Source organism: Staurois parvus, unplaced genomic scaffold (genome assembly GCF_062004578.1).
Source record: "Staurois parvus isolate SC_StPar_1 unplaced genomic scaffold, SC_StPar_1.0 ptg000758l, whole genome shotgun sequence".
Taxonomy (NCBI): Eukaryota; Metazoa; Chordata; class Amphibia; order Anura; family Ranidae; genus Staurois; species Staurois parvus.
The window spans coordinates 2,908-579,623 of NW_028318554.1; the positions used below are offsets into that span (position 1 = coordinate 2,908).

The 576,716-nt window shown below is 44.0% G+C and overlaps 5 protein-coding genes across 10 annotated transcripts in view; 4 read left to right on the forward strand and 1 right to left on the reverse strand.

Annotated features, from left to right (window-relative positions):
• Nucleotides 1-11,021: 11,021 nt before the first annotated feature.
• Nucleotides 11,022-19,812, forward strand: LOC149444942 (uncharacterized). The gene is made up of 3 exons (XM_089654353.1): nucleotides 11,022-11,083; nucleotides 16,046-16,150; nucleotides 19,211-19,812. The coding sequence occupies exons 1-3, from the start codon at nucleotides 11,035-11,037 to the stop codon at nucleotides 19,402-19,404; spliced, it is 348 nt and encodes a 115-aa protein (XP_089510479.1). The 5' UTR covers nucleotides 11,022-11,034; the 3' UTR covers nucleotides 19,405-19,812.
• Nucleotides 19,813-38,542: 18,730 nt separating this feature from the next.
• Nucleotides 38,543-60,894, forward strand: NOBOX (NOBOX oogenesis homeobox). Its single transcript, XM_089654346.1, has 9 exons — nucleotides 38,543-38,594; nucleotides 42,501-42,998; nucleotides 44,040-44,146; nucleotides 44,757-44,971; nucleotides 47,297-47,391; nucleotides 50,542-50,761; nucleotides 53,630-53,892; nucleotides 56,622-56,828; nucleotides 60,628-60,894. Exons 1-9 carry the CDS (start codon nucleotides 38,543-38,545, stop codon nucleotides 60,657-60,659), a joined length of 1,689 nt encoding a protein of 562 aa, XP_089510472.1. The 3' UTR covers nucleotides 60,660-60,894.
• Nucleotides 60,895-67,751: 6,857 nt separating this feature from the next.
• On the forward strand, nucleotides 67,752-158,029 carry CASP2 (caspase 2). Of its 2 annotated transcripts, none has more exons than XM_089654355.1 (11): nucleotides 67,752-68,001; nucleotides 104,643-104,787; nucleotides 106,143-106,301; nucleotides 111,245-111,305; nucleotides 116,187-116,275; nucleotides 119,718-119,891; nucleotides 123,531-123,659; nucleotides 130,795-130,885; nucleotides 142,685-142,831; nucleotides 145,337-145,446; nucleotides 147,765-158,029. In XM_089654355.1, exons 2-11 carry the CDS (start codon nucleotides 104,644-104,646, stop codon nucleotides 147,897-147,899), a joined length of 1,239 nt encoding a protein of 412 aa, XP_089510481.1. In that variant the 5' UTR covers nucleotides 67,752-68,001; nucleotide 104,643; the 3' UTR covers nucleotides 147,900-158,029. The 2 variants fall into 2 exon arrangements, with proteins under 2 accessions (XP_089510481.1, XP_089510480.1); XM_089654354.1 differs by lacking the exon at nucleotides 67,752-68,001 and adding an exon at nucleotides 97,193-97,349.
• A 36,600-nt stretch (nucleotides 158,030-194,629) lies between these two features.
• CLCN1 (chloride voltage-gated channel 1) lies at nucleotides 194,630-439,621 on the forward strand. Of its 2 annotated transcripts, none has more exons than XM_089654357.1 (23): nucleotides 194,630-194,741; nucleotides 304,309-304,441; nucleotides 309,643-309,774; nucleotides 315,073-315,204; nucleotides 323,234-323,367; nucleotides 330,703-330,780; nucleotides 336,781-336,859; nucleotides 337,921-338,046; nucleotides 340,947-341,031; nucleotides 346,828-346,929; nucleotides 361,558-361,642; nucleotides 363,909-364,058; nucleotides 367,144-367,213; nucleotides 368,171-368,281; nucleotides 382,823-383,036; nucleotides 396,383-396,516; nucleotides 402,384-402,583; nucleotides 412,733-412,805; nucleotides 415,125-415,213; nucleotides 417,664-417,699; nucleotides 425,133-425,237; nucleotides 427,995-428,081; nucleotides 434,056-439,621. In XM_089654357.1, the coding sequence occupies exons 1-23, from the start codon at nucleotides 194,691-194,693 to the stop codon at nucleotides 434,353-434,355; spliced, it is 2,706 nt and encodes a 901-aa protein (XP_089510483.1). In that variant the 5' UTR covers nucleotides 194,630-194,690; the 3' UTR covers nucleotides 434,356-439,621. The 2 variants fall into 2 exon arrangements, with proteins under 2 accessions (XP_089510483.1, XP_089510482.1); XM_089654356.1 differs by lacking the exon at nucleotides 194,630-194,741 and adding an exon at nucleotides 266,712-267,293.
• A 59,947-nt stretch (nucleotides 439,622-499,568) lies between these two features.
• The window catches only part of FAM131B (family with sequence similarity 131 member B), a 135,819-nt gene continuing 58,671 nt past the window's right edge, over nucleotides 499,569-576,716 (reverse strand). For 2 of the 4 annotated variants that reach the window (XM_089654360.1, XM_089654358.1), the window contains 6 exons: nucleotides 537,591-537,623; nucleotides 527,813-527,906; nucleotides 527,539-527,724; nucleotides 512,711-512,842; nucleotides 506,680-507,105; nucleotides 499,569-502,027 (listed from right to left, as the gene is read on the reverse strand). In XM_089654360.1, coding sequence (XP_089510486.1) covers nucleotides 506,720-507,105; nucleotides 512,711-512,842; nucleotides 527,539-527,724; nucleotides 527,813-527,906; nucleotides 537,591-537,623 — 831 coding nt within the window. In that variant the 3' untranslated portion in view covers nucleotides 499,569-502,027; nucleotides 506,680-506,719. The remainder of the gene's footprint in view (nucleotides 502,028-506,679; nucleotides 507,106-512,710; nucleotides 512,843-527,538; nucleotides 527,725-527,812; nucleotides 527,907-537,590; nucleotides 537,624-576,716) is intronic. The other 2 variants (XM_089654361.1, XM_089654359.1) reach the window with 1 other exon arrangement.

Sequence of the window (576,716 nt, forward strand, 5' to 3'; positions counted from 1 at the left end):
CAGCTTCTCATTCATGCCAGAGGGGGGCAGAATAGAAAATGCAAACCAGCAGACATAGCAAAATTACAGACGTGACCCCATTTCCTGATCATATACTTACAGGTTCCATGGCGTATGGTGGACTTATTCTCCCAGCTTCCAGGTCATCCCAGTTTATCGTTGAGAAGAATGCGTGGTGTCGCAGATTTGCGAACGAAGACCTGGGATTAGGAAAGGTTGAAATCTATATAGATAAAAAAAAATAATCATTAACATCCCAAAAGCAATAACTAAACAATTTAGCCAATTTTATAGAACAAATAAACTTTTTCTATCTCTGGCTAAAGTAGGGCATTTACTTACCTCTCCTATGAAGTCCCGGAGCTGGAACTTGTCGCCAATGCATCTATCTACATTGTCGATGAGCAGACAGCCAAAGTTGAGGTAGTCGCTGGCAAAGTTTCTCGGTGTTCTCTGATCGACCTGGAATAGTTAAAAAATATTTTTATAGCCCAAAGCATGTTAAAATAAATACAAAAATACAATACTTTTATTTCAATTCCTAAAGCAATTAAAGCGGAATTCAACCCATTACGTTAATTGTTTCCAAAAACCGTTACATTCAAGACATGCCATGATTGATAACTGTCACAGTTGCTTTTGCTCTCAAGTGAACTGTCAATCCATCAAATGGTTGGTGTCATAACTGATCAGATGTGCAGCACCATGGCAGCAACAGATCAAACAGAGGCTAAGATGGCAGCTTCCTTGGCTGTAAAGGATAGGAGGGTTTAGTTCCCCTTTAATATATATACATCATAATAATAGTTGAATGTGTCATAATTCTGCAATACCAAGCAAAGGTCCAACCCCAATCTGTGGGTCTAGGCAAAGTTTAATTCTTTTGTCACTTTTTGTTTCATTATTAATCTATTCAGCCTTTTTGGAAGTATCTGGTACATCCAAAATCTGAAGAAGTTAAACAAGTTCAAGGCTGTTTCTGTTTTTACCAGCCAGTTTCTGACTTTACTATAAGAGTGATCTGGGTGGCTGTAGACCTGCCTGATCACTGTTATGTGGCTCACAGGTGATTTCCCTTCCCCACCAGCTCACTCTCTCAGTGGTTCCCTTCCTCTCCCACACCTCTTGAGACCCCTGATTTCTCATTAGGAGTATCCATCACCTGCCCAATGCTATCACAAGGGGGACTTAATAGCTCTCTTGTGATAACAATAAAGCTAAATATAAAAAATATATAAATAATAACAGTGAAATAAGTGTAGATCTAGAAAAAATGTTCTAGCATACAAACACATGTGAAGGGTGCACACATGTGCGTAAATATCATTTGCACAACCCAAATTGGGTCTCATTGTGCACACCACAGACCAGTAATTCTAGGTGCCTCATTTCCATTTAACTCTACACTGATGAGCTGTCTGCACATGATCATGTCGGGCACCCTACTTCTTCACACTTTCAGGGGCACACACAGTTTTTTGGTTCGACATGTTTGATGTCTATTTGCTCAACAGAACCTCATTTTTTTTCTTTACAAAATAATGAGCATTATATAGTATTTGTGTGCATTAAAGTTCATTTTAGTGTATTTTTTCATGAAAATATAGATTTTATAACATTTGTGCAGAAAATGAAAAAAAAAAGTTGCTCTAGAATGGAAGAGGTTAAGCACCTCTCGGTGGCCAGAAAAATACTACAGCATAGTCAATTGATGGACAGCGTGATTCTTACCTTTGAGGGCATCAACGTTCCTGGGCAGGGTGCCATTTGTACTATAGTTGCCAATCCACAGTCGATAATCTTGATGTGTCCGGTGCTATCCATGAGGACGTTGCCAAAATGTAAGTCACTGTAAAGAAGAAGAAAAAAAAAGTAAGCTGTCTGCTCCAAACCTTTTTATGAGCTAGAATATGGGTATCCAAACTTTCAAAACACGGGGCCAGATTACTGTCCTTCACATGCAGGAGGGTGAACCGTGGCTGTGAGAGTAAACAATGCCTCAGGCTACGTGGTCATTGGGAATAAGAATATTACATAGCATCTGTGGTCAGTAGGAGAAGGAATAGGGTCCCATCATTGGTATTACCAGGAGGAAAAGTACCCTATTGTTGGTATCAATGGAGAGAATAGTGACCCATTGTATGTGTCAGTGAGAGGAGTAGTGCCCCATCGTTGGTGTTAGTGAGAGGAATAGTGCCCCATCGCTGGTGTTATAGGGAGTAATAGTGTCCCATCATTTTTGTTAGTGGGAGGAAAAGTGTTCTATTGGTGGTGTCAGTGGGAGGAATAGTGCCCCATCATTGGTGTCAGTGGGAGGAATAGTGCCCCATCATTGATGTCAGTGGGAGGAATAGTGCCCCATCATTGATGTCAGTGGGAGGAATAGTGCTCCATCATTGATGTCAGTGGGAGGAATAGTGCCCCATCATTGGTATCAGAGGGAGGAATAGTGCCCCATCATTGGTATCAGTGGAAGGAATAGTGCCCCATCATTGAAGTCAGTGGGAGGAATAGTGTCCCATCATTGGTATCAGTGGGAGGAATAGTGCCCCGTCATTGGTGTCAGTGGGAGGAATAGTGCCCATCATTGGTATCAGTGGGAGGAATAGCGCCCCATCATTGGTATCAGTGAGAGGAATAATGTCCTAAAGTTGGTGTCAGTGGGAGGAACAGTGCCCCATAATTGGTGTCAGTGGGAGGAATAATTCCCAATTGTTGGTGTCAGTGGAGGAATAGTGCCCCAGGGCCTTTATAAAGGCAAGCAAAGGACCGCATCTGACCTGCAGGCCGCAGTTTGGAGAACATTGAGTTAAAACTATAAAATATAATGGATAATAACTTACTTGTGTGCAAAGCCTCTGGAATGAAGAAATTGAAGGCCACACAGGAGCTCCGCCGCAATAAATCTGATGGAAAAAGAAAATATTTATTAGTGATAAACTTACAGTAACTAGATCCCTGATTAATGTTACCTCATCCTAATTCTAGTAGAAATAGGTATATTTTTGAAGACATCTTGTATATTGTTAAATCATTTTAACAAAACATTGCCATAGGGGGGTCTTTATTTTTTTTATATGCATAATGCTTTTTTATTTGGCTATAAGCAAACCCCGATGGGTTTTCATTAAGGTGTTATTGCCGGTTTTAAAGTACTAATGAAACGAATGTTGTCCAGCTAAGGACACAACCAGGAATGTATTCATTATACCAATCTCTTATTAGTTAGATCTTCCCAAATCCTATCCCATAGGTAATGTTAGTCTAATGCTACCCATGGATATTCGAGTATATTGTTGGTAAGAGTGAACTACGATCTCAGGTGTATGAGTCCCTCCCATTACTTTTGGCAGACTACTATTGTCAGTATGAATTCTGGCCCAGTATCTAACGTTGCTTCCCCCTATAAGAGATATAGGAAATGTTTGGCATCTTAGATATCCTCCTTTCCTATTCCTTCTGCATTTTCTAATTAAAAATGTTGAATCAATCCAAACATGGCATTTAAAAGCAAGGCACCTGACAAGTGTACCTGGGGGTGGTTAGGTAAAGCAGGCGCATCCAATCATCCCTTTTAATATGGAGGCCTCATAGCTTAAAGGTGATCTGTCTACAATTGGCATTGATTCTGCCTCCCTCCCCAATCCTAGTGAGCTCCATTATAATACTTACCTTATGGTGTCAATATACAGTCGATCCTTCTCTTTGATGAATTCTTCCAGGCTGCCACCATTCACCAACTCCATGACATAGAAAAAGAAATCCTAGAAGATAAAACAGAGAAAAATTATAATGCATTCATTATTCATTATGAGAGTCCATAGTCAACCCTTCACCTTTGTCTTCTCTCCTCTGGAGACTTTCAGTGAAAAATTTAGCAACATGTCTGTGAAGAGTCTCATTTATTCGGGTTATTTTATAGCTAAAAATAATCACATTTACTGGGCTTGTTCTGTGATGATGAAGATGTTATGCTCCTTTTACAAGCAGCAAGAACTAAAGAACCTGCTTGGAGGACCATCAAAAACTCTTCAAGGTTACAGAACCAGTCCGGTTAACTAACATTTACCAACACAAGTGATTAGAGAGCTATAAGGGGTCAGAAAATGTCATATTCTAATTGAGTCGGACTCTTCTAAAATTCCACCAAATAAGTAAAAGTTAAAGATACTTACCCTTGTCTGGAAAGTAGCAAATAATTGCGGGAAGAACCTGCAACCCTCCATCGCTACCATGGCTTGGCACTCTATCAAAAGTCTATCGGGAGGCCACAAAAGTTTTTTGGCCATTTTTATTGCCAGCAGCTGATCAACAGCAGGATGTGATGCCAAAAATACCTGAAGGAGAAAGAAGAATAAGATATTAGTATTGTCAATTCAAGGTCAGCTCTGTATATGTAATCCTAGGCAGATGCGCCCACCTGCAGGTCCGTGATGTGCTCAGCAAGGAAGAACGATCACATGACCTGCAGATTAGACCAGTGGAAAAGGTATAATATTTTTCTTTTTACAAATACATATGTGCAGTACCTATTTACCTATTTAAATTTGAATTCTGACTAGCTTGCTATATCAACTACTTTAAGTCAGCCCTTTTTTTTTAATGGGCTGCATAACGCACCATGTGCAACCGGAAATGGTGCATGCATTATATTTGGTAACACAGAGGTAGCGCCGTACCGTGAGCTGTGATGTGCTGGAGCTCACATGCATTGAGGTGCCATTTAGAATGAATGGCACCGCAATGCCCAAATGCAAATACAGTGTAACCCAACCTTTAAAAAAGATACTTTATCTTCATAAAGAATCCGCTTTTCAGCTATTTGCTTGAACTCAGTTGCACACTGTTGCGCCGAGCCAACTTCAATGTGCAAATACACGTTATATGCATTTGTGAGCCGCAGTTCATTCTTAATGTAGAACTCCAGCTTAACCCTAACTGGCCTTAAAAATGCTCCCTCCCCCTCCTAACACCTATGCTGTTTATCCTGTGTAGAAAAGATGGGTATGCTTCCCTTTTTTTTAGCCCACTCTGGTCTGGTCATGTGATCCGACTCCTCTGAGTCAGCCAATAGGTAAGTATATACTTCTTTCTTACACAGCTTAGTCAGCATAGGTGTTAGGAGGGGCGAGGGGACATTATTAAGGGTACTGAGAATTAAGCTGGAGTTCTACTTTAATGGCACCCAACACACCCTACTAATGCACCTATTATGGGGAATCTTGGAGAATTAGGCTGCCTATTTACATGAATGGGCTGCCTCAACATGATGCACTTCATGGCACAACTATAACTGGTGGTAAAACACTACAACTGTGTGAATCCAGCCTTGAGTTATCACGCCTCCCTTCTATACAGGATCCCTATCTATTATATGGGTATGAACAAAAACATTTGTGAATCTGATCACTTACTTTTCCAAACGCTCCCTTTCCAATAAGTTTATGATATTTGAAGCTTTCTACTGTCAAAGGGACATCAGGCAGGATCTGGCTGACTTCTAAAGAGGAAAGAAAAAAAGAGGGTTAGTTTATCTCCACCTACGTTTGTTTCAATGATATTTCTTGAGTTTTTCCAAATATACAATATAAAGTTAACTGAACAAGTGTATGTTGTGAAGTGACTACATACTACCCAATTTTTCCGATGGGGAATTTTTCACTAAGGAACAATGAAAAGTCACCTTAGTTAGAAGGGACTCATATTAGGGGATACCAGACACCCATCAGCAGTGCTGGGTTATAGTAGATACTATATATGGTGACCATTAAGACAGTATATTATAAGTCCCCACTGGCAATAAAGGCTATAATTAGCGATATGCTATATTAACTGCTTTTCAGCCCCTAGTGGGGGGCTGGGGGGAGGAGCCTCCATCAAAAATTTCCTTTGGGTTCCTGTGTCATCTATTTAGATGTGTAATAAGTTCCCGCCAATATAAAACATCTCTAAATATTGGATCTTGTTCAGCTAACTTACATTGTTCATATTATTTACAATCCTTACGTTTTGAAGTAGTTTCTTCTTTCTCTCTGTCTTGCTCTTCATTTTCTTCCTCTCTCTCTTCAGCCTCTTCGGTATCTTTTAGCTCAACCACAGTCTCTACAGCTGTGCTAAACTGTTGATCTGCAGAACCATAGGTACTGTCTGAGCTTGGATCCCTCTCTGTAGTGGTTGTGGATTCAGTGCCATCTGTTGGGATGGGCACAGTCTCCACAATGTCTTTTGCGTTGGTGGATTGGATCTCACTTCTTTGGTCCAACTCATGGTCCATAGTAGCACTGATCTCAATCCTGCTTTCTGGGATAGATTCAGTCTCTGTAGGGATGATGATCTCTATCCTAGCTTTTAGCTCAGTCTCCACAATGTGTGCAGGTTCGGTGTATTGGGTTGTGTCTTCTGAGTCAGTTTCCTTGCTTGTAGAAGAAAAGATCTCAATCACCGTATCTGGTACATAGGTACCATTTGAGCAGGATTCCCTCGTTGTTGTGGTTGTGGATTCAGTCCCATCTGGCGGGATGGGCACAGTCTCCACAATGTCTTTTGCGTCGGTGGATTGGATCTCGCTTCTTCGGTCTGACTCATTGTCCGTAGTAGTGGTGATGTCAATCCCACTTCCTGGGATGATCACAGCCCCTGTATGGACACCCATATATATCGTATATATTAGCTTAGCCACAATCTGTGCAGCCCTGGGGAAGACCCGTTCACCTGCTGGTACATAGGTAGTGTCTGAGCTGGGATCCCTCTCTGTAGTGGTTGTGGATTCAGTCCCATCTGCCGGGATGGGCACAGTCTCCACAATGTCTTTTGCGTTGGTGGAAGGGATCACATTTATTTCTGTAGAAAAAGAAAATAGATTAGCTTCTATTCATGGATTTGTTTTCCTAGACCATCAGCCCAAAAGTAGAGTAGGAAAGGGTTAAAACCAATATCAGGCTATCTTTTTCCATCTGTGTCCTGCTGAGGAAATTCCACTTCTCTTCCTGTCCTGGCCATGCAACAAGAAGTGAGAGTAAATCCCTCCAAAGTGAGAAAAAATTCCCATCTTGTGCATTTATAACATTGTACTACTCTGGGGAGATGTTCAGGTGTTTTTTTTCTTGCACATTATGATTGCTTATACCAGTGAATTGCACGGGTAAAAGCAACCATAATTACTGAATGAAATTGATTCATTCAGTGTTTACTATTATGGTTATCTGTGATTGGCCACAGCTAATCATATAGTACAGATGGGCCGTTATTGACCCTGTATGTACCATGTGATCACTGTGACCAATCACAATAGTATACAATGGATGGCATGGATGAACGCAATCCATTGTATACAATTGTTATGTGATCTGCTGTGATTGGTCACAGCGATCATATGATACTGGCAGTGGTTGGTACACTAATCGGCCAGATACAGAGGGCAACAAATCTCACTGGCGTGTTCCAGAAGGACATCATATGAATTTAATACTGAATGGTGAAAGTCCCACCTGGCCGATTGTCAGGTGACAGCCAGGCAGGACCTTCACCATTCCAGGTGGATGTCATAGGATGTCCTCCCAGGATGCTCCTCTGGGTTGGCGAGATCTGATACCCACTGTGTCCGACCAATCAGTATGTCGGCTGTTAAAGACCTACCCTGACCCCTAGTTCTGGTGGCAAATACAAAAAAAATATATATGGATGAAATCCCCAGAAATAATATTTTGACGGCTACTTACAGTATACAGATTTTGGATTTTTTTCTTATAATGTGAATGCAAAACAAGCTATTTCAAAGGTAAATGTACTTCCGACTGTCACTTCCGCTGTGCAGGTTTTAAATGTATAGGAAGGCTGTGATTGGTTGCTGCTAGAAGGTGTGGTCTCAGCTCTGGCACCTGCCCCCACCTCCCCCAACCCCATATGGAACAGAGTAACTCCTCCTGCACACTTGGCGTTTTTTACAGCGGCTGTTTTTGGCATTTGACGTTTTTTTTTCTACAGCCAGTAAACCTCCCAGCATGTTATCCTATGTGTCCGTACACACATGGACTGCAATCCGCGTTTTTTGGCAGGGATGATTTTTGGCTTGAAAAAAAACTCAAAACTAGTGGGTTTCTAGAGTTTTTCAGCTGTAAAAATGCTCTAACATTGAAAAATGCAGGAAAACGCCGCAAAGTGGCGTTTTTGGACTTTTTTGACCAAAAAAAGTATTTTTTTTTTGCTCAAAAAAACCCAAAAAACTATATATAAAACAAACACAGGAAAACGCCGCTAATGCAAAAAGACAAATCTGAAAAACTTGTTTGTAACGTGACTTTACACAGCTAGATTTTGGATTTTTTTCTTATAATGTGAATGCAAAACAAGCTATTTGAAAGGCAGATGTACTTCCAACTGTCACTTCCCCTGTGCAGGTTTTAAATGTATAGGAAGGCTGTGATTGGTTGCTGTTGGAAGGTGTGGTCTCAGCTCTTGCACCTGCACCCCTCCCCCACCTTTCTTATGGAACAGATTAATTGTAACACTTCTGCTAGTTTGGATGACACCTCACTTTCTATATCTGGGGTAATGGCCTCCAGGACACATACAGGGGTCGGGCAATAAAGATACCACAGGGCTTCTAACCCCTCAACATGCTTTCTTAACCTACAAAATACATTTGGGCTTTAGATGCACTTTAACCGCTTGAGTATGAGCCAAAAAATCTCCAGTTTGACTGACAATTACTCTGCCATTCAACACTGAGCACAAATTAATGTTATATATTTTTTAGAGAGATATGCCTCATTTGCACAGGTGGCATGGGGGTTGGTAAAAATCGGCAATTGAGCCACGATCCCCCCCCCCAACTACCAAGCTGCAAGTTAACATGGCTAACTGGCAGGAAATAATTATAGTTGCATTTGGCAGATGGTGCCATTGCCAAACACAACCCATTAAATGGCACCAGGTGGGGGAGGTCAGATAGAAGAGATCACCAGCCCTGGACTGATGGGTTATAGGGTGTCTGATACTTGTGGTGCCCTGGAGAAGATGGGAGCGCTGGGGAGTTGGGTACAATGCCGCGGCCCCTAAACTCCTGCCTTTGTCTCTGATAAAGAGAATAACTTGCAGAGTATAGTCAGTGATCAGTGATTGGGTGTAATATAAGCCACTGGCCACCAATAGGAATAGGGAGCTATAATTAGGGGTGTGGTCTGTAATCTACTTTTCATTAATAGGAAGATACAATGTAACAAAAATAAAATGGATCAGCCAGCTTGTATGTTGTACCGATCATAAATCTTACCTTCTGGATCCCTAACTGCTCTCTTCTTCTTCTTACGACGGAATAGACGACGGAAAAAAGCCCCAACCCGGCCAATAAATGGCCGACGCTTGCCCTCAGGGGTGGGATTCTGATGGGCAGGCTGGGCAGAATCTCTGCTGGGGTCGGGCCTAATTTCCATATCCTGTCTGTTCTCTGTAGGTTCGTCTCTGTTCTCTGTAGGTTCGTCTCTGGTCTCTGTAGGTTCCGCTCTGATGATAAATGGAGAAACAAACGTATTCCTGGTAACCATGCGGTTTATCATGCGGTTCATCATGGGATTCATTTTCAAAAATATGAAGTTCTCTCTGGACACACAAGACGCACAACCTCCTCCTTCCTCCGTAGTCTATAGACTGACTGACCAGTTCAATCAATTGTTTACTCCCCTGTGCACTGTGATGTCATCACCTTTCTGGGCATGCTCAGTAGATTTGCACTGTGATGTCATCACCTGGCCAGGCTGGCTAGTTGCACACTTTTCCGCAGCAAGGATTTGAACTGTCTAGGAGAGTGCTGATTGGCTGATCGGTTGCTCTGGATCGTTTGCTCAGGTCTGCCAACTGCCTGTGATCCCTGATGGACAGGAGAAAGCCTCACACTGAACTGACATCAGCCTATTGATTTGGTCATCATTTCGGTATTATATAAGATAACAAAACGATTTCTTGTGGTGATATTGTCATAGGATGTTTTTCTAAATGATTTTTATGTAATTTACAGACAAAAATAAAACAAAATCCTATAATGATTGATAATTCTGTATTTATTTATGTTTATAAACATCACATTCCCCACAAAGAAGGGGATTTGGATGTCATTCTGTCTATGGATGTCTCTGTGGGGGATATGATTCTCCTATATATGTATTGTACATTCAGTCTGCTGTGTACTATGGGAATGACTTGTGTTGTTGCTAGGAGCTGGGAGCGGTTGCTATGGGCTCTCCATGGTGGGTTTCTAGTATTGGGTCGGTGTCTCTGTAACTTCATATATATTCAGCACCGGGCCAATGTTCTCCATATGTGTGTGTATACTTCTGTATGATACATGATTGGATTCACACTGGATCTAAGGACTGTCAATGGTTGCTATGGGGTGTGCATTGTTATTATGGGATGTGTAGAGGTGGCTTTCTAGTAATGGGTTGATGTCTATGTAACTGTATATATTGTACAATAACAACTCAGCACTGTTACTATGGAGATATATATATATTATTATTATTATTTTTATTATTTTTTTTTTATGTTCTTATATTTCTGTATTTATAGGCTGTGTATTGTGTGTATATATATATTACACTGTAGACTTATATATACAGTATATTCATCACTGGGGCAATGTTGTTGTTTGTATGTGTGTGTATATATATATATATATATTACACTGTGGACTGCACCCTGTTGCTATGGACAATGAGCGGTTGCTATAGGCTCTCCATGGAAGTGTAAAGGTAGGTTTCCTAGTAATGGGTTGGGATCTCTGTGACTATATATGATGTACATTGGGGTTATGTGGTATATACTGTATGTTGTACACCGGGGGCCAGGCGGGCGCCATGTTTATGGGGGACTCTGCTGATGTAGAGGTTGGGGCCTCCTCACTGACAGGACTGATTACAGCTGAACAGAAGATTTGGCGTTGTCATCCCTCCAGCCAGCAGGGGGAGATAGAGAGCCTGTGCTGTGGAGTGAGGGCAGACGCCCTTCTTCCTGTTTCCTTTTCCCATTGTCAACTGTCAGATGACAGAGAAGAAACTGAAGCTGCCTGCACAGGACAGGGGTGTTATCTGTGAGTACATGGGGGAAGGTGGGGACAACTCAGCCCCCCCCCCCCCCCCCCCCAGAGTTCTGCTAACCCCCCCTCTCCTCCTCAGACCACCATCTCTCATCTTCAGCCCCTCCAGTTCGCCCCTCTTTTCCTCTGCCCCCCCATCTCCTCTTCAGTCCCACCGGATTCTTGTCTCCTCTCTCTCCCCCTAGGTTCTATTTGTGTGTTGCAGCAATTTGCACAAAATCACTTGCGTTCCTACAACGCTCTCAAACGCATGGCGCTTATGCAGGTGCGCAGTGGTGCCTTTAATTCCTCAACACACACACACACACTCTCTCTTCTCTCTCTCTCTCCTCCCCCCTCCCCCCCTGTCTCCCCCCTCTCTCCTCTCTACCCCCCTCTCTCTTCCCTCTCTCTCCCTCCATTTCTCTCTCTCTCTCCCTCCATTTCTCTCCCTCCGTTTCTCTCTCTCCCCCCTCCATCTCTCTCTCTCCCCCCTCCATCTCTCTCCCCCTCCATCTCTCTCCCCCTCCCTCCATTTCTCTCCCTCCCTCCCTCCCCCCCCCTCTCCCTCCCCCCCCCCCCTCTCCCTCCCCCCCCCTCTCCCTCCCCCCCCCTCTCCCTCCCCCCCCCCTCTCCCCCCCCCTCCCCCCCCCCTCTCCCCCCCTCCCCCCCCCCCCCCTCTCCCTCTCCCCCCCTCTCCCCCCCCCTCTCCCCCCCTCTCCCCCCCCTCTCCCCCCCTCTCCCCCCCCCTCTCCCCCCCTCTCCCTCCCCCCCCTCTCCCCCCCTCTCCCTCCCCCCCCTTTCCCTCTCCCCCCCCTTTCTCTCTCCCTCCCCCCCCTTTCTCTCTCCCTCCCCCCCCTTTCTCTCTCCCTCCCCCCCCTTTCTCTCTCCCTCCCCCCCCTTTCTCTCTCCTTTCACACTCATTTGCCTGCACTAAAATACATGGTAGCAAAGCACAATCCGCCCACGCGATTGCATCACTCATTCACAGAGTTCTGTGAATGAGAGCCTACAAGTCCCAGCAGCCTTAGCAGCTTTCAGCTTGTAGTTTTTAATGAACTTTCCTGTGAGTATATCTGCTTGACCGTACATCCCGTATGGCAAGCAGATATTCTGACAGGTCTGCAGGAGACCTGCATGGCATCAGTGATCTACTGATCTCTGGTGCAATGCTTTCCAGGCTCCTTTGGACAAAAATAATAAATGCACATTTTTCACCTGCATTGATTGTTTTTGTGTAAAAGGTGAACTTATCCTTTAACCGTTTCAATACCGGGCAATTTTACACCTTCCTGCCCAGGCCATTTTTCAGGTTTCAGCGCTCTCACACTTTGAATGACAATTGCGCGGTCATACAACATTGTACCCAAACTAAAATTTTATCATTTTCTTCACACAACTAGAGCTTTCTTTTGGTGGTATTTAATCACCTCCGGGGTTTTTATTTTTTGCTAAATTAACAAAAAAAGACCAAAAATTTTGAAAAAAAAACATTTTTCTTTGTTTCTGTTATAAAAGTTTAGAAATAAATAATTGTTCTTCATAAATTTAGGCCGAGATGTATTCTGCTACATGTCTTTGGTGAAAATAACCCAAATTAGGATGTATTTTTTAGTTTGTAGGAAAGTTATAGAGTTCACAAACTATGGTATAGATCTGAATATTGATCAATCCTGAAGTACTGACGGCCAATCTAATTTCTTGAGGTCCAAGAATGTCAGAATAGTACAGATATCCCCCAAATTACCCCTTTTTGCAGAGTAGACAGTCCGACGTACTTCATAAGAGGCATGGCGAGTTTTTTGAAGTTGTATTTTTTTGTCATAATTTTTCGGAAAATGAAAAAATTAAAAAAATTATTTTCACTATTTTTTTTTTTTACATACTGTCACCAGTGCAGTACAGCGTCATCATATAACTGGCATGGCGGTGAACAGGGACACTGACTGGTGACAGTATGAAAAAAAAAAATATATATATATTTTTTAATTTTTTTTATTTTTTTATTATGTTTCATTTTTATTACATTTTTTTAAAAAATTTTTAAGATTTTTTTTTCATATTTTACTATGACCAAAGTAGTACAATGTTACCATAGTAACATTGTACTACTTTGGGGAAGTGATCAGTATTTTTTTTTTCTTTTTTTTTTACACAATTTGCTTATAGCAAAGAATTACTTTGCTATAAGCAAGCATTTACCTGAATGAAATCGATTCATTCAGCTTTTTTTTTTTTTTTTGTGCTTAGCTGTGATTTGGTCACAGCTGATCACATGACATGTGCATGTGATTAGCTGTGACCATTCACAGCTAGGCACTAGTATACAATGGATGACATGAATGAAGCCATCCATTGTATACAACTGTCATGTGACCTGCTGCGATTGGTCACAGCAGGTCAGATGGTACCAGCAACGGGAGCCAGTACTCAGATCTGTCATCGGCCGTGTCCGAGGTGCACGGCCGGTGACAGATCGCACTGCTGCGCCGCTCTGCATTAGCGCAAACTGCGCATGTGCGGGAGCACGCCAAATGGCGTGCACCCGGAGTGCAGAGACACTTTTGAAGCCGCCAAACGGCCATTGGCCGGGCGGCTAATGGTTAATTGAACAAACTGAGGTTAGAAGCTGATTGGTTTCTATGCAGAAGTGAGCTTCACTTTGCACTCTCCAGCTTTAGTAAATCTCCCCATAATGTCTTTTCCTCACTGCCTGTTTTAACCCACTGCACCAAAACTGCATGCATTGCATTCTGTGGCAGCTCAGCCCTATTCACTTACATGGGTCATGTTCAGGGAGCGGTACTGCCTCTCAAACAGGATGGGGGATCATTTCTGCTGCGCACGTGTATACCCCATATGGCCACCTTTGCAGCTCGGGAAGGGAGCTGGGGGCAGTTGTGAACCAGTAAAAAACACAGTTTATCCTTTAGTTTTTACCACCCCACCCCTCCAAACCGCAAGTGTAAACAAGGACTTAGTGTTAATTCTCATAGGCAGATGGAGGGCGGTAAAAGTAAGCAATTGAGACCCATTTTCCGCCCCCTGACCACCCACCTGTACAAGGAGATGCAGCTGCCCAGTGCTGTACATCCGCCATGGCCTAATACTTTGCTTCACAGCCACGGCAATAATGAATTCATACGGGGCCACCCTGTCACTGTGCAACACATACAGCTGCAGCACAGTGCTCAATTGGGTTAGTAGTATCTCCTCCCCACTGCCTACCAAACACCCTCTGAAAAGAGATCTGCGCCATATACACACAGCGGTTAAAGTGGATGTTTAGTATGTCTGTCATGGGGCCGTACTGTACAGATTTCTCCAGGACTTTGTTTGGTTTTGTGAATCTGGAGATCCTGCCAGTAATAGCACTTCCTGCTTAAGGCTGACACCGCCAAGCCACTGCCTCATAATTAACAGCAGAGTTTTGTTGTGTTGTCAGTCCATTAAATGAAGGAGCCACCTCAATACAACACATGTCCATGACGGATCAGTGTCCTGTATGCCGGGTGTAATTCTCAGTGTCTGTTCTTATTCGGCATGTATGGTCTCTGCACAGTCCCACTTCTCCTGTGACCTCCACATTCCCCGTATCTGTTCTTATTTGCTCAGAGCTCTGCACTCCTTCCTGTATCTCAATACTTCCTTTTCTTTGCTGTGCTCAATCTGGTGTCCACTTTACATATCTGCATGGAGTTCTCCAGGGATCTGTAATGCTCTGTTGGCTAAATGGAGGAGGTCAGTGGTGGTATTGCAATGTTATGCAGGCCATACATGGTTCGAATTCCGAACGATTGTTTGTCCGAAAATCGGAAACGTCGTTCGCTCAATGATCCGATGGTGCCATCATTGATTTAGAAAATCGGCCGACCAAGTTATAATGTTCACCTCATATAACAGGCAAAACTTCTGTTCCTTCCAGGTCACAGCTCATGTGCACATTCTTTTCAGAAAAAGATCGTACGATTTTACCATCGAGTCGAAAATCGGTCGTTTTTCACAAATATTCCAACATGCCCAATCAACGAAAAGGGGAGGAACCATGAAAATCGGCTGGTGCCATTGACCCACTAACATTGGCTAATGCCATTGACCCACTAACATTGGCCAATGCCATTGACCCACTAACATTGGCCAATGCCATTGACCCACTAACATTGGCCAATGCCATTGACCCACTAACATCGGCCGATTATTCTTAGGTCCGATCTTCGGACGAAAAATTGGTCGATTTTCGACCCATGTATGACTGGCCTTACACTTCCTCCTCCTATATGCAGTCTCTATAGTGCTACAGTCGCTCATCCCCATCTATGTAGTTTGTGAAGGGAGAGGCGCTGCCATTTGGATATGGGAAACAGGAAGCCTGCTGCGCATGCGTGAGTTTGTGTGGTGCTTTGCCTCCTGCGACTTGTCACGTGGTGTGATGATTGGAGAAGAGAGCAGAGATGGACCTTGGAAGTTCCTTCACTGTTCATTTGGCAGGCTGGGGGGGGGGGGGTGAAGAGAGGACTCCACTATATTCCTTAAAGCTGAAGTTCTTATTTTGCCTGACCTGATTCCTCCTTTCCCCGCTCATCAACATGCTATTGGAATTAAAAAAAAAAAAAACATACTTGTTTTCATTTCATATATTATTTTAGGCCCAGTGATGTCATCACTGGGTCTATGTGCTTCTTTATGCAATGCAGCTGAAGTTTAATCTGCTATATTTTGTCTTACCTGGTTCCTCCTTTCACCGCTCATCAACATGCTATTGGAACTAAAAAGAACTTACATATCTTCTTATTATTATGTCATCACTGGGTCTATGTGCTTCTTTATGCAATGCAGGCAGATCATGGCTGGTGGGAGCCATAGCTCAAAAAAGTTCACACAATTCTGCATGCTGATTTGGGGGGGGGGGGGTTTGTTAAAGCTGAAAAAAATCTCTTTATTTCTAATTCCTAATATTTCTACATTCATTCTTTTTAGGCCTTATACAGGTGCATCGTGTAGAGTTGTACAAAGCGCAGGAGAAGAACGAACTGTCACTGGAGAAAGCCGACTCCCTCATAGTGACACAGAACAGCGATGACGGTAATTGACGCTGACACACGCAGGGACTGGATCTCCATAGGGCACAGCTAGGGGTCCCTCTGTTCAAAATCTGTGCTGCTGATTTTCCTTCTTGGGGAAAATTGTCCCCACGTGACTGGTTAGCTTCTTGCCTGATATTGGCTATTAGCAGACATTTGATTATAACAATAGAGAATTTATAGACAGATAGTAACCCCCTTGTTTATATAATCTATGTAACCAAAAAGTCATTTTGTTTAATGGATCTTTTTTTATATAGGGAGATCCTTATCCATGTTTTTTTCAATCTAAGTATCCCAATAAATATTATTGTTAACACTATATGCATAGACAACCAAGTTTCTTCACACATAAACTTTTCGAGTTCAATATTTCACAAGAGACATGTAGGAGTTTATTAGAAACATAGAAAAAAATCAAGAGGTCTGCCACATATTTTGTATTTATATATTGTTAATATTTTGTTTAATATTATTCATCCTTTATTTATGTTAACCTCTACCCTTTTCTAGTTGTATACATATTTTTTTTTAAAAATACATAAATAAATAAAATTTAAAAAAAATGTTATATATAATAAATATATATATATATATATTCAGTATATTTACATTAAATAGGAGTTTTTTAAAAAAAGTTGTTTGTTTTTATTATTCCTTTATTTTGACTTTTTTTTTTTTTACTTCTTTCTTTCAAATAGTTAAAAAATACATACATAAATAAATAAAATAAAAAGATATATATATATATGCAAAATATATAATTACATTATCAAATGGGTTATAAAAAGTTAAACAATACTTTTCTCCCACCCCACCTTCCAACAGAGTCATCTGCATTCAACACTTCATGGAGTGTGGGATTTCTTTGACCCCACTGCATGCTCTGGTTCCATCCTCTGACCCCTATGTCATGGCTGTGCTGTAGTGGTACTGAGTGAGGGTGTCAGGAAATACAGGAGTGTACCTGAGACTCTAGACAAGGAACACTTTAGTCCCGGATGACACAGGATGTTCTGGGGTCACTAAATGATACAGGAGTTCAAGGGTCACTGGAGATGCTAGGGGTGGCTGGAGACAAAGGACTCAGTTTAAATTCTGGGTTTACTGGAGACACAGGAGTGCAGGGGTGACTGGAGACACGTGTCTGTAGAGACCCAGACTTCAGTGAAGACACAGGAGTGCATGGGGTGAGTGAGCCCCAGAAGCGAAGAGATAACTGGAGACACTGGGGCCACCAGAGAAACAGGAGTCAGTGAAGGCACAGGAGCACATAGGGTCTCTTGAGACACTGGAGCGCAGGTTGGCTGGAGTTGTCAGGGTCACTAGAGATATAGGAGTACATAGGGTCACTGGAGACACTGGGGTCACCAAAGACATAAGGGTCGCTTGAGACACAGGAGGGATGGTGGTCACTAGAGACCCAAGAGTCAGTGAAGACACAGGAGCGCATGGGGTCACCGGAGACGTTGGTATCACAGAAATTAAAGGAGTCACTTGAGACACAGCAGAGAACAGGTGACTGGAGACAATGGGGTCACTAGAGACACAGGAGTCAGTGAAGGCACAGGGATACAAGAGGTCACTTGAGACACAGGAGCACAGGGGTGACTAGAGACACTGGGGCTACTAAAGACACAGGAGTCTCTGAAGACAAAGGAATGCAGGAGACACTGGAGATGCTGGTGTCAGTGGAGAAACTGAGGTCATTGGAGATGTTGAGGACACTGGAGAGTACCAGGAGTGGTCGGAGACACAGGGTTTGCTGGAGTTACAGGGGGCCCCTGGAGACACATGAGTCACTTCAGAGACAGGAACAAAGGGGCGACTGGGATCAACAGAGAAACAGGAATCAGTGAAGACACAAGAGCACATGGGGGTCACTGGAAACACTGGGGTCACCGAAGAAACAAGTCACTTGAGGCACAGCAGAGAAGTGGTGACTAAAGATGCTGGGGTCAGTAGAGACACAGGAGTCACTGAAGACAAGGGAGTACAGAAGTCACTGGAGATAATGGGATACTGCATTCAATGGAGGTGCTGGGGTTGTTGTTGACCCCAGAAGACCAGGAGTGTCTGGAAACACAGAGATCACTGGAGACACAGGTTGCTGGTGTCGCAGAGGTCACAGAAGACATAGGTGTCGCTGGAGGCACAAGGGGCACTGGAGACACAGGCAGGCATGGAAGAGTACAGGAGGGGGGCTCAGCTTAGGTTGACAGTTTTGTAACTGCCAATCAATGCGTAGCCTAGTCCTTTAAGACAGCACCTGTTGATTGGCCGTAGTGATGACACAGAGACCCAATGCTAGATTGGGGAGGAGAGGAGACACAATCCACCAGGGAGGGGAGTATAGCTCTTCAACTGCAGGAAACTTTCAAATGGATTTTTTTCAGTGACTTACAGTGTCACTTTAAATTGTATCCAAATCCAATAATAAAATGTTAAATATAACAGCTTTAGTTTGTAATTGTTTCAGGATTTTTCACATTTAATCTGGTGATCCTGCCAACAAGGAACTTCCTGTCCTAGGATCCTAGGTATCACTCTAGAACAGTGTTTCCCAACTCCAGTCCTCATGGACCCCCAACAGGTCATGTTTTCAGGATTTCCATTATTTTGCACAGGTGATTTTATCAGTTTCACTGCCTTAGTAATTACCACAGCTGTTTCATCTGAGGGAAATCCTGAAAACATGACCTGTTGGGGGTCCATGAGGACTGGAGTTGAGAAACACTGCTCTAGAATGACTACAGAACATCTTCCCACTTGCCTCATCTCAAGAATGTATGGGACGTGTTCTGAGAACAGGGAGGGGTTTATAGGAACCTTTGGGATCTCGGTGCAGAAGAGGCTTTGTGATGTCAGCTTACTAAGTTATGATCTCACTGGATTTCTGGCAGGATCAATAGTTTTGTGTTTCTTGTATATGTAACAAAACACTTTCAATTGTATATTTTGCAGAACAAAGGGGAGCAAACAGGAGAAGTTCACTGATAGGGCCTTCAGTTTGATATGTTTGTGTCTATGTTCCTGGCTAATGTCTCATTTTCTACTCCAGGCTGGTTATCTGGAATCCGCCTTTCCGATCCGGAGGGTTCCTGCAGTGCCACGTCCAGTTTTTCAGCCAAAATGCCTGTCTACACAACCTGCAAGAAGAGCAGCGACTACGGAACGGCTGGTCCGAGATTCATCCTGCAAAGTGATCTCTATGCCTCCGCTAAGGGGTCGGCCCATGGTGCCCCCACTGCTTAATCTACCCAATTTGCTTCCTGCAGCCTGACCTGCTGATTTTCCTATTGGTTATCATGTCTGTTCCATCTGACCCCGCCCGTAGTACAGGCTCCTCCTTCCTCCTCTTAGGTAATGCCTTAAAGTGGATGTTATTTAAGGAACTGTTTAGAGCCGTGTAAATGTTCTTTTGAGCTGATATAGTGATTTGAGTGTTGGCGATTTTCTCTTTCTAGAAAAAAAAGATGTATTTATATTTTTAATACAATATCAAACATTGTAGCATTTGGCTATGTTTTAATTTTGCAGGAAGTTCCCCCCCCCCCCCCCCCCCCCATTGTTTTCTTTTTCTTTTTTTTGAGAGACTGGGGAATGATTATAACCCCTGTAGGTTTATTGAAATAAATGGTAAAGCACTGCCCTTTAATTCCAGTCTGGTGAAAGTGTAATATGTGCAATAAATGTCCTAAAGAAATGTACATAAACAAGTGGGTACTATAATACACCTCCCCCCTGGTGCATCAATATCTCTCCACTTATGTAGCAGTGTAATCACTAAATATATGTATTCTCTGTTGTAGGAAGGTTCAATACCATGTTGCAGCAGCCCATCCCCAGCTACCATTACGCGGATCCTTCCACCAATTTCTCCTCTTCCCTGTAGGTTTATATTGCTGTTTCTGTACCATTGTGAATGTCTTCTTCCCACTGCTGTGTGGTCACTGAGACAGGAAGTAAGCAAAATATCTTTAATGAGGACACAGATAGTAAAAAATAAAAATGCTATATTCGCAAAAGGAAAAAAATATATATAATATTTTTTTAAGATAAGAGCATGAACCCATGTCAGGTATTTAAAGTCCAGTTAGAGCAACAAACAAGTTGAAAGGCCCCTTTCTAGCAGGTGTCATCTGGTCCATTAAGCAGAGAGTCCACACTCTGCTCCAATCAACTGGGGATCTGTGAATGGATCCCCTTCTGATTAAGTCTACATTCACAGGGATGTTTTTCCAAGGTGAGAATGGCAGCATCAGGGGCATCCTTAGGGTTGGTGTCACCCGGTGCGGTAAAACTTGGTGTCACCCCTCCCACGATCCCCGCAGGATGGATGGGATCTGCGGATTGGGGAGCATAATGGATCAGACTCCGATCCATTATGCTCAATCCGCAGATCCGATCCATCCAGCGGGGATCGTCGGCTTGCTTTAAAACTTACCTTTTTGTGAAGCGGGTCCGGTGTCACCTGGTGTGGCGCACACCCCCCCGCACCTGCCTAGGGATGCCACTGGGCAGCATCAGGAGTCTACTGTTTCCTGCAGCTGTTTTTGACAGGTGAGAGCAGCTAGCTGCGGCCGCTGAGCCCGTACACTTCAATGACACCGTGTACCCAGCAGCAATTTTCGCAGGTAATCATTGACTGTGTGAACAGCCACATATAGTTGCAGCCTCCGACAACCTGTCATTGAAGTGTGCGGGCTCGGTGACCGCATCTATCCACTCACACCTGTCAGAATCAGCAGTACTCTGCCTCTACAATTTGCACCATGGCAGAACACCCGTGTGAATACATCCTAAGTCTGTTGTGAATGTAGGGCATCACAGTGTCCTTAATTCTTTATGGTACAAGGAACAGTGCTGATGTCATCATGCCAACTCCTCCCACTGCGTCAGTAAGGACTGCTCAGCCCGCAGAAGAGACAATGAAGAAGAGGACTCTGCAGAGTCATGTCACCAACCTAAAGATTTCAGTGAAGTGAAATAGAAATAAAAAATTGCAGAAAAAAAAAATGCCGAAGGCCTTCAGTGGAAGGGGGTGACCAGAGGGGAAAAGTAGAACCTGGAGTTGGGTTTTGAGTGGCCAAGCATATAGGTCATGGTCTCCAAACTAAGGCCCAGGGGCCACATCCAGCTCACTACTAGATTTTATCTGTCCCACAGTTAGGTCCTGTGGTGTGTCCTTAAAGCGGAACTGCACTGCATCTGAGTGCCACAAACCAAAAACACAATTTCATTTTATTTATTATTCAAAGAAAACTCCCCATGTCCCCATGCTTTATTTTGCTGAGAAATAACACCCCCTAGCATTTCTAGCCATGGCCATCCTGAGTAAGGGCAGATGAAACATGTAGCATTTACTTCCTGGAATCTATCTGCCTTTAGCTAAGGCATGAAAGCAGGAGGGTGTGCTCAGCTGAGAAAACTCCCTCCTCCCCTTCTGAAGACACCTTGGATCTATGACATAATTTGCCCAGGCAAGGAAACCAGGAAGTAACTGAAGAAATATAAAAAAAAGTTTAAAACAAGTAAGTATAGTATACCTTCCTATCTATTACTAATGCTAGCAGCATAAGGATTAAAATAGTCAATGTTGATTGAGAGAGTGAAGTTCCCCTTTAATGTGTACAGATTGAGGTCAGCAGACACTGCCTATGGCCTCCAGTTCAACACTCCCCCCCCCTCCCCCATATAACAGGAGACTCTGATGTAAGGGAGGACTCCAATGATGACCCTGATGTAATGAGGACTATTTGTAAAACATACAACGTGATCTTTGTACTGAAAAGTCTAGAGATCCCTGATTTAGGCTTTTGGCTTCGTAAGCAGTACTGAAGGGGGAATGGGGCAGCATTTTTGCTAGGAAAGGTTAGCACAGAGACCCAGTGATGACTTTCATAAAAGAATGTATGTAATGATATGAACAGGTTTCATTAGAAAAAAAAACATTTACATTTTGATAAAAAGGGAAAAGGAAAGCCATAAATATAAGTAAACAAAAAATTAAAAATTAAAGCTTAAATTTAAAAAATTGAAAATGTTTAAATTATTTAAATAAAAAGGAAGCCAAAAAAATTAAACTTCAGCTTTCAGTTTTCAGAGTTGGATATTGGTTACATTTATGACAATTGAGAAGCGTAACACGAAGCAAATAACTGAACTTTAGCCTCAATACAAATACCTTTGCCCCACCTGTAATCTGTCTTAGTTATGAAACTGATTTGGCAGAAAGTTAACCACTTGCCTACAGGGCACTTATACCCCCTTCCTTACCAGGCCAATTTTCAGCTTTCAGCACTGCCGCACTTTGATTGACAATTGCGCGGTCATGCAACATTGTACCCATATGAAATTTTGATCATTTTTTTCTCACAAATAGAGCTTTCTTTTGGTGGTATTTAATCACCACTGGGCGCTTTACTTTTTGCGCTATAAATACAAAAATTGCAAAAAATTTGAAAAAAAAAAGTTTCTTTGTTTCTATTATAAAATTTTTCAAACAGGTAATTTTTCTCCTTCACTGATGTGCGTTGATGAGGCAGCACTGATGGGCACTGATAGGCAGTACTAAAGGGCACTGATAGGCAGTACTAATGAGGTGTCACGGATAGGCGGCACTAATATGCAGCACTGATAGGTGGCACTGATAGGTGACACTGATGATGGGTACTGATAGACGGCACTGACTGGCATCACTGCTGGGCACTGACTGGCTGCACTGACTGGCACAACCCCTGGGCACTGACTGGTGGCACTGACTGGCAGCACTGGTGGGTGGGCACAGGTGGGTGGGCACAGGTGGGTGGCACTGCTGGGCACAGGTGGGTGGCACTTCTGGGCACAGGTGTGTGACAGTGCAGAGTGGCACAGGTGGGTGCACTGCTGGGCACAGGTGGGTGATCTGCTGGGCACGGGTGGGCGGAGCTAGTGGGAGCACTGCTGGGCACAGGTGGGCGGAGCTTGCGGGTGGCACTGCTGGGCACCGATCATCAGGGCACTGATCATCAGTGCCCTGATGATCGGTGCCGATCCCCGCTCTGACAACTGCCGGTTCTCGGCAGTACTTTCCTCACGATCTGACAGCGTGAGGAAAGTGCAGCCGAGAACCGGCACTTGCATTTTCCTCTGATCAGCGTGTCATTGGACACCGCTGATCACGTGGTAAAAGGCCGCTGTGATTGGCCTTTTACCACATCACGTGATCAGCTGTGTCCGTAGGACACAACGATCACGGAGATCGCCGGGTGCGCGCCCCCTGGGGCGCGTAGGAGAGCGTGTTCTGGGAGGACGTCATATGACGTCCACCCAGAACTGGCCGGCCGCAGTGTAGCCATCATTCGGCTATCTGTGGTCGGCAGGTAGTTAAAGTGGTTGTAAACCTCAGACATGATATATGAACAAAGCATATCCCTCTATAGTGTGTATTTGTCTCAATTAAGAGCACTAAAGTGTCATTTCTGTCTGCTGCTTCCTTCCTTTGCTATCGGCATAAATCACTTCTGACACGTTTTCCTAACACCAAGAGAAAAATGGAGACAGGAAAGGGACCTACTGCAGATTGACAGCCGCAGCTCTGTTCCTGTAAGCTGTGTGGAGGGGGGGTGTCCCTTTCCTCCAATCAACATTCAGTGCTCTCCTCACTGAGCTCTGCAGTGTGTGATTTCAGCTTTCTGCCCCATTTTTTCGGAACTCTCAGACAGCTTTATAAATTCTGGACTTTGAACTGACGTAGGGAAAAGAAGACGGTAGATAAACAGGTACAACTTATGTAGGAGGATATATTTCATCTCTGTATATCACCTGATGCCAGTCACTTCAAGTTTACAGCCACTATAATGTTCAGCTCTTTTTATAAATTCAATAGCAATACTTCTAATGAAATGGTAAATGCAGCCAATTAGGGGTTAAAGTTAGGGGGCAGGTTAAGGCTAAAATTTAAATGTTATATTAACCCCCCTGGCGGTATTCCCGAGTGTAGTTCGGGGTAAAGTTTCAGTACCAAAAGCGGTAACCCCGAGCTACACTCGGGCTTACCATGCGGCGTTGCTCAGGGAGTCCCTGCAGAGCTTACCTTGTCCTGCACTCCCGCGATGTGTCCCCTGCAGCGTCCCCGGCCATCTCCTCTGGCCGATGCCGGCTTCTGTGTTCTGGTCCCCGTGACGTCGGGACGTACGGGCGCCGCAAATTTGAAAGTTTTAAAAAAATGTCATTTTTTAAAAATGATTATTACATAGTAAAACATTGCTGTTTCAAACCATTTCACATACATTTTGTCCCGAGTGCTTTGTCCGGAGCCCTGCCTGCATTTTGACTGTTCTTTCTGCCTGGAAACTGAGAAACGTACATGGCGTCCAAAAAGCGTCCCTTTAGGTCAAAAGCGGTTTTAGACCGGCTAGAGAACAGCGATAGTAAATCAGAACCACTTGCAGAATTGAGTGATGATTCGTGGGGGAAATTCCTCATCAGACACTGAAAACGATTCTGCGACTTTGCTCAGTGATGTGCGAACTTGGCGCTATATTTCAAATTTCAGTGTTTTTGGTTTGATTATATTATTTAATTAAATTTATTATTATATTATTATTTTTTATGATTATTTATTAAATTATAATTTATGATTTTGTGTTTCAAATTTTATCATACCCGGGATGTTTACTAGACTCTTGTTCGGACAGATTTCAGTGCGTTATTCCTAAAAATTACAGGCCTACAATATAAAAAAAATATATATTTCCATGCAAAAAAATGGTACCGCTTTCAGCTCCAAAAATGTGAAATAATCAGACCGCCTGGGAGGTTAAAGGAGAATTGTCATTTTGGACACATTCTTTGCTATCTGTGTCCCATGGTGAAGATTTAATTTCCCGTCTCATATCTAAAAAGTGAGAGGAATTTCCTGGTTGTCCCCAGAACTAGTTTCCCCATTTGAAGATTCCCCCTCTATTCCTGTTCTGGAGACAACCCAGAATTTGGGATTTTCTTTCACTTTCAATGATAACAATAGACAGGACAAATAGAGAGGGTGAATCTCCCTAATGGGGACCTGACAAGTATTCTAATCCCTCTCCACTCTATATAAAACCAAAAATAAAGTTTCAAAAGTATCAACGTATACCGCACGTGACCCCTATGTAACTGTCTGTTGGAGTCTGTCTAGTTGCAGTAAATAGGTTCAGAGCTGGCAGGCTTTGGGTTTGGCAGGATGAGTCCGTAAAGGAGCGATATTGTTTGAGAGTTCCCAGCAGTTTTATATCCAGTGCCCACCCAGTGGACCCTGCTGCCTATCCAGTGGACCCTGCTGGAGGCCAGTTCCTGCAACAAGCCCGCAGACAATTTATTTGAGTTAGAGACCGCAGATCCAAACAAGGGCACCTATAGAGGGGACTGGCTGTACACCCATACCAGACCCAGGTCCAATCAGGCCAGTAGGGGTTCCTAGATCTGCTTTGGTCTAGCGGCAAGGTGCAAGCATGCTATGAGATAGTGACGCTAGCTGTCAGAAGGGTGGCTGCAGAGCCCTACCCTGCCAGCACCAACACCAATATCGCCAACCATAGCTATAATGCCCCTGCGGTCACCACCAAGACGAACGCCCTTGAGGTCCAGAAGAGAGCCCCACCATCATCGCAACACCAGAACCTGCACAATAACAACACTGAGAGTACTAACTGGCAGTCCTTCTACTGGAACTAGCAGGAGAGGTGAGCACACAGCGACACCTGCAGAGGATACCCGGGAGTGGGGGGCTGTCAGGTAGGCTTTATGAGACCCCATGATTTCTAATAGTGGCCATGAGTCCAGAGTAATGTGGAGCATCACATTTTTCCCCAGATGATGCTTTGGGGCTTCTATAACAAGCATTGTTTTTCTATGTTTATCATGCAGTCCTCCATTTACCTAAATGATGCGGAGAGGATGGACCGGTATAAGGCCGCAATGAGTTCTAGGAGATCCTTTTGTATTGCAGGCAAAGCGGGTCAAAAGAAACCTTTGACCCGTGCATGGTTTTGAGTAGCATTTAATTTGAATTTATAAGGGCTGTCCAGGAGTGTCATTGGAAATCATGGGGCTCCGTAAAGTCTACCTGAAAGCCCCCCCATCCCTCTGTACCCCCTATTGGCAGCCCTGCCCACTTCCCCATACTCTGCGCCCCAAATTACCCCCCATTTCGTACCCCCTCCAATCCCCTTACCCAGCACTCTGCACCAGCTGCATCTCCCATTACTTTAGCTGTGCCTGCATTACACTACACTGGTATCTATACCCCCCACCCTGCACCCCGTGCATCCCCCATAACCCCACACTTTGCATTCCCCTATTATCCTACACTCTGCACCCCCTGTATCTCCTTTACATCTCATTCTGTACTTCCTGCATATCCCTAATACACTTCATTCTGAAACTATGCATTCCCCTCACTTTGTACCTTTTGCATTCCCTATTACATCTCACTCTGTACTCCCAAATTCTCTATTACACTTCACTCTGCACCCCCAAATTCTCTATTACATCTCACTCTGTACTCCCAAATTCTCTATTACACTTCACTCTGCACCCCCAAATTCTCTATTACACCTCACTCTTTACCCCCAAATTCTCTATTACACCTCACTCTTTACCCCCAAATTCTCTATTACACCTCACTCTTCACCCCTTGCATTCCCCTAATAGACCTCACTATGCACCCTTGTATTTTCTACTACACCTCACTCTGCACCCCTGCATCCTCCAGTATGACTCACTCCACACCCTTTGCATTTTCTATTACACATCATTTTGCACGCCCTATTACTCTTCCCTCTGCATCCCCCATTACTCTGCTCTCTGCACCCCCTATTACCCTGCTGTGCACCCTCTGCATCCCCTATTACTCTGCTCTCTGCACCCCCTATTACCCTGCTCTGCACTGTCTGCAACCCCCATTACCCTGCTCTCTGCATCCCCCATTACCCTGCTCTCTGCATCCCCCATTACTCTGTTCTCTGCATCCCTCATTACTCTGCTCTCTGCATCCCCCATTACTCTGTTCTCTGCATCCCCCATTACCCTGTTCTGCACCCTCTGCATCCCCCATTACTCTTTCTTCTGCATCCTCTATTACCCTGCTCTGCACCGTCTGCACCCACTGCATCCCCCATTACCCTGCTCTCTGCACCCATTGCATCCCCCATTACCCTGCTCTCTGCACCTTCTGCATCCCCCATTGCCCTGCTGTCTGCATCCCCCATTACCCTGCTCTCTGCACCCACTGCATCCCCCATTACCCTGCTCTCTGCACCCACTGCATCCCCCATTACCCTGCTCTCTGCACCCACTGCATCCCCCATTACCCTGCTCTCTGCACCCACTGCATCCCCTATTACCCTGCTGTCTGCACCCACTGCATCCCCCATTACCCTGCTGTCTGCACCCACTGCATCCCCCATTACCCTGCTCTCTGCACCCACTGCATCCTCCATTACCCTGCTCTCTGTACCCACTGCATCCCCCATTACCCTGCTCTCTGCACCCACTGCATCCCCCATTACCCTGCTCTCTGCACCCACTGCATCCTCCATTACTCTGCTCTGCACCCACTGCATCACCCATTATCCTGCTCTCTGCACCCCACATTAATCCTCAACCTGTGTCTTCATTACCCTGCGTCCTCTAATATGCCTTAATCTGCACCAATTTGACACAAAGCACTCCCTGACATATTTTTTGGACTCTTCCCATCTTCAGGAGTTACAATAAAGCTTCATCCAGAGAGTGTGTGCCCGCTGGCCCTCTGGGCCCTTTCTGTAGCATTGTCATTGTGCTCCCTACACAGCTCACAGCAGATCCTCTAAAGCAGGGGTCTCCAAACTTTCTAACAAAGGGCCATTTTACTGTTCAGCAGACTTTAGGGGGGCCAGATTGTGGCCATTGGGAGTAGAAATGGTCCTGACATCAGTAGGAAAAAAATGCCCCATTGTTTGTTTCAACAAGAGTAATTGTACCCCATTATTAGTGTAAGTGGGAGGAATTGTTCTCCATCGTTGGTGTCATTACGAGGAATTGTGCCTCATCATTGACATCATTTGGCCCCATTGTTGGTGTCAGTGGGAGGAATTGTGCCCCATCGTTAGTATCATTGGGAGGAATTGTGCACCATTATTGGTGTCATTGGCAGGAATTATGCCCCCTTCATTAGTGTCAGTGGTGGGGGGGATTATGCCCCATTGTTGTTATCAGTGGATGAAATAGTGCCCCAAGGGCCAGATAAATGCATGCAAAGAACCACATCTGGCCCCTGGGCCGTAGTTTGGAGACCACTGCTCTAAAGTTTCCACGCAGTGAGCTTTGCCTGGCTACACTGCCTTCCTCCTAGGTGCGGGGGGATTCTGGGTGTTGTAGTCAAGGATGAGGAGCAGAGAAAGGAGGGACCCAGGGTTAGGAAGTTGATGGACTATGAGATGCCAACAGGCAGCCTCTACCGGGCCCCATGCTGACCTGATGGGGGCCAGACCCTGTACAGGAAGGCTGCCTGTACCCCCTATCTGTAGCCCTGGGAACAATGCTTGTCCACATAAAAAATTAAGGCATTGTTGAATAAAGAGAATTGACACCCAATACATTGAACCAGGGATGTCCAACCTTTTGACTGACAGTACTTGGGGCCACATTGGATAAAAAAAGGAATTGTCTTGGGCCGCACATAAAATACACTAACAATGAGGATAACTGATGAGTAAAAAAAAAGTCAGGCAGATCACAAGTTACCAACCACTGATATAGATGATGTACCTATCTGAGTAATGAAACTTCTTTTTTTTTTTATATTTTTGTTAATAAAAATAAAACTCGTACGATATTTGACATGGCTTTTGATAAACTAACACGACAATATCTGGTTGGATTTGTGAAATAACAATTCTCAAGTTGTCATCAGATATTTTGGTTCAATTTTTCCCTTTGTGTGTTTCTTCCTTGAAAATAGTTGCTCACAATTATAGGTGCTGCTGGAAATTGATGACATGAATAGGATGTGATTGTGAAAAGTGTGAGATTTTTCTCTGAGAAAATAAAACTTATAAAAGTCCAGCAAAGAGACACTGTCAAATTTTACTTCGGCCGCATGTGTTTGCTAAATAAACGCATTTTTACAAAACAATTTCCAGAGAAATCAAAATTTTTAAGTAAGCTTACAATTTTGTGTTGGGCCGCATTCATATTCATGTGGCCCTTGGGCCCCTGGTTGGACCCCCCTGCATTGAACCTTGTGTGTTTTGCCTATACATCACATTGCCATCCATCAGTACTATAGCGGCATCTGCTGGCTGATAGTAAGTGTTACACAATGCCAATACCAACACAGCCAAACAGGCTTGCAGCTCCAAGCACTGGTCATATTTAAAGGATAAGTTCACCTTTTTGACAAAAATAATAAATACACATTTTTTTTGTAGGTAAAAAATGTGCACTTAATATTTATGTCTGCAGGAGCCTGGAAAGCATTGCACCAGCAATCAGTAGATCACTGATACTATGCAGGTCTCCTGCAAACCTGTCAGAATATTATTATTATTATTATTATACAGGATTTCTATCGTGCCAACAGTTTGCTCAGCGCTTTACAATATAATGGGAGACAATACAGCAACAATACAGTTCAATACAAGAGGGATAGGAGGGCCTGATCCTTGGAGCTTACAATCTAGGAGGGAGGGGCAGAATATCTGCTTGATGTATGGGATGTATGGCCAAGCAAATATTCTGACAGCGCCGTGGTAGTTCATTGAAAACTGAAAGCTAAGGCTGCCGGGGCTTGTAGGGACTCATTCACAGAACTCTGATGTTTTCAGATCTGACAGATAGTACAGGGAGAAATCTCGCCGTACTATCTGTCAGAGGGAGGGGGAGGGCAGTGGGCACGGCTGCAGCTATAGGCACATGTTACATGTTCCACCCTAAAAACAGGTGGAGCATGTAACATGTTCACAAAGGTGAACTTATCCTTTAAGCCCTGTTTACATATTTGTGCTGCGTTAACGCACATTGGGGTTGATTTACCAGAACTGGAGAGTGCAAAATCTGGTGCAGCTGTGCATGGTAGCCAATCGGCTTCTAGCTTCAGAATATTCAGTTAAGCTTTGACAAAAAAAAAAACCTGGAAGCGGATTGGTTTCTTTGCAGAGCTGCACAAGTTTCTGCACTCTCTAGTCTTAGTAAATCAGCTCCATTATGTTGCCGTTAACATGCATCATGGTAAGGAGGTCTATTGAATATAATAGGCTGCCAACACCCCCCAAACTGTGTAAAAAAAAAAAGAAAAAAATGACGCTTTTTTTTTTAAGGCATTGCGGGTTTGTTGCCTTAGTGCAGTGATGGCGAACCTTTTAGAGACTGAAATGCAATCCAAAACCCACTTACTGTATTTATTGCAAAGTGCCAACACTGCAATCAAACCTGAATACTGAGGTTTTAGTTCAGAAAAAACAACTCATACATTAACACTTTTTGTCTTGAAGAAAAATCACAATAACAGAGCTTCCACTGACCACCATCACAAGGGGGCAAAGTTCCACTGATCACCAGCACAAGGGGACAAAGTTCCACTGACCGCCATCACAAGGGGCAAAGTTCCACTGACCACCAGCACAAGGGGACAAAGTTCCACTGACCGCCAACACAAGGGGACAAAGTTCCACTGACCGCCAACACAAGGTGACAAAGTTCCAGTGACCGCCATCACAAGGGGGCAAAGTTCCAGTGACCGCCATCACAAGGGGGCAAAGTTCCACTGACCGCCATCACAAGGGGGCAAAGTTCCACTGACCCCCAGCACAAGGGGACAAAGTTCCACTGACCGCCAGCACAAGGGGACAAAGTTCCACTGACCGCCAACACAAGGGGGCAAAGTTCCACTGACCAACAGCACAAGGGGACAAAGTTCCACTGACCGCCATCACAAGGGGCAAAGTTCCACTGACCAACAGCACAAGGGGACAAAGTTCCACTGACCACCAGCACCTGGGGGTAAAGTTCCACAGACCACCAGGAACCGGGGGCAAAGTTCTACTGACCACCAGCTCCCAGGGGCAAAGTTCCACTGACCACCAGCACCCAGGGGCAAAGTTCTAATGACCACCAGCACAAGGAGGAAAAGTTCCAGTGACCACCAGCACCCGGGGGCAAAGTTCTAATGACCACCAGCACAGGGGGGCAAAGTTCCACTGACCACCAGCACCCGGGGGCAAAGTTCCACTGACTAACAGCACAAGGGGGCAACATTCCACTGACCCCTAGCACAAGAGGGCAAAGTTCCACTGACCACCAGCACAAGAGTGCAAAGTTCCATTGACCACCTGCACCCGGGGGCAAAATTCCATTGACCAACAACACAAGAGGACAAAGTTCCATTGACCACCTGCACAAGGGGGCAAAGTTCCACTGACCACCAGCACAAGGGGACAAAGTTCCACTGACCAACAGCACAAGGGGGCAAAGTTCCACTGACCCCTAGCACAAGGGGGCAAAGTTCCACTGACCACCAGCACAAGGGAAAAAGTTCCACTGACCACCTGCACAAGGGGGCAAAGTTCCACTGATCACCAGCAAAAGCTAAAATCTTGTGTTAATAAAAGCGAATGTATTAAAACTCATAGCTAGTCCAATATACATATCCTTGGCAGCGTACTGACTGAACATGCGAAAGCAAGTCGCGGCTCGTGATGTCATCATCTGGCACCGCTACACCTTTCTAAGCATACGCATGGCCCCTATGTGCAACTCTGCGTTATCATGTGTTATCATGCGCCTGCTGCGGCACGTATGCCACCACTGCCTTAGTGCATTCTAGTGGGATTTAAAATGAATGCCACAGCGAGGCATGATACCACTCAGTGTGGGACCTAGCAGCTAGTGGAGATCACTGGAGTAGTAGCGATGTCTATTACAGTGATTTCCAATATCTCGAGCGATCCTACAGTTGCACTGTATATACATAGACGTATGACTGTAACTATGTAAAGAATGCCATATCTGGAATTCATCTCTAAGCTCTGTAATGTTCAGGTTTCTCTTATTGGGAATACCTCCATGATTGCTGTGCCATTCTATGGGCAGTCCACCTGGTAGACAATCCTTTTCAGAAGATATCTGGCCCCTAGACTCTCCAGATTCTTTTCAAACTCTGTTTTGGTTCTCCCTGCAGGGGTGCAGCCTTTTCTGGAGCCTATCTATCCCTAAATATAATGCCTGTCTGGCCCTAACTCTGTCTACACTTCCTCAATCCAGAACCAAAGTGAATGGGACTGCAGCTATAACTGATGTGGCAATATACATCCTCCTGAATCAGGGCTGGATATAATCTGGGGGTGCAGAAAACAAATCAGGGGGCCTAGTGTCAGTAGTGTGACGGATGCATGGAGCCAATATTCCCTGTTCACTCAGCACACTTCTGTACCACGGAATCATAACCTGGAAGTATCTTCTGACAGGTAGTGCAGAGGTGGTGGAGGAGTGAACTGGGAATGCTGTTAGGGTGTTTAAACAGAATCTGTGGCCCCTTATATCAGGTGTCCCTAACAGAGTCCCTCCTTATATCAGGAGTTTGCAAAGTTCCTCCTTATATCAAGGCTCCTTTAAGAATGCCTCCTTACACCAGTTGTCCTCACCAGAGTGCCCCATACAAAAAATGTCCACATCAGCGTGCCCCCTTACATCAGTTGCCTCAGAGTGTCCCCATACATAAATTGCCTCTTAGTCCCCCCTTACATCAACTGCCTCATCCGGGTGTCCCCTTCATCAACTGCCTCATCCGGGTGTCCCCTTACATCAACTGCCTCATCAGAGTGCCCCCTTACATTAAATGCCTCATAAGAGTGTCCCCATACATCAATTGCCTCTTCTGAATGCCCCCTTACATCAATTGCCTCATTAGAGTGCCCCCTTACACCAATTGCCTCATCAGTGTCCACTTACATTAATTGCCTCATCAGAGTATTCCAACATCAATTGCCTCTTCGGAGTGCCCCCTTACATCAATTGCCTCATCAGAGTGCCCCCTTACATTCATTGCCTCATCAGAGTGTTCCCATACATCAATTGCCTCTTCTGATTGCCCCCTTACATCAATTGCCTCTTCTGATTGCCCCTTACATCAATTGCCTCATCAGAGTGCCCCCTTACACCTATTGCCTCATCAGAGTGCCCCCTTACATTAATTGCCTCATCAGAGTGTTCCCATACATCAGTTGCCTCTTCTGATTGCCCCCTTACATCAATTGCCTCATCAGAGTGCCCCCTTACACCAATTGCCTCATCAGTGTCCACTTATATTAATTGCCTCATCAGAGTGCCCCCTTACATTAATTGCCTCATCAGAGTGCCCCCTTACATCAATTACCTCATCAGATTGCTCCCTTATATTAATTGCCTCATCAGAGTGCCCCCTTACACCAATTGCCTCTTCTGAGTGCCCCCTTACATCAATTGCCCCCCCCCCCCCCCTCAGAGTGCCCCCTTACATCAACTGTCCCCAGCAGGTCTCATGGATTTGTGGATGCACTCTCAGAGGTCTAGGGAGGAACAACTAAAATTTGGGGGGGGGGATCATGGCCCACCCCAGCACCACCCTAGATCCGGGCCTGACCTCAATGCCTGTTTTTCGGGAGGAAATCCTAGTGCACCACTTGAACAGAGCATACTTGTCAGCAGCACTGCCTGCCAAAAGTGACATGCAATATAAGGCTAGGTTTACACTTCAGCGGGTTTACGGCTCACATCTTCGCAGGCATAGCGGCCCATCCATTTGAATGGGCTGCTGTGCCTGCGTTTCCCACAAAAAAAGGTGCCTGCACCATTTGAAAAATGCAGCCGCATGGAAATTGCATTCGCTGTGGTTCAGTACCTTTTATAGGCTTTTTTTGAGTGTGGGCAAGGACATAGGGGCCCCATGATCCCCTATTGCCCGGGGGCCCCATGAGTTGTCAGTCCGCATGGCTGGGGGGCAATTACTGGAACCGATCCCCTGTATGGCTGTCTGTGGAGCAGCTGAGCGCCGGCTTCTTCTCCTCCTCACATTTTTGGTGCGGGTGCCATACAAAATGTACGGCTCCAATCGCATCGCACATAAATCGCATGTGATTTGTACAGGAATGCGGTGCGGGTCCTGTGCGAATCACATGTGATATACAGAGCCCCACGTATGTGAACCCAGGCTAAGGGACGATTTACACTTCTGTGCAAATGTGTTTTTTGTGAGTTGTGTTGTAGTCACATTACCATTGAACTCTGGAGAAAATACTTTTTAATGGCAGACTTTTTTTTCACACAACGCACCTAAGATGAACATGAATATCACAGGTGTGTATGGGGACGTAATGATTCATGCAGCTCACGTTTGAATGGAGCTCCTATAAATGACTTATACATCTCAAGCGTTAATGGGCCCCTAGAAATAATTCAGACGTCTCAAGCTTGAATGGGTCCCTAGAGATGACTCAAAAACCTCAAGTGTGAACTACTCATTCTGCTCAAATGTGAATGGGGCCCCAAGAAATGATTCATGCATCTCAAGTGTGAATGGGGCCCCTTATAAATCATTCATGTAGCTTAAGTGTGAATGGGGCCCCTAGTTGATTCATGCAGCTCAGGTGTGAAAGAGGTCCCTATAAAGAACTCATACTGCTTAAGTGTGAATGGGGTCCCTATAAATGGCTAATGATGCCCAAGTGTGAATTACGCATGCAGCGTAAATGTGAATGGGGCCCCTAGAAATGACTCATGCAGCTCAAGCGTAAATGGACCCCTAGAAATGACTCATGAAGCCCAAATGTGAATTACTCATGTAGCTCAAATGTGAATGGGGCCCCTAGAAATGACTCATGCAGCTCATGTGTGAATGGGGCCCCTATAAATGACTCATGTAGCTCAAGTGTGAATGGGGCCCCTATAAATTACTCATGTAGCTCAAGTGTGAAATAGGTCCCTATAAAGGACTCATGCTGCGCAAGTGTGAATGGGGCCCCTATAAATGACTCATGAAACTCAGGTGTGAAAGGGGTCCCTAGACAGGACTCAAGCTGTCCAAGTGTGAATGGGGCTCTTATAAATGACTCATGAAGCTCAAGTGTGAATGGGGCCCCTATAAAGAACTCATGCTGCTCTAATGTGAATGGGCCACTACAAATGACTCATGCTGCTCAAGTGTGAATGGGGCTCCTATAAATGACTCAAGCTGCCCCAGTGTGAATGGGCCCCTATAAAGCACTCATGCTGCTCAAGTGTAAATGGGGCCCCTATAAATGACTCATGAAGTTCAAGTGTGAATGGGGCCCCTATAAAGGACTCATGAAGCTCAAGTGTAAATGCGGTCCCCTATAAATGACTCAAGCTGCCCCAGTGTGAATGGGCCCCTATAAAGCACTCATGCTGCTCAAGTGTAAATGGGGCCCCTATAAATGACTCATGAAGTTCAAGTGTGAATGGGGCCCCTATAAAGGACTCATGAAGCTCAAGTGTGAAAGAGGTCCCTATAAAGGACTCATGATGCTCAGGTGTAAATGCGGTCCCCTATAAATGACTCAAGCTGCCCAAGTGTGAATGGGCCCCTATAAAGGACTTGCTGCTCAAGTGTAAATGGGGGCCCCTATAAATGACTCATGAAGCTCAGGTGTGATTCGGGCTCCTATAAAGGGCTCATGAAGCTCAAGTGTGAATGGGGCCCCTATAAAGGACTCATGAAGCTCAAGTGTGAATAGGGCCCCTATAAATGACTCATGAAACTCAAGTGTGAATGGGGCCCCTATAAATGACTCATGTAGCTCAAGTGTGAATGGGGCCCCTATAAATTACTCATGTAGCTCAAGTGTGAAATTGGTCCCTATAAAGGACTCATGCTGCGCAAGTGTGAATGGGGCCCCTATAAATGACTCATGAAACTTAGGTGTGAAAGGGGTCCCTAGACAGGACTCAAGCTGTCCAAGTGTGAATGGGGCTCCTATAAATGACTCATGAAGCTCAAGTGTGAATGGGGCCCCTATAAAGAACTCATGCTGCTCTAATGTGAATGGGCCCCTACAAATGACTCATGCTGCTCAAGTGTGAATGGGGCTCCTATAAATGACTAATGCTGCTCAAGTGTAAATGGGGGCCCCTAGAAATGACTCATGAAGCTCAGGTGTGAAAGAGGTCTCACAGCTGCCCAAGGACTCAAGCTGCCCAAGTGTGAATGGGCCCCTCATAAATGATTCATGCAGCTTAAGTGTGAAAGGGGTCCCTAGAAATGAATTATATAGCTCAAGTGTGAATGCCCCCCCTTATATGACTTCTACATCCTAAGTGTGAATGGGTTCCCTATAAAAGACTTAAGCTGCACAGGTGTGCATGGGGCCCCTAGAAATGATGCATGTAGCCAGGGGCAATAGGGGATCATGGGGCCCCTGTGTCCTTGCCCAAACTCAAAAAAGCCTATGAAAAAGGTACCAGTGGCATCTCATGGGGCCCCCTCCTGACCCCGGGCCCTCGGGCATTGCCCGAGTTTCCAAATGGTCAGTCCGCTCCTGCATGTAGCTCAAGTGTAAATATGGCTCCTAGAAATGATTCACACAGCTATAGTGTGCATGGGGCCCCTAGAAATGACACATGTAGCTCAAGTCTAAATGTGGCTCCTAGAAATGATTCACACAGCTATAGTGTTCATGGGGCCCCTAGAAATGACACATGTAGCTCAAGTGGCCCCTAGAAATGATTCACACAGCTATAGTGTGCATGGGGCCCCTAGAAATGACACATGTAGCTCAAGTGTAAATATGGCCCCTAGAAATGATTCACACAGCTATAGTGTGCATGGGGCCCCTAGAAATGACACATGTAGCTCACGTGTAAATGTGGCCCCTAGAAATGATTCACACAGCTATAGTGTGCATGGGGCCCCTAGAAATGACACATGTAGCTCAAGTCTAAATGTGGCCCCTAGAAATGATTCACACAGCTATAGTGTGCATGGGGCCCCTAGAAATGACACATGTAGCTCAAGTGTGTATATGGCCCCTAGAAATGACACATGTAGCTCAAGTCTAAATGTGGCCCCTAGAAATGATTCACACAGCTATAGTGTGCATGGGGCCCCTAGAAATGACACATGTAGCTCAAGTGTGTATATGGCCCCTAGAAATGACACATGTAGCTCAAGTCTAAATGTGGCTCCTAGAAATGATTCACACAGCTATAGTGTTCATGGGGCCCCTAGAAATGACACATGTAGCTCAAGTGGCCCCTAGAAATGATTCACACAGCTATAGTGTGCATGGGGCCCCTAGAAATGACACATGTAGCTCAAGTGTAAATATGGCCCCTAGAAATGATTCACACAGCTATAGTGTGCATGGGGCCCCTAGAAATGACACATGTAGCTCACGTGTAAATGTGGCCCCTAGAAATGATTCACACAGCTATAGTGTGCATGGGGCCCCTAGAAATGACACATGTAGCTCAAGTCTAAATGTGGCCCCTAGAAATGATTCACACAGCTATAGTGTGCATGGGGCCCCTAGAAATGACACATGTAGCTCAAGTGTGTATATGGCCCCTAGAAATGACACATGTAGCTCAAGTCTAAATGTGGCTCCTAGAAATGATTCACACAGCTATAGTGTGCATGGGGCCCCTAGAAATGACACATGTAGCTCAAGTGTGAATGAGGCCTCTAGAAATGAATTATACAGTTCAAGTGTTTATGCCCCCCCCCTTATATGACTTATACATCCTAAGTGTGCATGGGGCCCGTAGAAATGACGCATGTAGCTCAGGTGTGAACAGGGCCCCTAGAAATGACGCATGTAGCTCAGGTGTGAACAGGGCCCTTAGAAATGACGCATGTAGCTCAGGTGTGAACAGGGCCCCTAGAAATGACGCATGTAGCTCAGGTGTGAACAGGGCCCCTAGAAATGACGCATGTAGCTCAGGTGTGAACAGGGCCCCTAGAAATGACGCATGTAGCTCAGGCGTGAACAAGGCCCCTAGAAATGACTCATGCCGCTTTTTTCCAACATTGTATCTCTTTCCCCAGGACTCGTTATTGTTTCCTCCACCTGATTTCCTCATTTTAGGTTCCTCCAGCCACCTGTGATTCACCTCCAGCTAACTGGGTCAAACCACTGCAGACACAGTGGGGGGGGGATTCAACCCTACCATCCTTCATATGATCCTATCACTGTTTCCACTAACATATGATTCCTATAAACAAACATTGAATAGTTTTACAAATAAAAAAATATTGATCAAATGACTGAAGGAAGGAGTTGATCTCCCCCAGGAGAGAATGGACCAGTCCATTAGAACCTCAGCAGAAAAAAAAAAAAGACAAGAAACTGAAGAAAAAAGTGGAGAGAAAAGAGAAGAGAGCTAGAGAAGGAGAGGAATGGAGGCGGAAGGAGGAGTGCATGTGGAGGAAGGCAAGCCGTGTCCATTGGGTAATCAATGAAATGTCTAATTATCTGCTTCATTAACCTGACTCATTGGAGGCACAAAGAGGAATATTCATTTAATAAGAGTCCAATGAGGACTAGCCCATCCAACCTCATTGATCCAATATTGATCAATATGCTGATATCCCTTCACTGATCGTGTGTGCTAATTACAAATCAGAGCAATGAGGGTTATGGGGGCCATCCTACAAATCCTGGTAATTGGCCTGCGCTTGTCCACCAACATCTGGGACCCCTGGGGGGGGGGGGGGCGTTAGAAATGGTTACAAAATTAATGAATTGCAGATTCCTTTTACTAGTTGCATGTTTTCAAAGCAAACTCCATTGCTGGGACCAGGGGTGGACTGACAACTCATGGGGCCCCTGGGCGATAGGGGATCATGGGGCCCCTGTGTCCTTGCCCAAACTCAAAAAAGCCTATGAAAAAGGTACCAGGAGCATCTCATGGGGCCCCCTATTGACCCCGTCCCTCGGGCAGTGCCTGAGTGCTCCAATGGTCAGTCCGCCCCTGGCTGGGACCATGATACATGCTACACCCATGTTTTGTACTTCATGGCCCTCCAAACACACCAGCCAATGCTCAGGCATTAAGGTTCCATGCACACTGGCTTCAAAGTCGCTTTGTGTTTTGCCTGTAGAAGCAGCTCAGTGTTACCCTATGTGTCTATGTACATTAGGACATTTAGAGGCATATCCAGGGGCGGACTGACCATTTGGAAACTCGGGCACTGCCCGAGGGCCCGGGGTCAGTAGGGGGCCCCATGAGATGCCCCTGGTACCTTTCTCATAGGCTTTTTTGAGTTTGGGCAAGGACACAGGGGCCCCATGATCCCCTATTGCCCTGGGGCCCCATGAGTTGTCAGTCCGCCCCTGGGCATAGTTTAGGCTCAACGTTTAGAGGCAGAAAAAAAAAAACCTTTCTGGTTTACATTTTTGTTTGGCGCTCTCTGGCAGAAAAAAAACGCTAAACACTACTAAATGCACGTACAAAATGTACGACAATTTTTTTCTGCCAAGGGAACTGGCGTTTTTTTTTTTTTTTTTTTTTTAAAGCTCAGTATGCATGGAGCCTTAATCTCAGCAAACTGCATGGTACTTTATTGCTGTGTGTTGGGCTACGTTCACACTAGTTCTGTTAGCAGGCGTCAGACAGGCGTTTGGGAAGCGTTTTTAACACTTCTCAAAAGTCTCTGAAAATCCTGCACATGGCAGTACACAGTGCTGTTCACACAGAAGCGTTAGCGTTACGGCAATACAGACGCCTCTGGATGAGTCAGGAGGAGTTGAAGCCTCCCATTCAAGTCTATGGTGCCGCTCTGCAAACGCCAGGCGTTTGCGGTGCGTTTGCGGAGCGTTAATACCATTTAAACTTCATCATAGGCGTTTGTGGTGCAGTTTTAATGTTGGCAAACGCCTATCAAACGCCACGCATAGGGCGTTTTTGGAGCGTTAAAAACGCTTCACAAATGCCTGTCAAACGCTATAGGGGCGTTTGGCAAGAGTTAGAAATACGTCGTGTGAATGAGCCCTTGTAGGGGGTGCAATTTAAAATAAATAAATAAGAGGTGCTTGTGTGATTTTTGGACATGGGGTAGACGATGGATATAAATGGGATGTCCTAAACATGGTGCAACAAGGCCGGTTGCAGAGGTGAGAGCAGAACCCGACATCATTTGTGCTGACCCTATGCGTCTTTCATCGTTTTTTCAGTTTTTTGTTTTTTTTTGTAATTTTATTTTTTTAGGAGCTTTTGTAAAAACGTTTTGTAAACCTTTTTTTTTTGCGGGCGCAGGTTAGAGCCTATTGGGGTCAAAACACAGGACTCTGCCCCAAAAGAAGTGCGTGTAGTTCTATGAGCAACGCTACAAACAGTTGTGAATAGGAAACATAACATCTAATGCAATCCTAGTGTTGAGCTTTGAAGAGCTTTTAATGATACTTCCAATACCTGTGGTGTGATGTGAAATATGGTCCTAGATCACAGCCTTCCCCCCAAACCAATTCCTATGTTAACACCTGCTGTTCCCATTATGAGGGGTCCCCACCATCCCTGTGCTCAGTTCCTAGGTCTGTACACCTGCTGTGCCTGTTATGAGGGGTTCCCACCATCCCTGTGCTGAGTTCCTGGGTCTGTACACCCACTGTACCCATTGAGGGGTCTCACCATCCCTGTGCTTAGTTCCCGGGTCTGTACACCCACTGTGCCTGTTATGAGGGGTCCCCACCATCCCTCCATCCCTCTACTGAGTTCCCAGGTCTGTACATCTGCTGTACCCATTATGAGGGGTCCCCACCATCCCTGTGCTGAGTTCCCGGGTCTGAACACTTGCTGTGCCCATTATGAGGGGTTCCCACCATCCCTGTGCTGAGTTCCTGGGTCTGCACACCTGCTGTATCCATTATGAGGGGTCCCCACCATCCCTGTGCTGAGTTCCCAGGTCTGTACACCTGCTGTGTCCATTATGAGGGGTTCCCACCATCCCTGTACTGATTTTCCAGGTCTGTACACCTGTGCCCATTATGAGGGGTCCCCACCATCCCTGTGCTGATTTTCCGGGTCTGTACACCTCTTGTACCCATTATGAGGGGTCCTCACCATCCCTGTGCTGTTTTTCCAGATCTGTACACCTGCTGTACCCATATGAGGGGTTCCCACCATCCCTGTGCTTAGTTCCTGGGTCTGTACACCCGCTGTACCCATTATGAGGGGCTCCCACCATCCCTGTGCTGAGTTGGAAAGGAGGGCCAGAGAAAATAGTAGCAGATTAAACATAAGCTTTAAACCTAAGTCAGTTTTTTTGTCTGTCCAAGTGGGAGGACGTCCCCTAAAGTAAATGTAAACCCAATCAGTCCAATCTTACACCATTTGGTATGTCAGTGTCATGTTCAAGCTTTTTAAAGCTCCAACTTTAGGTATAATATGTGGCTATCCTGCCATGAAGTTCCTTGTTCAGGCCCTTTTATGTTAGATCGCCCCAATTCCTGCACCTCCACACCTCAGATCGCCCCAATTCCTGCACCTCCACACCTCAGATCGCCCCAATTCCTGCACCTCCACACCTCAGATCGCCCCAATTCCTGCACCTCCACACCTCAGATCGCCCCAAATCCTGCACCTCCACACCTCAGATCAGCCCCAATTCCTGCACCTCCACACCTCAGATCGCCCCAATTCCTGCACCTCCACACCTCAGATCGCCCCAATTCCTGCACCTCCACACCTCAGATCGCCCCAATTCCTGCACCTCCACACCTCAGATCGCCCCAAATCCTGCACCTCCACACCTCAGATTGCCCCAAATCCTGCACCTCCACACCTCAGATTGCGCCAATTCTTGCACCTCCACACCTCAGATTGCCCCAATTCTTGCACCTCCACACCTCAGATTGCCCCAATTCTTGCACCTCCACACCTCAGATCGCCCCAATTCTTGCGCCTCCACACCTCAGATCGCCCCAATTCTTGCGCCTCCACACCTCAGATCGCCCCAATTCTTGCGCCTCCACACCTCAGATCGCCCCAATTCTTGCGCCTCCACACCTCAGATCGCCCCAATTCCTGCGCCTCCACACCTCAGATTGCCCCAATTCCTGCACCTCTGCCCCAATTCCTGCACCTCTGCCCCAATTCCTGCACCTCTACACCTCAGATTGCCCCAATTCCCACATTTTGCCACTTTAGATCAGCCCATGTTGCATACAGGCCCCAGTGCATGAGCCTTCAGACCTCAGATCAGCCCCAAGCACCTTCACAATGGAGGTGCAACCTGCTGCAAGTTGAGGAGTGTCGGCATGCACGTAAGTTTCTTCTACACACTGATTTCAATTCAAAATCAAACAAATCATTTTGTCTGGGGTCGAACTTAGTAACCCTTTCACATTGTTTTCCAGTTTCCAAGGAGGAACCCTCTCTATTGTGTACAGAGCAGGAAGGTGAAGAAGAGACTCCAGAATATAACACAGTGATTGTGTCTGGACCGAACGATGAACTGGAGACCCCGGACCCGACTGAGTTCATTATTAATCCTTCAGAGAACCCGGTACCCAATTCTGGACCATGCCAGCTGAATTTAGTGGCTGTTTGTGGGCCCATGCCTGATCCATCGGGGGGATGTTACAGCACCTACAGTGCAGAGCCTGCCCAGGGCCCCGGGTTCTTCACTACAGGGGGACAGTTTCAGCCTGTAAACCTAAAAATGGTGGGCTCCTTCCCGCAAGCTGTGCCTCTACCACGACGCTCTGCCCGCTGTGCCACCTCCTGCCGCCTGCCAGCCTTTATATATGACATGGGACCGGAAGGAGGGAGTCAGAGGGTGAAGAGCCAGGCTGAAAACATGGAGGAAATGGTGGCTCCTAGCCGGAAAAAGAGCCGGACCCTTTACAACATTGGTGAGCACCTACCTTTTATCATTTTCACATCCCAATACTTTCAGGAATAACAGCCTAAGCTCAAACATCATAAAGTTGTGCTAAAGGGCTTGCTGGGTTGGATAATATACAGAACAGAATTGTGAAAGTCTTGCCTTTCCTGGGGAGAATGCTGCTGTAGGTTTCCATCAGTTGCTCACCTGCCTAGTTATTTGGGCATATCATATCTGCTAAAGTAGAGGATGAGGCAGTCTAAGCTCTGAATTTCTATGTCAGTTTCAATCCCATGATCAAATGCTTAGGCCTTCAGACAGGCGAGCAGTATTTAAAGTGGACCTTCCATCCACAGAGTCACTGTTCCTCCTTACATTCCTACCTCCACCGCAATATAGGGGCGGACTGACAACTCATGGGGCCCCCGGGCAATAGGGGATCATGGGGCCCCTGTGTCCTTGCCCAAACTCAAAAAAGCCTATGAAAAAGGTACCAGGGGCATCTCATGGGGCCCCCTACTGACCTCATGCCCTCGGGCAGTGCCCGAGTTTCCAAATGGTCAGTCCGCCCCTGTTTGTGTGACCTCTGCGTCCCAGTTGATATGAATGGGACTGTCTCTGCGGAGATGTATGGAGCACCTGTGTGTCCTTATGCAAGCACACACGGCCCTCACACAGCTGTATGCTGTAGTGCACCCCGTGTGAACAAGGCCTTAAATGTTCACACATCTGGGCAAGGACACAGGGGCCCCATGATCCCCTATTGCTGGGGGGCCCCATAAGTTGTCAGTCCATCCCTGGACACAGCCACTGCTCCCTATCTGACATCTGTGTGGGTGTGTGGCCCCAAGCTGATAAACTGTGAACAATGGCTATGTCCGTGTTCTTGCTGTGTCCCATTTGTTATCAATGGGACTGTCTCCACGGGAAATCAGAGAACACGGCTCTTGCGCGGGTCTACACTGTAGTACACCCCGTGTGAAGGAATACGGTGAATATTATTCTGTGAATGTGCAGTGAATGCTCCATCGAATCCTTTATAAACGTACTCTCTTGTCTATTGTTCCAGACCAGCTACAAGAATTGGAAAGATTGTTTACGGAAGATCATTATCCGGACAGCGATAAGAGGAAAGAGATTGCAGAGGTTATCGGAGTGACACCACAAAGGATTATGGTATCTCCTTTTTAAAGTCTGTGAGGTGGAAGGGGTCCCCGACTGCAGAGGAACAAACTATTTGAGTTTTAGATGGTGGAGGTTGGCTGCTCTAGGTCCATGGGGATGGAGGGGAGAACCTGAGTGGCCTATAGCTGCATATCAGGAATATGTCTGCAACAACTGGAGATAATTGGAAAGAACGTCGTAGGACAGGCTGTGATGGTTTACCAAATGTATCTTCCTGCAGGATAAACATAATGGCCATTGACTTGAATATATTCATCTCTATGGCACTTTTCTCCTTGAGAACATAAGATGCTTAGGAAGTGAGGCAGCCATCTTGAGCGCTCTTAGTTGAGCCAGTTAACCCACTGGCATGAGAGTGGAAGAAAACTGGAGTAACCCATGCAAGCACAGGGATAATATACAATTTCCATGCAGGTAGTGTCCTGGTCCGAATTCAAACCCATGCTGTGATGCCTGAGATGTGAACACTGTGATGCCCCCTTAGGCAGGAATTATGGGAAAAATCCAATGGTAGAAGCCATAATGTTTTACAGCTTTGTCTAGCAGTCCGTTTATGATCAACCTTTGCTTCTTCTAACTTCTATGTTGTCTTTGGTTCCAGGTTTGGTTCCAGAACCGGCGTGCCAAATGGCGCAAAGTGGAGAAAACGTCTGTTAAGGATCCCAAAAAGGTGACCTCTTCCATGGCTACATTGGCCCGCTCTGAGAATGTAGGCCTTGGTTCTACCACATCAATGCAAGTGCAGCCAGAAGCCGTTTCATACGCGGTGCCTTCAATCCACCATCAATACGGGCCATTACCGGTTGTGAGAAATGGGTGAGTGGGCTTGCTGGTCCAATACATCTTCTAGTTTGACTTCAATGTTATATGGCCAGTAAAGAGTGATCCCCCATCTGCAATCATTTACATAACATGTCATACCAAGTATGTGTTGGGGCCACATGACTGAAATGTGAGGCTGTTAAATGCCCAATGTAAGCCTTTTGTGACCAGAGTTCATTGATGCCTAGATGTCCAAGTTTAGCAACGTCAGTGGGGAACTCCGGTTTCCTCCCACACTCCAAAGACATGCTGGTAGGTCTGATGCCTAGATGTCCAAGCCAAATTTAGCAACATCAGTGGGGATCCACTAACTTGACCATAGTGCTAGAAAATTTGGTTTGGACATTTCCCCAAATCTCTTGCCTCAATATAGTTTATGTACTCTAGATTCTGTTGCGCCACCACCAAGATACTTCACAATTTTTTCATAAGTATAGCCACCTTGCCAATATTGTCATCGGCACTTCTTCCTGCTTCACAGTTATACCCTCACACTTCACAAACATGTCATTTCCCACAAGATAATGCTCCTTGACATACTGCCAAGGCTGTAGAGGACTGTTTTCATTTTGTCATATTCATGTTATTGACTGGCCAGGAAACAGCCCAGACTTAAAGCCCATTGAAAAGCCATAAGAAAGATTAAAGTGTGGTGTTGGAAAAGGTCTGGAAAACAAACTAAAATTCCCAGAAACTGGTATCTTCCTATTACACCACAACAACCGAGAAATATAATGCATGTCAAAGCTATTGTTGCCTTTAAAGGCTATCCAACATTATACAGGCAGCACGGTGTCTGAATAGTTAGCACTTCCACCTGGCAGTACTAGGGTCGCTGGTTCGAATCCCAACCACGGCACCACCTGCCTGGAGTTTGCATGTTCTTCCTGTGCCTGTGGGGTTTCCTCCCACACTCCAAAGACATGCTGGTGTGTTAAATGGGCCCTGTCTAGATTGGCCCTAGTATGTGTATGTATGAATGTAAGTTGGGGAACTTAGATTTTTCGCCCCTTGAGGGTTTAGGGACTGATGTGAATGTACAATATATATGTAAGAGCGCTGCGGAAATTGACGGAACTATATAAGTACCTGAAATAAATAAATATTGACGTTTTTGTATATAAAAGAATTAATCATTCCTGTCTAAATAGATATTAAATAGTATAACCTCATCTCAGGATTACATTTGGGGAAAAAATGATATATAACATGAGTTCCAACACTTTTTTGAATTAAATATATCACTCCAAACTTGACCAATTCTACAAAATTTAGAAAACTGGCCACAATTATGGCCTTTTGATGTATATTTCTTGAAGGCTTTTATTTAGTATACTGTTTTATTAAAAAAAAACATTTTATTTTACATTCTATTTACATATACATAAATATAGGTTGACAAATGTGCAAAAAAAGTTATATATATATATATATAGTAATTGTATCAGACAACTACAATATTATACTTTGACTTTTGTCAGAGTCTCTAGCCTGAATGTGATCACTAATATGTCTGATTATACCCGACATTGTGATCACATGACTGGGAACCATGCAGATTGGTTCCAGATCATCATTGTGGACCAGAGCTGTCAGTGACTGTCAGCTGGGATTGAGAGCCACCAATCACACAAGGTGTCGGTTGCTGGCTTTCAAAGGAGGGATGTTTATTAATATATTCCCAGCACGGGTTGTCAGTGTGGGTGTTAAAGCCTAACTTCGGATAAGATTTTTTTTTTTTTAATTTTCGTTTTGGATCAAATAATTGGAACCTATGGATTTGTATTGTTGAAACTTTATGTGGCTCATGGTATGCTTTTATTAAATACCCAAGAGGGGTTTCCATGTTGGCTTTTTAATATATGTTATAGTATGGAACATTTTAGCAGTTGGCTGGGGAAACTCGACACCCCACACTGGGCAGGAGGAGAGGTGGGAACTATGGCAGGAGGAGAGGTGGGAACTATGGCAGGAGGAGGGATAGCCCCCTGCCATAGTTCATATCACCAAGAGGGTTCTCTCTGTTAGAGATATTAGAACCCAGCAGCGTAGCCCACCAAGCTCCACCTATGGCAAAATACACTATATGATCAAAAGTTTGACCATCACACCTATATGAGCTTGTTGGACATCTCCTTCCAAAATGAATTAACATTGAGTTGGCTCAGTCTCTGTGGCTATAACAGCCTCCACTCTTCCAGTACTGATGATGAGGTGTCCAAAACATGTTTTGCTTTAGTGTATCTGTATTGTGACTGAACTTACATCCATGAGTATTAACAATATTTTCTCTCTCCTTCCATCTTCTGTCACCTGTAGGATGTCCATTCTGCAGGGAAGTCTTCTTCACAGATCTCACTCTATGGATATGTCTCAACACAGCGCCCCCTGTGGTTCAACCAGCAGCGGTTCAGGTCAGTGCAGGGACCAGTAGGGCGCTCCACTGCTGAAATTCTTTATATGGGATGGTGGATTGGTGGTTAACGTTGTTTATCATGAAGTAGTGGAAGCATGGGTTTGGTTCAGTCCAAAGCTTTATGCTTGGCGTGTGCATCTTAATTACAAATTACACATTTTTTTTTTCTAGATGCATGGAAACCTGATACCCAATCTGTGGCCTTAGGGCAGCACACGACCCTTTTGTATGTATTGTGCAGCCCTCAGGCCCAAAAGGATGTCGACAGTATATTCCTTTCCTAGGTATTTCTCATTAAACATTTTTCTAGATGTATGGAGTCCTGGTGTCCAACCTCTACCCTGAGGGCCACATGTGTCCTTGGGCCCCACCAGGCAGTAGACTGTGTATTCCTTGCTTAGGTGCTTACTGCTTACATATTTTTAAGAAGTTATGACTGTAATAAAGAGCAGATTCTAGTAATAAATCCATGTAACCTGTCTACAGTCTCCTACAGCATGTCTCCAGTCATGTCTATAGCATGTCTGCAATCTTTGATAGTCTTCTATAGCATACCTTTTCGTCCCTGACCATCTTCTATAATATCCAGTCTCTGACCATATTCTGTAATATGTCCAGTCTCTGACCATCTACTACAGTATGTCCAGTCTCTGACCATCTACTACAGTATGTCCAGTCTCTGACCATCTACTACAGTATGCCCAGTCTCTGACCATCTACTATATCATGCCCAGCCTCTGACCATATTCTGTAATATGTCCAGTCTCTGACCATCTACTACAGTATGCCCAGTCTCTGACCATCTACTACAGTATGCCCAGTCTCTGACCATCTACTACAGTATGTCCAGTCTCTGACCATATTCTGTAATATGTCCAGTCCCTGACCATCTACTATGGCGCTTCCTAATCACCAATAATAATAAATGTGATCACAAAAATCTCAATAGTATAAGCCAATTGTCTAAATACAAACCATAAGATCAAGAAAAATCAGGAAATTCCACATATATATGTGCAAAGTCCCAAATGCTGTGTGAAATATAAATATCAACCTAAAATAATCAGTCCATAAATTGTACTGTATTGTATGAAAAGTACTTGTATCCACTGTTCCCACTGCTGAGTGATCCACCACCAAAAGTTAAAAACACTCACCACTCAACAAGGAGCTCAATAGTATCTGAGTGAGGAGTGTTTCTAACTTTTGGTGGTGGATCACTCGGCAGTGGAAACAGTGGATACAAGTACTTTTCAGTACAATTTATGGACTTTCTGATTTATTTTAGGTTGATATTTATTTATCACACAGGGTTTGGTACTTTGCACATACTGTATATGTAGAATTTCTTGATTTTTCTTGATCTTATGGTTTGTATTTAGACACTTGGTTTAAACTATTGAGATCTTTGTGATATTATTTATTATTATTATTATTAGTGATTTAGCAAGCGCCATCGTTGGCTTATAAAAAAAAAAATGTATATCCTATGGGATAAGAGGTGGCAGCTGCTATTAAGAAAATATCTTTATTTGTTTTGGTGTGGGGGTTATTTTATATTCTATTCTGTAATATGTCCAATCTCTGACCATCTACTACAGTATGCCCAGTCTCTGACCGTATTCTGTAATATGTCCAGTCAGTGACCATCTACTACAGTATGCCCAGCCTCTGACCATCTACTACAGTATGCCCAGCCTCTGACCATATTCTGTAATATGCCCAGTCTCTGACCATATTGTGTAATATGCCCAGTCTCTGACCATGTTCTGTAATATGTCCAGTCTCTGACCATCTACTATAGTATGCCCAGTCTCTGACCATATTCTGTAATATGTCCAGTCAGTGACCATCTACTACAGTATGCCCAGCCTCTGACCATATTCTGTAATATGTCCAGTCTCTGACCATCTACTATAGTATGCCCAGTCTCTGACCATATTCTGTAATATGTCCAGTCTCTGACCATCTACTACAGTATGCCCAGTCTCTGACCATATTATGTAATATGTCCAGTCTCTGACCATCTACTACAGTATGCCCAGCCTCTGACCATATTCTGTAATATGTCCAGTCTCTGACCATCTACTATAGTATGCCCAGTCTCTGACCATATTCTGTAATATGTCCAGTCTCTGACCATCTACTACAGTATGCCCAGTCTCTGACCATATTATGTAATATGTCCAGTCAGTGACCATCTACTACAGTATGCCCAGTCTCTGACCATATTCTGTAATATGTCCAGTCTCTGACCATCTACTACAGTATGCCCAGTCTCTGACCATATTCTGTAATATGTCCAGTCTCTGACCATATTCTGTAATATGTCCAGTCTCTGACCATCTACTACAGTATGCCCACTCTCTGACCATATTCTGTAATATGTCCAGTCTCTGACCATCTACTACAGTATGCCCAGCCTCTGACTATTATCTGTAATATGTACAATCTTTGACCATTTTCTGTTGGACTAAATATATTGACTGTCAGTTACCACTCTGTTCTGCCCCTCCAGCGCTCTCTTGAGCTCTGGGCTGTACAGGGGGTAGGAGCGGTTGGCTCAGGCTCTCAGCAGCATGCTGAGAGGTTGAGCCAGCTGCTGTTCAGGCATCTGGGTAGATCCCGACATTAAAGTCGGGATCCCTCCAGAGTCTGGATGACTAATTTTAGCTCACTGTTGGCTGGATATGGGTCACAGGAGTGCAGATCTAAGAACACTTCTGTGACTTAAAGGTGAAGTAGGGCCAAAACAGCTTTGGCCCTACTTCTCCTTTTTGAGATTCAGATGAATGAATAATATTCGTGGCAATAGTGCTGCCCACATTTCATAGCGCTGTAAATCATTTAGGGGTGAGAAATGGAAGTGATGATCTGTTATTCATTCCTGGCACACACAGCCGTGTCTTAGCTATGACCTGGTCACATGACCATTTGGAAACAACTAGATAAAAACAAGAATGCGTTATACAGTCTATAAACAGACAAGGATCATTAACGTTTTTTTGTATTTTTTATTTTTTGGGGGTATAAAGGAAACACTGACCCCCTTCTCTGCAGATACATTATATAAATGGAACCTGGCATTGCCTTGAAAAATACATGAAAAAGTTGACGTTTGACTTGATGTCATTTTTTTTTTTTCCAGTGTCTAGTTTGGGGTCACCTGGAGCGATCTGTTTGCCGCCATCCCCGGAGTATCCTCCCACGTTCCATAGCCCTCCACCACTGCGGCGCGTTGGCCTGCCTATGTCCATGACCTTTAACTCCAGCAGTCACATGGTTCCGCTTATGCTGGATACGCCGGAGAGCTCCTGTACCCCATCTCCGTCTACTGATGGCGATATGTTCTCTTATAATATTCAGGAGTATGTATGTCTTTTTGTCATTTCTTTATTAGTACAGAACACTGAGATCACTTTTACTGATTAGGAAGCTGAAATCTTATTGGCTCTTTGACCTGCAGTATTAAAGCCTAGGTTTAGTTAAACATTTGATTTTAAAATAGAAATCGACAACAGGGGCAGACTGACCGTTTGGAAACTCAGGCACTACCCGAGGGCCCGGGGTCAGTAGGGGGCCCCATGAGATGCCCCTGGTACCTTTTTCATAGGCTTTTTTGAGTTTGGGCAAGGACACAGGGGCCCCATGATCCCCTATTGCCCAGAGGCCCCATGAGTTGTCAGTCCGCCCCTGATCGGCACAATTGTGATATGAACCTATCCTGTCCTAGGTGAAATCTTTCATTTTTTGTCCCCCCCACACCCCTGCAGCGGTAATATTGCAGTCCTGCGGGGATTAATACAGCAACTGGACCTGCCATAGGCACTCACTAGAGTCACAACTATGCCCGCCCTTTCTGCTCCCCTTCTCCATTCATATAAGCTGTACTGTAGCTTCCATCAGGGAAAAGCTTTCCGTGAACGGACGGGGGATGGATGAAAGGTTAACTTCCTCCACTGATACAGTGTTTCTCATTGCTGGAAGCTTTAGTACAGCTGCTGTGAATGGAGGAGGGGAATGGAAAGGGCGGACCAGGGGCGGACTGACCATTTGGAAACCCGGACACTGCCCGTGGGCCCGGGGTCAGTAGTGGGCCGCATGAGATGCCCCGGTACCTTTTTTCATAGGCCTTTTTGAGTTTGGGCAAGGACACAGGGGCCCTATGATTTCCTATTGCCTGGGGGCCCCATGAGTTGTCAGTCCGCCCCTGGGGCGGACACTCTTGACAAAGGACTGCGACAAGTCAAGCGGCTGCATTAACCCCCGCAGCACTGGAAGATTACCGCTGCTGTGGTGGGGGAAGGTTGGAGGACTGACTATTTCAGCTAGGACGGCTGGCACTAGCACAAGAAGCACTTCTTTTAAATCTGAGTACTAACGTTTTGTGCTGCGGTTGAATAAAAAAAAAAAACTAAAGTGGCTTGTAAATTGAAATATGTTATTGGAATTTCAAAAGTTATTTTCAATATTTTTAAATCTGCAACTTCCATTGATAATCCTTGGTGATCCTGCCACGGAGATTCTTGTTTAGGCAACTTTTGTTATTGGGTGACAACACTCTTGTTTCTATCTCCCAGCTGTTCAGCTCTGTTGTCACTAGTGATGACCCGGGTTTGAATCTGAGTGGGTTCAGCAAACTTTACTGACATTTGGGTGCTGAATCCAAACCTTATTGAAATGAAGGGAAGACGAATATTAGAAAGCAGTTCTGCCCATTTTCTAGGTGTCTAGGCAAGGGATTGTAAATCAAACGGCATTAGGGGCTGGGCATTGCCCTGGGGAACATGTATCAATCAAAAAAAAAATTGATGTTTGGGAGGGAGCAACAAATTTAATCATGCTTAAAATAAAACATTGAAAATGCAAAACTCCTCTAAATAACATGCCTGGGGGATGCCCTGACCCTGCCTGTGAAGTGCACATCTATTCAATGTATATACAACCTATTAGAACAGCACAGACCTTTGCAAAAAATGCTGATAATTGACATTTCCTTGCCAGCTTGCTTTTTTTTTTTTTTTTTTTTAATCTAAAATGGCATTGGGACCCCCCGAAATACATATGAGCGTTTTAAATGACTCTCTTGTGGTTCAAGTCAATGTGCTTGAAAGGCAAGCTCCAGTCTTACCTTCCATCTTGCGCATTTGTACCGGCTCCTCTCCTGTACTGAAATGACCTACTATAATTTCACTGCACACTGTGAGCTTCTCCGCTCCCAATACAGTACCTGACTTCATATATGCTCTTTTTTTAGCTGAATGGGCATACTTTCCCAAAGACACCCTCCAAATTTTTGTGGGAACCCTTACAAGAAGAATGAAGGATGGTATAGGTACAACTCCATAATAATTCCCATTGCTTTGGAATGAATGTCCAAGAAGCTTATATAGGTGTGATGGCAAACTTTTGATTATATAGTGTATTTTGCCATAGGTGAAGCTTGGTGGGCTACCCTGCTGACTTCTTATGTCTCTTGTAGAGAGAGCTGTCCTGGTGATAGCCCCCTGCCATTGTTCCGATCTCTCATAGATCCACCATGGAGAGAGGAAACCCAACACAAGTATCCATTATGAGGTATAACATGACTCACATAAAGAGCCAGCAGTAAAAACCAAACATAGGATCCAATCCTGCTTCACTCCAGCCAATACTATAAAAAGAAGATTGAGCTGTATTTGGGTATCAACTCTTTCCTACGTACAATTTGTAAATGAATGTTCCACAACATGACGTCCAGTGCTAGGAATACATTTAAAGGAACTGTAGACCATTGCCCACTTCCAACCTTATGGCAGTAATTTGGGGAAGGCCCTTTCGCTGTTCCGTAAAAACATGGTTTGACCAGAATGGTGAGGAGCAACTCAAGTGGCCTGCACAGAGCTCTGACCTCAACCCTACTGAACACCTTTGGTATGGCTAGGAATGCCAGTTGCAAGCCATGTCTTCTCATCCAATATCAGTATCTGACCTCATAAATGTTCCTTTGGCTGAATGGACACCACTCCTGCAGACACATCTTGTGGAAACCTTCCCAGAAGGGTTGAGGCTGTTATAGCCATAAAGGGGCCAGCTCTATATTGATGCCAATGGTTTTGAAATGGAATGGCCAACAAGCTGATATAGGTGTGATGGTCAGGTGTTTACAAACATTTAGCTATCTAATGTATCAATATAGTGATTGAGTTTAGGTATTTCATACTTGATAAAGTTCTTATCACTACTTTTCTCTGCAGATCCCCAATGGCAGAGACGATGGGGCCACCTATGAGATATGGGCCGCACTACTATCACCAGAATAACCAAATGGGACACTACCAAATGCTCCAGTATACGCAGTACCAGAGAGTCCCAGTACACAACCTTACTCCGACTTCCCCGGAGGACACCGCCTTCCTCGCCATGCCGGCCAATAACACTGGAGTTATAGCCTATGGAACCTCAGGAACTTTCTTGCAGGGCCGACCTGGGGGGCATATTGTGCTTCAACAAGGCACAGGTATGGTCAGAGGGCTGTAAATGAAGTTCTTCCTATGGTATGCAGTAGAAGGTTTCCATTTTCTACCACCATTCAAATAAAAGAATAATTAAATGGAACAGGGCTTGATAAATTTGCTTTCAATCTAGGAGCAAGCTAAAAAGTTAGGAGCCAGTTTTTTGTTTTTTTTTTAAATTAGCGTAGCGAGGGTTGTTAGCGCCCAGGGCAAGGCAACTTTTGTGTGACAAGCTTCAACCGATACGATCTGAAATGTGACAATCACGGCAAAACCGCCCCACGTTTTAGGTGCCATTGAAAATAATGGCACTTGAACCTGCGTTTTTTTTTATTACAGCGATTCTGTCGCAATCCCAAAATGCACAGGTGTGAATGCAGCCACCCTCATTCACACATATGCGATTCTGGATGTGCTTTCAAATTCACAGATTTGCATGAGAGGCTAGATATTATGTGTTCCTATTGAGCTGGTTCACATAGATGTGATCTAAGCGCATTGTGTTTTGAGTGCCATTACGAAAGGGTCGTGTGCGAGTTTGTAGTGCTGCATTACAGAATCGCAATTGATAGAGTAGAGTGGCATGCAGAGATAAATGTTCACATAGGATTGCTATTGACAGGCGTATTTGCATTGGGGTCTGCGGGACGCGCCTTTGCATTGGGGTCTGCGGGACGCGCCTTTGCATTGGGGTCTGCGGGACGCGCCTTTGCATTGGGGTCTGCGGGACGCGCCTGTGCATTGGGGTCTGCGGGACGCGCCTGTGCATTGGGGTCTGCGGGACGCGCCTGTGCATTGGGGTCTGCGGGACGCGCCTCTGCATTGGGGTCTGCGGGACGCGCCTGTGCATTGGGGTCTGCGGGACGCGCCTCTGCATTGGGGTCTGCGGGACGCGCCTCTGCATTGGGGTCTGCGGGACGCGCCTCTGCATTGGGGTCTGCGGGACGCGCCTCTGCATTGGGGTCTGCGGGACGCGCCTCTGCATTGGGGTCTGCGGGACGCGCCTCTGCATTGAGGTCTGCGGGACGCGCCTCTGCATTGAGGTCTGCGGGACGCGCCTCTGCATTGAGGTCTGCGGGACGCGCCTCTGCATTGAGGTCTGCGGGACGCGCCTCTGCATTGAGGTCTGCGGGACGCGCCTCTGCATTCGCAGCTATGGGACGTGCCTTTGCATTCGCGGCTATGGGACGCGCTTTTGCATTGAAGTCTATGGGAGGCAGTGTGTGAACCCAGGCTCCAGGACACAATTTCTAGTTGCCATGGCGACCTGGCGCCTAGGATTTGTCGAGCCCTGAAATAAAAGCTAAAATTGCTGGTTAGATTTTTAGGAATATGTGCAGGCCTTTGGTGGCATAAAGTGGTGTTAAACCCTCAGTGGTTTTTAGTGTAACACATTGAGCATGTTAAAATAAATATTCCCCAGTAAACTATTTTGTTACAATTCTGACTCATTATGAGCATTTTCGGAAATGCATGAATGAGTTGAACTCACGTAATCTGTGTATGGTGGGGGCTTGCACGTACAAGTTGGCTCCGCTGGAAGTGGATTGGCCAGCGGACCGGCAGATCCTAGATCTAGCACATTGTCCTGACAGAGGATCTTATTTCTGCTATTGGGACTCTTGTAGATACTCCTTACAAGATTATTACCATAAAAGACCAAGAACCATGAGTTGCATTACACTCAGTAGGTTGGATGGAACAGGGATGCAGGACTTATCTGTCCAAAGTGGTCACCAGAGATCGGAAAACTGCTAAAAGGTTCAATGAACCATAAAGTGCTCTCTATGATGCACTTAAAGAATAAAGGGGCTATCGTTTGTTTTTTTATATTACAGGTCAGTGATCTCCAAATTGCGGCCTGCAGGCCAGAATCGGGTCTTTGCTTGTCCTTATCCGGCCCTACGGGGTATTATTTCTCATGCTGACACCAACACTGAGGCATCATTCCTTCCACTGACAGTGAGGCATAAATCCTCTCACTGACACCAATTATGGGGCACCATTCCTTCCACTGACACCAACTGTAGGACATAAATCCTCCAATTGACAGTGAAAATCCCAGTAGATCAGCAGGTTTTTAACTACTCAGACCAGCCCATCTGGCACCAACAACCACGCCATATTCAAAGTCATGTAAATTCCCTTTCTTCTCCATTCTGAGGCTCATTTTGTACTTTGGCATGTTGTCTTCACCATGTCTACATGCCTAAATGCATTGAGTTGCTGCCATGTGATTGATGATTAGCAATTTTTGTTACCAAGCAATTAAACAGGGGTACCTAATGAAGTGGCTGGTGAGTGTATAGCCTGGAGCCTTAGTGCCATCCATGGGAGCGGAGTTGGAGACTGGTCCTACAGATTTAGGAGAATTGGAAAGCAAAGTGTCCTGGTATTTAGTATAGGCTCAGAAGCCATCAAATGCCCATGCCAAGGGTTCTTTTGCTTACATGGGTGACCTAGGGGTAGCAAAAACAGTCGGGGGTGGTAGTTTTACCACCCCCTGACCACCTACCTGCAAGTTAACATGGCCAGTGGCCATGATCTTACACATCACTGTGGTTTCAGCACGGTGTGGTGAAAACTATTCCACCTCTTGTGCCTGGCAGTCAGAGGGACACATACAAGTCTCTAATTGGTATAACAATTTATTTTAGAGAATGCAATGCATGAAATGACCACCTGAGATAAAGAGCCTCTTTTCACATTTCCACAGGTGGTCCCATTTCCACAGGCGGTCCAGTCTACCAGTCTTCTCCATGGAATGACATGTACGTACAAGGTGCTCCATTCCAGTGCTCTCGCCCCCAGGTGGGTGGAACACGTGGTATTCCTGAGCTGCCCCATTGCCCGCAGCCTGCACCCCACATATCGCAGCATCATCAGGAACCTGCACCAACCGCTCAGCCCTCCACCTGTGAAACGGCTGAGAACACTGACCGTGAGTTACATTCTCATTTTCTGAAGAGTGTAGAATTGTCTGCTTTTGGCCTGAAAATAAGTGTTGTTAAAAATGATACCTCCCATTGAGCCACATCTGTTTCCCAATTACAGCCTTGCAATTTTGCAGTGCATCACTGCTGGTCGCCACCATCTTGCTTTTTGTGGTGCACTGTCGCATGACTAAGAAAGTGATGTCGCTACTCCTCCTAGTGTCCAACAATGGGGACTGCAATGGAGGAAGAAGCTGTAGGGCAGATGGAAGGTCAGCTTTTTTTTTTTTGTCCTTTGTGCTTTCGGGAGGCACTGGTGATGTCACCCACTAGAACTGAGAGCTTGAAATCCCCTGACCATGCACTATTGAAATGGACTGGAGTGTATTAATGCAGGATCTTGTGCTTCCAGCTCATCCAGGAGGCACGGTGATGCTACCCCAGAGGCGATGGAGGCCGGGACTGAAGCAGGGGTGGACTGACCATTTGGAAACTTGGGCACTGCCCGAGGGCCTGGGGTCAGTAGGGGGCCCCATGAGATGCCCCTGGTACCTTTTTCATAGGCTTTTTTGAATTTGGGCAAGGACACAGGGGCCCCATGATCCCCCTATTGCCTGGGGGCCCCATGACTTGTCAGTCCGCCCCTGGACTGAAGTAGATTTATTTTTTGGGGGTGCAAATGGTTTACTTACAAATCAATTCTTAAAGCCGCTTAAGGTAAGGTGGCAGGGAGCTGGCAAAAATGTGGATCTTCTGTTTTCCATGGAAGATGGGAGTAGCAGAGGGTGCAAACTAAGTGTAGTAGATATATTAAAGTATAACTAAAGGCAAAACTTTTTTTTTTTTTTTAATTTTGGATAGAATAGAGAGAGATTAGAACCCCTGTCAGTTTGTATTGCTTTCTGTGCCCGTTAGGGAGATTCTGTTTGTCCTGTTTACCATTATTGAAAGTCAAAGTAAAGAAAATCCCACATTTTGGGTTGTCCCCAGAAAAGTAATAGAGGGGAAATCTTCCAATGGGGACACTAGTTCTGGTGACCTGGGGATCCCATGGGATTTCCTTAATTTGCAGGGATTTTCTATCACTTCCTGTTTGGCTATGAGACAGGAAGTGAAGCAAAATCTCCAAAAATGGGGCACAGATGACAAAAAAAAAAAAAAAAATTGACGGGTTATGACCCTTCCTTTCTCTATCCAAAAATGAAGGAAAAGTTTTGCCTATAGTTCTGCTTTAAACATTTATTGTGGAGAATAAAAATTGGCAACTCGCATAGAAACAGGTAAAATTCACTTATCAAAGTCCAGCCTGGTAGATGGAGATCTCAGCAAGGCAAGGCACCAGGGTCCAGTCCAGGGAGGTCTGCAGGGTTGGTTGCGGATTTCCGACATGGATGAGGCTATGAAGCAGACCTACCACTATTGATGCCTCATGCTTTTTTATTTCTTCTCATGTGAGTTGCCAGTATTATGTGCTGTTCATTTCACTTCCAATACTGCACTTACGTTGGGGCCCTCTGGTCTTCTCTCAGCTTTTCCACATATGGACTGGACCTGGTGCCTCACCTTGCTGAGACTTCCATCTACCAGGCTGGATTTTGATGATAAGCAAATGTTAACTGTTTCTATATGAGTTGCTAAAGGTTATTCTCCACAATAAAAGTTTAATATCTACTACACTTAGATGGCAACCTCTGCTCTTTTTATCTGCCATATGTAGAGCTTTCTTCAGTCTTCTGGAGGTGCTGGATAAAGGTATTTTGGAGTCCAATAGTTAATCCCTACTGTACCACTAGGACTTATTTTAATGAACTTTTGCTGAGTTTTCATATATAGTATATAAAATAGGCACATAAGAGCCCATGCTTTGTGCTATATTATCCTTTTCTGCAGTTTGCCATGGAAGGTCTGCTTTAGAGCGTATTTGAACGGAAGAGCAAATGTTTTATATGTTGCCGCTTACCAGTCCTAGACCCAGTATATGCAAATCGCACCAAAAGTAGTGCATGCGCTGCTTTAGAAATTGGTGTAGCTCCGACCAAGTTGGAACCGCACCGACGTGACCGATGTAATTGTGGACAATAGGGTGCGACTTGGCATGCAATTTGCATTTTTTTCCAAGTTAAGAACATTTTTCTGCAACATTTTCTGATCCTGTTAAAAATCTGGTATACTTTTTTTATACTTTTTGTGCAGTGAAATCTCAAACAATGTTATCGCCCTTCCCGGTTCTTTTCTGTGAACCACAAAACTCCTCCATTCTATGCTGCAAAGATGAAGAGAGGGAAAGGTGTTCTGTAGTCCTGACCAGTGGCATCCCAAGGCAGATGCGGGGGGTGTGGTCTGCATCGGGTGACACCGGACCCACTCCACAAAAAGGTAAGTTGTACAGCAAGCCGACGATCCCCGCAGGATGGATCGGATCCATCCTGCGGGGATCGTTGGCTTTCTTTACAACTTACCTATTCTTGGAGCGGGTCCGGTGTCACCCCGGATGCGGATGATTCTGCGGGCTGACACCGGTGTATCGGCAAGATGTGTCTCCCATGTAGATATGTCCCCCTGAAGCAACTGCGCATGTCCCGGTTTCAGGCACGATCAATCGATGATAGAACTACTGCTATCATCAATTGATCATGCCTGAAACTGGGACATGCGTAGTTGTCCCAGACCCGCTCCAAGAAAAGGTAAGTAGTAAAGAAAGCCGACGATCCCCGCAGAATGGATCGGATCTGCGGATTGCGCATTATGGATCGGAGTCCGATCCATTATGCTCAATCCGCAGATCTGATCCATTCTGCAGGGATCATCGGAGGGGGTGTCACCAAGTGTTACCACACCGGGTGACACCAACCCTTGGAACGCCTCTGGTCCTGACAGTTACGATTGGGTGACAACACTGCTCCTCTATAGGTTTAGTAAAGTGAGTGAGTTGTCACCCTAAGGCAGGATCACCAGGTAAAAATAAAAGGAAAGTAAACCAATGCAGCCAGGGGGCCCCAGGACTGGTAAACTGCAGTATTTTACATTTTTTGTTCCTGGGTTTAGATCTGCTTAATCAGTTTGCCTTCAGACTCTCTCCTTCTCATTGAAATTCTATACACCCTGTCTAAACAGATAAGGTAGGGAATGAGTTTCTCTTGTCACATCTATAGGTTAACTTGGGCTTGAGTTATTGAGCTTTGTAAACAGCCTTAGATCAGCAAAGCAGCTAAGCATCACTTGGAAAACGTGGAGCCTGGAGCTTTACCTGCTTGTTGTAAATGTATACGTGAATTATGCAGTATTTCATATTTTTTGACCAAATACTGTCCTTTATTTTCTTCCAAAAGACTTCCCTATTTTTATAAGTCCTCATGCACACGGGACGTTTTTACAGTTGCTATTTTTGGCTTTTGACATTTTTTTCTACAGCCAGTAAACCCCCCAGCATGTTATCCTATGTGTCCATACACACACAGACTGGAATCAACGTTTTCTGGCCGGGATGTTTTTGCTGGGAAAAAAAACACAGGACTAGTGGGTTTCTAGAGGAGTTTTTTAGCTGTAAAAATGTGGTAAAATGCTGCAAACCGGCGTTTTTGGACTTTTTTGACAAACAAAAAGCTAATAACCGCAAATGTGGGAAAACGCCGCTAAACGCTAAAAAAAGCTGAAAAACTCTGTTTTTTAATGTGGCTTTACACAGCTAACGTTACCAGCGGTCTCAAAACACCCCGTGTGCGTGGAGCCTAAGTGTTTTTTTGTATTGCATTTATTTGAAGTACAACAAAGAGAATTGATGTATTTTATTGAAATTCCTTTTATCAGCTGACCCAGAAGATGTTACAAGCTCCATTTAAAGCTATCCATCGGACCAGAGGGAATGGTTTCCTTCAGTATAACAGAAGCATGCTGGGAAAACAGGCCAATAGCCCATTGTCGACACAGAGAGGAATCTATATTTTTGATGTTTATTTTGTACTATGACTTATTTGTTTACTTTGTTGGAAGTGGGATATGACAGATATAACATACAGAAAATTATACCATTTTCATGCAAGCTAGCTCAATAAAGTCCCAATTTAATTTAGTAAATCCGCATTTTTTTTTTTTTGTTGTTTTTTTTTTGCGTCTTTTCATTTTGTGTTAGAAAAGGTTATGTCTTGAAAGCTGCACAAGCTTTTGTACTAAAAAAAAAAAAAAATTCCTAAAGTCTATGGGAACCCTAACATTCAACTTCTCTTATAAGCTCTCTTTTGGTCAATATACTATAGAAAGCGGTTTGTTATATCTGTTCAATAAGTGCAGGATAGTACCTGTTGATCCTGCCAGAAATCTTGTCACTACTGTGTTGCTCACTGTTCTTCTCGCTGGAGGCTTTGACAAAAGAGCATAAAGCTCTGCCTCTGCCAAGATGGCCGGCTCCACACAGGGAAACGGGGGGATATTTACTAAAATTGGTGCACAGAATCTGGTGCAGCTATGCATAGTAGTCAATCGGCTTCTAACGTCAACTTGTTTAATTTCAGCTTTGGCAATGAAAGCTGATTGGTTTCTATGTAGAGCTGCGCCAGGTTTTGCACGCTCCAGTTTTAGTAAATAACCCCCTAATGTAGAACAAGGTTAGTCAACTTCAACTGGACTTGTTGGATTACACCCCGGTCACATCGATCCTGACTTTGAAATCGTGCGACCAGGGGCAGACTGACAACTCATGGGGCCCCCGGGCAATAGGGGATCATGGGGCCCCTGTGTCCTTGCCCAAACTCGAAAAAGGTACCGGGGGCATCTCATGGGGCCCCCTAATGACCCCCCGGCCCTCGGGCAGTGCCCGAGTTTCTAAATGGTCAGTCCGCCCCTGCGTGCGACTTCCCTGTAAATAGTACGATTTCAAAGGATGTCATTGCGATTTTGAGGTGCGATTTGCAAGACATCTGACACGGATGTCTATGCAAATCGCACAAAAGTAGTGCATGCACTACTTTAGAAATCAGTGCGGCTCCGACCAAGTTGGAAATGCACCGATATGACCACTGTAATTGCGGACAATAGGGTGCGACTTGGCATGCAATTTTGCAAGCGGAAGCTTAAAGTGGAATTTCAGCCAATAAAGTAACTTTCCTTCTCCGGGCCCCTCCCTCTCCACAATTAATTAAAAATTCCCCATTTTTAATAGAGGTTTTGACCTTTTTCGGTGCTGCACTACCTTGTTTTCCTGTCTGTATGGGGTACAGAAAAAAAAAAAAAAAGGCTTCACTACTGACGCTGGCCCCAGGCCATCTGCTCAGAAGCTGGTTTGACAGTTCTTAAATATGTAATGGGCGGGGCCACCCAGTGACATCACCCATGTGACCCCACCCCCGTGTGACATCAACCGGGGCATGCTGGTCACTGACATCGCGCGGGAGCAGGATCACATAAGTGATGGCCCCGCCCCTTACATATTTAGGAACTGTCAAAGCAGCTTCTGAGCAGATGGCCTGGGGCCAGCGTCGGTATGGAGCGTTTTTTTTTTTTTTTCGGCACGGCGGTGGACATTGTGATTGATGTTGGATCTACTTCGGGGGACATTCTTTTATTAAAGGACTTGTTAAAGAATGACTCCTGTCTTTTTTCCACGCTACAGCTTTTTTTTGTGAATGGGTAGCGGTACCATGTACCCCATACTCATTCACGTGGGGGGGGCCGGGATCTGGTTCCAGAATCTGCTTCCAGATTACGATAAGCCCCCTGCCCACAGACCCCCACAACCACCAGCCAGGGTTGTGGGGAAGAGGCCCTTGTCCCCATCAACATGGGGACAAGGGGCTTTGGGGGGGTTCCCCCTACTCCAAAGCACCCCCCCATGTTGAGGGCATGTGACCTGGTTTGGTTCGGGGGGGGGGCGCTTGCTCGCCGCCCCCCCCCCTCTTCTGACCTGCCGGGCTGCATACTCGGATAAGGGTCTGGTATAGATTTTGGGCATGGGGCTTCCCCTCAAAATCCATACCAGACCAGAAGAGCTTGGTATGGATGGGAGGGGGGAACCCCACACTGGTTTTTAAATTATTTTTTAATTGCTGGCAAGCTTATCTTTTACATTCAGCTGTCAGTGGGAACCCCGCTGACGGCTGAAACATGATGCATGCTTTTCACTACTAAAATTCCGCATGACTTGAAAAAAATCATGCGGTATTTTAGTAGCCTTTTTTAGTGGATTTAAATGTTTGTTTTTTTTAAATGCTATGTGGGATCCTTCCGAATACTCGGATACGGTAGGATATCGCTTAGTGAATTGTGCCCTGGATATGGAACAGTCAAAAAATGCTTCTAAACGCAAATTCTTATAAACACAGTTAGCCGTGTTTTCAAGCATTTGGAGTTTGAAACGCTGATAAAATCTACTCCTGAACGCAAGTTTTGGTGTGTTCAAAAAAATGACTTTAAACTCAACTGCCTGTAAATGACTGTAAACGGCGATCTGTACATGGACACATAGGAAAACATTGGGGAGAGTTCAGGGGCTGCTGAAAAAAATGCAGAAAAGCTCCTGAATGTGAGTTTATCAGCTGCAGTGTACATGGAGCCTTAATCCTTTTACATGAGTTGGACAAAATTCTTTATTGCTAAGGGGACTTCTGGATTCCAATAAGCTCCCTGCCCAGATACCATACAACCACTGAGCCAGGGCCGTAGAGAAGAAGCCCTTGTTCTCATCAACATGGGGGCAAGAAGCTTTTCCAGGGGTCCTGCTTGCACCCACTGGCATCCTGAAAGTGGAACTTTAGGCTCCATAACCCCCATTTTTTTTGTACCTCCCCCACACTTACTGTACATGGTTGCAGGTCCTGCACATTGAAGGTTCTCATCCGCCCAGTGGATCCAGTGTTGCACTGCTGAGATCCACTTCTTCTCTGCACCCACCTTGGTCCTCCACCTCCATCTTTTTATTGTGACATAATATGACGGCTTTTCTGGGTTAAGCTGACAGCATCATTCATGACGCACCACCTGGCCTCGCCTCCTCCTCTTTTCTCAATGAAGGACTATGCCTCCTGGGATATGAGACATACATATTCCAGGAGGCAATGTGGGTAAAGTGCCCAACATTCAGACGCTCAACAGTCTAGATCAGTGGTTCTCAACCTTCCTAAGGCCGTGACCCTTTAATACAGTTCCTCATGTTGTGGTGACCCCCAACCATAAAATTATTTACCCAGTAATTATAATTCATGAGTGTTGTTTTACCTCCAATACTGCTGCTTTCAACACAGTAGCTGCTTTTAACAGAGTAGCTGCTTTCTACACAGTAGCTGCTCTTTACACATCGAAAATATGTGTTTTCTGATGGTCTTAGGGGACCCCTGTGAAAGGGTCGTTCGACCCCCAGGTTGAGAACCACTGGTCTAGATGAATGACTTGCATGGAGGGGCAGGCTAGGCCTTTTTTTACCAAAGAAAAAATAAATGACAAAAAGAAAAGTCCTAATTTCTGCAGAGAGGAAGAGAAAGGTTTGATAGGAAGCAACATGTCCTGAAGGGTGAAGTTCCACTGTAACTATCGACTTGCTGTCCTGTATAATAGCAGAATCACGTCCACTATTATACATGATGTTCAGCTCCTGTAGGACAAGTAAATGTTTGGGCATTTGTTCGAACCCCTGAACAGCCAAGGATCTTCAGATCAAACCTTTAAGCTCATCCCTATACCCATATTTTCATTCTTCATTACGCCAGATCTTTATGATCTTAATAGCAACCCAATGGAGTTCTCCATTTCTGAGTGGCACTCGTGTTTGAAAAGCAACACATTGAACTTGAATCCTCTGCCTCTAAATATACAGAGTTGGGTAAAACACTTGAAGGTCGCTGTCTTCTATGCTGGACTGCACTACCCAAAACCCCTTGGCTATGCTATCTGCATTTGGATCTACCTATACTGTATATGTGAGCAAGTATTCTCATGCATGAAGAGAATATTAACTCAATTTCACACTTACATGACCTCTGATCACTCAGAAAACTGAGTAAAACTGAAACTGACAATACATTCCTAACAATGAAAATCCCACAAATGAAATAAAAGATCAAGGTTCACATTGAGAGTCTGCTATAAGGCTGACAGCGAAGACCTCAACTTTATTTTCAGCTTCTAACTTTTGCAGAAGTCCTTGGCTGCCATAATAACTTGAACCTCCCCTGTACTTTCCTCTCAGTATACAAGGGTAAGTTATCATTTACTTTACCGCTTAGATTTTGTAGGCTGTTGGCCAGGGGCAGACTGACAACTCATGGGGCCCCCGGGCAATAGGGGATCATGGGGCCCCTGTGTCCTTGCCCAAACTCAAAAAAGCCTATGAAAAAGGTACCAGGGGCATCTCATGGGGCCCCCTACTGACCCCAGGCCTTCGGGCAGTGCCCGAGTTTCCAAATGGTCAGTCCGCCTCTGCTGTTGGCTTTAAAGTGGAGTTCCACTCACGCTGTCACAAAATAAAAGTCAGCAGCTACAAAAACTGTAGCTGCTGACTTTTAAAAAACAGCCACTTACCTGTCCCTGGGTCCCGTGGTGTGTCCCCCACAGCCCGTTTCACCGGCCGTCCTGTATTCCAGGAGGCCGGCATCTTCAGTGTGGGCACCCGGCTGTGACAGCTTGCGGCTTCACAGCCGGGTACCCACTGAGCATGTGCGAGTAGCGCTGCGCTTCATGAATGGTCCTGTAGTCTTCTGGGACCTGTCACCTGTCCCAAAAGACTACAGGGAGGGAGGACACCTTCCACTTCTGATCGCCTAGGCCAGTGATGGCGAACCTTTTTGAGCCCGAGTGCCCAAACTGCAACCCAAAACCAACTTATTTCTTTCAAAGTGCCAACACTGCAATGAAACCTGAATATCGAGCTTTTGGTTTAGAAAAAACAACTCGTACAGTAGTGCAAACTAATTAACAGTACAGGGATGACCAGAGACTGCGGACACAGTACAGGGATGACCAGAGACTGCGGACAGTACAGGGATGACCAGAGACTGCGGACAGTACAGGGATGACCAGAGACTGCGGACACAGTACAGGGATGACCAGAGACTGCGGACAGTACAGGAGATGACCAGAGACTGCAGACACAGTACAGGGATGACCAGAGACTGCGGACACAGTACAGGAGATGACCAGAGACTGCGGACACAGTACAGGGATGACCAGTGACTGCGGACAGTACAGGGATGACCAGAGACTGCGGACAGTACAGGGATGACCAGAGACTGCGGACACAGTACAGGAGATGACCAGAGACTGCGGACACAGTACAGGGATGACCAGAGACTGCGGACAGCACAGGGATGACCAGAGACTGCAGACACAGTACAGGGATGACAAGAGACTGCGGACAGCACAGGGATGACCAGAGACTGCGGACAGTACAGGAGATGACCAGAGACTGCGGACAGTACAGGAGATGACCAGAGACTGCGGACAGCACAGGGAAGACCAGAGACTGCGGACAGCACAGGGATGACCAGAGACTGCGGACAGTACAGGAGATGACCAGAGACTGCGGACAGCACAGGGATGACCAGAGACTGCGGACAGCACAGGGATGACCAGAGACTGCGGACACAGTACAGGAGATGACCAGAGACTGCGGACAGCACAGGGATGACCAGAGACTGCGGACAGTACAGAGATGACTGCTGACCTTTGGGGAGGGAGGGGGAGCGGGTACCTGAATTTGACAGGTACCCGCTCTTACTTCCGCAGAGTTTTTTTTTTATCTTACCTGTTCCTCGATCCAGCCGCGCGCTGTCTTCCCGGCTTCTGTAGTGTGGGCGCTCGTCGGACAGCCGGATGCCCAGTGCGCATGCGCGAGAAGCGCTGCGCTTTGTGATTGGTCCGGCGGCTTCTGGGATCTGTCATGTGTCCCAGGTACCGCGTTACCATTCACAAAGAGCACTGCTTCTTGTGCATGCGCACTTGGGACCCGGCTGTCACGCACACTACAGCCGGGAAGACAGCGCGCCGCTGGATTCTCCTGGCGTGCCCACAGATAAGTCTCGGCGTGCCGTCTGTGGCACGCGTGCCACGGGTTCGCCATCACTGGCCTAGGCGATCGGACTGGAAGTGTGGGAACGAGTACCTGTCAAATTCGGGTACCCGCTCTCCAAAGGTGCCAATCCTTAATGGGGAGCAGTCTTTAAAATAGTCCTTTTGGGTGGAGCTCCACTTTAAGTCAAACTTAACAGAAGAACCTTGCTGTTCATTTATGACTATTATTCTATTTTATAGCACCACGGTGTACTTATCACGGTGTACTTATCACGGTGTACTTATCGTGTACTTATTATACAGTGTACTTATCACGGTGTACTTATCACGTAATTATTATACAGTGTACTTATCACAGTGTACTTATTTTAAAACAGGGGTACCAGGAGGATTCACCTGCAGTGAATGTCAGGTTCACTGCTTTATTATGTTATGCCCAAATGGTGACATTTCAGTGAAGTAGCCCACTTTCTGCAGACGTTTATGGGAAATGAAGGCTTATAATAGGAATATCGGGCCTCTGTGAGCTGCGATGGTGTCAGGAATCTCCGTTGATTGTCCCCTCACACCACACTTCTTACATCATACAGTTGTGTGACGTGACAGGTTCTCTTTGTTTGCTATGAGGCTCGTGGTTTGGTGACATAATGATGTTTATTGATCACATTTATTATGCTGTTGTACATTGGTAGTATTGCCCAGCAGAGGGAACTGCAGCAACCCCCCTGGGTCACCCCACCCTGACACCTCATATATCCCCAGTCTATGCATTGAGGAGGACAACTCGCCATGACACTCGGCAAACTTCCTCCTTCACCTCAGTGCGAAAAGCGCGGGAAAAACGAGTAGGGGCCAATCAGCGCCAAGCCCGCGAATCTCCCGCCTGACGTCACCCCTTTGTTGTCCGGCGGGTGGGTGGGACTCAGGCGGAGTGCGCAGGCGCTTCTGAGGGCAGCGCGGCTCGCGCACCGAGGGAGCCCAGCGGGTCTTTTGTGCACCGTGCGCGCCCGCACGAAGGTGGAGCCAAAGGTTTCCCGGGGGCACCTAGAACGTGGGCGCCATCTACAGCCCGGGGGGAGTACGTCTTCCTGCGGCGCCCCAGGACAGCCCGTCGGAAATTATTTTGTTTAATGACACCACGTGACCGTTGTGGGCCGGGCTTCATCACTGCCTTCACTAGCTCGCCAGGTGAGCGTGTGAATGGGACGGATGGACCGCGCATGCGCGAGTTGATGAATGGTTGCTGCAGCCAGGATGTGTTGTGTTGCCCTTGGCAACGGCTGACAGCAGTGCTTTGTCGGAATGGCTGTGATTGGTTGTGCTGGTTTTGGTGTACTGAGGATGGCATCCCATAATATGCAGGAAGCTGAGCCACACGCTGCAATCTGATTGTACAATCTGCTTTCCATTCTGGAGGTGGTGCCTGCCATATTGGGTATACAGGGGGCGCTGTGTTCATCATCAGTGATGCCCCCCACCCCGAGTGCACCTGCATCGCAATAGACCACCATGCCTGCATGTGTTGGCAGCAGGGGCGGACTGACAACTAATGGGGCCCCCGGGCAATAGGGGATCATGGGGCCCCTGTGTCCTTACCTACACTCAAAGAATACCCAAAAAAGCCCATAAAAGGTACCAGGGGCATCTCATGGGGCCCCCTACTGTCCCCGGGCCCTCGGGCAGTGCTCGCATGGTCAGTCCGCCCCTGGTTGGCAGTCCCATTACCTCCAATGGGTTACATATCAATGGGCACCCAGGGCCGGGTCACACTGCAACCTGCATTCTGGTTTTCACAGCCTGTTGGGCAGCCAAACGCATGGAATCTGCAAACATTACTGCATGGTGCTGCGTCACTGCGCGCCTTGGCCGCTGCGTTTGCAAGATGCAGTTAAAGTAGAAGTACAGGCAAAACTTTATTACATTTTGGACAGACTAAGTCTAGATTCACACCTATGCAAGTTGCGTTTGATGCGTTTTTGATGCATTTTGCGTTTTTTTTCTTATTGTTGCTAGGCAGATTTTAAACGCAGCAAAAACGCACTACATGCTTTTCTGCAGCATTCCCATTATAGAACCAAAAACGCAATGTTTTGCGTAAAAAAAAAAAAAAAAAAGTCTGACGCTTTCCAAAAAATGCACCGGGTGAAAACATGGAAATGTGAACCTGTCCCATAGGAAATCATGGTAAATGGACTGTACTGCGTTGCTGCGAAAAACGCTTCGGTGTGAACCTGGGGTAAGGGAACGTTATAACTGGGGTTGCACCGATACCAAATATTTCATGAGTACTCGTGGAAATACTCCCGGGACCTTAACCAGTACTTTTTGGTGCGATCTGCGTTAATGGATGCCAATTGCAGCGCAAAGATTAGCACGCGATTTGAACAGGAATGCGATTCCTGTCCAAATCGCATGCGGTTTCCCCACTGCTCCTGTGTGAACCCCCCAGGCTTGTCATATATATATATATAAACAGCGCTAAATACCAGCACAGCGGCAAAATGGTTAGCACTTCCGCCTGGCAGTACTCGGGTCATTGGTTCGTATCCCAACCACGGCACCACCTGCCTGGAGCTTGCATGTTCTCCCTGTGCCTGTGTGGGTTTCCTCCAGGTACTCCGGTTTCCTCCCACACTCCAAAGACATGCTGGTAGGTCACTTGGCTCCTGTCTAGGGGCTCATATACACTGCAGCTGCTAAACTGACGTTCAGGAGCTGTTCAGCATTTTTTTTTTTCAGCAGCCCCTGATCTTTCCTTTATGTTTTCCTATGTGTCTGTGTACTCAGTCGTTTACAGGCAGTTGAGTTTACTGTAGTTTTTTTGAACGCACTAAACTTGCGTTCAGGAGTAGATTTTACCGGCATTTCAAAAGCCAAATGCTTGTAAACGCAGCTAACCGCGTTTAAAAGCGTTTTTTAACTGTTCCATGTTCAGAGCCTTTTTTCATCATCAGAAATGCATGCAAAGCATTTTCCATGTATTCAAACGGACCCGGTACACCAGCGCAGTCAGTTCCAGGATTCGAGTGAAGGAATTAATGGTAGAACGCGCCGCATTATGCTCACGATGGGATCCATAGTGAATACAACCAGAAAAGACCGGTCATCTCACCACATACTACACTCTCTGCTTCTGCTCTCTCTATTCCTCTCAAAATGTCTGAAATAGTTATTTGTTTACTATTTTTCAGTGCATTCTGGGCATTTGGGAAGGTCTCCTGAGGTTATCTTTTAAAAACACTAATAAACGCAAATGCACATAAACGCGGTATGCAAACGCAGCTAAACTGACGTTTTTTAACCCTTTGAGGACCGTAAGGTTTTGGAACGCCGAAAGAATCATTTTTTTTGTTTTTAAAGTTCGTACACTTCAGTTGCTGTAACTAAGCCATTTCATGAAATAATTGGCAAAAAGCTAGACCCATTTGTTGTTTGTTGATAAGAACTAATATTTTGACTCAAACCAAAAAAAAAAAAGAGTTTCAAGTTCTTAATCAGATGATACACGCAATTAAAAACATGGGACAAATACGTCCCTTGGTCCCCAAAGGGTTAACCTATGTTTTCCAGCAGTCAGTTTCCATCGTTCAGAAGAGTTTTCCAAACACCCCGTGTACATGAGCCCTGAATTGTCCCTAGTATGTGTATGTATGAATGTGAGTTAGCGATTATTATTATACAGGATTTATATAGCGCCAACAGTTTGCGCCGCACTTTACAATATAAGGGAGACAATACAATTACAATATATTTCAGTACAGAAGGAGTGTGAGGGATCTTAGATTGTACGCCTCTTGAGGGTTAGGGACTGATGTGAATGTACAATATATACAGTTGTGTTCAAAATAATAGCAGTGTGTTGAAAAAAGTGAATAAAGCTGAAAATCCTTCTAATAGCTTTTATTTCCATCCACACAAATGCATTGGGAACACGACACATTCTATTCCAAATCACAACATGAAGAAAAATAGATCAAATTTGTGTTGTTCCTCTAAAAAAAAAAAATTGAAGAAAAGTGAATATTGGACGGTTTGTATTCTTCTTTACAAACTCAAACATTCACTATATAAACTGAGAAATGTTTGAAGATTTTGCTTTCCTTTGAATGACTTCATGAATATTTGGTTGTAGTCGCACTGTTTCTGAGAACTGCTGTACATCTGTGTTGCATGGAGTCACCCAACTTCTGGCCCCTGTGATCAGGTATTCCAGCCCAGGATGATTGGACCACATTCCACAGTTCTTCTCTATTTCTTGGTTTGGCCTCAGAGTGGCCACAAGTTTTCTATTGGATTAAGATCCGGGGATTGGGCTGGCCACTCCATAACGTCAATCTTGTTGGTCTGGAACCAAGATGTTGCACGTTTACTGGTGTGTTTGGGGTCGTTGTCTTGTTGGAACACCCATTTCAAGGGCATTTCCTCTTCAGCATAAGGTAGCATGACCTCTTCAAGTATTCTGATGTATTCAAACTGATCCATGATCCCTGGTATGCGATAAATAGGCCCAACACCGTAGTATGAGAAACATCCCCATATCATGATGCTTGCACCACCATGCTTCACTGTCTTCACAGTGTACTGTGGCTTGAATTCAGTGTTTGGGGGTCGTCTGACAAACTGTCTCCGCCCACTAGACCCAAAAAGAACAATCTTACTTTCATCAGTCCACAAAATGTTGCGCCATTTCTCTTTAGGCCAGTCAATGTGCTCTTTGGCAGATTGTAACCTCTTCAGCACATGTCTTTTTCCCAACAGTGGGACTTTGCGGGGACTTCTTGCAGATAGCTTGGCTTTACATAGGCGTCTTCTAATTGTAACAGTCCTCACAGGGAACGTCACACCTTCTTTGCTCTTCCTGGAGCTGATTGTTGGCTGAGTCCTTGCCATTTTGGCTATTCTTCTATCCATTCCAATGGTAGTTTTTCGCTTTCTTCCACGTCTTTCAGGTTTTGGTTGCCATTTTAAAGCATTTGCGATCATTTTAGCTGAGCAGCCTATCATTTTCTGCACTTCTTTATGTTTTCCCCTCTCCAATCAACTTTTTAATCAAGGCACACTGTTCTTCTGAACAATGTCTGGAACGACCCATTTTCCTCAGAATTTCAGAGAGAAATGCACTGTAACCAGCATGTCCAACATTTGCTGCCTTCCTTCCTTAAACAAGGGCAATAATTGCCACCTGTTTTTCAAAGAATGAATGACCTCACTAATAGAACTCCACACTGCTATTATTATGAACATGCCCCTTTCAATGAGTGATTCAATGACACAGAATCAGCAGCATGCATGTCATGACTGTTGGGTCTGTTGGATTTCTATTCTAAATCGCACCACAAAGTATCAGTATCAGCATCGGCCAGTACTTGACCAAAAGTATTGGTACTCGTACTCACCGATAAAACAAAACAGTATCGGTGCATCCCTAGTTATAACCACTTGAAAACCAGGCCTTCTCTAGCAATTCTTGTTTACAAGTAAAAATCTGTATCTTTTGCTAGAAAACTACTTAGAACTCCCAAACATTATATATATAATTTATGACTTTTATTCCTATTACAAGGAATGTAAAGCTCCCTTGTAATTGAAATAAGTGATAGCAACAGGTCCTCTTTATGGAGAGATCTAGGGTCTATAAAACTCCAAATCTCATCTCTACCTTTAAGGCTACGTTCACACTAGCCTTGTGTGCAGGAGGCAGAGAGGCGTTTGGGAAGCGCTTTTACCGGACGCCTCTGGTCGAGTCAGAAGGCTTTGAAGCCTCCTATTCTCGTCTATGGTGCCGCTCCGCAAACGCCTGGCCGGCGTTTGCGACGCGGTTGCGGGGCGTTTGCGGAGCGGTAACACCACTCAAACTGTATTATAGGCGTTTGTGGGGCGTTATTAACGCTCGGCAAACGCCTAGCAACCGCCACTAAACCGCGCATGCGGCGTTTGCGGAGCGTTTGCCGAGCCTTAACAACGCCCCACAAACGCCGGACCAACGCTTGCCAAACGCTATAGGGGCGTTTGGCAAGCGTTGGTAAAACAGCCAAGTGTGAACGAGCCCTAAAAGCAAAGGATCGTAAAAACATTTTTGATCTTTTGCTTTAAAAAATAAAAAAATGTTTGCTTCCGCTCTAGATCAGAAGTGACATCATAATGTTGCTCTGGTCCTCCAAGATCATAGAGGTGATCAGAATCAAACTGGTCTCTGGTCACCTCTATGGCCAAGTGTGTGAACCGTCAGACCATTTCTCGGGCTCACCCGTAAAAGTGGTAAGCTAGAGAAACACAGAAAACAGAGGGGGTGGCCCCTCCCACCGGGTTTTTTATAGCTGTCTGTGTTCTCGTTAGGGAGATTTCCTCCTCTCTATTTGTTCTGTTTATCATTGAAAGTAAAAGAAAATCGCACATTTTGGGTTGTCCCCAGAATAGGAATAGAGGGGAAATCTTCCAATGGGGACACTAGTTCTGGTGACAACTTGGGATTCCCTCACTTTGAAGGGACTTCATGTTTTGACTATGGGACAGGAAGTGAAGGTAAATCTCCCCCACATTACACAGGTATGGTCTACTGTTGTCACCATCAGGAGAATCACCCAAAGACATGCTAAGCAGCCATTGTTGAAGTGCTTGTACAGCAAGAAATTGCTGTCAAGAGGCTGCAGGAGATCAGAAGCACTCAGATGCAACAAAGAATTAAAAAACAGTAATGATACATTTCTTTATGTTAAACAAACATCAACTGCTTAGGCTAGGTTCACACCTGAGTGGGTTTGTGGTCCATGTTTGTGTGGGGAAAGGCAGCTTATTCATTTGAATGGGCTGCTGTGCCTGCATTGCAAAAAAGGTAGCTGCAGCATTTTAACCTGTTGACACTGACAGTACGCAAATATGCGGTCTCTCGGCGGCTGGGCCGTGACGCCGAACAGCGGCTACATATTTGCATACCAACAGTAAACAAATGTGTCAAGTGCGCGCACCTTGTACACTCCCAGCACATTTTCCAGCGCCTCACGGAAAGGTCCCGATCACTACTTGTGATCGGGACCTTTCCAATCATGTGACAGCCAATCATGGCAGCATCTCCATTAAAGTCTATTGAACCAAAAATGCAACATTTTGCAATTAAGAGTCCCTGACCCTTTCCAAAAAAACGCAGCAGCTCAAAAAAGCATAGCTGTGACCGTGTCCCATAGGAAACCAAGTTAAATGGACTGTAGTTCGTTTCTGCAAAAAGCCCTAAAAAACGCATTGGTGTGAACCAGGCCTTAATGGGGGGGTACGTTTTTTTTTTTTTTCTTTTTTTACTCGCTAAATATGCACCAAAAATGTGGCAAGCTGGATTTTTAACATCGCAAGGGAAGCACAACAGACCAGTGTGAACGCATACATTGAATTTAAAGGGATGCATTTTTCTTTTTCTTTTTTTAAACACAGAAGCACTGCAAAAACTGCTCAGTGTGAAAGCAGCCTATTGGCCGAAAGGTGCTGAAAATAAATTTGTATTCATTTAAATGCATGATCTTAACCCCTTCCCGACCGTATATAAACGGCCGGATGGTGGCAGTGCAGGGTCGGGTGGCCGTTTATAAACGGCCTCCCCGCACCCTGCTTGTGCGTGTTCCCTGGGAGTGCGCAGCACCGCGATCCAGTGCCCGCTGTGAAACACCGTTTGTCGGACGGGACCTCTGTACGAGGTCCCCATCATGTGATCACTGATTGGCCAATCAGTGATCACATGCAAAGTAGCAAGCAAGATGTCACTTGTGACATCATTGCTTACTACGTGTGAATTCCGTGAATGATCACAGAGATCACATGGTACAGGGCTATTCACAACAGCCTTGTACCATGTGACAAGCTGTGACCAATCACAGCTCACTCAGTATTTCACAATGACTGCAAGAATGCAGACAGAGAGAAAGAGAAATGATTGCTTTTACATCCTATATGGGTGTAAAAGCAATCAGTGTAAAAAAAAAAAATCTTCATCACCCCCCACAAGTAGTACAGTGTCACCATGGTGACACTGTACTGCTAGGGTGACAGTATGTAGAAAAAAAAATAAAAATAAATAATAATAATATAAAAAAATAAAATAAAAATGTAAAAAAAAAAATTTAAAAATTATAATTTTTGGTTATAAACTAATTTGGATTTTTTTTTTTTACTAAAAATATAATGGAATACATTTTGGCCAAGATTTACGATGAAATATTATTTATTTGCAAAATTTAAAAAAAAAACACTTTTTTTCAAAAATTTTGGACTTTATCATTTACATAGCAAAAAAAATAAAAATCCCAGCAGTGAATAAATACCACCAAAATAAAGCTTTATCTGTCTCAAAAAAATGGTAAAAAATTAATTTGGGTACAGTGTGGCATGACCGCGCAATTGTCATTCAAAGTGTGATAGCGCTGAAAGCTGAAAATTGCCCTGGTCAGGAAGGGGGTGAAAGTGTCCGGACTGGAAGTGGTTAATAAAAAAAAAGTTGAATATAATACAATTGTATACAAAAAATATATATTTTTAAAAAAACTGTCCATTTCAGTTTGTTTTGTTTTTTTGTTTTTTTTTGCCAAATGTATCCTGAATTTTCGTTTTCGGTCCAAGAATATTCATTTGGGCGCACCACTCATAATGATTGTGACATAATGTAAGGGATGAGAGCGGTAATGTTGCTGTACGCAGGCAGATGTTCTAGTAATGAGTCAGATGTGAACGCGCTGAAAGTCTATGAGCGTTTTCTACAACAAAGGAGATGTTCGGCCAGCTGGAGCTCGGCCTGGGGATGAGCACGCCTGTGTTGTGTTTAGAGGCGATTTTGCACATGTTTGCAGTTTTCTGCCTTAAAGGGGAAAAGGAAAAAAATGTAGATTTTTATTTTTAAACCTGCACTCGGGTCCTCCTCACATGACAATCGTCTGGGCTTTGGAATCTTATCTTGTAGATATTACTTATGTTTGTGTGCAGCATTTACTTCTGGTTTGTAGATCGCAAGAAACAGGAGAGAGGACGTCGTATACAGCAGAGGTCTCCAAACTGCGGCCCAGGGGCCGGATGTGGCCCTTTGCTTGCCTTTATCAGGGTTGCATGTTGCGCACCACACTTTAAAGCCTCTGTTGTGATCTTTAACCATTTCAATACCTGACACTTTCACCCCCTTCCTGCCCAGGCCATTTTTCAGGTTTCAGCACTCTCACACTTTGAATGACAATTGCGCGGTCATACAACATTGTACCCAAACTAAAATTTTATCATTTTCTTCACACAACTAGAGCTTTCTTTTGGTGGTATTTAATCACCGCTGGGGTTTTTATTTTTTGCTAAATTATCAAAAAAAGACCAAATATTTTGAAAACAAACACGTTTTTCTTTGTTTCTGTTATAAAGTTTGCAAATTAATAATTGTTCTTCATAAATTTAGGCCGAGATGTATTCTGCTACATGTCTTTGGTGAAAATAACCCAAATTAGGATGTATTATTTAGTTTGTAGGAAAGTTATAGAGTTCACAAACTATGGGATAGATCTGAATATTGATCAATCCTGAAGTACTGACAGCCAATCTAATTTCTTGAGGTCCAAGAATGTCAGAATAGTACAGATATCCCCCAAATGTCAGAACAGGACAGATATCCCCCAAATGTCAGAACAGTACAGATATCCCCCAAATGTCAGAACGGTACAGATATCCCCCAAATGTCAGAACAGTACAGATATCCCCCAAATGTCAGAACAGGACAGATATCCCCCAAATGTCAGAACAGGACAGATATCCCCCAAATGTCAGAACAGGACAGATATCCCCCAAATGTCAGAACAGGACAGATATCCCCCAAATGTCAGAACGGTACAGATATCCCCCAAATGTCAGGACAGTACAGATATCCCCCAAATGTCAGGACGGTACAGATATCCCCCAAATGTCAGGACGGTACAGCAGATATCCCCCAAATGTCAGAACAGTACAGATATCCCCCAAATGTCAGAACAGTACAGATATCCCCCAAATGTCAGGACAGTACAGATATCCCCCAAATGTCAGAACAGTACAGATATCCCCCAAATGTCAGAACAGTACAGATATCCCCCAAATGTCAGGACAGTACAGATATCCCCCAAATGTCAGGACAGTACAGATATCCCCCAAATGTCAGGACAGTACAGATATCCCCCAAATGTCAGGACGGTACAGATATCCCCCAAATGTCAGGACGGTACAGATATCCCCCAAATGTCAGGACGGTACAGATATCCCCCAAATGTCAGGACAGTACAGATATCCCCCAAATGTCAGAACAGTACAGATATCCCCCAAATGTCAGAACAGTACAGATATCCCCCAAATGTCAGGACAGTACAGATATCCCCCAAATGTCAGGACAGTACAGATATCCCCCAAATGTCAGGACAGTACAGATATCCCCCTAATGACCCCTTTTTGCAGAGTAGACAGTCCGACGTACGTCATAAGAGGAATGGCGAGTTTTTTGAAGTTGTATTTTCTTTGTCATAATTTTTCAGAAAATCAAAAAATGAAAAAAATTATTTTCACTATTTTTTTTTTTTTTACATACTGTCACCAGTGCAGTACAGCGTCATCATATAACTGGCATGGTGGTGATCAGGGACACTGACTGGTGACAGTATGAAAAAAAAAATATATATATATTTTTAATTTTTTTATTATTTTTATTTTATTATTACATTTTTTTTCTTTTCTTTAACATTTTTTTTTCATATTTAACTATGACCAAAGTAGTACAATGTTACCATAGTAACATTGTACTACTTTGGGGGAAGTGATCAGTATTTTTTTTTTTACACAATTTGCTTATAGCAAAGAATTACTTTGCTATAAGCAAGCATTTACCTGAATGACATCGATTCATTCAGGGTTTTTTTTTTTTTTTTTTTTGTACTTAGCTGTGATTTGGCCACAGCTAATCACATGACATGTGCATGTGATCGCTGTGACCATTCACAGCTAGGCACTAGTATACAATGGATGGCATGAATGAAGCCATCCATTGTATACAACTGTCATGTGACCTGCTGTGATTGGTCACAGCAGGTCACATGGTACCGGCAACGGGGACCAATACTCAGATCTGTCATCGGCCGTGTCCAAGGTACACGGCCGGTGACAGATCGTGCCGCTGCGCGGCTCTGCAAGTGTGAAAAGTGCGCATGTGCTGGAGGACGCCATTTGGCATCCAACCTGGAAATGCAGTACATTTTGCCGGCCGCCTTTTGGTTATTGGCCGAGTGTGTTTTGGTTAAGGCTCCGTGTACACGGGACACTTCTGACCGATGGAAACTGACTGCTGGAAAACGTAGGTTAACCACTTCTCGTCCGGCCCATGTATATAAACAGGCGGACGGGAGCAGTGCAGGGTCAGGTGGCCGTTTATAAACGGCATCCCCGCCCCCTGCTTCTGCGCTCTCCCTGGGAGCGCGCAGCACTGCGATCCGGTGCCTGCTGTGTCCTCCGGACACAGTGGAACACCGATCGTTGTATGGGACCTCTGTGCGAGGTTCTGATCATGTGATCACTGATTGGCCAATCAGTGATCACATGAAGAGTAGTAAGCAATGATGTCACTTCTGACATCATTGCTTACTATATGTGAAATCTGTGAATGATCACAGAGGTCACATGGTACAAGGCTATTCACAACAGCCTTGTACCATGTGACAAGCTGTGACCAATCACAGCTCACACAGTAGTTCTCAATGGCTGCAAGAATGCAGACAGAGAGAAAGAGAAATGATTGCTTTTACAACTTTTATGGGTGTAAAAGCAATCAGTGTAAAAAAAAATCTTCATCACCCCCCACAAGTAGTGCAGTGTCACCATGGTGACACGGTACTACTAGGGTGACAGTATGTAAAAAAAATAAATAAAAAAATAATATAAAATAAAAATGTAAAAAAAATTTTTTAACAATTATAATTTTGAGTTATAAACTCATTTTTGTTATTTATTTTCACTAAAAAGATAACTGAATACATTTTGGCCAAGATTTATGATGAAATATTATTTATTTGCAAAACTTCATACGAAAAACACTTTTTTTTTCAAAATTTTTGGACTTTTTCATTCATATACCAAAATAAAATAAAAATCCCAGCGGTGCATAAGTATGTAAAAAAAAACAAAACATAAATAGTAAAATAAAAAAATAAAATAAAAATGTAAAAAAAAATGTTTTAAATTATAATTTTTGGTTATAAACTAATTTGGGTTATTTTTGTTTTTTTACTAAAAAGAACTGAATACATTTTGGTCAAGATTTATGAAGAAAGATTATTTGTTTGCAAAATTGTATAAGAAAAACACTTTTTTTAAAATTTTTTGACTTTTTCATTTAGATAGCAAAAAATAACATTAAATAAAGCTTTATCTATCTCAAAAAAATGGTAAAAAATTCATATGGGTACAGTGTTGCATGACCGCGCAATTGTCATTCAAAGTGTGATAGCGCTGAAAGTTGGCCTGGGCAGGAAGGGGGGTGAAAGTGTCCGGACTGGAAGTGGTAAGAAACGTCAGTTTAGCCGCGTTTACATACTACGTTTATATGCGTTTGTGTTTAGAAGCGTTTTTTAAAGATAACCTCAGGAGACCTTCCCAAATTCCCAGAATGCACTGAAAAATAGTAAAAAATTTACTATTTCAGACATTTTGAGAGGAATAGAGAGAGCAGAAGCAGAGAGAATCATGAAGTCTGATGAAGAAGGGATCCCCCTTCGAAATGCGTCAGTGTCCCTCTGGGAATCTCCCCTTCTGATGGGATGCGCACGTGTCTCCTTCTCGTGTGCTTCTTTTACATTCTTGTTTTACTACTATGTTTGTGAGTATATCTCCTAAATCAATAAATCCATGAACTGTTTACTGAGGTAATGCGCAAGGCTGGTGCACTCTGTCTTTTTGTTCTTCACTACAGTTTGCTGGCTGGATCACCAGATGAACTAGAAGAAAAAAAAAAGCCTAAGGCTCCATGCACACTAGCATTTTTTTTTTTTTTTAACCACTTGCCTACCAGGCACTTATACCCCCTTCCTTACCAGGCCAATTTTCAGCTTTCAGCGCTGCTGCACTTTGATTGACAATTGCGCGGTCATGCAACATTGTACCCATATGAAATTTTGATCATTTTTTTCTCACAAATAGAGCTTTCTTTTGGTGGTATTTAATTGCCACTGGGCGCTTTACTTTTTGCGCTATAAATAAAAAAGTGCAAAAAATTTGAAAAAAACAAAACTTTTTCTTTGTTTCTATTATAAAATTTTTCAAACAGGTATTTTTTCTCCTTCACTGATGTGCGTTGATGAGGCAGCACTGATGGGCACTGATAGGCGGCACTAAAGGGCACTGATAGGCAGTACTAATGAGGTGGCACGGATAGGCGGCACTGATAGACAGCACTAATGAGGTGTCACGGATAGGCGGCACTAATATGCAGCACTGATAGGCGGCACTGATAGGTGACACTGATGATGGGTACTGATAGATGGCACTGACTGGCATCACTGCTGGGCACTGACTGGTGGCACTGACTGGCAGCACTGCTGGGCTACACTGGTGGGTGGCACTGGTGGGCAGCACTGGTGGGTGGGCACAGGTGGGTGGCACTGGTGGGCACAGGTAGGTGGCACTTCTGGGCACAGGTGTGTGACACTGCAGAGTGGCACAGGTGGGTGATCTGCTGGGCACAGGTGGGCGGAGCTAGTGGGCGCACTGCTGGGCACAGGTGGGCGGAACTTGCGGGTGGCATTGCTGGGCACCGATCATCAGGGCACTGATCATCAGTGTCCTGATGATCGGTGCCGATCCCCGCTGTGACAACTGCTGGTTCTCGGCAGTACTTTCCTCATGATCTGACAGCGTGAGGAAAGTGCAGCCGAGAACCGGCACTTGCATTTCCCTGTGATCAGCGTGTCATTGGACACCGCTGATCACGTGGTAAAAGGCCGCTGGGATCGGCCTTTTACCGCATCACGTGATCAGCTGTGTCCGTAGGACACAGCAATCACGGAGATCGCCGGGTGCGCGCCCCCTGGGGCGTGCAGGAGAGCGCGTTCTGGGGGGACGTCATATGACGTCCACCCAGAACTGGCCGGCCGCAGTGAAGCCGTCATTCGGCTATCTGCGGTCGGCAACTAGTTAAAGCTCAAAAATCGCTGGATAAAAAATACTGGTAATAGCATTTTTTAGAAGCGATTAGGAGCACTTGCGTTTTATTAGCGTTTTTACAGCACATGTAGGAAATAACACAGCTAGAAAAAAGCTGTTAGGAGCGTTTTAGTAGCATTGTGACGGTGCTGACCAATCAGAAGCCATCTAGCCCGCTACGAGGAGAGGAGACAAAGCTGAGGGGATTCAAATCTTTTTGTGGTGAGATAGTATGGGATCGGTGCAAGGTTCCCCGCACTACTTCTGTGTGAACGTAGGCTGTGACAAGCCCGGGTTCACACAGGAGCGCCGGGAAAACCGCATGCGATGTGGAGAGAAATCGCATCGCTTTCCTGTTCAAGTCACATGCTATTCTGTAGGGATGCACCCAAATTTTGGTGTCCGAAACGTTTTAGCCGAAAATACCCCTATGGGTCTTTGGCCGATGTGAAAATAAGCGCCGATACAGGTGCCGAAAATAGCTCCGCCCGCCGCCTTCTGGTGGTTCTCAGACTTAGGCTGGCCATATATTATACAATTTTCTTGAGATTTGTGGTTTGGATTTACCAAAAACCATATAATATGAGGTCAAACCTAACAACACTTTCAGTTGTATCCAATTAGGCGGCCCTTGTACTACAGAGATGAAGGTAAATCTAAAGGAAATTGGGCAGAAAATTGTATAGTGTATGGCCAGCCTTACCTGAGAACCCATTCTAATGATCCCGGTGGCTGGGTATAGAGATCAGAGAAGGAAAGTTGGCCTCCAATCATCTCTATGCCCTTTGAGGACCGGAGCGACATCGTTACATTGCTTCCAGTTTCGGCACAATGTAAACAAGGCCTTTTTTTTTTTTTTTGAGCAATAAATCAGTGCTGGTTTTTTTTTTAAATGCTTTACATTGTAGAGGAGAGATATGGGGTCTTCTTGACCCCAGATCTCTCCATAAAGAGGACCTGTCACTGTTTTTTCTATCACAAGGGATGTTTGCATTCCTTGTGATGGGAATGAAAGGGATAACGAAAACATTTTTTAAAGGGACAGTGTAAAAAAAAAAATATTTTTTTCTTATTTAAGTGTCCCCGTTTCCCCCCGTGCTCGCGCGCAGTAGTGAACACATTCGTAGGCCACACCCACATATGTTTGAACACCACATGTGGCCACGAACGTCAGAGCGAACGCAATAAGATCATCTTTCATATTTTACAAAAAAAATTGGGGTATATATGTATTTTTGTTTTTTTGTTTTTTGTTTTTTTATTCATTAACCTCCCTAGCGATATTCCCGAGTGTAGCTCGGGGTAAAGTTTCTGTACCAAAAGTGGTAACCCCCCCCCCCCCCGAGCTACACTCGGGCTTACCATGCAGCACTGTATAGGGAGTCCCTGCAGCACTTACCTTGTCCTTCGCTCCCGCGATGTGTCCCCTCCAGAGTCCCCGGCCATCTCCTCCGGCCGATGCCGGCATCCGGCTTCTGTGTTCCGGTCCCTGTGACGTACGGGCGCCACCGGCAGTGGGAAATTTGAAAATTTTAAAAAATGTCATTTTTTTTCCAAACAAATTTTACATAGTATAACATTGCTGTTTCAACCCATTTCACATACATTTTGTCCCGGGTGCTTTGTCCGGCGCTCTGCCTGCATTTTTGTCTGTTCTTTCTGCCTGGAAACAGAGAAATGGCGTCCAAAAAGTGTCCCTTTAGGTCAAAAGCGGGTTTAGATCAGCTAGAGAACAGCGATAGTAAATCAGAACCACTTGCAGAATTGAGTGATAATGATTCGTGGGGGAAATTCCTCATCAGACACTGAAAACGATTTTCCGACTTTGCTCAGCGATGTGCGAACTTGGCGCTATATTTCAAATTTCAGTGTTTTTGGTTTGATTATATTATTGAATTAAATGTATTATATTATTATTTTTTATGATTATTTATTAAATTACAATTTATGATTTTGTTTTTCAAATTTTATCATCCCCGGGATGTTTACTAGACTCTTGTTCGGACAGATTTCAGTGAGTTATTCCTAAATATTACAGGCCTACAATAAAAAAAACTACATATTTCCATGCAAAATAATGGTACCGCTTTCAGCACCAAAAATCTGAAATAATCATACCGCCAGGGAGGTTAAAATGTATTTTCTTCCAAAAAAATTGTGCTTGAAAAATATATACATTTTTAAAAAACTGTCCATTTCAGTCAAATGCATCCTGAATTTTTGGTTTCGGCACCAGACTTTTTCATTTCGGTGCACCAATACTATTCTTTACAGTGTGATTTGCACCATTCATTTTATATGGATGCAAATCGCACCACAAAGTACCAGTTTTGGGTATCGGGAGTACTCGTGAAAATACTCGGTATTGGCATTGGTGTCCCCCTAAGCAGTATCATAACTTTTGGTGCAGTGTGATATTAAAAACCGCTCTTTTTTTTTGTGTTTCTAGCACATATTGCTATTGATGGGCCGTCCTAAAAAGCAACGTGTGGGAACATACAGAACAGTGCTTGCAAGCGCACCTCCTAGTGTGAACGAACCCTAAAACTTTCATGTGTTGTGGTTTTTTTGGGTTCTTTCTGTATTTAGCACTTTCGGTGCACCATTAATTAGTGGTGCACCGAAATGAAAATTCTGTTGCCGAAAACGAAAATTCAAAATGTACTTGGCCGAAAACCGAACTGCGCAGATTTAAAAAATGAATATATATTTTTTTGGAAAAAAATACACTTCGATTAAAAAAACAATATATACCCCAATATTTTTGTAAAAAATGAAAGAGGATGTTAACAGCGAGTAAATAGATACCCAACATGTCACGCTTTACAATTGCGCATGCTCGTAGAATGGCGTGAAACTTCGGTACTTAAAAATCTGCATGGGTGATGCTTTAAAAATTTCTACAGGTCAGCAATGTAAAGTTACAGAGGAGGTCTAGTGTGAGAATTATTGCTCTTGCTCCGACGATCGTGGCGATACCTCACATGTGCGGTTTGAACATAATCAGGGGCGGACTGACAACTGATGGGGCCCCCGGGCAATAGGGGATCATGGGGCCCCGTGTCCTTGCCCACACTCAAAAAAAGCCCATAAAAGGTACCAGGGACATTTCATGGGGCCCCCTACTGACCTCGGGCCCTCGGGCAGAGCCTGAGAGCTCGAATGGTCAGTCCGCCCCTGAACATAATTTACATATGTGGGCATGCGTTCACCACTACGTGTGAGCATGGGGGGACGGGGGCACTTTAAACTCTTTTTCAAACAAATGTATTTTTAATGTTTTGTTTTTTTTTTTTGCACTGTCTATTTAAAAAAATGTTTAATCACTTTTATTCCTATCACAAGGAATGCATGCATCCCTTGTGATAGAAATAATTAGTGACAGGTCCTCTTTATGGAGAGATATGGGGTCAATAAGACCCCACATCTCTCCTCTGCAATGTAAAGCATTGGATCAAATAAAAAGCATTGACCTAGTGCTTTAACCTCCCTAGCGGTCTGATTATGTCCATATTTCTGTGCTCAAAGCGGTACATTTTTTTGCATGGAAATATGTTTTTTTTTTATTGTAGGCTGTAATTTTTAAGAATAACTCACCGAAATCTGTCCGAACAAGAGTCTAGTAAACATCCCGGGGATGATAAAATTTGAAACATGAAATCATAAATTATAATATAATAATCATAAATAATAATATGATAATAATACATTTAATTCAATAATATATTCAAACCAAAAACATTGAAATGTGAAATAGAGCGCCAAGTTCGCACATCGCTGAGCAAAATCATAGAATCGTTTTCAGTGTCTGATGAGGAATTTCCCCCACGAATCATTATCACTCAATTCTGCAAGTGGTTCTGATTTACTATCGCTGTTCTCTAGCCGGTCTAAAACCGCTTTTGACCTAGAGGGACTCTTTTTGGACGCCATGGACGTTTCTCAGTTTCCAGGCATAAAGAACAGTAAAAATGCAGGCAGGGCACAGGACAAAGCACTCGGGACAAAATGTATGTGAAATGGTTTGATACAGGAATGTTATACTATGTGATTTTAGTGGATTTAGTGAATGTCACTTTTTGTCATTTTGAAACTCCTGCCGGTTCTGAATACAGATGCCGGCATCGGCCAGAGGAGATGGCCGGGGACGCTGCAGGGGGAACATGGCGGGAGCGCAGGACAAGGTAAGTGCTGGAGGGATCCCGGACCAATGCTGCTGGGTATTCCCGAGTGTAGCTCGGGGTTACCGCTTCTGGTACTGAAACTAAACCCTGAGCTACACTCAGGAATACCGCCAGGGAGGGTTAAAAAAAAAATGGAACTAGAAGTGACATCGCTCCGGTCCTCCAAGGGCATAGAGATGAGTGGAGGGATCTTTCCTTCATTCATCTCTATGCCCAGCGCCGAGATCACTCGATGGTTTCTCAGGTAAGGCTGAGAACTACCGGTTGCAGCGAGGAGCAGGTTTTTTGGGCACCTGTATCAGTGGTTTTTTTCATATTGGCCAGCGGTCGAAAGGGGTGTTTTCGGCCGATATATTTCGCCCACCGAAATTTCACTGCATAGGACACAGCCGGCACCGTATCGCGGTGCTGCGTGCTCCCAGGGAGCGCGCACAAGCAGGGTGCGGGGAGGCCATTTATAAACGGCCACCCGACCCTGCACTGCCACCGTCCGGTCGTTTATATACAACGGCCGGACGGGAGGTGGTTAAAGTGGTTCTAAAGGCAGAAGCTGCAAGCAGCACTCTTCCCCGAACCCTCACTACTTATAATTACCTGAGCCGGGTCTTGATCCAGTGATGTGCATGAGAGCAGAGGCTCTCTCATTACTCATTGGCTCCTGCTACTGTCAATCACAGTCAGTGAGGAGGGGGTTGGGGCCGAGCCCTGCTCTGTGTGTTGTATGGACACAGCTGCCTCAGGAGCGAGCATACAGAAGTGCCCCAATAGCAAACAGCTTTGGGGGGAGAAGCTAGGAGCGCCAGCGGAGGACCCGGGAGGAGGAGGATCAGAGTTGCTCTGTGCAAAACCATTACACAGAGCAGGTAAGTATAACATGCTTGTTATTTAAAAAAAAATATGCCGTTACAATCACTTTAAAAAATGTATATAGCATTTAATTTTTTTTTGTATTTCAATGGTTTTTATTAATTTTAAACAGTATAAAACAGAGGCAACAAAACACACCCACGCAGGGGCTATCAATTGCACCAATAAAAAAGGCATAATAGAGCAGACAATGCTCTAATTCCAATAAGGCAAAAGGTATGCCCACGCAGGGGCTATCAATGGCACATAGGTTACAATAACATCAGTAAGACTCTGACTATCGCAACTAAAGACAGTTGTCCACTGTCACATCAAAACAAACAGAAAAGGAGAGAAGAAGAGCAGAGAAGAAAGGGAAAAAAAACAAAAAACAAAAAAAACCAAAGAGCAGGGGTCCACGAGCGCCAATACCAAACTCCATTACCTCCCCACACTGGCCGGGGGGAGCGTGGGAAAGGCGTATTGCAACCACGGCTCCCATACTTTCAAAAATTTATGTTGAGAGTCGTTGCATATACTCGACATCTGTTCGTTGAGCATCATAGTAGTCATACGATCCCGCACCCCCTGGAAATGTACAAACGGACTCTTCCAGGCCTGAGCAATTGTCCTAGTAGCCGATAAAAACAAATAGGAAGCCAACCGCTGCTGACGAGCCAAGAGGCCCGGTATGGGGCAATGAAGCAAAGCATACCGAGCATCCAGGCGTATGGAGAGATGGAACAAAGTGAAAAGGAGGCCAAACACACGAGACCAAAAACGAACCAACCTCGGGCATGACCACCAGATATGCAGTACATCGCCACGATGGCCACAACCCCGAAAACATCGATCACTACAGGCAGGGTTAGCCTGGGCCAGACGAGCCGGAACCCAGTACCAACGGAACAATACCTTGTAGGCTGCTTCCAGCGTGGTCGTATTAAATGAACATTTAGCTATGAGTGACCAGGCCCTACTCCAGTCCTCCGGATCCACAGCCACTCCCAGGTCACGTTCCCACTGAACAACATATGAAAGAGAAGTGTGAGACGAGCGTCTGTTCAAAGCTGCGTAAAGAAGGGAGATAAGGCCCGGGGCGCCCGGGTGCTGCTGGCAAAGCCGTTCAAAGGCAGATTTCTGATATGGGAAAGCAGAAGTGGCTCTCAGCGAAAGTAGCCAGTGCCGCAATTGAAGGTACCGAAAAAATTCCGCTGGGGGAACATCCCGAGACTCCCGAAGGACATTCCAGGCGGGAAAGGACTGAAAAATCAAAAAGTGTGGCACCTGTGAGAAACCATGAGCCACCCACCAAGAAAATGCCCTCGGGCAATCTAGACCCGGTGGGAAAAGAGGGTTGTTAACGATTGGAAGCAAGGGCAAAAAGGGTGACATCAGGCCACTGGAGTAACGTACCGAGTCCCAGACTTGTAGGCCATGGAGCAACATCGGACTCAGCGCCATAGGGCGCAGGGCAGGGGGAAGCCATAGGAGTGTCGACAGTGCAATAGGGGCACAATTAGGTAGTTCCAGCAGGACCCAGAGAGGAACATCGGAGGAAGCGTGCAACATAGACAGCGGGGCAATCTGGCTCGCCTGATAATACTTAGCTACATTGGGTACCCCAAGACCACCCTGGAGTCTATGAGCAAAGAGCGTATTTCTAGAGACTCTGGGGTGTTTATCGGCCCAGATAAAACGCATAAACTTCGCCTGAAGCAACCGAAGAAAGTGAGGGGGAACCCGCGCCGGGAGGGTGCGAAAATAATATAACAATTTCGGCAAGATGGTCATTTTCACTGAATGAACCCGTCCTATCCAAGACAGGTGCGGAAATTGCCAGGAATGCATAAGAGAAGATAAAGAGCTAAGCAAAGGATAATAATTTGCAGCAAAAAGGGAGTCATAGGTGGGGGTCAAGCGAATGCCCAAGTATTCCAGAAAAGAGGAAGCCCACCGGTAAGGGAAGTGGGATTGTAGGCGCGAAACCAAATCTGAAGCCAAAGTAATATTGAGAGCGACGGTTTTATCCAAGTTGATACATAGACCCGAAATCAAGGAGAAGCGCTCAAGAACTCGTTGCAAGTTAGGAAGCGTCGTCAGAGGATTAGTAAGGGTCAAGAGGGCATCGTCCGCAAAGAGGCTCAGCTTAAACTCCTGTCCCGCGTATGGAACCCCCGATATATTGCAATTGGTCCGGAGCGCTAAAGCCAGTGGCTCGAGCGCCAGGACAAAGAGCGCTGGGGACAGCGGGCAACCCTGCCTCGTCCCTCGCCCAACAGGAAAGGGATCCGAGAAATACCCAGCGTATTTAACGGAGGCCGAAGGAAAGGAATACAAGGCCTGAATCCAAGAGAGAATAGAATCCCCGAAACCCCAACGAGACAGCACAAACCGCAGATATTCCCAAGATAGAGAAGCATTTAATTTTTTTATGTAGATGTAAAAGAGATTCCTTTTTAATATATGGTTCACCATTCTATAGAGAGAAAACAGGTGGCGCACACACCTAGTGCATTATCCAAGGTTTATTGTAGGAATTAAATCATAAAAACATACTCACAGACGAAGCATGTATCTAAAAAGCATAGAAAAATGACAATGGCCACAACGGTGGGCAAGGTGTTCTCACTGTCAGTGCGGTCAAATGGCTGACGCGTTTCGGGGACGAATCCCTTTCCTCAGAGCTGATGACCAACCTCTGATGCTGATGTATGATGAATGGAAAGTGAAGTAAGAGCCTCGCTGTTGATGCCTTTTGGCTGTGCATATCCTGAGGCGCTGGAGAGTACATACGCTATCCGGTTCACCATTCTATATGTAAATATGAGCAGCCCTATGAGCTCATTACATAAACATACTCTGTGTTTCATTTTGCTGTGCTACACAAAGGTTGTATTGTACTGATGATTATCCTGCTGCAAGTGTGTGGGATGTGATCCGCTGAACGCCAGGTACTCCCTATGTGACTGATAGCTCCACAGTTGTTCAACGGGAAGCCTGGAATATTCTATTGTTGGATCTGTCTTCACTCTGGTGGCTAAATTACATATTTATTGCAACAAAAAATGATGGAAAAGATTAAACTGACATAAAATAATTTAAAGGACACCTCCCTCCCCTGAACTAACCTGCGCTGACAACCTCCACCCCAGCCCCCGACATACCCTATAGCAGTGTTTCTCAACTCCAGTCCTCATGGACCCCCAACAGGTCATGTTTTCAGGATTTCCCTCAGATGAAACAGCTGTGGTAATTACTAAGGCAGTGAAACTGATCAAATCACTTGTGCAAAATAATGGAAATCCTGAAAACATGACCTGTTGGGGGTCCATGAGGACTGGAATTGAGAAACACTGCCCTATAGTAACACTTACTTCAATAGCCACACCTGTAAAGTGAGCCCTCATAGACTTGTATGGAGCTGTAATGGACACTGAAGTTGCTCATGGCCCCAGGGTGGGATAAACATTGCACAGAACGCAGCTCTGTGGTGTGGGGTTGCTAGTGCGATGTAATTGAAGAGGGATGGAGGTGGAATAGAGAAGTTTATTTTGCGCCCCATTCACACCTCAGTAATTTGAGGCTTCACCAGAAATGTTTCAGTGCTCCAAACCGGGACTTTCAAGTTCAGTATTGCCCGTTCACACCTGAGCATAGTGTCGCTTCTCAGTTGATCAAGTACACGGAGTTCTATTAGGGCAGAGTCATGTGATTTGACCCCAATAGACTATGATGGGAGCACTAGCTCCTAGTAACTAGCTTTCCATTGACTTAAAAATAGCACAAAAAATGCTTAATCCTGAAACGTGTAAAAAAACTAAAAAAGGATCCAAGCAAAATGACCAAAGATGCGTAGCTCAAGTGTGAATGGAGTCCTAAAGCCCGAACCCCGTCAGGGATGTTGAATTTTTATCGCCCGACGATGCCTGGGACATGTCGTTTATCCTTCAGCCCTGCTGCGGGTAAGGGCTCACCTGTCAGGTGGAATCATTCAGCGCTGCCGCCAATTGCTTCCACACAGTGCCAGACTCCGCTCCCCCACGTGAACCACCCACTGTCTCCTGGGCTCCGCTGGCCCATCTGCGGGCTTGGGACCGGCTCACAGCCATCAGCTAGAGGGGAGGGAGGAGACGGACACATCCACTCTCCTACCCTTCTTGTCCTGACCCGGAAGTGACGTGTAAGGCTGGGAAAGAATGTAATGCGGTGCGATGTGCACTGCATTACATTCAGGGGAGGCATCCAGGGTGTTTTAGACCCTGGATGTCTCAGTAAAGAAAAACTGACACCAAAAATCATTACATAGGGGACTTTGTCCCCTAAGTGATGAAAAAAACAAAAATTAAGTAAAAAAAAAAAAAATTTTTTTTTTTAATGGTAAAACATCAAAGTTACACCCAAGCACATAACATTCCCCAGCCCCCCCCCCCCCCCCAAATTGAGACCCCTCCACATATACGCACGTACAAACGTAAAAGCACACGTTGGGGAGCCTACACATGAAACCGTTGATTGCGATACGCGTTACATATCGCCGCACACGCCAGAATGAGCCCAATAGTTCTAGCATGAGACCTCCTCCGTACAATATACTGATTATTATTATACAGTATTTATAAAGTGCCAATAGTTCGCTCAGCGCTGTACATTACAAAGGGGGACAGAACATGTGACAGAACAATACCAATACAATGCAAAACATGAGGGGATCGAGGGCCCTGCTCTTTCGAGCTTACAATCTAGGAGGGAGGGGATGGTGGCACAGGAGGAGATAGCTGTGGGGGATGGAGTGGTAGGAAGAGTGGAGGAGGTCGGCAAGTTAGCAGGGGGTGGGGTAGGCTTCCCTGAAGAGATGGGTTTTCAGGGTGCGCCTAAAGGAGAGGAGAGTAGGTGATAATCTGATGGGTTGGGGCAGGGAGTTCCAGAGGATGGGTGACACCCTGGAGAAGTCCTGGAGGTGGGTATGGGAGGAGGAGACCAGGGAACTAGAGAGAAGGAGGTCTTGTGAGGAGCGGAGTGTGCGTGTTGGGTGGTACTTGGATATTAGGTTAGTGATGTAGTTCGGGGCAGTATGGTGGACAGCTTTGTACGTCATTGTTAGGATTTTAAATTTGATCCGTTGCGCAATCGGAAGCCAGTGGAGGGATTGGCAGAGGGGGGTGGCGGAGATGGAGCGGTTGGAAAGGTGAATGAGTCTGGCAGCCATATTCAGGATGGACTGAAGCGGGGATAGCCAGCGGTGAGGCAGGCCAGTGAGGAGGGAGTTGCAGTAGTCGAGTCGTGATGTGATGAGGGAGTGGATGAGCTGTTTAGTGGTTTCTGGGGTTAGGAACGTGTGGATTTTGGCGATGTTGCGGAGGTGGAGTCGGCACGAGCTTGTTAAAGATTGGACTTGGGGCTGGAAGGATAGGTTGGAGTCCAGAATGACACCAAGTACTCTGGCCTGCGGGGCGGGTTTGATGGTGGCGTTGTTGGATGTGATGGAGAAGTCAATGGGGGGTGGGGTCCAGGCTGGGGGGAAGACAAGAAACTCGGTTTTGGAGAGGTTCAGTTTAAGGAAGTGGAGCGACATCCAGTCTGATATGTCGCTCAGTAGGTGTGTGATTCGGGCGGAGACCGAGGGGGTGAGGTGGGGGGTTGAGAGATAGATTTGTGTGTCGTCGGCATAGAGGTGGTAGTTGAAGCCGTGAGAGTGTATGAGTTGGCCAAGGGAGGAGGTGTAAATGGAGAAGAGAAGGGGCCCGAGGACAGAGCCTTGAGGGACCCCAACAGAGAGGGGGAGTGAGAGGGAGGTGGTAGCATTATAGGTACTGATGACCTATAAGGGGTTTTAAAAGTGTCGCCTATAGAAAATATAGGGTACTGAAGTTCGTCACTATTTCACAAGCGCACGCAAATGTAAGGTTTGACACGTTGGATATCTATTTACTCGCTGCAACCTCGTCTTTTATATTTTACAAAAAAATAGGGTAATGTATTGCTTTTTTTTGTGCCCTAAAATTAACTTGCTTGTATTTTTTACTGAAAATTTGCGGTATTATCATGCGACATAAAAAATTGGAACTACCAGTATTTGATTCTCTAGGCTCTCTGCTTTCAGAAAATATATCACGTTTGGGTTTTTTTTTGTAATATTCAGGCCTTAAATGATTTTTTAAACATGTGCAAAACACGCAAAAAGGCTCTTGCAGCGAAAGGGATAAAGGATAAGCCGGGCACTCCCCTTTCCTGATGAGCAGCCAATCGGTGCTCACTACACTGCAAGGTCTCTCTCCTCCCTGCTAGTCCCCGGGTGCGGTGCTGAAGACAGGCAGGGAGGGGAGGAGGAGATAAACAGCGCAATGTTACCATTATTACACATTTAAGTCACCATAAAGCCCCTTTTGATTTTCAAAGCCCGGGCATTCCTTAAATCACCTCGGATTTAAATACTGTTTTAGTTCAAATTTATTTTTTTTTATCTGGACAAGTAGATTATCATGAGGGACAAGTAGATTGGGGCAGTGGCATCCCCAGGGGGGTGCGGGACGCACCAGGTGACACCATCACAGGGGGTGCAGGAGCAGGATGCCGGCAAAGTGACAGCTGCCCCCACCCCGGTGTAGCAGTAAAATGAGTATCCCTTAAAGATATGTATCCCCTGAAGCATCTGCGCATGTGCCGGTTTCAGGCCGAAGAAGCCAATCGCTGGCTCTGTGCTAAAGTCGGAGATTGGCTTCTTTGGCCTGAAACCAACACATGCGCAGTTGCTTCAGGGGATACATATCTTCAAGGGATACTCATTTTACCGCTACACCGGCACCGCTCCTTCCTCTCTGGAGGGGGGACACCACGTCTTACCGCACTGGGTGACACCAATCCTAGGGACGCCTCTGGATTGGGACCCCGATTTAGTTCCTGGACAAGTAGTTTTTTCAAAAATTTCCACATCCCTGAGGTTTACCGCTCATTTTACCGTTACACCAGCACCGCTCCTTCCTCTCTGGAGGGGGGACACCACGTCTTACCGCACTGGGTGACACCAACCCTAGGGACGCCTCTGGATTGGGACCCCAATTTAGTCCCTGGACAAGTAGTTTTTTCAAAAATTTCCACATCCAGGTGTGGTTCAGGAATATGTGCAAAATGGTGAGATTTCCCGCACCACACAAAAACATGCTGGCTTTTAATTGTTAATGGCGCCCCCATATATCTAGCAAATGTTTGCAACCGCCAGAACGCATGGTACCGCAGCACCATGCAGTTTGGCGTGGCATAATTTTAAAAAATCACCTTTTTTGTGCACTTTACATGCATTGGGCAGCCCGTTGAAGTTAAAATATTTGTGAACCCTCACCTTGTAAAAAAAAAAACCCATTTAGTTAATAGAAATTATAACAATACATAGAAATGAAAGGCAGAACATTTCTGTATAGATATAAAAAAACATTACAAATATCTTCTTATCATTTTTTTTTTTGCAAGTGTTCACATACCCTCTGTTCTCGGCTTCATAAGGAACTCAAGCTGGGGGTTGAGAAACAGCTGGTCTTCCCAGTGAATGGCTGTCGAGGGTGGGGGGGCTATCAGACTCAGGACAAGTCTGATTATTCTAAGAGAAGAGGACAGTCAGGGAACTGACCATGCTGTGCCCTCATTCCTAGTATGGCCAGTTTTTAATAGGAAAGCAGAGGGTGTGTCGGGAACACCAGGGATTTCACACCAAGGAAGCTATACAAAGAGAACAGGATGCGTTTTCATACTAGTACATGGTCCAGCAGGCACGGATCAGGAATAGGACATTTTCGGTTGACAAATTCTTTAATGGGTTGCCCTAAAATGCAGTTTATGAGAACGCACAAAAAAACTTGGGGCGATCGGTCTTACATCCTGGTGTGAATGTGCTCTAAATTAGGTGAACATATTATTTCTTCATGAAGAACTTGTCGAGTCCTGCAAATCCATTTGTATGTATAGCAGAGGAAGTCCAGCTCCTGCACAACTTGCGGGCCGCTCCGGCTATAGGTACTGCAGGTCTCTTGGACCCCAGTGTTATGGTCACATCATCACCCTCCTCTCCTCCAGGCCATTCACAAAATGCGTGTGTTTGGTGAACGGTGAGGAGGAGAAGTAGGCGGAGATGTGACCATAACACTGGGGTCTATGAGACCTGCAGCACTTTCAGCTGGAGTGGTGCAAAAATACAGCGGGATCTGGACTTCCTCCATCATAAAAAACAATTTGCAGGGCCTACTAAGGAAGCGGAATGTTTGGTTTAAACCTGTAATCCTGCCCGGAGTTGGGCTTTAACCCCCGGTTCACATATATGCGGCCGTGTGGGCACGGGAGCCCATTTATTTGAAGGAGGGTGAGAGCTCGGGGCTGAGGAGAGCGGGGGAGGACGAAGGTCGACTGCATGGGACAGAGATGAACAGATCCGAGCTGTGAAGGAAACCTTACTGGGGACCCTGGGGAGCTACGAACCGCTTGTCATCTACCTGCAGGCCATACTGGTTTGGGAGAGACCTCGACACAGCGCATTGCTCCATCTCAGTCTCAATGCTGCCTTCTGGAAACGCGTCAAGGGAAGTGACGTCAAGGCGCACACGGGAACCGGCGGCCATTTTGGAAAAGGGAAAGGATCACCTGTGAGAGCCTGGACGTTTCATGGATGCCAGAATGGTTACTTTTATTGTATAGAAAGCGGTTTTAAAGGCTGGAATAATGTCAGCAGTTTGATTAAAGTTTATTATTGCATTTATCTCGGCGGTATTACGCTATTATTGTCCCTCATATATGTACATCTGCATGGAGTAAGGTGTATGGGGACACATGGAGTACTATGGCTGATGAATCCAGGTAGTGCCGTGGAGACTGTATACACCTTGTGGAGATCTACAGGAGGGCCATTTCTCACCAGTTATTGGATTATATTATAGGTGTAATTATTTGGGATTATCAGTACCGTATTTTCCGGCGTATAAGGCGACTGGGTGTATAAGACGACCCCCTAATTTCCCAGTTAAAACAGGTTTTGGGCTATACTCGCCGTATAAGACTACCCCCCTTCCGAGGCAACACCATTTAAAAACATCAGATTTTTTAATTGAAATGGTTATGACTTACCGGTACTTAAAATCCTTCAAAATCCTCATGTTCATCCTCTGACATCATAAGTTCATGAATGACATCTTGTGATGCATTTGTAAGACATTCATCATATGGATCAAATTCCAAATCAGATGATTACCGCTGGATGTGCGGTAATACGGCAGCTTCGGCTACATACAGTATACAATATATATACAGCCCGCTGGATGTGCGGTAATACGGCAGCTTCGGCTACATACAGTATACAGTATATATACAGCCCGCTGGATGTGCAGTAATGTACATACAATATACCGCGCTGAGCCAAGCTGGCTCAAAACAAATGTCCCTATGAGAGATTAATCTGTCAGCCCGCTGGATGTGCGGTATATACAGTATACTGAGCCAAGCAGTTTCAAAACGTACCGGTACGTCCCTACGGTAATCAGCCCGCTGGATGTGTGTATGTACGGTAGCTGCGGCTACATACAGTATACACTGGGCCAATCATGGCGAGGGATGTATTCTACTAATGAATACAAAGCCTGCTCGGATTAGCTGAGTCAGAGAGGTGGGTTGATGATGTCACAACTTCAGCCAATCCGAGCAGGCTCTGTATTCATTAGTAGAGTACATCGCTCGCTGTGATTGGCCCAGTGTATACTGTATTTAGCTGCAGCTACCGTACATACACGGATCCAGCGGGCTGATTACAGTAGGGACGTACCGGTACGTTTTAAAACCGCTTGGCTCAGCGCAGTATACTGTATATACCGCACATCCAGCGGGCTGACAGATTAATCTCTCATAGGGACATTTGTTTTGAGCCAGCTTGGCTCAGCGCGGTATACTGTATGTACATTACTGCACATCCAGCCAGCTTGACCCAAACAAACTCAAGGTTCACATTTTATACCCCGCGTATAAGACGACCCCCAATTTTTGGGGTATATTTTAAAGTATAAAAAGTAGTCTTATACGCCAGAAAATACTGTAAGGGGACCCACTCCTTTCTATAATTAGAAGTGTACACTGTGTTGGCTTGTGTTTGGGCACTGAAGAGTGATTCACACACACAGTGTTGTTTCCCCGTTTGATGCACAGTTCTTTTTCACAATTTTTTCACAATTTTTCACTGCAAAGTTTTGATGGGATTCTCACTTGAGTGATGTCACACGTTTATATGTAGATTATAAAAGATAATGCACTATGTGATGTTTTTCTTTTTTTTGAGGGGACATTTATCGTGGAAATCGTTGGAAGGATTTATATTTCCTTTGGACACAATGTTTCACCGTGATTACACAGGAAGGCTATGGTTTATATTTTGTGGACTTGTTAGGGATTGGACTTCACTTGTAGTGTGTTATTGAGGAGTTTTCAACTATTTAGTAGCATTTTCTGTATTATATTATTTTACACATCTTCAGAGGTGAAGGTGTTGATTGTGCTGTGGGGGAGTTGAATTTGTATATTTATTTAGGAAGTGGTTTTATTTAAATAAACATTTATTTGAATGGAGTCCTGTGCACAAGAAGTCCCTGCACTACTTCCGAAAACGCAGCCGAGGTTCCCAGTACGGTTGCGTTTTCTAGTGCGGACGGCGTGCCGTTAGAAATAATAGCACCCGCCTGCGGATCCCCATTCCTTTGTGCGGGTGGTGTCGCTGCGGATCCGTATGAAAATCTGTTCAACCGCACCACCCGCACAGAGGAATGAGGATCCGCACAGATGTGAGCCTAAAGGTACATACTGTATTCCCTGCAATTGTTACTCAGAACTTGTGCTTACTGAACATACATATTTATTATTTTAGACGCTGCCTCGTCTGTGCAAATGTTGTGTTACCTTCCCAACACGTGAAACTATATGAAACAACAATCCCAATTCAATGCATCACTCCCAATCCCTTATTAGAGCTGACGCCAGTAATATAGATAGAATCATACGCATATATTTATTTTTTATTACATTTTTTATTTAATTTTTAAATGTATTGGTCCCAAGCGCAGGTAAATTACTGAAAATACTCTATACTGTCCCTTTAAGTACTCAGCAACACAGCCCACACACACTTCCCCTCCCTCATTGTTTTGCTTTCTTCTTGCTTGTCTGCTTTTACTCGCTGTCTTGCTCTTCGCTTCCTGTTCTGCTTTCGCTGTTGCTCGTCGGGTTGCTTTGTCCTGGAAGGTTTTCCTTCTCTGAAGGTTTTGTTCGGTTATAATGTTTTTTTCGCGTTTAAAGGCAGATCATGAAGAACCGTCCTAGGTATGCGTCTTTTCCAATATTTTCTCTCCTTTTTTCTTTTCTCTTCTCTCCTCTTTTCTCTTCTCTTCTCTCCTCTTCTCTTTTCTCTTCTCTCCTCTTCTCTTTTCTCTTCTCTTCTCTTTTCTTCTCTTTTCTCTTCTCTTCTCTTTTCTCCTCTTCTCTTTTCTCTTCTCTTCTCGTTCTTTAACATGTACAAGTGGAATCTTGCTGCAAGTTTGAACAGTTTCCCTGTGTTGTGTTGCCTGGCTTTCAGATGTGGTGGAAATATTTAAAGGGGACCTTAACTCACTGGGGGTTATTTACTAAACCTGGAGAGCACAAAATCTGGTGCAGCTCTGTATAGAAACCAATCAGCTTCCAGGTTTTATTGTCAATACTGAAAAGAACAAGCTGAAGTTAGGAGCTGATTGGTTACCATGCGTGGCTGCACCAGATTCTGAGTTCTCCAAGTTTAGTAAATCTCCCCCCCCCCGTTGTGTATTTTCAGTTGGCATCCATTATGGTTTATTGTTGCAAAGTATTTCTCAAAGTAAGTCCCGCCATACACGGGTCGAAATTCGACCGATTTTTCATCCGAAAATCAGACCCAAGAATAATCAGTTTATTTGCAGTTTAATCAATCGCTCTGTTAGTGGGCCAATGGAACCGGCCGATTTTCGTGGTTCCTCCCCTTTTCGGTGTTTGGGCATGTTGGAAAATTCGATTTTCGACTCAGTGATGATCAAATCGTACGATCGTTTTTCCGCAAAGAATATGCGCATGAGCCGTGACCTGGAAGAAACAGAAGTTTTGCCTGTTATATGGGGTGAACTTTATGACTTGGTCGGCCGATTGTCGAAATCATTTATGGCGCCATCGGATTACCGAGCGAACGACTTTTTTGATTTACGGACTAAAATTCAATCAGGATTCAAACCATGTATGGCCTGCATAAGTGTAACAGGACATGTAATCCTTTAGGCTGGGGAGCCTTTGGCACTCCAGATGTTGTGGAACTACAAGCCCAACAGGCATTGCAAGACTGACATCCACAGGAATAACTCCCGGAGACACAGGCATGATGGGATTTGAAGTTGCACCACAGCTGGAGTTGCAATCATCGCCGACCCCAGATTTCGGGTGTCTATAGTCATTATATACTGTACTAGTTGTGAGATCTGACTATTCCTGGGCAGACGGGGCACTCTGATAATGTTTGTGGGACATCAGGAGGCACCTTCACCTGTCAGCTATGGTTAGGAGGCTGTGATTAGGTAGCACAGTGGATAAATGGTTAGCCTAAATAAAGGGGGGTGGAGTCATGCGCTGCCAAAGATATAAAAACGAAGAAGCTGCTGACACCTAACTAGGCTAGAATGGATGAAACGTAAGTAGATTAGGTGGCGTAGCGCTACACCACCTAATCTACTTATGATAAATGGTTAGCACTTCCGCCTGGCAGCACTGGGGTCATTGGTTCGTATCCCAACCACGGTACCACCTGCCCGTGCATGGAGTTTGCATATTCTCTCTGTGCCAGTGTGGGTTTCCTCCCACACCCCGAAGACATGCTGGTATGGGTGTGTATGAATGTGAGTTAAGGACCTTAGATTGTACACCCCTTGAGGGTTAGGGAATGATGTGAATGTACAATATATGTGTAAAGCGCTGTGTAAATTGACTACATAGGGCAGCACAGTGGCTAAATGGTTAGCACTTCCACCTGGCAGTACTAGGGTCGTTGGTTCAAACCCCAGCCACAGCACCACCTGCCTGGAGTTTGCATGTCCTCCCTGTGCCTGCGTGGGCTTCCTCCGGGTACTTCGGTTTCCTCCCACACTCCAGAGACATGCTGGTAGGTGAATTGGCTCCGGTCTAAATTGTCCCTAGTATGTGTATGTATGAATGTGAGTTAGGGACCTTAGATTGTACACCCCTTGAGGGTTAGGGACCTTAGATTGTACACCCCTTGAGGGTTAGGGACCTTAGATTGTACGCCCCTTGAGGGTTAGGGACCTTAGATTGTACACCCCTTGAGGGTTAGGGACCTTAGATTGTACACCCCTTGAGGGTTAGGGACTGATGTGAATGTACAATATATATGTAAAGCACTGCGAAATTAATGGCGCTATATAAGTACCTGAAATAAATAAATAAAACAAATAAATATTTAAGTACCTGAAATAATAGATTGGAAAACCTTACCTGATCCTTGTTGTTTCCACCTAACAAGCAGAGGTGTCTGCAATGTGCTCCTTTTGACGGGCCATAAACATTGGATGTATAGAGGAACATAGCATTGGTTTGCAAAACTCCTCCGCACCCTAGATATTCCATGGATTTGTTAGATTTCATCACCTGCTCACAGAAGACCGAAAACCGTACATACGTGTACATTTACTTGCAAATTGAAAGGCAAAGTGCACCTTTTACTAAAAAATAATACATGCACATCTTTTGCAAGTAAAAAATGTACATTTATAATTTATAATTTGAGATCAGCAGATTGCGGGTGCAATGCCTGGATCCTGCAGACACTAGAAAGCTGTCTGGCCCATACCTTGTATGGGAAGAATCAATGGACTACTAGAGCGCTCACCAGCACCCTTGCAGTTCTTTAAGAACTACAAGCTGGTACTTGCAGGCAATCATTCACAGGAAGTTGTGCCCGCAGGTGCTGGGAGAAAATCCCCTGTTCGCGTTCAGGGGGGGAGGGGGGGTGCGGAAGCACATGAGAGTTCTTTAAATGGTAAGTTAACCTTTGAGAATATATTACATGTTCCACCTGTTTTTAGGGTGGAACATGTGACATGTTCCCAATGCTGCAGCCGCTGCCAGATCTGGTCAAAAGGTGAACTTATACGTTAAGACTTGTAGTTCATGTAGTTCATAGATGAACAGTTGGCGAGGGGTTCGTTGATATGAAGTATGATTATGGTCTGAACAGATGTTTAACAAAAGCTCAGATAGACCTCGTTAAGTTTGATAGAGAATATTAAGAAATACACGTCTCAAATAAATTAAAGGAACACTTTGTAATCCGAATCTAGCATCAAGTCACTTAAACTCCTGGGATATTGATCTGGTCAGGTAAGTAGCAGAGGGGGTTGTTAATCAGTTTCAGCTGCTTTGGTGTTAATGAACAACAACAGGTGCACTAGATGGGCAACAATGAGACGACCCCCAAAACAGGAATGCTTTTACAGGTGGAGGCAACTGACATTTTTTCCATACACATCTTTTCTGACAGTTTTTCACTAGTTTTGCATTTGGCTAGGGTCAGTGTCATTACTGGTAGCATGAGGCCATACCTGGACCCTACAGAGGTTGCACAGGCAATCCAACTCCTCCAGCATGGCACATCAATACCTGCCATTGCCAGAAGGTTTGCTGTGTCTCCCAGCACAGTGTCAATTGCATGGAGGAGATTCCAGGAGACAGGCAGTTACTCTAGGAGAGCTGGACAGGGCCGTAGAAGGTCCTTAACCCATCAGCAGGACCGGTATCTGCTCCTTTGTGCAAGGAGGAACAGGATGAGCACTGCCAGAGCTCTACAGAATGACCTCCATCAGGCCACTGGTGTTAATGTCTCTGACCAAACAATCAGAAACAGACTTCATGAGGGTGGCCTGAGGGCCCGACGTCCTCTAGTGGGCGCTGTACTCACTGCCCGGCACCATAGAGCTGGATTGGCATTTGCCATTGAACACCAGAATTGGCAGGTCCGCCACTGGCACCCTGTGCTTTTCACAGATGAGAGCAGGTTCACCCTGAGCACATGTGACAGACATGAAAGGGTCTGGAGAAGCCGTGGAGAACGTTCTGCTGCCTGTAACATGGTTCAGCATGACCTTTTTGGTGGTGGGTCAGTGATGGTCTGGGGAGGCATATCCATGGAGGAACACACACAGACCTCTACAGGCTAGACAATGCCACCCTGACTGCCATTAGGTGTCGGGATGAAATCTTTGGACCCATTGTCAGACCCTACGCTGGTGCAGTGGGTCCTGGGTTCATCCTGGTGCATGACAATGCCCGGCCTCATGTGGTGAGAGTATGCAGGCACTTCCTGGATGATGAAGGAATTGATAGCACTGAATGACCCCCACGCTCGCCTGACCTAAATCCAATAGAACATCTCTGGGATGTCATGTTTTGGTCCATCCGATACCGCCAGGTTGCACATCAGACTGTCCAGGAGCTCAGTGATGCCCTGGTCCAGATCTGGGAGGAAATCCCCCAGGACACCATCTGTCGTCTCATTAGGAGCCTCCCCCGACGTTGTCAGGCATGCATACAAGCACATGGGGGCCATACAAACTACTGAGGACCATTCTGAGTTGCTGCAATGACATTTCAGCAAAATGGACTCGCCTTCTGGATCATTTTTTCACTTTGATTTTTGGGGTGTCTTTGAATTCAGTCCTCTGTAGGTCGATCATTTTCATTTCCATCGAACGATGGGGCATCCTTACATTCCTAACATATTACCCCGTCCATATCGGTATAGAGATCCAGCAGGAGGTTATTCCCCATTGAGATCTGATGGGTTTTCAAAGTGTTCCTTTCATTTGTTTGAGCCATGTGTATACAGTTGTATTCAAAATAATAGCAGTGTGTTAAAAAAAGTGAATAAAGCTGAAAATCCTTCTAATAGCTTTTATTTCCATCCACACAAATGCATTGGGAACACGACACATTCTATTCCAAATCAAAACATGAAGAAAAATATATCAAATTTGTGTTGTTCCTCTAAAAAAAAAAAATGGAAGAAAAGTGAATATTAGACGGTTCAACAATATCGCAGTATTTGTATTCTTCTTTACAAACTCAAACATTCACTATATAAACTGAGAAATGTTTGAAGATTTTGCTTTCCTTTGAATGACTTCATGAATATTTGGTTGTAGTCGCACTGTTTCTGAGAACTGCTGTACATCTGTGTTGCATGGAGTCACCCAACTTCTGGCCCCTGTGATCAGGTATTCCAGCCCAGGATGATTGGACTACATTCCACAGTTCTTCTCTATTTCTTGGTTTTGCCTCAGAAACTGCATTTTTGATGTCACCCCACAAGTTTTCTATTGGATTAAGATCCGGGGATTGGGCTGGCCACTCCATAACGTCCATCTTGTTGGTCTGGAACCAAGATGTTGCACGTTTACTGGTGTGTTTGGGGTCGTTGTCTTGTTGGAACACCCATTTCAAGGGCATTTCCTCTTCAGCATAAGGCAGCATGACCTCTTCAAGTATTCTGATGTATTCAGACTGATCCATGATCCCTGGTATGCGATAAATAGGCCCAACACCGTAGTATGAGAAACATCCCCATATCATGATGCTTGCACCACCATGCTGCACTGTCTTCACAGTGTACTGTGGCTTGAATTCAGTGTTTGGGGGTCGTCTGACAAACTGTCTCCGCCCACTAGACCCAAAAAGAACAATCTTACTTTCATCAGTCCACAAAATGTTGCGCCATTTCTCTTTAGGCCAGTCAATGTGCTCTTTGGCAAATTGTAACCTCTTCAGCGCGTCTTTTTTCCAACAGTGGGACTTTGCGGGGACTTCTTGCAGATAGCTTGGCTTCACATAGGCGTCTTCTAATTGTAACAGTCCTCACAGGGAACGTCACACCTTCTTTCATCTTCCTGGAGCTGATTGTTGGCTGAGTCCGCGCCATTTTGGCTATTCTTCTATCCATTCCAATGGTAGTTTTTCGCTTTCTTCCACGTCTTTCAGGTTTTGGTTGCCATTTTAAAGCATTTGCGATCATTTTAGCTGAGCAGCCGATCATTTTCTGCACTTCTTTATATGTTTTCCCCTCTCCAATCAACTTTTTAATCAAGGTACGCTGTTCTTCTGAACAATGTCTGGAACGACCCATTTTCCTCAGAATTTCAGAGAGAAATGCACTGTAACCAGCATGTCCAACATTTGCTGCCTTCCTTCCTTAAATAAGGGCAATAATTGCCACCTGTTTTTCAAAGAATGAATGACCTCACTAATAGAACTCCACACGGCTATTATTTTGAACATGCCCCTTTCAATGAGTGATTCAATGACACAGAATCAGCAGCATGCATGTCATGACTGTTGGGTCTGGTGGATTTCTATTACTCTACTACACCTGCTAGGAATGTATTTGCCATGTAGAAATATCATTTCTACCAAAAACAGCGATTGATCCGGTTAGTGATGTCTGACTGCTATTATTTTGAACACAACTGTATATATTTAGATTAATTGTGTTGTAATTTCAAGAAACGTCTGATTGGTAAAAGCTTCATTTTTAATGTAAGCGCTGAGCCCAGTCTTTGTGGGAAGACAGGAGAACAGAAATCAGCCAAAATCATAATAACAGCTGTGGTAAGTCCTGTGGAAATCTTGGAAGAGCTTACCACACTATCATATGAAAGAAATTATACAGACGTTTAAAAATGCAAAATGCAGCTTGTAGTTTTGGCTGCTCATAACATTCGTTGCTAATGTTAGTATATTTTGCTGAGCTTGCTGCCCAGATAAATGGCTTTAAAGCTGAACTGCAGCTAATCCCTGATTTTTAACAGACTTTCTGAGGGACTGTTTCTGTCGTGTTTGTAAAGCCTAAATAAAAATCGACATAATTTCCAACATCCAGACTTACAGCCTTTTTTAAACAAGGAAAGCTCAGGGAAGAAACACGTCTTTGGAAACCGTAGCCCGCACGGGAATCCCGGTTCCCAGTGCGGTTGTAATGTCCAGTGCGGGCTGTGTGCCATTAGAATTAATGACACCCGCCAGCGGATCCGCATTCTTTTGTGCTGGTGGTGCGGCTGCACGGATTTTTTTCCGGATCCGCAGTGGCACCACCCACACATGTGAACCTAGCCTTAGTCAGTTCATTAACATGTTTCCTGTGAGGCTCATCAGATTTCAGTACAGGTTGACCACACCTGTTGAATTGTTGGGAAGTACATATGGAACTGTTTTAGAGGAGATATGGGAAGAGGGAATTAAAGAAAGAAGTAAATGTCTTGAACAGGTGGATTTTCATGGTGATTTGTCCTGTCCCTTCTGTATGGCATTTTCCTGCATATTTTTAGGATACAACTGCATTAGGTCCTTTGGTTTTTCGAGCAGAAAGTAAAGCTGAATCTCTTAGTAGCTTTTGGACTGAGAACATTTCATGGAAATCAGATTTAGTGAGTAAAGTGTCTCATTTCTAATCCCCGTACTTCCCTATTTATTAGCGTCTCGTGTATGTGCTGACCAATTACTGGATGGAAATCAATTTCTTACGTGTTATTTTATCCTTCTTGCTTTGTCTCCTAGGATGTTGGGTGGAATGAAAGAGTGTCACAAAGATGCCCTCACCAAGTTGAGGGTGTCACTGGCTAAAGAACTGGTGCCCGATGAGTTATTGGAACACTTACTGGCTGACGGAGTCGTAACGCCGATAATGAAGGAGAGCATTGAGGTAAGGAGCCAGGAACTGCATTTCATTAGGGGTGTTAAAAGAGACACCGTCACCTTGTCCGTTCCAGAGAATGTGATAGTGTCTGGATGGGAAAGGTGGCAGCGTCTCTTTAATTAATTTTAAATGGAATTTTGTGTGTATATATATATATATATATATATATATATATATACATATATATACAGTTAGGTCCATATATATTTGGACAACTGCACAATTTTCATACTTTTGACTTTGTGTGCCACCAGAATAAATTTAAATGGATCAATCCAAATGAATTTGAAGTGCCGACTTTCAGATTTAATTCAAGGAGTTGAACATAAATATCAAGTACAAATTTTAGGAACTGCAACCATTTTTATACACAGTCCCACCATTTTCAGGGGCTCATATGTAATTGGACAAATGAATATAATCATAAATAAAATGTTCATTTGTAATATTTTGTTGGGAATCCTTTACTGGTAATGACTGCCTGAAGTCTGGAACCCATGGACATGACCAAAGACTGGGTTTCCTCCTTTCTGATGCTTTGCCTGAAGTCTGGAACCCATGGACATGACCAAAGACTGGGTTTCCTCCTTTCTGATGCTTTGCCTGAAGTCTGGAACCCATGGACATGACCAAAGACTGGGTTTCCTCCGTTCTGATGCTTTGCCAGGCTCTGACTACAGCTGTCTTCAATTGTTCTTTGTTGGTCTTTCTGCCCTTAGTTTTGCCTTCAGCAAGTGAAATGCATGCTCAATTGGGTTGAGATCAGGTGATTGACTCGGCCATTGCAGAATATTCCACTTCTTTTCCTTCAAAAGCTCCTGGGTTGCTTTTGCAATGTGTTTTGGATCATTGTCCATCTGTACTGTGAAGCGCCGTCCAATCAACTTTGCTGCATTTGGCTGAATCTGGGCTGACAGTATATCTCTAAACACTGCAGAATTAATCTGTCTGCTTCTGTCACATCATCAATAAACACCAATGACCCAGCCACTGGAAGCCATGCATTCCCATGCCATCACACTGCCTCCACCATGTTTTACAGATGACGTTGTGTGCTTTGGATCATGAGCTGTTCCAAGCCTTCTCCACACTTTTTCTTCCCCTCATTCTAGTACAGATTAATTTTAGTATCATCCGACCAAAGAATGCTTTTCCAGAACTGGTCTGGCACTCTAATACAAAAAGTGTGGTACTGGGCATATCACAGGGGAAAAAAAAGAGAACTAATGCAGCAACCACATCTAATGATTGCTAAGCTGAAATATATTATATTTACATGATTTCTCTTCTAGCAGATGGAATTTCTTGAACTAACTCCTTAACTTTTCTCTTCTCTGCTTTCATTTATGATCTCCAAACAGTCCAACAACCGGCGCTTTAAACAGAACACCTCATTGCTGGACTTACTTCCAAGCAGAGGTCCGCATGCCTTCTCTTTCTTCTGTACTGCTCTGCAGAACACCGGACAACAGCACTTAGCTCGGCAGCTGGAGGCCTTAGTGAATAATGTGCAATCAAAAGTAAGTGTTACTCTATTTTACATCACAGGAAGATCCATAAAGGGACTGTGAAACCGGATACAAATATGTCTATGACCACAGCGTATGGCAGCCTTTTTCAACCTTTTCAACACAGAGGAACCTTTGATAAACCTTTCTGGTCATAGGGAAACCCTGCTGAAAATAACTATATCTACAACTCATGATAGTCAGTGGGAAGCACATTCCTTACACTTGTGGTCATTAGGAGGAATTCCCCCCTTACAAATAGCTAAAAAGATCAGTGGTGTCAGTGGGAAATTATATGAGAGGCAGAAATTGCTCATGGAACCCCTAGCAACCTCTGGAGGAACCCTGGAGTTCCATGGAACCCTGGCATATGGTAACTTGGAAAATACTGAGGATGATTTGTACAGGTCCCACCTTAAAGTGCACCTATACCCAGACTAAGGACGCTAAAGTTTTTGCATATTCTTCATAATCAGTAAGAGAGCTAAAGTTAACCCCTTGGCGCCGGCGCCTCCCGGCCCTTTAAGGGTTTCAGAGGCGGGGCGGAGTTTTAAGGTCATGTGATCGATGTGATTCGCTGTCACGGTGGTCACATGATCGGAAAAGGTCCCGATCGAAAGAGGAGATCGGGACCTTTTCGTGAGTACCAGACATGTGTGCTGGGAGCGCACAGGGCAGGCACTCTCAGCACATATGTTTTTCCTAACACAAATGTGCGGCCGCTCAGCGTCAAGGCCCAGGTGCCGGTCTGAGGTTAAACAAAAGCTCTCAATGACCTCTGTAGCTGCTTGCACATGAAGTGATTCATCCTCAGAATCACAACAAAGATTCTAAGTTCAGTTCTTCCTAATATTATATTTTTAAGGTGATTGGTTAGGCAAGTCTGTTAGGGGTAGTGAAGAAAAAGAATGAAAGAACTTCTGTTTGGCTGCAGCTGCTGATCGGCAAACATTTTCCAACTTGTCCATTTGAAAGAAGTCGATCTACAGTTGAATTCTGTCAAACAGGACGGCCACATGCTTACTGAAATTTGGCTGATCCTTGCTGAACCTGACAAATTTTGATCCATTTATTGCAACCTTTTTTTTTTTTTTTCTTTTTACAAATCATGAGTGCTTTATTAGAAACAAGGACGGTACAGAGTAAGCAATCGCATACACAGTACCATACATATCTGACAGATTAAAACAGACTATGGCCACCTTTAAACACAAAGCATTCCATATGCCAAACATTTGTGTTTCGGGATCTGACAGATCTGAAACATGTCTACATATATGTCCTGACCCACCTAGGAAGACATTTATTAGGCAGGACCTGTGAGCTTTCTGAAAGTGAAAATCTATTTTAAAACTGTTCTATATTGACAGTCAGTAGACCGGAATAGGAAGTGAATTGTTTCCAGCTGTATATCTCCTGCAGTGTTTCTGCTTTCTGTTTGATGTTGGTTATGAATGTCACAGCCTGTTGCTATGTAGTACATTTTGATAGCAGTTGTTTCTTTGTGTAAAGAAGGGCTTGTTCCTGGCACTCACCTCCAGGTTACACCCAGACCTCAGTCCAGGATTTACACCACAAAGAGAGCAGTATAAATATTTAGTAAATAATACATTGCAGCTCATTGTATACAGTACGCCTGTCACAGACCTCAGCAGTTCAGACTGAGTGTATGATGAAAAAATGGAAAAGCGGGTTACCTTCAGTAAAATCACCATCCTTTTTCAGTCTTATGTTCAGATTAAACTGATTCATTTTAGAGCCGACCTTTCATTCACTCCACATTCCTGGCATATCACAATATACAGTAAGTGTCATTTATCATCACAGTAGTATATTTAAAGTGTTACTAATCCCACAACAGTAAAATCAGTCTGTATATGCAGTAAAGCATACTTGTTATACTCACTGTGGAAATGACTGGTCTGGCACTATAAGCTGAGCTGCGCATGTGCAGCTCGGTTTTCAGTGCCCAGAGGAGACGGCGAGCAGGCATCTAGGGGCATTTTATTGCAGAAGAGACAGTGCATTTCTCTTTAATAAAAGTTTGCCTGCACGCAGTTTTTTTACAGCAGAACTTCAGTTTTGCTTTAACCTCCCTGGCGGTATTCCCGAGTGTAGCTCGGGGTAAAGTTTCAGTACCACAAGCAGTAACCCCCCCGAGCTACACTCGGGCTTACCATGCAGCGCTTCTCTGGGATCTGTTCTTCACTTACCTTGTCCTGCGCTCCCGCGATGTCCCCCCTGCAGTGTCCCCTGTAATGTCCTCCGGCGGATGCCGGCATCTGTCTTCCGGGTTCTGTTCCCTGCGACGTCGGGACGGACGGGGGACGGAACGGCAGGAAATTGGAAAATGACAAAAAGTGACATTCACTAAATTCACTAAAATAACATAATAAAACATTCCTGTATCAAACCATTTCACATACATTTTGTCCCGAGTGCTTTGTCCTGCGCCCTGCCTGCATTTTTGCTGTTCTTTCTGCCTGGAAACTGAGAAACGTCCATGGCGTCCAAAAAGTGTCCCTTTAGGTCAAAAGCGGTTTTAGACCGGCTAGAGAACAGCGATAGTAAATCAGAACCACTTGCAGAATTGAGTGATAATGATTCGTGGGGGAAATTCCTCAACAGACACTGAAAACGATTCTGCGACTGAGCTCAGCGATGTGCAAACTTGGCGCTATATTTCAAATTTCAGTGTTTTTGGTTTGATTATATTATTGAATTACATTTATTATTATATTATTATTTTATATGATTATTTATTAAATTATAATTTATGATTTCGTGTTTCAAATTTTATCATATCCGGGATGTTTACTAGACTCTTGTTCGGACAGATTTCAGTGAGTTATTCCTAAAAATTATAGGCCTACAATAAAAAAAAATACATATTTCCATGCAAAAAATGTACCGCTTTGAGCACAGAAATACTGACATAATCAGACCGCTAGGGAGGTTAAGGGATAAGTTCACCTTTAAAAAATAAATAAATAAATGCACATCTATTTGTAGGTAAAAAAAAATGTGCGTTTATAATTTTTTTTTAACTAGGAGCATAGAAAGCATTGCACCTACGATCAGCAGATCAGGGGTGCCCCACAGGACTCCTGCAGCCTGTCAGTGTCTCTGTCTACTCGTACCTTGTACAGGCAAGCAGATACCCACTGACAGGAAGAGGGATTGAACTACCAAAACGCCGTGGTAGTTCAATGAAATTACAACCTGACATCCGCAAAGGCTGTTGGAACTTGTAGTTTTACATTCACAGAATTCTGTGAATAAATGATGTGGCTAGGCGGGCGGAGAAGATCCCCCGATAGCTGTCACTTTACGCAGTGGAATGAGCAGCGGCTCCGGCAGTGGGAACGTTACATGCTCCACCCAAAAAATGGATGGAACCAGGGTGGATTTGATTTAACTCACGATTTAAATCACTAGTCAGTAAGCCTTGATTTAAATCCTAGTTTTCTACATAAAGACTCATTCTTGCTGGTATAACTTTAATATACAAGTAGATGAAGATTTTTAGAATAACAACTTTTCATATTAGTTTTTTTATCCCCAGTTTAATAGGTTAATCATTCATATTTGGACAACTTTTCTGTTGTACTTAGGAAGGAGAAAAATAATCATTACCTTAATAATAACAATTTAAATAGATTTATTCATCTGAAACAATAACATTCCAGCATATGTGATTTGCTTAAACATCCATGTTTGGTAACTAATTTGGCTACACAAAATATATATATTTTAAGAAACGTAGACTGTCAGCCCCTCCCCTTCACACTTAGTTTCACTTTCTTCTTGTGCAGATCTATTCCACTCCAAACAATCAGAAAAATATTGTTTCTATTCTATTCACTGAACTTCTTGAAACTTAGCACTGAAGGGGTTGATTCTGTATTCATAGGTTTGTAGAATTTAGGATGAAGGTCTTTTTCTTAACTCTGTTCATGTTATAACATTTTTGCTGTGAAGAAGAGGCATGTGATCTTCGCCGAGTCAAATTCAGTTTTGAGAACTGCAAAAGTAAACCAATCATCTGTGATAATATCTTGTAGGCAGAGAAACTGCCCAATAATCATACAAAAACCTCTAGAAGAGCATGACATTGTGAATGGATTCATGGAATTTATTTACCAAAAAAATTAAACATATACAGCCTTATTCTACATAATTAAAAAAACTAATCTTTATTTCATGATGGAATAACCTTTGGATGGTAATATATTTTCCTCAAAAAGCATTTTATTTAAAAAATACGATTTAAATAAAAAAAATCCGATTTAAATAAAAAAATACGATTTAAATAAAAAAAAATCTGATTTAAATAAAAAAAATCCGATTTAAATAAAAAAATTCCGATTAAAAAAAAAAAATCTGATTTTTTTAATTTTTTTAAAAAAAAATCATTGATTTTTATCCACCCTGGATGGAACATGTAACATGTTCCCAAAGGTGAACTTATCCTTCCAGATATACTGGGCTGAAGAAGTAAGATCAATTGATTCCATCCATACTAAAGCACATGCATGGAGGAATCTCCCTCTGTCTGCTCTTGTGTAATGACAGAAGCTGCTCTTGCTGCTGTCACATTACTCGAACAGTGACTGCATCTGATTGGATACAGTCGTTGGTTGGCCAAGAATTTTGCCCCGTCGTCTTTGATTTTCAGATCCAAGTTTGTAGAGCTGGTTGGTGCCAACAGGGCTAAAATTTTGCCTATTCTAGCAGGAAATGGATAAAATTCAATTGGCCAGCATTAGTGTCATTTTACACCAGGGCAAGTTAGAATGAGTATGACCGCCAGCTGTGAGCAGCACAGTCCGCTAACCTTCCTATATCAGCCCCAGTTAGTTCACTTCTAATACTACATTTATTTAATAACCTATTTAATCATTTTCTTGTTGGCTTTGTGTTAAGTACTTAGTCTCTGTTCTCTCTGGTTACAGGAAACACAGCTTCCATTGTCTGTGCAAGAAACCGTTTCAAGAGGAAGACCTTTCCCACTAGGTGAGGCTGTGGCAGCTGTTCAGGCCGAGCAATTTACAGCACTTACTCAGCATTACAGACTGAGCACATTAAAGGAAACCTACACTGAGAAAAGTATGGAGACCACCATTGCTGACCCTTTTCCTCAAATGCTAGTTGCTTGGCTGGCTCTAAATTCAACACTTTTGAAATCACTGACCTGGAACAAGCTCACAGCAAGTGTAACTATAACTAAAAGGCAAAATGTTTTTTTTTTGTTTAGTTTGGATAGAGTGGAGAGGGATTAGAACCCCTGTCAGCTTTTTTTTGTTGTCTGTGGCCCCCTTAGGGAGATTCACCCTCTCTATTTGTCCTGTGTACCATTAAAAGTGAAAGTAAAGAAAATCCCAAATTTTTTGTTCACATCAGACTATTTATTTATTTATTTCAGGTACTTATATAGCGCTGTCAATTTACGCAGCACTTTACATATATATTGTACATTCACATCAGTCCCTAACCCTCAAGGGGTGTAAAATCTAAGGTCCCTAACTCACATTCATACATACACATATTAGGGACAATTTAGACAGGATCCAATTCACCTACCAGCATGTCTTTGGAGTGTGGGAGGAAACTGGAGTACCCACACAGGCACAGGGAGAGCATGCAAACTCCAGGCAGAGACTAGTAATAAAGGGGAATTCTACCTATGGAGACACTAGTTTTGGTAACACCCTAGGATCCCATCACTTTGGAGGGATTTCCTCTCACTTCCTGTTTTGGTAGGGGACAGGAAGTGATGAGAAATCTCCCTAGTGCCAAAAAAAACCTTACAGGGGTTATAACTCTTCCTCATTCTATCTAAAATGAGAAAAAAGTTTTGCCTTTGGTCAAACTTTATAGTGATACTAAGCCCTGGTTCACACTGAATACAACTTTAAAATCGCGCTACTTAACTTGACATAGCATGATTTTAAAGCCGCAGAGCAGTGCGATTTGTACCTCCCGATTTCACTGCAGCTAGCAACTTCATTTAACAGAAGTCAATGCAAGTCGCAATGAAATCGGAAAAAAGTGGTGCAGGAGATATTAAGACAGTGCCATAGAAATACATTAGATGCAGCTTCATGTGCGATTTGTAAATCTCATGTCGCACCTGAAGTCACACTGGTGTGAACCAGGGCTCAGGGTTCAATTTTTTTTTTGACAGCCTGTCCACTCCCTCTTCTAAAATGAATGTCTTGAATATCTTCTGAGTGGTTGACCTGCAACTGGAATGTGGAAAAGGATTTCTGACTTAAAGTGGTTCTAAAGGCTGAAGGATTTTTACCTTTCTACATTCTATGCATGAAAGTGAAAAACCTTCAGTATGCGTCTCCCCTCTCAGCCCCCCTAATACTTACCTGAGCCCGAGCTCTATCCAGCGATGTACACGAGAGCAGTGTCTCTCTCGTGTCTCTTTCTTCTCATTGGCTGAAACACAGCCATTGGCTACCACTGCTGTCAATCACAGCCAGTGAGGAGAGAGCGAGTGGCAGGGCCGAGCCCCATTCATTGTGTCTTATGGACACACAGAGCGGGGCTCGGGAGCGAGCTTGTATGAGTGCCCCCATAGTGAGCAGATTGCTATGGGGGCGCTCAGCAGGGGGGGAGGAGCCAGGAGTGACAGCGGGGTACCCGAGAAGAAGAGGATAAGGGTTGCTTTATGCAAAAACCAATGCACAGAGCAGATAAATATGATCATGTTTGTTATCATTTTTATTTTTAATCTTTCTTTAACTGCTTCCCGATTGCCCTATAGCAGAAATACTGCTACAGGGAGGTACGGGTGCGCAAAATCATGTGTATATATAGGTGATTTTGCATTTCTGGGTAGGGAGTGTGAGCTGCGCGCGGGCCTTACCCGTGCCGCCATTCGCGGCCACAGCTGTCAATCACCGGGTCCCACTCGCTGATTACCCGCTGGCGCCCGGTGATTATCGAGCATCTCCGACAGGGAGGAGGACTGTATTGTTTACTAACAGTTCTCCCTGTCAGCTTGGGCTCACTTCTCTGGATGGCTATGCACAGCTATCCAGAGCAGTGTGCTTACAGTGAAACAGCAGCACACCACCCCCAAGTAAAACACTCCCTGCACACAGTTAACCTTTTGTTCGCCCCTCATGTTAACCCCTTCCTGCCCAGTACCATTAGTACAGTGTCAGTGCTTTTTTTTAGCACTGATCACTGTATTGGTGTCACTGGGGATGACAGTGACACCAAGTCAGTCCCCCCCCCCCCCCCCCCCCAGCGTCAGAATGCCCGCTGCAGTCCCGCTATTACTAGTAGGAAAAAAAAAATCCAGTATCTATACCGCCATTTTGTAAACACTATAACTTTTATGTAAACCAATTCATTTACACGAATTGGGATTTTTTTTTAGCAAAGACATGGAGCAGAATAAATTTTGGCCTAAATTTATGACGAAATTAGATTTTTAAAATTTGTTTTACTGGACATGTTTAATAGCAAAAAGTCAAAAATATTGTTTTTTCTCAAAATTTTCGGTCTTTTTTTATAGTGCAATAAATAAAAAACGCACAATCAAAAACCACCGAAAGAAAGTTCAATTAGTGGGAAAAAGGACGTCAATTTCATTTGGGTGCAGCGTTGCATGACTGCGAAATTCTCAGTTAAAGTAACGCAGCGATGGAACACCAAAAACGGCCTGGTCAGGAAGGGGGGGTAAATCCTCTGGAGGGCAATATCACTTTAAGGGACATTAAATGTGGGCTTTAAAGGGAAAGAACTATGTCTGTGGGAGAAGTGAGTTTTAGAGCTAGGCCAGGCTTCCAGTCTGTGTGTCTGTCTTCGCCTACTAGGGGAGGATTCTGTTCTTGGGAAACACTGAGAAGTGAGGAATGTGGGTGGGGCTACCAAGGAAAATGGAGGGGGGGGGGGGCCTGCATGACCATACCTTGTGTTGAGGCTTTTGGGGATAACATCAATGTGCTAATTCTTTGCAATTTTTCCATGTCTTCGGTGTGTACATTGGATGAGGAGAGAATAGAGTTTTGCTTCACATTTTGTGTTGTCTGCTGTTGTTTAAAACACTCCACAGTGTATGAGAGTAGTGCAGGTACAAATTCACGTATTCATATCAAGGATCCCAGTTCTATAACACCTAGAGCAGTGGTTCTCAACCTTCCTAATGCCGCAACCCTTTAATACAGTTCCTCATGTTGTGGTGACCCCCAACCATAGAATAATTTTTGTTGCTACTTCATAACTGTAATTTTGCAGTGAGAGGAGTAGTGTCCCATCATTGGTGTCAGTGGGAGGAATAGTGCCCCATCATTGGTGTCACTGGGAGGAATAGTGCCCATCATTGGTATCACTGGGAGGAATAGTGCCCCATCATTGGTGTCAGTGAGAGGAATAGTGCCCCATCATTGATGTCAGTGAGAGAAATAGTGTCCCATCATTGGTATCACTGGGAGGAATAGTGCCCCATCATTGGTGTCAGTGGGAGGAATAGTGCCCCATCATTGGTGTCAGTGGGAGGAATAGTGCCCATCATTGGTATCACTGGGAGGAATAGTGCCCCATCATTGGTGTCAGTGGGAGGAATAGTGCCCATCATTGGTATCACTGGGAGGAATAGTGCCCCATCATTGGTGTCAGTGAGAGGAATAGTGCCCCATCATTGGTGTCAGTGAGAGGAATAGTGTCCCATCATTGGTATCACTGGGAGGAATAGTGCCCCATCATTGGTGTCACTGGGAGGAATAGTGCCCATCATTGGTATCACTGGGAGGAATAGTGCCCATCATTGGTGTCAGTGAGAGGAATAGTGCCACATCATTGATGTCAGTGAGAGAAATAGTGTCCCATCATTGGTATCACTGGGAGGAATAGTGCCCCATCATTGGTGTCACTGGGAGGAATAGTGCCCCATCATTGGTGTCAGTGGGAGGAATAGTGCCCTATCATTGGTATCACTGGGAGGAATAGTGCCCCATCATTAGTGTCAGTGAGAGGAATAGTGTCCCATCATTGGTGTCAGTGGGAGGAATAGTGCCCCATCATTGGTGTCAGTGGGAGGAATAGTGCCCCATCATTAGTGTCAGTGGGAGGAATAGTGCCACATCACTGATGTCAGTGGGAGGAATAGTGTCCCATTGTTGGTATCAGTGGGAGGAATAGTGCCCCATCATTGGTGTCAGTGGGGGGGGAATAGTGCCCCATCATTGGTGTCAGTGGGGGGGGGAATAGTGCCCCATCATTGATACTAGTGTGAGGGGGAATTGTGCCCCATCATTGGTGTCAGTGGGGAATTGTGCCCCATCATTGGTGTCAGTGGGAGGGGATAGTGCCCCATTGTTGGTGTCAGTGGGGGGAGGAATAGTGCCCCATCGTTGGTGTCAGTGGGGGGAGGAATAGTGCCCCATCGTTGGTGTCAGTGGGGGGAGAAATAGTTCCCCATCGTTGGTGTCAGTGGGGGGGGGGGGAATAGTATCTGCATGTGGGCAGACCGCCTGGAGACTGATAGAAGAGCGTTGTCTCGGTTCCTATGACCATCGGAAATATGTGTTTTCCGATGGTCTTAGGAGACCCCTGTGAAAGGGTTGTTTGACCCCCAAAGGGGTCGCGACCCACAGGTTGAGAACCGCTGACCTAGAGTGAGAAATGGCTGTGATAGATTCAACCATTGTTCCTCACTAATTTCAGGGCTGTAAAACTAAACCGTTATACGAATCATTGTCCTGAAAGTAGTATGCATGGGTTAGGGAATGACTGCTTCCATCAGAGCCTGATCACATCATTGTTTTGCTTCACGACAGTATCCCTTGAAATGTATCTAAGATTTATGCATTCTGTTAACCCGCTCTTGTTAAATAAATTGTTCCCCTGACCATGGCCTACTTTGATATTTCCCAGAATCTTTTGAGATGAGCATAGATGATGGAGATGGTCCAGTAAGCGTGAGTCACACCAGCGTAGATTTCTTCCTTTCTCACCATAAACAGGTTAGTACATCCTTGTCTTTATGGGTTCCTGCAAAAAATAAAGAACGTTGGGGGAGATTTACTAAAAACTGGTACACACAGACTCTGCAGCTTTGCATAGTAACCAATCAACTTCTCACTTCAGCTTTAAAGCAGAAATCTGGGCTATGTCCTTGATGCTGATTTCCTACCTTCACTGAATATGTCATCCATCTTCTGGTTCACTCAGTAGTTGCTCTGTAATAGCCTATTAATTTTTAAATCAAACCGTTAATTCTCTTTGGTTTTCTGTTTGTAAGACCAGTGGCTGCTATGTCTCCTATTCCCCCAGCCACCGGTCTTGGCACATCCCTTCTGTAGTTCTTTCTCCAGGAAGCAGTGATGTCATTCAGCCCCACTTGCAGTGGTGGGCAGTCCGAGACTCTCAGACACACTCACCTAGTGTACCCGCCCACATTCACTACAATTCCCTTTGTTTGATGGGTACTGTAGTTTCCTTTTACAGCAGAGAGAGGAAAGGATATGATATAATCTCTGCTGTTATCAAGGGAAGAGAGAACAAGTGACATCTGGGTGTAGTGTTAAAATAAATGTTTTAATAATCTCAAAAGTAATATATTCACAAAAGGAGATGTAAAATGGGCATATAGCGCTGAGTAAGTGGCTGCCATCAATCCCAGTCCTGGTTCGCCAGATGGCCAAGGCTGTGGTCACGCTGGTGGGCTGATCTGGTGGCTCCCAGGGCTTCCCAATTTGCATGGAACGCAGCTGGCAGGTGGAAGTAACGTTACGACCAGATGTGATGAGCAAAAATGACCATTTTTTTTTTCCTTTTGTGAGTGTGTTACTTTTGAGATAATTAAAACATTGATTTTTTATACTATACCCAGATGGCGCTTGTTCTCTTTTCCCTTGGTTCTATAGGTCTATAGGTATAGATGAGGTTGTGAAAATTCAATCAAACTTTTCTCCTCGATAGTAAGAATTTTCAAAATGTTATTAACTGTTTAGTGTTTTGTGTAGAAGGGTGTACTAATGGGTGTTTGTTTTTCCTATCCTGGAGTTCTTCTTTAAATATGTTGTGACATTAAAACCTGGAAGCTGATTGGTTGCTATGCAGAGCTGCCTCAAATTCTCTGTGCACCTGTTTTAGTAAATCTCCCCCATTCTGCATTTTATAGTTTAAGGTGATTATAGCCCAATTAGTGTACTTGCAACAACACAATTGAGTGCTGTCTGTAATGCTCTTTTATTTGCACTAACAGTTAGGATTTGTTCACAATGATTCGATTTCAGATGGGACTTAAAGCGGAGCTCCACCCAAAAGGGAAAGTTCCGCCTTAAGGACTGCTCCCCCGCTCCCCATTAAGGATTGGGGCGGGTACATGAATTTGACAGGTACCCGTTCCCACTTCCGGTCCGATCGCCTAGGCGATCGGAAGGTGTCCTCCCTCCCTGTAGTCTTTTGGGACAGGTGACAGGTCCCAGAAGACTACAGGACCATTCATGAAGCGCAGAGCTACTCGCACATGCTCAGTGGGTACCTGGCTGTGAAGCCGCAAGTTATCACAGCCGGGTGCCCACACTGAAGATGCCGGCCTCCTGGAATACAGGACGGCCGGTGAAACGGGCTGCGGGGGACACACCACGGGACCGAGGGACAGGTAAGTGGCTGTTTTTTAAAAGTCAGCAGCTACAGTTTTTATAGCTGCTGACTTTTATTTTTTGACAGGGTGAGTGGAACTCCACTTTAAGTCACACAGAATTGCATGAAAATGGAAATCACATTGTTTTCATTGGTACCCATTCACATCGATACAACTAGGCACAGTGCGATTTTGGAAAAGGTTCCTGTATTTGGAGCGATTTTGTCTCCATTAAATATTTAAACCACATCCTAGTTGCATCCAAGTAGCACTACATAATCACACTGAAAGTCAGATCACAATCTGTGAACTTAGCCTTAAATTAGAATTTTGAGTTTTTTCTTTTTTTTTTTTTGTTCTTTTCCAAGATTATTATTCTCAACATTTTCTTACTGCCTAGTATATCAGTACTGCTTGAACCTCAGAAAAAGAGGGTACACCCCGGAACCCCGTCCTGAAAAGTGCAAATTAAAAAGAAGTATCACATATGGTACACTGTGCAATTTATAGCTTTTCTGTAGCTTCACTTCTGATGTGGACCACAAAACACAACCACAGCCACATTCATTCCTATACCAAGCCATACGCATAGCAGCCTTCAGCGTTCCTGCAGAGTGCAGGGCTTCCTATAGGCGTGAATGGGGTTGTGAGATGCATGCACAAGGTATAAAAGAACCTGCAGGAACACTGTTGGAAATAAAGGTTGAGGGGCGTGAATGCATGCCTTAAAGGACAACTTGTATCAAAGGTAAAGTTGTCCTTTAATAAATATGTAAAAAAATGAAATAAATACACAGATGAAATTCCTAAGATATGTGTGCCAAAGCATTATGTAATCGTGGGATTAACACAACTCTGCCAATAACACTTGTAGGTCTTGAATTCCCCTACCATGTGACTGGATAATAAAAGGAGAGGTAGCAGACTGCTGAACTCATCTCTATCACTTTGTTTCTCCTCCTAAGAGCATGTCTTTTTTAGCACCAAAGCTCTGCAGCACAACTGATTGGCTCATCTTGCTGCTCCTTCCTCTTCCAGTCTAGAGGACTGATATCAGGTCAATCTTTGGTACAGTTAGTCCGCTACATGTGAACTTTCAAGTTGCAAACTTTCAAAGATACGAACATGCGTTTGCATGTCCAGTTGTGTGAGTTGGTTCACATTTGCAGCGTACATTCTCTAGCGTTCATTCTTTTACAGATGTTGGTGCTTCTGTGTACTTTACCGCATGCAGTACTGTATCTTTACGTCAACCTTATTCCATGTAATATTTGTGTGAAATGTGTTTTTAAACCTATTACAGTAATTTAATAGGTCGATTGTGTTAGTTGGGTACCTAGGCTAACTGGGGAATTGCAAACAAATTGGACTTACGAATGTGCTTTGGGAACTGAACTCATTCGTATGTAGAGGACTTCCTGTACTTTAACCCCTTGATGCTGAGCGCATGCAAATATGCAGCCTCTCGGCGTCTGGGCCTTGACGCATATTTGCATACAATTAGAAAATACGTATGTGCTGAGAGCACGTGCCCTGCGCGCTCCCTGCACATATGTCCGTGACTCACAGAAAGGTCCTGATCTTCCCTTTCGATCAGGACCTTTTCCGATCATATGAACGCCATGACGGCAAATCACGGCGATCACATGACCCTAAAACCCCACCCGCCTCCCGGCTTCTGAAACTCTTAAAGGGCCAGGAGGCGCAAAGGGGTAATCACAGTATGTAGTTTGATTTTAATTGCAGCCTGCAGCCCGGGTAGTTTGTTAGCTGCAGAGTATGTGAAAGTTTGAATCCTTCTATGTGTCTCCCTCCAGGCCTATAAGATGAGCACTCTCCCTCGTGGCTTAGCCCTAGTTATCAGCAATATCCAGTTTTCCGATCCTGAACTGGGTCATCGCTATGGAGGAGAAGTGGATGAGGTTTCCCTGAAACACTTGTTTTTTAAATTCAACTATAAGGTTATCTTCCGGAGTGATTTAACTGCTCAGGTATGTAACGATTTTTTTTTTCTTCATCTGTAACTTAGAGATATTACTATTTTGTACATCTGCTATTAAATATCTGCTATTAATATGCAGTATTGGAAGAGTATTGCAGCCAGAACTATTGATTTTTCAAACTGTCAGGAAGACATTACAAAAAATTCAGGCTGGGGTTGGGCTTTAATAATTGATCCAAGGAGGCAGATGTGTATGGGGAACTTAATGAGTAATTTATTAGCTGACATCATTATCTTATAAAAGATTCAGCTTGATCATATGACCATTGTCCAGGCGGATCTGCTGGAGTATCTTTTTACAATGATCCTCCCATTGTTGAGACCAAGTAACCTGCTATTATCTCGATCCCAGCATAAGTTTTTTTTCAAAGTATTATTTTAAGCTGTTTCAATAAATTGGTTTTGTTTCATTAAAGCCCTGGAGCTAACCATTAAAACAAGGATGTTTTCTTTTTTTGTCCACTTAAGAGACATAAGAATTCAGAAACAGTCACGTTATACTGCTGGTTACAGGAGGTTTGGATAGTGACAAACAGAAAAACAGCAAGTCAGCCCATGCGTAGTCCCTCCTCTCGGTTTTTGCTAGTGTCCTAGGAGGTTTGTTGGTTTTCAAAAGTCTAGCCAGCATTGTACTAGCTTTTTTCATGGATTTCTTCTTAAGTTAAGATCCCTTAACCTTTTCCCCACATGGCAGCTATTGGGATCAGTCTTCCTCCAGCCTAGCTTTGAAGTACTGGATCCCGTTGGACTGGACATTGCGGGACTAGCCTAGAACTGACCTTCGGGCACTGGGCTCCGCTACTGTCACATTCCAGACCCAACACTGGTATAAGTAAGTCGCAGAGTACTTTCTAGGTCTAGAGGTATTGGCAGTGCCTCAGCACTTGCCCTAACTTTGAAGGCTCACTCTATTGATGAGCCAAACAAACTGACCTTCAGTAACTACCTTGTTATTCGCACTGTTGGGTGCCTTTTCCATTTCCCACTACTGCTGGTTTCACTGTGGAGGGGATTAACCCTGAGGGACTTGGCACTGATGTCATCCACTAGGTAGAGTATTGCGCCTGCTTACTTACATGTTCTGTTCTCTTTCTTGGCTTAGAGCAGGGGTAGGCAACCTGTGGCTCTCTAGTTGTTGTGGGACTGCATTTCCCATGAGGCATTGCAAAGATTACAAAACTGAAAGTTACAGCTATGACTTGCAGAGGCATGATGGAACTTGTAGTCCTGCGGCTCTCAGGTTGCCTACCCCTGGCTTAGAGGAAGCATTGCCCCACTGCTGCTCCTGTGAGAGAACTATGAGGAACTGCAGTCTCCCAATTCATTCCTACTGCCCGCCTACAGTAGTTCTGGTCAAGTCTGGTCAAACCAACACTCATCAGCTGCCTGAGTTTTTGAGTACATGAAGCCTGGTTATGTGCTTAGAGGCTAGTTGTATTAATGGCATGTATGGCCGCAACATGTCTATATCTCAATATAGTGGACAGCCACTGGGTGACCCCAGCACACATATTCCTAATGGCCCTGGGGATGTTTACTTTCTTGCCATTAGAGGACCAAGACTTCTGCAATCCATTAACCCTGTAGTTATAGGGTCTACCTCTATTGGATGAGACCAAGTTTCCTACATTGTTGTCACATCCCTCCACTGCAGTCACTCAAGTCTTTGTGGGCACATTTACCCCATTCCTTACAGATACTGACCATCAAGGCTCTAAGCACACTTCCAAGCCTTCCCCTGCAGTGTTATTTTCTGATCTACCCAAAAGCCTCAGTACAGATCAATTACAATAACCATCTCTGACTCACTGCAGCCTCCTGCCATTACCTCAGGCTAGCAAGAGACCTCTTCAGCTTTTTTTAATGCAGTACACACTACTTTGCTTTTGGAGGTTCAGCTTGCAGTCTCCCAACCTTGGGTGTTTCAGAGCCCCTACAGCTGCAAAGACCTTTTCACTACACCCACTGTTCTAAGTCATTCCTTGCATGCATCTGAGCACCAGCAGCAAGATTGCCTTGCAATTGATGACTATATATCCCTGCGCTGGAATTCGGAAAATCCTTTATCACCATTGTGTGGAAGGTACTGATGACAGATGCCAACATGTGGGGCTGGGGAGGTGTCCTGGAATGGGTCCCTCCATACCGCCTGGACCTTCTTTCACAAGGTCCTGTGTTCCATCCTGGTGGTGATATTTCTGACACTGCTAGCATTCCATTCCTTGGTCAGAGCCTTTGTACAAGAGGTGGCTCACATCGTACCACCAGTACACTCTACAATGACTCCATGGGGTTTATTTACTAAAGCTGGAGAGTCCAAAATCAGACTCCCTTCTGCATAGAAACCAATCAGCTTCTAACTTCAGCTTGTTCAATGAAGCTTTGGCAATGAAACCTGGAAGCTGATTGGTTTCTATGCAGAAGGGAGTCTGATTTTGGACTCTCCAGCTTTAGTAAATAAACCCCTATGTGTCACTATCTGGGCCTAGTCATGACATTTCTAACTCTTCTTTCCTGCAAGGTTAATAAACAAAAAAGTGCAGCGCTATACATTCACTACTAACCATAAAAAATAGTACATAAAAAATTATAATGTCCAATAATGTGCAAAAAAAACTTAAATAAACAAAAGTCTTTAGTGAAAAATTAAAGTTTAAATAATTTCAGGAAAAATTGTGATTCCAAAAAAAATATATATGCAAAAAAATATAAATAAAAATAGACTTTCTTGAGGATCCACCATCAACAGCACCTCAAAAAATACTTCTGCTTACCAGACATATATGACCCCACAATTAAGTGACGGTCAAGAAAAGCATAGTACATATACCAAATTAGGATGACGAACTCCGTTATTGCTGACTTTGAGGAAATATGGTGCACTCCATACACTGGATGTAAATAGACGCCAATAGGATCACTCTCACTGGATTCCCAAATCAAGGCATAAGCTCCCAAACTGATACTTCAGATAAATTGCCAAATACAGACCTAAAATAATGAATTATCATCAAAGAGGACAAAATCATCTAAAAAGCAAAAGAATCGTCATGGTATGGTATAATTAGCAGGATTTATTGCCTTACAACGTAGTATTATACGTACATCAAGATGTACTTAAAACAGCATGTCGCCATATAACCGAATGGTAAGTTTCTAACCAACAAGATGGCCGCCGCGCTCCGGTGCGTGCTGACATCACGCGTTCTGACTCCTGCCAGCGCGTTCCTGCAAGGTTGCCTTTCTTGTGGCAATCGGTACTCTCAGGAGAGTGTGTGAACTTGCAGCCTTCTTCTGTAAGGAACCGTTTCTTGTTCTTTACAAGGACAAAGTTGTTTTGGGACATTGAGACTTCAAGTTAGTCTTGGTATTTAATTTAAACCATCACATACTGTAGTGTTGCCTTCCTTTAGTCTTTATGACTTGTCATGCCCAAAGAAAATACTTTTATGGCAAATACAAAAATATGATTATCCTCCAGTTAATGCTGAAATATTAGATTGTGTACTATTGATTTGTGGTTTGCTGTTACCGCAGGTCCCATTTTTCATATCACTATGTAAGTGCTGTATAATGTTGTTATGTCATACGTAACCTTTGATCTACGGTTGTCATTCTCCTGTTACAGAAAATGATGTCCGAACTGGTCCATTTCTCCTCACTGCCTGAACACTCCCATCTGGACTCCGCCATTGTAGCCATATTATCTCACGGAGTCGACGGTGCTATATATGGAACTGACAGCCAATTGGTCAAGGTAGGAAGAATGATTTATGGGCTCTGCATATTCTTTATACACAATTCCCTGCTTTGTTTATTCAGAGCAGAACTCTGGTCTAAGTAAAAAAAAACATTTTCTGTAGAGTATGATAGGGCTGCTTAGTTCTCTAAATATAACATATTTACACTTTTATTGCTGGGAGGTTTTATATGCAGAATGTCTTTTCTTAAACCGAAAATAATTTGGTCTGTTCCCTGCCATGAAGGGATTCCGAAGTATAGAACTGTTGCAGCGGGCATAGCTGTATTGGTTTTAAAGGACAAAGTGATGGGTCTTTTTGCTTAGGGCACCCACAGATAATTATCTTGTCTGCACTCCCCCACTGCACTGTTTATCTGTAGGTACCGAGTCTAATGCCTGCCTGACCTGAGTCTAGCTTCAATTTGGTCTCTGTCAGAGCTTATCTAAAGATAAGAGCTCTGATGAAGAAGGGTCTCCCTTCGAAACGCGTCAGCCTCACTTTGAAAGTCAACCCTCGTGACCTGACTGTCAGGAATGGACTTGCCAATAATGGTGGGACTCACCTGCCTTGTGGGCTGCAGTACCAGGGCTGGCCAGCGGGTGCTCTCAGCAATCAGAGACTCACCCCTGCAATCAGCCAAACACCTGAAGCTGATTGCAGGGGTTGTATTTAAGGAATGGCCAGACTCACAGTCAGGGCCTTGGTGTGTTTTTCCATGGGCCCCTGTACCGTGTATCCTGTATTCCTGTTCCTGTCTGACTTGTTGCCGACCTTGCCTGATCCTGACCTCTGCTGACTTCTCCTGCTTGATCCCTGGCTTGTGACCCTGACCATTCTCTGCCCGACCCTCTGTACCGCGCTGCCCGTGAGTTACTGAACCCAGCTTGTGACCTCGACCACTCTCCCTCCTGTTCCTGGTACTCCGTTTGCCCGTTTGCTACTGACCCGGCCTGCCTGACTACTCTTTGTATTGTATGTATTGTTATTGGTGGGTGGTTTGGTTTGGTTTGTTTGCACTGTGTTTATGTTTAGTTTTGCAATGCGTTTTGTATTGTTAGTCTTAATAAATTATATTGTTTATACCATATCTGAAGCCTGCGTTTCCCTGTGTCAGTCCACACACACCTCTGGTCATACCCGGAGCCCTGACACTGACTTACATTGGCTCTACACTCCCCAGTTTCTTTAAGGATCTGTAATGCTTGTTTTACATCCTTGTTTGTGAGTATATATATTTTATGAAATAAAATCACTGAATTACTGAGGTAATGCGCAAGGTTGGTGCGCTCTTTCATTTTGCTTCACTTCGCAGTATCTGTCAGAGCTTATGCAGGGTTGATAACCTTCTCCCATCCCATAAATAACAGATCAGGCTCCTGGGTGTCCTCAGCAAAACCCCTAATCTGCAAATTATTGTGCCTACTCTTGTTTACTAATTCCTCCAACTGCAAGTAGGTAGAAGTAACACACTGATCACTGACAGAATGAGAAAAGTCATTCATACAGAAACTCACCACCTCACTGGACTTTTCAATGGCTGTCACATGTTCTTCCAGACCTGTCATGTCTGACTGAAGGGTAGAAAGTTCTTTGTGCAGTGTCCCCTCAATCCATTTCACCATGTTGTCCAGGCAAGAGGGGAGGTAGCGTGGAACAGTGTTTCTCAACCGTTTTTCAGTCAAGGAACCCATTAAAATTATGGATAGTCCCGAGGAACCCTTCAAAATTATGGACAGTCTTGAGGCACTCCTACTAAAATGGGGTGCATCAAGACTGCCCATAATTTTAAAAGGGCACCCAATTCTAAAATGTGAAGAACTATTCTAATAGTTTTACATAACGCAGCAACATCCACACACGTAGGACATCCAATATTAGAGATGATTTATTCTTCCAAAGCAAATACACTTTTGCACACCTGTACTGACTAGTATACCAGTGTTTCTCCTCTCCCTCAGTTTTTCTCCATCACTGAACTAATGTGAACCCAGCACTGATGGAGAGGGGCGGGGGAGGGTCAAACTAGGGTGCTGTGCAGGCAGCTGACATCCTCCTTATCAACTGATGATGTCATTGGTTGTCAGGACGCCAGCAGCTAGAAGGTCGTAGTGGCGCACAATGAAAACCTGTGGATTTGTGTAACTAAAAGGCAGGCTTGTTCCACCTGCTGGCTTGTATACAAATTTTGGGCAATTTTTAGACATTTTGCGAAGGCACCCCTGAAGAAACCTCAATGCATCCTGGTTGATAAAGGCTGGCGTAGAATATCACAGAGTTTCCCATCATCAGTCCAGATACTAGGGAGCGAGGCTATGGAGACTCTGAAGATCGCCCTGGGAGTTCAAGAGTGGGGATCGGAGAGGAGCCACCATCCTTCCGTTCTTCTGTGGTGTCCATGGAGTGAGACGTTGAAGCGGCTCGCAGTGTCTGCCTCGATGAGCTGGCAAGTGGGATGGCGCCATTTTGGACACTCAGTAGACTGATGGCAGTGGGTCCTAGCAGATATTGATGAATTTTGATGCCCCCCCCCCCCACCTTGCCAGGAGGTGTTTGACAACTTCTTGCCCTTGGGCATCTGGGTGAGAAGGCAGTTAGTGGTGTTGGTCCTGCACGTAGGACCCCGGGTGGTGTGGAGCTCAGGTATCTAGCAGCCACCTCCTGCCATCTTCATGCCCCTCCCATGTATCTAGCAGCCATCTTCGTGCCCCTCCCATAAATAATGTTCGGACTTGTCAGTTGGGCACTCAGATCAAACACAGCATCTTAGAGGGGGAAAAAAGTTATATGCAAGGTACTGGCTCTAATAGATGAGTACATTGTGCATAGGCAGGGGCGGACTGACCATTTGGAAACTTGGGCACTGCCCGAGGGCCCGGGGTCAGTAGGGGGCCCCATAAGATGCCCCTGGTACCTTTTTCATAGACTTTTTTGAGTTTGGGGAAGGACACAGGGGCCCCATAATCCCCTATTGCCCGGGGGCCCCATGAGTTGTCAGTCCGCCCCTGTGCATAGGTATGAGTGGCTTGAGGGGTGCTCTGACAAGATGGCCTGTTACTTTGTTTCAAGTGGCAAACTAACTGATTGTCTTTAAAGGGTCAGTGCCTCTGCAGTGATTAAACCTACTAGGAATGCAAATCAGCATATGCAAAGTCATATTCCTGAAAGTGTCACTTACCCCTCCATTTTGACATACGGCAATTGAGTCCTGATTTCAAAAGATGCTGTTTTTACAGCTGTAGACATGTCAGTCACTGTAGTTCAGTTCCTGGGATGAAAGTTCATATCCCTTAGGCCTAGTTCACACAGGCTTGGAAAACAGGCATTTGAGGGGCATTTTTAACTCTCCTCAAATGCCTATGGAAATCCTACTATACAGTGCTGTTCACATTATCAAATCATGAAGCGTTAGTGTTTACATTGCTTCAAAATTGAAGCCCCATGTCGAGTCAGGAGGAGCCGAAGCCTTTCAACGCCTCCCATTCAAGTCTATGGTGACGCTCCTCAAACGCCCTGGCAGGCATTTACTTGGCATTTGTGGGGCGTTTTCAGTGCGATGGTGGCGCGTTAATAACATAAGGGTTTGTTATAGGAGTTTGTGGGGCAGTTTTAACACTTGGAAAACGCTTATAAAACACCTCAAAACCACTCATAGGGCGTTTGGGGAGAGCTTTTAATGCTTGTAAAACTGTAGTCTGTTGAATGCTGAGACCAGGGGAGGCAGAGACGAGGGGGGTGCTTCAGCTGCACAGAGAAGCGCAGGATCTGGCAGGGGAATTTTGTCCTCCTCTGCTGCAGACTGCTGAGACAAGGTAGGAGGGAGACGAGGGGGGAGCTGCAGCTGCAGGAGAGGTGCAAAGACCACATGAAGTGGCCTGGTGGGCCGGATTCAGCCCGTGGGCCTTGTGTTTGACACATGCATTAATGCAATATCTAATGCTTGCCTGCACAGGAGGAGAAGAGAAGCATGTAAACAAGCTTCTCACTCCGGACTCTTCTGTATGTACAGTTGTGTTCAAAATAATATCTGTCAGACATCACAAACCGGATCAATCACTGTTTTTGGTAGAAATGATATTTCTACCTGGCAAATAATTTCCTAGCAGGTGTAGTAGAGTAATAGAAATCCAACGGACCCAACAGTCATGACATGCATGCTGCTGATTCTGTGTCATTGAATCACTCATTGAAAGGGGCGTGTTCAAAATAATAGCAGTGTGGAGTTCTATTAGTGAGGTCATTCATTCTTTGAAAAACAGGTGGCAATTATTGCCCTTATTTAAGGAAGGAAGGCAGCAAATGTTGTACATGCTGGTTACAGTGCATTTCTCTCTGAAATTCTGAGGAAAATGGGTCGTTCCAGACATTGTTCAGAAGAACAGCGTACCTCAATTAACCCCCCTGGCGGTATTCCCGAGTGTAGCTCGGGGTAAAGTTTCAGTACCAAAAGCGGTAACTCCGAGCTACACTCGGGCTTACCATGCGGCGCTGCTCCGGCATCTGTTCTTCACTTACCTTGTCCTGCACTCCCGCGATGTCCCTCATGCAGTGTCCCCGGCAATGTAATCCGGCGGATGTCGGAACCTGTCATCTGGGTTCCGTCCCCTGCGAGCGTCGGGACGTACGGGGGACGGAACGGCGGGAAATTTGAAAATGGTAAAAAATGTCATTCACTAAATACACTAAAATCACATAGTATAACATTCCTGTATCAAACCATTTCACATACATTTTGTCCCGAGTGCTTTGTCCTGCGCCCTGCCTGCATTTTTACTGTTCTTTCTGCCTGGAAACTGAGAAACGTCCATGGCGTCCAAAAAGCGTCCCTTTAGGTCAAAAGCGGTTTTAGACCGGCTAGAGAACAGCGATAGTAAATCAGAACCACTTGCAGAATTGAGTGATAATGATTTGTGGGGAAATTCCTCATCAGACACTGAAAACGATTTTGCGACTTTGCTCAGCGATGTGTGAACTTGGCGCTATATTTCAAATTTAAGTGTTTTTGGTTTGATTATATTGAATTAAATTTATTATTATAATATTATTATTTTTTATGATTATTTATTAAATTATAATTTATGATTTCGTGTTTCAAATTTTATCCTACCCGGGATGTTTACTAGACTCTTGTTCAGACAGATTTCAGTGAGTTATTCCTAAAAATTACAGCCTACAATAAAAAAAATACATATTTCCATGCAAAAAAATGTACCGCTTTGAGCACAGAAATATGGACATAATCAGACCGCTAGGGAGGTTAAAAAGTTGATTGGAGAGGGGAAAACATATAAAGGAGTGCAGAGAATGATCGGCTGCTCAGCTAAAATGATCACAAATGCTTTAAAATGGCAACCAAAACCTGAAAGACGTTGAAGAAACCGAAAAACTACCATTGGAATGGATAGAAGAATAGCCAAAATGGCGCGGACTCAGCCAACAATCAGCTCCAGGAAGATGAAAGAAGGTGTGACGTTCCCTCTGAGGACTGTTACAATTAGAAGACGCCTATGTGAAGCCAAGCTATCTGCAAGAAGCCCCCGCAAAGTCCCACTGTTGGAAAAAAGTCATGTGCTGAAGAGGTTACAATTTGCCAAAGAGCACATTGACTGGCCTAAAGAGAAATGGCGCAACATTTTGTGGACTGATGAAAGTAAGATTGTTCTTTTTGGGTCTAGTGGCCGGAGACAGTTTTTCAGACGACCCCCAAACACTGAATTCAAGCCACAGTACACTGTGAAGACCGTGAAGCATGGTGGTGCAAGCATCATGATATGGGGATGTTTCTCATACTACGGTGTTGGGCCTATTTATCACATACCAGGGATCATGGATCAGTTTGAATACATCAGAATACTTGAAGAGGTCATGCTGCCTTATGCTGAAGAGGAAATGCCCTTGAAATGGGTGTTCCAACAAGACAACCACCCCAAACACACCAGTAAACGTGCAACATCTTGGTTCCAGACCAACAAGATGGACGTTATGGAGTGGCCAGCCCAATCCCCGGATCTTCGTCCAATAGAAAACTTGTGGGGTGACCTCAAAAATGCCGTTTCTGAGGCAAAACCAAGAAATAGAGAAGAACTGTGGAATGTGGTCCAATCATCCTGGGCTGGAATACCTGATCACAGGGGCCAGAAGTTGGGTGACTCCATGCAACACAGATGTACAGCAGTTCTCAGAAACAGTGCGACTACAACCAAATATTCATGAAGTCATTCAAAGGAAAGCAAAATCTTCAAACATTTCTCAGTTTATATAGTGAATGTTTGAGTTTGTAAAGAAGAATACAAACACTGCGATTTTTTTTGAACCGTCTAATATTCACTTTTCTTTAATTTTTTTAGAGGAACAACACAAATTTGATGTATTTTTCTTCATGTTTTGATTTGGAATAGAATGTGTCGTGTTCCCAATGCATTTGTGTGGATGGAAATAAAAGCTTTTAGAAGGATTTTGAGCTTTATTCACTTTTTTCAACACACTGCTATTATTTTGAACACAACTGTATACACACGGCTCAAACAAATGAAAGGAACACTTTGAAAACACATCCAATCTCAATGGGGAAAAATCTCCTGCTGGATCTCTATACTGATATGGACGGGGTAATGTGTTAGGAAAGTAAGGATGCCCCATCGTTCGATGAAAATGATTGACCTACAGAGGCCTGAATACAAAGATACCCCGAAAATCAAAGTGAAAAAATGATGCAGCAGGCGAGTCCATTTTGAGCTTAATTCACTTTTTTCAACACACTGCTATTATTTTGAACACAACTGTATATATAAATTTTCCACCTGAGCTCTGCGCTTCTGACAGGGAGGTAAAAAATTGTGACTTGTGTACTTCATTTCTTTGATCAGAATAGGGGTGCTTAGACTGACTGGACGTCCTATTGCCAGGCATTGCCCTAAAGGTATACAATTTCAGAGGAAAAATGTATCTGCACTGCGCTATGTACTGGGGTCCCTGGGATGCACTAGAAAGTTTACAATAAAAGTGAAGTAAACCTGACTCACATACGTATTTGTAATTAGTACAATTTATAAATAGCGAATACAGGGAACACAGCCTCTGACAGCATTTTGTGTTGTGCAGATTGTGAGCCGTGTGTTTATGTGAGTGTGGTAACACTTCTTTTCATGACAGTTGCAGGACATCTTCGTGATACTGGATAACGCTCACTGCCCGCAGCTACAGAACAAACCTAAAATGTTCTTTATCCAGGCCTGCCGGGGAGGTGAGTGCCACAGATGATTCAACATTTCCTCACTGGATACAGGAGAGTCTCCACTCGCCACTGTTTGTATTCTTTTTTTTTTTTTTTTTAATTTATGGTCTGTTTTCCTTTATATAATAACAAATAAAAACCCCCAGTGGTTATCAAATACCACCAAAAGAATGCTCTTTTTGTGTTAACAAAAAAAATATCAACTTCATTTTGGTACAGTGTCACATAACTGTGCAATTTCCAATACAAGTAGCAGAGTGCTGAATAGCAAACAAATGCCCTGGTCATGAGTCATGAAGGGGTAAAATCTTCCAGAGGGCAAATGGCTAAGTAAACCCCTGTTAGCCATAAACCTTATAAATGAGCACTTAGAGAACAGAGGGAGTCATGAGGTGCCAGGGCATAAGGATTGCATGCAGACCCCCAGCAATCTTCTGAATTCGTCTGTGCAAATATTGCTTTCCTGAGAGTGATCAGTGCCCACTCAACTCACGGATAGGCTGGGATTTTACTCTATTAAATCAGATAAACCTTGTGGGATGGATTTTGCAATTTACAAGTCGGTAGATTTCTAAGCTAAATGGAAGCGGCCAATTTATTGTTTGGATAAATATCGCAGAGGATGTACAGCTGTTCACAGCGGGCTTGTTTCTGCCAAACACTTATATGAACATATGGGCCACTGATTGACCCACAAACTGTCGCAACCTACTCTGTTCTCGTGACAGGTTCACTTTATTTATTTTACCAAATGAGAGTATAGTACCTCTGATTATTACACTGTTCTCTTGTGCATCTATCTATCTATCTATCTATTATCTATCTCTATATCTCTCTATTATCTATCTATCTATCTATCTATCTATTATCTATCTATCTATCTATCATCTATCTATCTATCTATTATCTATCCATCTATCTATCTATCTATCTATCTCTATATCTCTCTATTATCTATCTATCTATCTATCTATCTATCTATCATCTATCATCTATCATCTATCTATCTATCTATCTATCTGGTGACAGGTTCACTTTATTTATTTTACCAAATGAGAGTATAGTACCTCTGATTATTACACTGTTCTCTTGTGCATCTATCTATCTATCTATCTATCTATCTATCTATCTATCTATCTATATATCTATCATCTATCTATCTATCATCTATCTATCTATCTATTATCTATCTATCTATCTATCTATCTATCTATCTCTATATCTCTCTATTATCTATCTATCTATCTATCTATCATCTATCTATCTATCTATCTATCTATCTATATATCTATCTATCATCTATCTATCTATCTATCTATTATCTATCTATCTATCTATCTATCTCTATATCTCTCTATTATCTATCTATCTATCTATCTATCTCTATATCTCTCTATTATCTATCTATCTATCTATCTATATATCTATCTATCATCTATCTATCTATCTATTATCTATCTATCTATCTCTATATCTCTCTATTATCTATCTATCTATCTATCTATCTATCTATCTATCTATCTATCTATCTATCTATCTATTATCTATCTATCTATTATCTATCTATCTATCTATCTATCTATCTATCTATCTATCTATCTATTATCTATCTATCTATCTATCTATTATCTATCTATCTATCTATCTATCTATCTATCTATCTATCTATCCATCTGTCCATCTATCTATATATCTATCTATCTATCTATCTATCTATCTATCTATTATCTATCTATCCATCTATCCATCCATCCATCCATCTATCTATCTATTATCTATCTATCTATCTATCCATCTATCCATCTATCTATCTATCTATTATCTATCTATCTATCTATCTATCTATCTATCTATTATCTATCTATCTATCTATCTATTATCTATCTATCTATCTATTATCTATCTATCTATTATCTATCTATCTATCTATTATCTATCTATCTATCTATCTATCTATCTATCTATCTCTCTATTATCTATCTATCTATCTATCTATCTCTATGTATCTATCTATGTATCTCCCCCCCCCCCCCTCTCTCTCTCTCTCTCTCTCTCTCTCTCTCTCGGCCTTTATTGCTCTCTCCTCTTTTTTAACAAAGTGTTTGTAAACCTACCTCAGACATGAAATATGTACATGTACCTGAACCTCAGACAAGAAATGAATAGGCTCCCGTGCCCGAGCAAAATGCGGCCCGCATGGCTGCATATATGTGAACCAGGGCTTAGTAAATCAGCCCCAAAATCTGTACTTGTTGTTTCTTGGTCCCTTCTTTATTCTCTCTTCGATTTCTTTCTTCTCTCTCTCTCTCTTTGATCGATCTCTCTCTCTCTGTCTGTCTGTCTATATATCTCTCTATATCTATCTATCTATCTATCTATCTATCTATCTATCTATCTATCTAGGCCTTTATTGCTCTCTCCTCTTCTTTAACAAAGTGTTTGTAAACCTCAGACATGAAATATGTACAAAGCATAACCCTCTATAATGTGTATTTGTCTCACTCCAGAGCACTAAGTGTAATTTCTGTCTGCTGCCTTGTTCCTCTGCTGTCAGCATTAGCCACTTCTGACCAGTTTTTCGGACATCAAGAGAAAAATAGTGACAGGGAAAGGGCCTCCAGCACAGAGCCTGTGTCTGACAGTCTGTTCCTGTTTGCATTGTGAAGGGGGGGGTGTCCCTTTTCTTCAATCAGCTCTCAGAGCTCTCCTCACTGAGCTCTGCAGTGTGTAATTTCATCTCTCTTGTTTCTGAAAGCACAGACAGGCTGTATAAATTTGAACAGATGTAGAGAAGAGAAGACTGCAGATAAGCAGGTACAACTTATGTAGGAGGATTTGTATCATCTTTGTGTATCTATCACCTGAGGCCAGTCACTGCACTGAGTACATGTAAGGGTTTACAACCACTTTACAACACCCCCCCCCCCCCCTTGCTTTATCTCCCTTTCCTTTTCTCCTCTCTCTCTCTCTCTGTATGGGGTTGTTTACTAAAACTAGAAAGTACAAAATCTGGTGCAGCTGTCCATGGCAGCCAATCAGCTTCTAGCTTCAGCTTGTTCACTTAAGCTTTAAAAAAAAACTGCAAGCTGATTGGCTAGCATGGACAGCAGCACCAGATTTTGTACTTTCTAGTTTTAGACTAGGTTCACATCTGTGTGGGTGGTGCCGCTGCGGATCTACACAAAAATCCGTGCAGAAGAATGCGGACCCGCGGGCAGGTGCCATTAATTCTAATGGCATGTCGCCCGCACTGGAAATCACAACTGTACTGGGAACTGAGGTTCTCGTGTGGGCTGCGGTTTCCAAAGAAGTGCAGGGACTTCTTCCCTGCGTGTCCCGGAGCATGGGAGTCCATTCAAATGAATAGGCTCTCGTACCCGTGCAAAATGCGGCCCGCATGGCTGTATATATGTGAACCGGGGCTTAGTAAATCAGCCCCAAAGTCTCTACTCGTTGTTTCTCGGTCCCATCTTTCTTCTCTCTATCTCTCTCTTCGATCTCTTTCTTCTCCCCTCTATCTCTCTATTTCTCTTTCTCTCTCTTCGATCTCTTTCTTCTCTTACTCTCTCTCTCTCTCTTTGATCTCTTCTCTCTCTCTCCGATCTCTTTCTCTCTCTTCGATCTCTTTCTTCTCTATCTCTATTTGACCCCCCCCCCCTCTCTCTCTGATCTCTTTCTTCTCTCCTCTCCTCTCCTCTCTCTCTCTGATCTCTTTCTTCTCTCCTCTCTCTATTTATCTCTCTATTTATCTCTCCCTCTCTCTCTCTCTCTCTCTCTCTCTCTCTCTCTCTCTCTCTCTCTGATCTCTCTCTCTCTCTCTGATCTCTTTCTTCTCTCCTCTCTCTATTTATCTCTCTATTTATCTCTCTCTCCCTCTCTCTCCCTCTCCCCCCTCTCCCCCCCTCTCTCTCTCTGATCTCTTTCTTCTTTTCTCTCTCTCTCTCTCTCTCTCTCTCTCTCTCTGATCTCTTTCTTCTCTCCTCTCTCCATTTATCTCTCTATTTATCTCTCTCTCTCTCTCTCCCCCCCTCTCTCTCTCTGATCTCTTTCTTCTCTATCTCTCTTTGACCCCCCCCCCTCTCTCTGATCTCTTTCTTCTCTCCTCTCTCTCTCTCTCTCTCTCTCTCTCTCTCTCTCTGATCTCTTTCTTCTCTCCTCTCTCTATTTATCTCTCTCTGTCTCTCTCTCTTTGATCTCTTTCTTCTCTCCTCTCTCTTTCTCTCTCTTTGATCTCTTTCTTCTCTCTCTCCCCCCCCCTCTCTCTTTCTCTCTCTGATCTCTTTCCTTCTCTCCTCTCTCTTTCTCTCTTTGATCTCTTTCTTCTCTCCCCTCTCTCTCTCTCTTTCTTTCTTCCTCTCTCTCCTTCGATCTCTTTCTTCTCTCCCCTCTCTCTCTCTTTCTCTCTCTCCTTCAATCTCTTCCCCCCCCCCCTCTCTCTCTCTCTTTCTTCACTCTTTCTCTCTCTCTCCCCCTCCCTGTGCCCCCCCACCTCTTTTCTGTCTATCACTTTTATGCCTCTGATGTGCTAGTTTTATAATGAATCCATAATTATTCCAGTTTATCTCTATAGGGCTTTCTTCCTAGTGATTTTACACCATTTTAATTATTTGCTGTGTGCTCCTGGGTATAGTCTTAAAGACCTGTTTCAGGACTGAGATGTGAACCAGATGGTGACAAAATATGATAAAAAGAAAGAGGAGAGGAAGATTTTTTTGATATAAATGTAAAGCATTCTTCCATCAAGCCAGCTTGTTGCAGTATACAGATATTTCCTTTGTTAAATATATGCATGCAAAGCAGTACAGAATCTGCGGCTTCAAACTGCGCATAAAGAATTTGAATGTATCTCATTAATGCATTGTCATAGCATGGCTGAATCATTGGAAGAAAAGGGTTTAGTCTGTTTGAAAAGCAGACATTTATATCACAGCACTTGTAGTGTATTGTGTCTTTGTAACAGGCTTAGTTGTATTACATTCTTTGAAAGTCCACACAAAACTGTTTGTCTGATTAATTAGAGTTACATATTAGAAATCAAATCTCAGAAACTGTGGTCTCAGTTTTTCTGATGTCCCAGCTGCACCCATTTGCTTTAGCAATCACAAGGCAGTTTACATTTCCCTGCTTTTTCCATATTGGGGTTAGAGTATTCCCAGGCCAGGGGTCCGCAAAGTTTCTAAACAAAGGGCCCGTTTACTGTCGTTCAGACTTTAGGGGGTCCAGACTGTGGCCATTGGGAGTCGAAATTGTACTGGCGTCAGTGGGAGTAAACGGTGCACTATCCTTCCCCCTAATGCAAAATATTCACTATCGTTGGGGTCAATGGGAGAAATAGTGCCCCATTGTCAGTAACAGGAATTATGCCACTTTGTTGGTGTCAGTGGGAGGAATTGTGTCCTGCATCAGTGGGAGGAAAAGTGTTCCAAGGGCCGGATAAAAGCAAGCAAAAGGCCACATCTGGCCACCAGGGCCACAGTTTGGAGGCCACTGCCCTAGGTCTAAAAGCAAGCAAAAGGCCACATCTGGCCTCCAGGGCCACAGTTTGGAAACCACTGCCCTAGGCCTAAAAGCAAGCAAAAGGCCACATCTGGCCTCCGGGGCCACAGTTTGGAGACCACTACCCTAGGTCTAAAAGCAAGCAAAAGGCCACATCTGGCCTCCGGGGCCAGTTTGGAGACCACTGCCCTAGACCTAAAAGCAAGCAAAAGGCCACATCTGGCCTCCAGGGCCACAGTTTGGAGACCACTACCCTAGGTCTAAAAGCAAGCAAAAGGCCACATCTGGCCTCCAGGGCCACAGTTTGGAGACCACTGCCCTAGGTCTAAAAGAAAGCAAAAGGCCACATCTGGCCTCCGGGGCCACAGTTTGGAAACCACTGCCCTAGGCCTAAAAGCAAGCAAAAGGCCACATCTGGCCTCCGGGGCCACAGTTTGGAGACCAATGCCCTAGGTCTTAGCCAGAGCAGAGAAATAGAGCGCTTGCTACCCTCATGGCCGGGGGCTTGAACAGCAAATAATTAAGTAACGTAAACTTTTTAACCCTTTCGCAGCCAGAGCCGGTTTTTGCACACACGTTTACAAATTCATTTTAGCCTGAGGATTACACAAAACCCCCAAAACATTATCTAAAAGCAGACACCTAGAGCAGTGATGGCGAACCTATGGCACGCGTGCCGCAATGGGTACGCAGAGCCCTCTCTGTTGGCATGCAAACCAAGTCGCTCCAGCAGCCGAGCATTGGATAGCAGTGCACATGGAGGCCATGTGCATGCTTGGAAAGGAGTAGCGGTGCCAGGCCATGACGTCACAAGCCACGACTCATTAGCCGTGACTTGTCCGAGCTTTTGCATGGCCGGTCAGTGCGCTGCCAAAGGATATGTATATTGGACTGGCTGTGAGTTTTGTTACATTCATTTTTATTAACACAAGATTTTAGCTTGTGCTTGCGATCAGTGGAACTTTGCCCCTTGTGCTGGTGGTCAGTGGAACTTTGGCCCCTTGTGCTGGTGGTCAATGGAACTTTGCCCCCTTGTGCTGGTGGTCAGTGGAACTTTGGCCCCTTGTGCTGGTGGTCAATGGAACTTTGCCCCCTTGTGCTGGTGGTCAGTGGAACTTTGCCCCTTTGTGCTGGTGGTCAGTGGAACTTTGCCCCTTTGTGCTGGGGGTCAGTGGAACTTTGCTCCCTTGTGCTGGTGGTCAGTGGAACTTTGCCCCTTTGTGCTGGGGGTCAGTGGAACATTGCCCCTCTGTGCTGGTGGTCAGTGGAACTTTGCTCCCTTCTGCTGGTGGTCAGTGGAACTTTGCCCCCTTGTGCTGGTGGTCAGTGGAACTTTGCTCCCTTGTGCTGGTGGTCAGTGGAACTTTGCCCCCTTGTGCTGGTGGTCAGTGGAACTTTGCCCCCTTGTGCTGGTGGTCAGTGGAACTTTGCTCCCTTGTGCTGGTGGTCAGTGGAACTTTGCCCCCTTGTGCTGGTGGTCAGTGGAAGCTCTGTTATTGTGTTTTTCTTTTAGGACAAAAGATGTTAATGTACAGTTGTGACCAAAATTATTCAACCCCCAATGCTGTAAAGGGGTTTAGGGACTATAGTGTACATTTGGAATTGTATTCAGAATCAAATCCTACAAGGACGTTGTAACTACCCAAATGCAACTAAAATGACATCAATTGTTTATGTAATACAGTAGTAAATGGTTCTTATGTGGTTTCTTCATTGCCACAATTATTCAACCCCTTAAAGACTACCACTCTGAAGAACAGAGGTTCATACAGGTGCTTTCCATCAGGTATTGAAAACACCTGTGGATGTCACCGAGCAGCAATCAAGCATAATAAGCACCAATTAGGCAGCTTTAAAATGACTGTGATACTCAGCTCCTTCTAGACATTTACTGGTGTGGTTACAAACATGGTGAAGGCAAGAGAATGGTCCAGGAAGACAAGAGAAGAGGTGATTTCTCTTCACAGGAAGGGCAATGGCTATAAGAAGATTGCAAAGATGTTAAACATACCAAGAGACACCTTAGGAAGCATCATTCGCAAATTCAAGGCAAAGGGCACTGTTGAAACGCTACCTGGTCGTGGCAGAAAGAAGATGCTGACTTCGACTGCTGTGCGCTACCTGAAGCGTAGAGTGGAGAGAAGTCCCCGTGTGACTGCTGAGGAACTGAGAAAAGATTTGTCAGATGTGGGTACAGAAGTTTCAGCCCAGACAATAAGACGCACACTGCGTAATGAAGGCCTCCGTGCCAGAACTCCCAGGCGTACCCCCTTGCTGTCTCCAAAGAATAAGAAGAGTCGACTGCAGTATGCCAAAAGCCATGTGGACAAACCACAAAAGTTGTGGGATAGTGTTCTGTGGACTGATGAAACAAAATTAGAACTGTTTGGGCCCATGGATCAACGCTATGTTTGGAGGAGGAAGAACAAGGCCTATGATGAAAAGAACACCTTGCCTACTGTGAAGCATGGTGGAGGGTCAATCATGCTTTGGGGCTGTTTTGCTTCTGCAGGTACAGGGAAGCTTCAGCGTGTGCAAGGTACCATGAATTCTCTTCAGTACCAGGAGATATTGGATGGAAACGTGATGCAGTCCGTCACACACCTGAGGCTTGGGAGACGTTGGACCTTTCAACAGGACAATGATCCCAAGCATACCTCCAAGTCCACTAGAGCATGGTTGCAGAGGAAAGGCTGGAACATTTTGGAGTGGCCATCGCAGTCACCAGACTTAAATCCGATTGAGAACCTCTGGTGGGACTTAAAGAAAGCAGTTGCAGTGCGCAAGCCTAAGAATGTGACTGAACTGGAGGCCTTTGCCCATGAAGAATGGGCGAAGATACCCGTAGATCGCTGCAAGACACTTGTGTCAAGCTATGCTTCACGTTTAAAAGCTGTTATAACTGTAAAAGGATGCTGTACTAAGTACTAAGATTGAATGTCACTTGGGGGTTGAATAAAACTGATAATGCTGTGAGCACAGAAAAGACATTTGTGGTTATTTCATTATAACTGTTATGTTATATTTGTCTGACCTACAAGTGCCTCTTTAATGTAAATGTAAGCAAGATGACTGAATGATCAAAAGCAATGTCAAACTGGCCAAAACACTCAATTTCAGTGGGGGTTGAATAATTTTGGTCACAACTGTATGAGTTGTTTTTTCTAAACTACAACCTCAGTATTCAGGTTTAATTGCACTTGTGATAAATAAGTGGGTTTTGGGTCGCAGTTTGGGCACTCGGTGTCTAAGAGGTTCTCCATCACTGCCGTAGGGAATAAAATAGTGGTAGGTCCAATTGTTTTATGTCACACGATATTACTGCAAAGGTCTAGGAAATGCAAAATTTCAGTAAAAAACACGCTAAAGTGAATTTTAGGGCAAACCAACGCAATAAATTACCCACATTTTTGGTAAAATATAAAAGACGAGGTTGCGCTGAGTAAAAAAATACTCAACATGCCAAACCATAAATTTGTGTGCAGCTATGAAATGGCAGCAAACTTCAGTGCCCTATATTTTCTATAGGTGACGCTGCAAAAGCCCCTTATAGGTCATCAGTTCAGCGTTACGGAGGAGCGGTGTGCGCGGCGATATGTAATATGTGTATCACACTCGATGTTTTCACGCATTGGCGCCCTGATGTGTGTGTTTACGTTCGTATTTGCGTATACTTTTTTTTGGGCGGGGGAGGGGGTGTTATGTGCTTGGGTGTAACTTTTATTTTTTTGCAGTAAAAAAAATATATTTTTTTTACCTAACTTTTTTTCTCATCACAAATGGGACACTAAGTTCCCTATGTGATGATTTTTAGGTGGCAGGTTCTCTCTTTTGAGACATGCAGGGACTAAAAGACCCACTTCTGTGCTATCTCATTCTTTCCCAGAATCATTTCTGTACAAGTCTTGGCTGATAAATACCCAGATACCAAGTATGCTACAGGCTCTGTCCATATCAATGATTGCAAATAGATGGAGATCCCCTGTCTTTTCAGTAGAAACTGCAAAAATCTAGTGTCATGGTGGTCTGTGAGATAAATAAAACTGTTTTTAGAGAATATGTAAACCCAACATTTCATATTCCTGATCCGTGCCTGCTGTACCCTGTACTTGTGTGAAAAAATATCCTGTTTTATTTGCATTACTTCCTTTGTGTGAAATCCCTGGTGTACCTACCAGTCCCTCTGCTTTCCTTTTAAAAACTGACCATGGTAGGCATGAGAGCACAGCATGGTCAGTTTTCTAGCTGTGCTTAGAACTCAGCCTGCTCTCCTCCAATGATCAGACTTCTAATGGCAGGTCACCCCCTCCCACCTCTGTATGCAGCTGATAACACAGGGTATGTGATCACTTGCAAAAAAGGGGGAAAAAAAGGTTTTTATAATGTTTTTATTTGTATACACAAATGTTTTGCCTTTGATTTCTATTTTAAACTGAATGGGTTGTTTTACAAGGTGGGGGCCCACGTGTACTTTAATGATTCTAGAAAAACATTCTACAAATGATGATAACCATGGATTAGTTGCTGTGATATGCCAGGTTTGACAGTGAAGCAGTGTTGACTGTAAAGGTGGTAAACAAGCACCCCCCTCCTTTCCTGTACCCACTTCCTCTCTCTTCTTCCTCTCCCCTTTCACATCTCTTCCGTCTTCCCGCTTCGCTCTTTCCTTTCAACTTTCCTCCTCTGCCTTCTTTCTCCATTTTCCTAATCATTTCTCTCTTCTTCTCCTTCCTCTCCCCCTCTCAGCATCTCCTCCTGCTCTCTTCTCACATCCCTTTCTCCATGTCTATCTCCTACCTCTCTCACCTATTCTCATCTCCCATTCTTGCTTCTTCCCTCTTTTTTTATCCTTTCTTCTTTACTACTTAATTTCTCATCTCAACTCCCTAATCCAGGGGTGCATAACCGATGGCCCTCAGGCCACATGTGGCCCGCAAAGCCCTCTGATTTGGCTCCAGGGGCGGACTGACCATTCGAGCACTCGGGCACTGCCTGAGGGCCCGGGGTCAGTAAGGGGCCCCATGAGATGCCCCTGGTACCTTTCATTGGCTTTTTCATAGGCTTTTTTGGGTGTGGGCGAGGACATCGGGGCCCCATGATCCTCTATTGCCCGGGGGCCCCGTGAGTTGTCATTCCGCCCGTTTGGCTCACAACCTCAGATCAGGGAATCGCATACCCTGGGTCGGCAACCCCTTGGTCACGTTATGGTCTTGCCAACCTGCCATCCTAGAGCATCAGAGTGCATCGAGCTAGCACCAGCAGCTGAGGAAGCAGGCGACCGTGGAGGGAGCAGGAACCGTATAAGCCGATGCTTCCTCTGTAGCGCCAGCTCCTGTCCCAGGCGGAGTGATACCAAGTGCACTTGCGCCTTTCTAGCAGCCTGGAGAGTGATGCCAGCAGAAGCTGAAAGAGGAAAAGAAGGTCAGTGTATTGCACATCACTGCGCTTTTGCAACGGGCATATTAGCACCTATAAAAGTAATGACTGTTAGGCTGCTTCCACACTGACCTGCGGGTTAGCTGCACTGTGCCATAGACTTCTGTTATATCCTGAAAGTGTACCACACCCACAAGACATAATAGAAGTGTATGGCAAAGTGCAGCTAACCTGCAGAAAGCCGCAGGTGCTCTGCTTTGCACCCGCAATGTGGACAAACCGCAGTGCATCAATGTGAAAGCAGCATAATAGGGGGCTCAGGGCAGTAAGGGCTCGTTTACAATCCTGGTTTGGGGGAAGCCATAGTTGAGATGTGTTTACTACACACCCCAACCACTGGTGTAGCATCAGGGGTCGCAATGGCGATCCCACCCCATGCTCCAGAGGGCCCGTGCGGCCTCCCTGTCACATCCTGTTTTACACTTGGACAGGAGGGGGCGGTAAATACAGGAGCTGATCCTCTCCGTTTTCCCCCTGCAACTGCTGAAAGTCATCTTTTCTCCCTCCCACTGCAGGAGGAAAATGTTCATTATGCTATTCAAAATAAAAAAAACTAAGTTTGGAACCATTTCATTTTATTGTGGCCCGTCACCAAACCACGTAAGTGGCCTTCGGCCTTCGGTATAGCACCCCTGACTTAATTCCTCTCCTCTACTCTTACCTCCTCTTCTACCACTCTACTCTTCTTTCTTTCCTTTCTCAATCCCTTCTTTTGTTTCCTTTATTTTTCTTCCATGAGTTTCTTGGTTCTTAAACCCTTTAGGGGTATTGAATTGTTCTAGTCAAATATCTTGTCAAAAAACAACTTTGGACCTAAAGCTCGGGTTCCTTTCACAGCCGTTTGCAACCCTTTTTTTTTTCTTCTTTGTCCTGCAGTTGAGGCAGACCGAGGAGTTGACCAGAGAGATGGGAGAGACCAGACTGCTTCTCCAAGCTGTGAACAGAGCGATGCAGGAAGGGAAACTGGCAAAGTCCGCCTGCCCACCCAGTCTGATATGATCTGTGCCTATGCCTGTCTGAAGGGTGGGTGTGAAATGCAGAAGTCTGTATAAAGTGTATCTCTAGCTTTGTCACAACTGAGACACTCTACAATGGGGAAGGAAAGAACAGAGTTCATATATGATACATTCCGTAAAGTCCATTCATTCCAAAAGTCAAATGTTAAAAGCAAACAAAATCTTTTGAACGATATTTGAATGTTTTGAGAATTTTTGTACAAATTTTCCAATAATTGTTGCCTGAAATTCTATCCATCTGTGGCCAGCTTAAAAGGTTGCTGTAGTGAGTGACATTGCTTGTGAATAGCAGGTTCTATGTGAGCAGCCTTAGGCTGATCAACATTCGTCCCCTTGAGCAGGAACCAGACAAAGTTAGATCCATGTATGGCCATTCCTGTTCATGAGAAGTTGATCTATCGATTGCCTTTTCATGAACAAGCTTGTTGGAAAATTTCTGCTCAATCAGAGTTTGCAGCCAATGGGCAGCAGCGCTGATCAGGGTATTCTGATGCCCGAATACAATGAAGCAGCAGGGAGGACTTCCCCATCCACCTCAAATGTGTGGATGGGGAAATCAGCTCAGTTTTTTTTTTGTGTTCAGCCGGCCAATTGAAAAAACTGAGTAATGTATGGGCAGCTTTAGAAGTCTGAGAACCAGCAAACACAAATGCTCCTGCACTTGGGGATGGACTCGATGGACATAAGGAATGTCCTGGAACATGCACACCTTTCTGCCCTCAAATGGACCGGGGAAATCCAAATATACTGAATGAGGAAAGAAAAAACAGAGGGCGCACAGGCCTAGTGCATTACCATAAAAAATGTTTAATAAAAAATAAAGTATGTGTTGTGCTCACAAACAACGATATAGTCAAGACACATCATAAAGAACAGCTGGGTCAACACCGCGCTGAGTAACAGTCCGTAATAGGGAGTATAGACATCCAAAAGGCTGACGCGTTTCGAGGACTTGCCTCTTCCTCAGAGCCCGCCAATTGAAAAAAACTAAGTAATGTATGGGCAGCTTTAGAAGTCTACCTGTGGTTTGTGACAACTAACAAATAGAGCTGTGTTGTTTAAACCTTCTGAGTTGTATGTTGTCCGAGGCATTCACCACAATTACATTGAAAACAAATCTTAACCTAGAACAGGGATAGGCAGCCTAAGTCACATGTGCCAGGATGGGCGCGCAATGTCATTTTCAGTGGCAACTGGAAGATGGATATACGCAGGCTCAGATTGGCCGACTGAAAGACCCAAGGATCCTCTGGTGGCCCCTGCTTCCTGCAAACACAGCTTCACTGCCATAGGCTGCAATTAATAACTCATTAGGCCATCAATTAAAACCCAGGCATGCTCCTCTTCACCTTCAGCCTATCCACCTCCATGACATTTCAGAAAGGGTGCCAGTGATGTTCAGCGGTTCCTTTCCACCTCCAATTACCAGCATGGGCCCGTCTGTGGTCCCATACAATATGTGAAGACACCCACCTCTTCCCTTTACTGAAACCTTCAGCTGTGGCAAGTATGAATGTAAAACCCCTTTTTCCATGATGGTGCTTGAATTGGGGTTGATTTGAGGTCTGAAGGTGCAGGAATTGGGGCTGACCTGTGGTTTTGCTCACTGGCACACCAGTTGCTTGTAAATTGACACTTAGGGGTTTATTTACTAAAGCTGGAGAGTGCAAAATCAGACTCACTTCTGCATAGAAACCAATCAGCTTCCAGGTTTCATTGCCAAAGCTTCATTGAACAAGCTGAGGTTAGAAGCTGATTGGTTTCTATGCAGAAGGGAGTCTGATTTTGGACTCTCCAGCTTTAGTAAATAAACCCCTTAATGTGAAAAATGTTGGTGATCCCTGCTCTAGAGGTACCCGGAGGCAGTCATTGCCAGTCCCCTTCTTATGTTGCCAGTCGTCTGGTTAGTACACTGACCAGCTGGGATCAGTAGGGTTTGTCACTGACCTGGAACACGTATGCATAGTTGTAAAATTAGACATCCTATTTATTTATTTATTTCAGGTACTTGTATAGCACCATCAATAGCACTTTACATATATATTGTACAATCACATCAGTCCCTAACCCTCAAGGGGCGTACAATCTAAGGTCCCTAACCCTCAAGGGGCGTACAATCTAAGGTCCCTAACCCTCAAGGGGCGTACAATCTAAGGTCCCTAACCCTCAAGGGGTGTACAATCTAAGGTCCCTAACTCACATTCATACATACACATACTAGGGCCAATTTAGACAGGATTCAATTAACCTACCAGCATGTCTTTTGAGTGTGGGAAGAAACCGGAGTACCCGGAGGAAAACCACGCAGGCACAATTTTGTATGTTTATTCCAGGTAAGGGACATAAACTATTGAAGCAAGGGGGTGAACATGACATCCCGGAAACGTTCAGGATTAGAAATCGCAATAGCAGCTTCCATGCCTGTCTCAGGAAAGGTTTCCTTTACCTGTGGATAAGTAGTTGTAGTTCATGTCTATAAGTAGTTCACATCTTTTCCTTCGATCTATTTCAGGTACTGTATCGCTTCGTAACACAAAACGTGGCTCATGGTTCATACAGGATCTCACTGAGGTGTTTTCCAAGCACGCTAAGGACACACATGTAGCTGACATGCTTGTAAAGGTAAGCCTAGATGTGACTACATTATGAATTCCATATCATTTCCTGAAATCTATATGAGGGTCCAAGCACACTGGGCTTAAAAAAAGCTGCTTCTACAGGCGTTTTGTGTTTTGCCCATAGATTGTTCTCCTGTGTGTGCCCATGCACATTAGGACGTTTAAATGCATATTTTAGGCTCAGCGTTTAGAGGCAGAAAAAAAAAAAACTTTCTGGTTGGCGTTTTTGAGAGGAGTTTTCTGGCAGAAAAAATTGCTAAACACTCCTAGATGCATGTACTGTACAAAAACGCTCTATATGGGCATTTGTTTCTGCCAAGGGAACTGGTGTCTTTTTAAGCCCAGTGTGCATGGAGCCTTAATATGAAATTCCAACAATCTTCTCATCTGTATTTGAGCTAAAAGTAGGAGTGCCAGTGCTGTCAAGATTTTTCTTCTACATTGCATAGTGGTGCCATGCTAACATGTTTCAGGCTCTGGTGGCTGCATGGGAGGTATTTAGGCAAACCTCCATGAAAAGGCAGGCATAAGAAACTCCTTCCCAGTGGTACATGGCTTAACCTCCCTGGCGGTATTCCCGAGTGTAGCTCGGGGTAAAGTTTCAGTACCAAAAGCGGTAACACCGAGCTACACTCGGGCTTACCATGCGGCGCTGCATAGGGAGTCCCTGCAGCACTTACCTTGTCCTTCGCTCCCGCGTTGTGTCCCCTGCAGCATCCCCGGCCATCTCCTCCGGCCGATGCCGGCATCCGGCTCCTGTGTTCCGGTCCCTGTGACGTCGGGACATACGGGCGCCCCCGCCGCCGGCGGGAAATTTTAAAATTTAACAAAAATCTCATTTTTTTCAAAACGATTTTACATAGTAAAACATTGCTGTTTCAACCCATTTCACATACATTTTGTCCCGAGTGCTTTGTCCTGTCCCCTGTCTGCATTTTGTCTGTTCTTTCTGCCTAGAAACTTAGAAAAATCCATGGCGTCCAAAAAGTGTCCCTTTAGGTCAAAATCAGTTTTAGATCAGCTAGAGGACAGCGATAGTAAATCAGAACCACTTGCAGAATTGAGTGATAATGATTTGTGGGGGAAATTCCTCATCAGACACTGAAAACGATTTTGCGACTGAGCTCAGCGATGTGCGAACTTGGCGCTATATTTCAAATTTCAGTGTTTTTGGTTTGATTATATTATTGAATTAAATGTATTATTATTATATTATTATTTTTTATGATTATTTATTAAATTATAATTTATGATTTTGTGTTTCAAATTTTATCCTACCCGGGATGTTTACTAGACTCTTGTTCGGACAGATTTCAGTGAGTTATTCCTAAATATTACAGCCTACAATAAAAAAAACTACATTTTTCCATGCAAAATAATGGTACCGCTTTCAGCACCACAAATCTGAAATAATCATACCGCCAGGGAGGTTAATTGAAGTTAAAATTAGGAGTGGGGGCTTAGATGATATACAGTGAAGGAAATGTGTATTCGCTCCCCTGCTGATTTTGAATGTTTGCCCACTCACAAAGAAATGATCGGTCTAAAAATTGAATGTTCTTTGTATTGTAACACTGAGAGACAGAATAGAAACAAAAAATTCAGCAGAAATGCATGTCTAACAAATGATGACTGATTTGCATGTTCATGAGGGTAATAAGTATTTGATCCCCTATCATTCAGCAGGATTTCTGGCTACCAGGTGTCTTTCATACAGGTAACAAGCTGAGATTGGAAGCAGTCTCTTAAAGGGAGTGCTGCTAATCTCATTTTGTTACCTGTATAAAACACACCTGTCCACAGGAGTGATCAAACAATCAGATTCCAAACTCTCCACCATGGCAAAGACCAAAGAGCTGTCCAAGGATGTCAGGGACAAGATTGTAGACCTACACAAGGCTGGACTGGACTGGGCTGCATCATTTGTTAGAAATGCATTTCTTTTGAATTGTTTGTTGCTATTCTGTCTCTCAGTGGTACAATACACCGAACATTCGATTTTTAGACTGATCATTTCTTTGTGAGTGGGCGAATATTCACAATCAGCAGGGGATCAAATACTTATTTCCTTCACTGTAGGAAGCTGCAGAGCAGAAATTTGTAAATCCTGGCGCCATCCTTTGGTTAATAAGTGCAGCGGGGGTGCGAATCGTTAGTGTAGCTGAATAGAGTTGCAAACATTTTGGATTTAAAACAATTCAAGCTGTAACTTCAAGTTCAGTTATTTTAGCTGCCTATTTAGCTCTCAGCTGTTTGGCTTGAGTTCCGCTTCGAATCGAGTGTCATGTACTCTAATAGGATCGTACCATTTTTCTCCCACAGGTCAATGCGTGCATTAAGAAACGGGAGGGCCACGCTCCAGGGACCGAGTTTGACCGCTGCAAAGAGATGTCAGAGTATTGCAGCACGCTGTGCAAGGACCTCTACCTGTTCCCGGGTGTCTCAGACCGACTCTAGCCAGCACTTAGTTTTCCATTTGGAAAGGAAGAAGCTTTATTTTATTATTGACTCTTTCCAAGTCTTCCAACTTTGTACTGTCCATGCACCACTTTTGCACGCTTTTCTTGCTACTATGGTATTATTGAGATGAAACGGGAGGTGCCGTCCTCAGAGACTTTGTTCTACTACAGCTGTCCGGTAGATACAGCGATGCTTTGCTTCAGAGCCAAGTAGGCCATGCACCTGAGCCTGCTGACAGCTCACTTCCCAGGCTCTGTTTTGTTTCTTAATTTTGTACAGATAAAGTTTATTTATAAAGGTAAGGAACACGCTGCTCCCAAGCCCCAGATCTAGGCCCATCCCATGTGCCACAGACTGCACAAATCCAAAGGAAAAAAAATCAGCTACACTCCGAAAAAAAAAATTCAAACGCTGTCAAATGATGTTTTATATCAGCTGATGCTGATGGTTATTCATCCATCTGGGACCTCCTTCCCTGTCAAGGTTAGGCGTAATCATAGGTTTACCCTGGTTTCACATACATGTAGTGCGGTATATCGCATGTAATTCGCACAGGAACCGCACCGCATTCCTGTGCAAATCACATGCGATTTGTGTGCGATTTGTATGGCTCTATTCGCACCAAAAAGGTGCAGGACCCTTTTTTTTGGTCTGCACTAGAATCGGATCGCATGGGCATTCACACCCGGGGCGGACTGACCATTTGGAAACTCGGGCACTGCCCGAGGGCCCGGGGTCAGTAGGGGGCCCCATGAGATGCTCTGGTACCTTTTTTGAGTTTGGGCAAGGACACGGGCCCCATGATCCCCTATTGCCCGGGGGCCCCATGAGTTGTCAGTCCGCCCCTGTTCACACCTATGCAATCCGATTGTGCACATCGCACCGCGTTTTGCGAACTGATTTCAGGGTGTTATTAACTTAACATACACGCCCGCAGCGGTTCGCATGAACTTGGTGCGATTCTGATGCGGTGTGGAATTCGCACTGAAAACGCTGCAAATTCCGCGCCGGTGTGAACCAGGGCTAAATATGAAGCCGCAGCTGTTTATCTGAGTGATGATCTGTTTATCTGAGGAATTGATGCTCTTTAAGCCTCCGTTCACATCTGGGCGTTTTGTATCGTTTCTGCCCACGATCCCAAAACCATGTGCAAAAATGACATCGCACCACATATGTTCAGGTGCCATTCATTTTCAGTGCCACCTAAAATGTGCTTCAGTTGTGCCGTGATTGTCACACGATAAATCGCATCGCGCAAAGGCTGTCGACCGAAAAAGGAGCAGGATCTTTGCTTGATGCAGTTTGCACGATTTATCATGATAGAATCGTACCACGTTTTAGATGCCATTGAAAGTGAATGGCACCTGAGCACATGTGGTGTTGTTTGTCAGATTGCACAGTGTTTTGAGTATGTGTGAACGGAGATGCGAACGGAGCCCAAAGCTGTTGCTAAAAAAAAAGCTTTTAGGTGAACATGTGAGTAAGAAAATAGCGGTTCCCCTCGCTGACTTTTCATATTGATGTTTTGGATGATGTAGGCTTCAGGCTATCATCCTAATACTGCCTATTAAGGTAGAACTATAGGCAAAACCTTTTTTTTCCATTTTGGATAGAATAAGGAAGGGTTATATCCTCTGTCAAATTTTTTTATGCCGTCTGTGGTCCATTGGGGAGATTTCACTTCCTGTCCCATAGCCAAATATGGAAGCGAGCGGAAATCTGTGTAAATTAAAGGAATCCCTTGCCTGACCCCCCCCCCCCCCCCCTTCCCCAGGTCACCAGAACTAGTGTTCCCATTGGAAGATCTATTCCTGTTCTGGGGACACCCCAAAATTTAGGATTTTCTTTCAGTTTCAGTAAAAATGATAAACAAGACAAATTGAGAGGATGAATCCCCACAACGGGGCACAGGCAGCAGTAAAAACATGAAAGGGGTTCTATCCCCTCTCCACTTTGCCTTTGGTTGTACTTTAAGTCTCTGCTTAAACACAAGTATGCAGGACTGGAATGTTGATTTCTCTGTATAACTTGTTCCAGGTCAGCGACTCACTATAGAGTAATGCAAGAGAACAGCCATGGAGCCTTCTCCTTCACAAATTAGCAGGAGGATCTCTGACATTTCTGACCTAACAGATTGATATAATCGATATAATTTATTTTAAATTAGCTTTATTTTATACTTTTAACTTATTTTATGTTCAAATCCACATCTATCAAAGACACCACATATGGAAACCCCCGATGTAATGATGAGCAGCCTTCCTCAAGGGTTGGATGGTATTTAATTTATACACAGAAAAGGTCAGGTTTGTAGGATTGTTATTGGAAGTGCGGTTGATTGTGTGAGCGCAGGTATGTTTCTATAGCGATAGCTGGGAAACAGTTTTTGACATGTTGGTGGCTATAACAGACATTGGGGGAGATTTACTAAAACTGAGGCCCTCTGGTGCAGCTGTGCATGGCAGCCAATCAGCTTCTAACTTCTTGTTCAATTAAGTTTTGACAGTAAAAGCTGATTGGTTTCTATACAGAGCTGCCCCAGATTTTGCACCTTGCAGTTTTAGTAAATAATCCCTATTACTGGTTGGATTTGTTTGATAAGTTCAAAGGGCAACTTCACCTTTAGTGAATTTTATCTTTTAATAAACCCTCCCACCCCCTGATTGCAGCCTTCCAGGGACAATAAAAAGCTGAACTGCAAGATTTTTGTAAACAAAATACCCTTACCCCCGGTTCACATATCCGCGTTCCTGCGGGCCGCGTTTTGCATGGGCAGGAGAGCCCATTCATTTGAATGGACTCCCGTGCCCGGACACGTAGGGAAGAAGTCCCTGCACTCCCTCTGAATACGCAGCCCGCACGGGAACCTCGGTTCCCAGTACGGTTGCGATGTTCTGCGCGGGCGGCGTGCCGTTAGAATTAAGGGCACCCACGGGTCTGCATTCTTCTGTGTGGGTGGTGCGGCTGCACGGATTTTTGTGGCACCACCCGCACATGTGTGAACCTAGCCTTACAGTGAACACCCCATCCACAGTGCAAAGGTTAATTACTCGTTAAGTCGAGGGGTAGAGGAATAGGCTATGAAACCTTATTCGTCGCTTCACCATGCCGTGCAGCCGTTCCTCACAAAGCCTCTTCTCTTCGGCGCTCCAACTGGTGGTCGCACTGTGACATCATGGCATAAAATGCGGGGCCAATAGGGCCAACCCAGTGCGGGGGAATTTACTGAAACGGGTGAGTGCAAAATCTGGTGCAGCTCTGCATATAAACCAATCGGCTTCCAGGTTTTATTGCCAAAGCCTAATTGAACAAGTTGAAGTCAGAAGCTGATTGGCTCCCATGCACAGCTGCAGCAGATTCTGAAAGCTACAGTTTTGGTAAATCTTCCCCCGAGTTTGGAGAGAGGAGGAGAGTGCCGGCTGCTGTGGAGTGAAGAACAATAGTATTTTTCTTTATGAAAGAAAATCTCGGAGTTAACCTTGCTGTCAAATCCTGCAATCTTGGCTCTGGCATGGTGCCAACCCCTCTTTATACCGCACGTGCACACTCAGCCCTATTTATTCCAATGGGTAAGCCATTCTCCTAGGGACCACTAACTACAGTTTACTCGTAGAAATGATTGGGGCCTCACCAGGGATGCACAGTATGAAGAGAAACTGCCTGGGACCTGGAGAGATCAATGCATCGGGCTAAAGGTAAATGTAACCCCAAGTAAACTCGGGGGGGGGGGGGGGGGGATTGAGGGATTTATTAAAGGGCAACTTCGATAAAGGTAGACATTTTTTACCTTCGTTTAATTGATTAATGCTATCAGTTGGCTTATACATACCCTCATGTTGTGTAGATTTCTTTATGCGTTTTATACCTGCAGCTCCCTGTCCCCAGGTTGTATTATTTCTGGTATCCCAGCATACCACCCCTCTGTTCTTGGGGTCTTGTGGTATGGATGGAGCCATCACTATATATACAAGGTGAGATAATTTAATTCCCAGAATGGACGGTAAAAAATATTTTCTTACCTATACACTAGCGGCTGTTGCCACCTTCAAAACAGTCCCCTTGTGAAGTGATGCACTTTTCTAGACGACTGTGCCACTGCCGGGAACATCCCTGTATTCACTTTCCGGAGTGCTAAGCGGTATCTTTGTTGCGGTGCGCTGGATGTCGGAAATGGCGAAAACTAAAGGGGTGGTAAGTCAGGGGAATAAGGTGGTTGGAATGATTTTTGGGCCAGAAACTTGTGAATACATAACGCATTCAGTGCAGGAGCATTGTCATGTGGAGAATCCACTTGTCAGGTCATAGTTCTGGTCTTTTCCTTTAAGACAGATTCCCGTAAATACATTTGCATCTGTCCTTTGCACTTTTGGCTGCCCAATTCTTGCGTCATCATGGACTTTAACTGCCTACACCATTCATGAACACTTGTATTCTTCAGGGCTGTGGAGTCGGTAGATAAATGTTCCGACTCCTCAGTTTTTTGTACTTCTGACTCCTCTGTATTAATATGCGAATGTATTTTATACATTCCTTGAAGGAAAGAAAGGCAACATACATGTCATTACCACAGGACTACTGGCTGGGAAGCCAACAGTCTGCTGTATTGAACATTTTAAGCAAAAGACAAACACAATGAAAACAACAAAGTTTTATTAATTTTTTTTTATTAATTAATCAAGTGGCTGGATAGTAGCAGCAGGCATAAACATCAGGAACAGGAACTTTACCAGTCCAAAAATACAAACCACATTATTTGGTTGTTTTAGAACAAAAACAAAGCTTATCTATATGAACCAAAAACAAAATCTGTAAAACCTAGAAATGGTTTATATTAATCTTGAAATGTAGTTATAGGCTTAGCAAATGCAAATCAATTCAATGTAGAGTTCTAAGGAAGAGAAGCTTCTTCACGGTCACTTAACGTGTTCGTTTTGCGGTTACGTGAGGCACTGCATGCATTGGTCTTTATTCTTACAGTAGAGAAGTCATTAATTATAACTTTTTGTGAATTGGGACATTTAAACTTGCTTTTTTTAAAATTCCAATCTAAATTTAATCGGAGTCGGAGCATTGTTTGCCGACTCCGACTCCAGGTACCCAAAATTTCCTCCGACTCCACAGCCCTGGTATTCTTCATGGGATGTTCCCCATAAGCATGTTGAAACAGAACTTTTGTTTCACTCGCACTTTTGCCAATTTTCACACCAAATTTTGGGGTTAATCCGCTGCTCCAGATCCGGGTCACTCGTTTTCTGTCAACAGCACAACGCACACACGTGTTATTTCTCTTACTACTCTGTAAAGACCGAGTCCACTGGTCCGTGACCCAGACGAGTGCAAGCTAGAACCTGTCAGAACACGCATGAGTGTGAACGGCTGTGGGACTCACCATCATTCTGGGAATTTAATAGTCACACCTCGTAAAATAGGAATTTGATGTCTCTTCCCTATCCCCTCCTATTAATAGTTCACATAGTAGCCGAAAGTTCATTTATAGTTGAGAATGATTGCTGGTAGATTTTACAATTTATTATTTTTATGTTTAGAAGGAAGGACATGCTTTTCTGATGTCTTCCTTACTGAGGTCTAAAGCGGGGTACCCACAGGTATTTTTCTAGTGGTTGCAAAATGCCTCCAGTGTTTTCCAGGCATTCAGAAGGTTTCATTAGCACTTACATGTTCCCTAAATGCTTTACAAATGTTCTTGAACCTGTTAAATGTTGCATTGTTACACTACTAGTTTCAGTGGGAATATGATCGTGGGTGAAGGGAATTTCTCTGACTTGTTCTGAAACCCAGGGAGAACTAAAATGAAAGAATTTGAGCCACACAGTGAAAGGAGTCCAGCGAGCAGTAATGCTGATCTTTGTTCTCTTGAGTCCTCATGCACACGGGACGTTTTTACAGCGGCTGTTTTTGGCTTTTGATGTTTTTTTTCTACAGCTAGTAAACCCCCCAGCATGTTATCCTGTGTACATACACACATAGACTGGAATCAATGTTTTTAGGCAGGGATATTTTCTGGCTGGAAAAAAAACAAAACTACTGGGTTTCTAGAGGAGTTTTTTTAGCTGTAAAAACGCTCTAACGCTGAAAAACGCAGCAAAATGCAGTAAAACGCCGCAAACCGGAATTTTTGGACGTTTTTTTTTTACCAGTTTTTGTAGCTGCTGGCTTTTATTTTTTTTTAGGTGGAACTCCGCTTTAACCTCTTGGCGCCGGCCGAATGCAAATGTGCAGCCTCCCGGTGTCTGGGCCTAGACGCCGATCGGCCGCACATTTGTGTTCTATTAAAAGAAAACATATGTGCTGAGAGCGCGCGCTCCCAGCACACATGTCCGATACTCACGGAAAGGTCCCGATCTCCTCTTTCAATCAGGACCTTTCCCGATCATGTGACGACCTGTCACGGCGGTCACATGACTCTAAACCCCGCCCCGCCTCCCGGCTTCTGAAACCCTTAAAGGGCCGTGAGGCGCTGGTGCCAAGGGGTTAAGCTTTGGCAATAAAACCTGGAAGCTGATTGGTTCCTATGCAGAGCTGCACCAGATTTTGCACTCTCCAGTTTTAGTAAATACCCCTCATAGTATAACTACTGTCAATGGTTTAGATGGCTTATGCTTTTGCTTATTTGAATGGACTGACTTACCTTTTGTATTAATCTGTTTTCTACATTTACTGTATGAGATGTCCTTGATCCTGCTGCAATCATCAGAGGAGATGATATCAGACATCTACATTCCATTTCCAGTCCAGAAATACACCCAACAGGTCATGTTTTCAGGATTTTTTTTTAAAGCGTCTTCATAACTGGTTGAGCATCTTTTTTTAAAAAGCCCAACTGATATAGAAAAGAATGAATCCCTGTCATACTGCCTGTGCTGACTCGCTTTATGTGTACGGTCTAATAAATCTGAACCTTACACCTGTCTAGATTGTTGGCTGTCTGGTCCCCCCAGCCTGCGGTGGCTCTGGACTCTACATTGCTGCTTTCAAAACTCTATACACCTCTCCAGGTTGGTCCACTTCTCTCTAACCCCAAAACACAGGTGCTGGTCCGGATCGTACTGTAGAACATTAACAGATAGCAGGTGGATGACCACACTGTTATTGCTAAGATCCATTCGTTTATTAAAAAAAAAAAAAAAAAAAAAAAGGCCAAATAGCATAACACAGTATTGACGTGTTTCGTGGCAAGGGGCATGAAAGTGCATCAGAACTTGTTTTTGCTGTGTGTTATGCTATTTGGACTTTTTTTTTATTTTTTTCAATAAACTTAATTGCTATTTTGTCTTGTATTGGCCAGCAGGTAGAGGGGACCAGACACCCAAAACTCCTAGAAGTGTGACTGATACAAAGTTTTATCAGGCTGTATTGCTTATTAGGACATCGAAAATCAATGGCAGGACAAGTACTACCGTATTTTTCGCCGTATAAGACGCACTTTTTCTTCCCCAAAACTGGGGGGGAAATGTCAGTGCGTCTTATAAGGCGAATATGGAGCGGCCGGTCCGGTATTTCCACCGCGGCCGTGTCAGAATACCGGGCCGGCCACTCAGCTCTGCAGCGGGACCTTACCTGTTCCTCTATCCAGCGGTGCGCTGTCTTCCCGGCTTCTGTAGTGTGGGCACTGGGCATGACAGCCGGGTGCCCAGTGCGCATGCGCGAGAAGCGGTGCGCTTTGTGAATGGTAAGGCGATACCTGGGACACATGACAGATCCCAGAAGCCGCCGGACCAATCACAAGGCGCAAGTGCTTCTCGCTCATGCACACTGGGCGCCCGGCTGTCATGTCGAGCGCCATTACAGAAGCCGGGAAGACAGCGCGCGGCTGGATCGAGGAACAGGTAAGATCGGGTACCTGTCAAATTCAGGTACCCGCTCCCCACCTCCCCAAAGGTCAGCAGTCATCCCTGTGCTGCCCGCAGTCTCTGGTCATCCCTGTGCTGCCCGCAGTCTCTGGTCATCCCTGTGCTGCCCGCAGTCTCTGGTCATCCCTGTGCTGTCCGCAGTCTCTGGTCATCCCTGTACTGTCCGCAGTCTCTGGTCATCCCTGTGCTGTCCGCAGTCTCTGGTCATCTCCTGTACTGTGTCTGCAGTCCATTAGTAAAGAATTTTTTTTTTCCTGTTTTCTGCCTCTAAAACCTAGGTGCGTCTTATGGGCAGGTGCGTCTTATATGGCGAAAAATACGGTAACCCTTTTCTTTATAGGCTGGGATTATTAAAAAAACAAAAAATAGCAACAGTCACTTTAAATGAAGCCTTCACTTTTGTAAATAATGTATATAATACATGTATTCATGTAACTCAGGTTCCACTCATACCATTTTATAAATTAATATTCTTAGAAATTCCTTTTCATTTCCGTCTGCAGCCAGCCATGTATAATTTCTATGACTGTCAGCAGATACCTATTTCTCATCCTTGCTACAGCAGAACTCGGTTTATAAATGGGGTTATTAGAATCCTCATCCCCCTGCTCCTGCAATTAGCCCGCTGCCTCTCCCTGATATTAGCATCAAGCCTTGTAGAAACCTCCTGGACGAATAGTAGGTTCACACCTATGCGGGTTGTGTTTGAGACGTTTCTGCACTGTGTTTTTGACGCGTAGATTTAAAATGAAAAACGCGGCAAAAGCGCAATACATGCTTTTCTGCAGCGTTTCCATTGAAGTCTATAGAAACAAAAACTCAACTTTTTGTGTTCAAAAAAGTCCCTGAACCTTTCCAAAAAATGCACCGGGTGGGTTAAAACGCGGAGATGTGAATCTGTGTCATAGAAAATGTTAAATGGACTGTACTGCGTTTTTGCAAAATACAAAACGCTGCAGAAAACACTTAGGTGTGAACCTAGGGTGAGATGGGAACATCTGGCCCTGATCAAGCAGCACTTAGGACATCCCAAAGCGTGCTTAACCCCTTGGCGCCGGCACCTCCCGGCCCTGATCCTGCTCTTCTCCTCTGGCTGCATGGAGAAGAGCAGGATCTGGCGGAGGAGATCTATCCTCCTCTCTCTAATGTTGTCTGCTGAGACAAGGTGGAGTCAAGGGAGTGTGACAGCTGCAGGAGAGGTCTGAGGGTCAGATAAAATGGCCTGGAGGGCTGGATTTGGCCCTCGGGCCTTGTGTTTGACACCTGTGCTTTAAGGCATGCTAAAGTAGCATCTCTGCCAATATGTGGGTCCTTTATAAAGGGTCCAGCATTGCCAGCTCCAGTATTTCTGTCTGCTGCACACAATGGAGAAGATTTACAAAAACTGGAGAGGGCAAAAGCTGTGCATGGTAACCAATCGGCTTCTAACGTCAGCTTGTTCAGTTAAGCTTTGGCAATAAAACCTGATTGGTTTCTATGCAGAGCTTCACCAGATTTTGCACTCTCCGGCTTTAGTAAATCAACCCCCCATACGTCACCCCTACCTTGCTGCCCTAGGTGTCTCATCTGCAGTTAGGTACTTGTAGAACTGAATGCAGAGAGTTTGCAGTGCTTTTATTAATTTCAGTAAAGGCAGATTTTCTCGTTTAATACTTTCCTTTAGAAAGACTTCTGCAGATGAAAGTTCTGTAGGAAAGTTTTTTTTCTGTTTCCTTAACAACCTTGGAGTCTGACATGAACCACAGGAGTCAGCAATTACCACCCCGGGGGATTTCTTTATAAATTGACCTGTTGGGTGTATTTCAGACCTGTAGATGAGAAGATCCAGAGACGTTTCACAGGCAAGTCCTATGAGCCAGCTTCCTGTGCATCAAAGCTGTATTCCTGCATAGTGTTCGCAAATTCTACAGCCGTTCATTGTGCAGCAACCCATCTGAAGAGCACCTGTCACATTCCTTTAAAGAGCCCTAAGAACTGATCTTTCAGTGTTTAATGGAGTGATTTTCTTCTGGATGGCCACATTTCAGAGACAATGGCCTAATAAACACCTCGATGTTTCCTGAACATTCCAAACTGCCAGTGCTTCGGGTATCTTGTGTGGCCCTTTCCATATGTCTATCTCAGGTCTTTCTCGCTTTAGTCACTGCCGCATTCCGTATTGTTTTATACTATGCCAAAAGACTAAAATGAATATCTTTCCGTTGTTAAAAAAAAAAAAAAGCAATATGTTCTTTGAATAAAAGCTTTTGTATGGAACTACTGTGTTGTTAAAATTATTTTTTTTCTCTAATAATTTCTAATTTGAACTTTGCTGTCTTTAGAACACATCAGAGCAAGGATCTAGACCTGAACATAAGCCAGAAGAGTCACGCTTTTCTTACTTCATCCTTTTTAATGTAAAGTAAAGGAAAAGGTAAAATCGTAGTGTAAAATGTCACCATAATGCCTGCAGGTGTGGGCGGAGTTGGGAACCTTGTGCAGGAGTTTAGTATTGGAGTTATTGTAAAGCTGGCGATACACTAGTATAATGTTTCTCAAACTTTTTTTCAGTCAAGGCACCCTTTAACATCTCCACAATTTCAGGCACCCCATTTCTCAAATGTAAAAAAATGTATTTGTTTTACATAATGCAGCAATCCACATATGTATGGGCAGCACAGTGACTATGGGCAGCACAGTGGCTAAATGGTTAGCACTTCCGCCTGGCAGTACTAGGGTCGTTGTTTCAAATTCCAGCCACGGCACCACCTGCCTGGAGTTTGCATGTTCTCCCTGTGCCTGCGTGGGTTTCCTCCAGGTACTCCGGTTTCCTCCCACACTCCAAAGACATGCTGGTAGGTTAATTGGATCCTGTCTAAATTGTCCCTAGTATGTGTATGTATGAATGTGAGTTAGGGACCTTAGATTGTACGCCCCTTGAGGGTTAGGCACTGATGTGAATGTACAATATATATATGTAAAGCGCTGCGTAAATTGACGGCGCTATAAAAGTACCTATGATAAATAATAAATAAATGTAGAAATCCCGACATTAGTGTGTTTATCCACTTGCTGACTCGCCACAATATATTTACTGTGGCAGGGTGGTACCTACAGGCATAATCACGTATATGTTCGTGATTGTGCCTGCATGGACCTAGGAAGGCTCGCAGAGCTCCTGCCCCCTGTGACCAGTTTCCCTCCCCCGCCCCCCAAGATACAGAGAATTGCAACTCATTGTACAGGGCCTACTTGTGAGCTGTGATTGGCCCACAGCTATCACATGGTACCCCCAGGCCAATCACAGCACCCTGTACCATGTGATTAGCTGTAGCCAATCACAGATCACTAGTAATCACAGCTGTCATGAATGAAACCCATTCATAACAGTTCAGAGCATTGCTGGTAAAATTATCTTCATTGTATCAGCAAAATATACAGAAAAAAAAAATCCCTGACCACCCCCCAGAGTAGTACAGTGTTACTTTGGTAACACTGAACTATTCTGATGAAACTAAAAATTGGAAAACTTTTTTTACAAAAATATTTAAAAAATTTAATTTAAAAAAATACATTTTTTTTAACATGCTGTCACCAGTCATCAGTCATATGATGACACTGCACTGCACTATTGACAATATGTAAAAAATATATATATATATAATGTCATTTTCCAATAAAATGTGACAAAAAATTACAACTTTAAAAAACTTGCCAATGCTCTTTCTAAATACCATAGACTGTCTACTTTCAAAAGGGGAATATTTGGAGGGTATTTGTACTGTCTTGACATTTTAAGGGCCTAAAAAAATTAGATAGGCTGTCATTACTTCAGAACTGATCAATTTTCAAATTAACACGGCTCAAAAAAATGAAAGGAACACTTTGAAAACACATCAGATCTCAAAGGGGAAAAAATCTCCTGCTGGATCTCTATACTGATATGGATGGGGTAATGTGCTAGGAACGTAAGGATGCCCCATCGTTTGATGGAAATGAAAATTATCGACCTACAGAGGACTGAATTCAAAGATACCCCGAAAATCAAAGTGAAAAAATGATGCAGCAGGCGAGTCCATTTTGCTGAAATGTCATTGCAGCAACTCAGAATGGTCCTCAGTAGTTTGTATGGCCCCCACGTGCTTGTATGTATGCCTGACAACGTCGGGGGAGGCTCCTAATGAGATGACGGATGGTGTCCTGGGGGATTTCCTCCCAGATCTGGACCAGAGTATCACTGAGCTCCTGGACAGTCTGAAGTGCAACCTGGTGGCGTCGGATGGACCGAAACGTGATATCCCAGAGGTGTTCTATTGGATTTAGGTCAGGTGAGCGTGGGGGCCATTCAATGGTATCAATTCCTTCATCCTCCAGGAACTGCCTGCATACTCTCGCCACATGAGGCTGGGTATTGCCGTGCAACAGGAGGAACCCAGGACCCACTGCACCAGGAGGAACCCAGGACCCACTGCACCAGGAGGAACCCAGGACCCACTGCACCAGGAGGAACCCAGGACCCACTGCACCAGTGTAGGGTCTGACAATGGGTCCAAGGATTTCATCCCGATACCTAATGGCAGTCAGGGTGCCATTGCCTAGCCTGTAGAGGTCTGTGCGCCCTCCATGGATATGCCTCCCCAGACCATCACTGACCCACCTCCTAAACGGTCATGTTGAACCATGTTACAGGCAGCAGAACGTTCTCCACGGCTTCTCCAGACCCTTTCACATCTTTCACATGTGCTCAGGGTGAACCTGCTCTCATCTGTGAAAAGCACAGGGTGTCAGTGGTGGACCTGCCAATTCTGGTGTTCAATGGAAAATGCCAATCCAGCTCTATGGTGCCGGGCAGTGAGCACAGAGCCCACTAGAGCAGCCTTCCTCAACCAGGGCGCCTTGAGGTTTCTTCAGGAGTGCCTTGGCAAAATGTCTAAAAACTGCCTAAAACTTGTATAAAAGTCAGTGGGTGGAACAAGCCGGCCTTTTAGTTACACAAAGCCACATTGTGCACCATTAAGACTTTCTAGCCGCCAGCATCCTGACAACCAATGACATCATCAGTTGATAAGGTGGATGTCAGCTGCCTGCACAGCATCCTAGTTCAACCCTCCCCTGCCCTTCTCCATCAGTGCTGGGGTCACATTAGCTCAGTGATGAAGAAAAACTGAGGGAGAAGAGAAACATTAGAATACTAGTCAGTACGCGAAAGTGTATTTGCTTTGGAAGAATAAATCACCTCTAATGTTGGGTGTCCTACATTATGGATGTTGGTGTGTTATATAAAGCTATTAGAATAGTTTTCACATTTTAGAATGGGGTGCCTCAAGACTGTCCATAATTTTAAAGGGTGCTTTGATTGAAAAAAGGTTGAGAAACACTGCACTAGAGGATGTCAGGCCCTCAGGCCACCCTCATGAAGTCTGTTTCTGATTGGTCAGAGACATTCACACCAGTGGCCTGTTGGAGGTCATTTGTAGGGCTCTGGCAGGGCTCGTTCTGTTCCTCCTTGCACAAAGGAGTAGATACCGGTCCTGCTGATTGGTTAAGGACCTTCTACGGCTCTGTCCAGCTCTCCTAGAGTAACTGCCTGTCTCCTGGAATCTCCTCCATGCTCTTGAGACTGTGCTGGGAGACAAAGGAAACCTCTGGCAATGGCACGTGTTTATGTGCCATCCTGGAGGACTTGGACTGTCTGTGCCACCTCTGTAGGGTCCAGGTATGGCCTCATACTACCAGTAGTGACACTGACCCTAGCCAAATGCAAAACTAGTGAAAAACAGAAAGGATGAGTAGGGAAAAAAATGTAATTGGCCTTCACCTGTAAAACCATTCCTGTTTTGGGGGTCATCTCATTGTTGCCCATCTAGTGCACCTGTTATTAATTTCATTAACACCAAAGCAGCTGAAACTGATGAACAACCCCCTCTGCTACTTACCTGACCAGATCAATATCCCAGGAGTTTCACTGACTTGATGCTAGACTCTGATTAAACTGAGTTCCTTTAATTTTTTGAGCAGTGTATATCCCATAGTTTGTGGACTCTATAACTTTCATGCAAACCAATCAGAGCAGAATACATACCTACATTTATGAAGGAATTAGATTTTTTTTGTTTATGTTTTATAACAGAAAATTTATTTTTTTAAAATGTCATACTTTTTTCGTTTATATAATTAAAAACCCAGTGGTGATCAAATACCACCTAAAGAAAGCTCTATTTTTGTGAAAAAAATTATAAAAATGTTATTTGAGTGCAGTATCGCATGACCGCGCAATAACCAGTAGCACAGTACCGAATAGCAAAAAATGGCCTGGTCATGAAGGGGGTAAAACCTTCCAGAACTGAAGTGGTTGATCTTTGTACACTGGTACTGACTAGTATTCCAATGTTTCTCTCCCTCACCCAGCTAAAGTGACCTCAGTGCTGATGGAGAGAGGGAGGGAAAGGGCAAACAAGGATAAAGAATCCCACTCTCCTCCTTATCGACCAATGACAGCATCAGTTGTTGGGATGCCAGCGGCTGGCCTATATGGTGCCCAAAGTTGCATTCCAACCCACAAAAAAAAACTTTTTGTGTAAGAAAAAGGCAGGTTTGATCCACTTGCTGGCTTTTTGACAATTTTTGGCCAAATTGATACAATTTTTAGGCATTTTGCCAAAGGACCCCTGAAGAACCCAGAAGGCACCCTAATAAAAAAAAGGACGAACTAGTAGAATATAGAAATCATTCATTCATTTTTGAGCTTCATAACAAGAAAATTCAAACGAGCAGGATCGAGATTCTGTCTCAAACAAATGAATTTCTAGGGGTGCTCAACCTGTTGAAGAGCGAGGGCCACTTAAGTGATTTGGTAACCTGTTGCAGGCCACAATGAAATGAAATGGTTCAGAATTTAATTTTTTTTTTTTTTTTTTTAATACTATAATGAACATTTGTTTCTTGGATACACAGAAAATAACTGGATATAACATTTATAGGTAAAGTTGATCCAGGGAATATCCGATTGCCTCTCGGGGGATCAGGAGAGAATTTTTTTTTATAAAAAGGTAAGTATTATACTCACAAAGTCATAAAAAGTGCAAATACATCTCATTGGTACGGCACAAACAGTCCGCACAGCATCAAGGTGTACAGAAACGATAAGACATCTAGAGGCTGACGCGTTTCGAGGACTTATCCTCTTCCTCAGATGAGGTGTATTTGCACTTTTTATGACTTTGTGAGTATAATACTTACCTTTTTACAATGAATCCACTATTTTAAAGGTTGATTCACTGGGCCGGTGCGCCCTTTGTTCATCATTACTGCAGAGTTCCTAGACCTCCCCAGTCTTGTGAGGGCAGCAAGGCAAGTGCACCCCATGAAGGCCAAGTGTTTGACTATAGCCTCTAATGCCATTGGGCCCACTCCCCAAGCTCAGGAAGATTGAAGTATCCTATTTCTTTGTACAAAGTATATTCTTATGAATATTCATACGAACATTTGTTCAAAAAATCCACTAGTGTATGGCCAGCTTAAAGAGGAGCTCCACCCAAAAGGAGAAGGTCCGCTTTAATGCTTTGTCCCCCGCTGCCCATTAAGGATTGGGTCCTTTGGGGAGAGGGTACCCAAATTTGACAGGTACCCGCTCCCACTTCCGCTGCGATTGCCTAGGCCAGGGGTAGGCAACCTGGGAGCCGCAGGACTACAAGTTCCATCATGCCTCTGCAAGTCATAGCTGTAACTGTCAGTTTTGTAATCTTTGTAATGCCTCATGGGAAATGTAATTCCACAACAGCTAGAGAGCCACAGGTTGCCTACCCTTGGCCTAGACGATCAGAAGCGGAAGTTGTCCTTCCTCCCAGCAGTCTGATGGGACACGTGACCGGTCCCAGAAGACACGGAGCCATTCACAAAGCGCAGCACTTCCCGCGCATGCGCAGTGGGTACCCGGCTGTAAAGCCACAATCTGCCACAGCCGGGTGCCCACACTGAAGATGCCGGCACCAGGGACAGAAGACAGCCGATGGAAGCAGCCGTGGTGAGGACAGCCGTGGTGAGGACACCGTTAGACCGAGAGACAGGTAAGTGGCTGTATTTTAAAAGTCAGCAGCTACAGCTGACCACATTCACAACAGAGATCTAAAGACTTCAAAAAGATTTTAGTCATCTGCATTTTGTTAAGAAAGGGTTAACTTGTGGGCATCAGGCAATAAAAAGCAACTGAGGAATACAATTACATATTAGTCACAGAAAAGATTAAAATGGTAATATATGTGTCAGGCAACTGGGATGCGTTTGTTAAACGCCCGCTAGCCCCCTACGCGTTATTCTTTATGCATGCCGGTGAGCCATGCATGTAATTACTGGTTGCAGTCCCGCACCAGTTCCAGAAGAGGGCGACAACACCCACTGTGTGATTCTATAGAACTGAGGGGTGAAAGCGTAGCTACAAATGAACATAGTAAATATTAAAAAGATAATTTATTTATTACAGGTACTTATATAGCGCTGTCAATTTATGCAGTACTTTACATTTATATTGTACAGTTGCAAGAAAAAGTATGTGAACCCCTTGGGATTACATGGAGTTTTGCATGAATTGGGCATAAAATGTGCTCTGAACGTCATCTAAGTCACAACAATAGAAGAACACAGTCTGCTGAACATAATACTAAACAAACATTAGATGTTGCCATGGTTTAATTGCACATAACATGTAAACATTCACAGTGCAGGGAGGAAAAAGTATGTGAGGCCCTAGCTTAATGACTTCTCCCAGAGCTAATTGGAGCCAGGAGTGAGCCAACCTTGACTCCAATCAGTGTGATGATATTGGATGTGTTGCTGACAGCTGTCCTGCTCTTAAAAAACACACACCTGTTTTGGGTTTACTGGTTTCAAGAAGCACTGTCTAATGTGAACCATGCCTCGCAGAAAAGAGCTCTCAGAAGACCTACGATCAAGAATTGTTGACTTGCATGAAGCTGGAAAGGGTTACAAAAGTATCTCCAAAAGCCTTGATGTTCATGTGTCCACGGTAAGACAGACTGTCTACAAATGGAGAAAGTTTAGCACTGTTGCTACTCTCCCTAGGCGTGGTCGTCCTGTAAAAATGACTGCAAGAGCACAGCACAGAATGCTGCATGAGGTAAAGAAGAATCCCAGAGTGTCAGCTAAAGACCTACAGAAATCTCTGGCACATGCTAACATTTTTGTTGACACATCTACAATAAAAAAAACATTAAACAAGAATGGAGTACATGGGAGGACACCACGGAGGAAGCCATTGCTGTCCAAAAGGAAGATTGCAGCACGTTTGAAGTTTGCAAAAGAGCACCTGGATGTTCCACAGCACTACTGGCAAAATATACTGTGGACAGATGGAACCAAGATTGAGTTGTTTGGGAAGAACACACAACACTATGTGTGGAGAAAAAAAGGCACAGCACACCAACATCAAAACCTCATCCCCACTGTAAAACATGGCGGAGGGAGCATCATGGTTTGGGGCTGCTTTGCTGCCTCAGGGCCTGGACGGATTGTTGTCATTGATGGGAAAATGAATTCCAGAGTTTATCAAGACATTTTGCAGGAAAACGTACGACCATCTGTCCGCCAACTGAAGCTCCGCAGAGGATGGGTGATGCAACAGGACAATGACCCAAAGCATACAAGTAATTCAACAAAACAATGGCTGCAACAGCACAGAATACACCTTCTGGAGTGGCCCAGTCAGAGTCCTGACCTCAACCCGATTGAAATGCTGTGGCATGACCTTAAGAGAGCGATTCACACCAGACATCCCAAGAATATTGCTACACTGAAACAGTTTTGTGAAGAGGAGTGGTCCAAAATGACTCCAGATCGTTGTGCAGGTCTGATCTGCAACTACAGGAAACGTTTGGCTGAGGTTATTGCTGCCAAAGGAGGGTCAACCAGTTATTAAGTCCAAAGGTTCATATACTTTTTCCTCCCTGCACTGTGAATGTTTACATGTTATGTGCAATTAAACCATGGCAACATCTAATGTTTGTGTAGTATTATGTTCAGCAGACTGTGTTCTTCTATTGTTGTGAATTAGATGACGTTCAGAACACATTTTATGCCCAATTCATGCAAAACTCCACGTAATCCCAAGGGGTTCACATACTTTTTCTTGCAACTGTACATTCACATCAGTCCCTAACTCTCAAGGGGTGTACAATCTAAGGTCCCTAACTCACATTCATTCATACACATACTAACGCCAACTTAGACAGGATCCAATTAACCTATTAGCATGTCTTTTGAGCGTGGGAGGAAACTGGAGTACCTGAAGGAAACCCACGCAGTCACAGGGAGAACATGCAAACTCCAGGCAGGTGGTGCCACGGTTGGGATTCAAACTAACGACCATGGTACTGCCAGTTGAAAGTTCTAACCATTTAGCCACTGTGCTGCGCTGATCATGCGTTGCTGTGTCCTTTACTGTTTCTAGTTTGCTTTGGATATGACCGAGGAGTAAAACAAGGTATTCTTTGTTGCGGTCTATACAGCAGAAAATTTTTTGTAGGACAATTCTGTGGTGCTATAGAAATGCCTTTATGTATATATTTACCTGTATATACAGTATGTCTGAAAGTTTTTTCTCCCTTGTGGCTGTGTGCCATCGGGGAGATCTCCCTTCACTTCCTGTCCTGGAAATGAGAGGAAATTTAAAGGGATCTCCTCTAAGACCAGTATCAGCTTAAAGTGATGATGCACAGCCATCCCGAGCAGTGTGCTCGAGCTGACAGGGAGGAAGATTGTCAATAAAACAATCTTCCTCTCCATCAGAGATGCTCAGCAATCGCCGGGCGCCGGTGGGTAATTACCGGCCGGGACCCGGTGATTGACATCCGCGGCTCTACCTCCTACCCGGAAATGCAAAATCACGTGTATATATATATATATATATATATATATACATATATATATATATATGTACGTGATTCTGCGCACAGGTGCCGCCCTGTAGCAGTATATCTGCTGTTAATGTGCTCACAATTCCAGTAACATTGGTTAATGTTTTATCCCAACTCTCCCCTGTGGAGTTTATTATGGTGGGAAACCATGTGATGATGTCAGCTGTCACCTCTAAACACCCCGGTGACATCATCGCTTGTTTTTCCTACAGCTCTCCCCTGTATTATTATTATTATACAGTATTTATATAGCGCCAATGGGTATGCTCAGCACTGTACAGTAGCAAGGGGGACAGAACATGAGACAAGACAGTAACAATACACTACACGAGGGGTTCGAGGGCCCTGCTCTTTCGAGTTTACAATCTAGGAGGGGGGGGGGGAAGGTGTGACAGGAGGAGATGGCTGTGGGGGATGGAGTGGTGGGTGGAGTGGAGGAGGTTAGTTGTTAGGTGAGGTCGGGTGTTAGGTGAGGTTGGGGTAGGCTTCCCTGAAGAGGAGGGTTTTCAGGGAGCGCCTGAAGGTGAGGAGGGTAGGTGACAGTCTGATGGATTGGGGTAGGGAGTTCCAGAGGATGGGGGAAGTCCTGGAGAAGTCCTGCAATCGGGCGTGGGAGGAGGAGACCAGGGAGCTAGAGAGTAGGAGGTCCTGTGAGGAGCGGAGGGCACGGGTAAGGTAGTATTTGGGTATCAGGTCAGTTATGTAGTTTGGGGCGGCATTGTGAATGGCTTTGTAGGTCAGAGTTAGCAATTTGAATTTGATGCGTTGGGCAATCGGGAGCCAGTGAAGGGATTGGCAGAGGGGGGAGGCAGATGTGGAGCGCTTGGTGAGATGGATGAGTCTGGCCGCTGAGTTTAGGATCGACTGGAGTGGAGATAGCGATCGTTTGGGTAGGCCAGTGAGAAGGGAGTTGCAATAGTCCAGGCGTGAGATGATGAGGGAGTGTACGAGTTGTTTGGTGGTGTCTGGGGTGAGGAATGTGCATATCTTGGAGATGTTGCGGAGGTGGAGCCTGCAAGATCTAGATAGCAGCTGGATGTGGGGTAGGAAGGAGAGGTGGGAGTCCAGGGTGACACCCAGGACTTTGGTGTGTGGGGTGGGAGAGATGGTGGCGTTGTTAGTAGTGATGGAGAGGATGGGGGGAGCACGGGGAGACGATAGCCTGACCATTGTGTGATTGAGACGGGTTCGGTGAGATCTGGAAATATCACCAGTCATCCCATTATGGAGGAATTTAAAGTCAATGTAAACCCAAAGGCTGCATTCACACTACAGAAGTGTGTGAACGTGATCAGGATTGCAGGATCTTAGACAGCTTGTGTTTGCAGTGCCATTCACTGTAATGGTTAAAAAAGGTGCATGAGTTTCTTTGCCATGCGTAGGCCATCCAATTGAAATGAATGACCTTCCCAATGCACAAAGCATGTATGTGCGTCAAAGATGTGCACACAAGTGACTCACCACATAGCATGAATGGGTAACTAAACGAGATTCGCTTTGGTAAAGCAACCTTTATAATTAGCAAATGCCTTTTTTTATTTTTTTTAGAGCTCCTTCAAAGTAATGCTTATTGCCCTCTGAAAAGCAATTCAGTGTATTGCTTTTCAGAGAGCAGTATAGCAGTGGCTGGCAGCTGTTCGGGGGGTACTACTGTCACCTTCTGTTGTGTTTTTTTTTTAAATTCTGTTCCTATCCAACAATTTTACATTGTGGGACCGTGCTGCAACTGTGAGCCAAGTGTTTAGCTCCCAGTTGTGGTGCAGCCCCATTGATGTCATATGCTGACAAAGAGTATGCAACCCAAAATTAACCGATTCCCGACCGCCCTATAGCAGAACTACTTCTACAGGGAGGCACGGCTGCGTAAAATCACATATACAGTGGGGATCGAAAGTTTGGGCACCCCAGCTAAAAATTTGTATTAATGTGCATAAAGAAGCCAAGGAAAGATGGAAAAATCTCCAAAAGGCATCAAATGACAGATTAGACATTCTTATAATATGTCAACAAAAGTTAGATTTTATTTCCATCATTTACACTTTCAAAATAACAGAAAACAAAAAAATGACGTCAGCAAAAGTTTGGGCACCCTGCAGAATTTATAGCATGCACTGCTCCCTTTGCCAAGCTGAGACCTGCCAGTGTCATGGATTGTTCTCAATCATCGTCTGGGAAGACCAGGTGATGTCAATCTCAAAGGTTTTAAATGCCCAGACTCATCTGACCTTGCCCCAACAATCAGCAACATGGGTTCTTCTAAGCAGTTGTCTAGAAAACTGAAACTGAAAATAGTTGACACTCACAAAGCTGGAGAAGGCTATAAGAAGATAGCAAAGCGTTTTCAGATGTCAATATCCTCTGTTCGGAATGTAATTAAGAAATGGCAGTCATCAGGAACAGTGGAAGTTAAAGCAAGATCTGGAAGACCAAGAAAAATATCAGACAGAACAGCTCGCAGGATTGTGAGAAAAACAATTCAAAACCCACGTTTGACTGCACGATCCCTCCAGAAAGATCTGGCAGACACTGGAGTTGTGGTACACTATTCCACTATAAAGAGATACTTGTACAAATATGGTCTTCATGGAAGAGTCATCAGAAGAAAACCTCTTCTACGTTCTCACCACAAAAATCATCGTTTGAACTTTGCAAATGAACATATAGACAAGCCTGATGCATTTTGGAAACAAGTTCTGTGGACCGATGAGGTTAAAATTGAACTTTTTGGCCGGAATGAGCAAAGGTACGTTTGGAGAAGAAGGGGCACAGAATTTAATGAAAAGAACCTCTGTCCAACTGTTAAGCATGGGGTTGGATCAATCATGCTTTGGGGTTGTGTTGCAGCCAGTGGCACAGGGAACATCTCATGAGTAGAAGGAAAAATGGATTCAATAACATTTCAGCAAATTTTGGATGGTAACTTGATGCCATCTGTGAAAAAGCTGAAGTTAAAGAGAGGATGGCTTCTACAAATGGATAATGATCCTAAACACACCTCGAAATCCACGGGGGAATACATCAAGAGGCGTAAACTGAAGGTTTTGCCATGGCCTTCACAATCTCCTGACCTCAACATAATTGAAAATCTATGGATAGACCTTAAAAGAGCCGTGCGTGACAGACAGCCCAGAAATCTCAAAGAACTGGAAGACTTTTGTAAGGAAGAATGGGCAAAGATACCTCAAACAAGAATTGAAAGACTCTTGGCTGGCTACAAAAAGCGTTTACAACCTGTGATACTTGCCAAAGGGGGCAGTACAAGATATTAACTCTGCAGGGTGCCCAAACGTTTGCAGACGCCATTTTTTTGTTTTCTGTTATTTTGAAAGTGTAAATGATGGAAATAAAATCTAACTTTTGTTGACATATTATAAGAATGTCTAATCTGTAATTTGATGCCTTTTGGAGATTTTTCCATCTTTCCTTGGCTTCTTTATGCACATTAATACAATTTTTTAGCTGGGGTGCCCAAACTTTCGATCCCCACTGCATATATATCCCCTAGATTGTAAGCTCCCAGGAGCCGGGCCCTCTGTTTCCTCTTGTACCAAATTGTATTGTAACTGTAATGTCTGCCTTCATTTCGTAAAGAGCTGCGCAAACTATTGGCGCTATATAAATCCTGTATAATAATATATACATTGTGGGAACTTGCTACAAAGTGGTAGAGTTTTTGTAACGCACACAGCAACTCGCTTCTTTATTTTTCAGGGCTGTTTCAGCCCACTTTTATTTAAATGACAGTTCAATAACATAAGAGGTTTCCCACACCGGGGTATCCAACATCAATATAAACAAAAAGATTCAGCCTCCTGGCTCTCTGATATAAACAATCTTCCTCTGGCCTTTTTCTTCAGGCTTACGTCTGTCTCCTGAAGACTTTTTCCAAATTATGGCTCTTGCACACAGCTACTCCCGAGCAGCCCCTTGCTGTTTTTGGCTTCCACCTCTCCTAGGTGAAGCCCACCTGACTTCAAGGCAGTGACCACCAGCCTGCCGGGTTGGAGCCCTCCTGACTCCTGTCTGCTGAGGTGGAGCCCAGAACCCTGGTCCTGACTCTATGAAAAGGCCCGCACACACCTGTGCAATCAGTATCCTGGCCATTTCCAAAACCTGGTCCCAGGATTGGAGATTTCATCCCTCCCAGATCTCTTTGAAATCTCCAGGCTCCAGATCCCAAAATGGACCTTATAAACAAAGGAGGAAAGTGAAAAGCTACTTTCCTCCGTATCAAACACTTACCCTGGAGCTCCTCAACCTGCCTTGTTGAGAACCCTGGGTGACAGATCGCCACACTGGCACTATATATATATATATATATATATATATATATATATGTATATGTGATTTTGTATTTCCTGGTAGGGGGTGCATACACACCACCTGCACCGCCATTGGCAGCTACAGCTGACGATCATTGGTTCCCGGCCGGAGATTCCCCGCCAGCACCTGGCGACCGCCGAGAAACACTGATGGGGGAGAGAACTGTATGTAAACAATACAGATCTCTCCCCTGTCAGCTCCTGCATGCTGCTTTGTATGGCTCTGCATAGCACAGCCATACAAAGCAGCATGTCTCCCTAGTAAACCACACACAGTTAACCCTTCGATCAACACAGATGTTAACCCCTTCCTGCCCAGTGTCATTAGTACAGTGTCAGTGCTTTTTATTGGCACTGGTCACTGTATTAGTATCACTGGGGATGTCAGTGGCAGTTAGTCAGTTCCCCCCAATGTCAGAATGCCCGCCGCAGTCCTGCAATAAGTCGCTGATCGTCACCGTTATTAGTATTGAAAAAAGAAAAAAAAAAATCCCAGTATAGATGCCGCCATTTGTAGAGGCTATAACTTTCACGGAAACCAATTAATTTACACGTATTGGGATTTTTAGCAAAGACATGGAGCAGAATACATTTTGGCCTAAATTTATGACAAAATGTGATTTTTTTAAATTGTTTTAGTGGATATCTTTTATAGCAAAATGTCAAAAATATAGTTTTTGGTTTTTTTTCAAAATTATCAGTCTTTTTTTGTTTATAGCGCAAAAAAATAAAAAATGCAAAGGGCACCAAATGCCAACAAAAGAAAGCTCCATTTGTGGGAAAAAAAGGACTTAAATTTTCTTTGGGTTCAGCGTTGCATGACCGCGCAATTGTCAGCTAAAGTAACGCAGCGCCGTATCGCAAAGAATGGCCTGGTCAGGAAGGGGGGTAAATCCTCTGGAGGACGAGGGGTTAAAATTGCTGTTTCAGACAGGCAGTGATGCTTATCACCCTATGACAAGTGATTTATGATGGACTTCTGCCACCTCCTGATGTCTGTACTTGTTTTTGTTTTTTTTCTTTCATAGGCGACAATTGCAGGACTGTAGCGCATTTGTGATCCATGCTCTCATACTGTATGTTAACCTCCCTGGCGGTATTCCCGAGTGTAGCTCGGGGTAAAATGTCAGTGCCAAAAGCGGTAACCCCGAGCTACACTCGGGCTTACCATGCGGCGTTGCATAGGGAGTCCCTGCAGAGCTTACCTTGTCCTTCACTCCTGCGATGTGTCCCCTGTAGCATCCCCGGCCGATGCCGGCATCCGGCTTCTGTGTTCCGGTCCCTGTGACGTCGGGACGTACGGGCGCCGCCGCCGCCGGCGGGAAATTTGAAAATTTAAAAAAATGTCATTTTTTTAAAAACACATTTTTCATAGTAAAACATTGCTGTTTCAACCCATTTCACATACATTTTGTCCCGAGTGCTTTGTCCGGCGCCCTGCCTGCATTTTGTCTGTTCCTTCTGCCTGGAAACTGAGAAACGTCCATGGCGTCCAAAAAGCGTCCCTTTAGGTCAAAAGCGGTTTTAGACCGGCTAGAGAACAGCGATAGTAAATCAGAACCACTTGCAGAATTGAGTGATAATGATTCGTGGGGGAAATTCCTCATCAGACACTGAAAACGATTCTGCGACTTTGCTCAGCGATGTGCAAACTTGGCGCTCTATTTCAAATTTCAGTGTTTTTGGTTTGATTATATTATTGAATCACATTTATTATTATTATATTATTATTTTTTATGATTATTTATTATATTATAATTTATGATTTCGTGTTTCAAATTTTATCATCCCCGGGATGTTTACTAGACTCTTGTTCGGACAGATTTCAGTGAGTTATTCCTAAAAATGACAGCCTACAATAAAAAAAACTACATTTTTCCATGCAAAAAAATGGTACCGCTTTCAGCACCAAAAATCTGAAATAATCATACCGCCAAGGAGGTTAACAAAGATTATGTAACCTGATTTGAAACTGCTGCAAAGCATCGTGGCAACAGCGCAGTTCTGGTGGGCAGCCAGGAGACAGTAAAACCACGGCTCAGTTACCTGTCCTTAGCCTCCCCCCTTCTGCTACCATTGTGAAAGAGCCCTTAAAATATATTTTTTCTTTGTTTTTATGCTTTTGTCTTTGCATCTCTTGCTGCTGATCTCCTGCATCCTCTTTCAGCCACTTGCACTCCAGGAGCTGCTTCACATTAATTACCAATATTTTGGTCCTGGATTCCAAAACACTGTTTGCTCCTCCCACAGTCTGCATTTTATGCCCTTACTTTCCAGTAGGGTGCATCCAAATCACTTTCAATTTTTGGGTCAGTCCCCTTCTCTTAATACACAGGGACCGCCTATCATAACCCCCTTTACGGATTGGTCCCACTTTTACATTGCAGAGACTGCTCACCTGCAGCCCCAATGCCTTTTCGAATTTCAGAATGTGTGCAATTATTGTTTACCTAAGTGTGAATAAGCCCTAAACAGTCCATTCAAATTTTGTATCCAGTTTGGTAGACTCTTAAGGGGTCTATTTATAAAACATTTGAAGGACGAATGTCACACATTTGTGACGATGGATACCTTTTGGCCTTAAAGTGTTACTAAACCCACATCAGTACAATCAGTCTGTAGATGCAGTAAAGCCGGCTTGTTATACTCACTGTGGAACCTATGGGGTTAATCCTCTCCATTGTGTAAAAAGGCCATTTGATCCTGTCTTCTCTGCTCCTCCTCTTGTTCAAATGTCCATGTCTTATCTCCTGATAAGACAGACTGAACATGTATTCATTCTGCACATGCTCAGTTTAGTGTGTATTGCTAGAGAGGTTTTTTTTTGGGGGGGGAGAGTGCATGTGATCAGCACTGGACCAATCAGCACTGTCCAGACAGAGGTCAGGGGTTTTGCATGCTCCTAGAGCAGAAAGAAAACTCCTCCTACAAGCTTTAAGCAATGCTTTGCTGGACACTGATAGAAGTCACAGGACTGCTATATACTGCTGATGAAAAAAGGTATTTAGCAGTTTATATTTACTAAAATAATTGCATTTCCATGTTCTGTGTACTGTGGGAGACCAGATATAGTGAATGCAGGGTCCGGGGAGACCGGATATAGTGAATGCAGGGTCCTGGGAGACCAGATATAGTGAATGCGGGGTCCTGGGAGACCAGATATAGTGAATGCAGGGTCCGGGGAGACCAGATATAGTGAATGCAGGATCCAGGGAGACCAGATATAGTGAATGCGGGGTCCGGGGAGACCAGATATAGTGAATGCAGGGTCCGGGGAGACCAGATATAGTGAATGCAGGATCCGGGGAGACCACATATAGTGAATGCAGGGTCCTGGGAGACCAGATATAGTGAATGCAGGGTCCGGGGAGACCAGATATAGTGAATGCAGGGTCCGAGGAGAGCAGATATAGTGAATGCGGGGTCCGGGGAGACCAGATATAGTGAATGCGGGGTCCTGGGAGACCAGATATAGTGAATGCGGGGTCCGGGGAGACCAGATATAGTGAATGCAGGGTCCGGGGAGACCAGATATAGTGAATGCGGGGTCCTGGGAGACCAGATATAGTGAATGCAGGGTCCGGGGAGACCAGATATAGTGAATGCGGGGTCCGGGGAGACCAGATCTAGTGAATGCAGGGTCCGGGAAGTCCAGATATAGTGAATGCGGGGTCCGGGGAGACCAGATATAGTGAATGCAGGGTCCGGGGAGACCAGATATAGTGAATGCAGGGTCCAGGGAGACCAGAAATAGTGAATGCAGGGTCCGAGGAGAGCAGATATAGTGAATGCAGGGTCCGGGGAGAGCGGATATAATGAATGCGGGGTCCGGGGAGAGCGGATATAGTGAATGCGGGGTCCGGGGAGAGCGGATATGGTGAATGCAGGGTCCGGGGAGACCAGATATAGTGAATGCAGGGTCCGGGGAGACCGGATATAGTGAATGTGGGGTCCGGGGAGACCAGATATAGTGAATGCAGGGTCTGGGGAGACCGGATATAGTGAATGCAGGGTCCGGGGTTTAGTAGCACTTTAATTTCTATAATAGTTTATTTCCTAAGAGTGTCAGCTCTCTCTAGTGGTCAAAACTTGGTATAGTTTACCACATTTTGGCTGCTAGATGGAGTTGACAAGTTTAGGATTTAATCTATTAGAGAAAATAAAGGGAAAATGCATCAAGTCTGCTTAGATGTGTGTGACCTTGTCCAATGAATATTTTATAACTAGACCCCTTCGACTCCTCCACTTGTTGGCTATTGATATCTACCATACATATCTAGACGTGCACAATACAACTACCCACTCCCTTCCCCCTCAAAGTATGGTAAGGGTATTCACTCAACTGATAGCTGACTACAGGAGAAAATTGGTGCCAAAATTCTGCTTCCTTAGTCACCTCTTCTCCCCCTAGTCTGCTGCTTGGACAGTAAAGGAGCAGAAGGTCAGTGATAAGGTCATCCTGGTACCCTCCCCTCCTGCATGCATTTTTACAGTGTTAGATTGAATAATAGCTAATTTTCTCTAGTTGCCTGCCTTTTTACAGGATTATTGATTTAGGCCGATGACCATGGAGCCAGTATGAGAAGGTCATTGACAGGGTTTTATTTATTTATTTCAGGTACTTATATAGCTCTGTCAATTTACACAGCACTTTACATATATATATTGTACATTCACATCAGTCCCTAACACTCAGGGGGTGTACAATCTAAGGTCCCTAACTCACATACACATACTAGGGACATTTAACCTTCCAGCATGTCTTTGGAGTGTGGGAGGAAACCCACGCAGGCACAGGGAGAACATGCAAACTGCAAGCAGGTGGTGCCGCGGTTGGGATTTGAACCAACGACCCTAGTGCTTGCAGGCGGAAGTGCTAACCATTTAGCCACTGTGCTGCCCGGGTTTTTCCTGTACATCTCCTCCTGTAAGCATATTTACAGTGATAGACTGAATAATTAATACCCAATTTGCTCTAGTTGTCTTGCTTTCTCTAGGTTTCTTGATTTAATCCGATGACCATGCAACCAGCAAAGTCAGAGTGCACTCAGGAAAACCCTGATTCACAGACTTGTTTCAGTTTAGCGAGTCAGAAATTCCTGGGCAGGGAACTCATAGCTAGAAGGCATCGCAGCACGCTTTGTCTCCCTGTACAGGCCTTCCTCTAAGAAATGAGTATAGATAGGAATACCATTACATATTCATCACAGAAAAGATTAAAATGGTAATATATATGACGGGCACCTGGGACGCGTTAGGCGTTTGGTAAATGCCTGTTGCCTCCCTGTACACTTAGTTCTTTTCCATGCCGATGTGTGCTGCATGTAATTACTGCCTGCAGTACTTAGCAATGTCCAGCAGGGGACGGCAAAGCCCAGCAGCTGACTCTGTAACAGAGCTGAGTGGTGAAAGCTCAGCTACAAATTGTTAACATAGCAACTCATAAAATAATCATGTGCTGGAGTGGCAGTGTGCTGCCTCGGCCTTTCCGGCGTTAAACTCTTAATATGCTGCTGGGCGCAAGCCCACAACTGCTAAGTGGTGCTGTTTATAGGCCTGATTGGGTCTTTTGGAACCTCAGATGCCAACGTTTACTTTGGTCTATAAATAATAGGACTTAGGTATGTATATGTGAGTGTGAGCTCCGGGGATCTCGCTCCTGTAAATATGTTACAAAATCTGTATTTATATTCACGTAGGAATAACGTCCTTACAGGATGTCTCCAACTTACAAGCCGACCTCAATGCTCTGTGTAATTGGGGGACTATGTGGCAAATGAGGTTTAATGTTGATAAATGTAAGGTTCTGCACTTGGGGGCTAAGAATATGCATGCATCATACATACTAGGGGGGGTACAACTGGGGGGGTCAATGGTGGAGAAGGATCTGGGGGGGTCAATGGTGGAGAAGGATCTGGGGGGGTCAATGGTGGAGAAGCATCTGGGGGAATCAATGGTGAAGAAGGATCTGGGGGAATCAATGGTGGAGAAGGATCTGGGGGGGTCAATGGTGGAGAAGGATCTGGGGTGTCAATGGTGGAGAAGGATCTGGGGGGTCAATGGTGAAGAAGGATCTGGGGGTTCTGGTAGATCACAAGCTTAATAATGGCAGCAATGCCAAGCTGCGGGTTCTAAAGTGAGTAAAATCCTCTCTTGTATTAAAAGAGGTATAGACTCCAGAGAGAGAGATATAATTTCCCCGATACAAATCATTAGTAAGACCTCATCTGGAATATGCAGTTCAGTTTTGGGCACCAATTCACAAATAGAACATTGGGGAACTGGAGAAAGTACAGAGAAGGGCAACCAAACTGATAAGAGGCATGGAGGAGATCAGCTATGAGGAAAGATTAGAGGAACTGAATGTATTCTCTCTTGAGAAGAGGAGATTAAGGGGGGATATGATCTCCATGTATAATACATAAGGGGAGATATGATCTCCATGTATAATACATAAGGGGGGATATGATCACCATGTATAATACATAAGGGGGGATATGATCTCCATGTATAATACATAAGGGGGATATGATCACCATGTATAATACATAAGGGGGGATATGATCTCCATGTATAATACATAAGGGGGGATATGATCTCCATGTATAATACATAAGGGGGGATATGATCACCATGTATAATACATAAGGGGGGATATGATCTCCATGTATAATACATAAGGGGGGATATGATCTCCATGTATAATACATAAGGGGGGATATGATCTCCATGTATAATACATAAGGGGGGGATATGATCTCCATGTATAATACATAAGGGGGGGATATGATCTCCATGTATAATACATAAGGGGGGGATATGATCTCCATGTATAATACATAAGGGGGGATATGATCTCCATGTATAATACATAAGGGGGGATATGATCACCATGTGTAATACATAAGGGTGATATGATCTCCATGTGTAATACATGAGGGGGGGGGGGGATATAATCTCCATGTATCACCAAATACAATGGAATGGTCATTTCTGGAAAACGGGCCGCCGGCCGACATGAGACCCTCCCCAGAATAAACCTGGAGAAGAACGCTCGCCTTAAGTCTGAATCTGAGGAATAGTCTGCAGGGGAGAACGCAGAATAGTCCATCCTCCTAGAATGTGTACATAAAGTGGTTCATATAGTGAACTCGGTGTAGTTATTCCCCCTGAGGTCATCACAGAGGACAAGGGGGCGCTCTTTACGTCTGGAGGAAAATAAATTTAATCTCCAAACACAGTAAGAGTTGTGAGAATGTGGAATAGACTCCCTAAAGAGTTGGTTGTGGCCAGCTCAGTGGATTGCTTTAAAAAAGTCTTGGATTCTTTCTTGGATACACAGAATATAACTGGATACTAACATTTATAGGTAAAGTTGATCCAGGGAATATACGATTGCTTCTCGGGGGATCAGGAAGGATTTTTTTCCCTGCAGGAGCAAATTGGATTATGGTTTGCTGGATTTTTGCCCTCCTCCGTCTTCAAAGGGGAACTCCGACTAAAATGGCAACCTCCTGCTCCATTACAGTGGTAATGGGTCAAGAGTATTTGACTTTTTTTTTGTTTTGAATTGTTAAGCTAGCCATAGATGGATCATAATCTGGTTCAGCAAGGACCGGACGAATTTCAATCCATTATTCCCTCGTGTTCTTTTTTTTGCCTTGTCCTTCTCTGTTTCATACCAACTTCTCCACTCATCTTCTTTTTCATATATATTTATCTATCTTAACCCCCCACAACACCCCTACTCCCTCTCTTCCTTTTTTCCCTTCCTCTTTTCCTATCTATCTATCTACACCCCCTCCCTTTCCTTTTTCCCTCTCTCTTTTCTCTATCTATTTTCCTTCAATTCAGACATTTCCCTCATAATGCTTTTTTCTGCCACCTGATGTCCTCAGGCTGAGCCTAGACCAGCAATGGGCAAAATACGGCCCGGCGGACCTTTTAATCCGGCCCGCGGAGCGTGGCAAACATCGGCTGTCAGAATGTGTGTAGGCGGGGCAGCGTGAGGAACGTGAGGGGAGCTAGGCTCCTCTCACAGTCCGCCCTGAAGACCGGAACGGCGCGGGAACACGGCGAGAGGAACGCGCGGAGCAAAGGTAAGTGAATTGACACAGGGGGGACTTGGGGACTTAATATGGGGGATGAATTAATATGGGGAATTAATTACTATAGGGGGGATGAATTACTATATGGGGGATGAATTACTATGGGGGATGAATTACTATATGGGGGATGAATTACTATATGGGGGATGAATTACTATATGGGGGATGAATTACTATGGGGGATGAATTACTATATGGGGGATGAATTACTATGGGGGATGAATTACTATATGGGGGATGAATTACTATATGGGGGATGAATTACTATAGGGGGGATGAATTACTATATGGGGGATGAATTACTATGGGGGATGAATTACTATATGGGGGATGAATTACTATATGGGGGGTGAATTACTATGGGGGATGAATTACTATGGGGGATGAATTACTATATGGGGGATGAATTACTATATGGGGGATGAATTACTATAGGGGGGATGAATTACTATATGGGGGATGAATTACTATAAGGGGGATGAATTACTATGGGGGATGAATTACTATATGGGGGATTAATTACTATGGGGGAATATTACTATACTTACTATGGATGACACATACACATCATTCATCTACTCTTGGTCCGGGTCCAATATATGAACCCATTGCGGCCCTCAAGTCAAAAAGTTTGCCCACCCCTTGCCTAGACCATCCTGGACCAGCCCCCAACCTGTGACTGGACAGTGAAAGGAGAAGCAGCACAGTGATAAGCTCATCTCTCTGTCACTCTGCTCTCTTCTCCTATTCGTATGCTCTTTATTATCATATGAGCACTGAAGCATAGCTTATTAGCTCCTTCTGCTTCTTCTCCCTCACCTGTAAGGGGAACAGGAACTGCAAGAGGCTGATACCAGGTCATTTCCAAGTGCCTACACTGTCTCACTCTCTCTCCATTCTGTCCCTTCTTTTTTTCTTTCTCTCTTTCCTCCCTTAGCTCTTTTTCTCCCTCTTCTTTCTCTTGCTCTCTCTTTTCAAAATCAAAAAAGCTTTTTTTATTGGCAGGGCCTATACATTTGAGCATTGCCAAAGCAATTGAGGAGTTATGGGTTGAATTGGGAAGGAGGAAGGGGTGGGTGGGGGTTATTGAAAGGAATAACTTCTAGAACATTATTAGGGGTAAATGATAATATAAAGGGAATAGGTGGTGAGTCGAGGGACTTTATCATGGTAAAGGATAATATAGAGAGGGATATTGGGGTGGATCCAGGGACATTATCAGGGGTAAGGGATAATATAAAAGGAGATAGGGTGGTGAGTTCGGAGGTAAAGGATAATATAATGGGAAATGTGGGGTGTATCAAGGACTATTATCAGGGTAAATAATATAGGTGATAGGGGGTGAGTCCAGGAACACTATCAGGGTAAAGGATAATGTAAAGAGGGTAGGGGGTGAGTCCAGGGACATTTATCAGGATAAAAAAAATAATATAAAGGAGGTAGGAGAGTGATTCTGGGGATATTATAAGGGTAAAGGGGGTAGGGGGTGAGTCTACGGACATTATCAGGGTAAAGGGGGTAGGGGGTGAGTCTACGGACATTATCAGGGTAAAGGGGGTAGGGGGTGAGTCTACGGACATTATCAGGGTAAAGGTTAATATAATGGGGGAAGGGGAGCAAATCCAGGGACATTATCAATGCATATAATATAGGTGATAAAGGGTTAGTCCAGGGATATTATCAAGGTAGGAGTAGAGACAGGAAGTTTGATAGGTCAAAAAAGCTAGAAATGTGCTTTAAAGCTGAGACACATGGATAAATACTTTCATGAAGGTGAAAGCAAGCAGTGGACTCACGCAGGTTATGGGTGCATAGTCAGAGTCAGCCGGTGTTTAGCTGGGAACCCCTCGTGGAGGTTTGCACTTATCCAACTGCTGATCCCAAGTTGTGACCCCTAGGTTCACCCTGCTCTGGTTGGGTACAGGAGCTTAGTAATGTTAGTGGAGTGAACAGGAGCCATACCAAAGAGAGGAACTCAAGTCAGGAGCACGCTAGATGAACAGCAGACCAGACCAGGCAGCAGTACTACGGACCAAACCAAGACAGGTGAGACCAGGGGTCAGAGGGTTGCAAACAAACAATGGGTTGTATCAAGCAGAAGGACTATGGTCCATACCAACCTAGGGGAGAACATGGGTCAGAAGGTTGTGAGCAAAAAGAAGACTGAGCTAAGCAGCAGGATTATGGAAAGCACCAACAGGGGTGAAAACATGGGTCAGAGAGTTGTGAGCAAACAGTGGACTGGACCAAGGATTACAGTCCACACTAACATGAGTGTGAACATGGGTAGGAGGACTGTGGACAAACAGCAGACTGGACCAAGCAGCAGGATTGTAGACTGCACCAACACGGACAAGAACACGAGTCACCAGGTCACGGACCAACGGATTTATTTACTAAAGCTGATTCACTCAGAATCTCATGCAGCTCCGCATGGAAACCAATCAGCTTACAGGTTTTATTGCTAAAGTTTAATTGAACATGCTGAGGTTAGAATTAGAAGCTGATTGGCTACCATGCACAGGTGCACGAGATTCTGAGTGAACCACCTTTAGGAAATCTCCCCACAGTGTACTGGACAATGCAGTAGGATTATGGACCACACCAACCCAGGGGAGAAAATGGGCCGTAGGGTGACAGATAAACAAATGACTGGACCGAGGAGGTTTATGGACCACACCAGGACAGGTGAAGACACCGCTGAGTCAAAGAAGAAGTAGAAAACCATCCAAGGGTCAGAGCAGTTAGCAGATATTGGAATCCAAAAGGTCCCAGAGGTCGGTGTCACGGGAAGTCAGTCCAAGGCCAGACTGAAAACAAAACAAACAAGGGACCGACAGATAAACAAATGACTGGACCAAGGAGGTTTAAGGACCACACCAGGACAGGTGGAGACAGCGCTGAGTCAAAGAAGAAGCAGAAAACCATCCAGAGGTCAGAGCAGTTAGCAGATATTGGAATCCAAAAGGTCCCAGAGGTCGGTGTCACAGGAAATCAGTTGAAGGCCAGACTGAAAACAACTCAACAAACAAGGGGCCGAAAGCAGGCAACAGCATTGCTTGGATGCCAGCTTGTATGTGGGTGTAAGACCTCTAAATCCTTGAAAGCTGGTAACGTCGACGTCACAATGTGTCCACAACATCTCAGAAGGATCTCAGAAGCATTGGCAGCTGTGCGACAGAGGAAGCCGGGTGGCACAGGAGTGAGGAAGGTAAGTGACAAGTACATTGTTAAATACCTATATCAAACTCCAGTACTCACAAACTCAAATCCTTGAACTTGATTTTTTGCAAATCTGCTGTATTGTATATGTGACAAATACACGACAGTCTCTTTTACCCCAGGACGGCAGTATTTTCCAATACAGGTGACAGTTGGTGACAGCGAAGGCAGAGAAGAGGACCTGTCAGAGTTTTGCTCAGATCTGGCCTCAGATGTTCCCGGTACAGACACGCTAACACCTGTTGGATGGCGGCTCTGCAGGGGGGGGCAATGTTAAATATAAAAAGCGCAGGCATATCCTTCCCCTCACTTTCATGTTTGTGACAACAACAGACTGCAGAGCGCAGGAAGAAAATCCCGGCTGTGTATGACACCAGAAGATCTGCCAGGAGCGGGAGCGAGCCTGGCGGAACGCCTTGAATGTTCAGATGCGGCCTCAGGAAACCAGAATAGAGTTGTCTGCATAATGTACATTTAAAACTGAACTCCTGAATTATATAAAAGATACAAATGAATGCGCTCGCCGCTCTGTATTTATTAATGTAACAATTAATGTATTTTTTATTACAAGCACTATAAGTAGCTGCATTAGACTTGGAAGCAGTCTCTGTACAGCAGAGCGCAGACTGGGGGAGGGAGAAGCAGCACAAGGCCCCCAAATGAACACACTGATAGTAAAGGAAAGCAGAGATGAACTCATCAGTCTACTGCTGCTCATTTCACTATCCAATCACAGGTTGGAAAAGGGACAGGACCTGTAATTGTGTTACCGAACTACAGTAGATAAAAATCAGGTTTCCTGCCCTGTATGACTTTGCTACACTGAGTGGCAGAGCTGTTTAAATCTCAGGACTGGATAGCCAGGAATACACTGTTTATGTGCTATCAAGAAGCATTCTGATAGGAGTAGTCTACTGAACAGCAGACCTCAAACTGGGAAAAGAAGCAGCACAAGGGGCCAATGTGTTGTGTTACAGTGCAAAGAGCTTGCTGACACAAGGAGAGAGCAGAGTGACTGAGAGAAGAACTTGGCAGTCTGCTGCTTCTCCTTTCTCTGTCCAATCACAGGCCGGGGGAGGGACAAGACTTGTAAGTGTTACTGAACCGCTGCAGATAAAAATCAGGTCTCCTACCCTGACAGACTTGCTGTGCTGTGTGGCAGAGCTGTGTAAATCTTAGGACTTGGTAGACAGGTATACAAACACTGGTAGGTAAAAAACGTGCCTATAACTTGGTTAAGAAACTATGAATTTCATCTGTGTATTTAGTCGCTTGCCTGGAGCTCAGCTTTTAGTAGTGAAGCAAGGATGAACATGACAGCTGATAAACTTGCACCTTTAGCCCTGGTTCACACCGATGCGACTTCTCATGTGATTTTACAGTTTCAAATCGCATAACAAGTCGCACTTTATTGTCCGCAATGGAACCGGTCAAATTGGTGCGACTCCTACTCAGTTCGGGAGTTGCACCAATTTTGAAAGTAATTTTTGCGATTTCAGGTGCGAATTGCATAGATATCTGTGCATGAACTCACACAGATGTCTTCCTAGTCACACCTGAAGTCGCACTGACATGCAACTTTGAAACTGTACGACTTCAAGTGAAAACGCACAATTTAAAAGTCGAATCTGGGGTGAATCAGGGCTTAAAGATGAACTTCGGGATTAACAAATAAAAAAAATACCCTCCCCCTACTTCCTGCACTGCAAGGGTTATACGCTCATTAGGTCTAGAAGAGTAAGCTGTAATCAGGTCCGGACCGGGACAAAAAATAGGCCTGGGCATTTTGGACTGAGCAGTCTCAAGCCTGGGGATCCTTTCCTCAGTGTCCGGTAGTGGCATGCCAGGGCCTGGCCGTGAGAGGAAGAATGGAAAGGAAGGAAAGAAAGAGAAGACAGAGAGAAATAGAGAAAGAAGGAAGGGAGGAAATTAAGAGAGAAAGAGAAGACAGTAAAAGAGAAGGAAAGAGAGAAAGAAGGGAAGGAGGAAATGAAGAGAGAAAGAAGGAAAGAGAGAGAAAGAAGGGAAGGAGGAAATGAAGAGAGAAAGAAGGGAAGGAGGAAATGAAGAGAGAGAAAGAAGGGAAGGAGGAAATACAGAGAGAAAGAAAGAGATAGAGAAAGAAGGAGACAGAAAGAAAAGAGAGAGAAAGGAAAGAAGGAGGAAATGAAGAGCGAACGAAAGAAAACACAGAAAGAGAAATAAAGAAAAAAGGAGAGTGAAAGAAGGAAAAAGAGAAAGAAGAGAGAAAGAAAGAGAGAAAAAGAAGGAAAGAGAGAGAGAAAATGAGGAAAGAAAGAGAGAACGAGAAGCCAGAAAGAGAGAGAAATAGAGAAAGAAGGGAGGGAGAGAGAAAAGGAGAGGGAAAGAAGCAAAGAAAGAGGAGAGAAAGAAAGAAAGGAGAGAAGGAGAGGGAAAGAAAGAAAGGAGGGGGGTGGGAAGAAAGAGAGAAAAAGGAGACCGAGAGAAGGAAAGAAAGAGGAGACAGAGCGAGAAAGAAAGAGAAATATGAAAGAAAACATAAGACTGCTGGGGAGTGTGGATGGGGCAGGCACAGGAGGAGAGGGCAAGAGGAGGGGCAGAACCAGCTTTTCTCTCTCATCTCCTGACTGTGGTTGGGGGGGACTGTCAGCAATAGGGACAGTCTATCCTGACAGATTCCCTGCAGTAGCCACAGGGAGCGGGGAACACGGCTGTAGGGCTGCGGGAGATGAGGGGGGGCCGGCAGCAGGGGGAGTATATAGGAGCCCAATGCAGCAGGAGATAGCTAGGAGGGGCAGGAAGGCGGCCCATAGAGGGACCGGTCCGTACATTTCTCACCTGCCGACACTGAATACCTACAGGAGGGAGGGGAGGAGAAGTCGGCATTCAGTGCGGCAGGTGAGAAATGCACGGACCGGCCCCTCTGTGGGCCGCCCCTCCTATCCAGGTGGCCCCGGCCCGCCAATCAAATTTTGTAGCGTTTTTTAGCTTTTTTTTTTTTTGTAAAAAAAAAAAAGTCCAAAAATGCCAGTTTGCGGCGTTTTGCCGTGATTTTCAGCGTTAGAGCGTTTTTACAGCTTCTCTAGAAACCCACTAGTCCTGCTTTTTTTTTCCAACCAAAAAACGTTGATTCCAGTCTATGTGTGTATGGACACATAGGATAACATGCTTGGAGGTTTACTGGCTGTAGAAAAAAACCATCAAAAGCCAAAAACAGCCGCTGTAAAAACGTCCCGTGGGCGTGAGGACTAAAAGTAAGTATACAAACAGTTAAACTGAAAAATCTTCAGAACATGAAGCAGTTGTACCGTATACCTCAATAGTGATGTCACAGGGAGACACGACGTCATCTTTCTTCCTCTTTTCTCCAGCACATCGCTGAGTTAGGCTGGGGTAGTAATTCACTCTGTCTCTGCGTGTGAAGTGCGTCTGATTTATTGCCGTCATTGGTACCCTATAGATCCTGTAAATCACAGCTCTCACCCAGCATGCAGCCCGGTAAACACTTAAAAATTAATTGGAGTTTGAATTGTAGAACTCAGATTATCAGCACCTTCTTCTTAACTCATTCATCTCCAGAGAAGCAATGATTGCATCAGCCAGGTACACGTCACCATTTGTGCTTAAAGGATCACTCCACCCAAATGTTATTTTAGTTTTTGGTTGAAGCTAAAAAAAAATGTAAATACTACCGCTAAAATCTAGCATAATAAATGAAAAAGTAATTTTTATAATTTTTCTATCTGCATCTCTTTCCTTACATGTCATACATCTTTCCTTGTCCTGTCATGAAGGCACTTCCTGTTATAAGGTGACAACATCAAAGTGGTTGTTTCATTGCAAATTGTACAGGAATGGTCTACTGTTGTCATCATCAGGAAACTCGCCCTGAGAAACGCTTTGCAGCCATCGCTAGAATTCATGTGCACAGGAACTGGCTGCAAAGAATCTGCAGGCGAGCAGCACCCACCAGACACACATCACGTGTCATTGGACCCCCATATTCCAAAGGGCCCTTGTGCAGTTGCACAGTCTGCCCCAATGTCACTGTCCTGCTGTCCCTTCTCTTCTCCTTCACACACAATCCCTTCCTACAACCTATATCAATGATACAGGATATACTCGGGGGATCAGGAAGGAATTTTTTTCCCAGCAGGAGCAAATTGGATCATGCTTTGCTGGGTTTTTTTGCCTTCCTCTGGACCAACTGTGGATATAGGATTATAACTTTTTTTTTTTTTCTATGGTTGAACTGGATGGACTTTTGCCTTTTTTCAGCCAGACTAACTATGTAATTATACAGGTAGCCAGCAACTTGGAAAGCTTAACCCCTTGCCCTCCAGAGGATTTACCCCCCTTCCTGACCAGGTCATTTTTTGTGTTACAGCGCTGCGTTACTTTAACTGACAATTGCACGGTCATGCAACACCGCCCAAATGAATTTTACGTCTTTTTTTTTCCCTCAAATAGAGCTTTATTTTGGTGATATTTGATTGACTCTGCGTTTTAAATTTTTTGCACTATAAAAAAAAAAAAGACCTACAATTTTGAGAAAAAAACAATATTTTTGATTTTTGCTATTAAACATGTCCAGTAAAAAAATTTAAAAAATCGAATTTCATCATAAATTTATGCCAAAATGTATTCTGCTCCATGTCTTTGCTAAAAACAAATCCCAATACGTGTAAATGAAATGGTTTACGTGAAAGTTATAGCGTTTACAAATGGCGGTATACTGGGATTTTTTTTTTACTAGTAATGGCAGCGATCAGTGACTTATAGCGGGACTGCAGTGGGCATTCTGACACTGGAGGGAACTTACTTGGTGTCACTGACATCCCCAGTGACACCCATATAGTGATCAGTGCTAATAAAAAGCACTGACACTGTACTAATGGCACTGGGCAGGAAGGAGTTAACGTGGGGTGATCAAAGGGTTAACTGTGTGCTGTTTCACTATGTTGGCTGTGTGTGTGCTTTACACTGTAAGCACACTGCTTTGTATGGCTGTGCTATGCAGAGCCATAGAAAAGCAGTGTGCAGGAGCTGACAGAGAAGAGATCAGTGTTTTTTATACACAGATCTCTCCCCCGTCGGCGATACTTGGTGGTTGACAGCCGAGGCCGCAAATGGGGGCATGGGTAGGGCGCACGTGCACCCTCTACCCGGAACTGCAAAATTACGTATGTATATGTGATTTTGCGCACCCGTGCCACCCTGTAGCAGTATTTCTGCTATAGGGTAGTGCAGAACCAGTTAATGTAAATCTTTATTGGTTACATGAATTCAGGATACGCAAACCGACGTGTTTTGGCTTTACAAAGCCTTCCTCATAGAATGCTATGAGGAAGGCTTTGTGAAGCCGAAACACGTCAGTTTGTGTATCCATGTAACCAATAAAGATTTACATTAAGAAGCTTTCCGAGTTGCCGGCTACCTGTATTGTGGATATATACTGTGAGGAATGAATGCCCTAGCCAGTGCACTGGTCTCCAGCCTACATATGGTGAACAGAGCAGTTGAGCTTGGGTAAGATCTGTTTCCACTTTCCTACAACTGTCCCGTGATTGCAATATCATTTCTATTTCATACCATCCAAGGGGAACAACGTTATTAATGGACTCCGAATTCCTGTAACATCGGTTAATATTTGATTCCGTCTCTCCCCCCTGGAGTTTGTTATGTTGGGAATGTGTGATGATGTCAGGTGTCACCTCTAAACACTCTGGTGTGACACCATCGCTTCATTTTCCCACAGCTGAACCCCCTATAAAACATTAACCTGCCATAGCCTGGCCATTGTGTGATCCAGACATTTTCTGTAAGATCTGGAATTTCAGCTGTGACCCCACCATGGGAAAATGTAAAGTGTATCTAAATTGATTTTAGAACTGTAGGTGGCAAGGGCTTGGTACAAACACTGCAATATATTCCACTTGTAGGACCATGTTGCTGTGTGCGACCACCGCTGAACTCGGTGAGCAGAGTCAGCAATTAAGGGGTGGTAGAAAAAAGATTGAGGCAGCAATCTGCAGATTGCCCAGTAACTTCCACATTAGCGAAACACAGCGATCACTGCTGCCATCAGGGGGATTGTTCTCTGCACTGTGCTTTCATCTGCCATTTTGGGTGAGCCTGTGTCTGGACACAGAGCTCTACTGAGATTTGGACAGCCATATTGGACCCAGAACGGCTATATATAGCCCCTGCTGAGCCAATCCGGCATGCCCTGCAGTGTGGGGAGTACCTAGATAGGGAGAGGTACATGCTGATTAGGAAGAAATAGGCTTAGTGCAAGGAAAGATTCCAGAGCAACGAGGACAGAATAGGGACAGTCCAGAGTTCTCAGGGCTGTCACATTCATCTCTTCTGGGATCCAGGGTCAGTAACTGAAGTGCAGCTGCCAGGATTTATCCAGTGGCCAATCAGGAGACAACAAACAAGACATACCTGTAAAACAAACTTTCCAATAAACATTAGGGATATTTAGTTCACACACATCGCAATAACTCATTGCAATCAGGAGACGGCTCTACTCATTTGATTTTTTGCTTAAATGGCCAGGTGAAACGGTGTTAGAACATGTCAAAATTCTGAGCCCCTTGTTCCCCTGTCACCCCCATACCAAGCACCCTCTCTCATACCCTTCTCGTGTTTCTTTGGCTCCTTTTCCCCTTGTCTGCTACTGTGCACAGTGAGCCCTGCATCTCTAACCTCCAAGTTCACACCTCTGTGCCACACGTTTTTAAGTGCGCCCTATGCAAATCAGACCTCCAAGGGCATCCCTGGGCAACCTATGTATCCAAGTGTGCGCCTATATGTTCCATGTCTCATAACGTGCCCGTGTGCTCCATGTCTGTAAGTGTGCTTCTGTGTGCTCCATGTCTGTAAGTGTGCTTCTGTGTGCTCCACATCTGGAAGTGTGCCTCTTTGAGCTCCATGTTTCTAAGTGTGCTCCTGTGCAACTCAGATCTCCAAGGGTACACCTGGGTGTTCTATGTATCCAAATGTACCCCTGTGTGCTCCGTGTCTCTAGGTGTGCCCCTGTGTGCTCTATGTATTTAAGTGTGCCCCTGTGTGCTCCACATCTGGAAGTGTGCCTCTTTGAGCTCCATGTTTCTAACTGTGCTCCTGTGCAACTCAGATCTCCAAGGGTACTCCTGGGCATTCTATTTATCCAAATGTGCCCCTGTGTGCTTCATGTCTCTAAGTGTGCCCCTGTGTACTCTGTGTCGCTAAGCGTGCCCCTGTGTGCTCTGTGTCTCTAAACGTGCCCCTGTGTGCTCCGTGTGTCTAAGCATGCCCCTGTGTGCTCCGTGTCTCTAAGCGTGCCCCTGTGTGCTTTATGTCTCTAAGCGTGTTCCTGTGTGCTCTGTGTCTCTAAGCGTGCCCCTGTGTGCTCCGTGTCTCTAAGCATGCCCCTGTGTGCTCCGTGTCTCTAAGCGTGCCCGTGTGCTCGATGTCTCTAAGCGTGTTCCTGTGTGCTCTGTGTCTCTAAGCGTGCCCCTGTGTGCTCCGTGTCTCTAAGCATGCCCGTGTGCTCTATGTCTCTAAGCGTGTTCCTGTGTGCTCTGTGTCTCTAAGCATGCCCCTGTGTGCTCCATATCTGTTAACATGCCCCTGTGTGCTTTGTGTCTGTAAGTGTGCATGTACTGTATGTTCTCTGTGTCGGTTATTGTGCCTCTTTTTGCTCTGTGTCTCTAAGTGTGCCCCTGTGTGCTCCGTGTCTCTAAGCGTGCCCCTGTGTGCTCCGTGTCTCTAAGCGTGCCCCTGTGTGCTCTGTGTCTCTAAGCGTGCCCCTGTGTGCTCTGTGTCTCTAAGCGTGCCCCTGTGTGCTCTTTTGTCTCTAAGCGTGCCCCTGTGTGCTCTGTGTCTCTAAGCGTGCCCCTGTGTGCTCTGTGTCTCTAAGCGTGCCCCTGTGTGCTCTTTTGTCTCTAAGCGTGCCCCTGTGTGCTCCGTGTCTCTAAGCGTGCCCCTGTGTGCTCTGTGTCTCTAAGCGTGCCCCTGTGTGCTCTGTGTCTCTAAGCGTGCCCCTGTGTGCTCTTTTGTCTCTAAGCGTGCCCCTGTGTGCTCTGTGTCTCTAAGCATGCCCCTGTGTGGTCCATATCTGTTAACCTGCCCCTGTGTGCTCTGTGTCTCTAAGCGTGCCCCTGTGTGCTCTTTTGTCTCTAAGCGTGCCCCTGTGTGCTCTTTTGTCTCTAAGCGTGCCCCTGTGTGCTCTTTTGTCTCTAAGCGTGCCCCTGTGTGCTCTTTTGTCTCTAAGCGTGCCCCTGTGTGCTCTTTTGTCTCTAAGCATGCCCCTGTGTGGTCCATATCTGTTAACCTGCCCCTGTGTGCTCTGTGTCTCTAAGTGTGCCCTTGTGTGCTCTGTGTCTCTAAGTGTGCCCTTGTGTGCTCTGTGGGACATGAAGCGTACAATAGGGTTACCATGCTTCACAATTAATAGTGGAATGATATGCCTAAATCCATATGATAATAACTAAATGATAATACATAAATAAGTGAATAGCAACAAATTAATAGTCTCTAGTGAGTAAATACATATAAAAGATAAAAAAGTTCATCAAAAAAGTCCTCTGGTGAATAAATATATAAAGTGCAATAAATTGCTGAAAACTCAATACATATGACAGTTCATCAAAGAAAGTTAATCATCACATGAAAAACATTTATAAAATCTGTCTATGAAATCAATCTTCTGCCACGGTGTCTTTATAAAAACGGGGATATGAGCTATATAAATTCCTTTAGTACCCAGCACCCGGTGTCCTCCACCTTTCAGGGAAACTGGGCACTCATCCCAAAAAAACGCTGCAAAGTAATAAAAATGATTATGGCAACATAAACAATCCAATATCAATCCAATGAAATTGTGTCTGATCTGCATTCAAATGGTCTGACATGGATCTTAACATTAGGCAGGAATAGTCTCCGGGATCAAATCAAATACTTGCCAGTGCTCACCATGGAAGAGAGAGAGAGGAGCCATATTGCGTAAAATCATGAATATTTATTAGGGAAACAGAAGAAATAAATGTACAATGTTTAGTGCCATGCACGACACTAGGGATTGCTGCGTTTGTTACTTATTAGAGCATCGCCGGCTCCAATTGTGACCTGTAAACGGGACAGGCTTCTGCGGGATGACGTCACTCAGTGGCAGTTGAGCCGCACTCATTTCTTCTATTAAGTCTGCAGTTTCTAACAGTCTTCTCAAGGATTATATATATATAATGAACATTATATGCAGCCCTTAGGTGATGTCAGGGGCTGCATTTGAGCCCTGTCTATAGCTCATAAGCAGGAGCGGACTGACCATTTGGAAACTCGGGCACTGCCTGAGGACCTGGGGTCAGTAGGGGGCCCCATGAGATGCCCCTGGTACCTTTTTCATAGGCTTTTTTGAGTTTGGGCAAGGACACGGGCCCCATGATCCCCTATTGCCCGGGGGCCCCATGAGTTGTCAGTCCGCCCCTGCTCATAAGTTGACAACCACTGGTCTAAGAGGGTATTTTCCTCATTTAAGAGAGATTTCCTCTTTTTGTTGTCTGGAGCAGGGGTCTCCAAACTATGACTTGTGGGCCAAATCTGCTGCACTGCAAGATTATGGGGGAGATTTACTAAAACCGGTGCACTCAGAATCTGGTGTAGCTGTACATGGGAGCCAATCAGCTTCTGACTTCAGCTTGTTCAATTAAGCTTGGACAATAAAACCTGGAAGCTGATTGGTTACTCTGCAGATCTGGACCAGATTTTGCACCATTAAGTTAATATCCCCTTTTTGCTGACCCATTGATGTAAAATGGACTCTAATGGTGACTCTGATGTAAGGAGGGACTCTAATGGGCTCAAGTTTATTTGGAATGTATTTGCTTTCTTTTAACCCTTGCCCTTGCCCTCCAGAGGATTTACCCCCCTTCCTGACCAGGCCATTTCTTGCGTTACGGCGCGGCGACCCTGCGGGCACGTGCGAGGCGAGATCTGGGAAGGGCATCATATGACGCCAACCCGGATTGATGAGAGTTCCGCTCGGCCGTCATTTTGCTATTGCCCAAGAACAGGTTAATGGAGCCGAGCATTGTCAGAGGTTCTAATCCTTCCCCTCTCTGCTGAAAATGTGTTTGTTCCTGTCTGTGTCCCTGTTGGAGAGATTTTCCATCACTTCCTGTACAGACAGAAAATAAAGAATGTCTGGAATGGGGATATACCTGGCAATAAAACCTGACAGAGGTTCCTACCCTTTCTAGCTCTATACCAAGTGTTCACTGCTCTGCATCCAATAATACATCATTAACCCCTTGCCCTCCAGAGGATTTACCCCCCCCCCCCCTCCTGACCAGGCCATTTTTTGCAATACGGCGCTCTTTTATTTTAACTGACAATTGCGCGGTCATGCAACGCTGCACCCAAATCAAATTTACATCCTTTTTTCCTACAAATAGATCACCTCTGTTTTTTTATTTTCTGTGTTTAAACAAAAAAAAATTACAATTGAGAAAAAAAACTATATTTCTGACTTTTTGCTATTAAACATGTCCAATAAAAAAAACTAATTTCTTCATAAATTTAGGCCAAAATGTATTCGGCTCCATATCTTTGGTAAAAAAAATATCCCAATACATGTAAATTAATTGGTTTACGTGAAAGTTATAGCTTCTACAAATGGCGTATAGATACTGCAATTTTTTTTTGTTTTACTAGTAATGGCAGCGATCTGAGACTTATAGCGGGACTGCAGCGGACATTCTGACACTGGGGAGGGGGGGAACTTATTTGGTGTCACTGACATTCCCAGTGACACCAATACAGTGATCAGTACACTGACACTGTACAAATGACATAAAAATAATAATAAAAAGCACTGACACTGTACTAATGGCACTGGGGAGGAAGGGGTTAACATGAGGGGCAATCAAAGGGTTAACTGTGTGTTGTTTTAGTACGTGTGCTGTGTGTGTGTCTCACTGTCAGCACACTGCTATGCAGAGCCATACAAAGCAGTGTGCTGGAGCTGACAGGGGAGAGATCTGTATTGTTTACATACAGGTCTCTCCCTTGTCGGAGATGCTCGCCGATCACCAGGTGCCGGCCGGGACCCGGTGATTGATAGCCGAGGCCGCGAACGCCGGCACGGCCAGAACTACAAAATCACATATATACAGGGGCGCACTGACCATTTGGAAACGTGGGCACTGCCCGAGTGCCCGGGGTCAGTAGGGGCCCCATGAGATGCCCCTGGTACCTTTTTCATAGGCTTTTTTTCCATGTATTCAAATGGACCCGGTACACCAGCGCAGTCAGTTCCAGGTTTCACGTGAAGGAAACAATGGTAGAACGCGCCGCATTATGCTCATGATGGGATCCATAGTGAATACAACCAGAAAAGACAGGTCATCTCAACACATACTGCTCTCTCTATTCCTCTCAAAATGTCTGAAATAGGTAATTTTTTTAAATTTTTCAGTGCATTCTGGGCATTTGGGAAGGTCTCCTGGGGTTATCTTTTAAAAACACTTCTAAATGCAAACGTGCATAAATGCGGTATGCAAACGCAGCTAAACTGACGTTTTTTAACCTACGTATTCCAGCAGTCAGTTTCCATGGTTCATATGAGTTTTTTCCAAACTCATACATACATAGAGCCCTAACCAGGGGTGGACTGACAACTCATGGGGCCCCCGGGCAATAGGGGATCATGGGGCCTCTGTGTCCTTGCCCAGACTCAAAAAAGCCTATGAAAAAGGTACCAGGGGCATCTCATGGGGCCCCCTACTGACCCCGGGCCCTCGGGCAGTGCCGAGTTTCCAAATGGTCAGTCCGCCCCCTGCTTAGGTGTGAACCTGGGGTAAGGTTTGATTCACACCTATGCGGGTTGCGTTTTAGCTGTTTCTGCATTGCATTTTGTGTTGCATTTTGCACCTGCGTTTTTGATGCGTTTTGCTTTGCATGTATGTTGAGCTTTTTTTCCTTTTTTTTTTTTTTTACTAAGGGGTCTATTCATCAGTATTTTCACCCAAGATTCACCCGACTGCTTCTACCTGGAATTCTGGAAGACGCGGCCTGTTTTGGGAAAAGCTTAGTTCTGTCTCGCGGCATTGCAGCAAGAGGGAGATGGACTGGGACACATGGATATTCCTGGGGATGCATGTGACAAGACGGATGTCTCCAATGACAGGTGATGTCTTCAGCAGCAGGTCACGTCTCGTGTGACAACCGGATGTTTCCCTGTCCTAGCAGCCTTATCCCCCCTGTCTCCAGCTGACAGGCTCCTAACCAGATATCTGTACGCAGGGTCCAGGCAGAGGGGGGGGGTGGGCTGATCTAAACAGAGCAGAGACAGCGCTGGTCCCCATCTACCTTCTGCCTGGATCTGGTTATGTCTGCTGTAGATCTACCCAGAAGGACTCTAACTTACCAACATACTCTGGTAGGTGTCCGGGGGGCTGTGTGCTGGCGGGAATTGTGGAAACTGCTTGTGCTGTTCATACATACTACAGGCGGTGCCTGGACAAGGCTCTCCGGCATCCAAGGCAAGGATACCAATTGCAACCGTCTTTTTTAATTTTGTGCTGCAAAAACTACCTATATGATAAAAACAAAAAAAAACAAAAAAAAAATTGAGAAGTTACAGAAAGGGAATGAAGGAGTTAATAAAAAAAAAAAGAAAAAAGGGTTAACTAAAATTTTAACTACAAATTTTAGGAAATTAATTAAAAAAGAAGAAAAAAAAAGCTAAGGAAAAGGAATGAAGGAGTTAATAAAAAATAATAACAAATAATAATGGTTGTCTAAAATCTTAATTATACATTTTAGGAACAATAAAAGCAATTAGGATTAACTCCAAATTTATGCCCGATATTTGTCCCTTTTTGTAAAGGCTGTAGAATAATGTTTCTGGTACAAAGCTTTTGTTGTTTTTATTCATTGGCAACATAAAACATGAGCAAAGACAAATGTAAAAAGTTTATGAACGTCAAAGAAAAAAAAAAAAAAAAGCTAAGAAAAAGGAATGAAGGAGTTAAAAAAATAACAAATAATAAGGGTTGTCTAAAATCTTAATTACAAATTTTAGGAACAATAAAAACAATTAGGATTAACGCCAAATTTATGCCAAATTTAAGCATAAACAAATGCAAAAAGTTTACATACGTTGAAGAAAAAAAAAGCTAAGGAAAAGGAATGAAGGAGTTAATAAATAATAATAACAAATAATAAGGGTTATCTAAAATCTTAATTACAAATTGTAGGGTTAATAGAAATAATTTGATTTTACTACGTAGAAAAGGAAGGGAAAGAAGGAGTTAATAAAAAACAACAAGGGTTCATTAAAATATTAACTACACATTTTTGGGTTAATAAAAGTAAAAAGGATTTACTACAAATTTTATTCTGAGATTTGTCCCTTTTTATAAAGGCAGATGAATCATATTTCTGGTACAAAGTTTTTTTTTGTAATTATTTATTTATTGGCAATATAAACATGAGCAAACACAAATGTAAAAAGTTTCTGTGCGTTGAAGAAGAAAAAAAAAGCTAAGGAAAAGGAATGAAGGAGTTAATTATTATACAGAATTGTTATACAGGATTTATATAGCGCCAACAGTTTGCTCAGCGCTTTACAATATAAAGGGAGACAATACAGCAACAATACAGTTCAATACAAAAGGGTTAGGAGGGCCCTGATCCTTGGAGCTTACAATCTAAGAGATATTAAAAAATAATAACATATAATAAGGATTGTCTAAAATCTTAATTACAAATTTTAGGAACAATAAAAGCAATTAGGATTAACGCCAAATTGATGCTGTTTGTCCCTTTTGTAAAGGCAGTAGAATAATGTTTCCGGTACAAATTTTTGTTGTTTTTATTTATTGGCACCATAAACATGAGCAAACACAAATGTAAAAAGTTTACGTACGTCGAAGAGAGAAAAAAAAGCTAAGGAAAAGGAATGAAGGAGTTAATAAAAAATAATAAGGTTACCTAAAAATCGTAATTACAAATTGTAAGGTTAATAAAACAATTTGATTTTACTACAAAAAAAAGGAAGGGAAAGAAGGAGTTAATAAAAAACAATAAGGGTTCATTAAAATTTTAACTACACATTTTTGGGTTAATAAAAGTAATTAGGATTTACTAAAAATTTTATTCTCAGATTTGTCCCTTTTATAAAGGCAGATGAATCATATTTCTGGTACAAAGTTTTTTTTTTAATTATTTATTTATTGCCTATAAAAACATGAGCAAACACAGACTTAAAAGGTTTACGTGCAAAATACTTAAAAGAAAAAAAAAATCTAATAGAAGGGAATTAAGGAGTTAATGAAAAAAATGATAGGGGTTAAGGGCAGCACAATGGCTAAGTGGTTAGCACTTCCACCTGGCAGTACTAGAGTCGTTGGTTCGAATCCCAACCACGGCACCACCTGCCTGGAGTTTGCATGTTCTCCCTGTGCCTGCGTGGGCTTCCTCTGGGTAATCCGGTTTCCTCCCACACTCCAAAGACATGCTGGTAGGTGAATTGGCTCCGGTCTAAATTGTCCCTAGTATGTGTATGTATGAATGTGAGTTAGGGACCTTAGATTGTACGCCCCTTGAGGGTTAGGGACTGATGTGAATGTACAATATATATGTAAAGCGCTGCGTAAATTGACTGCGCTATATAAGTACCTGAAATAATAACTAAAATCTTAATTACAAATGTTAGCAATAATAAAAGTAATTAGGATTAACTGCAAAAAAGGAAAGGAATGAAGTAGTTAATAAAAAATAATAACAGTTCATTAAAATTTTAACTACAAATTTTAAGATTAATAAAAGTAATTAGGATTTGCTACAAATTTTGTCCCAAGATTTGTCCCTTTTATAAATCATGTTTCTGGTAAAAAAAAATTTTGTTTTTATCTTTTAATTATTTATTGGCGATATAAACATGAGCAAACACAAATTTAAAAAGTTTATGTACCGAGTGCTTAAAAGATTAAAAAAAAAAGCTAAAGGAAGGGAATGAAGGAGCAAATAAAAAATAATAACTGCAAATTTTGGCTGAGATTTGTTCCTTCTATCAAAACAGAATGATGTTCTTGGCGCAAAGCATTTTGTTTAATGGTGCTACAGACATAAATGAAGGAGTATGTAAAAAGTTTACCTACAAACAGAAAAAAAGAAAATTTAAGAAAAGCTATAGACAGAAACAATTGAGTACTGTCCGTGATACTTTTTTTATTTGCACTAACATACAATTTTGAGGACAAGCTTTCGGAGAGTGTCTCCTTCTTCAAGGTCCAAACAGTACTGTTACAAAGTTTTAGCAGAATGTTAGAAGAGATGTGGAGGATGAGAAAAAAAAAAAGAAGAAAGAAACACAAGCCTAAGGTTAGCCCAGAGATAAGACACCGCAAAGCAAAAGCAAAGACTGGGGGGGGTGGGAAGAACAACACTCGCAGAGGGAGTCCTACACATGTTGGATAATGATTGAGGAATCCCATGTCCAAATTAAGGCCGCTATCTCTTGTGTCCAATAGAATTATCATTCTTAGTTCAAATGTTTTTCTTTCCTGAATGGATTTGAAATTTCCTTTAAGAACTAAAACATTGAGGTCTTCCATAGTGTGGTCTGGTTGTGTGAAATGGTGTCCTACAGGTGTGCAGAGGTCATCTTCTTTATGTTCCTTGATAGTATGTCTGTGCAAATTCATCCTTGTTTGCAACTTCTGTCCTGTTTCTCCAACATAAGATCCTTTGCTACACTTTCTGCACTGGATAAGGTACACAACATTACTGGAGGTAGGCCAGTAGATACCACCGAATATGTTCTGACCCAAGAGACAGAGATAAACATCTCGGGACACTAGCAGACTCCTTCCATAAGAAAGGTTACAAGGACAAAACTATCAACACCGGCATAAACACAGCCTTGAGAACCCGAAGGGAAAATCTGCTTCAGTGCAAACAGAAAAAAAACAAACAACCGTGTACCTCTAGTAACCACATACGACCCAGCACTAGAAGGGATAAGAAAATAATCAAAGATTTACAACCCATCATAACAGAGGATGGAACTCTGAAAAAAATATATTCCAGCAACCACCAATACTGGCCTTCAGACAACCCCCAATACTGGCCTTCAGACAACCCCCCAACCTCAGAAATAAACTAATCAGTAGGAAACTTCCTTCTGATCAAAATGTCACAAATAATGGAAGCAAACCCTGCAATAGAAAATGCTGCAAACTGTGCAACCAAATCAATCCATCAAAAAATGTCAGACACTCAAAAGAGATCTTCAATATTTCCGGATCATATAGCTGCACCTCCAGTAATGTTGTGTACCTTATCCAGTGCAGAAAATGCAGCAAAGGATCTTATGTTGGCGAAACAGGACAGAAGTTGCAAACAAGGATGAATCTGCACAGACATACCATCAAGGAACATAAAGAAGATGACTTTTGCACACCTGTAGGACACCATTTCACACAACCAGACCACACTATGGAAGACCTCAATGTTTTAGTTCTTAAAGGAAATTTCAAATACATCCAGGAAAGAAAAACTTTTGAACTAAGAATGATAATTCTATTGGACACAAGAGATAACGGCCTGAATTTGGGTATGGGATTCCTCAATCATTATCCAACATGTGTATGACTCCCTCTGCGAGTGTGACACCCCCCCCCCCCCAGTCTTTGCTTTTGCTTTGCTGTGTCTTATCTCTAGGCTAACCTTAGGCTTGTGTTTCTTTCTTTCTTCTTTTTTTTTTTTCTCATCCTCCACATCTCTTCTAACATTCTGCTAAAACTTTGTAACAGTACTGCTTGGACCTTGGAGAAGGGGACACTCCCCGAAAGCTTGTCCGCAAAATTGTATGTTAGTGCAAATAAAAAAAGTATCACGGACAGTACTCAATTGTTTCTGTCGCAAGTGCACTAATACGGCTACAATCACCTCAAGAAAAGCTATAGAAAACTGAAGAAGTTAATAAAAAGTATAGGGGTTAGCTAAATATGTAGTCACAAAAATATGTATTTCAGATGTGTATTTAGCCTTTTGCCTGGAGTTCAGCTTTAACCACTTCAAGTCTGGACACTTTCACCCCCTTCCAGTCTGGACACTTTCCCCCCCTTCCAGTCCGGACACTTTCACCCCCTTCCTGTCCGGACACTTTCACCCCCTTCCTGTCCAGGCCAATTTTCAACTTTCAGCGCTATCACACTTTGAATGACAACTGCGCGGTCATGCAACACTGTACCCATATTAATTTTTTAGCATTTTTTGAGACAGATAAAACTTTATTTTGGTGGTATTTATTCACCACTGGGATTTTAATGTTTTGCTATATAAAAGAAAAAGTAAAAAAATTGAAAAAAAAAGTGTTTTTCTTATAAAATTGTGCAAATAAATAATCTTTCTTCATAAATCTTGGCCAAATTGTATTCAGCTATCTTTTTAGTACAAAAAAAAATAACCCAGATGAGTTTATAACCAAAATTATAATTTTTCAAAAATTGTTTTTACATTTTTTTTTTTTTAATACTGTCACCATAGCAGTACAGTGTCACCATAGTGACACTACTACTCGTAGGGGGGTGATGAAGATTTTTTGTTTTCTTTTTTTTACACTGGTTGCTTTTACACCCATAAAGGCTGTAAAAGCAATCATTTCTCCTTCTCTCTGGCTGCATTTTTGCAGCCATTGAGAAATACCATGAGAGCTGTGATTGGTCACAGCTTGTCACATGGTACAGGGTTGTTGTGAACAGCCCTGTACCATGTGATCTCTGTGATTTCACAAGTAGTTAGCAATGATGTCAGGAAGTGAAATCTTGTTTACTACTGTTCATGTGATCACTGATTGGCCAATCAGTGATCACATGATTGGGACCTCACACAGAGGTCCCATACAGCAATCGGACAAGGACACGGCGGGCACCGGATCGTGGTGCCACACGCTCCCAGGGAGTGCGCACAGGCAGTGGACTCGGGTGACATTTAGAAACATCAACCCGCTTCGGCAGCGGTCCCTTCCTGTCATTTCTCTACATGGGCCGGATGGGAAGTGGTTAAAGTAAGGATGATGCAAATCAGAAATTCTCATGGTCAGTAGCCCAAAGTATAACTAAAGGCAAATTTTTTTTTTTTTTAGTTTTGGATAGAGTGGAGAGGGATTAGACCCCCTTGGAAATCTTCCATTAGGACATTAGTTCTGGTAACCTGGGGGTCCCCAAAGAATTCTCTTTATTTGCAGGGATTTCCTCTCACTTCCTGTTTGGCTGTGGGACCGGAAGTAAAGGTAAATCTCCACAGTGGGACACAGATGGCTATAAAAAAAAATCTGACAAGGGTTATAATGCTTGGATAGAGCTTGGTGGTCCTTACTGTATCCAAAACAAAGAAAAACATTTTTGCCTATAGCTCTGCTTTAAGGCAGTTGTGGAAAGAGACAGCAAAGGCCCCCCAAGTCCAGGCCATGGGACCATCATCCTCTGACCTTGACTAAGCATGCAGGATGGAAGCTCAGGCATTCCAGACTTCACTGACTGGTCAGGTTTAGTATGACACGCCGCCAGCAAATTCAAGTTTTATGTCTTTTTTTATATATTTCTGTACTAACAAGTTAATTTTAAATGGCATGTGACTAATAGAGAGGAGGGCAGGAGCAGAGCAATTTGTGACTTTAGGAAGATGCCATGGTAGAGGGTCCGGGCCTCTGATCCATCTGTGGCCATCCTGTGATTGTGGAGGAACGATAAATCCCAGAATGACAATTTTGGGATGCCAAGAATTTGTAACCTTTTCAAATGTCGAGAAATTCTTTTCTGAACCAACTGTGGGGAACTTGCTGTTGACCAGTAGCTGAGGGCCTATAGCAGTACGTTGTTGAGGAGCTCTCTGCTTCGTGTGGTTGTGTGGCCAATCACTAAGCACAGGGGAGGTAATGACACACGTTTCCTATTCCTGGAAGTATGGGTTTTTCTCTTCGCTCTTAGTGGCCCAATGAGTAAAAAAGGTTTGTGCTGCTGGTGGAGCGCCCAAAGTGGAAAAGCCAAAAGTTCCATTGTGAACTCAAGTTAACCACGGACATCTTTTAGGATCGCCCAGTCCCTGAAAACACCATGAGCTTTTTTATGTTGGGGGACTACAGGATTCAGCATGGTTTGGAAGTCCACTGCAGGAATCTTGCAGCTATCTGGCTGCAGATGAACATAGAAAGACCCAAAGACAATTATGGGCAACTTGCAGCTCTCCAAGAGCAAATGAACTGAGAGCATCAATGTGTTTAAGTTGTCAGCTAAAAACCATTTGGAATCCTCTAACTTTTGGGGAACAAGTCTTAGCATGGCTCCTGAGCTAACTGTGAGTGACATGCAACTCTCCCGATGTGGAAGAACTATGAGTACCAGAATGAGATCAGACCCAAGCCAGTTCCTACTAATCAGAGACCGCTAGGAGCTTCAACAGCCAGTGACTCGAGCTAGTTCTGCAGAGGACCTCCCAAGTCATAAATTGCTGTCAAAGCCAGCTGTGAAGAACGTACAGCTAGCTAGCTTTGCTGGAACCACAAATCCTAGCATGGCCTATGGCCATCTTCCAGCTGTTTCAGGAGCTACAGTTACCAGCATGCAACTTTAAGCACTACATATTCCAGCATCCCAACTGGACCAGACATTGGCCAAATTACCTGAATCTGACTACATAACGGACCCCAGACACCCACGACTGGGTGTCTCTGTCAAGAAGCTGCTTCTCAGGCTCTGGAACACAAGACCAGTGAAGCTGGCTATTGTTACCCCAAGATCCAGACGACACCAGATTGGAAGTAATCCAGAAGGTAGACTAGTTTAGTTGAACACAGATACAAGATATATACACTCAGGGGATAATCCTCCCTCCATGCATAATGACACAGGGTGGGGCAATGTACATTTAGTCACAAGAGACACACAGGTTGTTCAAACTTCACTCCAGCAGACAGTCACATCAGGAGGGAGGGCTGCTGGAGACACCCCCCCCCCACTAGGCTAATACACATAAACACATACATCCCATAATAGTTTGCTCAAAAGCCAGACAAACAATAGAACAATGGGATGCAACCACACAACACCAAACAATCCACAACCCCCACCCCACCTATCTCTTAGACATGTCTACACAATATTAGGACAGATCACCCTGTACCCCTAACAGGCACAGGGTGACTTACATATAAGAGGGATATGGAGAGCTGAGACAGGGGTCTCCCCACCTCTCCAAAGTGAACTGTGTTCCATGGGCCCCCCACCCACAGTGACTCCCGTCACAAACTATCTGTAGCAATCCATTCTTTTTCCTGCATGTTAAATCATAACGTTCCTCTAATAATCCGCAACCTTCAGGGATGGAAAGGTGAGACCTTCTCTAACACTAGGCTACCCATTATGACTTCTTACCGGAACTCCTGGGACTTGTAGTTCCACCACAGCTGATAAAAATGCTTATTTCTAAAACATCAAACTTCTAAGAGGGAAAAAAAAACATTTCTAAAACAAAAATTTATAGGCAAGACTCACCCTTGCCACGTCCCCCCCCATCATTCTTCCACCATTGATCACCATGTGCAAATTATACTGTTGTAATTGTAAGCTAAGTGTCCGAGATGATTTACAAGTGATTGCTCCTGGTGGTCTGGAGGGCTTGAAAACGTTGAAATAGAACTGATATAGACGCACGTCCGTCCCCCACACGTACAGAGCATGGTCCTCTTGGATGACACGCAGTTTAATTGCCCCTCGTTTGAAGAATTCAGCCACTTTTGACATGATATCACGCCGTCCATCACCGTGGACTGTTTAGAATACCTCATTAGAAGCTTGTCAGCATGTTTGAAGACATAGAATCTGGTTAGCCAGGACAAGAGGAGACACTGGAAATGTGTCGTGATGATAACTAATACATTTCACCACAGTGATTAACCCCTTCAATACCGGGCACTTTTACCCCCCCCCCCCCTTCCTGCCCAGGCCAATTTTCAGCTTTCGGCGTTCTCACACTTTGAATGGCAATTGCGTGGTCATGCAACACTGTACCCATATGAATTTTTTTAGCTTTTTTTGAGACAGATAAAACTTTATTTTGGTGGTATTTATTCACCACTGGGATTTTTATTTTTTTGCTATACAAATGAAAAATTAAAAAAAGTTTTTCTCATAAAATTTTGCAAATAAATAAGCTTTCTTCATAAATCTTGAATCAGAATATATTCAGCTATCTTTTTAGTACAAAAAAAAAAATAACCCAAATTAGTTTATAACCAAAAATGATAATTTTTCAAAAAAATATTTTACTTTTTTATTTTATTTTTTTATATTATTATTTATTTTTTTTGTTTTTATTTCACCATACTGTACCCAAAGCGTATTTTTATCATTTTGTTCACACAACTAGAGCTTTATTTTAATGGTATTTAATCACCACTGGGGTTTTTTATTTTTTGCTAACTTAATGAAAAAAAAAGACCAAAAATTGTGAAAAAAACATGTTTTTGTTGGTTTCTGTTATAACATTTTGCAAACAATAGTTGTTCTTCATAAACGTAGGCCAAGACGTATTCTGCTACATTTCTTTGGTGAAAATAACCCAAATCAGTGTTTATTATTTAGTCTGTAGGAAAGGTATAGAGTCCACAAACTATGGGATAAATAGTGGATATAAAAAGTCTTCACACCTCTGTTAAAATGTCAGGTTTCTGTGATTTGAAAAAATTAGACAAAGCTAAATCATTTCAGAACTTTTTCTACCTTTAATGTGACCTATAAACTGTACAACTTGAAAAACAAACTGAAATCTTTTATGGGGGTGGGGGGAGTAAACATAAAAAAACGAAAATAATGTGATTGCATAAGTGTGCACACCCTCTTATAACTGGGGATGTAGCTGTGTTCACAATTCAGCAATCACATTCAAAATCATGTTAAATAGGAGTCAGTACACACCTGCCATCATTTTAAAGTGCCTCTGATTAACCCCAAACAAAGTTCAGCTGTTCTAGAAGGTCTTTCCTGACATTTTCTTAGTCGCATCCTACAGCAAAAGGCAGGTTCCGCAGAGAGCTTCCAAAGCATCAGAGGGATCTCATTGTTAAAAGGTATCAGTCAGGAGAAGGGGACAAAATAATTCCCAAGGCATTAGATATACCATAGAACACAGTGAAGACCGTCATCATCAAGTGGAGAAAATATGGCATAACAGTGACATCACCAAGAACTGGACGTCCCTCCAAAATGGATGAAAAGACGAGAAGAAAACTGGTCTGGGAGGCTGCCAAGAGGCTCACACTGAGACGATGTGGAATTTGCATCGGTTTCTGTGTGATTTCCATACCACATCATAATTTCACCCCATTCACGTGAACCGCTGCGGGTGTGTATGTTAACACCCTGAAATCATTTAACCCACTGTTGGCAGATTCTGGGTCACAGGAGAGAACAAATAAGGGCACTCCTGTAACTGACAAGAGAAATATTGTTAAAGGCTATAGCTTTGGACATAATTTTCTATTAAATTACATTTTTAATGCAAACACTGCAAGTACTTACATTTTTCAGCCTCTTGCAGCCCCTGTACAGAAAAGCTCAGACTGAGAGAGGGAAAAGCAGCAAAAAAAAGCCGTAATGATGTGCTACAGTGCTAACAAGGAGTATGCTGATAGGAAGTGTATGCTGTACAGCAGATCTTAGACTGGGTGAGGGAGAAGCAGTAAAATGAGCCAATTAATGATGCAAATTGCAAAGATCATGTTGATAGGAGGAGAGAGCAGAGATGAGCTCATTAGTCTGTTGTTTCTCCTTTCAGTGTCCAGTCACAGGCTGGGGGAAGGATAAGACCTGTAAATGGTACTTAAAGTGATTCTAAAGGTTCTTTTTTTTAAAATAACAAGCATGTTATACTTACCTGCTCTTTGCCAAAGTTTGGCACAGAGCAGCCCCGATCCTCTTCTTCTCGGGTGCACCTGGCTCCTCCCCTTTGACCAGTGCCCCCAATGGAAGCCGCTTGCTCTGGGGGCACTGGTGCGTGCTCACTCCCAAGCCCAGCTCTATGCATCCATAAGACAAAGAGAGCCCCGCCACCCCCCCCCCCCTCATTGGCTGACTAGCTGTGATTGCCCCCCTCATTGGCTCACTGGCTGTGATTGACAGAAAGAGACCTGGTACAGCCGAGGCTCCCATACACATCACTGGATCGCAGGGGTGGACTGACCATTTAGAAACTCGGGCACTGCCCAAGGGCCCGGGGTCAGTAGGGGGCCTGATGAGATGCTCCTGGTACCTTTTTCATAGGCTTTTTTGAGTTTAGGTAAGGACACATGGGCCCCATGATCCCCTATTGCCCGGGCCCCATGAGTTGTTAGTCTGCCCCTGCTGGATCGTGAGGGGGCTCAGGTAAATATAAGGGAGGGGCCGCACACAGAAGGTTTTGTACCTTTATGCAGGACGATACAAAACCATCAGCCCTCACAACCACTTTAACTGCAGCAGAGAAAAATGAGGTCTCTTGCTCTGCCGGACAGGGCTGTGCGCAGGACTGGATGGACAGACATTCAAATCCCTCGGTATGTAAAAGAGTTCCCATATATATTTAGCATCTGTATATTTAGCTGTTTGCCTGGAGCTCAGCGAATCAAAAACCTAAAGCTGAACACCGGGAAAGTGAAAAGTCCTCTCTTGTATTGGAGATGAGCTGCAAGGGCCGTCTGCAGTACTTTTTTATGTCTTGGGGACCAGGTAAAGCAGTTTTACTTACCTGATCCTCCTTTCCCACAGGCTCCTCCATGCTGCTGGACTGGTCCCTGCAGCCTCTTTTCTTCTGCACTCTTTTGGTCTAAAGTCCTCTGATGTCAAGATCGATGCAGGGTCCACAGCCCTGCATTTGATGTGAGGACACCAAGGGACAGTACACTGCTGAAACATAGAGGAGCCCCATCTGCTGTGGAAGCAGAGGATCAGGTAAGTAAAAATGCTTTTCCTGACCCCTAGACCAGTGGTCTCCAAACTGTGGCCCTTTGCCTGCTTTAATGCGGACTTTGGGGTACTATTTTATCCACTGATACCAGCAATGGGGCAAAATTCCACAACCACTGACACAAATGAAAATACACAATTCCTACCAATGAAACAAACAATGGGGCACAATACCTCCCACTGACACCAACCATAGAGCACAATTCCTCCCAATGACACCAACAATGGGGCACAATTCCTCCCAGTGATACCAACGATAGGGCACAATTCCTTCCAATGACATCAGTGATGGGGCACAATTCCTCCCAATGACACCAACAATGGGGCACAATTCCTCCCAGGGACACAAACAATTGAGCAAATGACACCAACAATGGGGCACAATACCTCCCACTGACATCAACTATAGGGCACAATTCTTTCCAATGACGGCAGTGATGGGGTACAATTCCTCCCAAAGACACCAACAAGGGGGCACAATTCCTCCCAATAACACCGACCATAGGGTGCAGTTCCTCACAATGACACCAACAACGGGGGCACAATTCCTCCCAATGACACCAACCATAGGGCGCAGTTCCTCACAATGATACCAACATCGGGGGCACATTTTCTCCCAATGACACCAACAATAGGGTACAATTCCTCCCAGTGACACAAACAATTGAGCGAATGACACCAACAGTGGGGCACAATACCTCCCACTGACATCAACGATAAGGCACAATTCCTTCTAATGACGTCAGTGATGGGGCACAATTCCTCCCAATGACACCAACAATGGGGAGCAATTCCTCCCAGTGACATAAACAATTGAGCGAATGACACCAACAATGGGGCACAATACCTCCCTCTGACACCAACGATAAGGCACAATTCCTTCTAATGACGTCAGTGATGGGGCACAATTCCTCCCAATGATACCAACAATGGGGCACAATTCCTCCCAATAACACCGACCATTGGGTGCAGTTCCTCACAATGAAACCAACAATTGGGCACAATACTTCACAATGACACCAACCATAGGTCGCAGTTCCTCACAATGACACCAACAACGGGGGGCACAATTCCTCCCAATGACACAAACAATGGAGCACAATTCCTCCCAATGACATCAACAATGGGGCACAATTCCTCCCAATGACACCAACCATAGGGCGCAGTTCCTTACAATAACACCAACAACGGGGGCACAATTCCTCCCAATGACACCAACGATAGGGCACAATTCCTCCTGTTGACACCGATGGGGCACAATTCCGCCCAATGACACCAACAATTGGGCCGATTGACACCAATGATGGTGTACAATTTTTACCAATGATGGAGCACAATTCCTCCCAATGACACCAACAATGGGGCAGGATTCCTCCCACTTACAGCAAAGATGGGGAATTGTTTCTTCAGACTGTCATCTGAACCTTTTCTGCTCTCAATGGCTGCAGTCCAGCCCCCTAAAGTCAGATGGACAGTAAACTGGCCCTTAGTTTAGAAAGTTTGGAGACCTCTGCCCCAGACTCAACAAAATCTTACAGTGAGGATGCAGCCCCACTACAAGGGAGGACTTTTACTTTTCTCTGAGTTGGGTTTTAATGATGATCCAAACTATCAAGCCAGTTCTGAAGCCCACTCCAGCTCCTACCACATCTTGCACCCGAGGTCTTGCCATCACGGCTCTGAAGAAGGCTCTTCTTTTACATGTACAACGATGAATAATGTTTCTGGGGGAACAAAGGACAGAAGGTGTTGGGACCAGGCAGGCCATTGGGGTTTATGAAGCAGAGAATAATTATGAATGTTGACAATTATTATGCCAACGCTCCCTCCTTTCCATTCATCCTAGGAGCGCCTTTGTGCCAGGTTGACATATAGTGATCACCCTTTGCCCACAAAGCAATTAGAACAATGGATGTGTAGGAATCAAGCAGATGTTCCAGAGGTTACAGGAGAGATTTATGAAATTATTCTAGACAGGAGAGAGGAGTTATTTCCTCAGCAGCGGGTTTATGGCGTAACGAGGGGACATTATAATTAGGATGAACATATGTTTCAGTCACCTGCCATGCTACTGAGGATTCATTTGTATGATTAAAAGGAAAGAGTTTATTATAACATTTTCTCAGATGATTTCTGATCATTATTATAAGAGGTGCCAGTAAATCTGAAAATAGCTGAAGGGGTCAGTTGATATGATATTTTGGCTGTGGAGGTACATTAGTCACATTTAAGGGTGGTGGTGGTGGCGGCGGCATACTCTATATTGCAACTATGAATTTTTTATGGATAGCAACCAACAATAGAATATTGCAAACTTTAGTGCCCAGGAATCACGGCGATGCCCGTCATTGAAGATCCAAACGACCCTCCCCAGAATATTGCAAACTTGACACTTTAGTGCCCAGGAATCATGGCGATGCCCGTCATTGAAGATCCAAACGACCCTCCTCAGAATATTGGAAACTTGACACTTTAGTGCCCAGGAATCACGGCGATGCCTGTCATTGAAGATCCAAACGACCCTTATCAGAATATTGCAGACTTGACACTTTAGTGCCCAGGAATCATGACGATGGCCGTCATTGAAGATCCAAAGAAGCCTCCCCAGAATATTGCAAACTTGACACTTTAGTGCCCAGGAATCACGGTGATGCCCATCATTAAAGATACAAATGACCCTCTTCAGAATATTGCAAACTTGACACTTTAGTGCCCAGGAATCACGGCGATGCCCATCATTGAAGATCCAAATGACCCTCATCAGAATATTGGAAACTTGACACTTTCGTGCCCAGGAATCACGGCGATGCCCCTCATTGAAGATCCAAATGACCCTCCTCAGAATATTGCAAACTTGACTCTTTAGTGCCCAGGAATCACGGTGACACCCGTCATTGAAGATCCAAATGACCCTCCTCAGAATATTGCAAACTTGACTCTTTAGTGCCCAGGAATCACGGTGACACCCGTCATTGAAGATCCAAATGACCCTCCTCAGAATATTGCAAACTTGAATCTTTAGTGCCCAGGAATCACGGCGATGCCTGTCATTGAAGATCCAAAGGAGCCTCCCCAGAATATTGCAAACTTGACACTTTAGTGCCCAGGAATCACAGTGATGCCCGTCATTAAACATACAAATGACCCTCCTCAGAATATTGCAAACTTGACACTTTAGTGCCCAGGAATCACGGCGATGCCCGTCATTGAAGATCCAAATGACTCTCTCCAGAATATTGCAAACTTGACACTTTAGTGCCCAGGAATCACGGTGATGCCCGTCATTGAAAATCCAAATGACCCTCCTCAGAATATTGGAAACTTGACACTTTAGTGCCCAGGAATCACGGTGATGCCCGTCATTGAAAATCCAAATGACCCTCCTCAGAATATTGGAAACTTGACACTTTAGTGCCCAGGAATCCCGGCGATGCCCATCATTGAAGATCCAAATGACCCTCCTCAGAATACTGCAAACTTAACACTTTAGTGCTCAGGAATCACGGAGATTGAAGATCCAATCGCCCCTCCCCAGATGGGGAACTCAGCACTGCACAAACAACAAAAATAAAGAGGGCACTTTAATAAGGGATAAAAGAATACATTTTTTACTCACAAACCAAAAGGCTAAGTGACATGACAACATTCAAAAACCAGTAGTCCGCTCTCCAAACTTAACTCATTGTGGAGATGGTCAAACCAGCATTTTGGGGGACTTACCTCCTTCGTCTGAAGTGGCTCTGAGCCACTGCTCTGAAGAAGGGGGCAAGTCCCTTGAAACGTCAGCTGGTTTGGTCATCTAGACAATGTGTTGAGGTTGGAAAGCGTACTTCTGGTTTATGAATGTTGCCATGTCACTATTCCATTGGTTTGTTAGCGTATTATGTGTTCTTTTATCTTTTTCTTATGAAAGTGCTGGCGTTTGCACCCTCTTCCTTTTGTTTTTTGTTATTTTATGGATAAGGTCAATGCTGGGAGCAAAAAGAGCAATTCCAAGCTACAAGTGAATAGCTGGACTGTTACTTCAGAGTCCCTTTGAATAACATAATCCACATTCTGTGTAATGCAAGAACTACATGCATAGAGGTCTCTCACCCAGACACCATAGAGGTCTCTCACTCAGACAACATAGAGGTCTCTCACTCAGACACCATAGAGGTCTCTCACTCAGACACCATAGAGGTCTCTCACTCAGACACCATAGAGGTCTCTCACTCAGACAACATAGAGGTCTCTCACTCAGACACCATAGAGGTCTCTCACTCAGACAACATAGAGGTCTCTCACTCAGACACCATAGAGGTCTCTCACTCAGACAACATAGAGGTCTCTCACTCAGACATCATAGAGGTCTCTCACTCAGACACCATAGAGGTCTCTCACTCAGACACCATAGAGGTCTCTCACTCAGACACCATAGAGGTCTCTCACTCAGACACCATAGAGGTCTCTCACTCAGACATAATAGATTCTTTCATACACACTAACAGGGATGGTTCTGAACGGATGCACTCACTGGTTGGCTGGCAATTTTCCATCAAGTTGCTTTGATTTTTCTGTTACCCTGGTAGGTGGTACCGCTCAGCCACCCACAGCTCGAACTTTGACCAATACAGCAGGAATCAACCTCAAGCTCAAGCTTTCTAGGCCAGTCTAATCCACTGTACACAGGTTCCACAGAGCCCTTGAGGGCCACAGTGCAGTTGGCTGCAAATGGTTCCATGTTATCACATCTTCTTTACGCTCTCCTCATGCTCATCCTGCTCTTGTTTCCTTCTATGCCCTTTGCTGGTTTGGATTCTGACTGGTTACCCAAGTTGCATCCTGCAGTGATCTAGAGTCTTTATTCAGAGCATACAGTGCCTCGAAAAAGTCTTCATCCCCCCTGAAATTTTCCACATGTTGTCATGTTACAACCAAAAATGTCAATGTATTTTATTGGGATTGGATGTGATAGACCGACACAAAGTGGCACATAATTGTGAAGTGGAAGGAAAATGATAAATGGTTTTAACATTTTTTACAAATAAATATGTGAAAAGTGTGGTGGCATTTGTATTCAGCCCCCTGGAGTCAATACTTTCTAGAACCACCTTTCACTGCAATTACAGCTGCAAGTCTTTTTGGGGATGTCTCTTTGCACATCTAGAGAGGGACATTTCTGCCCATTCTTCTTTACAGAATCTCTCAAGCTCTGTCAGATTGGATGGAGAGCGTCAGTGAACAGCAACTTTCAAGGCTTGCCACAGATTTTCCATTGGATTTCAGTCTGGACTGTGACTGGGCCATTCTAACACATGAATATGCTTTGATGTAAACCATTCCATTGTAGCTCTGGCTGGATGTTTCGGGTCGTTGTCCTGCTGGAAGGTGAACATCCGCCCCAGTCTCAAGTCTCTTAACAGGTTTTCTTCTCATACTAAGTATAAATTAGTATGAGAGACGTTGAGATTAACTATAAATGTTTGACACGATGGCATATTACACCTGGCACTGAGCACAGGATGAGGGGGGAGAATTCAAAAATGTGTTGGAGAGGATGTGGGGAAGAGGGCACGGTGTTTCACATATGGTGGCAATGTCCAAAAATTCAGGTTTTCTGGAAGACAATAGTCAAATTAATAGAAATAATAACTGGAAATGACATAGGATTAGACCCAACCATGTGTCTCCTACATAGTGTTGAGACAACAGTAAATAAATATAAAGAATCAGGTGTATGGTACTACTTAAGTGCAGCAAAAGGGTTGATCCCCAAGTTTTGGCGGAAGACAGAGGTACCAACGGAGGAGGATTGGATCAATAGGGTAAACCAGATTAGCAGAATGGAAAAATCTTATCATATGCAGGAAGACAGGATGAAAATATACTATTCACGATGGGAAAAATGGGAAAAATCGGGATTGAAAGAGAAATATAGAAAACTCTAAACTAGGAAGTTATTCGAAGTTACTGGACCTAGAGAGACTGGAGATCTTGCAGAGGGGAGGGAGGGGGGGAAGGGGGGAAATGGTGGGTTGGGAGGGAAGGGAAATAAAAGAGGTAAATAGAAGGGACAGAGTAGAAATGTATTGATATTTATATGTATTGTGTCTCTTCTTATGGAAATTTTGTAATAATGTGAAAAATTAATAAATATTTAAATTAAAAAAAAAAAAACAGGTTTTCTTCTAAGATTTTCCTATATTTGGCTCCATCCATCTTCCCATCAACTCTGACCAGCTTCCCTGTCCCTGCTGTAGAAAAGCATCCCCACAGCATGATGCTGCCACCACCACCGTGTTTCACAGTGGGTATGGTGTGTTCAGGGTGATGTGCAGTGTTAGTTTTCCACCACCAGCGTTTTGCTTTTCAGCCAAAAAATTAAATTTTGCTCTCATCTGACCAGAGCCCCTTCTTCCACATGTTTGCTGTGTCCTCAACATGGCTTCTCGCAAATTACAAATGGGACTTCTTATGGCTTTCTTCCAACAATGGCTTTCTTCTTGCCTATCTTCCATAAAGGCCAGATTTGTGGAATGCATGACTAATGGTTGTCGTGTGGACAGATTCTCCTACCTGAGCTGTGGATCTCTGCAGCTCCTCCAGAGTTCCCATGGGCCTCTTGGCTGCTTCTCTGATGAATGCTCTCCTTGCCCGGCCTGTCAGTATAGGTTGGGGGTCGGCAACCCATCGATCGTGGTCTCCCTGTCAACATCGGGCAGGTGACAGGTTGACCACGAACAGGTCCCTCTCCCCCCCTTTCCCCCAGCCTCCTCCGCAGCTGCTGTCATTCTCAGTGCACAGTGGAGAGCAGAAGACAGCACAGCTCAGGACGGAGGGTGGGAGGAGGACCTGGCCAAATGAGCTTTTCATATTAACTCGCAGGTGATTGGTTGCTAGGTCGGTCCTATCAACCAATTACCAGCTGCCCTTCGTCCTGAGCTGTGCTGTCTTCTGTTCTCCGCTGTGCACTGAGACTGACAGCAGAAGCAGAGGAGGCTGGGGGAAGAAGACATTGCTGGGGGGGGAGGGGAAGGGGGTCAGAAGTTACTGCTATGGGGGAAAGTGGGGGGGGGGGAAGACACTGCCGGGGGGGAGAGAGGGACAGAAGTCACTGCTATGGGGGAAAGGGGGGGCATAAGACATTGCTGAGGGGGGTCAGAAGTCACTGCTATGGGGGAAAGGGGGGGCATAAGACATTGCCGAGGGGTGGGGGGGCAGAAGTCACTGCTATGGGGGGAAAGGGGGGGCATAAGACATTGCTGGGGGGGGGAGGGAGCCAAAAGTCACTGCTATGGGAGAAAGGGGGGCAGAAGACATTGCTGGGGGGGGGGGGGGCCAGAAGTTCCTGCTATGGGGGAAAGGGGGGGAAGAGGACACTACGGGGGCGAGGTGATGCGCAGAAGACATTGCTGTGGGTGAGAACGGGGCCAGAGGTCACTCCTATGGGGGAAAGAGGTGGCAGAGGACACTATTATGGGGGGGGGGGTGATGTACAGAAGCCACTGCTGGGGGGGGCGCAGATGTCATTGCTATGGGGAAAGGGGGGGGGCAGAAGACATTGCTGGGGGGAAGGGGGCCAGAAGTCACTGCTATGGGGGAAAGAGGGGGGGCAGAGGACACTACTGGAGGGGGGGGGGATGATGTGCAGAGGACTCTGCTATGGACAGGGCCACGCCCATAGCAGTGTCCTCTATCGCCCTTCAAATCACCCCCCCCCCCCCAAAGTAGTGTCCTCTGCCCCCCCTTTCCCCCCAAGCAGTGCGGTAACACTTGGTGACACCCTCTCCGACGAAAAAACGCAATAGCTCAAAATGCACAGATGTGAACTAGATCCAAGGGCGTCCCTAGGTGTGGGGGGTGCGCGTCACACCTATCGCACGGGGTGACACCGGACCCGCTCCACAAAAAGGTAAGTTTAAAGCAAGCCGATGATCCCCACAGGATGGATTGGATCTGCAGATTAGGGAGCATAATGGATTGGAGTCTGATCCATTATGCTCCCCAATCCGCAGATCCGATCCATCCTGTGGGGATCGTCAGCTTGCAACCCATACAGGGTTAACATATCTCTCCACGAAAAGGTAAGTTTTAAAGCAAGCCGACGATCCCCGCAGGATGGATCGGATCTGTGGATTGGGGAGGATAATGGATCGGACTCCGATCCATTATGCTCAATCCGCAGATCCGATCCATCCTGCGGGCATCGTTGGCTTGCTTTAAAACTTACCTTTTCGTGGAGCGGGTCCGGTGTCACCCCATGCGATAGGTGTCACCCGGTGCCGTGCGCACCCCCCTGCACCTGCCTAGGGACGCCCCTGGATCTAGTTCATATCTCTGCGTTTTGAGCTAGTGCGTTTTTTCGTCGGAGAGGGTGTCACGAAGTGTTACCGCACTGGATGACACCAACCCTAAGGGATAGGAAATCATGTTACATGGACTGTTTTTTGGAAAAGGTCAGGGACTTTTCTTTTTCTGCAGCAGATTGTGTTTTTCTGGGTAGACTATAGACTTCAATGGACCCGGACCATTTAACCTGATTTCCTATGGATCTAGTCAGGAGCATCCCTTAGGGTTGGTGTCACCCGGTGCGGTAACACTGGGTAACACCCCCTCCAACAATCCCCCCAGGATGGATCAGATCTGCGGATTGGTGAGCTTAATGGATCGGACTCCAAACCATTATGCTCAATCCGCAGATCCGATCCATGCTGCAGGGATCGTTGGCTTGCTTTAAAACTTAAACCTTGTCGTGGAGCGGGTCCGGTGTCACCCCATGCAATAGGTGTCATCCGGTGCGGCGCGCACCCCCCCCCCCACACCTGCCTAGGGACGCCACTGGATCTAGTTCACATCTGTGTGCTTTGAGCTATTGCGTTTTTTTGGAAAAGGTCAGGGACTTTTTTTTTTCCTGCAGCAGATTGTGTTTTTCTGGGTAGACTATAGACTACCAAAAAAAATGGACCCGTACCAAAAACACAAGTGTTGTGTTTTTGCTGTGCTTTGCATTTTTGGGGGGTTTGTTTGCTACGGGTCCATTGAAGTCTATAGTCTATCCAGAAAAACACAATCTGCTGCAGAAAAAAAAAAAAACAAACGCTGGAAAAACGCATCAACCGCGACCTGCATAGATGTGAACCTAGCCCTAATGATTAGGTGTGTGTAGATACTAGCTGCCTGTGTGACCCCCCCCAGCCCCTGTCCCCTCTCTCTCTCTCCATGCCAGAGAAGATTTTATTATAATTCCTATAATCTGCTGAATGAAGAGGCGATGAAAGCATGTTATGTATTTCATTGGACAGTCCAGATCCATCAATCCCTGACTACCCCCTGCCAAATATCTGATTTATCCCACCCTGCTTCTGCCGTCTGTTGGCGTCTTCCCATCCTGCCACAATGGACCTACATGACTGGGAGGCTGCAACACTGATAAAGGTAAGAGATGGCCTAAAGAGAACCTGTCTCTTGGCCGCAACTGCCATTTATACTGCTCTCCTTCTACTGTCACTTATGTAAGCCAGTCTCAAATGAAAGCTTTATTGGGGTTTGGCTAGAGATCAGAAAGGTTCGATCCTTTGCCAGGGTATTATGCAGGCCATACATGGTTTCGAATTCCGAAGAATTTTTCGGCCGAAAATCGGAAACGTCGTTCGCTCGGTAATCCGATGACGCCAACATTGCTTTTCGAAAATCGGCCGACCAAGTCATAAAGTTCACCCCATATAACAGGTGGGATTTCTGTTCGTTCCAGGTCACGGCTCATGTGCATATTCTTTTTGGGAAAACAATCGTACGATTTGACCATCATTGAGTCGAAAATCGGTCGTTTTTCACAAATTTTCCAACATGCCCGATCACCGAAAAGGGGAGGAACCACGAAAATCAGCCGTTGCCATTGACCCACTAACAGAGTGAAAATCAGCTGTTGCCATTGACCCACTAACAGAGCGAAAATCGGCCGATTATTCTTAGGTCCAATTTTTAGATGAAAAATCGGACAACTTTCAACCCATGTATGGCCGGCCTTTGAGGCCCAGGAAGTAATAAAAATGTGGCAGCGGAGTTTAATTTTTCGCCCGAAAATCGGAAACGTCGTTCGATCAATAATCTGATGGCGCCATCATTGATTTTCGAAAATTGGCCAACCAAGTCATAGAGTTCACCCCTTATAACAGGCGAGATTTCTGTTTCTTCCAGGTCACGGCTCATGTGCATATGCTTTTCGGAAAAACGATTGTACGGATTTGACCATCATTGAGTCGAAAATCGGTCGTTTTTCACGAATTTTCAAACATGCCTGATCACCGAAAAGGGGAGGACCCACGAAAATCCTCCGGTGCCATTGACCCACTAACAGAGCGAAAATCGGACGATTATTCTTAGATCCGATTTTCGGATGAAAAATCGATCGAATTTCGACCCATGTATGGCCGGCATTAGTCTCTCCGATTAAAAGATCTGAAATCCCAAGAATGAAAGGGGTGGGCCAGAGACAGTCAGGTTGGGGAGGAAAGCGCTTGATGATGCTGGGCGTCCTTCAGCCAGTAAATGAGATGGGCTCTATCCGATTTGCTGCAGCTTCTATTGCACATTGTGAGAAGCTCACAGTGTGCAGTGAAATCAGAGGAAGCCATTTCAGTCCAGGAGAGGAGCCGGGACAACTGCAGAAGGCTGGAGTTCAGCTTTAAATGTATTAAATGTAGCTACTGTTATAACTACTAGAAGTCTCCAATTCCCCAGTTTGGGAGGTGGTGCACACTGAGCTCTACTGAACTGCACAATAGTGTCAATGAAACATGTTTCAGGCACTGGGAGCAATAAGGGGAGCTGTAGAGGAAGCTTAGAGGAGGGCACAGAGTGGTCCGAAGCATCCCCAATGGGGCTGGTGTGAGTGAGTTCCTAGGTGTTGGTCACTTCCATAAGGATTATAAATCTATAAAATTTAGATATATAATATTATAAAATAATATAACAAATATCATCTGTATAAATCTATATAATAAGAAGAAAGGAAGATTGAAACTCTATATAATCTATATAAATAATAACATAAAATAATATATTAAATATAATCTATATAATAATAAGGATAGAATAGTATATATCTATATAAACCATTTTATTTTTATGTAGATAATAACAATAATAACATAAAACAATATAATAAATATTATCTACATAAAAATAGAATGGAAGATTATAAATATATACATTCTATATAAATAATATAATGTATAATAATATTATAAATGTAATTTATATAAAGATATATAATAGGAAGAATGAAAGACTAGTAATCTAAATATTAATGATATTAAATAAAGTGATAAACATAATCTTTAGAAATAATAATATATTAAATATAGTCTATATAAAACTATTTAATAATTGAAACTCTATATATTCAATATAAATAATAACATATCTATATAAACCATTTATTATTATTATTATTATTATTATTAATAATAATATAACATAATATAATATAATTTACATAAAAATTAAATGTAAGATTATAAATCTATATAATCTATATAAATAATGTATTATTATTATTATTATTAATAATAATAATAATAATAATACTAGTAATAAAATGATAATGATGACAATAATAATATTAATAAAATGATAACGATGACAATGATAATAATAATAATATAAAATAATATAATATAATTTACATAAAAATAGAATGAAAGATTATAAATCTATATAATCTATATAAATAATATAATAATATTATAAATGTAATTTATATAAATATATATAATAGGAAGAATGGAAGATTATTAATCTAAATAATAATGATATTAACTAACGTAATAAACATAATCTTTATAAATAATAAGAATAATATAATAACTATAGTCTATATAAATCTATTTAATAATTAGAATGGAAGATTGAAACTCTAATCTATATAAATAATAACACAAAATAATATATTAAATATAATCTATATAATAATAAGGGGAGAATAATTTAAATCTATATAAATAATTTATTATTATTATTATTATTTTATTATTATTATTAATATTAATAAAATTATAATGATGACAATAATAATAATAATATAAAGTAATATAATAAATATTATCTACATAAAAATAGAATGTAAGATTATAAATCTATATAAATAATATAATAATATTATATATTTATATAAATATATATAATAGGAAGAATGCAAGATTATAAATTTAAATAATAATATTAAATAACGTAATAAACATAATTTTTATAAATAATAATATATTAAATATAATATGCATAAATCTATTTAATAATAAGAATGGAAGATCAGGAAACTATAATCTATATAAATAACAATTATAATATTAAAATAATAATAATAATAATTAATACATATAATCTAAATGTATATAATAATAAGAATGGAAGATTAGGAATCTTCCATATAAGATCATAATCTATATTATTAATGTAACAACCTGACTGTACGTTATTGTATTGTCTTCTTTTAATCACATCAGGCTCAGTTCACAAATCTGTATTTCAGCCATGTGACTGGAATTTTTAAACCTCATTGAACTTAGCTGAAAATACTTTCTCTGTCATTTTATGTAATAAGAATCCTTATCCCGATGCGTTAGCTCTGTGAATTGATCCCAATACTGCAAAATGTTAACATTTATAACTTTTATCCCATGTAATGATCAGCCACGCCTTTCCTATGTATTATTTTAGACTGCTATTTATGTGATCAGTGATTTTGCGGCGTGCCTTGGTATGGAGGGGAATACCCCGGCGTGGGATGACCTCACCTCTCCAGCACCCACACACAGAACTGTAAGCGGTCTCCTGACGTGGGACAGTCCCAGTAATGTAGCAGAGAGTCTCATGTTCCAGATGTCCCTGCTAAGGCTGCTGGCACGGTGCGCTCCCTCTATAAGGCGCTCTGATAATTCCCTGCCTGCCCTTCTCTATTTCCAGAACCTCTCCATGTCCTCCAACCCTGTCCCTCCTGTCTCTGCTGTCTTCACACTAGGTTGCAGCTTACTCGCAATTTGCATTGCAAAAAAGACAAAAGAAGTGCCATCAGATACCTTAATCACTTCACGTCCGGACACTTTCACCTCCTTCCAGTCCAGACACTTTTGTCCCCTTCCATTCCAGACACTTTTGTCCCCTTCCAGTCCGGACACTTTCACCCCCTTCCAGTCCGGACACTTTCACCCCCTTCCAGTCCGGACACTTTCACCCCATTTCAGTCCGGAAATTTTCACCTCCTTCCAGTCCGGACACTTTCGTCCCGTTCCAGTCCGGACACTTTCACCCCCTTCCAGTCCGGACACTTTCACCTCCTTCCAGTCCGGACACTTTCGTCCCCTTCCAGTCCGGACACTTTCACCTCCTTCCAGTCCGGACACTTTCGTCCCCTTCCAGTCTGGACACTTTCACCTCCTTCCAGTCCAGACACTTTCGTCCCCTTCCAGTCCGGACACTTTCACCTCCTTCCAGTCCGGACACTTTCATCCCGTTCCAGTCCGGACACTTTCGTCCCCTTCCAGTCTGGACACTTTCACCTCCTTCCAGTCCGGACACTTTCATCCCCTTCCAGTCCGGACACTTTCACCTCCTTGCAGTCCGGACACTTTCACCTCCTTGCAGTCCGGACACTTTCGTCCCCTTCCAGTCTGGACACTTTCACCCCCTTCCAGTCCGGACACTTTCACCCCCTTCCAGTCCGGGCACTTTCACCCCCTTCCAGTCCGGACACTTTCACCCCCTTCCAGTCCGGGCACTTTCACCCCCTTCCAGTCCGGACACTTTCACCTCCTTCCAGTCCGGACACTTTCGTCCCCTTCCAGTTTGGACACTTTCACCCCCTTCCAGTCCGGACACTTTCGTCCCCTTCCAGTTTGGACACTTTCACCCCCTTCCAGTCCGGACACTTTCACCTCCTTCCAGTCCGGACACTTTCACCTCCTTCCAGTCCGGACACTTTCACCTCCTTCCAGTCTGGAAACTTTCGTCCCCTTCCAGTCCGGACACTTTCACCCCCTTCCAGTCCAGGTCAATTTTCAGCTTTCAGTAATATCACACTTTGAATGACAATTGCGCGGTCATGCAACACTGTAACCCTATGATTTTTTAGCATTTTTTTTTTGAGACAGAAAAAACTTTATTATGGTGGTATTTATTCACCACTGAGATTTTTATTGTTTTGCTATATAAATGAAAAAGTCCAAACATTTCTTATAAAATTTTGCAAATACACAATCTTTCTTCATAAATCTTGGCCGAAATGTATTCAGTTATCTTTTTAGTAAAAACAAAATAACCCAAATTGGTTTATAACCAAAAATTATAATTTTTAAAACTTTTTTTTACATTTATCTTTTCTTTTTTTTATATTATTTTTTTTTAACATACTGTCACCCTAGCAGTGTGTTAAAAAACACTGTACTACTTGTGAGGGATGATGAATATATATATATTTTTTTACACTGATTGCTTTTACACCCATAAAGGTTGTAAAAGCAATAATTTCTCCTTCTCTCTGCATTCTTGCAGCCATTGAGAAATACTGTGTGAGCTGTGATTGGTCACAGCTTGTCACATGGTACAAGGCTGTTGTGAATAGCCCTGTACCATGTGATCTCTGTGATCATTCACAGATTTCAGAAGAAGTAAGCAATGATGTCAGGAAGTGACATCTTGCTTACACCTATTCATGTGATCACTGATTGGCCAATCGGTGATCTCATGATCGGTACCTCACACAGAGGTCCCATACGACGATGACACAGTGGGCACCAGATCACGGTGCCGCGCGCTCCCAGGGAGCTTGCACAGGGTGTGAATGCGGGTGCCGTTTATAAACGGCAACCCACTCCTGCACTGCTCCCATCCGGCCGTTTATGTACATGGGCCAGACGGGAAGTGGTTAACAGACCCAATTTAAGTGCAGTGGTGAATTAACAGGCATTATGTCACGCATCACATGTTGCATTAAGGCGACCATTTACAATGAGTGGGCTTCCAACACTCCGTAATGTGCCCAAAAATTGATGCGCCCATTTTTGTAACTCACCCCAATACCCGACTGTTCGTTGCAGCGTGTGTTGCCTTAGTAAATTGGGATGCCTTTCAACACAGCAACGCCTGTAGCATGAGTAGCTGAGTGTTGCGGAAAATCGTGTGTTAACAGGCGCACTGCCACATCACCAAAGTGTAAATGGACCCTCAAGGGCCAGTCCACCCAGGACCTGGAAGTCTTTTCTACCTCTTTGTTGGTGAGACCCCTGGGCCTGCACAGCTGCTGTGCCCATTTCCACCATCCTCGCCCGGACTTCCTACATCCGCACATCTCCTGTGCTCATCTTATCTTTGAAGTATAACTTTTGTGAATAGAGAGGGATTGTCAGGTTTTCATTGCTGTCTGTGCCCCCATTAGAGAGATTCACCCTCTATATTTGTCCTGTTTACCATTATCACCAAAAGCAAAAGTTAAAATGTATTTTTTAAAATTTTGGGTTGTCACCAGAACAGGAATATAGTGGAAATCTTCTAATGGGAACACCGGTTCTGGTGATTCCCTCACTTTGGAGGGACTTTGTCACTTCCTTTCTTGGCTATGGGACAGGAAGTGAAGGGAAATCCCTCCTAATGGAACAGAAATGGGAAAAAAAACAAAAACTGACAGGTTGTAACCCTCCCTTACTCTGTCCAATATGAATAAAGGTTTTGTCTTTTGTTCTGCTTTGATATATCTGTATATGATAACATCAATATCAAGTTGCTTCATTTGTTTGTTTGTATTTTATATCGTGAGCCTATAAGGGCTCGTTCACACTTGGCTGTTTTACCAACGCTTGCCAAACGCCCCTATAGCGTTTGGCAAGCGTTGGTCCGGCGTTTGCGGAGCGTTTTTTAACGCTTGGCAAACGCTCCGCAAACGCCGCATGCGCGGTTTAGTGGCGGTTGCTAGGCGTTTGCCGAGCGTTAATAACGCCCCACAAACGCCTATAATACAGTTTGAGTGGTGTTACCGCTCCGCAAACGCCCCGCAACCGCGTCGCAACCGCACCGCAAACGCTGGCCGGGCGTTTGCGGAGCGGCACCATAGACGAGAATAGGAGGCTTCAAAGCCTCCTGACTCGACCAGAGGCATCCGTTTTTGCCGCGACGCAACGCGACGCAAACGCTCCCGTTAGAACAGCACCATGTGCTGTAATGTGCAGAATTGGCAGAGGCGTTTGGGAAGCGGTAAAAACACTTCCCAAACGCCTCTCTGCCACCTGCACACAAGGCTAGTGTGAATGTAGCCTAAGACATATAGGGTTTTTCTTTGTATCTCAAGCAATTCTTCTGGCAGTTGTGGATGCAATCTTTCTTAATCTATCTGATCTCGGCTTGGTATCAAGACATGCCCGTATTTTCCACTTCCTAATAAGTGATTGGACAGTACTAACTGGTATATTCAAGTCTGTGGATATCTTTTTATAAAGTTCCATTATCTTTTAATGCAGGTGTTTTCACAGTTCTTTTCTGCTCCCCATGGCTCAGGATCTAGCCTGCTCAGGGCATCCTTGTGAGAGTTAACAAACTCATTGACTATTTATACACTGACACTAACTGCAATTTAAAAAGCTACAGATGTAGGAAATTAATCTTTAATTGCCATTTTAACCCGTGTGTGTCACCCTGTGTGTCTGTACCAAGGCCAAACATTCCAGAAGATGGATATTTTTCATCTGGGCCATTTGGGTGATTTCTATTATCATTAAAATTTAAAAAGGAGCCAAACAATGTGATAATAAATGGCTTCATATGATCACTATCCTTTAAAACAAATTTTTTTTTGGCATGATCAGTCATATTTGCAATATAAATGCCAAAATTTCACAATTTCTGGTGGGGTATGCAAAGCTTAGAGTAGAACTGTACACATAAATATATATATATATATACACACACACACACTATATTGCCAAAAGTATTGGTCGGCCGGCCTTTACACACACATGAATGGCCCCCCAGTCTTAGTCCGTAGGGTTCAATATTGAGTTGGCCCCGCACTTTGCAGCTATAACAGCTTCAACTCTTCTGGGAAGGCCGTCCACAAGGTTTAGGGGGGTGTCTATGGGAAGGTTGGACCATTCTTCCAGAAGCGGATTTGTGAGGTCAGGCACTGATGTCGGGGGAGGAGGCCTGGCTCGCAGTCTCCACTCTAATTCATCCCAAAGGTGTTCTATGGGGTTCAGGTCGGGACAATGTGCAGGCCAGTCAAGTTTCTCCACCCCAAACTGGCTCCTCCATGTCTTTATGGGCCTTGCTTTGTGCACTGGTGTGCAGTCATGTTGGAACAGGAAGAGGCCATCTCCAAACTGTTCCCACAAAGTTGGGAGCATGAAATTGTCCAAAATGTCTTGGTATGCTGACGCCTTAAGAGTTCCCTTCACTGGAACTAGGGGGCCAAGCCCAACCCCTGAAAAACGACCCCACACCATAATCCCCCCTCCACCAAACTTTACACTTGGCCCAATGCAGTCATGCAAGTACCGTTCTCCTGGCAACTGCCAAACCCAGACACGTTCATCAGATTGCCAGACAGAGAAGCGTGATTGGTCACTCCAGAGAACACATCTCCCCTGCTCTAGAGTCCAGTGGCGGCGTGCTTCACGCCACGGCATCCGATGCTTTGCTTTACACTTCGTGATGTAAGGCTTGGATGCAGCTGCTCGGCCATGGAAACCCATTCCATGAAGATCTCTACGCACTGTTGTTGTGCTAATCTGAAGGCCACACCAAGTTTGGAGGTCTTTAGCTATTGACAGTTGGCGACTTTGATTCACTGAGCTCCTGAGAGCAGGGGCGGACTGACAACTCATGGGGCCCCCGGGCAATAGGGGATCATGGGGCCCCTGTGTCCTTGCCCACACTTAAAAAAGCCTATGAAAAAGGTACCAGGGGCATTTCATGGGGCCCCCTACTGACCCCGGGCCCTCGGGCAGTGCCTGAGTGCTCGAATGGTCAGTCCGCCCCTGCCTGAGAGCTTCTTCCACATTCTTTCACCATTCTTTCACAAATGTTTGTAGAAGCAGTCTGCATGCCTAGGTGATGATTTTATACACCTGTGGCCATGGAGGTGAATGGAACAACTGAATCCAACGATTTGGAGGGCTGGCCTAATACTTTTGGCAAAATAGTATATATATCTTTTTTTTTATTTTGTACTTGGACTGAAAACATCAAAGTGGTCATGTAACATATGGTCGGCCTCCCGTTGTATGGATGGGATCACAGGGAATTGGGCTTGGCATTGTACGTCAGACTCGGCTATCTTATCTCCTCTGTGGCTTATCTCAGTCTATTTCCAACTTCCCTTTATCAACTGTCACAGCCAGCTCTACAGCTCACCTGGGAAGTGGCCCCAGTCACTGCCAGCCAGGAGGGAGAGAGGGACTTAGGCAAGGAAAGCCGATGATGAACCATCCACACGGGCACATCCAAGGTCCGGCCAATGGGGGGCGCTTCACCATCACTTTACTGAAAACTGGAGTTGGATGTATGCATATATGTATCTATGGTCCCACTCACTTTTAGGCGTGTGCTCATACTACTTGCCCTAATACTAACTTATTTAGGTGAAGTTGCTGGCAAAACTTTATTGGCTGTTTTTAGGATAGTTTAGTTTATTTCAGGTGTTGTTTGTATTTGTTTGCTTTCCTTCACATTTTTGTGTATTTGATTTTCTTATTGACTTTTTACATTTGACTGTTCTTATTTTGTCTTTTTTTTTTCTTTTTGTGAAACGTTTAAATATTGTGGGTAACGAAGGTTTATTTTATGACACAAGAACAAGTTCAAGACGGTTGAAAGGAGCTTCCAAACCCTTCAAGACAGAGCCATTTAAAACTCATTGCGCTCTTAAAAACCAACAAAAAACATCTTAATTTCGCCTTTTGCCACTGACTTCAATGTATTTTATAAAAATGAGAACTTTTTTTTTTTAAATTTTGTGATTTCGGGGAAAACTCTTTTTTTTTGTCTATCCCTATGAGTGATCACTCAGACTGGGGCACATTCAGGGTCCGGCCATAGGGGGGCACTTCACCCTCACTTTACACAAAGCTGGGTGTTTTTGTGGGCCTACAATTTTCCCACCTATATGTTCCTTTTTAGATACATATTATTAATTTGCATTGTATTTTTGTCTGCCTATTCTTTTACCATTGGTCATATGTCATGTGGGGTTTCAGCATTTTAAATGAGTTTTTTTATGTTCATGCGTGGAGATACAGTGTTCAATACTCACTTATCTGCAGCAGATAGGCGTCAGGTAGACATGTAGGTGGGAGTCCTCATTTTTCACGCAGTGAAATGATATGTACTGTATACATACATAGTTACAAAGTTTGGCTGAAAAAAGACAAAAGTCCATCCAGTTCAACCATCAAAAAAAAAAAAAAGTTATAATCCTACACCCACAGTTGATCCAGAGGAAGGCAAAAAACCCAGCAAATATGATCCAATTTGCTCCTGCAGGGGAAAAAATTCCTTCCTGATCCCCCGAGAGGCAATCAGATATTCCCTGGATCAACTTTACCTATAAATGTTATATCCAGTTATATTCTATGTATCCAAGAAAGAATCCAGGACTTTCCTACAGCAATCCACTGAGCTGGCCAGAACCAACTCTTGAGGGAGTCTATTCCACATTTTCACAGCTCTTACTGTGAAGAAACCTTTCCGTGTTTGGAGATTACATTTATTTTCCACCAGATGTAAAGAGTGCCCCCTTGTCCTCTGTGATGACCTCAGGGTGAATAACTCTACACCGAGTTCACTATATGAACCACTGATGTATTTATACATGGAGATCATATCCCCCTTATGTATTATACATGGAGATCATATCCCCCCCTTATGTATTATACATGAAGATCATATCCCCCCTTATGTATTATACATGGAGATCATATCCCCCTTATGTATTATACATGGTGATCATATCCCCCCTTATGTATTATACATGGAGATCATATCCCCCCCTTATGTATTATACATGGAGATCATATCCCCCCTTATGTATTATACATGGTGATCATATCCCCCTTATGTATTATACATGGAGATCATATCCCCCCTTATGTATTATACATGGAGATCATATCCCCCCTTATGTATTATACATGGTGATAATATCCCCCCTTATGTATTATACATGGTGATCATATCCCCCCTTATGTATTATACATGGAGATCATATCCCCCCCTTATGTATTATACATGGTGATCATATCCCCCCTTATGTATTATACATGGAGATCATATCCCCCCCTTATGTATTATACATTGTGATCGCATCCCCCCTTATGTATTATACATGGTGATCATATCCCCCCCCCTTTATGTATTATACATGGTGATCATATCCCCCCCTTTATGTATTATACATGGAGATCATATCCCCCCTTATATATTATACATGGAGATCATATCCCCCCTTATGTATTATACATGGAGATCATATCCCCCCTTATGTATTATACATGGAGATCATATCCCCCCTTATGTATTATACATGGTGATCATATCCCCCTTATGTATTATACATGGTGATCATATCCCCCCTTATGTATTATACATGGTGATCATATCCCCCCTTATGTATTATACATGGTGATCATATCCCCCCCTTTATGTATTATACATGGAGTTCACATCCCACCTAATGTATTATACATGGAGATCATATCCCCCCTTATGTATTATACATGGAGATCATATCCCCCCTTATGTATTATACATGGAGATCATATCCCCTCTTATGTATTATACATGGAGATCATATCCCCCCTTTTGTATTATACATGGAGATTATATCCCCCCTTATGTCCCCCCATATGTATTATGCATGGAGATTATATCCCCCCTTATGTATTATACATGGAGATTATATCCCCCCTTATGTATTATACATGGAGATCATATCCCCTCTTATGTCCCCCCTTATGTATTATACATGGAGATCATATCCCCTCTTATGTCCCTCCTTATGTATTATACATGGAGATCGTATACCCCCTTATGTATTATACATGGAGATCATATCCCCCCTAATGTATTATACATGGAGATCATATCCCCTCTTATGTCCCCCCTTATGTATTATACATGGAGATCATACCCCCCTTATGTATTATACATGGAGATCATATCCCCCCTTATGTATTATACATGGAGATCATATCCCCCTTATGTATTATACATGGAGATCATATACTCCCCTAACGTATTATACATGGAGATTATGTCCCCCCTTATGTATTATACATGGAGATCATATCCCCCCTTATGTATTATACATGGAGATCATATCCCCCCTTATGTATTATACATGGAGATCATATCCCCCCTAATGTATTATACATGGAGAGTATATCCCCTCTTATGTCCCCCCTTATGTATTATACATGGAGATCATACCCCCCTTATGTATTATACATGGAGATCATATCCCCCCTTACTGTATGTATTATACATGGAGATCATATCCCCCTTATGTATTATACATGGAGATCATATACTCCCCTAACGTATTATACATGGAGATTATGTCCCCCCTTATGTATTATACATGGAGATCATATCCCCCCTTATGTATTTTACATGGAGATCATATCCCCCCTTATGTATTATACATGGAGATCATATCCCCCTTATGTATTATACATAGAGATCATATCATACCCCCCCCTTATGTATTATACATGGAGATCATATCCCCCCTTATGTATTATACATGGAGATCATATCCCCCTTATGTATTATACATGGAGATCATATACTCCCCTAACGTATTATACATGGAGATTATGTCCCCCCTTATGTATTATACATGGAGATCATATCCCCCCTTATGTATTATACATGGAGATCATATACTCCCCTAACGTATTATACATGGAGATTATGTCCCCCCTTATGTATTATACATGGAGATCATATACTCCCTTATGTATTATACATGGAGATCATATCCCCCCTTATGTATTATACATGGAGATCATATCCCCCATTATGCATTATACATGGAGATCATATCCCCCCTTATATATTATACATGGAGATCATATCCCCGCTTATGTATTATACATGGTGATCATATCCCCCCTTATGTATTATACATGGAGATCATATCCCCCATTATGCATTATACATGGAGATCATATCCCCCCTAATGTATTATACATGGAGATCATATCCCCCCCTTATGTATTATACATTGTGATCGCATCCCCCCTTATGTATTATACATGGTGATCATATCCCCCCCCCCTTTATGTATTATACATGGAGATCATATCCCCCCCTTATGTATTATACATTGTGATCGCATCCCCCCTTATGTATTATACATGGTGATCATATCCCCCCCTTTATGTATTATACATGGAGATCATATCCCCCCTTATATATTATACATGGAGATCATATCCCCCCTTATGTATTATACATGGAGATCATATCCCCCCTTATGTATTATACATGGAGATCATATCCCCCCTTATGTATTATACATGGTGATCATATCCCCCTTATGTATTATACATGGTGATCATATCCCCCCTTATGTATTATACATGGTGATCATATCCCCCCTTATGTATTATACATGGAGATCATATCCCCCCTTATGTATTATACACGGTGATCATATCCCCCCTTAATCTCCTCTTCTCAGTAGAGAATACATTCAGTTCCTCTAATCTCTCCTCATAGCTGATCTCCTCCATGCCTCTTATCAGTTTAGTTGCCCTTCTCTGTACTTTCTCCAGTTCCCCAATGTTCTATTTGTGATTTGGTGCCCAAAACTGAACTGCATATTCCAGATGAGCTTTTACTAATGATTTGTATCGGGGGGGGGGGATGATATCTCTCTCTCTGGAGTCTATACTTCTTATAATACAAGAGAGGATTTTGCTCGATTTAGAACTCGCAGCTTGGCATTGCATGCCATTATTAAGCTTGTTATCAGAACCCCCAGATCCTTCTCCACCATTGACCCCCCCAGATCCTTCTCCACCATTGACCCCCCAGATCCTTCACCATTGATTCCCCCCAGATCCTTCTCCACCATTGACCCCCCCAGATCCTTCTCCACCATTGACCCCCCCAGTTGTACCCCCCTAGTATGTATGATGCATGCATATTCTTAGCCCCCAAGTGCAGAACCTTACATTTATCAACATTAAACCTCACTGTCACCATAGTCCCCCAATTACACAGAGCATTGAGGTCGGCTTGTAAATTGGAGACATCCTGTAAGGACGTTATTCCACGGCACAGCTCGGTGTCATCTGCAAAGACTGAAATGGGATTTAAAATCTCAGACCCTATATTGTTTATAAATATATTAAAAAGTAAGGGTCCCAACACTGAACCTTGGGGTACACCACTGACACCCCTAGACCGTTCAGAGTATGAATCATTAACCACTAGTCTCTGAATATGATCTTTTAGCCAGTTTTCTATCCATTTACATACAGATTTTCCAAGCCTGTAGCCTTTACCTTACACATTAGCTGTGTGTGGGGAACTGTGTCAAACGCTTTTGCAAAATCCAAGTATACCACGTCCACAGCCACCCCTCTGTCCAAGTATACCACATGCACAGCCAACCCTCTGTCCAAGTTCACCACGTCCACCACCACCCCTCTGTCCAAGTATACCACCACCACCCCTCTGTCCAAGTATACCACGTTCACCGCCACCCCTCTGTCCAAGTATACCACGTCCACCGCCGCCCCTCTGTCCAAGTATACCACGTCCACCGCCCCCCTCTGACCAAGTATACTACGTCCACCGCCACCCCTTTCTCCAAGTATACCACGTCCACTGCCGCCCCTCTGTCCAAGTATACCACCACCACCCCTCTGTCCAAGTATACCACGTCCACTGCCGCCCCTCTGTCCAAGTATACCACCACCACCCCTCTGTCCAAGTATACCACCACCACCCCTCTGTCCAAGTATACCACGTTCACCGCCACCCCTCTGTCCAAGTATACCACGTCCACCGCCGCCCCTCTGTCCAAGTATACCACGTCCACCGCCCCCCTCTGACCAAGTATACTACGTCCACCGCCACCCCTTTCTCCAAGTATACCAAGTCCACTGCCGCCCCTCTGTCCAAGTATACCACCGCCACCCCTCTGTCCAAGTATACCACGTCCACCGCCGCCCCTCTGTCCAAGTATACCACGTCCACCGCCCCCCTCTGACCAAGTATACTACGTCCACCGCCACCCCTTTCTCCAAGTTCACCACGTCCACCACCACCCCTCTGTCCAAGTATACCACCACCACCCCTCTGTCCAAGTATACCACGTTCACCGCCACCCCTCTGTCCAAGTATACCACGTCCACCGCCGCCCCTCTGTCCAAGTATACCACGTCCACCGCCCCCCTCTGACCAAGTATACTACGTCCACCGCCACCCCTTTCTCCAAGTATACCACGTCCACCGCCGCCCCTCTGTCCAAGTATACTACGTCCACCGCCGCCCCTTTCTCCAAGTATACCACGTCCACTGCCGCCCCTCTGTCCAAGTATACCACATCCACAGCCACCCCTCTGTCCAAATATACCACATGCACAGCCACCCCTTTCTCCAAGTATACCACGTCCACCGCCGCCCCTCTGTCCAAGTATATTACGTCCACCGCCGCCCCTTTCTCCAAGTATACCACGTCCACCACCACCCCTCTGTCCAAGTACACCACGTCCACCACCACCCCTCTGTGCAAGTATACCACATCCACAGCCACCCCTCTGTCCAAATATACCACATGCACAGCCACCCCTCTGTCCAAGTATACCACATGCACAGCCAACCCTCTGTCCAAGTTCACCACGTCCACCACCACCCCTCCGTCCAAGTATACCACCACCACCCCTCTGTCCAAGTATACCACGTTCACCGCCACCCCTCTGTCCAAGTATACCACGTCCACCGCCGCCCCTCTGTCCAAGTATACCACGTCCACCGCCCCCCTCTGACCAAGTATACTACGTCCACCGCCACCCCTTTCTCCAAGTATACCACGTCCACTGCCGCCCCTCTGTCCAAGTATACCACCACCACCCCTCTGTCCAAGTATACCACGTCCACTGCCGCCCCTCTGTCCAAGTATACCACCACCACCCCTCTGTCCAAGTATACCACCACCACCCCTCTGTCCAAGTATACCACGTTCACCGCCACCCCTCTGTCCAAGTATACCACGTCCACCGCCGCCCCTCTGTCCAAGTATACCACGTCCACCGCCCCCCTCTGACCAAGTATACTACGTCCACCGCCACCCCTTTCTCCAAGTATACCAAGTCCACTGCCGCCCCTCTGTCCAAGTATACCACCGCCACCCCTCTGTCCAAGTATACCACGTCCACCGCCGCCCCTCTGTCCAAGTATACCACGTCCACCGCCCCCCTCTGACCAAGTATACTACGTCCACCGCCACCCCTTTCTCCAAGTTCACCACGTCCACCACCACCCCTCTGTCCAAGTATACCACCACCACCCCTCTGTCCAAGTATACCACGTTCACCGCCACCCCTCTGTCCAAGTATACCACGTCCACCGCCGCCCCTCTGTCCAAGTATACCACGTCCACCGCCCCCCTCTGACCAAGTATACTACGTCCACCGCCACCCCTTTCTCCAAGTATACCACGTCCACCGCCGCCCCTCTGTCCAAGTATACTACGTCCACCGCCCCCCTCTGTCCAAGTATACTATGTCCACCTAAAAAAATCAAAAATCGGAATGCGCTAAATTATATCAAAATTACATATGTTGTGCTAAAACCAAACCACCATAAATTCAATATATAATGCAAAAATCCCAAGTGCAGCAGTCCATCAATTAATTAGTGCCAACTGTCTAACATCTCAAAGAAATTTCTTCTTAAACGTGAAAATACACCGTGCTTAATCCACCACCAGATGAATGGAATAAACTCACCAGAGCTCAATGCTGATCAAATTATAAATCAGCACAAGCGTATTTGCTCTGGGAGCGATGAGAGAATCCAAATCATGAAGCACCACTCTGTAGCTTGAAATCATCCAGACACCAGGAGCAATACTCTGCAGCCACTCTGAAGTATGGCCAAGACCACTCTATATGTCGATCATCCTCCACATAATATGGCAATATCACTCAGAAATAAAGGAAAGGCATGATGGTGCAGTAAATCAAAACCATTTATAATAGGCTCCGCCTATTGGATGACGTCAGGACGTTCCCTGTAGCTGTCGGCGAGGTGTCCGCGGTGAACGGAGTTCGTCCATTCGTTGCATTCTGCCGCTTTTTATACCAGTGTCAGGGGGACACTTGTTTTGTGAGTAAGATGAGATTTTAATAAATATAAATGGTTTTAATTTACTGCACCATCATGCCTTTCCTTTATTTCTGAGTGATATTGCCATATTATGTGGAGGATGATCGACATATAGAGTGGTCTTGGCCATACTTCAGAGTGGCTGCAGAGTATTGCTCCTGGTGTCTGGATGATTTCAAGCTACAGAGTGGTGCTTCATGATTTGGATTCTCTCATCGCTCCCAGAGCAAATACGCTTGTGCTGATTTATAATTTGATCAGCATTGAGCTCTGGTGAGTTTATTCCATTCATCTGGTGGTGGATTAAGCACGGTGTATTTTCACGTTTAAGAAGAAATTTCTTTGAGATGTTGGACTTTTTGCACTAATTAATTGATGGACTGCTGCACTTGGGATTTTTGCATTATATATTGAATTTATGGTGGTTTGGTTTTAGCACAACATATGTAATTTTGATATAATTTAGCGCATTCCGATTTTTGATTTTTTATGTTTACACCATTTTTTGGGTCAGAGGTTTGCTGCTTAATAGGATTGATATTATTGTTTGGCGCTTTCTTTTTCTGCTTTATACTATGTCCACCGCCACCCCTATCTCCAAGTATACCACGTCCACCGCCCCCCTCTGTCCAAGTATACAACATCCTCCGCCACCCCTCTGTCCAAGTATACCACGTCTACCGCCACCCCTCTGTCCAAGTATACCACGTCTACCGCCACCCCTCTTTCCAAGTATACCACGTCCACCGCCACCCCTCTTTCCATGTATACCACGTCCACAGCCACACCTCTGTCCAAGTATACCACATCCACCGCCACTCCTCTGTCCAAGGTTTTACTCACCTCCTTATAAAAAGAAATCAGATTTGTTTGACAACTTCTGTCTTTCATGAATCCATGCTGTCTGTTGCTTAAAATATTTGGTTTATTATGGATATATACACACTGCTCAAAAAAATTAAAGGAACGCTTTGAAAACACATCAGATCTCAATGGGAAAAAATCTGCTGCTGGATCTCTATACTGACATGGACGGGGTAATGTGTTAGGAATGTAAGGATGCCCCATCGTTTGATGGAAATTAAAATTATCGACCTACAGAGGACTGAATTCAAAGACACCCCGAAAATTAAAGTTAAAAAATGATGCAGCAGGTGAATCCATTTTGCTGAAATTTCATTGCAGCAACTCAGAATGGTCCTCGGTAGTCTGTATGGCCCCCACGTGCTTGTATGATGCCTGACAACGTCGGCGGAGGCTCCTAATAAGACGACGGATGATGTTCTGGGGTATTTCCTCCCAGATCTGGGCCAGGACATCACTGAGCTCCTGTGTCAACAGATGCTCATGGCCCGGCTCAGGAACAAGCCTGCACGCCTGCCCCCATAACAAACAGCTTGCTATGGGGGCACTTAGATGGGAGGAGGAGCCAAGACAGCTGGTGGGGACCCCAGAAGAGGAGGATTGTGGCAATCCTCTAGCCTCCTAAGTGTTTTTTTTCCAGCTATACAAGCATTTTGTATAGAAATTTTGCGCTGGAACTGCAAGCTCATGGTTGTGCTACAAACCTGTTAACTTCAGTTGGCAGCTTTGACAGACTGTTCTGCTGTGGCGCAAATATTTAAGCAGCAGTGCAGTCGGTAGTGCAGGTTGTGTTGCAGAGATTTCAAGTGGCTGTAAAGGCTTCTTCTGTGGCTGCTCCCCCCACAGATCCCACCAATACTCACCTGAGCCCCCTCTCAATCCAGCGATGTGCATGGGAGCCTCAGCTGTCCTGGGTCTCTCTCCTTATTGGCTGAAACACAGCAGCCAGAGCCGTTGGCCCCCACTGCTGTCAATCACAGCCAGAGCCGTTGGCTCCCACTGCTGTCAATCACAGCCAGTGAGCCAATGAGAGTGGGGAGCAGGTCCGAGCCATGGTTCTGTGTCATATGTAGATGAGGATGAACAACACTCAAACCGATCCCCAGGAGTCAGAGAGGAACAGGCTGTAGTAGGATGGCCTCAGCGATCACTCTGGCCATGCCCTCTGATGCGTTTCGTCCCACCCATAGGGGGCTTGGTGAAACGCATTAGAGGGCATGGCCAGAGTGACGGCTGAGGCCATCCTACTACATCCTGTTCCTCTCTGACTCCTGGGGATCAGTTTGAGCGGTGTCCATCTTCAGTTGCAAGTTTCTGGAGTTACTTGAGACTTTGCTCCCATCTTCTTTTCTCTGCCGGCGAGGTGATTTTCATTTGCTGTCAGCCTTGAGTGGCGCCAGAAGCATACCCACGGTTCTATGTATCATATGAACGCATAGAGCTGGGCTCGGGAGCGATCAAACACTAGTGCCCCCATAGAAAATGGCTTGCTATTGGGGGCACTGCCTGGTCAAGGGGGAGGAGCCAAGAGCGCCGGCACAGAACCCAAGAAGAGGAGGATCGGGGCCGTTCTGTGCAAAACATTTACACCAAGCAGGTTACAGACATGTTTTTTTTTTTAAAAACAAACAAACTTTAATATCACTTTAAGCTGTTTTTCAGACATGGAGGCCAGTATAAGGCATGTGATGGACTGTGTGATTCAATCAATATACAGTGCTTATGGTCTATACTGTACAAAGGAATCTACAGTAATCACTATAATAAATTGCTGTGTGAGATTGGTAATTAGGAAGACATGGAATCATGTAAATAAACACTACAGGAATAATATGAGACACATCAAGGCCGCAGCTACAATGAGGCCATAAATCAAGTAAAGGTCATGTACCAGCTCCTGGGAGAAAGGGGAACGTTATTTGTCCCTGTATGGGAGCGGTCACTTACTATATGGTAGATGCAGGGTGGGGGGAGCTACAGGTAAGTAACAAGGTGACGCTACCTGTATATAAGGAGAGCTGTCAGTAAAATTCAGTAAGGTTCACTCTGGGACAGACCGGGGACTGATAATAGCAAGAAATGTCCAGTAAAGCTTTGCTGCCGCAGGTCTGGGTGAGTCCAACTGGGAGATACTGCAATCAGTGTGGCAGAACATTGAAAAGTCTAATATTCATCTAATAGTAGAGAAAGAAATTTCCTCTTTTATTGCATGCTCTTTTTTTTCTTTCTACTCTCTTATCATCTGCTTTAAAGTTTTCTTTATTGTTTTCGTTTTTTTTTTTTCTTCCTTCCTTTTCTTTTCAATTTTCTATTCTTTTCCCCCCTTTTCTTTAATTGTTTTCTTATTTATTGTTTTTTTAATCTATTTTTTCCTATGATTTCTTTTTCTTCTCCTTTCCTCTGCTGTCCATTTCACTTTCCCCATTTTTTCTCTTCTCCCATCTTTAGTTTTTCTGTTGTCTTCTCTCTCCTTTCTTCCCCTCTCCTGCCTCATCTCCTCTCCTTTCTTCCCTTCTCCTGTCTTTTCATACCCTCTCCTTTCTCTTTTTCCACTCTCAGCTCATCCATTCTCTTGTAGTATCTCCCTCTCTACTCTCTTCCCCTTTCCTGCCTTATTATTTCCTTTTCTCTCTTCCCCTCTCCTCTCTTCTTATCCACCTCTCCTCTGATCCTATCCCTCCTCCTCCTTTCTTATCCCCTCTCCTCTGATCCTATCCCCTCTCCTCTCTTCGTATCCCCTCTCCTCTGATCCTATCCCCTCTCCTCTCTTCGTATCCCCTCTCCTCTGATCCTATCCACTCTCCTCCCTTCTTATCCCCTCTCCTCTCTTCTTATCCCCTCTCCTCCCTTCTTATCCCCTCTCCTCTTTTCTTATCCATTCTCTGATCATATCCACTCTCCTCTCTTCTTATCCCTTCTCCTCTGATCATATCCACTCTCCTCTCTTCTTATCCCTTCTCCTCTGATCCTATCCCCTCTTCTCCCTTCTGATCCCCTCTTCTCTTATCGTATCCCTTCTCCTCTCTTATTTTCCCCTCTCCTGTCTTATCACCTCTTTTTCTTTTTCCCTCTCCTCTCTTCTCCTCTTTTCCCCATTCCTCTCTTCCTCTGTCCTCTCCACTCTTCCCCTTGCCTCTCCATTCCTCTCCTCTTATCTCTTCCCCTCTTCTCTCTTTCCCTATCCCATTTTCTCTCCCCCTCCCCAAATTCCCTCATTCTTCCCTTTTCCTTTTTATCTCCCCCTTCTTTTCTCTTTCTTTGTCCCTCTTCTCATCTCTTCTTTCATCCTCCCTCCATTTCCTCTCATCTTATCTATCTTTACCCTGTTCTCCTCTTTTCTGTCCTGCTCTCTCCTCTCTATCCTTTCCTCTGTCTTTTTTTATCTCTTCTCATCTTCCTTTTTTTTCTCCTCTCCCTCTCACCTCTTTTCTCCCTTCTTCTCCCCCTTTTCATCTCCTCTACCCTCTGCTCCTTTCTTTCCTTTTTTCTTCTCTCTCATTTTACTCTGCTTTTCCCTTCTCCCTTTCACCCCTCTTCACTTCCCCCCACTGCTTTTTCTCTTTTTCTTCTTTTCCTCTCTGTCTATATATTCTTTAAAATTAATTCACCTAAAATCTAACCTATTGTAAAAAGCACTGAATACAAGGTTCCTAAAAGCATTGAGTGTATTTGTAAACTGATCATTGACAAGTTCAGGCCAACCCTGTGGATATCAAGAACAGCCGACCAGTGACCACTGCTGTATGTCCCAAAAGGCTGGTTGCAAGCATGCGTGTAGTTCAGATTTCCCTGTACATTTAGGACTTATTCATGCTGTCAGGATATCATTTCACATTCCTTCTGCTAATCATGTCATTAAATACGCATTAAGATTGTTTGCACTTCTATCACTTTTTCCATACCAATCGGATTTGTGATTTTGATATTTGGGCTCCATAAATGAGGCAAAACGCGCTGCTGGCAGCTCTTCAAATCCACTGTTGAGATCCTGTTGTCTACATTCTTTTTTTTGTTTTTTTTTTGTTTTCATTATTACTTTTTAATTCAAAAAGTCACCAAGCAAGAGGTAACAGGTTTGAGCAACATACAATATATCGAAATAGAATAATGCTCAGCGATTGGTTCTCCTGTTCACCTGAGAACCCCCAAAGAGCACACAGGATGGGAATACCCGATGCGTAGAGAGCAACCACACTGATCCTGTGCGGAGACAAGGTTTTCTCCACCCGCGCACTAGGAAAGCCGCGTGTTTCCCCTTAGCTGGGTGACCTCAACAGTTGTAGGTCCATTTTAACTCTTTTCTTTTTATTATGGAAGCAATGCATTCTTGTTTTTTAATTCATCTACTACAGTATAAAGGCTCTCACATCTCCCTCTCTTCCCTTTTTTCGGTGGAAAATCTGAGTTTTACCAGAAACCCCTGGCCAGCTCCTCAGGATCCTTCGGTCTGCAATCTACCACCACACCCCAGACCTGGTTCTACTGTATATTGACCAGCAAGAGGGCTGTGAATGTATGGACCCCTCGGCTAGAGTATTAGCCCTTGATCCCACCATTATTGATTGATAATTCTATAGGCCGGGATTTAAGAAAACCTTGTCTTACCCAAACTCCAATCTGGTGCTCTAGGCCAGCCTTTTGTTAACCAGGGTGCCTTGAGGTTTCTCCAGGGGTGCCCTGGCAAAATGTCTAAAAATTGCCCAAAATTTGTCTACAAGCCAGCGATGGAACAAGCCTGCCTTTTAGTTACACAAAGCCACCGGTTTTCATTGTGCACCATTACGACCTTCTAGTGTCGGCGTCCTGACAACTAATGACATTATCATTTGATAAGGAGGATGTCAGCTGCCTGCACAGCATCGTAGTTTGACCCTCCCCCTTTCCATCAGTGCTGAAGTTTACATATTTTTTCACATTTTAGAATGCGGTGCCCTTTTAAAATTATGGACAGTTTGGAGGCACCCCATTTTAGAATAGGGTGCCTCCAGACTGTCCATAATTTTAAAGGGTGCCTCCAGACTGTCCATAATTTTAAAGGGTGCCTCGGGACTGTCCATAATTGTAAAGGGTGCCTCGGGACTGTCCATAATTTTAAAGGGGGCCTCGGGACTGTCCATAATTGTAAAGGGTGCCTCGGGACTGTCCATAATTGTAAAGGGTGCCTCGGGACTGTCCATAATTGTAAAGGGTGCCTCGGGACTGTCCATAATTTTAAAGGGGGCCTCGGGACTGTCCATAATTGTAAAGGGTGCCTCGGGACTGTCCATAATTGTAAAGGGTGCCTCGGGACTGTCCATAATTTTAAAGGGGGCCTCGGGACTGTCCATAATTGTAAAGGGTGCCTCTGGACTGTCCATAATTGTAAAGGGTGCCTCGGGACTGTCCATAATTGTAAAGGGTGCCTCGGAACTGTCCATAATTGTAAAGGGTGCCTTGACTGAAAAAAGGTTGAGAAACATTGCTCTAGGCTCGTCCATTATCATAAATGCCCAAATAAGAAGGTGGAGGAACATGGGAGAAAATGTGTCATTTCCATAGTATAGGGAACTGGCGAAGGGTCCTTTGGAATCCTTTTTTTTAATTCTTTATTTTTAAAAAAAAATTTTACAATACAAGATGAAGACCATAATACAATAGTAAGAAAAGCTGAGGTGAGTTTTTTTTCCAGAAGGTCACTTATGAGACAGGTTGGAACAATTTAGCCATCACATTCCACACATTCAATATACAGGGCTTCTCGTAGTCTTGTAATAAAATTCCTCCTGTCAGGGGTCCACATGTCCCACCCCCACCCCCCCCAGATCAGGAGCATATTATTACATATAAACTCAAGAAATGAGTCTGGTCTGGTCTCGCCTCCTTCCAAAAAAGACCTCCAATGTAGACTAAGCCCTGGTTCACATTGCTGTGACTTCTGGTGAAACTTGCTGTAACCTGCAACACAGAAAGTTGCAAAACAAAACAAACTCATTTCAATGGGTACCGTCTTAATTGCTGCGCAGTGATAAAACAAATAGTTCCTGCACGTCTTTTCTGCATCTTTGTTGCGATATCAGTGCCATAGACTGCAATGTTAAAGTCACAAAAGGTAGTCATATCTGTGTCATATGTTTGCGACCCTGGCTGCTACTTCAGAGGGGTTTATTAAGACAAAGTCACAAATCACCAAAGTCACATTGAAGTCACAATCAAGACGCAATGCAAAGTCTCACTGGAAGTTGCACGACTTTGGGGTTGCAGCAGTGTGAACCAAGCCTAGGGGGGAGCCATGCCAAGTCCAGATGTATCATCATCGCTATTAGCCAAGCAGAGGCGAGTGGGGGGACTTTCCAGTGACTTGCCCCTCAGTCCTTCACCCAAATTACCTGATACTGGGATAATTGAACCCCAGCTGGCAAGAAAGTTGAAGAAGAAAAAGGGTCAATTAGAAAAAAAGAGGGGGCAGGGGAGTTGCAGGAAAAGAGAAGGGGGGGGGGGGTAACGGGTGAATTGCCGAATTCCAATCTGTGGTTTGCCTATATCCTACCAAGGCCATTTGGGGACAGGTCTTTGGCATTCTTATATGTTCGTGAACCAATGAATGAAAAGAGAAAACCAAGCAGAAATCCAGTGAAAAAAAAATATCTAATAGCCACTTAAAAGGATAAAATAAAAAAACAGCCTTTTCTAAAACTTCATTCTGGAGGTGTCGCCTGCAGTACTTCTTTTCTGTCACAAGTTAACCTCAGTCTTCTTGACAGTATCATTCGACCCACTTCCTCTGAGCCCATGGCCTAGGCTATATGGATGAAAATGGAGTAGAAGCTCCTGGGGCCCTACAGTTGACCTTTGCTGTAAAAAGATTAAAATAGTAGTTTTTTGGGGGTATCTGCCTTGGGGATGGACTGCCTCTCTATACTGGATGACCCCCTAGCTTATAACCATCAGAATGGAGCACCACACCAGACATTTGCACATCCAGATACACCTTTATTCCAAAAAACTAAGGAAGGGTTGCCAAGCCAATGCGTTTCGAGGACCAAAAAGCCACCCCCTTCAACAGGGCTGTAAACACAAAAATCACTTTGGCCCCAAAACACGTTGGTTTGGTGCCCCTGCCTTTTACTTGATTTTTGCATAAAGCTGTATTTGGACATGCAGATCTATGGTGTGGTGCTTTAGTCCTGATTTTCTTCTGAATCCAGGCTGTTATTGACCTGCTACCAACCTATTACTGGATAACACATTTACGAGCTCATCTCTCGGTCACTCTGCTCTCTCCTCCTATCAGCATGTTTCTTGTCAACACATGAACTGATTGGCTCTTTGTGCTGCTTCTTCCTCTCACACTCCAGCTCTGCTGTACATGTACTGCAGGAGGCTGATATCTGGTCAAATACTTATGCTGGTTGCATAAAAAAAAATTACATTTGAGGGCAGCACAGTGGCTAAATAGTTAGCACTTCTGCCTGGCAGTAATAGGGTCATCGGTTCAAATCCCAACCATGGCACCACCTGCCTGGAGTTTGCATGTTCTCCCTGTGCCTGCTTGGGTTTCCTCTGGTTTCCTCCCACACTCCAAAGACATGCTGATAGGTTAATTGGCTCCTGTCTAAATTGGCCCTAGTATGTGTATGTATGAATGTGAGTTAGGGACCTTAGATTGTACACTTTGAGGGTTAGGGACTGATGTGAATGTACAATATACATGTAAAGCGCTGCGTAAATTGACGGCGCTAGTACCTGAAATAAATAAATCAAACATGTAATGATGCATTCATGATTATAGAACTGCATTAACTTGCTTGGAGTTCGGCTTTAAACACATCTATCGAGCCTTAATTTTTTTTTTTTTTTTTAATATCTTTATTTAAAATAAGAAATAATCCTCTTCCTATTACACTGTTCAACAAATTTTTATTTTTTGCCAGTTTTGGAAACAAAAGGATCCATTTCTTAATGAATTTCACATTCTGAGTTCAAATATAACAATGAAATTTGTCAATTGGCTCTAGTTTTTCTGTAAACGGAAAGTTTTCTACTATAGGCGTAATGACTACATAATGCACAATAATTATATAGATAGATGTCTTTCCACAAATATAAAGCAAGTGATATTGACTACATAACAAAGCCTAAATGGCATAATATATTGCATAGGATTACCAAGAAAAATTATAGCCATAAGCTAAGTTGAATCATTTTAATACTTAGGATTCTCACTAGTTTTGTCTTCAGTTTGTGTCGGTTTTGCTTCTCTTGGCTTTTCTCTTGTATTCGAGGAAAGGGCTATCTCTTACAACTGCACGTGACTACACGCTTCAGGTTCTTCCTCACTTGACTCAACCACGAAGGATTCTGGTGCTTTAGGAATTGGTAGCCCCTCTCCATGAGGAACTGGACGTATTGCCGATGGAATATTTGGATAGTGCACAGATAACTTTTTCTTCTTATTTAGCCCTTTTCCAATTGGAGGCACCATACAAAAGTAACAATTACTAACATGATCTGTTGGCTCTCTCCAAATCATTGGCACAGCGAAAGGCATAGATGCCTTTTTTCCATTCAACCATTGCTCCAGTGCCGTCCCACAAGAATTGCAGCATATATGTGGTGCCCAGCTCTTGTCCTGGTCTCCTATCTTGCAGCCAAAATACAAGTTGTAGGCTTTCTTAATCATTCCTGTTATCCTCCTTTTTTGTGAGATAAAAGTTATTTCACCGCAGATATAGCAGAAATTATCTGCTTTATTCACACAAGTTCGAGGCATTACTGAGTAGCCTATATAAGCATAAAACGAAATGTAAAGACGCTGTCGAACTACAATCAGCTACAGATACTGCAGCTTTTTTGCAGTGAAGTGATGCAATTAAAGGCTAATATTGCATCATCTCAGTATACATGCAATTTTCTATTGGTCACCAGTATCAATTGCGCAATATGCAGCTGAAGTTGCATCATAATTTTGAATGGCTTACGTCATTAGATGGGTGAATATATCATGGAAACTAGAGCCAATCAACATTTTTTAGGGTCATTTTCGTTTTCAGCACCCCAAAATTATGTAAGATTAGCTAATTTTATGCCCAAAACTTTTTACCTGTTGAACAGTGTTATTAGCCATTACATTATAAAAAATGTCATTCCTCTGTGCCTTTCAATGGGTTCTCCTTTATAAAAAACAAAAAAAGTAACATTAGAGGAGGCAATGGCTTGTCTCACAAGGATTCAGTGTGGGGTTCTGGAGTATGGGATTCTGGGAGATTCTTCCACTCCCGTTGGTTAATTGATGTGTGCACGCATTATTTCTCAACATTATCACAAAGTTTGTTTCAGTATGTACAATGAAGGATTGCAGCAAAACAAAATAGTGGAAAAGAAAATCAATTTCTCTATCCGTCCAGTTTACCTGGAGTGCCCCTTTTAAGCAGAATATTGACATCTCACATCACATGGAAGAATCTGGCGTGTCTGGCAGGAAGCCAGGAAGAACACATGAGGCATTAACACTAATTACATTTTAATTACAGGTTAATCGTGGCGTGGTAATTGATTACAAAGGGTATGATTGTCAGGAGTTGTAAGTGACAGGCGCCGATTATAACGCATCGATCTTCATATCCGAAAGAATATTGTCAGAGTTTACTGGGGCCTGAAACTGCAATTTATTATTTAATTTGTTCCAAGCATTAGTGCCAACAATTTACACAATGCTTTGCGGGCCAGTTCACACTACACACAGTCCAGTGCGTTTCTAATCTGCATCGAAAATGCATGCACAGTAGTTAACAGGGATTCCAATGGCATCATTCACGTCAAAGCAGTATGTTTCAGTCAACAAAAGTAGAACGTGCTGCATTTTTTTCTGCATGGAACTGCACTGGAACGTGGCACAACGCATCAAAAACACATTTTTGCTGCGACTTCTGTTGGTTGGCAGGAGCCAGTACCTGCGGGAATCCTAACAAGCAGTGACTCACATCTGCTGTCAGCAGTAGGGATGAGTCATTGGTCGTTAAGGAGCAGGGGCGGACTGACCATTTGGAAACTCGGGCACTGCCCGAGGGCCCGGGGTCAGTAGGGGGCCCCATGAGATGCCCCTGGTACCTTTTTCATAGGCTTTTTGAGTTTGGGCAAGGACACAGGGGCCCCATGATCCCCTATTGCCCAGGGGCCCCATGAGTTGTCAGTCCACCCCTGTTAAGGAGTAGGCACCCGCCAGCATCCTAACAATGTTGAGTCGTCCCTGCTGTCAGCAGTAGGGATGAGTCATTGGTCGTTAAGGAGTCGGCACCCGCCAGTATCCTAACAATGATGGGTCATCCTTGCTGTCAGCAGTAGGGATGAGTCATTGGTCGATAAGGAGTAGGCACCCACCAGTATCCTAACAATGATGGGTCATCCTTGCTGTCAGCAGTAGGGATGAGTCATTGGTCGTTAAGGAGTCGGCACCCGCCAGTATCCTAACAATGATGGGTCATCCTTGCTGTCAGCAGTAGGGATGAGTCATTGGTCGATAAGGAGTAGGCACCCGCCAGCATCCTAACAATGATGGGTCATCCTTGCTGTCAGCAGTAGGGATGAGTCATTGGTCGTTAAGGAGTAGGCACCCGCCAGTATCCTAACAATGATGGGTCATCCTTGCTGTCAGCAGTAGGGATGAGTCATTGGTCGTTAAGGAGTAGGCACCCGCCAGTATCCTAACAATGATGAGTCATCCTTGCTGATAGCGGGGATTCCCCACTGACAGCAGAATGTAAACAAATGAGCCAGCATTAACAAAAATATAATGTGTGGGGGTCCCAATCCTCAAATCCATACCAGGCCCTTAGGGTCTGGTATGGATTTTAAAGGGTACCCCACGCCAAAAGAAAAATGTGTGGGGTCCCCTCCAAAATCTATACCAGGCCCTGTGGTCTGGATTTTAAGGGGAACTGGGAGACTGGGAGTGGGGACACCTGGTGGCAGAGCAGCACCTCCTACTTCCCAGCAACTCTGGAGCATCCAATCACCCTCTGTTTACCACTGGTGATCACCAAAGGCTTTCAGTGAGAGAAACAGAGGGCCCCCCTTCTACAGTATATATCGCTACCCCTGTAGGAGCTGCTGAATAGGATGGGTCCTCTGGCGTTTGCCTCGACCTTCTCAAGAACCTCAGCCCCTCTGAAATACCAGAGTGCACAAACATACGATATCACAGGAAATCTCTGAAAGAAACACTTAGCACCCAATAGTAGCATTACTAAACAGACACTAAACCAAGTAGTAAAGGCAAACTTAATAAATTGTCATCCACTAGGCAAGCATAAAATTGATTTACAATGGTAATAGCACAATTTAGCATACAAAGTGATTAACAGTAAGGACCAGGCATAAGATGCCATTTGGTGGCATAAACAGTAGCAAGGCCACCTCCAATGCAGCAGGGGGCAGTAGTAAAGTTTGGCCGCCTCTGGCCCGCCATATAAGGAAATGACGGACAAGCGGCGGTTCTCCAATTCTGGGAGGACGTCATGATGTCCTCCCACTCTAGCTGCGCGGGGGCCCGCGGCAATCGGTGCTGCGCTGTGACCCTGGGACACAGCGGATCCCCGATTGTAGTAAAGAGCCGATGACGTCGTCTCTATCATGCGATTAGCTGTGTCCAATCACAGCTGATCAGATGTAATTAGGACATGCTGTTTATTGGCAGTCCTCTCCTCACGCTGACAGCGTGTGAGGAGAAGAGCACTGGAAAGTGGCATTCCTCAGAGGGGGCATCTACACTGATCATCACGGCACTGATCATCAGTGCCCTGATGATCAGTGTAGCCTCATAAGTGACACCTGTCAGTGCCAATCGATGCCACCTGTCAGTGCCCATCAATGCTATGTACCAGTACCCATCAGTGCCACATAACAGTGCACATTAATGCCTCATATCAGTGCCCATCAGAGTTGCCTTTCAGTGCTAACTATCAGTGCCAGTCAGTGCTGCCTATCAGTGCCAGTCAGTGCCGCTTATCAGTGTTCATCAGTACCGCCTATCAGTGCCCATCTGTGCCGCCTGTCAGTGCCATATATGAGTGCTGCCTTTCAATGCCCATCAGTGTTGTCTGTCAGTGCCCACCAGTGATGCCTGTCAATGCCCATCAGTGCGGCTCATCAGTGCCCATCAGTGCAGCCTCGTTAGCACACCTCGAGAAGAAAAATTACTTATTTACAAAATTTTATAACAGAAACTAAGAAACAACTTTTCAGTCTTTTTTAGTTTGTTTAGCAAAAAAAATAAAACCCCCAGTGGTGATTAAATACCACCAAAAGAAAGCTCTATCTCTCAAAAAAAAAATTTGAAAAATTTTGTTTGTGTACAGTATTGCATGACCGCGCAATTGTCATTCAAAGTGCAACAGCGCTGAAAGCTAAAAATTGGCCTGGGCAGGAAGGAAATAAAAGTGCCGGTAGGCAAGTGGTTAATCTACCAAGTGCTGGAACTAGAGAGCATTTATGGCAGTGATGCTAGTCTTAGACTGAGTGGGTATGCACTATCCAAAAGAAGAGGAGGATAGGTAGTGGAGGGGGCAGGTGAACAAAGAGTACTTGCAGAAATATTATTACAGGAGGGGCAATCCTTTGAGATGTTTTTCTGACGGCTATTGTTGGGGCCCCTTATGGGCGTTGGTGCACTTAATGACAGTTCCAGTTTGCATGGATGCAGTTTATGTACAGTATAGGTACGGTATAGTCTTGACACAGGTACAAGGTAGATGTGGCTAAGAAGTGGTTAAAGTTCGGTATAATGTGGGGACAAATAGCCCTCCCACCAATCCCTGGGATGCTGTGGTGACCGAGAGGTATATATATATATATATATATATATATATAGAGCCAGTCAATTAAATGGCCCTCATTGTACCCAGTGGTGTGAGCCAAGCTTGTCTTTTATCTCCCTGGGTACACATTATGATATCTGTACCTTTTATTAATAGCCATAAAAATGATGAATAATGTGTTTTAATAATACATGTTATATGGACTCGCTTGTCCTCTGCCACACACCTGTGTTCATTACTTTAGAATCATAGCTCCTAGGTGTCACAGGTTACAGGAAATCTAAAATATTTTTGATCATGAAAAAAAACAGATCAGATTGGTATGAAATCTGTATGTACAACCTAAATCTATTTTTCACTATGTCTGGCATTGTGTAGACTGGGGTCCCTGAACATTTCAGTACGAGGACGTCATAATATTTAACAAATATTTGCAGGCTACAAAAAAAAAAATCAGATTTATAAAGAGTCCCCCTTACATTCAGGAGTTTCCAGTAGAGTTCCTGCCTACCTTTCAGGTTGCAAAGCAGCAGTGCGTACGCAGGTCCGGATGTAGGAAGTCTAGTCCTCCTGTAAATGCTGGAGGCGGGGTAACAAATCATTGGCTGCTAGGATACCAGCGGTCCTAGCAACCAGGGGATTATGATCGGTGCATGCACTGCCAGCCAGCTGCAGTATTTCCATGGACAGTTGCTACAGGCTAGATGGAATCATGAAGCAGGCTGGATGTGGTCCATGGGCCAGGGTTTGGAGACCCTTGATGTAGACCAACCTTTTTACCCTAGATTCTTTTAACAATTTTTAAGTCTTGGGGAACCCCTGCTGGAAAAAAAAAGAAAAGCATAGGGGGTCATTGAGAAAAACACCCCATTGGTTGCCCATGTGAAGAATATCCCCCCTACAATGGTGGTCAGAAAGCCCCCTTACAGTGAGCTAAGAAGATCATTTCCCTACTTTTGAACTGTTTGATGATGATTTAAAGAAAGAATGGACTGGTGTTTTGTCATGGCGTGTTCATTTGGTCTTACGCCAATCATCATTGCTTCAAAGGTCAAGGAAATAGAAAAAGTGCAATCGGATATTACAGTGTTACAAAAGGAACTTGTTCAATTTAAGTCATGCAGTTTGATGATTTGGATAAATTGCTCAATGAAAAAAATGTTTAAAATGGAAAAAAGCATCACTGAAGATACAAAGGAGAACATGATGAGGGACAAACTGGATTATGAGTTAAACAATGTATATGTGTGGAATCGTGGGCGCTTTTGGAGCTGTCATGTGCATCCATATTAAAAACAAGTGAGCTTTTTGGAGGTGGAATCTGAGGATATGGATCATACTCTGGCAATCACAGGATCTGATACTTCTACTGAGCAGCCAACCATTCCACTGGATCCACACACTACAGGCACACCACTTCACCCAAAAAACGGGTCCCACAAGAACAAATAGAAAAAGAAGAAAGGACAAAACAAGAACCTTAAAGTCCTGGAGGGGAGGGAGGAGAAACCGATGATGGGCTTGCAAATCAATATCCCCTCAGGACTCTGCTTCACAAGAAATAATACAAACTAGTAATGCCTTGAAGGTGTCAATTGACATTAAATGAAACTTCATTACTATCTAAGGGTTTACATTTTTGCCCGCAGGAACATTTTAATTTAATTGCTACGATTGTGGATATAAATAAATTTGTACGCAACATGACTATAAAAAGGCATTATTTTGAGGTCAATGATGAAGTAGACCTGGTGACTCTTTTAGATAGCATCTTTGATATCTTTTCAGGATCAGTTTATCATCACTGATTTTGAAGATTTAGCCACTGAGGTGGGTCACCCTTTCACATCTGATAGGTTGACACAGAGGATAGAGAGAGTGTCTTTCAAGACCCAGTCTACATTTTATCCAGTAGGGTCACGGACCAGTGAAATGGACATGTCCCAAAAATTAGTGGAGCGGTATTTTACAGCTTTAGCCACTAAAGTATTGTTCAACCAACATAATATTGCAGACAATTTGAGTTCTGGAGAAAGAAATGCATTGAGCAAGCTTATTGATGATCCTGCCATTTAACTAGAAATGCAGATAAAGTGGGTCTAGTTGTGCTTATGAGGAAATAAAAAAGCGGCACCCTCTAAGTGCAGCATAGAACTCTTTAATATAGTTAAAAATGAATAGTACAGGCCATTCACAAAAGTATGGTGGAATGCGCTTATGTTCTGGGTCCATCTGGGTAAGCAGGTTTCAATTTCCATTCAGTGATTGCATCTGGCATCTGCACCTGAGCCAGATATATATATGTATTATACATGGAGATCATATCCCCCCTTATGTATTATACATGGAGATCATATCCCCCCTTATGTATTATACATGGAGATCATATCCCCCTTATGTATTATACATGGAGATCATATCCCCCCTCATGTATTATACATGGTGATCATATCCTACCTTATGTATTATACATGGAGATCATATCCCCCTTATGTATTATACATGGAGATCATATCCCCCCTTATGTATTATACATGGAGATCACATCCCCCCTTATGTATTATACATGGAGATCATATCCCCCCTTTATGTATTATACATGGAGATCATATCCACCCTTATGTATTATACATGGAGATCATATCCCCCCTTATGTATTATACATGGAGATCATATCCCCCTTATGTATTATACATGGAGATCATATCCCCCCTTATGTATTATACATGGAGATCATATCCCCCTTTATGTATTATACATGGAGATCATATCCCCCCTTATGTATTATACATGGAGATCATATCCCCCCTTATGTATTATACATGGTGATCATATCCCCTCTTATGTATTATACATGGAGATCATATCCCCCCTTATGTATTATACATGGAGATCATATCCCCCTTATGTATTATACATGGAGATCATATCCCCCTTATGTATTATATATATGGTGATCATATCCCCCCTTATGTATTATACATGGAGATCATATCCCCCCTTATGTATTATACATGGAGATTATATCCCCCCTTATGTATTTTATATGGAGATCATATCCCCCCTTATGTATTATACATGGTGATCATATCCCCCCTTATGTATTATACATGGAGATCATATCCCCCCTTATGTATTATACATGGAGATCATATCCCTCCCTTATGTATTATACATGGAGATCATATCCCCCCTTATGTATTATACATGGAGATCATATCCCCCCTTATGTATTATACATGGAGATCATATCCCCCTTATGTATTATACATGGAGATCATATCCCACCTTATGTATTATACATGGTGATCATATCCCCCTTATGTATTATACATGGAGATCATATCCCCCTTATGTATTATACATGGAGATCATATCCCCCTTATGTATTATACATGGAGATCATATCCCCCCTTATGTATTATACATGGTGATCATATCCCCCTTTATGTATTTTACATGGAGATCATATCCCCCCCTTATGTATTATACATGGTGATCATATCCCCCCTTATGTATTATACATGGAGATCATATCCCCCCTTATGTATTATACATGGAGATCATATCCCCCCTTATGTATTATACATGGTGATCATATCCCCCCTTATGTATTATACATGGTGATCATACCCCCCCCCTTATGTATTATACATGGAGATCATATCCCCCTTATGTATTATACATGGAGATCATATCCCCCCTTATGTATTATACATGGAGATCATATCCCCCTTATGTATTATACATGGAGATCATATCCCCCCTTATGTATTATATATGGAGATCATATCCCCCCTTATGAATTATACATGGAGATCATATCCCCCCTTATGTATTATACATGGTGATCATATCCCCCCTTATGTATTATACATGGAGATCATATCCCCCCCTTATGTATTATACATGGTGATCATATCCCCCCTTATGTATTATACATGGAGATCATATCCCCCCTTATGTATTATACATGGAGATCATATCCCCCCTTATGTATTATACATGGTGATCATATCCCCCCTTATGTATTATACATGGTGATCATACCCCCCCCCTTATGTATTATACATGGAGATCATATCCCCCTTATGTATTATACATGGAGATCATATCCCCCCTTATGTATTATACATGGAGATCATATCCCCCTTATGTATTATACATGGAGATCATATCCCCCCTTATGTATTATATATGGAGATCATATCCCCCCTTATGAATTATACATGGTGATCATTAGAGATGAGCGAATCGAACTAGGCAAAGTGGAATTCGTTTAGAATATTAGGAAAATCCGAAAATAAGCAGACTTCGGATGCGCGAATCGAAATTTTTCCTAAAATGGCGGCGACATGTGCGGCGACGGAGCAGGGATGTCTGGGAAGGCGCGCAGACAAGGCGCGCTGACCCATAATGCATTCATTCATGACATGTGATCGCATTAGCCAATCAGCAGCCAGCCAGCCAGCACTGTGTAATGGTCGAGCTATAAATGGCGGCCATTTTAGAATTCTCCATTTGCCTCCAGTCATTCAACAGAGGCAGACCTGGCTGTATTCAGGGAGAGAGTTAGGGACACAGAAACGTTACTTAGGGACACAGAAACGTTAGTTAGGGACACAGAAACGTTACTTAGGGCCACAGAAACGTTACTTAGGGACACAGAAACGTTACTTAGGGCTACAGAAACTTTACTTAGGGACACAGAAAGGTTACTTAGGGACACAGAAATGTTACTTAGGGCCACAGAATCGTTACTTAGGGCCACAGAAACGTTACTTAGGGCCACAGAAACGTTACTTAGGGCCACAGAATCGTTACTTAGGGCCACAGAAACGTTACTTAGGGCCACAGAAACGTTACTTAGGGACAGACACAGAATTGTTACTGAGGGCCAAAGAACTGTTACTTAGGGCCACAGAAACGTTACTTAGGGACACAGAATTGTTACTCAGGGACAGACACAGAATTGTTACTTAGGGACAGACACAGAATTGTTACTGAGGGACACAGAATCGTTACTTAGGGCCACAGAAACGTTACTTAGGGCCACAGAAACGTTACTTAGGGCCACAGAATTGTTACTTAGGGACAGACACAGAATTGTTACTGAGGGACACAGATTTGTTACTGAGGGCCACAGAACCATTACTTAGGGCCACAGAAACGTTACTTAGGGACACAGAATTGTTACTCAGGGACAGACACAGAATTGTTACTGAGGGACACAGAATTGTTACTGAGGGCCACAGAACTGTTACTTAGGGCCACAGAAACGTTACTTAGGGCCACAGAAACGTTACTTAGGGCTACAGAAACGTTACTTAGGGCCACAGAATCGTTACTTAGGGCCACAGAAACGTTACTTAGGGCCACAGAAACGTTACTTAGGGACACAGAATTGTTACTTAGGGACAGACACAGAATTGTTACTGAGGGACACAGATTTGTTACTGAGGGCCACAGAACCGTTACTTAGGGCCACAGAAACGTTACTTAGGGACACAGAATTGTTACTCAGGGACAGACACAGAATTGTTACTGAGGGACACAGAATTGTTACTCAGGGACACAGAATTGTTACTGAGGGACACAGAATTGTTACTGAGGGACACAGAATTGTTACTCAGGGACAGACACAGAATTGTTACTGAGGGATACAGAATTGTTACTGAGGGACACAGAACCATTACTTAGGGCCACAGAAACGTTACTTAGGGCCACAGAAACGTTACTTAGGGCTACAGAAACGTTACTTAGGGCCACAGAAACGTTACTTAGGGCCACAGAAACGTTACTTAGTGCCACAGAATTGTTACTTAGGGACAGACACAGAATTGTTACTGAGGGACACAGATTTGTTACTGAGGGCCACAGAACCGTTACTTAGGGCCACAGAAACGTTACTTAGGGACACAGAATTGTTACTCAGGGACAGACACAGAATTGTTACTGAGGGACACAGATTTGTTACTGAGGGCCACAGAACCGTTACTTAGGGCCACAGAAACGTTACTTAGGGACACAGAATTGTTACTCAGGGACAGACACAGAATTGTTACTGAGGGACACAGAATTGTTACTGAGGGACACAGAATTGTTACTCAGGGACACAGAATTGTTACTGAGGGACACAGAATTGTTACTCAGGGACAGACACAGAATTGTTACTGAGGGATACAGAATTGTTACTGAGGGACACAGAACCGTTACTTAGGGCCACAGAAACGTTACTTAGGGCCACAGAAACGTTACTTAGGGCCACAGAAACGTTACTTAGGGCTACAGAAACGTTACTTAGGGCCACAGAATCGTTACTTAGGGCCACAGAAACGTTACCTAGGGCCACAGAAACGTTACTTAGCGCCACAGAATTGTTACTTAGGGACAGACACAGAATTGTTACTGAGGGACACAGATTTGTTACTGAGGGCCACAGAACCGTTACTTAGGGCCACAGAAACGTTACTTAGGGACACAGAATTGTTACTCAGGGGCAGACACAGAATTGTTACTGAGGGACACAGAATTGTTACTGAGGGACACAGAATTGTTACTCAGGGACACAGAATTGTTACTCAGGGACACAGAATTGTTACTGAGGGACACAGAATTGTTACTGAGGGACACAGAATTGTTACTCAGGGACAGACACAGAATTGTTACTCAGGGACAGACACAGAATTGTTACTGAGGGACACAGAATTGTTACTGAGGGACACAGAATTGTTACTGAGGGACACAGAATTGTTACTCAGCGACAGACACAGAATTGTTACTCAGGGACAGACACAGAATTGTTACTGAGGGACACAGAATTGTTACTGAGGGACACAGAATTGTTACTCAGCGACAGACACAGAATTGTTACTCAGGGACAGACACAGAATTGTTACTGAGGGACACAGAATTGTTACTGAGGGACACAGAATTGTTACTCAGGGACACAGAATTGTTACTCAGGGACAGACACAGAATTGTTACTGAGGGACACAGAATTGTTACTGAGGGACACAGATTTGTTACTGAGGGCCACAGAACCGTTACTTAGGGCCACAGAAACGTTACTTAGGGACACAGAATTGTTACTGAGGGACACAGAATTGTTACTGAGGGACACAGAATTGTTACTCAGGGACAGACACAGAATTGTTACTCAGGGACAGACACAGAATTGTTACTGAGGGACACAGAATTGTTACTGAGGGACACAGAATTGTTACTGAGGGACACAGAATTGTTACTCAGCGACAGACACAGAATTGTTACTCAGGGACAGACACAGAATTGTTACTGAGGGACACAGAATTGTTACTGAGGGACACAGAATTGTTACTCAGCGACAGACACAGAATTGTTACTGAGGGACACAGAATTGTTACTGAGGGACACAGAATTGTTACTCAGCGACAGACACAGAATTGTTACTCAGGGACAGACACAGAATTGTTACTGAGGGACACAGAATTGTTACTGAGGGACACAGAATTGTTACTCAGGGACACAGAATTGTTACTCAGGGACACAGAATTGTTACTGAGGGACACAGAATTGTTACTGAGGGACACAGAATTGTTACTCAGGGACACAGAATTGTTATTCAGGGACAGACACAGAATTGTTACTCAGGGACACATAATCGTTAAATTAAAGAGTATGTCAGACAACATGCAGAGGAGTGGCAGAGGAGGCAATGTTTTAGGAGCGAGCAGACGTGGCAGCAGAGGAAGGGGTCGAGGCAGCACTAGTCGCAGCCAGAGGCCAGTGCTCCCGGTGTCATCCAGCGGTCGTGTCTCCACCGACAACCCTGCCGTCATCGATTGGTTGGCTCGGTCGTCTTCCTCTTCCCAGGTCACCTCTGACACCTACAGCCAACGGTCGGTGGGTACGTCAGACACAACCGTTAGTTGGCATGGCCCAGGAGCAAGCCCACTGAAATCACCTGTCCTCTACCTGCCCCTGTCCTTTGGTGTTCCCTCACCAAGCGAAGTATCGCATGCTGTGGGCTCAGCCCCACTGTACAGTGAGGAAGAGCTAACAGAGGGCGGTCAGGAACGGGGGGAGACATCCGCCTCTTCAGCAGCCAGGCGAAGAAGTAGTGGCGAGGAGAGTGGCTCGGTAGCCGGTCTAGAGACAGGTCTGTCTCCTGACCCACACGCAGCCGAGGGGGCTAGTAGTGAGGCGGAGACCCTAATTGATGATGATGAGGCTGATCGCACTTGGCAGCCTCATCGTCATCAGGCTATTGCTTCCGCATCATCAGGAGAAGAGGGTGGCAGCTTGGCAGCAAGCAAAACAGTCGGTGGGTTGCCCAGGAGGCAGCAGGGTCGCAGCAGTGTCAGTGGAGGCAAACGGCCACGGAGTACAGCACCAGCACCACTGCAGCCTACCACCACGGCCAGTAGTGGTGCCGGTGTGCACGGAGGAAGCAGCAGTCAGCCAGTGAGGAGTATCGGGGGCAAAGTTTCCTACTCGGCGGTGTGGCAATTTTTTGTCAAGCCGCCCGAGGAAGTAAACGTAGCCGTATGTCGACTATGTGGCCAGAAAGTCAAGCGTGGCCAGGGGGCCCATGTTGGGACTACAGCGTTGCGTCAGCATATGCAGCGTCGCCATTTGGTGGCCTGGGAAAACCGTGATAAAGATACGGCGGTTCTGCCTGCCCCAGCCCCCGCTCCATCACCCGCTCCGTTACTTGCTCCATCACCCGACGTCAATCGCCCTCTATCAGCCAGTCAAGGCTCCAACACCTCTGCTGAGGGGAGTTGTCGCTTGTTGGCATCTTCCGCTCATTCTGATGCTCCTTCTCCTGCTACTCCTCTTCACGGATTCCGTCAGCAGTCTTTCTTGGAATCCGTTTCCAAGAGACAACAGTTTGCGAGCGCGCACCCGACGGTGCAAAAGCTGAACGTCCTCCTGTCCAAGTTGCTGGTGCTGCAGTCCCTCCCTTTCCAAGTGGTGGACTCAGCACCTTTCCGAGAAATGATGGCTTGTGCCGCGCCGCGGTGGAGAGTGCCAAGCCGTCATTTCTTCGCCAAAAAGGCAGTGCCAGCCCTGCATTCACATGTAGAAGAGATGGTGGGCCAGTCTTTGAGCATGTCGGTCTCTGCCAAAGTGCACGGCAGCGCCGACGTGTGGAGCTGTAACTACGGTTAGGGACAGTACATGTCATTTACGGCCCACTGGGTGAACGTGGTGCCGTCACAGCCGCACCAGCAACTTGGACAGGTCACGCCGCTTTTGCCTCCACGTTTGCACGTCCTTGGTCCGGCAAAGATGTCCGCCTATACCACCTCTTCTTCCGCCGTGTCCTCAGCCGCCACCCCCGTGCCAAGTCCCATTACCCGACCGGCATATCACATGTGCAGGGCGCAACGGTGTCACGCTGTGCTGCACCTGGTATGCCTTGGCGAACGTAGTCACACAGGGGAGGAACTTCTCAGTGTAATGAACAGAGAAATCGACAGATGGCTGTCTCCGCGCAAACTGAAAATCGGAACCATGTTGACCGACAACGGAAAGAACATGGTGTCTGCTCTGCGTCAAGGAAGGTTGTGCCATGCGCCATGCATGGCTCACGTGTTCAATCTGGTTGTCAAGCGGTTCCTAAAATCCACCATCCCACTGCAAGACATCCTTAAAATGTCACGTAAACTTTGCATGCATTTCAGCCATTCCTACACCGCAAAGCACACCCTCCTTGAGCTGCAGCGGCAGAACGGAATTCCACAGCATCGCCTGATCTGCGACGTTGCAACAAGGTGGAATTCAACCCTACACATGTTAGACCGCCTTTACGAACAGCGAAAGGCCATCACCGATTTCCTGATGTTACAAGCGGATAAAGGTACTCCCCTGTGTAACTTCGATGTCAGCCATTGGCAGCTCATGCGTGACACCTGCCGCTTGCTCAGGCCCTTGGAGGAGGCCACGCTATTCGTGAGTCGGCAGGACTATGGGATGAACGACGTCATTCCTCTGTTGCACGTCCTGGAACAAATGCTGTTAACAATGGCTGGTCAGGGTGCGGTAGACGTGGCGCACAGATCTCAACGCCACATGACCCCTGTGGGGGCAGGACAGGAAGAAGAGGAGGAGGTAGAGGAGGACATTGGTGCTCAGGAATTATTGAGTGCAATGGGTGGTTTTTCCACTCAGCGGACAGGAGTGGAGGAGCAGGAGCATCTGGTAGAGGAGGAGGAGGAGGAGACAGAGGACCCAGACGCACCGTGGCAGTATGCTGTGGAGATGGAGGCAGGGAGTCCCTCGCATTCCTTGGCACAAATGGCCCATAGCATGCTCGGTTGCTTGCGTAGCGACAGCCGAATAATAACCATCAGACAGAGGGATGACTTTTGGCTGTCCACCTTGTTGGACCCTCGCTACCGTTCAAAAATGGTGGCCTTTTTCACACCTGCTGAGAGGGAGGCCAAAATAACGTACTATAAAAACCACCTATGTAGTCAGTTGGTCTCTGCCTTTCTGCGCCAACGTCCATCCTCAGACACTGTGGGCCCTGTGCGCTCGCGTTCCGCTGCCATGGCAGCAGGGGAGGGGTGGGGTGGTAGGAGCAGTGGCAGCTCCACCAGCAGCGGCTGCCTCAGTCTGCAGTCGATGATGAGTAGCTTTCTTCACCAGCGCAGTGAGGAAACTACTAACCAGCCGCAGCAGCAGCAGCATCAGGTGGACCTGGAGCAGGACCTCAAACAACAGGCTTGGGCCTACTTGGACAGCACCCTGCCAACCGAGGTAGACAATCCCCTTGACTACTGGGCAACGAAACTTGACCTTTGGCCCCAACTAGCTGAATTTGCCCTTGAAAGGCTGTCATGCCCGGCCAGTAGCGTGGCATCGGAGCGCGTGTTTAGTGCGGCAGGAGGTATTGTAACTCCGCGGAGGACACGACTGTCCACCCAAAGTGTGGAGAGACTCACGTTTGTGAAAATGAATCAGGCGTGGATTAGTCTGGATTTCAAACCACCAGTTCCTGACACAACTGACTAAATCCGCCATGAATCATGCCCCAAACATGTGCCACTTTCAGGTCTCCTCACACTGCTGGTGTGTTCCATTTTTTGTCATAGGGTGCTGGCAGATTACGGGCCTCCCATAGCTGCTGCCAGGCCCCTAATCTGCCATGGGCCCCTATACCGCCTCCTCATGCTGCTGCCAGGTCCAGAGTCTCTCATGGGTCCCTGTACGGCCTCCCATTGCTGCTGTCTCCATCGCCACACTCTGCCATGTGCCACTTTCAGGTCACCTCACACTGCTGGTGTGTTCCATTTTTTGTCATAGGGTGCTGGCAGATTACGGGCCTCCCATAGCTGCTGCCAGGCCCCTAATCTGCCATGGGCCCCTATACCGCCTCCTCATGCTGCTGCCAGGTCCAGAGTCTCTCATGGGTCCCTGTACGGCCTCCCATTGCTGCTGTCTCCATCGCCACACTCTGCCATGTGCCACTTTCAGGTCTCCTCACACACTGCTGGTGTGTTCCATTTTTTGTCATAGGGTGCTGGCAGATTACGGGCCTCCCATAGCTGCTGCCAGGCCCCTAATCTGCCATGGGCCCCTGTACCGCCTCCTCATGCTGCTGCCAGGTCCACAGTGTCTCATGCCATGTGCCACTTTCAGGTCTCCTCACACTGCTGGTGTGTTCCAATTTTTGTCATAGGGTGCTGGCAGATTACGGGCCTCCCATAGCTGCTGCCAGGTCCCTAATCTGCCATGGGACCCTGTACCGCCTCCTCATGCTGCTGCCAGGTCCACAGTGTCTCATGCCATGTGCCACTTTCAGGTCTCCTCACACTGCTGGTGTGTTCCATTTTTTGTCATAGGGTGCTGGCAGATTACGGGCCTCCCATAGCTGCTGCCAGGCCCCTAATCTGCCATGGGCCCCTGTACCGCCTCCTCATGCTGCTGCCAGGTCCAGAGTCTCTCATGGGTCCCTGTACGGCCTCCCATTGCTGCTGTCTCCATCGCCACACTCTGCCATGTGCCACTTTCAGGTCTCCTCACACTGCTGGTGTGTTCCATTTTTTGTCATAGGGTGCTGGCAGATTACGGGCCTCCCATTGCTGCTGCCAGGCCCCTAATCTGCCATGGGCCCCAGTACCGCCTCCTCATGCTGCTGCCAGGTCCACAGTCTCTCATGGGTCCCTGTACGGCCTCCCATTGCTGCTGTCTCCATCGCCACACTCTGCCATGTGCCACTTTCAGGTCTCCTCACACTGCTGGTGTGTTCCATTTTTTGTCATAGGGTGCTGGCAGATTACGGGCCTCCCATAGCTGCTGCCAGGCCCCTAATCTGCCATGGGCCCCTGTACCGCCTCCTCATGCTGCTGCCAGGTCCAGAGTCTCTCATGGGTCCCTGTACGGCCTCCCATTGCTGCTGTCTCCATCGCCACACTCTGCCATGTGCCACTTTCAGGTCTCCTCACACTGCTGGTGTGTTCCATTTTTTGTCATAGGGTGCTGGCAGATTACGGGCCTCCCATAGCTGCTGCCAGGCCCCTAATCTGCCATGGGCCCCTATACCGCCTCCTCATGCTGCTGCCAGGTCCAGAGTCTCTCATGGGTCCCTGTACGGCCTCCCATTGCTGCTGTCTCCATCGCCACACTCTGCCATGTGCCACTTTCAGGTCTCCTCACACTGCTGGTGTGTTCCATTTTTTGTCATAGGGTGCTGGCAGATTACGGGCCTCCCATAGCTGCTGCCAGGCCCCTAATCTGCCATGGGCCCCTATACCGCCTCCTCATGCTGCTGCCAGGTCCAGAGTCTCTCATGGGTCCCTGTACGGCCTCCCATTGCTGCTGTCTCCATCGCCACACTCTGCCATGTGCCACTTTCAGGTCTCCTCACACTGCTGGTGTGTTCCATTTTTTGTCATAGGGTGCTGGCAGATTACGGGCCTCCCATAGCTGCTGCCAGGCCCCTAATCTGCCATGGGCCCCTATACCGCCTCCTCATGCTGCTGCCAGGTCCAGAGTCTCTCATGGGTCCCTGTACGGCCTCCCATTGCTGCTGTCTCCATCGCCACACTCTGCCATGTGCCACTTTCAGGTCTCCTCACACTGCTGGTGTGTTCCATTTTTTGTCATAGGGTGCTGGCAGATTACGGGCCTCCCATAGCTGCTGCCAGGCCCCTAATCTGCCATGGGCCCCTATACCGCCTCCTCATGCTGCTGCCAGGTCCAGAGTCTCTCATGGGTCCCTGTACGGCCTCCCATTGCTGCTGTCTCCATCGCCACACTCTGCCATGTGCCACTTTCAGGTCTCCTCACACTGCTGGTGTGTTCCATTTTTTGTCATAGGGTGCTGGCAGATTACGGGCCTCCCATAGCTGCTGCCAGGCCCCTAATCTGCCATGGGCTCCTATACCGCCTCCTCATGCTGCTGCCAGGTCCAGAGTCTCTCATGGGTCCCTGTACGGCCTCCCATTGCTGCTGTCTCCATCGCCACACTCTGCCATGTGCCACTTTCAGGTCTCCTCACACACTGCTGGTGTGTTCCATTTTTTGTCATAGGGTGCTGGCAGATTACGGGCCTCCCATAGCTGCTGCCAGGCCCCTAATCTGCCATGGGCCCCTGTACCGCCTCCTCATGCTGCTGCCAGGTCCACAGTGTCTCATGCCATGTGCCACTTTCAGGTCTCCTCACACTGCTGGTGTGTTCCATTTTTTGTCATAGGGTGCTGGCAGATTACGGGCCTCCCATAGCTGCTGCCAGGCCCCTAATCTGCCATGGGCCCCTGTACCGCCTCCTCATGCTGCTGCCAGGTCCACAGTGTCTCATGGGTCCCTGTACGGCCTCCCATTGCTGCTGTCTCCATCGCGACACTCTGCCATGTGCCACTTTCAGGTCTCCTCACACACTGCTGGTGTGTTCCATTTTTTGTCATAGGGTGCTGGCAGATTACGGGCCTCCCATAGCTGCTGCCAGGCCCCTAATCTGCCATGGGCCCCTGTACCGCCTCCTCATGCTGCTGCCAGGTCCAGAGTCTCTCATGGGTCCCTGTACGGCCTCCCATTGCTGCTGTCTCCATCGCCACACTCTGCCATGTGCCACTTTCAGGTCTCCTCACACTGCTGGTGTGTTCCATTTTTTGTCATAGGGTGCTGGCAGATTACGGGCCTCCCATTGCTGCTGCCAGGCCCCTAATCTGCCATGGGCCCCAGTACCGCCTCCTCATGCTGCTGCCAGGTCCACAGTCTCTCATGGGTCCCTGTACGGCCTCCCATTGCTGCTGTCTCCATCGCCACACTCTGCCATGTGCCACTTTCAGGTCTCCTCACACTGCTGGTGTGTTCCATTTTTTGTCATAGGGTGCTGGCAGATTACGGGCCTCCCATAGCTGCTGCCAGGCCCCTAATCTGCCATGGGCCCCTGTACCGTCTCCTCATGCTGCTGCCAGGTCCAGAGTCTCTCATGGGTCCCTGTACGGCCTCCCATTGCTGCTGTCTCCATCGCCACACTCTGCCATGTGCCACTTTCAGGTCTCCTCACACACTGCTGGTGTGTTCCATTTTTTGTCATAGGGTGCTGGCAGATTACGGGCCTCCCATTGCTGCTGCCAGGCCTTTAATCTGCCATGGGCCCTCGTACCGACTCCTCATGCTGCTGCCAGGCCCGTAATCTGTCATGGGCCCCTGTTGTCGCTTGTTGGCATATTCCGCTCGTTCAGATGCTCCTTCTCCTGCTACTCCTCTTCACGGATTCCGTCAGCAGTCTTTCTTGGAATCCGTTTCCAAGAGACAACAGTTTGCGAGCACGCACCCGACGGTGCAGAAGCTGAACGTCCTCCTGTCCAAGTTGCTGCTGCCAGGCTCGTAATCTGTCATGCGCCCCTGTACCGCCTCCTCATGCTGCTGCCAGGTCCAGAGTGTGTCATGGGCCCCCGTACCGACTCCTCATGCTGCTGCCAGGCCCGTAATCTGTCATGGGCCCCTGTACCGCCTCCTCATGCTGCTGCCAGGTCCAGAGTGTGTCATGGGTCCCTGTACGGCCTCCCATTGCTGCTGCCAGGCCCGTAATCTGCCATGGGCCCCCGTACCGACTCCTCATGCTGCTGCCAGGCCCGTAATCTGTCATGGGCCCCTGTACCGCCTCCTCATGCTGCTGCCAGGTCCAGAGTGTGTCATGGGTCCCTGTACGGCCTCCCATTGCTGCTGTCTCCATCGCCACACTCTGCCATGTGCCACTTTCAGGTCTCCTCACACTGCTGGTGGTTTCCATTTTTGTCATAGGGTGCTGTATGGCCTCCCATTGCTGCTGCCTCCACCGCCACACTGTGGCTCCACACTCTGGTTTTGGCCCCGTGACTGCCCAAATGAGTGAAGTGTGCGGTGATTCTAAGATCGACGGCACTCATCTGCATGTCATACTGACTGTCAGTATTATTTCTCTTCCCCAGCAGACTCCAAGGGCATTTAAATTAAAGGTACAGTGTTCTGCACTAATATAAAGGCTCTCTGAAGCCTAGAAACACCCTTTTATAAGTTAAATTCGCGGCGAATATATTCGACTCGAATCAAAATTTTTTCACGAATTCGCCGAATCAGTCGAATCGAATTTTTGAATAATTCGCTCATCTCTAGTGATCATATCCGCTCTTATGTATTATACATGGAGATCATATCCCCCTTATGTATTATATATTGAGATCATATCCCCCCTTATGTATTATACATGGTGATCATATCCCCCCTTATGAATTATACATGGTGATCATATCCCCCCTTAATCTCCTTTTCTCAAGAGAGAATCAATTCACTTCCTCTAATGTTTCCTCATAGCTGAACTCCTCCATGCCTCTTATCAGTTTGTTTGCCCTTCTCTGTACTTTCTCCAGTTCCCCAATGTTCTATTTGTGAATTGGTGCCCAAAACTGAACTGCATATTCCAGATGAGGTCTTACTAATGATTTGTACCGGGGGAAATGATATCTCTCTCTCTGGAGTCTATACCTCTCCTAATACAAGAGAGTATTTTGCTCACTTTAGAAGCCGGAGCTTGGCATTGCATGCCATTATTAAGCTTGTGGTCTACCAGAACCCCCAGATCCTTCTCCACCATTGACCCCCCCAGATCCTTCTCCACCACTGACCCCCCCAGATCCTTCTCCACCATTGATTCCCCCAGATCCTGCTCCACCATTGATTCCCCCAGATCCTTCTCCACCATTCATTTCCCCTGATCCTTCTCCACCATTCATTCCCCCAGATCCTTCTCCACCATTCATTCCCCCAGATCCTTCTCCACCATTCATTCCCCCAGATCCTTCTCCACCATTCATTCCCCCAGATCCTTCTCCACCATTCATTCCCCCAGATCCTTCTCCACCATTCATTCCCCCAGTTGTACCCCCCTAGTATGTATGATGCATGCATATTCTTAGCCCCCAAGTGCATAACCTTACATTTATCAACATTAAACCTCATTTGCCCCATAGTCCCCCAATTACACAGAGCATTGAGGTTGGCTTGTAAGTTGGAGACATCCTGTAAGGATGTTATTCCTACGTGAATATAAATACAGATTTTGTAACATATTTACAGGAACGAGATCCCCGGAGCTCACACTCACATAAACATACCTAAGTCATATTATTTATAAACAAAAGTAAACGTTGGCATCCAAAATACACAGCTAGATAAGACAAAAACTGTGTCTGTCTTTATTTCAAGCTGCAAAGCAACAAAATGTGATAATTTTTTTGATTATGGGGGGGGGGGGGTGATTCTTCTCTATATCCACTGTATATAGGGAGCCAGTCAATGAATTGGCCTCATTGTACCCCGTGGTGCGAGCCAAGATTGTATGTAATCTCCCTGGATACACAAGATGATATCTCTACCTTTTATTATTGGCCATAAAAATGATGAATAATGTTTCCATGTTATATGGACTCTCTCTTCCTCTTCCACACACCTGTGTCCATTACTTTTGAAATATTTTTTATATAAATGTATCACATCACAGTTTACAGGTGTCATAGATTAAATGGAATCTACAGCATTTTCAATCACGGTAGAGAGATCTGATTGATATTAAAAGTGTATCTGAATCTTTTTTTTTTCAGTATATTTGGCATTGTGTATCACTGTATACAGGTTTCAGCAACAAAAGGTGGCTCAATCTTTTTAAACTGAAAGCTGACAAGTTTCATCCACATTGATTACGATTAAAGTGGTAGTAAACTGCCCCCCCAAAAAAACAAAAAACAAAATAATGGGCCCCCTGCAGGTTTCGGTCACAATGCACCGCATACTAGTACATTATGACAGCCTTACCTGTACATGGAGCCCTCCAGGGCTGTGATGTCACGCCTTCACCTGGTTTTCCTTCCGGGTTCGCAGGCTCCTGCAGTGTGAATGGCTGGAGCTACGATGACATCAGTGGCATCCCTAGGGGGGTGCGGAGGGTGCTGGCCGCACCGGATGACACCATCATAGAGGGTGCAGGAGCAGGATGCCGGCAGTATGAATGGCTGGAGCCGCGATGACGTCAGTGGCGTCCCTAGGGGGTGCGGGCTGCACCGAGTGACAACATCACAGAGGGTGCAGGAGCAGGATGCCGGCAATATAGTAGTAAGCAAGATGTCACTTCTCACATCATTGCTTACCACATGTGAAATCTGTGAATGATCACAGAGATCACATGGTACAGGGCTATTCACAACAGCCTTGCACCATGTGACAAGCTGCGACCAATCACAGCAATCACAGATTTCTCAATGGCTGCAAGAATGTAGCTAGAGAGAAGGAGAAATGATTGATTTTACAGCCTTTATGGGTGTAAAAGCAATTTGTGTAAAAAATTTTTTAAAGAAATTGTCATCACCCCCCCACAAGTAGTACAGTGTCACTATGATGTCACAGCCGGGTACCCACTGCGCATGCGCGAGTAGCGCTGCGCTTCATGAATGGTCCTGTAGTCTTCTGGGACCTGTCACATGTCCCAAAAGACTACAGGGAGGGAGGACACCTTCTGCTTCTGGTCGCCTAGGCGATCGGATCGGAAGTGTGAGCGGGTAGCTATCAAATTCAGGTACCCCCTTGTCTCCCAAAGGTGCCAAGTCTTAATGGGGAGCAGAGAAGCAGTCCTTAAAGCGGAACTTCCCGTTTTGGGTGGAGCTCCGCTTTAAAATAAATAAATAATAATATAAAAATAAAAATGTAAAAAATGTTTTTGAAAAATTATAATTTTTGATTATAAACTAATTTTGGGTTATTTTTTTTTTCACTAAAAAGACAACTGAATAAATTTTGGCCAAGATTTATGAAGAAAGATTATTTATTTGCAAAATTTTATAAGAAAAACTTTTTTTCAAAATTTTTGGACTTTTTTATTTATATAGCGATAAAAATAAAAATCCCAGTGGTGAATAAATACCACCAAAATAAAGTTTTATCTGTTTCAAAAAAATGCTAAAAAATTCATATGGGTACAGTGTTGCATGACCGTGCAATTGTCATTCAAAGTGTGATAGCTCAAAGCTGAAAATTGGCCTGGGCAGGAAGGGGGTGAAAGTGTCCGGACTGGAAGGGGGTGAAAGTGTCCGGACTGGAAGGGGGTGAAAGTGTCCGAACTTGAAGGGGGTGAAAGTGTCCGGACTGGAAGGGGGTGAAAGTGTCCGGACTGGAAGGGGGTGAAAGTGTCCGGACTGGAAGGGGGTGAAAGTGTCCGGACTGGAAGGGGGTGAAGGTGTCCGGACTTGAAGGGGGTGAAAGTGTCCGGACTTGAAGAGGGTGGAAGTGTCCGGACTTGAAGGGGCTGAAAGTGTCCGGACTGGAAGGGGGTGAAAGTGTCCGGACTTGAAGGGGGTGAAAGTGTCCGGACTGGAAGGGGGTGAAAGTGTCCGGACTGGAAGGGGCTGAAAGTGTCCGGACTTGAAGAGGGTGAAAGTGTCCGGACTTGAAGGGGGTGAAAGTGTCCGGACTGGAAGGGGGTGAAAGTGTCCGGACTTGAAGGGGTGAAATTGTCAGGAATGGAAGGGGGTGAAAGTGTCCGGACTGGAAGGGGGGGAAAGTGTCCGGAGTTGAAGAGGGTGAAAGTGTCCGGGCTTGAAGGGGATGAAAGTGTCCGGACTGGAAGTGGTTAATAATCCACCACCAGATAAATTAGATGGACTCACCAGAGCTATATGCTGCTCAAATTATAGAACAGCAGTAGCGCTTTTGCTCTGGGAGCGATGGGTAAACGGTATCCAGGTGTTAATTGTAGTAACTTTTACCCATCGCTCCCAGAGCGAAAGCGCTACTGCTGTTCTATAATTTGAGCAGCATATAGCTCTGGTGAGTCCATCTAATTTATCTGGTGGTGGATTATTCACAAATTTATGAATTCACAGAGGAGACATATATATTTTTATTATAAAAAAAATGTAGAATTTTGAATTTTCACAAATTAATTATGGATATTTAATTATGTTGATATATGAATTCACGGAGGAGTGATATACATCTAAAAAAAATTTTGTTTTTTGATCTGCACAAATTAATTATGGACACTTAATTATGTTGCACAGAGTGATTATGGACATTTAATAATATGGATATATATTTTATTTAGCGCATGCCTTTATTATATATTGTTTACTTTGCCAATAATAATAATTTTTGTTTGGGTTTTGCTGCTATTATATAATTTTATTGGGATATAGTGTGGTGCTTTTTCTATTTTGATTTGGAAGTGGTTAATGTTTCGGTTGTTAGCTGCAACATTATTATTATATTTTCTTCTTTTATTTTATGATTACGATTGTCTTATATCAGGGGAATCTTGTCAAATGATCCAGTCTCTTTATTTCTTTCTACAATTTAGCAATCATGCTCATGTACGGTGAGTTGTTATTATAATAATTTTTTAGCAGTGGTGCCCTAAAATAAAAAAATAATTTCAAGGGTTTCCCCAGAGTAAAACGTTAGAGTTTTTATACCTGTATAGGAAATTAGATACATGCATTTTTTCTGTATAGGTTTCTGTTAGAATCCGTTTTGGGCTACATATGTCTTATAGCTACAAAATATTGGGAAGCAAGCTGTGTATTAGGAACCTCACTGCTACAACAACCTCATTTTTATTATATTCAAAGAAGTTTATGAAACCTCCATAAATTAAAAAAAAAAACTTTTTTTTTTTTAATTGGATAAATGTATCTATAATACTCGTCTGATGGCATTTGCACGTTGGTGGTGATATCTGCAGTAACTTTTCCCCTTCTCCTTCCATGCTGTGCCCTGCACTACCTCTCTCCTTCCTCACACGTTCCTCTGTGACAGTCGCTTTGGCCATCTCACTGTTATTTAATATCTCAGGTTTTGCAACTGGTCACGTGACGCGCTATATATATCTATATATCTATATACCTGTGCTTGCACGGTAACCCAGCTCCCTCTGCACAAGCCCCTCCAAGAGACACAGACCTGAAGTGCCACACTGATCCCAGAGGCCGTGGAAATGCACTAAGATACAAGAAGAAACAGAAGGGACACACTGAGAGGACACAGAGAGACACTTGGAAGACACTTGGAAACAACTTGTGAAGGGCAAAAGACTTTTAATGAAGGTCTCTGGACTGTCAGAGGGAGGAAAGATACAACTCATGAAAAAGAAACAGCCACAAGCTTGTGGTGAGCCAACAAGACTTGTCGTAAGATAGCTTGGTGGGTCAACTGTGGGCATGGTGGATGGGCAAAAGCGGGCAAGAGACAGTCAATGAGATACAGACGGTGGGAGACAGGCAAACCTGCTCCAAGTGAACGTCCAGAGGTTGAGGGACGATGCAAGCAATGGAGGCACCTAAAGAGTCCCAGAACAATGCCGCCAAGTCAGGCTGGTGGGGAGATGACCCTCAGTACCAATATATACAACTGCGGGACTCTTCTACCTACGGGATACCAAACCAGAGTTCTCCTCCAGTACAGGAGGCAGCTGGGGAACAGACATCAGCTCAAGCCAAGGTACAGGGATGGGGGTTCATGGGTTGGCCTGAACAGGTGGTTCTGGCATTTGCCAGCAGCACAGATATAACGGAGGGATTTTGGGGGCTGATGTGACCTCCTGGTGGCCTCCTGTTTGTCAGAATTGCTTTGATAAAACTGCAAATGTCACTGCAGGCATATTTGCTTCAATGGTGATATTAGTTATTGGGGCACCGAAAAATAGTTTTAGCTTGAAAAGTATAAGAAAGTAGACTAAAAAAAATTTTAAAAATGCCTCCTGCTTGATAAAAGAACCCTGAATTTGAACATATTCTGGGCTGAACCTTAAAGAGGAACTTAATGCTGGCCCCACCCCTTGGCATCACCATCTTTGAATGTCTGGTGCAATTGCAGATGTGTCAGAGGGCTTTGCCTGGCCTTGGCACAGCTACGCATGCACACCGTTGGGCAGACAAAGCTGATGTCCGGGACCTTCTTAACTACGGTGTCTTTGCGCACATGCTCAGATGAAAGTCTATGCTGGGTCCTGAAGGCAACACCCTGATTGCCTAGGAAAGAAAGGAGGAAGTGCTTCCCTGCAGCACAGAAAAAAATAATATCCAGTTGTGGAATAGGGGGGCTGTAGCCAGGTGCAAACAGATTGGTTTTTGGGGTGAAGGTCCACTTTGACCTTTAAGACTTAACCCATACTCTGCAAGTAGCTCCTAAAGTATACATCTACCAAGAACTTTTTTATATAGTTTTGGATATAGTGAGATATGGTGAGAAATCTAATAAGGTTTGTGCAGCTATTGGGAGCTTTATTTCCCATTATACAACATTGTACCATACAGAAAGTGAGGGGAACTCTCCAGCAGCATCACAGAAGAAATAAAAATGCTTTTCATTGGTAGAGTAGGGCGAAGATCTGTATGGGTCCCTTTTCCAGATTGTACATCACTTCCTGTGTGGTGAAACTGTTGTCAACAGGACAGGAAGCAAGGGGAAATCTCTCTAGCAGAGAACCTGACACTAATCAAAACCCATCAAGAATTCTAATGCTTTTCTCTCTCCAAGAGTAGAATGTTTTTGGCTTGACATATACTTTACCCTAACCCCGAGACTGCACTGAAAGTATACAGGGGCTACCATTGCTGAGATCTTCTTCTAAAAATGTTAGCTATCATGTGTATCCAACATCTTCAGTACTTTGAGTTCATGACAGATCAGGATCCCTGAATTCACTTCAATTGACTTTGCTGGCTGCATGCTTGTTTAGGTTAGTCACTTAAAAGGTATTGAAGATGGAAAGAGCCAGGCAATGATCATTTTCAGTAGGCGAGTTCAGCAATGTTCAACCCGCGGTAGATGCTTCCTTAAACGCATCCCTTAACCCAGCTATTCTCAACCAAGGTTTTATGGAACCATAGGGTTCCTTCAGAGGTTGCTAAGGGTTCCTTTAGCTGTGACTAACTGACCTCCCATCTGATGGCGCATGCATAGTACCAGGGCCAACACCACCCAGCCATTCTCAACCATGGTCCCATGGAACCATAGGGTTCCTTCAAAGGTTGCTAGGGCTTCCTTTAGCAGTGACTAACTGACCTCCCATCTGATGGCGCATGTATAGTACCAGGGCCAATACCACCCAGCCATTCTCAACCATGGTCTCATGGAACCATAGGGTTCCTTCAGAGGTTGCTAGGGTTTCCTTTAGCAGTGACTAACTGACCTCCCATCTGATGGCACATGTATAGTACCAGGGCCAATACCACCCAGCCATTCTCAATCATGGTCCCATGGAACCATAGGGTTCCTTCAGAGGTTGCTAGGGTTTCCTTTAGCTGTGACTAACTTACCTCCCATCTGAGGGCGTATAAATAGTACCAGGGCCAATACCACCTAGCCATTCTCAACCATGGTCCCATGGAACCATAGGGTTCCTTCAGAGGTTACTTCAGCTGTGGCTAAGTGACCTCCCATCTGATGGTATGTGCTTAGTACTGGGGCCAATGCCACATTGACACCATATTTCTTTTAAGCTATCTGTAAAGGTGGCATTCTGACCACCATTGTAAGGGTTTTATTCTACCTACTGTCTACCAATCTACAAGGCGTTTTCCCATTGCCCCCAAATGAATTGATTTCATTATGAGTTACATGAGGCCTGGGGGCTGTTTTAGGTGTTCCCCTGGGGCAAGAAGGTTGCCTTAACCTAATGTATCACCTAATTTTCCCACCATGAAAAGAATACTATAACATCCAGATTAAACCAATAAAACCACTGATAGAAAATCAATATTTTGGTGCATGAAAATCTATTACATTGAAAAAGTTGCCCAAAAGCTCTAAACCTAAAACTACGCAACTGGTGATAAAGAGTACTACTATCCTGCCGTGGCATATCATTGATTGTACAAACAGTTGTGTGTTTTCCTTGGAGCTTATGATATCCACAGTTCTGATTACTGAAGGATGCTTGGGAATGGTTTGATCCAGGGAAGGAATCCAAATGTCATTTATGGGACTAAGATGGAATTCTTGATCTCCATGTGAGACATAGATGGCAAAAGTCTATCAACGTTTAATATGAGCTCAAAGTAAATAAACACTTGAAGCCACTAGTATGAGTTCCAGTAGAGTATTAATATGCAATCCAAAACAATCCATTACCTTTTGGCCCCCATAGACTGGCTGCGGTAATTTGTTGGCTTCCAGCCAAGAGAGGAAAAACTAATCCTCTCTGTAACCCTCATACCTCTTAGAATCCCTAACGCTAGTCCTCCCTGTAATTTAGACCTTCATGTAACCCTAACACTAACCCTGCTTGTGACAATAACCCTTAACACCAACCTTGCTTGTAACATTAAAACGCAATATAATCCTTAACACCAACCCTGCCTCTGACACTAACTTATCGTGTATCCCCAGTATCAACCCTTCTTGTAATTGTAGCCACAAACCCTACCAGTAACCCTAACACTAACCCCTCCTATATTGCTATCAGTAACGCCAACACCAGACCCTCCCATATTACTAACTTGAACCCTGCCTGTAATGCTACCACCAACCCTACCAGTAACCCTAACACTAACCCCTCCTATATCGCTCACAGTAACACCAACACCAAACCCTCCCATATTCCTAACTTGAACCCCTGCCTATAATGCTAACACCAACCCTACCAGTAACCCCAACACTAACCCCTTCTATATCGCTCACAGTAACGCCAACACCAAACCCTCCCATATTACTAACTTGAACCCCTGCCTGTAATGCTACCACCAACCCTACCAGTAACCCTAACACTAACCCCTCCTATATCGCTAACAGTAACGCCAACACCAAACACTCTCATATTCCTAACTTGAACCCTGCCTATAATGCTAACACCAACCCTACCAGTAACCCTAACACTAACCCCTTCTATATCGCTAACAGTAACGCCAACACCAAACCCTCCCATATTCCTAACTTGAACCCTGCCTGTAATGCTAACACCAACCCTACCAATAACCCTAACACTAACCCCTTCTATATCGCTAACAGTAACGCCAACACCAAACCCTCCCATATTACTAACTTGAACCCCTGCCTGTAATGCTAACACCAACCCTACCTGTAACCATAACATTAACTTCCCCTATAACCCCAACACTAACCCCTCCTATAATGATAACAGTAACCCTCTCTATGATGCCAACACCAAACCCTCCATATTCCTAACTTATAACCCCAACACTAACCCCTCCTTTATCCATAACACCAACCCTCCCTATTACCCTAACACCAACCTAACATGTATAGGTGATATGATCCCTGCCTGTGATTCTGACCAGGGGCGGACTGACCATTTGAGCACTCGGGCGCTGCCCGAGGGCCCGGGGTCAGTAGGGGGTCCCATGAAATGCCCCTGGTACCTTTTTATAGGCTTTTTTGGGTGTGCTTTGACTGTGGGCAAAGACACAGGGGCCCCATGATCCCCTATTGCCCTGGGGCCCCATGAGTTGTCAGCCCCCCCCTGATTCTGACGTACCTATGACACCTGTGTATAACCACTGTCTAGGCGCCATCTTCACTCAGTGAAGTCAGCGTTGGTTCCAGTACATGAATACTGCATTGTAGGGTGATGGGATATAGATAAATGTTCTTCCGTACATAGCTTTAGTGCATGCTTTATATACTGTCCTAGGTCTATGGTTCCATTCTAGCACCGCTTATGGGGGTCCATGAAAACAAACAGAGTAGCACGGTGTCTAGAAATCCTAAAGTGAGCACGGAAGATCTATATATAGCTCTGTGTGGGTTTATTAGATGTTTCCAAGAGGGCAACCAGGGTTCATGGGTAAGAGTGGAAGAGGAGTCAGGAAATTTTATTGGGTGCTGGAAAAGGAGTAGCCAAAGTCGTTAGTCGTTACAGAAGAATGACGATTGGAGCACGTTTCACTACAAGTTTAATATTAACCTATAGTCACTTCCAGTATTTGAGTCCAACTTGTGTGTAGTACAGTAAAGCCTTCTTAGAACAGAAGGTATCCACATGTCCTATTCCATCACATATCCCAATAAACGAGAAGATTCTTTCAAATTTTAGGACAGTGGGCAGATCCGTACAAATCATTCCTTAATGCCCCATGGCCAGCCATTTATTCCAATGCATACAGTTTCAGGCTTTTTGACCATCATCAGTGCAGTGTAGGGAAACCATGGTATCTATGGCAGCCTTTCTCAACCTTTTTAACATGGAGGAACCCTTGAAATAACTTTTAGGTCTCATGAAACCCCTGATAATAATTACTGTATTTACAGCTCATGGGACATTAGCACGGCGGTTACATTGATGTTCAGTGGGAAGGAGGTTCCTTACATTGGTGGTCAGAGGGAAGAATGTTCCTTACATTGGTGGTCAGTGGGAAGAATGCTCCTTCCTTTTGCGATCAGTGGGAAGAATGTTCCTTACATTGGTGGTCGTGGAGAAGAATGTCCCTTACATTGGTGGTCGGTGAGAAGAATGTCCCTTACATTGGTGGTCGGTGAGAAGAATGTCCCTTACATTGGTGGTCGGTGAAAAGAATGTTCCTTACATTGGTGGTCAGAGGGGAAGATGTTATTTACATTGGTGGTCAATGGAACAAACGTGCCTTACCTTAGTGGTCGATTTGAAGAATGCTCCTTATACTGGTTGTCAGTGGGAAGAATGTTCCTTACATTGGTGATCAGTGGGAAGAATGTTCCTTACATTGGCGGTCAGGGGAAAGAATGTTCCTTACATTGGTGGTCAGTGGGAAGAATGTGCCTTCCCTTAGTGGTCAATGGGAAAAATGCTGCTTACATTGGTGGTCAGTGAGAAGAATGCTCCTTATGTTAGTGATCAGTAGGAAGAATGCTCCTTACAGTGGTGGTCAGTGGGAAGAATGTTCCTTATATTGGTGGTTAGTGGGAAGAATGTTCCTTACATTGGTGGTCATTGGAAAGAATGCTCCTTACATTGGTGGTCAGTGGGAAGAATGTTCCTTACATTGGTGATCGGTGAGAAGAATGTTCCTTACATTAGTGGTCAGTAGGAAGAATGTTCCTTACATTGGCGGTCAGTAGGAAGAATGTTCCTTACATTGGTGGTCAGTAGGAAGAATGTGCCTTACATTGGTGGTCAGTAGGAAGAATGTGCCTTACATTGGTGGTCAGTAGGAAGAATGTGCCTTACTTTGGTGGTCATTGGGAAAAATGCTCCTTACATTGGTGGTCAGTGGGAAGAATGTTCATTACATTGGCGGTCATTGGGAAGAATGTTCCTTACATTGGTGGTCAGTAGGAAGAATGTTCCTTACATTGGTGGTCAGTAGGAAGAATGTGCCTTACATTGGTGGTCAGTAGGAAGAATGTGCCTTACATTGGTGGTCAATTGGAAGAATGTGCCTTACATTAGAGGTCAATTGGAAGAATGTCCCTTATATTGGTGGTCAGTGGGAAGAATGCCGTCACAGATCTCTAAAAACATCATTGTTGTCAGTGGTTACCTATCTGAAAGACAGAATTTGTAAGGAACTAGCAACTTCTGGTTGAGAAAGGCTAATCTGCAGGCTAGGGACTGCGATCCAACAAAATGTTATACACGACCTGTGTGGCCTAAAATAACAAAAGGGTGTATGTCAATGCGCTTCCCCCACATCCAAGTCTCACTGGCTGAATCTAAAAGGCACGTTACATCAAGCCATAATACGGTGATAAAAAAAATGAATAACAACTTCTTGATAGCAGGCACTGGAAACAAAGATAAATGATGGAATGGTGAATGGTGGAACACTTTTGTTTAAAAATAAGTATATATAATAATATAATAAATAATAATTCCTGGGTACAAGTATAAGTCGATACATTCACTGCTCTTTTTGTTTCATTGAATCCAAATTTAATTATTTGCATTTTTAAGGATGTTATTATATATTTACAACATCATTGCTGGCTAGATCATTCTATAAGAGCATTTTCTACAGTTATTAATGTGTGCAGTAGCCGACATACCAGAAGGCTTCATATAGGCTAGGCATGTTAAAGTGGTATTTTTGGGGCCCTATGTGGCCCTATTGCTCTTTCAGAACCCAAACTAAACGATATTAGGACTCATTCCCATGGGCTTAACCTAAACATGCCCCCATAACACACAGGATCTTGCACAGGCCAACAGAATGAAGTTGAGTATTTGCTGTACACATGTAACATTCGTGCATACAGCTTCTAGCATACAGGCACCCCGTGGGCCAACGCCACTTCTTGGACCCTGGCAATAACAACAATGTGTAATCAGCTGCACCTGCACCACTGATCACACACTGTCTGTCTGAATGATTCACTGATGTACCGGTGGTGCGTACAGAATGACCTCAATCTGCAATCAGTGACTCATTCAGACCGATAATTACACATTGTTGATATTGCCATTTTGCCCAAAAAGTGGCAGCAGTGGCCAGTGGGGTCCCTTCCCATAGTCCATTGCATGGTACTATGTCTACATACACTCAGTCCAGGGTTGGCTGCACATCATTGCTCTGGACCAGTGTTTCCAAACTTTGGCCTGGGGACCGGATGTGGCTGTTTGCTTGCCTTTATCTGACCCTTGGTGCACTATTCCTCCAACAGACACCAATGATGGGACACTATTCCTCCCACTGACACCAATGATGGGGCGCTATTCCTCCCACTGACACCAATGATGGGACACTATTCCTCCCACTGATACCAATGATGGGGCACTATTCCTCCCACTGACACCAATGATGGGACACTATTCCCCCCACTGATACCAATGATGGGACACTATTCCTCCCACTGACACCAATGATGGGACACTATTCCTCCCACTGATACCAATGATGGGGCACTATTCCTCCCACTGATACCAATGATGGGGCACTATTCCCCCCACTGATAGCAATGATGGGACACTATTCCTCCCACTGACACCAATGATGGGGCACTATTCCTCCCGCTGATACCAATGATGGGGCACTATTCCTCCCACTGACACCAATGATGGGACACTATTCCTCCCGCTGATACCAATGATGGGGCACTATTCCTTCCACTGACACCAATGATGGAACACTATTCCCCCCACTAATACCAATGATGGGACACTATTCCTCCCACTGATACCAATGATGGGGCACTATTCCTCCCACTGACACCAATGATGGGGCACTATTCCTCCCACTGATACCAATGATGGGGCACTATTCCTCCCACTGACACCAATGATGGGGCACTCTTCCTCCCACTGATACCAATGATGGGGCACTCTTCCTCCCACTGATACCAATGATGGGGCACTATTCCTCCCACTGATACCAATGATGGGGCACTATTCCTCCCACTAATACCAATGATGGAACACTATTCCCCCCACTAATACCAATGATGGGGCACTATTCCTCCCACTAATACCAATGATGGAACACTATTCCTCCCACTGATACCAATGATGGGACACTATTCCTCCCACTGACACCAATGATGGAACACTATTCCCCCCACTAATACCAATGATGGGGCACTATTCCTCCCACTAATACCAATGATGGAACACTATTCCCCCCACTAATACCAATGATGGGGCACTCTTCCTCCCACTGATACCAATGATGGGACACTATTCCTCCCACTGACACCAATGATGGAACACTATTCCCCCCACTAATACCAATGATGGGGCACTATTCCTCCCACTAATACCAATGATGGAACACTATTCCCCCCACTAATACCAATGATGGGGCACTCTTCCTCCCACTGATACCAATGATGGGGCACTATTCCTCCCACTGATACCAATGATGGGGCACTATTCCTCCCACTGATACCAATGATGGGGCACTATTCCTCCCACTGATACCAATGATGGGGCACTATTCCTCCCACTAACACCAATGATGGGACACTATTCATCCCACTGATACTAATGATGGGGCACTATTCCTCCAACTGACACCAATAATGGGGCACTATTCCTCCCACTGACACCAATGATGGGGCGCTATTCCTCCCACTGACACCAATGATGGGGCACTATTCATCCCACTGATACCAATGATGGGGCGCTATTCCTCCCACTGATACTAATGATGGGGCACTATTTCTCCCACTGATACCAATGATGGGGCACTATTCCTCCCACTGACACCAATGATGGGGCACTATTCCTCCCACTGACACCAATGATGGTGCGCTATTCCTCCCACTGACACCAATGATGGGGCGCTATTCCTCCCACTAATACCAATGATGGGGCACTATTCCTCTCACTGACACCAATGATGGGGCACTATTCCTTCCACTGACACCAATGATGTGGCACTATTCTTCCCACTGATACCAATGATGGGGCACTATTCCTCCCACTGACACCAATGATGGGGCACTATTCCTCCAACACACACCAATAGTGGGGCACTATTCCTCCCACTGACACCAATGATGGGGTACTATTCCCCCCACTGACACCATCAATGAGGCACTATTCATTCCACTGACACCATCAATGGGGCACTATTCCTCCAACTGACATAATCAATGAGGCACTATTCATTCCACTGGCACCATCAATGAGGCAATATTCATTCCACTGACACCATCCCATCAATGAGGCACTATTCATTCCACTGACACCATCAATGAGGCACTATTCCTGATATCCAAATACCACCCAGCACGCACACTCCGCTCCTCACAAGACCTCCTACTCTCTAGTTCCCTGGCCTCCTCCTCCCATGCCCGCCTCCAGGAATTCTCTAGGGCTTCCCCATCCTCTGGAACTCCCTACCCCAACCCAACAGATTATCACCTACTCTCCTCTCCTTTAGGCGCACCCTGAAAACCCATCTCTTCAGAGAAGCTTACCCCGCCCTCAGCTAATTACCGATCTCCTCCACTTTTCCTACCACTCCATCCCCCACAGCTATTCCTCCTGTACCACCATCCCCTCCCTCCTAGATTGTAAGCTCCAAGGAACAGGACCCTCAAACCCCTCGTGTATTGTATTGTATTGTTATTGTTCTGTCTCATGTATTGTCTCAAATTATAATGTACAGCGCTGAGCAAACTGTTGGTGCTATATAAATACTGTATAATAATAATAATTCCTCCCATTAACACCATCAATGAGGCACTATTCATTCTACTGACACCATCAATGAGGCACTATTCATTCTACTGACACCATCAATGAGGCACTATTCATTCTACTGACACCATCAATGAGGCACTATTCATTCTACTGACACCATCAATGAGGCACTATTCATTCTACTGACACCATCAATGAGGCACTATTCATTCTACTGACACCATCAATGAGGCACTATTCATTCTACTGACACCATCAATGAGGCACTATTCATTCTACTGACACCATCAATGAGGCACTATTCATTCTACTGACACCATCAATGAGGCAATATTCATTCTACTGACACCATCAATGAGGCACTATTCATTCTACTGACACCATCAATGAGGCAATATTCATTCTACTGACACCATCAATGGGGCACTATTCCTCCAAATGACACCATCAATGAGGCACTATTCCTCCCACTAATACCATCAATGAGTCACTGTTCCTCCAACTGACACCAATCATGGAGCACCACTCCTCTAACTGACACCATTGAAGGGGTATGATTCCTCCCACTGACATCGATGGGCATTATTTCTCCCACAAACACCATCAATGGGGCACTATTCCTCCAACTGACACCATCAATGAGGCACTATTCATTCCACTGACACCATCAATGAGACACTATTCATTCCACTGACACCATCCATGGGGCACTATTCCTCTAACTGACACCAATCATGGAGCACACTCCTCTAACTGACACCATTGAGGGGGTATGATTCCTCCCACTGACATCGATGGGGCATTATTTCTCCCACAGACACCATCAATGGGGCAATAGTCCCCCAGCTGATACCAGTGATAGGGCACTACTCCTTTAGCTGACACCATTGAGGGGGTATGATTCCACCCACTGACACCATCAATGGGACACTATTCCTTCCACTGACACCAATGATGGGGCACTATTCCTTCCACTGACACCAATGATGGGGCACTATTTCTTCCACTGACACCAGCGATGGGACACTATTGCTCCCACCAACACCATCAATGAGGCACCATTCCTCCTAATGACACCAATAATGGGGAACTATTCCTCCCACTGACACCATCAATGGGGCACCATTTCTCCTAATGACACCAAGAATGGGGAACCATTTCTCCCACTGACACCATCAATGGGGCACTATTCCTCCTTCAAAAATCAAGGAAGGGCCATTATTTACTGAGACCGATTCTGGGGAATTTTGCTGCCCCCACTGGCCACACCAAAGCCTGAAAACAGTAAACTGGCCTTTTGTTTAGGACGTTTTCAGACCCCTGCTCTGGACTGATGATAACGATCCATCCTATCGGTGATCATTTTGTACTTATTTCTATCCTCTGCTGGCCTGGGGGTAATAAATATAAAATGAATTGAGTGACCAAGCAAAGTATGTGAGACTCCGAGGAGATAGATGTTCGTCTTATATATGTTCGGTTGTAAATATGCTGCTAATCTGCATGAGGTCGCTTCATGTAGCTGCGTCTTTGTGTTCCCTGTAATGGTAGCAGTTGGTGGACAGGGAACAGCCAATCGGATTGCATGCAGATTGGTGTCTGCCTGTGGAAACTATTGTATCTACCATAGACTTACCTGTATGTAAAAGATAAGAAAAAGACGTTACTTCCGCTTTAAAAAGCCATCCCTGAGCTCCACTCCGGTGGCTTTTCCTAGGCTGAGGCAGTGTGATCAGTCTGCTGCACGCAGGAGGAAGCATTTCCTCAGTCTCCTCACCCCCAGTGAGCAGACTGCAACATTGTAACTTTGTAGAAAATCACAAGGTGAGAGGCTGCAGCAGGGGGCTGATCTGTGTCAGACATTTGTGAACACAGCCAAGAACAGTACAGACCAAAGGCGGCCTGACCATTTGGTTACTTGGGCAGTGCCCGAGGGCCCTGGGTCACTAGGGGGCTCCCCTAGTACCTTTCATAGGCTTTTTTTGGGTGTGGTTTGAGTGTGGGTGAGGACACAGGTGCCCCATGATCCCCTATTGCCCGGGGGCCCCATGAGTTGTCAGTCCGCCCCTGGTACAGACATCAGGATTTACGTGATCGTGTCATCTCTGAGCCAATATCTTAGTCCAGGAAGTTGGATGATGCCCGCATAAAGATGGTACTGTCCTTCTGGGGAGAAAAGTACAGAAAGGAATCGTCAGGCGGAGTACTGTGATCTCTAGCATTAAAGCAACCATTTTTGTTTTTCTGCTTTCATTTTAAAAGTCATTTTCAGTATTTTTAAATCTGCACCTTTCATTAAAATAATCCCTGGTGATCCCGCCAATAAGGTCCTTGTTCTGGCACTTCCTGTTTCAGGGTGACAACTGTCTCCCCATAGTTCTCCTATGTTGTCACACATCAAACAGCAGTCCCCCATGTGACATTTACAGTTTTATTACAGGAAGCACAAAAATAACGTATCTTCTGGTACAGTCCACAAGTGATAAAACTGTAAATGTTACATGGGGGACTGCTGTTTGATGTGTGACAACCAGTGGTGTCCCGAGGCAGGTGCGGGGGGTGCACGCCACACCGGTGACACCTACCGCATGGGGTGACACCGCTCCATGAAAAGGTAAGTTGTAAAGAAAGCTGACGATCCCCGCAGGATCCGATCCGATCTGCAGATTGGGGAGGATAATGGATCGGACTCCGATCCATTATTCTCAATCCGCAGATATGATGCATCCTGCGGGGATCATCGGAGGGGGTGTCACCAAGTGTTACCGCACCGGGTGCCACCAACCCTAGGGACGCCCCTGGTGACAACATAGGAGAACTATGGGGAGACAGTTGTCACCCTGAAATGGGAAGTGCCAGAACAAGGACCTTATTGGTGGGATCACCAGGGATTATTTTAATGAGAGGTGCAGATTTAAAAATACTGAAAATGACTTTTAAAATTAAAGCAGAACTCCGGGACAAGCAAATATTGTCTAAATCAGGGCCGGACTGACCATTTGGAAACTCGGGCACTGCCCGAGGGCCCGGGGTCAGTAGGGGGCCCCATGAGATGCCCCTGGTACCTTTTTCATAGGCTTTTTTGAGTTTGGGCAAGGACACAGGGGCCCCATGATCCCCTATTGCCCAGGGGCCCCATGAGTTGTCAGTCCGCCCCTGGTCTAAATCCATCCATCCTGTGTGTTCTTCCTGGAATCTCGCTGTGCTTTGTGTAGGTCAGGGGTAGGCAACCTGCGTCTCTCTAGCTGTTGTGGAACTACATTTCCCATGAGGCATTGCAACATTACCAAACTGACAGTTACAGCTATGACTTGCAGAGGCATGATGGGACTTGTAGTCCTGCGGCTCTCAGGTTGCCTACCCCTGGTGTATTTCTTCCAGATCTGTGCAGTCATCCAGTGTCAGACTTTTCCTGTTGCTGCTCTCTGTCCTTGTACAGAAGGGCTGGTCTCCTCTCCGCCCCCTCCTGTAGTTTGTAGGGGGTGAAGCCTGATGAGCCCCTCCCACAGCTCTGCTCTCTGCAGATGCCATGTACAGTGATGATGTCTTGGATACTTTTACAAGGTAATACCTGGGTTTGCAATTTGGTGCAAGGGTTTTTTTTTATCCTTTATAGCTATTGAATATGTTTAAAAGTGGTTGTAAACCCTTACCTATACCTAGTGAAGTGACGGGCCTCAGGTGATACACAGAGATGAAAAAAAAATCCTCCTTCATAAATTGTACCTGTTTATCTACTGTAATCTTTCCCTACATCCATCAAAGTGCAGAATTTACACAGGATCTCTCAGCTCTGAAAAGCAGGGGGCGGGGAGCTGAGGTTACATCAGTGAGGAGAGCTCTGACAGCTGATTGGAGGGAAGGGACACACACCCCCTTCACGCAGCACACAGGAGCTGAGGCTGTTAATCACAGGCTGTGTGCTGAAGCTCCCTCCTCTGTCACCATTTTTCTCTTGGTGTCAGGAAAACTTCTCAGAAGTGACTCATGCTGATAGCAGAGGAACAGGGCAGGGCTCTGGATTGAGACAAGTACACACTATAGAGGGATATGTTTTGTTCATATTTCATATCTGAGGTTTCAGGTTCTATAAGATTTTAGTGATTGGGTCTCCATCTGCTTTACATAAAGTATTTGTCACATGCCACGATGGTGTCACAATATCTTAGATCAGGCGTCTCCAAACTTTCTAAACAAAGGGTTAGTTTATTGTCCTTCAGAATTTAGAGGGGCCGGACTGTGGTCAGTAGAGGTAGAACATTTTCTGATGTCAGTAACAATGCCTCATCATTGGTGTCAGTGGGAGGAATAGTGCCTCATCATTGGTGTCAGTGGGAGGAATAGTGCCCCATCATTGGTGTCAGTGGGAGGAATAGTGCCCCATCATTGGTGTCAGCGGGAGGAATAGTGCCCCATCATTGGTGTCAGTTGGGAGGAATAGTGTCCCATCATTGGTGTCAGTGGAAGAAACAGTGCCCCATCATTGGTATCAGTGGGAGGAATAGCGCCCCATCATTGGTGTCAGTGGGAGGAATAGTGCCCCATCATTGGTGTCAGTGGAAGGAATAGTGCCCCATCATTGGTATCAGTAGGAGGAATAGTGCCCCATCATTGGTATCAGTGGGAGGAATAGTGCTCCATCATTGGTGTCAGTGGGAGGAATAGTGTCCGTTCATTGGTGTCAGTGGCAGGAATTATGCCCCATTGTTAATGTCAGTGGGAGGAATAGTGCCCCTTCATTGGTGTCAGTGGGAGGAATAGTGCCCCATCATTGGTATCAGAGGGAGGAATAGTGCCCCATCATTGGTGTCAGTGGGAGGAATAGTGCCCCTTCATTGGTATCAGAGGGAGGAATAGTGCCCCTTCATTGGTGTCAGTGGGAGGAATAGTGCCCCATCATTGGTATCAGAGGGAGGAATAGTGCCCCTTCATTGGTGTCAGTGGGAGGAATAGTGCCCCATCATTGGTGTCAGTGGGAGGAATAGTGCCCCATCATTGGTATCAATGGGAGGAATAGTGCCCCATCATTGGTGTCAGTGGGAGGAATAGTGCCCCATCATTGGTGTCAGTAGCAGGAATTATGCCCCATCATTGGTGTCAGTGGGAGGAATTATGCCCCATTGTTAATGTCAGTGGGAGGAATAGCACCCCAAGGGCCAGATAAAGGCAAACAAAGGGTTCTATCTGGCCCCCAGGCCGCAGTTTGGAGCCCAGGGTCCTAGAGCACTGATTGGCTGTCTCATTCATGCAGTATTGCTGTGTCCTGTAGTGACAGGTCCGATATTGGCGGGCGCGGTCGGGTGATCCAGGTGCCCTTTATAGCGGGTAGTAAATGAAGTGCATTTTATTTTCTCGGTATCCCGGGGAAGGACAGTAAACACAGTGGCGGTGGCGGTGGCGGCGCGCAGCGTCTGCTGCATAATGCTGACCACATTGTAATAACAAGCGGCTCCTTTTCCATCCCTTCGCCTCGTCTTTCAGGGCTATTTATAGAGCGGAGATTTGTGTGAACTGAGAGGCCTCATCTGCCCTAGGAGAGAGTCCAGAACCACCAAACCGTTCATCACCGAGCCACCTCCGGACCAAGCCAGTTCTACCAGATGCTCTCCGGGCCCCTGAGGGCCGGCCCTAAAGAGCTCCCGGGAGAAATGTAAAGCTTAAGAGCGCTTAGAGCCGAAGTCCAGACAGCTAACCATAAAGGAGTTTGTATTTCTGTCTATACAACCCTGAGATTTACACAGCTCTGCCACACAGCACAGCCCTGTCTGACCTGATTTTATTCTGCTGCAGTTCAGTGACACCTGCAGGTCTTGTCCCTCCCCCAGCCTGTGATTGGACAATGAAAAGAGAAGCTCATTTCAATGTCACTCTTTTCTCTTCTCCTATCCGCATGCCCACACACCCATATTTAACGTCAGGGCTTTTTTTCAGTGGGAACATGGGGGGAACACAGTTCTGACACCTCCAGCACTGAATGTATATAATGGTGAGGTGTGCTGGAGGGTCTATTGATGCTGGCTGCTGGGGGATCTATTGTCACTGATGGGAATCTATTTTTGCATGGGGGTCTATTGTCACTAACGGGAATCTATTTTGCATGGAGGATCTATTGTCATTAATGGGAATCTATTTTTGCATGGGGGTCTGTTGTCACTGATGGGAATCTATTTTTGCACTGGGAATCTATTGTCACTAATGGGAATCTATTTTTGCATGGAGGATCTATTGTCATTAATAAGAATCAGTTTTTGCATGGGGGTCTATTGTCACTGATGGGAATCTATTTTTACATGGAGGATCTATTGTCATTAATGGGAATCTATTTTTGCATGGGGGTCTATTGTCATTAATGTTAATCTATTTTTGCATGGGGGTCTATTGTCACTGATGGGAATCTATTTTTGCACTGTGGATCTATTGTCACTGATGGGAATATATTTTTGCATGGGGGTCTATTGTCACTGATGGGAATCTATTTTTGCATGGAGGTTCTATTGTCATTTATGGGAATCTATTTTTGCATGGGGGTCTATTTTCACTGATGGGAATCTATTTTTGCATTTGGGATCTATTGTCACTAGTGGGAATCTATTTTTGCATGGGGGTCTATTGTCACTGATGGGAATCTATTTTTGCATGGAGGATCTATTGTCATTAATGGGAATCTATTTTTGCATGGGGGTCTATTGTCACTGATGGGAATCTATTTTTGCATGGAGGTTCTATTGTCATTTATGGGAATCTATTTTTGCATGGGGGTCTATTTTCACTGATGGGAATCTATTTTTGCATTGGGGATCTATTGTCACTAGTGGGAATCTATTTTTGCATGGGGGTCTATTGTCACTGATGGGAATCTATTTTTGCATGTAGGATCTATTGTCATTAATGGGAATCTATTTTTGCGTGGGGATCTATTGTCACTAATGGGAATTTATTTTTGCATGGGGTCTATTGTCACTGATGGGAATCTATTTTTGCATGGGGTCGATCGTCGCTGATGGCAATCTATTTTTGCATGGGGGTCTATTGTCACTAATGGGAATCTATTTTTGCATGGGGGATCTATTGTCACTAATGGGAATCTATTTTTGCATGGGGTCTATTGTCATTGATGGGAATCTATTTTTGCATGGGGGTCTTATGCTGCTGGGGGGTCTTATGCTGCTGGGAGGGATCTCCTGTTGAGTCTATTGTTGCTGCCTGCTGGATGGCCTATTTATGCTGGCTACTGGGAGATCTGTTGTTGCTGCTGGGGTCTATAATTACTGGGGAGGTATTTTGTTGTGGGGGGTCCATTGTTGCTGGGGGGGTCGATTGTGTTGGGGATCAATTTTTGCTGGCTGTAGGGGATCTAGTGTATTTGACTGCTTTTATTGTTATAGTTACATTCACATTACTTAGCACCACTAATGATTCTTGGTTCTGTATTCTCTAAAAGGGGCGGTACTTGGAGGTGGGTAGGGGGTGGAACCAAGGGACAGTGCTTGGAGGTGGGTAGGGGGTGGAACCAAGGGACGGTGCTCGGAGGTGGGTAGGAGGTGAAACCAAGGGACGGTGCTCAGAGGTGGGTAGGAGGTGGAACCAAAGGATGGTGGTTGGAGGTGGGTAGGGGGTGGAATTAAGGTATGGTGGCTGGAGGTGGGTAGGGGGCGGAGACAAGGGAGGGTGGTTGGAGGTGGATAGGGGGTGAAACCAAGGGACGGTGCTCGGAGGTTGGTAGGGGGTGGAACCAAGGGATGGTGGTTGGAGGTGGATAGGGGGTGGAACCAAGGGATGGTGGTTGGAGGTGGGTAGGGGTGGAACCAAGGTACGGTGGTTGGAGGTGGGTAGGAGGTGGAACCCAGGGACAGTGATTAGAGGTGGGTAGGGGGTGGAAGCAAGGTACGGTGGCTGGAGGTGGGTAGGGGGCGGAGACAAGGGAGGGTGGTTGGAGGTGGATAGGGGGTGGAACCAAGGGACGGTGGTCGGAGGTGGATAGGTGGTGGAACCAAGGGATGGTGATTGGAGGTGGGTAGGGGTGGAACCAAGGGATGGTGATTGGAGGTGGGTAGGGGTGGAACCAAGGGATGGTGATTGGAGGTGGGTAGGGGTGGAACCAAGGGATGGTTATTGGAGGTGGGTAGGGATGGAACCAAGGGATGGTAGTTGGAGGTGGGTAGGGATGGAACCAAGGGATGGTGGTTGGAGGTGGGTAGGGATGGAACCAAGGGATGGTGGTTGGAGGTGGGTAGGGGTGGAACCAAGGGATGGTGATTGGAGGTGGGTAGGGATGGAACCAAGGGATGGTGATTGGAGGTGGGTAGGGGTGGAACCAAGGGATGGTGATTGGAGGTGGGTAGGGATGGAACCAAGGGATGGTGGTTGGAGGTGGTTCGGGGGCAGAGACAAGGGGTGATTCAAAGGTGGGGAGTTCCTACACATATTCTCTGAAAAAAAAAAGCCCTGTTTTACACCCACATGTGGCACATATGCATCCATGGGTGGTAGAACTTTCTGTGCTGGGAACATGCACAACTCAATGACTGAGCTGTCAAAGACTCTGTCAATGATTATTAGCCAGCAGGACCGGTTCCCAATCATGTGACCACTGTGACAGCCAATTACAATCATCAGCTGATCCTTACCCCCCCCCCCCCCCCCGGTCTGAAGACCCTGTCAAAGGGATGCCGGGGTAGGACAGGAAGGGTTTAAACATCACAACCATTTTTTAGGTAGATCTCAAACATGCAATGCATGCAAGGGGGTCCCTGTGACCAAGTCCTGGTGGGTGGGGCGAAACACATCAGGAGGTGTGGCTGCAGCGGTGGCTGAGGCCATTCCACTCATCTGGCTCCCAGGGTTGGTCTTGAGCGGCTTCTTCCCCTCTACTTATCTCTTAATGTAGCGCTGCCCCCTCCTTTTCCTTTGCTGGCGGGATGACCTCCTCTCATCTCCAGCTTGGAGCAGCGCCATCAAAGATTCTCTGGGGTCAGGAATATCTCGGTTTAACTTCTTGCTGACCACCTACCTCAGTACATATGTGTGATCTGGAATTTCCAGGTGAGGAGTGCGTGCCCACCGCCGCTTCTGTGCTGTCATTTGCTGCAGCATAAGCCGATCAGCAGGTCCAGGCCAATGATTTATGGAAGGGACCTGCTGATCTGTTTAGTGAAAGAGAGTTCCGCAGCATGTGTTTACTAAGAACACAGAGCTCTGTATGGAGAGCAGTGATGTGTCTTTTTTGTTTCCCTGCAAAGCAGGGAGGTAAAATAGTCACACCGCTTAGTAAAAGCAGCACACATTACACATTGTTAGGCACACAGTTAACCTTTTGATTAGTTGTTAACCCCTTCCCAGCCAGTGTCAGTTAGTGTCAATCACTGGTGATGTCAGTTAGTCAGTTCCCAACCATCGTCGGTTAGTGTCAGATTGTCCCCCGCACTATCAAAGTCCCACTATCCCACTATAAGTAGCTGATTGCCACCATTGCTAGTATAAAAAAAACAAATTCCAGGATATATACCGCCATTTTTAGATGCTATAACTTTCACGTAAACCAATCACTATACACTTATTGGGATTTTTTTTTTTACCAAAGACTTGTAGCAGAATATACTTTGGCTTAAAGTTATAAATAACTTTTTTTTTCATTTATAGCACAAAAAAAAAACAGTGATGATCAAATACCACCAAAAGAAAGCTCTATTTGTGTGAAAAAAATGATCAATTCATTTGTGTACAGTGTTGCATGACACCGCAATTGTCAGTTAAAGTAGTGCAGCGCCATATAGCAAAAAATGGCCTGGTCAGGAAGGAGGGTAAATCTTCTGGAGAGCAAGTCGCTATGCAATGCGGACGGATCATGGCTGGTGGGAGGGGCTGGCAGGGTGCAGTACATAGCTTCCCGGACAGCACAGCGGCTAAGTGGTTAGCATTCGTGCTTAGCAGTACTAGGGTAGTTGGTTTGAATCCCAACCCTGGCACCACCTGCCTGGAGTTTGCATGTTCTCTTTGTGCCTGCGTGGGTTTCCTCCGGGTACTCCGGTTTCCTCCGGATACTCCAAAGACATGCTGGTAGGTGAATTGGCTCCTGTCTAAATTGTCCCTAGTATGTGTATTTATAAATGTGAGTTAGGGACCTTAGATTGTACACCCCTTGAGGGTTAGGGACTGATGTGAATGTACAATATATATGTAAAGCGTGGAGTAAATTGACAGCGCAATATAAGTACCTGAAATAAATAAATATCTCAGTACCCCTCTCAAGAGCCCTCAGCCCTGATGCAAGCAATGAGAACAGTTTTTCAAATCTTAGAATGCCTTGACGGGTGGATGTCAGTCTGGAGGAGTGGGCGTTCCTAGAAGCTATGATGAAGTGCTGACGTCAGTGTGAAACGCGTCAGCTGGTATGCTGTTTTCCCTTTTCTACTGCATTGTGGACCATTTGGAAACTCGGGCGCTGCCCGAGGGCCCGGGGTCAGTAGGGGGCCCCATGAGATGCCCCTGGTACCTTTTTCATAGGCTTTTTTGAGTTTCGGCAAGGACACAGGGGCCCCATGATCCCCTATTGCCCGGGGGCCCCATGAGTTGTCAGTCCGCCCCTGCTTGTAGCAATTATGTGCCAATACATCTGTTAACTGCCACATCTGGAAATGCATCCATGTAACATGAAGTACAAAACATGGGTGTAGCATGCATCATGGTCCCAGCCAGGGGCGGACTGACCATTGGAGCACTCAGGCACTGCCCGAGGGACGGGGTCAATAGGGGGCCCCATGAGATGCTCCTGGTACCTTTTTCATAGGCTTTTTTGAGTTTGGGCAAGAACACAGGGGCCCCATGATCCCCTATTGCCCGGGGGCCCCATGAGTTGTCAGTCCGCCCCTGGTCTAAATCCATCCATCCTGTGTGTTCTTCCTGGAATCTCGCTGTGCTTTGTGTAGGTCAGGTGTAGGCAACCTGCGGCTCTCTAGCTGTTGTGGAACTACATTTCCCATGAGGCATTGCAACATTACCAAACTGAGAGTTACAGCTATGACTTGCAGAGGCATGATGGGACTTGTAGTCCTGCGGCTCTCAGGTTGCCTACCCCTGGTGTATTTCTTCCAAATCTGTGCAGTCATCCAGTGTCAGACATTTCCCCATGAGATGCCCCTGGTACCTTTTTCATAGGCTTTTTTGAGTTTGGGCAAGGACACAGGGGCCCCATGATCCCCTATTGCCCGGGGGGCCCCGTGAGTTGTCAGTCTGCCCCTGGTGAGGAGTCAATAAAGGTGATTTTAGTGGACATGCAGCCAACCAGATTCCTTTTTTCCTATCATGGGCGTTCCTAGAAAGGTTTCATTTGCGTGATGGTAAGACCCACGTATGATGCTGAGCCTCCGTGATTGAAATAAATGAAATCCAATGAATGAAAGCAGCGGGCCAGGGACAGTCAGGCTGGGAACAAAAGTGCTAGATGATACTGGACGTCCTCCAGCCAGGGAATGAGGCTGGCTCTATCTGATATGTTGCAGCTTCTAATGCACATTGTCAGAAGCTCACAGTGTGCAGTGAAATCAGGGCAAGCCATTTCATACAGGAGAGGAGTCTGTATAACTGCAAAACTGAAGGGAAGGCTGGAGGTCAGATTTAAGTTTGCAGCTATATTGTTGCTTTTTTTATGTTTTTTTTTTTTTCCTGGCTTTGTTCCACTTTAGCCCAGTAACCACGTTCCTTCCACTGATAATTCCCGATATTACATTATTAATGAACGTTTAATGGACGCTTTTATCTTGTGCTGTGCTGGAGGCTGGAACATGAGCGGGGCGAGGTCTGGCCGCGGATCTCTGCTGTACTGACTGTAATATTGTGCTCTAGAAGGATCACACCACGGCTTATGGGAAACCCACTTCTGGGCAAAAGAGGGGCTTCAGTTGTGGGGGGAGGTGTGGGGCACATTCACACTGCAGCATGGTAAAATAAAAATGGCGCAGACTTTTTTAAAGTGGATAACTAAAAAAAAAATTGATACATTGATTCAAGTGTATTCATGGACATTTCAGGAAATGTCTTAGAATGAGTTTAAGTCCAACTCCAAAAAGTTAAAGGGTAAAACTAAAAAAACGAGCAAATAGGAAATTATATAGCAAATCCACTCTTTTGCCAAATGTATTGGTCGGTCGGCCTTTCCGCACACATGACCTTTAATGGTCCCCCAGTCTTAGTCCGTAGGGTTCAATATTGAGTTGGCCCCGCCCTTTGCAGCTATAACAGCTTCAACTCTTCTGGGAAGGCCGTCCACAAGGTTTAGGAGGGTGTCTATGGGAAGGTTGGACCATTCTTCCAGAAGCACATTTGTGAGGTCAGCCACTGATGTCGGGGGAGGAGGCCTGGCTCACAGTCTCCGCTCTAATTCATCCCAAAGGTGTTCTATGGGGTTGAGGTCAGGACTCTGTGCAGGCCAGTCAAGTTCCTCCACCCCAAACTGGCTCCTCCATGTCTTTATGGACCTTGCTTTGTGCACTGGTGCGCAGTCATGTTGGAACAGGAAGGGGCCATCCTCAAACTGTTCCCACAAAGTTGGGAGCATGAAATTGTCCAAAATGTCTTGGTATGCTGACTCCTTAAGAGTTCCCTTCACTGGAACTAGGGGGCCAAGCCCAACCCCTGAAAAACAACCCCACACCATAATCCTCCCTCCACCAAACTTTACACTTGGCACAATACAGTCATGCAAGTACCGTTCTCCTAGAAACCGCCAAACCCAGACACGTCCATCGGATTGCCAGACAAAGAAGTGTGATTGGTCACTCCAGAGAACACGTCTCCACTGCTCTAGAGTCCAGTGGCAGCGTGCTTTACACCACGGCATCCGACGCTTTGCATTGCACTTGGTGATGTAAGGCTCGGATGCAGCTGCTCGGCCATGGAGACCCATTCCATGAAGCTCTCTACACAAATTGTCAGACCAAACTCTAGGGCTCTATGATACTCGTTCCTCCCAGCATCCAGGAGCCTCAGCTGAGTGCCATCTAAACGTGGGAATCGTTTTTGGAGGATATCAAGTGCAGATGTATCTGGGGAGGATACACCCCGTCCTTAAAGCTTGTTTGACTCTTTAGCCGTACCAGCAAAGAGTCCACTCCATCTGGTGAATGGGGATTGGATGGTCAATCGCGGATGGTGTTAGCACTTTTTGAAGACTTTGTTGAGCACTAATTCTGGGATTGGAGCACATTCTTCTATTTGGGATTTTTTTTACGACTTTTTATACAAAAAAATTTATATATATTTTTTGGCGCTGTGGAGTGTTTATATTTATATTTGATTGGTGTTTTCCTTTCATGAGCAGCAGCATTTAGATTTAGATTATATATTGAATTTTTTCTTTGCCGCAGATTTATTTCATTTACAGAGTAATACTTACCTTGGGGCTCATTCACACTACACAGTGTATTAGTGTATTGTACACATAATGTGCGCAACAAGTCCTGTTTTTTTTTTTTTTTTTGTTAGTGTGAACTGAAGCCATAGGACATAAGGCAAGGGTCATGTGTTGGGACCGCAGGGCTGCCGGTGTTAACAAGGCCTTTTTCCACAGTCCTGCAGGACTCCTCCTTGCCAGTTTCAGCAGTCTGTCCCCCAAAGCCGCTACTCTTCTTGGTTCCTATCATCACCTTTCATGCTGATAACATTACATACAATGGGTGACTATTGGCCACTGCTGGTCCTGCATTGTACACCGTCATGTTAGGAGTGTGCCCAGAGAAGAGGACCATTATTATTATACAGTATTTATAAAGCGCTGATAGTTCGCTCAGCGCTGTACATTACAAAGGGGGACAGAACATGTGACAGAACAATAACAATACAATGCAAAACATGAGGGGATCGAGGGCCCTGCTCTTTGGAGCTTACAATCTAGGAGGGAGGGGATGGTGGCACAGGAGGAGATAGCTGTGGGGGATGGAGTGGTAGGAAGAGTGGAGGAGGTCGGCAGGTTAGCAGGGGGTGGGGTAGGCTTTCCTGAAGAGATGGGTTTTCACGGTGCGCTTAAAGGAGAGGAGAGTAGGTGATAATCTGATGGGTTGGGGCAGGGAGTTCCAGAGGATGGGTGACACCCTGGAGAAGTCCTGGAGGCGGGCATGGGAGGAGGAGACCAGGGGACTAGAGAGAAGGAGGTCCTGTGAGGAGCGGAGTGTGCGTGCTGGGTGGTACTTGGATATTAGGTCAGTGATGTAGTTCGGGGCAGTATGGTGGACGGCTTTGTACGTCAGTGTTAGGATTTTGAATTTGATCCGTTGCGCAATCGGAAGCCAGTGGAGGGATTGGCAGAGGGGGGTGGCGGAAGCGGAGCGGTTGGAAAGGTGAATGAGTCTGGCAGCCGTATTCAGGATGGACTGAAGCGGGGATAGCCAGCGGCGAGGCAGGCCAGTGAGGAGGGAGTTGCAGTAGTTGAGTCGTGATATGATGAGGGAGTGGATGAGCTGTTTAGTGGTTTCTGGAGTTAGGGACATGCGGATTTTGGCATTATGGGAGGAAGGCTGCCACGGTTGGCATTCCATTCAATTAGAACCCCCCCAGACTAGATGAGCAATATATACAGGGGGAGGGGTGCCAATTACATTTTTGGGGCTGGAGTTCAGCCTTAACATGTTACTAAACCCACAACAGTAAAATCAGTCTATAAATGCAGTAAAGCATGCTTGTTATACTCACTGTGGAACCTAAGCGGTTAATCCTCTGCATTGTGTAAAAAGGTTGTTTGAACCTGTCCTTTCTGATCCTCCCCTTCTTCTACTGATAGTACAGAGCCTTTGAGGCAAGCTGCACATGCTCAGTTTGCTGTGTTTTTTTTTCTTGGGAGACTGCATGTGATTGGCACAGGGCCAATCAGAACTGTCCAGACAGAAGGTCAGGGGTTATGCAGCCTCACAGGACAATCAGGGGAGAATGAAAACTCCTCCTACAAGCTCTAACCAGTGTTTTACTGGACGCTGATAGAAGTCACAAGACTCCTATATACTGCTGATGAGAAAAGGTATTTATCAGTTTATATTTACTAAAATAATTGCTTTTGAGGGCAACCAAAATGCTGATGCGGCCCGCAGTGAAATTGGGTCTGACACCCCTGTTCTAGAGGTTCTAGTGACAACATGTTTCTCAGTGAAAGCGAAAGTGATGTAACATTCTTTTGCTGTGTGATGAGACACCTAGCTAACAGGTGGGAAGCCTCACTTTCCTCATTCCCTGAGTGCGCTGCTAGTAATATGGAGTCATGTCAGAACTTACTGAGCTTCAAAGAGGGCAGATTGTTGGTGCCGCTTGGCTGGCACCTCTATGACTGAAGTTGCCAATTTATTTACCATGTACAGTATCAAGGGTTATCATGACAGATACAGTTTCCAAGAAAAAGTCTTATGATAAGCATAGGCGCGGTCCACATGGTCAACTCAAAGAGACAAAAGGACATTATGCAGGGTTGTGACCCGAAATAGGCAAACAACTGCTGCAAAAGTGACTGCAGAGCTCAATCTCAGTCCCATGAAGACTGAGTCCCGTGAAGACTGAGTCCCGTGAAGACTGAGTCCCGTGAAGACTGAGTCCCATGAAGACTGAGTCCCGTGAAGACTGAGTCCCGTGAAGACTGAGTCCCATAAAGACTGAGTACCGTGAAGACTTAGTCCCGCGAAGACTGAGTCCCGTGAAGACTGAGTCCCATAAAGACTGAGTACCGTGAAGACTGAGTCCCATAAAGACTGAGTACCGTGAATACTGAGTCTCATAAAGACTGAGTACCGTGAAGACTGAGTCCTGTGAAGACTGAGTCCTGTGAAGACTGTGTCCCGTGAAGACTGAGTCCCATGAAGACTGAGTCCCGTGAAGACTGAGTCCCGTGAAGACTGAGTCCCATAAAGACTGAGTACCGTGAAGACTTAGTCCCGCGAAGACTGAGTCCCGTGAAGACTGAGTCCCATAAAGACTGAGTACCGTGAAGACTGAGTCCCGTGAAGACTGAGTCCCATGAATACTGAGTCTCATAAAGACTGAGTACCGTGAAGACTGAGTCCTGTGAAGACTGAGTCCTGTGAAGACTGTGTCCCGTGAAGACTGAGTCCCGCGAAGACTGAGTCCTGCGAAGACTGAGTCCCGCGAAGACTGAGATTGAGCTCTGCAGTCGCTTTTGCAGCACTTCAAGCTGCCTTGAGAAAGGCCCATCCACAGAGAATCATTTATCTGCAAATTTGTGCTGAGAAGTCACTGTCTGTTGGTGGAGTATATTTATTGTTAGTATTTTATATTATATACAGTATAAGTGGAGAATCTGCCTATAACTGCCCATAGATGGCAGAGTCAGTACAGCAGTGATGTCTCCGACAGAGAAGGAAGCGTTGTATATGACATACAGTCATAGGAGGGGTCGGAGCAGGCATGTGTCAGCTCTGTGACTGATTACTGACTGGTTCCTCTATTGTTTAGAAATGACTTCAGGTGAGAGGTGAGATAGAGGGCTGTGAACTGCAGCAATCATCTATAGAGACCGAAAAATGCCAAAAATCAACACATTTCTAAAAATCGAATTAGAAACCGAAAGAAAAGTCTCGCTTCCATTTTTCTGTTCTTCAGAGAAAAAAAGTATGTTTAGTATTTCTTCCCATCTCCCTATGAGCTGTCTGAGACTAACTGTGGGATCGGACAGGGCGCCCCTCTTCCCTCCATGGCCGTCCGACAATGCAGCTAGCAAGGAGCTGGCTGATCTGACGGATGGCACTTCTCCCTATCTTTGAGCACTTGTCTGCTTGTCTGGAACATTTTCGCTGACAAGCTCCCCCTCCCCCGCTTTCCTTGTGGGGTGCTGACAAGTGCTTAGAGATTGAGAATAGAGCCATCTATCATCGCAGCGGTCTCCTTGCTGGCTGCGTTGTCGGACAGCTGTGGGGGGAGGAGGGACGCCTGTTTGACCTCACAGCTAGCCCTAGACAGCATCTAGGAAGATGGGGTGAAGTACTACATGGCCCCCCTAGGGAACAGAACATATTAATAAAAAGTAAGGCGTGTTATTTAACCATTTTACTGCCACTGTCGTACATAGTGTACTACTTGTTCACCCTTTTTTCATCCTTTGTTGCACCCCATTGCTGCCGACAGGGTTGCCAACCGTCCGTAAATTTATGGGCAGTTTGTACAAATCGGCCAGTTTTTACACTGTCCGTAAATGTCCGTTATGGACGGCGGCTACCCGTAACAAATATGGCCTCAGGCCAGCTTTGGAACTGTGCATATGTAATTCTGAAGTTGGGAAAGCTCAGGCGGCCCGGGCAGGCACGTGGTGACGTCATGGCGTCTGCTTGACACCTTTTATGAATTGTAGTAGAAGGGAGAGCCAAGAGCGGAAATGCCAGCAGGGATGGGGGAGGACTGTCTGACTGGTGTGGAGTCCAGAATGGAGAGGAAAGAGCAGAGGAGGACTGTGTGTTTTTGCTAGAGAGGTTTTTTTTTCTTGGGAGAGTGCATGTGATCAACACAGGGCCAATCAGCGCTGTCCAGATAGAGGTCAGGGGTTCTGCATCCTCCTAGAGCAGAAAGAAAACTCCTCCTACAAGCTTTAACCAGTGCTCTGCTGGACACTGATAGAAGTCACAAGACTGCTCTAACTGCTGATGAGAAAAGGTATTTAGCAGTTTATATTTACTAAAATAATTGCATTTCCATGTTCTGTGCACTGTGGGGGGCCAGATATAGTGAATGCAGGATCCGGGGAGACCAGATATAGTGAATGCAGGGTCCGGGGAGACCAGATATAGTAAATGCAGGGTCCGGGGAGACCAGATATATTGAATGCAGGGTCCTGGGAGACCAGATATAGTGAATGCAGGGTCCTGGGAGAGCAGATATAGTGAATGCAGGGTCCGGGGGGACCAGATATAGTGAATGCAGGGTCCAGGGAGACCGGATATAGTGAATGCAGGGTCCAGGGAGACCAGATATAGTGAATGCAGGGTCTGGAGAGACCAGATATATTGAATGCAGGGTCCGGGGAGACCAGATATAGTGAATGCAGGGTCCAGGGAGACCGGATATAGTGAATGCAGGGTCCAGGGAGACCAGATATAGTGAATGCAGGGTCTGGAGAGACCAGATATAGTGAATGCAGGGTCCAGGGAGACCGGATATAGTGAATGCAGGGTCCAGGGAGACCAGATATAGTGAATGCAGGGTCTGGAGAGACCAGATATATTGAATGCAGGGTCCGGGGAGAGCGGATATAGTGAATGCGGGGTCCTGGGAGACCGGATATAGTGAATGCAGGGTCTGGGGAGACCGGATATAGTAAATGCATGGTCCGGGGAGACCGGATATAGTGAATGCAGGGTCCGGGGAGACCGGATATAGTGAATGCAGGATCTGGGGAGACCAGATATAGTGAATGCAGGGTCCGGGGAGACCAGATATAGTGAATGCAGGGTCTGGGGAGACCAGATATATTGAATGCAGGGTCTGGGGAGACCAGATATAGTGAATGCAGGGTCCGGGGAGACCGGATATAGTGAATGCAGGGTCCTGGGAGACCGGATATAGTGAATGCAGTATATATAGTGTTCCCCCCTTAAATCAGAGTGTCCTTAGAGTTCTCCTTTACATCAGAGTCTGCAGAATTCCCCCTTTCAGTGTAAGGGGGAACTCTGTGGACCCTGATGTGAAGGACAACTCAGATGTAAAGGGCAATGCTGCAGAGTGCAGACCCTGATGTAAGTATGAACTCTGATTTAAAGGGGAACGCTGTGGACCATGATGTTATGGAGAATGTTGTAGGCTCTGAGGTAAAGGTAGGCCCTGGCGACCAGAGACCACCTTACATCAGAGTTCCCCTTTACACCAGAGTCTGAAGCACTCCCCCTTACATCATGATCCACAGCATTCACCTTTACATCAGAGTTCCCACTTACATCAGGGTCTGCACTCTGCAGCATTGCCCTTTACATCTGAGTTGTCCTTCACGTCAGGGTCCACAGAGTTCCCCCTTACACTGAAAGGGGGAATTCTGCAGACTCTGATGTAAAGGAGAACTCTAAGGACACTCTGATTTAAGGGGGGAACACTATATATACTGCATTCAATATATCCAGTCTCCCCAGAGTTCCATTTTACATAAGTGTCTGCAGAGTTCCTCCTTACACTGTAAGGGAGAACCCTGCGGACTCTGATGTAAAGAGGAAGTCTGATGTACGGGTGAACTTTGTGGACTGTGATGTAAAGGGGAACTCTGGAGTCTAATGTAAGGGGGAAACTCTGTGGACTGTGATGTAAAGGGGAGCTCTTTGTATAAGGAGGGGGCTCTGGTGCCCAGAGACCACCTTACATCAGACTCAACAGATTTCTCCTTTACATCACAGTCCACAGTGTTCCTTTTTACATCAGGGTCCGCAGACTACCCTCTTGCACTGTAATAGGGAACCCTGCCGATTCTGATGTAAGGGGGATTTATGTGCTGGGTTATATTAACCTGACCTTCATGTAAAAGGAGAAATATGTTTTTTGACTTTTGTTATACCTTAAACTACATGTTTGTAGCCTAAATATTGATATTTGCACTGAAAGTAGTCATTTTATGCTTTATTGAAGTAGAAAATGTGACCCTGTCAGTAAATTTAATGTGCTGTGTCAATAAAAAAAAAAGAAGGGAGCTGTCAGTAAATTTTTGGTATCCTGTCAGTAAATTTTACTGTGTGACTGGCTGCTTATCTCCGGCATACTCTTTGCAGCTACTTACTACTTACATGGACTCCAGTGATGGCGGCACAGCATTTCTCTGATGCAGGGGCGGACTGACCATTTGGAAACTCGGGCAATGCCCGAGGGCCCGGGGTCAGTAGGGGGCCCCATGAGATGCCCCTGGTATCTTTTTCATAGGATTTCTTGAGTTTGGGCAGGGATACAGGAGCCCCATGATCCCCTATTGCCCGGGGGCCCCATGAGTTGTCAGTCCGCCCCTGCTGATGGTGACATCAGTGAATCATGCTGGTGTGTTGGAATGGCTACTTTTAGCTCCACCAGGATGACAACACAGGAGCAAAATTGGGATACGGGAAGAGAGTGTTGTCACCCTATAAAAGGAAGTGCCTGAACAAGGACCTTTCATGGTGGGATCACCAGGGATTATTTTAAAAACGTCATAAAAGTGGTTGGATTTTCCAATTAATAATCGCCTGGATCGTTTCCATTAGTCTGTTCTTTATTAAAGGTCAGTAAACAAATATTTATTCTGCGCGGTCCTCATAGTGTCAGCTGTGCCGGTGACGGAGTCGGGTCCATTAGCACCGAGAGATGCCTTCACTGCCAGCGCGATGGAATTTTCTTCCAGGGGATGGCAGATCCCGCTAACCCGCATTAAAAATGGATTAGGCGCTTCCGCGCGGACAGCGGTCTCTGTGCTTATTATTAGCTCATGATCTAATTGGGATGATTGATTTGAGGAATTAATTAAATTGTCATTATGAGGTCAGAAAGGATTACCGACCCCCCAGATGGCAGTAAATTGACAGCTGTCTGCTTGGAAGGAGAGGGGGGGGGGGGCGTTCACACAGAAAAGCAGAACAAGAGTTTTGGGGCTTATTCACACTTGCACATTTGTGCTTTTTTTTTGTGCTCCATACGTAAGGCAACCCATTCATTTCAATGAGCTGCCCTACATGACAAGCAAGTAGCTCATGCAGCTTTGTTGGATGTTGAGCTTTGCACATTTATTAACTACGTGGTTTGATGCGCTTGTTGTATGAATAAAGCTACATCTACTTGCCGCATTTGGGGGGCCAATAAAGCAGTAATAAATACAAAAGCTAAAATTGATTATATCGCAGGTTGCCAACTCTTATGCCCCGTACACACGATGAGAATATCGGATGAACGATCGGCCGTTTTTTTTCGCCTGCTAGTCTCACATCGAAAGTGAAAATGTTATTAAAGATACGAAAATTTTCCTATGAAAGAAAAGAATTTTGAAAGTTATGTCATGTATTTCGTTGTATTTGTATTGTATTTTCAGACGACCACTGTACTGACTAAACAAAAATCTTACGATCTGGTATCGTACGAGAAATATTTTTGCGCTTGTCCCTTCGGATATTGACGTATGAATTGTTGTGATCGGCTCTCAAAAGCTGTGTACTAACGATTATTGGACGATTGGTCCTTGTATGAAAATGTTTGGACAATTTTCTTATAGTGTATACGAGGCATTAGATTTGATGACTGCATTAGTTTTCCAAATATTCACTACCAAGACACATTGGAATGTTCTGTATGGAATTATAACACATGACATTTATACATTGTAACTACTCATCTTGTTTACATTATATTAAACCTTAGGGTGCATTTACACCTGAGCGTCGTGTTTTTGAGCGTTTTTTTTGTGCGTTTTGTCGTGCATTCGTTTTATAGTGTGTGTGCGCTATTTGTGCGTTTGTGAGTTTTTGAAGCATTTTTGAGCTTTGACCTATTTTTTTTTAGCCAATAGAAAAAATATTATGTTTCATCATTTGTTGCTACTGCAGCTTTTTAATCCTCTTCTGTGTGTATATATATATATATATATATATATATATATATATATAAATAATTTTTTTTTTTTTGGGGGGGGGGGGGGTTAGGGTTAGAGTTAGGGGTTATGGTTAGAGCTAGGGGCTAAGGGGTTAATGAATGAATGAATGAATTAATTTTATGTTGATGATTATTATTTTTGCTGTAATTAGTGGGTTAGGGGTTAATGTATTCATTCATTTAATGTATTATTATTTTTATTATTTATTTATTGCTAGAGTTAGTGGGTTAGGGGTTAAATAATTTATTTAAGTTATTATTATTTATTTACAGTATTTATTTGCTTTTTTATTTTATTGTATTTAATGGGCACATTACTGCATGCTTTACCCCAATGCGCTGCAATGCATGTTACATGCATCGGCACAGTGTGTTGTCATTCATTTGAATGGAGCATCAGCACAATTTACCAATGGATGTGTGTTGCAGCTCATTAAGGCAGGGGTGGACAAACTGTGGCCTTCCAGATGTTATGGAACTACATGTCCCATGAGGCATAGCAAGATTGACAGCTACAAGTAGGACCCCTAGAGGCAGAGGCATAATGGGACTTGTATTTCTGCAAGCGTTGAAGGGGTGGGAGCAGGGGTGGACTGACCATTTGAGCACTCAGGCCCTGCCCGAGGGCCCGGGGTCAGTAGGGGGCCCCATGAGATGCCCCTGGTACCTTTCATTGGCTTTTTCATAGGCTTTTTTGGGTGTGGGCGAGGACACAGGGGCCCAATGATCTCCTATTGCCAGGGGGCCCCATGAGTTGTCAGTCCGCCCCTGGGTGGGAGTCAAGAGTGGTGGGACCTGGTGGCTGGGAGGAGAGAAGTTCTTGCTGAAGATCATTGAGAGATTAGCCACCGATTGATAGGTTTCTCTTGGCCTCCTTCCCCTAGGCTTCCCCACATGGAAGAAAAATATATTTGAAATATATTTTTAAAATATTGAATACATTCCAAAAATGTAGATTTGTAGTTTTTAAAGACATACAGTATATTTGAAAATGTATTTTAAAAAAAATATTTTTTTATATATTTTGTAATAAAAATGCATTTCAACATAATATATACTGTATATATGTATATATATATATATATATATATTTATTGAAATATATTTTGAAATGTATTGAATACGGCCAAAATTGTAGCATTTCAAATATATGTCAATATGTTTGGGAAGAATATTTTAAAAATATATTTCAAATTTATTGTTCTTCCATATGCGTCCTGTTTGGTCTTCTCTCAGTTTTCCTATTTAAAATTTTGGTTCTTTTAGCAATGGTTTAGATTATATCACACCTACTTCTTGTCAGTTTTATTATTTTTTTGATGCTTAACCCCTTAACGCCGAGCGGCCGCATATTTGCATGCAATTAGAAAATATATATGTGCTGAGAGCGCGCACCCTTCATGCTCCCAGCACATATGTCCGTGACTCATGGAAAGGTCCAGATCTCCCCTTTCGATCAGGACCTTTTCTGATCATGTGATGGCGAATCACGGTGGTCACATGATTGTAAAACCCCGCTCGCCTCCCGACTTCTGAAACTCTTAAAGAGCCGGGAGGCGCCAGCGCAAAGAGGTTAATTTTGACTGTCATAGCAGCAGGCAGAGGTCTTTGAAGGCGGTGCTGGTTAAAATGCATTGAAGAATGGTGAATTGTGTCCATATCAGGTATGGGTCTCCTTTGCCAAAGTTAGGTTATGTTAGTAACATGGTGGTGGTGATTAGACTGTATTTTTTGTACATTGCTGATTAAGCATCCTCAAGGCGGTATAATGGTGGCTCAGGGCATGGGAAGGACTAGAATAAAATGTAAAAATTGTAAAAAAAAAACGTTTTTTTTTTCCCCAAAGCCGTTTTTTGTTTTTGTCTGCAAAATCTATGACATGGTATTTAACTTCTGTAAGATGAAGACCTTAATGAAAGATTTACAAGACTTTATGTAAAGCCTTAAATTATTGCAAGTTCTTTCAGCTGCATGCAAGCAAATCCTGGAATACAATTTAAGTAACACTACTTCTCAATGCAGTTCTCAAACAAGAGAAATATGCATGACATTGCTGACTCTACTACCTTCAGGGGGAGGCTCTGCCATCTTGTCTTCATTCAGATACAACAGGCCCAAGGCCACACAATAAGGATCCAAATCCTCTTCCCAATAATGAATGTCCACTCAGATCTTGCTGTTTCAACAATTTACTGCAGGGGTGTCCAAACTTTTTTCAAAGAGGGCCAGATTGGATGAAGTGAACATGGTGGAGGGCCGGACATTTTTCCGAACATTCTTTGAACCATTACAATTAAGTGCAAATAAATTATTTTATGCCAAGTTAATTTCAAACGACATACTTTTCATTTCATAACATTAAGATCCACTGACAGCTGAGTTTTCACAATGTATTGAAAATAAATAAAAAAAAAACTTACCTGCACTAATGTGAAGGGTGAAAAAGGTAGCTGGAGCTGAAGTCTCTGCTCGGCAGCCGGGAGGGGAAGAGAAACACACTTCATGCTGGAAGCCCGGCCCTGACGTCACCGCCCTCTGTCGCTCCCAGCGCAGTGCAGTCACGCATGCGCACTGCTCTCAAGCAGAAGACTGTCTGCCACAGAAGGGAGGGCCGTGCGACAGCCGCATTTACACAGACCAGGGAGAACGCGCCGCAGTCAGGCATGCGCACTGCCCTCTGCTCTCAAGCAGAAGACTGTCTGCCATAGAAGGGAGGGCCGTGGGAGGGCCACATTACACAGAGCAGGGAGGGCTGTTGGAGGGCCATATTAAACCAACCCCCGGGCCGTAAATGGCCCGCGGGCCGGACTTTGGACATGCCTGATTTACTGTATTGTCAACATCAATACATACCCCAATGTCATGGAACATCTTCTAGATAACATTTATATACTGTACATCCTGAACAGAGGGGTTGGCAACCAGCATTCTGAAGTTGACTCTTAATCCTCACAACTCCATACACTGAAGGTAAACACAAGCCAAGGAGGCCCCACCAAAAAGAAGACCCTTGGGGCACCTTACAACTAAATCTTAAGGAACTTCAGGCCTTCTTCATCCCATTAGCCTCTTCTGCAAATCCTCCCTCCCTAACTTTTTATATCTTTTCCCAGGGAAAGGAGCCCAGCCCAAGGGACTCTACGATTGGCTAGAATTGGTGCCAAGAGCACAAGTCCCTACCCAGCTCTTGTCCTGCTAGAACACTGCCTTTCCTGCTGAGGCTGAACCATGAACCCTCCACATGACATTCCCGGCCACTTACTTTTATTATAGGAAGGTATGTCCACATATAAAAGTAGTTTGCTGCACTTTACTGATGGAATTTGTGAAATGAGGTAGCAGTCACATAACATCGACATACATTCCTAAGTCACTTGACAATACATACAGTAGTCAGTCAAATTTAGTGAGCAGTCCCCAGTAGTTATATGTGCAAGCATATGCTGCACCTTTAGCAGCCATCTCTCATTAACTCCTTCCACCCAGGGTCATTAGTACTCAAACGACTGGGATCTCTGTAGTCACCTCCTCCATAGGTACACCTCTCCTGTGGACCCTCCAGGGGAATAGCCTCACTCAGGGAGCTCTTGGCCTGACCTAAATTGCATTTTCCAATCCGCCCTAGTTCTCACCTCCATAAGGGTCAGGAAGTCTACAGCCAGCTCTCCTGGGTGTAGATCTTTTCTAGTCCCCAGACTTTTGCCCTGTACAGGGCCTCCACATGCTGATTACATCTGTGCTGGCATGGGGTATTTAGCTTCCATGCCCCAAGAGAGTAAGGGCTCCTCCCGACCTGGATTATAACTGAGCACTGACTCATCCATGACATCACTGCAGGAGGGCTCTACCCAAAAGGGGCTGAAAAGTGTTGCTCAAAGTTTTAATGCAATTTTACAACCGCTATTAGCAGGCTTGCTTAAGAGAAATAGTGCCAATGGGTTTAGTGACACCAGGCTAAGTAGGATTCATGGTCCTGCTGGAAGTTTTGTTTATTTAGTGGGCAGTCCACAGTAGGTATACATGAAAGCATATGCTGCACCTTTAGCAGCCATCTCTCATTAATTCCTTCCACCCAGGGTCATTAGTACTCATTCACTGGGATCTCTGTAGTCACCTCCTCCATAGGTACACCTCTCCTGGGGACCCTCTAGGGCAGGGGTAGGCAACCTGCGGCTCTCTAGCTGTTGTGGAATGACATTTCTCATGAGACATTGCAAAATTGACAGTTACAGCTATGACTTGCAGAGGCATGATGGGACTTATAGTCTTGCAACAGCTGGAGAGCTGCAGGTTGCCTACCCCTGCTCTAGGGGAATAGCCTCACTCAGGGAGCTCTTAGCCTGACCTAAATGGCATTTTCCAATCTGCCGTAGGCCCCACCTCCACAAGGGTCAGAAAGTCTACAGCCAGCTCTCCTGGGTGTAGATCTTCTCTTCCTCAGACTCCTGCCATGTACAGGGCCTCCACATGCTGTTTACAGCTGTGCTGGCATGGGGTATTTAGCTCCCATGGCCCAAGAGAATAAGGGCGCCTCCCGACCTGGCTTATAACTGAGCATTGACTCACCCATGACATCACTGCAGGAGGGCTCTACCGAAAAGGGGCCGAAAAGTGTTGCTCAAAGTTTTAATGCAATTTTACAACTGCTATTAGCAGGCTTGCTTAAGAGAAATAATGCAAATGGGTTTAGTGACACCAGGCTAAGTAGGATTCATGGTCCTGCTGGAAGTTTTGTTTATTTAGTGGGCAGTCCACAGTAGTTATACGTGAAAGCATATGCTGCACCTTTAGCAGCCATCTCTCATTAACTCCTTCCACCCAGGGTCATTAGTACTCAAACGACTGGGATCTCTGTAGTCACCTCCTCCATAGGTACACCTCTCCTGGGGACCCTCCAGGGGAATAGCCTCACTCAGGGAGCTCTTGGCCTGACCTAAATGGAATTTTCCAATCTGCAGTAGGCCCCACCTCCATAAGGGTCTGAAAGTCTACAGCCAGCTCTCCTGGGTGTAGATCTTCTCTTCCCCAGACTCCTGCCCTTTACAGGGCCTCCACATGCTGATTACATCTGTGCTGACATTGGGTATTTAGCTCTCATGCCCCAAGAGAGTAAGGGCTGCTCCCGCCCTGGCTTATAACTGAGCACTGACTCACCCATGACATCATTGCAGGAGGGCTCTACCGAAAAGGGGCCGAAAAGTGCTGCTCAATGTTTTATTGCAATTTTACAATAGCTATTAGCAGGCTTGCTTAAGAGAAATAGTGCAAATGGGGTTAGTGACACCAGGCTAAGTAGGACACCAGGCTAAGTAGGACACCAGGCTAAGTAGGATTCATAGTCCTGCTGGAATTCAACTTGATCTGCCAGATTTGGTTGTATCCTTCTGCAGAGGTGTTATGTGGAATGTGTCAGCTCTTTGCCTGACCCAAGAATGCAAAATATTAGTAGGGTCACAGACTTGTGCATTTTGGAGAAAATAGGGCACATTGTGTTTAGCATGACCCCCGTTCTCGTTCATTGGACGTCATTATTGTCACAACCGCTTTCTTCCAAAGAGTTGCCACAAAAAAGGTCTCCCACCAGCCCGGACAAATCCTTTGGAACAAAGTCAACATCTCTGTGCAATAACATGCAGATCCAAAGCATTATTGTTTTCTAGTTAACCCCTATATACTAGCAGGTGAATGGCCGCTTCAATAAACTCCATCGATTGCATTTATGTAGCCATGTTTGATGCCCTGTATAAAGCCTCAATTAGCAACCCGTCAATCCTGGAATTTGCCATATGGGCTAGTCTTGCCCAAATTGTTTGTGGCTAGCCCTTGGGTATCACACAAGTTGTCTGAGTTTTGTCTTTACTCTCTTTCCAGACCTATGGCCATTATACAGAGGAGCTCTCACAATTTGCCAGGAAAGAAGCTGCCAAATTACGTCAAGAGAGGCAAAGTGTCAGCACAACCAAACCACCTGATGTACAGAGGGAGTGTTACTCCAAGTGCCACGGTAAGATCACACTATAAAAAAAAATGTATTTCTCTACCAGCACCACCAACAAGGTGCCACATGGGTATATAGGGAACCAGAATTTGCCTTTCTTATAGTGTTTGGAAATCTAGAAGATCTCCATAATTCTGGTTATTAAATGTGAAGAGGACAGTGGTTGAAACCTTGGAACATGGGAACTACAGCCTCTTTCCACTCCTTCTACCTGCTTATTTACATCTAGAAGACCAAATTTAATTAACTACAATGACTGTGCCTCAGATCTGGAGGTGCATCTCCCTTACGGGCACTTAGGTCTTTCATTGGTTAGGGGAAGGGTGCCTGTAGCTCTAAAGTCAGAGCAAAGCTGATTAGAACCAGGGCTGGGACAAGGGGGGGAGCAGGAGGAAATTCCCCTAAGCCTAGGTCATTAGTGATTTCTCCTTGCTCCTGGGGAGTGTTCTCCAGTAAATAGAGCAAACATAACAAAGTTATGGAATGTGAATAATTGTTTCCCATTGCTAGGTGGTTTATTATCAGTGATGTGGGCTTGGAAAGTGAGATAAATATTTTTAAAGCCCTTCCAGAAGGATCCTAGCTTTCCAGGCTTTGCCTGGAAAGGATGCCATTGACAGGGATCCAGTCATAGCCTCCCAGACCTGCTACCTGGAGGGGGGACAGTTCTAGAACAAGGTCCCAAAATAATTGCCTATGTAGCATAGGGTGGAATGGTTAGGGGGCAATAAAATGGTTACTGTCCCCCAATCGCTAGTGTAAATGAAGCCTAAAAGGCTCTGCTGCGTCTGTAAATCACAGCCGGCTAGTTTAGCATTGTAGCAGGCAGGGGCGGACTGACAACTCATGGGGCCCCTGGGCAATAGGGGATCATGGGGCCCCTGAGTCCTTGCCCGAACTCAAAAAAGCCTATGAAAAAGGTACCAGGGGCATCTCATGGGGCCCCCTACTGACCCCGGGCCCTCGGGCAGTACCCAAGTTTCCAAATGGTCAGTCCGCCCTTGGTAGCAGGTGTTCTTAAAGCTAAACCCTAGTCTGCCCTTCAGTCTTGCACAGTTGTACAGGATCCTCTACTCTACTGAAATGGCTTACTCTGATTTCACTGCACACTCTGAGCTTCTCACAATGTGCATTAGAAGCTGCAGCAAGTCAGATAGAGCCCACCTCATTTCCTGGATGGAGGATGTCCAACATCATCAAGTCTTTCCTCCTCAGCCAAGTTGTCCCTGGTCCATCCCTTTCATTCAATGGATTTCAGTTCTTTCAATCATGAAGGCTCAGCAAATACAGCCTGCCTAGGAACGCAGACTTCCCCAAAGATGACCTTTACCCATGAAGGCATTTTGATATTATGTGAGTTAGAAGAGGTCTAAAAAAGCCCGCTGGCGGTCCAGGTGGCAAAGACACTCGTTGTTGCATGTCTAAGGATAGGTTGTCATCTGGTTTACTGAACATCAAATTGCTTTATTTCACCAAAAGAAAACAATTTCATGGCTTATAATTGCCAAGCTCTCAATTTAGGGTGATCCACTGAAGTTTCACATTCCCCAATTGAGTGGGTTTGAAATTTGCATAAATCCCCCCAAGAGCCAGCCCACTGCTTGCATCAGGACTGAAGGCTCTTGAAAGGGGTACTAATGTTTTCAGGAAACTGTGTACAGCACCCTCCCGGACCCTCCCACCAGCCATGTTCTGTCTGTATTGCACAGAGAAGCACCAAGACCCAGTGATGACATCAATAGGTCTAAAATAGGGTATGTGATGAAAAAGTAAAGTTTTGATTCAAACATTAGCTTGTTGATGATGTGGGGGGGGGGGGGGGGGAAGTAAGGAAGGCAAAATATAAAAACTTCAGCTTTAAAGTTTAGACAGCAGACTCCCAATGGATTCCCCAATATGTCTCTATCCCCCCTTCACCAGACTGTCAAAATCATCATCACCAAAAAGCAATATGACCCAAAAAGTGGTCAAAGAACAGGCTTTATTTAGTAGGATAGTTATTAAGAGGTCGTACAATAAATTACTGTATCACCCAGTAAATGGTCTCTATTCAGTAGCCAAAAAAGGCATGCAAAAAAAGAGGGGTTGTGAAAAGAAATTCACAAAGAAAGCGGCTACATTAAGAACAGAATGTGATACTCAGAAAAATTTCCAAAAATATACTTTATTACACATACAAATTTGACATATGGGCAATCGCCCTGGTTTACCATCACCTCAGTATGAGACAATACACACAGACCTAAAACCATATAAAATGACACCAGAACCGGTCTGAATGCATGTGCAACAAGGACAATGACTACAAGAGTCTAAAGTCCCTGTAGCACAGGCGCATAGGTGGACACTTCCCAAAGGAGGTGTATACAAAAATTATACCATAGGTATACCATAACACGTGTAATAAATGTGTAGACTAAGCTACTACCAAAATGGTTATATCCCATACAGGGAATTTCAAAAAATTATACCATAGATATAAATATCACATGTATGCAATGCAGCAAGCACAGTATGCGTCAAAAAGAAGGCATGCCTCTAGGCCTATATGAGACAAAACATAAATGTCATGTAAATGATGCAACACATTCCTATGCCGGCACAAGTGGTTGGGGCTTTAGACTCTTGTAGTCATTGTCCTTGTTGCACATGCATTCAGACCGGTATTGGTGTCATTTTATATGGTTTTAGGTCTGTGTGTATTGTCTCATACTGAGGTGATGGTAAACCAGGGCGATTGCCCATATGTCAAATTTGTATGTGTAATAAAGTATATTTTTGGAAATTTTTCTGAGTATCACATTCTGTTCTTAATGTAGCCGCTTTCTTTGTGAATTTCTTTTCACAACCCCTCTTTTTTTATTTAGTAGGGCATTCATTGTCTAGCTAAATGTTTAATCTGTTAAAAGTAAAAAATTACAAAAACCCCTCCAAAAAATTACATATCCTCCACCAAATTAAAAATGACAACGTTGTCAACAAATACAGTCAATTGGGGTGATTTGCTAAAGCTGGAGAGTGCAAAATCTGGGGCAGCTGTATATTGTAGCCAATCAGCTTCTAACTTCAGCTTGTTCAATCAACTGCTTTCCGTCCGTCCATTTCCTATAGATGGCAGACCATGAGCAGCGGCGATGCGTTCTAACGTATCTGTATGTGAGCCCCATCGCAGGCTCCTGCACAGCTCACAGAGCGAGCATCCGGACACAACGGATCAAATTATTGCTCTGTCCAGTGGTTACATGGTATTGTACCATGTGATTGCTGTGTCCAATCACAGCATCAACATAGTAAACAGTACCAAGTGAAAGTAAGCATTGGTTCTCTCTGCTCTCAGTATGAGTTCTGATCACCACCATACCCCATACCAGCATCCTGATCAATGCTCTACCCATACCAATGTACTGATCACCGCAACACCCCATACCAGCTTTCTGATCAATGCTCTACCCATACCAATGTACTGATCACCGCAACACCCCATACCAGCTTTCTGATCAATGCTCTACCCATACCAATGTACTGATCACCGCCACACCCCTTACCAGCTTCCTGATCAATACTCTACCCATACCAATGTACTGATCACCGCCACACCCTATACCAGCTTCCTGATCAATGCTCTACCCATACCAGTGTCCTGATCACCGGCATACCCCATACCAGCGTCCTGATCAACACCATACTTCATGCCAATGTCCTTATCACCACCATACCGCATAATAGTGTCCTGATGACTGCCATAGCCCATACCAGCTTCCTGATCAATACTCTACCAATACCAGTGTCCTGATCACCGTCATACCCCATGCTATTGTCCTGATCACCGCCATAGCCCATACCAGCTTCCTGATCAATACTCTACCAATACCAGTGTCCTGATCACCGTCATACCCCATGCTATTGTCCTGATCACCACCATAGCCCATACCAACTTCCTGATCAATGCTCTACCCATACCAGTGTCCTGATCAGCACCATACCCCATACCAGCGTCCTGATCACCACCATACCCCATAACAGCGTCCTGATCACCGCCATAGCTTATACCAGTGTCCTGATCACCGCCATAGCCCATACCAGATTCCTGATCAATGCTCTACCCAAACCAGTGTCTTGATCACTGTCATACCCCATACCAGTGTCCTGATCATTGCCAAATGCCATAATCCTGGACACCACCATACCTCATGCCAATGTCCTGATCACCACCATACCCCATACCAACATCCGGCATTTTAGGGTCTCAACTGATCAATTTTCAAATATACAGTATACACCATAGTTTGTAGTATTTATACCTTTCACACAGACTAAATAATATATACTGTTTGGGTTATATTTACCTGAAAAACGTAGCATAATACATTTTGGCCTACATTTATAAAGAGAGATTTTTTTTGTTTGTAAAGTTATAACAAAAACTAAGCAAAGAATGTTTTTTTTTTTCAAAATTTTAGGTATTTTTTATTTGTATATCAAAAAATAAAACACCCAGTGGTGATCAAATAATACCAAATGAAAACTTTATTTGTGTGAAAAAAATTATAAAAATTTCAAATGGGTACAGTGTTGCAATTGTCATTCAAAGTGTGACAGTGCTGAAAGTTGAAAATTGTCCCGGACTGGAAGGGGATGAAAGTGTCTGGACTTGAAGTGGTAAATCTTTGACATAAAAACCCTGGAAGCTGATTGGTTTCTACGCAGAGCTGAATCAGATTTTGCACCCTCCAGTTTTAGTAAATCAACCCCAATACCTTCCAATCACACCGTAGACATATCACACTGGTCCTTGGTCAAAATCATCATCATCAGTCATATTAGCTACCAGTATGAAAACTCAAAGGAATTTTCAAAGGATTCTATTATATCTATTTATATAGAAGATAATGAGATACACAAACCATCTACATCTTGCGAGGTTGTCCCTGTTGTGAGAGTTTTGTGCATGAATGGGTCGAAGGTTCACTAACTGCCAATGTTATTCCCATGTCACCTCACACTTCAAGTCAGTTCCTCCACTTCAGGTTCAAAAATGAAGAACATTTTATTTATTTATTTTTTTTATTATCCAGAGATCCAGACCCATACCTCCATAATTTGGTTCCCGTACAACAAGGGCTATGGATATACCTTATTAAGAACCCCCTGCAGTAGGATTATGCACTTGACTGGTTGTTTTTATTCAATTTTTTTGTATCTTGCAGCCTTTTTGCAGAGGGTAAAAAAATATATCATCAGAAAGTTGGGCGAGGATTGGATCTTCCTTGTTCTGTTGGGTCTTGTGATGGCGCTGGTCAGCTGGAGCATGGACTACGCCAGTGCAAAGAGTTTACAAGGTAACTCTATTGGACTTATAGTCTTGGTAAATATTCATAACGAATACAATGTTTAATGTGTATGCTTTTGCAGTCATGTATGGCAGGGTTGTCCAAACTTTTTTCAAAGAGGGCCAGATTGGATGAAGTGAACATGGTGGAGGGCCGAACATTTTTCCGAACATCCTTTGAACCATTACAATTAAATGCAAATAAATTATTTTATGCCAAGTTAATTGCAAACGACATACTTTTCATTTCATAACATTAAGATCAACTGACAGCTGAGTTTTCACAATGTATTGAAAATAAATTAAAAAAAAAACTTAACTGCACTAATGTGAAGGGTGAAAAAGGTAGCTGGAGCTGAAGTCTCTGCTCGGCAGCCGGGAGGGGAAGAGAAACACACTTCACACTGGAAGCCCGGCCCTGACGTCACCGCCCTCTGTCGCTCCCAGCGCGGCGCAGTCACGCATGTGCACTGCTCTCAAGCAGAAGACTATCTGCCACAGAAGGGAGGGCCGTGCGACAGCCGCATTTACACAGACCAGGGAGAACGCGCCGCAGTCAGGCATGCACACTGCCCTCTGCTCTCAAGCAGAAGACTGTCTGCCATAGAAGGGAGGGCCGTGGGAGCAGGGAGGGCTGTTGGAGGGCCGTATTAAACCGACCCCCGGGCCCTAAATGGCCCGCGGGCCGGACTTTGGACATGCCTGATGTATGGTCTTAATTACTCATTACATATGCATCAGATACTTTTGGGTAGAACTGCAGACTCTTGTCAAATGACTATCTGGCGCAACTCATTTTCATGCTTCAACAGGCAGCACAGTGGCTAAATGGTTAGCACTTCTGCCTGGCAGTACTAGGGTCATTGGTTCGAATCCCAACCATGGTGCCACCTGCTTGAAGCTTGCATGTTCTCCCTGTGCCTGTGTGAGTTTCCTCCCACACTCCAAAGACATGCTGGAAGGTCATACTGGCGCTACACAAGTACATATAATATTAATGTATGGGCAAAGCTGCAGTGAGCTCAGAGATGGGGAACACGCTAGTCTAAATGTTAGCAGTTTAAGCCTCAGGACAATGTAAATAAAAGGAATGATGAATTGGGTAGCCCAGTGTAGAAGGTGCATCTAAGAATGAATATTAGAGAAGACAGACTTTGTCACCTCAATGAGTTCATATGCAGCAACTTTAGATTTGACTACAATGGTGCTTTATCGCAAACCTGTAAATTACCCGTGCAGGAGGCAAGATCACTTTTTTTTATTTTTGACTCTCTCCCAAGTCATCTTGATCTGCCTCAGGGTTACTAATTACTGGGTAATTCTGGGTATGGAGGAACATCTGCTCCTTCCTTTCCACAATGTAGCACCTGGCCAGCCAACCACCAGGCCACAACGCTGTCATGTGGGAAAGGAGGGAACCTGTAGAACCTTTGTACGATTCAACTACGTCTCTGTGAAGGTTCTCATTTACCCAGGCCAACGTTGGAGATGTTTTGTAGCTTTTCTAAGCCACTTCTTTAGATATTCTTCAGTTCTCTGAGAACTGAAGAGGTGGCTTGGAGAATCTACGAAACGTCTTCAATGATATAGGACAAGTCCAACTGGACGTGACTGATTACTCAACTTCAACTTACTAAGGACTTCCCATCTTAACCAATGGATCCAAAATGTCTGCCATATAGTATAAAGATACAGAAAGGAGCACAAAACCAAAACTGGATAAAAGATTCCAAGATCATTTTAATTGTGGATAAAAGGTAATATAAACTTTTTTTATATAACTTTTTTTAGCAACAATTTTTTAAATTGTATTTTCAACAACTAAAATGATCTTGGACTCTTTTATTTGGTTTTGGTCTGGTGCTTCTTTCTGTATTTCTATGGTTTGATCGACTGTTGGGTGCCCATCAAGGGAAGCCTTGCTGAGCGGGAGCCTCCTCACCAGAGCTATTGAGCTTGTTTGAAGTTTTCCTTCATCTGCAAGTCTAAAAGTTCTCAATGCCTCTTTGAGTGTGTTGTTCTGGACAAGAGCATAAAGACGTTGCTGGGCTTTGCTTCTAGAAAGCCTAGCATGACGGCAGACACAATATCCTACTAAATGTTATTTGTAAAATAGAGTAATCAAGTAAACATTTTATAACAGGGGTGACCAACCTTTTGACCATCCTGAGCCACATTGGAAGAAGGGGAAATGTCTTGGGCCAAACACAAAATACAATAAGAATAGCTGATGAGCAGAAAAAGCCAGGCAGATCACAAGCCGGGCAAATCACTGAAATAAATAATGTACCTATCTGAGTAATAAAACTTCATTTTTTGTTGTAATATTTTATATTATAAAAGTATAAGAGGGCAACATAAAACTTGTGCGATATTTGACTCTGTTTTTAATGAATGATTTTTTTGGGGGGGAAGATAAGTCCTCATGCACACTAGATGTTTTTACAGCGGTTTTTTTGGGCTTTTGACGTTTTTAATATACAGCCAATAAACCCCCCAGCATGTTATCCTATGTGTCCATGCACACATGGACTCCCCCAAGAACTGGTTCTGGCCAGCTCAGTAGATTGCTTCAAAAAAGTCCTAGATTCTTTCTTGGATACACAGAACATAACCGGATACTAACATTTATAGGTGAAGTTGATCCAGGAAATATCCGATTGCCTCTCGGGGGATCAGGAAGGGATTTTTTTCCCAGCAGGAGAAGATTGGATCATGCTTTGCTGGGTTTTTTTGCCTTCCTCTGGATTAACTGTGGGGTTTTTTTCTCTATAGTTGAACTGGATGGACTTTTGTCTTTTTTCAACCAGTCTTATGTAACTAAGACTGTAATCAATGTTTTTTGGCAGGGACGATTTTTGGCTGAAAGAAAACTCCAGAACTAGTGGGTTTCAAGAAGAGTTTTTTAGCTTTAAAAACGCTCTTACACTGAAAAATGCGGCAAAACACGGTAAAACGCAGTAAATTGCAGCAAAATGCTAAAAATGCAAACGCGTAAAAATGCGCTAAACGCTAATGCAAAACCGCTAAAAACCACTGAAAAACTCACGTTTTTTAACGCGACTTTACACAGCTGATGTTCCCAGTGTTATAAAACGTCCCGTGTGCTTGGAGCCTAATAGTTAAGTCCAGTAAAAAGACTGTATTTTTTATCCAGCCACATGTGCTCACTAAGTCAAAAAACATTTTTACAAAAAAAATTAAAAAAATCAACAATTTTAAGTAAGTTTACGATTTTGTGTTGGGTCGCATTCATAGCCGTCCTGGGTTGCAGGATTCCCTTGGGCCACAGGTTAGACGCCCCTGGTTTATAAAGTTGCCAACGGAAAGCACAGAAATGTAACAACACCCAAACTACAAGGGTTATTTGTTCATTTAGGTCATGGGGACATATTAGAAAAGACCTACATACCTCATTGTTTGCTCCTCCATGCTGCTAGACAGGTCCTTGCAGCGATTTACTAGGGTCATTGGTTCGAATCCCAACCATGGCACCACCTGCCTGGAGTTTGCATGTTCTCCCTGTGCCTGCGTGGGTTTCCTCTGGGTACTCCGGTTTCCTTCCACACTCCAAAGACATGCTGGTAGGTTAATTGGATCCTGTCTAAATTGTCCCTAGTTTGTGTATGTATGAATGTGAGTTAGGTCCCTTAGATTGCATGCTCCTTGAGGGTTAGGGACTGATGGGAATGTATAATATATATAAAGTGCTGCGTAAGTTGACAGCGCTATATAAGTACCTGAAATAAAAAAATAAATACATTTCTGCTGCAGTGGTCTAGCTCCTGACATCATCAGGTCCATAGCCTGCATCTGACCTGATGATGTCTTCTGCAGTGAAAACACAAAGGGACAATCCACCGCTGGAGAGTGGGGAAAGCGCCATCTGCTGGGAAAGTGTAGAAGCTGGTAGGTTAACTACTTGCCAACCGCAGATAGCCGAATGATGGCTGCACTGCGGCCGGCCAGTTCTGGGAGTCTGTCATATGGCGTCCTCCCAGAACACGCTCCCAGAACATGCAATTGCCAGTCCTCGGCTGCACTTTCCTCACACCGTCAGAGCATGAGGAGAGTACTGCCGAGAACCAGCAGTTGTCAGAGCAGGGATCGGCACCGATCATCAGGGCACTGATGATCAGTGCCCTGATGATTGGTGCCCAGCAGTGCCACCCACCAGTTCCGCCCACCTGTGCCCAGCAGTGCCGCCCACCTGTGCCCAGCAGTGCCACCCACCAGTGCCCAGCAGTGCAGCCAAGCAGTGCCCATCAGTGCAGCCCAGCAGTGCTGCCAGTCAGTGCCACCAGTCAGTGCCCAGCAGTTGTGTCAGTTAGTGCCCAGCAGTTGCGCCAGTCAATGCCTAGCAGTGCCGCCAGTCAGTGTCCAGCAGTGACACAAGTAAGTGCCGCCTATCAGTGCTCACTATCAGTACCCATCATCAGTGCCGCCCAGGGGCGGACTGACAGCTCATGGGGCCCCCGGGCAATAGGGGATCATGGGGCCCCTGTGTCCTTGCCCAAACTCAAAAAAGCCTATGATAAAGGTACCAGGGGCATCTCAAGGAGCCCCCTACTGACCCCGGGCCCTCGGGCAGTGCCCGAGTTTCAAAATGGTCAGTCCGCCCCTGGTACCACCTATCAGTGCCGCCTATCAGTGCCGCCTATCCGTGCCACCTCATTAGTGCTGCCTATCAGTGCTGCCTATCAGTGCCCTTCAGTGCTGCCTATCAGTGCCCATCAGTGCTATCTATCAGTGCCGCCTATCAGTGCCCATCAGTGCAGCCTCACCAACGCACATCAATGAAGGAGAAAAATTACCTGTTTGCAAAATTTTATAATAGAAACAAAGAAACTTTTTTTTAATTTAAATTTTTTGCATTTTTTGTTTATAGCGCAAAAAGTAAAACACCCAGCGGCGATTAAATATCACCAAAGGAAAGCTCTATTTATGAGAAAAAATGATAAAAATTTCATATGGGTACAGTGTTGCATGACCGCGCAATTGTCATTCAAAGTACGACATCGCTGAAAGCTGAAAATTGGCCTGGTAAGGAAGGGGGTATAAGTGCCCGGTAGGCAAGTGGATAAAGAGCAAAAACTCTACCCTACCTTAGTGAACCCTTGAAGGACCGGTGCAGCCCCACTGCAAAGGATCATTTTTAATTTTCCCAAACTAGGGTTCTGAAAATAAATAAATAAAATTGACCATTAAGCTTTCTTTTACAAATGTTTCAACAAAAAAGTGTTGAAATCGCAGCCAGATTAAGTCTTGTATGTCTTTTCATACTGTCTCCTACTTTCCATGCTTTCAGCCTACAGATGGATGTACCAAGGAGCCGCCTCACACAACGTCTGGTACCAGTACATGGCCTGGGTGTCCTATCCCCTGGTCCTTATATTGTTTGCTGCTGTGTTCTGTCACATAGTGTCTCCGCAGGCCATAGGTAAGTGACTTTCACTATTTTTTCCCAATGTTTCATTTATTGTAAAGCCACTTTGTAGATATTAAACAGGATTGTGCAGCAGACCATTGGAGAGCTTGTCATCCGAAATGGGGGGGGTTTGCCACAGCTACTCCAAGGAGCACACAGAACATGATGTTCATGGAACGTTAGGGCATGGTCACATTGCAAAGACACTCCAAAGACATGCTGGTAGGTTAATTGGCTCCTGTTTAAATTGGCCCTAGTAATTCATGGTAAAATGCATTTTTACCCATGGTGCCCGGTGATGGCATCCATTGTGAATGGCACCCCAGTGCACCTCTGAACTGTCATACCTGCCATTTGCAGTTCTGTTCAGCCATTTTTCGAATCTAGTCAAGCCATCAGATAGCACAGTTTGATTGTGACCTCACTTTTCTCTACTGCAGTTAAAGCAGTACAGCTTGGTCAAGGACCTTGTGGTTGAATAGCATAGGAGCAGGAACACACTGAGGAACCCTCGCCTTTGTTCTTCTCTCCCATCACCCAGCCCTTTGTGCATTGTGCAATAGAGTAATACTTGACTGGCTTACAGTATTGGCTCTCCCTCTCCCAGTCCAGCTATAAAAGATGCTAATGTAGCACCCTCTTGATCCCCAATGGCATATTAGGAACCTCAGATGCAAGTGGGCTAGAATTTCATCTTAGGGTCGGATCCTTGGCAGTGGTGGTGTAATGAATACAGATGGTTGCCAGTCACTTTTGTTAGCAAACTTAGAGTTTAATAGCTCTAATTCAAACTCCTGGGAGACAGGGTTAGGTTACGAGACACTCATGGATGTTGCAGACTCCAGAAAAAGGACAAAATGTATCCACAGCCTCCAATAATAAAGGACCTTTAGGCCAATCTGGAATTCTGTAAATTCAGCTTGTGGCTCCACAGTTCTGGACAGTTCGGCTGCCTACTCCTCAGGAAGAGCTCACCATACCCCTTGCTTAGCACTGTAGGCCTTGATCCCAGGCCTGTTTGTAGACCCTCTCCAGGCAGCAGGCCCAAGAGGGTCGAAAAAAAAAATACTTACAACCTTTATTGATAGAGGACCTTAAAGTGGAACTTCACTCTCTCAATCCACACTGACATTAGTAAATTGATAGGAAAATACACTCATCGGTCACTTTATTAGGTACACCTTACTAGTACTGGGTTGGACCCCCTTTTGCCTTCAGAACTTCATGGCATAGATTCAACAAGGTGGAAACATTCCTCAAAGATTTTGGTCCATATTGACATGAGTTACTGTTGCTTTTCTATCATCTCAAACCAGTCTGCCCATTCTCCTCTGACCTCTGACATCAACAAGGCATTTTTGTCCACACAACTGCCACTGTCTGGCTATTTTCTCTTTTTTGGACCATTCTCTGTAAACCCTAGAGGTGGCTGTGTGTGAAAATCCCAGGAGATCAGCAGTTTTTTAAATACTCAGACCAACCCATCTGGCACCAACAACCATGCCACGTTCAAAGTCACTTAAATCCCCTTTCTTCCCCATTCTGATGCTCAGTTTCAACTGCAGCAAGTCGTCTTCACCACGTCTAGATGCCTAAATGCATTGAGTTGATGCCATGTGATTGGCTGATTAGCAATTTGTGTTACCAAGCAATTGAACAGGTGAACCTAATAAAGTAGCCAGTGAGTTTATATTATATTTACTTGTTTTAAACCGTTTTTTTTACATTTCTTCAGTTACTTCCTGGTTTCCATGAGTAGGTCAAATAATGTCATACATCCCAGGAGTCTTCAAGAGGGGAGGGAGGGTTCTCAGCTCATCCAATGCCTGAGCTAAGGGCAGTTGGATTCCAGGAAGTAAATGCTCCTTGAATCATCTGCCCTTACTCAAGATGGCCACTGCCAGAAACGCCAGGGGGTGTTTTTCAAAATTATTTCTCAGCAAAATAATGCATGGAGACATGGATAGATGGGGCATGGGAAATATAATTTTTGGCTTGTGGTGCTCAGATGCAGTGCAGTCCCACTTTAATGTCCATCTAGATTTCTGTGAATTCAGGTTGCAAAGTACTGGATGGTTCAACTACATGCTCCTTGGGGAGAGGCCACCATACATTCTTAGTCCTGCAAGCTGCCATCTCTGTTATCCTGTCTTAGTCCTGCAATCCATCATCTCTGCCACTGCTTCATAGTCCTGCAAGTCACCATTTATGTTGTGGCTGCTTAGTCCTGCAAGCAGCCATCTCTGCTGCCGCTTCGTAGTTATGCAAGCCATCATCCATGTCGCTACATCTTAGTCCTGCAAGCTTCTATCTCTGCTGCCAGTTCTTAGTCCTGCCGGTCACCATCTCTGCTGCCGCTTCTTAGTCACCCATATCACTACTGCTTTGTCCTGCAAGCCACCATTTCTGCCACTGCTTCTTAGTTGCAAGCCACCGTCTCTGTTGCCAGTTCTTAGTCCTGCAAGCCACAATCTCTGCTGACAATTCTTAGTCCTGCAAGCTGCCATCTCTGCCACCACTTCTTAGTCCTGCAACGCTCCATCTCTGCGGCCGCTTCTTAGTCTTGCAAACCATCACCCATGTCACTGCTTCTTAGTCCTGCAAGCCACCATCTTTGTTGCTGCTTCTTAGTCCTGCAAGCCTCCATTTCTGCCACCACTTCTTAGTCCTGCTAGCCACCATCCCTGCTATTGCTTCTTAGTCCTGCAAGCCACCATCCCTGCTATTGCTTCTTAGTCCTGCAAGTTGCCATCACTGTTGCTGCTTCTTAGTCCTGCAAGCCATCACCCATGTCGTTACTTCTTAGTCTTGCAAGCCACCATCTCTACCATCGCTTTCTAGTCCTGCAGGCTGCCATATTTGTTGCTGCTTCTTAGTCCTGCAAGACACCATCTCTGTTGCTACTTCTTAGTCATGCAATCTGTCACCCATGTCGCTACTTCTTAGTTCTGCAAGCCACCATCTCTGCCACCTGTTCTTAGTGCTGCAAATTGTCATCCATATCCAGGGGCGGACTGACAACTCATGGGGTCCCCTTGCAATAGGGGATCATGGGGCCCAAGTGTCCTTGCCCAAACTCAAAATAGCCTATGAAAAAGGTACCAGGAACATCTCATGGGGCCCCCTACTGACCCCGGGCCCTCGGGCAGTGCCCGAGTTTCCAAATGGTCAGTCCGCCCCTGCCCATATTGCTACTTCTTAGTCCTGCAAGCTACTATCTCTGCCACTGCTTCTTAGTTCTTCCAGCCGTCATCTCTGCTGCTGCTTCTTAGTTCTGCAAGCCGCCATCTATGCTGTAACCCATGTCGCCATTTCTTAGTCCTGCAAGCCGCCATCTCAGCTGCCACTTCTTAGTCCTGCATGCCGTCACCCCTGTCACTCCTGTCATTACTTCTTAGTCCTGCAAGCTGCTATCTCTGCTGTTGCTTCTTAGTCCTGCAAGCCACCATCTATGCTGGTGCTTCTTAGTCCTGCAAGCCACCATCTAATGCTGGCCCTTCTTAGTCCTGCAAGCCACCATCTCATGCTGTCCCTTCTAAGTCCTGCAAGCCGCCATCTATGCTGGCCTTTCTAAGTCCTGCAAGCCACCATCTATGCTGGCCCTTCTACGTCCTGCAAGCCACCATCTATGCTGGTCCTTTTTAGTCCTGCAAGCCACCATCTATGCTGTCCCTTCTAAGTCCTGCAAGCCACCATCTATGCTGGCCCTTTTTAGTCCTGCAAGCCACCATCTATGCTGGCCCTTTTTAGTCCTGCAAGCCACCATCTATGCTGTCCCTTCTAAGTCCTGCAAGCCACCATCTAATGCTGGCATTCTTAGTCCTGCAATCCACCATCTATGCTGGCCCTTTTTAGTCCTGCAAGCCACCATCTAATGCTGGCACTTCTTAGTCCTGCAAGCCACCATCTATGCTGTCCCTTCTAAGTCCTGCAAGCCACCATCTATGCTGGTCCTTTTTAGTCCTGCAAGCCACCATCTATGCTGTCCCTTCTAAGTCCTGCAAGCCACCATCTATGCTGGCCCTTTTTAGTCCTGCAAGCCACCATCTATGCTGGCCCTTTTTAGTCCTGCAAGCCACCATCTATGCTGGCCCTTCTAAGTCCTGCAAGCCACCATCTAATGCTGGCATTCTTAGTCCTGCAAGCCTACATCTCTGCTGTTGCTTCTTAGTCCTGCAAGCCACCATCTATGCTGGCCCTTTTTAGTCCTGCAAGCCACCATCTATGCTGGCCCTTTTTAGTCCTGCAAGCCACCATCTATGCTGGCCCTTTTTAGTCCTGCAAGCCACCATCTATGCTGGCCCTTTTTAGTCCTGCAAATTGTCACCCATGTGGCTACTTCTTAGTCCTGCAAGCCACCATCTCTACCACTGCTTCTTAGCCATGCAAACCACCATCTCTGCTGCCACTTCCTAGTCCTTCAAACCGTCAGTTGACAAAAAATCACTAGGAGGCTTGGGAAAGGTTTTTGCCAGAAACTATTTTGCATGTTTTTGACATGTATGAAGGAAAGTAACCACTGATAAATACCTAGATCTGACCTCCGGCCTTCCCTTCAGTCTTGCACAGTTGTGCAGACTCCTCTCTTCTACTGAAATTTCTTGCACTGATTTCACTGCACACTGAGCTTCTCACAATGTCCATTACAAGCTACAGCAAGTCAGATAGAGCCTGCCAGGAGGACATCCAGCATCATCTAACTCTTATTTTCCCAGCCTGACTGTCCCAGGCCAGCCTCTTTCATTTGTTGAATTTCAGTTCTTCCAATCATTAAGGCTCAGTATCACATGTGGGCGTTACCTAGTGCACTCATTATTAACATACAGCTTTCCTAAGAACTCCTCCAGACTGACATTCACCCATCAAGGCATTTGAATATTTGCATAACTCTACCCATAAGCCAGCCGACTGCATGCCTCGGGGCTGAGGGCTCATGAGAGGAGAGCTGAGGCAGCCCCTCCCACCAGCCATGATCTGCCTGCATTGCACAGAGAAGCACAGAAACCCAGTGATGATGTCATTGGGTCTAAAATAAGGTTTGTAACAAAAACAGGTTTTATTTAAACGCTTCATTAGTCTGTTCTTCTGGGAACGAGGAAAATCAAAATATAATCAGATTATCGCTTAGTTTTAAAGGGCAACACAAAGAGATAACACCCTGTTATGTTTCCTCCGGGTAAACCAATTTCCTCCCATGACGCATAAGCAAAAGGTAGTTTATCTAGACTGATTAATTGCTCCTAGTGATTGGCAATATGACCATGGTAGAGAGGGTAGATTGCAAGCTCCTTTGGTTTCAGGGACAGTTGTGAATGTTTCTGTGTATGTGTTGGTGATGTATACTAATAACTGAAATAAATAGCAGACATGATACCACTATGATGGGTTATCTGAGGGTGGGCAGTCATGGTAACAAGAGACCGTGTCAGCTGCTTTGGATGGTGAATGCATCACCCAGCTTCTGCCAGCGTGAGTCACACACACCTAAGAGGGGGTCCGTCCATCTTGTGGTCACTGTGTACCAGCCTGTCACCCCGCATAACCTCCTCCATGCTGCCAGCACACACATATCACTCATGCTGATGCGTAATGCCCATGACACACAACCATTAAAGGGGTTTTCCACTTTTAAAAGGGAATCTGTACACTGAGCAGGGGGTATGTTGTAGAGGAGGGGTGCAGGGGAAAAAAGCAATGTCTTTCTTTTATCATTTTTGAGGATGTTAAAGGGTCACTCCACTGAAAAAGGGAGATTTCACTGTTTCGTAGATGCTGGGGAAATATAACCTGCTGTGCCCATTATGAGGGGTTCCCACCATCTCTCTTCTAATTCTCATTCTCACATTCCCTCTCTCTCTCTCCCATCTCTCTCTTCTGTTTCTCATTCTCACATTCCCTCTCTCCCCCAATTTCTCTCTTCTAATTCTCATTTTCACATCCCCCCTCTCTCTCCCCGATCTCTCTATTCTGTTTCCCATACTCACATTCCCTCTCTCTCTCCCCCCAGATCTCTCTCTTCTAATTCTCATTTCACATTCCCTCTCTCTCCCCCATCACTCTCTCTTCTAATTCTCATTCTCACATTCCCTCTCTCCCCCCCAATCTCTCTCTTCTGTTTCTCATTCTCACATTCCCTCTCTCCCCCCCATCACTCTCTCTTCTAATTCTCATTCTCACATTCCCTCTCTCTCCCCCGATCTCTCTCTTCTGTTTCTCATTCTCACATTCCCTCCCCCCCCCCAATCTCTCTCTTCTGTTTCTCATTCTCACATTCCCTCCCCCCCCCCAATCTCTCTCTTCTGTTTCTCATTCTCACATCCCCCCCCCCAATCTCTCTCTTCTGTTTCTCATTCTCACATTCCTTCTCCCCCCCCCCAATCTCTCTCTTCTGTTTCTCATTCTCACATTCCTCCTCTCTCTCCCCCGATCTCTCTCTTCTGTTTCTCATTCTCACTTTCCCTCCCCCCCAATCTCTCTCTTCTGTTTCTCATTCTCACATTCCCTCTCTCTCTCCCCTGATCTCTCTCTTCTATTTCTCATTTTCACATTCCCCCCCTCTCTCTCTCTCCCGATCTCTCTCTTCTGTTTCTCATTCTCATGTTCCCTCTCTCTTCCCCGATCTCTGTCTTCTAATTCTCATTTCACATTCCCTCTCTCTCCCCCATCACTCTCTCCTCTAATTCTCATTCTCACATTCCCTCTCTCCCCCCCAATCTCTCTGTTCTGTTTCTCATTCTCACATTCCCTCTCTCTCCCCCTCCGATCTCTCTCTTCTGTTTCTCATTCTCACATTCCTTCCCCCCCCCCCAATCTCTCTCTTCTGTTTCTCATTCTCACATTCCCTGATCTCTCTCTTCTATTTCTCATTCTCACATTCCCTCTCTCTCTCTCCCCCAATCTCTCTCTTCTAATTCTCATTCTCACATTCCCTCTCTCTCTCTCTCTCTCTCTCTCCCAATCTCTCTCTTCTAATTCTCATTCTCACATTCCCTCTCTCTCTCTCTCTCCCATCTCTCCTAATTCTCATTCTCACATTCCCCCTCTCTCTCCCCCAATCTCTCTCTTCTGTTTCTCATTCTCACATTCCCTCTCTCTCCCCCGATCTCTCTCTTCTAATTCTCATTCTCACATTCCCTCTCTCTCTCCCGATCTCTCTTCTAATTCTCATTTCACAATCCCTCTCACCCCTGATCTCTCTCTTCTAATTCTCATTCTCACATTCCCTCTCTCTCTCTCTCTCTCTCCCATCTCTCCTAATTCTCATTCTCACATTCCCCCTCTCTCTCCCCCAATCTCTCTCTTCTGTTTCTCATTCTCACATTCCCTCTCTCTCTCCCCCAATCTCTCTCTTCTGTTTCTCATTCTCACATTCCCTCTCCCCCCCCCCGATCTCTCTCTTCTAATTCTCATTCTCACATTCCCTCTCTCTCTCCCCCGATCTCTCTCTTCTATTTCTCATTCTCACATTCCCTCTCTCTCTCCCGATCTCTCTTCTAATTCTCATTTCACAATCCCTCTCACCCCTGATCTCTCTCTTCTAATTCTCATTCTCACATTCCCTCTCTCTCCCCCGTTCTCTCTCTTCTGTTTCTCATTCTCACATTCCCTCTCTCTCTCCCCCAATCTCTTTCTTCTGTTTCTCATTCTCACAATCACTCTCTCCCCCGATCTCTCTCTTCTAATTCTCATTCTCACATTCCCTCTCTTTCTCCCCCAATCTCTCTCTTCTGTTTCTCATTCTCACATTCCCTCTCCCCCCCCCCCCCCGATCTCTCTCTTCTGTTTCTCATTCTCACATTCCCTCTCTCTCTCCCCCAATCTCTTTCTTCTGTTTCTCATTCTCACATTCCCTCTCTCCCCCGATCTCTCTCTTCTAATTCTCATTCTCACATTCCCTCTCTCTCCCCCGATCTCTCTCTTCTATTTCTCATTCTCACATTCCCTCTCTCTCCCCCGATCTCTCTCTTACCTGGCAGATTTGCAGATGGTTACGTTGTCTATGGGGATTTAACAAACATCATGTTATTGTTTCATTTTTGAGGTTCTGGCATTCCGGAGCTGAAAGTCATCCTCCGAGGAGTCGTCCTGAAGGAGTATTTGACGCTCAAGGCGTTTGTAGCCAAAGTGATTGGACTGACAGCCTCTTTAGGGAGTGGGATGCCTCTGGGCAAAGAGGTGAGAACAGCAGTATGTGCCACACGTGCCAAACTGAAACAAGCGCAACATTCTACAGTTCTAAATACAGAACAAACCTTTGTCTACTGGGATGTCACAATTATAACAAAAACTGAAAAAAAAAGGTTTCCTTAACTAGTGTCTGGGAATCCAATCTTTAGCCGTCATATGCTTCCTGAACAATTACATTCCTGAAAAATGTTGGTAATTTGGAAAAGTCGTCCAATACTTTCTCTGACCTCATTTTCTATAATGTACCCAGCAACTGCCACCAGTGCACACGTTCAGTGACAGTTAGCCCCTGGCTGTGCAATAGTAAAAAAAAAGGAAATTAGGAAGAAGAAATGCTGGTCACTTTTCCTCCCACTTCTTTCAAAAAAACTTTGTTGGGAAAACCCTGCATTTCATTTGCCAATTAATGTTTCTTTATAGATGATTTGAAGCAAATTAGGAGTGATCTGTTAATTTCTATTAAAAATAAGGAGAGGGCTCCCCTGCGCGGGTTGGTTCATTGGAGCTTGTAATACTTTCTATATCTTTGAAATCCAAAAAACAAGGAGAGGGCAACATTTCAAATGTGTTGTGAGATCTAAAATGAATCTATTTGAAATGTATCCATAAAAGACACAATGGGGTTTATTTACTAAAGCTGGAGAGTCCAAAATCAGACTCCCTTCTGCATAGAAACCAATCAGCTTCCAGGTTTCATTGCCAAAGCTTCATTGAACAAGCTGAGGTTAGAAGCTGATTGGTTTCTATGCAGAAGGGAGTCTGATTTTGGACTCTCCAGCTTTAGTAAATAAACCCCAATATGTAAGCCAAGAAGGAGCTGGTTGCATCAAAATAGATTTTAAAAATTTTTAAAAAAAAATAATAAACATGTTATACTGACCTGCTCTGTGTAATTGTTTTGCACAGAGCAGCCCTTATCCTCCTCTTCTGAGTTCCCCCTCTGACGTTCTTGGCTCCCCCATTACTGAGTGGCACCATTGCAAACTGCTTATTATGGGGGCACTTGTGCGGGCTCCATCCCATCCTGCCCCAGGCTGTGATTGACAGCAGCAGGAGCCAATGGCTTCCGCTGCTGCCTCCATGTCCAATGAGTAGAGAGAGAGAAAGAGAGACGCCCCTGAGCACTGGATCGAGATCAGGCTCAGGTAAGTATTTAGGGTGGCAGGGATGGGTGGGTGGGGTGGGCACCCTGTTTAGAGAAGGGTTTTTACTTTAATGCAGAGAATGCATTAAGGTAAGAAATCTTCTACCTTTACAACCCCTTTAATTCATGCTTTCTAGAGCACTTTGCCCAGATTTGTTGAAGAACCATTTGTTCAAACCATGGCGAATGGGAGATCTTGTCCCTGGAATTGTGTTATCTGCTTTTTATGTTCTTAATCAAACATTTTTTATATGAATCGAAAAGTAAAATGAATGTTTGTACCAGGTACAAAAAACAGGGAATAGCTATACAGTATATATATATATATATATATATATATATATATATATATATATATATATATATATATATATATATATATGCATACACTGTATATATTTTTATATTATATGCATTAACTCATATATATATATATACACTAACCTATATACATACATACGGCATACTGCCTTGAAAAAGCATTCATACCCCTTGAAGTTTTCCACATTTTGTCATGTTACAACCACAAATCTAAATGTATTTTATTGGGATTTTATGTGATAGACCAACACAATGTGGCACATAATTGCAAAGTGGAAGAAAAATGATAAATAGTTTTCAAAATTTTTTACAAATACATGTATGAAAATATCTGAAAAGTGGGGCGTGCGTTTTTATTCAGCCCCCTTTACTCTGATACCCCAAACTAAAATCTAATGGAATCAATTGCCTTCAGAAGTCAACTAATTAGTACATAGAGTCCACCTGTGTGCCATGTAATCTCAGTATAAATACAGCTGTTCTGTGAAGCCCTCAGAGGTTTGTTAGAGAACATTAGTGAACAAATAGCCTCCAAAAGGCCAAGGGACACACCAGACAGATCAGGGATAAAGTTGTGGAGAAGTTCAAAGCATGGTTAGGTTATAAAAAAATATCCCAAGCTTTGAACATTTCACGGAGCAGTGTTCAATCCATCATCTGAAAATGGAAGGAGTATGGAACAACTGCAAACCTACCAAGACATGGCCTTCCACCTAAACTGAGCTAGGAGAGCATTCATCAGAGAAGCAGCCAAGAGGCCCATGGTAACTCTAGAGGAGCTGCAGAGATCCACAGCTCAGGTGGGAGAATCTGTCCACAGGACAATTATTAGTTGTGCACTCCACAAATCTGGCCTTTATGGAAGAGTGGCAAGAAGAAAGCCATAAGAAGTCCCGTTTGCAGTTTGCAAGAAGCCATATGGAGGTTACAGCAAACATGTGGAAGAAGGGGCTCTGGTCAGAAAAGACCAAAATGTAACATTTTGGCCTAAAAGCAAAATGCTATGTGTGGTGGAAGGCTAATACCACACATCACCCTGAACACACCATCCCCACCGTGAAACATGGTGGTGGCAGCATCGTGTTGTGGGGATGCTTTTCTTCAGCAGGGACAGGGAAGCTGGTGAGAATTGATGGAAAGATGGATGGAGCCAAACACAGGGCAATCTTAGAAGAAAACCAGTTAAAGTCTGCAAAGGACTTGAGACCGGGGCAGAGGTTCACCTTCCAGCAGGACAACGACCCTAAACATCCAGCCAGAGCTACAATGGAATGGTTTAGATCAAAGCATATTCATGTGTTAGAATGGCCCAGTCAAAGTAAAGACCTAAATCCCATTGAGAATCTGTGGCAAAACTTGAAAATTGATGTTCCCAGACGCTTTCCATCCAACCTGACAGCTTGAGCGATTCTGCAAAGTAAATTGGGCAGAAATGCCCCTCTCTAGATGTACAAAGCTGGTGGAGACGTCCCCAAACAGACTTGCAGCTGGAATTGCAGTGAAAGGGGGTCCTACAAAGTATTGACTCCGGGGGGCTGAATACACATTTTTCACAGATTTATTTGTAAAGAAATATTGAAACCCATTTCTTATTTTCCTTCCACTTTACAATTATGTGCCACTTTGTGTCGGTCTATCACATCAAACCCAATAAAATACATTTTAGTTTTTTGGTTGTAACATGACAAAATGTGGAAAATTTCAAAGGGTAGGAATACTTTTTCAAGGCAGTGTATATGTCATGTGCATTGACTGCACTCGGTTATCAGAATACAATATTTGTCATCCCAGTGGCCCTTTAAATGACAGTGATTGGCAAACTAATTGAGGGTAATATAATATCAGGCATTATGAGAAATCAGCACAAAAAGAGCCTGCATGCACCAAACACAAAAACACAGCAGGGCCCTTGATTTACATTTCAGGGTAATTACAGCTAAAAATAATGCACTGCTGAAAAGATTAGTCACTTGATAAGCTGTCGCGTTTTTAATAGCTGCACCGAGGAGTCCGGGGAGGAATTCCCCATCAGTGAAATTGTATTCTGTAAACTTGTAATGCCTGATAGCTGCGGTTTTCTTACCACGAGGGAGTCTGCGCTGCCATGTGGTCTACCATTGGCCACACACACATAGCAATTTGGCATCCAATTTTATTTTTTTTTCAGAAAATTCATTTTTACTTTAGAACATTATCCTATGTTGGTGACACATACAACCTACAGTGTATTTAAAGCCAAGTTTTAAAACATTTTTTTAACATAGTAGGGAAGAATGGGATCCTCATTCGGGTTTAGTATCAGGTTTTCCAGCATTTATTCAGCATGATTCATGTTCCATATTAAGTATGCTAATAAAACATCGGGGATTATATTCTAGGTGAATAATACCATCATTGTTTATACATTAATTTGAATTCATATATTATATATTACATTACATACATCACACTATTGCAGATTGTTATTATTGATGATATTTCCACACCATTGTCGAACTTGTTAATATCAGTTTCAATTATATTATTATGAGATAGGAATTGTTATTTTATTATCAATACTCCAGTATCTTTTTTCCTTTTATTCACTAGTTTTTTTTATTGTTTTTAAGATGCCCTTGTTGTTTTTTTATTTTAGAATCATAAGCTATATAAGATATTGTCTCTCCAAACAGTATCATCACCTGCTGACTTGGCCTCATCCAGTGGCAGTTTAACCATTTCAATACCGGGCACTTTCATCCCACTCCTGCTTATGTCAATTTTCAGCTTATGGTGAAAATTCCATGAACAAATCAAGTGTTTTTGAATGGCCTAGGTGGCTGACCGCTTGCCCGCCTGCCCGCCGCCCTATAGCAGATATACTACTACAGGGCGGCACAGCTGTGCAAAATCACGTATATATACATGATTTGCATTCCCGGGTAGGGAGCGCTTGTGCCACCCTACCCGTGCCGCTATTGGCTGCTGGGGATGTCAATCGCCGGGTCCCGGCTGGCGATTTCTGGCCGAGGCTCAGTGATCATCGGCAAAGCTGACAGGGGAGAGACCTGTGTGTAAACAACACAGGTCTTTCTCCTGTCAGAATGGACGTGCTGCTTTGTACTTCTTTGCACAGCAGAGACATACAAAACAGCATGTCTCCCAAGTAAAACAGCACACAGTTGACCCTTTGATCGCCCCAGATGTTAACCCCTTCCTGTCCAGTGTCATTAGTAAAGTGTCAGTGCTTCTTATTAGCACTGATCACTGTATTAGTGTTGCTGGGGATGTCAGTGGCAGTTAGTCAGTTCTCACCCAGTGTCAGAATGCCCCCCGCAGTCCCGCTATAAGTCGTTGATTGCCGCCATTACTGGTGTGTATATATATATATATATATATATATATATATATATATAAATATAAATTATTTATTTATTTTAATTATTATTTTATTTTTTATATATATATATATATATATCTATCTACATACCACCATTTGTAAATGCTATAACTTTCACGTAAACTAATTAATGTACACTTATTGGGATTTTTTAAAGCAGACGTAGCAGAATGCATTATGGTTAGATTGTACGCCCCTTGAGGGTTAGGGACCTTAGATTGTACGCCCCTTGAGGGTTAGGGACCTTAGATTGTACGCCCCTTGAGGATTAGGGACCGTAGATTGTACTCCCCTTGAGGGTTAGGGACTGATGTGAATGTACAATATATATGTAAAGCGCTGCGTAGATTGATGGTGCTATATAAGTACCTGAAATAAATAAATAATACATTTATGAAGAAATTTTATTTTTATATCTTTTTATTGGATGTGTTATAGCAAAAATCCAAAAACATTTTTTTTTTCTTCAAAATTGTCTGTTTTTGGTTTATAGCTCGAAAAAATAAAAACCACAGAAGTGATCAAATACCACCGAAAGAAAGCTGTATTTGTGGGAACAAAATTACATAAATTTAATTTATATACTGCGTTGCATGACCATGCAATTGTCAGTTACAGTAACACAGCGCCGTATCGCACAAAATGGCTTGGTCAGGAAGGGGGTAAATCTCTGGAGGGTGAGGGGTTAGGGAGGGGCGGGAAGATGTTCAAAATGAGCAAGAAGTGGGCAGCCAAAAATGCAGAGGACAGATGCAAATGGGAAAAAGGAAAAGGAATTTGTTCAGAGGAAAAGACCGAAACTCTAGTTCTCCACCACGACAATGCTCCTGCACATGATGCATTAACCACTTCAATACCAGGCACTTTTACCCCCTTCCTGCCCGAGCCGATTTTCATCTTTCAGCGCTGTCACACTTTTTATGACAATTGCGTGGTCATGCAACACTGTACCCAGTGACATTTTTATCAATATATTTTTCACACAAATAGAACTTTCTTTTGGTGATACTTAATCACCACTGGGTTTTTTATCTTTTGCTAAATAAATGAAAAAAGACCAAAAATGTTGAACAAAAAACACATTTTCTTCCATACTGTTATAACATTTTGCAAATAAATAATTTTTCTTTATAAATTTAGGCCAAAATGTATCCTGCAACATTTCTTTGGTGAAAATAACCCAAATCAGTGTTTATTATTAAGTCTGTAGGAAAGTTATAGAGTTTTCCAACCAGGGGCGGACTGACAACTCATGGGGCCCCCGGGCAATAGGGGATCATGGGGCCCCTGTGTCCTTGCTCAAACTCAAAAAAGCCTATGAAAAAGGTACCAGGGGCATCTCATGGGGCCCACTACTGACCCCAGGCCCTCGGGCAGTGCCTGAGTTTCCAAATTGTCAGTCCGCCCGTTTCCAACTATGGTATATATATCTGAAAATTGACCAGTCCTGATGTACTGATCGTCTCATTTCTTGAGGCCTGAAAATGTCAGGACAGTACAAATATCCCCCAAATGACCTCTTTTTGGAAAGTAGACTGTCCGACATATTTAGTAAGAGGCATGGTGAGTTTTTTAAGTCGTAATTTTTTTGGAAATTGAATAAATAAAACATTTTTTTTTTTTTACTATTTTTTTGACATTCTGTCACCAGTGCAGTACAGTCTCATCATATGACCCGATGTGGCGGTGATCAGGGACACTGACTGGTGACAGTATGTAAAAAAAAAAGTGATAATTGTTTTCAATTTTTAAATATTTTTCTTCTTATTTCATTTTTTTTTCTTTTTTTACCAATATTTTTTAACATGCTGTGACCGATACAGGGGAGGTATTCAGGATTTTCTTTTTTTTTCTTTTTTTTTATATGTTGTGCTTGCTTATAACAGTGATAATTACTGTTATAAGCAACCATTTTTTTCTGAATGAAATTCATTTAGTGTGAACTATTGTAATTAGATGTGATTGGCTACAGCTAATCACATGGTACAGATGGGTTGTGATTGGCCCTGTCTGTACCATGTGATCACCGTGACCAATCACAGAGATCAACACAATAGTACACAATGAATGGTATGAATGGAAGCCATCCATTGTGTACAATTGTCATGTGATCTGCTAAGATTGGTTTCAGCAATCACATGGTACCGGCAATGGCCTGGTATACTGATCTGTGACCCGTTGTGTACTCTTAGAGTTCCATGGAACCCTGGATGATAAACCCTGCTCTAAATATTTATAGATAATAATATAATATATTAATGTGCACTGATCAGGTCCTTACTTTTGTTAGTTTTTTTTGTTACATTTTATACATTTTAAATACATCCTTCCTATAATTTACTGAACTGACATCGTAGCCCTCCCAATATAGTTTATATTTCATGTAGAAAAGGCGACATTTGTGTGGAGTAACTCACATATTGTATATTTATATCACTTGTATATTATACAACTCATAATAATAAGTTCCGTGTTCCAGGGTCCGTTCGTGCACATCGCCAGTATCTGTGCCGTTGTACTCAGCAAGTTCATGTCCGTCTTCTGTGGCGTGTACGAGGTAAGGAGCTGAAGTTGATGGAACTGTATAGAAGGTTGACTTGTCTATGTCTTCTTGTGATTGGCTTATTGCCTTGTTGGCTGCCAGTAGCGGTTGCCTTTGCTGCCTGGGTACGGCTGCAACTGCCTGTATTGGTGATTTACCCAACTAGTTCTATCTTTGTTCTCCTTGATTGTGTGTTGGGAATTGTTATGGAATAAACGATGTACTAATCCCATGACCATGCAGATCCTCTAAAGCTCATTTTTATTTTTTAATTCAAATCTCTATCTAAAAACGTTCAGGCTTTTGTTGTTCATAGTGTAGGGAAAGAGAAAATGCAGAATTTACATAGGAACTGTTAAAAAAACTGACCACGTATTAATATAATATTGCCACATTTTTTAAAGGATATGTTAAAAAACTGACCACGTATTAATATAATATTGCCACATTTTTTAAAGGTTTGGGGTTTACAGCGGTATATTGAATTTCCCACTAGCTTCATGAAAAAATTGAGGGTCCTGGAAGTAAGATTAATGACAATCCCATTCCCCTTTATTTTATATTTGTATGGAGATTCTGCCATGGGGCAGGTCTTCAACTTTGCCACTCTGTATCTGGCAATGACTGGAAGGAGGGAGGCTGGAACCAGGATTTCCACGGAGTTGTGGGGGACTACCTTTTGGGATCCCCCATTTTTTTGAGAATGTTAAAGCCACAAACTGAATGAGGGAGGCTGGAACCAGAACATCAAGGGTGGGGTAGGAGCTACCCTTTGGAAACTTCCAATTTTCTCAATGTTAAAGAAATGACTGGAAGGAGGACACCTAGAACCAGGACATCAAGGTGTGGGGTGGGATGAGTGCTACTCTTTGGGATTCTATAGTTTTCTGAGAATCTTAAGGCCATAACTGGAAGGAGGGTGGTTGGAACCAGGACATCAAGGGTGGGGTAGGAGCTACCCTTTGGAAACTTGCAATTTTCTCAATGTTAAAGCAATGACTGGAAGGAGGACACCTAGAACCAGGACATCAAGGTGTGGAGTGGGATGAGGGCTACCCTTTGGGATTCTATAGTTTTCTGAGAATCTTAAGGCCATAACTGGAAGGAGGGTGACTAGAACCAGGACATAAAGGGTGGATTGGGGAATCCATAGTTTTTGTAGAATGTTGAATCCATGATTGGAAGGAGGAAGGCTAGAACCAGGATGTCAAAGGTGGAGTGAGAGGCTACCCTTTGGGATCCACCCATTTTTGGGAATCTGACAGGTGATTGAACCTACAAGCATACAATACATAAAAAAAAAGAATATTAACTCCAGGCTTAGGTTACAATTAATGTTCCAGGCACAGTGAAGACTAGTTGCCTAGATTTAAACTCACCCTTTAAGGCCAAGCCTGCCCCAAAAGCTGTTGGAGTTTGTAGATTTTGCTGCCATCTCAGGCAGTGATGTATTTTGGCCTCTTAGTCCATGCCATCCTTTGGAATTATACAGAAAACACCATGGAAGAGGCTGGGCAAAATTCAAGGGTACTTTGTTTTTTTTAATAGGCCTTTTTACTATCATTACAGTTCATTGTCTGAGCTTTAAAGTGTGCCTAGAATTCCAACAGCATAGTAGAAAAACTAAGAATACACAACTCACCAACCAATCACAAGTATAAAGCAGCGTAGTATAGTCATATATATATAGAAACTGGTCTTTGACTGGCTAAGTTAGTGGTATTTTGTAAAAAAGAATTTAGCAATGACAGCCTATAGCTGAGTACAGGTTTCCTTTTAGACACATTTTGGATGAAAAATTGCTGGTGGAGCTCTGGACAGTTGGGCCTAAATAGGTCCTGGGGGATATAAGCAATATGTATAGTAAGGAGAAAAGTTCTACTACTGTAGTAGAGATTCCAATTAATTTTTATAAAAAGTATCAACATCTATCTAACTGTTCAACACATTTGGGGACTTCACTGATCCCTCTCTGTCAGGGCTTGAAAAGATATGGACAGGTAAAGGAAAAGGAATTATTCTCAAGTGCATAGGCTTGTTCAGGTTGCCGGTGTTACTATGTTAAAGTGTTTGTCCACCCAAATGTAACTTGTAGCCAGGGGCGGACTGACCATTTGGAAACTCGGGCACTGCCCGAGGGCCCGGGGTCAGTAGGGGGCCCCATGGGATGCCCCTGGTACCTTTTTCATAGGCTTTTTTGAGTTTTGGCAAGGACACAGGGGCCCCATGATCCCCTATTGCCCGGGGGCCCCATGAGTTGTCAGTCCGCCCCTGCTTGTAGCAATTATGTGCCAATACATCTGTTAACTGCCACATCTGGAAATGCATCCTTGTAACATGTTTGTATATATACAGTAATAACAAAGCAGTTTTGTGAAATCCCCTGATATGTACGTTCCTTTGATGTCATGCTGCTAGCATTCATACCTGTAAATATATAACACCCTTACTCAGGACCCCTACCGGAGCCTGGATCTTTTGGCCGCTGGCTGTGCTGTGGGGGTTGGATGCTGCTTTGGTGCACCTCTTGGAGGCAAGTGCTGCTTATGAGTTTTAACTCTACTGGGCCTGCATCTCTTATGGCTGCTACTCACCTCTTACCTCTTCTCTGTCCATGTTCACCCATCTGTGTAAGGCAGCTACATGAGATATGTAGTGTTAAGATTGGTCCACATTAGTCTCGGGCTATCAGACTTGAATGTAGGTGTTTCTCCTATTTTAGTTGCTAGAAAATTGAAAAAAAAGGCTGAAACTATTTAAGAAGAGAAAAAGTATTTAAGAAGACTAACTAACTGGTATCTCTTGCCAAAGCCTTCTGTTTGGGTAGATTTGGGAAGGGTTAAATCCTATGTCCATATCTATATGTCCTCTGGGAGAGTCACTCTCTCTCTATTTGTCCTGGTGAACACTCTCACCAGGACAGAGAGTGATTGGAAACCTAAGATTTTGCCATGGTTGCTAAAACAGGAGGAGTTTTCCAACGGGGACATTTGTTCTAGTGACATATGTCTAAGAGGGGATTTCCCTCACTTTCTGTTGAGTCTCTGGGACAGAAAGCGAAGGTGAATATTCCTAATGGGACACAGGAAGCAACAAAAAAAAAACAAAAAACTTTACAATGGCCCTAACCTTTCACTAATCTATTCAAAACAAAAAAAAAGTTTTAGCTAAAGATAGATTTAAATTTTAAACAGTTTTATTTATTTCAGGTACTTATATAGTGCTGTCAATTTATGCAGCATTTTACATACAGTATATATTGTACATTCACATCAGTCCCTAACCCTCAAGGGGCATACAATCTAAGGTACCTAACTCACATTCATACATACACATACTAGGGCCAATTTAGACAGGAGCCAATTAACCTACCAGCTTGTCTTTGGAGTGTGGGAGGAAACCGGAGTACCTGGAGGAAGCCAATGCAGGGACAGGGACAACATGCAAGCTCCAGGCAGGAGGTGCCATGGCTGGGATTTGAACCAATGACCCTACTGCCAGGCAGAAGTGCTAACCATTTAGCCACTGTGCTGCCCCAATAGTTTTCCTCTCCATTCTTACCTCACTCTAAAGCACCAATGAACAAACCCTTTTTTCCACTATGTTCATGTGGCAAACTAAATAAAACTGAATTCCAGATATGCCAATTTTTATATAGGTACATTGGTTCAGCTTGGACCACTGTAAATATGCATGTGCTATACCTGTGGGATCCCCGTGGTAGCTGGAAATCAGTGTAGTAGCCACCGCTAGTCAAGTAATCTCCACTAGCTTCCAGGTTCAGTGTAGTAGACACCGCTACTCAAGTGATCTCCACTAGCTTCCAGGTTCAGTGTAGCAGACACCGCTACTCAAGTGATCTCCACTAGCTTCCAGGTTCAGTGTAGTAGACACTGCTACTCAAGTGATCTCCACAAGCTTCCACGTTCAATGTAGTAGACACTGCTACTCAAGTGATCTCCACAAGCTTCCAGGTTCAATGTAGTAGACACTGCTACTCAAGTGATCTCCACAAGCTTCCAGGTTCAGTGTAGTAGACACCGCTACTCAAGTGATCTTCACAAGCTTCCAGATTTCAGTGTAGTAGACACTGCCACTCAAGTGATCTCCACTAGCTTCTAGGTTCAATGTAGTAGACACCGCTACTCAAGTGATCTCCACAAGCTTCCAGGTTCAATGTAGTAGACACCGCTACTCAAGTGATCTTCACAAGCTTCCAGGTTCAGTGTAGTAGACACCGCTACTCAAGTGATCTTCACAAGCTTCCAGGTTCAGTGTAGTAGACACCGCTACTCAAGTGATCTTCACAAGCTTCCAGATTTCAGTGTAGTAGACACTGCTACTCAAGTGATCTCCACTAGCTTCCAAGTCCTCTGCTGCATTATGAACACAAGGGGTTTCTTGTTTGGCATGAGCCATTTTTCAATGAATGCAAAGAGCTCTCTGATAGGATGAGGTAGAGAGGTGGATGGTGACATTGCAATCTCCGCCTCATCCAATAAGATGAGGCATTCATTTACACTTCCTGTGTTCAGAAAGCAGTGGGGACACAAGACCTGGAAGTTAGTGGAGACCGCTGTAGTGGCGGGGCATACTACAGTGATTTCCAGCTTCCAGAGGGATCCCAGAGGTATGGCACATACATACTCACATTGGTCCAGCTTTGTGAAAATTGCCATACCTGGAATTCATCTTTAAGTAATTACCATAGGTGGGAAATCTTCTGATCTCACCCTGAGACTCCAGCTAATCAGTGTTTCTGCTGGGTCTCCAGGCTGCCGGAACCTCCGTCCACAGGATATCAGGATCTACAGGATATCTACAGGATATCAGGAATAGTGACTGCAATATCACTACTCCTGTTAGCTAGGCCCTGGAAGTGGAGAGCTAAAACTGGAGAAGACGAGATATCGGGGAGGATGTGTGGGCTGTGTTCTGTCTCCTCTTCCAGCTCCTCCTTTCTGACCAACGGATCCATGCCAGTGGTTTTCCCCCCAGCCATTGTGCTGTTTTTTTTTCCTTTATTGTCCATTCATAGGCTGGTCTGTGAACAAGTCCATGACCAAGATTTTGTTGGTTGGTGTTATTCTAAATAATAATCTGGGCAGTTCTAATTGCAATGAGGAACAATGAGGTCAGGAAACTGGCTGCTCTATCATGCAAGGGTGATTCCCAATATTGCCCACAGTTAACAATCCATTGGCAGCTTGAACATTTCACACACATATTTCAAACATAAATGTAGCTATTTTCTTATAATTCTGCTTTAATTTGCTAAAAACTGTCTCATGTAGCTCAATTCACAGATGTCTCTTTAACTGGAACCGAGAGGCATGCTACTAGGTCTGCCATCTCATCCCTTTAAAACCGAACACATATTAATTACACAGGTTCTGTGACTGATTAAGGTGGTAATTAAACTCACTTAGTGGCTCATCTGCATTAAATTAGCCTCAGGACCCTTGTCATTAATATATGTTCAGGTGTAAAGGGATGAGGTGGCAACGCCTCCATTGTCATCTTCATTGAAGGTCTGCTTATCTCATTATACTCCACTCCTGTGTTTCCTTTCTTGGTTTCCTATGTTTTCTTGTTTCATTTCTTGGAGTTGGAAGGATCCTTGTTCTCATTTGCCTGGAGAAGGCATCTTTTCCAGCTCTGAGGAGTCAAACAGCTGCATGCAGATTGGGGTATTCTAAGAATCGGGGTTGGGTTGAGGTCTTTAACTCACAAGCTGATTTTTTTTTCTCCTTTGTTTTTAACTGTCTGTTGTGTTTTCGTTGTTTTGTTAATGGCTTGTGACTTTGTATGTCTGTCGTTTATAACTCATGACCCCCTCATCATCTCCTTCCTTCTTACATACTGTACTTGTTGTCGCTCCAATATGGCCCCCCCCTCCCTTTTCCTGTTGGACTTGTTGCCCACTTCTCCTTCTGTGCTTCTGTGGTCTCTCTCATCTCGATTGTCTTACTTTCTACTGTCCATGTCCTGTGGTCGCCCATGGCCTATCAGTAGCAGGCGTACTATTACACTGACGTTCTCACGGTGGGATGTGCAGTTGGTGTTGGCTGTTGCTTTGGGACCCCCCTAGGAGGCAAGTTGGATATGATCCTGAGAGTGAATTGTTTTGTGATGTATGCAATGATTATTCTAAGTACACCAGAAAGACACAAAATACCAACACGATGTTAAAGGACCCCTCCACCCAAAAGCAATATTGTAGTTATGGGGGTTTCCCAGAGGACTGAGTAAGCCTTCGGGTTCTTGCATGTCTTGGATACTCCAACAGAGAGATCTCCTTGCCATAATTCTCAACTATCTTCTTGCCCACCTCTGAGTTTTGGGTGTTCCTGCCCACTTTGTGTAATCCATCTTGTCCTGGTATGTGCTCCATAAATAAAAACAATGCAGAAGGGATGGCGGGGGCCCCTCATAATGGCCAAAGCAGGTATACAAACCCAAGAACTCAGCGGAGATCTCACCAAAAATGCTCAAGAGACAGAAGAAACCATCAGAAAATGTAACTCTCCTGGATCTTCCAAACCCTGAAACCCTCAACTGACCCTTTAAGTAATTTTAATTTAGCCTGTAGGAAATAAGATGGTAGTACAGGGCATCGGCTAATGCAGATGTGGAAAAGAATCAAATGTAAAAAGTATGCAATTTTTCATGTACAAAGGTAAGAAACAAACACACTGAATTAAACTAAACTGCCCATATTACACCCTCCCCCCCACAAAAAAATAAAAACCTCCACAAGCACAATACAAACTTTCCATTTTAGCGAACCTTCGCCAACAGCAAAATCCATTTAGCTGAAATCACTCTGCTTCTCGGTGGTAATTATTTATACAGAGTAGAAAAAAGAAGTCCCAGTGAGTCATGGAAGATTTGGGTTTTTTTTGTTATGGCCCAGATGTTCTCAGCAGGGTGGCTACACACAGCAGTTAAGGATCAAAAATGACCTATTTCATGCATCCTATGATAAGTACTGTAATTCTTCTAAAAAGTGGAGTCCTATTATATAGCTTCAGTTAAATGTCATTGGATGTAACAAATGTGTGACTGGAGAATGTAGAGCATGGTGTACTTTGTGTCAACCACTCGTCATGAAGCCATGTGTTACGTTGTGTCATGGTGTGTGTTATCGCCTAGGTGTCTTATTCAGCATTGAGGTCACCTCCTCCTATTTTGCGGTAAGGAACTACTGGCGTGGATTCTTTGCGGCGACCTTCAGCGCCTTTATTTTTCGCGTCCTGGCTGTATGGAACAAAGATGCGGGTAGGTTACAGTGTACATTGTTTCATCAGAGAGTACAGAAAAAAAATATATATATAGTTAGCACTATGGTTGTTAACACATTACACTATACACGTTAAGTTATACTCTGATCAGAGCTCACAAAGGGCTAGGGACTTTCTCATTACCCCCATGTGACAGCGTTGATGCTAGGGGATTGGTCAATGAGGCACCCGGAGCTGCATCATGTGAAGAAAGGAAAAGAGTCAAATGTTCCCCATACTCTAAATTACTTAGTATTACACTTTTCCATCCGCAGCCCAATAGGCCGATGGGAAAGTGAAGGGAATTTTACAAGACTACATTGGCAAAGCACCTAATAACATGTAAATATGAGCATAAAGCTCCCCCTGCTGGCTGGGACACACAAATATGAAATATTCAACTGAAGTACAATATATATATATATATATATATATATATACACACACACACACATATATATATATATTTATATACACACACACACATATATATATATATATATATATATATATATATATATATAGGCACTACACTCTAGCAGGGCCAACCCAGACATTATAATATTATTTATTATAAGTACTTACAGTGGGGCAAAAAAGTATTTAGTCAGCCACCAATTATGCAAGTTCTCCCACTTAAAAAGATGAGAGAGGCCTGTAATTGGCATCATAGGTAGACCTCAACTATGAGAGACAAAATGAGAAAAAAAATCCCGACAATCACATTGGATGATTTGGAAAGAATTTATTTGCAAATTATGGTGGAAAATAAGTATTTGGTCAATATGAAAAGTTCATCTCAATACTTTGTTATATATCCTTTGTTGGCAATGACAGAGGTCAAACGTTTCCTGTAAGTCTTCACAAGGTTGGCACACACTGTTGCTGGTATGTTGGCCCATTCCTCCATGCAGATCTCCTCTAGAGCAGTGATGTTTTGGGGCTGTCGCTGGGCAACACGGACTTTCAACTCCCTCCTAAGGTTTTCTATGGGGTTGAGATCTGGAGACTGGCTAGGCCACTCCAGGACCTTGAAATGCTTCTTACGAAGCCACTCCTTCATTGCCCGGGCAGTATGTTTGGGATCATTGTCATGTTGGAAGACCCAACCACGTTTAATTTTCAATGCCCTTGCTGATGGAAGGAGGTTTGCACTCAAAATCTCACGATACATGGCCCCATTTATTCTGTCCTGTACATGGATCAGTCGTCCTGGTCCCTTTGCGGAGAAACAGCCCCAAAGCATGATGTTGCCACCCCCATGCTTCACAGTAGGTATGGTGTTCTTTGGATGCAACTCAGCATTCTCTCTCCTCCAAACACCACGAGTTGTGTTTCTACCAAACAGTTCTATTTTGGTTTCATCTGACCATATGACATTCTCCCAATCCTCTTCTGGATCATCCAAATGCTCTCTAGCAAACTTCAGACATGTACTGGCTTAAGCAGGGGGACACGTCTGACACTGCAGGATCTGAGTCCCTGGCGGCGTAGTGTGTTACTGATGGTAGCCTTTGTTACTTTGGTCCCAGCTCTCTGCAGGTCATTCACTAGGTCCCCCTGTGTGGTCCTGGGATTTTTGCTCACCGTTCTTGTGATCATTTTGACCCCACGGGGTGAGATCTTGCGTGGAGCCCCAGATCGAGGGAGATTATCAGTGGTCTTGTATGTCTTCCATTTTCTAATTATTGCTCCCACAGTTGATTTGTTCACACCAAGCTGCTTGCCTATTGCAGATTCAGTCTTCCCAGCCTGGTGCAGGTCTACAATTTTGTTTCTGGTGTCGTTTGACAGCTCTTTGGTCTTCACCATAGTGGAGTTTGGAGTGTGACAGTTTGAGGTTGTGGACAGGTGTCTTTTATACTGATAACAAGTTCAAACAGGTGCCATTGATACAGGTAATGAGTGCAGGACAGGGGAGCCTCTTAAAGAAGAAGGTACAGGTCTGTGAGAGCCAGAAATCTTGCTTGTTTGTAGGTGACCAAATACTTATTTTCCACCATAATTTGCAAATAAATTCTTTCCCAATCAGCCAATGTGATTGTCTGGATTTGTTTTCTCATTTTGTCTCTCATAGTTGAGGTCTACCTATGATGCCAATTACAGGCCTCTCTCATCTTTTTAAGTGGGAGAACTTGCACAATTGGTGGCTGACTAAATACTTTTTTGCTCCACTGTATATAGGACCATCAATTTATGTGGCACTTTACATATCTATTAAACATTCACATCATCAGCCCCTGCCCTCAAGGAACTTACAATCTAAGGTCCCTAACTCACATTCATACCTATTAGGACCAATTTAGACAGGAGCCAATTAACCTACCAGCATGTCTTTGGAATGAAGGAAGAAACCAGAAAACCTGGAGGAAACCCACACAGACACAGGTTGAACATGCATACTCCAGGCAGGTAGTGTTGTCGTTGGGTTTCAAACCGACGACTCTAGTACTGCCAGGGTTGTACAGGTCCATACAGAATTTTATATAAAAGATAGCCTATGTAAAGGTGGACCAACATGGAGGTTTCTCAGGCACCTCTTTGATTCCTCATTGACTGTCTCCCCTCTGTCCTATCTTTTTCCCACTCTTGGATTTAACTGTCAGCCTCATTATCTTCACTATGGTATCTCCCAGACAGGTAGACACAGCAGGAACAGTAAGGAGAGGAGATTGCTGGAGGAACCTCATAGCACTGGATTAGGTCCTTATCATAGGTTAATAAACTTGCATATTCCACTTATTCAACCTGCACCCAAAAAAAACCCCAAATCAGTACTGTTGGAAAGATTTGTTAACTCAAAATACTCAAGGGAACCCCAGATTTTTTTGAACAGTGTTTATAACTCAAAAAAAAAAAAATAGATCCAACAAATAAGCTGAGTATTTTTTTTTCCAGTTACCATCACCGCGCTATTCCGCACTAACTTTCGTATGGAGTTCCCCTTTGACCTTCAAGAGTTACCGGCTTTTGCAGTTATTGGGTAAGACCTCTTGTTTCCACACTTCAGCCTAATCCATCCTCTAAAAGCCAGGTAACTAACATTTCCGGAAGGAGGTTACCTATGGCACTTTCATGACAAACAGAAGGTTGAAAAAAGACATATCCATCCATTTCTATCAGTTTCTGGAATTTTATCCCTGTGGGGAAACTGTTGCAATTGCTGCAAACAGGAAAATAAGAATCCTTCCTTATTTCCCCAAGTGTAGCTGCATTATTTTCTACACATTATCCTTTATTAACTAAGTCATGTACCTTAGATAGTGAGCCTGACGTGAAGAGGTAGGCCTCCCGTACAGCTCTAGCTCGAGGACCACTGGTGGTGGGACAATAGCCACAGGAGCACGATGAGGTATGAGGTATGAGTGCCTGTGATAATTCCAGTAGTAGGTGGGTGAGTGGAAGTCCACAGACAAGTCCACAGGTGAAGAATCAGGACAGGTTGAAGGTGGACAGCTAGACACGGATCTTGCTCGATGGCAGGTTATAGGTAAGTAACAGCAGGAAGCAGAATCCAGATGCAGACTTGCCGGACTGACGAACTGTAGCCAGCAGGGAGGCAGATACAAAGTCAGATGAGCCGGGTCAGTTACAGTTGGGTAGATCAAGCATAGTCGGCAGACAGCAGAGAAGTCCGCTCCAGGCCAAGTCAGCAGCAGAGGTACAATTGGGCAAGATCAGGAAGCAGAAGAGTAATCAAGGCAATCCGGGGTCGGGCAGGTAGCAGACAAACAAAGATCAGGAACAAGCCGGGTAATATCAGATGTCAGGTACAAGGATCAGGAACAAGCCGGGTAATATCAGAGGTCAGGTACAAGGATCAGGAACAAGCCCGGTAATATCAGAGGTCAGGTACAAGAATCAGGAACAAGCCGGGTAATATCAGAGGTCAGGTACAAGGATCAGGAACAAGCCAGGTAATATCAGAGGTCAGGTACAAGGATCAGGAACAAGCAGGGTAATATCAGAGGTCAGTCACAAGTATCAGGAACAAGCAGGGTAATATCAGAGGTCGGGCACAAAGATCAGGAACAAGCAGGGTAATATCCGAGGTCAGGCTCAAAGATCAGGAACAAGCCAGGTAATATCAGAGGTCAGGTACAAGGATCAGGAACAAGCCGGGTAATATCAGAGGTCAGTTACAAGGATCAGGAACAAGCCGGGTAATATCAGAGGTCGGGCACAAAGATCAGTAACAAGCAGGGTAATATCAGAGGTCAGGTACAAGGATCGGGAACAAGCCGAGTAATATCAGAGGTCGGGCACAAGGATCAGGAACAAGCCAGGTAATATCAGAGGTCAGGTACAAGGATCGGGAACAAGCCGGGTAATATCAGAGGTCAAGTACAAGGATCAGGAACAAGCTGAGTAATATCAGAGGTCAGGTACAAGGATCAGGAACAAGCCGGGTAATATCAGAGGTTGGGCACAAGGATCAGGAACAAGCTGGGTAATATCAGAGGTCAGGTAAAAGGATCAGGAACAAACAGGGTAAAATCAGAGGTCAGGCACAAGGATAAGGAACAAGCCAGGTAATATCAGAGGTCAGGCACAAAGATCAGGAACAAGCAGGGTAATATCAGAGGTCGGGTACAAGGATCAGGAACAAGCCGGGTAATATCAGAGGTCAGGCACAAGGATCAGGAACAAGCCGGGTAATATCAGAGGTCAGGCACAAGGATCAGGAACAAGCCAGGTAATATCAGAGGTCAGGCACAAGGATCAGGAACAAGCCAGGTAATATCAGAGGTCAGGCACAAGGATCAGGAACAAGCCAGGTAATATCAGAGGTCAGGCACAAAGATCAGGAACAAGCAGGGTAATATCAGAGGTCGGGTACAAGGATCAGGAACAAGCCGGGTAATATCAGAGGTCAGGTACAAGGATCACGAACAAGCTGGGTAATATCAGAGGTCGGGCACAAGGATCAGGAACAAGCCGGGTAATATCAGAGGTCAGGTACAAGGATCAGGAACAAGCCAGGTAATATCAGAGGTTGGGCACAAGGATCAGGAACAAGCCGGGTAATATCAGAGGTCGGGCACAAGGATCAGGAACAAGCCGGGTAATATCAGAGGTCAGGTACAAGGATCAGGAACAAGCCGATTAATATCAGAGGTCGGGTACAAGGATCAGGAACAAGCCGGGTAATATCAGAGGTCGGGCACAAGGATCAGGAACAAGCCGGGTAATATCAGAGGTCAGGTACAAGGATCAGGAACAAGCCAGGTAATATCAGAGGTTGGGCACAAGGATCAGGAACAAGCCGGGTAATATCAGAGGTCGGGCACAAGGATCAGAAACACACTCAGAAGCTGCAGACCAAACAGCAATGAGACAAGACTGAAGCCAGTTTAAATGGCTCTTTTGGTGGCAGTATTAGTGACAGGTGTGCATCTGGATGCGCGAGCGCCCACTCGTGGGCTGGAAATCATATTAGTAGGCATCACTACCCCAGTGATCTCCACTAGGTTACAGGTCATGAGCGGCTGTACTTCTACTTATTGATCAAAGGACTGTAGTAGCAACTTTGGGAACACCAGGTAAAACTCCGGACACAAACTTGAGGAAAACAAACCTTTCATTTACCAGCTGGGACTTAGGCTGACAGTGTCTGTAAAGCTAAGTGCCTTCGAAAGCCTCTTACATGGTGTATATACCAACAATTACATCACAATGCATATTTCTCCTCTTTCACTTTCTGTTCATTCAAAAGGCTTTCTAAACTATGCAGTATATGGCCTTGAGTACCAGCTACAGATTAGAACACATTACTTCACAGGAAATAAGGTAGAGGGAAGTGAGCTGGTGGCCTTACTTTTGTAAATAGAGGCTGCTAGAAATGTTAAAGTGTAAAGGGGAACTCTGCAATATCTGGGTGCTGCCACAGGACAATACCTACTCTGCAAAGGCTTGCATTCAGGGAACACTGCACTCAATGAACACAAAGTGTTCTCTGATTGGATGAGGTGGAGATCCTAATGTCAACACCCCACCTTGTCTAATCAGAAAACACTTCGCATTCATTAACCACTTGACCTTTCGGAAAGGTTTTACCCTCTTCATGTCCAGGGCATTTTTAGCTATTTGGCACTGGGCTATTATTTATTTATTTCAGGTACTTATATAGCGCTGTCAATTTACACAGTACATATAGATTGTACATTCACATCAGTCCCTAACCCTCAAGGGGCGTACAATCTAAAGTCCCTAACTTACATTCATACATACACATACTAGGGACAATTTAGACAGGATCCAATGAACCTACCAGCATGTATTTGGAGTGTGGGAGGAAACCAGAGTACCCGGAGGAAACCCACACAGGTACAGGTAGAACATGCAAACACCAGGCAGGTGGTGCCGTGGTTGGAATTTGAATCAGTGAACCTAGTACTGCCAGGCAGAAGTGCTAACCATTTAGCCACTGTGGTGCCCATATTCTAACTGGCAGTTGCTTAGCCATGCAACATTGTACCCAAATGAAATTTATAGCACTTTTTGCACACAAATAGAGCCTTCCTTTGGTGGTATTTAAATCACCATTGCTTTTTTTTGCTATATAAATGAAAAAATACAGAAACAATTTGGGAAAAAATAGTTTTTCTTGGTTTCTATTATAAAATTTTGCAAACAATCTTTGTTCATAAATGTAGGCCAAAATGTGCTCTGCTTGGTAAAAATAACCAAAACCAGTGTACATTATTTAGTCTGTGTGAAAGTTATAGACTCTGCAAACTATGGTATATGTATTTTTGAAAACTGACCAATCCTGATGTACTGATCTCATTTCTTGAGGCACTAAAATGCCAGGACAGTACAAATATCCCCAAATTACCTCTTTTTGGAAAATAGACTGTCCACGGTATTTGGTAAGAGGCACGGTAAGTTTTTTGAAGCTGTAATATTATCACAATGTTTGGAAAATTAAGAAATTAAATAAAAAAATGTTTTTCACATTTTTTCTTGTACATATTTCTTACAATGAATATTTTTTTCTTCAATTAAAAAAAAATAAAATAAAATGTGTGTGTGTGTATATATATATATATATATATATATAATTTTATTTTAATTTTTTTAATTGAACAAAAAAAAAATTATAAATATATATATATATATATATATATACACACACACACACATTTTTTTGTTTTTGTTTTTTTTTGTTTACATGCTTTCATGACAGTAGTTCAGTATCAACACAGTGTGTGAGTGTATGCGTGTGTGTGGGGGGGTTATCAGAGATTTTTTTTTTACACTGTTATTGCTCATGACAGTGACAATCACTGTTAAGAGTAATAGTTAACTGTTATGAATGGTTTTCCATTCATGACATCTTGCTTGCTGTTGACCTTCTGTGATTTGGTACAGCTAATCACATGGTACAGGGTACCCAGGTACCATGTGATAGCGGTGGGCCAATCACAGCATCACAATAGTAAGCAAAACAGTCATGAATGGAAGCCATCCATGACTGTTTTGCTTACATTGTGATCATGTGCTCCCTATGACCATTCATAGCGATCACATGATAACCTGACCACCATGATTCGCTGTGTCCACTGGACACAGCAGTCACAGGATCGTGCCCCTGTGCGGCTCAGTGATCATGTGCTCCCTATGACCAATTATAGCGATCACATGATACCCTGACCACCATGATTCGATGTGTCAACTTCACACAGCAGTCACAGGATTATGCCCCTGTGCAGCCCAGTGATCATGTGCACCCTATGACCAATCATAGCGATCACATGATACCCTGTCCACCATGATTCGATGTGTCCACTTCACACAGCAGTCACAGGATCGCACCCCTGTGCAGCCCAGGGGGCACACTAGTGCGCATGTCCTGGGCTACATACCAGTACATCACTGTGCCGCTCATCTGCAGTAAATGTACTGTGGGTGGGTGGCAAGCAGGTAAGAAGCAGGGGCGGACTGACAACTCATGGGGCCCCCGGGCAATAGGGGATCATGGGGCCCCTGTGTCCTTGCCCACACTCAAAAAAGCCTATGAAAAAGGTACCAGGGGTATCTCATGGGGCCCCCTACTGACCCCGGGCCCTCGGGCAGTGCCCCGAGTGTCCGAATGGTCAGTCCGCCCCTGCTCAGTACTAGAATGAGGACTAAGAGACACTTACTAAATTAATCAAAATTATGTTTACTGAGAGTGTAGTTGTCCCAGTACAGGGTTGGGCTTTGAGACCAGTAGTTTCCAAATGGTCAGTCCGCCCCTGGTAAGAAGATGCAAAGAGTTCCTTTAATGGCATCCAAGCATGCAACCTCCTGTTTTCAGAATGGCACAGGTCCTGGAAACTAGTGGAGATCACTGTAGTAGTGGTGCCTACAAAAGTGATTTCCAGCTTCCATTGGGATCACAGGTATGACACATACATACTTCCATTGGTCCAAGCACAACTATGGAAAACTGCCATATCTGGAATTCAGCTTTAAAGCAGAACTGTAGCCAAAACATTTGTTCTAGCATTGGATAGAATTGCGAAGGGTTAGAAATGTAGAAATTTTGGAGGCTTTCCCACCACCCTGTCCAGAACTAAAGTTAAGTTTTCAGATTGTTATATTGACCTTGTGTACATTTGTTAATCTGATGACTTCTAAGGTGAGTTTCATCCAAGCTAGACCAGTTGAGTTTTTCTTACCTTCCTTCCATTCAGTCATTGTACTTGCCCTTCTTTGAACCCTACACCTATGTATAGTTGGTGATGGCATGGTCTGACCCAGGATATAATACCATATTTCTTTGTCCTTGCAGGATCTGCTGCGGGTTCCTTGGCGCTTTCTTTGTCTACCTGAATCGGCAGGTGGTGCTCGGTATCCGAAGGAACCAGACCTTGAGTACCTTCCTAAGCCGCTAGTAAGTTCCACAAGACTGAAATGTGTTTGATTACTCTCCTAGTACTGCTTTTAGATGGGTCTTCTCTGCTGTGGTCCATCCAGACCTGGTCTGGTCCTTAAGATTAAAGTGTTACTAAACTCACAACAGTAAATTCCTTCAGTAAATGCCTTCCTCTGGATCAACTGTGGGTATACGATTCTAACTTTTTTTTTTTCTATGGTTGAACTGGATGGACTTTTGTCTTTTTTTCAGCCAGACTAACTATGTAACTGTGTAAAATCAGTCTGTAGATGCAGTAAAGCATGCTTGTTATACTCACTGTGGAACCTAAGGGGTTAATCCTCTGCATTGTGTAAATATGCTGTTTGATTCTGACTTCTCTGATCCTCCCCTTCTTCCAGTGTCCTGCTCTTATATTCTGATAAGATTTTTGTGGAATCACTCTGCATATATTCAGTTTGGTGTATATTGCTAGATACGTTTTTTTTTTCTTGGGAGAGTGCATGTGATCAACACAGGGCTAATCAGCACTGTCCAGACAGAGGGTCAGGGGTCAGGCAGCCTCAAAGGACAATCAGGAGAGAATGAAAACTCCTCCTACAAGCTTTAACCAGTGCTGTGCAAGACACTGATAGAAGTCAGAAGACTGCTCTAATATAATTGCATTTCCATGTTGTGTGTACTGTGGGAGACTGGATATAGTGAATGCAGGGTCCGGGGAGAGCAGACATATTGAATGCAGGATCCGGGGAGACCAGATATAGTGAATGCAGGGTCCTTGGAGTCCAGATATAGTGAATGCAGGGTCCAGAGAGACCAGGTATAGTGAATGCAGGGTCCTGGGAGACCAGATATAGTGAATGCAGGGTCCAGGGAGACCGCATTTAGTGAATGCAGGGTCCTGGGAGACCAGATATAGTGAATGCAGGGTCCAGAGAGACCAGATATAGTGAATGCAGGGTCCGGGGAGAACAGATATAGTGAATGCAGGGTCCTGGGAGACCAGATATAGTGAATGCAGGGTCCAGAGAGACCAGGTATAGTGAATGCAGGGTCCGGGAAGACTAGATATAGTGAATGCAGGGTCCAGGGGGACCGAATATAGTGAATGCAGGGTCCTGGGAGACCAGATATAGTGAATGCAGGGTCCAGGGTGACTGGATATAGTGAATGCGGGGTCTGGGGAGAGCGGAAATAGAGAATGCAGGGTCTAGGGAGACCAGATATAGTGAATGCAGGGTCCGGGGAGACTGGACATAGTTAATGCAGGGTGCGGGGAGACCAGATATAGTGAATATAGGGTCCGGGGAGACCAGATATAGTGAATGCAGGGTCTGGGGAGACCAGATATAGTGAATGCATGGTCCGGGGAGACCGGATATAGTGAATGCAAGGTCCGGGGAGACCGGATATAGTGAATGCCGGGTCCGGGGAGACTGAATATAGTGAATGCAGGGTCCGGGGAGACCAGATACAGGGAATGCAGGGTCCGGGGAGACCAGATATAGTGAATTCAAGGTCCGGGGAGACCAGATACAGTGAATGCAGGGTCCGGGGAGACCAGATATAGTGAATGCAGGGTCCAGGGAGACCGGATATAGTGAATGCAGGGTCCAGGGAGACCGGATATAGTGAATGCAGGGTCCAGGGAGACCGGATATAGTGAATGCAGGGTCCGGGGAGACCAGATATAGTGAATACGGGATCCAGGGTGTCCGGATATAGTGAATGCAGGGTCCGGGGAGACCGGATATAGTGAATGCAGGGTCCAGGGAGACCAGATATAGTGAATGCAGGGTCCGGGGGGACCAGATATAGTGAATGCAGGGTCCGGGGGGACCAGATATAGTGAATGCAGGGTCCGGGGTTTAATAACACTTTAAGCACTTTGTGCAAAACGCAACAAGGGTTTTTCTTTGATGTCTGTACATCTTCACAATTAATCTTACGGCTGAGCAAGACAAACAAGAGAATGAAGCACTTTCATCTTACAGAAGGGGGTGAAAGTGCCCAGTACTGAAGTGGTTAAAAAAAAAATTAAAAAATTATCCCTGTCAGATAAAGGCATAGGGGGAGATTTACTAAAGCTGGTTCACTCAGAATCTTGTGCACCTGTGCGTGGGAGCCAATCAGCTTCAACCTCATCTTGTTCAATTAAGCTTTGGCCGGAAAACCTGGAAGCTGATTGGTTTCTATGCACAAGTGCACCCGATTTTGCACTCTCCAGGTTTAGAATAAAAATCCCATAATATGCTAGTATGTATCACATATTAGCACATTATGAAAGACTTACCTTGAAACGAAGTCCTCCAGTGAAGAGCTGTCACCGCAGAAAAGGCTTCCATCTTCACCTGGTCCTCCTTACAGGTTCGAAGCGCGATGACGTCACTCTCACACATGCGTGTTGGCGTCACGGCCGCGGTACAGAGCTCTGAAGGAATGGCACGGATATGTCAATCCTTCAGAGTACATGCGCCAGTGACGTCAACTGCTGCCAACCACACAAATATCTCCTAAATGGCGCACGTTTGTATTTACCCTACAGGTAGGTTTTATTAAAATCTTATCTGTGGGTGAAAATAAAAATCTGGAGTTTATTATCACTTTAAAACAACACCTTGGCCAACAGCCCTTGCAGCACAACACATAGGGTGGTCTGGTATAGCAAGCAAGACAGAAGCACGCATGACCATGTATCATGAATAAAACATTCATGATACTCACACGCAGAAAAGAGCCAACATACAGACACAGAACTCTTCTGACTAATGGGAATTCTTGGAGTTCCGGTCAGTCAGGGGAGTTTCATGTCTACATGCTGGCTTTCTCTTTTATGCTTGTGAGTGTTATTTATGTTTTATTCATAGAAACAGTCAAACACGCTTCATGCATTGCGTTCTGCTTTTTTCTGTCTTGCATGATTGTTCCTGTGCCTTTCCCGAGCCCGGTTCATTGAAGCGTGGAGGCCACATTTAGCAGTAGCAGTATGCGTTGGTCAACTTGACAATAACTCTATGATTCTAAGGCAGTGGCCTCCACTGATACCAACAAGGAGGCACCATTTCTTCCACTGGTACCAACTATGGGGCATTTTTCCTTCTATTGACATCAATAATGAGACACAATTCCTCCCACTGATACAAACAGTTAGGTACTATTCCTTCCATTAACTCCAATGATTGGGCACTATTCCTTCCCCTGACACCAATGATGGGGCACTATTCCTTCCCCTGACACCAATGATGGGGCACTATTCATCCCACTGACACCAATGATGGGGCACTATTCCTCCCAATAATATCAATGATGGGGCACTATTCCTTCCAGTCACAACAATGATGGGTCACTATTCCTCCCCCTGACACCAATGATGGGGAACTATTCATCCCAGTGACACCAATGATGGGGCACTATTCATCCCAGTGACACCAATGATGGCTGATGGGACACTATTCCTCCCACTAATATCAGTGATGGGACACTATTCCTCCCACTGACACCAATGATGGGACTCTATTCCTCCCACTGGCACCAATGATGGGGCACTATTCTTCCCACTGACTGATACAAACAGTTAGGTACTATTCCTCCAACTAATACCAAGGATGGGGCACTATTCCTTCCTATGATACCAATGATGGGGCACTATTCTTCCCCCTGACACCAATGATGGGGCACTATTCTTCCCCCTGACACCAATGATGGGGCACTGTTCCTCCCCCTGACACCAATGATGGGGCACTATTCCTCCCCCTGACACCAATAATGGGGCACTATTCCTCCCTCTGACACCAATGATGGGGCACTATTCCTCCCACTAACACCAATGATGGGGCACTATTCCTCCCATTGTCACCAATGATGGAGCACTATTCCTCCCACTGACACCAATGATGGGGCACTATTCATCCCAGTGACACCAATGATGGGGCACTATTCATTTCAGTGACACCACTGATGGCTGATGGGACACTATGCCTCCCACTTACACCAATGATGGGGCACTATTCCTCCCACTGACACCAATGATGGGGCACTATTCCTCCCACTGACACCAATGATGGGGCACTATTCCTCCCACTGATACCAATGATGGGACACTATTCCTCCCACTAATACCAATGATGGGACACTATTCCTCCAACTAATACCAATGATGGGGCACTATTCCTCCCACTGATACCAATGATGGGGCACTATTCTTCCCACTGATACCAATGATGGGGCACTATTCCTCCAACTAATACCAATGATGGGGCACTATTCCTCCCACTGATACCAATGATGGGGCACTATTCCTCCCACTGACACCAATGATGGGGCACTATTCCTCCCACTGATACCAATGATGGGGCACTATTCCTCCCACTGGTACCAATGATGGGGCACTATTCCTCCAACTAATACCAATGATGGGGCACTATTCCTCCCACTGATACCAATGATGGGGCACTATTCCTCCCACTGACACCAATGATGGGGCACTATTCCTCCCACTGACACCAATGATGGGGCACTATTCCTCCCACTGATATTAATGATGGGGCACTATTCCTCCCACTGATATTAATGATGGGGCACTATTCCTCCAACTAATACCAATGATGGGGTACTATTCCTCCCACTAACTCCAATGATGGGGCACTATTCCTTCCCCTGACACCAATGATGGGACACTATTCCTCCCACTGATACCAATGATGGGGCATTATTCCTCCCACTGATACCAATGATGGGACACGATTCCTCCCACTAATACCAATGATGGGGCACTATTCCTCCCACTGATACCAATGATGGGGCACTATTCCCCCCACTGACACCAATGATGGGACACTATTCCTCCCACTGATACCAATGATGGGGCAGCATTACTCCCACTGACACCAATGATGGGACACTATTCCTCCCACTGATACCAATGATGGGGCACTATTCCTCCCACTGACACCAATGATGGGACACTATTCCTCCCACTGACACCAATGATGGGACACTATTCCTCCCACTGATACCAATGATGGGGCACTATTCCTCCCACTGATACCAATGATGGGGCGATATTCCTCCAACTAATACCAATGATGGGGCACTATTCCTCCCACTGATACCAATGATGGGGCGATATTCCTCCAACTGATACCAATGATGGGGCGATATTCCTCCAACTAATACCAATGACTGGAAACTATTCCTCCTTCCACTGACTACAAGCGCTATGTAATTTTTTTTTACTCCTACTGGGACATTTTCTGCTCTCACTGGTCACTCCAGCCCTCCTAACGTCTGAAGGACAGTAAACCAGCCCTTTGTTTAGAAAGTTTGGAGACCCCTGATCTATGGTGCGATTGGATGAAAACACCTCATTATGGCCACTAGATGGCGCTATCTATCATAGGAACTAAATACGCTCCTCCGCTTCATCTAGTTACCATAATGCAGTATTTTCCCCATACACGCATTTGATCTGCACTGAATATAGTCTGAGAACATTTCATTTTTCCCTAATTGCACAGAACAAATTTACATGGATTTTCAAACCGCTGTGCAAGTTTTTCTTTTTATAAATGCACCCCTAAGGCTAGATTCACATCTACGGAGGTTGTGGTTGATGCATTTTTATGCCACGTTTTGCATTTTTGAACACGCATTTTTGATGTGTTTCTCATTTTGTGTTTTTTTTTTAGCTAATTGGAAAATATGACAGTTCTGTTCATGTAGTGCGACTTTAAACTCTCTGCCACTCAAGTCGAATCAAACTCATGAACTGAACTGTCATACTTTCCTATTAGCCAAGAAAAATGCGACTTTGCAGAGGCGTCCGTAGGGTTGGTGTCACCCGGTGCGATAACACTTGGTGACACCCCCTCTGACGATCCCCGCAGGATGGTTCGGATCTGCGGATTGAGCATAGTGGATCGGAGTCCGATCCATTATCTTCAGCAATCCGCAGATCCGATCCATCCTGCGGGGATCGTCGGCATGCAACCTATACGGCGTGACTCCGGATCCGCTCCACGAAAAGGTGAGTTGTAAACGGGACTGACAACTCATAGGGCCCACGGGCAATAGTGGATAATGGGGCCCCTGTGTCCTTGCCCACACTCAAAAAAAGCCTACAAAAGGTACCAGGGGCATTTCATGGGGCCCCCTACTGACCCTGGGCCCTCGGGCAGTTCCCGAGTTCTCGAATGGTCAGTCCGCCCCTGGTTGTAAAGCAAGCCGACAATCCCCGCAGGATGGATCGGATCTACGAATTGGGGAGCATAATGGATCAGACTCGATCCATTATGCTCAATCCGCAGATCCAATCTATCCTGCGGGGATCGTCGGCTTGCTTTACAACTTTCCTTTTCGTGGAGCGGGTCCGGTGTCACCCCGTGCGGTAGGTGTCACCTGCTGCGGCGCGCTCCCCCTGCACCTGCCTAGGGACGCCACTGCGACTTTGGACACATAATGGTTCCTGCACTACTTTGATGCTACTTGAGTGCCAGAGAGTGTTAAGTTGCATCAAAGTCACACTACATGAATTAGCAAAAAAAACCCTGCAAACTGCAAAAACGCATTAAAAAAACGCATAACTTTTTTTTGTTTTTGTGTTTTTGGCGCGAGTCCTTTGAAGTCTAATACATGCAAAACGCAGTCTGCTGATGGGAAAAAAAAGTCCCCGCCCCTTTTAAAAAAAAGGCACTGGCTAAAAACGCACAGATGTGAAAAAGATCCATAGGAAATCATGTTAAATGGACTGTAGTGCGTTTCTGCAAACTGGAAAACACGCTGAAATCCGCATAAGTGTGAACCCGGGGAAAACTCTGACAAATTTACCTAACTAAATTCTTTTCATTATCACCTGACAATAGGCCAAAAATGCATTTTAGGTTATTTTATTCATACTTTTAATAAAACTTTTTAACTTTTACTTTTTTTTTTTGTTTTTAATGCTGCAGTGCCATCTAACAGGGTATCTCTTTCTATGCGCACACTTAATAACAAGCTTCCAGGGATTGCTAGGATTGGCTAGTACAGTGATCACATGATTTGGAATCAGATTGATGCAGTGACAGTCAGTGGTGTATTTAGGTTTTGTGCTGCCCTAGGCAACACAAAAATTGGCGCCCCCCCCCCCCCCCATGGAGAGACCCTGACGTTGACCAACAACACCCCAGCCCCCCCCCCACCCTCACCCAAGAGGGCCTTCCATTACCACCGTCCCCAGTACACTACCACCCCAGCCCGGCAAGAGATGAGACACTCACCTTCACAGCTCCGGACATCCCCGGGAACAAAAGTCAGGCTCTGCATACACCATCAAGCAGCCCGCAGCCTCTCTCAGATCCCACCTGATCCCTGTGCTGCGTGTGTCCCTTCTTCCTTTCCTTCTTTCGGGGAATGGCGCTGCTCCCCTGAAAAATGCTGCTGCCCCCCTGAAAAATGCTGCCCTAGGCAAATGACTTGTTTGCCTTGGGGTAAATACAGTACACCCCTGGTGACAGTGCCATCGCAGAACTAGGAGCGCGTACAGCTGCACGCTCCTAGCTCACGCAATGAGGATTAAGCCTGGGTTCACATATATGCATTGCGGTATATCGCATGTGATTCGCACAGGAAACGCACCGCATTCCTGTGCAAATCACACGAGATTTGTGTGCGGTGCGAATGGAGCCGTACATTTTGTATGGCTGTAATCGCACCAAACCCGCACCAAAAAGGTGCAGGACCCTTTTTTGGGTCCGCACTAGAATCGGATCCCATGGGTGTTCACACCTATGTGATCCGATTCTGCACATCGCACCGCGTTTTGCGGACCAATTTCAAGGTGTTGTTAACTTAACATACACACCCGCAGCGTTTCGCATGAACGGGGTGCAAATCTGATGCGGTGTGGAATTCACACAGAAAACGCTACAAATTCCGCACCGCATCAGTGTGAACCCGGGGCTCATAGTCTGATGGGATGAGGAGCTCTTCCTGCAGACCTTCATCTACAGATTGCAGATGTCAGATGCTTAAAGGGAAACTAGAATTTCTTGGTGTCAGCCCTGCATATCCTCTGTGTCAGGGATGAATGGCATTAGGTTGATAACCTTCTCTCCTCTCTCATGCGACGGTGTTTGGGTCCAGCGATTGGCAGTTTTATTTATTGGTAAAAATGTTACAATTTACGCAGAACACCCATGTATGAAAAATGGCGACAACTGTATCTTTTTCTTATAAATGAATGAAGGGCAGAACTGATTTTTATTTAATTTTTCTATTTTTCTATAACTTGTATGTGATTTTTTTTTCTAAAAAGCTAAGGGATGAAGGTGATGAAGTGGTTAATAAAACTGCTTGCTTTATTATTATTATACAGGATTTATATGGCGCCAACAGTTTGCTCAGCACTTTACAATATAAGGGGGGCGGTACAATTACAATACATTTCAGTACAGAAGGAATAGGAGGGCCCGGCTCGTGGAGCTTACAATCTAAAGGCTTTATTTCTCTGTTTTCTTTTTCTCTTTTTTAAAACTTGTATGTAATTCTTTTGCACTGGGAATACGTTAAGCTAAGGGAAGAAGGCAATGAAGCAGTTTTCAAAAAGTTTAAAAAGAAGAATATAGTGAGCGCCCGGGTAGAAATCGCATAAAAAAATAAAAAGTACTTGCATTTTTTTTTCTTTTTCTCTTTTTTTTTTTTATAACTTGAATGTTAAAAAAAAAAAAAGCTAAGGGAAGTCGGTGATGAAATGGTTAATACAAGTGCTTGCTTTATTTCTCTGTTTTCTTTTTCTCTTTTTTAAAACTTGTATGTAATTCACTGGGAATAAGTTAAGCTAAGGGTAGAAGGTGATGAAGTGGTTTTTAAAAAGTGTAAAAAGAAGAATATAGTGAGCGCCCGGGGAGAAATTGCATAAAAAAGTACTTGCATTTTTTTTTCTTATTCTCTTTTTTTATAACTTGTATGTTAAAAAAAAAAAAAAAAATAGCTAAGGGAAGTCGGTGATGAAATGGTTAATAAAACTTACTTGTATGTTGTCCTTTTTACAGGGTCCTTACACCCGGGGGTAGGAAGGACTGCCTGATCGTGTGCACACCGTGACTGGCTGTCACAGTGGCCACATGATCAGGAGCTGGTCCTGCTGGCTGCCAATCATTACTAGAGACCGGGAGCTGTCTATGACAGCTCATTCACATTCACGTTTTTTTTCCTGCCCAGTCCCAGCGTCCCTTTAACAAGGTCTTTATGCCCAGGGGTGGGAAAGACCGCCTGATCATCCCTTCCAGTCCTGACATTTCTTTACCTACTTGCCCTCCTGAGGACTTACCCCCCTTCTTGACCAGACCATTTTTTGTGTTACGGCGTTGCGTTACTTTAACTGACAATTGTGCGGTCATGCAATGCTGCACCCAAATTAAATGTATGTAATTTTTCCCCACAAATTGAACTTTCTTTCAGTGGTATTTAATCGCCTTTGTGTTTTTTATTTTTTGTGCTATAAGCAAAAAAAGACCGACAATTTTGAGAAAAAAACAATATTTTCGACTTTTTGCTATTAAACATGTCCAGTAAAAAAATGTAAAAAATCAAATTTCGTCATAAATTTAGGCCAAAATGTATTCTGCTCCATGTCTTTGCTGAAAAAAATCCCAATACGTGTAAATTAATTGGTTTACTTGAAAGTCATAGCGTTTACAAATGGTGGTATAGATAATAGGATTTTTTTTTGTACTAGTAATGGCAGCGATCAGCGACTTTTAGTGGGACTGCGGCGGACATTCTGACACTGGGGGGGGGACTAACTTGGTGTCACTAAAAAAAAGCACTGACACTGTATTAATGGCACTGGGCAGGAAGGGGTTAATGTGAGGGGCAATCAAAGGGTTAACTGTGTGCTCGGAGTGTTTTACAGGGGGTGTGGGGGAGGGGTGTAAGCACACTGCTCGGGATGGCTGTACTGTGCACAGCGATCCTGAGCAGTGTGTTCAAGCTGACAGGAAGGAAGATTGTTTGTACACAATTTGTAATCGGAGATGCTGGGTAATCACGGGGCGCCGGCGGGTAATTACCGGCCACTACCCAGTGATTGACATCCGTGGCCGCGAATGGTGGCGTGGGTAGGGCGCTCGTGCGCGCCCCCTACCCGGAAGTACAGAATTACATATATACGTGATTCTGCGCACAGGTGCCGTCCTGTAGCCGTATATCTGCTCTAGGGTGGTCGTTAAGCGGTTAAGGGGGTCTTTATACCCAAGGACGGAAAGGACTACCTGATCATGTGTCCACTGCGATTGGCTGTCACAATGGCCACATGATCAGTAACAGATCCCGATCATTGTTAGAGACCAAGAGCTCAGTCACTGTGCTGGGAGCGCACAGCGAGAGTGCTTTCTAAACCAAATCTCAGCTGCATTGATGCATATGTGTGGCATGTGGGTATTCAAGCCCACCCTCTTTGAGGTCACACAAATACATTACATGGGTGCCAGGAGGTTGAATAATAAAAATGATCTCTTGTTGGTCGCTATATGATAAATTATTGGTTTCTGTAAAGTTCTTTGGAGTTATGACATGCTAAAAAAAAAAATCTCAAAAGCTAATTTTTCTTAACTTTTTTGACTCCTGCCTTTGCCGAACTCCTACGACCTTCAAAAAAATCAAACAACTCTATACGTTCACAAAAATAGTGTTTTTCGTTTCAACAAAAACGTCAGCGTTCATATTCCTAAATACCCGCCTCCGCTCTATTGTGTGACATAACTTTCATTTTATTTTTAGCAATCCCTGAAAATGTCATTGTAAGCCAGAAAGTCTTCCCCTCCTTCCCTTCCAGAACAATTACTGGCTGCTTAATTAGTTTTCATTTAAAATTCAGGGAATGCTAAATAAAACATGAGAAGCCTCACATTCCGAGGAGAAACATTATTAATCCTGTATATGAAAATGTCACCATTGGAACTGTGTGCAACGTTTATGGAACCCGGGATTGACGGAATGGGATATAATCACGTTATGTGGAGACTTTACAGACAAAAAAAAGTAAGATACAATAAAAAAAAGAAAAAAATATATAAAAACAAAAATATAATTACCGTTTATTTCAAGCCATTTTTTAATTGGATAGATGGAGTAGGAAATGGGCAGAGCCCCCGCCAGGTTTTTATTGCTGTCTGTGTCTCCCGTGGAGAGATTCACTCTGTCCTGGTGAGCAAAAATCTGCAGAGCTACAGTATTTGTCTGGGAAAGTGCATGCACAATTGTGGGGAGGAGGGGGAATGAATGTTATTAGGCTATTTTCTCTCCAGGTCGATTGTTTTTCATTTATACTCCTGAAGAAGCTCTGTTTTCTGGAGCAAATCATGTAGAGTTTTTTTCTTTTCCTTTTTTGGGAGCACTTTTTGAATGCACATGGTTACATAGGTACATAGTTAGTCTGAAAAAAAACAAAAGTCCATCCAGTTCAACCATAGAAATAAAAAAAAAGTTATAATCCTATACCCACAGTTGATCCAGAGGAAGGCATGGTATTCACTCCTCTCTCCTCTCCCCCTTTTTTTTGGAAAGGTCTGTACTGCGTTTTACAGTGCACCATTTGCATTCCTCAAGACAGTGAGGTATTTTTGATGGATATGGTGATGTATGGGGCTTATCCATAAGAGGCTGACATTTTAGCCTGTGGATGAGTGTACCTGTATTACATGTCTGTAACAAGATAGATTATACTATCCAGTTAGTTTTTTTCATGGGGTAACTCCATTTCCTTAACAGAGTTTATATATTCAAGTTGACAGGCTTATGATCAAACTACAATGCCTCTTTGTATTATTATTATACAGTATTTATAAAGCGCCAATAGTTCGCTCAGCGCTGTACATTACAAAGGGGGACAGAACATGTGACAGAACAATACCAATACAATGCAAAACATGAGGGGATTGAGGGCCCTGCTCTTTTGAGTTTACAATCTAGGAGATGCCGTCATTTCATCTAAAATGGTATGGTATTCGATTTGGTCTGGTGTTATTAACCGTTTGGATGTAAGGTAAATATTTACAATGGTATCCAGTCATATTGTTGTGCGCAGTATATTCCGCTCCAATAGGTATCAATTACAGTTGGTGTACAAATAAAAAGTGCGCTAATTATTCACAAAACATGCAAGGATAAATAATAAAAATAAATGAAATAATAAATATAAACATAAGTCCAGCCACCATAAACAGTGATAATCCGATATCAACTTAATGTCAATCTTGAAACAAACACCCGTGTGCAAATCCGACACCAGATGAAATGAATGCACTCACCAGAGCTATATGCTGATTATATTATAAACCAGCATGATAGCATTTTGCTCTGGGAGCGATGATCTGCAGGATATCCCAGGAGAGGAACAGCAACCAATAGTGATCCAATCAGCACATATGGAACAGCTAAGGAATAAGAAGAGATATGATGGTGCAGGACGTTTAAAACCAGTAAAATTTTATTAGTAAAGTATTGCACTGGGCCTGGCCTAGTGGACGTGCCGTTGGAACGTTCCTCCCAGCTGTCGGCTGTGTTGATCGCGGTGCAGGAGGTCCGTCCCTTGGTTTTTCCCTTGTGGATGTGGCATTTTAGAGGCTGCCATTGCTGGTGTCGGCTAGACACCTTCTTTGTGAGTGCAATACTTTACTAATAAAATTTTACTGGTTTTAAACGTCCTGCACCATCGTATCTCTTCTTATTCCTCGAGCTTTGCCCATGTTATTGGAAGACCATTTGCTGCTTAGCTGTTCCATATGTGCTGATTGGATCACTATTGGTTGCTGTTCCTCTCCTGGGATATCCTGCAGATCATCGCTCCCAGAGCAAAGTGCTATCATGCTGGTTTATAATATAATCAGCATATAGCTCTGGTGAGTGTATTCATTTCATCTGGTGTCGGATTTGCACACGGGGGTTTGTTTTCAAGATTGACATTACGTTGATATTGGACTATCACTGTTTATGGTGGCTGGACTTATGTTTATATTTATGAATTCATTTATTTTTATTATTTATCCTTGCATGTTTTGTGAATAATTAGCGCACGTTTTATTTGTACACCATTTTACCTTTTTTGGTTAGAGGTGCTGCTTATTGTTTGATTTATTTAGCATTTTCTGTGACGCTTCTTATATCTGCTACATTAATTACAGTTGAGCATACATTTTTTATATATTTGAATAAATGTTATATTTTAGATTCATCAATTGGCCTGATGGTGCGTAGGGAAACGCACCCTTGGCCAGTATAGATTTGTTTTTCATTTATGCAGATAGAGTGAATCAGGAAAATATCTCATTATGGCCAATAGGTGGAGCTGGTGATCATAGGAAATGAATACTTACTATCCTCTCTTCTCCATCTCTCCTTTCTGTCCTCTCCAGATAGTGGCTATGATGCTGTATTTTTCTGAGTCACTTTATTCCGTATGAATGAAAAACTTGCAACCTGGAAAGAAAATAGTCTAGTAAAATCTGTAAATCTAGTAAAAAAATTTCACAGGACAAATAGCTCTGCATTTTTTTTCAGAAATACACCCCAAAATGGAGGAAAATCCAAAATTTGGCGTTGTCGTCAGCACATTGATAAAGGGGAAATCTTCCAATGGGGACACCTCTTCTGCTGACAATTGTCTAAGAGGAGAACTCCGCTTCTTTGGATATTTTCTATTACTTCTTGTTGTGTGTACAAGACAGGAAGTGATGGGAAATCTATCAAATGGAACACAGGTTGCACAAAAACACCCAGACAGGGTTTTCACTCCCTACTCTTCGGGACACTGCAGAGGCATAACTAGATCCTTCACGGCTTCAGTGCAAGAAACCATGAAGGGCCCCCCTGATTGTTGAGCCCCTTTCCATTGGTCCCAGAGAATTCCATCAGTCCTGGGTCCCTTCCCTCTGAGCCTAGGGCCCTTTTCCATTGATCACAGGGACCTGTACTCCCACTGCAGGGCCCTTTATAAGCCCCAGTTCACACTGCGACACATAAAGTCACTTTTCAAATCAAAACACATTAATTTAAATGGGTGACCTCTTAATCAAGTCTAAATAACAATAAAAAAAAAAGTTTTTGCACTACTTTTCTGGGAGGATAAAGCTACAGATCTGAATTTTAGAGGCAGCCGGGGTACAATTGGGGGATCCTGGAATAGTCCAAGAAGTGTGGAGGGAATAAGAGCCCCGTGGAAACAATGAAAGTCCAATAAATCTATTTTGTTTTCAGCTGATCAAATGCTATTCATTAAAAAAAAAAACGACATGAATAGGAAAAATACAGCATTATGGCCACTAGGTGGAGATGAGTACCATACCCATTTCCTATGATACTCAGCACCATCTATTGGCCATAGTGCGGTATTTTCACCATTCACAATGTATTGTTTTCAATAAAGAACATTCAATCTGCAGAGGATATAGCTTGAGTGCATTCAACATGTACACAAAACAAATTTCCATGCAGATTCAATGAATGAACAGCTATGCAATTCATTTATAAATACACCCCTATTTTTTCTGAATGTTCACAGGCTGATTTTACATGTTGCTTTAATAGTGCTTCAGTCATGAAATAATACTGTCCAGTGTTTTATAAATTCACACAATTAATCATTTCCTATTTTCCTTTCCCCCCACAAAGTCGATTCATCTATCCGGCGGTGATCACGTTCTGCATAGCGACCCTCACCTTCCCTCCAGGATTTGGGCAGTTCATGGCGGGTGAGGTAAGGGTTTTTGATCTTGAGACTCTAAGAAGCAAAGGGCTCCACTGTTGGTAATCCTTTCCATAGGAAGACTAGCCTTTATACCCTGTGTGATGGACTGGTGTATGTGCAGGGGTGGGGCTTATGCTGCCTTTTATGACTTTAATGTGAACCAGTCATGTATGGTCAGTTGTAGTAATATGCATCTCCACACTTATGCTGTTATTAGAATTTAGCCTTTCCTCCCAGAGATAAATCTGTGTGATAGTATTCACTTGTATTCTCTCCCTGTGCATGTGATGTCATTACTTGTATTCTCTCCCTGTGCATGTGATGTCATTACTTGTATTCTCTCCCTGTGCATGTGATGTCATTTACTTGTATTCTCTCCCTGTGCATGTGATGTCATTTACTTGTATTCTCTCCCTGTGCATGTGATGTCATTTACTTGTATTCTCTCCCTGTGCATGTGATGTCATTACTTGTATTCTCTCCCTGTGCATGTGATGTCATTTACTTGTATTCTCTCCCTGTGCATGTGATGTCATTTACTTGTATTCTCTCCCTGTGCATGTGATGTCATTTACTTGTATTCTCTCCCTGTGCATGTGAGTGTCATTTACTTGTATTCTCTCCATGTGCATGTGATGTCATTTACTTGTATTTTCTCCCTGTGCATGTGATGTCATTTACTTGTATTCTCTCCCTGTGCATGTGATGTCATTTACTTGTATTCTCTCCCTGTGCATGTGATGTCATTTACTTGTATTCTCTCCCTGTGCATGTGATGTCATTTACTTGTATTCTCTCCCTGTGCATGTGATGTCATTTACTTGTATTCTCTCCCTGTGCATGTGATGTCATTTACTTGTATTCAGTATTCAGGCCCTCCTAAAGCCGCACAGCAGTAGTTGCCTGGGAGGGCACTGTGCCCTCTCCCAGGCTGGAACTATCTTATAGAGCAGCGGTCTCCAAACTGTAGCCCGGGGGACGGATGTGGCCCTTTGCTTGCCTTTATCTGGCTCTCGAGGCACTTTTCCTTCCACTGATACAAAACATTATTCCTTTCCTCCCATCAACAATGGGGCATAATTACCGTTACTGCCATTAACAATGAGGAGCTATTTATCCCTTTGACACCAACTATGGGGCACTATTCATCCCACTGACACCAATGACACCATTGATGGGCACTATTTCCCCCCCACTGACACCAACAATAGGTTTTCCTCCTATTGACACAACTGGGCACTATCGCTCCCACTTACACCAATGAAGGGGCGCTATTCCTCCCCCTAATACCAAATATGTGTTCTTTACTCCCTCTGATGCCAGGACAATTACTACTACCCATGGTCACAGTCCGGCCCCCGAAAGTCTGATGAACAGTAAACTGGCCCTATGTTTAGAAGTTTGGAGACCACCTGCTATAGAGAAAAGACCCAAAACTCAGTGTGCTCACTGAATATATGCAGTTACCCAGAATGTCATCAGAGCCAGGCCAGGACTGAATTAATATTGATGCTTCCATCTGCATAGCTCCACACCTATCATCCAGAAACTTCTCAAGCATTCTGGATGCAGAAGGAGCTATCAGGCTGGCAGCAGCTGAGCAAACTGAGCAGACCTGACTAGCAGAACACGGCAACACTGATTACAGTGTGCATTTACCAATACAAACTAAATCTAACTATCTACACCTAGCACCTATGTAGGAGGATACTACATAGACGGTATCACACACATGCTTGGAGTGGGGTCTTATATCAGCTATAGGTCCACCCAATCACTAAATTGCATAAACAATAATTCCAAAGTAATTTGTAATGTTTTTGAAATCTGCAGCTTTCATAAACTAATCCCTGGTGATCCTGCCTTGTTTAGGCACTTCCTGCTACAGGGTGACAACACTCTGTCCTCTCTTTCCCAATAGTGATCTGATGTTGTCACCCTGTCATACGGGTTTCTGATGGGGACTACAAGTGGCTGTTTGAACATTACACAGTCATGGTCCACTGCTCTCACCATTAGTAAACCCGCCCTGAAAAATACCATGTAGCCATGACTGGAGTGTATGTAGACAGGAAGGGGCTGCAAAAAAGGTGCAGGAGATCGACAGTACTGAGATGCAAGAAAGGATGAACAAAAAAGGTGAAAATAAGTATGTTATTACAAAAAAATAATTTATGATGCACAGAGCAAAATAAATATCTTTCATTTAGGCTTTTACTGTTGTTGTCTGGTTTTCTTTCACCCACTGTGACTTTTTGCTTGGACTGTCTCACAGCTGATGCCCCGGGAGAGTATCAGCGTCCTGTTTGATAATCACACATGGACGAAGCATGTGGGGAACGCGTCCGTCTTGGGGCGCTCTGCTGCCTTCATCCACCCAACTGTAAGCGTCTTTGTCACGCTCCCTCTCTTCTTCATCATGAAGGTACGGACCAATTATCATTTTGCCTGTTTATTAAAACTTATTTATTTTATTCATTTATATAGAGCTGTCAATTTACACAACGCTTTTACATATATATTGTACATTCACATCAGTCCCTACCCCTCAAGGGGTGTACAATCTAAGGTCCCTAACTCACATTCATACATACACATACTAGGGCCAATTTAGACAGGAGCCAATTCACCTACCAGCATGTCATTGGAGTGTGGGAGGAAACCCACGCAGGCACAGGGAGAACATGCAAACTCCAGGCAGGTGGTTCCGTGGTTGGGATTCAAACCAATAACCCTAGTACTGCCAGGCGGAAGTGCTAACCATTTAGCCACTGTGCTGCCTGTAAAACTTAAAACAGTTGCCTTATTTTGCTTTCCTAGAAATCACATCAAATGGTATAGCTAGTAGTCACATTTAAATGGACTTGTTTTTAATATTGAAGATGTTTCGTAGCTTACTCAAGCCACTCTTTTAGTTCTAATGAGTGTCTGGAATACACCCCAACTTTTAAATTCATGTCAAGACAGATGTTGGCTGTCCAAGAACAGGATAGAAGGTGCGAAAGTTGTGAACCCCCCTAAATCTAGCTATATCATCCCATCCTTGGTGCCAGAAAGTCTCCATAGATGTTAATTCCTTAATTTACATGGCTGAATGTGTAAATCAGCCATCCTCAACCAGGGTTTTGTGGAAACCTAGGGTTCCTTCAGAGGTTCCTTGAGCTGTGGCTGTTTACCTCCCATTTGATGGTGCCTTCAAAATGATGGGGTCTTCACCACTTTAAAAATCCAGCAGTATAACCCCAATAATCTCTTTAGGTGTCTCTAGGGGTAGCATTCTGATCACCAAAGTAAGAGGAATTCTTCCCACCAGCCCCAGTTAGTTTTTCAGGGGTTCCTATAGAGCTGCAATTTATTTCAGTGTTTTTGGGGTAAAAAGGTTAAGAAAGGTTGGTGTAAATTGTTGTCAAATCAGAGTAGAGATGTTCCATGGTGATAGGATAACGGTGACTGTGATTCCTGTGTGGATATAAATGTTGGGGGGCTTCCTGACACTCATTAGGACCGAATAAGTGGTTTGGAGAAGTTATGAAGTGTTTTTGACATTGCAGAACAAGTCCAGTTGAATTTGACCAACTACTACTAGATATACCATGACCTTAAAAAATGAGCACCTTCATAGACACATCACATGGTCACTCATGTGATTTAGGATTATGGCAAGGCTTGACTTAGATTAGATTAGATAGATTCATCGACAACAATTTAGAGCCAGGGCTTGCTTGTATAGTTCCAGATTAAATGGTTTGATTAGGTAGGTCCTCACATTACATGGCTTTGGTAAATCTCTAAAAGGAGACTGCACAGGGGCTGTGCAATTATGTACAGTATGTATAGCTACATTTATTTGGACAGATACTCAGTACCAGGGGTGGACTGGCAACTCATGAGGCCCCTGGACAATAGGGGATCATGGGACCCCTGTGTCCTCACCCACACTCAAACCACTCCCAAAAAAGCCTATGAAAGGTACCAGGGGTATCTCATGGGGCCCCCTACTGACCCCAGGCCCTCGGGCAGTGCTCGAGTGTCCGAATGGTCAGTCCACCCCTGCTCAGTACTAGAATGAGGACTAAGAGACACTTACTAAATTAATCAAAATTATGTTTACTGAGAGTGTAGTTGTCACAGTACAGGGTTGGGCTTTGAGACCAGTAGCAACAGCAGTAGAAAGGCTCCCACCGACCAGCAGGATAAATACATGAACAGATCACACTGGCAGATGAGGCGGGCTCACCCAAGGTTCGAGGTCTAAACACTAGCCTGTGTTCACGAGAGCTCCTGATGGTGGAGATGGGTTTTGCTGTGTGCTAGTACCAGGTTGAGGTCCTCAGGATCGCCTCACCAGGTGGTGAGCAAGCCAGGGTCCAGTTGCAGATATAGCAGGAAGGGATCAAGCAGAAACATAATCAGTAAACAAGTCAAAGGTCAGTAACAAGTGGTTGCAGGTTGGGATCAAGCAGAAGTGTAGTTGAGGATCAAGCCAAGGTTGGTAAGAAATGGTTACAGGTTGGTATCAAGCGGAAGCTATTGAGGAACAAGCCAAAGTCGGTAATGAGTGGTAGCAAAGATATGGACGGCAGCAGGAGTGACAAAAGCAAGACATTGGCTGAAGAGAGAGCACAGTAATCTGGCAAACAGATAGTGCAAAGAGATGGCTTGAATAGGAAGTTTATTGGAGGAGCAAAGGCTTCAAGGTTCATGAGAAACAAGGTACAAGGCACGATTGTCTAATGCAGTGTTTCTCAACTCCAGTCCTCATGGACCCCCAACAGGTCATGTTTTCAGGATTTCCATTATTTTGCACAGGTGATTTGATCAGTTTCACTGCCTTAGTAATTACCACAGCTGTTTCATCTGAGGGAAATCCAGAAAACATGACCTGTTGGGGGTCCATGAGGACTGGAGTTGAGAAACACTGGTCTAATGGATCAGAGAAAGAGGTGTACAGCATCTCAGGTGGCACAGCAAGAGGAATTACTGCCAGACACAGCAGAGGTCCTGGGTTCAGATCTTGACCCTGACAGTAGTTGAGTACAAAGCCCAGGTACCAAAAACAAAAGACTTGGTGACTACATTCATGTACAGCTCACGAACAATTACAAACTGTAAGAATTTACAACTTGAAGAACAATTCAGTACTACAAAAGCAAATATGCAGCACACTGGCTCTGTCCCTCCACTTGAAGGACCCTTGCTCTCTGTGTGGAAACAGTAGTCTCTCTGCACAGGTCGGCTACATCCCCTGTTGAGTCAGAGCTAGAGTTTTACATGCTCCCTAGTGTTTGAAGAACTCTAGCGATGACTTAGCAGGGAACGTGTCAGACATCTGCAGAGAGACACATAGAGCAAGGGTCCTTCTCTAGAACATGGTGGCAGGGGTCAGCCTTTTCTACTCAGGCTAAAGAAAGCAATAGTAAAACTTTTGTTTTGATGCATCTGAAATATCTTTAGATGATTTAAACTGAAAGGCTTTAAGAACAATAATCCAATGGTGTTTTTTTTTCCAGTTTCTGATGTCTGTCGTTGCGACTACAATGCCCATACCCTGCGGGGCTTTTATGCCAGTGTTTGTTCTTGGTAAGCAGAAGATACAAGGAATAAAACAAACCTCTTGAGTGTTTTGTAGTTTTTATGCCTCTGCATTATGAAAGCGCAAATACAGTGTATAGTACAAGGAAAAAATCACATTGCAAGTTCCCTGTTCTACTGTCTGACCTCTAAGTGTGTAATCAGTGAGACTCATTTATTACCAAAGTGCAATGAGCAAAGTGCTAAGGCCAAGTTTACACAAGCAGCTGGGGTTTCCGAAATAAACAGGGGGTTGAGCTGCATTTTTACCACCTGTCTAAGAGGTAATGGCTTAGGGGTATCCCTAAAGAAATCCCCCCCCTCCCCGTTTTGTGGGGTACACCACCTGCCAAATGCAACCCATTGAAATAAAAAAAAGGGCTGTGAGACAACAGTGTGCTATGCATCTGATTGTAGTGAAGTGGTGTGGGCTTCTAGGACTTAAAATAGTCAGTAAGGAGGTAACGCCTCACTGCATGCCAAGCTTCCTCTGAAAAGCAATCCACTGCAGATTGTACTTCAAAGGGCTACCACTAGTGTAAACCAGTGCAAAGTGCAATAACTCTACCAGCCAATCAGAATCCATCTTGCACCGATCACACACTTCAGCAAAATGGAGTTTTCAGTTTTTGTGATCCTGTACCTACTCTAGTCCCATGTATCTGTCTGCTGCTGTAGCCCATCTTCATCAATATTCCATTCTTTAGCAGTTTCTGACATATTGCAACTCACACACTTGGCAACAATTTTATCCAAGGTCAAGGCCAATTTCATGCAGATGTTTGGAGGGAGCAGCTCCTCTTGTCCATATCTGCATGCTTTTTGTGATTTAGTTCCAGCCAGATGATTGATTGATGCTAATTTTTGTTAATGTTTTATCTTATAAACGGCCATTAGGCTCTTGTATCTAACAATGTTCTGATAAATGGGACATCCATTGACTTTGTCTGTATTACTCCTAACTAGGTGCTGCTTTTGGAAGAATTGTCGGGGAGTTGATGGCTTTCCTCTTTCCCAATGGAATTCTGTTTGATGGAATTGTATATAAGATTTTACCTGGGGGATACGCTGTGATTGGTAACTATCCACAGACTGAAATGTGTGAATATCGATATACATACGTATATATCTATAGGAAAGCGGTATTTGCACTCCATCCAAGACAAATAGCTTGGTGCTCTATATGAGATGGATACTGTAGCAATTTGATATTGTAAGCATTACCCAAAGGCCTTCCATGGATCAACAAGGAGAATAACTTAATACCTTAACAATATCATCTTCCTTGTTCATCTATGGAAGGCCTTTGAGTAGTGCCTACAATATTTTATGATATATATATATATATATATATATATATATATACAGTTGTGCTCAAAAGTTTGCATACCCTGGCAGAAATTGTGAAATGTTGGCATTGATATTGAAAATATGACTGATCATGCCAAAAAAATGCTCTTTTATTGCAGGATGATGATCATATGAAACCATTTATTATCAAATAGTTGTTTGACTCCTTTATAAATCATAATGATAACAGAAATCACCCAAATGGCCCAGATCAAAAGTTTCCATCCCCTGGAATGTTTGACCTTGGTACAGACACACAAGGTGACACACTCGGGTTAAAATGCCAGTTAGAGGTTAATGTCCCACATCTGTGGCTTTTTAAATTGCAATTAGTGTCAATGTATAAATAGTCAATGAGTTTGTTAGCTCTTATGTGGAAGCACTGACTAGGCTAGATACTGAGCCATGGAGATCAGAAAAGAACTGGCAAAGGTCCTGCGTAACAAGGTAATGGAACTTTATAAAGATGGAAAAAGACATAAAAATATGTCCAAAGCCTTGAATATGCCAATCAGAACTGGTAAATCACCTATTAAGAAGTGGAAAGTTCGGGGATCTCTTCATACCAAGTCAAGGTCAGGTAGACCAAGAACAGTACCTGGTGGACCTGCCAATTCTGGTGGAGCTCTATGGTGCTGGACAGTGAGCACAGGGCCCACTAGAGGACGTCGGGCCCTCAGATACATTCACACCAGTGGCCTACTGGAGGTCATTTTGTAGGGCTCTGGCAGTGCTCATCCTGTTCCTCTTTCCGCAAAGGAGCAGATACTGGTCCTGCTGATAGGTTAGGGACCTTCTATGGCCCTGTCCAGCTCTCCTAGAGTAACTGCCTGTCTCCTGGAATCTCCTCCATGCTCTTGGGACTGTGCTGGGAAACACAGCCAACCTTCTGACAATGGAGGAGTTGCACTGCCTGTGCAACCTCTGTAGGGCCCAGGTATCGCCTCCTGCTACCGGTAGTGACACTGACCCTAGCCAAATGCAAAACTAGTCAGAAAAGATGGTAGAGAAAAAAATGTCAGTGGCCTCCACCTGTAAAACCATTCCTGCTTTGGGGGTCGTCTCATTGTTGCCCATCTAGTACACCTGTTGTTCATTTTATTAACACCAAAGCAGCTGAAACCGATTAACAACCCCCTCTGCTACTTACCTGACCAGATCCATATTCCAGGAATTTATTTGACTTGATGCTATACTCTGGTCAAAAAGTGTTCTTCTAATTTTTTGAGCAGTATATATATATATATGTATATATATATGTATATTTGCATTCATTATTATGGCAGTACCTCTTTTCTCCAGTGTTTAAATGCAGGCACATATTTCAATTGAATTGTTCCACCATCCACTTGAGATGAATGAGTTGAATATGACATAGTACCTTTACGTTATCATCCTCCTTGTTCATCTATGTAAGTCCTTTGGGTAGTGCCTACATTATCCTTTGATATATACTGTATATTTCAATTCCATCAATCACTTTCAATATTTCGATTCATTTGATATTTGTTTGGTGACCTGATCAGAAGGGAAATGATCTGATAAATCTGAAAATGTTTCATTTAATTTATTTTATTTTACATTCAATTAGTAGATGCAAAAAGCTTTTTACTGAAAATAACTCATTTGTAATTCTGGTTGCAGTTTGTAATATCAAGCGTGCATGGCACCAATCCAAAAAATATTTGAAATTACAAAAAAATGCTGATTCTATCCTCAAAGAAACCTGTCCTGTCTGATCAACAGGGCTCCCTTGAATATGATTGTAATGGATTGAAGGATTCAGATTTTACATCTAATATTTATATTTATCTGTTAAATTTAAACTTAACCCCTTGGCGTCGGCACCTCCCGGCCCTTTAAGGGTTTCAGAAGCCAGGAGGCGGGGTGGGGTTTTAGGGTCATGTGACGGCAGTCACATGATCGGGAAAGGTACCGATCGAAAGAGGAGATCGGGACCTTTCCGTGAATACCGGACATGTGTGCAGGGCTTGCGCTCTCAGCACATATGTTTTTCTTGATTGCACACAAATGTGCGAGCGCTCAGCGTCTAGGCCCAGACGCCGGGAGGCCGCACATTTGTGTGCAGCTGGCGTGAAGAGGTTAAAGACTATGTTACACCAACATTTCATATTCCTGATATGTGTCGGTAGTACCATGGACTTGTGTTAAACAGTATCCTGTTCTCTTTGTAATGCTTCCTTTATGTGAAATCCCTGGTGTTCCTGTCAGTCTCAGGAGGAACAGGATGAACACTGCCAGAGCCCTACAAAATGACCTCCCGCAGGCCACTGGTGGGAATGTCTCTGACCAAACAATCAGAAACAGACTTCATGAGGGTGGCCTGAGGGCCCGACGTCCTCTAGTGGGCCCTGTGCTCACTGCCCGGCACCATAGAGCTAGATTGGCATTTGCCATTAAACACCAGAATTGGCAGGTCCACCACTGGCGCCCTGTGCTTTTCACAGATGAGAGCAGGTTCACCCTGAGCACATGTGATAGACGTGAAAGGGTCTGGAGAAGCCGTGGAGAACGTTCTGCTGCCTGTAACATTGTTCAGCATGACCGTTTTGGTGGTGAGCAGGCATATCCATGGAGGGACACACAGACCTCTACAGGCTAGACAATGGCACCCTGACTGCCATTGGGTATCGGGATGAAATCCTTGGACCCATTGTCATACCCTACGCTGGTGCAGGGGGTCCTGGGTTCCTCCTGGTGCAGTGAGTCCTGGGTTCCTCCTGGTGCAGTGGGTCCTGGGTTCCTCCTGGTGCAGTGGGTCCTGGGTTCCTCCTGGTGCATGACAATGCCCGGCCTCATGTGGAGAGAGTATGCAGGCAGTTCCTGGAGGATGAAGGAATTGATACCATTGAATGGCCCCCACACTGACCTAAATCCAATAGAACACCTCTGGGATATCATGTTTCGGCCGCCAGGCTGCACCTCAGACTGTCCAGGAGCTCAGTGATGCCCTGGTCCAGATCTGGGAGGAAATACCCCAGGACACCATCTGTCGTCTCATTAGAAGCCTCCCTCGACGTTCTCAGGCATGCACACAAGCACGTGGGGGCCATACAAACTGAAGACCATTCTGAGTTGCTGCAATGGCATTTCAGCAAAATGGACTCTCCTGCTGCATAATTTTTTTCACTTTATTTTTAAGGGTGTCTTTGAATTCAGTCCTCTGTAGTTTGATATGTTTCATTTCCATCAAACGATGGGGCATCCTTACATTCCTAACACATTACCCCATCCATGTCAGTGTAGATATGCAGCAGGAGATGATTCATACTCTGAACGGTCTTGGGTTGTCAGTGGGGTACCCCAAGGTTCAATGTTGGGACCCTTACTTTTTAATATATTTATAAACAATATAGGGTCTGAGATTATAAATCCCATTTCAGTCTTTGCAGATAACACCAAGCTGTGCCGGGGAATAACGTCCTTACAGGATGTCTCCAACTTACAAGCCGACCTCAATGCTCTGTGTAATTGGGGGGCTATGGTGACAGTGAGGTTTAATGTTGATAAATGTAAGGTTCTGCACTTGGGGGCTAAGAATATGCATGCATCATACATACTGGGGGGGTACAACTGGGGGAATCAATGGTGGAGAAGGATCTGGGGGTCAATGGTGGAGAAGGATCTGGGGGGGGGGTCAATGGTGGAGAAGGATATGGGGGGGGGTCAATGGTGGAGGAGGATCTGAGGGGGTCAATGGTGGAGAAGGATCTGGGGGTTCTGGTAGATCACAAGCTTAATAATGGCATGCAATGCCAAGCTGCAGTTTCTAAAGCAAGCAAAATCCTCTCTTGTATTAGGAGAGGTATAGACTCCAGAGAGAGAGATATCATTCCCCCCCCCCCCCCGGTACAAATCATTAGTGAGACCTCATCTGGAATATGCAGTTCAGTTTTGGGCACCAATTCACAAAAAGAACATTGGGGAACTGGAGAAAGTACAGAGAAGGGCAACCAAACTGATAAGAGGCATGGAGGAGATCAGCTATGAGGAAAGATTAGAGGAACTGAATTTATTCTCTCTTGAGAAGAGAAGATTAAGGGGGGATATGATCTCCATGTATAATACATAAGGGGGGATATGATCTACATGTATAATACATAAGGGGGGGATATGATCTCCATGTATAATACATAAGGGGGGATATGATCACCATGTATAATACATAAGGGGGATATGATCTCCATGTATAATATATAAGGGGGGATATGATCTCCATGTATAATACATAAGGGGGGGATATGATCTCCATGTATAATACATAAGGGGGGATATGATCTCCATGTATAATACATAAGGGGGATATGATCTCTATGTATAATACATAAGGGGGGATATGATCTCCATGTATAATACATAAGGGGGGATATGATCTCCATGTATAATACATAAGGGGGGATATGATCTTCATGTATAATACATAAGGGGGATATGATCACCACGTATAATACATAAGGGGGATATAATCACCATGTATAATACATAAGGGGGGATATGATCTCCATGTATAATACATAAGGGGGGATATGATCTCCATGTACAATACATAAGGGGGGGATATAATCACCATGTATAATACATAAGGGGGGATATGATCTCCATGTATAATACATAACGGGGATATGATCTCCATGTATAATACATAAGGGGGGATATGATCTCCATGTATAATACATAAGGGGGATATGATCTCCATGTATAATACATAAGGGGGATATGATCTCCATGTATAATACATAACGGGGATATGATCACCATGTATAATACATAAGGGGGATATGATCACCATGTATAATACATAAGGGGGGATATGATCTCCATGTATAATACATAAGGGGGGATATGATCTCCATGTATAATACATAAGGGGGGATATGATCACCATGTATAATACATAAGGGGGGGATATGATCTCCATGTATAATACATAAGGGGGGATATGATCTCCATGTATAATACATAAGGGGGGATATGATCTTCATGTATAATACATAAGGGGGGATATGATCATCATGTATAATACATAAGGGGGGATATGATCTCCATGTATAATACATAAGGGGGGATATGATCACCATGTATAATACATAAGGGGGGATATGATCTTCATGTATAATACATAAGGGGGGATATGATCATCATGTATAATACATAAGGGGGGATATGATCTCCATGTATAATACATAAGGGGGGATATGATCTCCATGTATAATACATAAGGGGGGATATGATCTCCATGTATAATACATAAGGGGGATATGATCTCCATGTATAATACATAAGGGGGGATATGATCTCCATGTATAATACATAAGGGGGGATATGATCTTCATGTATAATACATAAGGGGGGATATGATCACCATGTATAATACATAAGGGGGGATATGATCTCCATGTATAATACATAAGGGGGAATATGATCTCCATGTATAATACATAAGGGGGGATATGATCTCCATGTATAATACATAAGGGGGGGATATGATCTCCATGTATAATACATAAGGGGGGGATATGATCATCATGTATAATACATAAGGGGGGATATGATCATCATGTATAATACATAAGGGGGGATATGATCTCCATGTATAATACATAAGGGGGATATGATCTCCATGTATAATACATAAGGGGGATATGATCTCCATGTATAATACATAAGGGGGATATGATCTCCATGTATAATACATAAGGGGGGATATGATCATCATGTATAATACATAAGGGGGGATATGATCTCCATGTATAATACATAAGGGGGGATATGATCTCCATGTACAATACATAAGGGGGGATATGATCTCCATGTACAATACATAAGGGGGGGATATAATCACCATGTATAATACATAAGGGGGGATATGATCTCCATGTATAATACATAACGGGGATATGATCTCCATGTATAATACATAAGGGGGGATATGATCTCCATGTATAATACATAACGGGGATATGATCTCCATGTATAATACATAACGGGGATATGATCTCCATGTATAATACATAGGGGGGATATGATCTCCATGTATAATACATAAGGGGGGGATATGATCTCCATGTATAATACATAGGGGGGATATGATCTCCATGTATAATACATAAGGGGGATATGATCTCCATGTATAATACATAAGGGGGGGATATGATCTCCATGTATAATACATAAGGGGGGATATGATCTCCATGTATAATACATAAGGGGGGATATGATCACCATGTATAATACATAAGGGGGGGATATGATCTCCATGTATAATACATAAGGGGGGATATGATCTCCATGTATAATACATAAGGGGGGATATGATCTTCATGTATAATACATAAGGGGGGATATGATCATCATGTATAATACATAAGGGGGGATATGATCTCCATGTATAATACATAAGGGGTGATATGATCACCATGTATAATACATAAGGGGGGATATGATCTTCATGTATAATACATAAGGGGGGATATGATCATCATGTATAATACATAAGGGGGGATATGATCTCCATGTATAATACATAAGGGGGGATATGATCTCCATGTATAATACATAAGGGGGGATATGATCTCCATGTATAATACATAAGGGGGATATGATCTTCATGTATAATACATAAGGGGGGATATGATCACCATGTATAATACATAAGGGGGGGATATGATCTCCATGTATAATACATAAGGGGGAATATGATCTCCATGTATAATACATAAGGGGGGATATGATCTCCATGTATAATACATAAGGGGGGGATATGATCTCCATGTATAATACATAAGGGGGGGATATGATCATCATGTATAATACATAAGGGGGGATATGATCATCATGTATAATACATAAGGGGGGATATGATCTCCATGTATAATACATAAGGGGGATATGATCTCCATGTATAATACATAAGGGGGATATGATCTCCATGTATAATACATAAGGGGGGATATGATCATCATGTATAATACATAAGGGGGGATATGATCTCCATGTATAATACATAAGGGGGGATATGATCTCCATGTATAATACATAGGGGGGGATATGATCTCCATGTATAATACATAAGGGGGATATGATCACCATGTATAATACATAAGGGGGATATGATCTCCATGTATAATACATAAGGGGGGATATGATCATCATGTATAATACATAAGGGGGGATATGATCTCCATGTATAATACATAAGGGGGGATATGATCTCCATGTATAATACATAGGGGGGGATATGATCTCCATGTATAATACATAAGGGGGGATATGATCTCCATGTATAATACATAAGGTGGGATATGATCACCATGTATAATACATAGGGGGGATATGATCTCCATGTATAATACATATGGGGGGATATGATCTCCATGTATAATACATAAGGGGGATATGATCACCATGTATAATACATAAGGTGGGATATGATCACCATGTATAATACATAAGGGGGATATGATCTCCATGTATAATACATAAGGGGGGTATGATCTCCATGTATAATACATCAGTGGTTCATATAGTGAACTCGGTGTAGTTATTCCCCCTGAGGTCATCACAGAGGACAAGGGGGCGCTCTTTACGTCTGGAGGAAAAGAGATTTAATCTCCTAACACAGAAAGGTTTCTGCACAGTCAGAGCTGTGAAAATGTGGAATAGACTCCCTCAAGAGTTGGTTGTGGCCAGCTCAGTGGATTGCTGTAGGAAAGTCTTGGATTGTTTCTTAGATACACAGAATATAACTGGATATAACATTTATAGGTAAAGTTGATCCAGGGAATATCTGGTTGCCTCTCGGGGGATCAGGAAGGAATTTTTTCCCAGCAGGAGCAAATTGGATCGTGCTTTGCTGGGTTTTTTTTGCCTTCCTCTGGATCAACTGTGGGTATAGGGTTATAACTTTTGAACATGAATATGCTTGAACTGGATGGACTTTTGTCTTTTTTCAGCCAGACTAACTATGTAACTATGTATACAATTACCACACAAGTCATATTGTAATTGAATGTTATTAAATATTAATTTACCTTTTTCAATCAGCAGCGATGTAATTTTCTGTAAAACGCAAGATGGCAACCTGGAGACGTTCTGTACACAGATGGTGTAACCTCCCCTCCCCCAGAAATGTCATTCCTAGCTTGTGTGATTGGCTCACTGATTTTCTGAGATGTCTGCAGTAAGATACAATCAGATTTTGGGCATCCCCTGCAAAAAAATTAATTTTTTTTTGTGAGATACTCCCGAAGGGAAATCACATCTAAAGGGATGCAGTCCCTGCCACTTTCCTCACTAGAACCCTGATTGATAATTATAAAGTCACTCCCATTCACATTCACTCTGCACATGGACACAGACAAACAAACAGCTATTTCTTCAGAATAACAAAAGGTAGGAATCTGCAACAGTTTGTTAAAATCCTACATAGATCACCCAGAGGGGGATGGATTTTTTTTTCAACAAAAAAGAGTTACTCTTTGAGGAGCGTTTCATTATGTAGGTCATAGACGGGTCGACAACCGTCCTTTTTTTAAAAAAAACTAAAAATCGGTAGTTCGATCGGCCGACGTTACCACCAATGTTAAAAAAAATAGTCCGATTTTCGTCCTGTCTACGGCCGGCATTTAACCCCATAATTACTTCTGTCCCTGCAGAGAGCTCCGCTATTATATTTTATATGAAAAAGTCTTGCGGTTGCAACAATGTATCCATTTGTATCCATTTCGGATACAAATGTTTTTATTCAGATACAAATAGATACATTGTTGCAACCGCAAGACTTTTCATATAAAATATAATAGCAAACTGGAATTCTTCTTCTTCTTTTTCGTCCTCTTCTTTTTCTTCTTCTTCTGCTTTTCTTCTTCTTTTTCTTCTCCTTCTTTTTCTGCTTTTCTTCTTCTTTTTCTTCTTCTTCTTCCTCTTCTTTTTCTTCTTTTTTTGCTTTCTTCTTTTTCTTCTTCTTCTGCTTTTTCTGCTTTTCTTCTTCTTTTTCTTCTTCTTGCAGGTCACGGCTCATGCGCAGATTTTTTTATCAGTAAAACGATTGGCTGATTTGCCCATCATTGCCGGGAAAATCGGCCGATCGTAAAAATCAGCCACAAATTTTCCAACGTGACTGATAAAAAAAAAAAATGTGCAAAAAGCCTGAAAAGCGGTCAACCAATTAACCCACTAACGGTGCGAAAATCGTCCGATTTTTTTTCGGCTGATTTTCAACCCGTCTATGGCCCCCATTAGTCCTACTGGAAATGCGGTGAATGTCCCTACACCCTGACTTTCTCAGCTAAGACTTGATCAAGCAAAACAGGCGTTTGTGTTTATAAAAAAAAATGTCAAATTGCTTTGAATGACTGACACATTGTTTATTTGCAACTTAGTTAATGTACCCTGAATCATTTTTTTTGTCTGATGAAGGCATCCCACACAAACGGGGGAGAGCACAGAACATTTCTACAGACGGTGTCACTAGTGGGAACTGAAACCAGGACCCCAGCGCTGCAAGTCCACAGTCCTAATCACTACGCCACTGTGTTGCCCACGCGTTCCATCTAGATCATAATAAGTGTTTGTGAGAAAGGTGGAACTGGCTCTCCTAATGAGCTAATCATCAGTATTCAGGAACAGTGTGAGGTTTATGGCGGCTACAAGTAATTAGTGGAGAAGAATGACTTATTAACATCTGATGGGACTAATTATTATGCAACGCAGGGAAAGGTTATTTAATCTCTAAGATTAAATAAAACAACGTTGCTGGGCTGCTTTTGTTTTTTTTTTCACCTGATACCACAACCCCAGAGGAAGAAATGTTTTGGCAAACAAAAACTTCCTGTTTATGAGGTCCCCCTGACTCTCAGGCATTGGCGTTCCACTTTAGAGACAAAGAACCAGTTTACTGTCCTGCAGACTTTAGAGGGGCGGATATGTGACCATTGGGAGTAGAAATTGTCCTGGTGGCAGTGGGAGTAAACAACCTTTGGTAGGGGGAGGAATAGTTCCCCATCATAGGTGTCAGCGGAAGGAAAAGTGCTGCATGTTTGGTGTCAGTGGGAGGAATAGTGCCCCATCATAAGTATCAGTGGGAGGAATAGTGCCCCATCATTGGTGTCATTTGGGAGAATAATGCTCCATCATTGGTATCAGTGGGAGGAATAGTGCCCCATCATTGGTGTCAGTGGGAGGTATAGTGCCCCATCATTGGTATCAGTGGGAGGAATAGTGCCCCATCATTGGTATCAGTGGGAGGAATAGTGCCCCGTCATTGGTATCAGTGGGAGGAATAGTGCCCCATCATTGGTGTCAGTGGGAGGAATAGTGCCCCATCATTGGTATCAGTGGGAGGAATAGTGCCCCATCATTGGTATCAGTGGGAGGAATAGTGCCCCATTATTGGTGTCATTTGGGAGAATAATGCTCCATCATTGGTATCAGTGGGAGGAATAGTGCCCCATCATTGGTGTCAGTGGGAGGTATAGTGCCCCATCATTGGTGTCAGTGAGAGGAATAGTGCTCCATCATTGGTGTCAGTGGGAGGAATAGTGCCGCACTATTGGTGTCAGTGGGGAGAATAGTGCCCCATCAGTGGTATCAGTGGAAGGAATTGTGCCGCACTATTGGTGTCAGTGGGGAGAATAGTGCCCCATCATCGGTATCAGTGGGAGGAATAGTGCTCCATCATTGGTGTCAGTGGGAGGAATAGTGTCCCATCATTGGTGTCAATTGGAAGAATAGTGCCCTATCATTAGTATCAGTGGGAAAAATAGTGCCCTATTGTTGGTATCAGTGGGAGGAATAGTGCCCCATTATTAGTGTCAGTGGGAGGAATAGCCCCATCATTGGTGTCAGAGGGAAGAATAGTGACCCATGTTTGGTATCAGTGTGAGGAATAATAACCCATTTTTGGTGTCAGTGGAAGGAATAGTACCTCATTGTTGGTGTCAGTGAGAGGTAAAGTGCCCCATTGGTGATGTCAAGGAGCGAAATAGTTCCCCATTGTCTGTGTCAGTGGGAGGAATAGTTCCCCAGTTATTGATGTGAGTAGCAGGAATTATACTCCATTGTTGGTGTCAGTGAGGGCAATAGTGTCTTGTACCAGTAGGAAGAAACATGCCCCAAGGGACGAATAAAGACAACCGAAGGGCTGCAGTTTGGAGACCAAAGTGTCAGCTGCAGACTGACCATTTGGAAACTCGGGCACTGCCCAAGGGCCTGGGTCTGTAGAGGGCCCCATGAGATGCCCCTGGTACCATTTCATAGGCTTTTTTGAGTTTGGCCAAGGACACAGGGGCCCCATGATCCCCTATTGCCCAGGGGCCCCATGAGTTGTCAGTCCACCCCTGGTCAGCTGATAGCTCCCAAAGACAGAGATGTCTTTTTTTCATGTATTTAATGTTTTAGGTAGTGGTGCACCAAATGAAAATTCTGGTGCCGAAACCAAAAATTCAGGAAAATGTCATAAATGCGGCTGGCAATTTTGCATTGAAGTCACTAGGGGGTGTTTTTGCATTGAAGAAAATGGGGATGCGATTGTGTATGAGAATCTACGAGACACAATTTTGCATTTAAGTCACTAGGGGGAGATTTTGCATTAATGTCAATGAGGACACGACTTTGCATGTAAGTCTATGAGACACGATTTTGCATTGAAGTCACTAGGGGGAGATTTTGCATTAAAGTCAGTGAGGATTCGACTTTGCATGTAAGTCTATGAGACTCGATTTTGCATTCAAGTCACTAGGGGGTGATTTTGCATTAAAGTCAATGCGGATACGACTTTGCATGTAAGTCTATGAGACACGATTTTGTATTGAAGTCACTAGGGGGCGATTTTGCATTAATGTCAATGAGGACACGACTTTGCATGTAAGTCTATGAGACGCGATTTGGCATTGAAGTCACTAGGGGGCAATTTTGCATTAATGTCAATGAGAACACGACTTTGCATGTAAGTCTATGAGATGCAATTTGCATTGAAGTCACTAGAGGAAGATTTTGCATTAAAGTCAATGAGGATACGACTTTGCATGTAAGTCTATGAGACGCGATTTGGCATTGAAGTTACTAGGGGGCGATTTTGCATTAATGTCAATGAGGACACGACTTTGCATGTAAGTCTATGAGACGTGATTTTGCATGTAAGTCTATGAGACACGATTTTGCATGTAAGTCACTAGGGGGGTCTTTGCACGAAAGTCAATGAGCCGCAACTTTGCATGGATCGGCACCGTTATCGGCACCTTTTTTCCTATCAATATTGTGCCGATAATTTTTGGCCGATTATATATATGTCACTGTTATGTTGGTGCCTCCCTAGTTTTAGGATTTAGTCTACCTGCCCAGGGATTCTGTTTTTTAGGTAGGCTTTGCCATGTGGGACCAACCAATGGAATGTAATTGCTGCCAGTTACCCAGTTTCCTGGAACACCAATTGCTGAGCCAGCTGAATTTGCAGAACTATTAAAGCATACAGTATGTGAACCCTCACCTTGCAAAACAACCATGGCCGCTGGAGGACAGGCAGGCTGTGCTCCCAGGACAGCCTGAAAACTGATCACACTGAGATGAGTGTTCAGTCATGCCTAGTGTGGTCAGTCTGAGATATGACAGCAGAGGGACTGGCAAGGTCACCAGGTATTTCACACAAAGGATGTAATACAAGGAAAACAGGATACTTTTTTAAAACAACTAGATCAGGGGTGGGCAAACTTTTTGACTTGAGGGCCGCAATGGGTTCATATATTGGACCCGGGGGCCGGACCAAGAGTAGATGAATGATGTGTATGTGTCATCCATAGTAAGTATAGTAATATTCCCCCATAGTAAGCATAGTAATTCATCCCCCATATAGTAATTCATCCCCCATATAGTAATTCATCCCCCATAGTAATTCATCCCCCATATAGTAATTCATCCCCCATAGTAATTCATCCCCCATATAGTAATTCATCCCCCATATAGTAATTCATCCCCCATAGTAATTCATCCCCCATAGTAATTCATCCCCCATATAGTAATTCAACCCCCATAGTAATTCATCCCCCATATAGTAATTCATCCCCCATAGTAATTCATCCCCCATATAGTAATTCATCCCCCATATAGTAATTCATCCCCCATAGTAATTCATCCCCCATATAGTAATTCATCCCCTATAGTAATTCATCCCCCATAGTAATTCATCCCCCATATAGTAAATCATCCCCCATATAGTAAATCATCCCCCATATAGTAATTCATCCCCCATATAGTAATTCATCCCCCATATAGTAATTCATCCCCCATAGTAATTCATCCCCCATAGTAATTCATCCCCCATATAGTAATTCATCCCCTATAGTAATTCATCCCCCATAGTAATTCATCCCCCCTATAGTAATTCATCCCCCATAGTAATTCATCCTCCATATAGTAATTCATCCCCCATAGTAATTCATCCTCCATATAGTAATTCATCCCCCATATAGTAATTCATCCCCCATATAGTAATTCATCCCCCATATAGTAATTCATCCTCCATATAGTAATTCATCCCCATATAGTAATTCATCCCCCTAATAGTAATTCACCCCCCCTATTAATTCATCCCCCATATTAATTCATCCCCCATATTAAGTCCCCAAGTCCCCCCTGTGTCAATTCACTTACCTTTGCTCCGTGCGTTCCTCTCGCCGTGTTCCCGCGCCGTTCCGGTGTAGCATGAAAATCTGTCTCCTATGAGGATCTGTCCCCCTCGACGTATCTGCGCATGTGCCAGTTTCAGGCATTAGCAGCCGATCGGCGATCTCCGGCACATGCGCAGATACGTCGAGGGGGACAGATCCTCACAGGAGACAGATTTTCATGCTGCATCGGTCTTCAGGGCGGACTGTGAGAGGAGCCTAGCGGGAGCCTAGCTCCGCGGGCCGGATTAAAAGGTCCGCCGGGCCGTAGTTTGCCCATTGCTGAACTAGATGATACTGCAGGCACATATGAGGAATATGAAATGTTGGGGTGACATACTCTTTAATGTGATGGGTGTTTCACTGCCTAATAAAGAAGCTGAAAGGAGGTGGAGCCAAGCTGGACTTAAGATTTGCATGTAACTTCAGCTGCTCATATCTCTGAATCTGTTCATTGATACGCAGTATGCACTAACCTCTGCCTCAGCCCAGAATTCCCACTTTACACAGTTTTGCTTCACAGTGATATTTATTATATTTTTCATCATATTTTCACTTTGTTACAAGTCATTTATTTCTCCTCTTTCAGGAGCGGCCGCACTTACGGGAGCCGTCACCCACACCGTCTCCACCGCCGTTATCTGCTTCGAGCTGACCGGTCAGATATCGCACATCCTCCCCATGCTGTTCTCTGTCATCATGGCCAATGTGGTGGCACAAAACCTACAACCCAGCCTGTACGATTCCATCATCCAGACAAAGCGGCTGCCGTACTTGCCGGACCTGTCCGGCTGCTCCGTCAGGTGAGCTGGAAGGGGCTGTGTTGTTGCTGTCTTAATTGCCAAATGAGTTGTCATTCTGCCAGACTTGTGATCCAGGAACCTCCAGTAGAGGGCAGCCTGGTGACCTCACCTGTTGCTTGCTAAAGTTTAGCGATCCAGTTTGGTCACTGACCCGCCCCCAGTCTGCTGTTCAATGAATGTGGCCAGGCGCCTTCATCCCAATTGCCTTTCATGTGGCCCTTGGGGCCACAAGAAGAAAAGATGATTATTTTTACTCATCCTGTGGTAGTTCTGTGTTGACTTCCTCCTCCACAAACCCCGAACTTACTAATTAGGTATGAGGGCATGCATTTCCAGGACAGTAGGCTCCAACGCAGGAACCTTATGATGGTGGTGCAGGAGGGGTTGGTCTTCCCACATGGAAGAAAAATATATTTGAAATATAACAATTTTGGCCATACTCAATATATTTCAAAATATATTTCAATGTATATATATATATATATATATATATATATATATATATATATGTGTATATATATATATGTATATATGTGTATATATATATTTATATATGTGTATATATATATATAATATATATTTGAAATACTACAATGTTGGCCATATTCAATATATTTCAAAATATATTCCAATAAATAAATATAAATAAAAAAAAAAAAATATATATATATATATATATAAAAAAATAAATATATATATATATATATATATATATATATATATATATATATATATATATATATATACTGTATGTTGAAATGCATTATTATTACAAAATATATGAAAAATATTTTTTAAAACACATTTTCAAATATAGTGTATGTCTTTAAATATACAAATCTAAAGTTTTGGAATGCATTTACAAATATATGTTAAAATTACTTTTTTTATTATTATTATTATTATTATACAGGATTTATATCGCGCCAACAGTTTGCTCAGCGCTTTACAATATAATGGAAGACAATACAGCAACAATACAGTTCAATCCAAGAGGGATAGGAGGGCCCTGATCCTGGGAGCTTACAATACAGGAGGGAGGGGCTAGTGGTACTAAAGGTATAAACTGTGGGGGATGGACATGTTAAAAAACATCTGAAGAATATATTTTTTAAAATATATTCCTTAGATTTTGTTTTTTAACATATAAAAAAAGTCATTTTAACATATATTTTTACATATATTTGTAAATGCATTCCAAAAATGTAGATTTGTATTTTTAAAGACATACAGTATATTTGAAATGTATTTTTAAAAATATTTTTCATATATTTTGTGATAAAAACACATTTCAACATGAAGTATATATATAAATTAGTGGTTAGCACTTCTGCCTTGCAGTAATTGGGACATGGGTTCAATTCCCAACCATGGTGCCTCCTGCATGGAGTTTGCATGTTCTCCCTGTGTTCGCGTGGGTTTCCTCTGGGTACTCCGGTTTCCTCCCACACTCCAAAGACATGCTGGTAGGTTAATTGGCTCCTGTCTTAATTGTCCTAACTTCATCCCTGGCCATGCGGGATCTCCTGCATGGTAGGGGTTGGGGAAAGACCTGGCAACCTTCCCTGTAAAAATAATTTCTAAGAGAATTCATGAAAAAAGTCGCTTACAAGTGACGGTCCATGCAATCGCCAAGGGTCAGATACAACTGAATGGATAGATAGATACATATATATTTATATTTATTGAAATATATTGAATACGGGCAAAATTGTAGTATTTCAAATATATGTCAATATATTTGGGAAGAATATTTTTAAAATATATTTCAATAAATTTTTCTTCCATGTGGGAACAGTGCTAACCACATACCCACCATCCCCCAATGCCTTCTTCTGGGTGATGTTGACATTCTACACTGATTTCACTTGTTAGCCAGAGCTGCTTGATATGAAGACAATTGGTGTTTTTACGGCCTGGAGAAAAAATTGACAGTTTGCATAGATGACAAACAAAGCAAAAGTGAAGAGAGAGTGGGTGGAAGTGAAAGTAACAGGTGACAGTGCAGTACATAGACTCTGCCATTCCCTCTCTAGTACGCCTGTCATTGGGGACTGTGGTGCTCCACGGACAGCTTCAACTGAGTGCTGTGTTCTCTGACAACACTCAGCCAATGGGCTGAGATGAAATGATGAAAGCAGGTCTCTCATTCCTGGAAAGTCATTATGATGTACCCCAGCTCTGCGGGACCCTCATCCTTTAATTAGACGTTTCCCCACTGGTCTTCAGCCTGAAGGAATTGTTTCATCTGTCTATAACTAGTGGGAATGGATTTCCAAGATGTGTCATTGTGGAGTGCGGACGTGTAAGATGTTTAAAGGGAAATATCTCACTAAAGCTGGCTACACACGAAGAGAAATTTGATTACATTTTTTTTGTTTTAAGAACTTTCGTTTGATTTTCTAATCATTAGTTGGATCAAAATGTCCATTTTCAACCGTAGTGATGAGAACATTTGAAAGAGAAGGATGGAAAATTTTTCTGGAATGAATGTATTTCTAACAGAAGCATAAAACAAATATTGGTGCTGCTATCCATTTATTCCAACAGTGTGTGCTATTTTCATTCCGTAAAGTTCAGTTCAATGACATTTGTTAAGCTGTCGAATGTACGAAGAATTTTCAGACAAAGTATACAAATTTTTGTTCGAATTTCCTTATGAATTTTCATTCAAAAATCTACTACTGTATAGCCAGCGTAACCCCTTCATGCCTAAGGGTAAAACAAATCTTAAAGCCCAAGTAAAATTTTACAACTTTGACATGTGGTAGTAAACCTGTACATATCATCACAACTGCTTTGTATATCCAGGTGAATTACAGTAAAGGAAATAAGTATTTGATATTGAATGTTTGCCCACTCACAAAGAAATGATCAGTCTAACAATCGAATGGTAGGTGTATTGTAACACCGAGACAGAATAGCAACAAAAAATTCAAAAGAAATGCATGTCTAACAAATGATGACTGATTTGCATGTTCATGAGGGAAATAAGTATTTGATCTCAGGGGATCAAATACTTATTTCTTTCACTGTACTTATTTCCTTCACTGTATACCTTGTTTTTTTCAGGGCAAATTGGGCTTTCATATGGTGGTAAATGGTAATGGATATCTCCTGATTTTTTTTTTATTATCAAAGGAAAATTAGCCAAAAATAGTAAACAAATATTTTTTTAATTTAGCCGTGTGTTTCTTGTTACTACCATAACCTACCACCAAAGAATAACCCACAATAAATTTTCCAGCTCTTGATGATCGCAGCGATACCATATATGTGTATGTTTGTTGCTTGTACCCAGGGGCGGACTGACCATTTGAGCACTAGGGCACTGCCCGAGGGCCCGGGGTCAGTAGGGGGCCCCATGAGATGCCCCTGGTACCTTTCATTGGCTTTTTCATAGGTTTTTTGGGCATGGGCAAGGACACAGGGGCCCCATGATCCCCTATTGCCCGGGGGCCCCATGAGTTGTCAGTCCGCCCCTGCTTGTACCTGTACTACAGCCTGGAAACAATAGTGTGCATTTTGTTTTTTTGTTGTTTTACCTAAAACAAACTGATACTGATAAAGGGGCGGACTGACCATTTGGAAACTCGGGCACTGCCCGAGGGTTCGGGGTCAGTAGGGGGCCCCATGAGATGCCCCTGATACCTTTTTCATAGGCTTTTTTGAGTTTGGGCAAGGACACAGGGGCCCCATGACCCCCTATTGCCCGGGGGCCCCATGAGTTGTCAGTCCGCCCCTGTTTAACCACTTCCAGTCCGGACACATTTACCCCCTTCCTGCCCAGGCCAATCTTCAGCTTTCAGCGCTATCACACTTTGAATGACATTTGTGCGGTTATGCAACACTGTACCCATATGAATTTTTTTAGCATTTTTTTGAGACAGATAAAACTTTATTTTGGTGGTATTTATTCACCACTGGGATTTTTTTTTTTTTGCTATATAAATGAAAGTCCAAAAATTTTGAAAAAAAGTGTTTTTCTTATAACATTTTGCAAATAAATAATCTTTCTTCATAAATATTGGGCAAAATGTATTCAGTTATCTTTTTAGTAAAAAAAAATAACCCAAATTAGTTTATAACCAAAAATTAAAATTTTTCAAAAAACGTTTTACATTTTTATTTTATTTTTTTTATGTTATTTATGTTTTTTTTAACATACTGTCACCCTAGCAGTACAGTGTCACCATAGTGACACTGCACTACTTGTGGGGGGCAATGAAGATTTTTTTTTTACACTGATTGCTTTTACACCCATAAAGGCTGTAAAAGCAATCATTTCTCCTTCTCTCTGGCTTCATTCTTGCACCGGATCGCGGTGCCACACGCTCCCAGGGAGTGCGCACAGGCTAAAATAGCGGGCGCCGTTTATGAACGGCAACTCGCTCCTGCACTGCCTCCGTCCGGCCATTTATATACATGGGCCGGACGGGAAGTGGTTAAAAGAAAAAAAAAACCTGACCTTTGACCCTGACCTTGACATTTGACCCTGACCAAAACACTAACCCTGGCACTGAACTAGATTAAACCTTTATCTATGTATTTTGTCTTTATTTTTAATTTTATTTATTTTTTAAATCTTTTATTTTTATAAACAGTTGTTTTTTTCCCTCTCTTCAAGGAGAGAGAGAGATACTATGTATTTCTCTCCTCCAATTCAGAGAGAAAAACCAAGGGGGGCGGGCTTCACCTTGACTGATCACTGTGATAGCCAATCAGAGGCTATCACAGCGAGGCCCCAGGCTATCACAGCGGCCCCACGGAAAAAAACCCAGTTCTGTGAGGCCGCAGACCTGTGTGACGTCGGCATCAAGGGGTTAATAATACTTACTAGTTGTCCCGTACCTGTATGAGGAGCTCAAGATGATGATGGTGACCGTCCAAGCACTCCGGGAGGTTGAGACAAGGACTGCTAGGGCAATGGAAAGGTGCAGGTATCAAGAAGCTGTAACTGTGGACTTGAACTTCAGAGAGCTGCTGTCAGGTAAGCAGAGGTGCAATCATGAGGACTCCCCAAATGCATACAGTCCAGTAGAGAGCAGAGGATGATGAGGGTGGCCATCCAAGCACCCCCGGAGGTTGAAACAAAGACTGCTAGGGCAATGGAAAGGTGCAAGTGCCAAGAAGCTTGAACTGTAGACTTGAACTTCAGAGAGCTGCTGTCAGGTAAGCAGAGGTGCAATCATGAGGACACCCCAAATGCATCCGGTCCAGTAGAAAGCAGAGGATGATGAGGGTGGCCATCCAAGCACCCATGGAAGTTGAGACAAGGACTACTAGGGCAATGGAAAGGTGCAGGTGCCAAGAAGCTGGAACTGTAGGCTTGAACTTCAGAGAACTGCTGTCAGGTAAGCAGAGGTGGAATCATGAGGACACCCCAAATGCATCCAGTCCAGTAGAGAGCAGAGCTGGGTCACAAGCCCAGTTTGGTAACAGTTGGACAGTAAGGCACCAAGTCAAGAGCAGGATCAAGGTCAGAGACGGGCAGAGGTTGGCAAAGTGCAGACAATGAGATTCGGAATCAATAGGCAAAATCTTGGTCAAGAGTCCAGGTGGGTAACACAAGTAGGCAGTAGACATAATCCAGAGGCAGATGAAAGCCTGGCAAGCAATGGAGTCAAGCAGGATTCAGGATCAAGGACAACAGAGATACAAGCTGAAAGACCATCCAGGAATGATCCCATGCAGGGCTCAGGTGTAAATAGCCCACTAGGTGCCAGCTTCTGTGGTGGACGTGCCTGTTCATCCTTGTGTGCACCATTGTGCATGTGTTCCTGTGTGTGTACACATTCCGATACACTTCGTTAGGCTCCCATGTTCATGTGTATAAACAGGAGCATGATCCCTATGGCACCTCTGATGCTGACTCGATGCTCCTGACACTAGTACTGAGAAACGGAATTTGACTAATTTCACTTTGCTGACATTTCTGTTAAATTTCTGGTGTTTTGCAAAAATGTTGCCATTTTAACAAAATCTAATAGGGAAGCAAATGTAAGGTGGTTTAAGTAGGGATTTTAAGGTCTTCCAGCAGTTGCTGGGAGTTTTGGGGTTTTTTTTTATTATATGTTGGTGTAATATGTTGTTATTTAACTCCTTCACACCTAAGGGTAAAACAAATCTTAATGCCTAAGCACAATTTTGCAACTTTGACATGTGTTAGTAAAACCGTACATATCATCACAACTACTTTGTACATCCAGGTGGATTATACCGCGTTTTGTTTTCAGGACAAATTGGGCTTTCATTTGGTGGTAAATGGTAATGGATATCTCCTGATTTTTTTTTTTTATTATTATGAAAGGAAAACTGGCCCAAAATAGTAAAAAAAAAATATTTTTTTTAAATTTAGCTGTGTGTTTGTTTCTTATTACTACCATAACCTACCACCAAAGAGCAACCCAAAATAAATTCTCCAGCTCTTGGCGATTGCAGCGATACCATATATATGTATGTTATTTGTTGTTTGTACCCGTAGTACAGCCCAGAAACAATAGTGCGCATTTTGTTTGTTTTTTTTTTACCTAAAACACACTGACACTGATACCAAATTGAAAAAAACAAAAAAAAATCCTGACTTTTGACCCTGACCTTTTGACCCTGACCTTTTGATCTTGACCCAAACACTTACCCTGGCACTGAACTAGATCAAACCGTGATCTAGGTATTTTTTCTTTTATTTTTTAATATTTATTTATCTTTTGCCTTTTTTTTTACAAACATTTTTTCCCTCTATGCCAGGAGTTAGATGGATATACAATACCTCCATTCATAGAGAGAAAAAAAAAACCCAAGGGGGCCGGGCTGTACAGTGACTGATCACTGTGATAGCCGATCGGAGGCTATCACAGCAATTATGTGATCCGGAATCAGGAGTCCCGGGACCCGGAATTGGGAGTTTCAAGTCCTGATCGTTAGAACGGGACCCGGGTCTCTCAGTGACACCCCGGTCTTTCTGCTGGGAGCGTGTCGTGCGGTAATATATATAAATATATATATATATATAGATAGAAATATATTTAGATTTTTTTTAACATATAAAAAAAGTAATTTTAACATATATTTTTACATATATTTGTAAATGCATTCCAAAAATGTAGTAACTGTGGGGGATGGATATGTTAAAAAAAACTGAAGAATATATTTTTAAAAAATATATATTTTTAAAAATATATTTTTTAAAATATATTCTTCAGATTTTTTTAACATATAAAAAAAGTAATTTTAACATATATTTGTAAATGCATTCCAAAAATGTAGATTTGTATTTTTAAAGACATACAGTATATTGGAAAATGTATTTTTAAAAATATTTTTCATATAGTTTGTAATAAAAACGCATTTCAACATACAGTGTATGTGTGTGTATATGTGTATATATATATATATATATATATATATATATATATATTTATATAGCTACACATATACATGTATATGTGCGTGTGTGTGTATGTATATACAGTATATATATATAAATATATTTTTGAAATATATTGCATATGGCCAAAACTGTAGCATTTCAAATAAATGTCAATATATTTGGGAAGAATATTTTTTAGATATATTTCAAATCTATTTTTCTTCCATGTGTGTATATACTGTACATTTCATCCTTATATCTAGCTGTTTTCTTGGAGTTTTTTGGATTTAGTGTAGAGTGGGGGTAGGAGAGGGAGGGAGACGTAAGCGTTTGGACCAGCTAATCTGCTTTGCAACATTGGCAAAATGAGGATGCTTGCATTACGGGCTACGCGTTTCCCTGCGGGTCAGGAAAGCGCACAACTTGTGCATGCGTTCGTGACATGCAAAGATCTAAACCTAGCCTTATGTACATTTCATTTTCATATCTAGCTGTTTGCACGCAGTTTATCGGATTAAATGTAGAGTGGGGGAGGGGGAAGGAGGGGAAAGTGTTCGGACCTGCTAAGACGCTTTTCAACAACAGGGACAGCTTGCATTACATACATTTGTTCTTGGTGTCACCCGCTGCACACTGCTGTTGGCACGAAGAACTAATGTACTGACATTTACCTATCGAGCAGCCGAATCACAAATATCTAATAAGACTAATTAGCTAACAATCCGTATTCAGGAACAGTGTGAGGTTTATAGTCTCCACAAGCAATTAGTGTGAGTACAATGATTTTATAACATCCCATGGGACTGATGGATATGCTGTGAAATTCTTTGACTGCTTAAGGTGGCCATACATGTATTGATTTTTGATCGATCTAGGTATGAGTGATCGCAAACAAGCGATTCATCATCAAAGAAAACATTGTGTGATGCAACATCGCCTAGCAAAATTAAATGGGCCAAATGCACATGACATGATAAAAAAATGGTTATCATGAACCACGCTTAGTAGGCTGGAAAGCCAGAGGCGATTAGTACAGCCTATCATAATTAGTCTGGAGGAATACACATCTGTCAGACTGGTGTCAGTGACCTATACTACTAACGTACAGAATGGCTGGCCAGAGTAATGGTGTATTCAATTCCATAAATCATGCTATGATGGTGTTACATTAATAACAAATGTTTACAAAAATGTGTGAAGGCCAGGGGCGACCCTAAGCAGGTGCGGGGGGTGCGCGCCACACCGGGTGACACTGAACCCACTCCACGAAAAGGCAAGTTTTAAAGCAAGCCAACGATCCCCGCAGTATGGATCGGATCTGCGGATGGAACATAATGGATTGGAGTCTGCAGATCTGATCCATCCTGCGGGGATCGTCGGCTTGCAACCTATACGAGGTGAACTGATCTCTCCACGAACTCCACGAAATGGTAAGTTTTAAAGCAAGCCGTCGATCCCTGCAGGATGGATCGGATCTGCAGATCGAGCATAATGGATCGGATTCCGATCCATTATGCTACCTTTTCATGGAGAGATCAGTTAACCCCGTATAGGTTGAAAGCGATCCCTGCAGGATGGATCGGATCTGCCGATTGGGGAGGATAATGGATCGGACTCCGATCCATTATGCTCAGTCCGCAGATTCGATCCATCCTGCGGGGATTGTCGGAGGGGGTGTCAGCAAGTGTTACCGCACCGGTTAACATCAACCCTAGGGATGCCCCTGGTGAAGGCTAAAGGTTTTTTACCTAAATGCATTCTTGCATTAAGGTAAAATACCTTTAGGTGCCCCCCCATCCCCCCTAAATACTTTACTGAGCCCAATTTTGATGTAGCACCGTGCCTGAAAGCGGCGGCGCTGCTACATAGTTACATAGTTAGTCTGGCTGAAAAAAGACAAAATTCCATCCAGTTCAACCATTAAAAGAAAAAAAAAGTTATAATCATATCCTGAATGGGAGTGACTTTATAATTATCAATAAGCTGCTGCACTTTCAGGGTTCTAGTGAGGAAAGTGGCAGGGTCTGCATCCCTTTAGACGTGGTTTCCCTTCGGGAGTATCTCACAAAAAAATTACATTTTTTTTGCAGGGGATGCCCAAAATCTGATTGTATCTTAGTGCAGACTTCTGGGAAAATCATTTTTGTTGCAGGGGATGCCCAAAATCTGATTGTATCTTAGTGCCAACTTCTGGGAAAATCAGTGAGCCAATCACATAAGCAGGGAATGACATGTCTGGGGAAGGCAAGAGGAACCAGGAGCACTGGTGAGGAACCCAAGAAGAGGAGGAGCGGGGCTGCTCTGTGCAATGGCTGTACAAGGGTCGTGTATCAGTGAGCGGACGTACGCAGCTGCAGCAAGTGTCTTTAAAGACTGTATGTCTGTTTGTATAGGTCACTAACTCCAATCTGGCAGATGTGTATTCCTCCAGACTATGTACAATAGGATGTATTAAATGTATTTGGCTTTTCAGCCTACTAAGCACTGTTTTTGCCATGTGTGAAGGGGCTGATTAACAGGCTGTGCAGATCCTGAAATGCCTAAATGGGATTTACAATGGCCTTCATGTCTCCAGCTGATCTGCGTTCTACTGTGAGGATTCCCACATGAAAGAAAAATATATTTTAAATATATTTTAAAAATGTTCTGCCAAAATATCTTGACATATATTTGAAATACTACAATTTTGGCCGTATTCGATACATTTAAAAAAAAAAAAAATAATTATATATATATATATATATATATATATATATATACTGTATGTTGAAATGCGGTTTTTATATATTATGAAATATATGAAAAATATTTTTAAAAATACATTATCAAATATACTGTATGTCTTTAAAAATACCTATAATCTACATTTTTGGAATGCATTTACAAATATATGTAAAAATATATGTTAAAATTACTTTTTTATATGTTAAAAAAATATATTTTATAATACAGTATATAAAAAACACATTTCAACATACAGTGTTTATATATATATATATATATTCCAAAAATTCAGATTAAATGTATTTTTAAAGACATTCTGTATACTTGAAAATGTATTTTTAAAAATATTTTTCATATATTTTGTAATATATAAAAACCGCATTTCAACATACAGTGTGTATATATATATATATATATATATATATAATATATTTATTGAAATGTATTGAATACGGCCAAAATTTTAGTATTTCAAATATATGTCAATATATTTGGGAAGAATGTTTTTAAAATATATTTAAAATATATTTTTCTTCCATGTGGGTTTTTAGTCGTGTCTGTGGCTTTTGGCATTGTTGGCATTTTCTACAGGATAGATATCAGATTTAAATCTACATGTTTTGTCACAGACTTGCACATTTTGGAGAAATGAGAACAGCACTGTGCACAGCATGACTTACCCCTTCTCCTGCTCTGTATGAGGTCATCAGACCTCATTACCATCACAAAGTCAAAGGTCAAAGAATGCAAAACTGTGAAATGTGTTGTGCTCATTTGTCAGAGGTAGCTGAATAGGGATCTTTGGTGATGAGGCTGTGGTATTTTCTTTAGTATTTTATTTAGAGCAGCAAAAACTGTGTTTATTTTTTGATTACAGGTTCTTATATAGCACCATCAAGTTATGAAGTGTTTTACATATATCGTAATCATTTACCTCAGTCCCTAACCCTCAAGGGGTGTACAGTCTAAGGTCCCTAACTTACATTCATACATACACATACTAGGGACAATTTAGACAGGAACCAAGTAACCTACCATGTCTTTGGAGTGTGGGAGGAAACTGGCGTATCCAGAGGAAACCAAGGTTGGGTGCTAAGAGCATGGGGAGGTTCGCAGTTGCAGGCATAGAGCTCAGAGCTGGAAGAGAGAATGAGGGGCACTAGCTGTCAAATGGGGGTACACTTCTGCAGGTTTGAGGTTCTAGCCAGAGGAAGGAGATGGAATGGAAGTATGGAGAAGTTTGCACAGGCTGAGTGAGAGGGGGTACAAGAATGGTGGTGGGTGCAGCCATGGAAGTGAGAAGGGGATTTGAAGCCATCAGTGTTTTGGGGTGCTTTGTGCAAATATGGGGTGAGAAATGGGTCTGTGGGTGAGGCAGTGGCAGTGATGGTGCTGGTATGTTGGGGAGATTTGGGTGGCATGTGCTTGGTGCAAGCAAAGAGTTGCAGATACAGTTGTGAGAAAGGGAGGTACAGGAAGAAGGGTGTAGGCTTGGTGTGGGAAGGGGGCCACAGGTGGGAAATGTGGAGGTGGGTTGAAGCATTGGGGTCAGTTGGAAAGAGAAGGTCCTGAAGGGAGGTTGGGGGTGCAGGCTTTGTGATGAGAGCTGAAAGGTAGTATGCAGTCACCATGTGAGAGCAGTGAGGGGGGCTGTAGGCAATTGATGTGGGTAGGGAGGCTGTTGCAGTGCACTGGTGAGAGCTGGTGGGGGCATTGGGGCATGCATGGGTGCAGTGGTGAGAGCTGGTGGGGGCATTGGGGCATGCATGGGTGCAGTGGTGAGAGGCATTGGGGCATGCACGGGTGCAGTGGTAAGAGCTGGTGGGGCACTGGGGCATGCATGGGTGCAGTGGTAAGAGCTGGTGGGGGCATTGGGGCATGCACGGGTGCAGTGGTAAGAGCTGGTGGGGGCATTGGGGCATGCACGGTGCAGTGGTGAAAGAGAGAAGTGTGATGTAGATGTGTAGGTGAGATTGTGGGAAGCATGGACAGGTGAAGTGGTGAGAGGTGGGATACAGATGCAGTGGTGCAAGATGGAGTTCAGACATGTTGGGTGGTGTGAGAAGGGGGTTACAGGCATGCTGAGTGCTAAAAGAAGGGGGCTGCAGGCATGATTGGTGCTGAAGGAAAGGGGCTGCAGGCATGGTGGGTTCTGAAGGAAAGGGGCTACGGGCATGGTGGGTGCTAAAGGAAAGGGGCTGCAGGCAGGGTGGGTGCTGAAGGAAATGGGTTGCAGGCATGGTGGGTGCTGAAGGAAGGGGGTTGCAGGCATGGTGGTTGCTGAAGGAAGGGGGTTGCAGGCATGGTGGGTGCTGAAGGAAGGGGGTTGCAGGCATGGTGGGTGCTGAAGGAAGGGGGGTTGCAGGCATGGTGGGTGCTGAAGGAAGGGGGTTGCAGGCCTGGTGGGTGCTGAAGGAAGGGGGTTGCAGGCATGGTGGGTGCTGAAGGAAGGGGGTTGCTGGCATGGTGGGTGCTGAAGGAAAGGGGTTGCAGGCATGGTGGGTGCTGAAGGAAAGGGGCTGCAAGCATGGTGGGTGCCGAAAGAAAGGCGGTTCAGGTACAGTAGGTTGTGAGTGGAGGGGGAGTACAGGCACATTGGATGCTGAGAGAAGAGGGGTACAGGTTGGAGGGGATTTACCGTGAGACCCCTCAATGACTGATCCAACCTAAGGGTTGCTAAGGAGCCTAGGGGTTAGGGTTAGGGGGCCCCCACTAAGAAGATGGCTAACACAACCTTAATATGGAAGGGTTTTGCAGGTAAATAGCATGCCTACAATATGTCAAATGCACACAAATTCTTATGGGATTATTATTATTTTGACATTATGGGGGGTTATTTACTAAAATTGGAGAGTGCTAACTCTGGTGCAGCTGTGCATGGGAGCCAATCAACTTCCAATTTCAGCTTGTCCAATTAAGCTTTGACAATAAAACCTGGAAGCTGATTGGTTTCTATGCAGAGCTGCACCAGATTTTGCACTCTCCAGTTTTAGTAAATAGCCCCCTATTGGTCTGGTAACTGGGTCTCTTTATGGCATCGGGTAAAGGTACGCTTGTTTTTCTAGCTTCTGCAAATCGACTTGTTTGGTTGCAATGATGTTTCAGTGCCATAAGTCACATGACCCACACAGTGTGTTGGCACCAGAAAAAAACATCCAAGACTGAGAGCTAGGTAGTGACAGTTGTCCCTTGGCTTGGTCAGAAAGATCTTCCTTCATGTAAATAGTCTGTTCCTGTTTTTTTTTTTCTACAGTAAATACAACATTTTTGTAGAAGACATTATGGTGGGGGATGTGCGCTATGTATCTTCTCACTGCACCTATAGAGACCTGATGAATGTACTGCGGAGATGCACACATAAAACACTCCCTCTAGTGGAGTCAGCAGGTAAGACAACCGAACATATGTGTCCACAGTTTATGAAGGTTCAGCCCACCCAAAAGTGATATTTACGTGTTTGATAGATTTTGGTTAAACCACCTATAGTTGTTTTTTCTACACCTATGGAACTAGAGTTCCTTGGTCTGCAGAACTGCTGTGCCCATTATGAGCCCCCCACCATCCCTGTACTGAGTTCCTGGGTCTGTACAGCTGTTGTGCCCATTATAAGGGTCTTCCTCCATCCCTGTGCTGAATTTCCAGGTCTGTACACCAGCTGTGCCCATTATGAGGGGTTCCCTCCATCCCCATGCTGAGTTCCCGAGTCGGTACACCTTCTGTGCCCATTATGAGGGTTTTTCACCATCCCTGTGCTGAGTTCCCAGGTCTGTACATCTGCTGTGCTCATTATGAGGGGTTCACACCATCCTTGTACTGAGTTCCCGGGCTGTACACCTGCTGTGCCCTTTTTGAGGGATTCAAACCATCCTTGTACTGAGTTCCTGGGTCTGTACTCCTGCTGTGCCCATTATGAGGGTCTCCCATCGTCCCTGTGCTAAGTTCCCGAGTCTACATGTCTCCCATGTCTATTACAAGGAGTTTCCACCATTCCTGTGCTGAGGACCTTGGTCCCTACTGTGCTCATTATACGGGTTTCCTACCATCCCTGTGCTCAGTTCCTGCATTTACACACCTGCTGTGTCTATATTATGAGTGGCTCCCATCATCCCTTCCTGCGCTGAGTTGCAGGGTCTACACATCTGCTGTACCCATTATGAGCGGTTTCCATGATCCCTGTTCTGAGTTTTTGGGTCAGCAGACCTGCTGTGTCCATTATGAGGGTCTCTCACTATCCCTGTGCTCACGTCTTGTATCTGCACATCTGCTGTGCCCATTATGAGGAGTTCCCACCATCCCTAAGCTGTGTTCATGGGTCTGCACACCTTCTGTGCCCATTATGAGGGGCTCCCACTATCCCTGTGCTGAGTTCCTATGCCTGCACATCTGCTCTACTCATTATGATGGGTTCCCACAATCCCTACACTAAGTTCTTGGGTCAACACACCTTCTGTGCCCATTATGAGGGGTTCCTGTTATCCTTGCTCTAAATTTCCCAATCAGCACATCTTCTGTACCCATTATGAGGGGTTCCCACAATGTGCCTGTGTTGAGTTCCCAGGTCTTTACATCTCCAGTGACCATAATGAGGAATTTCCACCATCCCCGTACTAAGTTCCCAGGTCTGCAAATCTTCTGTGCCTATTATGAGGGGTTCCCACCATGTGCCTGTGTTGAGTTCCCAGGTCTTTACATCTCCAGTGACCATAATGCGGGATTCCCACCATCCCCGTACTGAGTTCCCAGGTCCATTATGAGGGGTTCCCACCATCTCTATGCTACGTTCTTAGATCTGTACACCTATTGTGCCAATTTCTGTTCATTTGATATGATGGAAAATGTTACAAGAGTGTTTAGGAGACACAAAGTTGGGTGAGGAAACCCAAAACTCCCAGGTGGACAGGAGAAGAGCTGGGAATTATGGCGGGGAGACTTCACTGTTGAAGTATCTAAGATGTGAACAAAGCCAGGGAATGACTCAGCTCACCATGTTCCACCTACAGCTAAAGCATCATTTTTGGCTGGCCTGACCCTTAAAAACTTGAAGGCAACCATAGATTCCCCTGGTGCTGGTTCTCTGTAGCAAACGGTTTCACAAGAGTTGCCTGAGCTGCAATGGTTACAACGATTCCCTTGGTATAAACCGAGAAATATTGACCTTTCTGGTTTATTTATAGAAGCCAAAAAGTACATGTAGACACGAGGTAGCAATCTGGAGTTTGCAAAATGTTCCTGCAGAACAATCACTGCATAACCACGGACATTCATATAATTATTATACAGGATTTATAAAGTGCCGACAGTTTGCTCAGCGCTTTACACAATAAATGGTTGAAGGAACTCACAAGTCCACCTAGTTCCACTATCGATCTATCCAGTTGTATCCAACCCTTGGCGATTGCATGGACTGTCACTCATAAGCAGGGGCAGACTGACAACTCATGGGGCCCCCGGGCAATAGGGGATCATGAGGCCCCTGTGTCCTTGCCCAAACTCAAAAAAGCCTATGAAAATGTACCAGGGTCATCTCTTGGGGCCCCCTACTGACCCCGGGCCCTCGGGCAGTGCCCGAGTTTCCAAATGGTCAGTCCGCCCGTGCTCATAAGCAACTTTTTCTAATGAATTCTCTAAGCAATTATTTCTACAGGGTAGGTTGCCAGGACTTTCCCCAACCCCTACCATGCAGGAGATCCCACATGGCCAGGGATGAAACTAGAACAATTTAGACAGGAGCCAATTAACCTATCAGCATGTCTGTCTTTGGAGTGTGGGAGGAAACCGGAGTACCCAGAGAAAACCCATGCAAACGGCACCATGGTTGGGAATTGAACCCATGACCCAATTACTGCAAGGCAGAAGTGCTAACCACTAAGCCACTGTGCCGCCCATAGTTCCACTATAGGAAAAAAAAAAATAGAAAACCTCTATATACAGAATCCTTTACCCACAGCGGATCCAGAGGAAGGCAGAAAGAAACAATAAAGCGTGATCCGATTTGCTCCAACGGGGGGGGGGGGGGGGGCGGAATCCCTTCCTTCCCTCCCTCCCCCAGAAGGCAATCAGATATTCCCTGGATCATCAATCTCTGATATTATTATCTATGAATGCCGACATCCAGTTATATCTTGCTCATGTAGGATTGCATCCACCTCTTTGTAATAATTTACTGAGCTGGCCAGAAGAAGCTCTGGATGCCTGATGTGTGCATGACAGCCCTAGAAGTGAAAATTGTTTCTGAAAGATCTACCGTCAGCTGACTTTTCCTTCGAAGAAGCAGGTCTGGGATGAAAATACAACATGGGTGGACCTGGTTCTGGTTGTACGCTGCTACTTCCCTGAGAGCGACAATGGAAGCGCTCACCAGACGGTTTCTTCTTGGATGTGTATAGAGGAGCACAGTGGTATATTTAGATTTCGTGCCGCCCTAGGCAGCACAAAAATTGCCCCCCCCCCCCATTGGAGATACCCTGACACCGACCAACACCCCCCTCCACCACGGAGAGTGATTGATATTGACCAACAACACTCCAGCCCCCCAGCCCCACCTGAGAGAGTCTTCCACTACCACCGCACCCCATACACTGGCAACCCCCCCACCCCAGTGAGAGAGAAGACACTCACCTTCACAGCTCCGGACATCCCTGGGAACAAGAATCGGGCAGCAAGCAGTCCACAGCCTATCTCAGATCCCCATGCTGCGTGTGTCCCTTCTTCCATCCCTTCTTTCGGGGGGCGGCACTGCCCCCCTGAAAAATGCTGCTGCCCCCCTAAAAAATGCCACCCTAGGCAAATGCCTTGTTTACCTTGTGGTAAATGCACCCCTGGAGGAGCACCTGATACAAACGTTCATGTCATTTAAAGGGCTTTTTAAAACATTTCATATTAAGAGCAGTGGTCTAATAATAATTCCTCTAACTGACATGAATGATGGGGTACCATTCCTCTGGCTGACCTCAATAATGGGGCGTCCTTCCCCCAACTGATACCTACAATGGGGCCTTATTCCTCCTAGTGACACCAATGATGGGGCATTATTCCTCCTAGTGACACCAATGATGGGGCATTATTCCTCCTAGCGACACCAATGATGGGGCATTTTTCCTCCCAGTTACACCAATGATGGGACACTATTCCTCCCACTAATACCAATGATGGGGCACTATTCCTCCCACTAATACCAATGATGGGGCACTATTCCTCCCACTAATACCAATGATGGGACACTATTCCTGCTACTGATACCAATGATGGGGCACTATTCCTCCCACTGACACCAATGATGGGACACTATTCCTCCCACTGATACCAATGATGGGACACTATTCCTCCCACTGACACCAATGATGGGACACCGTTCCTCCCACTGATACATGCAATAGGGCACTATTCCTGTCATTAATACCAATGATGGGGCACTATTCCTCTTAATGACACCAATGATGGGGCATTATTCCTTCCAGTGACACCAGTGATAGGGCTCTATATCTCCCACTAATACCAATAATGGGGCACTATTCCTCCCACTAATACTAATGATGGGGCATTATTCCCCCAACTGATACCAGCAATGGGGCATTAATCCTCCCACAAATACCAATGATGGGGCCCTATTTCTCCCACTGATACCAATGATGAGGCATTATTCCCCCCAGTGACACCAATGATGGGACATTATTCCTCCCACTAATACCAATGATGGGGCACTATTCCTCCCACTGATACCAATGATGGGGCACTATTCCTCCCCCCACTGACACCAATGATGGGGCACTATTCCTCCCACTGATACCAATGATGGGGCACTATTCCTCCCACTGATACCAATGATGGGGCACTATTCCTCCCACTGATACCAATGATGGGGCACTATTCCTCCCACTGACACCAATGATGGGGCACTATTCTTCTCAGTGACCCCAATGATAGGGCACTGTTCTTCTTAGTGACACCAATGATAGGGCACTATTCTTCTCAGTGACACCAATGATGGTGCACCAATCTTCTTGCTACTGACCGCAGGCACCATGTATTTTTTTTTTTACTCCCACTAACCACCAAGCCTGAGGCACTGTTTACTCCCAATAAGCTTTGGTAATTTTCTACTCCCACCAGCCACAGTCCGGCCTCCCTAAAGTCTGAAGGCCCTTTGTTTAGAAAGTTTGTAGACTCCTGGTTAAGAGCATCAGATACAGTCAATGTGTTTCAGAGAAAAAGCCTCCCCTTTCTTCAGGGCTTAAATGGTCAATGTTAATAAAATCACAACAGAATGCCTTAGGGTTTGGTCATACTAGCAGTTAGGGGTGGTAAAACCCTGCAGTTAAGCCCTGCACTTACTGCCCCCCAACTGCTACCCCTTTTAAACATTGGCTGGGACATAGCACCCTCTGAACACGATCCCATGCAAGGTTCCTGCACCCCTGTGCACACTAGTGCAAGGCTGGTGGTATGGAGGTGATACTGCACCTCTCCACCGCCTGCTCAATGCTCTCTGAAGAGACCAAATCTAGTGTGAATGAGCCCTGAGGGACCTGTGTTAAGGCTTGATGAAGTCTGATGTCTCCTGATGGCACTAAAGGCAGTGGGTTGTGGTTAGTGCCGTCAGGAGGTGGCCTTGACATAGTTCCCTTGCATTCTGTATTCTGTCGTGAATTTAATTGCTCAAGGCCTGAAGACGGGGGAGGCTTTCCCCTGAAACGCATTGGCTATATCTGATGCTCTTAACTATCAAATGTTTTGAAAAGTCCTTCAAGTGAGATGGACATTTGTACCAGGTGCTCCTCCGTACACATCCAAGAACTCATTCCTGGGGGAGTCTAGTCCACATTTTCACACCTGTAACTTTGAAGATAGTCAGGAGGTCCCTGCCCATGAGAGCTTACAATCTAAGAGCTTTGATGGACCAAGGGTACGTGTTCATACATTGAGAAGACAATAGAAAGCTAAAGCGAGCAACCCAAAAAGATTTATCAAGGCCAGGGGCGGACTGACTATTTGAGCACTCGGACACTGCCTGAGGGCCCGGGGTCAGTAGGAGGCCCCATGAAATGCCCCTGGTACCTTTTTATAGGATTTTTCGGGTGTGCTTTGAGTGTGGGCAAGGACACAGGGGCCCCATCATCCCCTATTGCCCCATGAGTTGTCAATCCGCCCCGATCAAGGCTAAAGGAGTCTGAATAGGTTGCAAGGAGCCCCCAAAAATTTGATGGCCCCCTGATCCAACGCAGTGTGCCATCTGTAATATATTTCTTGTCTTGTAGAATGCATGGTGCTCCTTGGGTCAATCGAGAGGACGGAGATCTCGGCGCTCCTGGAGAGAGTCCTGTGCAAGGAAAGGAGATTGAAGATGGCGTCCGCTCCATACAAAGGTCAGAGGTCAGCAAGGCCAGGGGGGAAACGGGACTCCTTCCGGTACGTGGATGAAGAAGAGACAGGAGGAGAAGAAGAAGAGAAGAAGGAGGTGAGGAGACTGAACCACAAATAACCATTTTCATGCTAGGATCGTAAAGATCTTTATTATCTGCTAATAGAAGGTTGTCCTGCAGAAAAAAGCAGGAGAGAGTTCCACAATCTCATATATATATATATGTACACACTATATTGCCTATATTATTGGCCCCGCCTTCCAAATCATGTGATTCAGGTGTTCCAATCCCCTCCATGGACACAGGTGTATACAATCAAGCCCCTAGGCATGCAGACTGCTTCTACAAACATTGGTGAAAGAATGGGTCGCTCTCAGGTGCTCAGTGACTCCAAGCGTGGTCCCGTGATAGGTTGTCACCTGTGTAATAAGTCCATCCGGGACATTTCCTGGCTACTAAATATTCCACGCTCAACTGATTTGTGTCGCCATTGTATATTCTATATTTATTTTTTTTTTAATTTGCTATTTTTCCCAACAAAAGTGGAGTCACCCTTTATACCCTTTAATTTTGCCTTCCCTTTTACCTTCCTCCCTCCTTTACCAGCATACTAATTCATTTTTTTTTAAAATAAAACCTTTTCATTATCATTACATACCTTAAAGAGGAGCTCCACCCAAAAGGGGAAGTTCTGCTTTAAGGACTGCTCCCCCATTAAGGATTGGCACCTTTTGGGGGTCGGGTACCCATTTCCGGTCACAGAAGGTGTCCTCCCCCCTCCCTCCCTGTAGTCTTTTGGGATACGTGACAGGTCCCAGAAGACTACGGGGCCATTCATGAAGCGCAGCGCTTCTCGCACATGCTCAGTGGGTACCCGACTGTGGAGCCGCAAGCCCACACTGAAGATGTCGGCCTCCTGGAACACAGGACGGCCGGTGAAACGGGCTGCGGGGGACACAACATGGGACCGAGGGACAGGTAAGTGGCTGTTTTTTAAAAGTCAGCAGCTACCGTTTTTGTAGCTGCTGACTTTTATTTTTTAACAGCGTGAGTGGAACTCCGCTTTAATGTAGACTCAGTGATGTCATCACTGGGCCTCTGTGCTGCTCTATGCAATGGACATTTGCATGGAGACTGCTCTAGGTAACACCCACGTGTGAAGCGGAATCTCCATATTTGACAGAACTGAAATCCAGTGAATGGAAGGGGTGGGTCACGGACAGTCAGGCTAGGGAGGAAAGAGCTAGATGATGCTTGATGGCTAGGAATTGAGATGGAGCTCTACCTGACTTGCTGCAGCTTCCAATGCACATTGTGAGAAGCTCACAGTGTGCAGTGTTTGCTCATTAATATTGTGTGAAAGAGAGATACATGTTGGCAGCCTCCATGCTTCTCTTAATACACATATTCCTTTAAGTGGTGATAGTGGTGCCTCCACATAATTGTTTAGTGGGAGGGGCTTGTTATGCAAATTCTGACTTCCAGGGCTTTTTTTCTTAGAGAATAGGTGCTGGAACTCGCCCTTTCCGAGTCACCCCTTGTCTCCGCCCCCGACCCACCTCCAAGCACCATACCTTGTCTCCACCCCCGACCCACCTCCAAGCACCATCCCTAGGTTTCACCACCTACCCACCTCCAAGCAACATCCCTTGTCTCCACCCCCGACCCACCTCCAAGCACCATCCCTTGGTTTCACCACCTACCCACCTCCAAGCACCATCCCTTGGTTTCACCACCTACCCACCTCCAAGCCCCATCCCTTGGTTTCACCACCTACCCACCTCCAAGCCCCATCCCTTGGTTTCACCACCTACCCACCTCCAAGCACCATCCCTTGACTCCACCCCCGACCCACCTCCAAGCACCATCCCTTGTCTCCACCCCTGACCCACCTCCAAGCACCATCCCTTGTCTCCACCCCCGACCGACCTCCAAGCACCATCCCTTGTCTCCACCCCTAACCCACCTCGAAGCACCATCCCTTGTCTCCACCCCCGACCCACCCCCAAGCACCATCCCTTGTCTCCACCCCCGACCGACCTCCAAGCACCATCCCTTGTCTCCACCCCCGACCCACCTCCAAGCACCATCCCTCATCTCCACCCCCGACCCACCTCCAAGCACCATCCCTTGTTTTCACCACCTACCCACCTCCTAGTACCGCCCCTTTTAGAGTATACAAAGCCAAGTATCATTTTGTGGTGCTAAGTAATTTGTATGGAAAAACAGTAAAATAGATCTCCTACAGCCAGCAACAATAGACCCCCTCTCCCCGTGACAATAGATTTGCCCAGCAACAATGGATCACCTGCAACAACTCCCCCAGCAACAATAGATCCCTGACTGAAACAACAGCATCAGTAGATCCCCTGGCATTCAGCAAAAATAGACCTTGTCCTCGACAGTAGAGCCCTCTCAGTAACAATTGTTCTCACCCAGCATTATAAGACCCATCCACAGCAACAATAAAACCCCCATCAGCAACAATAGACCTCCCAACAAAAAATAAAATAGGCCCCCTCCAGCAACAATAGACCCCCCCCAGTGACAATAGATTTCCGCAGCAACAGTGGATCACCTGCAACAAAATTCTTCCCCCCAGCAACAATAGATCACCGGCTGCAACAACAGATCTCCCAACATCAGTAGATCCCCTGGCATTCAGCAACAATAGAACTCGTTCTCAACAGTAGATCCCTCTCAGTAACAATTGCTCTCCCCCAGCATTATAAGACCAACCCACAGCAACAATAAATCCCCCATCAGCAAAAATAGACCTCCCATCAAAAAGAGAATAGACCCCCTCCAGCAACAATAGAACCCCAGTGACAATAGATTTCCCCAGCAACAGTGGATCATCTGCAACAAAATCCCTCCCCCCAGCAACAATAGATTCCCGGCTGCAACAACAGATCTCCCAACATCAGTAGATCCCCTGGCATTCAGCAACAAGACCTTGTCCTCAACAGTAGATCCCTCTCATTAACAATTGCTCTCACCCAGAATTATAAGACCCATCCACATCAACAATAAATCCCCCATCAGCAAAAATAGACCCCCAGCAAAAAGAGAATAGACCCCCTCCAGCAATAATAGATTTCCCCAGCAACAATGGAGCACCTGCAACAAAATCCCTCCCCCCAAACAACAATAGATCCCCGGCTGCAACAACAGATTCCCCAGCATCAGTCCCCTGGCATTCAGCAACAATAGAGCTCGTCCTCAACAGCAGATCCCTCTCAGTAACAATTGCTCTCCCCCAGCAATATAAGACCCACCCACAGCAACAATAAATCCCCCATCAGCAACAATAGACCTCCCAGCAAAAATAGAAAATACTCCCGTCCGCAACAATAGATCCCCCGTTCGCAACAATAGACCTCCCAGCAAAAAATAGAAATACACCCCTCCAGCAACAATAGATCACCCATCAGCAACAATAGATCACCCATCAGCAACAATAGACCTTCCAGCAAAAAAGAGAAAAGACCCCCTCCAGCAACAACAGATCCCCCACCAGCAACAATAGACCTCCCAGCAAAAAATAGAATAGACCCCGCCAGCAACAATAGATCCCACATCAGCAACAATAGACCTTCCAGCAAAAAAGAGAAAAGACCCCCTCCAGCAACAATAGATCCCCCAGCATCCAGCATCAATAGACCCTCCAGTACACCCCAGCACTCCTTACATGCATTCAGTGTTGGAGGTGCCAGAACTGCGTTCCCCCGCGTTCCCGCTGAAAAAAAAGCCCTGCTGACTCCCATCTCTGAGATCCAGGGGCGGACTGACCATTTGGAAACTCGGGCACTGCCCGAGGGCCTGGAGTCAGTAGGGGGCCCCATGAGATGCCCCTGGTACCTTTTTCATAGGCTTTTTTGAGTTTGGGCAAGAGACACAGGGGCCCCATGATCCCCTATTGCCCGGGGGCCCCATGAGTTGTCAGTCTGCCCCTGCTGAGATCTGAACTTTTACAGTCCCATTCTCAATGCCTTCCTAACAGAGTGTACATATTGCATTGATGGATGCAGGATTTACAGATTAGGGGGGTGGGGGGTAAATAATAGACCCCCAAAAGCTGCCATCTGCAGATTGGGGGTCTCCTGCTCAGCTTGGTAAGATGAAGAGAGCCGTTGGTAGGCCCAGAGCGCATGCTTGTCACTTTTCATGTCAGCACAGGCGCTTTGAATTCCCGACAAGAGTCCTGCGGAGAATATCTGACTCATGAAACACGCGCTATAAATACAGCCCAGCCGGCTTATTTTTCCGGAGTGTCACTTTAATTACGCCCCTGTAGGGTCTCCGTATCGACTTCAATGCTCCGTGCGTGCAAAAGCCACGGCGGAACAAAAGGCTTTCATTACCCTCATCTGTGACTTGTAATGGAAATCAAACATTGCGCTCCCTCGCCGAGCGCGCTGAACTTTGCTGTATCAGACACAAATAAATACAATCAGTTATTGGAAATGAGAGATGACAGGAGGGGGGGAGGGGCACGTTACCGGGAAGATTGAGTGACGGCGGATGGTAATGAATCCGAGAGATCTGACACGAGGCGGAACAATGTATCACTGCTGTCCTTCTAAGCCCTCATGCACACTTTTTTACTGCGGCTGTTTACAGCGCATTTTTACAGCGGCTGTTTTTGGCTTTTGACATTTTTTTCTACAGCCAGTAAACCCCCCAGCGTGTTATCCTACGTGTCCATCCCCGGCGTGTTATCCTATGTGTCCATCCCCGGCGTGTTATCCTACGTGTCCATCCCCAGCGTGTAATCCTATGTGTCCATCCCCGGCATGTTATCCTATGTGTCCATCCCCGGCATGTTATCCTATGTGTCCATCCCCGGCATGTTATCCTATGTGTTCATCCCCGGCATGTTATCCTATGTGTCCATCCCCGGCATGTTATCCTACGTGTCCATCCCCGGCATGTTATCCTACGTGTCCATCCCCAGCATGTTATCCTAGGTGTCCATCCCCGGCATGTTATCCTATGTGCCCATCCCCGGCGTGTTATCCTACGTGTCCATCCCCGGCGTGTTATCCTACGTGTCCATCCCCGGCATGTTATCCTACGTGTCCATCCCCGGCGTGTTATCCTACGTGTCCATCCCCGGCATGTTATCCTACGTGTCCATCCCCGGCATGTTATCCTACGTGTCCATCCCCGGCGTGTTATCCTACGTGTCCATCCCCGGCATGTTATCCTACGTGTCCATCCCCGGCGTGTTATCCTACGTGTCCATCCCCGGCATGTTATCCTACGTGTCCATCCCCGGCATGTTATCCTATGTGTCCATCCCCGGCGTGTTATCCTACGTGTCCATCCCCGGCATGTTATCCTACGTGCCCATCCCCGGCGTGTTATCCTACGTGTCCATCCCCGGCATGTTATCCTACGTGTCCATCCCCGGCATGTTATCCTACGTGTCCATCCCCGGCATGTTATCCTACGTGTCCATCCCCGGCATGTTATCCTACGTGTCCATCCCCGGCATGTTATCCTACGTGTCCATCCCCGGCATGTTATTCTACGTGTCCATCCCAGGCATGTTATCCTACGTGTCCATCCCCGGCATGTTATCCTACGTGTCCATCCCCGGCATGTTATCCTACGTGTCCATCCCCGGCATGTTATCCTACGTGTCTATCCCCGGCATGTTATCCTACGTGTCCATCCCCGGCATGTTATCCTGTGTGTCCATCTCCGGCATGTTATCCTACGTGTCCATCCCCGGCATGTTATCCTACGTGTCCATCCCCGGCATGTTATCCTAGGTGTCCATCCCCGGCATGTTATCCTACGTGTCCATCCCCGGCATGTTATCCTACGTGTCCATCCCCGGCATGTTATCCTAGGTGTCCATCCCCGGCATGTTATCCTACGTGTCCATCCCCGGCATGTTATCCTACGTGTCCATCCCCGGCATGTTATCCTAGGTGTCCATCCCCGGCATGTTATTCTACGTGTCCATCCCCGGCATGTTATCCTACGTGTCCATCCCCGGCATGTTATTCTACGTGTCCATCCCCGGCATGTTATCCTAGGTGTCCATCCCCGGCATGTTATCCTACGTGTCCATCCCCGGCATGTTATTCTACGTGTCCATCCCAGGCATGTTATCCTACGTGTCCATCCCCGGCATGTTATCCTACGTGTCCATCCCCGGCATGTTATCCTACGTGTCCATCCCCGGCATGTTATCCTACGTGTCCATCCCCGGCATGTTATCCTACGTGTCCATCCCCGGCATGTTATCCTACGTGTCCATCTCCGGCATGTTATCCTACGTGTCCATCCCCGGCATGTTATCCTACGTGTCCATCCCCGGCATGTTATCCTACGTGTCCATCCCCGGCATGTTATCCTACGTGTCCATCCCCGGCATGTTATCCTAGGTGTCCATCCCCGGCATGTTATTCTACGTGTCCATCCCCGGCATGTTATCCTACGTGTCCATCCCCGACATGTTATCCTACGTGTCCATCCCCGGCATGTTATCCTAGGTGTCCATCTCCGGCATGTTATCCTATGTGTCCATCCCCGGCATGTTATCCTACGTGTCCATCCCCGGCATGTTATCCTACGTGTCCATCCCCGGCATGTTATCCTACGTGTCCATCCCCGGCATGTTATCCTACGTGTCCATCCCCGGCATGTTATCCTATGTGTCCATCCCCGGCATGTTATCCTATGTGTCCATACACACACAGACTGGAATCAACGTTTTTTGGCTGGAAAAAAACCCCCAAAACTAGTGGGTTTCTAGACACTTCCTGTCCGGCCCATGTTTATAAACAGCCTCCCCGCCCCCTGCTTGTGCTCGCTCCCTGGGAGCACGCAGCACCGCAATCTCGTGCCCGCTGTGTCCTCCGGACCTGATCACTGATTGTTCACATGCAGAGTAGTAAGCAAGATGTCACTTCCTGACATCATTGCTTACTACGTGTGAAATCTGTGAATGATCATAGAGATCACATGGTACAGGGCTATTCACAACAGCAGTGTACCATGTGACAAGCTGTGACCAATCACAGCTCACAGTATTTCTCAATGGCTGCAAGAATGCAGCCAGAGAGAAGGAGAAATGATTGATTTTACAGCCTTTATGGGTGTAAAAGCAATCAGTGGAAAAAAAAAAAAAAATCTTCATCACCCCCCACAAGTAGTACAGTGTCACCATGGTGACCCTGTACTGCTAGGGTGACAGTGTGTAAAAAAAAAAAAACATAAATAATAATATAAAAAAAAATGTTTAAATGTATAATTAATTTCAAATTATAATTTTTGGTTATAAACTAATTTGGGTTATTTTTTTTTTTTACTAAAAAGATAACGGAATAAATTTTGGCCAAGATTTATGATGAAATTTGCAAAATTTTATAAGAAAAAATACTGTTTTTCAAAAGTTTTCGACTTTTTCATTTACATAGCAAAAAAAATAAAAATCCCAATTGTGAATAAATACCTTTTAATAGCTTTATCTGTCTCAAAGAAATGCTAAAAAATGCATACGGGTACAGTGTTGCATGACCGCGCAATTGTCATTCAAAGTGTGATAGTGCTGAAAGCTGAAAATTGGCCTGGACAGGAAGGGGGTGACAGTGTCCAGACTTGGTTAGTGGTTAAGCTATAAAAACGCTCTAACGCTGAAAAACGTGGGAAAACGCCGCTAAACGCAATGCAAAAACGCTAAAAAAGCTGTAAAACTCACAGCTAACATTACCAGCGTTATCAAAACGTCCCGTGTGCATGAGGACTAAACCTCAGATATGTAACCACTGACCTTGCAGGGTGATGAAGAAACCCCATGCTGGGAGTAACCTCTATAATTGCTTTCCAATAGTACTTTGAGTTTAATTTGCTCACCTTCTTTTTAGTTCTTTATATACTTGGAGGTCAGGGGCGGACTGACAACTCATGGGGCCCCTGGGCAATAGGGGATCATGGGGCCCCTGTGTCCTTGCCCAAACTCAAAAAAGCCTATGAAAAAGGTACCAGGGGCATCTCATGGGGCCCCCTACTGACCCCGGGCCCTCGGGCAGTGCCCGAGTTTCCAAATGGTCAGTCCACCCCTGTTGGGGGTGTATGTATAAATAAACAAGCAGATCTCATCGTCCTGCAAACCTGCATGTACAGTGAAGGAAATGCATATTTGATCCTCGGCTGATGTTGAATGTTTGCCCCTCACAAAGAAATGATCGGTCTACAAATCGAATGTTCGGTGTATTGTAACACTGAGAGACAGAATAGCAACAACAAATTCAGCAGAAATGCGTCTAACAAATGATGACTGATCTGCATGTTCATGAGGGAAATAAGTATTTGATCCCCTTCACAAAACATGGCTTAGAACTTGGTGGCAAATCCCTTGTTGGCCATCACAGAGGTCAGACGTTTCCTGGAGTTGGCCCCCAGGTTTGCACACATCTCAGGAGGGATTTTGGCCCACTCCTCTTGGCAGATCCTCTCCAAGTCGTTAAGGTTTGGTGGCTGACGTTTGGCAACTCGATCTTTCAGCTCCCTCCACAGATTTTCAATCGGATTAAAGTCTGGAGACTGGCTAGGCCACTCCAGGACCTTAATGTGCTTCTTCTTGAGCCACTCCTTTGTTGCCTTGGCCGTGTGTTTTGGGTCATTGTCATGCTGGAACATCCATGCAAAAAAAAAAAGTAAATATATTATACCTTTCCTTTTACTAAACCTAGAAGCATAAGGATTGCAAATAGTTCATATTGATTGGATGGGTTTAGTTCCACTTTAAAACATGTGTGTGTGAAAAGGCACACTTTGATGGCGGGAATGTATTTATTTCAGGTACTTGTATAGCGCCGTCAATTTACGCAGCGCTTTACATATATATTGTACATTCACATCAGTCCCTAACCCTCAAGGGGCGTACAATCTAAGGTCCCTAACCCTCAAGGGGCGTACAATCTAAGGTCCCTAACCCTCAAGGGGCGTACAATCTAAGGTCCCTAACCCTCAAGGGGCGTACAATCTAAGGTCCCTAACCCTCAAGGGGCCTACAATCTAAGGTCCCTAACCCTCAAGGGGCGTACAATCTAAGGTCCCTAACCCTCAAGGGGCGTACAATCTAAGGTCCCTAACCCTCAAGGGGCGTACAATCTAAGGTCCCTAACCCTCAAGGGGCGTACAATCTAAGGTCTCTAACCCTCAAGGGGCGTACAATCTAAGGTCCCTAACCCTCAAGGGGGGTACAATCTAAGGTCCCTAACCCTCAAGGGGCGTACAATCTAAGGTCCCTAACCCTCAAGGGGCGTACAATCTAAGGTCCCTAACCCTCAAGGGGCGTACAATCTAAGGTCCCTAACCCTCAAGGGGCGTACAATCTAAGGTCCCTAACTCACATTCATACATACAAATATGAGGGACAATTTAGACAGGAGCCAATTCACCTACCAGCATATCTTTGGAGTGTGGCAGGAAACCCACGCAGGCACAGGGAGGACATGCAAACCCCAGGCAGGTGGTACTGTGGTTGGGGTTCGAACCAACGTTGATGTTTCTTATAATGTTTCTCAGCCTGATAAAAATTATTGTCCAACTCCGTTGAATAATCTCTTCTCCCCTTTAGTAATTCTTTTTGGGGTGGGATTTGAACCAATGACCCTAGTACTGCTAGGTGGAAGTGCCAACCATGTAGCCACTGTGCTGCCCTAATGTTGATTATAATGTTTCTCAGCCTGATGAAAATGATTGTCCGACTCCTTTGAATAATCTATTATCCCCTTTAGCGATCCTTTTTGAAACTAGAATGTGAAGATCAGCATTTTCATTTTTAACCTTTGTTATGCAGTCCATACATGGTTCGAATTCCGAACGATTTTTGTACGAAAATCGGACCTAAGAATAATCGGCCGATTTTCGCTCTGTTAGTGGGGCAATGACATCGGCCGATTTTTATGGTTCCTCCCCATTTTGTTTATCGGGCATGCTGGAAAATTTCACAAAAAACGACCGAATTTTGAAATCATTGGTGGCACCATTGGATTACAGAACGAACGACGTTTTGATTTTTGGACGAAAAATCATTTGGAATTCGAACCATGGCCTGTATTAGTTTGCCGGAAAGTCTTCCCTCCATATGGTGACTGCAAGCTTTGGTTTTGGGTAGATTATTTCCTCTTGGGAAGACACCGGTTTTCTGGTAGATAGAATGAAATGTTATGGTTGAAAGTCCAGAAATCTTTCATTATTTGTCTGGGAATGTTTTACAGCCAATGGAAGAATGCAATGGCCCCATTTCTCCGACCAATTCTGGCGAGCCCACCAGTGACCCAGCACAGCCAGGTAACATCCCAGTATCTAATGTGTAAAACTGGATCATATTTGTCATGGTGATATTTTTTCTTCTCTTCAGTTTTAATAAATGGAGCCCTATAGCTTCTTATGATATTAAGTCATGGATTTAAGCGTATCTGTAGCCCAAACTTTTATTTGTCGGGGAGCTTTAGAATGGAGGGTCAGCAACAGGCCTACCAAGATCTACCTGATGATCTCCGCCATGTTGGGGCATCGAAGGTTTTGGAAGAATTTCCTCACCCTGGTGAGTTGAGAAGAACTGATTTAGACCCCTTCCCAGGTCACTTGTGGACCCCCCGGAGCGCAGACGTTCACATTCAAAAGTGCTTTCTGACCTTCTGCCAAACAGCGAGCAACTCAACAGGAATCTACTGTATAAATGATTGACAGCTTGCTGAATTGTTGGCTGTGTTTCCTTCACAAGGATTCCCCATGTACAGTAAATGAATAAATAGAAAGTATTGCCTTTATATCATTTCCTATTAGTTATAAAACATTATGGTGAATTATGTTGGATTTATAAGGGAGGCAAAAGGGGGAAACTGCTCCGTTGACAGAAGGGCCCCATCCTATATAAAATAATATAAAACAATATTATAAAATAATAAAAAATAAATAATAATAAAAATATATAATAATACTTTCTTTTATTAAATGTATCTTTGGAAGTAATATTTTTCTGGCCATCCTCTGTAAAAGTTCCTACTCTGGATTTGTTTAGTGTATCATTTTAAAAACTAATTTTGGTGGCTTGAGTGAAACACGCAAATAGTGTTCTTAAGGAAGGTAGCCTATGACTGTGTGTGTGTGTGTGCTTGTGTGACCGCAGTATGACATTGTGTCATGCATTTTGAAAATGTGTGACTGTCAGTGAGAATGTACACCAATTCTGTGTATAATGTGGCCCCTAAAACCTGAAGTGCCCTGGGTTCCCCAAGGTCTAAATCTGGTCCTACCTGCCCCTGTATTTCTCTCCTAATATATTCTATTAAAATCTAGGCATCCCTACTGGGCGTGCTCATTATCCAGCCAAAGAACAGAGAGTGAAGGTAGGAGGCCCTTGCTCATGAGGTGTGGAAATAAAGGTGCCTTATTATCGGACCAGAGGTCAAAGAGCGATGACAGGGAGCCGGTGCTACTGGCCTTTAAGAAATGGAGACATCTCATTGTCTGACCAGAGGTCCAAAAGTAAACGCAGGGAGACCATGCTTTCAGATGTGTAGGTTCTTCATTATCTGAGACCAAAGAATGAGGACAGGGAGTCAGTGCCCATGGACACTTGGAAATGAAGCCATCTTACTATCTGACCAGATATCTAAAAGTAGCAGATCTCAAAAGTTTATGAGTCAACAAAAGGGATTCCTGCCATTCTGAAGGGGGGTTTGAAGAACCCAATTTGGCTTCCCAACTAGACAAAAATGAAGGTTCAGATGGGAAATGATAGCAGAGTAGTAACTTGTAAACATTGGAAAGGACATGGGATGGTTTATGCATCTGAAGCAGTAATCATTCAAAGTCTGTTAAGAGTCTACTAAATGGTGAAAGCTGGGGCAAGTATTGGATATATGGAATTGACGGTATTGTAACCAACTTGAGCCTGAATGGAGGCCTAAAGAGGACAGAGAAGGGAGTTTGCCAAAGTAAACGCTGGGAAACCATGCTCTCAGAGGTTTGAAAATGAAGATTCCTCGTTATCCAACCAGAAGTTAGACTGAGAACAGGACAGTGCTCTTGGACATTTGGAAATAAAGACGATGAACTGTGCAACCTGAAGTATAAAAGTAACGGCAGGAAGACTGTGACCTAGGACAGGGTTTCTCAAACAGTGTTCCATAGGGTTCCTCCAGAGGTTGCTAGGGTTTCTGTGAACAATTTCTAACTGTCAGATAAGTTCCCAGTGACACCATTGATCCTTTTAGCTATCTGTAGGGGGGTAATTCTTCCCAATGACCACAAGTGTAAGGAGCGTTCATCCCGCTGACCATCACACTAATGTATCTTGAGTTGTAGATATAGTCATTTTTAGCAGGGGTTCCCTGAGACCAGAAAATTATTTCAAGGGTTCTTTTGTGTTGAAAAGTTTGAGAAGGTCTTATCTAGGAGGTGCCTGAAGTGAAAGTGCCACATTGTCTTACTAAAGGTCCAAAAATTAGAGCAAAGACCCTGTGCTTATGGAGACTTGAAAATAAGAATGCCTTCACCAGTTCTTTTTAACTGAAGATAAAATTGGTTTGCCTGTTGGATTAAGAACAATGTGCAAAGATCAGGTATGTAGGTATGTATGACTTTGTCCTTTTCTTTTCCCAGCCACTTGCTGTCAGAGACTGTGCTCTTCTCTGCGGAGGTTCTTCTGCCGTTCAAATTCAGAGGAAGCCAAAGTAGAAGGCCCACCTCAGGTTTGTAGTAATATTAGTGCACGAGACTCTCATGACTACTCTAGACACCCTGTAGAGTGGCAGGCTAAATTAAAGATCCCATCGGGGTCTGTATGTCTCTCCTACTATGTTTCAGGAGAGAGACTTATATTTCCTTTTCCATGGATCCCCAAATCTTGCGCTAGTCTATATGTAGCCACCAGGGGTGGACTGACAACTCATGGGGCCCCTGTGTCCTTGCTCAAACTCAAAAAAGCCTATGAAAAAGGTACCAGGGGAATCTCATGGGGCCCCCTACTGACCCTGGACCCTTGGGAAGCGCCCGAGTTTCCAAATGGTCAGTCCGCCCCTGGTAGCCACACAGCCTGATTGTATGAAACCAAATGGACTTTTTTGGTGGGCCATTACAATACATAGTTGTTTTTCTGTTTCAAATGCTGCTTTGCGCATTGACATACCTCCTTAGACAAAGTCTGTCCAGACAGTATGGTCACCTGCTGACTTCTCACTATCCACAGGCAGCTCTACTCTTCAGTAAGACACAGAAGTTGAATCCAATATAATCTTACTTTGTATAATTGCACTTCAGAGGATGTTTTTCCAGATTTCTGAAGTGTAAGGAGACTATGGGGTTGATGTATTAAAGGCAAATAGGCTGTGCACTGCAAGTGCAGTTGCCCTAGATCTGAGGGGAGCATGCAAGGAAAATAAAAAAAACAGCATTTTTGCTTGGACGTGATTGGATGAAAGAAATCAGCCTTATTTCAGATATGATTTCGGATCTAAAGCAACTGCACTTGCAGTGCACAGCCTATTTGCCTTAGGAATTCAACTTCAATGCCTTTCCTAAGCCTGTCTCTGTGAAGCATTAACTGAGGGAACATGGAGGAACTGGGGGGGGGGGGGTTAGCTAGAACTGAACTAACTACCATTAATCAAATAAAAGAAAAAAAGGCGCAGCAGCCTAGTGCATTATCCTCGTGGGTTTATTAGTAGTATGAAGAGCTAAAAACATACTCACAAACACAAGTGATATATGGCACGTGAAGCCAACATTGGTGGAACAAACGATGTAAAGACTCAAGTGGACCCAACGCCAGCAGAAGTGCCGTCCAGGATCCGAGACAGCCGTCTTTTTTTCTTTTCTTTGATTTTATGCAGTATTGCTGGACTTCCCTGGTTGTAGGAAGGCAGCAAGGCCTCAATATCCCTGGATGTGGGTTCATAGGGGACCCTTTCGACCCTGGACTATCACACCCATGAGCAGGAGCAACTGTTTTATTTTGTTACCTAACTAGCATTAAACAGGGAGGGAGGAGAGAGAGGGGGGGAGAGAGGGGGGGAGAGAGGAAGGGGGAGAGAGGAAGGGGGAGAGAGGAAGGGGGAGAGAGGAAGGGGGAGAGAGAGAGGGGGAGGGAGGAGAGAGGGAGGGGGAGAGAGAGGGGGGGATGGAGGGGGGGAGATGGAGAGAGAGAGGGAGGGAGAGAGAGAGAGGGAGAGAGGGGGTGGGAGAGAGAGGGAGGGAGAGAAGAGAAAGGGAAGAGAGAGAGGGGGGGAGGGGGGGGGAGAAAAAGAGGGATAGATAGAGGGGAAAGAGAGAGGGAAGAGAGAGAGAGGAGGGGGGGGGGGAGAGACAAGAGAGGGAGAGAGAGAGAGAGAGGGGATGGGAGAGAGAGAGGGAGAGGGGAAGGAGAGAGGGAAGAGAGAGGGAGATAGAGAGAGAGAGGTGGGGGGAGAAACAGAGAGAGAGAGGGAGGTGGGGGAGAGGGAGGGGGAGAGAGAGAGGCAGAGAGAGGGAGAGAGGGGTGGGAGAGAGGGGGTGGGAGAGAGGGAGGGAGGGAGAGAGAGAGAGAGAGAAGAGGGGGGGGGGGGAAGAAAGGAGGGGGAGACCACTGAACAATAATGACCTGATGCGGTCAGAATAAATACATACAAGTGGGACCGAACAGCTGTTGCAAATGTAATTCTGGCCAGATATGCTTTCATGTTTCCTTTGACACACTGAGCTGGTCTGGTCTGCTAAAGGTGCCATTTAAAGCTTTATGTTCCATCTCTTCTATAAGTACAAAATGCTACCTGGTGATCCTGCTAGAAAATCAGTGACCTATGCACGCTGCATGTGCTGAACTTTGATCAGTTATGTTATTCCCAACTATCTCCGAGGACTGCAACACCTAACACACTACCTGTCCCGGGGTGACAACGTTGCTCTTCATAGATACAATACAGTGAGTGAGCGTTGTCACCTTAGGATAGGAAGTGTGTCACTGGCAGGATCACCAGGTGAAAATAAAGGAAAGAAGCCATCACATCTAAGGACTGGTAAGCCGCAATGTATTACAAGTTTGTTCTTGAATTTAGATATTTTAATTAGCTTTTAGCTCTTTAGTTGTTTGGGTTTTTTTTGCATTGCTTGAATGTTACATTATAAAATGTTGGCATGAACGTCTCCTTGTTTTTGTATTTGACAGGAATCTGAGCCTGAAGACCCCATGACACCAGAGGAGGTGAGAGACACAGAAAACCTCAGCTCCCTGCTACACAACTGCTCATAGTGACACTAAGCCCGGGTTCACAGGTGCGGAATTTGCAGCGTTTTCGGTGCGAATTCCGCACCGCATCAGAATTGCACCCCGTTCATGCGAATCGCTGCGGGTGTGTATGTTAACAACACCCCGAAAGCGGTCCACAAAACGTGGGGCGATGTGCAGAATCGGATCGCATAGGTGTGAATACCCATGCGATCCGATTCTAGTGCGGACCCAAAAAAGGGTCCTGCACGTTTTTGGTGCGGGTGCGGTGCGATTAGTGCCACACAAAATGTACAGCTCCAATCGCACCGCACACAAATCACATGTGATCTGCACAGGAATGCGGTGCGGTTCCTGTGCGAATCACATGCGATATACCGCACCGCATGTATGTAAACCCGGTGTAAACGATATCCCTATTCTCAAAATATGATCCATACACATCTACAAAGGGTGGACTGACCATTTAGGCACTGCCCGAGGGCCCAGGGTCAGTAGGGGGCCCCATGAGATGCCCCTGGTACATTTTATAGGCTTTTTTGGGTGTGGTTTGAGTGTGGGCGAGGACACAGGGGCCCCATGATTTCCTATTGCCCGGGGGCCCCATGAGTTGTCAGTTCCCCCTGACATCTACACTACTACATCTACTCATCACATCTACTCTACATACACCATCAACTAAACACCCACTACTTAATGGCCCTGTAATCTCATTCTTCCTCAAACCGTTCCTTACTGTGTTTTTCTGCCTCCTTGTAACACTCTCTGTGAGCTCCCGAACCTCTCTTTTTCCCTCTCACGTCCTGTTGTTTGGAATGAGCAGTGCACTTTAGTTGTGGTTATGTGCACTGCTTTATGTACACTTCAGTTCCCATAGTCCATGCCGGGAGCGAGCAAAAGAGGGTGGCCATGTTCCTCCTTACAGTGTGGTCACGGAGATCCAACGTAGTAGCTCCCTCCGTATCAGGAGGTCGAATCACACCAATTAAAAAAAATTAAATAAGCTGGTGGGAGCAAAGGAAGGGACTTTTTTTTTTTAAGTTAAGAAAACATAGTTTTTTTAAAATCAGAGGTTAATGTCACTTTAACCAATTCTGGACCGCCCACCACAATTTTACTGCGGCAGGCCGACCCAGCATAATTTCTGGGTAGGGGGCACGTGCTCCGCCCGATTTGTGCTCTCATTCGCTACAGCACAAGACGGTCAGCAGGTCCTGGCCAATGATTTATGGCTGGAACAGGGGCGGACTGACAACTCATGGGGCCCCCGGGCAATAGGGGATCATGGGGCCCCTGTGTCCTTGCCCAAACTCAAAAACGCCTATGAAAAAGGTACCAGGGGCATTTCATGGGGCCCCCTACTGACCCAGGGCCCTCGGGCAGTGTCCGAGTTTCCAAATGGTCAGTCCACCCCTGGTAGCCACACAGCCTGATTGTATGAAACCAAATGGACTTTTTAGGTGGGCCATTACAATACATAGTTGTTTTTCTGTTTCAAATGCTGCTTTGTGCATTGACATACCTCCTTAGACAAAGTCTGACCAGACAGTATGGTCACCTGCTGGCTTCTCACTATCCGCAGGCAGCTCTACTCTTCACTAAGACAGAAGTTGAATCCAATATAATCTTACTTCGTATAATTGCACTTCAGAGGTTGTTTTTCCAGATTTCTGAAGTGTAAGGAGACTATGGGGTTGATGTATTAAAGGCAAATAGGATGTGCACTGCAAGTGCAGTTGCCCTAGATCTGAGGGGAACATGCAAGGAAAATAAAAAAAACAGCATTTTTGCTTGGACGTGATTGGATGAAAGAAATCAGACTTATTTCAGATATGATTTCGAATCTAAAGCAACTGCACTTGCAGTGCACAGCCGACCCTGCTGCATAATTTCTGGGTAGGGGGCACGTGCTCCGCCCGATTTGTGCTCTCATTCGCTACAGCACAAGACGGTCAGCAGGTCCTGGCCGATGATTTATGGCTGGAACAGGGGCGGACTCACAACTCATGGGGCCCCCAGGCAATAGGGGATCATGGGGCCCCTGTGTCCTTGCCCAAACTCAAAAAAGCCTATGAAAAAGGTACCAGGGGCATCTCATCGGGCCCCCTACTGACCCTGGGCCCTCGGGCAGTGCCCGAGTTTCCAAATGGTCAGTCCGCCCCTGGGCTGGAACCTGCTGACTGGCACAGTGACTGACAGTACAAAGCCCTGTGTTGATAAACAACACAGGGCTCTGTATAGACAGCAGGGATCCGGCTGTTTCTTTCTCCCTGGGAAGCAGGGAGATAAAACAGTCACATCCCTTAGTAAAAGGAGCACACACTACAAACAATACACATTATTAGGCACACTGTTATCCCTTTGATTGCCCCTAGATGTTAACCCCTTACCAGCCAGTGTCATTAGTACAGTGATAGTGTATAGTATCAGCACTGAGCACTGTATTGGTGTCACTGGAGATGTTAGTTCCAGTTAATCAGTTCTCACTCAGAGTCAGTGTCTGATTGCCCACCGCACTATCACAGTCCCACTATAAATCCCTGATCACCTTCATCACTAGTATAAAAAAAATAAATAAATCAAAATTCCAGTATATATACTAGACACTTAGTAGACATTTTAACTTTCGCACAAACCAATCAATATACGCGTAATGGGATTTTTTTTTACTAAAGACGTGGCAGAATACATTTTGGCTAACATTTGTGAACAAATTAGATTTTTTTATATTTTAAACACACACACATGAATATAAATAAATAAATATATATAAATATTAAATATATATATTTATACATTTATACACACAGTGTATATATATATATATATATATATATATATTGAATTTTTCGTCTTTTTTTTGTTTATATAATAAAAATAATTAAAACAATTAAAAACCCAGTGGTGATCAAATGCCACCAAAATAAGTCTCTATTTGTGAGAAGTAAATTATAAAAATTGTGTGTTCCATGACTACTCAATTACCAGTTAAAGTAGCTTTGTTCCAAAAAGCCAAAAATGCCCTGGTCATGACGGAGATAAAATTTTCCAGAGCTCAAGTGATTAAACAAACACAGAGTGTATGATTTTCAATCTACCTATTGATGAACTTGCATTGAGATAAGAGGAGCAGAAGCAATATGCTGAACAGAACAGATATTAAAGACAATATGTACTTTTTTTTAAGCTACAACAGCAAAAGTGAAAAAGTTAGTTTTGCTGAAATTTCTGTGAAATTCATGATATTTTGGTAAAATGTTACCATTTCAGTCAAATATATTGAAGTCGCAAGGGAGGATGAAGGAAGGTGATTTCAGTTGGCTTCAAACGTTTCAATATGCTTTGAATAACTGTTAGTTTTCTATGTATTTATTGGTAATTGACTTTTTTCAGTAAAAAAAAAAAAAAGAACCCCACAAATATATTAACTATTTTGTGCCTGTTTTTTGTATTTGATGGGTTTTAACATATTGGTGTCCGTTTATGACACAGAATAGCTGCGATTCAGAGGATCACAGCTATTCTCTGGTCATTCACAGTTTATGACACCCAGGAGAACATTTTCAGCTCTTCACTGGAGATCTGTGTTCTCCCTCCAGATTCTCCAGCCCAGAGCTGGAGAATCGGAGGGACCGCAAACTAAGCAGAGATAATTTATCTCTGCTTAGTAAACTGATCTTTTACTGTAATCTCGCGAGATTATAGTAAAATCAGCCGTTTTCCAGCGTTTGTAGACCGTTCTCCCTTCGTTTGGAGAACTGATCTTCATATGCTTCATAAACGGCATTCACTGGAGAACTGTGTTCTCCGAGAATGCCGGAGAACTGAGCAGCGATCTATTACTGCTGGTTCATAAACAGACACCATAACTGTTTAGCACAGTGGCTAAATGGTTAGCACTTCCACCTGGATTCGCTAGGGTTTTTGGTTCTAATCCCAACAACAGCACCACCTGCCTGGAGTTTGCATGTTCTCCCTGTGCCTGTGTGGGTTTCCTCTAGATACTTCAGTTTCCTCCCACACTCCAAAGACATGCTGGTAGGTGAATTGGCTCCTGTCTAAATTGTCCCTAGTATGTGTATGTATGAATGTGAGTTAGGGACCTGAGATTGTACACCCCTTGAGGACAGGGACTGATGTGAATGTACAATATATATGTAAATACATTGAAGGTGCTATATAAGTGCCCAAAATAAATTAATAAAATACACAAAACATGAGAAACACAATTACATTATTGTATATTTTCTATATTTTTGAATGACTGTTTTAAGCAGTAAAATACAATAAAAAAGAAAACAAAAACATTCACATTCTTGTGTATTGTGAAAAAACAAAGCACAAAAATAACTTTAAAAATGTAGAGACGCAACATGCAAAATATAACGGCATTTTCTTTTTTTGTGTATGTTATTGGTATTTGATGTTTTTTTTTAACATTCTATATAACAATAAAATACATAAACAAGAGAAAACCCAATTACAGTCTTGTGGATTGTCTTTTCTCTACATTTTTGAATGACTACTTTTAGCATTGTTTTTTATACTGTTGGAAAACCTGAAATAACAAAATTATTTGAAAAAGGAAAAAACATCTATTCTTGTATAGAGTCTCTTTATATTTTTAGATAACTAACTTAGCTCAACAAACAATAAAATACATTACAAAATAGGCAAAAAAAAAAAGAAAAAACAACACAGATACACACACGGGAAAAGATACCAACTTTGCTTGTGTTTTTGTTATATTTATTATTTCAATTGATCAGTAATCATGTACGATGTCCTTAAAAATATAAAAACAGTTTTTGTAAATGTTTTGTGTCTTTTATTAAGATTACTATTTTTTTCAGGTGGTGCTTGCTTTATTAATATACATAAGCCATGTGATCAACATGTTCTTGCGCAACCTTATGATCATCAATGGTGTTGGTAATAATGTGGGTTTTGTTTCTAAACAAAGCCATGGCAAATGGCAATTGGGTCTTTTTAACCCCTTCAGCTCTGGAAGGTTTTACCCCTTTCATGACCAGGCCATTTTTTTTTCCCTATACTGCACTGCGCTACTTTAACTGGTAATTGCGCAGTCATGCCACACTGTATAAAATTGAACCTTATCATTTTTTTACACAAAATTCTTTTGGTGGTATTTGATCACCACTGGGTTTTTGTTTATTTATTATTGTTTGCGATATGAACAGAAATGTTGAAAAAAAGCAATATATTTTACTATCTGCCATAAAACATATTCAATAAAAAAAATCTAATTTCTTTATAAGTTTTGGACAAAATGTATTCTGCTGCATGTTTTTGAAAAACAAATCGCAAAGAGTGTATATTGATTGCTTTTTGGGAAAGTTATAACTCCCACAAACGATGGTGTATATATACTGGCATTTTTTGATACTACTAATGGCGGTGATCAGCAACTTAAGCTACTTTGACACTGATTCACGGCAAAAACAGCAAGAACGCATAGGGGTTTTTACTGCGCTTTTTCCGTGCTTTCGGAGCGTTCTTTAAAGGACACGTGACTGAAAAATTGCACCAACAATGCTGTTGAGAGGCGTTTTTGAGGAGAGTTTCAGGTGTTTTTCAGGCATTTTCCATTGATTTCAATGGGAAGAGGCATTTTTGGGGTGTTTTTTTTAACTCCCCAAACATGCCCTAAAGATGCTGCAAGCAGGAGTTTTTGAACCGCACCGCAAGCGCAACGCCTCAGTGTGAAAACATACATAGATATACATTCACATACATAGATATACAGTACAATCACATACATAGGGAAGCAGTTTTCTTGAGCTTTTCAGGCGCTTGAAAAACGTGTGAAAAAGTGCTTGAAAGAGTGTGAAAGCAGCCTTCTAGTGGGAATGCGGGAGTGCAGCGGGCAATCTGATTGACACTGACTAACTGCAACTGACATCACTAGTGACATTAATACAGTGATCAGTGATAATACTATACACTGTCATTGTACTAATGATATTGGCTGGGAAGGGGTTAACATTTAGGGTGATCAAGGGGTTAAATGTGTGCCTAGCTATCCCACTTGGAAGAAAAATATATTTTAAATATATTTTAAAAATATTCTTCCCAAATCTATTGACATATAGTTACATAGTTAGTCTGGCTGAAAACGACAAAAGTCCATTCAGTTCAACCATAAAAAAAAAAAAGTTATATTCCTACATCCACCATTGATCCAGAGGAAGGCAAAAAAAAAAACAGCAATGCATGATCTAATTTGCACCTGCTGGGAAAAAATTCCTTCCTGATCCCCTGAGAGGCAATTAGATATTCCCTGGATCAACTTTACCTATAAATGTTAGTATCCAGTTATATTTTTTTGTATCTAAGAAATATATATACTGTATGTTGAAATACGTTTTTTATAGATTACAAAATATATGAAAAATATTTTTTTAAATATAATTTTTTAAAAATATATTCTTCAGATTTTTTTAACATATAAAAAAGTCATTTTAACATACATTTTTACATATATTTGTAAATGCACTCCAAAAATGCAGATTAAATGTATTTTTAAAGACATACCGTATATTTGAAAATGTATTTTTAAAAATATTGTTCATATATTTTGTAATATATATAAAAAAAGCATTTGAACATACAGTATATGTATGTGTGTGTGTGTATATATATATATATATATATATATATTATATGTATGTATGTGTGTGTATATATATATATATATATATATATATATATATATATGTATTTATGTATATATATTTATTTATTTTTTTTTAAATATATTGAATACAGCCAAAATTTTAGTATTTCAAATATATGTCGATATATTTGGGAAGAATATCTTTAAAATATATTTAAAATATATTTTTCTTACATGTGGGAAAGAGTGCTGCTTTTACTAAACGACCTCTAAGTTTCTCATCCTTGCTTTGCAGGGATGAGAAACTTACAGATCGCTCCCTCTGTACAGAGCCCTGTGTTGTTTACCAAGACAGAGCTCTGGACTGTGATTGGACACAGCCGATCAGCAGGTTCCGGCTGTGAATCATTGGCCGGGACTAGCTGACAGGCTCCCGCTATGTACAATCACAGCGGATGCTGGTGGGAAGGGGCCGCACGCATGCATGTCCGAAACCCGGAATTAGGCAGCAATGTACTCGCCTGTTTGCAATACATTGTGGGGAGCGGGTGGTGTAAAGTTGTTAAAAATCCAAAATGCCAATGTTGTTTTATAAAAAAAAAATAAAAAAACCAAAAAAAACCCAACAAATCTGACCTTTCAGCACAACATGGTTTTTAAAACATTTTGGAAATACTATCGATTGCTTCCTATATAAAAAGAATTAAACTGGATGCAGGATCCATTGTAGGATTTTCATTGACTGAATGATTTAAAAATGCATTTTTTTCAGACTGCAGTTTGGGAACAGCAGGAGCTCGGGAAGACCGCTTCGTTTGACAGCTGTTTAATAGACCCATCACCGTTCCAGCTGGTGGAGAGGACTTCCCTTCATAAGGTGCGTCACACAACCCTGACCTTCCAGGATGCGGGGAGAGACAGCCCGACTTGTATCTTTTGTGCAGAGTACTTCACTCAGGCATGAAATCACATTTTCGGAGGTGTTCTGTACACCAGCGGTATACAGAATGTCTTCAGGTTGCAATATTGCATTGAATTATACAGAAAAACGACAGAGGCTGCAGATTGAAAAGGTAAAAGTAAGTTTTAATATTCTGCAATTAGAATATGGTTTGTGTAGCAATTGCACATCGATCAGCCAGGACTTTAGGAGCACCCACCTAAGATTGATTAGGTCCCCTTTTTGGCCTGACCCATTGCGGCATGGACTCCGCTACACCTCTGAAGGTATCTGGCAGCCAGCTGTCAGTAGCAGATCCTGTAGGTTTGGAGGTGGTGCCTCCATGGATCAGACTTGTTTTTCCAGCACATCCCACAAATGCTTGATTGAATTAAATTCGGGAGAATTTGGAGCACAAGTCAACACCTCGAACGTATATATATATATATATATATATATATATATATATATATATATATATAATAACACCACATTGTGCTCAAATCAACCTAAAAAAATGCAAATTCAATATAAATATACAGTATCTCCCAGAAGTGAGTCCACCCCTGGTAAACCCCTCACATTTTTGTAAATCTTTGATTCTCTCTTTTCATGTGACAACACTGAAGAAATGACACTTTGCTACAATGTGATGTAGTCAGTGTACAGCTTGTATAACATGTAAATTTGCTGTCCCCTCAAAATAACTCAACACACCGCCATTAATGTCTTAACCGCTGGCAACAAAAGTGAGCCCACCCCTAAGTGAAAAAGTTTGGCCCAAAGTGTCAATATTTTGTGTGGCCTCCATTATTTTCCAGCACTACCTTAACCCTCTTGGGCATGGAGGTCACCAGAGCTTCACAGGTTGCCACTGGAGTCCGCTTCCACTCCTCCATGACGACATCACGGAGCTGGTGAATTTTAAAGACCGTGCGCTCCTCCACCTTCCATTTGAGGATGCCCCACAGATGCTCAATAGGGTTTAGGTCTGGAGACATACTTGGCCAGTCCATCACCTTTACCCTCAGCTTCTTTAGCAAGGCAGTGGTCGATTTGGAGGTGTTTGGGGTCGTTATCATGTTGGAATACTGCCCTGAGGCCCAGTCTCCGAAGGGAGGGGATCATGCTCTGCTTCAGTATGTCACAGTACATGTTGTACATGTTACACAAGCTGTACACTCACTACTTTACATCGTAGCAAAGTGTCATTTCTTCAGTGTTGTCACATGAAAAGATATAATAAAATATTTACAAAAATGTGAGGGGTGGACTCACTTCTGTGAGATACTGTACAGCATATGGAGTCTCTTACCGACGTCATCGTGTTCTGGAAGCAGATTCTGATACCGGTGCGATGTATTATTTTTAATGCGCATGGTTTTATATTACATGAGTGAGATTTCATGTTGAATAAATGTTGTAAAAGATTTATTACACTATGGGAGACGTATCTCTGTTTGCCTTTGCTTAAGTTTTTACTGCTTGGAGATCTGACATGTCTGTCTGATGAGCGGCTTCCCCAGATGAGAAGATATGTTGAAGAAACCATTGAGGTCCATGTAAATTGCTTGAGCGCTCTATGGCCACTCTTAACCAGAGGGTCATAGAGATCTGGTAAGCTTTCATCCAGATATCATTTTTGGTGAAGGTAGAAGTCGTGTGTATCACGGGCAATACAGTGCTGAATGGGAAGGAAATTCATCTTCTTTGCAGCTCTGGAGAGAACACCCGCTCTTTGAAATTTTGCTTTTGGGACATCTCTTCCTTTTTGGACACTTTTTTATTTACATTTTTTGATTTGATGGACAATTTTAGTTCTTTCAATATTGGGTGATTTATATCATTGCTATTTTGGTATACTGTATATTTATACAGAGTTTGCATACATACACAACAAACTGTGATGCACTGTGTGTTCGGACACCTTTCTATCTGAACCATCATTCACTTTTTCAGCATGTTGAGCTCCAGTAGCTCTTCTATTGGATCAAACCACACTGGCCAGCCTTCGCTCCTGACGTGCATCAATTCCTTGGCTGCCCAAAACCCTGTCCAAGGTTCACCTTTTTTCCTTCCTTGGACCACTTTTGGTCGGTCCTGACCACTGCAGACCAGGAACATCCCACAAGAGCTGCAGTTTTGGGCTTGAAAGCAAGTCATCTAGCCATTACAATTTGGCCCTTGGCAAAGTTACTAAAATCCTTACGCTTTCCCATTTTTCTGCTTTCAACACATCAACTTCAGGGACAACATGTTCACTGGCAGGGGCGGACTGACCATTTGGAAACTCGGGCACTGTCCGAGGGCCCGGGGTTAGTAGTTGGCCCCATGAGATGCCCCTGGTACCTTTTTTATAGGCTTTTTTGAGTTTGAGCAAAGACACAGGGGCCCCATGATCCCCTATTGCCCGTGGGCCCCATGAGTTGTCAGTCCGCCCCTGTTCACTGGCCACCTAGTATATCACACCTGCTTTCTGATAACATTGTAACGAGATATTCAACGTTATTCACTTTACCTTTTAGTGGTGATAATGCTATGGCTGATCGGTGTATGCTATAATAATTTTTTTATTTGCTGTTTTTTTTCTTGAATGTTGACTTTCCCTTTTACGTTTTAACCTGACTGTAACAATATTTTCTTTCTGTGAAGGGTGCTCCCTGAGGTCTCATTCCCATTCTTTCTCCCCTGCAGACACATACACTATTTTCACTGCTTGGCCTTAGCCAGGCTTATATCACCAGCGGAGGGAAGCTCAGAGGAGTCATCGCTCTGAAGGAGGTATGTAAAGTCTTCAGTAATTAACACAAAATATTAGACCACTAAACAGATATGAGAGACATGGAAACCATATACTTAGACATGTATTAATAGACACTCATTTTACCATGCAAACAACGGATGAAGCATTGCAGACCTCTTCCATAAGACAAAGGCAAGTGAGAAAGTGCAGTTAGCCAAACCGATCGGGATCCTGCCTCTGCCTCTGTTTCTAAAGTGGACCTATATTCAAAAAATAAAAACTTCTTTTTTGTATTGTTAGTTTTGGATAGAGTAGAAAGGGAATTAAAACCTGACAGGGGACCTTTTTTGGGGAGAGAATTCCCCTCCCCTCTTGTCCTAAAGACAAAGCAGAAAATCTCTCCAAAGTGATTAATAATAAAATAAATAGTAAAAAAGGAACATTTGCAAAAATAAGTAACAAAAATAAAAAAAAGAACATTTACAAAATAACTAACTTCATTTAATAATAATAACCATAATAATTATAAAGAGATATTTGCAAAAATAAATAAATACATCTGGCCTGGATTCTTTCTTTGATACACAGAATATAATTGGATACTAACATTTATAGGTAAAGTTGATCCAGGGAATATCCGATTGCCTCTCGGGGGATCAGGAAGGAAGAATTTGTTTCCCTGCAGGAGCAAATTAGATCGTGCTTTGCTGGGTTTTTTTGGCTTCCTCTGGATCAACTGTGGATATAGGATTATCACTTTTTTTTTTAATGGTTGAACTGGATGGGCTTTTGTCTTTTTTCATCCAGACTTACTATGAAATCTAATAATAATGCTAAATAAAACATTTAGAAAATAAACATGTACATATAATAATCATCATCATTATCATCATCATCAAGGGAATATTTACACATAATTAATATTATATAGTAATAATGAGAACATTTACAAACAAATAAATAAATAAATCTGATATTATAATGTCGTCTAATAATAATAATAATAGTAGTTACATAGTCTGGCTGAAAAAAAGACAAAAGTCCATCCAGTTCAACCATAAAAAAAAGTATGATCTAATTTGCTTCTGCATAGGAAAAAACTCCTTCCTGATCCCCCCCGAGAGGCAATCGGATATTCCCTGGATCAACTTTACCTATAAATGTTATATCCAGTTATATTCTGTGTATCTAAGAAAGAATCCAGGACTTTCCTACAGCAATCCACTGAGCTGGCCACAACCAACTCTTGAGGGAGTCTATTCCACATTTTCACAGCTCTCACAGTGAAGAAACCTTTCCATGTTTGGAGATTAAGTCTCTTTTCCTCCAGACATAAAGAGCGCCCCCTTGTCCTCTGTGATGACCTCAGGGGGAATAACTACACCGAGTTCACTATATGAACCACTGATGTATTTATACATGGAGATCATATCCCCCCTTATGTATTATACATGGAGATCATATCCCCCCTTATGTATTATACATGGAGATCATATCCCCCCTTATGTATTATACATGGTGATCATATCCCCCCTTATGTATTATACATGGAGATCATATCCCCCTTATGTATTATACATGGAGATCATATCCCCCCTTATGTATTATACATGGAGATCATATCCCCCCTTATGTATTATACATGGAGATCATATCCCCCCCTTATGTATTATACATGGAGATCATATCCCCCCCTTATGTATTATACATGGAGATCATATCCCCCCTTATGTATTATACATGGAGATCATATCCCCCCTTATGTATTATACATGGAGATCATATCCCCCCTTATGTATTATACATGGAGATCATATCCCCCCTTATGTATTATACATGGAGATCATATCCCCCCTTATGTATTATACATGGAGATCATATCCCCCCTTATGTATTATACATGGAGATCATATCCCCCCTTATGTATTATACATGGAGATCATATCCCCCCTTATGTATTATACATGGAGATCATATCCCCCCTTATGTATTATACATGGAGATCATATCCCCCCTTATGTATTATACATGGAGATCATAACCCCCTTATGTATTATACATGGAGATCATATCCCCCCTTATGTATTATACATGGAGATCATATCCCGCCTTATGTATTATACATGGTGATCATATCCCCCCTTATTTATTATACATGGTGATCATATCCCCCCTTATGTATTATACATGGAGATCATAACCCCCCTTATGTATTATACATGGAGATCATATCCCCCCTTATGTATTATACATGGAGATCATATCCCCCCTTATGTATTATACATGGAGATCATATCCCCCCTTAGGTATTATACATGGTGATCATATCCCCCCTTATGTATTATACATGGTGATCATATCCCCCCTTATGTAATATACATGGTGATCATATCCCCCCTTATGTATTATACATGGAGATCATAACCCCCTTATGTATTATACATGGTGATCATATCCCCCCTTATGTATTATACATGGAGATCATATCCCCCCTTATGTATTATACATGGTGATCATATCCCCCCTTATGTATTATACATGGAGATCATATCCCCCCTTATGTATTATACATAGTGATCATATCCCCCCCTTATGTATTATACATGGAGATCATATCCCCCCTTATGTATTATACATGGAGATCATATCCCCCTTATGTATTATACATGGAGATCATATCCCCCTTAATCTCCTCTTCTCAAGAGAGAATAAATTCAGTCCCTCTAATCTTTCCTCATAGCTGAGCTCCTCCATGCCTCTTATCAGTTTAGTTGCCCTTCTCTGCACTTTCTCCAGTTCCCCAATGTTCTTTTTGTGAATTGGTGCCCAAAACTGAACTGCATATTCCAGATGAGGTGTTACTAATGATTTGTACCGGGGGGGGGGGGGTGATATCTCTCTCTCTGGAGTCTATACCTCTCCTAATACAAAAGAGGATTTTGCTCGCATTAGAACCCGCAGCTTGGCATTGCTGCCATTATTAAGCTTGTGATCTACCAGAACCCCCAGATCCTTCTCCACCATTGACCCCCCAGATCCTTCACCATTGATTCCCCCCAGATCCTTCTCCACCATTGACCCCCCCAGATCCTTCTCCACCATTGATCCCCCAGTTGTACCCCCCTAGTATGTATGATGCATGCATATTCTTAGCCCCCAAGTGCAGAACCTTACATTTATCAACATTAAACTTCATTGTCCCCATAGTCCCCCAATTACACAGAGCATTGAGGTCGGCTTGTAAGTTGGAGACATCCTGTAAGGACGTTATTCCACGGCACAGCTTGGTGTCATCTGCAAAGACTGAAATGGGATTTATAATCTCAGACCCTATATTGTTTATAAATATATTAAAAAGTAAGGGTCCCAACACTGAACCTTGGGGTACACCACTGACAACACTGAACCTTGGGGTACACCACTGACAACACTGAACCTTGGGGTACACCACTGACAACACTGAACCTTGGGGTACACCACTGACACCCCTAGACCATTCAGAGTATGAATCATTAACCACTACTCTCTGAATATGATCTTTTAGATAGTTTTCTAACCATTTACATACGGATTTTTCCAAGCCTGTAGACTTATCGTTACACATTAGCCGTGTGTGGGGAACTGTGTCAAACGCTTTTGCACAATCCAAGTATACCACGTCTACCGCCACCCCTCTGTCCAAATATTCCACGTCCACCACCACCCCTCTGTCCAAGTATACCACGTCCGCTGCCACCGCTCTGTCCAAGTATACCATGTCCGCCGCCACTGCTCTGTCCAAGTATACCACGTCCACCACCACCCTTCTGTCCAAGTATACCACGTCCACCACCACCCCTCTGTCCAAGTATGCCACGTTCACCACCACCCCTCTGTCCAAGTATACCACGTCCGCCGCCACCGCTCTGTCCAAGTATACCATGTCCACCACCACCCATCTGTCCAAGTATACCACGTCCACCACCACCCCTCTGTCCAAGTATGCCACGTCCACCGCCACCCCTCTGTCCAAGTATACCACGTCCACCACCACCCCTCTGTCCAAGTATGCCACATCCACCGCCACCCCTCTGTCCAAATATACCACATCCACCCCTCTGTCCAAGTATACCACGTCCACCACCACCCCTCTGTCCAAGTATGCCACATCCACCGCCACCCCTCTGTCCAAATATACCACATCCACATCCACCACTCTGTCCAAGTATACCACGTCCACCGCCACCCCTCTGTCCAAGTATACCACGTCCACCGCCCCCCCCCCTGTCCAAGTATACCACGTCCACCGCCACCCCTCTCTCCAAGTATACCACGTCCACCGCCACCCCTCTGTCCAAGTATACCACATCCACCGCCCCCCTCTGTCCAAGTATACTACGTCCACCGCCACCCCTCTGTCCAAGTATACTACGTCCACCGCCCCCCTCTGTCCAAGTATACTACGTCCACCGCCACCCCTCCGTCCAAGTATACTACGTCCACCGCCCCCCTCTGTCCAAGTATACCACGTCCACCGCCACCCCTCTGTCCAAGTATACCACGTCCACCGCCCCCCCCCCCCTGTCCAAGTATACCACGTCCACCGCCACCCCTCTCTCCAAGTATACCACGTCCACCGCCACCCCTCTGTCCAAGTATACCACATCCACCGCCCCCCTCTGTCCAAGTATACTACGTCCACCGCCACCCCTCTGTCCAAGTATACCACATCCACCGCCCCCCTCTGTCCAAGTATACTACGTCCACCGCCACCCCTCTGTCCAAGTATACTACGTCCACCGCCCCCCTCTGTCCAAGTATACTACGTCCACCGCCACCCCTCCGTCCAAGTATACTACGTCCACCGCCCCCCTCTGTCCAAGTATACTACGTCCACCGCCCCCCTCTGTCCAAGTATACTACGTCCACCGCCACCCCTCTGTCCAAGGTTTTGCTCACCTCCTTATAAAATTAAATCGGATTGTTTGACAACTTCCGTCTTTCATAAATCCATGCTGTCTGTTGCTTAAAATATTTTTTTCCAGCAAGAACTCATCTATGTGGTTTTTTAAACTCTCCAGTATCTTCCCTACTATGGAAGTTAAACTAACTGGTCTACAATTACTTGGTAAAGATTTTGACCCCTTTTTAAATACAGTTAAGTAAAAAAAACAGATTTGCAAAAATAAACAAATAACAAAAAAAATAAATAAATTTTATATATATATATATTTTTTTTTTTTATTTTTTTAATGAATGCAGGGCTTGACAAATCTAAAGTGCCAGTTCGCCATGGTGACTAGAAATTGCGCCCTGGCGCCTGGGTTTTTGTCAGCCCATTCACTGCACGGATGCTCAATTTGTATCATCCGACACCCGGGACATGCAGTTTCGGACGCCAGGCAGGTAGATTTTTTCCTACATTTAGCCTTGCTGCAGCTAAGCAGCAGGACTCACTTGTTAGATGGAAGCATTCATGCGGCTGAGGTGTTGTTGGTCAATGTCAGGCTCTTTTCGTGGAGGAGGGGGGTGTTGGTCGATGTCAGGGTCTCTCTGTGGGGTCGCGGGGGGGACAATTTTTGTGTTGCCTAGGGCAGCACGAAACCTAAATACACCCCTGATTGGGGTGCCTTTGAATGAAAATGTTAATCGAGATACACATGTTATATATTGCCACGGCCGCCGGAATGAGAGCAATAATTCTAGCACCAGTCCTTCTTCGTAACTCTGAACTGATGTCTTATAGAGGGCTTTTAATGTGTCACCTATACAAAATATAGGGTACTGAAGTTTGGCTTCTAACTTTTTTAGCTGGCTCCTAAATTCAAAGCAAATTTGTCAAGCTCTGGATTAATGATAATACTAATAAAAGGAACATTTGCAAAAATAGATAAATACATCTAATAATAATATTAATAACAAAAATACTAAAGACAACATTTACGAAAAAAATAAATAGTAATAAAGAGAACATTTACATAAATGTGATAAAAATATTTATAAAGATATTTCATTTTCTTTCTTCTTCATTAGTTACAAAAAGCCATAGAAGGCACTGCACAGTCTGGAGTCCGACTACGACCCCCATTTGCCAGTTTTCGGGATGCCAGTCGCTCCATGTCCCAGAGGAAATCCATTAGAGCTGTTCCAAAGGCACCACCTTCCCCCGACCCTTCCATGGTCCCCGATGACGTACCAACCTCGGTGGCCCTTGAAGTGACCCCAGACTCCGAGTTGGACGATCTGTCTGGTCAAGGATCCGAAAACGTGTCGCAGATCCTAAGGGACTTTCAGGCGTCTGCAGAACAGAGTGAAGATGAAGTGCCGCTGTAGTCTAGACCCATAATTCCATGGGGCAGGGTATCTGACCCGTGATCTTCTTCAGGGGTAGCATGGCTATCATGTGTTTTGGGAAGCAGAAGATGTGACGAAGGTTTTGAACGCTAGATGCTTTCTGTGACAAATTTTTAAAAAAGGCCCTTTGGAGAGGCCTCAGAAATGCTTAACATACTTACATTAAGTACGTGCCAATGTTTATGGAAACTGCTTAGGAAGAGCTTCATACAAACCTTTAGGCTTGATACTGGTGGCCCTTTGGCACCAAGATCCACATCTGCTTTAAAAATGTGTACCAAGCAACAACCTCAAAAGCTGCTAACTAGCCAAAGCTCTGCATTCCCAGCCAAAATATCTGGTGCCCAAGCTACATACCTCGACCAGCATCTACCGGAGTTCTGTGATGCCAGAGAGAAGGATGACACCGGGGAATGGTCCCCAGTTCTAGATGGTCACTTTGTAGTCAATGCCACTGGAAATTTTTTTCTCCCCTTGGAACTTTGCAGATGAATGTTTAGGTGGTACAAGACCCGGCCTTTTTACATTTTCTTTGGAAAACTCATTTAATTCTGAAGGAAAGGGAATTGTTGACTTATCTAAGAGGATTGGTCAGAGTGTGTTGGTTTGATAGGTATTAATCAGTGGGATGAAATTAAAAATGTTTCTAATATACTTCCACAAAAAGCTGCTCAAAACAGGATGATAGGGTGCTGGACCCCAAGATAAGTACAGTCCAGGGGCGGACTGACAACTCATGGGGCCCCCGGGCAATAGGGGATCATGGGGCCCCTGTGTCCTTGCCCACACCCAAAAAATCCTATGAAAAAGCCAATGAAAGGTACCAGGGGCATCTCATGGGGCCACCTACTGACTCAAGGTCCTTGGACAGTGCCCGAGTGCTCGAATGGTCAGTCCGCCCCTGGTACAGTCCCACTAAATCCAACTTTTTCAAGCCAGCCAGTATGCTCTTAGTGATCCCCCAAGCACTCTGAATAGCATATATAAAGATGAGAGCCACACAGGTCTGGAGAAGGTTCAGTAAAACTTTGTTTCAACGAGTTTCAGGGGCTGAAAGATCCCTCTTCATCAGGGCTGGGAAAACAAGGCAACATACCTTATAATAAATCAGGAGATGTACATCAATGACTAAATGTCTATAGGAACAAGGTATATGTCATAGAAATGATATATATGTATGTATTTATATATATTTATATAGACACACAGTCAGGGGCAGACTGACAACTCATGGGGCCCCCGGGCAATAGGGGATCATGGGGCCCCCGTGTCCTTGCCCAAACTCAAAAAAGCCTATGAAAAAGGTACCAGGGGCATCTCATGGGGCCCCCTACTGACCCCGGGCCCTCAGGCAGTGCCCGAGTTTCCAAATGGTCCGTCCGCCCCTGCACACAGTGTATACATTCTACATACATAGGCATGCCTTGATTTTATAGGCTTTTAGTCATTGTTTTATATTCCATGATTTATGATAAGGTATGTTGTCTTGTTTTCTCAGACCTGAGGAAAGGTTTTTGTTAGCCACCGAAACGCATTGGATAATTATTCTTACCGAAATAAACTTTGAATGTTCTCTAGACGTGTGCTCTCACCCATATATGTACTCTCCAAGGCTACCTCTTTCCAAAGAGACACTTTTAACTCCTCTCACTCTTGTTTCCTATTCTGGTGTCACCAGGACAAGAAATCAGTAGATATCTCCTCAGACAGACTGTATTAAACACCTAGAGGAGATTTACTAAAGGCAAATAGACTGTGCACTTTGCAAGTGCAGTTGCTCCAGAGCTTTGTAAATAAGGAGAAGCATCGTTTTGCAACAACTACCCAATCACATGCAAGGAAAATGAAAAAAAAAAAAATTTTTACTTGAATATGATTGGATGATGGAAGTCAACATAGCTTCTGTTCATTTACTAAGCTCTGGAGCAACTGCACTTGCAAAGTGAAAAGTCTGTTTGCCTTTAGTAAATCAACCCCAATGTATTTGGAGGGCAGAGGCTACAGTCTATACCAGTGGTTCTCAACCTGTGGGTTGCGACCCCTTTGGGGGTCGAACAACCCTTTCACAGGGGTCGCCTAAGACCATCGGAAAACACATATTTCCGATGTGTAAAGAGCAGCTACTGTGTAGAAAGCAGCTACTGTGTTGAAAGCAGCTACTGTGCTGAAAGCAGCTACTGTGTTGAAAGCAGCTACTCTGTTAAAAGCAGCTACTGTGTTGAAATCAGCTACTGTGTTGAAAGCAGCAGTATTGGAGGTAAAACGACACTCATGAATTATAATTACTGGGTAAATCATTTTATGGTTGGGGGTCACCACAACATGAGGAACTGTATTAAAGGGTCACGGCATTAGGAAGGTTGAGTACCACTGGTCTATACCATGTAGAAGTGATAGGCTGCTCACTTATCAAAGAAGAAACATTACAACTAGGGATATAAAGAAATACAAGAGCCCCATGCTCAGTGTGCTGCATACAATGAATGACATTCTGGTGGTTTAGATAAGTTCGATTTTAATATGCAACTTCTTTATAGCTGATCTGCATAAAACTGGTGTCAGAAATATTAAAAACTTAGTGTTACTAAACCCACAACAGTAAAATCAGTCTGTATATGCAGTAAGATTGTTTTACTCATTGTAGAACCTAAGGGGTTAATACTTCGCATTGTGTGAAAAGGCTGTTTGATCCTGTCTTCTCTGATCTTCCCCTTCTTTTACTGTCCCCAATCCATCTGCTGATAGTACAGAGCTCTAGGAGATACTCTGCAGATGCTCAGTTTAGTGTGTAGGGCTAGAGAGTTTTTTTTTTCTTTGGGAGGGTGCATGTGATCAGCACAGGGCCAATCAACACTTTTTAGACAGAGGGATGTTGTTCAGCCCTTGTGATAGCAATAAAGTTGATGAAAAAAAAAATGAAGAGACCGTGAAAAAAAAAAAATTAAAAAATGTTAAGTGCCCTCTGTCCCCCAGTGCTCGGGAGCAAAGGTGAATGCATATGTAGTTCTTGCACACGTATGTAAAAAGTTTGTGAACTACACATGTGAAATATCGCCGCGTGAGAACAATAATTCTAGCACCAGAGCTCCACTGTAACTCTAAACTGTAACCTGTAAAGTCTTATAAAGCATTGGAGATTTTTTATGTACCGTAGTGTGCCACTGTTCCACAAGTGTGCATCATTTTAAAGCGTGACATGTTAGGTACCTGTTTACTTGGTGTAGCATCATCTTTTATATTTAAAAAAAGAGGGGTATTATATTGTGTTTTTGTGAATTAAAATTCACTAAAGTGTATTTTTTCCAAAAAAGCTGCATTTCAAAAACCTCTGCCCAAATGCCATGTGACATCAAAAATTGCAACACCATTTTATTCTCTAGGGCCTCTGCTTAAAAATATATCATGTTTGGGGGTTGGAAGTAATTTTTCAATTTCAATTTTTCAGCAAAAAAAAAATGACACTTGAGAAGTGTCAGAATAGGCCCGGGGATCAATTGGTTAATACTACTTTAGCATTTAATGAAGTAGCAATAGTAGCCATAAAGGCGGAATTAATCTCAGAATTTTAAAACCCACCGACAGGCGGGCAGGCAGGGTTTTATAACAGAAGATCCGCAAGTTGTCTCTCCTCTTATTAATGTTTCCCCCGGCCCAGTAATGTACATTGAGCCACGCATGCACCCTCCTGCCCACATGGAAGAAAAATATATTTTAAATATATTGACATATATTTGAAATACTACAATTTTGGCTGTATTCAATTTATTTCAAAATATATTTCAATAAATAAATATATATATATATATATATATACACACATACACACACATATATATATACTGTATGTTGAAATGCATCTTTATTACAAAATATATGAAAAATATTTTTTAAAAATACAAAATATACTGTATGTCTTTAAAAATACATTTAATCTACATTTTTGGAATGCATGTACAAATATGTGTATAAATATATGTTAAAATGACTTTTTTGTATATTAAATATCTGAAGAATATATTTAAAAATTATATATTTAAAAAATATTTTTCATATATTTTGTACTGTATAAAAAATGCATTTCAACATGCAGTGTGTGTGTATATTTCAAATATATTTTTCTTCCATGTGGGTGGTTGCAGGAGGTTGATGGAGTCATTTAAACCTAGGCCACATCACTAGAGTGGTGCTCAAGGACGGCTCAAGGTGGAGATTTTGCCAAAAAAAGGATACTGTTGCTGAATATTGTTACAAATTTATTCATGCAGATTTGTCTGTTGCTGGGGGGTCCACTTTAATCTCTTCCTGCCCAGATCTAGCATTCTTTTAACTGGGCTATTACGCCTAGGAAGAAAAGAGGGGAAAAGGAAGGGTAGGCGTGAAGGCCTGCCCAATCATGTCACCACTGTGGTTGGTTGTCACAGCGAGGGAGAATGTCACCAGCACACCGAGGATCACCAATATGGGTCCAAAAGTTTTAATGAACGATCACATAGTTACAGCAAGGCAATGTTTCGGCAATGTTTCGGAGTCTCGCAGGACCCCTTCACCAGGCATGTGACAAGAGTCCTGCGAGACTCCGAAACGTTGCCTTGCTATGACTATATTATAGTTCATTAAAACTTTTGGACCCATATTGGTGATCCTCAGTGTGCTGGTGACATTCTCCCTTGCTGATTCTGTTGGGTTCCTGCCAATGGTTCCAGCCATTATTAATGCAGGAAAGTGTGCGTTTGGATTGTACACTTGCATTCTGGTGGTCACAGTGGTCACATGACCAGGATCTGGACCCACTGGCTCCCAATCATTACTAGGGATTGGAAGCTGTCTTTGATATGGATAGCACAGTAAGCACACTGCTAACATACAAACCTTGCCGCCCATTGTGGAATAATTCAGTTAAAGTCCATCTTTGGTGCCGCCCATATGCGTTACGTGAATTCCTTGAATTACAGAAGAGTGAGTCCATCATGGCCGTCTTGTCTGTGGATCTCAGAATGTTTCCATGACGGTATGGATCCCCTTTTAGGCTGCTGTTGTTGCAGAGCACCGCCAGTCTACGTGGATGACTTTCAAACCTCTATATAGTCTTATTTTTTTTTTCTACTAAGATCTGAGCTTTTATAGAATCGTGCACTTGTTGATTTTGTGAGATCTTCTGATTCATAGACTTTATATGGCATGTGTCTTACTGCAACTGAAACTCAATCAGGAAACCTCAAATAAAAATATATCATGTTGTATTTTACTTTAGGCCTTTTGAAAAGTCTATTGCCTTTCGCCTAAGTGGCACATTTCTGTTGGTATGTCCTACTTTTTGCTGAAATTTTGACAAATTAAGAACTCTCATTTTTGCTCAAGCCTATATTTAATTGGACCAAGCTCTGGTGGGTGGGGCAAAATGCATCAGGGGGAGTGGCCACAGCAGAGCTGGCTGAGGCTACACACTTCAATCCATTGTGTTAGCACAAGGCTTGGTCAACTCTATAAATTAGTGGTCTCCAAACTGTGGCCTTGGGGCCAGATGTGGCACTTTGCTTGCTTCTATCTGGCCCTTGCTGCACTATTTCATCCACTGACATCAATTGGGCATGTGTCTTCCTATTGACTCCAACAATTGGGCATGTGTCCTCCTTTTGACTCCAACAGTTGGGCATGTGTCCTCCTATTGATTCCAACAGTTGGGCATGTGTCCTCCTATTGATTCCAACAGTTGGGCATGTGTCCTCCTATTGACTCCAACAATTGGGCATGTGTCTTCCTATTGACTCCAACAATTGGGCATGTGTCCTCCTATTGACTCCAACAGTTGGGCATGTGTCCTCCTATTGACTCCAACAATTGGGCATGTGTCTTCCTATTGACTCCAACAGTTGGGCATGTGTCCTCCTATTGATTCCAACAGTTGGGCATGTGTCCTCCTATTGACTCCAACAATTGGGCATGTGTCTTCCTATTGACTCCAACAATTGGGCATGTGTCCTCCTATTGACTCCAACAGTTGGGCATGTGTCCTCCTATTGACTCCAACAATTGGGCATGTGTCTTCCTATTGACTCCAACAATTGGGCATGTGTCCTCCTATTGATTCCAACAGTTGGGCATGTGTCCTCCTATTGACTCCAACAATTGGGCATGTGTCCTCCTTTTGACACCAACAACTGGGCATATGTCCTTCCAATGACACTAACGAGGGGGCACAATTCCTCCTAATGACATCAACAATGGAGCAATATTCCTCCCAATGACATCAACAATGAAGCACAATTCCTCCCAATGACACCAACAATGGAGCACAATTCCTCCCAATGACACCAACAATTGGGCATATTCCCTCCCACTGACACCAATGAAGGGGCACAATTCCTCCTAATGAGGAATCCTAACGATTCCTTCCACTGACACCAATGATGAGGCATTGTTTACTCCCACTGATACCAGGACATTTTCTACTCCCACTGTCCTCAGTCAGACCCCACAAAGTCTGAAGGACAGTAAACTGGTCCTGCTTTAGAAAATTTGGAGACTCCTGCTATATACCATCCTAAAGTGGATGTTCTGTTCTTTCGCCCATAGAGGTCCCTGTCTGTATAGATCAGGGCTGGAGGGTGCAGCAGGCTCTTGTGAACTCTGGTGAGCAGTGAAGGGATAAAAATATTGGGGTAGTTGTGGGGGGGAAAGGGGGATCCTTTGTGGAACAGTTGCCTCCAGTAGGGAGAGGTAAGTCCTTTGGGGTAAGGGTGAAGTTAGTTTTAAAAAAACTGACCTGAAGATTTCCTTTAGCAGAGAACAGGGTTGAGGCTCAACAACCCCCATATCTTGTCCTCATTAATTGCTTTTCTGAGGATGGTAGAACAACAGCTTCCAGGCACTCAAAAGGCATTATTTCCTACTCCTGAATGCCTGGTCTGTTTGTATTTTTGTCAATGATTTTGCATGGAAATAACCTACCACAAGCTAAGCGTTTGGTTCACTGTTGCTGTGCAGTCCCATTGACTTAAAAGAAAAGTCCGGAAATCCAAAGAAATAAACCTCTAGACTCACCAAGGTGGATGCAGCATCGCTCAGTTCTAAGAGCAAGAACTGAGCAATCAAAGAGTGCTGATTGCTCAGTTCTCAGTCTTCAGTGAGCAGAGAGCCGGTGACTGTCAGTCACCGGCTCTCTGCTCTGCCCCTCCAGTGCTCATCGGAGAGCAGGGCTGTGCTTTGGCTCACTGAGAGGCTGAGCCAGCTGCTGGTCAGGCATCTGGGTGGGTCCCGACATTAAAGTTGGGACCTCTTCAGAGCCTAGAGTGACATCAGCTGACAGCAGGCTTTAGCCCTCTCTCAGCTGAATACAGGTCACAGGAGTGCAGAACTAAGTGTACTTCTGTGACACATAAGACAAGTAGAACCAAAAGAGCTTTGTCCTTACTTCTCCTTTAATGGGCGGGTTGACAGGCAATGCTGCAGCCTTGCTAGGCATTCGGTGGGCAGTAAAAGTGCGTCCAAACTGCCCATTTGCATCATCTGTGTGAAAGAGGCTTTATACATCTGAGAATGGCTAAGCTTGTGTATCAGGGAAGCTGCACAACTCTGTTTAAATCAACAATATTGTTCCAGAACTTCAGGGAACACTCCACACTAGAACCTCTACCGAGCGGGGAAAAGGTGTGGGGTGGGGGGAGAGAAAGAAGGAAGGGAGGAAAAGGGAAGAAAGGATAAGGGGAAGGAAAGAGGGGGGGGAGTGAGGGGGAGAGAATGGAAAGAGAGGGAGGAAAAAGGGAGGATGGAATTGGGGAAAAACAGAGGAGAGGATGGGAGTGGCACAGAAAAGTAAAGTGGGGGGGAGGGAAAAAAACAGGGTAAAGGAAGAGAGGGCAAGGAAAAGGGGGGGGGGCAAAAATAGAGAAATTGAGAGGAGGGGGGTTTAGGGTAAGGGGAAATGAAGAAGTGTGGGGAAAGGGGGGAGGAAAAAAAGAGGAGAAGAAGGGATAGGGAGGAGGGAGTTGAAGGGGTAAGGAGGGAGTATAAGCAGAGGAAAGGAGGGGTGAAGGAACTGGGGGGGGGGGGGCAGAAGAGAGAAAGGGAGGGGAAGGGAAAGGAGGAAAGGGAAGGGGGTAAGTGGAAAGGAGGAAGGCAGAAGAGGAGTAGGAGGAAGGGGGGGCAGTAAAAGCAGAGGAAAGGAAGGGAGGGGAGAGGGAGGGGAAAGGAGGAAGGGAGAAGAGGAGTAGGAGGAAGAAGGAATGGGGGGGGGGGTAAAAGCAGAGGAAAGGAAGGGAGGGGAGAGGAAGGGGAAAGGAGGAAGGGAGATAAGGGGGTAGATGGAAAAGAAGGAAAGGAATGGAGGGAGAAGAATAATGGGAGGGAGAAAGAAGGGGTTTGGGGGAAAAACCAAAAGAAAGGAAGGGAGGAGAGAAGGAAAGTGTAAAGAGGAAGGGAGGGAAGAGGGTAAGTGGAAAGCAGGAAGGGGAGGGACAGAGAACAGGAATGGGAGGAAGGGAAGGAAACGAAGGGAAGGAAAAGTGAAAGTAGAGGAAGGAAGACAGATGAAAGGAAGAGAGCAAGGGGGGAATGCAGAAAGGAGGAAAAGGAGAGAGGGAGACGAGGAAGGGGAGGAAGAAGGAATGAGGGGAAAAAACAGAGGAGAGAAGGGGAAAGGAAGGGGGGGGGTGAAAGAAGGAAGAGGGGAAAAGCAGCAGAAAGGATAGGAAGGAGGTGGGTAAGTGGAAAGGAGGAAGGATAGAAGGAGCGGGAAGGAAGGGGGGAAGAAAGATGATGTGCAGGAAAACAGAGGAAAAGAAAAGAGAGGGATATAAGAAAGAATAACCCCCTTTGGGACGTTAAAGCAGCTAATGTGACATCACACATGTATTCATAAAATGTTTTTTTTATATATAGTACTTTATTATGCAAAATGATTTAAAAAAAAAATACATTACAGCTTAACGTCATACTGGTGGCTCTGATGGCTGTTCCAGATATAATCCCTTATAGGGTTACAACAATACGATGCTCCCAAGAAGCCCCAGAAATCCCTTATGATTTTAAGCTGCAATGTATTTTTCTAGTGATGGGCTGAAGATCCTCCTGTTTGGTTCGTGGTCGATTATTCAAACCTATCGAATGTTCGACTGCGAACTTTGAACAGGGACAATTTACTGAGCGGTATCTTATTACATCTGATTATGCGGTAGGATAACACTCAGCTACTAAAATACCACGAGTTATATTATTAAGTCATGTGGTATTTTATTAGTGAAACATTCATTCATGTCAAAAGAATTGTCGACAATTAAACATTTTTAAAAGAAATGGCATTGGGTCTCCCCCATCCATACCAAGACCTTCGGGTCTGGTTTGGATTTTGAGGGGAACCCCCACACCAAAATTGTTTTTAAAATGGCGTGGGGGTCCCCCCAAAATCCATATCAGACCCTTATCTGATCATGCAGCCCAGCAGGTCAGGAAAGGGGGGGAACGAGCGAGCACCCTCCCCTCCTGAACCATACCAGGCCACATGCCCTCAATATGGGGGTGTGCTTTGAGGCAGGGGGCTTCCACCCAAAGCACCTTGTCCCTATGTTGATGGGGACAAGGGCCTCTTCTCCAATACCCTGGCCGTTGGTTGTGGGGGTCTGCGGGTGAGGGACTTAGCAGAATCCTGGCCCCCCCATGTGAATGAGTATCACTACCCATTCACAAAAAAAAAAAAGTAGTGTAAAAAAAAAAAAGGAGACTTTGATAAGTTCTTTATTAAAAATATAAATAAAAAAATGTCCCCCGAAGTATATCTGATGTCAATCATGATGCCCGCCGCCACCGCCAATCTGACAAAATAAATAATATATCCGCTCTGCCCTAACCACTGGCTCCAGCCATCTGACAGCTGCACCGGGATGACATTTCTTAAATAGGGTGATGATGTCACAAGGGGGCGGGATTGCACCCGGCCATTGTGACATCATCATGCCCTGTGATTCGCCAAAACATTGCACCTGACCTGTGGTCAGGTGCAATGCTTTGGCCAATCACAATGCAATGTCAGGGCGCAGTGCATTGTGGAGCGCAGCGGGTGAAGAGCCCACCGAATGCCCGTACTGTTCATGTGTTCACTGAACACACAAATGGCCCATGTTCGAGTCGAACTTACAGTCAACTCAACCATGCAGCCCAACACTAGTTATTTTTAACAATAATTTTGTATAATAAAGTATATAAAAAATGTTTTATGAATACATGTGTGATGTCACATTAGCTGCATAGAGTCCCAAAGGGGGTTATTCTTTCTTTTATCCATGTTGGGGACGAGCAGCCAGATACTCGATCTCTTTATTGAAGAAAAGAGAGGGAAAAGAAGTAAAGGGGCATGGGAGAGGAAGGGGAAAGGATGGGGGCTAGGAAAAAGGAGGAAGGAATAGAAGGAAGGGGAAATTGGGAAACAACAGAGCATAGAAAGGGGGTTGGGGAAAGGGGAGGAATAACAAGGATGAAAAGGAAAACACGGAAATGGGAAGGGGGGGGAAGAGAGGAAAGGGAGTAAGTGGAGCAGAGGAAAGGGCGGAAGGGAGAAGAGGAATGGGAGGAAAAAGGAAGGAGGGGTGGGGGGAAACAGAAGAAAGGAAGAGGCGGGGAGGGAAGGGAAATGAAGAAAAGGAAAAGAGGAAATGGAAGAAGGTAGAGGTAAAAAAACAGGAAAGGAAGAGGGGGGAGGGAAGGGAAAAGAAGATGAGGAAGAAGGGAAGAGGAAAAAAACAGAGGAAAGGAAGAGGGAGGAGGGAAGGGAAAAGAAGATGTGGAAGAAGGGAGGAGGAAAAAAACAGAGGAAAGGAAGAGGGGGAGGGAAGGGAAAAGAAGAAAAGGAAAAGAGGACGTGGAGGAAGGGAAGAGGAAAAAAAACAGAGGAAAAGAAGAGGGGGAGAGAGGAAATGAAGAAAAGGAAAAGAGGAAGTGGAAGAAGGAGGAAATAAAACAGAGCAAAGGAAGAGAGGGAAGGGAGGGTATGTGGAAAGGAGGAAGTGAAGGAGAGGAGAAGAGGAATAAGAGGAAGAAGGAAGGAGGGGTAGGGGGAACACAGAGGAAAGGAAGGAGGGATGGATGGGAAATGAAGAAAAGGAAAAGAGGAAGTGGAAGAAGGGAAGAGAAAAAACACAGAGGAAAGGAAGAGGGGGACGGATGGGTAATGAAGAAAAAAAGGAAAAGAGGAAGTGGAAGAAGGAGGAGGAAAAAAACATTTGAAAGGAAGAGGGGGGAGGGTATGTGGAAAGGAGGAAGTGAAGGAGAGGAGAAGAGGAATAGGAGGAAGAAGGAAGGAGGGGTGGGGGGAAAAGAGAGGAAAGGAGGGGGGATGGATGGGAACAGAAGAAAATGAAAAGAGGATGTGGAAGAAGGGGAGAAGAAAAAAACAGAGGAAAGCAAGAGGGGGAGGGAAAGGACATGAAGAAAAGGAAAAGAGGAAGTGGAAGAAGGAGGAGGAAAAAAAACAGGAAAGGAAGAGGGGGGAGGGAGGGTATGTGGAAAGGAGGAAGTGAAGGAGAGGAGAAGAGGAATAGGAGGAAGAAGGCATGGGAATAGGGGAAAACAAAGAGCAGAGGAAAGTAGGGGAGGGGTAATAAAGGGAGGGAAAAGGGGAGTGGAAGAAGGAGGGAGGCAGAGGAAAAGAGAGGAGGGAGGGGGGTAAGTGGAAATAAGAAAGGAAGGGGTGGATGAGGTGGGAGGGAAAGGGGGGAAGAAGGTGGGGGTGCACAAAGACAAAGAAAAGAGAGGGAGGGAAGGGGAGGTAAAGGGAAAAGAGGGAAAGGAAGAAAGGGGGCATAAGAGAGGAAGGGAAAAGGAGAAAGGGAAAAACCAGAGCAAGGGGAGGGAATGAAAACAGGAGGAAGAAAAGGGAAAGGGTAACGGGAAAGGGAGGAAAAACAAAAAAGGAGAAAGCGGAAACAAAGAAAAGAGAAAAGGAAGGAGGAACAGGGAATGAAGGGGATGAAAATGTAAGAACACGGAAAGGGAAAGGTATCAGAATGTCCATCTTTGCCGGATTTCCAGTCCTGGCTTGGTCCCTGCACTGGAAAGCAATATTCAGATGACTGTAAGGACCGTGTCGCATTATCCCTGAACCCGTCAGCAGACTCCTGCTTGTTCTGTGAACTTTCATTATCTGGGATGAATCATTCTTGGCTCCTGTAAGCCGCATTGTCTCCATTGTATGCTAATATTAGTAGGGCCCTCGCTATCTGTACTCCTACATTATTCATCACTCTCATGGCTGATACCTGGGTTTAATTAGAGCTCTCTACACGTATCACGGATGATCAGTGTGATATTAAACGCCCTACCTTAGAAGTATATGAGAACTCCTTTATGCTTGCAGCGCTGGGATTCTGGCTTCATCATCATCAAGGACTCTATCTTCATGCAAGAGTTATCAAAGCATTGCACATGTTTCCTCTGGTTCCCACCAATAATCTGAAAACGTGACGGGTTCACCGACTTCTGACCAAATTGTGCCGGGGGTATCATTCTGATAGACACAATAGATTGTAAGCTCCTATGAGCAAGAGATTGGTGTAAAATGTTCTTTGTCGAGCTCTGCAGAATACACCGGCGTAACCTAACTGGACTTTTCTCCTCCTAAGTGCACCTGTCATTTTCCAGAGGACTATATGCTATATGGAGTCCTGTTTGGAAGGTTTCAGATCAGGGGCGGACTGACAACTCATGGGGCCCCCGGGCAATAGGGGATCATGTGGCCCCTGTATCCTTGCCCAAACTCAAAAAAGCCTATGAAAAAGGTACCAGGGGCATCACATGGGGCCCCCTACTGACCCCCCGGGCAATAGGGGATCATGGGGCCCCTGTGTCCTTGCCCAAACTCAAAAAAGCCTATGAAAAAGGTACCAGGGGCATCTCATGGGGCCCCCTACTGACCCCCTGGGCAATAGGGGATCATGGGGCCCCTGTGACCTTGCCAAAACTCAAAAAAGCCTATGAGAAAGGTACCAGTGGCATCTCATGGGGCCCCCTACTGACCGCAGGCCCTCGGGCAGTGCCCGAGTTTCCAAATGGTCAGTCCACCACTTTAATAGTTTCAGGACTTAGAAATTGCTGCTTCCATCGAGGCCTTATCACACAGGTTTTTGCTTTGTGACAGATTGAAAAAAAAAAATCAATCAGAAATGGGTTTATGCAATAAAGTTCAACAACAAAATGACAATATATTGCAGCTTACGGTCCCTAGATGTAGTGGTTGCATTTGTTTTCTTTTTTATTCAGGCTTAGAACACTTTCAGCAAGTACAGAAAATACCGGTTGATCCTGCCAGAGCCCGTGTCACTTCCTGTGAGCTGTAAGCCAACGGTTGCGTTGCCCCCCCACCATGTATTGGAGACAGTGGCGTCCCGAGGCAGGTGCGGGGGGTGCGGTCCACACCGGGTGACACTGACCGTACGGGGTGACACCGGACCCGCTCCACAAAAAGGTAAGTTGTAAAGCAAGCCGACGATCCCCGCAGGATGGATCGGATCTGCGGATTGAGCATAATGGATTGGAGTCCAATTCATTATGCTCAATCCGCAGATCCGATCCATCCTGCGTTGATCGTCGGAGGGGGTGTCACTAAGTGTTGCCGCACCGGGTGACTCCAACCCTAGGGACACCTCTGATTGGAGATGAAGAGATCTGGACATGTGTGTAGTCCACATCAGGAGTGTTGTGGGCTTTTGAATCATGTCTCAAGAATATGACTTTTATCAAGACATAATATTATATGGCAAACAGCTCAGCAATAGCCGGATGCTAAGAGTTAATTTTGTCTTGGTTGAACCATCTAGCTAGAGAAATGTAATGGGTAAAGGGATTGTTTTTCTTTCCTCCTAGAGACAATACTATTTTAAAGTTCTCAGGTGATCAAACACCATTATTCAGACTTCAATAAGCAGGTAAACATATACAAGGTCTGGACATGACAATAGAGGAACCAAACTGATTGTCTGAGAGCTTACCCAAACCTTGTAGAGTGTGATGAACCAACAGACCTCTGAAACTATTACCATATACTATTGTTCACCAAGGGTGAAAGCATTAACAATTGTTTACTATGAGTCCGATACAAGGGCTAGGCAAACAGAGATTTTTTCCCTACAACAGAGGAAATGTTGATGCTGAAACCAAGGGGTGAAATTCAGGACATTTAAGTTTAAAAGTTCACTGTATATCATTACAAAAATGTACTACAAAAACAGATTATGAATAAGATGTCATAGACTTTAAACACCACTAAATACTCAGCAATGGGAGCTATATATCACTAACTTGAGTATTGAGATGATGGGAAGTAAGATGTATTATAAACTAGCATTAGTTACATGTCTTATCAGGAAACAAACAGGATGATACTTCAAGGAGGAATAACCGAATATACACCTATATTCCATGGTCCCTATTTAGAATATCATAGGTATGATCACTGCTATATCTGGATAGAGCCGTATATTTTATTCCTGAAATTACCTGAAGATTCCACCCAAGGTATGAGTCATCTCAAATACTCACATTGTTCTGTGATACATGACCGCCACCTGGCGGGCAGGTGAGAAATAGCTTATGTACACACATTTCTCAACTAGCCAATCAGGAAGCCTGGTGGGAAGGTATCTTAGAACAATGGACTAGTGGATATAAAAAGCCCATGTGCTGTAACATAAAAAAAACCTCATGAAAAAGAAGAACCCTCATAAGACCTCATGGAAAGACCTGACATCTGAAGAAGATCTCTGCTGAAATAACTACTCTTCCATCTTTTCAAACTTCCTAAAACTTTAAACCTCTAAACTTATAACTTCCTACATTCTCCCCTATTGAATCTCTCACTTGCCTATATATCAGTCTAAAGGCGTTCCACTGCCAGCTAAATCCACGGGAGAGTTGCCTAGTCTGACGTCCGGGTGTGGTGAGATGTTTATTTGATTTGTATTAATTACTTTCTCTGTTGTGTAGAATCATAAAAATTACCGTAGTGTATTACAACAATATTGGGTAGTTAGATATATGTAGTCAGATACTGTGTTACTGTTAAAAAAATTGTTTATTGCCATATTATAAATTTTTCCATATTTCATAATTTATTGAATATTAATAACCAGAGTATCACATATCAAGGGCTTACTTCTTGCAAGCCTATGGCCACGGCATGCGAGAATATAACCTTTGAGATATTCGAAATTATTAATTATTAATAAATTTAATAAATAATCATATCATAAAAAAATTTGTGATTGATGTAATTAGTTAGAAACTTGATTAGTGTGTCTTACATTGGTAGGATATATCTTTGATTGTGTGTACCAATATTCATTTATCACCAGTCTTTTGTGTTTTGTGTTAATATATATATAATTTTTGTACATAAATAAATTTTTATATTTATCTATTATAAGGCAAATTTTGTGTGTATGGTACGAAATCATATTGGCTAAAAGAATTCAAGGTATAATAATAAGTGGTGATCGAATTATCAAGGTGTCCAAATTATTGGTTTACTAAATATTTGCCGTATTTTAACGGCTGGAGGCACTGTAATATTTCATCTAAGGGAAAGGGACACGCCCTTTATAAATAATATATCCTTACATAAACCACCACAACATAAATTTGGAGGCGCTGCTGAGAGCCATAGAAATCGTACCATAACACAAAACGCACTGGTGATTGTATATTTGTACACTTTATCAAACATATATTTTATATCAAAATGGCATCCAGTAATCACGGATCCACCTCTTCCAAGCATAACGAGGAAAATATGGCGGCTCAAGGCATTGAGCAGGAAGTTATGAAGCCAGCTCGGAAAGCTGCCGGTGCTTGGCAGAAGTATGTTGAAAATGAAGTAATAAATTATCTCCGCAAGAGATTGAATTTGGGGGATAGCAATAATGAATTTGTGGATGAAGAGAAAGAGCAGGCCATGAGTACCTTTGAGGACCTGTTCAACCAAAAGGGCCAGGTTGTTGGGTTTTTAATAGCATTTGCTGGAGCAGAAAGTGATAGAAGCCGTGACAGACTTCTCCTAGAAGCTTGGCCCATGTTATGGTTCATGACCGCTGGAGCTGCCCAGCAGACCAGGACTCTAAGGGAAGAGTTGTCAGAGGCCCGCCTCTTGTTAGAAAGCAAAAATCAGGACATTGAGTCTTTGAAAGGGAAGCTTGGTCATGCCGGTGTTCGTTTAGACGAATCCGAGAAACATTATGATAGATTGGTCGGAGACTTTCGAAGTGCTCAGGACCTATATGAAAGAAACTTTCAGGAATTAAAACAACTTCAAAAGAAGTATCAGGACTTAAAAGATGAGGTGGAGTACTTCAGATCAGAGAGGTTATCTCCTGTCAAAATTAAAGTTCACCCAGGGGATAAGCATGACCAGTCAGAACTTACCTTGATAAAATCTGAGCAGAAAACTCTGGAGGAGCAGATTATAAGGTTGACGGCCCAAATAAATTCTGGGGTCCAAAGACGGACCAACCCAGTCAAGCCAGAGGCTGATGAGCGGAGATACCCGCATCACAGCGAAGTATCTGATAGTGAGTCAGGGTCAGAATATAGGTCACCTCCTAGGCTTTCAAGATACACTCCAGAGCGCTCTGAAGAAAAATATGAGGTTTCATATAGGCAGGAAGGGAAATCCCAGGGGTCATTCAGGAGATATGACACCCCAAAGGTCATTAAGTTCCTGAAGGACACTGTTCCTATGTTTTCTAAGAAAGGGTCCCTTGAGATCACCGAACACATGAGAACATATGAACAGACGTTAGAGATTCTGGGCATTAGAGATGACCACACCAAAATAGAATTGCTGCCATGGGTGTTTGAAGAGAAATACCGGCAATTCTTTGAGACTTTGAGGGCCTATTCCAATCAGTCCTGGAGAGAGGTTAAACATAAGTGCCACATGGAATTTGGGCCTTATAAAACTGTAACCTCTGCCAAGGCTGCGGCCTACAATTTAAAGTGTGGTCCTCACCAAAGCCCTGCAGAATTTCTGGCTGTCCTCAGAAATGCCTATTTCCTGGCTGAAAAGGATCCCAATCCTAACCAGCCAGAATTCAAGACACTATTCTATGAAGCATTACCTGCTTACATAAAATTGGGACTTGCAAAGGATTACAGAAAGGGATGCTCTCTTGATTGGTTGGTGAGAGAGAGTGACTATTTATTCTCGATCCAACAGTCCAGTGAGGGCGGGATAAAAAGAGAACCTAAAAATAGCCCCAAGATAGTAGCAGCCACTACCGTTTCCCCTCCAAATCCAAATTTGCAGGCAGAGAAGAAATCATATGCGGAAGTAGTCCGTGGGGGTAAAACCAATGGTTCCCCTAGATTTGTACCTCAAACCCAGCAAGTGAAGGAGGTCCATAACTTTGCACCCCAAAACCAGTGGGTGAGAAAGGATAGACAAAAGCCAGGGAACTACGGTAGTGGAAGTGAGAAGAATAAAAAGTATGGTAAGGGCCAGTATAGTGATGAGAATCAAAGGAGGCAATGGTATCCTCAGAGGTTCTATTATCCTCGCCAAAACCAACATGGGAATTTTTATGGGAACCCCAATTTCAACAGGCCCCATAATTACAATAAGAATCCCCATTTTAATAAAAACTCAGACTTCCAAAGATTTCCTCCACGCCAAGAACACCCTCAGGCTCAAAGGGGGGATCCAGTACCCCAGGCTCCCTTTAATAACAGGGAGACCCCAAAACCTCAGAGAGAACAATGGCGTCGGGACCAGAGCAGTAGTTCTGACTCTGAGTCTCATTACCAGTCTCGTCCAAAATACAAGCGCAAGTATAGGAAAAGGGAGAATCAACAGAATGACTCCTCTGAGCGTATTGGACAAATAGAGGCACAGGTCAGCAAAATGGCTGAACAAATGGACAGGCTTGTCACTCAATTTCCATCCAATCCTTTTTTAGGAGCAGCTCCTGTGACCAACCAAGGGTCACAGAATTAACAGGCAACCAAGCCTTAAACCAACAGGGGAGGACACTGAGTCAAATGACAGGAGATGTGTGCCCCGTCCCTGACACGCCTACTAATGGAGAAGTTAGTTCTCAGGCAAAGGGGGACCATTTGTTGGTTATTAATGATTCTCCTGTTTTTCAGTGTCCATCTATTGCCCCTAATATAGTCGCGGCATCGGAAGTCATCAGGATTGACAAGCCAGACGGAGCACCAACTTCTAGTTGTGCTTCTGTCTTGAGACAGTCCAAGAATCCCACCAGGGAGGATAAGGGTGATGTGTCCACCACATGCGGTGAGATAAGAGCTAGTCATAGGTTATTGAAGGGCCCACAGATCTTCAACCACACTAATTTCATGTGTGAGCTGACTGAATCTGATGGGAGATATTATGCCACAGTACAGGTGCAGGATGCCAGTGATCTTTCGATTGTCGGTTTAATAGACACTGGATCCCAAGCAACCATCATGTCACAGGAACATTTTGACAAAGTGGCGAATGTCATGCCCACCAAGCCGAGACTTAAAAGTTTTGACAGCTCATTGATTGGTGTAGGTGGAGACCCGTTACAGGTCATGGGTACCGCCTGGCTTAAACTGAAATTGGGTAATAAGGAACTGAGACACCCCATCATCATTGCCAGTATCTCCCAGCACCACATGATAATTGGGATGGACTTCCTAAAAAGGCTGAACACCATAGTTGACTGTGTGAACCAAGTCCTGTGGTCACAGGTAAATACCCCAATTAAATATGGGAAACTTAAAACTCCCCATTCCCGACAACACTGCCACCTGGTGGAAGAAAGGCCTGGATCATTAGAAATCCATTTCAGGAACAGCCAACTTCCTGATGTAACGGTTATCAAACCTGATGACCATAACCCTATCAGAAGAGATGAGGAACACATTTTTAGAATTCCCCAAGATAAAATCAAAGATATTTCCCTCCAAGATGACATCCTTACGATATCTTTTCATCAGGAGGATAAACCAAGAAAAGGGGGAGATCACACCCAATTCTTGACAGGTATTGAAAGGGTTAACAGCGACTTGTTTATCCCCATCCGCATAAATGGTCTTAATAGGTCAAAATATGCCAAACTAGATTTGAGACAGGAACACAGCTTTGTAAGCCATGGGTTGATAAAACACCTGACCGAAATGGAAATGATCCGTTTCTCCACACCTCAGCGTCATTGGATTTCAGACTCCCTTGATGACTCTGATGATCACAATTCAATGGCTAGGTGTCTCTTAAACGTCACTGTAGGAAACAAAACAGCCACCCATGTGTTCCTAGTCTTGGATAATCCCCAAACTAAAATTTATTTTGGCAACGATATATTACATCGCTTTGCAATGCAAGTCGACCTAATTAATGACTGTTTATGGAGTCGACTAAAGGGGGACCCCGAAAAATACCAAAATCTGGACTTAGCTTTAAAATCCCAGCAACAGATGCCTTATGCTGTTGAAGTCCAGGTAGCCCAAAAGATTACAATTCCTAAGGGCATAAATAATTTCATACTCCCCATCCAAGTTAAAAAGGGACATAGACTGAAGGGGTCAGATGCATTGATATGCCTCTCCCATAAAATGCAGGGGGAGGGACTGAACATTACACACACGCCCCTAGTCAACACACATCAATCCCCAATGTACATTTACATACATAATCTGTCCAATCAGGACATCGTCTTACCCAAAGAGACCCTTATTGGTCTAGCGGTAGAGACTGAATATTACACCTTTGGGGTCACTAACCAGGTGATTGGACTCATCCCCGATGAATATTTGTCGGAGGAACAATTAATTGAACAAACATTCCATTCATTACCAGAGGGTATTTTCACCATAGAGTCCATTTATCCATTCGATTCTAAAGATGGCACCTGTCGAATCGAAGAGACATCAATTGTCTTTGATCACCCAATCAAAGAACAAGAGTACCCCAAAGAACCTGGATGGCAGGAGAACACACACACACATCACATACCCAATGACCTCACCACGAAACTTGAAGAGGCATATGAGATAGGTCAGCCGGAAAGCTTTCCTGGATTCAAGGAGTTAGTGGAAGAGATGGTGGCCCTCGCCGACGCGTGTGCCAGTGATCTCGACCGACAATTGCTCCGAGAGCTTCTCCTTGAATTCCAAGAGATCTTTGCCAAGGATTCTTACGATTGTGGGACTACTGACCTACACATCGCTAGGATCCAAACAGATCCAGATGCCCCACCAGTATTCGTAAGACAGTATAGGTTACCATTAGCTTCCTATGAATCTCTAGCTGAGATTATCAGGAAGTTACATGAAAGGGGTATAATTAGGCCCATCCACAGCTCCTACAACCACCCGATCCTGGGTATTTTAAAACCCAATGGACAATGGCGTTTATGCGCTGATCTCCGTCAGCTGAACAAACGTGTGTACATGTCAGGATGGCCGGTCCCATACATAGACCAGTGTCTCGCCCAGCTCCAAGGATCCCAGGTTTTCACAGCTTTGGATTGTGCACAGGGGTATTGGACCATAAAGGTGAGTGAGGAAGACCAATACAAACTGGCTTTCAGTTTTGGGAATCGACAATATTGTTGGGTGAGAATGCCTTTCGGATTCATAAATTCCGGACATGAATTTGCTGTGTTCATGCACAAGGCCATGCCAGACGCCTTCGAAAGGGGGACGTTGGCATATGTGGACGATATCCTGATCAAAAGTACTGATATGGCCAAACACATTACAGAACTTCGGCATGTCCTGGGCCAATTAAAAGCAGCAGGAGTAAAACTGTCCTTACAAAAAGCCCAGTGGTGTCGCACGAAGGTAAACTTCCTAGGCCATGAAGTTACTGCTGAAGGTTTGAACCCACAAAAGAAGAAAGTTGAGGCGGTTCTGAACTGTAAAGTCCCTACTAACCTTAAAGAATTGAGATCATTCCTAGGTATGGTAAACTACTCGCGTAAGTTTATTGACAATTACGCCGAGATAAGCAAGCCACTGCTTCACCTACTGAAGAAGGATGTCGAATGGTCGTGGGGTAAGAAACAGGAGGACGCCATGAAGGAATTAAAGGAACGTCTCACACAAGCGCCGTGTCTCGGATATCCCGAAGGGGGTAAAAATTTCTATCTAGAGACAGGGTTTACGCAGGTAAGTATGAGTTCTGTTCTTTACCAGAAACGTGATGATGTCAGTAAGGTGATTGCCTATGCCAGTAAAACTTTGTCCCCGGTTGAAGTAAAGTTCAGTGACTGTGAAAAAGCTCTATTGTCCACCGTGTGGGCATTACAGAATTTCCGCAGTTACATTCAGGGAGAGAGAATCATTGTTGAAACGGCACACCAGCCTTTACAGTATTTAAAGAGTGAACGTATCAAGGGAGGAAATGTGTCTAATAGCCGCATCACTGCTTGGACTTTGTCTTTGCAAGGGTGGCCTCTTGAAATTCGGTACAAACAGAACAAGGAAAGTCCAGTAGCCCAGGGCCTAGCCGAGCTCCATGATTGTTCCGCAACTACGCCTGCTATGGAGGGTCCGGACACTGACTTTCTGGAAGAACAACTGTTCTCTCCCTACAAGGTTTACGATGAAGAATACTGTAAACAGCTGCCGTGTGTATATGTGGATGGTTGTGCTTTTCATCACAAGGATGGGGAACAGCTCCAACTAGTGGCAGGTATTGGAATCGTTTGGACCCAAGGTGTCACCCCAATTTCTGTGGGATACAAACTTGGACCAAAAAGCAGTCAGGTTGCTGAACTTACTGCAATTCTTAGAGCAGTTGAGATGGCTATAGAGTTCAACATCAGAGAGTGTGCCATCATAACCGATTCCAATTATGTCAGGAATAGTTTTGTGGAGTATTTTCCTAGGTGGAAGCGAAACAACATGAACAAGAGTAATCACAAACCCGTGAAACATGGTAAGCTCTTTTGTCACATCGATGAACTGGTAAGGTTCAATGATCTCACCCTGCACTTCAAGAAGACCAAGGGCCACTCCAAGGTTCTAGGTGCCGAGAAAGAAGGGAACGATCTGGCCGATTCTCTAGCCAAGGAAGGGGCAATCACCGGTGAACTGTTAGACATTGATCAATTTTTAGGTACCGTACAGGTTGAAGCTGTCACCAGGCAACAGGCCAGAACAACTGGTGATCCAAATGCATTACAATGGAGTCACGATTCTCCTAGTGAGGATTTAATTACTGCCCAAAAAGAAGACCCAATAATTGGCTTGTTTTATAGTCATATAGAAGATCCCAACCAAAATCCCATAAATAAGGAAGTATATAGTGGGAAGGAGGATTTACGTATCTTAATGAAATCCAAATCCCAATTTTCTTTATACCAGGGATTGTTGATACGAACCTCAAAGGGTGGCGTACAACAATGGGTCGTCCCACTTAAATTTAGAGGTTTGATGCTACAGCATGCCCATGATGCTCCCACTTCCGGTCATCGTGGAGAGAAGATCACGTATGAGATCCTGCGGGATTATGCCTACTGGCCTCATATGTTACGTGATGTGAAGGAATACTGCCAAGGTTGCCTAATATGTCCCCAATTTCAACCTACCAAGCCAACTCACAGAGCACCTCTCCAGAAGAGGGGGATATGTATGCCTTGGTCAGACCTTCAAATGGATTTTATTGGGCCAGTAACAAAATCTTCACGAGGAAATCGGTATATGTTAACAGTTACATGTTTATTCACCAAGTATGTCGAATGTATACCAGCACCAAATAACAGCTCCGAGACATGTGCTGCATTGCTAATAAATCATGTATTTTCTCGTTTTGGTTTACCTCAGAGGATAGAGTCTGATAGAGGATCGCACTTCACTAGCGAAGTGATGGCCAAATTGTGGAAAATTTTGGGGGTTAAAAGGAAATTGCATATCGCCTATCGGCCAGCCTCTAGTGGTGGTGTAGAACGATACAATCAGACCATCGTTAACGTCCTTAAGAAATTTGTTAAGGAAACAGGCAAGGACTGGGATGTTAAACTTCCGCTGGTCCTGATGGCGTTGAGGGCTACTCCGAATACAGTTACAAAAATGTCATCTTTTGAACTGATGACAGGTAGACGGATGGTACTGCCCCAGCACTTATTGTATCGCACTACAGATCAAAATTTGATCAATGCTACCACCACACACCAGTACATAGAGGATTTACGTAAACATCTGCAATATGCTTTTGCCTTTGCCCAGCGAAATTTGGAAAGAGCTGCAACTAGTGCTAAGACATACTATGATCTCAAAACCTCCAAGAAGGAATATGAGATTGGTGACAAAGTCTATCTATACAACTTTGCAAGAGACCAGATCAAGGAACGGAAATTCCTTCCATCTTGGAAAGGTCCGTTCTCTATCATTGATAAAATCTCTCCGGTCGCATATAAATTGCAGGTTACCCGGTATGGTGAAATCAGTGATAGATGGGTGCACATCAACCAATTACGTGCTTGCCATCCGAAGTCTCAATTGCAGTTGTTGGAAGACTGAACCCACCAATTCCTATCTGGAGATATTGAGATCATTATTAAATTTCCTTTGAACATATAATTCATCTTTTGCCTTACAGGATCCAGTAATATAATTTTATGTATATCCATTACTCAAACTGTTCATTTTAATAATTTAGAAAGGAAGGCCCAGACTATGACCAGACCGGCGATCGGAGGTGTCAATGACCGGACCCTAGAAGGAAGCTATAATGTCCTGTGGGAAAGACCAGATGCCAGAGATCGATCCGGAGACGATAACCTGATGTCCCAGGCCACCAAGGGCTAGTCCAGAGGAAAAGACCCGCCTAGGAGACCGTCTAAGAGACCTGTCGTGCGGAGGACCCATGGACCCCAAGGTGGATGTGTCAGGCCAGGCCGGCCTCATCACAAGACCAGGATCGTCATCGGAAGTGTCCATCTAAAGACGCCGAGTCAAGTTGAGGACCAACCAGCATCACCGCTGCCATTTTATTATAAAAAAAAAAAAAAAAAAAAAATTTTATTTTTTTTTATTTCATTCACTTCACCGGAGAAGACGAACAATCACTCTAGCCAAAAGCCCCACTCATGTTTTGCGACACAGACACCCCTATACACGTGCCTGTACCCCAAACAAAGGGGGATTTTGTTGTGGGCTTTTGAATCATGTCTCAAGAATATGACTTTTATCAAGACATAATATTATATGGCAAACAGCTCAGCAATAGCCGGATGCTAAGAGTTAATTTTGTCTTGGTTGAACCATCTAGCTAGAGAAATGTAATGGGTAAAGGGATTGTTTTTCTTTCCTCCTAGAGACAATACTATTTTAAAGTTCTCAGGTGATCAAACACCATTATTCAGACTTCAATAAGCAGGTAAACATATACAAGGTCTGGACATGACAATAGAGGAACCAAACTGATTGTCTGAGAGCTTACCCAAACCTTGTAGAGTGTGATGAACCAACAGACCTCTGAAACTATTACCATATACTATTGTTCACCAAGGGTGAAAGCATTAACAATTGTTTACTATGAGTCCGATACAAGGGCTAGGCAAACAGAGATTTTTTCCCTACAACAGAGGAAATGTTGATGCTGAAACCAAGGGGTGAAATTCAGGACATTTAAGTTTAAAAGTTCACTGTATATCATTACAAAAATGTACTACAAAAACAGATTATGAATAAGATGTCATAGACTTTAAACACCACTAAATACTCAGCAATGGGAGCTATATATCACTAACTTGAGTATTGAGATGATGGGAAGTAAGATGTATTATAAACTAGCATTAGTTACATGTCTTATCAGGAAACAAACAGGATGATACTTCAAGGAGGAATAACCGAATATACACCTATATTCCATGGTCCCTATTTAGAATATCATAGGTATGATCACTGCTATATCTGGATAGAGCCGTATATTTTATTCCTGAAATTACCTGAAGATTCCACCCAAGGTATGAGTCATCTCAAATACTCACATTGTTCTGTGATACATGACCGCCACCTGGCGGGCAGGTGAGAAATAGCTTATGTACACACATTTCTCAACTAGCCAATCAGGAAGCCTGGTGGGAAGGTATCTTAGAACAATGGACTAGTGGATATAAAAAGCCCATGTGCTGTAACATAAAAAAAACCTCATGAAAAAGAAGAACCCTCATAAGACCTCATGGAAAGACCTGACATCTGAAGAAGATCTCTGCTGAAATAACTACTCTTCCATCTTTTCAAACTTCCTAAAACTTTAAACCTCTAAACTTATAACTTCCTACATTCTCCCCTATTGAATCTCTCACTTGCCTATATATCAGTCTAAAGGCGTTCCACTGCCAGCTAAATCCACGGGAGAGTTGCCTAGTCTGACGTCCGGGTGTGGTGAGATGTTTATTTGATTTGTATTAATTACTTTCTCTGTTGTGTAGAATCATAAAAATTACCGTAGTGTATTACAACAATATTGGGTAGTTAGATATATGTAGTCAGATACTGTGTTACTGTTAAAAAAATTGTTTATTGCCATATTATAAATTTTTCCATATTTCATAATTTATTGAATATTAATAACCAGAGTATCACATATCAAGGGCTTACTTCTTGCAAGCCTATGGCCACGGCATGCGAGAATATAACCTTTGAGATATTCGAAATTATTAATTATTAATAAATTTAATAAATAATCATATCATAAAAAAATTTGTGATTGATGTAATTAGTTAGAAACTTGATTAGTGTGTCTTACATTGGTAGGATATATCTTTGATTGTGTGTACCAATATTCATTTATCACCAGTCTTTTGTGTTTTGTGTTAATATATATATAATTTTTGTACATAAATAAATTTTTATATTTATCTATTATAAGGCAAATTTTGTGTGTATGGTACGAAATCATATTGGCTAAAAGAATTCAAGGTATAATAATAAGTGGTGATCGAATTATCAAGGTGTCCAAATTATTGGTTTACTAAATATTTGCCGTATTTTAACGGCTGGAGGCACTGTAATATTTCATCTAAGGGAAAGGGACACGCCCTTTATAAATAATATATCCTTACATAAACCACCACAACATAAATTTGGAGGCGCTGCTGAGAGCCATAGAAATCGTACCATAACACAAAACGCACTGGTGATTGTATATTTGTACACTTTATCAAACATATATTTTATATCAAAATGGCATCCAGTAATCACGGATCCACCTCTTCCAAGCATAACGAGGAAAATATGGCGGCTCAAGGCATTGAGCAGGAAGTTATGAAGCCAGCTCGGAAAGCTGCCGGTGCTTGGCAGAAGTATGTTGAAAATGAAGTAATAAATTATCTCCGCAAGAGATTGAATTTGGGGGATAGCAATAATGAATTTGTGGATGAAGAGAAAGAGCAGGCCATGAGTACCTTTGAGGACCTGTTCAACCAAAAGGGCCAGGTTGTTGGGTTTTTAATAGCATTTGCTGGAGCAGAAAGTGATAGAAGCCGTGACAGACTTCTCCTAGAAGCTTGGCCCATGTTATGGTTCATGACCGCTGGAGCTGCCCAGCAGACCAGGACTCTAAGGGAAGAGTTGTCAGAGGCCCGCCTCTTGTTAGAAAGCAAAAATCAGGACATTGAGTCTTTGAAAGGGAAGCTTGGTCATGCCGGTGTTCGTTTAGACGAATCCGAGAAACATTATGATAGATTGGTCGGAGACTTTCGAAGTGCTCAGGACCTATATGAAAGAAACTTTCAGGAATTAAAACAACTTCAAAAGAAGTATCAGGACTTAAAAGATGAGGTGGAGTACTTCAGATCAGAGAGGTTATCTCCTGTCAAAATTAAAGTTCACCCAGGGGATAAGCATGACCAGTCAGAACTTACCTTGATAAAATCTGAGCAGAAAACTCTGGAGGAGCAGATTATAAGGTTGACGGCCCAAATAAATTCTGGGGTCCAAAGACGGACCAACCCAGTCAAGCCAGAGGCTGATGAGCGGAGATACCCGCATCACAGCGAAGTATCTGATAGTGAGTCAGGGTCAGAATATAGGTCACCTCCTAGGCTTTCAAGATACACTCCAGAGCGCTCTGAAGAAAAATATGAGGTTTCATATAGGCAGGAAGGGAAATCCCAGGGGTCATTCAGGAGATATGACACCCCAAAGGTCATTAAGTTCCTGAAGGACACTGTTCCTATGTTTTCTAAGAAAGGGTCCCTTGAGATCACCGAACACATGAGAACATATGAACAGACGTTAGAGATTCTGGGCATTAGAGATGACCACACCAAAATAGAATTGCTGCCATGGGTGTTTGAAGAGAAATACCGGCAATTCTTTGAGACTTTGAGGGCCTATTCCAATCAGTCCTGGAGAGAGGTTAAACATAAGTGCCACATGGAATTTGGGCCTTATAAAACTGTAACCTCTGCCAAGGCTGCGGCCTACAATTTAAAGTGTGGTCCTCACCAAAGCCCTGCAGAATTTCTGGCTGTCCTCAGAAATGCCTATTTCCTGGCTGAAAAGGATCCCAATCCTAACCAGCCAGAATTCAAGACACTATTCTATGAAGCATTACCTGCTTACATAAAATTGGGACTTGCAAAGGATTACAGAAAGGGATGCTCTCTTGATTGGTTGGTGAGAGAGAGTGACTATTTATTCTCGATCCAACAGTCCAGTGAGGGCGGGATAAAAAGAGAACCTAAAAATAGCCCCAAGATAGTAGCAGCCACTACCGTTTCCCCTCCAAATCCAAATTTGCAGGCAGAGAAGAAATCATATGCGGAAGTAGTCCGTGGGGGTAAAACCAATGGTTCCCCTAGATTTGTACCTCAAACCCAGCAAGTGAAGGAGGTCCATAACTTTGCACCCCAAAACCAGTGGGTGAGAAAGGATAGACAAAAGCCAGGGAACTACGGTAGTGGAAGTGAGAAGAATAAAAAGTATGGTAAGGGCCAGTATAGTGATGAGAATCAAAGGAGGCAATGGTATCCTCAGAGGTTCTATTATCCTCGCCAAAACCAACATGGGAATTTTTATGGGAACCCCAATTTCAACAGGCCCCATAATTACAATAAGAATCCCCATTTTAATAAAAACTCAGACTTCCAAAGATTTCCTCCACGCCAAGAACACCCTCAGGCTCAAAGGGGGGATCCAGTACCCCAGGCTCCCTTTAATAACAGGGAGACCCCAAAACCTCAGAGAGAACAATGGCGTCGGGACCAGAGCAGTAGTTCTGACTCTGAGTCTCATTACCAGTCTCGTCCAAAATACAAGCGCAAGTATAGGAAAAGGGAGAATCAACAGAATGACTCCTCTGAGCGTATTGGACAAATAGAGGCACAGGTCAGCAAAATGGCTGAACAAATGGACAGGCTTGTCACTCAATTTCCATCCAATCCTTTTTTAGGAGCAGCTCCTGTGACCAACCAAGGGTCACAGAATTAACAGGCAACCAAGCCTTAAACCAACAGGGGAGGACACTGAGTCAAATGACAGGAGATGTGTGCCCCGTCCCTGACACGCCTACTAATGGAGAAGTTAGTTCTCAGGCAAAGGGGGACCATTTGTTGGTTATTAATGATTCTCCTGTTTTTCAGTGTCCATCTATTGCCCCTAATATAGTCGCGGCATCGGAAGTCATCAGGATTGACAAGCCAGACGGAGCACCAACTTCTAGTTGTGCTTCTGTCTTGAGACAGTCCAAGAATCCCACCAGGGAGGATAAGGGTGATGTGTCCACCACATGCGGTGAGATAAGAGCTAGTCATAGGTTATTGAAGGGCCCACAGATCTTCAACCACACTAATTTCATGTGTGAGCTGACTGAATCTGATGGGAGATATTATGCCACAGTACAGGTGCAGGATGCCAGTGATCTTTCGATTGTCGGTTTAATAGACACTGGATCCCAAGCAACCATCATGTCACAGGAACATTTTGACAAAGTGGCGAATGTCATGCCCACCAAGCCGAGACTTAAAAGTTTTGACAGCTCATTGATTGGTGTAGGTGGAGACCCGTTACAGGTCATGGGTACCGCCTGGCTTAAACTGAAATTGGGTAATAAGGAACTGAGACACCCCATCATCATTGCCAGTATCTCCCAGCACCACATGATAATTGGGATGGACTTCCTAAAAAGGCTGAACACCATAGTTGACTGTGTGAACCAAGTCCTGTGGTCACAGGTAAATACCCCAATTAAATATGGGAAACTTAAAACTCCCCATTCCCGACAACACTGCCACCTGGTGGAAGAAAGGCCTGGATCATTAGAAATCCATTTCAGGAACAGCCAACTTCCTGATGTAACGGTTATCAAACCTGATGACCATAACCCTATCAGAAGAGATGAGGAACACATTTTTAGAATTCCCCAAGATAAAATCAAAGATATTTCCCTCCAAGATGACATCCTTACGATATCTTTTCATCAGGAGGATAAACCAAGAAAAGGGGGAGATCACACCCAATTCTTGACAGGTATTGAAAGGGTTAACAGCGACTTGTTTATCCCCATCCGCATAAATGGTCTTAATAGGTCAAAATATGCCAAACTAGATTTGAGACAGGAACACAGCTTTGTAAGCCATGGGTTGATAAAACACCTGACCGAAATGGAAATGATCCGTTTCTCCACACCTCAGCGTCATTGGATTTCAGACTCCCTTGATGACTCTGATGATCACAATTCAATGGCTAGGTGTCTCTTAAACGTCACTGTAGGAAACAAAACAGCCACCCATGTGTTCCTAGTCTTGGATAATCCCCAAACTAAAATTTATTTTGGCAACGATATATTACATCGCTTTGCAATGCAAGTCGACCTAATTAATGACTGTTTATGGAGTCGACTAAAGGGGGACCCCGAAAAATACCAAAATCTGGACTTAGCTTTAAAATCCCAGCAACAGATGCCTTATGCTGTTGAAGTCCAGGTAGCCCAAAAGATTACAATTCCTAAGGGCATAAATAATTTCATACTCCCCATCCAAGTTAAAAAGGGACATAGACTGAAGGGGTCAGATGCATTGATATGCCTCTCCCATAAAATGCAGGGGGAGGGACTGAACATTACACACACGCCCCTAGTCAACACACATCAATCCCCAATGTACATTTACATACATAATCTGTCCAATCAGGACATCGTCTTACCCAAAGAGACCCTTATTGGTCTAGCGGTAGAGACTGAATATTACACCTTTGGGGTCACTAACCAGGTGATTGGACTCATCCCCGATGAATATTTGTCGGAGGAACAATTAATTGAACAAACATTCCATTCATTACCAGAGGGTATTTTCACCATAGAGTCCATTTATCCATTCGATTCTAAAGATGGCACCTGTCGAATCGAAGAGACATCAATTGTCTTTGATCACCCAATCAAAGAACAAGAGTACCCCAAAGAACCTGGATGGCAGGAGAACACACACACACATCACATACCCAATGACCTCACCACGAAACTTGAAGAGGCATATGAGATAGGTCAGCCGGAAAGCTTTCCTGGATTCAAGGAGTTAGTGGAAGAGATGGTGGCCCTCGCCGACGCGTGTGCCAGTGATCTCGACCGACAATTGCTCCGAGAGCTTCTCCTTGAATTCCAAGAGATCTTTGCCAAGGATTCTTACGATTGTGGGACTACTGACCTACACATCGCTAGGATCCAAACAGATCCAGATGCCCCACCAGTATTCGTAAGACAGTATAGGTTACCATTAGCTTCCTATGAATCTCTAGCTGAGATTATCAGGAAGTTACATGAAAGGGGTATAATTAGGCCCATCCACAGCTCCTACAACCACCCGATCCTGGGTATTTTAAAACCCAATGGACAATGGCGTTTATGCGCTGATCTCCGTCAGCTGAACAAACGTGTGTACATGTCAGGATGGCCGGTCCCATACATAGACCAGTGTCTCGCCCAGCTCCAAGGATCCCAGGTTTTCACAGCTTTGGATTGTGCACAGGGGTATTGGACCATAAAGGTGAGTGAGGAAGACCAATACAAACTGGCTTTCAGTTTTGGGAATCGACAATATTGTTGGGTGAGAATGCCTTTCGGATTCATAAATTCCGGACATGAATTTGCTGTGTTCATGCACAAGGCCATGCCAGACGCCTTCGAAAGGGGGACGTTGGCATATGTGGACGATATCCTGATCAAAAGTACTGATATGGCCAAACACATTACAGAACTTCGGCATGTCCTGGGCCAATTAAAAGCAGCAGGAGTAAAACTGTCCTTACAAAAAGCCCAGTGGTGTCGCACGAAGGTAAACTTCCTAGGCCATGAAGTTACTGCTGAAGGTTTGAACCCACAAAAGAAGAAAGTTGAGGCGGTTCTGAACTGTAAAGTCCCTACTAACCTTAAAGAATTGAGATCATTCCTAGGTATGGTAAACTACTCGCGTAAGTTTATTGACAATTACGCCGAGATAAGCAAGCCACTGCTTCACCTACTGAAGAAGGATGTCGAATGGTCGTGGGGTAAGAAACAGGAGGACGCCATGAAGGAATTAAAGGAACGTCTCACACAAGCGCCGTGTCTCGGATATCCCGAAGGGGGTAAAAATTTCTATCTAGAGACAGGGTTTACGCAGGTAAGTATGAGTTCTGTTCTTTACCAGAAACGTGATGATGTCAGTAAGGTGATTGCCTATGCCAGTAAAACTTTGTCCCCGGTTGAAGTAAAGTTCAGTGACTGTGAAAAAGCTCTATTGTCCACCGTGTGGGCATTACAGAATTTCCGCAGTTACATTCAGGGAGAGAGAATCATTGTTGAAACGGCACACCAGCCTTTACAGTATTTAAAGAGTGAACGTATCAAGGGAGGAAATGTGTCTAATAGCCGCATCACTGCTTGGACTTTGTCTTTGCAAGGGTGGCCTCTTGAAATTCGGTACAAACAGAACAAGGAAAGTCCAGTAGCCCAGGGCCTAGCCGAGCTCCATGATTGTTCCGCAACTACGCCTGCTATGGAGGGTCCGGACACTGACTTTCTGGAAGAACAACTGTTCTCTCCCTACAAGGTTTACGATGAAGAATACTGTAAACAGCTGCCGTGTGTATATGTGGATGGTTGTGCTTTTCATCACAAGGATGGGGAACAGCTCCAACTAGTGGCAGGTATTGGAATCGTTTGGACCCAAGGTGTCACCCCAATTTCTGTGGGATACAAACTTGGACCAAAAAGCAGTCAGGTTGCTGAACTTACTGCAATTCTTAGAGCAGTTGAGATGGCTATAGAGTTCAACATCAGAGAGTGTGCCATCATAACCGATTCCAATTATGTCAGGAATAGTTTTGTGGAGTATTTTCCTAGGTGGAAGCGAAACAACATGAACAAGAGTAATCACAAACCCGTGAAACATGGTAAGCTCTTTTGTCACATCGATGAACTGGTAAGGTTCAATGATCTCACCCTGCACTTCAAGAAGACCAAGGGCCACTCCAAGGTTCTAGGTGCCGAGAAAGAAGGGAACGATCTGGCCGATTCTCTAGCCAAGGAAGGGGCAATCACCGGTGAACTGTTAGACATTGATCAATTTTTAGGTACCGTACAGGTTGAAGCTGTCACCAGGCAACAGGCCAGAACAACTGGTGATCCAAATGCATTACAATGGAGTCACGATTCTCCTAGTGAGGATTTAATTACTGCCCAAAAAGAAGACCCAATAATTGGCTTGTTTTATAGTCATATAGAAGATCCCAACCAAAATCCCATAAATAAGGAAGTATATAGTGGGAAGGAGGATTTACGTATCTTAATGAAATCCAAATCCCAATTTTCTTTATACCAGGGATTGTTGATACGAACCTCAAAGGGTGGCGTACAACAATGGGTCGTCCCACTTAAATTTAGAGGTTTGATGCTACAGCATGCCCATGATGCTCCCACTTCCGGTCATCGTGGAGAGAAGATCACGTATGAGATCCTGCGGGATTATGCCTACTGGCCTCATATGTTACGTGATGTGAAGGAATACTGCCAAGGTTGCCTAATATGTCCCCAATTTCAACCTACCAAGCCAACTCACAGAGCACCTCTCCAGAAGAGGGGGATATGTATGCCTTGGTCAGACCTTCAAATGGATTTTATTGGGCCAGTAACAAAATCTTCACGAGGAAATCGGTATATGTTAACAGTTACATGTTTATTCACCAAGTATGTCGAATGTATACCAGCACCAAATAACAGCTCCGAGACATGTGCTGCATTGCTAATAAATCATGTATTTTCTCGTTTTGGTTTACCTCAGAGGATAGAGTCTGATAGAGGATCGCACTTCACTAGCGAAGTGATGGCCAAATTGTGGAAAATTTTGGGGGTTAAAAGGAAATTGCATATCGCCTATCGGCCAGCCTCTAGTGGTGGTGTAGAACGATACAATCAGACCATCGTTAACGTCCTTAAGAAATTTGTTAAGGAAACAGGCAAGGACTGGGATGTTAAACTTCCGCTGGTCCTGATGGCGTTGAGGGCTACTCCGAATACAGTTACAAAAATGTCATCTTTTGAACTGATGACAGGTAGACGGATGGTACTGCCCCAGCACTTATTGTATCGCACTACAGATCAAAATTTGATCAATGCTACCACCACACACCAGTACATAGAGGATTTACGTAAACATCTGCAATATGCTTTTGCCTTTGCCCAGCGAAATTTGGAAAGAGCTGCAACTAGTGCTAAGACATACTATGATCTCAAAACCTCCAAGAAGGAATATGAGATTGGTGACAAAGTCTATCTATACAACTTTGCAAGAGACCAGATCAAGGAACGGAAATTCCTTCCATCTTGGAAAGGTCCGTTCTCTATCATTGATAAAATCTCTCCGGTCGCATATAAATTGCAGGTTACCCGGTATGGTGAAATCAGTGATAGATGGGTGCACATCAACCAATTACGTGCTTGCCATCCGAAGTCTCAATTGCAGTTGTTGGAAGACTGAACCCACCAATTCCTATCTGGAGATATTGAGATCATTATTAAATTTCCTTTGAACATATAATTCATCTTTTGCCTTACAGGATCCAGTAATATAATTTTATGTATATCCATTACTCAAACTGTTCATTTTAATAATTTAGAAAGGAAGGCCCAGACTATGACCAGACCGGCGATCGGAGGTGTCAATGACCGGACCCTAGAAGGAAGCTATAATGTCCTGTGGGAAAGACCAGATGCCAGAGATCGATCCGGAGACGATAACCTGATGTCCCAGGCCACCAAGGGCTAGTCCAGAGGAAAAGACCCGCCTAGGAGACCGTCTAAGAGACCTGTCGTGCGGAGGACCCATGGACCCCAAGGTGGATGTGTCAGGCCAGGCCGGCCTCATCACAAGACCAGGATCGTCATCGGAAGTGTCCATCTAAAGACGCCGAGTCAAGTTGAGGACCAACCAGCATCACCGCTGCCATTTTATTATAAAAAAAAAAAAAAAAAAAAAATTTTATTTTTTTTTATTTCATTCACTTCACCGGAGAAGACGAACAATCACTCTAGCCAAAAGCCCCACTCATGTTTTGCGACACAGACACCCCTATACACGTGCCTGTACCCCAAACAAAGGGGGATTTTGTTGTGGGCTTTTGAATCATGTCTCAAGAATATGACTTTTATCAAGACATAATATTATATGGCAAACAGCTCAGCAATAGCCGGATGCTAAGAGTTAATTTTGTCTTGGTTGAACCATCTAGCTAGAGAAATGTAATGGGTAAAGGGATTGTTTTTCTTTCCTCCTAGAGACAATACTATTTTAAAGTTCTCAGGTGATCAAACACCATTATTCAGACTTCAATAAGCAGGTAAACATATACAAGGTCTGGACATGACAATAGAGGAACCAAACTGATTGTCTGAGAGCTTACCCAAACCTTGTAGAGTGTGATGAACCAACAGACCTCTGAAACTATTACCATATACTATTGTTCACCAAGGGTGAAAGCATTAACAATTGTTTACTATGAGTCCGATACAAGGGCTAGGCAAACAGAGATTTTTTCCCTACAACAGAGGAAATGTTGATGCTGAAACCAAGGGGTGAAATTCAGGACATTTAAGTTTAAAAGTTCACTGTATATCATTACAAAAATGTACTACAAAAACAGATTATGAATAAGATGTCATAGACTTTAAACACCACTAAATACTCAGCAATGGGAGCTATATATCACTAACTTGAGTATTGAGATGATGGGAAGTAAGATGTATTATAAACTAGCATTAGTTACATGTCTTATCAGGAAACAAACAGGATGATACTTCAAGGAGGAATAACCGAATATACACCTATATTCCATGGTCCCTATTTAGAATATCATAGGTATGATCACTGCTATATCTGGATAGAGCCGTATATTTTATTCCTGAAATTACCTGAAGATTCCACCCAAGGTATGAGTCATCTCAAATACTCACATTGTTCTGTGATACATGACCGCCACCTGGCGGGCAGGTGAGAAATAGCTTATGTACACACATTTCTCAACTAGCCAATCAGGAAGCCTGGTGGGAAGGTATCTTAGAACAATGGACTAGTGGATATAAAAAGCCCATGTGCTGTAACATAAAAAAAACCTCATGAAAAAGAAGAACCCTCATAAGACCTCATGGAAAGACCTGACATCTGAAGAAGATCTCTGCTGAAATAACTACTCTTCCATCTTTTCAAACTTCCTAAAACTTTAAACCTCTAAACTTATAACTTCCTACATTCTCCCCTATTGAATCTCTCACTTGCCTATATATCAGTCTAAAGGCGTTCCACTGCCAGCTAAATCCACGGGAGAGTTGCCTAGTCTGACGTCCGGGTGTGGTGAGATGTTTATTTGATTTGTATTAATTACTTTCTCTGTTGTGTAGAATCATAAAAATTACCGTAGTGTATTACAACAATATTGGGTAGTTAGATATATGTAGTCAGATACTGTGTTACTGTTAAAAAAATTGTTTATTGCCATATTATAAATTTTTCCATATTTCATAATTTATTGAATATTAATAACCAGAGTATCACATATCAAGGGCTTACTTCTTGCAAGCCTATGGCCACGGCATGCGAGAATATAACCTTTGAGATATTCGAAATTATTAATTATTAATAAATTTAATAAATAATCATATCATAAAAAAATTTGTGATTGATGTAATTAGTTAGAAACTTGATTAGTGTGTCTTACATTGGTAGGATATATCTTTGATTGTGTGTACCAATATTCATTTATCACCAGTCTTTTGTGTTTTGTGTTAATATATATATAATTTTTGTACATAAATAAATTTTTATATTTATCTATTATAAGGCAAATTTTGTGTGTATGGTACGAAATCATATTGGCTAAAAGAATTCAAGGTATAATAATAAGTGGTGATCGAATTATCAAGGTGTCCAAATTATTGGTTTACTAAATATTTGCCGTATTTTAACGGCTGGAGGCACTGTAATATTTCATCTAAGGGAAAGGGACACGCCCTTTATAAATAATATATCCTTACATAAACCACCACAACAGGAGAGCAACCTAGGGTGACAACCATGGCTCCCTCCCAGGGGCGGACTGACAACTTATGGGGCCCCCGGGCAATAGGGGATCATGGGGCCCCTGTGTCCTTGCCCACACTCAAAGCACATCCAAAAAAGCCTATAAAAGGTACAAGGGGCATTTCATGGGGCCCCTTACTGACCCCGGGCCCTTGGGCAGTGCCGAGTGCTCGAATGGTCAGTCCGCCCCTGTTCCCTCCTTAGGTGCAGTGAAGGACTGATGTAACCACCCAGGGGCAGGAACTGTGTTATTTGCAGGATCATTAGGTGAAAATTACAAAATAAAACTAATGCAGCCATCACACCAAGGACTAGTACGCTGACATATATTACATTTGCGGCTTTAAGTTTAGATACACTTTAAATGTTTCAGTGGATTTAAAAGTCTACACGCCCCTGTTAAAATTTTAGGTTTCTGTGATGGAAAAAAATGAGACAAAGATAAATCATTTCAGAATTTTTTCCACCTTTAATGTGACCTATAAACTGTACAACTCAAAAGAACAACAAACTGAAATCTTTTAGGTGGAGGGAAGTAAAAATAAAAAACTAAATAATATGGTTGCATAAGTGTGCACACCCTTACACTAATACTTCGTTGAAGCCCCTTTTGATTTTATTACAGCTTTTTCATCAATTTTGAAGGGACGTCCAGTTCTTGGTAATGTCGCTGTTGCTCCATATTTTCTCCACTTGATGATGACTGTCTTCACTGTGTTCTATGGTATCTAATGCCTTTTAGCAATGAGATCCCTCTGATGCTTTGGAAGCTCTCTGCGGAACATGGCTTTTGCTGTAGGATGCGACTAAGAAAACGTCAGGAAAGACCTACTAGAACAGCTGAACTTTATTTGGGGTTAATCAGAGGCACTTTAAATTATGGCAGATGTGTACTGACTCCTATTTAGCATGATTTTTAAACAGGGGTGGACTGACCATTTGGAAACACGGGCACTGCCCGAGGGCCCGGGGTCAGTAGGGGGCCCCATGAGATGCCCCTGGTACATTTCTCATAGGCTTTTTTGTTTGGGCAAGGAAACAGGGGTCCCATGATCCCCTATTGCCCGGGGGCCCCATGAGTTGTCAGTCCGCCCCTGATTTTGAATGTGATTGCTGAATTCTGAACACAGCTACATCCCCAGTTATAAGAGGGTGTGCACACTTATGCAACATCAGAATTCAGTTTTTTATGTTTACTCCCCCTTCCCCCAAAAGATTTCAGTTTGTTTTTCAATTGAGTCGTGCAGCTTATAGGTCACATTAAAGGTGGAAAAAGTTCTGAAATTATTTATCTTTGTCTAATTTTTTTACATCACAGAAACCTGACATTTTAACAGGGGTGTGAAGACTTTTTATATCCACTGTAAGTCTTTATTTTACCCCAAATAACGTTCAGCTGTTCTAGAAGGTCTTTCTTGACATTTTCTTGGTTGCATCCTACAGCAAAAGCCATGTTCCGCAGAGAGCTTCCAAAGCATCAGAGGAATCTCATTGTTTTAAGGTATCAGTCTGGAGAAGGGTACAAAGGAATTCCCAAGGCATTAGATACCATAGAACACAGTGAAGACAGTCATCATCAAGTGGAGAAAATATGGTGCAATAGTGACATCACCAAGAACTGGACGTTCCTACAAAATTGATGAAAAGGCTATAATAAAATCAAAAGGTGCTTCAAAAAAGTATTAGTTTAAGGGTGTGCACACTTATGCAACCATAATATTTTAGTTTTTTCTTCCCTCCACCTAAAAGATTTCAGTTTGTTGCTCAATTGAGTTGTACAGTTTATAGGTCACATTAAAGGTGGAAAAAGTTCTGAAATGGTTTATCTTTGATTTGTTAACATCACAGAAACCTGACATTTTAACAGGGGTGTGAAGACTTTTTATATCCACTGCAAACCTATATATTAACCTCTAAGCAGGGGCGGACTGACCATTTGGAAACTCGGGCGCTGCCCGAGGACCCGGGTCAGCAGGGGGCCCCATGAGATGCCCCTGGTACCTTTTTCATAGGCTTTTTTGAGTTTGGGCCCCATGATCCCCTATTGCCCGGGGGCCCCATGAGTTGTCAGTACGCCCCTGCCTCTAAGACTTTCTTATGAAAGATTTATACTTGCCTTCTTTTCTAGCTGTATTTACTTCTCAATGAAAAAGCCGACATTTATTTACAGACTGCGAAGTCTTCTTTATTAAACGACTGTCATTAGAACACCATGGTATAAACAGTCATGACTAAGGCTGTGCCTAGCTGAAACGCGTCAACACTGTTTCTACCATGGTGCTTTAATCAGAGTTATTTAACCACTTAAGCTCTGGAAGATTTTACCCCTTTCATGACCAGGCCATTTTCTACTATTTATCATTTAACTGGTAATTGTGCGGTCATGCAATGCTGTACCCAACCGAAATGTATATCATTTTTGTCACAGAAATAGAGCTTTCTTTTTGTGGTCACCACTGGTTTTTTTTGCAATATAAATGAAAATAGACCGCAAATTTTGAAAAAAATAAATAATATTTTTTACTTTCTGCTACAAAACATTTCCAGTAAAAACAGTTAAAAAAAAAATCAAATTTCTTCATAAATTTTGGCCAAAATTTATTCTGCTACATGTCTTGGATATAAAAAAATCCCAATAGGTGTATATTGTGCCCAGAAGTTGGGAGAGGCCTCGATTATAACCTCATTGAGGTAGGGCCCATTTATTCTCCTGGATGTAGGGCCCGGACAAGGTGGGCAGGAGAGGCAGCTGGCCTAGGCACAGTGGGGCAAGGAAGGCAGAGAATGAACACAGGGCATTAAACCTATTCTACAGTGTGGGGGAGGGGGTGAGGTTCCTCATCCTTATCCTTGGTGCTGGATGAACCTGTCCCAGTACTGCCTGTACTTTATGTACATGTTTCTATATTGTATATACAGTATATTCTATAATATCTCATTGTGTACCTTATCATTCATTGGTGGGTTGTCAAAACATCATAATAACATAATTAGAAACAGCAAAACCTGAAAGGGTCAGTCCACTCACAACTGATCTCCATCGAGAAGTTTCTAGCTCCTCCCCCACCATGCACTTTTTTGTTGCTCCATTTGAAATCTCTGTAAAGTAAAATTAAGCAAAATCCACTTATAAATAGCAAGTGGGCGGAGCTGGGAACACAGATGCTGTTCTCTTTGCTAAGTCCCCAAGATGTATACAATGTCGGTGGCAGGGGCTGACTGACCATTTGGAAACTCGGGCACTGCCCGAGGGCCCGGGGTCAGTAGGGGGCCCCATGAGATGCCCCTGGTACCTTTTTCCATAGGCTTTTTAGAGTTTGGGCAAGGACACAGGGGCCCCATGATCCCCTATTGCCCGGGAGCCCCATGAGTTGTCAGTCCGCCCCTGGTCGGGGGATAACTTTAGCTACTGTTATACACACAAAGCCGTGATATCAGTTTTAGGTGGACCGTGACCCTTTAGTAAGAAGAGAAATAACAAGATGGACACAGCGGTTCTCACTTCTCCAGCTTTATTCCGTGCACCCTCCCACATGCTGTCTGACCGAGACTCGCCCAGTATATAGGTACTCCTGCGTGCGTGTATATATACATATATTTATATATGTATATACATACATATCATATATAGAGATTTATAAATCGGGAGCCCAAAGAAGCACAATGCAATAGAAAGAAAATAAATATTAAAATGGAGAAATAGAAATAAATAAATAAAGCCGTCCCCGTGAAAAACAGGGAACAAAATAACTGTCTCTGCCACAAAATCCTGCAGAGCGTCGTAGCCAGGAAGACATCTGCAGATGGTCGAACCTACGAACACGCTGTAGGGGGGGGGACACTGCCTGCAGAGCATCACGTTCATTAGAAACACGGGGGGGAGGGGTTCAAGGCACAATTCAACACAGGTATTACTAAGTGAATGAGGCGGATTACCTTAGGACCCAAAGCCAACCATGGAAAGACTCCACTTTTCCGCCTCTTTCACTTTTTGCAAACATTGGAGACTGACAAGACAAATTTACTGACACCGGGCGCTTTAGCCTATCTCTCAGCCTTTGATGGTTCAAAAATGGCGGACACTGAGAGTACAACCTGTAAACCTGAATGCAAGGAAGGCTTCTGTTCTGTTTGTGTATTTTACGATTAGTGGATCTATTAGAGAAGATGTTCCTCTAAACAACCCAGAGCCGGCTCATTCACAAGGCAACATAAGCAGGATCCTAAGACCCAGTGAATGTCCTCAAGTCCTAAGAACAATCTTCAAGCTTGCAATAAACCACAGGGATTGTCCAATCCATCAACGCTGTCCACCTGCCTGTCCCTGATATACTTGTAGGACGTTGGTGTTTGATGGGCCATACCAATGCAGACAATGTAATCTGAGCAGACTTTTGTGCCACCTGCAAACCTTATTAATGTCAATCAATGGGATTGTATAGGGGATGTGGTGGCAAAGTTCCTATATTACCCAGAGCCCCAATTGGCCTTAACCCAACTCTGATCCAACTACTAGTGAACATAATTGTACATGACTGGTCAGTTTGATAATCTACTTCAAGATTCAATAATGGCTTACCATTCTTTGGGGGGGGGGGGGTGCAAAAAATGTTATGACATGGTGGGTGGGCCTCACGTCCAATGAAATAACTTTAAGAGCCATGCTTCTCTATAAAGCCAGAAGGCCACCAGGTGTCTGATGAACCATGCCAATACAGACAATGTAATCTGGGCAGCTCTTTGTGTCTCCTGCAATCCTTGCTAATGTCATTCAAAGAGATTTGATGGGGGGATGTGGTGACAAAGTACCTACATTGCCTAGAGCCTCAGTTGGGCTTAACTCAACTCTGAACCAACAACTAGTCAGTTTGATAATCTACTTTAAGACTAAGTCATGGCTTACCATTGTTCAGGGTCCACAAAATGTTATGACACTGTGGGTAGGCCTCACACCCAATGAAATATCTTTAGGAGCAATGCTTGTATATAAAGCCAGAAGGCCACTAGGCAGTTTTTGTCTGATGGGCCATGCCAATACATATAATATAATCTGAATAGCTTCTTTGTGCCTTCAATGTCAAGTGAAGGGATTTTGTGGAGGGATGTGGTGGCAAAGCTCCTATATTTCCTAGAACCCCAATTTGCCTTAACTCAACTCTAAACCAATGTTTAGGGAAAATAATTGTACACAACCGGTCAATTCATCAATCTACTCTAAGACTCAGTAATGACCTATCAATCTTTGGGGTCAAAAAAAATGTATGACACAGTGGGTGGGCCTTATGCCCAGTGAAATCTCTTTGGGAGCACTTCTCCTCTATGAAGCCTAGAGGCCACCAGGCAGTTGTTGTACAATGGGCCATGCCAATACACACAATGTAATCTGGGCAGCTTCTCTGTACCTTTTGCAGTCATTATTAATGTCAATCAAAGGAATTAGGTGGAGGGATGAGGTGGCAAAACTTCTATATTGCCTAGAACCCCAAGTGGCCTTAACCCGAATCTGAACCAACAGTCAATGACTATAACTGTACATAACGGGTTCATTGACTAGTCCACTTCAAGATTTAGCAATGGCTTACCCTTCTTTGGGGTCCAAAAAAATTGATGCAGTGGATGGCTGTCACACCCAATGAAACCTCTTTAGGAGCACTGCCCCGCTATAAAACCAGAAAGCCACCAAGCATAAATTATGTCAAATATAGTTATTAACATTCAACAATAACTACATAATTCCACCTTCACATGACTATATAGAATAGGAATGTGCTTTGCGTTATTGAAGTCTTCCAAATGCCTTTTAAAGCCAATGCCTGTTCTGTCACGTAAAAGCGAACGGTCTTATACACTCTTTAACATTTCAGTTGCACTTGCATCTATTTTTGTTGTTTTGATGTCTTCAGGAATATTTTGAAAGCCGTGGCAACTTCTAAAGCTTGCCAAATGCCTCCATTCATGTCAATGAAAATGAAATCCAACCAAGCCTTGGACACTCTTAAGGCATTTGAGAAGCTTCTGCTTTTCATGAATTGATTTTATATGTAAAAAATGGGAAAGCTTTAGACTCTTTATGAACACCTTGCATCAACAACATGCCAAAAACATGTCCAGTGGTATGTGTTTCACATATGTTTCTTTTTAACTCCCTAAAGGTGAGTAGAAATTCCTCTCAACTAAAACTACGTACTCAGATATAACATTTCCAGACTCATATCTGCATTGTGCACATTAATAATGGAGATGGTATAGCTGGGAATAATATATTTCTACACAATGTTCACTTTCTGTTTTGAAAGGCCAACTGATGATCTTCTGTAGAAGTGGCAGTTAGAGTAGACTACATGGAAAAATCAAATGCCTAATTTTTGTAGAGCTATTCAAACTTTCAGACATATCTTCTTTCACAAGAAGTAGCATTTATTATTTTAATTGAATCATCTTTTAAATTTCAAGGGATACTCCCCTAAAATCCTTCAGAACACTGTAGAGGATATTTACTTTAGACCCCCAAAAGGTCATCAAAGCCCATATAAGAAAAAGAGTCACTTCATTTTTTTAATCTACCGGCCATAGAACTGGGAAGAAACCAGTGCCCAAAGGAAAAACTCCTTGTGCTCTCAATGGGATCCCTTTTCTCTATAAAAGTGGGTGATGACGGCACTGGTTTTTCCTTGTTTTTCAGCCGAGAGATATAAAGACAAAAAAGTCACATACTGTAGGCTCTCAATGGAATGGGCTTTTCCTATCTGCTTGCATACCAAATGGGTGTTGAATCCTCTTTTCGGAGAAAAAGGAATGTGTAAAAAGTTTGAGCATTCTACAAAAAAGGGCTCATAATGTGTATGAGAAAGGAAAAAAATGAAGAACTGAAAGAAAAGGGATAGGGGCAACTATGGCGGGGACCCCTGATCTCATGGGCTCCATGAACACCCTGGACCCCTTTCACCCTGTCTATTTCCTATAGCGTATAGTAGTATAGGTAAATATTGCAGAGAAAACATTTTTCCCCAGTGACAATATATCTATGACATATACATGGACACGGGATATAGAATTACGATCAGTTCCCATGCAACCTCTGAACAAACACGTGCTTGAAAAAGTGGTGCAAAAACCCTCTTATGGGCAGATACTAGTGTGATTGATAAAGCATTCTATGCAAAGTCCTTCAGAAAAGGTGTTATAAAATGAGATAACTATAATCACTTGTTCCATTCCTATCCCGGGATTTATTCCTTATAACAAGAGAGGGAAAGGATAGGAAGCAAGAAAGGGAAAGAGAATAAGGAAGAAATAAAAAAAGAGAAGGATTAAAGTGGACCTGGTATATCATAGGGATTATCTAGAAATAGTCAATTGTGCCTATGTACCCTGAGAAATTGACTTTTTGACTTGAATTCTACCTGAAACATAGCAGTGTATTTCCTGCACCTAGGCACTAGTGTATCTTGAGCCTCATAGCTTTATATCACCAATGTGAGATTATTCAAGGCACCGCTGCCTCTGATTGCTAATCTCACCAAATTTGGAATAAGATTTGGTGTGAAATTTGAAGATGGCACTACTGTGCTGCTCAACATTTTCCTTGCTGGAGAGAAAGCTGTACCTGAGGACCTGCAGTGCAAGGATCTCCCTGCTTCTGCTTCATCAGTTCTGTGGACCTATGCTTCCTCCAGCTCTCCTACTGCTTCATGACTATCCTCCCATCATTCGTCAGATTACGAGGCATCAGGGAGGCAGCTCTGACATGAGGAAGCAAAGCCTTACTCCGCTTCCAAAATGGCTGCCTCCTCCAAGAGACACAATGCACAACAAAACAATGTGAGTTATCAAGTGGGACAGATCTGCTGCAGAGAGACCACAGGCAATACTGACCACTAGCCATTTGATCTTTTCTTGCTTTTTTCTGGTCAAAGCTTCCACAGTACAAGTCCTCTTTAAAAGTGATAGGGAGAGGTTGAGATGAGAGATGGTTTCCTCTACTTATACAGACATTTTTTTCTTTAGTATCGCAATAAATCAATGTTATGCTCAGGAGAAAGCAGGATATTACAGAGGGCAATGAGTCATTGCCACGTCTCCAATCCTTTTCATGGTAAAATATGAAACCTCAGTTAGACATAGGACAGACTGAGTAGAAAATGATTGCAGTACACAATGGAGGGTCGACCGATGACATTTAAGTGGTACAAAGGAGCTCTGTCACTACACGGATATTACATAGATGTGATGCATCATCCGATGGCACAGCGCTTTTATTGCATTACTATGTAGCAAAAATATTTTTATGCATTGTCCAATATTGATCAGCCTATGTAAATCGGTCACAAAGCAATTGTTACTTTGTTACTAAATGATGAATTATTGACCAATGACTGAACGAGGAACACAATCTGACCATTTACAGAATCATTTTTTTTAAAACAAATGTCCTTCAGAAACAAATGACTGCTTCAGCCCTGTAGCATTTTAACCAAACATCTAATATCTTTGTTCCCTATAGGATGCATAAGACAGATATGAAGCTCCCCATGCCTGTCAATCATACTCTATACTCGGGTTACATACTGACAATGATTCAATGTAACAGAAGCAAGGTGGAAAAAGGGGAATGGAAACATGGCTTAGCGATAAGGGGCTATTCCTGACAAGTGTGGCCCTCAGGGGCCAGCCAATAGTGTGTAGGATGGACTAGTAGAATACGATGCACTCACAGGTTGACAATGATAAAATGTAAGAGGAGCAAGGTGAAAAGAAGGGGGAAGGAATACGACTCAGTAATGAAAGTCTATACCTGATAAGTAAGTGTCTCAAAGGCCAGACAATATTATGTAGGATGGAGGAATAGGGGATGCATGCCCTGGATTCAGGTCATATACTGACAATGATACAGTAACAAGAGCAGATTGGTAAGAGGGGGAAGAATAATGATTCAGTGGCAAGAGCCTATTGCTGACCAGTGAGTGCTATAGACACCGGCCAATGGGAATAGGCCAGCCAATAGATAGGAGGAACAGGAGAAGTATACCCTGTACTTAGGTTACATGCTGACAGTAGTAGGGTGAAAGAAGAAGGAGGAAAAAGGCTCAATGATAAGAGTCAAGTAAGTTCCTCAGAGGCCGGCCAAAGGAGGAATAGAAGGAGCATACTTTGTACTAATGTTACATATTAACCTTGATACAATGTAACAGGAGCAGGGTGGAAAAATGAAGGAAGGAATATGGCTCATTGATAAGGGTCTATTCCTGACAAGTAAGCTCCTCAGAGGCCGGCCAATAGCATGGAAGAAGTAGGAATAGGAGGAGCATACTCTGTACTCAGGTTGCATACTAACAATGATACAGTATAACAAGAGCAGGGTGAAAGAAGGGGGGAGGAATATGATTCAGTGATTACAGGCTATATCTGACAAGTCAGTTTCTCAGGACAACCAATAGTGTATAGGAAGGAGGAGAAGGAGGAGCATATTCTGCACTTAGATTCCTTAGAGGCCAGCCAATAATGTGTAAGAAGGGGGAATAGGAGAAGCATATCCTGTACTTGTGTTACAAGCTGAAAGGAGCAGGTTGAAAGAAGGGGCAAGGAATACAGCTTAATTAAGTCTATTCCTGACAAGTTCCTCAGAGGCCGGCCCATAACGTGTAAAAAATAGGAATAGAAGGAGCATACTTTGTACTAAGGTTACGTGTTAACATTAATACAATATAACAGGAGCAGGGTGCAAAAAAGGGGAAGGAATATGGCTCATTGATAAGAGTCTATTCCTAAGTTCCTCAGAGGCCGGATAACAGCGTGTAAGAAGGGGGAGTAGAAGGTGTAAGCTCTATACATATCCCACATACTGACAATGATACAATGTAACAGGAGCAGGGTGCAAAAAAGGGGGATGAAATATGGCTCAGTGATAAGAGTCTATTCCTGACAAGTGAGTTCCTTAGAGGCCAGCCAATAGTGTGTAGGCAAGAGGTAAAGCAGGAGCATACATTGTACTTCCCCAGAGGCCAGCCAACCCTGTGTAAGGAGGAATAAGAGAAGCATACCCTATCCTGGGGTTACTTGCTGACAGGAGCAGGGTGAAAGAAGGGGAAGGAATGTGACTCAGAGTCTATTCCAGACAAATAAGTTCCTCAGAGGCCAGCCAATAGTGTGTAAAAAAGGAGAAATAGGAGGAGTATACTCTGTACTCAGATTAAACGATGACAATGATACAATGTCATAGGAGCAGGATGAAAGAATGGAAGGAATATGACTATTGCTGGCCAGTAGTGTGTAGAAAGGGGGAAAAGGAGGAGCATACTTAGGAACTTAGGTTCCTCAGGGGCCAGCCAATCGTGTGTAAGAAGGAGAAATAGGAGGAGTGTGCTCTGTACTTATGTTACATGCTGACATTGATACAATGTAACAAGAGTAGGGTGGAACGAGGGGGAAGGAAAATGTCTCAATGGTAAGAGTCTATTGCTGAGAAGTGAAAAAGAGACAGGAACAACGGTTGGGAGCATCGAAGTCCCCAAGAAACATAAGAAGTCACAGAGAACTCAACCCACCAGACCATTTTAGATGGACTAACCCTAATAATCAAAAGGACTAAGCAAAATAATAGCGTAATGCACAATAAATATAGTGCAATATATTAAAGTGTAACAGTTTTCTCAAAAGTTAGTTCATATAGTCATACAAGCCATTCAATCTTCAACATGAAACCTAAACTCTTCCTATCAGCACCATGCACCCATCTATAGTCTGTACGCAGGATTTCCCACAGCACTCTTTTCCCCAGTTCCTGTACAATGTTTAATTCATAAAGTCAAATTATATTCAGCTTGATAAATGTATGGCATCCCCAGCATGCTTTCACTGGTGAATTGGAAACTTTTTGGTAAACCATGTTCCCTAATATTAACCCTTTTATCTCTTAGGAGGTTGAGTTCCAGGCTTTTCTGTTCTCTCAGGAGACACTGACATATAAAGGAATGCTGCTTCTGCAATATTTCATACATCTCCAGGATTATGCTAAAGATGTTACCTCCTTTTGAAAAATTTCAGCAGCCGCACCCATTCAAAGGACACTGAGAATAGTTATAAGATTCTTTTAGTCTATGTGGAATTTCAGGTTTACATTGTAATTTCCAGCTTTTGAGATTATAGAATGCCTGATGAAGACACTTAAGATGTCATGAAAGCTTGCAATTTAGGCCTTCTCCACTAGCCAATGCAGGTATCATTTAAAGTTTAGCTGTCACTTAGGCACATTTGAAACCAATCTTTCAAGAAGAAAGCATTCAAGGGAACCCGTTCGTAATTTGACATCTTCTCAGAGCTTGTTCTATGTTCCTGGTGAAATCCCAATCCCTGGCTTCACCACTGAAAATCCCCAACATCGGCTCTAACCTAAATCTTTGCCACGCCCCAGCAGTGCTCCTGTCCAATGCAGAAGCCTCCCTATTGGCTGCAGAAGCAAGGTATTAAATTGAAGGATAAAATACAGTAAAGTCTTGTGAGCTGCTATACCAGATTCTCTGTGCAAAAATGTGATATGTATATGTTAGCAGATCACTTGCACCATATACATACTGATACTAATGTGCCAGGTTTGCAAAAAATATCATAAATGTTCAGCGCTCCACTCAAAATCACAACAATTTATAAATATAAATACAAATAATTATTTGCATTTATATTTATAAATCGTTGTAATTTTGAGCGGAGCGCGGCACATTTATATTTTATAAATTTGAAGGATGATGGTGTCGGGGGCATGGTAGAACTCCAAATCAGAGTCAAAGTGTGGGAGCTCAAGGAATGCTTGAGAAATCCCCAGCATTGGCTGTAACTTGATGCTTTGCCACGCCCCTGCAGTTCTTCTGTCCAATGTAGGAGCCTCCCTATTGGCTGCAGAAGCACAGGTATTGAACTGAAGAATGATAGGGACAGGAAGTGGTAAAATTCCAAATCAGAGCCAGTCCAGGACTTCATGGAATGTTTGAGAAATCCCCAACATCGGCTCTAACATAAAGCTTTGCCACGCCCCTGCAGGGCTCCTGTCCAATGCAGGAGTCTCCCTATTTGCTGCTGTAGCACAGGTATTGAATTGAAGGATGATGGGGTTGAGGCATGGTAGAGCTCCATTTCAAAGCCAAAGTCCGGGACTTCAAGGAATGTTTGAGAAATCCCCAACATTAAAGGTTTTCCATGCCCCTGCAGTGCTTTTTTCCAATGCAGGAGCCTCCCTATTGGTTGCTGTAGCACAGGTATTGAATTGAAGGATGATGGGGTTGAGGCATGGTAGAGCTCCATTTCAAAGCCAAAGTCCGGGACTTCAAGGAATGTTTGAGAAATCCCCAACATTGACTCTAACCGAAAGCTTTTCCATGCCCCTGCAGTGCTTCTTTCCAATGCAGGAGCCTCCCTACTGGTTGCTGTAGCACAGGTATTGAATTGAAGGATGATAAGGTTGAGGCATGGTAGAGCTCCATTTCAAAGCCAAAGTCCAGGATTTCAAGGAATGTTTGAGAAGTCCCCAACATTAAAGGTTTTCCATGGCCCTGCAGTGCTTCTTTCCAATGCAGGAGCCTCCCTATTGGCTGCTGAAGCACGGGTATTAATGGGGTTGGGGCGTGGTAGAGCTCCAGATCACAGCCAAAGTCTGGGACTTCAAGAAAAATTGAGAACTTCCCAAACATACAAGGGATTTGAAAAGGGAATATATAGAAGCAATCTTATTTTGATTTTGACTAGAATTTTGAGAAGGCAGTCAAAGACGCAACCTCTGTTATCTCACATTGAAATTGCAGTTGGGGGGTGTTGGATCCAAAGTTGAATTGGTTTTTGGGGGTGGGGTATGTAATATCTCTGGCTTGGCAGCTCCAAATAACACAAAGGGGCTGTTGGAAGGCAATTAGGATCAAGATTCACAAAGAAGAAAACCTGAGCACTCTACCAATGACTGAAAGTCCAAACAAGATGTCTATTTCCTCATATACTGTAATCTAACACGTTTCGGGTTCCTTCAAGTGAACCTTCATCAGGGCTTTGATGTTGGTTGTTGTAAAAGAGCACAAATGGGCTCTTTATAATTACTGAACAGCTTCATATAAAAAAAATTCCATAAGGACTAATTGTTACATCAGGTTTCCGCAGCTGGTCCAAAACGTGTTGATAATCGTATACAAGGAATTGAACACTCTGTTTGGACTCTCAATAATTGGTGTGGCACCCCATTTTTCTTCTCAGCAGATCTGTTTCTCGGCAGCTCCAATTAGCACAAAGGGGCTGCTGGAAGGGAATTAGGATCAAGATCCACAAAGAAGAAAACTGCAGCACCACACCAAATATTGAAAGTCCAAGCAGGATCTCTATTACCTTATATACTGTAACCAACACGTTTTGGGTTCCTCCAAGTGAAACTTTATCAGGGCTTTGATGTTGGTTGGTGTAAAAGAGCACAAATTTGTAATTAGTGGACAGCTTATTATTAAAAAAAAAAATCCATAAGGACCAAATATTACAAAAGGTTTCCGCAGTTGATCCAAAATGCATTTCTAATAGTATATAAGGAAATGAACACTCTGTTTGCCCTCCCAATAAGTGGTGTGGTGCCCCATTTTCTTCTCAGTAGAATTGTGTTTGTCAAGGTTGCCTACAAGCACAAGTACACAAAGAAGAAAATTGGAGCACCCCAAGAATTATTGAGAGTTCGAACAGGATTTCTATCTCCTAATATACTGTATTCCAATCCAACACGTTTTGGGTTCCCCCAAGTGAACCTTCACCAGGGCTTTGATGTTGGTTGGGGTAAAAGAGCACAAAAGTACTCTTTGAAATTAGTGAACAGCTTAGTATAAAAAAAAATTCCATAAGGACTAATTATTACATCAGGTTTCTGCAGTTGGTCCAAAATGCGTTGGTAAAAGCATATAAAGAAATGAGCACTCTGTTTGGCCTCTCAATAATTGGTTTGGCTTAAGGTTCTTCTCAATAGATCTGTATTTATCAAGGTTTCCTTCAAGCACATCACACAGTGTTATACAAAGAAGAAAACTGGAGCACCCCACTAATTATTGAAAGTCCAAACAGGATCTTTCTTTCCTCATATACTATAAACCAACGCGTTTCGGGTTCCTTCACGTGAACCTTCATTAGGGCTTTGATGGTGGGGGTAAAAGAGCAGAAATTAACTCTGTGTAATTAGTGAACAGCTTTGCATAAAAACAAATTCCATGAGACCGAATTGTTACAGCTTAGTATAAAAAAACAAATTCCACGAGAAGGAATTGTTACATTGGGTTTCCGCAGTTGGTCCGAAATGCGTTGATAATAGTATATAAGGAAATGGAGAATCTGTATGGATTCTCAATAATTGGTTTGGCTTATGTTTCTTCTCAATAGATCTGTATTTCTCAAAGTTTCCTTCAAGCACATCACACACAATGTTACACAAAGAAGAAAACTGGAGCACCCCACCAATTCTTGAAAGTCCAAATAGGATCTTTTTTTGCTCATATACTATAACCCAACGCGTTTCGGGTTCCTTCACGTGAACCTTCATTAGGGCTTTGATGTTGGTGGGGGTAAAAGAGCACACATTAACTCTGTGTAATTAGTGAACAGCTTTGTATAAAAAAAAAATTCCTTGAGAACGAATTGTTACATCAGGTTTCCGCAGTTGGTCCGAAATGCGTTGATAATAGTATATAAGGAAGTGGAGACTCTGTATGGATTCTCAATAATTGGTTTGGCTTATGTTTCTTCTCAATAGATCTGTATTTCTCAAAGTTTTCTTCAAGCACATCACACAATGTTACACAAAGAAGAAAACTGGAGAACCTCACCAATTCTTGAAAGTCCAAACAGGATCTTTTTTCTCTCATATACTATAATCCAACGCGTTTCAGGTTCCTTCACGTGAACCTTCATTAGGGCTTTGATGTTGGCGGGGGTAAAAGAGCAGAAATTAACTCTGTGTAATTAGTGAACAGCTTCGTATAAAAAAAAAAATTCCTTGAGCACGAATTGTTACAGCTTAGTATAAAAAAAAATTCCACGAGAAGGAATTGTTACATTGGGTTTCCGCAGTTGGTCCGAAATGCGTTGATAGTATATAAGGAAATGGAGACTCTGGACTCTCAATAATTGGTGCAGCGCCCCATTTTTCTTTTCAGTAGCCCTGAGATTCTTACAACAGGTTTCCTTCGAGCCCATCACACACAATGTTCCACAGCAGATCAATAAATACGTTAACATATCGCTGTGTAACACGACGTTTTCTATATTGCCTTTTTATAAAATCTATACTAGTTCATTTAATCAGTGATCTCATTGTACAGATATTGCAACAAGTTGACTGATTACATAGTAATACTATACAGTACATCCCCGGAGATAGAAAATATAGGCGCCAATATAAACCCTGTACAGTATAGCAGTACATACTACAGCATAGCAAATGTATTCACCAATATTAAATAATGGATTTAAAAACGTATAAAATGTATAATACACTCCTATTCCTTCTGTACTGAAATGTATTGTCATGTTACTGTCTCCCTGTACATTGCAAAGCGCTATATAAATCCTGTATAATAATAATACAATATATAATATTGCATCCAAATGATAGTATGTCACTGAAAGCAACATACGCCAATATATACAACAAAGACAAATAATGGAAATACAGTACAATCACACACACATTGTATTATAAATTTAAAGTGTTACTAAACCCAGGACCCTGCATTCACTATATCTGGTCTCCCCGGACCCTGCATTCACTATATCTGGTCTCCCCGGACCCTGCATTCACTGTATCCGCTCTCCCTGGACTCTGCATTCACTATATCTGGTCTCCCAGGACCCTACGTTCACTATATCTGGTCTCCCCGGACCCTACATTCACTATATCTGGTCTCCCCGGACCCTGCGTTCACTATATCTGGTCTCCCAGGACCCTGCGTTCACTATATCTGGTCTCCCCGGACCCTGCATTCACTATATCTGGTCTCCCCGGACCCTGCGTTCACTATATCTGGTCTCCCCGGACCCTGCATTCACTATATCTGGTCTCCCCGGACCCTGCATTCACTATATCTGGTCTCCCAGGACCCTGCATTCACTATATCCGCTCTCCCCGGACCCTTCATTCACTATATCTGGTCTCCCCGGACCCTGCATTCACTATATACAGTCTCCCAGGACCCTGCATGCACTATATCCGCTCTCCCCGGACCCTGCATTCACTATATCTGGTCTCCCCGGACCCTGCATTCACTATATCTTGTCTCCCCGGACCCTTCATTCACTATATCCGCTCTCCCCAGACCCTGCATTCACTATATCCTCTCTCCCCAGACCCTGCATTCACTATATCCTCTCTCCCCAGACCCTGCATTCACTATATCCAGTCTCCCAGGACCCTGCATTCACTATATCTTGTCTCCCCGGACCCTGCATTCACTATATCCGCTCTCCCCGGACCCTGCATTCACTATATCCTCTCTCCCCAGACCCTGCATTCACTATATCTGGTCTCCCCGGACCCTGCATTCACTATATTTGGTCCCCCCGGACCCTGCATTCACTATATCTGGTCTCCCCGGACCCTGCATTCACTATATCTGGTCTCCCCGGACCCTGCATTCACTATATCTGCTCTCCCGGACCCTGCATTCACTATATCTGGTCTCCCCGGACCCTGCATTCACTATATCTGGTCTCCCACAGTACACAGAACATGGAAATGAAATTAGTTTAGTAAATATAAACTGCTAAATACCTTTCCTCATGAGCAGTATATAGCAGCCTTGTGCCTTCAGCTTAGCACTGGTTAATGCTTGTAGGAGGAGTTTTCTCTAGGAGGATGCAGAACCCCTGAACCCCTAAGTGCTGATTGGCCCTGTGCTGATCACACGCATTCTCCCATGAAAAAAAAGCAATACAGACCAAACTGAGCATGTGCAACTTGCCCCCAAGGCTCTGTACTATCCGCAGATGGATTGGGAACAGTAGAAGAAAGGGAGGATCAGAGAAGACAGGATCAAACAGCCTTTTTGCACAATGCAGAGGATTATACAGACTGATGTTACTGTTGTGGGTTCAGTAACACTTTAAGGCCTTTCAGATGCTGGGAGGTGGGGTTTCTGATCATGTGACCGCTGTGATTGGCTGTCACAGCGGTCACATGATCAGAAAGCTCCCAATCGCAAAAAAAAAAAACCTCTCTAACAATACACACTAACCAGAGCATGTGCAAAAGGGCACGGTACAGTCTGTCTTATCAGCGTGGGCATTTGAACAAGAGGAGGGGTAAAGAAGACAGGATCAAACAGCCTTTTTACACAAGCTGAGGATTAACCCCTTAGGTTCCACAGTGAGTATAACAAGCATTGCCTATACAGACTGATTGTACTGTTGTGGGTTTAGTAACACTTTAAAGACATCTCAGGGCTGGGACAAGGGGTGGGCGGGAGGTGTGGCTGCCCTGGGCGCAATGGTTTAATGTAGAGATGGGGGGCGCCTTTCATCTGTTACAAGGCTGACAGGAGTAGCGACAGCGGCATCACTACTCCTGTCAGCCCAGTGGTGAGGGGAGGAGGAGAGAGCCAGGAGGTGATGCTGGCTGTGTTCTCTCTCCCCCACCTGTGTCCTGTCCTCAGAAGCTGTTTGGTATCTTTCTTCTGGTGCTGAATGACCTTGTCCCGGCCTTGACGTCACTATTATACCTTTGTAGTATTTTACATTATATGTTAATGATGTCACAGACACACGGTCCGGTACCATAGAGCTGTGCTGAGTCTGCTGCGATGCGGGATGTATATTGAAGCAGCACTGTGCGCATTACACAACACGGACATTACAAACACCTATAAACCCAACACTGCAATGTACACTACAGGAGGACAGCCCCCTTACATGCAGTATAATTCACTTTCAGCCCGGGTTCACACTGATGACGTGCGGAATTCTCAGCGCTTTCAGTGCGAATTCCGCACCGCATCAGAATCGCACCCCATTCATGCGAACCGCTGCGGGTGTGTATGTTAAATTAACAACACCCCAAAAGCAGTCACAAAACGCGGTGCGATGTGCAGAATCGGATCAAATAGGTGTGAATCCCCATGCGATCCGGTTCTAGAGTGGACCCAAGAAAGGTCCTGCACATTTTTGGTGTGGGTGCGGTGTGAATAGAGTCATATCAAATGTACGGCTCCGATCACACCGCACACAAATCGCATGTGATTTGTAGAGGAATGCGGTGCGGCTCCTGTATGAATCACATGCGATGTACCGCACTGCATGTATGTGATCCCGGGCTACAAAATAGAGAAAAAGCAATAAAAGAATACACAGACATACATAACATGGAACACGGATGTACATACGTATGTGTCATATGCAATACCTAATAGATGAGCAGTCAGATATAAATACAGGATCAGATCCAGCCAGCATATACGCTGACATTGGTAACTGCAAATATTACATAGGACTGTATACAGGGTATACGTAGAACGGGCGACTTCTGGTATTTACATATTATAGGAATGATGGGATTATTATATGATAGGAATGATGGGATTATTATATGATAGGAATGAAGGGATTATTACAGGATAGGAATGATAGGAATGATGGGATTATTATATGATAGGAATGATAGGAATGCTGGGATTATTACATGATAGCAATAATAGGAATGATTGGATTATTATATGATGGGAATTAAGGGAATATTATATAAGAATGATGGGATTATTACATGATAGGAATAATGGGATTATTATATGATATGAATGATAGGAATGCTGGGATTATTACATGATAGGAATGATGGGATTATTATATTATAGGAATGATGGGATTATTACATGATAGGAATGATGGGATTATTATAATATAGGAATGATAGGATTGTATTATACGAATGATGGGATTATTACATGATAGGAATGATGGGATTATTATAATATAGGAATGATAGGATTGTATTATACGAATGATGGGATTATTATATGATAGGAATGATGGGATTATTACATGATAGGAATGATGGGATTATTACATGATAGGAATGATGGGATTATTATATGATAGGAATGATGGGATTATTATATGATAGGAATGATGGGATTATTATATGATAGGAATGATGGGATTATTATATGATAGGAATGATGGGATTATTATATGATAGGAATGATGGGATTATTACATGATAGGAATGATGGGATTATTACATGATAGGAATGATGGGATTATTACATGATAGGAATGATGGGATTATTATATGATAGGATTGACAGTAAATAACGGGTTTTTTATAACATATAGCAAAATCCGATAATATAAATATTGTAGAGCGAGCGCCAGAGGCAGAACTGCCAGGGTCACAGAGGTCACACATGCGACTGGACCTTCCTTTTTTTTTGCAGCATTTCTAATATATCTCTTTATACATTTATCAAAACGCAAAATCTAAACAATAGGTAATGTAGTGCTAATCCATCACCAGTTCTATTATGTCTCATTCTGCTGTTATCACTTTAATTGTATATATATATTATTTCACAAACAGGAGCTGGAGAGGAGGCCTTGAACTTCCCCTTTTGGGTGGAGCATCGCTTTAATATACCCCACTGACATGATATGGTCAGGACCTGGATCACCTGCTAGTGGCACTGTGCTTCCCAGAGTGGAAGGTTGTAATTCCAGTGTCAACCAGCGGGTGTCTCCCAGCAGATCCCAGTAATCAGTTTCCACTTGATGCTGGCTACTGGGAGGGTATTTAGGTCCTCCTCTACCGCTTGTTCCAGTGTTTTACCGCTGCTAGATACTATTTGCCATTGATCCTGATCTTGTTCCTGCCCTGTACCCTTCTACTATGTACCTGCTCCCCTTTGTTCCTGATCCCAGTTTTGGTTCTTCCTTCCGAATTGTCCCTTGCACCTCCGGTTCTTTCTGCCTTTTGGTGTTCCCCAATATATATACCACCAGGAAAGGAACAATTCTTGTATTTGATACAATTTTTCCGTTTGGTGGGGAAGAACTAAAATACTAGAATTCATAGAATTCATCAACACCCCCCCCCCCCCCACTCATGCCCTCCTCCATGACTTTTCCATCAAGATCAATAATGCACCTATCAGTCCCTCCCCTCAAGCCAAGGTACTAGGTGTAATCCTAGACTCTGACTTGTTCTTTCAGCCCCAAATCCAATTTTTTTTTAACAAATGAAACCCCCAAGCTACTCGTTCACCCCCTTGTTATATCTCGCCTTGACTATTGCAACTCCCTTGTCATAGGCCTTCCTCTACATAGGATGTCCCCTCTTCTGTCCATCATGAATGCTGCTGCCAGGATCACCTACCTAACCAACCGCCCAGTGTCTGCCACCGCCCTCTGCCAATCCCTCCACTGGCTTCCATTCAGTGTCCTCCATCTCCCTCTGCCAACCCCTCCACTAGCCTCCATTCAGTGTCCTCCACCCCTCTCTGCCAATCCCTCCACTGGCCTCCATTCAGTGTCCTCCATTCAGTGTCCTCCAACCCTCTCTGCCAATCCCTCCACTGGCCTCCATTCAGTGTCCTCCACCCCTCTCTGCCAATCCCTCCACTGGCCTCCATTCAGTGTCCTCCACCCCTCTCTGCCAATCCCTCCACTGGCTTCCCATTGCCCAGCAAATTAATTTCAAAATACTATCACCCAACTCGTCCTCTCTGCTCCTCTCATGATGCCCTGCTCTCAAGCTCCCTTGTCTCCTCCTCCTATGCTCATCTCCAGGACTTCACCAGAGCCTCTCCCATCCTCTGGAACTCTCTATCTCAAGCTGTCCCCTACCCTGGCTGCCCTTAGGCGATCCCTGAAAACTCATCTCTTCAGAGAAGCCTAATAGACATTTATCATTTCCATCAGCTCATCCCCCACAGTTATAACCCTTTGTATTGCCCCACCCTATTAGATTGTAAGCTCTTGTGAGCAGGGCCCTCCTAATCCTCTTGTATTGTAACTGAATCTCCCTTTATATTGTAAAGCGCTATAAACAGTATATTGGCGCTATATAAACCCTGTATTATAATAATAATAAAAGCTCTCTCTTGTTTGCTGGGGAGATTCCTCCATATTTCCTGTTCTAGAGAACTTGAGAAATCCTGACAACAAGAAGCAGCAGAAAGAGCCAATCATTTCCTGTGCTGACAAGAAGCATGCTGATAGGAGGAGACAGCAAGGTGAGCTCATTACTGTGCTTCTCCTCCTTTCACTGTCCATTCACAGGCTGGAGGGGGGGCGGGTCCAGGACAACCTGAGCTCAGAGGAAGCGGGACTGAGGACATCTACTGGAAGAAAAAATTACTGCAGGGGGAATCTCAGAAATCTCTACATTGAAGGTGAATTTTGCAGCAAACGTTGGATTTGTTCTATGATTTTTCATCTTGGATTATTCATTTTCATCTTGTAAGGTTTGGCTTGAGTACTGCTTTATGTTATCTTCTATGTACACGTCATATATATATATTATACAGTATAGATACCACTGACAGCCCATGACACTTTATATACACACAGATATTATATATACTGTAGATTCTGTGCAGCACCTAATGATTGCTATTGACTGTAAAAGCATTATATTCACAGATACTATGGAGGGTATTATACACATTATATATCACCGAGAACATAAAATATTACCGATTCATATGTATCGCCCAAACTGGGTTTTTTAATCTGTTTTTGACTATCGAATGGCAAAATCCCTATCAGACATTTTTTTTTTTGGTCTATGTCCTATAATAGAGATTTTCACAAATTTCCTCTGGAACAGGAAGTGAAAGAAAATTTCTACAAAGCCACCAAGACAGATCAATGGGTGACTCTCCCCAGAGGGGACACAGACACCAAAAAAAAACCCTAAATCTGTAGATGGCAGTAATGGTGCCACTCAAAAAAAAGTTCAGACGATAGCGGGGAAAGCTGCTATCACTGTTTTTGATATTGGTTTGGTACACAGAAAGCTATGGAGCTAATGATCAGAGGAAATAAATTCTTACATACTATGCCAGGGGGTGTCAAACTGGCGGCCCTCCAGCTGTTGCGAAACTACAAGTCCCATCATGCCTCTGCCTTTGGGAGTCATGCTTGCAACTGTCAATCTTGCAATGCCTCATGGAACTTGTAGTTTGGCAACAGCTGGAGGGCCGCCAGCTTGACACCCATGTACTATAATCATCAGCTCCATCTAGTGGCCATAATGGGGTATTTTCCTGATTCATGCTATTATGAATGAATAACCTTCGATCTAGAAAGAAAATAGCCTAACCACGTTCTATTTTTCCCCCATTCACACAGAAAGACGGTACATGCAGTTTTGCAGGATGAATAGCTCTGCATATTTTATATAAATACACCCCGTAGGGTCACCAATAAAAAGCTGTAAACATCTAGTTTAGAAAAGCCAGACAATGCAACTACCCCGGACGTCCTATGGGCTACGCTATTCAAATCTTCACAGCAGAGGGGAATCGCTAATAATTCCCACTAAAAAAGTGCGTGTGCGTGTTTGTACACAGACCTGCATACAGAAGCATTCTGATCACATTAAAGTAGCACTCCAGGCATACGCAAGACATCACCTTCCATTAAAAACCATCAACGGCCCATTCATCCTTGTGCACTGAGGCAACGCAGGCTAAACAGCACAATGCATGGCAGAACACCGACTCGGGGTGTAGAGCTCATTATTGTGAGAGGTACCCCAATACACTGCACACTGCAGCCCACCATATACTGTATACTGTGCACTGTGGTGTGCTGCATGTCAAAAAAAGGGTCAGCCACAGGAAGGGAGGGAGGGAGGAAGGAAGGAAGGAAGGAAGGAAGGAAGGGAGGGAGGGAGGGAGGGAGGAAGGAAGGAAGGAAGGAAGGAAGGGAGGGAGGACGGAAGGAAGGAAGGGGAGAGGGAGGGAAGGAAGGAAGGAAGGAAGGGAGGAAGGAAGGAAGGAAGGAAGGGAGGGAGGAAGGAAGGAAGGAAGGAAGGAAGGGAGGAAGGACGGAAGGAAGGAAGGGGAGAGGGAAGGAAGGAAGGGAGGGAGGAAGGAAGGAAGGAAGGAAGGAAGGAAGGGAGGGAGGGAGGAAGGAAGGAAGGAGGAAATGAGGGAAGGGAGGAAGCTATGTGTGCTTTAATGAGAATTAACACATTGCAACTTATCACTGTAGTGTGGATGGGCCCTGCATTTTTGTACATAGCTAGTATAAGTACTTGAGTTTGATTTTGTATTAGTTTCCTATAATGTCCTGCACGGAAGGAAGGAAGGAAGGAAGGAAGGAAGGAAGGAAGGAGTAGTATAAGTACTTGTGCCTGATTTTGTATTAGCTCCCTATACTCTTCTGATGGAGGTGGAGATGGAGGATCAGCTCTATGAGCCAATCAGGTGCCACTCCATTGCACAGTGCAGGAAAGGAAAGGAACGGAGAGGAAAGGAACGGAGAGGAGAGGAAAGGAAAGGAAAGGAGAGGAAAGGAAAAGGAAAGGAAAGGAAAGGAGAGGAAAGGAAAAGGAGAGGAAAGGAGAGGGAAGGAAAGGAGAGGAAAGGAGACGGAAGGAAAAGGAAAAGCAAAGGAAAGGGGAGGAAAGGAGAGGAAAGGAAAGGAAAGGAAAGGAGAGGAAAGGAAAGGAAAAGGAGAGGAAAGGAGAGGGAAGGAAATGAGAGGAAAGGAGAGGGAAGGAAAAGGAAAAGCAAAGGAAAAGGGAAGAAAAGAGAAGGAAAGGAAAGGAGAGGAAAGGAGAGGAAAGGAGAGGAAAGGAAAGGTGAGGAGAGGAAAGGAAAGGAGAGGAAAGGAAATGAGAGGAAAGGAGAGGAAAGGAAAGGAGAGGGAAGGAAAGGAGAGGAAAGGAAATGAGAGGAAAGGAGAGGAAAGGAAAGGAGAGGGAAGGAAAGGAGAGGAAAGGAAAAGGAAAAGCAAAGGAAAGGAAAGGAAAGGAAAGAAAGCTATGTGTGCTAATATGAGAATTAATGGACTGCAGCATATCTCTGTAGTGTGAATGGGCACTCAGTGTATTTTTATACATAGCTAATATAAGTATTTGAATTTGATTTTGTATTAGCTTCCTATAATCACCTGCACAGCACAGAAGGAAAAAGGCAAAGAAGGGAAGGGAAGGCAAGGAGGGGAAGGGAGGGGAAGGGAAAGGAAGGGAAAGAGCAGAAGAGCAGACGCTAGCCCTGTCAGTGAGGCAATGTTCCTCCATTGTCCAGTCAGCAGGCTGTGGATGGGGTTCTGCAGGTGAGGACAGTAAACTGACCAATCTGGAAATGTGAATCTCAAGACTGGCTGAACGGGATTACAAATCTATACATACAGTATGTGTTCCAAGTGTGTAATTAGCTCTTTGCCTGGAGTCCTGGTTTAATTATCAAAAATTGTATAACATTTGACACAATCAAAAACATCCAGCTCACCATGAAGATATTGATCGGGACAAACAAGAACATACAAATCTGCTTGACAGACATAACCTGCACCATACTGACATTAATTACCACATTAACTATCACAAATGTTTAGCTGTTTGGCCAAAAACACCAGCGGAGACGTTAAGATAAGCAGCATGTACACGCACCTGTGTACAGTGTGACAGTTCAGGTGGGCAGCCAGGGGGTGGCAAAAACGAGGCTCAGCCACCTGTGTTTACCTCCTCTCTGATGCCTGTCTGAAAGAGCCCTTAAACTCGTCTTCCAGTTGACCTCTCAAATCTGGAATTCATATTTCCTGATTGCACCTCTTTTTGAGCCAATTCCCCCCCTGTCCCTCTTTCTTCCCCAGTTGTCCCTGTTTTTGGTCTCATGTATAGACCTCTATGAAAAATGTGATTAAAAAAATGTGACATTGTTTCATCGAACTTTTACATTATTGCATTTTTCTTTTCATACGCTAGTATAAGGGAGAGTAGTTATAAGGCAAAAATCAGTAAGAATTCTCTGTGGGGGCATGGTGGTGGAGGAGGGGTGGGGTGTCTTTTGCCCCCATATATTGTAACTTTGTACCAATAATTGGAGGCGCTCATTTCTTCTTTACTTCTACATTGGAGTTTGCTGCTGCAACATGAATGATCCCACTTTTCCTATTACATCCTTCATAATGTAAAATAAAAAAGCAATCCAGAGCAGGGATAGTGGGAACCCCTCATAATGGGCACAGTGGGTGGACAGACCCGAGAACGCAGCACAGGGATGGTGAGAACCTCTCATAATGGGCACAGTGGGTGTACAGACCTGGGAACGCAGCACAGGGATGGTGAGAACCCCTCATAATGGGCACAGTGGGTGTACAGACCTGGGAACTCAGCACAGGGATGGTGGGAACCCCTCATAATGGGCACAGTGGGTGTACAGACCTGGGAACTCCGCACGGGATGGTGGGAACCCCTCATAATGGGCACAGCGGGTGTACAGACCCCGGAACTCAGCACAGGGATGGTGGGAACCCCTCATAATGGGCACAGCAGATGTACAGACCTGGGAACTCAGCACAGGGATGGTGGAAGACCCTCATAATAGGTACAGAAGGTGTATTGACTCGGGAACTCAGCACAGGGATAGCGGGAACCCCTCATAATGGGCACAGCGGATGTACAAACCTGGAAATTCAGCACAGGGTTGGTGGAAGACTCTCATAATGGGCACAACAGAGTCCCCCAACCAATCCCCCCACCCCCAGTGCTCCCAAGCCCCCTCCAGAAAGCTCTTACGCTACAGATCCACCTAGTCTTCCACACAGCCCCCTAACCAACCCCCCCCCCCACACACACACACAAAGTGCTCCCCAGCCCCCCCCCCAGAAACCTCATCCCCTACAGGGCCACCTAATGTTCTGCAGAGCCCCCTAACCAACTGCCCCCCCCAACACACACACACACAGTGCTCCCCAGGCCCCCCCAGAAACCTTATCCCCTACAGGGCCACCTAATCTTCTGCAAAGCCCCCTAACCAACTGCCTCCCCCCACACACACAGTGCTCCCCAGCCCCCCCCCCAGAAACCTCATCCCCTACAGGGCCACCTAATCTTCTGCAAAGCCCCCTAACCGACTGCCTCCCCACACACACACACACAGTGCTCCCCAGCCCCCCCAGAAACCTCATCTCCTACAGATCACCTAGCTCTTTGTAGTCCCCTAACCAACATTACAACCCCCCACCACCAGTGCTTCCCAGCCCCCTCCAGAAACATCATCTCCTACGGGGCCATCAAGTCTGCTACAGAATCCTATAACCCACTTCACAAACCCCATTACCCCCCACAGTGCTCCCCAGCCCCCTCCAGAAACGTCATGCCCTACAGGGCTACCACGTCTGCTAGAGATTCCCCTCACCCACTCCACAACCCTCATCCCTCCAAAGTGACACGCAGACCACTCCAGAAACTTCATGCCCTACAGGGCTACCAAGACACGCAGCCCCATCCAGAAACTTTGTGCCCTACAGGGCTACCAAGACACGCAGCCCCATCCAGAAACTTTGTGCCCTACAGGGCTTCCAAGACACGCAGACCCCTCCAGAAACTTCATGCCCTACAGGGCTACCAAGACACGCAGCCCCATCCAGAAACTTCATGCCCTACAGGGCTACCAAGATACGCAGATAAGTAGGAGAACTTTATACTGCATTAGCCGTCAATTGATTAAAAAAGTTTAAATGATACCCTTTACTGGCTAAGTACAGTTATTAAAGATTCAAGCTATTCAGACCCCATAGATCCCTACTTGGGGCTAGACCACTTAAAACAGTGGTCTCCAAACAGTGGCCTGGGAGCCGACGTGGCCCTTTGTTTGGCTCTGTCTGGCCTATGGGGCACAATTCCACCAACTGACACAATAATGGGGCACCATTCCTCCCACTGACACAATGATGGTACACTATTCCTCCCACTGACACCAATGATGGGGCACTATTCCTCCCACTGACACCAATGATGGTACACTATTCCTTCCACTGATACCAATGATGAGGCACCATTCCTCCCACTGACACCAATGATGGAGCACTATTCCTTCCACTGATACCAATGATGAGGCACCATTCCTCCCACTGATACCAATGATGGTACACTATTCCTTCCACTGATACCAATGATGAGGCACCATTCCTCCCACTGACACCAATGATGGGGCACTATTCCTCCCACTGATACCAATGATGGGGCGCTATTCCTCCCACTGACACCAATAATGGAGCACTATTCCCCTCACTGACACTAAAGATGGGGCACTATTTCTCCCACTTATACCAATGATAGGGCACTATTCCTCCCAATGATAACAATGATGGGGCACCATTTCTCCCATTGACACCAATGATGGAGCACTATTCCCCCCACTGACACCAATGGTGAGGCACCATTCCTCCTACTGACACTAACGATGGGGCACTATTCCCCCCACTGATACCAATGATGGGGCACCATTCCTCCCACTGATACTAACGATGGGGCACTATTTCTCCCACTGACACCAAAGATGTGGCACCATTCCTTCCACTGACACCATCAAAGGCACTATTCTTACAATCACACCATTGATGTAATGATCATTTGAGTGTGCCCAAGATGGTTGCCCCGACTCCTAAGTGCCTTGAGTTCTCAATGAGAACAAGACTATGTAAAATACAGATTTCAAAAAATGTAATGAAATCCTGGGCTCCACACCTAATAATGTGCAGAAACCCAACACAACAAATCACCATTCCTCTCACTGACACCAATGATGGAGCACCATTCCTTCCACTGACACCATCGAAGGAACAATTCTTACACTCACACCATTGATGGCATTATTCCTCCCACTGACACCAATGATGGGACAATATTCCTCTCACTGTCATTAATGATGGGGCACTATTCCTCCCACTGATACCAATGATGGGGCACTATTCCTCCCACTGACACCAATGATGGGGCACTATTCCTCCCACTCACACCAATGATGGGGCACTATTCCTCCCACTGACACCAATGATGGGGCAATATTCTTCCCACTGATACCAATGATGGGGCAATATTCCTCCCACTGACACCATCAATGGCACTATTCTTCCCATTGATACCAAAAACAGGAGCATCTTCCCCCCATTAAAGCCCCATTAAAACCAATAATGGGGCATTGTTTATACACACTGATGCCTGGGCATTTTCTACTCACCCTCTGAAGCCTGAAGGACAGTAAACTGGCCCTTTGCCTAGAAAGTTTGGAGACCCCTGTCCTAAAAGAAAGCCCAGCACTGGCTGCACACTTGTGACTAATTAACATTGCCCCATCTTTGCTAAAAGGGAATGAAGGGTGTTTTCCTCCTTTAAGTCATTCAGCATTCTATTCAATCTGATCTCTCCTACCTGTTCACAGCACACCCAGAAGAAGAATTTTTTTTTTTTTTTAGAGCCTGCCACCTGCTGTCTGCCAGTGGTAAACATAAGATATACATAGAAATATATCATGTCTACCTAATTTAAACTAGATATTGAAAATGATCTTTTTGAAACTAAATATAATAATAAAAAAGCACCGTATGTTCCATTTAAAAGCTGATATCCAAACGCTTAAAACAGTACATGCTGTAGTTTCTTTTTTTGCATTTTGACTTTATATACACCAGGTTGAATAACTCACAATGCCAGCATCACAATTGTGTCTCCTAGAGATAAGAGATTACATGTTCAGGAAATGGACTAGACTCATCTCAGAAGTCTGGTTGCCAAAACACCTAAAAAACTATTTTTTTTTTTACAATCTCTTATATTTTTTTGGCAGTTTCTTTGCTACTAAAAAAAGTCTATTAAAATGGACTGACTTTTGGAATTTGTCTCTCCTGTCCAAGGCTTGGCTTCACCAATATGGTTCTCTAATGTCACCCCCAAGACCTCAAAACTATGTGGGCAACCAGTTATGTACACAGGAAATAATATGAACATATTAAAGTATTCTACATATGTCAAAATGTTAATTCTCCAAAATAATATTTCCTGTCTAAGACTTCAAGAAAAAAAAAAACAAGCAAGAAATGATCACACAAGGGGGATCTGATGATCACACAAGGGGGAAATGATCTGCCCTAGACCCTTGGGCCTATAAGGACTTACCCTGGCCCTGTACATTTGGTGGACCAAAAGGCCGAAAGAAAGGCTCTTATATTTTTTTGGCAGTGGAATCACATGTTCCTTTGCTACTAAAAAAAGACTATTAAAATGGACTAACTTTTGGAATTTGTCTCTCCTGTCCAAGGTTTGGCTTCACCAATATTGTCCTCTAAGCCATCACGTCACCCCCAAGACCTCTAAACTATGTGGGCAACCAGTTATCTACACTGGAAATAATATGAACATATAAAAGTTGTCTACATATGTCAAAATGTTAATTCTCCAAAATAATATTTCCTGTCTAAGACTTCAAGAAAAAAAAATAAGCAAGAACTGATCACACAAGGGGGCACTTGTCCAATCGCCCAAAAAAAAATGATCTGCCCTAGACCCTTGGGCCTATAAGGACTTACCCTGGCCCTGTACATTTGGTGGACCAAAAGGCCGAAAGAAAGGCTCTTATATTTTTTTGGCAGTGGAATCACATGTTCCTTTGCTACTAAAAAAAAGACTATTAAAATGGACTGACTTTTGGAATTTGTCTCTCCTGTCTAAGGTTTGGCTTCACCAATATGGTCGTCTAAGCCATCACGTCACCCCCAAGACCTCAAAACTATGTGGGCAACCAGTTATGTACACAGGAAATAATATGAACACATTAAAGTATTCTACATATATCAAAATGTTAATTCTCCAAAATAATATTTCCTGTCTAAGACTTCAAGAAAAAAATATAAGCAAGAACTGATCACACAAGGGTGCACTTGTCCAATCGCCCCCCAAAAAATGATCTGCCCTAGACCCTTAGGCCTATAAGGACTTACCCCATCCCTGTACATTTGGTGGACCAAAAGGCTGAAAGAAAGGCTAGCAACGTGATGCTCTGCAGGTCTTTGGCAAGACTAAAACGCAAAATAGACAAACCATAAGCGCTTTGTACAAAACATTGTTGCGAGAGCAATGCTGTGAGGACACCAGCATTGATAAAGGTTAATGGAGCATTTGTTGCAAATAAATTTCACCAGCAAGCCAATTCATGAGAATGAATTGTACATAAAAAAAAAAAACCCAAAAAAACAAAACAAAACCCCCCCCCCAAAATAATAAACAGCGTTGTTTAAATGCCCTGTAATCGTATGAGATGGGGAACAGTTGGCAAGCGGATGAAGCGCAATGCCCATTAGACCTTTGGCAAGCAACAAGTTAATGAAGGATGATGCTCTGTGGTCTTTGGCAGGAACGCAGATTAAAGTTTTTTCTTTTTTTTTTTTTTTTTTTTTTTTTTTTGGGAGGGGTTGGGGAGTTTGGCAAATGATAGTTGGGAGATTTTAGGGAGATCACTTTAAGGCATGCGAGACCTCCCACACAAATGGAGCAGTCTGTGCTTCCGACACCTGAGCCTGTCTCTGGTCAACATTGCAAGACCCCGAGAGAGGGCAAGATTGGAGCTTAGTGTCATGGATTCCTCTTACGGATGCCAAGGGGGATGAAAGTTGGTCGTGATTTCTCTCCTAGGACAAGGGAAGACTTTTCTGCGTTGGTGGCAGGACAGACAGGCAGACTGGGATCCGTTTGGCATCGAAGGCGGCGATGGTCTTTACTCTTGACGCCAACTCTCTCACACTTTGGGGTTGGGTGGACGGGGGGTCATTTATCAAATCAACTTCACAGACATCAAAAAGTCAATCAAAAATTATAAAGAAGAGTCAAATAATTGTAGACTGATTTTTTTTTGGGAAAGTTTTGAATTTATCTGTAGATAAACGTATTAATGGGAGTTATGAAAAGAGGCGTTGTCCAAATGCTATCCTTGTCCTTCAATGAAATCTTCTTTGACGTCGAAATTTCTTCTGTGGAAGGGTTCCACCATGTCCTATCACAGGATGCTTCCAAACATTGGAGCAACATAACAGCATCAAGAGAGAAAAGGGATCCCGTTGAGAGCAGTTGGAGTTTTTCCTTTCATTGGTATGGTGCTGTTATCTTGCTCTTGCCTCTTTTATGATCTCTATGAAGAAAATATACAATCAAATTCATATTATGGAGAACAAACAGGTCGACAAGCCCTCTCAGGAATTTTGAAGTGCATGCTTACAGGCAAAATGTTTCACAGAATTACTAGCATGCAGCCAATCAGGCCAAGCAAAGGGTAGTAGAGATCGGGTGTACCACCGGAGCGCTTTTAGGTTTACCAGGACCAAAAATGAAAACACATGGCACCAATTCACTAAAAAAAACGCAATTGGAAAATTTGGCAAATTGTGTTTTTCAATCAAAAATGATAATTTTCTAATTTACAACTGAGAATTTTTTTTTCTTAAAAATACAGATTAAAGATTGTTAGTTTTTGGTAATTTTTATAATAGTTAATTGTTACCAAGGAAGAATCACAGTTATGCCAAATGAAAACAGAATAACATCAATTCACTAAAGTTTTTCAATAGAAAATTATCTATTTTTTTAAAATCTACCACAGATAAAAAAAAATAAATAAGAAAAATACAGATTCGTAAGAGGAAAGATTTTTTTGGTTTGCGGTATTTCTTTTCTCAATCAAAAATTATAGATTTTTTACTCAACTCATGAGAAAAATACAGATTCCTCAGAAGAAATTATTTTTAGTTTGTGGTAATTTTCATAATAGTTCATTGTTGCCAATGAAGGACCACAGTTATGCCAAATGAAAACAGAATGGCGTCAATTCACTAAATGCCTTTGGAAAATTGGGTAAATTGTGTTTTTCAATCAAAAGTTCACAACTGATAAGAAAAAAATAGATTCCTAAGAAGAAATACTTTTTAGTTTTTGTAATAGTTAATTATTGCCAATGAAGGACCACAGCTGTGCCATATGAAAACAGAATCGTGCCAATTCAATAAACAATAATGCAACTGGAAAATTTGATAAATTGTGTTTTTCAATCAAAAATTTTATTTTTTAATTTACAACTGAGAAATGAAAAAAAAAAAAAAAACAGATTAAAGATTTTTAGTTTTTGGTCATTTTTATAATAGTTAATTGTTACTAATGAAGAACTACAGTTATGCCAAATGAACACAGAATGGCGTCAATTCACTAAACAATAACGCCTTTGGAAAATTGGGTAATTGTGTTTTTCAATCAAAAGTTGTATTTTTTAATTTACAACTTAGAAATTTAAAAAAAAAAATACAGATTAAAAATTTTTAGTTTTTGGTCATTTTTATAATAGTTAATTGTTACCAAAGAAGAACCACAGTTATGCCAAATGAAAACAGAATGGCGTCAATTCACTAAACAATAATGCCTTTGGAAATTTGGGTAAATTGTGTTTTTCAATCAAAAGTTATATATTTTTTTTATTCACAACTGATAAGAAAAAAATACAGATTCCTAAGAAGAAATACTTTTTAGTTTTCGTAATAGTTAATTATTGCCAATGAAGGACCACAGCTGTGCCATATGAAAACAGAATCGTGCCAATTCAATAAACAATAATGCAACTGGAATATTTGGTAAGCTGTGTTTTTCAATCAAAAATTATATTTTTTAATTTACAACTGAGAATTGTTTTTTATTTTAAATACAGATTAAAGATTTTTAGTTTTTGGTCATTTTTATAATAGTTAATTGTTACTAATGAAGAACCACAGTTATGCCAAATGAACACAGAATGGCGTCAATTCACTAAACAATAACGCCTTTGGAAAATTGGGTAAATTGTGTTTTTCAATCAAAAGTTATATATTTTTTTTATTCACAACTGATAAGAAAAAAATACAGATTCCTAAGAAGAAATACTTTTTAGTTTTCGTAATAGTTAATTATTGCCAATGAAGGACCACAGCTGTGCCATATGAAAACAGAATCGTGCCAATTCAATAAACAATAATGCAACTGGAAAATTTGGTAAATTGTGTTTTTTCAATGAAAAATTACATTTTGTATTCACAACTGATGAGAAAAAAATACAGATTCATAAAAGGAAAGATTTTTTCAGGTTGTGGTAATTTTTATACTAGCTAATTGTTACCAATGAAGGACCACAGCTGTGCCAAATGAAAACAGAATGGCATCAATTCACTATACAATATCACATTTGGACATTTTTTAAATTGTGTTTTTCAATAGAAATTATCTATTTAAATTTACCACAGATAAAAAAAAGAAGAAAAATACAGATTCATAAGAGGAAAGATTTTTTTTGGTTTGCTGTATTTTTTTTCTTAATCAAAAATGATATATATTTTTTACTCACAACTCATGAGAAAGAAAATACAGATTCCTCAGAAGAAATAGTTTTTAGTTTGTGGTAATTTTCATAATAGTTCATTGTTGCCAATGAAGGACCACAGCTATGTCATATGTAAACAGAGCGGCACCAATTCACTAAACAATAACGCCTTTGGAAAATTGGGTAAATTGTGTTTTTCAATGAAAAGTTATATTTTTTTTAATTCACAACTGATAAGAAAAAAATACAGATTCCTAAGAAGAAATACTTTTTAGTTTTCATAATAGTTAATTATTGCCAATAAAGGACCACAGCTGTGCCATATGAAAACAGAATTGTGCCAATTCAATAAACAATAATGCAACTGGAAAATTTGGTAAATTGTGTTTTTTCAATGAAAAATTATATTTTGTATTCACAACTGATGAGAAAAAAATACAGATTCATAAAAGGAAAGATTTTTTCAGGTTGTGGTAATTTGTATACTAGCTAATTGTTACCAATGAAGGACCACAGCTGTGCCAAATGAAAACAGAATGGTATCAATGCACTATACAATATCACATTTGGAAATTTTTTAAATTGTGTTTTTATATAGAAAATTATCTATTTTTTTTAAATTTACCACAGATAAAAAAAAGAAGAAAAATACAGATTCATAAGAGGAAAGATTTTTTTGGGTTTGCGGTATTTTTTTTCTCAATCAAAAATTATATATATTTTTTACTCACAACTCATGAGAAAGAAAATACAGATTCCTCAGAAGAAATAATTTTTAGTTTGTGGTAATTTTCATAATAGTTCATTGTTGCCAATGAAGGACCACAGCTATGTCATATGTAAACAGAACGGCACTAATTCACTAAACAATAACGCCTTTGGAAAATTGGGTAAATTGTGTTTTTCAATCAAAAGTTATATTTTTTTTAATTCACAACTGATAAGAAAAAAATACAGATTCCTAAGAAGAAATACTTTTTAGTTTTCATAATAGTTAATTATTGCCAATAAAGGACCACAGCTGTGCCATATGAAAACAGAATTGTGCCAATTCAATAAACAATAATGCAACTGGAAAATTTGGTAAATTGTGTTTTTTCAATGAAAAATTATATTTTGTATTCACAACTGATTTGAAAAAAATACAGATTCATAAAAGGAAAGATTTTTTCAGGTTGTGGTCATTTTTATACTAGCTAATTATTACCAATGAAGGACCACAGCTGTGCCAAATGAAAACAGAATGGCATCAATTCACTATACAATATCACATTTGGAAATTTTTTAAATTGTGTTTTTAAAGAGAAAATTATCTATTTTTTTTTAAATTTACCACAGGTAAAAAAAAAGAAAAAAATACAGATTCCTAAGAAGAAATACTTTTTAGTTTTCATAATAGTTAATTATTGCCAATAAAGGACCACAGCTGTGCCATATGAAAACAGAATTGTGCCAATTCAATAAACAATAATGAAACTGGAAAACAATAACACATTTGGAAAATTGGGTAAATTGTGTTTTTTTCCAATCAAAAATTGTATTTTTTTATTCAAAACTGATGAGAAAAAATACAAATTCATAAGAACAAGCAATTTATAGTTTGTATAATTAACTTTCATATTAGTTAATTGTTTCCAATGAAGGGCCACAGCTATGCGATATGTAAGAGACATTGTGATAAAACAAGCATCATTAAATAAAATATTGAAAGTTGAATTTAGTGAGTTGATGTCCCCCCAAAAAGTTTTTTAAAGGGATGTCCACTAATTAAAAGAGACAGTATTTAAAAATGTTTTTAAAAAAATGATATAAAAATGAAACGCTGCGCAAATAAAATGACCATAAGGATTCTCTTCTTAAATTTCTTTGTAATTTTTAACTATTTCACTTGGTAAAATGAAATAGCTTGGTAAGAAATTTAGAGGAAATGCCTTTGAAATATTCAGTCTGAATTTACAGTTTTTATAAAACGAAGAGAAAAAAAAGCAATTTCATATTTATATACAGGCTCCTATGGGTACATGCACCCTTTAGTAAATAATATTGAATATAGTTTTTGCAAGGCCGAAACGGGAACTCTCCTATTGTATTATAGTAGCTGAGTTTTCTCAACCCGGTCAGCTATGATTAGGTAGGAAGAGTGGCCGCAGCAGTAACGTAAAATGTCACAAATACTCGGCAGTTAGCAGCATGCAGGCATCTTAATGCTCATCTTTTCACAGAAAGGGGTGAAGCTTTATTTAAGAGCTTGTTTTATAAATTTTAAATTTAGCAGAATATTTCTTTAAAATTGGGTCCTGCATCGAAAAAAAAATTGTAAGCACTTTCATGATTTTTTTTTTTTTTTTTGCAGAGGGCTGTAGTGTTTTTGCCTAGTTTTCAAAAATAATTAAAAAAAAAAAAAAGTTGGTTGCATGGAAGAGTTTGATAAATGACCCCCAGCTCACATTGTGATGTTTCTCCATCCTCCGGTTCCACCTGATGGACTTAGTTCTCCACTTCTCGTTCTTCCTCCTCCTCCCCAGACTGCACCCCAGACGTTGCCACATCTGACACCTTCCGGCTGTGCGGGGGGCTGTCAAATTCCTCTCTTGGTGGAGACAGGGACTGCAGATCGTGACACACAACGTCATCTTCTTCTAAGGGGGATATTTTAGAGTGCAGCAACTGAGGGGAAATCTCACAGATATTCTCAAGCGGTCTCTCTTCCAGCTCAGGTCCGGGGTTTATGATGCCGCATCCTCCTGTGGGCGCCGGGGACACTGTGAGAGACTGCTCGCTGCTAGCCCACGCCTCCGAGGAGCCGAGGCAGTACAGTCCTTGGGACACATAAGAGTGTGGCCAACATTCTGAATGCGCCTGTGCAAGGTTATCTATACATAGATAGAGAAATGTGAAAAGGGAACACACGAGGAGGACAAGACAAAGACAGAAAGGAAAAACAAAGGAATGTTAATGTCAAATTCTACTTTTAATTCCCAAAAAATAACAGGACAACTATTTATTACAAAGAATTTGGCTTTTTTTTACATACAGTCAGGTCCATAAATATTGGGACATCGACACAATTCTAACATTTTTGGCTCTATACACCACCACAATGGATTTGAAATGAAACAAACAAGATGTGTTTTAACTGCAGACTGTCAGCTTTAATTTGAGGGTATTTACATCCAAATCAGGTGAACGGTGTAGGAATTACAACAGTTTGCATATGTGCCTCCCACATGTTAAGGGATCAAAAGTAATGGGACAGAATAATAATGATAAACCAAACTTTCACTTTTTAATACTTGGTTGCAAATCATTTGCAGTCAATTACAGCCTGAAGTCTGGAACGCATAGACATCACCAGACGCTGGGTTTCATCCCTGGTGATGCTCTGCCAGGCCTCTACTGCAACTGTCTTCAGCTCCTGCTTGTTCTTGGGGCATTTTCCCTTCAGTTTTGTCTTCAGCAAGTGAAATGCTCAATCGGATTCAGGTCAGGTGATTGACTTGGCCATTGCATAACATTCCACTTCTTTCCCTTAAAAAACTCTTTGGTTGCTTTTGCAGTATGCTTTGGGTCATTGTCCATCTGCACTGTGAAGCGGCGTCCAATGAGTTGTGAAGCATTTGGCTGAATATGAGCAGATAATATTGCCTGAAACACTTCAGAATTCATCCGGCTGCTTCTGTCAGCAGTCACATCATCAATAAATACAAGAGAAGCAGTTCCATTGGCAGCCATACATGCCCACGCCATGACACTACCACCACCATGCTTCACTGATGAGGTGGTATGCTTAGGATCATGAGCAGTTCCTTTCCTTCTCCATACTCTTCTCTTCCCATCACTCTGGTACAAGTTGATCTTGGTCTCATCTGTCCATAGGATGTTGTTCCAGAACAGTGAAGGCTATTTTAGATGTCGTTTGGCAAATTCTAATCTGGCCTTCCTGTTTTTGAGGCTCACCAATGGTTTACATCTTGTGGTGAACCCTCTGTATTCACTCTGGTGAAGTCTTCTCTTGATTGTTGACTTTGACACACATACACCTACCTCCTGGAGAGTGTTCTTGATCTGGCCAACTGTTGTGAAGGGTGTTTTCTTCACCAGGGAAAGAATTCTTCGGTCATCCACCACAGTTGTTTTCCGTGGTCTTTTGGTGTTGCTGAGCTCACCGGTGCGTTCCTTCTTTCTAAGAATGTTCCAAACAGTTGTTTTGGCCACGCCTAATGTTTTTGCTATCTCTCTGATGGGTTTGTTTTGTTTTTTCAGCCTAATGATGGCTTGCTTCACTGATAGTGACAGCTCTTTGGATCTCATCTTGAGAGTTGACAGCAACAGATTCCAAATGCAAATAGCACACTTGAAATGAACTCTGGACCTTTTATCTGCTCATTGTAATTGGGATAATGAGGGAATAACACACACCTGCCCACGGCACAGCTGAGAAGCCAATTGTCCCATTACTTTTGGTCATTTAACAAGTGGGAGACACATATGCAAACCGTTGTAATTCCTACACTGCTCACCTGATTTGGATGTAAATACCCTCAAATTAAAGCTGACAGTCTGCAGTTAAAAGACATCTTGTTCGTTTCATTTCAAATCCATTGTGGTGGTGTATAGAGCCAAAAATGTTAGAATTGTGTCGATGTCCCAATATTTATGGACCTGACTGTATTATTTTTTTAATATATGCATGTAAAAATATTTTTTGTGTTATTATTACAATGTTTAAAATAATTTTAGATTTTTTTCACACTTTTAAGTATATAATATAATACTTCTATAATATTTTTTTATTGTTGAGGTACGGTCTAATTCAGCCTTTCTCAACATTTTTATCCTAGAGAAGCCCTTGAAATAATTTTCATGTCTTAGGGAACTCCTGGTAGGATTAGTCCATAAGAGGTCATTAGTGAAATGTTCCTTATATTGGGGGCCAGTGGGAATTAAGTTCCCCTTACAGCTGTGGTTAGATTGCCAAAGATCATTGGAGTCATGCTACTGGTTCTGCCAAGTGGTGATGGACCTGGATCTATGAAGACACCATCAGATGGGAGGTCAATTAGCCACAGCTCAAGGAATCCTCAGCAACCTCTGGAGGAACACTAGAGTTCCATGAAACCCTTGTTGAGTATACCTGGTCTAACTCAAGCCCCATTTTTTTAAGTTTTGGCTATAGTAGGAGGGTTTAGAAGCTTTTTGGGGTTTCTATTTTTGTTTGTACCTCCACTGGTTCTTGTCTATCCAAAATTCTATCCCTTCCTCACTCTGCTAAAAATACCCCCTACAAATTGTTCCCTTCCTGACAAAAACAGGGATACCAATATGGCAGAAAAACTTGACAGAGGCTTAAACTTTTCTATATTTTAATAAAATGTGTTTCTGCCTATGTCCACAGAGTAGAGATTTCCCCTTACTTCCAGTCCCAATGAGTAGTGAAACTTGACACAATTAAACAGCTACAGGCAAAAAATATTTTTTTTTTTTAGTTTTGGATAGAGTGGAGAGGGATTAGAACACCAGTCAAGTTTTAATGCTGTCCACGTTAGGTGGATTCACCCTCTCAGAAGCGAAAGGAAATATGCTTCGGTGATGCTGGAGGCTGCTCATTTAGGCTCCTATGAAGCCCTCCGGAACCTTCTTTATAGGGGAGCCAAAGTATAGTGTCATTTGACTCCCTTTATTAAAGCAGTCATAAGGGCTTGGAATGAGGTAAATCCTAAAGTCTTGAATAGGTTTTCACTTCTCACTCCTCTATGGCGAAATCCCACCCTGCCCGAATTTGTTTTCCATACCCGATCCCCTTATTTGGGTGTCAAGGGGAAGAATATATCTCCAACGCATTTGCGAAGGAGGTAGATTGAATTCCTTTGACACCTTAAAATAGCAGTTCACCCTTCCTAACTCCTACCTATCCCTATTGTCCCTTACCTCCGTGGGATTGGAAATTCTGCCCAGGAACGATGCCCTTAACAAAACCTCTCCACTATTTACAAGGCTCTGCCTTCTATCCATGAGGGACTTGATACTCTTCACTCCAGATGGTGAGCAGAGGTTCCGGGAGGACTAGGAAGACCTATGAGATTGGCCCATATCTCTGCTAGGGACTTTATAATTCAATTAAAAATCCCTCACAGGATGTATCTCACCCCCTCAATGGTTACATAGAATTTACCCTGTGGTCCCCTTAAAGTGGTTGTAAAAGCTCAAGGTTTTACAAAAAACCTTCTGTCTGCAGCAGCCCCCCCCATACTTACCTGAGCCCCACCATGATTCAGCTATGTGCACGAGAGCAGCAGCTCTCCCCAGACTCCTCCTCCTTATTGGCTGAGACAGCAGCGGGAGCCATTGGCTGCTGCTACTGTCAATCACAGCCAGTGAGCCAATAAAGAGAAAGTGGGGGGGGGGGAGCAGGACTGAACTCTATGTGTGAATGGGGACACTTGGCAGAAGGGAGGGGCCAGGAGTGCCAGCGAGGGGACCTGAGAAGAGGAGGATCAGGGCTGCTCTGTACAAAACCATTACACAAAGCAGGTAAATATGACATTTTTGTTATTTTAAAAACAATTGCCTTTAATATCACTTTAAGATGTTGAAGATGCATTATAGACCCCATACTCTGGACTATTGGAAGCACTAAGTCAACTTGGCCATTCCCCTTTATACATTTACACATTCTTCTAGGGGTTGCCCCAGGGAAATTTTCTGGGATATATGGTTTAATTCTACTTTCACAAATGCCGCCTTGGAAAAAACCTCCCAGACTCAGACATGAACCTCCCAGACTCAGACATGAACCTCCCAGACTCGGAAATGAACCTCCCAGACTTGGACATGAACCTCCCGGACTTGGACATGAACCTCCCGGACTTGGACATGAACCTCCCAGACTCGGACATGAACCTCCTAGACTCGGACATGAACCTCCCGGACTGGAACATGAACCTCCCGGACTCGGACATGAAGCTCCCGGACTCGGACATGAAGCTCCCGGACTCGGACATGAACCTCTCGGACTCGGACATGAACCTCTCAGACTCGGACATGAACCTCCTGAACTCGGACATGAACCTCCCGGACTCGGATATGAACCTCCCGGACTCGGACATGAACCTCCCGGACTCGGACATGAACCTCCCGGACTCGGACATGAACCTCCCTGACTCGGACATGAACCTCCCGGACTCGGACATGAACCTCCCGGACTCGGACATGAACCTCCCGGACTCGGACATGAACCTCCCGGACTCGGACATGAACCTCCCAGACTCGGACATGAACCTCCCGGACTTGGACATGAACCTCCCAGACTTGGACAAGAACCTCCCAGACTTGGACATGAACCTCCCAGACTTGGACATGAACCTCCCAGACTTGGACATGAACCTCCCAGACTTGGACATGAACCTCCCAGACTTGGACATGAACCTCCCAGACTCGGACATGAACCTCCCAGACTTGGACATGAACCTTCCAGACTTGGACATGAACCTCCCAGACTTGGACATGAACCTCCCAGACTCGCCCAAGAGATCTGGTAGAATGTTATTATTACATCTCAGTTAAGATTTTGGGTGGTGAGGGTTTGGTCACTGAATTCATTTTCTGAGTTACTTGCACATTTTATCTTTTCTTTGGACCGAGTGTATACAGAAGAGAGGAATTGTCCAGTTGTTTGCTTTCACGAGTTTCTTTTGTAACTAAGCGAGCCAGGGTATGCCCAATTGGCTTTGTTTTGTATTTTTCTAAATCATATAATTCAATAACAAAATAATTTGGGGGAAAAAAGGGAAAGAAAATCCCACATTCTGATCTCAGATTAGGAATAGGGGAAATCTTCCAAGGAGGACACTAGTTTTGGTGACCCTGGTGAATTCCACAGATTTCCGTCACTTTGGAGGGATTTCCTTTCATTTCCTGTTTTGACAAAAAAAAACAACCTGAAAGGTGTTTATTCACCTTCCCTTACGCTATCCAAAATGAAAGTAAAAGTTGTGCCTTCTGTTCTACTGTAAGTTTTGAGAAAAAGCTTCCTGCAACTGACTAGTTGCTTTTGACCAAAAAGTATCCTGACATTTAGTTGAGGACAAAATCAGTTTTTTCAAAATTTAGACCAAAGATTTTCCTTTGGTACCAATTTCCCAAAAATAAATTGGAGTCAATTGGGTGGAAAACTTTGAAATTATGTAAAAAAGGGACATGGGTGGCAATAAAAAATTACCTCTAATATAAATTTTTGCTAAATGTCATCACTATCTAGCAAAGAAGTCATACAAATTGTTTTTCCTGAAGACTCAGGAGATTCAGGCACATGTTTTGTGGAATCTCAGTTCAGGCAAACAGATTCTCTCATTTCTATCCACATCAACCAATGAAAATTCACCTTTGGCTGATATGATTGGTTGCTGTGTCTTACAGCCCCTTTCTCACCCTCATTGCCTTACGTAATAATTCCGCTGGACTGTGCTCTGCAGGCCTTACCCTGATTTTCCAGCAGCTCCTGGTAAGTTTCACTTTGCCTTTCCTGGTTAGAATTGACGCTCTCCTCTTCTCCATCCATCGATGACCATGCCATTAACGTTGCCTCAGAGATAGCAAATTGCTGCATGACACCTTGACGGATGGAAAATAGAAAAAAAAATGTAAGAAAGACCAAGTGGTGGACTGAGGTGAATAGCAGGTCAAGACATCAAAAAGATCTCCAAGGACTTTGTGACCAACAGATGCCTAGCTTGAAGCACCAGAACTTTGAGTTTGTATTTATCCCGTTCCATCCATATCTGCCTAGCAATATGTTCAACCTGTAATGGTGACTTCCCCTCAATGCACACATCCATTGGTGCTCAATGTGACACCCCTATGCTAGGATTAGCTCTTCCAGGGGCGGACTGACAACTCATGGGGCCCCCGGGCAATAGGGGATCATGGGGCCCCTGTGTCCTTTCCCAAACTGAAAAAGGTACCAGGGGCATCTCATGGGGCCCCCTACTGACCCCGAGCCCTCGCTCAGTGCCAGAGTTTCCAAATGGTCAGTCCGCCCCTGAGCTCTTCTAAACCTAACATTTCCTTGTTCTATGTGAAAATAGTGAAAGTGTATGACCATCAAACTGCACTAAATGTGTAGATAAGTGATATTTATCACTACTATATCACATCTGCATATAACCAATACGCTGCCACTTTAAGATATAATAAGAATCAGCAAAAATACACTTCAAAAGTAATCTAGTGGCGCATAAATTAATAGTGCCGAAATTAATTTATATATTTTTATTCTATAAAAAATATATAAATAATATAAAAATGTCTTCCACATAAAAATATATATAAAATAATGGAATAGCAAAAAAATTATATATTCCAAAAGAAAAGTCCAAATGAATCAGTCCACAAAGCAACCACCACGTGAAGGAAACTTGTGAAGAAATTAAATGCATACATATGCGTGCAGTGCTCCCCTCTCAGGTGTGCACTCACCAAAAAGTGTTGCCTCTCACTCTCATGGTTGGCACACTAGTTTACACAGTGGCGTCCCGAGGCAGGTGCGGGGGGTGCGGTCCGCACCGGCTGACACCGACCGCACGGGGTGACACCGGACCCGCTCCACAAAAAGGTAAGTTGTAAAGCAAGCCGTCGGATCCTGCGGGGATCGTCGGCTTTCTTTACAACCTTTCTTTTCCTGGAGCGGGTCCGGTGTCACCCCATATAGGTTGCCTGTGGGTTGACAACGGTGTATCGGCAAGATGTGTCTCCCATGTAGCTCCCATGTCCCTCTGAACCAACTGTGCATGTCCCGGTTTCAGGCACGATCAATCGATGATAGAACTACTGCTATCATCGATTGATCGTGCCTGAAACCAGGACATGTGCAGTTGTCCCAGACCCGCTCCAAGAAAAGGTAAGTTGTAAAGAAAGCCAATGATCCCCGCAGGATGGATCGGATCTGCAGATTGAGCATAATGGATCGGAGTCCGATCCAATATGCTCCCCAATCCGCAGATCCGATCCATTCTGCGGGGATCGTCGGAGGGGGTGTCACCAAGTGTTACCGCACCGGGTGACACCAACCCTATGGACGCCTCTGGGCTTACATAGACGGTTTCTGCAAGGACCAAATCAGGTCACTGTGATGTTTTATTGTACTCTTTATTCTTGAAACCTTGGAATCCCAGGATGAACACTCCCAAATTCCGGCACATAGGCTCCTCCTCACAATGCTCCACACTCCAATAACCATGTAGGAGAAAAAAACGAGAAAACCCCAAATGGTGCAGTACCAACTACAAGATTTTATTGCCACAATAGAGTGCCACTTACAAGATGAGATCCCCTATGACTAAGACGGAAGTGACGAAACGCGTCAATGCGTGGCTGTGCGGTGACCGGAAGTGATAATGATCGGAACTGGAAGTGACGATAGTGAGATCGAGGGCCGGTAGTGGTGAGAGCACTGGTGTGGCTTTCTTAACACTGAGAGCTTGCTAAAGTCAACATCTTTGGGCTTTTTTACTGATTCTTATCTTGTAAGTGGCACTCTATTGTGGCAATAATATCTTGTAGCTGGTACTGCACCATTTGGGGTTCTCTCTTTTTTTCTCCTATATGGGTATTGGAGTGAGAGGGGAGCACTGTACGCATATGGGGAGGTGGCCAAAGATCTACTTTAAATATATCATCCAGTGCTGGTCTCCAGGCTTCAGGAAGGATTTGCTGGAACTGGAGAGAGTCCAGAGAAGGGCAACAAAGCTAATAGGGGGACTGAAGGGCCTCAGCTATGAGGAATCAACATGGCAGCACGGGGCAGAGAGGTGGCAGAATACAAGAGGATCTCAGCAGGACAACGCTGGATCCTCTGGGTGGGGGAGTATCAGAAATGTGCCACCCGGACCACCCGAGAGAAGGAAAAAGGATGGTGGGGAGGTGGCCGAAGATCTACTTTAGGTAAATCATCAAGTGCTGGTCTCCAGTCTTCAGGAAGGATGTGCTGGAACTGAAAAGATTCCAGAGAAGGGCAACAAAGCTAATAAGGGGACTGAAGGACCTCAGCTATGAGGAATCAAGATGGCAGCACGGGGCAGAGAGGTGGCAGAATACAAGAGGATCTCAGCAGGACAACGCTGGATCCTCTGGGTGGGGGAGTATCAGAAATGTGCTACCCGGACCACCCGGGAGAGGGAAAAAGGATGGTGTGGAGGCAGCCGAAGATCTTCTTTAAATATATCATCCAGTGCTGGTCTCCAGCCTTCAGGAAGGATGTGCTGGAACTGGAGATAGTCCAGAGAAGGGAAAACAAAGCTAATAAGGGGACTGAAGGACCTCAGCTATGAGGAATGACTACAATCGTTAAACATTCTACCTGGAGAAGCAGCGTTTAAGAGGAGATATGATCACAATATACAAATCTTTAAATGGGGACTGTAGCATTGGGAGGAAACCTTTTAACCTTAGGTCAGACACACAATGAAGCTGGACAAGAAGCAGTTCAATCCTAAACTACGTAAAGGGTTCCTTACTGTTAGAGTGGTAAGGATGTGGAATTCCCTTCCACCGTTGGTGGTGACAGTGGAGCGTGGAGAGAAATTCAAAAACATTTTTAGATGTGTTTTTTAGCGAATGTAATGTACAAGGATATGGAAAATGGTAGTGACATACGCACACTCAGGTGGAACTGGACGGACTGGTGTCCTTATTCAAGCTTACTAACTATATAACTATACACTTTAATGAGACCCTTTCAACAACTTACAAAATTGCAGGTGGAAGCGTCGAAAATTAAAGCTCCTTTTCTTTCCCCTTGCAAATCTGATTTTTCATGAAGAGTTAATTCCCTAGCATAGCCCTCTCCTCTTTTGAGAGGCCATATGTCCCTTTCACATAGACATTCCGATCGGGTCCACCTGCCCATTTTTCAGGCAGACCCAATTGAAGTGGCGGGTGTAAACGAACGTGTAGATATCCAATTCGATCCAATCCGCCAAAAAGAGATGGATGGGGATCCGTTCCCCTTCTGTTTGTCGGATTGGATAGCAGGCCAATAGAAACAGACAGGCGGCTTGTTTCTATCCAACCACCCATAGAGGACAGCGGACCTGTCATTCACTTGCTCAGCAGGGATCCTATGATTGAAAGACCCTAGGACTAAGTCCCGGTGGGCGGGACGAAACACGTCAGGGAGGCTTGGTTTTGGTGGAGAGACACAGGCTTAGGCCTCCTTTCACTCTTGTATACATGGTCGATTGGGGTAACGACAATCCTTTCTAATGACATGAATTAGCCTTCTGGAGTGGTACTCGGATATGCCAGCACCGTCTTTCAGTGGGGTTGGGAAATCAGTCAACCCGGATCATCGACTTGACCGGCACCAAATTTAGCAGACAGTTCCCCCGCTGAGCAGACTGCTGACGGGTCTGCCCTGTGTGAAAGGGGCCTAATTATTTTTTGTATCTAACTACTGTTTGTGCCATCTCCTCTGCCCCTCCCTTTAATTCTCTACATTTGTGGCTTTCAATTGTAAATTAAAAAAAATTAAAAAAATTACAGAGGTTATAACCCTCCCTTACTGTATCCAAAATGGAAAAAAATTGCCTTTAGCTCTACTTTAACCACTTGCCCTCAAGAGAATTTCCCCCCCTTCCTGACCAGGCCATTTTTTTTACGGCGCTGCATTACTTTAATTGACAATTGCGCGGTCATGCAATGCTGCACTCAAATTAAATTTATATCCTTTTTTTTCCAGAAATGGAGCTTTCTTTCAGTGGTATTTGATCTCTGTGTTTTTTTTGCGCTATAATAAAAAATGTTTTTTTAAAAAAAGCAATATTTTTGACTTTTTGCTATAAAAAACGTCCAGTAAAAAAATGTAAAAAATCAAATTTCTTCATAAATTTAGGCCAAAATGTATTCTGCTCCGTGTCTTTGCTAAAAACAAAATCCCAATACGTGCAAATTAATTGGTTTATGTTAAAGTTATAGCATTTACAAATGGTGGTATATATACTGGGATATTTATTTTATATACTAGTAATGGCGGCGATCAGCGATTTATAGCGGGACTGCGATGGGCATTCTGACACTGGGGGGGTACTTGACTAACTGTCACTGACATCCCCAGTGACACTAATCCAGTGATCAGTGTTAAAAAAAAGCACTGACACTGTACTAATGACACTGGGCAGGAAGGGGTTAACATCTGGGGCGATCAAAGGGTTAACTGTGTGCTGTTTTACTATGTGTGCTGTGTATGCTTTACTATGTAAGCATGCTGCTTTGTATTGCTCTGCTATGCGAGACCCGGTGATCGACAGCTGTAGCCGCCAATGGGTAGCGCGGGTAGGGTGGCGCGCGCGCATGTGCGCGCCCCTTACCCGGTAATGTAAAATCACGTATATATACATGATTTTGCCCAGCCCTGCCGCCCTGTAGCAGTAGTTCTGCTATAGAGCAGTTGGGAAGCGGTTAATTATTTTACTAACATTCCCTTTATTATTTCACTGTTTTAAATTCATGGTAGATTTTGTAGTGCCAAATGAACCCGTTCTGGGTTATGTGGTGGCAACTAGCCACATATATGCACCTATATGCAGGTGTGGACTGAGCCAGGGGGCAACTGCCCCCCCACACCCACCCCGGGCCGCTCTGATGCCCCATAAAAAGGCTGCACCACCATACTTCCCAACTGTACCAGTAAAACCTGCCTTGTGTGGGGTGTCTGGCGTCCCACACGCCGCAAGAACATCTCTGTATGGCAGCTAAATGTAACCCCCGGCTCTCATCTGTGTAGGTGGTGCCGCTGCAGAACTCGCACGAATACCTGCAGCCGCACCACCCACACAGAGGAATGCGGGACCCGCAGGCTGCCCACACTGGAAATCGCAACCGTACTAGGAACCTCGGTTCCCATGCGGGCTGTGATTTCCCAAACAGCGCAGGGACTTCTTCCCTGCGTGTTCCGGGGCACGGGAGTCCTCTCGTGCCCGCACAAATTGCGGCACGCACGGCCACACATATGTGAACCAGGGGTAAACAGGTTGCTGTGCTGAGAGCGCGCTCGCTGTGCGCTTCAAGCAGCATTTAGATCCTCTTAACAGGCCGACAGTGGGACGGGGTTGAAAAGTTTGGGGGGAACAGGCTTCCAGCAGAGGTATTCAATCAATCAATCAATCAATCAATCAACATTAGGGGATGTATCTATAAAAAAAAAATTCACATTGCGGATTATCTGTCAAAACAAAACTGCAAGTAAATGTGTTCTGTGCGAGGAGGGCAAAATCCAGTGTTCTCAGGCTACGTTCTCTGCCATACAAATATCCGAATGCAGAAAAGACATACAGGCGTACCTCGGTTCAACAACGCCTCGGTTATCGTAATTTTCAGTTTACGAATGAAAATGCATTGAAAATAATGGCTCGGTTTACGAATTTTTTTTTCGCAATACGAATGGATTAATTGGTTTTCAATGCATTTACGAATTCATTTCTAATCATGGCCCTGTACAGTATTTATGCCTTTAAAGTGCACTTTATAAAGAGTTTTGAACAGATAAAACTTTTTTTTACTTTTTTCTGACCTCCGGAATGGATTAATTGTTTTTCAATGTATTTACAAATTAATTTTTAATCATGTCCCTGTACAGTATTTATGCCTTTAAAGTGCACTTTATAAAGAGTTTTGAACAGATAAAAGACTTCTTTTTTTTTTTTTTACTTTTCTCTGACCTGCGGAACGGATTAATTGGTTTTCAATGCATTCACAAATGAATTTTTAATCATGTCCCTGCACAGTATTTGTGCCTTTAAAGTGGACTTTATAAAGAGTTTTGAGCAGATAAAACTTTTTTTGACTTTTTTCTGACCTCCGAAACGGATTCATCGTTTTTCAATGCATTTACAAATTAAACTGTACAGTATTTATGACTTTAAAGTGCACTTTATAAAGAGTTTTGAACAGATAAAATACTTTTTTTTTACTTTTCTCTGACCTCTGGAACGGATTAATTGGTTTTCAATGCATTTACGAATCAACTTTTAATCATGTCCCTGTACAGTATTTATGCCTTTAAAGTGCACTTTATAAAGAGTTTTGAATAGCTAACAGACTTTTTTTTTTACTTTTTTCTGACTTCCGGAACAGATTAATTGGTTTTCAATGCATTTACAAATTATTTTTTAATCATGTCCCTGTACAGTATTTATGCCTTTAAGTGCACTTTATAAAGAGTTTTGAACAGATAAAACTTTTTTTGACTTTTTTCTGACCTCCGGAATGGATTAATTGTTTTTCAATGCATTCACAAATTAATTTTTAATCATGCCCCTGTACAGTATTTGTGCCTTTAAAGTGCACTTTATAAAGAGTTTTGAACAGATAAAAGACTTTTTTATTACTATTTTCTGACCTCCGGAACGGATTAATTGGTTTTCATTGCATTTACGAATCAACTTTTAATCATGTCCCTGTACAGTATTTCTGCCTTTAAAGTGCACTTTATAAAGAGTTTTGAATAGTTAAAAGACCTTTTTTTTTTACTTTTTTCTGACCTCCGGAACGGATAAATTGGTTTCCAATGCATTCCTATGGGAAACCGCGTTTCGGTTTAAGAATTTTTCACAATACGAAAAGTCCCGCAAAACGCATTAAATTCGTAAAACCGAGGTACGCCTGTATTTATGGCGCTAAGTGGGGAGCAGGCTGAGTTCCTATAATAGTCAGCACCATCTAGTGGACATATTGCAGTATAGCTACTAGACTGCTCTGACTATCATAGGAAATAAATATGCTCCTCAGTGCCATCTAATGGCCATAATGTGGTATTTTCCACATTCGCACATTTGATGTATGGGGAATGCATCTGATGAACATTCGATCTTGCCCCACCAGCACACAAATAAAAGGCAGGCTCCATGAATCGCTTGTTCCTTTTCTGCCATCACTCTTCTATGTTTCTATGTGACCCTGAGATAAAGACACAGCTGTGGTGGAATTGATTGAGATGCATTTTTAACTTGTGCATCCGCAGTATATTTTTGCTACAACCGCATTTTCTGACCCCGGGCCCCATCTGCGGACCGCTGGTGCTTTCTTCAACAAACCTCTTGCTTTTATTATTATAATTTTTTTTTTGTTAATGTGATGACGTCTGTAGGAAGGTGACGCTGTATTTCGCACACGGAGACGCGCTGTACGATGGCGGTTCACCTAGCAGCCTGTGTCTGTGATTTATGAAGTGTTATGTGAGAAGCGGGAGCTTTCTAAGAATGGGACTGCTGAGTCTGACTTTCTGGCACTAGGAGGGGGGGGGGGTAGGGCAGGTCTCCCCATCTCTCTGCAGGATATTAAATTACCCTGAACGCTGCGAATAAACTGCAGCACAAAACATTCCCTGCAGAGGCACATCTGCTGCACGCTGAGATATCAGCCACTGGCCATGCCCTGTGTTACACCCGTGCAATTAGCTGCTTATAGGTGATTTATGATGGTGCTGCACAGAGAGGAGGGCGAGAGCCAGACAGCGCCGCGCCTATCACAGGTCTTGTTTTTTTAGAGATCCAAATCGATTTTTTTAGGGGATATAAAAAGCTGTTCTGGGACACTTATATGCTTGTTCTTTGGGAAAATCATCCAGCAAAATATATTTTTTACACATAACTTTATTGAAACTTTCGCTGCTTTTTTTCACCAAAATATTGTACACTCTTAACCAGGTATAAGCCATTATAGTTAAAGTGTATCTAAACCCAAAAACAAAAAGATTATATATTGCAGTTTACCAATCCTTAGGTGTGGTGGCTGCATTCGTTTTCTTTTTCTGTTTTTTTTTTCCTTCCTTTTTTGACCTGGTGATTCTGCCACTAATACACTTCCTACCGTAGGGTGACAACATTCACTGAACTGCATCTGTGGAGAAGCTAAGTTGTCACCTTAGGCTACCAGCTCCTGATTTAGACTACAACATCTCCCCCTTTACTTATCTTTATAATAGAGGGGAGGTGTTCTGTAGTTCACAGATCCTAGCTGGGGAAGTTGATAACATTGTTTGATAGACCCTATGACTAAGTTTGAAAGACCTTTCACAACATAACCCTCTCCTTTTCTGGGAGTGCCATATGCCTCTTTCACATGATCTGGTCCACCTGCACGTTTTTCAGGCGGACCCACTAACAGCCTTTATTCTCCTCAGTGAAGCAGCGGGTGTAAACGGATATGTGTCCGTTTACATCTGCAGACATCCAATCCTCCAAATAGAGAGGGATGGAGATCCGTTCCCCTTCCATTGGTCAGATCGGATGGCAGTCAGATGAAAATGGACAGGCGACCCGTTTCCATCCAACCGCCCATAGAGCACAGCGGACCTGTCATTCGCTTGCTCAGCAGGGATATGCTTGAAAGACCCTATGACTAAGTCTTGGTGGGCGGGACGAAACACGTCCGGGAGGCTTGGTTTTGGTGGAGAGACACAGGCTTAGGCCTCCTTTCACTGTTGTATACATGGTTGATCAGGAGAATGGCGATCCTTTCTAATGACATAAATTAGCCTTCTGGAGTGGTACTTGGATATGTCAGCCCCCTATCTTTCAGTGGGTGTGGGAAATCATCGGCTTCACCGGCACCACATTCTTTGTTAACCAGGTAACATTGTTTGATATATCAGCTCATTGCATGGGAAGTGACAAAAACACTGCATTTCTGGCAGGATCAACAAGCCATTTCTGTACTTGCTGAAAAAAAACAAATGCATTGAAATGCACTCTTTTCAATGGACTGCCCTACACATGAAAAACGCACAAAAGAAGTGCAATGCCCTTTTCAGAAATCATGCTGCCCCAAAACTCATGGTACTTAGTTACCTCGCATTTTGACACAAGCAGATATGTGAGAAAGCATGCCCATTGGCAAGGTGCGTGGGGGTGCCTGTAAGAAATAATGACATGATAATGTGAACCTAGGCCAACATAGATGCCGACTGTCCCAGATTTGCCAGGCAGTCCCGCATTGTGAACCTCTCTTTTATGATGCTGTGTCCCGGGCTGTGTCCTGGAACCACAGCTTCACCTTTACAGTAACTCATAAAACTGCATAAACTAAAGGTGGGCAGTTCCTGCTTTTTTTAGGCGGGACCACAACCAAAAGTGGGCGTGGTCTGGGACTGATCATCTGGAAAATGAATGGGGGTGGAGGGAGGACAGCGTTCTAAGGTGAGTATGCAGCTCAATATATTATATTTTTTCTATCATTTAAGTTTTTTGTTTCTTTATTTTATTTTTGCTATATATTGACCTAATTTGTTTTTTTTTTTGTTTTTTTGGCCAGACTGTCTATTTTCACCATTTTATTCATGCAATTTTGAAGCTGAAGAACAATTTTGCAGTGTAAAATATGGACAATCGAGAAAATTATTTCTTTGCTTCATATAAATGGGATCTGACATGTTATCTACAGCCACAGTGCTCACAGATGGGACCGAAATTTGGCTGAAGATTTGGTAGTTAAATTCAGAATTAAATTGATCAAACAAAACTAATAGATAAAGCAAATGACCATCAAATCCAGTTACAGGCCTCAAGCACATGGGCCCTTTCAGGCAGGGTTGGGACAAGGGGTGGGCAGAAGGGGCGGCTGCCCTGGGCACTGTGGTATCTCTGACACTGCAAGGAGATTGAGGGGGAGTGGATTTGTGTTGGGAGGGAGAATATGGGGGGGGGGGGGTGGCAGAAGATTTGTCCTAGGAGGAGGAATTCAGGGCGGGGTGCCAGGAGTGGTGCTCTAGATGGATTTGTGATGGGGGTAGGAAGATAATTGGTGTTAGCAGGGGGGATTTAGAGGATTTGTGCTAGAGCATGTGATATGGTAGAGAAATGAAGAGAATTGTACTAGGATAGGAAATTTGGGGGGGAGGGGGTAGAATTTAAGCTAGGAGGGGGAACTGGGGGTGGGGGGGACAGGATGTGTACTTGGAGCGGAAATTTAAGGGGTAGAGGATTTGTACTAGGAGGGGGGATTTAGAGGGTTTGTGCTAGAACAGGTGATATGGTAGGGAAGTGAAGAGAATTGTACTAGGAGAGGAAATTTGGGGGGGGGGGGGCGGGAAACGATTTGTGCTCACAGTTGGAACTGGGGGGGGGGATTTGTGCTGGGAGGGGGGATTGGGAGTGGGGACGACATGATGTGTACTTGGAGGGGAAATTTGAGGGGTAGAGGATTTGTGCTAGGAAGTGTGATTTTTTGGGGGGTCATTTTTGCTGGGGGGATTTGGGGATTAAGTTTTGTGCTGGGAGGGGGGATTTCAGCAGGCGGGTGAATTTGTAATAGATGGAGAGGAGATTTATGCTTAGAGGGTAAGCATGTATATTAGTACTCCATTTTGTTTTTGGGGGGTATGTTTGCTGACACAGCACGGGGGGGGGGGGGGGAGCGCAGTATGGCATGCTCGCCCTGGGCTCTAGATGACCCTGTCCTGGCACAGCTTTCAGGCATCTGACGTAAATCGCACTTGCAGCGTACAATCTCCATAGTACTGAGCGGCTGTATGCAGGTATATGCCATGATTGCACAAATTCGCACTGGTGTAAATACCAGGATGCACAGAAGCAACTTGCATGGATCTACGCCCATGTGCGAGTTTCTCCAAGCATGGCATATGCCAGTTAGCAGACAGGCATGGCCATGAGGCCGTATGGTCAAAATTTATTTTAGGTACAGCTGATATAAATACACTGATCAGTCTTTATAGTAGCTTCCCGGACTCCCCTATACAGCAAGACTTGGGAAGCTGATTGAGCAGAGGGAGGTTCTGATTGTGTCTGCTTCTTTATTGTCCAATCATCTGCCTGAGAGGAGAGTTAGTGACCAAGTTGTATTTTTTAAATGAAGAGTGAAGTCATTGACCCGGATGTGCTGCTTGGAAGTGGTCCCTGGATCACCATCAGTCCAGGCTTTCTCCACCAGGGTGCCATCTGGGTTTCCTCTGGGTACAGGGACCTAGTTTGCCCCGGACAAGTGCCATGAGTTGCAATGGTGTGGATGGGCTGGCCTCTAGTGCCATAACATTCAATGATGCTCTGCGGCAGGGGTACTGAATAACAATTCACAGAGGTCCGGTTGGTAACATTTTCTTTCTGCAGACGTCCGAATCTCATTTGTCTTCTATTACTCAGGTCTTTCACATCAGAGCCCCTAATTAATGTCCTCAGCCCCCCCTTTCCCATCACAGCCCCCCGAACATCACAGCTCCCTTTCACGTTAGGGCCCCTCAACATTATAGCCTCGCTTACATCACAGTCCCTCCTTGACATCACAGTCCCCCTTGCAATCACAACCCCCCACATCACAGTTTCCCCCCCTTCTGTCATAACAGACCCTTCATATCACAGCTCCCCCTCTCCCCCTCTAACATCACAGTTCCCCCATATCACAGCTCTCCTTCTCACATCACAGCCCCTCCCCAGTATTACAGCTCCCCCTATCAGCCCCCCATTTCACAGCTCCCCCCACCCTTACTTCGCAGCCCCCCATATCACAGCTCCACTCTCTCACTTCACAGCCCCCCATATCAAAGGTCCACCCTCAAAGACCTCCCCCATTTCAAAGCTACCCCCAACTTCACAGCCCCCCTCTCGCTTCACAGCCCGCATATCACAGCTTCCCCCTCTCACTTCACAGCCCCCCATATCACAGCTCCTCCTCTAAAAGCCCCCCATATCACAGCTCCCCCTCTAAAAGCCCCCCATATCACAGCACCCCTCTAAAAGCCCCCCCATATCACAGCTCCCCCTCTAAAAGCCTCCCCATATCACAGCTTCCCCCTCTCACAGCCTCCCCCCACATCACAGCTCCCCCATATCACAGTACCCCCTCTCACAGTCTTCCCCATATCACAGTTCCCCCTCTCACAGCCCCCCCCATATCACAGCTCCCCTACATTACAGCTCCCCCATATCACAGCTCCCCTACATTACAGCTCCCCCATATCACAGCTCCCCCTCACAGCCCCCCCCCCCACATCACAGCTCCCCTACATTACAGCTCCCCCATATCACAGCTCCCCCTCACAGCCCCCCCCCCACATCACAGCCCCCCCATTTCACAGAATCCCCCAATAATCTTCCCCCTTCCTTAATTCAGCATTGTGGAGGGCGGGCGGTATGGCGGGGTGGACTCCTGTTCTGTATGTTCTTACCTTTGATGTGAAGGGGTAATTCTTCTTAAAGGGGGATTCTGATGTGATTGTTGGACCTCTGACGTAATGGGGGAACCTTTGATGTGATGGGGGAACACTGATGTGATGAGGGGAACCTTTGGTGTGATGGAGGAGCCTCTGATGTGAAAGGGTGACTCTTCATGAAGGGGGGACTCTGATGTGACTGTGGGACCCCTGACATGATGGAAAACCTTTGATGTGATGGGGGAACACTGATGTGATGGGGGAACCTTGGATGTGATGGGGGAGCACTGATGTTATGGGGGGGACTCTGATGTGAAGGGGTGACTCTTCATGAAGGGGGGACTCTGATGTGATTGGGGGACCTATGACATGATGGGGGAACCTTTGATGTGATGGGGGAGTACTGATGTGATGGGGAAACACTAATATGATGGGGAACTTGGGATGTGATGGGGGAACTCTGATATAAAGGTGGAACACTGATGTGATGGGGGGAACCACTGATGTGAAGGGGTGACTCTGATGTGACTGTGGGACCTATGACATGATGGGGGAACCTTTGATGTGATGGGGGAGCACTGATGTGATGGGGAAACACTGATATGATGGGGAACTTGGGATGTGATGGGGGAACTCTGATATAAAGGTGGAACATCGATGTGAGGGGGGAACCACTGATGTGAAGGGGTGCCTCTTCATGAAGGAGGGACTCTGATGTGATTGGGGGACCTATGACATGATGGGGAAACCTTTGATGTGATGGGGAAACAATGATGGGGAACCTTGGATGTGATAGGGGAGCACTGATGTGATGCCTGGGAGGACTCTGATATAAAGGTGGAACATTGATGTGATGGGGGAACCACTGATGTGAAGGGGTGACTCTTCATGAAGGGGGGACTCTGATGTGATTGGGGGAACTCTGACATGATGGGGGACCTCTAATGCGATGGGAAACCTCTGATGTGATGGGGGAACCTCTGCTGTGAATGGGAGCACTGATGTGATGGGGGAACTCTGATGTAAAGGGGTGACTCTTCATGAAGGGGTGACTCTGATGTGATGTGACCTATGACATGATGGGGGAACCTTTGATCTGATGGGGGAGCACTGATGTGATAGGAGAACACTGATATGATGGGGAACCTTGGATGTGATGGTGGAGCATTGATGTGAGTGGGGGACTGTGATATAAAGGGGGAACATTTATGTGATGGGGGAACCACTAATGTGAAAGGGTGAATCTTCATGAAGGGGGGACACTGATGTGATTGGGGGACCTCTGACATGATGGGGGAACCTTTGATTTGATGGGGGAGCACTGATGTGATAGGAGAACACTAATATGATGGGGAACCTTGGATGTGATGGGGGGACCTCTAAAGCAACGGGAAGCCTCTGATTTGATGGGGGAACCTCTGCTGTGAATGAGAGCACTGACGTGATGGGGGAACTCTGATGTAAAGGGCTGGCTCTTAATGAAGGGGGGACTCTGATGTGACTGTGGGATCTATGACATGATGGGGAAACCTTTTATGTGATGGGGGAGTACTGATGTGATGAGGGGTCTCTGATATAAAGGGGGAACATAGATGTGATGGGGAAACCACTGATGTGAAGGGGTGACTCTTCATTGAAGTGGGGACTCTGATGAGACTGGGGGACCTATGACATGATGGGGACCTCTAAAGCGATGGGAAGCCTCTGATGTGATGTGGGAACCTCTGCTGTGAATGGGAGCACTGGTGTGATGGGGGAACTCTGATGTGAAGGGGTGACTCTTCATGAAGGGGGGACTCTGATGTGACTGTGGGATCTATGACATGATGGGGAAACCTTTTATGTGATGGGGGAGTACTGATGTGATGGGGAACCTTGGATGTGATGGGGAACCTTGGATGTGATGGGGGAGCACTAATGTGATAAGGGGACTCAGATATAAAGGGGGAACATTGCTGTGATAGGGGAACCACTGATGTGCAGGGGTGACTCTTCATTGAAGGGGGAACTCTGATGTGATTGGGGGACCTATGACATTTTTTGAACTTATCAGACAAATGAAATGTTTCATCCCGGCACTCATTGTAAATCTAACATGGAAGCCGATTGGTTGTGGCCATTCCAGAATGACTCCGTGGCCCCCAGTACTCACCAGCCAGGAATCGTGCTTCCTTCTCCCCATCGCTCAAGTCAGAATAAGCGTCGCTGTCCATCCTGACGCTCTCATTGGTCGGCGGTGGCGGCTGACCCCAGCTTTGCCATTCTATCATATGAGCAACTCTTCCTGAGCCAATTGCCGTGGGTTTGGTGACGTGATCCTTCATCGTTCGAGAGATACCTAAAGAGAGAGAAGAGGGAGGTAGGTTATTGGTACTCCCGGCCCCCCGTGCCGCCATCGCTGGGCTTTATGACGGAGCGTCCAGTACCTTTGACCGAAGATTTGGCTAGAGCACCAATTCCGTAAGCATTAGAGTGTCTCTTCAACCGAGGAAGGATCGATGTTGTGTCTTCCATCGACAGCTGACAGACAGATCCAAAGAGAGAGGAAGTGATCGCTCAGGGAGAGAAGAGAGAAGGACGGAGAGAGCGCGGGGTTGGGGTAGTGAGGGATCAGATAGACAAACAGAGCGAAGGGGACAGACAGACAGGCAACAGCGTCAGCTGCGGAGTACAGAGAGGCAGAGCATAGAGACAAAGGCCGCTGTGTGCCTGATAGATCCTGCTGTCACGGTGAAAGAAAATCGAGAGACAAAATCAAAATCTGTGGAAAGAAAAGTGATAAAACGTGCATACAGCAAACAAAACACAAAAAAACAAAACAAACAGAAAAAATAACAAGAACAAAAAAAAAAAATTAATGAGTGTGGTTTATTTCTAAGCCAATCAAACTGCAGCTCTCATTTTTGGGGTGTCTGATATGCAACAAAGGAACTGGCGCCTTGCTCTGAATGACTACGGTGCCTTCGGACTGTCTTGGATTTTAAAGTTTGGTTGCTGGAAGTCCTTGCCCCCGTACAATGCCCGATTTGCAACACTCCGATAGCATTACAACAATTCTACTACAGATAGGATGGATGGGTTGGATGAATCCCAGATCACCAATGGGGCACTTTAGGAGAGCCATCCCTGCACTTGGGTTCCTAGCTCCATCAATCGATAAGACCATTGCAAAGGATTAGGTGCTCTTATGTAGACATCCATGAGACCTGAGACTGTCGTTGGGTCCTGCCATCTTGGATGTGGTGTTAGCAGCACCTGCAGACTCAGAGCTGTCAACCAGGGTTCTGTGGAACCTGAGGGTTCCTCCAGAGCTTGCTAGGGGTTCTTTGAGCCGTGGCTAATTGACCTCCCAATTGGTGGTACCTGGACAATTCTGAGTCCAATATCACTTGGCAGAGTCATCACCATGACACCGATGGCTCATCATACAGGTTACAATCTGAACGTACACCTTCCACGCAGTCACCTTTAGATTTACCAAAACTATATGAGGATCTACGTAATCTATCCAATCAATCTATATCCAACCAAGGAGAACCCTGAACTACAAACTTGTCAATAGATCTACAGTAGACTTACAGAGTGTAGGATGTGTGGTGGGCCTAAGGCTGGCATTCTGACCACCCATGTAAGGGGCATTCTTTCCACTGATTGCCAACATAAGGGGCATTCTTCACACTGACCACCCATGTAAGGGGCATTCTTTCCACTGATTGCCAACATAAGGGGTATTCTTCACACTGACCACCAATGTAAGGGGAATTCTTCCCACTGACCACCAATGTAAGGGACATTCTTCCCACTGACTACCAATGTAAGGGGCATTCTTCACACTGATCACCAATGTAAGGGGCATTCTTCCCATTGATTGCCAACGTGAGGGGCATTCTTCACACTGACCACCAAGGTAAGGGACATTCTTCCCACTGATTGCCAACATAAGGGGTATTCTTCACACTGACCACCAATGTAAGGGACATTCTTCCCATTGATTGTCAACATGAGGGGCATTCTTCACACTGACCACCAATGTAAGGGACATTCTTCACACTGACCACCAATGTAAGGGACATTCTTCCCATTGATTGTCAACATAAGGGGCATTCTTCACACTGACCACCAATGTAAGGGGCATTCTTCCCATTGATTGCCAACATAAGGGGCATTCTTCACACTAAACACCAATGTAAGGGACATTCTTCACACTGATTACCAACATGAGGGACATTCTTCACACTGACCACCAATGTAAGGGACATTCTTCCCACTGATTACCAACATGAGGGACATTCTTCACACTGACCACCAATGTAAGGGACATTCTTCCCACTGATTGTCAACATAAGGGGCATTCTTCCCATTGATTACCAACATGGGGGGCATTCTTCACACTGACCACCAATGTAAGGGACATTCTTCCCACTGATTGCCAACATAAGGGGCATTCTTCACACTGACCACTAATGTAAGGGGCATTTTCCACTCACCCTCAATGAATTGGTTTTAGCAGGGGCTCCCTGAGACCTGAACATTATTTCAAGGGTTCTTCTGGCGTAACAAAGGCTGGGAAAGGCTGCTCTATAGTATTCCCCTTCTTCCCTCCCCTGGAAGCCATGTAAATAGTTATGTAGGGAGGTAAGGGGAGGGGAAAAGTTGCTGGGACAGCACAGCCAGTAATCAGATGTTCAGGGAGGGAGGGGGCTGTGCTTTGGAATTCTCCTCCTGCCAAGTTCAGAGGCACATTAAAAATCAATCAAAGATTTTGGCAAGGAAAACATCTGTAATATACATATAAAATATTTTATTTACTTGCAGTTTTTTGTAAAGCTGATCTCTAATGTTACATTGTAGAGATTACGGTAGGAAAATGTAGATGGCATGGCTAGGGGTAGTGTGGAGGATCCTCAAATCTCAATTGTAACATTAGGTAGGCAAGGAAGCCCTTTACATTGGACTTGGTGGGGGGGAGCTGGGAACCCAAATTCAGTGATCTGTTCATTGAAGAAGGTGGGCGGTGAATGACTGAACCAAACTGCGTCCATCTTTTTGGAGAGGAATACCGGGACCAGGGGCAGACTGACCATTTGGAAACTCGGGCACTGCCCGAGGGCCCGGGGTCAGTAGGGGGCCCCATGAGATGCCCCGGGTACCTTTTTCATAGGCTTTTTTGAGTTTGGGCAAGGACACAGGGGCCCCATGATCGCCTATTGCCCGGGGGCCCCATGAATTGTCAGCCCGCCCCTGACCGGGACTGCCATTGAAAGTCTGAACTCCTGGCTTGAATACTGTTTGCATGCTACATTTTGGGTACTGAATCCGTCAGATCAACATGACAATCACTTTCAGTTGGGAGGTCAATCATGGCTCCATGTTCTATGAGTACGGCCTTTAACCTCTTGCCAACCATGGAACATGTGTACATAGCAGTCCAGAGAGCTTGTGGTCTCTAGTTATGATTGGGAGCTGTCAGGACTGGATCTTGATCACATGACCAATGTGACAGCCAATCACAGTTATCATGTAATCGGGAAGTCTCTCCCACTGTGCCCCCCCCAGTTAAAAGGCCATGGCTTTCGGGGTTAAAGCAGGGGTGGACTGACCATTCGGGCACTTGGGCACTGGTTTAGTAGGGAGCCATGAGCTGCCCCTAGTACCTTTCATAGGCTTTTTTGGGTGTGGTTTGAGTGAGGGTGAGGACACAGGGGCCCCATGATCCCCTATTGCCCGGGGGCCCCATGAGTTGTCAGTCCGCCCCTGGGTTAAAGTTCATTTCCAGTCAAAATCAATTTCTTCAGTTTTGGATAGAGTACAGGAGGGACAGACTCTCCGCCAGGTAATTGTTTACTTATAGCAAATTGTAAGATTGCCCCGTACAAAAAGATTCTGATTGTACAATCCCACGGAGCCTCACGTCATGTGCAACTGTGCAATCACACAACGACCTGCTTAGATTCTAGGACAAATTTAAAACTTGTCTCGTTGTTGGATCTCACACCGATATCTGATTTTCATGATAGAATCATTCAGCGTTCTATACAAGTTCAACTAAACTGGGTGCAATGCTCATTGCAAGTGTAGAGTAGAATTCCAGGCAATTATGGATTGTAATCTTCAACCTGAATTGAATGGTGGAAGGGTTAGACCCTCTGTCAAGTGCTCAATATTATTGTGATGGGTGAGAAGTAGGGATGCGCTGATACCGAGTATTTTTATGAGTACTCACAAAAATACTCCCGATACCTTAACTCAGGGCTCTCCAAAGTGTGGCCCGGGGGCCAGATGTGGCCCTTTACTTGTTTTTATCTGGCCCTTGGGGCATTATTCCCCCCACTGTCAGTAACAGTGGGGCATAGTTTCTCCCACTGACACCAATGATGGTGCACTATTCCTCCCACTGACACCAATGATGGGGCACTATTCCTCCCACTGATACCAATGATGGGGCACTATTCCTCCCACTGACACCAATGATGGGGCACTATTCCTCCCACTGATACCAATGATGGGGCACTATTCCTCCCACTGACACCAATGATGGGGCACTATTCCTCTCACTGACACCAATGATGGGGCACTATTCCTCCCACTGATACCAATGATGGGGCACTATTCCTCCCACTGACACCAATGATGGGGCACTATTCCTCCCACTGATACCAATGATGGGGCACTATTCCTCCCACTGACACCAATGATGGGGCACTATTCCTCTCACTGACACCAATGATGGGGCACTATTGTTCCCACAAACACCAACGATGGAGCACTGTTCCTCCCACTGACACCAATGATGGGGCACTATTCCTCCCACTGATACCAATGATGGGGCACTATTCCTCCCACTGATACCAATGATGGGGCACTATTCCTCCCACTGACACCAATGATGGGGCACTATTCCTCTCACTGACACCAATGATGGGGCACTATTGTTCCCACAAACACCAACGATGGAGCACTGTTCCTCCCGCTGACACCAATTATGGGGCACTATTCCTTCCACTGACATCAACAATAGTTTGCTATTCTTCCCCTTAATACCAAATATGGGGAACTGTTCCTCCCACTGATACCAATGATGGGGCACTATTCCTCCCACTGATACCAATGATGGGGCACTATTCCTCCCACTGACACCAATGATGGGACACTATTCCTCCCACTGACACCAATGATGGGGCACTATTCCTCCCACTGATACCAATGATGGGGCACTATTCCTCCCACTGACACCAATGATGGGGCACTATTCCTCCCACTGATGCCAATGATGGGACACTATTCCTCCCACTGACCCTAACAATAGGACGCTATTCCTCCCACTGACACCAATGATGGGGCACTATTCCTCCCACTGACACCAACGATGGGGCACTATTCCTCTCACTGACACCAATGATGGGGCACTATTCCTCCCACTGACCCCAACAATAAGACGCTATTCCTCCCACTGACACCAACAATAGGACGCTATTCCTCCCACTGACACCAATGATGGGGCACTATTCCTCCCACTGACACCAATGATGGGGCACTATTCCTCCCACTGATACCAATGATAGGGCACTATTCCTCTCACTGACACCAATGATGGGTCACTATTCTTCCCCCCTAATACCAAAGATGCGGCGCTAACCTCCCACTGACACTAACAATGGGACACTATTCCTCCACCTAATACAAAAAATGGGACAGTATTTTCTCCCACTGATACCAGGACATTTCTGCTCCCGCTGGCCACATTGTGGCCCCCCTAAAGTTTGAAGAACAATAAACTGGCCCTTAGAGAGTTTGGAGACCCCTGCCTTGACCAATACTCTGCGGTGCAATTTGTGTTAATGGATGCAAATTGCACCTCAAAGGTTAACATGCAACTTGCACAAGAATGCGATTGTGATGGAGCTGACCAATCAGATGCCATCTAGCCTGAACTGTCATCACTGCAAGGAGAGGAAAGAAAGCGGAGGGGATTTCAAATCACCAGAAAAAATGCGTTTCGGGGCTGACAAGGGTCTTCAGGGCTATAAATAAATGGGTGTCTGGTCTACCACAATATTATAGATTAACATATTAATATTCAAAGAGGAATATATATTTATATGTATAGAATACCAAGAGAAAAAAAAGTAACAATAAAAACTAAAAATGACCTAAAAATCAATTAAAATCCAAATTTTTTTATTTTTTTTTTATGGGAGTTAGCTGTCAACTCTGTTTTTCTAGATCTCATTTAAATCTCTTAGAAAACTAGGCAGACAGGATAGAGAATAGTAGAGCCACTCCACTTATAAAGCTAAGAATAAAATAATATTTCAATAATTTATTTAATTTTTATTAATTTTATTTAGAGTCACCAGAAAAAACGTGTTTCGGGGCAGACAATCCTCTTCAGGGGTATAAACAAATGAGTGTCTGGTCTACCACAATATTATTTATTAACATATTAATATTCAAGGAGGAGTATATATTTATTATTGTAGAATGCCGGGAGAAAAAAAAGTAACAATAAAAACTAAAAATGGCATAAAAGTCAATTAAAATCCATATTTTTTTATTTTTTTTTATGGGAGTTAGCTGACAGCTGTTTTTCTAGAACTCATTTAAATCTCTTCTTAGAAAACTAGGCAGACAGGATAGAGAATAGAAGAGTCACTCCACTTATAAAGCCCATAAAAAAATATTATTTCAAGAATTTATTTAATTTTTATTAATTTTATTTAAAGTCACCAGAGAAAACGCATTTAGGGTCTGACAAGGGTCTTCAGGGGTATAAACAAAAGGGTGCCTGGTCTACCACAATATTATAGATTAACATATTAATATTCAAAGAGGAGTATATATTTATATTTATAGAATACCAAGAGAAAAAAAAGTAACAATAAAAACTAAAAATGACCTAAAAGTCAATTAAAATCCATATTTTTTTATTTATTTTTTTTATGGGAGTTAGCTGACAGCTCTGTTTTTCTAGAACTCATTTAAATCTCTTCTTAGAAAACTAGGCAGACAGGATAGAGAATAGAAGAGCCACTCCACTTATAAAGCCCAGAAAAAAAAATTATTTCAATAATTTATTTCATTTTATTTAAAGTCACCAGAAAAAAACGTGTTTTGCGGCTGACAAGGGTCTTTAGGGGTATGAACAAATGGGTGTCTGGTCTACCACAATATTATATATTAACATATTAATATTCAAAGAGGAGTATATATTTATATTTATAGAATGCTGAGAGAAAAAAAAGTAACAATAAAGACTAAAAATTGCATAAAAGTCAATTAAAATCCATATTTTTTTATTTTCTTTTATGGGAGTTAGCTGACAACTCTGTTTTTCTAGAAATCATTTAAATCTCTTCTTAGAAAAATAGGCAGACAGGATAGAGAATAGAAGAGCCACTCCACTTATAAAGCCCAGAACAAAATAATAATTCAAGAATTTATTAAATTTTTATTCACTTTATTTAAAGTCACCAGAAAAAACATGTTTTGGGGCTGACAAGGGTCTTCAGGGCTATAAATAAATGGGTGTCTGGTCTACCACAATATTATAGATTAACATATTAATATTCAAAGAGGAATTTATATTTATATTTATAGAATACCAAGAGAAAAAAAAATAACAATAAAAACTAAAAATGACCTAAAAATTAATTAAAATCCATTTATTTTTTTTATTTTTTATGGAAGTTAGCTGTCAGCTCTGTTTTTCTAGATCTCATTTAAATCTCTTAGAAAACTAGGCAGACAGGATAGAGAATAGAAGAGCCACTCCACTTATAAAGCCCAGAATAAAATAATATTTCAATAATTAATTTAATTATTTATTATTGATTATATATTAATTATATATATTAATTATAATTATTAATTTTATTTAAAGTCACCAAAAAAATGGGGCTGACAAGGGTCTTCAGGGGTATAAACAAATGGGTGTCTGGTCTACCAAAATATTATATATTCAAAGAGGAGTATATATTTATATTTCTAGAATACCAAGAGAAAAAAAAAGTAACAATAAAAACTAAAAATTGCCTAATAGTCAATTAAAATCCATATTAATACTAAAATGTCTAGTTATAAAAAAAATGAATTGGGTGAATGTGACCATCGTTCACCCAGCCCTGATGTATTTTCCTTAGTACAGTGATTTCTTGTGATTGTCAACTCCATATACAGTAGTGGCTATAATGCAGAAAACCTTATAATTGAGGCAGGGGCGGACTGACAACTCATGGGGCCCCCGGGCAATAGGGGATCATGGGGCCCCTGTGTGCTTGCCCTAACTCAAAAAAGCTTATGAAAAGGTACCAGGGGCATCTCATGGGGCCCCCTACTGACCCCGGGCCCTCGGGCAGTGCCCAAGTTTCCAAATGGTCAGTCCGCCCCTGAATTGAGGTATTTTAGAAAAACAAAAACCACATTGTGGCCACAAGATCTAAAGACTATAGGAAATAGCTGTATTAAACAAGTGTATTTTTATTTTTGATTTTTTGTTGTTTAGTTTTTTTTACACTTCATAATATTACGGACTAAATTTTATTCACTATTTTTTTTAGTTTTTTTAGTTTTTGTTTTTTTCTTTCAGTAACTTAATTTTTTTTTTTTTTTTTACCAAATTGGTGCCTGGTCTGCAACAAGATTTAAAGATACTAAAAGAAAAAAAATCTTTAAAAATATAATAAAAATGACTAATGAACCATTAATATTTAATATCCATAAAAATAAAAAAAAGTATTATGAGTCAGTAATATCTAAAATCCATATTCAGTGTAGGAAACTAAAAAATAAAAAATACACTTAGGGGTCTATGTATAAAAATTTGCTGTGCGGGATGCAGCATTTGCAAAGGCGCAATGAATGATCACTGAATATTTTGCAATATGATTATCTCCTATCATCATCAGCTCCATTTAGTGGTTATAGTGCGATTCTTTTTTTTTTTAATAACTTTTCTTATATTTATAATTTTTTTTAGAATACTTTTTATTCATAGACCCTGTAAAAAAGATATGGATTTTAATTGTTATTGACTTATTGGTAATTTTTTAGTTTTTATCTTTAGTTTTTTTTTTTTCTTTTAGCATTTAATAAAAATATAGATACACTAACCTGTGAGTATTTCTAAAATGTTGTTGTAGACCAGACACCCGTTTGTTCACAGCCCTGAAGAAGGTGGATTCTTTTACCATCCGAAATGTGTACATTTATATACCATCTTTCTATAAATGTATAGGAGGAGTGGCCACACTCATCTGTCTTACTGCTTTACATAAGGCAGCTCATTTTTTAAAAGGGTTGGCAATGCACCAAAATGGGCATGCATCTTTTTTTCTGACACAGCACACTGCAGTGTATGGTAGCGCATTGCCGTGCGTTGTGGCGCAACACTTGTGCGTCATGGCGCAACACATGTGCCTCATATGTGCATTAAGTAAGTGCATTCGGGTGTCTTAGTGCATTACATAAGGCAGCCCATTTTTTAAAAGGGCTGGCAATGCACCAAAATGGGCATGCATCTTTTTTCTGACACAGCACACTGCAGTGTATGGTAGTGCATTGCTGTGCGTTGTGGCGCAACACATGTGCGTCATGGCGCAACACATGTGCCTCATATGTGCATTAAGTAAGTGCATTCGGGTGTCTTAGTGCATTACATAAGGCAGCCCATTTTTTAAAAGGGCTGGCAATGCACCAAAATGGGCATGCATCTTTTTTTCTGACACAGCACACTGCAGTGTATGGTAGTGCATTGCTGTGCGTCATGGCGCAACACATGTGTCTCACACGTGCATTAGGTAAATGCTTTCGGGTGCCATTGAAAATGAATGTAACGCAAGTAAAGTGCGTTATCGCAGGTTGCCGTAACGTGCGCCAGCATACTGCAGAGGTGTGAATGAGCACTGACAGAGGTCCTAACCTTCCACCCCTCATAGAAGTCCCACTTTAACCAATGGGGCGCCAACAATGACCAGAATCTTATCAAAGGACTTACTGAAGGTTATAAATAAACCAAAGTGGAGGTTTTATTTAAACAAATTCAAGTGGGAAAAAAAAATGAAAATGAATTTGGAACTTTCTGAAAAAATCATGAACGTCCGTAGCGCCAAAGTGAGGGAGTGCGAAAAAGAGAGAGAAAGAGAGAGAGAGTGCCGGAGAGAGACGGAGAGCGAGAGAGAAGGAAAGGCAGAGAATAACCGCACTCACATTGATGCCATCCCAGGAAAAGTCTGTTCGGGTCTGAGAGAGAGGGGAGAACAGTCAGATGAGAGGTGACAACACAAGTCGGACACAAAGACAGCAGGACACCGATACACCAACATGGAGTCACATACAGTACAGCCAGTATAAAACATAGAGATCCACAGAACGAGGAGGAGAGAACAATAATGTACAAACATATGTATCTCCTTACATCCTGATCATCACTACACATAATATCTCCTGGAATGAAGAACAAAAAAATGGGCTTCAGCAGACAGGGGCTGCCTGACAATTCTATTTCACTCCCAGCTAAGTTGTCTCTGGAATCAGGTGCATGTCTTCTCTTGATGACTTGGCTCAGTTGTGCATAAGAGGTTTTATTGTATTACTGGCAGAGCGACATATGCTTTTGTTTTATGTCTCACATTTGCATCCAAATGTTATTTTGAAATACTAGGTTTTGGGGTGAGTTATTCCCCACATTGCCTCTCAGCTATCACTTACCCCTAAACCACTAAATCTGGCCATACACCTATTCAAGGCCCTAGAATTTTTCTTTTCCAGGGATTGGGGGGGGGGGGGTGAATCAGCCAGTGCAGATCTACCCTCTATTACAGATTTCCCTAGTACAGATCCTGCTATCACAGTATAGATCTCCCCCCAGTACAGATCCCCCCCCCGTACAGATCCCACTCCTACAGTATAGATCTCCCCTTCTAGCACAGATTTCCTCAAGTACATATCCTGCCCCCCCCCCAGTATAGATCTTCCCCACTGCAGATCTCTCTTCCCCCCAGTACAAAATTTCCCCAGTACAGGTCTTAACCCTCCAGTAAAGCTCTCGCCAGTTCAGAACTCTCCCCCCAGTACAGATTTTTCCCAGTACAGGTCCTAACCCTCCAGTACAGCTCTCACCAGTTCAGATCTCTCCCCCCAGTACAGGTCCTAACCCTCCAGTACTGCTCTCGCCTGTTCAGAACTCTCCCCCCAGTACAGATTTTCCCCAGTACAGGTCCTAACCCTCCAGTACAGCTCTCGCCAGTTCAGATCCCCCCCCCCCCCAGTACAGATTTCCCCCCAGTACAGGTCCTAACCCTCCAGTACAGCTCTCGCTAGTTCAGATCCCCCGCCCAGTACAGATTTTCCCCTGGTACAGATCCTGCCCCCCAGTATAGATCTCTGCCAGTGCAGAGATCACTCCCCATAGTACAGTACAGATTTCTCCCAGTACCGATTCTTCCCCACAGTATAACTCTCCCCCTGTGCAGTTCTCTCCCCCCAGTACAGATTTACCCCATTACAGATCCTTACCCTCCAGTACAGCTCTCTCCAGTTCAGATCCCCCCCCCAGTACAGATTTTCCCCTGGTACAGATCCTGCCCCCCAGTATGAATCTCTGCCAGTGCAGATATCACTCCCCCTAGTACAGTACAGTACAGGTTTCTCAAAGGTACTGATTCTGCCCCACAGTACAGCTCTCACCCAGTGCAGATCTCTCCCCCCTAGTACAAATTTACTCCATTACAGATCCTTACCCTCTAGTACAGCTCTCGCCAGTTCAGATTCCCCCCCCCCCAGTACAGATTCTGCCTCCCAGTATAGATCTCTGCTAGTGCAGAGATCCCTCCCCACCCTGAGTACAGTACAATACAGATGTTTCCCAGTATCAATTCTGTCACAGAGTATAAATCTCCCCCAATGCAGATCCCCCTCCCCAGTACAGATTTCCCCCAGTATGGATCCTGCCCCCCAGTATAGGTTTCCCCCAGTGCAGAGATCCCCCCCAGTGCAGCCCCACTCCTCCCAGTACAGATCTCAGCCACTAGTAGTACAGCTCCCCCCCAGTATAGATCACCTTTCCCCCAGTTCAGCTCTCCCCTCGTTAATAGTTACACTTAGTGGACCGGGTATTTCAGAGTAAGGGGAAGTCCTCCCTAGGCTGTGTCATGTGACTGGAGCTGAGAAGGACCAAATGAGAGACTCTGTGCCTCTGAATTGTTGCCGCCTCCATCTGAGTTCTGTCAGGTTTCAGAAGCGGCTGTTGCAGTACCTCTGCTATGCAGGCTGGCAGCAGTAGCTGAGGCCAGGCAGACGCTCTGGGAGGATTTGGACCCCCCTATCCCCCCCTCTTATCTACACCCCTTCACCTATGCCCGGCCGTCAGAAAACCCACACAGTACCCGCTTGGATGCGCAATTGTGCACCCAGAGAGTCGACAAAAGTCAACTGAAACATAAACTTTTGTCAATCCTGGTGTTGCCATGGACACGGATTGAAAAAAATTGATTAGTGTATGGCCAACCTTAATCGCTACCCTTGAAGACTCATTTGCGCAATGCATGTTATGCATTGTGGTGCTCTTCACTTTGAATTGCACCCCAACACATTGAAGCAATGCACATGTATTGCAGTGTACCGCAATGTGTAGCAAAGCACCACAGTGCAGTTGGTTAAAATTTTCATTGCTGATTTTCAGCACATTTTGGTGCGATAACACATGACATAATGCGCAATAACTCACGTGCAGTAATGTACTGCAACAAATCAAATGGACCGTAAAGTGTTACTAAACCCAGGACCCTGCATTCACTATATCCGGTCTCCCAGGACCCTGCATTCACTATATCTGGTCTCCCCGGACCCTGCATTCACTATATCTGCTCTCCCCGGACCCTGCATTCACTATATCCAGTCACCCAGGACCCTGCATTCACTATATCCAGTCTCCCTGGACCCTGCATTCACTATATCTGGTCTCCCCGGACCCTGCATTCACTATATCCGGCCTCCCGAACCTTGCATTCACTATATCTGGTCTCCCAGGACCCTGCATTCACTATATCCAGCCTCCAGGACCCTGCATTTAGTATAACTGGTCTCCCAGGACCCTGCATTCACTATATCCAGTCTCCCTGGACCCTGCATTCACTATATCTGGTCTCCCCGGACCCTGCATTCACTATATCCGGCCTCCCGGACCCTGCATTCACTATATCTGGTCTCCCAGGACCCTGCATTCACTATATCCAGCCTCCAGGACCCTGCATTCACTATATCTGGTCTCCCCGGACCCTGCATTCACTATATCCGGTCTCCCCGGACCCTGCATTCACTATATCTGGTCTCCTCAGACCCTGCATTCACTATATCTGGTCTCCCCGGACCCTGCATTCACTATATCTGGTCTCCTCAGACCCTGCATTTACTATATCTGGTCTCCCCGGACCCTGCATTCACTATATCCGGCCTCCCGGACCCTGCATTCACTATATCCGGTCTCCATGGACCCTGCATTCACTATATCCGGTCTCCCCGGACCCAGCATTCACTATATCTGCTCTCCCTGGACCCTGCATTCACTATATCCAGTCTCCCAGGACCCTGCATTCGCTATATCTGTTCTCCCTGGACCCTGCATTCCCTATATCTGGTCTCCCCGGACCCTGCATTCACTATATCCGGTCTCCCAGGACCCTGCATTCACTATATCCGCTCTCCCAGGACCCTGCATTCACTATATCTGGTCTCCCCGTACCCTGCATTCACTATATCTGGTCTCCCCGGACCCTGCATTCACTATATCTGGTCTCCCCGGACCCTGCATTCACTATATCTGGTCTCCCCGGACCCTGCATTCACTATATCCGGTCTCCCAGGACCCTGCATTCACTATATCCGCTCTCCCAGGACCCTGCATTCACTATATCTGGTCTCCCCGGACCCTGCATTCACTATATCTGGTCTCCCCGTACCCTGCATTCACTATATCTGGTCTCCCCGGACCCTGCATTCACTATATCTGGTCTCCCCGGACCCTGCATTCACTATATCTGGTCTTAACAAGCATGCTTTACTGCATATACAGACTGATTGTACTGTTGTGGGTTTAGTAACACTTTAAAACTTAGCCTACTCCATGAAATGACCCTCAAACGTCACCGTTAAAGAGGCCCTGTTTCTAGACCAGATTGTATGCACAATATTGACCTGTAAAAGGCTCCCCTGTGACTGCAGCGGGGCACTGCCATTTTGCATGTGATGTCAGCAGCCTCAGCTGTCACTCAATTGACACTACTGTATTTCCCTTTACTGTTTCCTTGTCAGCTACATATGTGGGTACGTAAGCGGAGGAGCAGAGGAGCTGGGCCAGCACAGACTGTAATCAGTCACGCCCAGAATAGGAAAGGGCTATGACGTGTGAGGAAGAAGGGGGCTGTGTTAGGGAACTGGCCCTTACTGGAGTAATAACATTTCCTAGGACATACAAAAGGCACATTGCAAGTAAAACAGAAACCATTTATGAAAACATATAGCAAGTAAGCATTTAAAATACTTGACTTTTCAGTGTTTTTACCTTTTTAAATTGGTTAACGTAACCCTTAAAATGACATCTATAAAGAATGTGATTTGAATCGTTAACATCCATGCAAAACACAATCAGTTTTGGATATAACAACTTGCACCCGTTTTAAGACAGCACTTAGCCGAGAGCAAAATGAATGTGCAGTTATTATAAATATAAACTTGATCCCTCGGACACTTTTTTTTTCCTGCTGCATTATTTAGTGATACTGAAGACCTTTAGTTCCTTGAAATGAAACAAAATCTATACATTTTTATGTTTTTTTGTTCTAATTTACGTCCCACTGCAATAAAGCGATTTGCAAATGATTGTTATTATCTCCCGTGCCGTCCCTCTGTGGAAAAAGAAACATTGTTCCAAGTTGTTTCCAGCCTTGCTGGCCGGCGGCCACGAGCTGTTTGTTTTGCAGCGACGACGCGTCAGGCTTTGTGCAGATAAAATGGAGGACAGGATCAAATAAAACGTGTCTTGCCTGTAGCAGCCATAGACGGGGTGTCTTTGTTTACGGGGGGCCATTGAGGGCCCATTTACATGATTGGGTTTTGGTAATGTACATATTACCCCAATGTGTGGCTATGGACATTACATGCGTTGTGGTGCTATTCATTTTGAGTGGCACCCCAGTGCACTAAGGCAGGGGTCTCCTAATTTTTCAGTATAAGGGCCACATTGTATATTTAGCACATAATCATGGGCCAAAACAAAATCCCCATCAGGGTCCCTATCAGAGTCCGATCTTACATCAGGATCCCTATCAGAGTGCCATCTTATATCAGGGTCCCCACCAGAGTCCAACCTTAAATCAGAGTTCCCCCTTACTTCTGGGCCCCATCAGAGTTCCCCCTTACTTCTGGGTCCCCATAAGAGTTCCCCCTTACTTCTGAGTCCCCATAAGAGTTCCCCCTTACTTCTGGGTCCCCATGAGAGTTCCCCCTTACTTCTGGGTCCCCATCAGAGTTCTCCCTTACTTCTGGGTCCCCATCAGAGTTCCCCCTTACTTCTGGGTCCCCATCAGAGTTCCCCCTTACTTCTGGGTCCCCATAAGAGTTCCCCCTTACTTCTGGGTCCCCATCAGAGTTCCCCCTTACTTCTGGGTCCCCATAAGAGTTCCCCCTTACTTCTGGGTCCCCATAAGAGTTCCCCCTTACTTCTGGGTCTCCATCAGAGTTCCCCCTTACTTCTGGGCCCCCATAAGAGTTCCCCCTTACTTCTGGGTCCCCATCAGAGTTCCCCCTTACTTCTGGGTCCCCATCAGAGTTCTCCCTTACTTCTGGGTCCCCATAAGAGTTCCCCCTTACTTCAGGGTCCCCCTCAGAGTACTCTCTAGCATCAGGGTCAGAGCTCCCCCTTGCATTATGGTCCCAAACAGAGCCTTACAGCAGAGTCTGCCTAAGGAATCCTCTCTTCTATCAGGATCCCTATCAGTGTCCCCCTTCCAGCAAGGTCCCCATCAGATTTTCCCTTACATTAGGATCCCCATCAGAGGCCTCCTTATATCAGAGTCTACCTTGGGAGCTCCTTCCTTCATTCCCCATCAGGGTCCTCTCTTCCATCAGGGTCCCCATCAGAGTCCCCTCTTCCATCAGGGTCCCTATCAGAGTCCGCGCTTCCATGAGGGTCCTCTCTAACATCAGGGTCACCATCAGAGCCCCCATTGCGTTTGGGTCCCCAACAGAGCCATCCTTACAGCAGAATCTGCCTTAGGAATCTCCTCTTCTATCAGGGTCCCTATCAGAGCCCCATTTCCTGCAAGGTCCCTATCAGTATGCCCTCTTACATCAGGGTTCCCATTAGTGTCCCCCCTTACATCAAGGTCCCTATCAGATTCTCCCTTATAATAGGATCCCCATCGGAGGCCTCCTTACATCAGAGTCTACCTTAGGAGTTCCATCCTTCATTCACCATCCCCATCAGAGTTTGCCCTTTCCATCAGGATCCCTATCAGAGTCTGCCCTTCCATCAGGGTCCCTATCAGACTTCCCCTTATGTTAGGATCCCCATCAGAGGCCTCCTTACATCTGAGTCTACCTTAGAAGGAGAAGTACCATCCTTCATTCAGGATCCCCATCAGAGTCCGCCCTTCCATCAGGGTCCCTATCAGAGTCTGCCCTTCCATCAGGGTCCCTATTAGAGTGTGCCCTTCCATCAAGGTCCCTATCAGAGTCTGCCCTTCCATCAGGGTCCCTATTAGAGTCTTCCCTTCCATCAGGGTCCCTATCAGAGTCTGCCCTTCCACCAGGGTCCCTATCAGATTTCCCCTTATGTTAGGATACCCATCAGAGGCCTCCTTACATGTGAGTCTACCTTAAAAGGAGAAGTACCATCCTTCATTCAGGATCCCCATCAGAGTCCGCCCTTCCATCAGGGTCCCTATCAGAGTCTGCCCTTTCACCAGGGTCCCTATCAAAGTGCCCCCTTGCATCAGGGTCCCCATTAGTGTTCCCTCTTACATCAATGTCCCCATCAGATTTCCCCTTACGTTAGGTTCCTCATCAGAGGCCTCCTTACATCAGAGTCTACCTTAGGAGGAGAAGTACCATCCTTCATTCAGGATCACCATCAGAGTCCGCCCTTCCATCAGGGTCCCTATCAGAGTCTGCCCTTCCATCAGGGTCCCTATCAGAGTCTGCCCTTCCATCAGGGTCCCTATCAAAGTCTGCCCTTCCATCAGGGTCCCTATCAGAGTCTGCCCTTCCATCAGGGTCCCTATCAGATTTCCCCTTACGTTAGGTTCCCCATCAGAGGCCTCCTTACATCAGAGTCTACCTTAGGAGGAGAAGTACCATCCTTCATTCAGGATCCCCATCATAGTCCACCCTTCCATCAGGGTCCCCATCATAGCCCACCCTTCCATCAAGGTCCAATCACAGTTCCTGCTTACATCAGAATCAGAGACCATTGGCAGCCTCTGCTGTCCTCAATCCTCAAATCAGTTCACATTGAGGATATGCCACTGACTCTGGCTGCGGGCCAGATAAAACCTTGTAGCAGGATGTGGCCCATGAGCCATAGTTTCGAGACCCCTGCACATGTGTTTCAGCCCATTCCGGTTCATGGCACTGCACCACAGTGCGTTGGGTTAGAAATGTTGGCACTCGCCCAATTTTCAGGACATTTTGGTGCATTGGCAGTCCATTATTTCCAATGGGCTGCTTTAACACGAGTCATGTTAATGTGCGTTAATGCACTATAAGAAATGTAAATGGGCCCTAAAGCTTCCATCCAGGCTGCATGACATACTGATGGTCAGAGACCCCTGGCTGACCATTCTTGGGGGTTCAACTGGACAGGTTTAAAAATTCTTGCCCAGTTGCTTTTTTCCTCCTATGTATGTTCCACCCTCCCAGCTCCATTCATATGTACATGGGGGTGACCTGATCTTACACATATCAAAGTCTGGCAGGTGGTTTCTGCCTACATGTCCGGCATTCTTTATAACCAGCTAGGAGGACTTCAAGCCCAACTGAACCATCAGTTTAATTTGGACCTAACACCCCAGTGACAATGTGCACTCATTCAAGGTGCCCCCTCCTTCTTCCTTAAAAGCTGGATGAATCTGCAAACCAATCCTGTGTGGGGGTATTAGATAATATACAGCATATACCTTTCCCCACCTTTTGTCTGCAGCACCCAGGTAAAGGTGATGTCATCCGGCTTCCGGCCAGATCTCGGAGAACGTTGAGGGGCCCGATTGTCACAAGACGATCTTGCACAGTGCAGCTCATGAGATTTGGGCTACTCTTCATTCTCAGGGGATCTTGTCGGAAAAAGGATGACGTCACCCTCCGCACTACAGAAATTGGGGAGCTCTAGTTCTGACTCAACAGGGGGCATATTAGACTTCTACAGAGAGACCACTGCTTCCATGCAGAGAGCAGAGATCTGACATGCCCTCTGCTGGTCAGAGCTGGAGATCTTCAATCTGCAGGGAATATTAACTTTGCTGATTGGAGAGCTATCAGGTCTAACTCTACAGGGGGCATCTCAGCCTTCTACAGAGAGACCACTGCTTCCATACAGAGAGCAGAGATCTAGAAAGGTGAGTATATTATCTATTTTTCCCCCGACAGGTACTGTTTTGCACTTTTATGTATTGTTTCATGGAATTTGGGGGGGGGGGGCACATTAAATAAGCCTGTCTAAAGTTTTAAAGAATTAAATACATTCCAGGTTCACCAAAACAAAGTCTTTCCTTTAGAAAGCAGCCACAGCCTCTCAGAAGCCCTCAAAAGCCTCTCCCCTGCCCTGCAGAGAAGGATGGGGAAGCAGTGGCCTCTCTGCGAAGATCCGGCACATCTTATGCTCAGTCAAAGCTGGAGATCTCCAATCAGAAGGAATTATGAATTTTGCTGATTGGGGAGTTCTAGTTCTGATTCAACAGGGGGCATCTCAGACCTCTACATAGAGACCACTGCTTCCACACATAGAGCAGAGATCTGACACACCCTCTGCTGGTCAGAGCTGGAGATCTCCAATCTGCAGGGAATATCAACTTTGCTGATTGGAGAGCTATCAGGTCTAATTCCACAGGGGGCATCTCAGACTTCTACAGAGAGACCACTGCTTCCATACAGAGAGTAGGGATCTAGCACACCCTCTGCTGAGTCAAAGCTGGAGATCTCCAATGAGCAGGGAATATGAACTTTGCTGACTGAGGAGCTCTAGTTCTGACTTAACAGGGGGTATGTCAGACCTCTACAGAGAGACCACTGCTTCCACACATAAAGCAGAGATCTGACACGCCATCTGCTGGATAGAGCTGGAGATCTCCAATCAGAAGGGAATATGAACTATGCTGATTGGGGAGCTCTAGTTCTGACTCAACAGGGGGTATGTCAGACCTCTACATAGAGACCACTGCTTCCACACATAGAGCAGAGATCTGACACTCCCTCTGCTGGTCAGAGCTGGAGATCTCCAATCAGAAGGGAATATGAACTATGCTGATTGGGGAGCTCTAGTTCTGACTCAACAGGGGGCATATTAGACTTCTACAGAGAGACCACTGCTTCCATGCAGAGAGCAGAGATCTGACATGCCCTCTGCTGGTCAGAGCTGGAGATCTTCAATCTGCAGGGAATATTAACTTTGCTGATTGGAGAGCTATTATGTCTAACTCCACAGGGGGCATCTCAGACTTCTACAGAGAGACCACTGCTTCCATACAGGGAGCAGAGATCTAGCATACCCTCTGCTGGTCAGAGCTGAAGATCTCCAATCAGAAGGGAATATGAATTTTGCTGATTGGGGAGCTCTAGTTCTGACTCAACAGGGGCATCTCAGGCCTCTACAGAGAGACCACTGCTTCAGAGATATGGCACATGCTTTGTTGAGTCAAAGCTGGAGAACTCCAATCAGCAGGGAATATAAACTTTATTGATTGAGGAGCTCTAGTGCTGACTGACAGGGGGCATATCAGATCTCTGCAGGGAGACCACTGCTTCCATACAGAGAGCAAAGGTCCTTCTCTACAGCATGCTGGCAGGGGAAAGGCTTTTCTACTTAGGCAGTGGCTACTTTTTTAAAGAAAATTAACTGTGAGACTTTGCATACCCTTTGTTTTTTGCACCTGGAATGTATTTAGCTGAGAGATCCATAGGGATGTAAGCCTAACACCTCTCCTTGTGTAAGGTGACCCTAGACACTTTCAGATACCTGTTTACATGCTTTTTAATCTATTATGCATCAATGAGCACAACAATGCCTGACCCATCCCCCCCTGCTCCTCGCTTTCCTATTGGCCAATAAGGACACCTGTTACATTCAGCAGCCAATATGAAGGGAATAAGGGGCGAGAAGAGGTGGGCCAAATATAGGTGTGGTCATTAGCTCTTCCACCATGCTGTACCAGTTTGTGGGATGGACAACTGCACAGTTTCACTTCATTGGTAGACCATCTGCAACTGAACTGACAAACATCCCCTGTGGGATCTGATTCCCCTTGTGAGTCCTACACTGGCCATACTCATAGCAATAAACAACCAATTGGTTATAGATTGTATCAAACGTTATTCTGCCATTCATGATACACAACGCAGGGCAAGATATATTACATTTGTTGAATTTGGTTAAAGTGATTGTTACTTTTTGGTAAAGATGATCAGTCAGACTGCCATTTATTACAGTAGATGATTGATCAGACTGCCACTTATTACAATTGATGATCAGTCAGACTGCCATTTATTACAGTAGATGATTGATCAGACTGAAATTTAGTGCAACTGATGATTAATCAGACTGCCATTTATTACAAATGATGACCGATCAGACTGCCATTTATTGATCGTTGATCAGACTGCCATTTATTACAACTGACCATTGATCAGACTGCCATTTATTACAACTGACCATTGATCAGACTGCCATTTATTGATCATTGATCAGACTGCCATTTATTACAACTGACCATTGATCAGACTGACATTTATTACAATTGACCATTGATCAGACTGCCATTTATTACAAATGATGACTGATCAGATTGCCATTTATTGATCATTGATCAGAGTGCCATTTATTATATTAGATGATTGATCAGACTGCCATTTATTGCAATCGATGATTGATGACACTGCCATTTATTGCATTCAGTGATTGATCAGACTGTCATTTATTGCAAACAATGATTGATCAGAGCACCATTTATTGCAATGAATGATCGATCAAACTGCCACTTATTGTAATTGACTGTTGATTGCCATTTAAAGCAATTGATGATTGATCAGAATGCCACTCATTGCAATCGATGATCGATCAGAACACCATGTATTGCAATTGATGATCAATCACACTGCCATTTATTGCATTCGATGATTGATCAGACTGTCATTTATTACAACTTATGATTGATCAGACTGCCATTTATTACAAATGATGACTGATCAGACTGCCATTTATTGATCATTGATCAGACTGCCATTTATTACATTAGATGATTGATCCGACTGCCATTTATTGCACTCGATGATTGATGACACTGCCATTTATTGCATTCGATGATTGATCAGACTGTCATTTATTGCAAGCAATGATCGATCAGAACACCATTTATTGCAATGAATGATTGATCAAACTGCCACTTAGTGTAATTGACTATTGATTGCCATTTAAAGCAATTGATGATTGATCAGAATGCCATTCATTGCAATCGATGACCGATCAGAACACCATGTATTGCAAATGATGATCAATCACACTGCCATTTATTGCATTTGATGATTGATCAAAGTGTCATTAATTACAATTGATGATTGACCAGACTGCCATTTATTGCAATCGATGACTGATCAGACTACCACTTATTGTAACTGATTATTTATTGCCATTTACAGCAATTAATGATTGATCAGAACACCATTTATTGCAATCAATGATTGATCAGACTGCCATTTATTACGAATAATGATCGATCAGACTACCATTTATTGCAAATGATGATCGATCAGACTGCCATTTATTGCAATCAATGATCTATCATCATCAATAAATGCAGCGCTATAATTCTATATAAATAATGGATATACAAAATATGTAGTAAAAATTCCGAACATGCGCTGTAGAGCGCTCAAATATATCAATGTGAGGAAAACGTCTTAAGAATGACGTTTAAAGTGCAAAAGTGACATAAATGGTTAATAACCAGTAAATAATATTGTATAAATCCAAAATAAATAATTAAGTGAATTCCGTGACTCCAGTGATTATGAATGCGTATACATTGCACTAACCAGACAGCGCAATATAATGCGCATTTGAGTAATCAGACCACTCCTGGGCATCTGGATCTGGACACGTGAGAATCAAGGGATCATCTGGCAAACCACCAAAAGACAGGTAATCAGCATGTCATCACTGTCCAGGTATCAGGGATACTCATCCATCCAGCAGGGGGATCACACTCCAGGTATCAGGGATACCCATCCATCCAGCAGGGGGATCACACTCCAGGTATCAGGGATACTCATCCATCCGGCAGGGGGATCACTCTCCAGGTATCAGGGATACTCATCCATCCGGCAGGGGGATCACTCTCCAGGTATCAGGGATACTCATCCATCCAGCAGGGGGATCACTCTCCAGGTATCAGGGATACTCATCCATCCGGCAGGGGGATCACTCTCCAGGTATCGGGGATACTCATCCATCCAGCAGGGGGATCACACTCCAGGTATCGGGGATACTCATCCATCCGGCAGGGGGATCACACTCCAGGTATCAGGGATACTCATCCATCCGGCAGGGGGATCACTCTCCAGGTATCAGGGATACTCATCCATCCAGCAGGGGGATCACACTCCAGGTATCAGGGATACTCATCCATCCAGCAGGGGGATCACACTCCAGGTATCAGGGATACACATCCATCCAGCAGGGGGATCACACTCCAGGTATCAGGGATACTCATCCATCCGGCAGGGGGATCACTCTCCAGGTATCAGGGATACACATCCATCCAGCAGGGGGATCACACTCTAGTGTATCTAGAGGTAAAAACCCTTTTTTTCTCATTTTTGGATGGAATGTGGAAGATTTGGGACCCCGTTCGGTTTTTATTCCCTCATTTTAGAAAGCCTTCCTCTCACATCATGTGGTATCCCCAAGATAGGAAGTCAATGGAAATGTTCCCAATGGGGATGGGGATTTAAAAAAAAAAAAGAACATTGCAGATTTTCTAACTCTCTCACAGGCAATTCAAAACCAAAAAGAAATTTTGACTTTAGACACACTTTCATTTCATTCATAAATAATGCAACTGCACAGTACAACTTAAAAGCCCAGCAATAACTAACACATAAAGGAGGACAGATAAAGTCTTTGCATATATTTTCTTTATTAATTAAAAATAAAGGGTTTAAAAAATAAATAAATAATATAAATTAATAGTTAATAAATAAATCAAATAATAATAAATATATACATACATACACACACCCACATTATATATATATATATATATATATATATATATATATATATATATATATATATATTTTTTTTTTTTTATATATATATATTTTTATTTATATATATAGATATATTTTTTTTTAATATATATATCTATATATCTATATATATATATATATATATATATATATATATATATATATATACAGTTGTGCTCAAACGTTTACATACCCTGGCAGAAATTGTGAAATTTTGGCATTGATATTGAAAATATGACAGATCATGCCAAGAAAACGCTCTTTTATTGAAGGATGATGATCATATGAAGCCATTTATTATCAAATAATTGTTTTTAAATTGCACACCTCCTTATAAAAATGCAAGTTGCCTGGCTGTCTCTGATGAGTTTTTTTTTTTGCTGACTAGCTGAGACATGTGCTGGAGTACTTTTGTTCAATCATTCATACAATCAATAGGTTTCAGTCTGGAGGACTTCAGAACAACTCCCTCTGGGCAACTGTGGCTGTCTTTGTTCCCCCAGGGGGACGAAAATCCTTCCTGACCCCACAAAGGCTCAGCTTACAGGATCAAACTAATCCTAGGCAATCCTTTCCTCGTTATCACTGAAGATACTAAGAGTTGTATAGAAATCCCCTCGTCCTTATTTTTAAAATCTGTGATTGATTCCTCCATTATTACCATATCCAGTAGGGAATTCCACAGCGTATCTGGTCTAACCATAAGGCCTCAGGGCCAGTTCACACGACATGCGTTTCAGTTGCTTTTTTTCTGCATCCAAAATGCACAGAAAGTCAATTAAATAGTTAGCAATGTCATAGTTTAGATCAGTGCTTGCAGTGCGTTCTGGTTGTAGAAAAAAAAAATAGAACATGCTGCATTTTTTCAGCACAGAACTGTACTGGAATGTGGTAAAACGTATCAAAAATGCACTGGAACGCACCGAAACGCACCAAAAATGCACTGGAATGCACGTCCCTATTTAAATTGAAGAAAAAGAGAGGGCGAAAAATGAACTGGAATGCATAAAAAATGCAGTGGAACACGTCAAAAACACACATGCAAAAACGCATCCGAAACGCATGTGGACTGCGTTTCTATGGTGAGAACCGGCCCTAATGCACATTGAGTGTTCTAAATGCTGCTTTTAGAGGCGTTTTGCATTTTTTTTTGCCTCTAAACACCCCTCAATGTTAGCCTATGTGTCCATGCACAATAGGCATTTACAGGCATTTAGAGGGAGAAACAACCCGTCACTTACAACGTTCAGGTGAGGAGGGTTTCAGCAGGAAAAACACCAGATGCACCTAAACGCATCTAAATGCACTTAAGCGCTAGGCGCCTCAAGCACTTGGGCATTCATTCATTTCCATGACCGGAATAAATGAATATTCTGGCTAATGTAATGAATGAATACCCAAGTGCTTGATGAACTTAAATGCACCTATGTGAACTTTAGGCACGTTTGTGATGCTGCTTATCACCTGCCAGAAGAAAGGCACTTAGAAGAGCTGAGCAAACACTCCTCATCATGGACAAAGCAGCAGATTTGTCCATGCAGCCACTGCTTTCCAATTGACATGAATGGGACTGCCTGCATGTGATTGCACGGAACTCCTCTGTATCCTGTGCAGGAAAGACAGCCCAGGTGTATGTGAATGAGCCCTTCCTTCCTTCCTTCCTTCCTTCCTTCCTTCCTTCCTTCCTTCCTTCCTTCCTTCCTCCCCTCCCTCCCTCTCTCTCTCTCTCTCTCTCTCTCTCTCTCTTTTCATTCCCTTTCTGTTTTCTTCCTTTATCTTTCTCTATCACTTTCCTTTCTTCTTTTTTTCCTACTTTTTCTTTCTCACCTTCCTCCCTTCTTTAATTTCTTTTGCCTTCCTTCTTTTCTTTTTCTCTTTCTCCTTGCTTCCGCTTTCTCACCTTCCTTTCTTCTTTCCTAACTTCCTTTCTTTTTCTCTCGCACCTTCCTTCCTTCCTTCCTTCCTTCCTTCCTTCCACTTTCTCATCTTCTTTCTTTTTTCCTTTCTTCTTTCATTTATTTCTCTCTCTGACCTTCCTTCCTTTCTTTTTCTCCCTCCCCTTCCTTTCTTCCTCTATCCCCTACCTTCCTTCCTTTTGATTTCTCACCTTCCTTTCTTCTTTCCTTCCTTCCTTCCTTCTCCTCGCCTTGTTTCTCTTTTCCTATCTTTCTTCTTTAATTTCTTTCTCTCTTTCTCTCACCTTCCCTCCTTCCTTCCTTCCTTCCTTCCTGTCTCTCACCTTCCTTCCTTTCTTTTCCTCCCTCACCTTCCTTTCTTCCTCTCTCCCTTACCTTCCTTCATTTTGCTTTCTCACCTTCCTTTCTTCTTTCCTTCCTTCCTCACCTTCCTTCCTTCCTTCCTTTTTCTCTCTCACCTTCCATCCTTTCTTCCTCCTTTCCTTCCTTTCACCTTGCTTCCTTCTTTCCTTCCTTCCTTTCTTTTTCTCTCTCACCTTCCTTCCTTCCTTTCTCTCTCTCACCTTCTTTCCTTCATCTCTCCCCTTCCATCCTGTCTTCCTCCTTTTCACTTTCCTGTCTTCTTTTCTATCTTCCTTCATTTCTTGTTCTCTCTCACCTTCCTTCCTTCCTTCCTCCTTTCCTTCCTCTCGCCTTCCTTCCTTCTTGCCTTCCTTTCTTTTTCTCCCTCATCTTCCTTTCTTCCTCTCTCCCCTACCTTCCTTCATTCTTTCATTTTGCTTTCTCACCTTCCTTTCTTCTTTCCTTCGTTCCTCACCTTCCTTCCATTCTTTTTCTCTCTCACCTTCCATCCTTTCTTCCTCCTTTCCTTCCTCTCACCTTACTTCTTTCCTTCCTTCCTTCTCTCTCACCTTCCTTCCTTCATCTCTCCCCTTCCATCCTGTCTTCCTTCTTTTTGCTTCTCACTTTCCTGTCTTCTTTTCTATCTTCCTTCATTTCTTTTTCTCTCTCACCTTCTTTTTCTCTCTCACCTTCTTTTTCTCTCTCACCTTCTTTCTTCCTTCCTTCCTTTCGTGGTTTCTTTCCTTCTATTCTCTGTTTTATTTTCTCTTTTTTTACTTTCCCCACAACTGTTCTCAGCATTTTATCATGGAGAAGGGGTGACAATATCCGTGCCACAGACACAAGACAGGAGCACCCATTTGTGGCCAAGAAGAATGACAATTGGGGGTCGGCAGCTCTGATTTCTGGCCATTTGTATGAAAATATAAAGACAAAAAGAGAATTGAACAGAGCGGATCACCATAGCGCCTCTCTGAGATATGTGATGCCATGCTTCTCTCCCCCCTCCATAAGAAGAACATTCCACTGAGCAGAAAATTCCTGTTCATGGATTTGGCACCCAATCCCGATGCCCGAGGGGGTCAGATCTGGGATAACGGGCTGCCCTCGCCGGGCTCTGGGCGGTCTAATTCTTGGTATATGTACGTAGAAGTAATTATAAATGTGCATCCCCGATATTTGCTCCCCCGAGGCTCTAATTCTCAGTATCCAGAGCTGCAAACCATGAATAAATGCCTAGAATCAGCGAGCGACTCCCGCAGGGACTCGATGAGCCGACACGCACTGCGCTACCAGATCAATCAAGCAGAAAAGGAAAGCATGCATTTTTAATTTGGCGTTAAAGAGCACTCGTGGGGGGAAAAGAAAAAAACCTTTCTGTATTTCTTTAATAAATTCCAGACGAATAGCTAAATACAAAGATTGAACACATTGACAAGAGATGTTTTACTCATTAAAGATTTGTAAGGCGACACGTGCTATTGTGACCCCCCCCCTCCCCCGATCTACTATGTGCTGGATCTGCACAAGGCTAGGTTCACACCTATGCAGGTCGTGTTTGAGGCATTTTGCGTTTATGCACTTGCATTTTTGCCTCGTTTTTGATGCATTTTATTTTAACATTTTTCTATTTTTTCTTGTTGCTACGCAAATGCTATAAAAATGCATCAAAAACGTGGCAAAAAAACACGCACTGCACGCTTTTCTGCAGCGTTCCCACTGAAGTCTATAGAACCAAAAACGCAACGTTTTGCGTGCAAAGAAATCCCTGACCCTTTCCAAAAGACGCACCGGGTGAAAACGTGGAGATGTGAACCTGTCACATAGGAAATCATGTTAAATGGACTGTACTGCGTTTCTGCAAAATGCAAAGGAAAACGCATAGGTGCAGGGGTGGACTGACAACTCATGGTCCCCCCGGGCAATAGGGGATAATGGGGCCCCTGTGTCCTCGCTCACATTCAAACCACACCCAAAAAAGCCTATGAAAGGTACCAGGGGCATCTCATGGGGCCCCCTACTGACCCCGGGCCCTCAGGCAGTGCCCGAGTTCCCAAATGGTCAGTCCGCCCCTGCATAGGTGTGAACCTGGGATTACATCAGGTTCAGGACAGGATTGGCTCTCAGGATTATCCTGTTCACACATGTGCGGTTTAGAAACGGTTCCCATAGAAGTCAATAGCCTGTCATCCGCACCTGAACCGGACCGGACCAGAAATCGGGCAGGACTCTTTCTAAGCCCGGGTTCACATATATGCGGTGCAGTATATCGCATGTGATTCGCACAGGAACCGCACCGCATTTCTGTGCAAATCACATGCGATTTCTGTGCATTGCATTATGAGCCGTACATTTTGTACGGCTCAAACTGCACCACATCCGCACCAAAAAATTGCAGGACCCTTTTTTAGGCCGCACCAGAATTGGTCGCAGGGGTATTCACACCTATGCAATCCAATTCTGTACATCGCACTGCGTTTTGAAAGCTGATTTCAGAGTGTCGTTAACTTAAAATACACACCCGCAGTGGTTCGTATGAACGGGGTGCGATTATAATGCGGTGCGGAAATCGCACAGAAACTGGTGCAAATTCCGCACCGCATCAGTGTGAACCCGGGTTAAATCTGCACTGAATCTGCACTGCCAGTACACCGGACATATGTGAGCAGGAACCATAGGAACAGGGGCAGACTGACAGCTCATGGGGCCCCCGGGCAATAGGGGATCATGGGGCCCCTGTGTCCTTGCCCAAACTCAAAAAAGCCTATGAAAAAGGTACCAGGGGCATCTCATTGGGCCCCCTACTGACCCCGGGCCCTCGGGCAGTGCCTGAGTTTCCAAATGGTCAGTCCACCCCTGCATAGGAAGCAATGTGTTTTCACATGTGAATTCTGTGCGGTGCGACTGGAGCCGTACATTTTGTATGTCTCCAATCGCACCGCATCCGCATCAGAAAGGTGCAAGACCCTTTTTTTGGTCCGCACTAGAATCGAATCACATGGGTATTCACACCCAGGGGCGGACTGACCATTCGGGTGCTCAGGCACTGCCCGAGGGCCCGGGGTCAGTAAGGGGGTCCCATGAAATGCCTCTGGTACCTTTTATAGGCTCTTTTGGGTGTGCTTTGGGTGTGGGCAAGGACACAGGGCCCCCATGATCCCCTATTGCCCGGGGGCCCCATGAGTTGTCAGTCCGCCCCTGCACACAGCTATGCGATCCGATTCTGCACATCGCACCGCGTTTTGCGGAACGATCTCGGGGTGTTGTTAACTTAACATAAACACCCGCAGCGGTTCGCATGAACGAGATGTGGTGCGGAATTCCCAAAGAAACCGCTGCAAATTCCACACCGCATCAGTGTGAACCCGGGATGAAAAGGACGGCCCAGTACCGGCTGGGGAGCAAAGTGATAAATGATGCTGGATGTCTTGATACTGAATGCCTTGACGAGTGGGGTCAGTCTGGAGGAGAGAACATATGCATGCAGACCACCCTAGGCCTCCTAGATTGTAAGCTCCGAGGATCAGGGCCCTCCTATCCTTCTTGTATTGAACTGTATTGTTGCTGTATTGTCTCCCGTTATATTGTAAAGCGCTGAGCAAACTGTTGGCGCCATAAATCCTGTATAATAATAATAATAATATAAATCCTGTATAATAATAATAATATATAAATCCTGTATAATAATAATAATAATATAAATCCTGTATAATAATAATAATATATAAATCCTGTATAATAATATATAAATCCTGTATAATAATAATAATTATATATAAATCCTGTATAATAATAATATATAAATCCTGTATTATAATAATAATAATTATATATAAATCCTGTATAATAATAATAATAATAATAATAATAATAATAATGTATAAATCCTGTATAATAATAATAATAATAATAATATATAAATCCTGTATAATAATAATAATAATTATATATAAATCCTGTATAATAATAATAATATATAAATCCTGTATAATAATAATATATAAATCCTGTATAATAATAATAATTATATATAAATCTTGTATAATAATAATAATAATATATAAATCCTGTATAACAATAATAATTAATTATAAATCCGGTATAATAATAATAATAATATATAAATCCTGTATTATAATAATATAAATCCTGTATAATAATAATTATATATAAATCCTGTATAATAATAATATATAAATCCTGTATAATAATAATAATAGGCCACATGTGATGCTAAATCTCCACGATTAAAGGAACTGAAATCCAATGAATGAAAGGAACGGGCCAAGGACAACCAGGCTGTGGAGGAGAGGGCTAGATGATGCTGGATGTCCTCCAGCCAGGAAATGAGGCGGGGCTCTATCTGACTTACTGCAGCTTCTAATGCACATTATGAGCAGCTCACAGTGTGCAGTGAAATCAGAGTAAGCCATTGCGGTGACTTCACCATCCTGCTGTAGGCACTTTGGGTATGTTGTATGCAACCATGCTTCATGTTACGCCTTAAATGCAGTTGTAGTGTTTTTATAAATATTAATCACTTAGCAGCGTGCCCAGTGGGAGTGTGGCTGTGGGACAAAAAAAACGAACATTTTTAGGCTTTTTCCTGTGTTGGATGAATATTTTTTAATTGAATTTATCATGGAAAAATACCGCCTTTGGCCATTAGATGGCGCTAAGCATCATAGAAAGGGTGGACAGTACCTTTAATCCAGGAAAAAAAAGAAAAAGAAAATAGCCCTTTAATTGACAAAGGAATGTAATTGAGATTTATCCCCAATAAGATTTCTGCCAGCAAGTGACTTATTTATGCCGCCGCTCCCTGCCAGCACAACGCCCAACAAAAAGATTCAGAAATAATTAGAGACATTAAACACCTATCAGCTTATCGAACGCTCGCTGACATCGCTGCCAGCCCGCCGACCCGTTCAGCTCAACACAAGGTTACATCCATGGATGGGGGTTGGGCTGCAGCCCAGCAGAGTTACGTGTTTGAGCTATATGCAACCAAAAGTACAGTGCCCACCTTGGATCACTCTTCAGAGGACATTTGACAGGCAGTGAGAAGGCCTTATGTCATACATGTCTACTATAACACGCTACCACGCTGCAATGGCCTGTGTTGCACATGGTCACAGGGCGGTGGTGACATGACCCTAAAGACTTGCATTGGCTGCATTCACGTCAACATGCTGTGTACATTTTTTGCCATGACACAGCATCATGGCTGTGGTGTGTGTACAGCCCTGAGAGGCCGTATGCCCAGACTAAGGCCGGGTTGGAGGGGGGCAGTAAAACTACAACTCAACCACCTTTTTTTTACCAGGCTATTCTTTCAAGAATGCTGGCCATTGAGTGCTCCAGACTGTAGTTGTGCAATCTGCTGATCAGTTGCTTAATCAAGTAACTGATCAGCAGATTGTACAACTAAAGTCTGCACCACTCAGGGAGCATACATGTTTAAAGGTATGTTGGGAATGTGTTCTTTCATATAATGCTAGGCCCAACCACCTGATTTTAACAGGCTCTTCTTTCAAGAATGCTATATGAAAGAATACATCACAAGCATCCCTGTAGACTTGCATGCACGTCTCTGCTGGCCATTGAGTGCTGCAGATTTTAGTTTTGCAATCTGCTGATCAGTTGTTTAATCAAGTAACCGATCAGCAGATTGCACAACTAAAGTCTGCACCACTCAGGGAGCATACACGTTTAAAGGGATGTAGGGAATGTGTTCTTTCATATAATGCTAGGCCCAACCACCTGATTTTAACAGGCTCTTCTTTCAAGAAGGTTATATGAAAGAACACATCACAAGCATCCCTGTAGACTTGCATGCACTTCTCTGCTGGCCATTGAGTGCTGCAGATTTTAGTTTTGCAATCTGCTGATCAGTTGCTTAATCAAGTAACTTATTAGCAGATTGCACAGCTAAAGTCTGCACTACTCAGGGAGCACACACGTTTAAAAGGATGTAGGGAATGTGTTCTTTCATATAATACTCGGCCCTAGGGCCCTATAGACTTGCATTGGTTGTATTCATGGAGTGAAATACTGGTAATTTTTTTGCCGTGGCAACGAAGCACAGCATCGTGGCTACAGCATGTGTATAGACCTGAGCAGCTGCATGCCCAGGCTCAGGCCAGCAGTTCATGAGCAGTAAAACCACAACTCAACTACATTTTTTTTTTTACCAGGCTCTTATTTCAAGAAGGTTATATGAAAGAACACATCACAAGCATCCTTGTAGACTTACATGCACTTCTCTGCTGCTCATTGAGTGCTGCAGACTTTAGTTTTGCAATCTTCTGATCAGTTGCCTAATCAAGTAACTGATCAGCAGATTGCACAGTTAAAGTCTGCACCACTCAGGGAGCATATCTGCTGATCAGTTGCTTAATCAAGCAAAGCGCAGCACAGGATTGTATGATGTGAAGAAAGGTTAGGCTGGCTTCACACTTGTGTGTTGCAGTAACATGCGTTAAAAAACGCTGTCTACTGCACATTAACGCAACACGCACAGATGTACATTAGAACTGCATGAGAATTCTCCTGTGCTACAACGCACAGCACTGCAGGTGCATAGAGATGTGCTGCTGGTCTATTTAAACTACACGGACTGCCTTAACACGGCACGCCTCACTAAAACACGCACATTAGTGCACACGCAGACGTAAAGCTGCGGGGATAAGGGTCTGCATGGGACTTTTACCTTTCAGGTGCAATAGGTGCAAAACAACATACAGGCTTTTTTACATTGTTGCATTTCAACGCATGGCCACTCAGCCCACCTGGTGTATCAGTAAGAGCCATGAAGGGAAACTTCAGGGGCCCCCCATGCACCTAGGGCCCCTGGGCAGTGCCTAGAGCGGTGCCCATGTGTTAAGACAGTCCTGGGCAGGAGAGAGCACAGGAGCCTGGGGGCAAAAAAAGGAAACTGGATAGGAGGGGCAGCAGCATATAAAGGGACTGTTCCATCCGTTTCTCTCCTGAAGCTGCTGAAAACCTGCAGGAGGAAGAGGAGGAGAAGTAGGAATTCAGTGGCTGCAGGAGAAAAACGGATGGATCGGTACCTTTATATGCTGCCGACCCTCCTGTCCAGTTTCCTTCTTCTCTATATGCTGCCGCCCCTCCTGTCCAGTTTCCTTCTTCTCTATATGCTGCCGCCCCTCCTGTCCAGTTTCCTTCTTCTCTATATGCTGCTGCCCCTCCTGCCCAGTTTCCTTCTTCTCTATATGCTGCTGCCCCTCCTGTCCAGTTTCCTTCTTCTCTATATGCTGCTGCCCCTCCTGCCTAGTTTCCTTCTTCTCTATATGCTGCTGCCCCTCCTGTCCAGTTTTCTTCTTCTCTATATGCTGCTGCCCCTCCTGTCCAGTTTTCTTCTTCTCTATATGCTGCCGCCCCTCCTGTCCAGTTTCCTTCTTCTCTATATGCTGCTGCCCCTCCTGCCTAGTTTCCTTCTTCTCTATATGCTGCTGCCCCTCCTGCCTAGTTTCCTTCTTCTCTATATGCTGCTGCCCCTCCTGTCCAGTTTCCTTCTTCTCTATATGCTGCCCCTCCTGTCCAGTTTCCTTCTTCTCTATATGCTGCTGCCCCTCCTGTCCAGTTTCCTTCTTCTCTATATGCTGCCCCTCCTGTCCAGTTTCCTTCTTCTCTATATGCTGCCGCCCCTCCTTTCCAGTTTCCTTCTTCTCTATATGCTGCTGCCCCTCCTGCCTAGTTTCCTTCTTCTCTATATGCTGCTGCCCCTCCTGCCTAGTTTCCTTCTTCTCTATATGCTGCCGACCCTCCTATCCAGTTGCACAGAGAAGCCGCACGGGCCCCCTGGAGCATGGGGCCAGGCCACAACTGCGACCCCTGTGACCCCTATAGCTACGCCTATGACACATGCCTTGCAACATGGTAAAATGAATGAACCCAACTTCCCCTTAATAAAATAGTGCCTGTTCCAATCTCAGCACTGCAGCGCTCCGCATTCTGAAGAACACAACCTGTCCAGATGTTCTGCATTTTTGTTTTCACATCGGGAGTGAGTTGCAGCGCATCAAAACGCACATAACATGCATTTTGATGCCTTGACAACAAGTAATAACCGGCTTTGGTCAATGACTATTAATCCTATCTATTCCAAATTCTAAATATAAAATCAGATTAAAAACGCACATTAACCCGCGTCACAAAACACGTCAAGGCACAAGGGAAATGCATTTAGACGCATGCCGATGCCGAAAAATGCAGCCCGACGCACATGAATAAAGCTAGATGGGCACCTAAAAACATTCGTGTTGAAATTTTGCAGAGGAAATATCCAACGTCAAGACTCTTACGTCAAGTTTTCGAAAAGCAAACGTGCCGCCCTGAGCCGCAGACTGCGGAACGCTCTGCGGACGCACAGACAGCTCTGAGTTATGGCCTGATGAAAATGCAGGGAGAGGGCTCGCTAATGCGTTTACAGCTCTGCCAACTGAGCTGGCTGCAGGGGCACAGAGGAAACAAAGAGGGGCTCAATGGTGTGGCCCCGAGGGTGGGGGGGGGGGGGTCTCGGCTCCATCTGTCAGAGCATTGTGGCGATATGGCTTCTATTGTCCCCAGCAGGTTCGCAAACAATGAAAACGTCCCTTCGTCTCCTGGCACAGCGCTGGGTCCCGGGGTTAAGTAGACAATAACAAATGCAGCCGGGACTTGGAAAAGATCATTCCATATCTCTGAAGAAGGAATCAGCGGACTATGACCTGGACCAATCAACGCTGGCGATGCCGAGACACAATTTTGTTATTTAACCCCTCGCCCTCCAGAGGAATTACCCCCCCCCCCTCCTGACAAGGCCATTTTTTTGCGATACGGCGCTGCATTACTGTAACTGACAATTGTGTGATCATGCAAGTTATAAGTTAATTATGAAACTAATCCACGTAACCTAATTATAACTTGTTTAACCCCTCGCCCTCCAGAGGATTTACCGCCCCCCCTTCCTGACCAGACCATTTCTTGCGATACGGCGCTGCGTTACTTTAACTCAGTGGTGGGCAACCTTTTTTTTCAACTGAGCCAAATCTCGCCAAAACCACGATTGAAATTTATTTTGAGAGCCACATTTTTAAAACTGAAAATACATAGGATGGTACACTGTTTTTAGTTTCAATAAGTTTTTATAGTAATTCATCCCCCATAGTAATTCATCCCCCATATAGTAATTCATCCCCCCTATAGTAATTCATCCCCCATATAGTAATTAATCCTCCATATAGTAATTCATCCCCCATAGTAATTCACCCCCCATAGTAATTCATCCCCCCTATAGTAATTCATCCCCCCTATAGTAATTCATCCCCCATATAGTAATTAATCCCCCCTATAGTAATTCATCCCCCATATAGTAATTAATCCCCCATATAGTAATTCATCCCCCATAGTAATTCATCCCCCCTATAGTAATTCATCCCCCCTATAGTAATTCATCCCCCATATAGTAATTCATCCCCCATATAGTAATTCATCCCCCATAGTAATTCATCCCCCATATAGTAATTCATCCCCCATCTTCTATATTGTAAGCTCGAAAGAGCAGGGCCCTCGATCCCCTCATGTTTTGCATTGTATTGGTATTGTTCTGTCACATGTTCTGTCCCCCTTTGTAATGTACAGCGCTGAGTGAACTATTGGTGCTTTATAAATACTGTATAATAATAATAATAATATAGTAATTCCTTCCCCATAGTAATTCATCCCCCATATAGTAATTCATCCCCCATATAGTAATTCATCCCCCATAGTAATTCATCCCCCATATAGTAATTCATCCCCCATAGTAATTCATCCCCCATAGTAATTCATCCCCCATATAGTAATTCATCCCCCATATAGTAATTCATCCCCCATAGTAATTCATCCCCCATATAGTAATTCATCCCCCATATAGTAATTCATCCCCCATAGTAATTCATCCCCCATATAGTAATTCATCCCCCATAGTAATTCATCCCCCATATAGTAATTCATCCCCCATAGTAATTAATCCCCCATATAGTAATTAATCCCCCATAGTAATTCATCCCCCATAGTAATTCATCCCCCATATAGTAATTCATCCCCCATAGTAATTCATCCCCCATATAGTAATTCATCCCCCATATAGTAATTCATCCCTCATATAGTAGTAGTAAGCCAAGTCCCCCCTGTGTCAATTCACCTACCTTTGCTCCGCGCGTTCCTCTCGCCGTGTTCCCGCGCCGTTCCGGTCTTCAGGGCGGACTGTGAGAGGAGCCTAGCTCCCCTCACGTTCGTCACGCTGCCCCGCCTACACACATCCTGACAGCCAATCACTGGCTATCAGGATGTGAGTGGCAGCGAGACTGGCCAATCATTGCATTTGAGCGCGCTGCCCTGGCTGTTTTTTTTTTGGATCACGCTGCAGAGTCCCTGCCGCCAGAGAGGAGGGAGGGGAGCGGGCGCCCGGCACACAAGAGCCGCATTAAAGCGTGTAAAGAGCCGCATGTGGCTCGCGAGCCGCGGCTTGCCGACCACAGCTTTAACTGACAGTTGCGCGGTCATGCAAGTTGTAAGTTAATTATGAAACTAATCCATGTAACCTAATTATAACTTGTTTAACCCCTCGCCCTCCAGAGGATTTACCCCCCCCCCCCCTCCTGACCAGACCATTTCTTGCGATACGGCGCTGCGTTACTTTAACTGACAATCGCGCGGTCATGCAACGCTGCACCCAAATTAGATTTACGTCCTTTTTTTTGCCACAAATAGAGCTTTCCTTCGGTGGTATTGGATCGCCTGTGCGGTTTTCTATTTTTTGAGCTATAAACGAAAAAAGAGAAAAAAAACAATATTTTTGACTTTTTGCTATCAAACATATCCAGTAAAAAAATTTTTAAAAATCCTATTTCGTCATAAATTTCAGCCAAAATGTATTCTGCTCCATGTCTTTACTAAAAAAAATCCCAATACATGTAAATTAATTGGTTTACATGAAAGTTTTAGCGTTTACAAATGGCGGTATAGATACTGGAATTTTTTTTTTTTAACTAGTAATGGCGGTGATCAGCGACTTATAGCGGGACTGCAGCGGACATTCTGACACTGGGGGGGGGGGGACGATGACTGACTTGGTGTCACTGACATCCCCAGTGACACCACAGTACAGTGATCAGTGCTAATAAAAAGCACTGACACTGTACTAATAACACTGGGCAGGAAGGGGTTAATATATGGGGCAATCAAAGGGTTAACTGTGTGCTGTTTTACTGTGTGCTGTGTGTGCTTTACACTGTAAGCACCCTGCTATGCACAGCCATACAAAGCAGTGTGCAGGAGCTGACAAGGGAGAGATCTGTATTGTTTATACACAGGTCTCTCCCCCGTCGGAGATACTCTGTGATCACCAGGTGCCGGCGAGTAATCACCAGCTGAGACCCAGTGATTGACAGCTGAGGCCGCGAATGGCGACGCAGGTAAGGTGTGCGCGCCCCCTACCCGGAACTGCAAAATCACATATACATATATATATATGTGCGTGATTTTGCGCACCCGTGCCGGCCTGTAGCAGTATTACTGTTATAGGGAGCGGCGTGGAACTGGTTAAAAAAAAAAAATCTCCTAGACGCTGTAACATGTTAATGTCATTTCATACATTCTATATTTTTTCTGTACTTTTTATTAAACTTGAACTGTAACATACACATGTAATACCTTGCCTTTTCCACCCCCAAAATCAACATGAAATTAAACCATTTTGTTTTCAAGAAATATCTCTTTTGAGGCCCAGTGGCGTCATCACAGGTTCTCTTTACTGGTCTTTGCTCTTAGCTTTGTGGGAAGAGCCAGCAGGCTCCCATATATGTCACCGCACCCTGCCTTGGATCTTCTTTTAAAAAGGTTATATGAAAGAACACATCCAAAGCATCCCTGTAGACTTACATGCACCTCCATGCTGGCTATTAGGTGCTGCAGACTTTAGTTGTGCAATCTGCTGATCAGTTGCGGAAAGTGGTTGTAAAAGTAAAAGGTTTTTTTTAAACCTTTTAAGTGCAGCTCCCCCCACAGCCCCCCTAAATACTCCCCTGAGCCTGTGCACATCTGCAGTAGCTCTTCTCCCCTCTCCCTGCTCTCACAGGCTTGGCTGAGAGCAGTGGGAGTCATTGGCTTCTTCTGCTGTCAGTCCAAACCTGTGAGCAGGGGGCGGGGCTGAGCCGGGCTGTGTGTCTGAATAGATGGAAACAGTCCAGCACAGGAGCAAACCTGCATGAGTGCCCCCCTGGCTTCCTATGGGACACTTGGCAGGGGGGAGGAGCCTGGAGCACTGGCTGAGGACCTGAGAAGAGGAGGATCAAGGCTGCTCTGTGCAAAAACAATTGCACAGAGCAGGTAAATATGACTTAACATAATGACTAAATGTAATGATTGTTGTTTTAATTTTTAAAAAAACCTAACCTTTAATATCACTTTAAGCAAGCAACTGATCAGCAGATTGCACAGCTAAAGTCTGCAACACTCAGGGAACATGCATGTTTAAATAGACGTCAGGAATGTGTTCTTTCATATAATGCTAGGCCCTATAGACTTGCATTGGTTGTGTTCATGGGATGACATGCTGTTTAATTTTTGCCGTGTCTGAAGCACCGCATCTTGGCTGTGACATGGCTACAGACCTGAGCGGGTGCATGCCCAGGTTCAGGCCGGTAAAAGGCAGTAAAACCTCAACTCAACCACCTGCTTTTAGCATCCCCTAGTGACAAGTGTGAACATAGCCTTAGGGTGCCATTCTAAATAAATGCAACACACATACTGATGTACGTATATGGTTATATAAAAGAACACATCCCAAGCATCCCTGGCCATTGGATGCTGTAGACGTTAGTTGTGCAATCTGCTGATCAGTTGCTTAGGCAACTGATCAACAGCTTTTACAGCTAAACTCGTCACTGCTCAGGGAACATGTACATTTAAATGGATGTTGGGAATGTGTTCTTTCATATAATGCTAGGAAACAGCAGTACAGTGACAGACTCCAGCCCTAAAGATTATCGCCAAAAATGACTAAAAGAAAAAAATGATTGATGGCAGAGAAAACGAATTGCTGTGAGAGCCGGGCCAATTATAGTACAGATCAGGGAGAGAGGGGATTGATGATGATTGAAGTTATTCAGACAGGAAATGAAGGCGGGCTTAAGATAGCTGCTATAGTTTGAAATGGTTATATTGTGAAGATGGGTTGCAGTTGGGTTTGCATTGAAGTGCAATGGTCTCCAAATTGGTACATGCACCCCGATGCCTTACTTAAAGGTAGAGGGGAATTGATTCGGTTCTATGGCGATAGAGGACACAAGCAGGTGCGTATTTACCACAAGGCAAACAAGGCATTTGCCTAGGGCAGCATTTTTCAGGGGGGCAGCACCAGGTGGGATCAGAGAGAGGTTGCAGGCTGCTTGACTCTCGTTCTCGGGGGTGACCAGAGCTGTGAAGGTGAGTGTCTCTCTAGCTGATGTGTTTCGTCATCAAATTGACTTCCTCACAGAATGGATGCAAATAGAGAAACAGAAAGAGGGCGCACCGACCTAGTGCATTGTCGTTTAAAATATTTATTGAAGAAACAAAGTAAGTATCATTCTCACAATAGACATAATAACACAGGCATGTCAAACTGAACACGATGTATGATCCAAACAACATCTGAGTCCATACAATGGAACCCTGGATGACCAACTGGCTAACGTGTTTCGAGGACACAACCTCTTCCTCAGAGCCAACCTATGTTATTGTGAGTATGATACTTACTTTGTTTCTTCAATAAATATTTTAAACGATGATGCACTAGGTCGGTGCGCCCTTTTTCTGTTTCTTCATTTGCATCCAGTGTGTTTGGACCACCCCGGTCTGTAGAGGGCAGCAAGCAGTGCATATTCCAGAAAATTCCAGAACATTCCTATTGGGTCTACTGAGTCCTTTCCTAGCGCAGGAAAAAAGTGTTTGTTGTGTTGGATTTGACTTCCTCATAGGCAGTAGACCCCTGAGGAAGTCATTTTGATGATGAAACGCGTCAGCCGGCTGTGACATCAGATGTAACTGGAAGTACCATTTTGGTACAGGCAGGGGAGTATTTACCCCAAGGCATTTGCCTAGGGTGGCATTTTTCAGGGGGGCAGCACCGCCCTCCTGGAAGAGGGGACACATGCAGCTTGGGGACCAGGTGGGATCTGAGAGAGGCTGCAGGCTGCTGGACTCTCATTCCCGGGGGTGTCCAGAGCTGTGAAGGTGAGTGTCTCTCTAGCTGATGTGTTTTGTCAACAAATTGACTTCCTCATAGGCAGTAGACCCCTGAGGAAGTCATTTTGATGATGAAACGCGTCAGCCGGATGTGACATCAGACGTAACTGGAAGTACCATTTTGGTATAGGCAGGGGTGTATTTACCACAAGGCATTTGCCTAGGGTGGTATTTTTCAGGGGGTAGCACCGCCCCCCTGGAAGAGGGGACACGTAGCTTGGGGACCAGGTGGGATCTGAGAGAGGCTGCGGGCTGCTTGACGTGAAGGTGAGTGTCTCTCTCTCTCACTGGGAGGGGAGTGGCCGGTGTATGGGGGCGATGGTAGTGGAAGACTCTCTCGGGTGGGGAGGGGCCAGGGGTGTTGGTCAGGCTCTCTCCAGCGGTGGGGGGTTCTGGGGTTGCAAATTTCGTGTTGCCTAGGGCAACACCACTGGACACAAGCGCCATGTTTCAGGGCCCACTAACACCTTTGCACTCCAATGTGTTTTACTCCAACGTGTTACATGCATAATGGTACCATTCATTTTGAATACCCCCCCAACACACTAATGCAATGCACCTGTGTTAGAAAAAAAATGGGTCACGTTCGATTTTTCACACATTTTGGGTGCGTTGGCGGCCATTATATTCATTGACTTGTCTTAGCATAACGCATGTTCACGTTACATAACATCAGAAGGTTTGCACTTGATAAAGATAAGCAAGGGCCGGGAGGAAATATAATTATCTTTTATGTCTCATCGTTTGTATCCTTTAAAATGTCTGGATGATCCTTTTCAGGGCCATAGCGGCTGCCAGCCCAGTAGCATGGAGTCAGCATTCCGCTATCCCTAGTTAACTCCTCTCTCGAAATAGATTGAAGGGCCAACTATTTGCCAGAGGGTATTTTTTAAACAGTTTAGTTCAGCAATATTGCTTTTTATTACATCGATCTCATCTATAGACAGTATTCAGAGTACGTTGACCCACAACTCAAAGAGCAGAGTAGCTATATATACCTATATATTTCCCATCACTCTCCAGCCCTGTCTCCAGTTTCCAGACAATGTGTTCGTAGAGAGATATAATGATGTTCTGTACCCTTCCAGAGAAATGTCTTCTCAAACGAGGACACAACGTACCAGATCCACTCTATGGCCAAAAGTGTGTGGAAAACCAGTCAAATTATTGGGTTTAGGTGCACAAATCCAACTCATAAAGACATGGTTTGATGAGTTTTGGGTGGAGGAACTCAAGTTTCCTGAATAGAGCCCTGACCACAACCCTACGGAACATGACCATGTACACAAAGCCAGCTCCATAAAGACATGGTTTGATGGGTTTGGTGTGAAGGCACTCAAGTATGCTGCATAAAGTCCTGACCTCAGGCATACTAAACATGACAATGTACACAAAGCCAGCCTAATAAAGACATACTGTAGCTTAAAGACATACTGTAGAGTTAAGTATGGAGGAATTTAAGTGTCCTGCATAAAGTCCTGACCTCAACTCTACTGAACACGACCACGTATACAAAGCCAGCTCAATAATGGTTTGACGGGTTTGGTGTAAAAGAAACTCAAGTGTCCTGCATAAAGCTCTGACCTCAACCATTCTAAACATGACAATGTACTCAAAGTCAGCTCCATGAAAAATGGATTGATGAGTTTAGTGTGGAGCAACTCACGTGTCCTTCACAGAGTCCTGACCTCAACTCTACTGAATAAGACCATGTGCACACAGCCAGCTCCAAAGAGGCATGGTTTGATGAATTCATTGTGGAGGTGCCGTACATACAGCCCTGACTTCAGCCCTATGGAGCATGACCATGTACACAAAACCAGCTCAATAATTGACGTGGTTTTGATGGGTTTGGTGTGCAGGCACTCAAGTATCCTGCATAATGCCCTGACCTCAACCATTCTAAACATGACAAAGTCAGCTCCATGAAAAAATGGCTTGATGAGTTTAGTGTGGAGAAACTCACGTGTCCTTCACAGAGGCCATGACCTCAACTCTACTGAACATGACTGTGTACACCCAGCTCCATAGAGGCATGGTTTGATGAATTCTGTGTGGAGGAACTCAAGTGTCCCGCATACAGCCCTGACCTCAGCCCTATGGAACATGACAATGTACACAAAGCCAGCTCCATAATGGTTTGATGGGTTTGGTATGAAGAAACTCAAGTGTCCTGCATAAAGTCCTGACCTCAACCATACTAAACATGACAATGTGCTCAAAGTCAGCTCCATGAAAAATGGATTGATGAGTTTAGTGTGGAGAAACTCACGTGTCCTTCACAGAGTCCTGACCTCACAAGGCAAACAAGGCATTTGCCTATGGTGGCATTTTTCAGGGGGGGCAGCACTGCCCCTTGGAAGAAGGGACACACATGGCATGGGGAATTGGTGGGTTCCGTGAGAGGCTGCGGGTTTCATGACGGTGTATGCAGAGCCCGACTCTCGTTCCTGGGGATGTCCGTAGCTGTGAAGGTGAGTGTCTTTCTCTCTCCCGCCATGGGAGATGGTGGCTGGTGTATGGGGGGCAATGGTAGTGGAAGGTTTGGGTGGAGGGCAGGGGTGCTCTTGGTTAATGTCAGGCTCTTTCTGTGGAGGGGCGTCAATTTTTGTGTTGCCTAGGGCAGCACAAAACCTAAATATACCACTGGCCAGCATGCAGCAGTGAAGAACCCTTCCGCCCAGTGTGGAAGCAGTGGTCTCTCTGCAGAGGTCTCCCTGCTAAGTCAAAGCTAGAACCAGGGCCGGACTGACAACTCATGGGGCCCCCGGGCAATAGGGGATCATGGGGCCCCTGTGTCCTTGCCCAAACTCAAAAAAGCCTATGAAAAAGGTACCAGGGGCATCTCATGGGGCCCCCTACTGACCTCGGGCCCAAATGGTCAGTCTGCCCCTGGCTAGAACTCTCCAATTAGTAAAGCTCACGTTTCCCCGCCGACTGGAGAGCCAGATCTCCGACTGAACAGGGGTTGTGTCGGACCTCTGCAGAGAGACCACCTAGTGGCGCTCTCTTTCTGTCCATTTGGATCACTAGGCTGGCTGAACAGATTGATAACTCCTTCTGTTCATATAGTATGTATCTCATTGTAGATTCTTGTTTGCAGTTCAGCTCTGAGCAGAGCAGACTGGAACAGTGTAACATTACAGGATCCAATAAAACGTAATATTGGGATCTGTGTCTGAAACAGAAGACAGTGTTCCATTGTGACATTTGCATACACACGCCACTGGCGCTCACCATAAATGTCAAGAGGGAAGTGAGGGGACAACCGGCACAGAAAATATCCAAACTAGACCTTTCTGTCATGAAAAACAAGCCAGCTAGACGTAAAAACAAACAAAAAAATCCATGAGATTTTACAAGGCGCAGGTAGGGTTAGACGTAATAAAATGATTAACCTCTCGCCTACCGGACCAATGCTGACATTCCTCTCCTACAAAAATCAGCATTTTTTTTTTTTTGCAAGAAAATTACTTAGAACCCCCCAAAAATTATACATTTTTTAAGAAGAGACCAAGGAAAAGAAATGAGTGGGTGTGGATAAGTTTTATGCCACATGGTATTTGCAAAGCAGTTTTTCAAACGCAATTAAAAAAAAAAAACACTGATGAATTTTAACTAGTAGTGGACTGAAATGAAAATTGTGGTACCGAAACCGAAAATTCAAAATGCACTTGACCGAAAACCGAAACCGAACTGCGCAGTTTTTAAAAATGAATATATATTTTTTTGGAAAAAATTACACTTTGATTAAAAAAAACAATATATACCCCAATTCTGTTGTAAAATATGAAAGGGGATGCTACGATGAGTAAATAGATACCCAACATGTCAAGCTTTAAAATTGCGCACGCTCGTGGAATGGCGTGAAACTTAAAAATCTAGGTCTAGTGCGAGAATTATTGCTCTTGCTCCGACGTTTGTGGCGATACCTCACATGTGCGGTTTGAACACCATTTACATATGTGGGCATGGCCTATGTATGCGTTCACCACTACGTGCGAGCACGGGGGGGACTGGTGCACTTTAAACTTTTTTTAACACAATTATTTATATTTTTTTTGCACTGTTCCTTTAAAAAAAATTTTAATCACTTTTATTCTTATCACAAGAACTGCATGCATCTCTTGTGATAGAAATAATTAGTGACAGGTCCTCTTTATGGAGAGATATGGGGTCAATAAGACCTATGTATGGAGAGATCTAGAGTTTAATAGACCCCATATCTCTTCTCTGACCTCCAAAGTATCTGATCAAACCAAGATCGGTGTGATCAGATGCTTGTAAAAGCCAGAAATGTGCGGTAAATACAAGACCGAAACTGGAAGTGACAATGCCGCCCATTGGCACCCCCTTCCGCCGACTGTAGAAGTGATTGAGTGGCTTTATAGCCACTCAAATCACTTCTATGAGAGGCAATTGCCCTGCAAATTTTGATACCGGGATGATGCATGTAGCTGCAGGCATCATCCCAGTAAAACACATAAAACGTGGTGACGTCATATGACATCCACTGGCGGTTAAGACTATAGGGCAGCTGCTTGTGGAAGCATTTGAGGAAAACCCAACAACCAAAAATTGCTATATTTCAGCTTACTAGTCTTTAAATATGGTGGCTGCTATAGTTTTCCTTTTTCAGGCTAAGAACATTTTCAGCAATTTTTGGTGATCCCTGCAGTCCTGTGTCTCCAGCTCCCGATGTACTCTGTGTCTCCAGTGATCCCTGCACTCCTGCGTCTCCAGCACCCTGTTTGCTCTGTGACCCCTGCAACCCCTGCCCTCCTGTGTCTCCAGCACTCTGTTTACTCTGTGTCTCCGGTGATCCATGCATTCCTGTGTCTTCAGTGCCCCGTGTCCTCTGTGTCTCTGTTGATCCCTGCACTCCTGTGCCTCCAGCACCCTGTGTCCTCTGTGTCTCTGTTGATCCCTGCACTCCTCTGTCTCCGGCACCCTGTGTACTCTGTGTCTCTAGTGATCCCTGCACTCCTGTGTCTCCAGCACCCTGTTTGCTCTGTGACCCCTGCAACCCCTGCCCTCCTGTGTCTCCAGCACTCTCTGCACCCTGTGTCTCCTGTGATCCCTGCCCTCCTGTGTCTCCAGCACTCTCTGCACCCTGTGTCTCCGGTGATCCCTGCCCTCTGTGTCTCCAGCACCCTGTGTACTCTTTGTCTCTGTTGATCCCTGCCCTCCTGTGTCTCCAGCACCCTGTGTACTCTTTGTCTCTGTTGATCCCTGCCCTCCTGTGTCTCCAGCACCCTGTGTACTCTGTGTCTCTGTTGATCCCTGCCCTCCTGTGTCTCCAGCACTCTGTCTATTCTGTGTCTCTGTTGATCCCTGTACTCCTGTGTCTCCAGCACCGTTTGCTCTGTGCCCCCTGTGACCCCTGCCCTCCTGTGTCTCCAGCATCCCCTGTACTTTTTGCTTCCAGTGATCTTTGCACTACTCTGCCTCTTAGTGTTCCCTGCACTCCTGTGCCTACAGAGAATCAGTCATCCCTGTGCACTCCTGTGACCCCAGTTCCCCAGTGATCCCTAGAGCATCCTGAGTACTCCAGTGTCTCCAGCAACCTCTGTTTCTGTTGTGCATTCTGTGTATCCTAGTGACCCCAGAGCATCCTGATTCCTGTTTCTCCTCTGTGTCTCAAGTGACTATTTGCTGAGACTATTATGTTTCCAGCAACATCTGTGTCTTCAGCGACCTGTGACTCCAGAAACCCCTGTGTCTCTTGTGCATCCTGTGTCACCCAGTGACCCCAGAGCATCCTGTGTCACCCAAAGACTTCAGCGCATCCTGTGTCACCCAGAGACCCCCAGAGCATCCTGTGTCACCCAGTGACTCCAGAGCATCCTGTGTCACCCAGCGACTCCAGAGCTGCCTGTGTCACCCAATGACTCCAGAGAACCCTATGTCACCCAGAGACCCCCAGAGCATCCTGTGTCATCCAGTGACTCCAGAGTATCCTGTGTCACCCAATGACTTCAGAGCATCCTGTGTCACCCAGAGACCCCAGAGCATCCTATGTCACCCAATGACTCCAGAACATCCTGTGTCACCCAGTGGCCCCAGAGCATCTTATATCACCCAATGACTCCAGAACTTCCTGTGTCACCCAATGACTCCAGACCTTCCTGTGTCACCCAATGACTTCAGAGCATCCTGTGTCACCCAGAGACCCCCAGAGCATCTTATGTCACCCAGTGACCCCAGAGCATCTTATATCACCTAATGACTCCAGAACTTCCTGTGTCACCCAATGATTCCAGAACTTCCTGTGTCACCCAATGACTCCAGAGCATCCTGTGTCACCCAGAGACCCCCAGAGGATCCTGTGTCACCCAGTGACTCCAGAGCATCCTGCGTCACCCAGTGACCCCATAGCATCCTGTGTCACCCAGAGACTCCCAGAGCATCCTGTGTCACCCAGTGACCCCAGAGCACCCTGTGTCATCCAGTGACCCCAGAGCATCCTGTGTCACCCAATGACGTCAGAGCATCCTGTGTCACCCAGAGACCCCCAGAGCATCCTGTGTCACCCAGAGACCCCAGAACATCCTGTGTCACCCAATGACTTCAGAGCATCTTATGTCACCCAATGACTCCAGAACTTCCTGTGTCACCCAATGACTCCAGAACTTCCTGTGTCACCCAATGACTCCAGAACTTCCTGTGTCTCCCAATGACTCCAGAACTTCCTGTGTCACCCAATGACTCCAGAACTTCCTGTGTCACCCAATGACTCCAGAACTTCCTGTGTCACCCAATGACTCCAGAACTTCATGTGTCACTGTGTCACAGTGTCATCCAGTGACTCCAGATCATCCTGTGTCACAGTGTCATCCAGTGATTCCAGAACATCCTGTGTCACCCATGACCCCAGAGCATCTTATATCACCCAATGACGCCAGAGCTTCCTGTATCATCCAATGACTCCAGAACTTCCTGTGTCACTGTGTCATCCAGTGACTCCAGAGCATCTTGTGTCACAGTGTCATCCAGTGACTCCAGCAGAGAATCCTGCGTCACCCAGCATCTTATATCACCCAATGACGCCAGAGCATCCTGTGTCACCCAATGACTCCAGTTCATCCTGTGTCACAGTGTCATCCAGTGACTCCAGAGCATCCTGTGTCACAGTGTCATCCAGTTCATCCTGTGTCACAGTGTCATCCAGTGACTCCAGATCATCCTGTGTCACAGTGTCATCCAGTGACTCCAGCATGCACTGCACCCCAAAGCTCTCAAGGCTTGCTGTATCCATATAAAAGCTTTGAATTTTGTTACAAGAAAAGTCAGGAATGGAGAAATGACTCTGTATTGTAAGATGCCAGAAAATTATACATTTGAAATGACTTTTCCAACCTAACGAATGTGCCGCAGACATTTTCTGATGCTATGAATTTCAGGCTTTTCATTCCTTTGACAGTTTGATGTATGAGACCTGTGCTGCACTACGCCAAAGAACCTGGCAGCTGCCAAGCTGGCAATATTGGAATACAATACCCGACACGGTTTTCTACCAACATTCTCGTACTTGGACCGTGTTGGGTGGATGTTGCATGATTCATTCCTCTCTCTTCACTGTTGTACCATCCTTTCATCCCTTTGTCACTACAGGATAACATCGTGACATAAAGGCCGGTGGGGAAACCACAGGTTACGGAGGGAGACAATGAGACCATGAATCAGCCAGCGTAGCAATTGAAGACACCGGGTCTATCATGGATTTTGGGTGGAACTCCATGCAAAAAAAAAGTGTGAGGTCCCCCTAAAAATCCAGACCAGACCCTTAATCCAAGCATGCAGCCTGGATGGCCAGGAAAAGGGTGGCATGAGTATGCCCCCCTTCTCTCCTGAACCATACCAGGCACCAGGGGTGGACTGACAATTTGGAAACTCGGGTCAGTAGGGGGCCCCATGAGATGACCCCGGTACCTTTTTCATAGGCTTTTTTGAGTTTGGGGAAGGACACAGGGGCCCCATGATCCCCTATTGCCCGGGTGTTTATTCACCACTGGGATTTTTATTTTTTTGCTATATAAATGAAAAAGTCCAAACATTTTGGGAAAAAAGTGTTTTTCTTATAAAAGTATAATCTTTCTTCATAAATTTTGGCCAAAATGTTTTCATCTATCTTTGTAGAAAAAAACCCCAAATTATTTATTACCAAAAATTATAATTTTTGTAAAAAATGTTTTTTAACATTTTTATTTTATTTTTTTATATTATTATTTTTTTGGGGGTTTTTTTTAACATACCATCGCCCTAGCAGTACAATGTTACCATGGTGACACTGTACTACTTGTGGGGGGTGATGAAGATTTTTTTTTCTTTTTTTACTGATTGCTTTTATACCCATAAAGGCTGTAAAAGCAATCATTTATCCTTCTCTGGCCGCATTCCTGCAGCCATTGAGAAGTACTGTGAGAGCTGTGATTGCTCGCAGCTTATCACATGGTTCAAGGCTGTTATGAATAGCCCTGTACCATGTGACCTCTGTGATCATTCACAATTTTTTTTTTTACATTGATTGCTTTTACACCCATAAAGTCTGTAAAAGCAATAATTTCTCCTTCTCTTTGGCTGCATTCCTGCAGCCATTGAGAAATACTGTGAGAGTGTGATTGGCTGTTGTGAATAGCCTTGTACCATGTGACCTCTGTGATCATTCACAGATTTCACACGTAGTAAGCAATGATGTCAGGAAGTGTTATCTTGCTTACTACTATTCATGTGATCACTGATTGGCCAATCAGTGATCACATGAATTGGAACCTCACACAGAGGTCCCGTGCTGTGATTGGTGTTCCTCTGGACACAGCAAATATGTGGAATAGACTCCCTCAAGAGTTGGTTCTGGCCAGCTCAGTGGATTGCTTCAAAAAAGTCCTGGATTCTTTCTTAGATACACGGAATATAACTGGATATAACATTTATAGGTAAAGTTGATCCAGGGAATATACGATTGCCTCTCCAGGGATCAGGAAGGAATTTTTTCCCAGCAGGAGCAAATTGGATCATGCTTTGCTGGGTTTTTTTGCCTTCCTCTGGGTCAACTGTGGGTGTAGGATTATAACTTTTTTTTTTTTTTTTATGGTTGAACTGGATGGACTTTTGTCTTTTTTCAGCCGGACTAACTATGTATCGTATGTACTCTCCAGCACCTCAGGATATGCACAGCCAAAAGGGAAGCCAAGGGTACCAGGACAGCGACAACCAAAGGAAATGCTTCAGGGGTGCAGCCCTCCTCAGACGGGGAAATCAGCCACTGGATAGAGAGAAAACAGGTGGTGCA

Excerpts from the sequence above, each read along its gene's own strand:
- LOC149444942 (XM_089654353.1), top strand. The coding sequence starts at position 11,035 with ATGACAGAGAAGAAACTGAAGCTGCCTGCACAGGACAGGGGTGTTATC. Across the intron at positions 11,084-16,045 it reads ACAGGACAGGGGTGTTATCT|GCCTTATACAGGTGCATCGT; the intron begins GTGAGTACATGG and ends CATTCTTTTTAG. Across the intron at positions 16,151-19,210 it reads GACACAGAACAGCGATGACG|GCTGGTTATCTGGAATCCGC; the intron begins GTAATTGACGCT and ends TTTCTACTCCAG.
- CASP2 (XM_089654354.1), top strand. Across the intron at positions 111,306-116,186 it reads AGGAAGACCTTTCCCACTAG|AATCTTTTGAGATGAGCATA; the intron begins GTGAGGCTGTGG and ends GATATTTCCCAG. Across the intron at positions 130,886-142,684 it reads TATCCAGGCCTGCCGGGGAG|TTGAGGCAGACCGAGGAGTT; the intron begins GTGAGTGCCACA and ends TTTGTCCTGCAG.
- NOBOX (XM_089654346.1), top strand. The coding sequence starts at position 38,543 with ATGGAGGCGGAAGGAGGAGTGCATGTGGAGGAAGGCAAGCCGTGTCCA. Across the intron at positions 53,893-56,621 it reads TGTGCTTCAACAAGGCACAG|GCGGTCCAGTCTACCAGTCT; the intron begins GTATGGTCAGAG and ends CCATTTCCACAG. Across the intron at positions 56,829-60,627 it reads AACGGCTGAGAACACTGACC|CTGACCCAGAAGATGTTACA; the intron begins GTGAGTTACATT and ends TCCTTTTATCAG.
- CLCN1 (XM_089654356.1), top strand. The coding sequence starts at position 267,114 with ATGCAAGCAATGGAGGCACCTAAAGAGTCCCAGAACAATGCCGCCAAG. Across the intron at positions 415,214-417,663 it reads AAGTAGAAGGCCCACCTCAG|GAATCTGAGCCTGAAGACCC; the intron begins GTTTGTAGTAAT and ends TGTATTTGACAG. Across the intron at positions 425,238-427,994 it reads AGAGGACTTCCCTTCATAAG|ACACATACACTATTTTCACT; the intron begins GTGCGTCACACA and ends TCTCCCCTGCAG.